This window comes from Lissotriton helveticus, chromosome 12 (genome assembly GCF_964261635.1).
Source record: "Lissotriton helveticus chromosome 12, aLisHel1.1, whole genome shotgun sequence".
Classification (NCBI taxonomy): domain Eukaryota; kingdom Metazoa; phylum Chordata; class Amphibia; order Caudata; family Salamandridae; genus Lissotriton; species Lissotriton helveticus.
Window position 1 is genome coordinate 749,800,008 of NC_136073.1, and position 576,716 is coordinate 750,376,723.

Consider the following 576,716-nt stretch of genomic DNA (forward strand, 5'->3'; position numbering starts at 1 on the left):
AACAGGTATTCTACCGCTAACACTATGGTAGGCCATGATAATAACCCTTTTGAAGCCCAATAAGGATCCGGCCTGCCCCGATTCCTACCGCCCTCTTTCGCTAATTAATTTAGACGCAAAGATATATGCCAAATTACTGGCGGATAGATTGAAACCTATGTTACCCCAGATTGCTCTGTCTGACCAATCTGGTTTTGTTCCGGGCAGGTCAACTTCCCATAATCTGAGAGTGCTGTTTGGATTATTGCACTATTTAGATCCCCAGGTACAGGCGGATGCCGCATTATTAGATGCCACTAAGGCCTTTGACTCTCTTGAGTGGAGATTCTTGTTTGCCTTGTTCACGCGAATGGGGTTCAGCCCACTGTTTATACAGCAAATAGGAATACTGTACAATGCCCCCGCGGCACGAGTGAGGGTTAATGGCCAAATTTCGGGACCAATTCACATCACGAGGGGCACCAGACAGGGCTGTCCTCTATCGCCACTATTGTTTGCTATTGCGACTGAGCCCCTCGCAGCCCGTCTGAGTCAACACCACACGCACCGTAGCATTGGCTTCACCTCGAGAGGCCTGCTTATCTCTATGTATGCCGATGACATGACCTTTTATATGATGAACCCTGTTGATAACTTTGATCCACTGATGAGAGTTTGTGCGATATGGTGGCCTCACAGGGCATACACATCAATTGGTCAAAATCAATGATGTTGCCTCTAACGGACGAAACTAAACAATGCCATACCGAATTTCCCATAGAGTGGGCGACGGACGAAGTCAAATACTTGGGCATTCGATTCAGTCGGTCAATACAAGAAATATGGCTGTCCAAATATGGTACAGCAATGGACTGGCTGGAAGTTAAGGTGCAGAGGTGGAAAACACTACCGCTCTCTCTGACGAGTCGTATAGCAATAACTAAGATGGTAGTACTGCCGAAATTGCTTTGTTTGTCAACATCCCCTTGGCACATACAGGACACTTTTTTAAACGCCTGAGAACTGTCATTTTAGAATTGGTCTGGGCGGGAAGACAACCTAGGGTTTCGTGGAATCTTTTAACGCTTCCATTTAGCCAAGGGGGCTTGCAGCCCCTGATTTTGAACTATATGCCTACAATGCACAGGCCCAGTACCTGCATTACTGGCATCGCCCCATCCCTTATCAGCCACAAGTGGCAATTGAGAAGGATGTGGCAGCACCTACCCGACTTAATGTGACTGTATATCACCCGTATAGGAGATCCCCAAAGGATATAAACACGGTTGAAACAGTAAGATGGGCATGGCTGCATATAGCTAAACGTGCTGGCATTACGGAACTCTTTGCACCTTCAATGCCGTTAGGGGAAACCCGTTACTAGGACCATTGACAGACAAGGCGGTGATGGACAGAGCACACAAATGCGGACTAGTCACCGGAAGCGATTTATACCCAGACTCCTCCTTTATTTCCCTGCAGAAGATGTGCTAGCCAAATGACCCTACTGCCTCTGAAATGTTATTTTACTATCAGCTGAGGGCGGCATGCAAAGCTAGATATCCAGATTTTCCAGCGGCACCGCCAACATTGTCTGCACTAGAGAACCTTCTAACCAATAGTTCACCTCGCAAGTTGATAACGCGCATCTATAGTATTACCCAGGACACTGCCCCTGTGCTACTGTGTCCGTCGAGAACAAACTGGGAAAGAGAAGCGAATATAGTCATAACTGATAAACAATGGCTTTTCTGCTGCTCACAGCTGGAAAATCTATCACCCAATTACCGGCTGAGACTCATACATTTGAACTATTTGCATAGAACTTATCGCACAACGAAACAGCTCTTTCGTATGGGCCTTCAAAACGACGCAAACTGTTGGAGATGCAGGGAACAGGAGGCAACAATCTTCCATCTGACATGAGAATGTGAACAAAAAGGGAGATATTGGATTGAGGTGCTGCGGCACATAGGGCACATTGTTCAAATAGACTTGCAAATAAGTCCGCTTATGGCACTGTTGGGATTCGTTATGGATATACCTTGTGGTTCACGCAAATTAGTGGCTCTCTTGCTATTACTGGCCAAACGGCAGATTGCGTTGCACTGGAAAAGAGCAGATCCACAGAGTAGCGGGATGGATAAAATCGGCTGTATATTGCAAGGATCAATTAACATCGTATTGGGAACTTAAGCCACAACGCTCCAGACCTGCGGATATATGGGAGCCGTTTGTGGGGTGGCTGGGCCGCACGGGTTCAGACTTGTGTGCGTAAGGTATGGCAGGGTAAGCCAGGGTGATATATATTAGATATGCATGAGGAGGAAGTGTTGGATGTTCATGCAATGGGACATATGCGACACATTATACAAGGGTGGGTTGGATTGAGTGCTATGGGCTGCATAGGTTGTACCTTGCTATTCTGGGATTCTACCAACTAGCTTTTACGTAGTGGTGGGTTATGAGGTGATTGGAATGTAGAGCTAGGAACTTAGGAATTGTTATAAATGTAAACATTAATAGTGTTTCTTTCTGTTTAATAGTCTAAGCATCACATGTATAACCGCTAACTTTGATTTCTTTGATATAACATGCTGCCGGATAGCGGGAACTGTCGGCTATGTGGCTAAGTACTGTGGAACCGTGAGACTATACCATTACGTGGCTGCCTGCCTCCGGGTGGTTGGCTTAAGAGCGGTGTTAACTATGTGATCATGAAAAAAAAAAGGTGAGCTGGCATGCACTCCGGGGACACCCTTAGAGAGTTCCCACCAAGATACTGAGTCCCTTGCAGCTTGGCGGGCTTACTGAGCCGCTTGCTGCCAAAACAGAAGTCTTAACTTTTGCTGCTGAGTGCTGTCACTCCCAGAGGATATAAGTGAAAAGGCCTGAGCAGGGAGGAGGTCATACCTCCAACCTTTCAGGATGGCTAGTGAAATACTCATCAAGGCGGGGATCCTCAAAGGCCTCACCGCCTCTGATATGCAAGTGACTTGTCTCCCATTGAAGACAAAGTCCCTTCCCCGCCCCCAGGCACTTGTGTTTACAAGCAGGTGGGAAATTAGAAATTCAGGTGTACACCCCCAAAGGCTAGCCACACCTCTCCGTTGGGCCAGTGGTCTGTACAGCCGAGGATGGCCTGTGCGATCTTAAAGCGTCCTAAGAATAGTGGGTTCTGGGTAGGTTGGTGTCACACACCCACCAGATGTGGTTACCTCAGGGGTGGATTAACTGCAAGACTGGTAGCCTATTGGCTACTAGCCTTCACAATCCTAATCACCCCCTAAATTCAGGATTTAAGGGTGCCCCTGACACCAGAACTCCAGATCTGCTCGGAAGAAAAAGACAAACAAGAGACCGTGTCAGCACAAGGCAGGACTCCACAAAGAAGAGGTGGGATGTACTGCACCCGTGGCAGCCCCTCTGCATCCAGGACTACGACTCATCCCAGACCAGAGACCGGTTCCAAAAGGAAGGTGAACCCCTCTGCAACCAAAGACTTCACCAGGACTCCCTAGGGTTAGAGGTACTAGTCCCCTGCAGTCAGCAGCCACAAATCATACTTCCCAGATCCAAATAAGGACTGTCCGCTGGGCTCCGTCGAGGACCAGCCCGAATGTATCTGGTCAAGTGCCTTCTGGGAAGCGCAGTCCTGAACCCCAGCCAGTCTCAGCTCTTTGCAGCGTGCCCAAGACTTGTGGAAGAATATTTGATTTGTCACTGCATTTGTCGTGGCCAAGGTTTCTTGGTGGTCTTGCTGACTACTTTACTCGATAAGAAGAGGGAATCCTTTGCTCCGTCAGCCCTATCCTTCTGCTGCGCAGTTGTAGAGTACATGCATCCCACACCTGTCTGCTGTAGAATGCTTGTAAAGTCAGCTCCTGTGGTCCCATTCAGCACCACGGATAGCTAGATACACATCTTCACCCGAGACGCTGACCTAGGTAGAGCGGTTCTGCCTGGTGATTCCTGGTCCAGGGGTCCCGTCAATCTTCACCCCCCAGGGGCTCCTGTTAGCTCGACCTGCGAGTATCGGTTTGCTAAGTACTGCTTGTTAGCATCAGCGGCTCCCGTTAAGCACCAAGGACAGCCAAGTCACCACTGCACCCAGACTCCCTGGGCAAGGTAAAATAGTTCCGACTGTCGAAGCTTGGTCTGTGGACCCACAAGACCTTAACTCCAAATTGGTACCGTGGAACTCAACCCATCTTGTGTTTTTCCCCAGTGACCGCAATCTAAAACTTGACAGCTCCTCAAACTATTGATTTTATAATCACTGTAAATTCTATAACTCCAGTACATACTACATTCTGGTGTCTAAAATTATATAAAATAAGTTCTATTTTTTTTAACTGGTGTCAGATTTCTTTCAAGTCGTGTCAATTACTTATCGTCAATGTTGGTACTGTAAAATGCTTTACACATGTTCCTCTAAGTAAGCCTGTCTGCTCTTTGTCACTCTACCAGGACTGAAAGAAGGATTACTAGTCAGAATCCGAGGGCGACTTTTGTGTACTGTGTCAATATTATATTGTAAGGCCTCCCAGCCATACCACATAATATTACCACTGTGCTACAGGCATTATGCAACTCTCCTTTGGAGTCATCAGATTATTATGTAGGGCCAGAATTACCGTCTATTCTAAAAGGTGAAGGTGACATACAATTAATCTAAATGGAACTCCCTTACATAGTCAGTGGTTATCCTGAAAACACTGCATGGCTTCTTCCATCCTGGACCTGCATTGCCCACATTTGCCCTAGGGTCTCTACTCTATTTTTAATAAGGTGCTAGTTAAAAGATATACTACCAATCACTTTAGCTGTCTTGCAGAAATGAGTATGCAGATCTCATCTTAGATTACAGACCCATGGACCAATACGTTTCAGCACTTTCTAGCCTTTGAAGGAGGCTTCAGATGCTAAAATAGAGACTTTAGCAGTCATCTTTCAAAAAACATGTTTTGACATATATGTTAATTACCATAACATAATGCTACCTTTACAAATGTACTCTACATGAGACCATAATTATTGAATCAACAACAGAATAGTATTTCTTGGTACAGTTGGAGGTGGACGTAAACAGCAAAGAGTGCTTACAAAAACCAATTAACAACTCTATGATTATTTTCACACCACATTGATTGCTAATTTGCAAATCTAGAAAAAGTAGAAGGTGACACGGTGCAGTATAGCGCTTTAATCTCAGTCACTTCACTACACAGACTACTAGCATCCCACAAATGAATCACTTCTGAAAGAAGCTCTTGGTCAAGTCAATTGCTTAATGCTCATCACAAAAACTATGTATAAACTACACAAGAACATGGATAGATCTCCTTGGCCTGTTTGATTTTTGTGTAATCATTATGTATACAAACACGCGCAGAAGATACGTCTCGGAGAGAAAGCAGGAAGTAGTTGTAGATATACATAGCCAAACGCTACATTTGCACAACTGTCAAAAAGTCTAAGCCTTTTGGTTGATGTGTCCATGCATAGCATATATGTATACAACTTCAAACCGGATGTCCTCTATGGCCTCTAGGTTTACACTATGTACATCAACGTTAATCTCACTCAGCAACCAATCCCTTCGTCACTATATGTCATTCCTCACAGTATTCAAAATAAATGAACTTTTCCCTTGATAAAAACGAATGGATGAATGCATACATCAAAGCACTGTACGCCGTCCTCCAGAAACATGGATAATTTTGAAATCATTAGTCGTGCTCTGTGGCTAGAGTAGCAAAGCACCAAAATCGACAAATTCCCAAATCCCCATCATCATCCGGGATGACGGTGGCGCAGCTCGGGAGGGGTTTTGCTGGTGGGATGTTTGGTAATGGGCTAGGGGTGCAGTAAATGTGGCGTGAGGATCCAGGGTCAGTGCATGAATCTGTGTATATATACACATTGTACCCAAGGATCAAACACTGTTAGATTTTCTACTTCAAAATTTAGCATATCATAATATTTCACCAAATTCTTCAAAGCACATGACAATAACCATACATTGAGTACACCTTCACATACTGCCAGTCCATTACAAAAATATATTAATCAGTTAATTTGCTACACACATCTCCTTGCAGCATTAAATTACTATGTAATCCTGGGAAATTTGTTTTGCATATCAGTTTTTTTTTATCCCCATGTTCCTCTTTATAGATTCATAGAACTTATTCTCAGGATGTTCTTTTGGTGGTATGTTTTACAAGAAATAGGACTTTCTTTTTTTACGATACAATATACAAGTCAAACAACTGCAAAACACTCTCCCAATTGCAGAAGTTCAATTTCTTATGGAGCCGAATATATCGTTTAATGCTTTCAAAACCACGGAAAAAATGGTCGAGCTTCCGATTCAATTGAAACATCTAAGCAGTGAGCCTGCATCTGGATGGATATTCCACTTTAAAAGAGATCTTTTAAAGGATTATCCCTTAGTTAAACTTTAAGCTAAGACAGGTTCCACGATGGGTGGATACTGGATTGTTGGCATTATAAGTACGACTGAATTTGCTATGCAGTAAGGTAGTCGTGAAACCTGAGTAATGAAGTTAAAGTTACTCTAAGACGCACAGGTTTAACTCTAGAAATCAATGAAAGTTCCTGGTTTAGACAAGAGTATTTCTATCACCTTTTTATCTTGCTATACCTCTCACAAGTATTACATAAATGATGATTATGTGTGGAAAGAGAGCACTAGACCACCCTTAACCCTCCTTTCAGCAGCCAAAGTCATTCCACCAAATTGAATTCATGGCAGACTCCCCCAAAAAAGAGAAGGAACAGCCCAATATTACTATCTGAAGGAACCACAGGTCTGACGTTATTCTCTAGACAAGATTGAAACTTAATGGAAGGATATGAATTAGATACAATATGTACACTTCATCTTTGTATAGCCATGAATACACGTAGGTGTTGTATATAAGGTTATTGTATGTGGTGCCTCACGTCGGTCTCGTGCTGCTGTAAGGAGATGCATGGAATGCACCGAACTGCGTTCGATGTAGCTTGCGGCAGGGACGGTTGACAGGCGGAGCTGGCGGTACGGAGCAGGCTGGGATCCTCTAACTATGAGAAATAAATCTGGATTCAATCTTATTCAATAGTGTGCGTGCTACTTTCTACAACAGTAGGTAATACAAAATTAACCATTATCTCCCATTCAGCTAAATAGTCTTTGTCTAACTTGGCCTACTTAAATACCAGATAGCACGGTAGGCCAAATTGCTGCAATAACACTGAAGGCGTAAAGTTGAATCTCCAGAACCACAGCCCCATCTAGACTGGTGACTGGCATGAGGAGAATGCCTGACTACTGTTCGCGAGCCTACGCCTCAGCCACAATGCATCTGCCAATGAGCTGCCACGTTCACCACTGTCAGTATTGTGTACTGACCCCCAAAAACGGTCACTCAAATTAGCAACTCCTAGTAAACAGGAAAACATGATAGAGAGAACTCAGTGTGAACACATAGCAACTATATATAAAACATATATACATTTTATTTAGTTTTAAAAAAAATACTTTTTCCATAAATAATCAGACAATACATAATTACAATACAACACGGTGTCGACAAATCGTATACATCATATAAAACAACATTTAATCAGGAAAGGGTTGGACAAACATCAATACATTTATATAAATCTAAAGTCAAAATTGGTGGTTACGTAATGCTAATTTGAGTGACCGTTTTTGACTGCCTAGGGTGTTTGCCCTCTATTGTATTATTACGCTGCCCTAGGAGTTCTAAAGCATTTGCAAGGGGTCCTATGTATATATATTTGCATTGAGCAATGCGTGCTGATCCAGCCCCTTCCACTCACTCCTTCCATCACAGGTTAGTTCACCTCCCCAGAATCCGTAGGCAAAAACCCTTATTGTTCCTTAATGTGAAATGGCTGGCTTTTCGTTGGGCACTGATGAAGTCAGGTATGTGCTTCAAAAATTACTTCAAGACACCTCTCCCTCTTAATCATTCACTAATACAGTGTTTTTTTATGTTACATGCATCTGGTTCTCTTGGTTGATGGCAGGTCAAAGAGGCCATCTAGTGTTTGATGTCACAATGCAGGCATCAACGTAGAACAGTCTGGAACGCCTATTATTGACAAAGGTTAGAGGCGGTAAGACTGGCTAAAGAGTGCGAGTTGTTTCTACAATAATGGCCCACTGAAAGTAGCTTAGATTAAGCTACGTCATCATTTGTAGTGTCAGCAGGGCAAGAGGGGGAGGCGGGACGGGGACGCAGATCCAAGAAAGAAAGACTCACATGGATAGTTTAACATTTCTTTAAAGATATAAAAGTTAACAAATCAGTGTTTACAAACAATGAAAGAAAATAAATATTGAACACGAAGAACTGAAGTTAGCTCAAACAGTTAACAGTTTATCACAGAAACAATGCCCATGTATCACCCTTGGAAAAAGTATTAAAGTGCACAGTGTTTTTTTTTTTTTTTTTACTTACATCCAGTCAGTCCTGCAGAGAACGTGCTAGTCTGCATTTTCCATTGCCCACCAAAACACCATGGTCTTCAGTGACCTATCGATCAAAAGCTCTTTATGTATGTAACCGGCATCCTCAGGTGTGTTCAGGGACAGCCCAGAGAGAACTGGGAAGGGGCACAATACACTTAATATAGGCAAGCGGGCAGAAAAAAAAAATCCCTATTTTAATTAAGCCCAAACTCTCGTTCCAAGAAGTTGCAGATTATCATAAACAGGTACTTTTGCACATTAAATGTCATAACCTTGTCAAGAAACTGTAGGAAAGTTCAGTGTTAATTTTGGTAAGTAAAGCATTCTCAAAAGGACCCATATTTTTAATGGTAGATGAATACTGCTCCCTAGTGGGCATGCCCTGCATTCATCAACAAATGTGTTCCACTGTTTATCCATTCCATATCTTGCAAGCGGTGGGGTTTTCTCAGACATTATAATCAGTGGTCGAAGTGCATAAACAAAAAGTAAGGGAACTGTAATGTGGTGCACTATGGGGCAGGGCAAGTAAGCATGGGGGCTGGGTCAAAGGAAAGGCTAAAAAAAAAAACTACATTTGGTAACTTTTTTTGGGCTCTCATCTTCAGGTATGTACATATACAATACCACAGCTTAAATGTAAAATAAATGCAAGTTAAATTAATCAGTGAGAAAGACATTATTGTCCTTTATGAAACCTCTAATAGTTAATGCACTGCAGAGGTCTACGCCTGTATCCAGAGAGCCACGGAATTGAATCCTGGTTGGAGCAGGGGAGAATAGTTAGGGGATAACACAGGCTTCCGCAGCCTCTGCGGCGCAGGGGGCTGTGTAACGCCCTTATAAAAAGCACACACTTCACATCTCAGCTAGTTACCCCTTTCCGATATCACTCAAAAAGAATAAATCTGTGTCATCAAGAAGTGTCAATTGATTCCATTAATCAACGCCAATACTGGCATCGGAGCTCCTTCACATTTGCAGATTGACCTGTTGTACACATTTACATTTCTTACAGGTAAGCAACAGGGCCTGGTCTGGGACTGTAGCATTTCAGCTCTCTGAATAAACGGTCCTGGGACGATTATCTTTTCACAGAAAATAGGGGAACTGTTTTTCTTAAATTAAAAATTTGTGGCCCGCTTTGACCACTGCATTAGATACATTTGTTTGAATGAACATTTTGTGCTCCATGAAGCCTTTTAAAATTGCCAAGAGCAGAACAAGTCTCAAACTTAAAGAACAAACAGAAAACCAATATGGAACTGGACACAAAAGAGCTTGTGAAAAACAGGCCGGAGACACTTAAACAATAGGTCGTCTGTGTGCAAATCCTGTCCTAATGGTCATACGGAACAAAGCTCTTCACTGGTGCAGCTGACAGAAAAGTGAGCAAATTGGACATTTCATGGCAGGTCTGTAGTAAATCAAGAAGCCCACTAAATTGACAAAAGTTAGGTAACTTGACAGGTGATGCTTAAGTGTCCCTCCTCAGGCACGCACGCTGGCATGCTCTACATCAATGAATGTACATCATCTAATGGCAACGCAAAGAAAAACATATCCCACAGGACCAGAAGTACAGGAGGAGATCAGCTTTAGGTGGCTGGTGTTCCCCGAGGCATTTAATGGGATTGCATATTTGAGTTTCATTGTGACAGAATCAAGGACACAGAATCACACACACACACACACACACACAGAATTAAGGACACAAAAAGTGACCGTATGGCATTGCACCAGACTTTTAACCGGAAGTCAAAGGCACTCACTCATCAACACAGAGTTGGGCTACATCATGATCACGATTTGAGACTCCCAAACAACGAAGCTGCCTGTGTAAAAGTGGTGCCATTGCTGCTTGGCCTATGCATGGTGAGGTATGGAATGAGAATGTAATGCCCTTGTGCTAAAAAGTGTCTGCTGATCATCATTAAGGTTACAGTCTGTTCAAAATGGTCTCAAGTGTGCACAGCCATAACAGACACAGAGTACTCCGGGTAGAGAGCTATGAACACAAGGCGAGAGGGAAGTTCTAATGGCACACTGTACTGTTGGGCCACCTCCTAGAACAATCAAGTAGCTCAGGGCTAGTAGTGGCTGGAATCATCCTTATGGCTCCACCAGTTTATCTTTCCGTTTCTCCCTTTTTTATTTAGAACATCCTACCCTAAGTGGGTGGAATTTTCTAATAGCCTTAGAGCCCTTCTGCATCTGGCAATATGATTGTTCAAGGCCCTTTCCCTCGTTATATGCTCTTGCCTGCTGCTTGGGCCTATAACTCGGGTTCAGGGCCTTTAACACTCACTATAGCCCTTGGCAGCAGATTATAAGGCTATATTACTCTTTATGCATTTTATATTTTGATGCAGTTTAATATGATCATAGTATCTCATGTGTAGGACAGGACAATTATGAACATAAACGTAAACGTGACGTTAGACTTTAGACTTTAAGACAGTAGGATTTTAGTTTTTTTCCCAGCAGTCTTCAGTCTTGCTTCCCTTTTTTAGACCGATTCCTGTCACTATCCCCACAACATGGTAAAAAATCTAGGTTGGAGGGAAGGTGGAGTGTGCTCCCTCCCAGAGGCCAAAGACTACCTCCCCTTCCATCGGCACACAACCCAATCAAGATCACTGGAGGGCTAGTCCTAGCCCCCTTCCCAAGCCTTTAAGTAACCTGAACTGCTACCACTCCAAAAGGCACTGCTAGGCTATCTGCAACCACTCCTAGAAGCACCGCTGGGGTGTTTGCCACCACTCTTAGAGGCACTGCCAGGCTGTGCGCTACCACCCTAAAGGCTCCACTAGGCCGACTGCCACCACCCCTAGAGGAACCTTTATCTTTGCTCAAACTTTTGATTTTAATTCTTATTCATGCCGTCACCACAATGGTCATCCGCTTCTCATCCTCATCTTTCTCTATGCTCCACATTAGTGTTTCGAGGCAACCAGGAAGCTGCACTAAGCACTTTTTTAAGGTCTCTAAATATATAACGGCCTGTGTTTGAGGGAGGCATTCAAATGGCAAAGATTTAAGGGAAAAATAGCCAGGACGCGACTTGAGTTCTTACTTGAAAAATTCAGGTAAGGAACCATGCAAACTGCAAAGGACAGAGGGTAGGTACAGTCCAGGAAGTAGGAGAGCCGAAGTGGAAAGCAGTACGAAATGGAGCGAGCTGGCTACCAAGTACTTAAGAACCTTAGGGTGCCCCCACTCTCAAAGAAGCGAGTACCATGGCACACGCAATAATGTACAGCACTTCATTGTCTCTAACTAGGTTCACAGTGTATATATATATATATATATATATATATATATATATATATATATATATATAACACCTACTTAAATATCAGAAAAACGTAATTAGTACCACTATTGTACCAACCTCACCCCACCCTGAAAAGAAAAGCGTAGAATAAATAAATATTTACTGTTCTAATGATGCTCCATTTACAGTAGTATACCACAAGAGAATTCTCTTAGATCAAACATTCTCAAGAGATACTTTAGTGTAAATAAAAAAAAGCATCTCTAATTACATAACTAACCGCTAACTGAAAACAATATCTTCTTAGCTCTAAAATAATAAGTGCGATTATACTCCAACTCCACAGACTTATGAAAAACAGAAGCACTGAGTCGGCTACGCTGGGAATCAAATCTCCGACCTGTAAAAGTTACACAGGATTCAGTTTAGGTTTCCAGCATTCAACAACCTGTGACAGTAGAATCGAGATACACACTTCTAATACATATTTCGTCACATGCAAGCTCACTGATATCCACACCATTAGCCATATGAAAATACTTTATCTCTCTTCATATAGAAAGGATATCAAACCTTTGCAATTACTTTCTCTACCCCAGTGTTACTTTCAGATGAAGGTTAATTCAGCACATCAGAGCACACAGCGGTCCCTTAGGATTGGAGCAGTACGTAGTAAAGATCTGAGACGTAACTATCACCGCCTGAAAATACTGACGCAAATTCAGGAAGAACGCAATTTCTTCCCTGCAAAAATGTAATTTAATGGGTAGTGTCTAGAACAGAGATAGCAGAAATGCAACCAACTTGTGCTAGCTTGCCGCAACCTACTTTGGTTACCAGCATCCAACCACATGAAGTTCTAATTGTCTGGTTTGGTACAATAACGTTCTATTAAACAAATCCATCTGTCTTGAAGTAACATTTACTAAAATCCTCTTGGCTATTGGGTTTAGCCTTCCTTTAGGTCCACCGGCTGTGGAACGCCATCACTCTGCCCTTGCTTAACGAGGAAAAAAAAATAGTTAAGTCTTTGCACGAATACACAAACCTGACGATTTCCAAATTAAATCCTTCCCCTGTGTAGTATTAGTTGGTATACCTCTTCTGTGCAGACATAGCTGTGGAACGAACGTGTCTAAAAAAAAAACCTCCACACAATTCATTTGACATTTGGCTTGGAATAAGGCAGTGAGAGCCAGAGAAACAAATACTGTTCAATGAAAATGAATATAGTGAGTTCAGAATCCCTGTTTAATCCGGCATCTGCTAGGATTCACAGTCTGGAGGCGGATAATTCAACGTGCAGGTCAGAAAGTCTGCCTTTCTGAGCTCTGTTAAAGCACAGAGAAATGCATTATGTAGATTTATTTTTAACTTAATGTATAATGTCCTTAATTAAACATACAAAGTACTTGTCTCAAAGATGATAAGAATACTAAACTGCTAGCAAACTAGTCTAAATAGACTATTCGTTAAAATCTTTTCGAACTTGATAAAAAAATAATTTAACAGAACAAACACCGTGTGAAACTGGGACATGGGAACAGCGCCTTCTGGTTAGGGGTTGCAGTGAAGAGGAAGCCGGGAAAAAAACATTTTCTCCAACTAAGACCTATGACCTTATTTCAATAATTCTAGATCTCTGATTCAGGCAAAAGTCCAGCTTTCACTGAAATTGAATATTTGGAGTTTTCTGTACTGACAGTTCCTCAGGGTTGTTGTGGTGGACCCATTTCACCAGGTAAAACCTGATGAAATGTGTTCTGGGAAAATAGCCAGAATCCAAGAAAAGACTGCAGACAGATTTCATATTAAATCACCATTCCTGAGGGGAGTTCTTGTAAATTGTGTCATACTTTCGAATCCCTGAATTACCAAAGCAGGATTCCTTCTTTAGTTGTAATATAGCCCTAAATGCTACTATAGATTGTTCTGCACAGAAAGATTGCAGACTTTACAAAAGTAAAAGCTTGTATTTACAATACGGCATATAGCATTTTTATGCAACATAGTGCTTGTAGCCATAGAAAATGTAAGGTAGTGATACAGTTCCAAAACTTCACTGCTGTAACAGGAAACTAAGTACTGACCAGATTCTGAAGTGAATGCGTATGTGTTACAACTCAACAGACATGACAGGCTCGTACCTCGTCTGACTCCGTCGTACACAAACCCTCCTCAGTGCATCAATAGGAACATGACCACAGGTCTGGGGTCCACGTTATACAGTGCAAAATCAAAAGTCCAAAACCCCATCACAGACGTCATTACAAAATAAATAAATAGAAACAAATCAGTACCCTGAAAAGGGATTAGTCAAACTAATGGGCAAAAAAAAAAAAGACATACAAGAAGGGGTCATACTTTCAGAAAACAACGCTAATTTCTCAATGACTTAGAAAGGGACACCTCTAGGAATATTAATAAAAGTTGACTAATGACTCCAGGCTTACTAGGCCTGTGTGGTATGACTTATCAAGGCAGAGGCTGCTAAAGGGAAGAGTACAAGAGTACAAATACAGTTCTCCTTGGGATCGACAAGTCACACGGGGCACACCGAGATGCAACTCCAACCCTAGCTCTCATTCAGCAGCATTCAAGTTAGCACTATGTTTGTTTTCCCCAAAATTCGAACCGGATGTAACAAGAAGAAATGGGACAAGTAAACTTCTGTAATCCATGGATTTGCTGAAGGAAGTGATGCCAACAAGAACCCATCCAGGGGAAGTGACGTCACAGATCGTAGTCTGGGATGCGACTGTAGGAGAGACCTCTTGATGAGGGAGGACTGTTGCACGGGAAAAACCAGCAAATCACATGACCTTTAAAAACAAAGAATAAACGTTTTGTAGAATTCACATACACACCTGAAGAAACAACAAAAGCAAAGCAAGGCTGGAATGTTTCCTCAAATGAATCATGAGACTTATTTTATGTGGCTTATGACCATGAGTAACTTCTCTACTAACAACAAATGAGCGTTCTTGTTGGATGTAGAGAAAAAATACTTTTGACCCAAAAATTCACACACGCTAGGAATATTAACTACCTTAGTCTTAACTGCATCTTTTCTCGCATGACCATGTTCAATTATTGAAGATCTCAATGGTGCCGTAAACAAGCCATTTGGAAAAACAATATATGGTTTTAAAACGGCTCTGCTTCAAAAAATCCCAAAGTCCAGTGAGGTGATGGTTTCAGAAAACCTGGAAGCATTTAAGAAATACAAAGTTTTTGGGGAATAAAAATCTATTCTATTCGAAGATAATCCCTGCAAAGATGGTCTCTGTGACCGGAATGTGGAGCAGTCCCAAAAATGGACGAATTTACTCCGCATGTTGAAGTTGCAGTAAAAGCTATTAAATACTGAATTTCAAAAATGGAGTCTAGGTTAACGATTTAAGACTGTTTGCGGTATGACCAAATAGCAAACTGGTATCTTCTAAAACAGCAGTTCTTAACCTTTTCACCTCCATGAACCCCCAAACAATTACGCTGGAAGACGGGAACCTCTGTCTATGCAATTCCTATGATTTGACCCTCAAAACAATATATACAAATATAAGTAATCATTAAACTAACACACAATTTATGGAATTTATTACTTAATTCACAGAGAAATAATACTAGAAATTTGAAATTGGAAGGGGAAATTCTGAGCTTTTCAAAATGCAGTTTTATTTCTAAAAGACAAAGCCGTTGGATAGTCACTAGATCATCATTTTGCCTTTCCTCGTCATAACGCACACTGTTTTCAATGGCGTACACCAGTGCTGCTTTCAGTGGAGGCCAGCAGTCGTTCATACTAGAGTCCGTTTGCAGGACTTCTGCTAATGCCATGAATCCAGCTAATGACACCAACTTAACTTTTAGCAACCAGTTTCAAGTTATTCCACATTTACAGTGTTTTGAAAAAAACTTTGAATTTTGCTTTCTTTATGTGTATATACACACACTTGATTAATCTGCTAATACAAGGTAATTTTACAATTAGTTGTGCACTACCTGAATTGGCGTTACAGACTTCAGGGGTCCATGGACTACAATTAAAGAAGCACTGTGCTAACAATATGCTTGTATCTCTGAAGAGTTCCGACAGAGGCCTTAAATCTGGACACACCTTATACACTAAAACTCGAACATTGAGTGTAGTATTCTCAGAAGCATTAGCGTGTAGACTATTGTAGACTAGTGCAAAAAGCACAATTGCATTAGGTGTGACAAATGAATCCTTAAATTTTGTATGGCAAGTGCAGAGTGGACCTGGTATTACAGATGTGTTAAAATAATGACCAGAACCAAATTAACATACCACAAGAGCTTAGGTTCAAGGCAATAATGGGTCTATAGGATTTAGGCACTGGCACACATCAAGACAACGGTGCTGGATGGTTGGGACACAAGCAGCACTACTACTACTTATGACTTTCGTTGTATTCAATAGTAACATGGGTTTCTCACAGGCTGCTTTCAATATATTTCACGAATATGGGGATTATTTGTCTAATGTTCTTGTATAAGCCAATATGCTGGTATTCATTTTTTTTAGAAATATCTACATTCTTTCCTACCTCTACCAAACACCTCTCGTAGAAGCTCCATCTTTGGTTTACGGGTGTGAGGTACATCACGTTGAGCATCTTTCCTAAGACTGTTCTTCACCCTCTCAATTGGCGTTTCATCTCTAATGATCGAGCCCACCTACAATAAATCAAAATGGATACCATTGTAAGAACTTAAACCAAGAACTAATAAAAAAAACAATACTACAGTTGGTAAAAAATTCATGAGGAAACCTATATAAATAAAAACATTTTATGTATTATGTGGACATAATCTTACTGTAGAGAATAATGTGGAACATGTGGTGTTTAGATGAGCAAATATGGCTATTTGATCAGTTACTTTAATCAAAAGCAGGGTGTGAGTTTAAGGGTACACCCGTCTTTACGGAGACCTGCCTAAGGGACTATACTCAGCTTCCCAAAACGGACTTAGTCTAAAAAAACAAAAGAGAGTAAGTCCCTACATATTGACTGGGCCATCGGCTCGATAAGCCAAAGGCACATGCTTTATTTAAAAGGGCTCTCACTCACCAGTTGTTTGGTGACATGCTTCATCATAGAGACACTTCGATACTCTGGTATCAGGGACATACTGTGACATTTAAATAAAAGGGAGCATGATTATAGGAGTGAGGGAGAGTGAGGGAGGGGATCACAAAGGAAACATTTGTGATTTTAAAATTGAATTCACAGTGCCCTGGAATTCCCTTTATTCTTCGGTCTGTTTTGGAAAGGTTAAAAACTGGTGTGGGGTGAGTCGGTGGGCTGGGTCGCTATTATTCCTCCATCCACTATCGTCTATCGACATGTTACACCCAGACTCCTCATACTTGCAGCATGGTATATTCCAACCAGAGCTCGCATTCTAAGTTCAAAATGTATAGTGGTCCTTAAATACACATTTGGACAATTTTGTTATGTATACGAATTAGTTTAAAAAACAGCACATTCTTAGTAATGCGACGTTCGACCCTACAGAACATAAGGTGAACCCTTAGCATCACAAAGCAATTCATTATACCCCAAACACATAGGGTAGATTTCAAGCTACAACAAATCATAAACTAAGAGGTTGAGTGCACAAAATGGGTGAAATTCAAGCTACTATGCATTGCTCAACTTGCATTGTTTTTTAAATTGTCTTGGAAATCAAACCAGGACAGTGTGGAAACTAGTAGGCACATATATAATATAGGATCAATAATTAGAATGAATCAGAGAGACCTACATTCTATTGGCTGCTTAGGAAATTAGAACATGTTTCAAATACCAGGAATTTTGTTCTTTCTTGTAAGTCTTAAAATAAATAAGGCATTATTACATTTGGGAGAGATATCATGTTTTGAAAAACTAAGACCCTACATTGACTTAGACATCTGTGGCTCTTTGGTGATGTAGTACCTAGGGAGTTGCAATGCCCAGAAAAGGAAAGGTATGGACGAAGGATACTGATCCTCTTTATGTGTTCTAGGCGAGAGGTGAAAATGTTAAGGCATGTGCTAGATCACTGCATCACGGAGAGAGAGAGACCATGGACGAATTGAGTTTGGAGGCACGCCGCTAATTACCTGGGAGGATCTGAGGAAATCATACAAGCACCAACAAGTATTTAGTGACACTTAGCATTTTTAGGGTCTCTTTATGTCTCGGTGCACTGCAACCTAGCTTTTCCTTACTGGGACAGTGGTGAACGAACCCATGGGAAAGGATTGGATCTGTGGAATTATTCAAAGCAGAGCCACAGATCTATCATCACTCCTGCCCTTACAGTGAACCTTTCCAATTGCTTGGAGACTGTAGTCCTAGAAGTAGAAATTGAATGGACAGTAGAAAAGAAATATGAAAAGTGTTTTTAAATGTGCAGCTTTCAGATATGTCACAGTGATTAACTTGTTAGTCATTTTTGGTTGTTGATATTTCACGCATAAAATGAACTATAAAAAATTAATTTATTTCATAGATGCCAAAAGTCTCCTTCATTGTGTGCGACACTCAAGCAGGTATCCACAATCTTAGTACTGCCAATTCTTTAGGCCACTGTGATGCAAACAGTAGTACACGTGGAAATTGTCTCTCTTCTGTCTGTGTGATAGGACACCACATGCATAACTAATAGTCCATGCTACGTGGTACTTCTGGAAAAATCCAGAAAATTCCTATACATTTTGACAAATATAAATGATTGATATGGCAGAAATAATTTTCTTGAAGATCTGAACATTACATTTAGGGGCAAACACAGAAAGAGGGAGCGCATGTAAACAAATGTAATCATAAACTGTACAATATAGGATTCATTACAAATAAGAGGAGAATAATACAGGACAAACATCATGACATCAGTGATGCTTTGTAGAATTTTTTTTCTTTCATTCCTTTCTTTCTTGTACATGAAAAAGGGACACAACCACGGCCAAGGACACATTTGGCTAGGTTTCTTGGCCGTGTTCATTTGTTACATGTGCTCTTCTTTTGTGTTAGCCCTTGGAGTAAGCGCTTTTCAATTGAGTGCGGTTAATTTTATCACAATCGTTGAATTTGTGTTTTGGATTAAATGTAGGAGGGACTCTTTTATTGAGTGCTCATATTTATGGTATGTGAAGACTGTCATCTTCCTGGATGCATAAAAACACTTGATCAGGTGAAATGGCACTGTACATTTCATACTATGAATTGGATATCTAGGTTTGCTAACACAGTTCTATCACTGAATCAAAAAGCGGTGTGGGGCACGCCCTATTTAATCTGTCAGATGCACCATGTAGTTCTGGCAGACCACCCGCTTTATCACTAATATCTAGCAAACTTTTGGAAATTAGGTTCAATTTTAACCAAAATCGTGCCTCAAGACAGGTGGGATGGAATACGATTTCACAACAATGACTAATACTTTGCTTTTCCTGTCAACATACAACCCACGTTACAATTCCTCATAAAAACTTATTTTTCAGATAGCCGATTCAGGATTGCATAAATTGACACAAGCATTAGATATAGCTAATAAATTCTATCGAAACAATGAACAAGCTTTGGACATAAATTGGGTCAAAATTGATTTTGTTACTTTCAGGTATGGTCTGAAAAGCAACCATTAACAATCGGACTATGCGTAGTCCTAACAGTCATGCTCCTGCACACAAATACACGCTTTTAATTATTCCAATATATTTATGTGGGTATTCTACAATAAAGTGAAATGTAGACTGTATCATTTTCTATTGGATGAGATACTAAAGGAATTAGAGGAATGAGGTAGATCGGATACATTTTGTAATGATGTCACGCCTTTTTAGTCACCAGTCTGGCAATCGTAGGAGACCTAATTCAAGCGCTATCAAGGTTATTTATACTAAGAGTACAGACATCAAAAAGGGATAACAGATGTTAGAGTGCGTTAGCTGAGTGAAATGTGGGGAAGATTTCCGCAACATGATATTACTCGTATTTTAGTAGCCATAGAGTTTGCAATCCTGTTAACTGAAATAAGGGTATTAACAAAATCCTTTGTTGAAACAATTTAAGGTTTAAAAGCTACTGCACTGATCAGCAGGTCGAAAGGTGATCTATATGGTAGGGTCATTGGGCCTCATTACAGAAGTTCTAACATAAATTCTACCATGGGAGTAAATATTATCTATACTACTATTATAAAGTAAGAACTGGGAACCTTTGAGGCGGGTAAACTCGGGAACCACAGCACCAATGCAAACACCCGATTCATTATTGTAATTCTCAGGGTCTGCAGATGGACATAGGCTATATAAAATAAAAAAAATACGTTTATTACAAAATATTTAAGATTTTTAAAAAAGTAGTCCCTTAAAAGTAGCGCCGGCCGCGACCTGCGTGCTGACATCAGGAGCGTGGGGAGGAGCGGCGTACACGAGCGCGAGGAGGAGCGGCGGACATAAGCGCGGGGAGGAGCGGAGGACAGGCGGGGAGGAGCGGTGAGGAGCAGCGGAGGACAGGTGGTGAGGAGCAGCGGACAGGCGGTGAGGAGCAGCGGACAGGTGGTGACGAGCGGCGGACAGGCGATGAGTGGCGGCAGACAGGAGCGGTGAGGAGCGGCAGACAGGAGCGGTGAGGAGCGGCAGACAGGAGCGGTGAGGAGCGGCGGACAGGAGTGGTGAGGAGCGGCGGACAGGAGCGGTGAGGAGCGGCGGACAGGAGCGGTGAGGAGCGACGGACAGGAGCGGTGAGGAGCGACGGACAGGAGCGGTGAGGAGCGACGGACAGGAGCGGTGAGGAGCGACGGACAGGAGCGGTGAGGAGCAGCGGAGGACAGGCGGTGAGGAGCGGAGGACAGGCGGTGAGGAGCGGAGGACAGGCGGTGAGGACCGGCGGACAGGCGGGGAGGAGCGGTGAGAAGCAGCGGACAGGCGGGGAGGAGCGGCGGCAGAGGTAGGTGAAGCAGGCGCGGGTGCGCTCACAGGGCAGGCGGGGGCCCTGAAGCCGGATTGCTCCCAGACAAGGTAGGGACGGGCTGCTAGTACTTTTATACAAATTAAAAATTATTATTGTGAAAATGGGTGCATGTGCATACACATTGCCTCTCTGCGCCAGGACAATCGAGTCAGCTAAATAGGACAGCATCCCTGATATAAAATGAGTTAGTAAACTCTCAAGCTAGTTCACACAATAAACTTTGAGATATGAAATCAGGACCAGAAAGAAGACTTAGCAAAAATTAAGATAGGTATTCTCAGCTATACAAGATAAGGCTTGTTCTTCACTTTCAAATACTCTTTTACATCCCTCTTCCTCCCTTTGTCATTGTTTTTAGTCGCTTCCTCCTTCTGTGTGTTTCTCTATTTATCTCTGTCAAAGTCTGATGAGGAAAAGTAAGTGCTAGTCCCCAAAATGAATGCCAGTGGGCCCCATCAGCAACCACCGGCTCAAATTAAGCACTGATTCCCAACATTACAGGCAGCTGTCCGTCCTGCCTAATTCTGACATTTTAAAAAGCTCTTCATGCCCTTTGCAGTTGTAATCCATCAATACATTCAGAATGTACATGTATCAAAGTGCACTTTTAGATTTCATTGTGAATTTCAAGGATTCGGTAGCAGTTTGCAACAACTTTTGCACAGCGAGTTGCAAGGCCTTCCAATCTACAGTATGCCATCTCAATTCCAAGTTAGTGTGTTGCTTATTTCGAATATATGGGCATAAACCCAGGCACCTTCCACTGTGCCAGACTGAAAAGGCAAAGTCCCTTTGTAAATCAGACCCATACAATTATAACTTCAATAAACAACTTAAACAAAGTCTCAACGTAGGCGAATTACCACACAAAATAACCTAATTGTAAAAAGCATGGACAGATGAGTAACAGTAAGAAAGGGCAGCTGTACAAGTGTGCAACTGGGAGGCACTGAAATGAGGAGACTATCTGCATCTGCTGGTCATCATGCCTTCCTTCAAACAAGACTGATCAGAATAAAGAAAACAAGGCACAGATGTATACCAACCTGATCAAAAGTAACAAAAAACGCAAATAAACCAAGCACAATGGACTCCACCAGCAGAATGATCCAGTGCACTCTAAATGGAAACAAATGGAAACAGAAGTTAGATTTTCAGGAACTCCCTACATTTTACCAGTATATCTGACCTGGCACATCAATCGGAGCGTGAGCTCTGCGGAGCATACATCGCTGGCCGACAGAATTCGCATTTCAACAACCCACTCTGCACACTTATTGTAGCTTCGTTACTCCTGTGGTTGTTGAGAGCCAGCCTCAGCATTGAGATCGTAATATTGAGACATCCTAACGTTCACACCACAGGTTTCGCAGTCCCTTCCCCCACCCCATCCAGCAACAACGAACTAGCCTCTGCTGAGAAGTGTTTAGTGCAATGTGTGGGGCTGGGCACAACCCTGGACACCAGGCATGGAGCAAGCCAGGAGAGGAGCAGCGAGTCGCTAAGGCACAACATTGTCAAACTCTCATTCCCGAAAGATTCCTGCGCGGTGATCCAGGAAGAAGGATGACCATCCCTGCGCAGGAACTTTTTTGAAATGAATGACTAACATTTTACCTTCCCATCAAGGCTATTTCTCCTTGGATATCATGGGAGGGCTCAGTCTCAGAGAAACAATCCTTTCCACTAAACCATCAACTTTTTAAATGGCGTGATTCCCCCATCCCAACTTCATACAGCCCAACTCAACCCAGGACCTAAACACCAATAGCCTAAGACCCCACATGTAGGATACAGTGACAGATAGTGGTTTACCTCCTCCTGGCTCAAAGTTATTTTTTGACGCTAAGCAGCATCTAACAAAAGGGCTCTGATTTCTGCACTCAAGACACACAGAATAAAAGGAAAGGCACTGCTCGAAGGGAGGGCAGGGTCTCCCCTTTCAAAGGTGCCAAAAGGAGTCATGCACTAGGTATGGGTGGGGCAATGATCCCCAAAGATATGCATACTCCCTAGCAGACAGTCATCATGGCTCCCCGCATCCACCAACAGAATTTGTCCTCCCCTCTATCACCCCTTGATCTAACTCGTCTCTCGGGGAATGGTGTGCCACATGTAGGTGCTAAGGATGGGTCGGTGCAACAAAGCCATACTCATTTAAACTAGTGTTGGCACCAGAGCCATGGAGGACTATTAGAGAGGGAAGACAGCCTCAACTACTTTTTCCTGGGACTAAAGCCCTCATTAAAAGACCAGTGAGTTCTCCTTTCCAACGGTCAGAAAGGAGTTTTAAAAAAGGATCCTCATCTTCCCAACAGCTCTTCATACCCTTATGCATCTAAATCACTATTTACACATAATGAATTAACAAAGACTAGCACATTTTCTGCAAAGAGCAATTGTCCAATCAGCCTGAATTTCCAAGCGCCAGATAAAAACAGATCCCACATGTGTGGAGGGAGAGACCACATGGCAGCGAAAAAGATATGTCAACTGTCTTCAAGAAGTCAGTCTTCCGAGAAATGGGCTTAGTGTGATGGGTTCTTGTGTCACCAGGCATGGAGCAACCAAATATGTTTTTAGAAAACTAGAGACCCCAGAGAATGTCGCGAGTTGAGAATTCGGGCTGCCACATTAGACTTCCTTACCCATAAAACCCCACAGATTTCAAGCATTATTTAAAGAAGTATTCCTCATATTTACAAACCGTTAAAAACTAAAATTCGCAGCCCACAGCAAATGTCCTACCATCAAGTATTTTCACACCTCTCTTTACACAATAGCATATGTTCGCCAAAAATGCTACTCTGGAGGATTTCCAAGTCCTCTAATTCTTCATGGAGCATACAAGTGCCAAATACCATTTGGAAATCAAAATTAAGCAAAAACACGGAGAACATTTATGTTGGGAATTCAGCAGTACTTACATGTGGGTGATTCCATTCTTCCAATATTTGATTTCACCCAAATCAACACAATGCATCATCGTTTACCCAACAACCATAACCATGCCTGTTCCTTATTGGGCAGTGTGGAGTATTTCTGGTGCCCTAATGTCAATGTCCGATCTTGGATTACTCTTATTTCCCATTGAGATCTGAATCCATCTTCTGTGTCCTACCACTGTGAACTGCACTGGTGACACAGCCATCTAAAAGTAAGCCACCCTCCTACCACCACCTCCCCAACATTTACTAAGCTACTTCTTAAACGTATTGGGGCTAGGGCAGACCATGCCAAGCCTGCCTACCTATAAAAACACTTTCAGCTCTTTGGCCCTTAAGCATGTGAATGAGCTTTTAGTCATTACAATAATCACAAATATTTTGTGTTTTTGACACATAGGAAACCCTATTCTTATAACCAAAGGATCTTGGAACACAATATAGAAAGGATTTGTGGCACATCACCATCAAGAAAGCACTAGAATGCTAATAAGAAACACTTTTAATACTACATTTGTATATCCGATGCATATGGCAACAAAACGTTTAGACTTGTGGGCACCTGTTACGTTGTTCATCGACACAAGTGCCAGACGTTCTCTGTCTCCTACTCCTCTACAACAAGAAGTGACCAAACCTCCATGTTGACATTATATAGTTTAAATTATACTCCATTTTGTAATGTATACTTTTGAATATCATGCACGTTCCTTTTTCATATCGTTTTTTCATATAATATTGTTATTTTACTTACACATGACATGTGTGACTGTTCAACTCACACCCTTTTGCGTTTATTAATTCCAATTGATATATTGTATGTAACTTTTATTTTCATTGTTTTTATATCTTCTGCATTAATATATTCCTTTATCTTAATAAACTCACTTTTGAACATAAAAAACAGAAACATTTAATGCAGGAACATAGTATTCCATCAATGGTATGAGCATACCCGCTCCTACACTCTCCTCTGTAGAAGCTGTAGTCACCCCCACTTACATTTGGGCACGGTTATCAGGAGGTACTGTCTTTTCCATCTCTCCAGAAGGCCCCCTCACCAAAGGCCATAGCCAGGCAGACAGCAGCAGGCCCATTGCATACAGACTCAGTACACCTATGGAAGAGAAACACATAATCATCGGCTAGCGGTGGCCTTCGTAAGCATTTTGAATGGTTGTGTAGAGGTCACAACAATGCAGACAAGAGCAAACGTGACGCACACTACAACCAAGACCACCAAACCAAAAGCTAAAGAGATGCCCCATGAGAGGACAAAAAGTCTGCAAATTCGAATGCCTCGGTCTACAACATTCTCACATCATGATGAAGATGATTGCAGAAAAATTGCCAATTGAACATTTTACTTCTTTTTAAATCCTGATCACAATCATGCAAAAGGGGAATAATAATATCTAAATTCAATATTTTACTGGGGTTCTTCTAAGGAAAGCTAATCTGGCTGGGTGACTAGTTTCCTGATCCTCGTTACCGGTTTTGAGACCTGTGGTTCTCTCCTTGTATGACCCATCTTGATGGGGGCGACTACCCTCCCTGTGCCATGTGTATTTGCCTTTTCAGACTGCCGTCACGCCTTACATTTGTAGGCACAGCGAATCACTGGTAGTTTCCTTGCAGTATGCATCCTTGTTTCGCCTTCACTGCTGCCAGCAAGTTTACAAGAAGGGTCTGTCATTCTCTGTATTCAGGAATAGAGGGTCAGAGTTGAAAGTGAGATGTCCTCTAATGAAGGAGTCGGGGACGTGTGAGAGATAGAGTGGACAATGGGGCACCAGCCTGGGAGAGGAGGAGGGGATAGACAAATAGCTGCAGGAAAGGAAAGGTAGTCTCCATGAAACAATCTCCCACAGTAGGGTTTGATTACATTTTATATTTATGCATTCGTACAACACAAATTTCATTTATAGGTATAAGAGTGTTGTAAATAAAACAAGGTGAAGGTCCGCTACTCCCTTATATGGAACATGAAAGGTTTAAAGTACTCCCATAACCAGTGGAAAGCAATTGAGTTAGAAAAATACAGAGGACAGAAGCAAGGGGTGGAAATGCAAGAACAGAAAAAGCAGAAGGTAATTATTCATTATCATTAAGATTATCAAATTAAAATCATTAGGATATCATTATACATTTGAGAAAACCAGGTCTGCGAGAAGCAGAAGAGAAGTGACAGATTCCTCGGAACTGGATTCTCCCGTTGTAGAGAGCAGCTTGTCACCCATGAGGGTATCCAGGCACTGTGGAGGTGAGTGTAAGCATGTAATAATGCCGGGACTGAGAACAGGCAGTCTTGATTGCCCCACAAGCAGACTAATTGAATAGCCAGGTCTTCGGCTTCTTGCGGAATTCAAGAAGTAAAGAGGAGGCCCTGATCTTTTGGGTGGGATCCCATTCTAGGATTTGGCAGCTAGGTATGAAAATAAGCGTGCTTTCATTCTGCTTCTGTGACTGAGGGGTATGTGCGAGTGAGAGTGATGCGGAGCAAAGTTGTCTGGTGGGTTGATGGTAGTGAAGCCGGTGACTGAGGTATGCAGGTCCTGTGTTGTGTAGTGACTTGAACGTGTGTGAGAAGTTTGAACTGGCAGCACTTCTGGATGGGGAGCTAGTGCAGCTCTCAGAGGAGTTGTGTGGGTTCCACTGGGAAGGATGACAACGAGTCTGGGGACAGCATTTTTGATGGTTTGAAGTGTATGAGGAAGATGGGTTGGGAATATAGTGCATTGCCATAGTCCAATCTGCCCGTGATTAGGGCCTGCATGATGGAAACTGGTGTCCAATGGGAGCCACCTGCTAGAATCTGAAATGCCACACATTTATTATTATTATCAACACTTATAAAGCGCTCTATCACCTAGCAGGCATCCTGGCGCTAACATGTGTGTGCACAGTAAGACTGATGCTACGAGGATTTGTCAGAATAACCAGATTATACAATGGGAAAGAGCCAAGTTTTTAGTCTCTTCCTAAATTGAAGGAGATCCTCCAGTTGTCTCATCCCCAGTGGAAGCTTGTTCCATAATCGAGCAGCAGAGGCACTAAAAGCTCTACCTCCTGATTTTTTTTTTTTTTTAAATCTTGGCACCTTCACCATTCTAGCTGAAGCGGAGCGGAGGCTCCTCCCAGGCAGATTTGCTGCTGAAATCCAAAGTGCTACACTGGCACTAATAAGGAAGTAAAAGGAAGCAGCAGACAGGTTGCCCACCAGTACATGAACATGACCAATTTCAGGAATAAAGATACTATCTTGTTCAGACCCTCTTGTTTCGATATTGTCTATCTCCAATCGGGCAGGTTTTGTTCTGTTTCTCCATCTGACCCCACAGTAACACTTTATAAGTAAGCTCAATTTGACACGCTCTCATCACTCCTGGCCTCAATAGCCATATTGGTTACTCTCCTGCTGGTGGCTCTGGGTAAGGAAAAACTCCACAGCCCATTCCAGTCAGGCCCGTGCTGAGGCAGAATCAGGCCAAGGAATGTAATTTAATGGAAGAGAGAGCGCCGTTCTGCAGTGCAGGTTGGTTATATGTGCTGGTGGCTGCAGTAGCTTCACAGTTTAGTCAGGATCACTGTAAAAGCCCTGACATGACCACTTCATTGATGTACTTAATGAAGCCTATACACGCAGTGCTACCTCTGATTAGAGGTCAGCACAGGGGTTGAGCTGATAGCATACTTTCCAACATTGTATGGGCATAAAGGCATTTTTTGCAGGTTTTCAATGCTAATGTGCTTTCCAACATTGTATGGGCATAAAGGCATTTTTTGCAGGTTGTCAATGCTAATGTGCATAGTTATTTTTGATACTTTGATATTTTTAATCTTGATACACCTTATGCACCAAGATTAAGCTGTATTAGAATGTGCAATGGTGTTAAAAAGTTGATATATGTCTGTGTAAACTGAGTACAAGTATACAGACCCATTTTGGCTTGCCTTTTGGCCAATCCCTCTCGTTGTTTTGTCTTGTGTTTTGTGGGTCACGGCTGTGCCCACTTGTTAAACGCTACTTATTAAAAAATATTATGAAAATAAATTCTTGTCCGGCTGGACAAAAATCATACTTTCTATTTAGCGTATGATTATCACCCCTTGTTTATTCTTTTAGAATAGGGACCACTGTTCTTTATAAAATAATGTGCATAGTTATGGCATCACAGGAAAAGACATCACATGATTATTTAACCAGACTGTGATAGGACATGAGACAGACATCAAAACCCAAGAAAAGACTTTGATAGACATTGCTACCGGGTAGAATAGCCACGCTAAACAAATTGAGATCTCTTTCTGTGCCTCAGAGAAACAAGGCAGAAAATAAGGAATTAAATCAGACTGTGATATCATAGGAAATTACAGCACATGACACGAGACCGACCTAAAATTTTTATTTTTTTAAATTAAAAAAAATTTTCAAAAAACTTTGATGGACATTGCTGCTGGGTATAATGGCTACGCTAAACTAATTGAGAATCTTTCTGCACCTCAGAGAAACAAGGAAGAATAAAAAGAAATTATATCATTATTAATAGGTGTGTGCTGTAAACTCCACTCCGCGGGCGGAGTTCGGCCTCTCCGTGCTCCACTTGGAGCGCAGTTTGTCAAAAACTCTGCAAACGCCACGTGGTGGAGTTTACCACCGCTCACCGCCTAATACTTCAACCACATGCTCGGCAGTCCTGTCAAGTGTCACGCAACAGGTGTGACACTCCCGCATTTCAGTGCGGTGTTCCGCATCACCGCACTGAAATGCATTGTCACGCATTTTAGCCGACTCGCGCCACCCTGCTCCTGAGTCCGAGACGTCAGTGCCAGCAGCTGCTCTAGCAGTTCACAAATAGTTAATCATGCCTGTTCTCAGCGCGTGGGCTGAGTGAGAGCGGGGGGGGCGGGCAGCGCGAGACGGCTACAATGTAACAAACTGTTACAATCGATCCTCGGTGCTGGCTCCAGGCTGGCGCTGTAATTTCCTGCAATGCCGCCGTGGCTTAAGTTTGACAGACACACACAGGTAACTGGGGGGGGGGGTCGTCCGCCCTCTCAGCGATGCCGTAGCTGGCTATAATCCGGATATTTTTTTATTATTAGTACAACGCTAACTTGGTCTTGCCGTCACTTCCGGAGGAAGTAGTGCAAGTGTGAGCGCACACTGGGAGCCAGAAGTGGCGGGCTATTTAAATTAAGTGGAAGCCCTCTGTCTTCGTGGCGCGCAGTTGAGCGCCGTAAATAAAAACCGCGTTCGGCCAGCGAGCCCAGAGAGACCGACGGGGACTCACCCAGTGACCCCCCTCATCCCCCGAGTGATATGTAACCAGCGGCGGTCTGGCGACAACAATGCCAGGAGGAGGGTACACAGACACAGTATCGACTCGCTGCCGGTGCCCGCCGCGCATGAAGGCATTTGTGATCATCGTGGGCGGCGGTGCCGGCTGCGCAAATATACATGTGGAATAATATAGCTGGCACAGGAATCAGGTGAGAGCCTCTATAATCTTAGATTTCATTTATATTAGTTTATAGCGTGAACGCATGAGACAAGCAGTTGAGTTCACGTCGGGTTTGTAACACAACAACTTTCATTTTAAAGTGGATTATAAACTGACATTTGCTTTATGATAAATAGCGATCCGAGCGCTGATAACCCAGGCCAGATTCTGCCGCAAGATTGGCGAGTGCTTGCAGGGTGCTGCACTACAGATGTGCGGCCGCGGGTCCTGAAAGTGATTTAGTTCAATGTATGAGTTCTAATGTGTTAAATGAAATGTCCCAGTGCCTCTGCTGCTTCCAGTTTTTGTGCAGGCCCCGAGCTGTTTCTTTCAGGCTGGCACCTTGTTGTTCCAGGTTGCGCTGGTGTGGAGTTCCGGCTTTCAGGGCCCCCCTCTCTCTCCATCCTCAATTTGCTTTTCTTTCGTATTCTGCAGTCGGCTTCGGATTTGTTCTTTCGATGGTGAACATTTCCAGGGGGTGGCATGGGGGGGGGGGGGGGGCGAGGCAAGACAAGGCGGCAGTCGCATACAATTTAAAATTAATAACAATATTAACTATCCTGCAGACCACAGACCACATAACCTGCATTGAAGGTGCCCGTCAGCTGTCAAGTTTCCTAGGTCCATGAGCGGGTATTTCGGCCAGTTTGGGCTTTTTTCTTGGAATCTGGGAATAGCCAGCATAAAACAGTCTACAAGTTCCAGAATTCTGAGTAAAAAAAAAACGCTAACTAGTTATGCTTCGAAAACTAAACGTGGCAGACTTTCTTTCCCAGCTGATTAGTATTAATCTTGTGTTGTCCCATCGTACGGATAAAAGATTAGAGCTATCAGGTTCTAAAATTGAGAACTTTATTTACCCCTTATTTCTCTGTAGCGTGTGGTTTTATTTCACCCATTAGAAATGCATAACGTTAAGTACCAGAATGCTAAGGGGGAAATAGGAGTTCGTTAGCTGCTAGAATCTGGAGTGACGTGACCCGCAGACTGCTTACAGATTGCTGCAGCAGGTGCTCAATTCACTGAGAAGTCTAACAATTAATATGTAAAAATCAGGCTTCCAACAAAAAATTCTGCATGGGGGTACGTTTTCACTATCTATGGTAAATTGTTGCACATAACTTGCATGAAGAGCCTCGGAGATTGCTTTTACAATTGCTGCTGCTTGTTTGGTTGAAATATCAGTTGCTTTTATTCGTGGTTTACTGACAAAAACAAAGGGACGTATTTATGAAGGCCTTGCGCCGCCGGTGCGTCACTTTTAAAATGGGAAACAGTGACGTACCGGCGGCGCAAGGCCTTCATAAATAAGGCCCAAAGTGTAATTTGATTAGGGTGTAGTTCGAGGCAGGTGTATGTCATGTTAGCTAAGTCAGACATACGAATGTCACCCCCCACCCTCAAATTACAGTGACTCACAAATGACTAAAAGTATGTTATTTTCAACACGTTTACATCTTGTAGTCAAATAGAATATTCTAAATGCTTTGAAAGCAGGAACGTGAAAATAAGAAAGTTACTGCTCATTTGCTTCAGGTATGGCAAGCCCTGTGTTTTTACTCGTGTGTGTTCCCTTAAGAAATTAAAGCATTCTGTGAGTTGTAGTCTACGTTTGCTTCGATTAACTAATACATCTGGTAATCATTTACAACAACAAAGTCCAGAACTGGTTCAAAGTGTTTGGTCTGGATGAAGTGGTCTACCATCAGACCCAATTGTGCCTTTTGTTAGCAATGTAGACCTTGCAGGTATTTGTAATGGTACTAATGTATGATTATAGCAAAGAGGCCAATGATAGAATGTTCACTTAGAGTTGTGGATTGTCTGTAGATTATTCTGACTGCATGAGTGCATGCATGTCTCATGCTGACAGGCAGGGTCAGTTAGTATGCTCAATTTTCAACTGTGGAAGTTAGTTGCACTATACTCGTCTTGGGACTGGCTCGGTGAGAGCCACCTTCTGTGGTGCAACTTTAGCGTTTGAACTCAGCGTGCTGAGTATCACTAAGTCAGCAGACTTTGGAGTGTACAGCTCTGTTACAGGCTGCGGCTCATATGATCTCTGCTGCTGCCAGTGGGGCTGGACAGGTAGTGTGCGGTGCGGCGGACCACTCTAATGATTTTTACAGGGTTGAAGATAATGAGACAATTTGTTTTTGAATATATGCAGCCTGGCTGTGATCGCTGTGTGTGCATCAGCCTCACTCTCCTGAGGCTTGCTCAATGCCGTGCTGTCTGGTGGGCTTGCTGTAGACTCAGCGAGCCAGGTAACTGCTGCCCTTCCATTTCTGGTGCTTTACAGCAGTTTTAAGATGTCCTTAGAGTTTACAGTTGCTCAAATGGGTGTAATTTCTGATATTTATGTTTCCCGCTCGTCTTCATTTTGACAACGAGAAATTGTCACTCAGTCACTGAAATGTCACTCATAATTACAATGAAATTATGAAAATGTCACACATAGCAATCTGAAACCTTGGCAGCTATGGCTCGGTGAGGCCTCTGCAATAGGCAACGCTGCTGAAAGAAGAGCGTGTTCTCTCCATGAAAAGTAAAGCTCCTCTATAGACGGCAAAGATGAGCACAAGAAGCCCTGCACACATAATCAGAGACCACCAGGAGGTTCAGCCTGTTCAGAAAAAAGTGGAAAAAGGCAAACGCAAAACAGCGCGAGTCAACCTGGCACTAGCAGCGAGGCGGAATTTTTAGCCGCCTGAGCAGCCTCAAAGTCGGAAAGCCTCGGCTCAGTAACAGCCCCCCCCCCCCCATTCCCCCCCTCCCCCCCCCATGAAGTTCAAAGTGCTGGCTCAGACCGAACTACACACAGGCACAGGCGCTTTTTTTTTTTTTAATCAAAGAACGAACACCAGAGAGGTTGAGTCTCACAGAAAGGGCAGCACGAGGCACAAACAGTTCAATAATAACCTGTCCTGAAATAAATAGGATCCAGCCAGGGGCAGGAACCGCCGAGACAGAAGCCAAGGCTGCCTTGTTTAAGAAGGCAGCCTGGCCCTCACCTCGCAGGCACCGGGAGGGTGGGCATATGAGGCAATGAGGTGGGGATGAGCAGCGCCGCAAGTGTCGGCATGTGAGGCACCGTGAGAGTGGGCATGTGAGGCAAAGTGAGAGGGTGTGTGAGGCACTGTGAGGGTGGGCATGTGAGGACCCATGAGAGAGGGTATGTGAGGCACCGTGAGAGTGGGCATGTGAGGCACAGTGAGAGAGGGTGTGTGAGGCACTGTGAGGGTGGGCATGTGAGGCACAGTGAGAGAGGGTGTGTGAGGCACTGTGAGGGTGGGCATGTGAGGACCCATGAGAGAGGGTATGTGAGGCACCGTGAGAGTGGGCATGTGAGGCACAGTGAGAGAGGGTGTGTGAGGCACTGTGAGGGTGGGCATGTGAGGACCCATGAGAGAGGGTATGTGAGGCACCGTGAGGGTGGGCATGTGAGGCACAGTGAGAGCGGGTGTGTGAGGCACTGTGAGGGTGGGCATGTGAGGACCCATGAGAGAGGGTATGTGAGGCACCGTGAGAGTGGGCATGTGAGGCAAAGTGAGAGGGTGTGTGAGGCACTGTGAGGGTGGGCATGTGAGGACCCATGAGAGAGGGTATGTGAGGCACCGTGAGAGTGGGCATGTGAGGCACAGTGAGAGAGGGTGTGTGAGGCACTGTGAGGGTGGGCATGTGAGGACCCATGAGAGAGGGTATGTGAGGCACCCTGAGGGTGGGCATGTGAGGCACAGTGAGAGAGGGTGTGTGAGGCACTGTGAGGGTGGGCATGTGAGGCACAGTGAGAGAGGGTGTGTGAGGCACTGTGAGGGTGGGCATGTGAGGCACAGTGAGAGAGGGTGTGTGAGGCACTGTGAGGGTGGGCATGTGAGGACCCATGAGAGAGGGTATGTGAGGCACCGTGAGAGTGGGCATGTGAGGCACCGTGAGAGTGGGCATGTGAGGCACCGTGAGAGTGGGCATGTGAGGCACAGTGAGAGCGGGTGTGTGAGGCACTGTGAGGGTGGGCATGTGAGGACCCATGAGAGAGGGTATGTGAGGCACCGTGAGAGTGGGCATGTGAGGCAAAGTGAGAGGGTGTGTGAGGCACTGTGAGGGTGGGCATGTGAGGACCCATGAGAGAGGGTATGTGAGGCACCGTGAGAGTGGGCATGTGAGGCACAGTGAGAGAGGGTGTGTGAGGCACTGTGAGGGTGGGCATGTGAGGACCCATGAGAGAGGGTATGTGAGGCACCCTGAGGATGGGCATGTGAGGCACAGTGAGAGAGGGTGTGTGAGGCACTGTGAGGGTGGGCATGTGAGGCACAGTGAGAGAGGGTGTGTGAGGCACCGTGAGAGTGGGCATGTGAGGCACAGTGAGAGAGGGTGTGTGAGGCACCGTGAGAGTGGGCATGTGAGGCACCGTGAGAGTGGGCATGTGAGGCACAGTGAGAGAGGGTGTGTGAGGCACTGTGAGGGTGGGCATGTGAGGACCCATGAGAGAGGGTATGTGAGGCACCGTGAGAGTGGGCATGTGAGGCACCGTGAGAGTGGGCATGTGAGGCACCGTGAGAGTGGGCATGTGAGGCACCGTGAGAGTGGGCATGTGAGGCAAAGTGAGAGGGTGTGTGAGGCACTGTGAGGGTGGGCATGTGAGGCACAGTGAGAGAGGGTGTGTGAGGCACCGTGAGAGTGGGCATGTGAGGCACCGTGAGAGTGGGCATGTGAGGCACAGTGAGAGAGGGTGTGTGAGGCACTGTGAGGGTGGGCATGTGAGGCACAGTGAGAGAGGGTGTGTGAGGCACCGTGAGAGTGGGCATGTGAGGCACAGTGAGAGAGGGTGTGTGAGGCACCGTGAGAGTGGGCATGTGAGGCACCGTGAGAGTGGGCATGTGAGGCACAGTGAGAGAGGGTGTGTGAGGCACTGTGAGGGTGGGCATGTGAGGCACAGTGAGAGAGGGTGTGTGAGGCACCGTGAGAGTGGGCATGTGAGGCACCGTGAGAGTGGGCATGTGAGGCACAGTGAGAGAGGGTGTGTGAGGCACTGTGAGGGTGGGCATGTGAGGCACAGTGAGAGAGGGTGTGTGAGGCACCGTGAGAGTGGGCATGTGAGGCATAGTGAGAGAGGGTGTGTGAGGCACCGTGAGAGTGGGCATGTGAGGCACCGTGAGAGTGGGCATGTGAGGCACAGTGAGAGAGGGTGTGTGAGGCACTGTGAGGGTGGGCATGTGAGGACCCATGAGAGAGGGTATGTGAGGCACCGTGAGAGTGGGCATGTGAGGCACCGTGAGAGTGGGCATGTGAGGCACCGTGAGAGTGGGCATGTGAGGCACCGTGAGAGTGGGCATGTGAGGCACCGTGAGAGGGTGTGTGAGGCACTGTGAGGGTGGGCATGTGAGGACCCATGAGAGAGGGTATGTGAGGCACCGTGAGAGTGGGCATGTGAGGCACAGTGAGAGAGGGTGTGTGAGGCACTGTGAGGGTGGGCATGTGATGACCCATGAGAGAGGGTATGTGAGGCACCCTGAGGGTGGGCATGTGAGGCACAGTGAGAGAGGGTGTGTGAGGCACTGTGAGGGTGGGCATGTGATGACCCATGAGAGAGGGTATGTGAGGCACCCTGAGGGTGGGCATGTGAGGCACAGTGAGAGAGGGTGTGTGAGGCACTGTGAGGGTGGGCATGTGAGGCACAGTGAGAGAGGGTGTGTGAGGCACTGTGAGGGTGGGCATGTGAGGACCCATGGGAGAGGGTATGTGAGGCACTGTGAGAGTGGGCATGTGAGGCACCGTGAGAGTGGGCATGTGAGGCACCGTGAGAGTGGGCATGTGAGGCACAGTGAGAGTGGGCATGTGAGGCACAGTGAGAGTGGGCATGTGAGGCACACTGAGTGGGTGTGTGAGGCACTGTGAGGGTGGGCACGTGAGGCACCATGAGAGTGGGCATATGAGGTGTCATGAGGGTGGGCATATGAGGTGTCATGAGGGTGGGCATATGAGGTGTCATGAGGGTGGGCATATGAGGTGTCATGAGGGTGGGCATATGAGGTGTCATGAGGGTGGGCATATATCTGTGCATCAATAACATCAACGTAGGCATTTACGATGTGCAATAGTATTATCATCGAATTACTAACTAAATCCCTACCGGAGGACAGGTTTTCGTGGCTTCTGATTTTGTTGCCTCTAACTATGTAAAGTTACAGCTTTCTGATAGAAGAATACATGCTCTTTTTGTGACCGCCATGACAGACACCGCTGAATGGAAGTTTGCCCGATGTAGAAGCCAGGAGTGTGCTTGGCTATCATTTATATTATACGCAATGACCAGCCCGTATTAATGATGGAACAGCGTCATCTGGTGGCATGATCTCTCCTTACACATCGAATGTGAAAAGGAACAGGCATTGATTTACTCCTAGTCTCACTGTTGGGTGGTCAGTACGATTCATGATTTTAATGTGCTCTTTGGACCTCACAAGTAATAACGACGTGTTCTATAAACAGCAATACATACATGCTACTGGTAAAAACGTATGTAGCTCCAAAGATAAAATAGCCGGGGTGGCTTAATCTCCCTTTTGACAGTAGTAACAGGCTAGGATATCTATTCACTGCTCACCTTTTTGTGATTGCTATGAAACGCGAAATTATGTTGAAAGCACAGATAAATCTGCACAACTCATCAAAAGAAACTGACATAAAATATAAGAACGCCTTGAAAAATAAACTTCTATTAAATATAAAATACAAACAATCTACATAAAGTGTCAAAAATAAGCATCCTAAAAATGTTCCCTCAGCCTCCTCATCGACAGACCCATCAATGTGATACTCGCGGCGAACGCTGCGGAATCTCAGAGTTTTTCAGTAACTCCACGGAATTCTGAAGAGTGAAACTCCACGATCTCTGCCCAGGCCTAATTATTACTGCCCTTCCTTATTCATCAAGAATGTGGTCTCTAGATTAGCAATTCTGTTTCCCGTGCTATTCATCCAGTGTGTTTTTAGCATAATCCACTGGGGCCATTTTCACCCTTCTCAATACCCTCAAATGGTTCATGGTTTCCAGCTTAACCTACCTGCACCCAAGTATTGTAGTTCTATCATTAGAGCAAAGGACGAAAAAGTCGTAATGAGAGAAAAGATAAGGGAAAGAAGGTAAGGAAAAAGGTAGAATAGGAGGGTGATAACAGAAGCAAGAGCGCAAAGGAAGGTAGTGTGTGAAAGGGTCAGAATGGAAGGGTGAGGAGAGGAGCACGGATGAGAGAAAAGAAGGAAAATGGAGAGAGAGAGGATTGCATATGGCAAAATATTAGAGGAGAAACAGGAGGGAGCCGAAAAAGGAGATGGATAGAGAGAAGAGGAAAGGGAAAAGCTGTAAATAAAAATTAAGGGGAAGGACAATAAAAAAAAAGTGAGCAAAGAAATGAAGTAAAAGGGGAGGTGTGGAACCAAAGTCTCAGACATGAAAAGTTTGGCAAGAGATTGAAAACAGTTGCATGAGAAGGAAGGTGCGGTAGAAAAAGCAAGACAAACGGGGGAAGAAGGGAAAACAGAGGGTGAAGAGTGAAGTAAGGAAAGATGGTCGGAGAGAGAGAGTGAGAGCGAAAGAAGGGAGAGTGAAAGACAGGTGGGACAGAGAGGGAAAGATTAAAGGAGAGGCTCAAAGCTGTACTGACCATGTTTAGACTTGAAACGCAGCTTTAAAACTGAGGCATGGAGAAGATAAATCTACATTCTGGACAAAGCCACATTAAACCAAGCCTGGCTCGCAATGTGGAGGGTCAAGGCCATAAGGCAACTGGCATACAGACTAAACACGTGTTGTCTTCCTCTTGAACACGTGACTATTTCCCCAACATTGTAGCAGAGATAAAAGTGCATACTGCAGTTTCTGTAATAAGACAGGGTGGTCCCTCCACCCTGCGCTGGCAGCCATTGATTATGAACACACGGTGTCTAGGTGGCTTCCTGGTGCAAAGGACGCTCTTGAAGTGAGGCCAAAAATGTTCAAGTGAAGAGTTCAAATGCTTCTGAGCCGTGCTTGAAATGGAAAAACAGACGTGCAGGTACTCTGTGCCAAAGTACCTGCTTGTTTCTGAGAAGTGCTGGTACTCTCCAATTAAAAGTATAATGTCTCTCTTGAAAAGTGCAGGTACTCTCCCTCTCAAAATAAAAAAGTGCTGGTACTCAGTACCGGCCCATTTCAAACACTGCATCTGAGACAACCATTTCACCCTGACTGTAGGAAACACTAAGTTAGGGTTTAGCAAAAATAATGTATGCAAAATAGCTTTGCTGTCACTTGGGCACTTCTACCTCTACTTTAGGTACGGATCTGAGGAGTAGAGAAAAGAACCCGCTAATTAATGATCCACACACTTTCATGGTCTGTTATTGTGTCATTCATATGTTTATTGGGCGGGGAGAAAAAAAACTGATGAGAGGACAATGTGGCGCGGGGGGGAGGGGAGAGAGCGTGAGAGAGAAAAAGAGAGCGAGAGAGAGAGAGAGAGAGACAGAAGGAGGCGAAACACACGAAGGACTGAGCATAAGGAAAAGGAAATTAGCTAAAAGCAAGCAGTGGAAGGACACATCTAAATTGGAAAAAAGTTTCAGAGTCGGAACCGGCACAAAACTCACAATGCAAGCCACTGAATAAGAAGCAGGAAAATGACAGTGACAGTAAAGCCAACTAATCGTAATCAGTGGGTGGGCTGCAAGCCCCTGCATGTTCTTGGTAAGACCACAATGTCATTTGCAAGCAGCAAGCTTCGCCGACTGGTAGGCTCGACCTACAGGACTCAACAGTCCCCTCTAGAGGTGTACAATTAGAATTATCAATTTCCCACCTAAAATGCCTTCCCGACGGCATAACCGACGTGAGTAGTGAAGTAAAACAAATCATTACAGGTAATGCTAAAGAAACTAGAGGGTGGAGAAATGCCGACCAACTTTCAGAAAACTTAGCAAAGAGTCAGTGACGCATTCATCACGCACAGTGGCGTAACGAAACTTGAGGGGGCCCCCCTGCAAAGCACATGAAGGGGCCCCCCCCGCAGCGCGGCCCACCATGCCTCCCCCCGGCGGCGCGGCCCACCATGTACTACTTTGCCCTACTTCCCAGAAATCTAGCATATTTTGCTTTGAAACCTTCAATATTTAAATGAAATGCCTCTATATTGAATGAACCATGACAGATAATTTAAGGAAACAAAGACAGAAAAGTCATAACAAATGAATACATACATTTTGTTTCTATTGTAACCTGTTATCAGTATTTTGTCACCATAAAACTGTAACGTGGGGACTTGTAAAGTGCCCTGTAACCTTCTGGCTCTAGTCATGCTACAGAACAATGCTAATACATTAAAACCACACATGGAGATTTTATTGAATGTTTTCCAAATGCCGGCCAATAGGGTGCAGCCTCAGCTGCCCCTGACGATAGAGGAGCACCTGCACGATCACCAGCAGATGGAGCACACAGAGGTAACTCGCAAACTAACGCTGTGGTGCAAGTGACTGACAGTAGACCCCCAGGCAGAAGCGCGCAGATGGTTAAACAAGACTAACTCCATCACTGTGGGGAACTCTAGACAGAGAGTGTGTTCCTACTCAATTCGGCAGAGAGATCCCTATAAGTCATCCTCACTACTACCTTAAATAGTCTCAGAAGTACGGCAGACCGACTGGCTAGGAGATGCTATTTCCAGAGAGAAGGTGGAAGCCTACCATCACTCACACAATTTAGACCCTACCACGCTCATTCTTGACATCCTTCTTCCCCAATAAAGACCCTGCTCCTGGGAGTAGCCCTTCATGTCTCGTGGACTCTTTCTTACCTAATAAGCATGAAAAAACAGTTCCCCAACATCATAGAAAACCCTACCTTGTTACGTGAGGAGTGGCTGAGTAGGTTTGAGGTGTATAGAATGAACTGGGCTGATGTAATTTAATTGTTGCATTTAGTGGCACCTAGTGCAGTGAGAGACCGATTGGTTGAAAAGCCAGCTTGTCCGAGATAGGCCCCGTGGAACAATGGTGCCCTGAGTACAGCAAAAGTTGTGTTGTTGAATGCAGTGGTAGATGTGCATCCAGTGAAAACTGGTTGGACCAATATTTAAAAAAGCAAACAAAATAAGGGTGAATTGGCAGCAGATTCTCTAGAGAGTCTTAAGGATGTGTTTGAAAATTATTCAGGTATTGCCAGTCCAACCGAAATGGATCAAGAAACTCTAGGTGCTGCCTTTGTACAGAAATTGTTACCAAAAATTGAGAAGTCAATTGATGACAAAATTGGATAGCAAACTGAGAAACTAGCCGAGTTAGGGACTGTTGCTAATCACGGTGTGGCTATACAAGAGAAAAAGAATACTGATTCGCAACTAGTACCTTTTGCAGAATATGCAGCAGAGTGTAATGGGAAGACGGTGAGGGGTCTCCATCAGGGGAAACAAAGAGGGGAAAGGACAGAAGAGCAGTGAGGAGCAACAGGAGGTGCAGAGTAGCAGCCCAGGTGCGGGAGGGTCAGTTTTGTCTGTGGTCAGTTGGGAAGGTGCTGACTGTGCCCGGAATACCCCGATTACTCTAGATCAGAAAGGTCCCTATGTCACTTGCATGATAAATGGTATACACACCTACTACCTTATTCACACAGGCACAGGCCACTCTACTCTGAAAATTTCTGAATTCCCATTATTACTTCTCTTGGACTTGTCACAGGTGCAGTCTGTACTTCTGGAAAATCTATTCTTCACCTACCCCCCCCCCCCCCCCCCCCCCCCCCCCACTCGAAACCCCGGCCCGAACCACTCCCTGGCCCCTGCTACCTATCCTCCTGGACTGTGAAAAACTGTCAACTGAGCACAGACTCTCTCACTCACCTGAGGCTGGGGGCCGGGGGCTTGCTGCTGGTCCGACCTGGGCCTGGCCTGAGGATGCTGCTGCAGCCTGCAGCTCAGACTCTAGGGCGGCGGCGGCGCGAGCGCAGGTGATGGGCAGAAGGCGGGCAGAAGAACTTGAAGGCAGGCAGTAGCTGAGCTGAGGGGGGGGGGGGGGGGGGGGGCAGCGCACAAGGCTAGCCAGGTAGGGACCGGGCAATTTAAATTATGGAAAATAAAGGCAACAAGAACTGCGTCTTCGGACAGTCCTGAGCGTGGGCGGGCCTGGCTTTGTCTTCTTTTGACTGTTGACTCTGGCTATGCGCGCCCCTGATGCACCTTACTCTAACGCGCATTTGCGTGTGAGCTCATTGCGCCACCAGCGATTGCGCATGTGTTGTACCCCTGTGTCGACAAATGTACAGGGCATTGGTCAACACTCACCAGTCACTCTCCAGCCCTGTCCCCGCCCCCCACGCGCATACGCGGCGGCGGATAGTGAAAGTCAGGACTGACTCTCATAAACAAGTGTGTGCGCGCCGCGCCCGCGCCCATCCACCCTGTCCCGCCGCCATTTCATGATCGTCGACAGTCGACTGATAAGTGATAAAAATAATAATAACTGGCTGCTCAGGCTGCTCATGGGGCCCGCCACCATGGCATTTATAATTGCATGATCATGCTTTCGTTTTTCCGCATCTCTCAGTGGCGAAGATCGAAAACATTTCTAACACAATCTAGCATCTGCTTGGGCTGTGTTCAGGAGCCTCATACTGTTCCTCCGCACCGGGCACTGGGCACATTACACACTGCACACGTCATGACAGCAATTTCAAACTCTGCTCGGCGAAGGAAACAACAGGATGGGATGGTTGGCACCGAGCCAGCGCTACGAGGCATTAGCGAAGGCAGATTGGGCGCTATACAAACACTCAAAACATAAGATAACAAAATATGAAACAAGTAGGTCAGTGTGCTAAATGAAGCCCTTCACAAAAAATGATCTGAGCAGGTATATGTGCTGTTTTTTGTTGTTTTTTTATAGTGAAGATCAGCATATTGACTTTTATTAGTGAGCTCGAATTTGATGTAAAGCGGAATGGGAGCACAACAACCCGCTTTACAAATAGTAGCAATGCAGGTGCAAGCCTAGCTATGAGCAGGGACACTGGGATTATACAGTTTTGAAGTCGCTGCATTTTCTGCATTTGCCGCAAATTACCATCTGCTGAAGAATCTGCAAATTGTAACCATGCAATTGTTCCGGTGACGGGCCCCGGCCGGCCCCCCCCCCCCCCCCCCTCACCCCCCATTTCGAACTTGACTCGATGGGGCCCCGGCCGGGGCTCCCGCACCATTTGGAAGACTCGGGAGTCGGGCCCCGGCCAGGGCCCCGCACCATTTCGAAGACTCCCAGGCAGGGGCGGGGCACCGCCCCGGCCGGAGCCCCCGCACCATTTCAAAGCCGGGGCCCCTGCACCCGCACCATGATTTCAAAGACGGGCCCTGGGCCTGCACCCGCACCATTTCAAAGACTCACAGGGGCCCCGGCCGGGGCCCCTGCACCATTTCAAAGACTCGCAGCCTCGCAGGGGCCCCGGCCGGGGCCCACGCTGCGCACCATTTTGTCTGAGCCTAATACTGTGTGGCAACATGTCAGGGGCCCGGGCGGGGCCCCCTGGAGCACAGGGCCCCCCCGCAACGCAGGGGCCTTGGAGTAGCTAACGCTCAAGGTACTGATGTCAAGGGAATTGGTAATCTGTAATGCTAGCAAACGCTTCCCTAGGGTAAACCGTAAACGCCTGGCCACAAATTAGGCTGCCAGTGAAAAGTGTAGCTAGGTTACCTTTGCAAAAGTACCTTTTATTTCTGGTGACCCTACGACTAACCCAGAGGGACAGCCGGTCAGCCTTTCGACATTTACAAGTCTGTGCTGCTCCGCTATCACACAACAGCACCAAAGGGATGGGCGAGGCCCAATCATGTGACCAACAGCAAGAACCGAGGTTGCATTTCAGCCTTGGGGTTTCATTCACTACAATGTTGATGCTGTGGAGACCTACAAAGGAGGCACTCGGAGGAAAACAAAGGAAGCAGAACTATAGACTAGCAGCACAAGCCCACACCCAGCAAGTTAACTTGGCTGTTCCCCAGGAGTAGAAAATGCAGAGACCAATGCATCAGTAAAAAACACCAAGAGAAACTCAGACTATCAGGAACCACATAACCAAAGATTGAACTAGGGGTCCCACAGACATGAAAGCTCAGCATGGAACCAGAGCAGACGGAGCACTGGCAGACCAACGTGTGTCAGGCCCAGAGGCCGCAGCAAAACAAACCGTAACCACTGACCAAATCAACTCCCAACCAAGAAACAGCAGTGCCATAAGATGCCACCACAGAAGAAGGGCCCATGATTTTCAAACTGTTACACACTGTACACCAACTCTAACATAATAGCAACCTATTTTCTAAAAGAGAAGCTCAGTTCATACCAGCCTATTATACTGATTTCTGGGCAAATTTGCGCCAGGTGGCATTCCCTACTTCAAGGACACCAAGAGATGGTGATAGTGCGGTTCTCCTTTTTGATAATCAGAATCTGCGGTGCCTGTTTGGTATAAAAAGAAATCATGAAATACTGGAAGCAATCATTCGAGACACACTCTAGTACTGCTGTCCTTCAGAAAGGCCGTAGCTTCTTCGACGCGGCGCAAATTACGCCGCGGTGCGGCGGAATATGACACGTGCGCAGTTCGGACAGCCCCCGCAAACGAGCACAGTGACGTCGGACGGCCGGGGGCTGTCCGATGTATCAAAGAGGTTTAGATAGGGTGACCAGGCGTCCCGGATTTGTCCGGATAATCCCGGGTTTTCACCAGCCGTCCTGCCAGATTTCAGCAATTTTGGCTCATGTCCCGGATTTTTAGAGGGGGTCAACAAACTAGTGAGGGGCAGTTATTGGGTGTTCTAAAGTTGTGCTGGTGAGCAGCTGTTATAAGTAAGCAATTTAATTAACAGGTATGGTGCTGGTTTTAGAAATTCCATTTTATTTACTTTCTTATTGCTTCTTCTGTGTTGCTATGTTGATAAGAGTTGTCATTCTGCGCAGCACCCTTGATGTAAAATTGTAGTCCTATTTTTGCAAAATGTCCCGGTTTTTGGTTCTTACGATCTGGTCACCCTACCATAAGAACATATTTGTTTACTTCCACTTTGTTTCATCCTGGTTACCTAGTCATACTGGTTGGTCATTAGCAATCAAGAAACCGGCTGACGTAGCAAAAGTTGGTCTCAGAAAGTACATTTGAATATAACTTCATCAGATGTCTATCTATCTGCAAAAGCTCAGAGCGTTGCCTTTCATTACGATTTTACAGCACGTGTAACTTCATACTCTAAACCTTTACGTACCTGTGTAGAAAAGGAACTGGATGAAGTATTTCTGATTAAACTCCCCAACACAATTATTGATCCTGAAAAAAACACGAAAATAGATCATAAATTGATGCTTTCTATTTCAGTCAAAAATAGACATTACAAGAGCTAGCTACTGCAACTCTTGCAGGTGGGTATAAACAGTCAATTTAGTTTTGCATCCCACAAAGCAAATGAGAGCATGTTAATGAAATCACTTTAAATGCAGACACTCATCATTCACAATTCCCGAATTATTGAAGCAAAAAGTGACAAAGTAAAGGCGCCCTATATTTGAACCAAAAACAAACAAAATCAAGCCAAAGTAAGACATATTTAATTATTTATGCATTTGCTTTTAATCATGTATACACAAAGCCAACTCTTGCAAAGTAGCCTGATTGTACTATCACTCACTTATAAGGTAATTTGTATATCTAAAATAATTCTTAAGCTAAACGAACAATTGCCTCTAACAGCAAAATTTACATTTAAGACATATAATTTGATTTCCATGTATTTGATAATAACAAAGTAATACAAAATGATATTAACAGCACACCAGGAATTTTTCTCAGATTAGGAGGCCACATCCAGTAAAAAAGAACCTTTAGACTGATAGTCAAAAGCATAATCTACTGGTATCATGTCATAAAGGCATTACAACGGGCCATTCTAGAGTAAACTCAATGTGTGGTATAATGGCGCCTTTGAGAAATATTCCACTGATTCATATTCGCAGGGATGCTATGGGGGAGTCAGCATACATTATCTAAAGTTGATTCTGTGCGGATTTCAATTGTAGAACTGCAAGACATGTATGTGAAGCTGGTCTCCGAAAAACAGAAAAGCATGTTCCATAACACACCACTCCTAATACAATGGTTATTCACTGGCTACACTGTGCTAACATATTTCCACAGTAGAGCTCTCGCAGTAGAAGAGTAAGCATAACATGAACTTCATGACCTCCATAGTATACACACAAATGGAAATACCTTGAACCTATCCAGATTGGTTTTCAAATGTTTGGCATGCAAAAAGAACCCACCGGAAATCGGGGGGTACTTCAAAAAGTACAAAAAAATGACCAAATCTTTTAGGACAAAGGACTGTACAAATGTGGCCTGGGTAAATGTATAATTTGTAGTTTTTTTTCTAACTGAGCATAGTAGTTTTTTCTAATTTAGCAGTCTAACCTTTGAAGTATCATAGTTTTTAAAACATCTACCACCATAGCAAGTTATTCTATTTTAGACGACTTAAGAAAATGCAGCCGATGGTTACACGGCTAGATGGGTTTGGAGAGATAGAGGAATAACAACAAACAGGTAAATTCTATTTTTTTATTATTTATAAAGTTTTATATAGCGCAAACTGGATCCCGAAGAATATCAGAGCGCTTTACAATTTGAGGCAAAGGTAACAAGTCAGAGCATTAGTCTAACATGGGGATTCTAATGGGCATTGAGATAGGGTCAGGACAATAAAATCAGCATGGGGGCGAAGAGACTCAGTGTTTGCTCAACATCCTGTAATTCTGGGCTTTCAGTGACTTTCAGCCATGCTGACCTGCAGATGTGCTACTAGACAACATGGCTAAAAGTCATTCACATTGAGATGGCCAATATCTCGGGCATTGCTGAGACCTATTGGCTTCCCCAAAACAAGTAAGTATTCTCTAAAACATGATTTGGGTTATGTAAATAATTTTATGGGCAGTGCCACTTTAATGTGACTGTCAACAAAATGATACCTCTCTCAAACATCTTTATTAATAGCTGACACATTTTACCCTATTTATTTTTTGTCTTTTGGATGTGATTGTTATTTGTTGAGAGTAGCTCAAGGGTAATGACTTAAGATGTGCAAGAGAAACTAAAGGATTATACAGCGGTACTAATAAAGAACATTTGTGAAACAGACAACTTCAGGGCATGATTAAGGACAACTTAGGTGTAGTCTGGCGAGTTTTTTTTTTTATTAAGAGTAGTTGTAGATAGGGCACCTTTTCCATCCGTGGGCGTTCCCGTATTGGCAAAGTAGAGTTCACAAGTAATGTTTCCCTTGACACAGCATGGTTGTTATTTGTCTGACAATACACCAGCATAGGCGAGGGCATCCCTCCCATTACGAATTTCAAGTGTACTGCCCGACATACCGATTTTTTCCCCTTGACCTGGGTTTGGATTTTTATTAAACAACTCCTACTGTTACCTTTGTCTGGAGATGATTTGAAGACTTCGCTTCCTGACATTACCAAACATTTCTTCCTCGGCAGAAAGGACAGGTGTAAAGTGCACCCAAGAAATCTGCAGTGATTTTGTACATTTGACAAAATATGTGAAAACAATTAATAGAATGTGATGATTTTCACAAACTGATTAGATTGTTTAATAACCACATACATGGGATCGCTGCATCGTGTTGCATGCTAAGCTGAGTATCTGCTAAGGTGATAAGGAAGGGAGGCATTTGTGTACTGATGCAACTGAACGTATAACTGGAGAAGAGGCACATGTCTGAAATTACCAGGGGCAGTGGTGGTGCATACGTCGCACACAGCGTCGGCACGTGCTGCAGTGATGTGCTCGTGGAGGCCTGTAAGTTTCACATCGACTACACACGGTCCAGTCCTCATTCCCCTGAAAAGGAAGTACATATGTATGTTACTTTTAGAGTTCCTTGAATATTTTTTAAGAAAAAAAAACATTTGTGCGTCAACTGCACTTAACATTAAATTCAAAAACATAAAAAGTACATTAATCAACCTGTGTACAGTCCTATAAACTGAATGTCGTGCCTAAAACAACTTGCTTATTAAACCCAATGCCCACACCATCGCAATTCTATGCGCTACTACATAATCTTTTAAAGTGCCTTAGAATATGACAAACAAAATAAAACATTTAATCACATGCTAAAAGTAAGCAAAAGTGACCGTGCATAATAAAGTACCTAATATCCTAATCCTTTGTTACTAAAAGTCCTATCAAACTTTCTAAAGTGCCTGTGCTTTTTAGAACTATATTTTGCTAAAAAATGAGGCTCCCACTACAGTGAAGTTGCCTCATATTTTCCTATAGCATGCCACTTTATTCACTTGAATGAAATCCAAAATTCCCTTTTGCTGTCTTCAACCGGTTGTACCATTCCAAGAATGTGGGGCTGGTTGAAGATTTCCAGTATTTTGTGATAATAGATCAATCCACCACAGTCAAAATAAGAATTGATTGTTCACTTTCTTTCCCATAAGCTGTTGGGTTTGCAAAGCCCAGTAGTGCCAAGTAGTGCTTTAAATGGGCCGGGACTAAGTACCGGCACTTCTACATTTTCTGCGCTTGAGTACCGGAACTTCTCCTTGTCCGAAGAAAGTTTTGGTACTCATGGGACAGCAAAGCAAGCTCAGTGAAAAGGGTATGTATAAAAAAAGCACAACATAGCTGACAGCAAGTCGATCAGTTTTCGTGAAGCACTCTGATAATCGAGTGCTAATCTACCCTTACAATGTGCTAATTGAGCAACGGCCTTTATGCATGAATTCAGAACTGGCAGGGAGTGTGGGAGGGGCCAGTGTCACACTGTGAATATTTACACAGTGTCTGTCCACTCAGGCTCTGTGGAGCAATATAGGTGTGTGAACAGGGCCTGCTAACAGGCATATCTTGTCACTCGTGGGAAATCTAAGAGAAGGCTTCCTGCTGGCATAGCGGTGTACAGCATCACTTGTTTAGAGCCAGAATTGAGGAGGAAGGTGGTGATAGTGACACTGAGGCAGATTGGGTGGGAATCAAGGTTTATTCGTGTGGACGTCAGCAAATGTAACTGTTTCTAAAACACATGTACTGATAGTCCTGTCTGCATGCACAAGGGCTTCTATATCACTGTGCAAGTTCTTGCATGAGTGAGTGTTGTCTACAGTGCCCAGCATGACAGAAATATAAGTTGCAAGCCCTGCATTACCATGCTCTGCCCTTAAAGTGCAAATGAAAGGTTTGCTTGTAGCAAGTGCTAGACCACTCTCACCAGTGCAGAATGCAGTGTTTCACCCGGATTGCATTTTGTTCTTTAGAGGCTGTTTTCTCTTGGGTTAATGGGGAGGCTGTGGGAGAGGTAGAGGATGGCAAACCTGCAAATTAACAAAGAGAGACCAGTCAGAGCCAAACCACGAAGTTTGGCTCGGCCTTAAAAGCCTCTGTATAGGCCAAGCCTTGAAAACATTATTTCATTATTACATTGAAATAAAGGTGCATTTTTATCACGTGGAAGCATTTTTCACCTTGGTCATAAGCTTATATCACAGCATTGAGAGGAGTTTGTGCTCCCATCGTGACGACAATGCCATTAGTGAACTAGGAAACAAGTCACTTTCCGATGCACATTATATCTGGAAAATGTTCTTCTCATGAATGAAGCAACATTCTAGTGTATTAAATCTAACAAAAGATGTGATTGTGCAGCACACACCCTGAACACATGCATTTGCATATATGTTTGCTAATGAAGAAAACGGAGGCTTGGTGAGATAAAATATTTGTTTCCGGTCAAACAAATTTGGCCATGTGGGGAAGCCGGGATTGATCCCAGAATTTCTGCTTTCACATTGTTATGTTATGTTATGTTATGTTATTTGGATTTTTTGAGCGCACAGCTGCCCCAGCTAAGGGGCATCCCGGCGCTGTCTCTAGAACAGATAGCACAACCAATAACACAGAAAAAAGTAGGGAATGATTAATAAGACAAAGGGAAAAGATGAGTTTTGACAGCTCTTCTGAAAGCAAGAAGGTCCTCCAAAGAACGAATGTGGGCCGGGAGTGCATTCCATAGTTTGGAGGCCAAAACCGTAAATGAACGGCCACCCAATCTACATTTTTGGAAGCGGGGAACAAGTGCCAAATTTTGGCCGGCAGATCGAAGGCTGCGCGAAGGAGTGTACAAAGACAAAAGGCGCTGAAGTATGATGGGAGTATTAAACTTAAGAATTTTAAATGCAAAGCAGAGGGCCTTGAACTCTATACGTCTGGTTACTGGCAGCCAGTGCAAGTTGGAAATTGTGCTACGGACTGAGCAGAAACGCGGCAGGCCCACCAGGGCCCTAGCTGCTGTGTTCTGCACTCGTTGGAGTCGCAGGACTTCCGCCTGGTTGGCGCCCAAGAACAGTGAGCTCGCGTAATCGAGCCTCGATAGTACGCTAGCTTGGATCACCATCTGGCGGGTGGGAGCATCGAAAAATTTGAGGATAGGCCTCAACCCACGCAAAATGCCGAAGCACATGGATGCCACCTTCTTAGTATGGAACGAGAAGGTTAGTTTGGAATCCAACCAGACGCCAAGATTTTTAAGTTCGGAGACAGGTTTTGGGGGGGGGGGGGGTCCCAGCTCCTTAGGCCACCAGCTGGCACCCCACAGATCAGGATGTTTCCCCAACACCATCACCTCAGTTTTGAGGGCGTTGAGTTGTAAACAGTTGGCCGTAAGCCAGCTAGCAACAGCCCTCAAACCATCCGCAAAGTTCGATGCCAGTTGGTCAGAGTCCCCATTAAGAGCCACCGCCAACTGGGTATCATCGGCGTATGATACCATAGTGAGACCCCAACTCTTCGCAACCTCCGCCAAAGGTTGGACGTATAGGTTAAAAAGAGTGGGCAATCCAGCTTCTAAATGGCTGTTTTTTTCTTTTGCTCCTGTATTACAACATAGGTCACTATTTTGTCTTTATTCATTGATCATATATTAGAGTTTTGCTGGCAGTCAGAGGCACCATCAAAGTTCAGTTCATTTTAGGCTTGAGGGTGCAAAAGGACCTGGAACTGAGTAAGAGCCAGGCATCCTAGCTCGAGCTTCAGCAGACTGCCCACCTCCAGAAAGAGGGAATCAGACTTTACAGCGGGTAAAGAGCTTTGAGGCAAAGCTGTGCCCTCTAGGAGGACTTGGGTGATGTCTGCTAGGTGGCAATAAGACAAAGGGATAACCATAGTTAAAGGTTTCCAAAAATGTTAAAGAAAATAGCTTTTGCAAGTCATATGTAATTTAGGTGTTGCACCATGAGAAGCCCACTTTAATATTAAATGTACCCTTTTGTACATATAATGACAAAAGGAATACTCTAAATATACCAGAAATGCTTTAGTATTATTATGCACATCTGAACACCAATTAAATCTCAATCAAAATAAACGTGTGCCCCAGGCCAGGTCCTTTAGTACTGCCCGTAGCCACGCCCCAAATCCCACCCCCTTCTCCACATCTTAATTTGGGGAGTACCTGCACTTCTTTCCCCATTTAAAGCACTGGTGCCAAGGAAGGCGACGGATTAACCATCTGTTCCCAATGATCCCTCAATACCTCGTACGACCAAATCATAATCATCCAATCCCCTGGTTTATCATACATGGGGCGTTTCCTGCTGGCCGACTGAAACATTTTGTTGAGTCTAACCTGGGTCGAGTAGAGCATCCAATTGTTATAAAACACAATTCTGTACAAATTCTCCCCTCTCAAAGAAAACCCAAAGCTGAAATACCTCTGCCAAAAATCACTACAGCAGCATTCTAAGCTAATTTTGTGTATCTGACCCAAATTGCTATTAGCTGTACTATACATATGTATTGAATAATACAACATTCTATTTACAAGTTATTACTCACCTGCCCATCACATTCTAGTTTCCACTATCTGGTTTGAAGCAAGCAACCTAACCAACCACACTGCAAACATTAGTACAGCAACCTTTGCCAAGATGTTTCTTTGCCATAAAAAGGTTTTTGTAAACCATCATATGTTTAACATATAAATAAAAAGTAAAAAAAAAAAAAAGAACTCTAGAGTAGGCCATATTCTTAATTTAATCAATTTGTACATTTGCACCGATCCGGTAATGAGAGTAAACAATTTTTCAAAGGTATCCAGCAAAGAGCAGAAGCTTGTCAGTTTTAAAGCATTCAAACTCCCCCAACATCCCCCTCCCACTAAACTGGAATCACACATTACATCGTCTCCAACATGCAAACTTGCAGACAAGAAGGGACAGTCTTACCCGCTCGCTCATTCGCGGTGTGCCTCCATGGAGGACCGAGAAATCTATCGCTGTCACAGGCAGAGGCACCCGACCTGCCAAAGAAAGACAAGGGGTAAGGCATGAAACATTCTACCACGTTCACAAGCGGTCTGACTAACATGAAGTGTAGAAACTTTACTGCAACCAAGCTTCGAAAAGCTGAGTTCCTTGATCATCAAGCGATCACTGCTTAAACAAGTAAAAGTATACAGTCCCCTTCGAATTATATGTACCACATATACAATACATCACACAAACATTCTATCCATCCAGGTGGACTTTTAACCATGCTTTAGCCCCATGCTATCCCTGTAGCACAAGTTTGACTGCTTCAATTAGAGCAACCTGCTTGTTCTATACTGCAGAGAAGGAAAACAGATAGTTACGCTTTAGGCTTGTTCGTGCTCTGCCAGCTTCTCAAGTTGCCAGGGTATGCCTAGACGTGTGTCCCTTGCTCACTTTGTCACTGGATTCAAGATAGCCGGGCTGATGAGGGGTGTTACCCCAAAACCGGTCCCAGGATACTTGTTTCAGGTCCAGGGAATACCTGGCTTGGCAGTTGGGCTGGACTGTTCGCATGATGAACTGATCAAGACTGATTTGCATATGGCTGGATCTCAACTGGGGTAGCGAAGTGAGCTAAAGAACAACTGATGGATTCAACCCAGATCTATGACTGAGGATGATTGTCGGAAATGTTTTAACGCTCCGTCCATCATCTCTTTGTGTTTGCTTAGCTTCTCAGGTTGAAGCATATATACTTTGCCAAACTTTATTATAATAGCAGCATGCACTGACTGAGTCAATTGTTTTTTTTGCCTTCTCACGTGCTATATGACCAAAAAAATAGAAGGAAAAGACAACCTTTATAGAACAAACTAGGGTTTGTAGTGTAGTGGTCTCCTGCATATGAAGTGAGGTCCCACAGCAATCTAAATATCTTTGTTAGCAATTCCAGTATGGGGCTAATGGTTTGTAAACAGGCACTTCGGATTAACCTCTGCTGCTACCCATTTTCAAATGGTGGAAAGAAAGGTATTGGCCAAAGTATACAAGGTTCTGCTCTTCCAGCATGCATTTTGGTTCATGGAGAAAGTATAGCAGAAAAAACAAGATTCTGTTTAAGTGTTCAAAACATTGGAGGAGAGAGAGTTTACCAGTTTTTGTGGAAGAAAACCAACAATTTAGAGTAAGCTCCGTAATATACGTAAAGTCACACTAACTAAATGGAATGATTCATCTTAACACCAATATAATGGGAGCAGTAGGTAAAACGCCTGTGCCGGTGGATAATAGCATTATTAGAGATTTGTCAGAAAGATCTGAAGAGTAAGAAGCTCATGAGAGATAAGATGAAAGGATACATTTTGCTTGAATAGAAGAGCCACCTAGCCTTTCAGGTCATCAAAAATGAAATAGTATGGGCGTGGCTGACGGCCGATCAAGGTGGCCGCCTAGTCTCTGAGCTCCGGGGACGGTCCAGCCCTTTAAGTCAATCCGCTCATTAATCCGTCTCCTTCACTGCTCCACTGGCTGGAGCGGATGTCCAAACCCAAGCGGCATTGACCGGAGGGACTCCGGTAAAAATCAGACGCTGTTCGCGGCTGCATTCGCCCCCAACGAAGAAACGGCCTGTGTGTAGTGGGCGGACTGGGGACTAAAGCGACGGGCAGCGCCCGGGATAGACGCGGGTGCAGCGCGGTGCCCAGCGCGGCTGGCATCCGTAAGTGTGAAAAGAACGACGCCGGGCCCGCCTTCCACTCGCGCCTCAACTATAAGACTGTTGGCTCCTTCCCCCGCGGGAGCCCCGCTGAAATTGCAGTCATTATAGCCTGGAGACTTGTGACCGGCATTGCCACCGGATGCATGCGGCACACTTGGGGATCGATCGGCGATCACCGCACGCACCTTGGATAAACACTAGTAAGTGGCAAGAACTGCTCTGGTGCCACTGCTCTCCACACGCTTATACTGCCTCATCTCCCCACAGCTTCGAGCATACTGCCATTGCTATTACTGCGGCCGGAAATCATTTGCCGCTTTGAACTGAGGCACGGCCTTGTGAAGCTGCACCCTGTCCGCTGGCGCAGACGTCCTGGCGAGTGAAGGGGACTTAGAGCTGGCGGCACGCAGAGGCCTGGTGGTGGGCACCACAGAGGTGTTGGCTTAAAACAGGTCGAGGGAGCAGGCTGCACTACACGGAGAGGAACTCTGGTAGCTCTTCATCCTACCGAGCCATGGCGGGCAGGGGCCCGCGGAATCAGGCCGCGCAGCTCAAACTCGATAAGTTTGCGTTCGACAAAAGCTCACCTCAAACGTCGGAAGGACGGCCGTCGCTGAATAAGGCACCGGATGGTGAAAGTCCCAAAAAGTCACACTCGAAGACATTATGAAAGCTCTCGCTAGTGTTCAGACCACGGTAGGAACTATTTCCACGGATGTCTCCTTGTTGCAGGCCGACCTCCACAAAATGGCGGATAGAGTGAAGGAAGTGGAGATAGTTGCGAAATCTCTAGTTGTGGATACCTCAGAACTACAGACGACGTTTGCACAACTCGAAAAAGAGAATAAGGTGCTCGCCGAAAAGATTGATGACCAGGAGGGTCGTGCAAGACGGAACAACGTAAAGAATTATTGGTATTCCGGAAACTGAAGGCGCCCAAGCGATGGATTTATAGGTTGAAGACCTGGTTGAAACTAAACTACAACCTAAAGGAGTCTCCCATTTCTTTTCAGTGGAACGAGCCCACAGGGTGCCTGGAGGCAGGCCTAAGCCGGGGGCACCCCCAAGACCAGTACTCGCCAGGCTTTTGAACTTCAGAGACCGAGACGCAATTTCGCAAGCGGCAAGGGTCTCTCCTCCCATCCGAATATTGAATTCCACGGTCAGCTTCTTCCCAGATTACACTGCAGCTGTATCCAGAGGCAGGCGAAATTTCTTTGACATAAAAAAATTGCTACGAGAGCGGGAGCTTCCTTACTCTATGCTCTTCCCTGCAAAACTCAGAGTGGTGGCTTGTGGCCGGACATGGTTCTTTGAAACGCCGGAGGCGGCACATGACTGGCTGGAGGAATGGCATCCGGTGAACCATACCGATCGAGGGAATGGATCTCGCCGTCGCAGAGATGGATAAGATGATCCTGGGAAGCAGAGTTCTAGAAGCCAAGAGTCAGACCCGGTGACGCCACTGGAGGAGGAATAGGCCGAACTGCGGTACTGGCGTTCCCCGGCGCACTGAGCGGCTTCATGGACTATTGTGACTGAGCCGTCTAGCGGTTTTGGACTGAGGCGAGCCTTAGAGGCTGAGAAGGGCTGGCGCCTCGTTGAACTGGTTACCCCCGACAAGCAAGTATCGTAGTTATGGGTGGGAAGAAGCACTCTGCTGAGTTGGGGTGGCAGGCAGTTGTAGGCTTGCTAGGCAGGGAGGCAGGGAGGGTGGGTGGGGTAGGGTAGGGAAGGGGTAGGGAAGTAACTGTTCTGTTTACTTGTTTTGACTTGGTTGAGAGTAATGTTGATGGGGCATCAAACTGTTTCACTAGTGGATCCCTGCGGGGCAAATGTAACTCAGAATGTTTGACACCTTTTATTATCTTTGATGGCCACGCTTGTTTCACAAGAGCTTAAGGCTCCCCAAACAGCCCTAACTATACTAACATGGAATGTCCGAGGGTTGGGAGATAAAGTGAAGAGAGGCTTGGTGCTACAATATTTAAAACGCTGTAGCCCTGCGGTGGTTCTACTACAAGAAACGCACCTAGTGGACTCTGCTGTCAAAGCTATGGAAAGATGGGGGTATAAAATGATGGCATATACGGAATTTTCCTCAGGTTCTAGAGGCACGGGGATACTTATTAGAAAGAATTTCCCAATGGTGATACAACAGACACGAATGGATGACCAGGGCCGCTTCGCGGCACTTACATGTCAGTGGGAGGGGCGGTTGTTTAATTTTGTCTCTGTGTACATCCCACCTGCCCTTCACGTACAGGCCCATTCCGCTCTCACGGCATTCCTGCTGACACTTCTTGCTGCGACACTGTTGGTGGGGGAGAATTAATGATATACTTGATGGCACAGTAGACAGATATCCTACTAGACTGGAGGCAAAGGGTGGGCGACATCTCCTTGGTCTTGTGGACACCCTAGGACTCACGGATAGCTGGAGATACAAACACCCTGACGAACAACAATACACTTCCTACTCCGGGGTCCATAATTGTCTCACACGCATTGATTATTTTCTGGCATCCGCAGACGGTTTGCAGGGAATAGAGGAGGTCATTATTCGTCCAAGGGGCATATCAGATCACTCCCCATTACTGCTAAAGTATACCCATCACCAGACTCATAGAAGACGTATGTTCCCGGTTCATGCCGGTTTCCTTCATGTGTCGCCTATTATGAACAGCCTCACAAGCACTACCGGACACTTTTTCCAGGAAAATGCTGGTTCGGTGGACTCCCCCAGTACGCTCTGGGAGGCATATAAAGTGGTCCTACGTGGGCAAGCAATGGCCTCAATTACAGATCACAAGCGAGCGCAGCGAGCGGATTTGGCCAGACTTGAAGCAGACCTAACCACTGCAATGACAGAACAGGCGGCACACCCGTCTCCGGGGGCCACCCGCGAGGTCCAACTTAAGCAAACTGCATTTGTGGCGTACCAGAGGGAAATGGCGAAAGGCAACCTCCAAACAACTCGGCATAGAGTATATGAGACGGGAGACAAAGCAGGGAAGATGTTAGCCTGGCTAGATAGAAAAGAAAGAGCGAGCAGGGTTATTGCAAAACTGGCGTCTTCCACAGGCTCCTTGATCTCTGATCCTAATGGTATAGTTAATATCCTGGCCGATCCTTATGAAAAAATATATGCTCCCTAGGCGTCATATACGGCTGAGAAGGCATACGAATATGTTAAGGACCTGGCGATCCCTCGACTTTCCCCTGAAGCGGCACTCCTGCTAGAGGCAGACATCACTACTCAAGAAATACAGACGGCAACCTTCTCTCTCGCGTCTGGTAAGGCGCTGGGGCCCAATGGACTTCCAGTGGAACTGTATAAAAAAAAACGTACAAACAACGGCTCCATTCTTATTGAATATGTTTAGCGATAGTCAAGGCAGGTGAGTTGCAGAGGGATCAGCGGCTTGCCACGATTGTCGCACTCCATAAACCTGGCAGACCAGAGACGGGCTTCGCGTCCTACCGCCCAATCTCATTAATAAACGCAGAACACAAGATCCCAGCCAAGCTGCTGGCGTTGCGGTTGTCTCCCCACCTTGGTGAATCCAGACCAGTCTGGATTCATGCCACACCGTAGCACGGCACTTAATTTGCGTCGGCTCTACGCGGTCCTGGCGCGCACAGCGTATATCCAGGAACCTGCAGTCATTCTCTCTCTGGACGCTACTATGGCGTTCGATACAGTGGAATGGCCTTATTTGTTCGCTGTACTCCAGCACATGGGCTTCGGTCCTAAGTTCTGTGCCTGGATCCGTCTGCAACAATAAACCCTTGGCGCACGTGGCTGCCAATGGGCACACCTCACGAGACTTCCCCCTAGGCCGAGGCACGAGGCAGGGATGTCCGCTGTCTCCGTTACTTTTTGCGTTGACTTTAGAACCGCTTGCGATCTGGATTAGATGGGAGCCCTCTATCAAAGGACTGTGCTGGACCGACGTGTGGGAAGACCGCATATCCCTATATGCGAATGATATTCTGCTGTACCTCACTTCCCCCCAAAAATCTATTTTGGAACTGTTGAACGTATGTGAGAAGTTCGGTAGAGTGTCGGGTTATAGGATTAATTGGTCCAAGTCCATCCTTTATGTCCTGGCTAGCCCCCCACCGGAACTGCCCGCGAGCTGCCCGCTGCGAACTACTATGACAGCATTCAAATACCTGGGTATATACGTCACGCCAGACCCAGGCGAATTTTATACTCTAAATCTGAGACCCCACTTAGAGCGGTTTAAGCATGACGTTAAGGTATGGCAAGCTCTCCCTCTTACGCTTTTGGGTAAGGCGGCACTATATAAAATGATGGCACTCCCGCGCTTCCTGTATGTCCCTGAAAATGCGCCGTTTTTGGTCCCTGGCCGTACTTCAAAGCTATAGCTGCAGCAGTTTCCAATCTATTGTGGGGTGGGAAACCGGCACGCATCGCACAAGATAAGTTAATGAGAAGCTGGTATGATGGAGGTATAGCGCTTCCTAATATTGAGCTATACTATTAGGCGGTCCATCTTAAATAAATTACTGGCTGCATACCCCACAGACCGAGCCGGCATACCTTGCTGACAGACAGAGTCTAGAGTGCTGATGGGAAATCTATATTGCCGTCGCATGCCACCAGGCCTAATTGGTCCTACTCATCATTCTGTGCAGCTTTGGTATAAAGCGAATAGGCGTCTTAGATGTTCTGGGACTATCACACAAATGACACCGCTGTGGGACTCATACAAATTGGGCTTTCTCCGCAACAGTAAAGGGTTCCAGGCCTTGGACTATATAGGCATCTCTGTGGTGGGTGATCTCTGGAAGAAAGGAAAGGTGGTAGACTTCTCCCACCTGCAAATACAATACGAAATGGCACAGACAGAGAAGTTCAGGTACTTTCAAATTCGGCATGCACTTCAATCGGCCATTCCGACGGGTACAGACTTGCAGGAATCCTCCCCTCTAGAAGACAGACTTCTGACAGAACACATGCCGGAAAAAGCCACTTCTTTGACTTACCGGAAATTGATAAACAACCTTCCAGACTTGACGTCCAAACTGAAACAGAACTGGTCCATAGATGTGGGCACCTTAGATGAGTCCGAGTGGCAGGAGGCCCTCTCATCTCCCCGAGAAACAGCAATACCCTCCAGGTTAAAACTGGTCCAGCTTAAAATATTACATCGTACATACTACACCAGAACGACATTGTACAAGATAGGGAAGGCAACACATAAATACTGTCTACGAAACTGTGGGGAGGAGGGGACATTCTTTCATATTATTTGGACTGTAGGTACATGGGTTTGTATTGGACAGCGGTAATGCGTACAATTTCCCAAACTATAGATGTTTCCTTATTGCCGGAGCCCCGACGCTGTTTGCTGAACGTATGGGAGCCCAATGATTTAAATCACCGGCAGCAGGACTGGGTAATGTTGGGTATGTTGGTGGCAAAACGTAATATCGCCATGTTATGGGGCTCAGAAGTGCTGCCTACACTCCGAAAATGGTGCAGGGATATGGATGAAGCGATAGTGGCGGAGAGAGCGGTGTTTGTCCACCGTGGGTGCCCTGGGAAGTGGCAGAAAATCTGGGGGACCTGGAATAAGTTTCGAGGTTATATTTGTCAGCCACCAAGCATTGAAGAAGATGAGATTACATCAGAGTGATGTAGATTGAGAATCTATAGATGATGATATTTTGAGGTGTCAATATGATTATTTTCCTATGTAACTCGCATACTGGACATGGTTACTTTGTGTTTGCAATATCCACGCTACATATTGTTGCAATTATGTGTATCGTTGCCCTGATTGTTCTCTTAATAAAAACATTTAATTTTTTTTTTTTTTTTAAATGAAATAGTATATGAACCCTCTCTCGGACTTTAGGATATGAGGCAGAACATTATATTTGCCTCTGATGAAAGGGCAGGGAGTTGTTATGTTGAAGGAAACAGATAGGAAAGATAAAGTATTGCATAGACATCATGAGCACGCAAGAAGCAAAATAAGAAAAGAGTCATTTTTATGGGGCTCCACTTTCACTGTTCAGATGGACTATAAGCAGGGCATTCGCTGGTTTCTTGCAATAGATCAGCTTGCCGGAGTATGTTAAGCTGGATGGAAGGTACCAAGGGCCTGATCTACTATGCATTTTAATGGTCGTAAATGCTCCAATTCAGCATTTGTGACTGTTAAAATGCCTTTTCTTTTGTACTAATCCCTTTTGAGAAAAAGGGAAAATTTTTCGGACTCTAAAATAGGATTAGGAATGGATATCAATTTAGTATGTTGTAGGGAGTGTTGTAGGAAGGCTTCTAAATACCTATTTGTATTGGTTCAATGTTTTGTGACCAAAATCTGGTAGCTAAATATGATTTCACTGACAACTCAAAGGAGGTGGTAATTCACTCCCAAAAGGGATGAGATCCCCTCGGAACATTTTCTCCTTACTATGATTCAGAATTTTTAGAACCAACCTATTAGTACATGGGTCTGCTTCTAAATATATGTACTAGTCACAATTTGCTAACAGAATTTTACAACCAGATATTTGTCTCGATCTTATTTTTCAAGCAGCATATCTGCCAGAGCCAAGAACCAAAGCAAACCATGAGACTGCCCGTTCCACCTGCCAGAAAGAGGGGACGTTGAATACAGATTCCAAAGTCATGTGGATGAGAGTGTCAGTGTTGGAGAGAACACTGGGAAAACTGGATGCTGTGGATTAAGTGCTGAGAAGTGTAATGAAAAAAAACGATAGTGAGATTGCGCAATACAGGGAAGGGTTAAGGAGACAGAGTGTTCTACAATATGAAGGATGAAATGAACATTAGGGAAGAAAGCTGTTGAGCCATGGCATGAAGGATACCTTCAGAAGGAGGGAGGGGAATTACAGATAATATAATGCATGAAGTTGACTTGTTTATATGTCTCAGTACAGCTAGGCTAAGAATGAAGTACTGCAGGCCAATGATGGCCGTGTTAATAGAAGATCTGGAATTCAGTGTGCTGTCATTGAAAAAAGCGACTGAGGACAGAGGCTGCCTATCTTCCGCTGCACTGCCAGCTATGAACTGGACCAAGTTAAGATTGGACAATGTACGTCTCTTTCAATTGGTGCTTCCAGCAGTAAAGTAGCGATTAATTTTCTCAAGCATCAGTCCACAAGACATCGGGTTCCAAAGAACACTGTACCAGAGAATGGTGTCCCAATCGGTTCAGAGCAATAAAGACATTTTTGAAAGTTTGTAAGTGGCACATTACAGAATAGCATTCTATGCAGCTCAGTCAAACTGACAACTAGATCGGATGAACTCTATGGTAAAGTTGTGAACATAAATGTTGTTGGCAGCGAGAACTTCAGCAACAGTAGTGTGGGAGATACGGTGGGTACATTTCATGAACACTAAGGCTCTGGGAGGTGTATCACCTTTTGAAAAACTGAAAGGCAGGTTCTATATTATGGCTGTTCGGGTTAAAAAGTGGGGACAGAGTAAGTGAACGCAGCACTTAGGGCTGAAGCTTTTGGAAGGTGTCTGGCTAACTAGAGGAAGAGTATGATGAGAAGATTTATGCAAAAATATGCAGGTGGAAATCTGGAGCGTGGATTGGATAAAACAAATTCAAACTTTGTGCAGACAGGACATCCGCGCTATTCCGAGCCTTTTAAAACTAAAAAGAAGGTCACGAAGAGTAGTGTTGTCTCAAAAATGGAGTGGAAGGTTATTACACATGGTTGTGGAAAACTGACATTGTGAATGAACGCAATTGTAATGGGCTGGTGCAGAGGAAGGAAAAAGACTATGGAGAGGTGAAGAGAACATCATGGAGTGAGAAATCCGACCGTGTCAAGAATTAACCTGATTGGGTGAGGGTCTATACCGTTGCCATGGTTAATTCCTCATTAAACTTCCCTTTGGTGAATGCTACAACTCTTAACCTTCTGTGCATGGTTTTGCAATATACCAAAAGATTAAACAGGTTAGTTCTTGTGTATTATTATGTATATAGTTTGCCTGTAAGTTTTTTTGCCTAACGTTGCAATGTATAGTATTTAATTTAATTTCCGTGCCTATGCTGTCGGTGTATAGCAGAATTACCATTAAGAATAATGGGGTCACCCGGTTTCCCTCGGAACCTGGGTATGGATATATTAAGCTATTATTGGTTCCGTTGGGTAAGTGCTGAAAATTACTTTTTTAGAACCTAGATATTCCTTTACAAGCAAGTCATTCATTTCACTTTTTGTCACTTCAGTTACTTATTGAATTGTTTTTGTATTGCTACTGTGTTTTTGTGGTTTATGTCTGACATCAGGTATCAATTGATTTCGTAAAGACTTTTATGTGATAGATAAAAAATTCTATGAGAAAAAAATCGTATCTTTTTGGTAAATTGTTGAAGGTGTGCTGTATCTAGTTTTGTTAATCATGATGAATGTATACATTTGATGTATATTGTGCTTTTAAAGTAATATCTAGGTTGTAAAAAGTATTTTTCAGCGCTTACCCAACGGAACCAATTGTTGCTTTATATATAGGAGAATTACGTCATTATCAGAATGTTAAGTTTTGAATTTGGAGATTCTTTGTCAGTTACATGGATTGCTGCAAAGCTGGGACGTTCAATGCACTTTTTTTTTTTAAAAACGTTTTTTTTTTTAATCAGAGTTTTGGAGTTAGGAAACACAAGAGCTTGTAATACGTTTACGAACATACAGCCGTTGAAAGAGTCATGGATAGCACAGCAGCCTGAAATTACTTCTATTAATTCCTCGAAGCGGGTTAAAAAAGTGTCCGCCCACAAAGACAGAAACACAGGTCGTGTTATGTTTGTCCTATGAGACATAGGTCCTGTGTGGTGGTGATTTAACGCGAAAGCAATCTAAAGTAGAGTACATGAACAAGCTAGACATCCTTCTACAATAAGTAGACTTCAAGGCGCCATCAACAGAGGTTTTTTCTTGTAAAAGTTTAGAAAACAGAGAAAATCACCTGCCAGCCCTACAGACTGTGGGGAGAGGAGCTATGCTGAAAGTAGATGCTTAGAAGATGGAAACTGGTTTATTATACCTGCAGAATCCCATCAGCGGAAGATCACCAGTGGAGCCTTTTATTATACTTACCCGTTGCATGCGTCGGACGGCCGGGGACCACCCGATTTGCACACGAGTGGAATTAACCCTCACCAACGGGGAATTCCAGCCCCGCCCAAAGGGTTAATATCAGTTTCAAAGGGTACATTCAGAGAAGTGGCCACTTATGAAGAGGAAAGATTACAATATGGTATGTTGAAGACCAGCTCCACGGAGTTAGGAATTTGAGGGTCGCTGGACTTTAAAGTATACTTTCTAGGTCTATACCAGTCAAAAAAAGACTATGCATTCTAGACCATATGATAAGGATGGGAAAGGCAAATTATATGAATATTACTGTTACAATATACTGTGTGGCATCTAGGCCAAACCTCCTAGAGAGAGAAAATATAAGAAGGGGAATCTTGGAAATATTCTAAGAAAAGCAAGGCTCCAAAATTGAGCAACTTCAAGTCCAAGTTTGATGTTTTGGACATTGTTTTTAGCTATTTCCCATCATCAGTCTAGTTCTGCAAAGGATGCATTCGTAAACATGCATACGCAAATGCATAGACAAGAAACAGCAAACATGAATATGTGTATATGCAAAATCACAGAGAGGTTATAGAAAGAGCCTGATTGGGAGCCGGCCACGCCCTGCACTACCATTTATCAGGGGCGAAAGCATAGATAATCAATCAGACATCATGCACATCAATGCCTACATTTATAGAGAGCAAAAACATAAAGGAGTCGATTTGAGCTGGAGTGGTTGTGGACTTTGTCCACTGAACAACTGCCAGGGTGGTATAAACTAATCCGTAACAACGGATTTCCATCGATTGATCCTTCGGGATCTTTATTTGACTCATTAGCTAGTGTCTATTTGACAGCTTTGTGGTCACACACAGATACAAAAAATAAAATAAAATGTTACTTACCCGGGTCAGTGAAAACCGCCCTCAGGTGGCTGACCAGGATCATTAAAGTAATGATATGGATGACAGTTGTATGGATAGGAAACAATACACTGGAAAAAAATAAAAAAATGTCAGAAACAAAGAAAGAATGAAAACAACTGCATAGATAGCTCGTTTAAACGTCGGAGTTATATGCATTATCAGAAACTGAAAACAACTCGGGTGGTTATAGGTCTTGCCGCATAACATGAAAATCAGGAATGCTGATCAATGTTCAAAGCAGCTTTGCCTCCTAGTGTGGTATGTTATATCGGATAACAGTATTCAATGTACGTCCGTCCATACTGGAAAGTTCACGGCCTATAGATATCCTTAAAACCTGGCAACAGTGGAGCCTTCTATACCTATGTACAAAACCTTAAAACAGGACATTGCAACTCCAGAATCTAGCCAGCTTTCACACAGAAAGGGTACAACTACCTTGAAGGCCATAGTTATTTCATTAGAGGGCACTAGCTGTTGGCAGAATAATGAGGTTCATACTACCAACACATAGCACATCGTGGGTGCACGTAACAGAAATTACCAGGGCCGCTGGAATCATGCGAGGGAGCAGGCGTGACGGTTTTCGCCCAATTACAGATTTGACAAATAATCCATCATTTGGTGCATTATATGCAGATTTAAAGAAAAAAAATATTTCTAACTCAAACGCTCAAAAGTTACTAAAAATGCAGTGACGTGTTGTGGCGCAGTGGAAGGCAATTTGCAAAGCTGGAATGGACACCTTTCTATTGCTTATTGCAATATTTAGATGTTTAACTGGTATTAATGAGGTGCAACTAATGCCCAGACAGTGTTACCAAGTTTAAAAAATGACGAAATAATGAAGTAATAATATTACAAAATATGCTGCGTTATGCTGCATAATTTGCCTGGATAATTTACTCAATCCTGTCGCATGATTTGGTCCTCTCATAATCCTATGGCCCCGACTACTTTGTTGAGGGTGAAACATCTGAATTTTCTGCTTCACCAACTTGCATTCATGGAACTATGGTGCCACCATGTGTTTATTTTAGGTATTGCAAGCAAGCCACACGTGTTGGTATTGCCATTAATTGTTTTTATTTGCCAAAGTTCTTAGTGACTTAAATAAAAGTTATTTAAAGGAAGCCAAAATGCTAGATACGATGCTAAAGTGGAGCATTTGTATTTCTATATTTGGAAGATGCCACTATACATAGATTAAATGTAGTAAATAGAAGCTCTATTGTAAAAATAGCGTTCTGTAATAATTCGTACCTAGTGGTTCACATTAATCCAAATATTTGCTGTTGCTCCCCCAATTAATCAGCCAAAGTGGAGCTCCTATTTGTGGCCCAGTGTTGCAGATGCTACTGACTTCTCAACACTGGAGCAGTGCAGTTGACTGCCAGACCAAGTTCAGGAGGCCACGGGGCAAGCAGGGTGCATTGATTGCCACTGGTGTCCTGTGGTCCGTCCAAATACAGCTCTGCAAACTGGGCCAAATACAACCCTTTCCGCAATTGACTCTCATAGTAGCCAAGGTGAGCAGTCACTGGGTTTTCTGGGATATGTTGCGAGGTACCCAACCTCAACAATAAACCAACAGACAGGAAGCAAGAAACACAGATCTTTACGTTGCTGATTTGCATCTTTTATAGCAGATCACATGTGATGATGTGAGCACAGTGTAGTAATAGGAGTTGAGATTGGCAGTCACTATCATAATTTTAACATTTTTCGTTATTTGTGCTGTTGACGTAAAGATCTGTGTTTCTTGCTTAGATACAGACCTTTAATGAAGACGCGTTTCTTTCAGTTCCAGAACATTTTTTGGCAGAGAGGGATTTGTTACGAGGTAGCAATTATCTAGGGTAAATGCAGTGGTCTGAGGGATTGTGTGACAGGGGTGTTTATTTAAGGAAACCTGATTCACAGCTTGCAGTGCATATGGCTTGATAAAGCATTTCGTTCCTTCCCCAGAGCCTGCCATCCACCAATTACAATGCTCATCGGAAAATCCGTTGCTATAAGCAGAAGCACAGTGCTGTGCAGTCTAGCTGAGAAATGTTGCTTTGGACACAATAAGATCTCACATTGCTAAAGTAGACGACGTGGACTACTTCAACCATGTCCTCACATTCAATAATTGTTGCTGACAGCCCTTCTGGTCTTGACGTCCTCTAGGGCCATTCTGATTCCATCTGTGAAGTCCAACACAAGAACACTGCCAACGTCCACTGCAGTCCAGAAAATAAGTACTTTCAAGCTGAGAATAAAAAGCTTTGAGAACTTCTATTTTTTATGTATGGGGAGACAATAGGTGTGGTGACTCCGCATTAAGTCCTCTTCTCCTTGTGTGCGAGTACCAAAGGCAAGATAGCGCTTCATATTGAAAGGTGGGATTTGCGATACGGCTATTGATTCAACATCATTCACAAATATGGAAAGGGTAAAAATCTAGACTGTTCACCACTCTTCCTCTTGGCTAACTTTATTTATTTACAACAGCACCGCAAGAGATGGGAGCAGCCAAAGAGGTGGCAATGCCTGCTGGAATACATAGAAACAAATACTGTGAAAAATACTAGGAGAATAAAGGTGTTTGAGTACCTATTGAGTGATGAAGGAAATATAGAAACAGAGAGGACAATGCCCCCAACGAAGAAACTAAACAGGAGAGATTACATCTCCAGAAATGAAGGACATTTGGTGTTATACTCCAATGAAATTCAGATTCGGATCAGAGTTCTAATGCTTGACGAAACTCGGGCATCAGCTCAATGGATTAGGAATCTTGGGTTTCAGTTCAAGTGACTACCTACATATTCCTGTTCTACAGGTTATGACTCAACACCCCGAAGAATCACTTCAAAAAAGTCTCAGTGGATGCAGAGTGAAGAGAAGAAACAGGCAGCAACGACAGAGGAAAAGCCAGAGAAAAAGAGGCACAGAACCTGCTTTGCCGGGGTGTTCTCTTGGGGAAGTCTTCTTGTTAAGGACGCTTTGCTAGCTGTTTTCTATCCTCCCTTCCAGCCTTGCCAGTACATATCAAACTGGCTGCTGTAACCTTGCTAACTTTACTGACAGGCAGTGTTCTGGTTGTATGAGGCTGCCGTGGTCCTGATCGCCTGCCATCAACATACACACCCAGCTCAGGTATGCACAGAGTGAGTGAGAGAGTGTACCTGTGTGCAATTAAATTGAAGAATAAGATGAGAGCTGTATCACCAAGTGTCAAAGGCGAAACGATTGTGTCGGAATAAGAAATGTGGCGAAATTAATTCACTGCAGGTTCAACATTTTTATGCTACTGTTTCCCCCTGTTCAACACTTTCTGGGACAGAACAACTCCTTTTACCACATCATTCACATCAATGGTCATGGTACACTTAGCATGATGCGACCAAGATGGGAAGGCAGGAGCTTTAAAGATAGCTTGTTTTATAGATTTGAACGCCCTTTTGTGTACCTTTAATTAGTCAAATTTGATTTTTTCCAAGTGGACCCGTCATCATAGAGAAGCCAACCTCAAACCTTTTAAAATATTCACAGAGCCCAGAAATGGTCTTAATTGTATATATTTTTTTCAGGGCACCCATTTGCCTAATTGGTTTTTACATGTTCTCTTTTGGCTCAGTCCCTTTTGATGAAATCCTGTGACCTTAACGTTCAACAGTTGCAGCTAGTGGCCTAATGCACCTTGAAGTAGCCCCCTGCAAAGTACATGCAGGGGCCCCCGACGCTCCGGATCCAGTTCGAAACTCTCAGGCTTAGGACCTTCCAGTGGCAGAGGAGGGCCCCCACACACCACGGGTGCTGCAAGGGCTTTTGTTACACCCCTAAAGGCTCGGGCCACCACTAACCACATGCTCTTCAGAAAACAGATCAAAACCTGGTTGCTCTCCTCTATCTAACTTACTCTCACCGGCCGCGCTGCTGCATTTCCTGTCATGTCCATAAGCGCTGGGACGCCCCGTTGTTGGGGTAGCCATGCGCTATATAAATAAAATTAACATAACATAACATAACACCACTGGTTGTAGCCAAGCCAAAGAATGTGCACTTTTCTCAAAGAACAGTCATTGTCTTACCCAGCAAAATAGACAAACCGCCTTCCAATCTTCAATTGAGTTTTTCCATTATTGAATCAAAAACCAATACATCATCCTGGAAGGTGCTCACTCATTGCATGTTACCAAATATAGACTCACAGGTCACACCCCTAAATCTACTTCCTCACTCACAACTCACCTTTCCTTCACCTCAGCCAGTATCAAACTCGGCATTCCTGGCAGCCCAAGGGTCCACACCACTACAGCTCGTGCTCAAAATAGGATCCATTCACCAACAACATACTTAACAGCCCAGCTCAGAACTCCAGCTCAGTCCAAAATATCATCACTAATCACTTCCCCTACCTACCAACTCCTCCAGCCATCATCCCACATACAAACCACACTCTTTTCCCCTCCCAGAGAGCCAAGCGAGCTGTTCATGGTACCAACTCCCACCATCCAACATCCGCTCGTGCCAAGACGCTGATGACACAAGTTCAAAGGGGCCCATTCTACTCTTACACCAGCCCCATTTTTACCAACAATCTACTAAGACATCTCAAATCTCACTCCCACCGACTTTCACTCTATGACTCTGGACAACCCTAACCCATTCAATATGAAGCAAAACACCCACACTCCCTCGTCATTAAATCAAATGTCCATGACCAAGCTAAATGAGAGACTTACACGCATTGAAAACCGACTAGAGGATGTATTACAGGGTCTCAACAATATCACAATAAACCTAAACATTTTCAGGATCCTGCCTATCATCCCTCCCTACATGCAACAGCAGACAACTCCTAATACAAGCCAAGATACAGCCACACTGCTGGATCACAAAGCCTTTCAACAACAAAGCACAGAGGCTTAAAGAACGAGTTGTGTAATGTCTCTGAGCGAGGCAAGGCACCTAGCCAAATCCTACAAACTGGTATCTAATAGAACTAACCCCTCCTTTAAGATCCAGGTTATCACTGGTTTAGAGAAAAACACCACACCAACAAGAATGACTAGACCACCAGCACACCTCATCAATATCCCCTTGGACGGGTTACCCTGCGCTGGTTCACATCCTTCCCTCAAAACCATTCTCAACCAATAAAATAAGCAATCAGACTTCTGATACAACGGCAATAACCTGGGGTGTCCCCCAATGCTCTGTCCTCTCGCCCACTCTGTTCAATGTCTACATGGAACCCCTCACCATCATCCTCAACCAGGCAAACATCTCCTTCTATCTATATGCAGATGACATCCAGCTCTACATGGAAATCTCCTCACTAGACAACTGACACTGGTTAAATGACACCTTCAAAGATGTCCAACACTGGCTAACTCAACCACCTAAAACTCAACCAAGTTCAGACAGAAATTCTCATCCTTTCAAAGACAGATCAGTCCCCTCGGATGGTAGAATGGTTAAACGCCATAGAGGCTCTCAACTGCAATCTAACCCCAGCTGGCTCCACCAAATCTCTAGGATTCACACTGGACCCCAAACTGATAAAAAAAAGACCACACAAAGAATAGTGTGAAGACTGCCTTCTACAAGCTGAAACTTCTCCACAAAATCAAACCATACCTACCAACGAACAATCTCAAATCTGCCACAAAAGCGCTGGTGTTGTCTACTACGGGAACTCAGTCATCACAGGTTTGGCCAAATCCTACCTTGCACCCCATAGAACAAATCTAAAAGCAACAGCCAGAATAGACACAGGAATCAAACATTATGACCACATCTCCCCTGACAAAAACCGAATTAGCTCCAGATTGAAGGTCGCTGCAGCTTCAGAGCTGCCTGCCTTACTCACCAAGCTCCTCACACTGGGAAACCTGCTTACCTTGCCACAAAACTCAAAAAGGTGGAAGGTGCTCAAAACTTTTCTGGCACTCTATGTCCAGGAGTTCTCCACCTAAGCGAAAATGTGACTAAGGCGGAACATTCCCACGGTGATACTGGCAACAGACAGCAAAGAAATGTCTCATTGGGTAGTGCTCCTTCCTAACTCAGGTGCTTTCCAGGGTTAACATCAGTCTGAAAATGCAGATGTATGCAGATGTATATGAGCAAGACATGCAGTTGCTGCGGACAGCAGTGGCTGATGGAGAAAAAAAGCCTTACTTAACGCTTCCAGGGGAACTAGACAAAGATGCCCCTGGTCACTTCACCTCTATTGCCCTTCTAATTGAACTGGTAGTGCAGAGGATAAGCCACACTCAGGAAGTGGAAGGAATGTTTTTTGGTAGAATGTTCCTCAAGATACACCTTTTTTATGCACGACATATTACTGACATTCAACACAGAGAAATCTGTGCCCAGAGGGGTCACCATTTTGCAAAGATCTGGAAAGATGTCAGGTTTTTAGTTGAACTTTGAGATGGCCATAATGATTGTGGAAGACCAAAAATCAGAAACAATGTAGAGACAAGAGGCATTATCTGCCTATAAATGAGTCAGAGATAGAATCTGGTACCCTGGTATGTATTTCAAGCTAATAACCTATGGCCTATATAAAGAAAATTATCCCACTCTACTTGGAGACATTACACTGACCAGTAAAAATGGAAACTGTGTTTAACCCACGCCTGTGTACTAATGTGTTACTTAAAATGAATATCCTCCAAAACATTCCTGGTGGCTGTACCACTGTAGTGTAGTTCCTATATTCCTGATAGGCTCTGCATATTGGAATATTATACACTATAGATTTGACATAGGACTGAGGTCAGTATGTCTCCATCGAGTACTTTAAACTTAATTGTGTGTGTGTGTGCCAGCTAACTCAGTGGTCACTAGAAACGTTCTCGAATGAACAAGAAGGGATTAGTTTCTGACAATAGCATAAACATGACAACTTTGTTTCCCTTAGAGTCGGAACAATATCTTCAGAGTCGTGGAAACAATAGATTACAGTTTCACTCAGTCAATCGTGCATGCTTCGTTTCTACAGAGTTGCATAGAAATAGATAGACGGGGCGTTTCAATAAAAAGGGTTTATTGATTAGTCTTATTTCTCATGCAAGAGATATTAACTGCTACAGTGGTAAGACAGAATGAGAAGTATAATGCGTACAGCGTGAACAGGAATATAAAATAGTACTGTAACAGCATGGTCTATAGCTATGACATATATAAAAATGCATACATAAATAACACAGGCTAAAATACTCAACTGGTGCTTCTAAAATAATTCTACCCCAGTGTACCTAACCTAAGTCTAGTACGAGGGAAGAAGTAGGTGCTGTTTAGCTATAGTTTAGTTTAGATGTGCCAAGAATTGCCAAAGGTTTCTCTAGGCTCTAATCAGCTCCATACCTTTAGAATGAGAGAGGTTGGTATCTCTTTCCCGGGACTCGATCTCTAAACACTGGAGCTGGATTCTCGGCGAGGAGGATGACAGCGTCTGATCAGTGTGTCAGTTAGGGAGTGGACTTCCTTCGTGACTTGCTGTGGCGAGCCATACGAGCAGGTAGGTAGCCGAAACGCACCGAACTGTGCCTTGCCATAGCAAGTGAAGGTATATTTATATCTTAAAGGTGTTTAGGAATGCCAGTATTGACGTAAAAGTCGGGCATAAGAACGTCATGAAAGAACCCCGAAAGAATAGATGTTCATGCATAATAAATGAGTTCTTGGAGAAATCAATAACCAAGCAAGGGGAAGTCCTAAAGGCTTAAGAGTCTGGTTTTTCAAGAACTTGTAGTGACATAGATGAACGGATGTAAGTAGCCATGCCTGTATTTGGGTAGCAAGGACTATGCCTAAATAAGGGCTGGAGTTCTATGCCTAAATAAGGGCAATGAAGAATTGTACCTATATAAGGGCATGAAATGGGAAATTCATACAGAATCTAAATCGATACACACCATCACAAACTGTGGCCCACTACAGAAGGCCTGGGATACATTTTTCAAGAACAGTAGGATACCAACACTACCAAAACCATTGATGAGGAGTATCAAAAGAGAGGGGGCGCTTGAACTCTCAGACACTAGGGAATTACACTGTGGCCAAACTGTGGATCGTGAGAGAAACAAAGAAGTATTGGACTCCTTGGGAGTTGGTCCAATTAGATGAACCACTGTGGGATCTGCTTTGGATCCCCCAAACACCATAGCCCGGTATCAGGTAGTAGGGCATGTTTCCCTAAATTATAAGGCAATAAGGTTTAAAAAAAAAATAAAGGGAATCGCATCATTCCTGTCACCATATGTGCCGCTACTACACAATTCAGATTTCACACCACCACACATGGGGGAACAGTATGCTAAGTCGAAAACAGGGGACTATAGGATGCTAAAAACACATGGTCAGCTAGCAGAAAATGAAATATTGTATTTGAAACCTGCAAGAGGGAATTTTGGGAAGTCACAGGGAAGGACAAAGACATTTCCAACTTAGGCAATGAGCCGTTTCACATGAGAATAGGGAGGCAGCTACAAGAGAAGTGACACTTAAAAAAAATGTTATTTACAATTTAACAGATGGGTCAATCACTAAATTACACGCATTTCTTATATAGGGCAGGAAACAAGGAAAATGCCCATAATGACCGAAAGGGCAAAAATGGAGAGAGTAAAGGATTGGAAGATGAAGGAAGTAAGCTATGGCATGACAATATGGACAATACAAATTTTTAGGTGAGAGAAACCTGGTATGAGATTATGTATAACTGGATTATGGCCACTCAAAAAATTGAATACATGTTCCCCTCGGGCAGAAGGATGGAAGGAGTTGCATTGCACTTGTACAAAGCTAAAAATATGCTTGAAAGAGATGTGATGCCTTATGAAAAAGATGTTCGGATTCCAGATACCCAATGACTAGAAGGTGAAATTCTCCGGAGTGTGCCCGGCCTCTCTGGAAGGTCTGACCAAATCTGACTGGATTTCTACATCCCATATTGTACTAGCAGCCAAACACTAGGTAGCACTAAATTGGAAAAAGACCAGACTTCCTGATATTCTCAACTGGTCTAGAAGACTGTAGCCCGTATTAGCAATGGAACTGCTGACACATGCTTTGAGAATTAGAGACAGAGATTTAATTCTATCTGGAAACCCATCATTTATCACCTACCAAATGACACATTTGGCATGACGTGCCCCAAAATGCAGAGGGCACAGTACGTATAATAGAAACCAAACACTTTCACAGGATTGGAGCCCAAAGAACTAAATGTACAGAGTGCTTGTGATTAGTCAACCTCCCTGCATACATTATAGGATAAGAAATGTAAGGCTCAATTAAACAAGCATTTACAATGCAATGGTCTCGGCATTGTTAAAGTTAGAGCTATTGGCGTTGCTCATGACATTTTTATTTATGTTTTTGTTTTTAAAACATAAATAAATGGCATTTTCATTTACAATGCCAATAGCTTAATCGCTCGCAAATGCGAGACCTATTGCATTTGCACTCACACACAGAGCCACCCACACAAAGCCACCCACACACACATACAGAGCCACCCACACAGAGCCATTCACATAGAGCCACACACACAGAGCCACCTACACACACACAAAGCCACCCACACACACACACACAAAGCCACCCACACACACATACAGAGCCACCCACACAGAGCCATTCACATAGAGCCACACACACAGAGCCACATACATACACACAGAGCCACTCACAGATAGAGCCACCTACAAAAAAAGCTACCCACACAGAGCCACACACACACACAGAGCCACACACACACAGAGCCACACACACAGACAGACAGAGCCACACACAGACAGACAGAGCCACACACAGACAGACAGAGCCACACACAGACAGACAGAGCCACACACAGACAGACAGAGCCACACACAGACAGACAGAGCCACACACACACACGCAGACAGAGCCACACACACACACGCAGACAGAGCGCCACACACACACGCAGACAGAGCGCCACACAGACAGACACAGAGCCACACACACAGACAGACACAGAGCCACACACACAGACAGACACAGAGCCACACACACAGACACAGAGCCACACACACCGAGCCACCTACACACACACAGAGCCACCCACAGATAGAGCCACCTACAAAACAAGCATTGAAAATGCAATAGGTCTCGCAATAGAATAGTTACACATTTTTCGTTTTGCAAATGGATGAGTGGTGTTGCGTGGATGAGTGGCGTTGCGTGGATGAGTGGCGTGTGTGAGTGGCGTTGCGTGTGTGAGTGGCGTTGCGTGTGTGAGTGGCGTTGCGTGTGTGAGTGGCGTTGCGTGTGTGAGTGGCGTTGCGTGTGTGAGTGGCGTTGCGTGTGTGAGTGGCGTTGCGTGGATAAGTGGGGTTGGAATGCAATAGGTCTCGCATTAGAAAAGTTCTAGTTATTGGTCTTGTAAATGACATAATTATTTATTTTTGCGTTGTTAAAATAGCTATATTGATGGCTTTGTCATTTACAAAGCCAATAGTTATAACATTTGCAAATGTGACACCTATAGCATTTGGAATGCAACATGTTTTGTATTTACGTGACTTATATGGCAGCTCGTCGTTATGCTACATCTCTAGATAGTTTTATCTTCCGCAAATGTGACACCTATTGTAACACAATATGTGTTGTGAGGGTGAGTGAGGGTGAAGGGTTGAGGGTGAGGTGTTGAGGGTGAGGGGTTGAGGGTGAGTGAGGGTGAGGGTGAGTGAGGGTGAGGGGGTGAGGGGTTGAGGGTGAGTGAGGGTGAGGCTGAGGTGTTGAGGGTGAGTGAGGGTGAGGAGTTGAGGGTGAGTGAGGGTGAGGGTGAGTGAGGGTGAGGGTGAGTGAGTGTGAGGGGTTGAGGGTGAGTGAGGGTGAGGGTGAGTGAGGGTGAGGGGTTGAGGGTGAGTGAGGGTGAGTGAGGGTGAGGCTGAGGGGTTGAGGGTAAGTGAGGGTGAGTGAGAGTGAGGGTGAGTGAGGTGTTGAGGGTGAACGGTTGAGGGTGAGTGAGGGTGAGGTGTTGAGGGTGAGTGAGGGTGAGGTGTTGAGGGTGAGTGAGGGTGAGGCGTTGAGGGTGAGTGAGGGTGAGGCGTTGAGGGTGAGTGTGGATGAGGGTGAGGGTGAGTGAGGGTGAGGCTGAGTGAGGGTGAGTGAGGGTGAGGGGTTGAGGCTGAGTGAGGGTGAGGGTGATTGAGGGTAAGGGGTTGAGGCTGAGTGAGGGTGAGGGGTTGAGGGTGAGTGAGGGTGAGGGGTTGAGGGTGAGTGAGGGTGAGGGTGAGTGTGGGTGAGTGAGGGTGAGGGTGAGTGAGGGTGAGTGAGGGTGAGTGAGGGTGAGTGTGAGTGAGGGTGAGTGAGTGTGAGTGAGGGTGAGTGAGGGTGAGGGGTTGAGGGTGGTTGAGGGGTTGAGGGTGAGTGAGGGTGAAGGGTTGAGGGTGAGAGGGTGAAGGTGAGGGTGAGTGAGGCTGAGGGTGAGTGAGGCTGAGGGTGAGGGGTTGAGGGTGAGTGAGGGTGAGGGTGATTGAGGGTGAGGGGTTGAGGGTGAGTGAGGGTGGGTGAGGGTCATTGAGGGCGAGTGAGGTTGAGGTTGAGGGGTTGAGGGTGAGTGAGGGTGAGTGAGGGTGAGTGAGGGTGGGTGAGGGTGAGTGAGGGTGAGTGAGGGTGAGGGTGAGTGAGGGTGATTGAGGGTGAGGGTGAGTGAGGGTGAGGGTGATTGAGGGCGAGTGAGGGTGAGGGTGAGGGGTTGAGGGTGAGTGAGGGTGAGGGTGATTGAGGGTGAGGGGTTGAGGGTGAGTGAGGGTGGGTGAGGGTCATTGAGGGCGAGTGAGGTTGAGGTTGAGGGGTTGAGGGTGAGTGAGGGTGACTGAGGGTGAGTGAGAGTGAGGGTGAGTGAGCGTGAGTGAGGGTGAGTGAGGGTGAGTGAGGGTGAGTGAGCGTGAGTGAGGGTGGGTGAGGGGTTGAGGGTGAGTGAGGGTGAGGGGTTGAGGCTGAGTGAGGGTGAGGGTGAGTGAGGGTGAGGGGTTGAGGCTGAGTGAGGGTGAGGGTGAGTGAGGGTAAGGGGTTGAGGGTGAGTGAGGGTGAGGGTGAGTGTGGGTGAGTGAGGGTGAGGGTGAGTGAGGGTGAGTGAGGGTGAGTGTGAGTGAGGGTGAGTGAGGGTGAGGGTGAGTGAGGGTGAGTGAGGGTGAGGTGTTGAGGGTGAGTGAGGGTGAGGTGTTGAGGGTGAGGTGTTGAGGGTGAGTGAGGGTGAGGGTGAGGGTGGGTGAGTGAGGGTGAGTGAGGGTGAATGTGTGAGGGTGAGTGAGGGTGAGTGAGGGTGAGTGAGGGTGAGTGAGGGTGAGTGAGGGTGAGTGAGGGTGAGTGAGGGTGAGTGAGGGTGAGTGAGGGTGAGTGAGGGTGAGTGAGGGTGAGTGAGGGTGAGTGAGGGTGAGTGAGGGTGAGTGAGGGTGAGTGAGGGTGAGTGAGGGTGAGTGAGGGTGAGGGGTTGAGGGTGAGTGAGGGTGAAGGGTTGAAGGGTGAGAGGGTGAAGGTGAGGGTGAGTGAGGCTGAGGGTGAGGGGTTGAGGGTGAGTGAGGGTGAGGGTGATTGAGGGTGAGGGGTTGAGGGTGAGTGAGGGTGAGGGTGGGTGAGGGTCATTGAGGGCGAGTGAGGTTGAGGTTGAGGGTGAGTGAGAGTGAGGGTGAGTGAGGTGTTGAGGGTGAGGGGTTGAGGGTGAGTGAGGGGGAGGCTGAGGGGATGAGGGTGAGTGAGGGTGAGGGGTTGAGGGAGGGTGAGGCTGAGTGAGGGTGAGGGTGGGTGAGGGTGAGTGAGGGTGAGTGAGGGTGGGTGAGTGAGGGTGAGTGAGGGTGAGTGAGGGTGAGTGAGGGTTAGGGTGAGGGGTTGAGGGTGAGTGAGGGTGAGGGCGATTGAGGGTGAGGGGTTGAGGGTGAGTGAGGGTGAGGGTGATTGAGGGTGAGGGGTTGAGGGTGAGTGAGGGTGAGGGTGAGTGAGGGTGAGGGGTTGAGGGTGAGTGAGGGTGAGTGAGGGTGAGGGTGAGTGAGGGTGAGTGAGGGTGAGGGTGAGGGTGAGTGAGGGTGATTGAGGGTGAGGGTGAGTGAGGGTGAGGGTGAGTGAGGGCGAGTGAGGGTGAGGGTGAGGGGTTGAGGGTGAGTGAGGGTGACTGAGGGTGACTGAGGGTGAGTGAGGGTGAGTGAGGGTGAGTGAGGGTGGGGGTGAGTGAGGGTGAGTGAGTGAGGGTGAGTGAGGGTGAGGTGTTGAGGGTGGTTGAGGGGTTGAGGCTGAGTGAGGGTGAGGGGTTGAGGGTGAGTGATGGTGAGGGTGAGTGAGGGTGAGTGAGGGTGGGTGAGGGAGGGTGAGTGAGGGTGAGGGTGAGTGAGGGTGGGTGAGGGTGAGTGAGGGTGGGTGAGGGTGAGTGAGGGTGAGTGATGGTGAGGGTGAGTGAGGGTGAGTGAGGGTGGGTGAGGGTGAGTGAGGGTGAGTGAGGGTGAGGGTGAGTGAGGGTGAGTGAGGGTGAGGGTGATTGAGGGTGAGTGAGGGTGAGGGTGAGTGAGGGTGAGGGTGAGTGAGGGTGAGTGAGGGTGAGGGTGAGTGAGTGAGGGTGAGTGAGGGTGAGTGAGGGTGAGGGGTTGAGGGTGAGTGAGGGTGGGTGAGGGTGAGTGAGGGTGAGTGAGGGTGAGTGAGGGTGAGGGTGAGTGAGGGTGGGTGAGGGTGAGTGAGGGTGAGTGATGGTGAGGGTGAGTGAGGGTGAGTGAGGGTGAGTGAGGGTGAGTGAGGGTGAGTGAGGGTGAGTGAGGGTGAGTGAGGGTGAGTGAGGGTGAGTGAGGGTGAGGGTGATTGAGGGTGAGTGAGGGTGAGGGTGGGTGAGTGAGGGTGAGGGTGAGTGAGGGTGAGTGAGGGTGAGTGAGGGTGAGTGAGGGTGAGTGAGGGTGAGTGAGGGTGAGTGAGGGTGAGGGTGAGTGAGGGTGATTGAGGGTGAGTGAGGGTGAGGGTGAGTGAGGGTGAGTGAGGGCAAGGGTGAGTGAGGGAGGGTGTGATGCAAAAGCACAACATCTGAATCCCTGAGCTTGTGTTTGAATAGAAGATTGGAATACATTCTGAATGGCGTGCACTGTTAAAGCTTACCAACGGCCGGTGCCATGCTCTGCTAATAAGAATTAAGCTGCAAAAGCGCCTCACTCATGAGCCTGCACACTTCATTTCAAAGCAATATAAAGATGACTTGTTCCCGAGAATGTTTTATGGCTGCCTCGTTGTCGCTCTTGTACTCATCCGACCTTATTAATGTGTCTGGTATTAACAAAATAATTTTCTTTTTGCCGATCTTGCTTTATTGCTTTCCAAATTTAGAAAAAAAAAGAAACGATAACGAGCTGGCAAACAGGCTAACACACTCGTCAAGCCAAGTTGTTTTTATTGCTCATCACAAAGGAATCAAAATGCGCTCCGAGCACTTTCAATGCAGGTTTCCGTGATTGCCCGAGACAGCGTTTGCCCAACAATGTCACAGAGGTCAGCCGAGAAATAAAATATGATATGCTTTTTTCAAGAAAGCACAACATCTGAATGCAGTGTCCGCGGTGTAAGAAGAGCCCTGGGGGAGGGAGCGAAAGGGATGCACTTGCAGAACAAAGGCAGACCTTCTGCTAATTGACTGAAAAATTAGCACGGCCCCCTGTGGGAAGCACGCAGGCCAGCAGCAGATGGAGACACTTCGGACACTGTTGCAAGCCAGGCTCCCCACAACCTGCTGTGAAGCTGCCCGCAATTAAGGGTCACAACACTTTCTTGTTTAACAGAACACAAGCAAGATGAGAAAAATAACAAGCATTGACCGCCAGTACCACTCATTTTTAGCCAGCAGCCCTTTTGTCATCAGACTTTCACCTTGATCAGGAAAGAGGAAATCATTAAATAGAACAAGGGAGGAGAGAAGGAAAGGTGACAGAGAACTGCTGGAGGAGCAAAGAGGAGAAAAGAAATGCACACGGCGGGCAGGGGAGGGGGCGGAGCGGGGAGAGCGGCATGTGGGTGTGAAGAAGCCGGGGCCTTTGAAGTGAAGCTAAGCTTCACTTCAAAAGGTGTCGGAGGAATGCGGCTGAGGGAACAGACGGCGATTGCGGCTGAGGGAACTGATGTCCACGCGCTTTTAAGCTCAATGCACATGCGCATTGAGCTTAAAAGTCACGGGCACTGCAAGGAATCGCCACGATTCCTTGCAAGTTAGTTAAAGAGTGGTTAAGCCGCAATAGTCTCGCAAGCTCGATGCGCATGCGCATCGACAGGCGAGACCTAAAAAGCTACCCACACAGAGCCACACACACACACCACACACACACACACACAGACAGAGCCACAGACAGAGCCACACACAGACAGACAGAGCCACACACAGACAGACAGAGCCACACACAGACAGACAGAGCCACACACACAGACACACAGACAGACAGAGCCACACACACAGACACACAGACAGACAGAGCCACACACAGACAGACAGAGCCACACACACAGACACACAGACACAGAGCCACACACACACACACAGACGCAGAGCCACACACACACACACAGACGCAGAGCCCAACACACACACGCAGAGCCCAACACACACACGCAGAGCCCAACACACACACGCAGAGCCCAACACACACACGCAGAGCCCAACACACACACGCAGAGCCCAACACACACACGCAGAGCCCAACACACACACGCAGAGCCCAACACACACACGCAGAGCCCAACACACACACGCAGAGCCCAACACACACACGCAGAGCCCAACACACACACACAGAGCCCAACACACACACACAGAGCCCAACACACACACTCAGAGCCCAACACACACACTCAGAGCCCAACACACACACTCAGAGCCCAACACACACACACAGAGCCCAACACACACACACAGAGCCCAACACACACACACAGAGCCCAACACACACACACACAGAGCCCAACACACACACACACAGAGCCCAACACACACACACACAGAGCCCAACACACACACACAGAGCCCAACACACACACACAGAGCCCAACACACACACACAGAGCCCAACACACACACACACAGAGCCCAACACACACACACACACACACAGAGCCACACACACACACACAGAGAGAGAGCCACACACAGAGCCACACACACACACACACACACACAGAGCCACACACACACACACACAGCCACACAGAGCCACACACACAGAGCCACACACACAGAGCCACACACACACACAGAGCCACACACACACACAGAGCCACACACACACACAGAGACACACACACACAGAGACACACACACACAGAGCCACACACACACAGAGCCACACACACACACACAGAGCCACACACACACACACAGAGCCCAACACACACACACACAGAGCCCAACACACACACACACAGAGCCCAACACACACACACACAGAGCCCAACACACACACACACAGAGCCCAACACACACACACAGAGCCCAACACACACACACAGAGCCCAACACACACACACAGAGCCCAACACACACACACACACACAGAGCCCAACACACACACACACACAGAGCCCAACACACACACACACAGAGCCCAACACACACACACACAGAGCCCAACACACACACACACACAGAGCCACACACACACACACACACACAGAGCCACACACACACACACAGAGCCACACACACACACACACACACACAGAGCCACACACACAGAGCCACAAACACACACAGAGCCACACACAGGGAACAGAGGGCAGAAAAACAACGAAGGAACTGAGGGCAGAATCACAATGAGGGAACAGAGGGCAGAAAAACAATCACGAGGGAACAGAGGCAAGAAAAGCGACCACTCAACAAGGGGGCATCGGGTGCAGGGAGAGCTTACCTGCGTTATCCAAGCTATGGGCCGGGGGTCACATAAGTTCCTCCTCCTCAGGATCCTGCGTGCGGGGCAATCACAGCGCTCGCTATCCAGGAAATGAAAAGGGAAAGCTCGGCCAAGCCAGCACCCGGGGCGCGGGAAGGCGCTGCGCGGGCGGACGGGGCAGTCAGCTCATCGGATCCAGTTCAGCGGCAGCCCGTGGAAATCTCAGCGCAGCCTTCCATGGCAGCGCCACCAGGCCAGTGCCAAGAAGCCAAACAACAATCCACACAAACAGTGACAAACTGTGCCTACCCCCGGCGCCAGTGACCAGGAGAGACTCAGCACCGGCTCGGGCCCTGCAGAGCAGAGGGACGTGTGCTGCACTCGCTGCTCCCAGGGCTGCTGCACCTTCCTGCCCGCCTCCTGCCCCTCCTCCTTTCACTCCCCTCTCTGGTGCATGGGGTGCACCCAGCTCCGCAGGAAGGACAGCGACCGCAGGTACCCCTCGGAGCTGCAGTTACAATCTCTCCAGTAACATGGCGGCCGGCCTGAGGAGCGGGAGAGGGAGGGAGGGAGATGGGCTGCCACAGAGCAGGAGGGAGGGAGCGTGTCAAAGGGAAAGTGCTGCTCCTGCAGGGGTGATCGCCGCACGAGTCACTGGAGCTTAAGTCACTCCACCAACTCCTCTCCCACTGTGGCAGCAATGATTGCATCTCCCGCGCACTTCCAGGGAGATGTCATGACGTCAAACAGCAAAAGTTAACTCTGCAGTGACAGCCAAACAAAAACAAACACACAAAGACGCGGGCAGACGGGCAGCAGGAGTCTGTAAGCCCCGTCCTTTTCGGATTGGGTATGTGCTTTTCTTTAGAGAAAGAAACGAAAAAACCACGCCCTTCAATCCGAAAAGGACGGGGCTTACAGCGAAAAGAGATCGTCACAGAGACCTCTTCTTCAATGGCTGGCCGCCGTTTAGGAGGCCAGCCAAAGGAGAAGAGGGGCGGGTTTAAGCCTCGCTACTCTTGAGACATAAGATCTCGCCAGCGAGACTGCGCATGCGCAGCCTACGCTAGCCGAGACCAAAAAAGCACCTATGGTACTGGTGAAATCGGTTAAGGTGATGGGAAGAAATAAGGTGGGAGTGATATATTTGCGCTGTGAGCCTGCTGTTTATCATTTCAGGGAATAAAGTCTACTATGTAACTGAAAGTCTGGTTTTCTTTTATGAAAATTAATTAAAATGCCCTTGAAAAAGTTGAATTATGCTTGCAACACTCCACCAAATATATGAATGACAATCTTTAATTCTTTACAATTACTTGGAAGTTAATGACGGATTAGTGGTGACAATGTAAATAAAGTGAATGGCACAGATGTAAATATCCCACTGGGAAATAAAGGAATTAGACAAACAAGCCTCCAGGTGGCATCCTGACAACACTTTGCGGCTGCCGATTGTAAACAAACTACTGGGTGATCATTTTTGCACAACAAATAAACTAGAAGACGGCATAGAATCACAAGCCTAGATAACTGTCAGTTAATTAATATGTATGAAGAAGAACACAAAAATGCGTGTTCACATTTGTCCCGGTGGTTGTCTATGAACTAAGTTGGCACGTGATACTGCACATAGACTAAAGACAAGGTTAAGCAGATCAGATGTCCCTGAAGGCTCGCTAGTTGGCTATCAACAACAAGCATTTGCAATGCAATAGGTCTCGCATTGTGGTTCTGAAAATCTGGACCCTGTTGTTATCCCAATATCGAGGTCCAATACCCGTGTCACAAAATATCAACGTACCAAGACGATTTTGGTGTCCATGAACCGATAATGATTAGGACATCATTCCTATGTATTTGCGTCACAATCGAGGGTTGCCAACACCCCTAAATCGTAGTTTCCGTCCCAATCCCCTAGACTCCATTTTGTGAACGGCATCCATCTTACGTCTTGCCCTCATGTTAAGTCAATTAAAGGTCGAGCTTGATCCAAAAGGACACGTCCACCTTCCCTGACTTCCCCCTGACCTGTCCCAACTGACTCCATGGCCTTAAGCCAAACCTGTTTGGGCAGCTCCTCGCCCAGTGGCCGAATACGATAGCATCAATGCATAACATTCCACAAACCATTCACTACATACAGACCATGCTTTCTGCAAACATGCACCTGTCCACGTTCCTTGTTTATGGCCAGTTTTATGACTAGGAGGTGCCCTTCTTTATTGAGGTTTCATCGATATCTGATGGGAGTCCCGGGCCAAACTGGGTAATCTATCACGAACTGGACATCTAAAATGTGGGCTTGCTTACATGACTCCGCACTTTGTATTATTGCAGAAATATGTTTATAGCCATATCATAAACTCAAGAATTCTTGCTCGAAGCCATTATATGTGTATATAAGGAGAAGGCTGGTTCTGTAAAAACGAACAGTCTCCTGAGAATACATGACCCGTGTTTGTCATGCTTCTAGGACACGTGTTACTTGGTAGCTACCAATAAAACCTGATCTCTGACTGCGACTAGAAGACTCATTGTTTCTGTGGTCCGGAACAAGGGAGAACTCAGAGGTCTTCGGGTGTTATCCCCTGGCACCACCGGGTTCCTAAAAACCCGGCACCTCAGTTGGCGCCCAACTCGGGGCGATATCAAGCGGCGACGGTCCAAGCCAGATGTTCGTGAGGAGCTTCGTGTGAAAATTCCGGAGGACGGCCAGCCACTTCAGCGACCCCTGTATATCGACGTGGTTCCGAAGGTCTTTGCTGCGAGGTTCCCCGCGTCCAGACGGCTACGAAGGACTGCTGCCCTGACTAACGCCTTGTTTTGGACCCAGTGATCCTTGGTAGAGCGAAACGATAGACGAGTCTTCTAGCGACGTCACCGATCTTCAAATACTTCAGTTAAGTATAAGTGGAACGTCTCCCAGTCCTTAGTTTGTCCTTAGTTTTTGGTATCCTTGAGATACGACTTGATTTGGTACTTGCAAGCCCCAAAGCCGAAGGACTCGTGTTTTCACGAGAAAATATCGTAATAGATAAACCTTTGAAGTTTGAAGCTAGACTAGTGAGCGACGATGCCTGGTTTTAGCAGACTTGGAAACTTGTTTTGTCTTGGTTATAATAAGGACTCCCGATTAGAGGATTCTTGTCCGGTTCCTCCAATTGGAACTCCAACGTATGAGCTCTATGTAAAACATGGCGTAGGTCCTATCACATATAATGAAGTGTGGATAAAATACACCCGTAAGGATGGTGTTTTAAAATGGCCCCAATATGGTAGTTTCGACCAAGAAATATTAGATAACCTAGAGGTCAAACTGTTCAAGAAGAAAGCCCGACCGGCGATGTTTGACTCTTTCCGCTTATGGCGTAAAGAGGCCAAACAGAAGGAAATTAAATTAGAAAAGAAGAATAAGAGGGAAAGAGGTATTTCAGTAATGCAAGCCGCGATAAAAATTTAAAGACAACGAAGAGGATCGAATAAGTGAGCAGTTGCACAGGCAACGTAAAATGGCAATAGATAAATGCTATCCTGTTTTACCATCTCTTCAGCAAGAGACAGTAAAAGAGCGTGAAAAAGATCCATTAATGGCTCATTTGCTAAGTTCGCCACCACCCTATGCGCAAAATGCCACAGCACCTCCGCAACCTTTAGTTGCACCTCTGGTAGCTGTTATACCAGCTCCTCTACAGCACTCACCAGCTACTCTTCAGCTGGCTTCTATTTCTCTAGTGCAGCCTCCTCAAGGCTCACCAATCACATCTACTTCTCCTACTGTTCCTTCTACAACTTCGCCTAGCGCACCTTCTGTTTCTTCTGATACTAGTTCTGCGAATGCTTCCGTTTCTGCTTTGCGTGACTCTGTTCTGCCACCAGTTATTCCTCCGCTTTCACCTTTCGTCTGCCATAAAATGGCCAGCATTGTTACTAACATTCCTTCACCACTGTTTCGGTCGCCGAAAACGACCCCTAATACGGGACAAAGACAGTTACGAAGCCAAATGCCTGATTATCAAGAGAGGGAATCCCTGAATAAGTTAGCACGGAATTGGGCTCTGGATACAGCCAGATATGATGTAGAGTCCGTCATGAACGTTTTCAGTCAATGGGATGAACCGACGCAAAGATATGTTTTTGAACAGATGTGTGTTTTTCTGTGTGAGGATTTGGAAGATAATGGTCAATAGAGCAACGCTCGAGAGTTGTGTAATGTACGATTTAAATTTGGGAAAGGCATGATTATAGGTCCCGATGTCGACAAAGCAGTTGAGGTATTATTATCATATCGAAGTACAGGTGGTAACTCTGGGTCATCGTCTGAATATGGTATGTCTAGTAGGAAAAGAGCGAGACAGTACCCCATGAGAGAGGTTCCTCCAGTTTGGAGGGAAGGTGATGCGAATGCTAATCCACCAATTCTGCCCCATTTCCAGCGTGTATGGGTACATGTCCCATGGAAAAGATCAGAAGTATTAGCACTCAAGCAGTCACTACCTGACCCTCGTAAGAACCCAACTGGGTATTATAAGGAGTTATCGCAAACTGCAAGCTCATGTATAATGAATTTAGCGGATGTAGACATGTTATTTGGGAACGTTGTTCCACATCCTTTATGGAGCAAGATACGTCATACGGATCACGATCAGGAACTAGGTGACTCGTGGGCGAACATTGCGACCACAGATGCTAGACAAATCGGTGGTTTTAAACCTGAGCCGTTAATAGCCGAACTTCCCGGTAGAATTATAGCGTACATGAAGACAATGCCTGAAGTACGCGTAAATTGGGACAAGCTATCAGCGTGCAAGCAAAAGAAAGATGAGAATGTGTCTGACTTTTTCACGAGATTTGAGGAAACTTTCACCGACCACAGTGGTCAAGATATGGCTACCGAGGGTGGCCAAAGATGGTTTGTGGATAAGTTCGTACATAATTTGCTCCCTGAACTATGTAATAAACTAAAAAGACTCAGAGTGCTTGGGCTGTCTCTACGTCAGCGCAGATTTTAGCTACGGCCCAGTACTATGAAAATAGGCGTAGGGACGAGCTAGACAAGGCAGATAAAAAGACGAAAGATTTGAAAACTAAGGTTCTCCTCCAGCAGGCCTATCCGCCTCGCACGGCTAGTCAGCCCGACTATCAACCACGACAGCAGTATTCGAGGAACGCGCAAGGTAACGAGTTTTCCCATCAGCGTCCTACATATGGCCCGAATCAATGTGCGTATTGCAAGGAAGAGGGTCATTTTAAAGGTAATTGTCCGGCTCTTGCGTGACGTTTAAACGGTGCTCAAGGTGTAAGGGGAAGAGGTGTTCAGCATGCCCCTAGAGGTAGAGGCCGTGGAAATTTCACTCAGAATTCAACTTCTTTTCCGCCTCAGAAATCCATGAATAGCTTTGACCAACAGAATAATTCATCGCCTAAGTCAGCTCAGTACTATGCTGACGACTATTACGCCGAACCCGAGAATGAGGGTAATGATTGCTAGGACAGCCATGGACAAAGAGAGGGAGTTGTTTCAGTTCCGGTAGATCAGAATGGACCTTATGTCGAGGTGATTACCTCAGGAGTGTCAGAGCCATTTCTGCTGGATACTGGTGCTACAAAAAGTTCTATTATGCACTCAAAACTTCCTGGCGCACCTTTGTCTGGCGAAATGAATGTCTCGGTAGGTTTCTCTGGTGCCCCTGTTAGAAACCCGATCTCTAGTCCTATATCCCTTTCTGTTGGCCCATGCGAATTAGAAGCACCCCTCATTTTGACAACAGGTTGTGGTGAAAATTTGTTAGGTTTGGATTTACTAAAAAGGTTATATGCGACCTTGTACTGTTCTCCCTCGGGAGTACAACTTACTTTAGGTAAGAAGGTCATTTCTTCGATGTATTTGTCAAAGGAAAATATTCCAACTGAATTATTGTCACTTCCTGATATACTTTGGGCTAATGGTTCTAATGATGTAGGTCGTTTGGAGATAACACCATATGTCATAACTTTGAAAGCCGACGTTAGGTTGCCACGTATTCCCCAATACAAAATATCTAGCGAATGCGAAAAAGCATTGTTGAAAATTGTTTATGATTTGATTGATAAAGACGTCATCGAAGAAACAACAGGAAATGTCTGTAACAGTCTGGTTTTGCCCGTCTTAAAACGCACTGATCCTTTACAACCGCCTGCATACAGATTCGTGTACGACCTCAGAGAAGTGAACAAGGTAGTTATTCCACAGTTTCCAGTCGTCCCCGACATTACTGCTTTATTGACAATGATTCCAGCTTCAGCAAATTGGTTCTCGGTGATTGACCTGAAGAACGCTTTCTTCCGCGTCCCGATTGCTGAGGAAAGTAGAGACATTTTCGGCTTCAATTTAGGAGGACGAAGCTTCCGCTTCACGTGCGCTCCTCAAGGCTACTGCGAAAGCCCATCAATATTCAGTCAGGCCCTGAAAACACAACTGGACACGATTATTCTACCAGATGGTTCGACTCTGATTCAGTACGTAGACGATCTGCTGATCGCCGCAGACACTGAAGAAATTTGCAAAAGAGCTACGTTGTCATTATTGCATCACTTATGTGACATGAAGCACAAAGTATCCCTTTCCAAACTACAATTTTGCCGACAAGAAGTAACCTACTTAGGTCACATCTTGTCGAAGGAGGGAAGGAGACTGACACCAGAAAGAATACAGGCAATTGCAGAACTGAGTGCCCCAAGGACACAGAGAGAAGTTTGAGCCTTTTTGGGCATTACATCGTACTGTAGACAATGGATACCGAATTTCTCACTACTAGCTAAACCCTTGCTGGCACTACTCCGTAAAGATATGCCCTGGTCTGAAGATTGTCAGACAAGTTTCCACAAGTTGCGTGATGCATTGTGTTCGGCTCCTGTGTTGGGAAACCCCAACTACAGTAAGCCTTTCACATTATATGTCCATGAGAAGGAAGGCTGTGCATTATCAGTCTTAACACAACACTTTGGGGAAAAACAGCGCCCATGCGCGTATTTTTCGGCAACTCTAGATCCTGTGGCTAAGGCACTACCAAGTTGTCTGAGAGCCACCGCCGCAGCAGCTGTCTGCATTCGACAGTCTGCTGGATTAGTCATGAATAATACTCTGATTGTTATGGTTCCACATGCAGTAGACATTTTACTAAACAGGACAAAGACACAACACCTTACTAGCGCTCGACTATCCAGTTACGAACTTACACTGCTAGCAAGTCACATACACATAAAGAGGTGTGATACACTCAACCCTGCTACACTATTACCCATCCCGACAGAAACAGACAAAATTGATAACCATGACTGCTGCTTCAGGACAGAAGAAGAGACAAAAGGGAGAGTAGACTTACAGGACACTCCCCTTCCTGAATGCAACGATACTTTATGGGTTGATGGTTCATGTTTCAAGTTACCGAATGGTGATACGACTGCCGCATATGCCGTAACAACATTGCACACCATTATAGAGACCGCACGTATTTCCCACAACTCTGCACAAGCTGCGGAAATTATTGCACTTACCAGAGCATGCGTGTTAGCAAAAGGAAAGCGAGTGAATGTGTACACTGACAGCCAATACGCCTTTGGCGTGGCTCACAGTTTTGGGAGATTATGGCGTGAACGTGGGTTCCTTACATCACATTGTGCAAAGATACAACATGGTCAGCTAGTTAATGAGCTCCTTGAATCACTGACCATGCCACTACAAGTTGCCATTATAAAATGCAGTGCACACAAGAAAATTCAAGATGATGTTGGCCGCGGGAATGCATTTGCAGACGAGGTGGCGAAAGAGACCGCAAGAAACTCGATGAGTCGAATGTATGTAACGGGTCCCGCTAGATGTATTGCTGATGTGGGAATGTGTGAGGACACCATTGAAAGCGTGAAATCTATACAAGCTGAGGCAACTGAGAATGAGTTGAATGAGTGGAGAGAAAGTAAGGGTAGATTGGATGCGAATGGTTGTTGGGTCGAATTATCGGAACACCAGCGATGGCTACTACCTAATGCATACGTACTTGCAGTAGTAACAATGGCTCACGGCATGGCACACATCAGTTCGAAAGGAATATGTAAGCTATTGGTCCCAGTATGGCAGAACAGCAATATCCCAAAATATGCAGAAAATGTGGTCAGAAACTGTATGATATGCCTGAAACACAATCCCGGTAAAGGAACTCCAACTCCAGCTGGTCATTTTGCGCCTCCTACGTATCCGTTCGAGGTTTTGCAGCTCGATTTCATCCACATGGAGAGGTGCAACAATCTAAAGTATGTGCTCGTTGTTGTTTGCGCCTTTTCAAGGTGGGTGGAAGCGTACCCCCTTAAGGACAATACAGCCTTGTCAACTGCCAAAGCCCTTGTCAAAGAGTTCTTCCCGAGATTCGGTATGCCTAGAATTGTCTGGAGTGATAATGGAAGTGAATTCATAGGACGAGTGATGAAGAGAGTGTGTGAGTGTCTAGGCATACACCAGAAATTCCACGCTGCAAATCACCCCCAATCAGCTGGATTAGTAGAGTGCTACAATGGCACATTGAAACTCAAGCTAGCCAAGATCCAAGCCAGCACGGGTCTTAAATGGCCTGACGCCTTGCCCCTAGCACTCTTGTCAACTAGGATGACTGTCCATTCCAGATTAGGTCTTAGCCCTCACGAGATAGTGTTTGGCCGCCCAGCCAACGTCTGGGGCGTGTCAAGACCAAAGAAACTCAGTGACATAGAACACCCCGTACTGCTTGATTATTTGTGCGAATTGACAGCTAAATTGCGTGTTTTACACCAACAGGTTCACAGTTCCTCTCCGCCAGCCTCTGACGATCCAGGTCATACAATCAAACCCGGCACGTGGGTCTTGGTGCGGAACTTCCAGCGCACCAGCAACGGACAGCCGAGGTGGACTGGACCATATTTGGTGCTTCTTTCCACGAGGTCCGCTGTTCGGGTGGACGGCAAAAAGAACTGGGTGCATGAGACCCATTGCAAACGGGTCCCTCTGCCCCTTCTATACGACCGGTGGGTCGATAAACGACTTGCCAACTCTGAGACTGACTCCGTACCTCGTTTCATCCCTTTCAGCGATGCACGTTTAAAAGAGACTGGTACCGAAAAGGAGAGTGATCGTATTTTGCAAGGACTTGTGTCACCGTCTATGCAGTTGGACACTACCGAACCTGAGACATTGTTTAAAGACCACACCGTACCTGAGAAGCGACGGTACGACCTGAGATCTAGCCCCAGAGACTAATAAAACTTGATCTAATGTGATTTCCCTTTTTCCCCCCAAGAACTATTTTTGATCTTTCAGCTCTCTCGTCCCAGGGAACTAGCTCATTTTTGATTTTCGAACCGCCATCCGGTTCCGCTGCTAGGGTCGCGGTTGAAGTGTAGGGAGTGGAACCAAGGAAGTTTTAGGTCCACGGTTCTGGTTGGTCCGAGGGAGTCACCCCGGACTGAACGGAGCGCACTCCCTGGCAGAATCAACCTACCACCGCGGGCAGCAAGTAGAGGATGGAGTTTCCAAGGGTAGAGAGACCTGTCAAACCTACGAACTTTGAAAAACAATTGTGTACTATACTGTCCAAGAGAAGATTTTTAATAATATGTGTTTTAATGCTGTGTAGCACTGTGATGCTTTTGATTGGTTATGCTCTATTCGTATTTCGAGTTTCCCTATTCTCAAATGACACTCTGCCAACGCCTCCTCCCACTCTCTCCCCACACTCTTTTCACCCTCTACCTGAACACGAGTCTGCCAGAAGACTCGAATTTGTAAATAACTCTTTCATCCAACTCCTACACCAACACCAGTCTATAATGAACACATCAAACTGTTGGATATGCGGACTCATGCCGCACACAACTGATAAGGGTATCCCATACTTCATCCTGCCATTTAGTTATTATGGTTCTCTGTGGGCTTTTCAGACCATGTTCCTATTCGCCCTAGAACCATACCCGACCCGTTCCACTGAGAGCGATTCCAGTAACAAGGCACTAATAGCAGGGATAAGAAATATGAGTAGGGATATCGACACATATCTGACTATCCCCAAAGATGAACTGACTCCATACACTCGCTGGAACGTAACCAAACATGGCGTTTACCTGATCAAGCAGCAAAGAAATCCCGCCCAGTTTGGATAGTGCCCCACCGAGGTCACTTATGTTTACAAGGTATTGGTAGGGATCCCACAGCACAGTTAGGAAAGAGCATTTGCACAGAAACATATGTGTTCGCTTCCCGAACTTCCCCTATACTCTTAGCAGCCAAAGGCACGTATTTCGTCTTCCACAACCAAGCCTATACATGGTTACCCCCTGACTTCTCAGGCACGTGTTTCATCTCATTTCTGCTGCCTCCCACCTACACGGCCCGAGCAGATTACCATCGGACAAGGACAGCTAGAGGTGTCGTGAGTAAAGACGACACCGCGGGTCAGGAATTCGCTGACTTCGCAAAAGGTTTTCTGCCATTTTGGGGGCCTATGGTGAACAGCAGGAATATTCGCCAGTTAGCAAGGATAGTTGAATCCGCCGTGACTACAACGGCCGGAGCACTTGGCAATTTGACAACCGAGCTTCAGTCGGATCGACTTATGACCCTTCAGAACCGAATTGCCCTTGATATCATACTCGCCGATCGTGGTGGTGTGTGTAGTCATCCAATCCAGTTGTTGCATATTCATCCCTGATAATGCGCCGACAGTATACCAGGCCATCTCTAAACTACATGAAATATCTGGTTCCCTTCACGTTGAGAAAGGGGATTGGTCCTTGCTAGGGTGGTTCTGGGAACTGATCACCGGCTGGGGATGGAAAGCACTGATCTTCATTGGGATGATCTTAACACTTCTGTTTATGTTCTGCCTGTGTGTACAGTGTGCTCCTGCACTCTGTGGCCTCTGTGCTACTTCATGTGTGCGGAAGCCTGTGTCAAGGGACGAACTGAGCAACAGAATGATGTTACAGCAGCATCTCCACGAATTCCTTCATACAGATTTGGACTCGGATTAACATGAGTTATTGCCTTACATAAGGGCAAAAGGATGGTCTGTGGTTCTGAAAATCTGGACCCTGTTGTTATCCCAATATCGAGGTCCAATACCCGTGTCACAAAATATCAACGTACCAAGACGATTTTGGTGTCCATGAACCGATAATGATTAGGACATCATTCCTATGTATTTGCGTCACAATCGAGGGTTGCCAACACCCCTAAATCGTAGTTTCCGTCCCAATCCCCTAGACTCCATTTTGTGAACGGCATCCATCTTACGTCTTGCCCTCATGTTAAGTCAATTAAAGGTCGAGCTTGATCCAAAAGGACACGTCCACCTTCCCTGACTTCCCCCTGACCTGTCCCAACTGACTCCATGGCCTTAAGCCAAACCTGTTTGGGCAGCTCCTCGCCCAGTGGCCGAATACGATAGCATCAATGCATAACATTCCACAAACCATTCACTACATACAGACCATGCTTTCTGCAAACATGCACCTGTCCACGTTCCTTGTTTATGGCCAGTTTTATGACTAGGAGGTGCCCTTCTTTATTGAGGTTTCATCGATATCTGATGGGAGTCCCGGGCCTAACTGGGTAATCTATCACGAACTGGACATCTAAAATGTGGGCTTGCTTACATGACTCCGCACTTTGTATTATTGCAGAAATATGTTTATAGCCATATCATAAACTCAAGAATTCTTGCTCGAAGCCATTATATGTGTATATAAGGAGAAGGCTGGTTCTGTAAAAACGAACAGTCTCCTGAGAATACATGACCCGTGTTTGTCATGCTTCTAGGACACGTGTTACTTGGTAGCTACCAATAAAACCTGATCTCTGACTGCGACTAGAAGACTCATTGTTTCTGTGGTCCGGAACAAGGGAGAACTCAGAGGTCTTCGGGTGTTATCCCCTGGCACCACCGGGTTCCTAAAAACCCGGCACCTCAGCATTTACGAGAGTTTGAGCCATTGGCATTGTAAATGACATTAGCTTACAGTCTTGCAAAAGCGAGACCTATTTGCATTCCAAATATTTTTTTTTGTAAAAGTGCCCCATGCTGTGCTTTCAGGTTAATGGAGGCCGCGCCATTTTCTTTAGACAAGCCGGGTTTAAAGAAAGCGGTGGGCCATCATTAAAGTGAAATCATAGTATGGGGCGCTTTAAAAAAAAAAAAAAAGCATTTCGTTGTCAAGACAGGCAAATGCTTTCTTTTGTAAAAGCGCCCCATGGCGCAGTTTCACTTTAATAGTGCAGCGGACCATTCTTTAGACGTGGCTTGTCTAAAGAAAGGGGCGTGGCCTCCATTAACGTCAAAGCGCAGCATGAGGTGCTTATAAACAAACAAAAAAAATTATTAACCCATTGGGTGCATTGGACGGCCCCTGGCCGCACGACGTCACAGTGGGCATGTGCGGAGGACGGCCGGGGGCCGTCTGAAACACGCTCACTCATTAATTCACCAGCACAGCAGCGGAATTCACACCGCGGTCAATGGATTAAATAGAAAAAAAACATGTGGCCGCACCGGAGTCGTGCTGTGTTATTGAAAAAAAAATATATATATATATATCTTTTGGAGAGAGCATGTCTTCAACAGGAGGCAGGTGAGAACCACTTAAAGGAAATAGTGCTCAGAGGCTCTAATTAAAGCCTACTGAGTAACAACACACATAAGAGGGCCAGCCTTATGGGCGGTTACAAGCTGAGACAAGGGGGTACGGTACTTAGGCGGGACTACAAAGCCTATTGACCAATGAAAAGCCACAGTAATATAGGCCTTCTGAGAAGACATCTATGGACTTTGCTAGGCTGTAATATAGTCAGGCCTTCAAAATTCCTTTATTCAGCACAAGCCACAAAAGCATAAAATTAATAATACATACATCAACATTCTTATTAAAACTTGTACAAGACCAGAAAAACCTGTCAATACAATAAAAAGTTAAAAAGGTTACAAAATGGATCACCAAACACAAAGGAGGTACCAGGGGTAAGTTTATCGACCCTAACTGTTAAGCCCCCTGCACAGAATTGACACCAACCTAAAATTAACAGAGAGTCCAAATACAAACAATGTACCCAAATATACAAAAACAACAGGGAGTAGTTTTAACATAAACGAGTTCCCATCAGTCTACCATCGAGACCGCCCTTCATCATCTGGGATCTCTTGTGCATATATCTTATCACATTCAGGGGTAAAAAAACCTGTGCTGGCAGATGACTACGCCATGCGCAGGAAAAACCACAGTGTTGTTGCAGATGTGAAAAGAATGGCGTGTCTGGTGGAGAACTGAATAGCAGTGCTTAGAAAAAAGTGTGTTGTGCAAAGAAAGAGAAAAAGGCTCTAAAATTAGGTAGTGATCGGGAAAACAATTTTAATAGACACCCTCACACTCCTAAATCAATAAAAACAGTGCAAAAAGTGGTTTAACAAATGACCACTAAAAAAGATGTAAGGTCGACATGTTTCTGCAGACAAACGGAGTCTAGAGATCTCCTGCTGCTTCTTCAGGACCATTAGTGCTACTGCTAGATCAAAATAACGTAAACCATATCACCTGGAAGTGTATGTATAATCATCTTCTCATCCTAAGGGTAGGAGAGAAAATATGGATATGAGGGTACAGTGTCATGAATACAAATAAGAAAATAACATGCACATTGTGCCAACGTTATTATGTGCTAGTCGTAAGCCATTATTGACCAACACTTAGACCGTCAAAATCGGTCACAAATCACCAATTCAGCAAATTTGTAAGTTTGAATTCACTCACCCACGTGATGGGAAGGAACAGCTCCACCTCACCTGGCACGAGCTCAGGTAGTGGATGCACCGCACTATGAAAAAAACAACAGATAAAAAGATGTATCTACATCTAAATATGTTCCTAGACTGACCAGTCTAAACATGCGCCACACCAAGCGTCTCAATCCTGCCAGTGCCAGGAAACATCACCTGGTCACGTTAGCTGCTTATTGTAAATAGATAAGTGGTTATCGGTCGATCGGCTCAGAAGCCAAAAAACTCGCCGAGCCACATCTCACACACGCATGCACACTGACTCACCTCTCCGTCGGTGCACCGGTCGTCCCTCTAAGCTCTCTCGTAGGGAGGAACCGACCCGGTGCACCGGCGAGGTATAAATGCCTCTCACTTCCGCACTCGGCGCGGGGCGTGTTCCGACGCGCTTAGTGCGTAGTGACGTCAGGCGCGCTCCTCCTGATGGACGCGCTGTTGGTAACGGGAAATGTAGTTCCCAGGGACATTGTCTGCCGCGCTGATGCCTCTCTTACTCCCGCACACAGTGCGGGGCGTGTTCCTACGCGCTTAGTGCGTGATTACCTCAGACGTGCTTCTACTGATGAGCGCGCTGTTTGTGTCGGGGAGTATAATCCCAGAAGGACATACTCTCTCATGCTGATAGATCGAATCCTCATAGAGGGACGTAAGTGAATTAAAAAAGTGGTGAGAGTTAAAATGTCGCTAGTTAATCATTTCATCACCTCTGGTATTCTTTAAATTAATCATATTATACATAAGGAAAAGATCAATGTCCGCACTCTTATGGCACGAGTTGGAGAGGACCGAATGGAGTAAGGATGAACAATATCCCTGCTCCTTCGTTCAATCATTAGGAGACAGTTGGACATGGTAATAACGATACTCTGATTGTCATCCCTCCATAAGGATGTTTAAAGACCAAATCTTCCTTTGGACATAACCATGGTAAACTCGCTATACATGTCAACCCTGATATGTGCTGAAAATTAACTACATCATATCTCAAAATGGATATGACTTTTACAGTGGTGACCATCAGGCCACTAATCAAGCACATATCGTGTATTATCATAGGGATATGGGTTGAATGAGTATGTTAGTAAAACATAACTTGCAATTAGAGGGACATCCAAGGGATTTCTTCATTCAGCCCACATTTATCACTTCGAAGACGGTAGACCCATTTTTGTTCACATTTGAACAAGAATTTGGCGGTGTCAGTTACAGACGGGGGAATCCATGGTTGGTCTAATACCGTCCAAAAGATGTCAGTAGGTTGGTGGCCCACCTGCAGAAAATGATTCGTCAATTTAGTGGCTTGTTTACAGCAACGAATCGAACTTTTATGTTCAGAAATTCTGAGCTTTATCTTTCTGGTGGTCATCCCCACGTAGTTCAATTTGCAAGGACATGTTATCAAATAGATCAGGTTCGAACTATTACAATTAGTGAACCGTCTTAGTTGCCAAGGTCTGTCGGTGCCTATATCTATGGTGAGTGTTTTGGTCGTTTGGGGACAGGCCGCACAGCTACCACAGGGATGGTGTCCGGTAACTGCGGGCATGTCCCAAAGAGTACCGACAGCCCGTGGAATCATGGTTTTAGGCCTGGTATGAACCAGCTGGTCTCTCAAATTTTGGCCTCTCCTGAAGGCAAACAGCGGAGGAGGTATAGAGTCAGTACCTGTCCTGAGGATTTTCCAATGTTTGTTAACAATTTTTTGAACTTTGTTAGAGATTGTGCTGTATGTGTTTACACAAGTAATTCTCTCTTGTTGGTTTCTAGGGGGTGTTGGTTCCAACAAACATTCCCTGTTATTGTTGGCAGCCCGCTTCTTGGAGTGCTTGATGAGACGTTTAGGGTATTTTTTATCTTGTAAATTTCTTTCCAGGGCTTGGGAGTGTGCAGGTGTGGCGCCGCGGCCAGGGCGACTGACGCTGGAATCTGGGGACCACGGTTCGATCCCCGGCTCCGGCGGCAGGTTAGCCCAGCACCATGTGACTCTGGGCAATAGCTCGCTTAATCTCCCCGACGGCCCCCCAGCGCCTAGAGACCCTTATGGGTGATTGTGCGCTTTACAAATGTGGACTTTACTTTACTTTTACCGAAAGCCATTTTAGTGGAACAATTCCTCTGAATACGGAGGAATTGCCCAAAGGGCAGATTATCCCTTAACGCTTTGGGATGAAAGCTGTCATAGCTTAACAAGGAATTCCTTGCCATTGGCTTTCGGTATAGCTCAGACTGTAGACCCCCTCCTGATGCAGAAATTAACAGGTCCAGGAATGCTAGTTGGTGTCTATCAAACTCCATGGTAAATTTCAGGAATTGATTTCTTTCATTCAACCAAGTATGAAATTGGCGGAGTTCATCTTCCGTACCTCGCCACACGACCAAAATGTCGTCTATATACCTTCTCCATACTCGCAGGCACTGTAGATGGGGATTAGTGTCTGCGAGTACGTGTGTTTGTTCAAAGGTATGGACATACAAGTTAGCGAGACTAGGAGCAAAAACACTTCCCATGCTCGTCCCGCTAACCTGTAAGTAGATCGATTCCTCATATTGGAAGAAGTTCTCAGTCATGGCGATGGTCGCCAAAGTCATGATGGATCAACCATTAAAAGGAAAGTAGAGTTGAGTGGAAAGTGATGAATACATACTACATATCGGAAAAGTCCAGGTTACATAATCTTATAAGTACTGTAAATTTCCAGATGTGCAAGACTGATCTAATAAAATTGAACACAGCGTAAAACATCTTCAGAGACTCCAATTTTTGTAAAAACAGCAATGCAATACATTTTTGTCTAATATTATCTGCTCGTAGGCAGTAAACAAAAAAGTGCCAACGTGGAGTGCTATAAAGTGTACCGAAAAGGATAAAGTAACTGGTGCTATGTTGTGAAAGTTGATCACAGAAATAAATGGGAAGGGAAGCAAGAGCCTTAATGCCGGAAAGCACACAAAAAATGAATCTTACTTATTATGAAACGAGTTAAATAAAATATATGCATGTTTGATATAAAATTGAATAAGGTTGAGATGTTAAGAGATGAATGTGCTACTACTGTCTGCATAGAAATGGCCTTTAAAGTACACGTCTTTAAAAAGTAATTACAATAGAGACTTTTCAAGGATTCCTTAGGAACAGACACCAAAGACTCAGGCTTAAATAAAAAATATGCTAAACCCATATTAATAAAGGTCAGCTTTACACATCTAAACAATGGAATTGCATCCACATTATCTAAATCAAAATTGTCCTTGAGCAATAGCAAAGAGAATCCAGCTGCAGGAGTTCGCCAAATTTGATGCCATAAAACCAAGATAGCACCACGTATTGCATTCTTAAAGTAACTTTCCCCGGTCTCATTATGGCACATCATAGTAGAAGTACACTGGAAAACTGAAAGCTGCCTATGTAAAAAAAAAAAAAAATGTAAAAGCTGTTCTTGACCCTCTGGAGCGATTCAGTATTTCTATACCCCTAGACTCCTTCCCCATACAGGCGCTTAGAATACATTTATAATGTTATAAATGTGTAAAAGTTCTCTGATGCAAAATCAAAGAGAATCTAAAAGCAGCTCACAAGTATGCAACCAACAATGATCCCGTCAAGCTGCACAGCCAAACCTCGTTTTGAATCCAATTAATCAAATATATCTGTATTCTTTAATTTTTCGCCTCTTTTTTCACCATTCTTATTCATCCACTTTTAACTTGTACTTTCAATTCATTATATTCAATCTCTATGTATCATCGCTGTTCAAAAAAGCGCAGGAGTCCTCAATTGGTTCCACATGCCATATTTTTATTCCAACAACCCAATGCATTTCAGGAATGAGATCCCTTCGTCAGGGGTATCTATAAATACAAGTACACATATTTGTTTTAACTATCTTGAGTAGCATCGTAGAACATTATATATTTTATCTCAATGTAAAAAGCATTACTAATCAGTTGTACACAAAATGTGTATTACAAATAACCAATGCTTGAGGCGCTGCTAATTATACCCAAAAGGTTACCTCCAGCTTGCTGTATTCTATTCTTACCCCAACCTAGTATTTCACACATTCATTATGGCGCATCAGTTGCGAACTCCAATCTACCTTCCCCGATTTCTTATATATGTTAAAGCTAGTTACATTATGTCAGCCAACACTAACACTGACAAACTTTACTACGCTTACCTTGGCATGCTCATTCCTCTAGCTTCTTAAAACCATAATATCAAAATTCCACATCCATTATCGCTCTACGTGTCAAATCTCATTTGATGCATCATTTTGTTGCCGTCTATAACCTGTATTCAATGCCAAGTGAAATGTTAAAAACGTACTCCTGTGTGTTCCCGCGCTCATTAACTATCTCCCAACCAATCAATTACACTTGAATGTGCCAAAATTCAAAGGCTGAACATCAACAAAGGACCATAGCGTCTATGCTCTTCCTATTGTTTCACTACATATCCCAAGATGCAAAGTAACCCATACCTTTCCTCCTGATATTTTGCATCAAAGCACCGTTAACCCCTTCACATATTAGATTTAATAATAGGTGCATACAAATCTGTCTGATCAAAACATTTATACATAACAAAGTCTACTTGATTAATTTTTCTATGAAATGTATCTCAAAGCGTAAAAGTTCAGCAGGTGAAACCAGTCTCCTGTGCCGTTCACGGTATTTCTCTTGATCGTTGGTTCATATCTTCATTTATAATAATAAGTGGTTTAGTTGAACTTTTTCCTTTGCTTTTTACCCATGGGTGCAATCTCATGTGAGACGAAAAGGTTCATGTTCATGAAATTAGAAAAATGAGATGCACACCTATCTTAATCCAATATAAACCGTCTTTTTACTCCTTTCATTTTTTAGCGGCATGCAAAGCTTGCCCCGCGCTTCGTCTCGTTGCAATATAACAACTCACAAGAATGGAACCAACATTGAACCTGTCAAGCTGCACAGCCAAACCTGGCTTTGAATCGAATGAATCACATTCATCTGTATTCTTTATTTTTTTCCTCTTTTTCACCATTCTTATTCATCCACTGTTAACTCTGTGGAATTGCATACCTCTCAGATTAAGCAAATTACCTAATTTCAGAGTGCAATCAAACAAAATACCTAAATAGTTAACATTCCTCACCCTGTCAGTCCTAATTCCTCCTATAATATGAAGTCTGGATTTGATCTTAGTCTTACGCGGTGCACCATGCTGAATGATTTAGTGTGGTTCACTGTAAAGTCACCTAGGATACACCCGACACACACCACAAATGTAACTAATTAAATGAGTGCAATCCCCATCTAGGCTATTTCTAACATGAGAAAAAGAATGTATCTCAATATAATTTTCTGAGCAGATCCACAAGAGCTTTCGCAATCCCTGTATCTCTCAGCATAGCCCATAATTTCCTCTGATTAACTGCTTAGAATGCACATGAGAGGTCCATAAAGGTCATGTGAATGATACCTCTCCTGGCGTTCACGTATTTCCTTAAAATAGGAAAATGGTTAAGGCACTGCTAGACGGTTCCTATGCCTTGGCGAAAGCAAAATTGTTTGTCAGGAAAGATATTTTCTTCCACTCAGGTCACGAATTTCGAGAGGAGGACATGTTCTTATTGGTGGAATCTAATCAGGAGATTGGGCGGTAAGAAGATGGCTGACTTTGGTCTACTTTTCTAAATATGTGTGAACATTTTTCTGTAGGTGCCTTGAGATACTGTTAGACATGTTGGCAGAAATATTTTCAATCTGATGATGTTACAAGGATTTTAAATTAATAATCTGAAGGTATAGAGAACTTTGTGGTTGATTTGGTGGATTTGTTAAACAGTGAAACACTGTTCTACATAAAGATTAAGTCTGCTTAAGGCGGTGTGAACTTGGCTTCAAAGCAACCTATTCTGGTAAACCATAATTACTACTGGTAAATCCACAATGATACCTAGCTCTGCTATTATGCTGATACACTTCCTAGTCACTCTTTGCCATAGATCACAAATGTGTGAGAATCAAGAAGAAATTTTAAATACAGCTTTTATTAATATAATTTTAAAGCAAATATTAATGTAGGACTTATGGAATATTTTCATTTCCAAAACAAAAAATATGAATGAATCAATGACTGTCAACATCAATGAGGTCAAGCAAGTAATTCAAGACCGTTTCAAGGAGATCAAGTACTGGCCTGTTCAAAATGATCCATGTGAACTTTCATCAACTGAGGAATTGTTGGATCCTGAAGGAGATCCCACCGGACACAGTTTCTATAGCTCACCCTGTACTCAACCCCTTCTTCTCCATCACTCACGTTCCTTCTCACCGCCACTATTTCCATTGGTTGATCCTGAACCTAAACCTGTTCACGTTTGGTCGCCTCACACAGTTTTTGCTGCATTACCAATTCCAAATTGGTGTTTCGCTGGGGCAAAGAGGTGGTGGCACCTGGACAGGAGGTCATTATTAACCTACTGAGAGGACACTATTGATGCATGCATCCAAAGAGCCTGTAGACAAAAAAACCAAGAGGCAGGTAAATTCTTAAGGAATCTGGCAAGAAGCAGACTAGAAGGCTCAGCCAGGGATCTTCCTATTTTAGAGACAACCTAAAACTGTGAAAAGAATTCCATCATCATGAAAGAAACAGGGAGAGGATATGGCTTAATGGCTAACGTGGCCAACCTTGAAGCTGAGGAACCAGGATCAAGTCTGGCAGGAGGCTCTAACATCCTGTGATTGTGGGTAAATCACTTAATCTCCCCATGCCTAAAAAAGATGAATGTCTCCGTCTATAATGTAACTGGTGTTCATGTAAAGTGCTCAGATACCTTTGGGTCGAGTTTGCACTATATAAAACTGAAGAGAAAAAACAGAAGGAAGCCGCAGGATGCCAATAAGGGGGGGGGGGGGTATTTGTGATACAACAGAAGCATTTAACCCAAACTGAGAGAAAATCCTGCATTTTTACACACATCACATTAAGAAGAACTGGTCTATGTAAGCCGTATTAAGAATGGACTATATTAACAGATTGCGCTATATTTACATAATAATACATTTAAGCAAAACACTAAATTTAAACCTGGTGAAAAGCAAAACGTGTTTAACTTCTAAACACCGTTAGAAAAATATGTACGAAAAGCATATATTAAAATCCTAAGTAAATGATGAAAATGGGCCTGGAGATAAAGGGAACTTTACTCATTAGCATTACAAACATGTTGTGTAATGTAAACCGGTGCTCATGTAAAGCGCTCCAATGCCTTCGAGTCGAGTTCGCGCTATATAAAACTACAACAACAAAAAGCACAAGTTTGAGAGTCACACCCCCTGTTCGGGAATAAAAACCACATAGTACGGTCCAGCTGTCAGTTCCGCATTTAGGAGGGTCATACCACTTCAAACCTGAAAACTGGATTTCGAAAGTTGCCTTAACTCCACTAAAACCCCAGTAGGTGCACCGGTAATGTATCCTTATATGTTTTGAAAGAAGAATATACCTTCTGAGTTTACAATAGGTGGAGACTTTTTGAGCTGTCAAACTCCCCTTCCCTAGAGTACGTAATGGTACTGTCGGCTGTCACTTCCGGCATACCCAGGGATATACCATGGAGGACGCCGTGGGAGCATTCTGAGCGGCTGTCCCTCACCTGTCAGCGTATTTGAACAGCAGGACGTGCCGCAGCATGACGTAATCTGCATAAGCCAAGCTCAGGTACACCATAAGGAGGCAAAAGAACCCGCACCCGTCCAGGACGCAGACGGCCATCTGGGCTGCTGCACCCCTCGAGCAGGTGAAGGCTGGAGCCTCTGACAGGCTCCAGCCGTTGTCCCTCGTCACTTCCCGGTGTTTACAACCCACGCGCGACTCGACTGAATGGAGTATGTTACTGGCGGGGGTGTGGACTGGGATTAATGGCCACACCTTCTCGGCGAGCCCCCGCCCCTCGTCGGCCTCCCTACCCACGCCTCGTGGTATTTCAGTGTTAGCCGCGCCTTCGCTTCTTGTTTTTAACCCCTCCTCTCGCCAGTCACGCTTTCTCCATGGGTTTTCCATAGCCACGCCCCATACCTCCTCCCGTCATGCCTGCGCGTCTCTGAAACGTATGCACGTTAGCGCACGTCCTTACGTCTCAATGACAATGGGTAACAAAGAAAGGCTGTAATTGTTTCAGCGCAGCGCAGCAGCTGTGTGTGTAGATGGGAAGGTTTCAGCTCTGTTTTTAACCCACCGTATCCGTGTTTTCTGTGTTATAAGGTATAACGTCTCACATTATGATCGTAGGTTTCGTGGCCAATTCTGTGTCACGACCAGAGACTCCGATTAGGCTTCTCTTTTCTTAACTATTTTTTAACAGCAACCATAATCACAATAAACTTTTGTAAAGTACTACATTTCCAATGATTCTATATTATCACATGACCAGCCATAGAGCCACTGCCCTATGTAACATTTCATGCATGTCACAGTATCCTTTTTAGGTCTCGTCGAGACCTTTAGTGAGTGGGCTTTAAAAAGCCGACCACAGCTTTTTGGGTGGCATAGAGCGTGCGGTTATGCGCACAGTTACAAGCAGAGGCGCCATCTGGCTTTCCTCTCGCTCTCCCAAGCACGCGCCTCGCTCTGTCTCTCTGTTTTGCTCGTGCTTCAACTCCCCCCCCCCCCCCTGTTTTGCTTGTGCTTCAACTCCCCCCACCACAGAGCGCGTCTCGCGGCCGCGGGTCTTGTTGCTCCTTCTCTCTGACTCCCTTTGTTTGTTGCCCTCCATGGTCTTTGTCCGTGCTCCATGTATGATGTACCCTCCCTCTCTGTCCGTTCTTGTAGCGCCTTGTCCCTTCTTTCTATCCGCTGCCATCCTGCTTTGTCCCTTTGCCCTCTCCCTGGCTCCGTATTCTCTCTCTGTCCGCTTCTTGGTCCTTTGTCCCCTTCCCCATTCTGCTTCCTGGAGCTTGTCGCAGCTCTTTGCCCGCTCCTCACCCCAGAGGCTTCTCCGTCTATCTGCTCTTAGTACCGTCCTCTCTCTGTTTTGCCCTGTCTCTGTCCTCTGCCGTCGCACCCTGCCCACTTCCTCTGTCCGCTCTCGTTGCGCCTTATCCCCTCTCTGGCCGCTCCGCGGCTATGTCATCTACCTGGCTCTGTGGAGACTTCCGGCTTTCCCATATCAGAGTGTGTCCGAAATTATTATTTTTTTCAAACTTATCGCTGCGTGCAAACCACTCTTGCCAGGGGCTGTGGAGCAGGACTCACAAATACCCTCGGGCCTGTGTGTGTTGTGGTGGAGGGTCAAGCTGATTGGGTGTCGCAGCAAACTTTTTTTGTTTTTCTCTCTAACTTTGGTGGGGGCAGCGGAGGCGTGTCATTACTTAATGGTGTCTGCTGGGTTATAACTGCTCTCAATTGTGGAAAAGTGGTACTGTATGTGTGAGAACATGGGGCTTATTCGCTGTATGTAATACTGTCGGGGTGCTCTGCCTGCTCTTGGTAATGTGAGAGGGATTTGCCTGTGTCTCTTGCCCTCTCTCCCTTCTCGCCCTCTCCTTTTCTCTCTCGTCCTCTCCTTCTCGCCCTCACTCTCTCTTTCGCCCTCTCCTTCTCCCCTCTCGCCCTCTCCTTCTCTCTCTCGCCCTCTTGCCCTTCTCTCCCTCGCCCGCTCCCCCTTCTTTCTCTCACCCTCTCCCCCTTCTCTCACTCTCCCTTTCTCTGTCGTCTCTCACTATCACTGCCTTTCTATGTGGCGCTGCCGCTCTCCCTCTTTTCCTCTGCCTGTTTTCTCCTTTTTAAGATCCTTCCACATTAGGGGACACAGAGCGTTCTCCCCCTCTCCCCCCACACACAGCCCCAGCGCCCGCCATTCTTTAATTGTTCCCGATTCAGAGAAGCCAGGGGTGCTTATTGGAGACCCTCAAGAAACTGGCACAGTCAATCCTCGGGGTCCATTTAACATTGTTTTTTGCGGGGAGAGGGCGTTGGGAACACTGGAATAAAAAATGCATGCCTGTCCAGTTGCAACCTTGATGCTTTCAGTCCCTTTGCATTACATAACATCGGTTCCATTGAACCCCAAACGCGCACACTGACCGTTCATTCAGAAGGTGGTGGACTTCATCAAATCGTTTACCTGGCCTGGAGCCGAACAGGAAGGGTACTTTATTGCTGAACCACCAGCAAGGGAGGAGTCAAGGATTCTAAAACTCATTTTAATTGACCACGGCAGCCCATCAACGAAAAAAAATATTCAGAATAACAATGAACCCTCTCCAAAAGCAACAATTTTTGCAGCACATGCATAAGAAAAGGATACTACAAAGCAGAAGGTAGGAAATAAAACAAGCATTTGCATAGCCAATAGGTCTCGCTTTTGGGACCTTATAAGTATTTAGTTATGCAGCCCAATATCCTTCGTGCAACAACATCAACTGTTGCATGGCTAAACACTTATAAGGTCCCAAAGGCGAGACCTATTGGCTATGCCAATGCTTGTTCTTTGCTGCTTTGCAGCCAGTTAGGTGGATTTCTGATTACTCTCTGTGTATACATCTGCATTACTGCATTATAGGTCTATACTGCGTGTACTGTTGATTATAAACTTGCTATTGTTTGTGCCTACTGGTAGCATGAGTTTTCATCGATTATTAATGTTTAGTGCCGCACGGCGTCGCCGCGGTACTGGGTGAGAGAGTGTTTATCCTCCCAGCAGGGCGCTTGCAGCCTGCGCCTGATGGCGCTTGTGGAGCAGAAGTTTAGGGTGCGCTGTCCTCTTTTATTATTTCTCACGCTAGGCAGCTTGCGCATGCACAGCAGCCATCTTGACTGCATTTAGGTACTGGGACACTTGAACTGAATGCACGGCAATGCATATAAATATTTTCCTGGTCCCTGGCCCTCATGTTGCTCCCTACTGGCGCCCTGTGGCTGTATCTGGCTCAGGGATGGGAAATTGTGCAGAGGCTAGAGCGTTGTAGGCAGGCACTCCCTTCACCTTCTAACAGTGATTTACGATCTTGCCTGCTTTGGGGTAGATTGCTGCTCCGCCTTATTGCTTTTATGTGGTGCTTGATAGATTCCCCTTACGTTACTTGGTCTGTCCTCCCTTCCTCCAGGGACATTGTTTCTCTGCTCTGCAGAACCTAATTCAATGGCAGAATATTATGAGTAGGAATATTACTACCCTGCTGGGTCACTCACTGGAGCAAAACCTGGTTAAGGCATTAGATGTGGAGGCACAGCACTCTGTTAACAAGTCCCTTATCAGAGCTATTGAGCCTCTAAAGCACCATCTTTGTGGCTATGCCAAGCAACTAGGTAGAGTGCTATGCTAAAAGACACTTAAAATACAGTTAAAACACCTACATAAATTAGGGAACACTATGCGTTGGGGTACCCCTATTATTAGCATGACCTCCTCTGTAATCCCCTAGTATATAATAGGGCAGGAGGATTAAAACTACCTCTTACAATGCGCCACAGGGCACGTTTGCACACTGGTGAAGGGAGGGAGGGCTGAGCTGACATGTGCAAACAAGTCCTGTGGCCGTTTTAATTTGGTGGATAAAGTCCCCTTGAATCCTGAGTGTCCTTTGGGTACAAGTAGCCCACCAGGTATCTCCAGTTAGCGCCACAGAGCTGCATTGCAGAGAGGTGTAAATAGGTGTAAATAGCCAGAAACCGGTCCTTGGATGCTTGATTCCGGTCTGGGAAAGACATGGCTTCGTAGTTCGGACTGGACTGTTCCCATGAGGCACAGGGTCAGAGCTGATTTGCATATAGCCAGTGTCTAACCCAGGGTGGTGTGGAGTGCAAAAAAAACCGATGGATTCAGGCCCAGATCCTTGTACTGGGGTGAATGTATGACATTGTTCTACATTCTGTCCATCAACTGTGTTTTTTGCCGCTCCCTTCCTCCAGGGACATTGTTTCTCTGCTCTGCAGAACCTAATTCAATGACAGAATATTATGAGTAGGAATATTACTACCCAGCTGGGTCACTGGAGCAAAACCTGGTTAAGGCATTAGATGTGGAGGTACAGCACTCTGTTAACAAGTCCCTTCTCAGAGCTATTAAGCCTCTAAAGCACCATCTTTGTGGCTATGCCAAGCAACTAGGTAGATTTCTGGCCCCCAGGTGCGAGCCAAGTCCAGTGGGAAATCCCCTAAGAGCCCTCTCGCTGCTGACTTTGCGAGACTGGCCGACTCGCTTAGCTCGGATCATGATTATAGTGCTTCTGGTGAGTGGCCTTTATCAGATCCCTTTCAGGATGATGATGCTACCTCTTCATCTCGCCAGAGCTCTGACCAGGAGGAGGCCACTGGACTCAGTAAACGAAGACGCAAATCACACCCACCAATCCCTGTCCTCAACTGAAACTGCTTACGTTTGAGCCAGCTGAAATTGTTCACCCTAAGTCCACTGCCAGGCTCCCGCTTCAGGAAGTGGCCGACTACATGCATTACCATTCATGCCAAGCCTTCGACAAAGAGGTGTTTGCGAGACTCCTCTCCGAATGTCCCTGGCCTGATTTACCGGGGAAAGTTGGAGAAACCACCAAAGTGGATCTTACCCTTGTCACATACCTTAAAATGTTTTTGAAGGATCCCAAAAAGTGGATTGACAGGGCCTGGGAATCCTGCCTGGTCAAATTATTGGATATGTCCCGGCCTCTGACAAATAATCTGAAGCTGGGGTTCCGAGCCAAGGAATCGGCCATCGCCATTGACCCTGATTAGCTGAAAGGGTGGGCACAATGTGCTGTCTGCCAATTGAGTAATATTGTTGGACCCGGTCCTTTGGGCAGGTTTACCCCGTGACTTTTTGCTTTTTCCTAGCCTGTTTTTGGAACCTGGATTGGTGATTGTAGGCCTCTGCGCACTTTTTCACTGTGGTACAGTGTAAAGTGCGTGTGCTTTCTGTGTATGGATGGTGAGTGACCTGCCCTCCCATAGGAATGAATGGGGAATATGTATGCCCATGGTAGATTCCTGATGTATGGGGAGTGCAGGGGCGAGTTTGATATGTATGAACTCGTGAGAATGAATGCTGCAGAATGGTGTATGCGGCATGGCTGTGTGTAGTCTAGAAGCGCCACTTTTAGAAGTTGGCATAATTGTGTAGTGAGTCTGCTAGCACGTGATTGGCTGATGGGCCTGGCCCAGGCATGCCTGGGCCTGTTGGTAGATGGACTGTCTGGTTTGAGTAGGACAGGGTCTGCAGGGCCCCGGAGGAGGGGGTCTGAGTCAGCCATAGATGAAAGGCCCCCATCTGCTGTTAGGGAGGAGTGGAAAGAGCTCTGGTGGTGCCAGGCTGTGTCTGTCGGCCCACCCTGGATGACTCTCCCTCCCGATGGCCCCCTGTCACCTCTGACCTGAGGCTGACAGGAGAGGGAAACCAGATACTCCCAGAGTTTAGGGCTCGCCTTGCACGAAAGCTTCAAAGTACTTCAAAGGCATTTTTGTGTATAAGAAGGGGCTGTTCCCCTTCCAAAATGTTCTTGTCCTTGCTCTTGTGGCTGACTTGGATCTACCCGGGGTGGGCGCTGCCCAGCCCCTGGATACCTGGATTCCTGGACTCCTGGGGGACCCTTCTGCCTGCCTGGGCTGAAGGGGGGACTTGGCTTTACCCCTGGGGAAGTTCTGGGACCATGGCAGCATGGAGAAGCTGCCTTTTCATGTGGAGAGCGCTGGAGTTGGTTCCTAGCGCCTGGAGGCGCTGTGCTTCGCCTTGAGCGCCTGGGAGCGCTCTGCCTGCTGTCTAGCGCTTTGGAGCGCTTCATTTCCCCCGAGCGCTTGAGAGCGCTTTCTCTGGACTCTCTAGCGCTTAGGAGCGCCTTCCTGCTTGCTTATAGCGCTGGACGCGCTGAGGATTCCTGCCTGCATTGATTTAATTATCTACGAGTGCCCACCTCGATTTGCCGCGGAGAAAAACCACCACGAAGGGGCCGCGACAGGATTGGCCCGTGGATCGTCGTGTCATCGGCGAGGCCGCGCTGCCATTGGTTGGCGGCCTCGCGTCATGAGGGGCTCGTCGCAGGAGCCGCGACGGGATTGGCTGGGCCACCCTGAGGCCGGGGGCACGAGGGATGAGGCGGAGGAGAAGCATGGCGGCGGGTCGGCCGGGCTCCCGTGATCTGAGGGAACCCGGCGGCCTCTGAAGAGGCGTGTGGTCGGCTTCTGGGGCTCCCGTGTGCAGAGGGAGCCCCGAGTGAAGGAGGAGCGGCAGGCGGAGACTTGCGGCGGGGGCGCGAGGCACATTGGCGGTGCCTGCCCCACCGCGAACGAAGGAGAGCCCCGCCCGCTGCCGGTGAAGAGACCCGGTCCCAGGGAGGGAGACCGGGCGAAGAGGAGCCCCCGCCGAGAACAGCCCGGTGAGTCAAGAGGGCTGGGGGGGCTCCGTGATGCTGCTGCTCCGTGAGGGAGCAGATGGGTTCTCGTGGTGCCGGTCGAGGCACCAAGGAAGGGCGGCCCCGAATGGCAGTGGGTCGCCCCACCGTGAGCACAGAGCCCGCGAGGGGCTCTTGAGGGCCCGCATTGCTTCGCGTTGGTGCCGGTTTAGAGGCACTGCTTCAGGGCGGCCCCGGATGGCAGCGGGCCGCCCCAACGGTGTGTAGAGCCCGTTTGGCTCCAGAGAGGGCCATATTCGAGAGGGGGGGGCTTCGGGGCATATTGTCGGTGCTCGTCCCCTCCTGCCCCCGAGTGTGAGGGCTAGAGTCCGGTGAGGCTCCGGGGGGGCATCATTGTTTTAAGAGCCTGTGTGGCTCCAACGGTTGGCATGGTGCTTTAGAGCCTTTGTGGCTCCAACGTCTGGGGCATGTGTGATATGCCCAGAGCCTGGGTGGCTCCAGCAGTGGCGCAGTTGGCGCCTAAGGGCCAGTGAGGGCCCTGGCGCAAGTTTGTTGTTCTCCAGGTGCCCAGCACTTTGTGGGCACCTGCCACGTTTAGGCTTTTTGTACTTTGAGACTGGCACCCTGACTTTGGACTCAGGGCGTCTGAGCCCCAACAAGGCCGTTGGCCTAGGGACTGCCACAGGTAGTGGCTCATGTGATAGTATTTGCCTAATGTGAGTTTTGCGCATTGTGATGTGGCGCTAGGAAATGTAATGCATTTAGTATGATTACGCACCTTGATCTTACACCTCTGAATGTTTTTAGCCATCATGTGATTCTTGCGCTATTGCTTTACTCTTGACCCCTCTGAATGCGTAGGTTTATGCATCATGTGTCTTACTTTTCCTGCGCTGCACCTCTGAATGTTTAGTCATCATGTGTCTTCTTGCGCTGCACCCCTGAATGTATTTTATTGCATCATGTGCTTTATTCTTAACACCTCTGAATGCTTTAGGCATCCTGTGTTTCTCTTTATTACTCCTCTGAATGTAGGTTATTGCATCGTGGGTAATGTGTTCTTTTCTTAGACCCCTAAATGCTGTGTGATACTTAGGGGGTTGTTCTTTTAGTACAGGTGGTCCTAGTGAGGTCCTGGTCCCCTGCGTGACAGTCTCCCAAGGAGTGTAGGGTTGCGTAGGTGGTACTTACCTGTCCCCAGTAGTTACTGGGTGTGATCTATAACTGTTCCTTTGTGGTACAGTGATTTTATACACTTTTATTCTAAGTTCTATAAGTATTATTTCTATTTCTAGAAGTGCTGATTATGACAGTGGCCTATGTGGCTCTGTCCTGTGTACATAATCCCTTGTGAATATTGCCGTGCCAGTTGGCACAATGTACATGTGTGATTTCTATCTGATATGTTTTGACAATACAAAAGTTATTTTAATATAACCTTGTGTGGAGTCTCTTTTGTGGTGTGCCTAGTATGTTGTTGCTGTCGTGCGCTGACGCAAATGCTTTACACATCGCCTCCGAGTTTAGCCTAGACTGCTCGCGCCATGCTACCTAGAGGGTGAGCAGGGGTTATCTTGGCGTGTGACTTCCTTGCCCTGACTGGAATGGTGGTTTCTGCCTGGCTTTGGCATCAGCCTTAGCCTACCAGAAATAGCCGGTTTCCAACAAATATTAATTGCGCTATGTCCAGCGAGAGGTGAAGGTCTATTCTCCAGAAGCTAGACCCCAAACTCACTGAACTGTCATCTTCAGGGTCAGGCCCGATTTAGCAGGGGTTGCTGTTTGGCCAGCTGTTCTTAAAAGCCCTCTTTAGGTTTCTTGCTCCCATCAGCAACCTGGACAAAGCTCAGGGATCCCTTCGCAAGGTTTTCAGACCGTTTTTTGTCAGGGCCGGACGATTTCGAGGGCGTCTGTTCAGCCGTGGTTACCAGCAAGGCTTTCAGAGGGGTTAATACCAGCAATAGCGTGGGGGATACCAAAACCCTAACAAATCCATCTTCTACCTCTCACGGCGTTCCAATCTAAATCAATTCTGGAAGGGCCCCTATGGAGGACCCCAAGGAGCTTCTCAGGATTCAGGGACTACAGGTGAGACCTATTTTGTTTACAGAAGTGGTTTTTGCGGGGCAGGATTCAGTCATTTTTGCACGCTTGTAATCGCTCACACAAGATGGTTGGGCTCTAGAGAGAGTGCAGGGCTATAAACTAGACCTTTACAAAAAAAAACAAGCAGTTCTTCTTTCCCCCATAATGTCTTTTTCCCATCAAGAGCAAGATTGTATCTCCTTCGAGGCTCACACCCTTCTGCAGAAAGGGGCCTTGATGATCACAGATCCTCATGCTCCCGGGTTTCTCAGCGGTGTCTTCTTGGTGGAGAAAAAAGGCGGCGGCTTTCGACTCGTACTAAATCTCAAAGACTTCAATGGCTGGATTGTATACTGTGACTTCAAGATGGAAGGCATCCATATATTCCAAGATCTTCTCCGATAGGGAGATTGGATGCTCTGACTGGATTTGAAGGACGCATATCTTACCATCCCCAATTTCCCGCCTCACCGATGCTTACTGCAAATCATGTGGCAAGACGTCTGTTACGATTACAACGTCCTCCATTTCGGCCTTTCCTCTGCCCAGTGGTGCTTCACAAAGCTCCTGTGGCCGGTGGTAGAGTCCTTGAGGGCTCAGGGTGTCCTTCCGAATGTTTACCTGGATGACATCATTATCATGGCGTGCTGTCCTCGTCTGGTTGTCACTCACCTGGAGTGGTCGATCACCCTGCTCTAGGAGTTGGGATTTATTGTGAATGCACAGACATCGATTCTGATCCCTTCCCGACGCATAGAGGTTCCAGGGGTTTAAGATCGATTCTCTCTGCTGCCAACTGATTCTCCCCTCTGCCAACTGATTCTCCCGCCCCAGAAGAGCAAGAATATCAAGAAGGAGTTGAGATCGATTCTGAACAGGCAGAATGTATCCTTGTGATTGAATGCCCGAGTAGTGGTTTTGCTAGCCTCATCGATACAGGCCATTTTTCCTGGCCCCTGCATTATCGTGTGCTGCAGAGATTCAAAATTTGACATCTCCTGGAAGGCTTCAGCTATGCCGAATAGAATCTCCTCAGAGGAAGGGAGGTCGGAGATGCCTTGGTGGTTGGATAACATGGACGCCTGGAATGGCAAGGCTACCTTTCCTCAACTCCTGAAATTGTGCTCCAATCAAATGCCAGTCGTTGGGTAGCCATGTGCAGCCCAGTTTTTACAGGGGTCGCTGGTCTCAGGAGGAACTTTCCCTGCATATCAGTTGCTTGGAGGTCCTGCCGGTTCCTTTGCGATTCGCAGTCTCTCGACTGTCAAGATGGATTACTGCATATTGCTTCGCATTGACAATGTCTCAGTGGTTAGCTATGTGAACAAACTGGGTGGGACAAAATCTGACAGATATTACCTAGGATTTTTGGCACTTTAGCCTATAGCACCGAATCTCAGTAGTGGCAGAATATCTCCCAGGCCAGAACAATACGGTTGCGTATTGGAAGTCCTGACATCTTCGGGATTTCAGCGACTGGAGGCTCCATCCGAGAGTATTCCATGCGCTGAATCATCTCTGGGACCCTTGCATAATAGACCTGTTTGCATCGCAATCTTAATCATCAGATTCTAATCTTATTCAGTTGTACCTGGATCTAGTTGGTGTGGCTGGTGCTGTGAACAGGGTTCTGATCCTATTTGAGCAGATTAATCTTTGGTGATTAATTTTCTGTCTTCCCTTGCCTCTGCAGGTATGGCATACAGACGGTTAATAACTTTAGATCTGCCATTTTGGCCGATCATGTTCCGGTTGATAATAAACCGGTAGGGGAGCATCCCATAGTGTGCAAGCTTTTGAGGGGCATCAGTATGGCCCGTCTGCCTCTTCCTAAGTACTCTGTGTTGTGTGATGAGTCCATTGTCTTACGGTTTTTAGATTGCTGGCCGGACAATAATTATCTGCTGCGGAAGCAGCTGTCAGTCAAACTTACTATGCTGCTCTGCCTCGTTTCATGCAAAAGAATGGCTGACGTCCAAGCTTTGGATTTGGCGGGCCGCACTTTATCCCCTGAAGGGGTTTTCTCTTCATTTTTAGACACACCAAATGCAATACTTCTTCCATTTCTTATTCTGCCTTTCTGAATAATCCCAAACTGTGTGTGGGGCAGTGTTTGAAGGCATACAAGGTGAGTGCTGCAGAGTGTCGTACTGATATGAGGGGGCAATTGTTGATCGCCTTGTATAAACCATTTCGCCCAGTGACCCTGGCCATGCTTGCAAGATGGGTGCGTTGGCTTGTGTGTGAAGCAAGCATTGATGTGCCCATTTTTTGGGACCATTCCATGAGTAGTGCAATGGCTTCTAAATCATTTGTAAGGAAGCAGACAAGTGTCTCCACCCAATAGAATTATTTGCCCTAGGCACTAGCCTCTCTGATATTATGAAATTCACCGACTTGTCGGCAGAGTTTACATTCAAGGCATTCTATTGTAAACCCATTGTTGATGTTGCTTTTGTTGTGGTGGCTAAGCTTTAAACAAAGAAAACAGAAGAAGATGATGGACGGAGCACTGAAACTTTTCAGACACTCACCCCCAGTAACAGACATGGGTTGAATCCATAGTCATTCTTTAGCTCACTTCTCTACCCTGGTTCAGACCCAGCTATATGCAAATCAGTCTTGACTATGTGCCTCATGAGAGCATTCCAGCCTGAACTGCCAAGCCAGGTCTTCCCTGGACCGGAGACAAGCATCCTGGGACCGGTTTTGAGGTAACACCCCTCAGCAGCCAGGCTAGCTTGAACCCAGTGGATAAGTGAGCAAGGGACACACTCCTGGGCATTCCCTGCCTACATAGGGCAAACAAAGCAAACACAAGGAGATGATGGATGGCGCACTGAAATATTTCAGACATTTACCCGTCACAGATCTGGGTTGAATCCATCATCATTCTTTAGTTCACTTTGCAACCCCAGTTTAGACCCAGCTATATGCAAATCAGTTGTGACCTTGTGTCTCATGGGAACAGTCCAGCCCGAACTGCTAAGCCAAGTCTTCCCTGGACCGGAAACAAGCATCCTGGGACCGGTTTCGGGGTAACACCCCTCATCAGCCAGTCTAGCTTGAATTCAGTGGCAAAGTAAGCAAGGGACCCACATATGGACATACCCTTTCAACTTAGGGTGAACAAAGCAAACACAAGGAGATGATGGACGGAGCACTGAAACTTTTCAGACATTCATCCCCAGTCACAGATCTGGGTTGAATCCATCATCGTTCTGTAGCTCACCTCGCCACCACAGTTCAGATCCAGCTCTATTCAAATCAGTCTTGACCCTGTGCCTCATGGGACCAGTCAAGCCCGAACTGCCAAGCCAGGTCTTCCCTTGACTGGAAACAAGCATCATGGGACCGGTTTCGGAATAATACCTTTCATCAGCCAAGCTAGCTGGAATCTAGTGGCAAAGTGAGCAAGGGACCCACGCCTCGGCATACCCTGCCAAATTAGGGCAAACAAAGCAAACACAAGGAGATGAGTACATCACCATGATGGCCTCACAGTACCCAGGGATGTTTGGTACCAAACTGCTCTTCTTAATAAATCCACACTGAAGTCAGTGTTTCAAAGCTGACTAACCACCAGCTTTGAAGTATGGACAACTGCTTTCAATAAAACTACTTAAACGACGAGTCTGAGGGCCATTCTTCTGCTCTCAGAATGTCTATCAGCCTGGAACCCAAAAAGGGAGCCTTAGAGGCCTTAGCTCCAGGAGCAGTGTGCATCAAATCGGCTAACATCTTTACCTGCCTTTGCCATAATCCGTCTGACCAACCTTTTCAAAGTTGCTGCAGCAACTGTCTTAAAAGGCTTTTGTACAGCAAGGAACAGCTGACAATTTGGATCAGCATGTAACAATCTAATACAGTCCTCATAAGCTTTAAAAAATTTACCACACATAACTTCTCATCATGAGGAAAAGCCAGATAATCTATAGAATTAGAAAATGTTTGTAAGGTCTAGAGACAGCAAAAGAAACTCCCTCTAGAGCAGACGTCTTCAAACTGTGGGGTGCGACCCACAGGGGGGTCGTGGAGTTCTAGGAAGGGGGTCGCAGATTCCCCAGCTTTACTTGTCCCTGCAAAAAGACAGCTGGGATCGCTAATTGAGATCGTTATCAGCTGCTTGCCTGAATGAAAGGCAGGCTGATCTCCCTTCTGTGCAAAGCGAGAATCACTTGTGACTCCACTCATTCCGGTTTCAATGAGATCCTCGTGCTCCAGTAATCTGTCAGTATTGCTACACTTTGGGGCATCCATCTCTCTCCTGACATACCATAATAAGCTGTTAAATATACCGCACAGCCAGCATAGCTAAAACAAATGCATTACACCAACAATCCAAACCACGGCATCCAAGAAAGATTCTCTTCTGCACGCAAAACATGTCTTCAGAGGCGGCACAAACATCCCTGTAAATGTGTAAAACAGAGTATAGTCGGAACTGCGTCCTCTAAGATCGAGGCAGCCTGACTTTGCTCTTGACATCTGATGTGTATATTGGGGCTGAGCAGGTCGCAAGTTCAGCCAGTACAGGAAAAACAGGTCTGTATGTGGCAAGATTCTACTGTGAGCTGTTACAACTCACTCTTTCATCCTTCCAAGGTCGATAATATAACTGAGTTTCAATTGTTTGATATGGGCAGACCTAAAGCTAGCACTAAAATTAGTTAGTAACTTTACGAGTCATTTTAGCTAAGACCTGTAGGTCGACTAGAGAAGAAGCTGTGGGACTGAAGGCTGGATGGGTACACATTTAGGTGGGAGACAGAATATTATGAGTAGGAATATTACTACCCAGCTGGGTCACTGGAGCAAAACCTGGTTAAGGCATTAGATGTGGAGGTACAGCACTCTGTTAACAAGTCCCTTCTCAGAGCTATTAAGCCTCTAAAGCACCATCTTTGTGGCTATGCCAAGCAACTAGGTAGATTTCTGGCCCCCAGGTGCGAGCCAAGTCCAGTGGGAAATCCCCTAAGAGCCCTCTCGCTGCTGACTTTGCGAGACTGGCCGACTCGCTTAGCTCGGATCATGATTATAGTGCTTCTGGTGAGTGGCCTTTATCAGATCCCTTTCAGGATGATGATGCTACCTCTTCATCTCGCCAGAGCTCTGACCAGGAGGAGGCCACTGGACTCAGTAAACGAAGACGCAAATCACACCCACCAATCCCTGTCCTCAACTGAAACTGCTTACGTTTGAGCCAGCTGAAATTGTTCACCCTAAGTCCACTGCCAGGCTCCCGCTTCAGGAAGTGGCCGACTACATGCATTACCATTTATGCCAAGCCTTCGACAAAGAGGTGTTTGCGAGACTCCTCTCCGAATGTCCCTGGCCTGATTTACCGGGGAAAGTTGGAGAAACCACCAAAGTGGATCTTACCCTTGTCACATACCTTAAAATGTTTTTGAAGGATCCCAAAAAGTGGATTGACAGGGCCTGGGAATCCTGCCTGGTCAAATTATTGGATATGTCCCGGCCTCTGACAAATAATCTGAAGCTGGGGTTCAGAGCCAAGGAATCGGCCATCGCCATTGACCCTGATTAGCTGAAAGGGTGGGCACAATGTGCTATCTGCCAATTGAGTAATATTAATTGCGCTATGTCCAGCGAGAGGTGAAGGTCTATTCTCCAGAAGCTAGACCCCAAACTCACTGAACTGTCATCTTCAGGGTCAGGCCCGATTTAGCAGGGGTTGCTGTTTGGCCAGCTGTTCTTAAAAGCCCTCTTTAGGTTTGTTGCTCCCATCAGCAACCTGGACAAAGCTCAGGGATCCCTTCGCAAGGTTTTCAGACCGTTTTTTGTCAGGGCCGGACGATTTCGAGGGCGTCTGTTCAGCCGTGGTTACCAGCAAGGCTTTCAGAGGGGTTAATACCAGCAATAGCGTGGGGGATACCAAAACCCTAACAAATCCATCTTCTACCTCTCACGGCGTTCCAATCTAAATCAATTCTGGAAGGGCCCCTATGGAGGACCCCAAGGAGCTTCTCAGGATTCAGGGACTACAGGTGAGACCTATTTTGTTTACAGAAGTGGTTTTTGCGGGGCAGGATTCAGTCATTTTTGCACGCTTGTAATCGCTCACACAAGATGGTTGGGCTCTAGAGAGAGTGCAGGGCTATAAACTAGACCTTTACAAAAAAAAACAAGCAGTTCTTCTTTCCCCCATAATGTCTTTTTCCCATCAAGGAACAAAGAAAGGTGCCCCGCCACTTACTTTTTATCCCACACTTAAGGAAAAGTTGAGAACACTGTTTGTCGTACTCAACTAGGTATTTTTATTTATACCAATCAATTTTTAATTTCAAATTCTATTTTGTCAAAACAACCTTATTATGGTCAGACAAACACATATATACAATATACATTCAACATATAGTGTGACTTATATACATAACAACGTGTTGTCACAACAAATATTATTCACTATTGACAAAAAAATTAAATGCAAAAGCTTTTCGCAACAGACAATAATATTTACAATGTAATAAATGAAACACACATTAACAAATGAAAAAAGACTTTGTGCAAAACACAAAATTGGTGATAAAGTAGGAAAATTAGGAAAGGAACGTGAAAGCAGATTCAAAATTAATTGTCAGCCAGCAAATGCTGGTTTCCAAATTGTCCTTTCTAATTGGCCGACGCGTTTCGAATCCAGGAGATTATGTACCGGATTCTCATCAGGGCACAATTACTCTGTCTGTGAAATTTTTTAAAAAAAGAGAAAAAATCACGTTTCAGTATTTGGGATGAAAAGACAGGACTCCCTATGACGTGACATACAGCAAAGGGACCTACCGGGTCTTCAGCAGAAACAAATTCGAGTTAAAGTTGTGAATGCAGGCTGGAACGGCTCCAAAAGGAGTCAGGGGGGCAGAACTACCTGCAATGAGGTGGATTAACATTAGCGCGGCTAGAACATATAAAATGCAGAGTTCGGTTGAATAGAGGACTCAAAAAATGCACATACCGTCAGCTACTTCTCTGCTAGACGGGGGCAGTCGCCTTCAGATGTAAAATTAAATCCTTCTGTAGATTTTCACTGAAGGATAAGTCCGGGCGCTGTGTGTAGACAGTGCGGGATTAATATGTGTGGCTGGAGTTTACTCAAACAACAAGCACTGAGCTAGGTGGCGAGAAAACATACCTTCAACTTTCAATCGCTAGGCGCGAGGGGACTGGTTCATGCCGGTAAACTTTACTTCGATGGCCAGCGCGTGCAATTTTCGCCGGGCTCCGATTCACTGTAAGCAAACGGAACCGGGTTAGTTTGTTTGCGCGATGAGCGAGAGTAAACAAAGGGGGCGGCGTGGCTCCGCAGGAGCGGTGCTTACCTCCGTGTTACTCGGTGAACGTTTCCAGCATACTGCATAGATCCAAAGATGGGCGCCACCGATGTTGCCATGAAAAAAAGCACACCGCTGTGCGCTGGGGTTTATGGGATTTGTAGTTCTAGCTGCGCAACGCATCACAGGAAAAATTCCAGGCGATGTATTAATTGAGGAAATAATGAGACAAGACCTGTCCGGGCAGCAGGACTGGAGGCACAACTGGTTCATAGTCTCGCAATTTCGGACAAACTATTCAAGCCCTTACGAACACTGTTAAATTTCAAGATTAGATATGCTTCCTTTTCAAGGAGCAATCTGTCCAGATCCGCGTTATTCTGTGATGGACGTAGTGTGTACAGTACCGTCCACCGTAGCTCATTGGCATCGTGTTTGGCAGTCAAAAAATGCTCCACCATGGGGGCAGTCGTGATTTTGTTTTTAATTCGGGACCGATGTTGGCAGATGCGTGTGTTTACTTGTTGTGTAGTTTTGCCAATGTAAATTTGGTCACAAGGGCACTGCACCAAATACACGACATTCTTGGTTTTACAATTAGAGAATTCTTGATGTTTCCATTTCGTTGCCCCATGCTGGAACTCGTCACCTTCGATAGTATTTGGGCACACAACACAGGTACCACACTTGTGGTGTCCTGTGATTGGCTTCAGGTTCCACTGGCTTAGTAGATCAATTTTCTTTTTGGGTAATGACACGTCTGCTCTCATAATATGTTGTCCCACATTTTGATTCCTCTTGTAGGCGAACAACGGACGCGGAAGCGGACAATCTAGATTCGCCATTAGATGCCAATTGTTCAGAACAGTTTTTCTTATTGTGTGTGTGTCAGGTCCGAAAGTGGTAACACAGACCAGTCTTTCCAGTGTAGGTTTGGGCCGAACTTGTAGGAGTGTTTCTCGGGGGGTGAAGCGAGCTCTTTTGAAAGAGTGCTTCAAAAGTTTCTTAGGATACCCCCTTGTTTGCATTTCCTGACAGAACGTCGCTGCGTGAGACGTGAAGTCATCCAAGTGGGAGCAGTTCCTCCTTATGCGCAACAATTGCCCATACGGAAGGTTGGATTTTAAATTCCTCGGATGGGCACTTCTGTGGTGCAGGATTGTATTCCTGTCAGTGTCTTTTTTAAAGAGGGACGATTTTAACACCCCATTGATGTTTGATATTTCTACATCAAGGAAGGTCATCCTTTCATTGCTCTGCATCATTGAAAATTTGATGTCAGCATGCCTATTATTGAGCCAATCATGGAACGCTACCAGCTGGGTCTGGCTCCCCTGCCACAGGAGCCAGACGTCATCTATGTAGCGGAACCACTGCAGGATGTGCTGTTCAAAGGGGTTACTATTGTCCACAAATTTTTGCTCATACTGGGCCATGAACAGTACGGCCATTTCAGGGGCATAAGGACACCCCATCGCCGTACCCTTGACCTGCATAAAGAAGTCCCCATTGAACGTAAAGTAGTTCTTTTTTAGGGCAATTTCTGCCAGTCTCAAAATAAAAGAAGTGGGTACTTGGTGAGGCCTCACTCTAAGGTTCAGATAGATCTCCATCACCTCTAGCGCTTCTTCTTGTGGAATTTGCGTATAGAGGGAGGTTACGTCCATTGTGACCATCAATTGGGTGTCTTGGTCGAACTCAGTGTCTTCATCCTTCTGCAAAAAATCCGTTGTGTCACGTAAGTATGATTTGACTGACTGTAAAAACGGTTTCAAAAAGAAATCCACGTACTGCGAAAGCGGTTCAAGACAGGATTCACATCCAGACACAATTGGACGTCCTGGGGGATCTTGAAGGCTCTTATGGATCTTTGGCAGGAGGTAGAGTACTGGGGTTCTGGGAATTTTTTTTAGAAGATATTCATGTTCTTTTTTGCCCAGAAAACCACCATCCAACCCCACCTGCAATGAATCAACAATGAGTTGTTGGATCTCTTTGACAGGGTTCTCAGAAAGACGTCTATACCAGGTTTGATTATTCACCTGTTTATTGCCTTCTGCTAGATATTGGTCACGAGACCACACCACCACTGCACCGCCCTTATCGGCCTGTTTGATGATAATGGAATGGTCTTCCTTAAGGGCTTTGATCGCTGCCTGTTGTTTTTGGCCTGTGTTTTGATGTACAAAATGGCGGCCCTTTTCAAGTTTGTCGATCGATGACAAGAGGACCTGCTCAAAAGCGAGGACTTCTTTAGGGATATTTTGGTTGGGGACAAAGGTGGACTTATTACGTAGGCCAGTGACCTCTGTGGAAGGCGGTGAAGGATGGTTCCCAAAAAATATTTTTAAACGAATTTTGCGGCAAAACTCAATCGCCTCTAATTTGAGTCTTGTGTAATCCGTTTTGCGGCCAGGTACAAATTTGAGACCAAGCGCTAGGACCGAATGTTCTTCAGGCGTTAATTGTCTATTAGACAAATTCACCACAGTGCTGGGGCTCTCTATGATTTGTATGAGCGATTCCTGGTTCGCATCTCCCATGGTGGTTTGAAGCGAGTCTTTGGCTGTTGGCCCTGGTCTAAAAAAGCCACCTGTTTCTTGTTTTGATTACGATTGTCCGAGCTCGATGAATCAGAGGAGGACGTCTCCGAAAATGTTGTGAACCGGTTTCTAGACCGGCCTTGGAACGTAGATAACACTCTCCGGGATTCTTGTTGTGTATAATAGTCCTCTTTCAGAAAAGGATAAACCTGCTCTATTTTGAACGACTTGACGTCTCGCTCATATTTGAAAGTTTTGTCATTAATGGTGTTGTCCTTGAAGGTCCTAATTTCCTTCTCTATTTTTTCCAGGAGTGCCTTGGCGTCCGTCACTGCCGGACTAGTCTTGATCGTCTCAATTAGTTCCTCAATTTCTTTTTCCTCCTGTAAGCACAATCTCTGTGCTGTTTCAATGGTGTGGACCATAAGGTCCCGGCTGCACTTAGTATTGATATAACTAAAACCTTTTTTATATTCTGCGTCGTCAACAAATATCACAGGTACATTCTTTACCTGTAGGCCCCAGGGAATTGTACCCCCTTTGAGGTGCCTAAGCAAAAAATGTCCATGTAATTCTGTGCGAGTGTGCTTTTTTTGTAAACGTATCAGTCTATCTGACTCGTTTTGCTGTTTTGCGGTAGTGCTGAGGGTCACATTTGAAAAGGGAGAAGAGTCAATGAGGTTCTGAATGTGGTTTTCACTAAAAGATAGTGTGTCTTTGTCTGACATCCCTCAGCACTACCGCAAAACAGCAAAACGAGTCAGATAGACTGATACGTTTACAAAAAAAGCACACTCGCACAGAATTACATGGACATTTTTTGCTTAGGCACCTCAAAGGGGGTACAATTCCCTGGGGCCTACAGGGAAAGAATGTACCTGTGATATTTGTTGACGACGCAGAATATAAAAAAGGTTTTAGTTTTATCAATACTAAGTGCAGCCGGGACCTTATGGTCCACACCATTGAAACAGCACAGAGATTGTGCTTACAGGAGGAAAAAGAAATTGAGGAACTAATTGAGACGATCAAGACTAGTCCGGCAGTGACGGACGCCAAGGCACTCCTGGAAAAAATAGAGAAGGAAATTAGGACCTTCAAGGACAACACCATTAATGACAAAACTTTCAAATATGAGCGAGACGTCAAGTCGTTCAAAATAGAGCAGGTATATCCTTTTCTGAAAGAGGACTATTATACACAACAAGAATCCCGGAGAGTGTTATCTACGTTCCAAGGCCGGTCTAGAAACCGGTTCACAACATTTTCGGAGACGTCCTCCTCTGATTCATCGAGCTCGGACAATCGTAATCAAAACAAGAAACAGGTGACTTTTTTAGACCAGGGCCAACAGCCAAAGACTCGCTTCAAACCACCATGGGAGATGCGAACCAGGAATCGCTCATACAAATCATAGAGAGCCCCAGCACTGTGGTGAATTTGTCTAATAGACAATTAACGCCTGAAGAACATTCGGTCCTAGCGCTTGGTCTCAAATTTTTGCAGAAGGTTGAAGACACTGAGTTCGACCAAGACACCCAATTGATGGTCACAATGGACGTAACCTCCCTCTATACGCAAATTCCACAAGAAGAAGCGCTAGAGGTGATGGAGATCTATCTGAACCTTAGAGTGAGGCCTCACCAAGTACCCACTTCTTTTATTTTGAGACTGGCAGAAATTGCCCTAAAAAAGAACTACTTTACGTTCAATGGGGACTTCTTTATGCAGGTCAAGGGCACGGCGATGGGGTGTCCTTATGCCCCTGAAATGGCCGTACTGTTCATGGCCCAGTATGAGCAAAAATTTGTGGACAATAATAACCCCTTTGAACAGCACATCCTGCAGTGGTTCCGCTACATAGATGACGTCTGGCTCCTGTGGCAGGGGAGCCAGACCCAGCTGGTAGCGTTCCATGATTGGCTCAATAATAGGCATGCTGACATCAAATTTTCAATGATGCAGAGCAATGAAAGGATGACCTTCCTTGATGTAGAAATATCAAACATCAATGGGGTGTTAAAATCGTCCCTCTTTAAAAAAGACACTGACAGGAATACAATCCTGCACCACAGAAGTGCCCATCCGAGGAATTTAAAATCCAACCTGCCGTATGGGCAATTGTTGCGCATAAGGAGAAACTGCTCCCACTTGGATGACTTCACGTCTCACGCAGCGACGTTCTGTCAGGAAATGCAAACAAGGGGGTATCCTAAGAAACTTTTGAAGCACTCTTTCAAAAGAGCTCGCTTCACCCCCCGAGAAACACTCCTACAAGTTCGGCCCAAACCTACACTGGAAAGACTGGTCTGTGTTACCACTTTCGGACCTGACACACACACAATAAGAAAAACTGTTCTGAACAATTGGCATCTAATGGCGAATCTAGATTGTCCGCTTCCGCGTCCGTTGTTCGCCTACAAGAGGAATCAAAATGTGGGACAACATATTATGAGAGCAGACGTGTCATTACCCAAAAAGAAAATTGATCTACTAAGCCAGTGGAACCTGAAGCCAATCACAGGACACCACAAGTGTGGTACCTGTGTTGTGTGCCCAAATACTATCGAAGGTGACGAGTTCCAGCATGGGGCAACGAAATGGAAACATCAAGAATTCTCTAATTGTAAAACCAAGAATGTCGTGTATTTGGTGCAGTGCCCTTGTGACCAAATTTACATTGGCAAAACTACACAACAAGTAAACACACGCATCTGCCAACATCGGTCCCGAATTAAAAACAAAATCACGACTGCCCTCATGGTGGAGCATTTTTTGACTGCCAAACACGATGCCAATGAGCTAAGGTGGACGGTACTGTACACACTACGTCCATCACAGAATAACGCGGATCTGGACAGATTGCTCCCTAAAAAGGAAGCATATCTAATCTTGAAATTTAACAGTGTTCGTAAGGGCTTGAATAGTTTGTCTGAAATTGCGAGACTATGAACCAGTTGTGCCTCCAGTCCTGCTGCCCGGACAGGTCTCGTCTCATTATTTCCTCAATTAATACATCGCCTGGAATTTTTCCTGTGATGCGTTGCGCAGCTAGAACTACAAATCCCATAAACCCCAGCGCACAGCGGTGTGCTTTTTTTCATGGCAACATCGGTGGCGCCCATCTTTGGATCTATGCAGTATGCTGGAAACGTTCACCGAGTAACACGGAGGTAAGCACCGCTCCTGCGGAGCCACGCCGCCCCCTTTGTTTACTCTCGCTCATCGCGCAAACAAACTAACCCGGTTCCGTTTGCTTACAGTGAATCGGAGCCCGGCGAAAATTGCACGCGCTGGCCATCGAAGTAGTTTACCCGCAGAACCAGTCCCCTCGCGCCTAGCGATTGAAAGTTGAAGGTATGTTTTCTCACCACCTAGCTCAGTGCTTGTTGTTTGAGTAAACTCCAGCCACACATATTAATCCCGCACTGTCTACACACAGCGCCCGGACTTATCCTTCAGTGAAAATCTACAGAAGGATTTAATTTTACATCTGAAGGCGACTGCCCCCGTCTAGCAGAGAAGTAGCTGACGGTATGTGCATTTTTTGAGTCCTCTATTCAACCGAACTCTGCATTTTATATGTTCTAGCCGCGCTAATGTTAATCCACCTCATTGCAGGTAGTTCTGCCCCCCTGACTCCTTTTGGAGCCGTTCCAGCCTGCATTCACAACTTTAACTCAAATTTGTTTCTGCTGAAGACCCGGTAGGTCCCTTTGCTGTATGTCACGTCATAGGGAGTCCTGTCTTTTCATCCCAAATACTGAAACGTGATTTTTTCTCTTTTTTTTAAAAATTTCACAGACAGAGTAATTGTGCCCTGATGAGAATCCGGTACATAATCTCCTGGATTCGAAACGCGTCGGCCAATTAGAAAGGACAATTTGGAAACCAGCATTTGCTGGCTGACAATTAATTTTGAATCTGCTTTCACGTTCCTTTCCTAATTTTCCTACTTTATCACCAATTTTGTGTTTTGCACAAAGTCTTTTTTCATTTGTTAATGTGTGTTTCATTTATTACATTGTAAATATTATTGTCTGTTGCGAAAAGCTTTTGCATTTAATTTTTTTGTCAATAGTGAATAATATTTGTTGTGACAACACGTTGTTATGTATATAAGTCACACTATATGTTGAATGTATATTGTATATATGTGTTTGTCTGACCATAATAAGGTTGTTTTGACAAAATAGAATTTGAAATTAAAAATTGATTGGTATAAATAAAAATACCTAGTTGAGTACGACAAACAGTGTTCTCAACTTTTCCTTAAGTGTGGGATAAAAAGTAAGTGGCGGGGCACCTTACTTTGTTCATTGATCTAATTAGGCCCAGCCTCCCCATTTGTCCATCAGGGCCAAGCTCCTCTTGTGCTTCTTTTTTCCCATCAAGAGCAAGATTGTATCTCCTTCGAGGCTCACACCCTTCTGCAGAAAGGGGCCTTGAAGATCACAGATCCTCATGCTCCCGGGTTTCTCAGCGGTGTCTTCTTGGTGGAGAAAAAAGGCGGCGGCTTTCGACTCGTACTAAATCTCAAAGACTTCAATGGCTGGATTGTATACTGTGACTTCAAGATGGAAGGCATCCATATATTCCAAGATCTTCTCCGATAGGGAGATTGGATGCTCTGACTGGATTTGAAGGACGCATATCTTACCATCCCCAATTTCCCGCCTCACCGATGCTTACTGCAAATCATGTGGCAAGACGTCTGTTACGATTACAACGTCCTCCATTTCGGCCTTTCCTCTGCCCAGTGGTGCTTCACAAAGCTCCTGTGGCCGGTGGTAGAGTCCTTGAGGGCTCAGGGTGTCCTTCCGAATGTTTACCTGGATGACATCATTATCATGGCGTGCTGTCCTCGTCTGGTTGTCACTCACCTGGAGTGGTCGATCACCCTGCTCTAGGAGTTGGGATTTATTGTGAATGCACAGAAATCAATTCTGATCCCTTCCCGACGCATAGAGGTTCCAGGGGTTTAAGATCGATTCTCTCTGCTGCCAACTGATTCTCCCCTCTGCCAACTGATTCTCCCGCCCCAGAAGGGCAAGAATATCAAGAAGGAGTTGAGATCGATTCTGAACAGGCAGAATGTATCCTTGTGATTGAATGCCCGAGTAGTGGTTTTGCTAGCCTCATCGATACAGGCCATTTTTCCTGGCCCCTGCATTATCGTGTGCTGCAGAGATTCAAAATTTGACATCTCCAGGAAGGCTTCAGCTATGCCGAATAGAATCTCCTCAGAGGAAGGGAGGTCGGAGATGCCTTGGTGGTTGGATAACATGGACGCCTGGAATGGCAAGGCTACCTTTCCTCAACTCCTGAAATTGTGCTCCAATCAAATGCCAGTCGTTGGGTAGCCATGTGCAGCCCAGTTTTTACAGGGGTCGCTGGTCTCAGGAGGAACTTTCCCTGCATATCAGTTGCTTGGAGGTCCTGCCGGTTCCTTTGCGATTCGCAGTCTCTCGACTGTCAAGATGGATTACTGCATATTGCTTCGCATTGACAATGTCTCAGTGGTTAGCTATGTGAACAAACTGGGTGGGACAAAATCTGACAGATATTACCTAGGATTTTTGGCACTTTAGCCTATAGCACCGAATCTCAGTAGTGGCAGAATATCTCCCAGGCCAGAACAATACGGTTGCGTATTGGAAGTCCTGACATCTTCGGGATTTCAGCGACTGGAGGCTCCATCCGAGAGTATTCCATGCGCTGAATCATCTCTGGGACCCTTGCATAATAGACCTGTTTGCATCGCAATCTTAATAATCAGATTCTAATCTTATTCAGTTGTACCTGGATCTAGTTGGTGTGGCTGGTGCTGTGAACAGGGTTCTGATCCTATTTGAGCAGATTAATCTTTGGTGATTAATTTTCTGTCTTCCCTTGCCTCTGCAGGTATGGCATACAGACGGTTAATAACTTTAGATCTGCCATTTCGGCCGATCATGTTCCGGTTGATAATAAACCGGTAGGGGAGCATCCCATAGTGTGCAAGCTTTTGAGGGGCATCAGTATGGCCCGTCTGCCTCTTCCTAAGTACTCTGTGTTGTGTGATGAGTCCATTGTCTTACGGTTTTTAGATTGCTGGCCGGACAATAATTATCTGCTGCGGAAGCAGCTGTCAGTCAAACTTACTATGCTGCTCTGCCTCGTTTCATGCAAAAGAATGGCTGACGTCCAAGCTTTGGATTTGGCGGGCCGCACTTTATCCCCTGAAGGGGTTTCCTCTTCATTTTTAGACACACCAAATGCAATACTTCTTCCATTTCTTATTCTGCCTTTCTGAATAATCCCAAACTGTGTGTGGGGCAGTGTTTGAAGGCATACAAGGTGAGTGCTGCAGAGTTTCGTTCTGATATGAGGGGGCAATTGTTGATCGCCTTGTATAAACCATTTCGCCCAGTGACCCTGGCCATGCTTGCAAGATGGGTGCATTGGCTTGTGTGTGAAGCAAGCATTGATGTGTCCATTTTTTGGGACCATTCCATGAGTAGTGCAATGGCTTCTAAATCATTTGTAAAGAAGCAGACAAGTGTCTCCACCCAATAGAATCATTTGCCCTAGGCACTAGCCTCTCTGATATTATGAAATTCACCGACTTGTCGGCAGAGTTTACATTCAAGGCATTCTATTGTAAACCCATTGTTGATGTTGCTTTTGTTGTGGTGGCTAAGCTTTAAACAAAGAAAACAGAAGAAGATGATGGACGGAGCACTGAAACTTTTCAGACACTCACCCCCAGTAACAGACATGGGTTGAATCCATAGTCATTCTTTAGCTCACTTCTCTACCCTGGTTCAGACCCAGCTATATGCAAATCAGTCTTGACTATGTGCCTCATGAGAGCATTCCAGCCTGAACTGCAAAGCCAGGTCTTCCCTGGACCGGAGACAAGCATCCTGGGACCGGTTTTGAGGTAACACCCCTCAGCAGCCAGGCTAGCTTGAACCCAGTGGATAAGTGAGCAAGGGACACACTCCTGGGCATTCCCTGCCTACATAGGGCAAACAAAGCAAACACAAGGAGATGATGGATGGCGCACTGAAATATTTCAGACATTTACCCGTCACAGATCTGGGTTGAATCCATCATCATTCTTTAGTTCACTTTGCAACCCCAGTTTAGACCCAGCTATATGCAAATCAGTTGTGACCTTGTGTCTCATGGGAACAGTCCAGCCCGAACTGCTAAGCCAAGTCTTCCCTGGACCGGAAACAAGCATCCTGGGACCGGTTTCGGGGTAACACCCCTCATCAGCCAGTCTAGCTTGAATTCAGTGGCAAAGTAAGCAAGGGACCCACATATGGACATACCCTTTCAACTTAGGGTGAACAAAGCAAACACAAGGAGATGATGGACGGAGCACTGAAACTTTTCAGACATTCATCCCCAGTCACAGATCTGGGTTGAATCCATCATCGTTCTGTAGCTCACCTCGCCACCACAGTTCAGATCCAGCTCTATTCAAATCAGTCTTGACCCTGTGCCTCATGGGACCAGTCAAGCCCGAACTGCCAAGCCAGGTCTTCCCTTGACTGGAAACAAGCATCATGGGACCGGTTTCGGAATAATACCTTTCATCAGCCAAGCTAGCTGGAATCTAGTGGCAAAGTGAGCAAGGGACCCACGCCTCGGCATACCCTGCCAAATTAGGGCAAACAAAGCAAACACAAGGAGATGAGTACATCACCATGATGGCCTCACAGTACCCAGGGATGTTTGGTACCAAACTGCTCTTCTTAATAAATCCACACTGAAGTCAGTGTTTCAAAGCTGACTAACCACCAGCTTTGAAGTATGGACAACTGCTTTCAATAAAACTACTTAAATGACGAGTCTGAGGGCCATTCTTCTGCTCTCAGAATGTCTATCAGCCTGGAACCCAAAAAGGGAGCCTTAGAGGCCATAGCTCCAGGAGCAGTGTGCATCAAATCGGCTAACATCTTTACCTGCCTTTGCCATAATCCGTCTGACCAACCTTTTCAAAGTTGCTGCAGCAACAGTCTTAAAAGGCTTTTGTACAGCAAGGAACAGTTGACAATTTGGATCAGCATGTAACAATCTAATACAGTCCTCATAAGCTTTAAAAAATTTACCACACATAACTTCTCATCATGAGGAAAAGCCAGATAATCTATAGAATTAGAAAATGTTTGTAAGGTCTAGAGACAGCAAAAGAAACTCCCCCTAGAGCAGACGTCTTCAAACTGTGGGGTGCGACCCACAGGGGGGTCGTGGAGTTCTAAGAAGGGGGTCGCAGATTCCCCAGCTTTACTTGTCCCTGCAAAAAGACAGCTGGGATCGCTAATTGAGATCGTTATCAGCTGCTTGCCTGAATGAAAGGCAGGCTGATCTCCCTTCTGTGCAAAGCGAGAATCACTTGTGACTCCACTCATTCCGGTTTCAATGAGATCCTCGTGCTCCAGTAATCTGTCAGTATTGCTACACTTTGGGGCATCCATCTCTCTCCTGACATACCATAATAAGCTGTTAAATATACCGCACAGCCAGCATAGCTAAAACAAATGCATTACACCAACAATCCAAACCACGGCATCCAAGAAAGTTTCTCTTCTGCACGCAAAACATGTCTTCAGAGGCGGCACAAACATCCCTGTAAATGTGTAAAACAGAGTATAGTCGGAACTGCGTCCTCTAAGATCGAGGCAGCCTGACTTTGCTCTTGACATCTGATGTGTATATTGGGGCTGAGCAGGTCGCAAGTTCAGCCAGTACAGGAAAAACAGGTCTGTATGTGGCAAGATTCTACTGTGAGCTGTTACAACTCACTCTTTCATCCTTCCAAGGTCGATAATATAACTGAGTTTCAATTGTTTGATATGGGCAGACCTAAAGCTAGCACTAAAATTTGTTAGTAACTTTACGAGTCATTTTAGCTAAGACCTGTAGGTCGACTAGAGAAGAAGCTGTGGGACTGAAGGCTGGATGGGTACACATTTAGGTGGGAGATTTTGGGGCAGAAGAGGGAGAGTTGTGTTCCGTGATTTTAGTAAGGAGCCAGCAAGGCTTTAGTCAAAATAACAATTTTTCCAGTGAAAGTGGTTTATCTCTTTCCTGCATAGGACTTTTCGGCCTGGAAATCCATCTTTCTATTTTGGAATTTTAAAAGTTTGCGTTTCCCAGGACAGTATTTGCGTTTCTCATTTGTGCGAGTGCATGGCCACTTCAATCGTGTACAAACCAGCACAGTAATTGTAATTTTGCCACAATTTAAGATTGACTACGGTGGTTCCATTCTTTTGCTTGCCATTGTTCTATTTATTCTGTTGATGTGCTGGTTTGTGTGAGATAAATTAGCAGTTTGTAAGTAGCTGTTAGAAGGGTAACATTTGCTCAAATTGTAATATTAATCCTGTTCAATAGGGTTATTAGACTTTTTCCAAAGGTGGCTGCCAATCTTTTTTGGACGTTCTATTGTGTTTGTTTTTGGGCGTCCCATTTTTAACCCGTTGGCTGCTGCTGTCGGCCAACGGTCATCGCGTGCACTACCTTGGTAGTGCGGAGCACGTCCGTTGGCCGACTCTGCCCCACCCGTTTTTCGAACGTTCAGCACTGGAGCTGAACATTCGACGCAGCCAATGGGTTAAATGAGAACTGTGAATCCTGCCCGCCCTTACAGGATGCCGTGTAAAATTTAGGGGCATGATGCTTATTTGCCGCAAATTTGCTCTTGTTGCAGGAGTTTGTAGAAGCAAAATATGACCAATTAAGGATGACACATTTGCAAAATGAGTTACATGGGTAAAAGTTGTTAGGAGCGTGACTGTGTCTTTCACCAAAATAAAACTAATGTATTTCAAGCTCTCCTGGTACTGTGTTGTGCTGAGCTTATTTTTAAATTCTGCTACACACATAATTCCATAAATACAAGCCTTTCTACACCCTTCCCTCATGTATCCCTCCTAGACTCATGGGATGCCTCATCTTTCTCCCTCATCCACTTCTAGACTCTTGCCCCTCCATCTCTTCTTTACTCATCCCAAAGCTCCTATTGTTATGATCTACAAAGACACACTTTTTAGACCCTTCCCTCTTCTATTCCTCCACTATCCTTTTCAATCCAATTAACAGACTCACACGTCCACAGCTCAAATTCATTTAGTATTTCCCTATACTAATTCACCACTAATCCTTTTTGGGTTCCGGAATAGCGTGTACTCGCCGAAAAGCGCCTTGACGCCTTGTCAGGGTAGTAAGCACTATATCAATGCAATTACAAGTCAAGGGCCCTTCCCTTCCAGTGACAGTACCACCTACCTCCTACTGCCACCATCAACCTCCCATGCCCTTTGCCAGGATGCCCTCCAAGGAGTCTCTAGACATGGTCGGAGGAGTCTGTAGACATGCTCTGCATGCACCAGACATTGATATGCCCTTAATTTCCAAGTCAAAGGTCCCTTCAATCTGTCCCACTTCCACATTCAATCACTCACCCAATGCCAGGCTGCCCTCTGAGGGGCATTTAGATGTGCTCTGCATGTTTCAGTCATCCATAGGCCTGCACTTCATTCCCAAGACAAGGGTCCCTTTCATCTGTACCACTTACACCCTCAGTCACCCAGGTCCGAAGCTAGGCTTCCCTCCGAGGAGTCTGCAGACATGCTCTACACGGCCAAGCGACCACAGGCCACCTCTTTCCCTTTGGGGTTTGGAACTGCTAGCCCCAAGTCAGCACAGTGCCACAGAAAACAGGAGGACTAGCAACCCTTGGCTATTGTGCTTGGCTTAACCTATGATCCAGAATGGTACCACAAAGGAGCAAACAAACACTCTCACACACTTGGAATGCTCTGCTAAAACAGTTTCAATGATTTAAGGCTGGAAAGGAATGATTACAAGTAAAATAAAGTGGCGCAAGAATGCCACAAAAGTTCAATTGTTCTGCCGCTAAATTTAAATTTTTGTGCCGCAAATTTGTCAAATCTATGCCGCAATATCCTGGGGGTCTGATCAAGGAGGTGTTCCATGGGCTTTGCGTGGGATTCCCACGCAAAGCCCATGGATTTTGATGCTGCCCCCCATTTACAAAATCACGTAAACCTGGGGCAGCTCCAAAAACTGACGCCTCTCCAGCAGAAGCGTAACAAGGAGAAATGTTTTTTATTTTTCCTCGTTTTTTTCATCTTTCCATGTGTGCTGCATTCTGCAACTCACATAGAAATAGGAAAACACCCTTCAGGATTGTTTTGGTGAAGGAAGGTGCCTCTTCCCATACAAAAACAATCCTGCTACGTTGGTGCTAGGCAGCAACTTGTGAAGGGAAAAGTACTGGAATGCGCCGTATTTCATAAGAAGGTCAGAAAGGAAAAAGACACGGGAAACGTGCCAAAGGATGCCAGGTCTAACAGGGGCATTTATGGTTGTCGATTGATGCTGATGATGAGGAGAACCAGTTTCTAGAAAATGTTGTCAGAGGGGGGTCCTTACGTCTAAAAAGGTTTGACAAGGGGGTCTCGACATAAAAAAGTTTGAAGACCACTGCTCTAGAGAGAATATCTATCTGCTTAAGTTATCACACGGATGTCTGAAACCCTACGGCGGGAAACCTGACAAAGCAACATAGCGAGCTTAGCAGAAAGCTATTTCCTGGACAAAAGTTCATTGTCTGGCCACCTTTGAAACTACCTCAGTACCAAATTGACACCCCATAAGTACTCCTAACGAGGTTCAGGAGGATTCTCAACTTTGGTACCTTTGAGTAGCTTGCAGACCATTGGATGAGCCCAACCAGTTTACCATCAATGTGGGAATGACCAGCTGAAATAGCTGATCAAAAATTGTTTACAGACTTGTAACCAAGCCTTGCCCCGCTCGCTCAGCTAGAAAATTCATTACGTCCTTCAAATCTGCCTCCATGGGATCCAAATCCCATTACACACACCAACCCAACCAGTTGCTCCAAGGGGCCTTATATCATTTGTGAGTGGAGGGAGCTCATGCACGTTGAAGGTATAAAACAGTTTGTCTCAAAATTCATGGCACAAAGGAACTTTACGGACGACCTTCCATGCCATGAGAGGTAAACAGTGTTGCAATATCAGAAGACTAGCAGCCCGTCCTGACGTTGTCTGGGAGCAATTAGGCTTCAGGGCCCCCGCCCGCCCCGACGTTGTCCGTGGGTCCCCCGGAGCCTTCCTCCATATATTGCAGTATTATACCTCTATGTTTACTTTGTACACTTTTGTAATCTGCACACGTAACTTTTTCCTCCTGTAATGCACCGTTTGGCTCACTTTTTTAATGCTCCGTTGGCTTCCTCTTGCTACCTGCACACATCACTTTTTCCTCCTATACCTCTGTTTACTTTCTACGCTTTTGTATCCTGCACACGTAACTTTTTCCTCCTGTAATGCACCGTTTGGCTCACTTTTGTAATGCTCAGTTTGCTTCCTCTTGCTCACGATGTACGCTTTTGTAACCTGCACACGTAACTTTTTCCTCCAGTAATGTACCGTTTGGCTCACTTTTGTAATGCTCCGTTTGTTTCGTCTTGCTCACGATTTTCATTTTTGCTTCATTTTTCCGCCACTCACCGCTCCTAAATAAATAAATAAATAACCTACCTCATCCGCCTCTCACTGCTCCTCCCCGCCTGTCCGCCGCTCCTCACCGCCTGTCCGCCGCTCCTCACCGCCTGTCCGCCGCTCCTCACCGCTCCTCCCCGTGCCATGTCCGCCGGTCCTCCTCGCGCTCCTGGACGCCGCTCCTCCCCGAGCTCCTCACGTCGGGCACGCACGTCGCGGCCGGCGCTTCTTCCAAGAGACTAATTTTTTTTTCGGTACATTTTTTAAATAACGTATATTTATTAAGTTTATAAGGTTCAGCCACCCTTGGCCAAAACCCTGTATTTAAAATATAGATACGGAACATTGAGAACCAAGGCCACCGAGAAAAGCTGGGGGAAGACAAACAGTGATTACTGCACCTTATGTACAAATAATATAAGGGAAGACGTTTTACATATATTGTTTTTTTGTCCCAGCTATGGTAAAGCTAGGAAAAAATGGATAGTGCCATTATGTCATAATATTGGTTCTATCTCCCATAAGGAAGCTGGTAGAATTTTAAATACGTATACCAGCCAAGTAATTGTGTTTGGAATCAGTAGATTTCTTTTGGCTGTAAACTTCATCAGATTGAAAATGTCTCTTCCTTTTTAAACTGCACACCCTGTGGATCTGTTCAAACCATGAATTATGTTTTTTTCTTTTTTTCTTTTATGTTTTGCTAATTTTAAATTTCTATGCCATGGCTGTTATACATTCCATTTAATGTTTTTTTTAAATCAGTAATAATGTATTTTAATCCTTTTTATATATATTTATTCAATATTTTGTGATATTTATAACCATAACAGCGTGTCCCAAAATGATGATGTGTGTATTGATTATTGATCTCTTGGCACTGTACAAAGTATTTTTTATTGTATATCTTTTATGTTGCAAAAGCAACGAAATAAAGATTATTGAATTGAATTGAATTAAGTTTATATAGCCTATGTCCATCTGCACACCCTGACGATTACAACGATGTATCGGGTGTGTGGATTGGCGCTGTGGTTCCCGAGTTTACCCGCCTCAAAGGTTCAAAGTTTTCCCTTTATAATAGTAGTATAGATAAAGGTCTCCCAAGGGAGCCTGCAAGATTTCCGGGATCATCAGAACGTGCTACAGTGAGGGCTACAGAAATCTGAAGAAGAACACAGGTACCATGTTGGGGCCATCCAAATCGGAGTTACCAAGACTACTGTTGTCCTCCGTCTCCTCACCTGTGCTGCCACTCTTGTGATCATTGAGAAGGGGAGGAAAGCGTAAAGTAGCCCCTTGGACCAGTCCTGCAGAAAGACATCTGTTGCTCTTGGCAAACCTCCAACTGAAGAATACCAGAAGTTGGTGAAATCAGTCGGGATGGAAATAGGCCGATCTCACAAGGGTCGAGAAGAGACTGAATCTGTTGAAACACATGAGGGAGGCAACCTCTAGTTGCTCACATCTGTCAAGAACCTGGAGTTCCAGGCCGCGACAAAATTCTTCTGCCCGGGAAGATACTCCCCAATAACTAAAATCTACTGAGACGGCCCTATTAAGAGCCACCGAAACTCTACGTCAAGGAGCTGACGCAGGCCTAACCATGGCACTCGTCATGCTAGACCTAAGCGCAGCGTTCGACACTGTAGCACATATCACCTTGCTACAGTGTCTGAACAGAGGAGGTGTGACTGATAGAGCACTCGGCTGGCTTAAATCGTTTCTGACAGGCAGAAGCTTTCAGGTTCAGCGGGGCTCATTTCAGTCTGAAGAGTGGGTATTGGAACAGGGGGTGCCACAGGGCTCTGCTTTAAGTCCTACCCTTTTTAACTTATATATGGCCCCCCTGGCTGAGTTAGTTCAATCGTTCGGCGTAGAGATTGTATCCTACGCCGACGATGCACAGCTCTTACTCACCCTCACCCAAACGCCGGCGGCTGAAGCTAACAACTTCAGAGCCTGTATGCAGGCACTGGCCACCTGGATGGATACGCACTGCCTTAAATTGAACGGATCCAAGACAGAAGTCTTGGTGGTTGGTGGTGATCAACGGTTTTGGACATGTGACTGGTGGCCAAGCTGTTTAGGCGATATGCCTACACCATGTACTGAAGCGAAAAACTTAGGGATATGGATGGATCCAGCACTCTCTTATGAGACACACATCAACCGGTTAGTAGGCAAGTGCTTCGGAGTCCTAAAGACTCTCAACAAAACCCTAGATCTTCTCCCTTTGGAGGCTAGGCGTACTATGACCCAGGCACTGATTACGTCACGCCTCGACCATGGGAATGTCCTTTTCCTGGGAGCTTCGAGTAAAAGCATAGGACGACTCCAGACATTGCAAAATGCTGCAGCCCGCCTAGTGCTTAGACTCCCACGAAGAGCCAACTCTAAAACCACCCTGGAGGCCCTCCACTGGCTCCCAGTGAAAAAGAGAATAAACTACAAAGCCCTCCTGATATGTCATCGGATCCTATGGCACAAAGCTCCTGGTTACCTGACGGGTCTGGTTACCAGGTATGAACCTCGCAGATCGCTGAGATCGGGCAGCATGGGCACGCTTGTGACACACCGCTACAGGAGAGAAAAAACGGGAGGCCGGTCCTTCAGAGTGGCGGTAGCCAGAGCATGGACCAAACTTCCCATTAACCTCCGCCTGGAGCCTTCGGAAATTATTTTCCGACGGCAACTTAAAACTCACCTGTTCACCTTATAGCTCACTTAATGCCCTATGCCTCGCACGGCTCTCTCCCCCAAAATGAGTTTCTCCTCTCTCTTTGCGCGGGGACACGCCGAGATGGCGTACTTATTCCATGCGCTCTATAAATGTCTTTATTATTATTATTATTATTATAATGTTTCAGGCAGAAGTGTGGCAAAAATCCTTGGCAATCTCCGCTAACAACTTGGACTTGTTTTTTTTGGTTTTTTTAAAGACCTTTATTGTACAAAATGCATCTTACACAACTTACAGCTTACAACCCCTCGGGGCCAGCCGCGTGGAGCAATAACCATTCGTAACATTGTCAGGTGAACACAGCCGTATGGCCGACAACCCTGAGGTCCGGCGGCGTAAAGTGTTGTTGGTATAGCATTTAAAGTTTAGTAAACCACATATCTCGATGAGTAAATAGGTCTGTGAGGTTTTCTCTTTTTGTAGAGCAACGGTGGCGGTTCGTCATGATCATTAGTCGGATAATAGCCCGCACCCATGAGCGAATATAACTGGTAAGTATGTCAGCAAGTTTCTTCTCCCATGGGGATGTGGGGCATTGAAGTGGGAGAGCAGTTCTTAAACAGTATCGCAAGTGTGTTAATGGATGAGCGTCTATGCAGCTTATTATTCCTAGTGGGAGAAGTTCGTGAGGGCGGCAGCGTTTGGCGGGAATCGCCACAGCCATGTCTGTCGCACTCAGTGGTCCCATGGATGTGGCTTCACTCAGTAGCGGTGGTTCGAGCAAGATAGCCGGTGTTGTGAAACACAATCCGGATCCACCTGCTCATCTTCAGGTATTGTGTGTGGCGATCGTTCCCCCTGGCCGTGTTCTGGTGGTGTCGTGTGTTGTCGGCTCTGGAAAAGGAGGGGGGGGGGGCCGGACATGCTAATCAGAGTATGGTGTCTGAAGTCATTGGTGTAATGCGTACAGTGTCTTTGTTAACAAAAGTAAGATAGCCTGGTCAGGGAACAGGACCAGTGCATCAATAAGTATCTAAACCTCAACTTAGGGGTTATATACAAAGGGGAAACATCTCATGGGTGGGTGTATTTGCGCGTTCGGGGGAAATAAGGGTAGAGTTGCAGCAGCAGTGTAAGTGTAGGCCTGAAGGTCAGGGATCAGGGGTATCATGTAATCAACGCATTCGTATAGGGGGGGGGGTTCCATCACAGGGGCACATTGAGGATGTCTTTAAAGCGCAACCTGTGGGGCGGCCATGCCTAGATCGTAAAGTGAGGAGCTGACGTGTAGAGGTGAGGGTGGAGCAATAACGTTCTGTCGCTGACAGTAGGGCACATAGTGTAGGTAGTCCGGAGTGTGGGTGGTGCGCAGTCGGGGCGTGGTGTACGATGCGCAGTATGGCGGGGGGTGCAGAGGTGTGGGTCCCAGCCGGCGTTACCCTGATGGAGAGGGGGGGAGGTGAGCGGGTGGGGGGAGCAGTGGGTACAAGCGCAGTCCGCAGTGACCCGTACAAACGTGTGGGGGTCAGATACGGCCCCCCTCAAGTGATCCCCTGTTCTAGGCACTTCTGTTGGAAGGATTGGAGGATGTCGTCCCAGTATTGCGCAATGGGGAATTTCCTAAGCCCTGCTGTCTCTTCCTGTCGCAAGATTGTGCCTTCCGCTTGTGCCCAGTTGATGAGGGACATGTACCAGTGCCGTATATGTGGGGGTGTTTCGGCCTTCCACCGCTTTGTGAGCAGTCGTTTGGCCGTGATCAGTCCGAGGTCCCAATATCGGGCCGGCACCTTGTTTAGTTTTGTGCGTTTCTACAGACCTAGAATGCAGGCTTCCCAAGTTCTCGGTACGCGTTCGTTAGTGCAGTGTGTAAGTAGCGTTGTTACCTCATCCCAATATTGCTGGATGTCGGGGCAAAACCAGAGCATATGTAAGAAGTCTGCACCTACCCGGGAGCAGCGGCTGAAGGCGGTATCTGCGACTGAAAAGTATCTGTTGATCTTGTCCGGTGTGAGATAGGCACGGTGTAGTATATAGAGTTGTATGATTTTGAATCGGGGGTTGCGTGGGATGTTAATCGGCCCAGTTAGCACCAACGCCCATTCCTTGTCCGTCCAATCCCTCCCTCTGTCCGCCGCCCACTTCTCTCTCAACTGCGAGGTAGTGGGTTGTGTTTGAATCAGGAGGGCCTGCGCTAGCCAATGTACTATATGGGAACCATTGCCCATAACGTGGAGGTATTGCATGAAGTAATGTGTCGGTAGCTCTTCAGATATGTCACCCCAGACGGCAGTCAGCGTGTGGATGAGGGACGCATGTAATAGGAATTGCCCATTCGGGAGGGTCGTATCTTCCGCGAGGGTCGCAAAGGGAAGGAGAGCACCGTCGTTGTATAGGTCTCCTATTGTTTCCACGCCCGCAGTGGACCAGCTGTCCAACATCGCCTCCGTCAGTACGCCAGTGGCCGTGGGGGTGCCCAGCAGAGGGAGTATCGGGGCATATGGTAAGGTTGATCGGGTAAGCAGGAAACATCTCTGGAAACACTTGCGTGCGACTGATAGGAGTATCTGCGGGGGGGCGAGGGGCCCGGGTCAGCGGATGGAATAGGGCGCACACTTGCGATTGTGACCAGGCAGTGACGTCCGTGGCAGTGTCCCCTAGGTTTCTGCCACTTAGCCATCCCGACACCCACTGCATCTGCGCCGCCAAGTAATATAGTTCCATGTTGGGAACCGCTAAACTCCCCGAGTCAGTGGGCATGTATAACTTTGTCAGTGCCACACGTGGTCGGCCCGCATTCCAGATTAAGCCGCGGAGTAGGACCTCAAGGTCCCGGAATATCCCGTTGGGGACATAGGACGGGATGTTGGCAAAGTAGTACAAAAGCCTTGGTAAGACTATCATTTTCACTAGTGTCACTCGGCTGGGCACATTCAGGGGCAGAGTTCTCCAAAATCGAATTTGAGTCCGGATGGATGCAAGCGCTCGCATCAGGTTTCCCTCCAAGATATCCGTAGGGCTACGGTAGATTTGGATTCCTAGGTATCTGAATGTCGTGGGATACCATTGTAGCCTTTCGCCACCGATGTATATGTCGCTCTCAGGTATGTCTGGGCCAAAGGAATAGGCCCCAGATTTGGCCCAGTTGACTCTCAAACTCGACATCTCCTCAAAGGTGCGGAAGATGTCAGTGAGGGACTCCGGGACATTGGTCAAGTCTCTGACATAGAGGAGGAGATCGTCCGCATACAACGATATCACGTGGATGCCATCCTCCATCGGAATTCCCCACTCCGCACCTCGGGTCCGGAGAATCGTAGCTAGGGGTTCCATGGCCAAGGAAAACAACAGGGGTGACAGGGGGCAACCCTGCCTGGTACCTCTCTGTACGTGGATGGAATCGGAAAGCAACGTGCCGGTGCGGACACGAACTATGGGCCTGCGGAACAACTTGGACTTGGTGCTCCGCGTTTGTCGATATAACTGACTCACTGACGTTGTCCATCCGCAGTAGGGTGCAGCAATTGTTCTTCTGAGGAGGAAGTGTTTGAATGCTAAAAGAGCCTGCCAGCAGCTCTAGGCAATTTATGTGAAGGTCTAATTCGTGAGGAGCCTTATGACCTCCAGTGGAGATATCTTCACATCTGGTGCCCCAGCCCCATCTGCTGGCACCGGATTCGATCGCCACATCCGGTAGAGTGCCAAAGGTGGCCCTACTGTTCTATGCGTTCATGTGCAGCAGTCACCAGTTCAGTTCTTCCCTGGCCTCGTCGGAAAGGGGAATCTGGGTGTTGTACGAGATATTTGGAAGTTGAGTGGCCCTGTAATGGAGTGGGCCTGGGAAAATGGCCTGAATGGAGGACACCAGACGTACAACGACCCTCGCTATTGTCTATATAGATACCAGTTGTTTGCTCATTGTAGATCTCAAGACCTTCCTGATGTATCTCTATTTCTGGGAGGGGAGCTATATAAGTGCCTAAAGTGAGTCGACCTGGCACCCCAGGAACTCTATTTTCTGTGTTGGATTCGGAGCAGACTAGAATTGATTGATGACAAAGCCCAAATCCTGAAGGAGATGAACCATATAGGACAAGTGGTCCAGAAGAAGAACCTGTGATGAAAAGAGACCTAAAGAGAGAGCCAGGTTTTCGTACCATTGACCCCGCCATTGAAATTGCAGGCTCCTTCTGTGAGGTGGAAAGACTGACACTGTAAGTTAAGTGTTCTTAAGGTCCAGATGGACCATCCAATCACCCTCCAACAATAGATCCTTTGGCAAATGGATCCCCTCCATTTTAAGATGCCTGTAGACCAACCAGAGATTGAAATCCCTTTGTTTTGGACAAAGAAAATCATACTGTGAAAACCCTTGGAATAAGGAAAAGAATAGGAATCTTTGCTAAGTAGCTCATGAATCTCTGAAGGTTATTACTTGCTGGGGAAAAAAAGAAGAGTTAGTTGGAAGGAAGAACCTACAAACTCTAAATGGAATCCCACAAATGTTTCCAGAACCCAGGAGTTGTGGGTGACTTTCTGTCAATTGTTAACAAACAGTTGAGTTCTTTCCCCTAAGCACTTGAGATAAAGGAATAAAGATTACGGGTGGAACTCGAAGATGGGAGAGTCTGGAGGACCCTCTGTGGGACCCCTCTATCTTCCTCTGGCGAAGCAGGCCTGAATGGGAAGAAGCCTTCTGCCAGTCCTGCCAGGTTCCTCTCCTGTGACAGCCATATCCCGAAGCGAGACATGAACTGATCCTCAGCCTGTTGAACTGCCCTTGCTGTGTCCAGCCCTGGCAAAAAGGTTCGCTTGGAACACTTTCTTAAGTGACACCTGAGGTTTGTCAAGGACCTTGAAGGTGTGAACGGGCTTGCCAATGTCTTTGACAAACTGGAGGCCATCGACGTTGGGATCAGGATTAGAAGTGGGTGTGTCTACCAAAATCAAATCAAATCAAAATTTTCCTTTATTCGACTGTATACAGTACAGTCATAAAAGTACAATAGAAAACATATACATTCAAAACAATGTTAAAAAGACAGTTTATCAAGAGCGAGAAGTTACAAGAAGAGATACAGATTCTAAAAAATATAAATATGCTGTTAATCTAAAAAACATATTGCTGGGGGAGGCATAATTCGTTGAACAATTAACCTTCCATGCTTTTTCTGAATTTCAAGGCTGTTTTTAAAAAATTACATAAAAACATGGTATTTTCACAGTGTAACATTTGGAGATAAAATAATGCAGGCCTTATTTGTACAAAATTCAGTTGTTTAAAAAGGGGTTTTAAGAACAGTTTTCGTGGTATCGTGTAATAGGACCATATGAATAAAAAGTGAGCCAGGTCTTGCGGAGACTTACTGTCGCAGCCGCAAGCTGGCAACACTTGTCCTCTGTGGGCCCCACTAGGTACAGCTAGCAACAAATGATACAGATCAAAGCGAAATCTGGACATCAGAAAACGTTCATATCTGGAAATGGGCCAGGATAGATAGGGTTCAATGTGCACGCAAGATTTTGTTAAAACATGCTTCCTCACACTACCTTTTTTAAGCTCTGACTCTTCCCTAGCTAGCTGCCGATTCAACATAAAGGTATCTTTCACATAAGTTACATCTTGTTTGGATACTTGCTGTGGTTCTAGGAAAAGTTCCAGCCGACCCAATTCATGAAGACAGTTTCTGATGTATTTTAACCAAGGTATCTTGTATTTCCCTTCCCAAGTGAGTGCTTCAAGAAGGATGTTTTGGGTAAACGGTATATCATCATTCGTCCAGCAGGTTAACCAACACAGCAATGGGTTGACAGCTATTTTATCTCCTAGGTAGGACATACCAAGTTCTTCGTGGATGGAGAAGTTAGCTGTGCCTTTAGGTAGACTTAGCACTTGTTTTAGGAAATTGTTTTCAGTTGTTACGAGGTCACCCACAGGAACAAAGCCCCAAATTTCACTCCCGTAACAGGCCACAGCGGTGCTTTTGGCTTGATACAGTTTCATCAGAGCGACCACTGGCATGTTTCCCATTTTACGTGCAAAGTCTGTTATTGCAGCATTTGTCCTTGCTGTTTCTCCCTTTTTTTTCCTTACCGCAGGTCCACAAGTAAGTTTATGGTCAAACAATACGCCAAGGTATGAAAAAGTCTTTGTTATCGGTATTTTTTCCCCATTAACGAAGAAGGGATAAGACTTTTTTGAGCCAGAACCTATCTTCATAGCAAATGATTTTGTGTTGTTGATGCTTAGGCCCCGTGATTTCATAAATGAAAAAAAAGAATCAAGTAGTATTTGAAGGCCCAGTGCAGTTCTGGAGATAAGGACGGCGTCGTCTGCATAAAGCAGAACAGGCACGCCCTTTCTCCCTATGTATGGGTAATCAGTTTTTGTGTTTAAGAGATGCTCTTCAAGTCCATTAATATATAGATTAAAAAGAAACGGCGCTAAAATGCAGCCCTGCCTAACCCCCCGATTTATCTTAAAATCTCTGGTAACTTTCAAGTCTTTTGTATAGCGGACATTTGCTCGAGTGTCGCTATGGAGGTCGGCAAAAAAATTAATCAAGTTCTTCTCAACCCCCATTTTGAGCAGGACGTCCCAGAGCCTGCCTCTATCGACACAATCAAAGGCCGATGATAAGTCCATAAAGGCCATATACACAGTTCCTTTTCTGGCCATAGTATACTTACCACTGATTAAATATAGGTTCAGGCATTGAGTTATTGTTGAGTGCCCCGGTCTGAACCCATATTGAACGGGGGACATTACATTATTGATTTTAGCCTACATGGTCAGCCTATTTAAAATTATTCCTCCGACTACCTTGGCAACTGAGTTTATCAGGGAGATAGGCCTGTAACATGCTGCATTGTTTCTGTCACCCTTCTTGTAGACGGGTACTATGGTTGAGGCCCCCCAGGACTTTGGGCTCCCGGTTGCAGCTCCTGCATTGACAACCGCAGTAAGGATTAGGGCCCATAGTGAGATATTTGATTTGTATAGATCTGGAGGAAGGCCGTCTGGGCCCGGGGCCTTATTACTGGTTAAGCCACGAATCCCCTTCTCAACTTCTTCAACTGTGAAGTGCAAAGGAGCTTCTTCTGTAATTTTAATTTCATGTATCACCTGTGGTTCATCGCTCTTGAAAATTAAACTGAAATGGGAGACCCACTCATCCTCGGGTATGTTGGTTCCAGGACTGGAGGCATTAGGGTCATCAAACATTGGCTTATTAATTATGCTCCAGAACTTAGAGCTGTTACCCAGGGTTGATGGGTCAAGCAAAGACTCCCAGACATGTGCTTTTATGTCCTTTTTCCGGGATGCCATAGTTGATTTGTATTCAGATCGCAAGATTTTAATATGTGCGGAATCCCTTGTTTTTTTCTTGAGAGCCATTTTCAAGTTCCAGCTAGCTGCCGAACAAGCGTGGTCAAACCATCTTGGCTGGTAAGCAGTTGGGCCCTTTACTGGTACAGATAGTAGTTGGCCGATTCTTTGCACCACGACGGCAAAAGCAGATAAGATGGTTTCAGGTGGTGTCGACTCAGAGACACAAAGATTGAGTGAGTGTGTCTACCAGTTTAAGGTCAATATGCATAAGCAGGGATTTCCTGCGCTCTGAAGAAATGGCACAGTTAGGGTTTCCTAGGAAGCATACTGCCCTTTGTGGCCAGTCTGCTAGGATCTTCAGCTCTATCGTGCAGCTAGTCTCCTGTGCCTCAAGGGCCATCTCTAAAATTGTGCTCAAGGAACCAGAGAGGCCCAGGAGTTTATCCTAGAATGCTTTCCATTCCCAGTAAATGCCCTTTTTAGGGTCAGGGGTACAGGCCGTCCTGCCCAGAAGGTCCGGTCTGGGGCACTCGGCTTGCAGCTTATTACAAACCTCTTTATCTCAACTTTTTCAGAGAGGATGCTGCATGTACTCTGCCACAGCTGGGACATGAGGCCTGTCTGAGGACCTAGGGTGGACCATATCCTCAGGTGCAAACTGAAAGGGATTAGGGCCACAGGCCCTGGGTTGCACTTTTGAGCGGTCAGAGGATTTATTTTTCTTCTTTTTGGGAGGGCGGGGCTCAGGAGAATCAGAGCGAGAGGAAGAAGACTCCATGTCCGAATCACCCATGGTAGGTTGCTGGGGAGGGGGCTGGGAAGAGCCACGGACACTCTATTGATTATTATCCAACCCGGACATCCACATGGGCCAGTTCTGCGAATTGGTAGGATTTTCTCTTGGATTAAAGGAACTCCCTTGGGTGGAGCCGATTTTTTTTTCTTCTTTTTGACTAAATGTTGTAAATAATTGATAATGGCCTAAAGAGCCGAAGCCATTGACTTATTAACTGATTTCTGAACAAACATGTCAATAGCCTCCACAAGATCATCATCAAAATAGTATTCACCTTCCGGCTCAAAAGGCTCATAGTCTGCGGAAATATAGGGCTCACAGTCCGACATGACTAATTGCCAAGGCTCTAGACACTGGAAGAACCAGGAGGAGGTTAACCAACCCCTAACAGCACGTAGAAGTAGGAAGTGTTCTCAAACACAGCCTGTACCAGAAATTCTTACAGCCCCAATAAGGCCCTGCAGGGAGGAGCATCAATAAGTAGGTAAGATTATTGCAACTGCTATCAAAACTTTCAAAGTTTTGCCAGGAATAGGTACGGGAGAGTGAGTCAGGTTCACTGTATAATACATGCCCAGATGATGCGGGGAAGACGGGCCTCCTATTGATACAACATGGAGTCACAAGTGCATCCATGCCCGACTGCCGCGAAGGAGGAGTGGGTGATTAGAAAGAGGATTATGCGTGGCGCCCAATTGGACTAAACACGCGCAGGCCTCGTGCCCTAAGCGGGAAGCTGCAATCCGTCCAAGCAATCTAGCGACTTGTGACTGCGGAGGTTGTGGTGCGAGGGGAGAGGGAGAGTGGGCACTGTGTTGGTCCCGCGCAAGAGACAAAAGGCTCTGAGCACCCAAAATAGCAAACTATAATAAGTAGTAGCAATAAAAGCACTTCATAATAGCAATACCTAAATAAATTAATTCATAAATCAACAAACAAACACAATACTACAAGGAGAAGCAGGGTACAAAATCAAGAGAGACTCATCTTGACTACGGAGCAGCAAAGGGTGTTTCTTGGTTTTGAGGACATGGAGTAGCTATGATTGGTGCACTGGGGAGGAAGAATTAAAGGGGGTGTGTTTTGATGCTCATGGGATTTGTATTTTTTTATTATAAATGTTTTGATTGGCTGCTATGATTTTGGCAGTAAGGCAAGAGAAGCATAATCGGAGCCTCCGGTCCTGACATAGAATTTGCTCCAACTCTCCGTCCATCATCTCCTTTGGTATCGCTTTGTTTGCCTTAAGTTGGCAGGGTATGCCCAGACGTGGGTCCCTTGCTCACTTTGCCACTGGATTCAAGCTAGCCTGGCTGATGACGGCTGATTAGCCAGAAACCGGTCCCAGGGTGCTTGTTTCCGGTCCAGGGAAGACATGGCTTGGCAGTTCGGGATGGACTGTTCCCATGAGGCACAGGGTCAGACTGATTTGCATATGGCCATGTCTGAACTGGGGTGGTGGAGTGAGCTAAAGAATGATGATGGATTAAACCCAGATCAGTTGACTGGGGGGGAGAATTCAGCACCCTTCTCTCTGCCCTAGCCCATGCACATAGACACCTCCCCAGCCCTGCAGATAAAGCTCACAATTTGGGTGTGATCTTGGACAGTAACCTCTCCCCCTCCCTGAATTAGCGCAGAGCCTAAAACAACATTCCACCACCATAATATGCTGAAGGGGGCCCTTGTGCTGCGTCATTGTTTTCAGAGTCTCCATTATGCTTGCCAACGTCTTTTCATACCTTAACCACTACAATAGCACATACTCTAGCCCCCTGGCTTTTCTCATATAAATCCAGAGAGCTAAAAGTTATGCACCTTTCCTTAATAGATGTACCATAACACCCCAAGTCTCACTGTGTCAGGTAAAAGAAAGTTTGTCTTTTAAACTCTCTATTTAGTTTACAAGGCACCGATCAGCGTTGCAAAACTGTTCCTTTACTAGCAGTCCAGAAACCTCTTGTTTGCCATGGGGCACACTGTTTACCCAAGTATTCGGGTATATTAATTTCAGCTTTCGATTTGTCTTCTGACTTCCAGAGCTTCGCACTGTGAAACTTTCTGCTTCTTCATTTGGGACTGAAAAATAATTGCTGACTATTCAGAAAAAGTTGATAAACTTACCTATTCATTATGCCAAAATACCCCATAATATATAACAATCTACGTATAGATTGATTTATTGTATACTTATTATCCAAAGCACTTGATAAAGCTTGATAGTTAGGAGAAGAAAAGATGGAAGGATCCAGCAGCACAGGTTCAGTCCTGAATACAAAGTAGTTAAAGTTGTAATTGTAAAAGCTTCTTTATATCACCAGTAAGGGAGCAGTAATGACAGCAAACCGGAGTTTATTCCATTGCTTGGGACCTAAAAACTCAAGGGAGCCAAAACAAAACAACACACATAGCGGATAAGGCACAGTAAGTAAGTAAAGAGAGGCAGAATGTAAAGAATAGATGTACAAAAGGATGAGTAAACAAAGGTATGATCGAGCTAAGAAGTGAATGCACTTGAAAACAATACGTGAGGAGCAGAATTTGTATTGTAACCAACCAAGACAGGAACAATAGGGAAAACATGGGAATGAGGAGGTAGGGCTAATAGAGGATGAATATGGGCGTTTTGTATAGATTGCAGTGAATCATTTAGATGTTAAGACACCAATGCATAATTAAGAACAATAGTTGAATCATGTTTGCAAAAGTTATATTAGAGTGGGAAATAAAGAAAAGGTATCTATGGGTCAATATTAGCTCTGACCTGTATCCAGGATCCCAGGTGCTTAAGAATGGCTCCCCTCTTCATGTTTGCATTTTGCTTGTTCCTCCATCATGGCTTTCCCACTTTCTCCGGATCATAATTAGGGGCAGGCTTTCTACTTTACTATTCATCTCTGCAGGACAACTGAGTTGTAGTTCTGCCAGTTTCATGATTGGGACTTTAGTGCTACCTAACAAACCATCTTATATGTTCCTAACTTCAAAGTGCCCTGAGGCCGTCAAAAATCAGTTAATGTTGTCTTCCCCACCATTTCTAACATGCTGTACACTGACAACGCTGCCAGAGCCCAATATCATACTAAGGTGAGCTATCTGAGGAATTTCCTACTCTATTTGGAGTGTGAAGGGTTGTATACTGGCCTCCATGTTGTTCAGTGTGAATTAAAATGACTAAGCACGGCACAATTGAATAAGCACAGTCATTCCAAGGACTGATAGAAGTTGATGATAATCCTATTTTTAGGTCGAGCTGACGTTAGCATTCATGCGAAGCATGAATGCTGTCAGCTCGACAACTAATGTGATCCGTTTTTATTAGGTCGAGCTGACGTTAGCATTCATGCGAAGCATGAATGCTGTCAGCTCGACAACTAATGTGATCCGTTTTTAGGAGAGTGGACACCAAAGTGTTACGAGCGTTTTCAGTGCCGGATTTCACCTCGGGAGCGCGCAGCATTGTCTGCAGTGGCAGTGTCAGTTTCGCTTTTTTATTACTTTCGTTTTTCCCGAGGCTGGCTGAGGCTGGCTTGGAATGAACAGGCTTGCCCCCGCGCATGCGCAGAGTAACTCACAGCCCTTGCTTTTACAGACGCAGGCAGGCAGCCCCCACCCCTCTGCATGCACGCACGCACGCACACACAGGCGAGCGCATGCACACGCAGGCACACACATACAGGCACACAGACACTCGCTCACACACACACACCCCCCTCCCCCACAGTCACACGCACGCACACATACATACAAAGCCCGCCCGCCCGCACATGCTTTCCCCGCGCCCCCCCCTTCCCCGCGCCCCCCGCCTCCCCCTTCCCCGCGCCCCCCGCCTCCCCCTTCCCCGCTCAGCAACGCACTCACCGGCTTCCTTCGTGCGGCGGCTCTCCTCAGCTGCAGGGCCCGGCAGCAGGACTCTTCTTACCTCCTTCTGCACCGGGGCGCAGGGTAGGCTCCTGCCTGCTCCGGTGCTCCAAACACGGCGGCTCCGTCCAATCGCGGCTCTTCCGTGGGAGGCGGGGTAGGCTCCCGCCCTCCTACTTCCTGTTTCCTGTTGACGCGCCGGCCTGCCTGACTTCCTGGTCGCAGGCCGGCAGAGTGACGGCAGTGATTTGCGGTATGTATTTAGTTAGTTATTTATGCATTTTTATATAGCGCGGACTTTACCCGAAGGCGCTATTTATTTATTTATTTTTTTGGGACGCTACCTTTTTATTTAGTTTTAAACATTGATGGCTGAATTTTATGGCACTGTACTTCTGAAGTCCCCTCGAGTTTGGTTACAATACTTTCTATCCAAGCCGATAGCGTAAGGCGTTTGGATATGTACTGATCCTGGACCCCATATCTGAACCGAGTCATCACATAATTCATAAACCGATCGAGCACTCGAAATCAAGACACGGCCCTTTTTTACACCCTTTTTAGTTGAAGTCATTTACTTTGTCCATTACCTCATAAACCGGCTTTAATAATGTTACCGCTCTTTAGGGGCTAACATGCAGAAACCCTGCAGCCTTTCGGGGGGATCCTATTCAGCCCAAGCTCATTACATATCTGCGAGGCATGCTTTATACTCAAGAGCCTCGGGGCCTCTTCGCATTCTGCAGGGGGGGCATCATTTTGCGCTCCGCCACAGCAGGCTGCCTCTCTGTGCCCGTTCTGCATTGGCGAAGGCTTGTACCCCAGCTCTCAGGCAATTCACGGGTGCTCGGACAACGGCTTTTTAACTAATTTAAATGATAAGGTTTGCGGCTATCACTTGTTTGTTTAATATTACGGGCATGTGGGTTGTGTGATGCTGCATAAACAGATGCGTTTGGAGTTTATTTACCGATCCGCTATGGAGGGGCTTTTCTTTAATCTGTTGGTGGCTGTTTTTTTTTTTTTATTTATATTGCGTCTTCATGTACACATGATGTTTGACTTTTTTGAGCAATTCGTTACGTTGGGCTTTTGTATAATTTGATACTAGCTGTTATTTTATTTATATTGCGTCTCCCGATGGTTGTGTGATGCTGCATAAACAGATGCGTTTGGAGTTTATTTACCGATCCGCTATGGAGGGGCTTTTCTTTAATCTGTTGGTGGCTGTTTTTTTTTTTTAATTTATATTGCGTCTTCATGTACACATGATGTTTGACTTTTTTGAGCAATTCGTTACGTTGGGCTTTTGTATAATTTGATACTAGCTGTTATTTTATTTATATTGCGTCTCCCGATGCTGTGTTTGCCTGCCCCGCCAGCTCTCCAAGGTTGCTATTTGTTTCTTTCCCATCTGCGTACATCACTTGCGGGATACAGGTAAATCTGCATTCTAGAGTTGCCTTTATTGTTTTGAGGCCGGGCGCAGGGGCTGCTCCGATGTTATCAAGGCTGCTATCCCACTGCTAAGGCGGTGCTGCACTCACTGCCTTGTTTATATTTGTTTTAGTTCCGTGATGCTCCGATCTTTGCCCCTTCCGAGTGGAGCTTCCGAGTGGAGCTTCCGAGTGGAGCTTCCGAGTGGAGCTTCCGAGTGGAGCTTCCGAGTGGAGCTTCAGAGTGGAGCTTCCGAGTGGAGCTTCAGAGTGCAGAGTGGAGCTTCAGAGTGGAGCTTCAGAGTGGAGCTTCAGAGTGCAGAGTGGAGCTTCAGAGTGGAGCTTCAGAGTGGAGCTTCAGAGTGGAGCTTCAGAGTGGAGCTTCAGAGTGGAGCTTCAGAGTGGAGCTTCAGAGTGGAGCTTCAGAGTGCAGAGTGGAGCTTCAGAGTGGAGCTTCAGAGTGGAGCTTCAGAGTGGAGCTTCAGAGTGCAGAGTGGAGCTTCAGAGTGGAGCTTCAGAGTGGAGCTTCAGAGTGCAGAGTGGAGCTTCAGAGTGGAGCTTCAGAGTGGAGCTTCAGAGTGGAGCTTCAGAGTGGAGCTTCAGAGTGCAGAGTGGAGCTTCAGAGTGGAGCTTCAGAGTGGAGCTTCAGAGTGCAGAGTGGAGCTTCAGAGTGGAGCTTCAGAGTGGAGCTTCAGAGTGGAGCTTCAGAGTGGAGCTTCAGAGTGGAGCTTCAGAGTGGAGCTTCAGAGTGGAGCTTCAGAGTGGAGCTTCAGAGTGCAGAGTGGAGCTTCAGAGTGCAGAGTGGAGCTTCAGAGTGCAGAGTGGAGCTTCAGAGTGGAGCTTCAGAGTGGAGCTTCAGAGTGGAGCTTCAGAGTGCAGAGTGGAGCTTCAGAGTGGAGCTTCAGAGTGGAGCTTCAGAGTGGAGCTTCAGAGTGGAGCTTCAGAGTGCAGAGTGGAGCTTCAGAGTGCAGAGTGGAGCTTCAGAGTGGAGCTTCAGAGTGGAGCTTCAGAGTGCAGAGTGGAGCTTCAGAGTGGAGCTTCAGAGTGGAGCTTCAGAGTGGAGCTTCAGAGTGGAGCTTCAGAGTGCAGAGTGGAGCTTCAGAGTGGAGCTTCAGAGTGGAGCTTCAGAGTGCAGAGTGGAGCTTCAGAGTGGAGCTTCAGAGTGGAGCTTCAGAGTGGAGCTTCAGAGTGGAGCTTCAGAGTGGAGCTTCAGAGTGGAGCTTCAGAGTGGAGCTTCAGAGTGCAGAGTGGAGCTTCAGAGTGGAGCTTCAGAGTGGAGCTTCAGAGTGGAGCTTCAGAGTGCAGCTTCAGAGTGGAGCTTCAGAGTGGAGCTTCAGAGTGGAGCTTCAGAGTGGAGCTTCAGAGTGGAGCTTCAGAGTGGAGCTTCAGAGTGCAGAGTGGAGCTTCAGAGTGCAGAGTGGAGCTTCAGAGTGCAGAGTGGAGCTTCAGAGTGCAGAGTGGAGCTTCAGAGTGGAGCTTCAGAGTGGAGCTTCAGAGTGGAGCTTCAGAGTGCAGAGTGGAGCTTCAGAGTGGAGCTTCAGAGTGCAGAGTGGAGCTTCAGAGTGGAGCTTCAGAGTGGAGCTTCAGAGTGGAGCTTCAGAGTGGAGCTTCAGAGTGCAGAGTGGAGCTTCAGAGTGCAGAGTGGAGCTTCAGAGTGGAGCTTCAGAGTGGAGCTTCAGAGTGCAGAGTGGAGCTTCAGAGCGGAGCTTCAGAGCGGAGCTTCAGAGCGGAGCTTCAGAGTGGAGCTTCAGAGTGCAGAGTGGAGCTTCAGAGTGCAGCTTCAGAGTGGAGCTTCAGAGTGGAGCTTCAGAGTGGAGCTTCAGAGTGGAGCTTCAGAGTGGAGCTTCGGAGTGGAGCTTCAGAGTGGAGCTTCAGAGTGGAGCTTCAGAGTGGAGCTTCGGAGTGGAGCTTCGGAGTGGAGCTTCGGAGTGGAGCTTCGGAGTGGAGCTTCAGAGTGGAGTGGAGCTTCAGAGTGGAGCTTCAGAGTGCAGAGTGGAGCTTCAGAGTGCAGAGTGGAGCTTCAGAGTGGAGCTTCAGAGTGCAGCTTCAGAGTGGAGCTTCAGAGTGGAGCTTCAGAGTGGAGCTTCAGAGTGGAGCTTCAGAGTGGAGCTTCAGAGTGGAGCTTCAGAGTGGAGCTTCGGAGTGGAGCTTCGGAGTGGAGCTTCAGAGTGCAGAGTGGAGCTTCAGAGTGGAGCTTCAGAGTGCAGAGTGGAGCTTCAGAGTGCAGAGTGGAGCTTCAGAGTGGAGCTTCAGAGTGCAGAGTGGAGCTTCAGAGTGGAGCTTCAGAGTGGAGCTTCAGAGTGGAGCTTCAGAGTGGAGCTTCGGAGTGGAGCTTCGGAGTGGAGCTTCGGAGTGCAGAGTGCAGATTCAGAGTGCAGATTCGGAGTGGAGCTTCAGAGTGGAGCTTCAGAGTGGAGAGTGGAGATTCAGAGTGGAGATTCAGAGTGGAGAGTGGAGCTTCAGAGTGGAGCTTCAGAGTGGAGCTTCAGAGTGGAGCTTCAGAGTGGAGCTTCAGAGTGGAGCTTCAGAGTGGAGCTTCAGAGTGGAGCTTCAGAGTGCAGAGTGGAGCTTCAGAGTGCAGAGTGGAGCTTCAGAGTGTCAAGAGCAATGCCAATAGCTCTAACTTTAACAAAGGCAAAACCATTGCATTGTAAATGCTTGTTATTTTACCGAATCACATGCTCATGCTGCTGCCTGGTTTGTCTACATGCACACAGGCAGAATCACTCGGTACAAAATGGCTCCTGTTCACTCGTCAGTACGGTCTTGCGCCGCCCCACCTTCCCCCTGCCAAATACATTCATTCCAAATACTGCTTATTTTCATATCAGACTGACTTCTCACATCTGGGATAGCAGGGGCACCTTCCACAGTGATTAGTGCTTCACAAAAAATAATTCTCGGCTAGCGCTCAGAAGCCTTGAAGCTTTGATTGAATGACACTGCAGTTTGATGCCCCGCTCGTTTTTTGATGCTATGCGTTCCAGACACTGATTTTATTAAGACTCACTTGGAGCTCTAAACTGTCACTTGATCTTTCTTTGGGTCATTTCGTTTGCCCGGAAGGACTAACATATCTGTGAAACCCTCTTCTTTTATAGTTTGAGCATCGTCTTCGTTTAGCAGGATAACATTATACATTTGAAAATACAAATATCCGGGAAGAGCAGAGAGCAAATCTCCGCGATGTTGGGCATTCTCCTATCATAAAGGAAGCGTGTTGGTGGGACCTGTGGCATCTAACGCATCATTTAACCCTATATGCGTGGGCACCTACCACAATAATGTATAGGATGAGTTTGTTCCGTTCCCGTTTTTAATTTGATGTAAAACTCAAATCACTGCACACTCTCTACTACACACTCTCTACTACACACTCTCTACTACAGTCACTACTCTCTACTACACACTCCCTACTACAGTCACTACTCTCTACTACACATTCTGCTACACACTCTACTACAGTCACTACTCTCTGCTACGCACTCTACTCTCTACTACACTCTACTACACACTCTCTACTACACACTCTACTACACACTCTCTACTACAGTCACTACTCTGCTACGCACTCTACTCTCTACTACACACTCTACTACACACTCTCTACTACACACTCTACTACACACTCTCTACTACAGTCGCTACTCTCTACTACACACTGTACTACACACTCTACTACAGTCACTACTCTCTACTACACACTACTACCCACTCTCTACTACAGTCACTACTCTCTACTACACACTCACTACACACTCACTACTACAGCCACTACTCTCTTCGACACACTCTATACTAGACACTCTCTACTACACACTATCTACTACAGTCACAACTCTCTACTACACACTGTACTACACACTCTACTACAGTCACTACTCTCTACTACACACTACTACACACTCTCTACTACAGTCACTACTCTCTACTACACACTCTACTACACACTCACTACACACTCACTACTACAGCCACTACTCTCTTCGACACACTCTATACTAGACACTCTCTACTACACACTATCTACTACAGTCACTACTTACTACACTCTCTACTACACACTCTACTACACACTCTACTACACACTCTACTACACACTCTACTACACACTCTACTACACACTCTACTACACACTCTACTACACACTCTACATTACACACTCTACATTACACACTCTACATTACACACTCTACATTACATACTCTACATTACACACTCTCTACTACACACTCTCTACTACACACTCTACACTACACACTCTACTACACTCTACTACACACTCTGCTACACACACGCTCTACTACACACTCTACTACACACCTTCTACTACTCTCTACTACTCTACTACACATTCTCTACTACTCTACTACACACTCACTACTTTCTACTACACTCTACTACAGACTCTCCACTCTCTACTCCACACTCTCTACTCCACACTCTCTACTTCAATCTCTCTACCTCAATCTCTCTAATTCAATCTCTCTACCTCAATCTCTCTACTTCAATCTCTCTACTTCAATCTCTCTACTTCAATCTCTCTACTTCACATTCTGTATTACACACTCTCTACTACACACTCACTACTCTCTACTACACACTCTCTACTACACACTCTACTACACTCCCTACTACACATTCTCCTACACACTCTACTACACACTCTACTACACACTCACCACTCTACTACACACTCACCACTCTACTACACACTCACTAGTCTCTACTGCTCACTCTCTACTACACACTCTCTACTACACACTCTCTACTACACACTCTCTACTACACACTCTCTACTACACACTCTCTACTACACACTCTCTACTACACACTCTCTACTACACACTCTCTACTACACACTCTCTACTACACACTCACTACTCTCTACTACACACTCACTACTCTCTACTACACACTCACTACTCTCTACTACACACTCTACTACTCACTTACTACTCTCTACTCACTCTCTACTACTCACTACTACTCTCTCTACTAATCACTATTACTCTCTACTACTCTCTCTACTACTCACTCTCTACTACTCACTCTCTACTGCTCATGACAATGCCATTTATTTATCTGTTTCCAAAACCAACACATAAATAAAACATTTGTCATTTACAATGCCAAAAGCGCTAACTTTTGCAAAGGCGAGACCGTTGCATTGTAAATGCTTGTTTGCAGATGGTACTGCAATCATGTGTATGTCTGAACTGTGGATTCCCTCCAATATCCTACGCTGACGATACCCAAATCGTGGTGTCTATCAGCAAGGATGTGGAGGACACGGCAGAAAAATTTCAACTTTGCATGGTACAGGTCAGCCAATGGATGAAAAGGAATTGCCTAAAACTTAACGGGGACAAGAGTGAGGTGATGATACTAGGAGGTGACACAAATATCTGTTCTCCCTCTTGGTGGCCTAATAATCTGGGTAGATGCCCAGATTCATCAGAAAAAGTGAAGAACCTGGGTATCACTCTAGACACCAATCTCTCTTTTGACGCCCAAGCCAGCAAGCTGGCATCAACATTCTGGTACATTTTAAAAATGATAAAAAAGATACTACCTTATCTACCGCAGGATTCGCGTAAGACAGTGGTGACAGCTTTAGCCTTGTCAAGACTGGACTACGGGAATGGCCTTTATGCTGGAGCTAGGATGAAGATCTTAGCCAAACTGCAACGCCTGCAGAATGCAGCAGCCAGGCTTGTACTCGGCATACCTAAATTTGAGCCAATCAGCCACAAACTAAAAACCCTGCACTGGCTGCCAATCGCAAAAAGGATACAATTTAAATCATTGTGCCTGGCGTACAAGGCAATTCATGGAACTGGATCGCAATTTTTGAAGTCACACCTAAAACAATATGAGCCAAACAGACTTCTCAGATCCGGCCAAAAGAAACTCATCAGGGTCCCAAGATTTAGACGAACCAACTGGGGCGGAAGAAGTTTCCTCGTACATACAGCAAGAACCTGGAATCGGCTGCCTCTTGCCATAAAAATCAGCCCATCCTTGAAATCCTTTAGAAAGGAAGTTAAAACCTGGCTTTTCTCCGCACAGCTCTAACTAACATTTTCAAGAGCCAAGGGTCTATCATAGCGCCAAGACGCCTTCGGGCCTTCGCGCGCTCTATAAATTGACAAATCAAATCAAAATCAAATCTTCTGATGTACAAAATGCACCATGATCTCACGCTTTATGTCAAGAAATGGGGTTTGGTTATCGATTAATCATAAAAACACAGAAAGGAACCCTTGGGTCTACGTGTATAGATAGCCTGTCTGGAAGTCTAACCACCAAATGGCGTATCTTTTATAGGACGGTTTCCCTCACCCACTGTAGGTGGCATGCTTTTTCTCTGGGGAACCTCCTCATATCATGATACCTAGTCATGACATGGGCTACAACCCCATCACTGAGAGGGTGGAGCTCAGGGATGTTTTGTGCCAAGGGAAGTATATACTAAATACCCATTTGTAGAGTCGGTGATGAGGGCAGCAGGTGCTGCGAACGTTCAACGGCCGACGCAGCCCTGCCCACTCTCTAGAACGCCCGCATTGCGGCAAAATAACGGCCGCAGTAAACGGGTTAATAAACGAAGCCACTGCAATACAAGAGCAAAGGTGACCGAGTGACTGCATCTGGGTTGACGGAGTTGCTTACAGTCACTGCCAGTTAAAGCTAGCAGGCCCGCGACAAACTTAATGCTATGCTTTCTTATGTTATCCTATGCTATGTTATGCTATGCAATGCTATGTTTTGTTGCATTTTGTTATGCTATGCTATATTTTGTTATGCTATGCTTTGTTTTGTTGTGCTATGCTTTGTTTTGTTGTGCTATGCTTTGTTTTGTTGTGCTATGCTTTGTTATGCTATGATATGTTTCGTTTTGCTATCCAATGCTTTGTTTTGTTATGCTATGCTATGTTTTGCTATCCTATGCTATGATTTGTTATGCTATGTTTTGTTATGCTATGCTATGTTTTGCTGTGTTTTGCTATGCTATGCTTTGTTATGCTATGCTATGTTCTGTTATGCTATGCTATGTTTTGTTGTGTTTTATTATGCTATGCTTTGTTTTGCTATGCTATGTTTTGTTATGCTATGTTTTGTTATGCTATGCTATGTTTTGTTATGCTATGCTATGTTTTGTTGTGTTTGGTATGCTATGCTATGTTTTGCTATGCTATGATATGTTTTGTTTTGCTATGTTTCGTTATGCTATGGTATGCTATGCTATGTTTTGTTATGCTATGCTGTGTCTTGTTATGTTATGCTATGCTTTGCTTTGTTTTTGTTATGCTATGCAATGTTTTGTTATGCTATGCTATGCTATGTTTTGTTGTGTTTTGTTATGATATGCCATTCTATGCTTTGTTTTGTTATGCTAGGTTTTGTTTTGTTATGCTATATTTTGTTGTGTTTTGTTATGCTATGCTATGTTTTGTTATGCTATGCTTTGTTTTGCTATGCTATGTTATTCTATGCTATGTTTTGTTGTGCTATGTTTTGTTGTGTTTTGTTAAGCTATGCTACACTCTGTTTTGTTGCGATATGCTATGCTTTGTTATGCTATGCCATGTTTTGTTATGCTTTGTTGTGTTTTGTTGTGCTATGCTATGTTTTGTCATGCTATGCTTTGTTTTGCTATGCTATGATTTGTTGTGCTACGTTTTTTTATGCTATGCTATGTTTTGTTGTGTTTTCCTATGCTATGCTTTGTTATTCTATGCTATACTTTGTTATGCTATGTTTTGTTGTGTTTTGTTATACTATGTTTTATTGTGTTTTGTTATGCTATACTATGTTTTGTTATACTATTTTTGTTTTGCTATGTTATGTTTTGCTATCCTGGTGTGTGGTTGTGTGTGTGTGTGTGTCTGTGTGTGTGTATGGGGTTGTGTGTGGTTGTGGGTGGGGTTGTGTGTGGTTGTGGGTGGGGTTGTGTGTGTCGGGTTGTGTGTGGGGGGTTGTGTGGGTGTGTGGTTGTGGGTGTGTAGGGTTGTGGGTGTAGGGTTGTGTGTGTGTGGGTGTGTGGTCGTGTGTGGGTGGGATTGTGTGTGGGTGGGGTTGTGTGTGGGGGGTTGTGTGTGGGGGGGTTGTGTGTGGGGGGTTGTGTTTGGGGGTTGTGTGTGGGGTGGGGTTGTGGGGGTGGGGTTGTGGGAGTGGGGTTGTGTGTGTGCGGGGGGGTTGCATGTGTGTGGTTGTGTGTTTGTGTGTGGGGGGTTGTGTGTGTGTGGGAGGGGTGTGTGGGGGGTTGTGTGTGTGGGGTTGTGTGTGTGGGTGTGGGGTTATGGTTGTGTGTGGGGGGGTTGTGTGGAGTGGGGTTGTGTGTGTGTGGAGTTGTGGTTGTGTGTGTGGGGTGTTGTGTGGTGTGGGGTTGTGTGTGTGGGGTTGTGTGTGTGGGGTTGTGTGTGTGGGGCTGTGTGTGGGGTTGGGGGTTGTGTGTGTGGGGTTGTGTGGGGTTGTGTGGTTGTGTGTTGGGGGGTTGTGTGTGTGGGGTTGTGTGCGTGTGGGGTTGTGTGCGTGTGGGGTTGTGTGTGTGTGGGGTTGTGAGTGTGTGTGTGGTTGTGTGTGTGGGGGGGTTGTGTGTTTGGGGGGTGTGGGGTTGTGTGGGGTTGTGCGTGTGTGGGGGGTTTTGGTTGTGTATGGGGTTGTGTGTGGGGGGTTGTGTGTGGGGGGTTGTGTGTGGGGGGTTGCGTGTGAGGGGGTTGCGTGTGAGGGTTGTGGTTGTGTGTGGGGGTTGTGTGTGGGGTTGTGTGTGTAGGGTTGTGTGTGTGGGGCTGTGTGTGGGGTTGGGGGGTTGTGTGTGTGGGGTTGTGCGTGTGTGGGGTTGTGTGGTTGTGTGTGGGGGGTTGTGTGTGTGGGGCTGTGTGCGTGTGGGGTTGTGTGTGTGAGGGGTTGTGTGTGTGTGGGGTTGTGGGTGTGTGTGGGGTTGTGGGTGTGTGGGGGGTTGTGTGTGGGGGGTTGTGTGTGTGGGGGGTGTGGGGTTGTGTAGGGTTGTGCGTGTGTGGGGGGTTTTGGTTGTGTGTGGGGGGTTGTGTGGTATGGGGTTGTGTGTGGGGGTTGTGTGTGTGGGGGGGTTGTGTGTGAGGGGTTGTGTCTGTGGGGTTGTGGTTTTGTGTGGGGTGTTGTGTGGTGTGGGGTTGTGTGTGTGGGGGTTGTGGTTGTGTGTGTGGAGGGGTTGTGTGTGTGGGGTTGTGTGTGTTTGGGGTTGTGGGGTTGTGTGTGGGGTTGTGGGGTTGTGTGGTTGTGTGTGTGGGGGGGTTGTGTGTGGGGGGTTGTTTGTGTGGGAGTTGTGTGTGGGGGGTTGTGTGTGGGGGGTTGTCGTTGTGCGTGTGGTGTGGGGTTGTGTGTGGGGTTGTGTGTGTGGGGTTGTGTGTGTGTGTGGGGGGGGTGAACCTGGAAAAATTGAGAGCTCTGTGGCAGGTGGGGGTAGGGTGCTGCTTTAAGAAAGTGGCTTCACTTGTGTACTCGCTGGTAAGTGATGAACTGCACTTTGAAATGGTTTTACAGCAAGCAGTACACGCACATTGACAAAAACTGTTAGAGTGCTCAAACAAACACACTGTGAAAGAACACACAGACATACATATTTTGGAACCTGGTTACTTCAAACGGAGTGTCCACAATGCCCTCAACATAAGTCAGAAGCTCAAAAGAAAATGGTCCAAGTTGCGGGACTTGCAGACAAAATGTGAGATTTGTGGTGTGATGTACTATGGAACCCACGTATTATGCCTTCGTTTTCAGCCGCCGCACCTCTCCCTTCGCCACCTCTTTCTTTGTTTACTGAAGCTCTTTTAAGCCATTAGAAGGTGAATACGCTACAATATAAGCACCCCACGCATGCTGACCTCACAGGCGTACCCAGGCAGTCACCCTATGGCGAATGCTCAAAGCCCAGAATATCCGAGCCTGAGAGAGCGCTCTCTGAACCCTCCCTGTTGTGTCCTGGCTTCTAGGCGCTGCGTGGCCTGCGGGGTGGGGGCAGGGGGGTCATGCACACATTCCTTTATCCTGCCACCTCATTGCCAGATTTGCCCCTCGAGAGAAATAGCAATTGTCATCACAGTGAACATGTAACAGGCAGCATAGCTCACTGGGTTAATGCGACTACTGCTTAGATCGCAGTGACGCCTACAGGTCCCTGGCTTGAACCATACTGGTTCCAACTTCATTCTGTGGTTGCTGAAAGGAGTATCGTTAATATGGAAGTTACCCTTATGTTATTGTGAGTTCTGAAAGGATGAAATATGGTGGCAATGGGTGCTCCATAAATAGCGCGCGCATGTTGTGATTTATAATAACTCTTTCACATGAAGCATACACAGACTGATACTCCAAGAGGCGCCGGGGGAGAGTGGAGACGATCTATCGAACTATGATAAAAGGTTGTCTCGAGTCCCTCTGGGGGATGCGGGTGCACCGTGTCTGTCCGTTCGCGTGAGTTTCTGGGGCATCCGCATGGGAGGGGGGCTTTGAGCAGCGAGCGGATGGAAGCTGATTTAACGGATGGATTCCAGTAATTAAATGACTTGTAAGAGAATTCCTCGTGCATCTCATTATGCATAAAGTCATGTGACCTAGTTTGCAGCTTGTCCAGTCTGGTTGACGCGCGGAGTTTGGGTTCTGTTGAGCCTGTTTGTGAGCTGATTACGTTCATAAAGTACATTTTACCGACTGTAGCGATAAGACGCCGTCCGATGAAAGATGCTTTATTCGTATATTGCATCGTTCATAAAGTGCTACAAAGGGCTCGTCCAAGCGGTTCATGTTGCCCCACACTGGAGCAGAACAAATTCAGGATATTGTCACACAAGAATGTGAAAGAGAGATAAATCGAGTGTGAGAGAGCAGAAAGGAGTGGGGCTAGGCTGCAGCCTCAACAAGCTCTTGGCATTGCTGTGGGGGGCGGGGGAGCGCATTCCTTTGAAGTCTGATGGGGTCGGGGAGCGGATTCCTTTGAAGTCTGATGCTGAGGCTCAGACAAATGGTGTGGGTGTGCAATGTGCGATGTGGCTGGCGATGTGCACGCGCCTGGCTCACATGAACTGTACCTAATCCGCAGTTTGGGTAGACTTTTGAAAGCCATACTATAATCTCGACAAACAAGCATTGCTAAAGCAATGCTGTAGTCGAGATCTAAAAAAGGACGTTGTCTTTATCTGGAATTCTGTGTCCAGTTCAGAAGACATCTTATGCTCCTACCACCCAGCGTTCCCATACTTCTTCCTGGTAAACTCTACTAATATGGGTGGGCCTACTGTCCCGACAAAAACCAGCATGAAATTACATAATCCTTGCACCGTGTAAAGTCAACATAGTGTCAATGTGGTCTTCACATGGTTTCAGTTTTGGTATGTTCCTATAAAATGCATTTGGTCAAACCCACACTGGGGGGGGAAGGGCAGGTTTTCCAGGAAGAAGTGTGGGTAAACAGGGTGGTAAGACTTTAGCCATTGGCTGTTAGTTCGTAGAATTGCCATCACACAAATGTGGGGAAAATACTTTTTTCTACCCATGCTTTAATGTTCTGTGGTAAATAAAATATTACCCTTGCATAATTTCTAGGCATTAACAATTAGCATGTATCAAATGAGAGGCAGAGAGTCCGTGGTGTCCAAGTTAAAAGGGCTTTATTCCAATAACTTGAGTTAAGGGAGAATCTGTTCCTTCACCACTGAGGTTCAGGAAGGGTCTTCTAACAATTAATCTCTGAAAATCATATATATACATTTCTCCTTGTACATAGGGAGGAACGCTCGAGGCAGAGCAAGAAAGAAAGAGATAAGAGCATGTGGGCGTGCATGAGGGTGTACATTTGATGAGTCATAGGTGTGTGATAGGTGGGTCATAGGTGGGTGGCTACATAGAGGAGGAGTTACATGGCAGGCTGGAACTTTGCCCTACTTGTGCACGCAACTGGATCATGACGTGCAATTGACGTGTAACTGAGAGGAGAGCTGACTTTAAGTCTAGTAGAGAACCTTCAGTGTCAGGGCGACCAGCACATCTGGTACTATCTGATATCTTGAGTCGGGGATGTATTATCTGAAGCAAAGGTTGCTCATCACTAAAAGACAGAAAGGGCATATATTTCTTTGTGCATTGCAAGGGGGCTGTGAGCTTTCTTCAGATGCAAGTACTGTAATTACATTTAAACGGAGACAGGAAGGCTAGGTCTCTATCTCTACGGACGGGTTCTGTTTATTCTTGTTAACCGGGCAGGAATGTGATTCTGTACAACAAGCAGATAACTATTTTGCAAAACACTGTCTTGGCAACCCTTGCTGGGCCCTTTTCGGCTGAGCTAGAAGTATGCGAGGTCAGGGATACGTAACTGTAGCTTTCAGAGTGTCTGAGCCATGAAAAACCCTTAATTCAGAAAGTGGCTCAGGCTGAACCACAAAAAGGGTTCATTACGATATTTATTCAAAAGTGCACAATGCAAATACATGGGCCTTCATGTTAGCTTAACGTTTGGGAAACTTGATGACAGGCACCTTAATGCAGGACGTGATTGCAGAGGCCTTGTGATTCAGGCCACTAAGAGAAATATGCATGGGTGACATGCACATACATGTAACATAGGGTATACGTAGGGGGCATCCTGGTCAGGCAAAATTTCATTTTCCTCATTCCCTCCTTGTCCCCTACATTACCCTTCAGGATACATCTATATTCATGAGACCGTATATTTGATCATACAGCATCATTTGTTCATCTTTAATCCTTTGTATACGTGGATGTGGAACACATGCAGTTGCACACAGGCCGCAAATGGCCGGGCCACACTGCAGACAGAGACAGCAACCAAATATTATAAGTAGTATAAGTCCTAGGACCGACACCACTTTCCATCCCCATGCCGATATTACACCCCAGAGCCAACTGGACCAAGTCCATGTGCCTGGGTCTTGATGTATATCATGAGCTATCTTGTGGAGTCGTGTTATCGCTGCATACACAGATGGCGCGTTATTTGGGATGAAAATGCAGCAAGTGGAGCCAATCACTCTACAGGCTCCGCCCCTATCCGCCAAGATGACGTCTAGAACGAGGCGATTTTGAAGAACGACAAGTCTAATAGCAGACTGTTCCTGGGTCAAGTTCGCCAGGGCAGATGCAGTCACATTCACTACTGCTTCAAGAGTCCTTGTTAACCTGCGTATCAGTTTACTGTTTTGGACGGGACCTATGAAGAAAAAGAATCCTTTGTTGAAATCTGTATATTGCTCCCAAGCTGTTTCAGTCTGATCAATCCCTGAGGTATCTGTCTCCCTCTTTTGTCTAACATGTTCTAGTCGTGAATCTCTATGATAATTGGATGGGGCCAGAAAAACGGGTGGAAGCAGGAACGCTATATAACATGTCCCACCCCAGTCTAAGGGCAGATGTACATAGGCTGTCTGACCGCAAATGAAATAGGTATGGCGTGATGTTTTGAAAGAAGACTGTCCTTTATCGTTAAACTCTACCACAGCGTTACACTCGCTGTGTCCCATGAGTACTGAGCCCTTCTTTCTGACACATAAATCACCTTTTGCTGGCAGGACTGAAATAAACGGTGGACCTGTATTTTGCTTGGGCTGAACATTTAACATTATAAAGTTAACGGATGCATTTCCCTGCTCATACTCTTCATTTTGTAGATCAGTTCCTTTCCTTTGGGGAAACCCTTTTTCGTCTGGGAAACATGCCTTATTCATTACTTTATTCAAGTTTCCATATATCCAGCCACCTGGATAAGCTATGTACTTTCTATCTATTGAGGTCATTAAAGCAAACCATGCTCCACATGAACCATTGTGTGAGAACGGTAAAGGATAGAATGGCAGAACTCCCTTCGTTTTCTGATAAGGGGGCAGTTGGCCACATACCCAGCAGTCAGTTGCATTGCTGGTCTGGTGAGAATGGTGTAACATACGAATAAATGTATTGTTACGTAGTGCAAGTCGATATGACAGTTCATGAGGTGGCAATTCACTAAATGTGTGCTCTGCTGTGCTGTTACTGGAAGAGTGTACATGTGAGGAGATAGGAGGAAAGAAAACATGTAGTATTAAACTGATAGATATTATAACAATGCATAGAAGAAAAAGAATAATCAAGGAAACTATACATCTACTGCGTAATAGCTTGCAGTACTTAGCTTTCATTTGGGTTTTCTTGCTATTCTTGTCTGTGATCTTATACATGTCAGAAATCTAGTCTAACCGATTCACCACCGAGTGGACTTAGACAATTAAACTACGTCTGACCTACTAGATCTTAACTTAGATTTATACTCCTGCTGTGGAGTCTTTTCTAGCAAAGGCGGCGCAAAGTCTGTATTGTCCTTATTGTCTGTATTGTTTATAGTCTTTAATGTTCCAGATTGTCCAAGATATCTTTTTTTCAATGCTGCGCGTGGATCCACCCCTTGCGTCCTTCCACTTTCACGGCGGACCTCGTGGTCAGTAGCACCAACTTTGGTGTCTTCCAACGCGGCTCAAGGGGGCTTGATCGGTCAAAATTCCGGATGAGGGTAAAATCGCCTGGTGATATGGCATGCTCCTTGACCTGGGTGTTGTCAGGGAAGGCGGCGGCAACCTGTGAACGACAAGAAAGTAGTGCAGACATCAAGGAAGCCAGGTAATCTGTCAGCATGTTACTGTCAACATCAGTAATTTTCTTTGGCATAGGCGTACCCCACATATTTGGCGGTCTACCGAAAACCACTTCGTACGGAGATAGGCCTGTTCTGGAATGAGCTACCATACGCATGTAAAAGAGGGCTACCGGCAAGGCTACCATCCAATCCACGCCTTTTTCTGCACATATCTTAGCTAATTTCGTTTTGATTGTCTGGTTATGTCTTTCTACAAGGCCTGCTGCTTCGGGGTGTCTTACACAATGGAACTTCCAATTATAACCCAACAGAAGAGACACTTGTTTCATTAATTCAGAGGAAAATGGCTGCCCATTATCTGAATAGATGACACGGGGCAATATCTGGGGAAGAACTCGCGCACCAATTGCCTGGCTGTTGTCACAGCAGTATACTCTGGAACTGGATATGCTTCTGTCCATCTAGATAGTGCACACACTACTACTAAGACATACTTGTAACCTTTACATCTGTCCATTTGGATATAATCCATCTGGAGGACCTCAAATGGGTGGTCAGGAGGATGAAATCCGCCTTGTTCCACCGGAATGCCTTTACCTGGATTGGACTGGCAACAGATCATACATGTTCGTACTTTCTGTTTCGCTGCTGCACGCATGTGCTTGTTACACCAGATGTTCTGTAAGCTGTCTAACATTGCCTTCTCTCCCAAGTGTGCTGGACTATGTGCTGTGTTTATGATTACTTGTACCATGGAATCTGGAAGAAACCATGTACCTTTTCCCTTAGTCATTCAACCTTGGTCAGTCTGGACCCCTCCTTGTTCAGTCCATTTCTTTATCTCATCTGTAGTGGCATGTGTCTGTATGTCTAGTACATCTTGAGAAGGATCCCTGACTGTCATGCATTTTGTCAGTAATGGTACCTGTGTCTGTTGGTGTCTGGGCTGTGAGTTTAGCTGTTCGGTCTGCCAGGTCATTACCCTGGGAAATGATGTCTGTAACTTTGGTATGAGCTTTGCATTTCAGGATAGAAATGGCTGTAGGTAAATGTATTGCTTCTAACAGGACTTGAATAAGCGGACCATGCTGCTACTAACTCTCCTGCACTCGTTCTCATGCATGATCCATCTACATAGAGTATCAGGTCAGGGTCTGGAAGTGCAATATCTGTCAGGTCTTGTCTTGGTTTCGTCACTATATTCATTACTTCCACACAGTCATGTGGTGGTGCATTTACTGTACTTGAGGGCAAAAGTGTTGCAGAGTTCAGAATATTACAACATCTGATCTCTATGTGTGGCTGAAATAATGTCAGTTCATATCCTGTCAGTCTCGCTACAGTCAAGTGTTGTGTCTGTGTCCTGTTTAAGAGAACCTCTACTGCATGTGGTACTTGTACTGTCAGAGGGTGTCCCAACACTATTGAGTCACTTTGTCTTATGGCTAGGGCTGTTGCTGCAACTGATTTCAGGCACGCAGGCAGAGCCTGGGCCCACTGGATCTAGTGTACTAGCACACGGCTTGTGTTTTCCTGCTTGATCTTGTGTGAGGACAGATAACGCTGTTCCATCTCGTTCAGTTACGAAAAGCATAAAAGGTTTACTGTAACATGGAGTCGCTAAAACTGGCGCTTGACATAATGCTCTTTTTAATTCCTTCAAATGCCAAGCTATGTTCTTGTGTCCAAGGGAGGACAGACGAAGACGCTGCTTCCTGAGTTGTCAATTGTATGAGTGGTTTGGCTAGAAAGGCATACTGGGGAATCCATTGCCTGCAGTATGAAGTGAGGCCAATAAAGGCACGTACTTCCTTTTGTGTCTTTGGCTGTGAAAGGTTGTGTTAGCTGTCCACCCTCCTTGGAAAGCAAGTGTCCAAGGTACACCACTTGCTTTTCACAGAATTGCAGCTTTGAAGGGGACACTTTGTGCCCCTTGTCTGTCAGAAAGTGTAAAACTGTCAGTGATGCATTTTCGCAGTCTGGCTCAGATCGTGTTGCAATCAGGATGTCGTCTATATACTGTATCAGTGCTGTGTTGGAAGGCTTGTAAATACTGTCCAGCTGTCTTTCTAATGCTTGACTGTAAATGCTAGGACTCATTGCAAGAGCGAAACTCCTGCCAATTATTCTGTTTACACTACGAGGGAAAACTATTCATTTGCAAGCATGCACTTTCATGAAGTCAATGAAGCTTCCAGTGTTGACTGTAAGGAAGAGCAACTTGACCCCCACCTTATATAAACATTTCTTCCGCGGAAAGGAATTGGAGTATGACCAATAACAACAAGACAGGCACTGCTCGGCTCTCCAAGAGGGAAAAGCCCTCCCTTCACAAAATATCTTTCCCTGGGAGCCAGGCCACCTCAAGGTCGAAAAACACATTCTGTGTAATTCAAAACATATCTGTACCCAGGCCACAGGGCTAACCAACATTCTCTAACTTAACTGAAGCAATTTTAAAACGTGATAAAAAGCATCCTAAAATCAGTAATTAATAAGGACTTATTTTTTTTTATTTCGTAGTTTAGACACATGCTAGCATTTTAAAATAATTATATCATAAAATATTGATACTAGCTGCAAAGGAAAAAAGAAACAGAACAACATGGCATGGAAACACACCACATTTTACTTTTTAAAAATAACATGTGAAACACCATAATTTTGCATTGCATAACCTAGATTTTCATAATCAAGTGTGCAAGCTCTTCTATTCTACCTATTAAAAGGGCCAGATTCATCTTTTTTTAAAAAAAACATGTTTCCTAATTGAGTGGATTAACTGTCACACGCTATTCTAAAGGGCAGCTTGCGTTGGGAAAAATAATGTATATTTTGTAGAACACATTTCTATTTAAAAAAAAACACACGGTTGCCTTACACTAATTAAAAGCACATTCTATGATGGGTCTGTTTTATATTTTCTTCTCAACCGTGAAAACATTAAAGCACCCTCCGTGCAAACCCTTATCTCAATTCGACTGGTTTATTTATTGGTTTATTTACAACTTACCGACCTCTGAGTCAAACACATTAAATCAAGTGTTCCAAGAATGAACACTTCTTGACTCTCCATGCAAGATGTTACCATTTCAGTCAGCAAGCTGACAAAGCACATAGGCAGACCCAGCAACCAATGAAAAATGTTAAATCGAACCATCATTCATCTAACCACTCACTGACTTTTAACGTCAGCTCACATAACCATGCATGTTAAACAGCATGTTAAAACAAATACTGCCTTCTCAATACAAGATATTAACCCTTTGGCAGCTGAAGCACAATCATTCCCCAATGACTGCAGTACATGGGAAAGTCATGAACTCATTTCTCCACGTTATCACATAACACGTACGCACATCTTCAAAACCTTTTCTTCAAGCACTTGAAAGAGATCCAGCTCTCTCCTGCCTAACGTAATGATAACATGCTCTGCACAAACCATAACCACATGGCGCTATTCACAAGCCATATTCACAAGAAACTCAACAAGTCATAATAATTACATGCTCTTCATAAACCATATTTACAAGGAGCTATTTACAAGGAACTCCACAGTAAACTTATCTGGCCGATGGGGGCAGAGGGAAATCTGCGTTTACGTAGTCTGGTGCGGGCTCTTCTAGATAGGAGGAAATAAAAGCCTCTGATGCTGTCGGCTTTACTCTACATACTCTAAATGGTACAGGTGGTGGCGTTCGTGACCTACTGGGTGTTTCTGAGGTGGTCACTCTAGCTAGTTCTTCTGACAGGACGGGATAAATACCAGTAATGACGGCATTTCTTTCTCTGTCAGTCTGTTCTGTAATGACCCGTTCCCCCTCCTCCCGCAGTTCTTTTTCTTTTGCTTTTTCCCCTGCTTGTCTAGTTCTATCTGCTTTATTCAATTCTTTCTCTATCCTCCTATGTGACTCTTTGCGCCACAATTCAATGGCATCTTTCTGAGAGGGTCTTGACTTCTTTTTCCATAGCGCTTCCTCTACTCTCATAATGCATTCAGGATCCCATGTTCCCGAGATAGGCCATCTATATTTCTCCTCCAAGTCCTTTGTATAGTCTACCCAGAAATCCAAAAACAAAATGGCGTCTAACCCATGCTTATTATACATATAATGACCAGGTGTGTCTCTGGTTAACTGACTCTTCTAGTATACCTTTTCTGGTCCCTATCTGACGCAATTTTGAAAACAGTGGCATGTTGAAACCAACACAATGGAAATACAATACACAAAAATAGACTGAAACAATCAACAATCATTCACACTAAAACATCATAACATTAAAACAAACATGATCTAAACCAATACAGAGAACTAAACATGTACTTGAAAAACTATATGCACTGGAATACAGTACAACCATACCGGTCTCAAAAATGAGACACGTCTTTACCGTGCCCACGTTTTACCATGGACCCGTCTTGACCGTGCTCGTGTGAACGAACCCGTCTTTACCGTTTTCACGAATAACGTGAACCCGTCTTTACCGTGCCCACGTGTTACCGTGGACCCGTCTTTACCGTGCCCACGTGTTACCGTGGACCTGTCTTTACCGTGCCCACGTGTTACCGTGGACGCGTCTTTACCGTCCCCACGTGTTACCGTGGACCCGTCTTTACCGTGTTCATATAAAATGAACCCGTCTTGAACTTGATGCATCCCCCATAGTGGTACTCACCGGGAAACAGAACTTGAAACTTGAAGGCCTCGGAAACTCGATACTGCTACTACTACGCCTGCGCCTTGGAACTGGTGGGCCTCGGAAACCTCGGACCTTGCTCTCTCACGGGTGGGCTCTGGTTGGGATGATCCGCAATCCTCACCGCCTCGTGTGGACGCCTGGTCGCAGTCCGTCTCCTCCGTGGGCCTGAGGGAGTAAGCAGGAAGTCCCGCTGGTGCGCACTTTGAAGTCCGTCACGGATGTAGAAGGGGGCAAGAGCTGTACCTACGTCACTGGCGCGTGGGGAAAGGGATAGTCCCTGTATTCGGGCGCCAGATTAATGTGGTAAATAAAATATTACCCTTGCATAATTTCTAGGCATTAACAATTAGCATGTATCAAATGAGAGGCAGAGAGTCCGTGGTGTCCATGTTAAAAGGGCTTTATTCCAATAACTCGAGTTAAGGGAGAATCTGTTCCTTCACCACTGAGGTTCAGGAAGGGTCTTCTAACAATTAATCTCTGAAAATCAAATATATACATTTCTCCTTGTACATAGGGAGTAACGCTCGAGGCAGAGCAAGAAAGAAAGAGATAAGAGCATGTGGGCGTGCATGAGGGTGTACATTTGATGAGTCATAGGTGTGTGATAGGTGGGTCATAGGTGGGTGGCTACAAAGAGGAGGAGTTACATGGCAGGCTGGAACTTTGCCCTACTTGTGCACGCAACTGGATCATGACGTGCAATTGACGTGTAACTGGGAGGAGAGCTGACTTTAAGTCTAGTAGAGAACCTTCAGTGTCAGGGCGACCAGCACATCCGGTACTATCTGATATCTTGAGTCGGGGATGTATTATCTGAAGCAAAGGTTGCTCATCACTAAAAGACAGAAAGGGCATATATTTCTTTGTGCATTGCAAGGGGGCTGTGAGCTTTCTTCAGATGCAAGTACTGTAATTACATTTAAACGGAGACAGGAAGGCTAGGTCTCTATCTCTACGGACGGGTTCTGTTTATTCTTGTTAACCGGGCAGGAATGTGATTCTGTACATTAAGCAGATAACTATTTTGCAAAACACTGTCTTGGCAACCCTTGCTGGGCCCTTTTCGGCTGAGCTAGAAGTATGCGAGGTCAGGGATACGTAACTGTAGCTTTCAGAGTGTTTGAGCCATGAAAAACCCTTAATTCAGAAAGTGGCTCAGGCTGAACCACAAAAAGGGTTCATTACGATATTTATTTAAAAGTGCACAATGCAAATACATGGGCCTTCATGTTAGCTTAACGTTTGGGAAACTTGATGACAGGCACCTTAATGCAGGACGTGATTGCAGAGGCCTTGTGATTCAGGCCACTAAGAGAAATATGCATGGGTGACATGCACATACATGTAACATAGGGTATACGTAGGGGGCATCCTGGTCAGGCAAAATTTCATTTTCCTCAGTTCGCCGGGTATTTACTGTAAGAAAACATGCTAGGATCCACACAAGCCACACCACTCTGGATCCCCCCTTGGACTGGGTTTCAGAAATGTTCTGAGTTAGTATGTCTCCATGGGTGCGGGCAGGTCCCTAGCTGAAATGTTGCATCCATCCCCATAGAAAGATGGAGGAAATTGGATATCATGCTTATTTTTGGTGTTTGCAGGGTGCTCTTCATAAGAAAATTTGCTGGTATCCAGGTAAGTGACACAACACTGGATTTCCCAGGGCCTCTGGGTTTCAGAAATTCTCAGGGTTGGGGAGTTCCCTGGTGCCGGTGACCCGGAGTCCGGATACTACTGCCATTCCCCATGACAAGTGAGAGGAAACATGGGGTTCTTTCTTAGGGTGTAGTTTTGACACGTGTTGGGAGAAAAGGGGTAAATCCACCCGTTCAGCCTCTCTGTGGGGCAGAAATACTATATGGTTCCAGCAGATGGGACCCTATACCAAGACGGTCAAGTACCCTACCACATTTCTTTCCTCATTTCTTTCTATTGTAGGTTGGTGGGCTTTAAGACCTCATGGTGGCCCATTTGGTGTGTTTCTCTTGATGTACTTTTACCAGGTTATCAGCAAGCCCATCAGACCACAAGGGAAAAAAATGAAAAACAGAATGGGATGTGGGGATAGACCATCCAGGTATTGGATTGCAGCACCCACTCCAAAGCACCAGGCAGACTTTGTGCTCCCTTAAGGTGAAGACTGGACAGTTCACCTTCTATCTCCCTACAGCAGGGAACGTAGGGCCAACTAAACACCAAATATGTGTGTCCAAAAAAGGAATGATTTGAGTTGTTGGCCCGTCTTGCCCTTGAGTAGACTGGGCACCAGAGAGTATTTCTGGCACACGAGGGAGGCAGAATGAAAGGTTTACACCCTATTGGAAGGTCCGTATGTAAGTGTTTTTATTAATTAGACAAATGATGCCTTATTCAGGGAAGTTTAAGTTATCACGACTCGTCGTAACCAGCTTACATTGACACATGTTCACATTTGCAGAAAAAAAGTGCACTTTTATTTTATGTGAACGAGCATTTGCACATGCACGTGTTTCTCAGCGTGCTTTTCAATTTTAGACAATCAGCAAAACAGGACCCTAATCCACGGTCCCCATATTAATAAATGTAATTAATTTGTGTCCTTCTCGAGTTAGTCATGTCCTGGCCCAGGGTCGCCCGTATAAAGTCTTTTTGTGAACCCTGCAGTTAGTTTTAATCACCCCTTTATTTTTATTTGCTCTGCTGCCAGGTAGTACTCCGAACGTTCAGCGGCTGACGGCAGCACTGATAGGGTTAAACAGTGCCCATATTTATACCGTTAGCACTTTAATTCTGCAAATTTCAGGGCTCAGAAAACTTTGATGAATTGAAGTTCACAACTGAGGCTGTTAAGTTCGTGCTGTATAAAACCCCAAGGATAAATAAAAAACTTTGCCATTTACAATGTGAATAGCTCCAACAAATACAAGACCTATTGCAAAGCACAAAACATTGCCATTTACAATGCCAATAGCTCCAGCTCCAACAAATGCGAGACCTATTGCATTTCCAATGCTTGTTTTAAGCTGCTATCTCACTGAGGTCCCCAGAATTCTTCTTAATAAGGCCCTGCAGTCTTGTTAAGTTTGTTTGACGTTTTTTAGATTCTCCGAATTGGGAACTTCCAAAATGATGTTCACAAGGGATCTTTTGTTCCTGTCGACCATGTGGTACCTGTTCTACGTTGTGTTTGTACGTGTCTCTTGTACTTTTGAGTAGGGTCTTTGTGTTCTCTGTCTCGCGCTGCTGCATATCAGGAATACCTCTGTGAGCAATCTGTGAGAGGATAGTATGTCCTGCAGCAGTAACTTCTGTAGCTATATGTGCTTTCCTCTCCCCTGGCACCATTGTAGCAGCCACCCACTGTTAACTCAGCAGTACTTAATTTGTGCCGGTGGTTGCAGGTAATGGGCCCCAGTATTCATTTTTAAGGGTTTAGACTTATTTTTCATCATCCGAATATGGCCCTGAGCAAAAGAGAACGCCAGAAAAGGGATTACAGAGGCGATACAGAAAGACATCAAAGCACACACAAATAAGAGTAGGCAATTATGAAAGATTCTTGAAGAGTGAGCTAATGAGTCAGCGAGTGTGGCATGAGGTGGAATCAAGGAGGGCCAGACTTGGGATTCTTCAACCCTGCAAACTGTCATCGAAGTGGCAGCTTCCAAAGAAAAACTTTGGACCAAGCATTATTTATTCTTGTCTTTTGTTTTTTTTACAAATTAAGCATTTGCTCCGATTTATTCAAGTGGACTGCAGAAAGAGGCTGTTATTGTTTTGCTGCCTTTTGGGGCTGTATGAGAGGGAAGCTTGCACTATTGCTTTATGAACTGCATCTGTTGCATGAAAGTTAAAACATCTGGTTTGTCAATGGCTTTTGGAATTATTAATAGCATTATTACAAATCAATTAAAATCAGTAACATATATCAATTTCAGAGGAGTGTGGGTAACATGTACATTTAGCAGTGTCCAGCAACCCTCCGTGAAGTTTAAGGTTCTTGTTCTACGTGAGAGTATTCGATTTATTGAATTGAACAGTTCCACTGCAGGCCTGTCGGGTCGCGTGCCTGTTTACGCCCCTTTCTCCGCCCACCTTTGAAAGCTGGATGTCATATGTACAACTAGCGGTGTGATTGGCCAGTTTTGCTAATCATTTCGTAGTGCACCGATTCGATAACCGAAGGGGGCGGGGCGAAGGAAACTGGCTGATGCCTTTCCATACATTTTCTCTACTCCAGGGGTGGCAACTCTTCAGGTGAGTCTCGCTGTAGTGAAATCTCGCTTCTTTAGCTAAAAATAAATACAAAATGGACACGATGCATGCTGCGAGTGCAGGACGCCATGTATATCAATCTCAAGTTTACAATTGGCCACATTGTGTGATCTTCGGCAATCGCTATTTCTTTTGTACTTTTGTCACTATTTATTTTGTATTTAGAATCGTGCAAAGCATCACTGGCAGTTTTTGTGTGCATGTAGTTTGTTTGCATCGTGGTCAGACTCATGCGTTCACTCGATCGTGGTTGTCTCAGCAGAGTGGTGCCACTGCCCCCAAAGCTGTAAGCAGCCCGGCACCAGGCAGAGAGGACGCCCTCTTTATCTGTAGTTTCGTATCTGAGCGTGCCCTCATGTGGCAAGAAGTCTCGTCTGCTCGCTGCAGATATGACCGATGTTCGGCTAACACCCTCCGAGAACTTTCCTCCAATGTCTCGGGAATTTAATGTATTGCTATTCTCAGTTAGTTTATTTTGTGCTGTGATCCCATAGGCTCGTTTTGGAAAACTCACGCGAAGACTTATTTTTGTGTCTGGAGGATAACATTTGAGGTGGGAGTATATTACATAACCTTTTTTAAAGTTGTGGTTAAAAAATGTTTGACGCGATCTACTTTAAAATATGGGTAAATTAATATTCACATCGTGTGTGGAAAAATCTGGTGTTATGGGTCAGCCTTCCCCAAACTTTTGTTCAATTTATGTATTGTATTTATTATTTGGGAAACTCAATATTTTTGTTTTTAAATGTAATTAAAAATATGGCAATTCAAAAAATATGTATGTTTTAATTCAAACGTTATCTATACTTAGGTTTTAACGTTTGAAAATATATAGTTTTCCTTGAGATCATGGGTCCTCAAAGGTTTAATTGACGGGCCCGTTTTCCTCTGGCTCTGTGTCATGACCCCACTTCCTCACTTTTCAACATTTATACGGCATTGGTCAAGGCTCATCAAAAGAACCCAGTACATTTTGGAAAGTGGTTCCCATTTGTTTGGAAACGTTGCCCAACGTCTCAAAGCAGCAGCAGTAGGAGAGCGCATCCCTGTGCCACTCTGTCGCCTATGCACTGATCTGACTCAGTTGGGAGCTATATGCCGGCCTTCTCCGTATCTTTTGTTCTTGGGAGTACTGGCCTGATACAAAGAAAGAAAAGAACAATTATTACGCGAGGTAACTCAGCGAGTTGAGCCCCGACTGCAATGAAAACTGTAGGCCATAGTTTCAAATGAGCCTGAGTCGGGTTCTGCTGCCAGGTGGGCTTTCTGCATCTCGCACCCGAAACTCACCCATTTAAGGTCGCCACGTGCGCACAGCAATGTGGGCAGAACCCACCTCATGCTCACTCGCAGGAATGGTATTTCACGTGTACACACATGTACATCACTACACAGCTTACCTGTGCGTGCAGGCGTGTGTTCACTGGGTGAGTGTATGGGCCCATATTAGGGTGCATTGTTTTTTTTTTTCCCAAAATTTTTATTGCTTACAAGGCAAAAGGTACATGAAATCATTAGTACATTTTTACATGAGATCATTGTTACATATATTGGCGAGCAACAAAAAAACAAACAAGCATTTGCAGTGCAATAGGTCTCGCATTAGGAAAGTTTGAGCTATTGGTATTGTAAATGACACATTTTTCATTTATGTGTTGGGTTTTGAAAATAGCGAAATTAATAGCTTTGTGATTTACAATGCCAATAGTTATAACTTTCGCAAATGTGACACCTATAGCATTTGTAATGCAATATGTGTTGTATTTACGGGACTTAGATGTATTGATATTACAAATAACAATGGCTTTTAATTTTTTTAAATAATTAATATTAAATAAAAGTTATTGTAATTTATAATGGGAATAGCTTAAGCTTTTTTAAATAACTTTTGTGAATATTATGTTCAGTGTATTTTATTGTGACGAAAATAAAAACAAGTGACACACTCTGGGGAAAAACACCTGGAAGTGCCGAAGTGGGATATTTATTGTTCATCTGGTGCAACTGAGCCCCGACCCTGCCGCTTACTATTTTAGCCCACGATCGGGTGGACTATCAGGCTGCCCCAAGACAACCTCGAGGAGCAGAGTATGTGTGTAAGGGAGGGAGGACAATAGAGGCAAGAGGAGGAGAGAAGGGGATAAATGTAAGGGATGAGGAGAGGAGGTGCACGCAAGGTAGTGGCTGTCTGAGAGGGAAAGGGTTTGGCACAGGGGGTGAGGGAAGAACGGAGATGTCAGGTTATAGATGGGCTTAAATCAGGGCTGAAAATATAGGTATAAGGACCGTGGGCAAAAGAGCGGGTGACTTAAGCTAAGAAATGGTGAAAAGAAGAGGCTTCTGACGGTAGAAAAAGACATGGTAGACGAGGGAGAAAAAGAGCACAAGAGAGGCGGGAGGGAGCACAAGAGAGGCGGGAGGAAACACGGTAGACGAGGAGACAGGACAAGGGCGGGCACAGAGCAGTGTTACCAAGACACTTATCGGGAAATGTTTCAACCCACGCACTGTGCTTATAAGGTTGCCAACTTGTTCGCTGGGGATGTTCTATATGCTTTGCTCGAAGGCTGCCGCAAACCCAAACACACAGCACCTACAGACTAACAATGGCACAGCGCGCTAAGCAAAGTGTTCCTGACGAGTGAAATGCGCATATCATATAGTATTGAAGTATGCCCCTGCTGCAAATGCGTACTTACCTCGTTTGGTGCGCTGAGCCATTCAGGAATTTAAATACTCCCTGTATCTCCCCGGCGCTCCAGTGCTGACACGCTCCGAACAGCATCTACTCTAAACCCCCGCGAGACAATTTAGCTAGGTGCGCCCTACACACTAAGTCAGTATTATTAACTGCGCTGCTCGCTCTAAGCCTAGAAAGCATTGGCCAGGATGTTTTTCTTGGACCCACGGCACATGCACAATACCACCCATCTGCTTCAACTTCCCTGGAAGGATTGCTCCCAAAGCCAGCTAATTGGGCATTGGGTACACATGATCTCAAAAGGGCAGGGCAGAAAACGAGCCTCTTGCTGTCCGCACACAAAAGAGAGGCAGGTATGGGGAGCCCCAGCACCGATTGCCCCGTTCACCTGAAGGAGTTCAAACTAAAGTCAATTATTGACTTCTCCACCTAGAACGGGGGCTCCTGTAAACAACCCGATCCTGCAGCACACACCGGAGGCAGTAAAACGCCCCCACCTCTCACGGGAACCCTCTTGCCTCACACCACACTGGCAGAGGGGCAGCAACCCTCCTTTACCAATACGCCGCCCAAACGCCACTGACCCTGGCCACTTCGTAACTCCCCTCCCCAACACACACATATGCAGGCACCACATGCACAGTGTGCATTTCGGTAAAATAACCGGCTCCTTGCCTTCAGCCCCCGACGAGAGCAATTGCCTGCTTACCTTCTGTGGGTGCAGACCCCTTTTGTTGGCGCCCTGGGCTGGTGGGTGCGCAGAGAGCCCTCCTCTCCTCGAAGTCATACTTCGCGTGTTTGCAGGTCCCGCTCCAGGGGGAGAGAGTGTTGTGGGCGGTAACGAAGACTAAGTCTCAAGGGGACTCAAATACACATGCAGGTCGCGCCACCCTCAGACGTTTAACGGGAGGAGAAGACAGCTACACAAAGTGCGCAGGCATGTGTATTTAGGGCAGAGAAACAAACGAAAAAGATGCCTAGAAAACACACATTTTCTCCGAGTGCTTAAAGACAAGCTGCGAGCGTGCGCAGCCTGAAAACGGAAGTTCGGGAGCGTCACGCCTGTCGTGGGGCGGGACTTCCGTTTTCCGCGAAGCCCGCGCCCACGGAGTTGATGACCCGCAATGGCTGCAGAAGACAGGACGGAGTGGCGGCGATGCGGTGAGTAAGGCTTAATTGTAAGGGGGACGGTGTGGGGAGGGGGACGGTGTGGGGGGGGGAAGAGGGGGCGGCGGGGGGGGGGGAAGAGGGGGCGGCGGGGGGGGAAGAGGGGGCGGCAGGGGTGGAGGGCGCCGGCGTGTGTATGCGTGCAGAGGGGTGGGGGCTGGCTGTGTCTGTGTTGCATGCGAGGGGCTGGGAGTTCGTCTGCGCAAGCGCGGCTAAGACGCGCGCTCACGCGGTAAAAACTGCAAAGGGAAAGCGCGTGTCAGATTGGTGTCCCCAAAACTACGTACGGGCAGCATTAGGTCTGAAGCAGACACCTCAATGCTCACGCATTGAGCGTAGGTCTGCTCGACCTAAAAAGGGGAAAAACAGTGATGCAAATGGGGCATGCGATCCATACTAAGAAGGAAACGAAAAAGATATAAAACAAGAAGATATGAAGAAATTAATTCCCTGATACTACTTTTTCTATTGGTGAAGAAAAATAAAAAAGGGTGCATTGTTTTGTTTGTTCCCTTACCGGGCCCTAGGGTAAAGTCTGCACCCAGTGACCTTTTCCCTTGTGTTAGGTGGCTGTGAAGGAGGAACTTGTGTGGTGTGTTGTCCCATGCGCAATAGTGTCTTTCTGCTGAGCGCTCTACCTGTCATTGCTTAGCCATATGAATATACAGTGCTTGAATGGTGTGCGCTGGTTACATTTAGCTGACACCTACCTAGTCTGTGCTTTTTCACTCATCCTATGTGGATAACCATGACCAGGGTGCGAGTCGAGGGTAGACGCCGTCTTCCCTGCTGCATAGCTGGCCGCCTTCACCGGAGTGCCACGTTCCTTTCCCACTTCTCCCTAAATGCTGAACTCTGTGTAATTTTCTGACACCCGAGACACTTTCAGCAGCGCCTGCACGTCGTCTGCTTTTTGGCTCCGAGCACCAATGTGCAGGCGTGGAAGGGTTTGTCAGATTCCAGCTTCGCCCATTACAAAAGCGGAAGTTAAAGGGCCATTAGGCCTCTTTTTGTTGGAGTGTTATGGCTGGTAGCAACCGGGAACCTCACACCTAGATGCAATGGAGCATAAACAAAGGCTTACATTTTATCACTTCACAGGTACTTAAGAGGGAAATGCTTTTTGACTTTGTTCAGTCCCTGTATATAAGAGATATGCAAACCCTGTAAGATTTTCAGGTTTGTTGGTCGTCCAAGTATTTTACACAAATAACAATTTAAATACCACTATTTTGTTTTATTTCTTTTATTGCGCATTAACACTACAGTAGTGCTAAAGCACTATAAAAGAAATAAAACAAAACAGTGGTATTTAAAGTGTCATTTATGCACGTGTGATGTAAAGCGCTCTGACATCCTTCATTGGGATGAGTAGTAGTGCAGCATTGGGGAGCTCAGATCTGGGCATCCCGGCTGCAGAAAATATCCTTGCCAAACCTTCCATCACTTGGATAAGTCACAGAGTGTAGCGAAGGGAGAATGCAAGTTGCGATGTCCATGTGGCTGCTGGGCATATGTAATGTACATACCTGGAGAATGCCACTGATGTCTACTTTATCCCTCATGGAGTGTGTCCAGACACTGGATAGATGTGTGCCATTATCCATTCAGCAAGGGAAGCTTTATAAGTCACTCGACCGGCATAACTCCCACAAAGGTCACAAAAGGTTGGTTGGGATACAAGCATAATGAGTGTGACCCAAATTATGTAATGTCTCCTTAGCTGAGGATGTATGGGGATGTTAAAAAATACTTTAATCTTTTCCCCAGCACTATTTTTGTCATCACAAAGTTGGGACAACACTGTGCCTTAATTGGAAGGAGTACTTCTAATGTTAACTACAGAATAATATAGTTTCAAATAAGTACCCTGTAAAGTTTCCTTAAAGCCCCTGGAGTGTTGATATGCCATATAAAACTTTAAAATAAACACATAAATAAATAAAATGTTTGCTTTCATCCAAAGTTGATCCTTACCTGCATTTTACATCCGGCGGGCCCATACTGTCAAGGAGTTAACTGAAATGTTGGCTATGTGTTAAGAATTGCTTTTTGATTTTGTGTAAAAAAAAAACGATGAAGGAAATGGAATAAGAAATGCAAGTTAGTTCTAATGAAGATAGATGTTTGAAGATGATTTTCATTTAGGTGTGTTAAAGTACGTGTGTGTATGTGTGTGTGTGTATGTATATATATATATATATTCAAAAACAAGGATTCCTCCGTCAGAGGATATCGTGGAGTCGCGGGAAAATCCAATTAGAATCCACAAGGTTTACTTCAAGTTCGTTTTATTTGTAATCCATTTGGTGTCAAAAAACAAGGCAAAAACCAACGCGTTTCGACAGCCTCCGCTGTCTTGGTCACGGTTAGTTTGGAATTGAGCGTTGCCACAACTTATACACCTAGTTCAATTTTGGAAAGGAAAACAAAGTCACTCCCCCTAGGGGCTTTGCCACCAACACATGATCATTATGTCACAGTGAAGTTACTCTAGGGATTATGGGTGATGTAGTACACCGTTAATTCATTTCATTCTATTATGTCACATTCACTTTCTATCCTTTTGCACACTTTTGCACAGAGCAGCAATATGTTAGTTTTACAACATAAATTATGCCCAAATATTGTGTACAATACTTGTCGCCCTCCAGTGGGCTTGTGGATAATAAATTACGTTGTTGTCGCATATTTGTGCGTGGAAAATTATGTTGTTGTTTTGGTGTGCAAGGTGATTGTGGTAAGCCCTTTGTGATAAAGGGGTTGTTTCTGTTGTGGAAGTAACCGTCCTCCAGTGGGCCATGACATACGGTGAATGATCAATGTGTGTGCGTTTTTATTTTTATATTATATATGTATGTTTGTGAATGTTGTCCGCCCTTCATTGGGTATTTTGCGGTCTATTGTTGCGATGATGGTGCTTTGCTATAGTTTACTCCTTGTAGGACAGTGTGTGTGGCATTGCAACTAGTGATAGAAAATTGTGAAAGGTTAAAATTAAGTTACAAAACGTGATGCTACCTGTTGAAACAGTTTAGGTCACAATTACAGTCTAAATTTATATTCACAGATGTATGTATAGTTCTTCAGATTGATTGAGACCAAAAGGGGTCATTGTCCTAAAGTTCAAGATATGTCTTGATTCTTTTTGCCGTAAATGTTTTTCATTGTGTCCACCTCTGTCAGACAGGGTCATTGTCTCTATGCCCCAGAAACGTAAAAGTTTCCAATCCCCGTTGTGGTGGGAGTCCATATGTTTTGCAACTGCGTTGCTTCTGTCTCTGTGTGTCGTAGCACAGGCGTGTTCCAAGATGCGTTTTTTAAGCTCGCAGATTGTGCTGCCTATGTATCTAAGTTTGCAGGGGCATTCGATCATGTAAATTGTGTATTGACTGTTACATGTAATGCATTCCCTGATCTCCCATATCTTTTTGTTTGGCATCATTACTTCTCTTGTGGGTTTCGCAATTTCGCATGCTTTGCAGTTGTAACATTTTACAAAGCCCTTGGTTTTCAGCCAAACTCTTTTTTGGGATGTTTTTTTGTAATGACTGTGAATCAGTTGATCTTGTAAATTTCTGACCCTCCTATACGTGATAACTGGATGGGTGCCCATTTTTTTGCCAATAACTGGATCTAGTTGTAGAATTTTCCAGTTCTTTTTCAAAATTTGATTTATTTTTTTTGATTCTTGGCTGTAGTTTAAGATCAATCTGATTGGTTCCTCCTCTTGATGTTGTTTGGACGTTTTTTGTTGTAAACATTCCATTCTTGATTTTTGGTTGGCTCTCTCCCAACATTTTTGCACCATTTTCTTGTTGTACTTTCTTTTTTCAAAGCGTTTTATGGTGTTCTTGCTCTGTTTATTCCATTCTTTTTCCTCGCTGCAAATTCTTCTCAACCGGAGAAATTCCCCGTATGGTATGCTTGTTATTAACGATTGCTGATGAAAGCTTGTTGCCTCCAGAGTTGCATTTGTGGCTGTGGTTTTCCGGTGAAACCACAGCCACAAATGTGGTTTATTCCACAAAAGAATGGAATAAACAGAGCAAGAACACCATAAAACGCTTTGAAAAAAGAAAGTACAACAAGAAAATGGTCCAAAAATGTTGGGAGAGAGCCAACCAAAAATCAAGAATGGAATGTTTACAACAAAAAACGTCCAAACAACATCAAGAGGAGGAACCAATCAGATTGATCTTAAACTACAGCCAAGAATCAAAAAAAATAAATCAAATTTTGAAAAAGAACTGGAAAATTCTACAACTAGATCCAGTTATTGGCAAAAAAATGGGCACCCATCCAGTTATCAAGTATAGGAGGGCCAGAAATTTACAAGATCAACTGATTCACAGTCATTACAAAAAAACATCCCAAAAAAGAGTTTGGCTGAAATCCAAGGGCTTTGTAAAATGTTACAACTGCAAAGCATGCGAAATTGCGTAACCCACAAGAGAAGTAATGATGCCAAACAAAAAGATATGGGAGATCAGGGAATGCATTACATGTAACAGTCAATACACAATTTACATGATCGAATGCCCCTGCAAACTTAGATACATAGGCAGCACAATCTGCGAGCTTAAAAAACGCATCTTGGAACACGCCCGTGCTACGACACACAGAGACAGAAGCAACGCAGTTGCAAAACATATGAACTCCCACCACAACGGGGATTGGAAACTTTTACGTTTCTGGGGCATAGAGACAATGACCCTGTCTGACAGAGGTGGACACAATGAAAAACATTTACGGCAAAAAGAATCAAGACATATCTTGAACTTTAGGACAATGACCCCTTTTGGTCTCAATCAATCTGAAGAACTATACATACATCTGTGAATATAAATTTAGACTGTAATTGTGACCTAAACTGTTTCAACAGGTAGCATCACGTTTTGTAACTTAATTTTAACCTTTCACAATTTTCTATCACTAGTTGCAATGCCACACACACTGTCCTACAAGGAGTAAACTATAGCAAAGCACCATCATCGCAACAATAGACCGCAAAATACCCAATGAAGGGCGGACAACATTCACAAACATACATATATAATATAAAAATAAAAACGCACACACATTGATCATTCACCGTATGTCATGGCCCACTGGAGGGCGGTTACTTCCACAAAAGAAACATCCCCTTTATCACAAAGGGCTTACCACAATCACCTTGCACACCAAAACAACAACATAATTTTCCACGCACAAATATGCGACAACAGCGTAATTTATTATCCACAAGCCCACTGGAGGGCCACAAGTATTGTACACAATATTTGGGCATAATTTATGTTGTAAAACTAACATATTGCTGCTCCTGTGCAAAAGTGTGCAAAAGGATAGAAAGTGAATGTGACATAATAGAATGAAATGAATTAACGGTGTACTACATCACCCATAATCCCTAGAGTAACTTCACTGTGACATAATGATCATGTGTTGGTGGCAAAGCCCCTAGGGGGAGTGACTTTGTTGTTTTCCTTTCCAAAATTGAACTAGGTGTATAAGTTGTGGCAACGCTCAATTCCAAACTAACCGTGACCAAGACAGCGGAGGCTGTCGAAACGCGTTGGTTTTTGCCTTGTTTTTTGACACCAAATGGATTACAAATAAAACGAACTTGAAGTAAACCTTGTGGATTCTAATTGGATTTTCCCGCGACTCCACGATATCCTCTGACGGAGGAATCCTTGTTTTTGAATAATTTAGCGGGCGGGCTCATCCGCAGGAATACCGCAGCCACAATCTGCAGCGCCGTTCTGGGGGAAAAAAACGAGCCATACAGTGTGATATATATATATATATATATATATATCACCTACTGGCGGTCGCCAGTAGGTAGTTATAGTTAGGACCTAGTTTCCATAGGAAATCCACAACATTCTATTGGGAATAACTTTGGCGTTGATGGACAGAATTGGCTGAATTTCTCTAAGAAAATGGCCAGCTCCGCTCCGCTCCTTCCCTGAAAGTTTGGGGGGGATTTGTCAAGCGGGGGCCGGGGTAAAAGGGGGGTCCTAAAATGTGTTTTCCCCATGTTAATTTCCATAGGGCGGTTGGACTCACTTTTAGCCCAAACGGCTGAATGGATTTCCACCAAACTTGGCAAAATTGTAGGGACTGGTAGTCCGATGTGCCTTTGCTATGTCTCAAGATATGTGCTCCAGTGGATTTTGAGTAATTTAGGTTCAAGAAAATATATATATCTATAAGCGCTCCCCGGTACGCGCACCGGGGCGCGTACCAGCGCCCTACGCGAGTATGCGAGCGGAAAGCTGATTGGCTCTCTGGTGTCTGTCAACATTCCAAACAGTCCGGAGCGGCCGCCATCTTGTGTCTCGGTAGGATCGAGACACAAGAGGTGGCAAAAACAAAGGGGTAAATCACCATAAGGGGGCAGGGTAGACCCCCCCTGACCCCTAGGTTTGATGTGGGGGTCATAAAAGGGCCCCGCGGGGCAAACATTTTTATATTTTTTTTTATTGATTTTCGCGGGGTGAGCTCCCGGTACGCGCACCGGGGAGCGTACCGGGCAGCGTACCTGGAGAAAAAAGAATGACAGAGTTTTTTTAAAAATTTAGCATTTTTTTATAAATTGGAGGTAGTTCTAAAAATAACTGTTTTTTGTATTATTTTTGTTGTTTTATATTTTTTTTATTGTTTTTTTTATTTTTTTTTAACTTTTTTTGGCTTTTATGAACAATTTAATTTTTTTGTTGTAATTTTTATGGGGACAAACAAAAAACAGGTAATTGCAAACGGCTCAACTGGAGCAAAAAAATCAGGAAAAAATTAAGGTTTTTTCTGCAGTTGTGGTTGTCTCCTGCACGGTTGATTAGTTTTATACTTTTCTCTCCATAGGAAATTGTAGTCCCGCAATATATACAAATTATTTTAAAATCTCCAAACTGGGTTTGGATGTTTGGGACCATCTTTCTTGCCTCTGGACCCGATGGAGTGGGTTGTTTGCTTTTGGAGTTGCTGGGAGAAGATTGGGGAGGGTTTCTGGTCAGTTCTCTGACCTTTGCCGCAGAATAGTTGTTGGGATGCCTGCGTTGCATGTGGCGAATCATGGTATAGTTGCCAAAAGAATACTTTTTGGCAGGGTTCCCCCTGGAAAGTACAGAGCCACAGATCAGACCTGTCTCTTTTGGCGCATTGACTTTCTTTAGTCCCCTTGGGATTTTAAAAAACTCCCACACAATGTGCTCCTTTGGTTTATAGGGGGGATTATCTTCAGGCAGGAACTGCCTCTCCTCCTCCTCCTCCCCACCACTGTGGTGTTGTGGTGGTCCTTGTGGTGGTGGTGGTGGTGGTGCAGATGCTCCTGCTGATACTGTAGCCATTTCTCAATGAATAGAAACAGGTCTTCCTCACTCAAAGAACAAAGTGAGAATGAGGAAAAAAGGTGGGGGCTTTCATCATTTGGAAAACAAAACTGTTCTGAACCAATGAAAAGTGTTATTTTCAGGTCACCTGACCCGACGCGCTTACGCTACGCGCCCGGGGGCGCGCACCGGGGCGCGTAGCGTAAGCGCGTCGGGGCGCGCCCAGGGGCGCTTACATTGCGCGATCGTATGCGCTCGGGCGCTTCCGGATGCGCTTACGCCGTGCTTCATAAGATGCATCACGCGGCTACGCGATACGTCACGATGATGTTTTCGTTCGCGCCAATAGCGCAAACGGGACGCTCACCGGTACGCGCACCGGGGGGCGCCGCAACACTGCGCTTACCGGTGCGCTCACCGGTACGCGCACCGGGAGCGCACCAAGGCAAAAAATTTTTTTTAAAAAAAGGGAAAAATATACATAAAAAAAAATAGTATTACATAAATATACAATATAAAATGCATTATAAAAAAATATTATATTTCATACCTATAGAGATTTGCTATTAAAAAACCTTTGAAATTCACTGAAAAAAACATAGGTTTGAGGCCCTATATATAGTTAGGAATTAGCATTTACAAAACCTATGAAATTCACTGAAAAAGCCATAGGTTTCACACCAGTTATAGTTAGGAATTAGCATTTAAAAAACCTATTAAATTCACTGAAAAAACCATAGGTTTCACACCAGTTATAGTTAGCTGGGAATTTTACTGACATAAAACCATTGAAATTCCCACGTTATAGTTAGTTGGACTCACTATAACTTGCGCGCCTGCAATGCACTGCTGATGACGTCACATATTACATCACTCATGACATGGTCAGTGACATCACTCATGACATCACTGATGACACCATCCTTGTGACAGAGTGATAGACCTCCTTTCAGTGTAATGTAACCCCTGAAAGACATATTCAAAAATATAAACTAAAATGTACAAAAAAATGGAGATACCCATACCAGTTACAACAACCAATTCAATAATTCCACCATCTATATACACATCCACTCATTCAGCAACAGTTCTATATAGTCACTCATACATATACCCACTCATCATATGTAGTGATACACCTATACATCCTGTTACACACCGACAGTCATCCAAAAGTTACTCACACACATACTCACACATGCAAATAAACTATTGAACATCCATTTATTTGCATATACAGCTATACACACACTACCACTTTACCTCTAAGGAAACTTACACATACTTACTCTCTTAAACAATCACTTATGGAAACACATACTAATTTAAACAGGAACTCTTACAATCTCTCACTCTCACATATACTCACTTATATACATCAATACTCACATATACTAGATTAAAACATATGTAGTTACTGATAAAGACACTAGTGAGACAGTCATTCACTCACTTACACACACATATACACACTCATCCACCCATACAGTCCTGCACATATGCTGTCTTCAAAACACATACAAACAGTGAGTCAGTCATTGATGCATTTATGTGCTAAGTAATACCCCCACCAAACCATAAAGACACTCATACTTATACTAAAAAAATAATAATAACCCATATACACACACATGTAGCTACTCACCAACCCATGCAGCCACTTATACACAAAGTGAAACACTGATACATATATTTAAATATTTAAACATTACTCGCCAATATATGTATTCACTAACATACACTTAATAAGCCAGTTAACCAATCAATTTAAAAAACAAACAAACATCCATTTAGACACTTATTTAAACATATATTCTTCCATCGACCTTTATATATACATATATAAAACATATTTATTTTTCAGAAAGACACACATTCACTGGATGGTGTCATCAGTGATGTCATGAGTGATGTCACTGACCATGTCATGAGTGATGTAATATGTGACGTCATCAGCAGTGCATTGCAGACGCGCAAGTTATAGTGAATCCAACTAACTATAACGTGGGAATTTCAATAGTTTTATGTCAGTAAAATTTCCAGCTAACTATAACTGGTGTGAAACCTATGGTTTTTTCAGTAAATGAATATATATATATATATATATATATATATATATATATATATATATATATATATATATATATATAATCAGAAAACACCAACCAGAGAAATTCATTTCACTGAGCTAACTATAACTTACACCCCTGAAATGCACTACTTATGACCTCACATATTACATCACTCATTACATGGCCAGTGACATCACTGATGATATCTCAAATGACACCACTAATTACATCACTGATGACATCCTACACAGAGCCACTCACACCATATACAACCTCTCATACACCCACTCACACAACCACTCACATACCCATTCACAGACCCATACAGCTACAGACCCACTCATTCATACAGCCACTCACACAACCTCACTCGCCCATTCACTCACATACCCACTATTAGACCCATACAACCACTCACACACCCATTCAACCACTCACATAGCCATTCAAACAGCCACTCGCACAACCACTCACTCATACAGCCACTCACTCACCCATATAGCTACTCAGTCACCCATAAAGCCTTGCACACATCCATTCACTTATCTACAAAACCATTTACATACCCATTCACACATCAATACAATCACTCACTTACCCAATCACTCACTTACCCAATCACTCATCTATATAGCCACTCACAAAAATACTTGATGTGCAAACAACCACCCACTCACCCATACGCCCAGTCAAACATCCACCCACTTACCCATACATCCAGCTTTTATGGGGATTAACATGGGAAACACACTTTTATTGGCCCTTCCTTTTTCTCAGTTTTCCTACTTGACGTATCACCTCAAAACATTTCATGTACAGCAAGAATCAACTGCATATTTTTTTGGCAAAATTTTGTGAAGATTCGTCAAATGATGCCAAAGATATAGGCAAGTAAAAAAATGATTTCCTCCTACTGAAGCATATGTGTATATATATATATAAATATATATATATGTATTTACAACAGGCGGATTCACAACTAAATGACATATCCTGTTACCGCAGAAGTAACATTCAGATTGTTAAGAATACATGGACTGCACAACATCAAAAATTACAAGTGTGGAGAAGTGCGGGGTTACTCACACATGAGGAATTCAAATACCTTAAGAAGGATTATCCTGTCATTCCCTCTTGGTATTTACTCCCCAAGATTCACAAAGACACCCATGTACCACCTGGCCGTCCGATTATCTCGGCCATAGACAGTTCTCTGGAACACGTGTCTAAATACATCGACTTTTTTTTGCAAAGCCATGTTAAAAATCTTCCTTCCTATGTTAAGGATTCCTTTGATTTTCTTGCTAAAATTGAACACTTCATTTGGGAGGACAACATGGTACTCATGACTTTGGATGTTTCATCCCTTTATACCTCAATCAGACATGTGGATGGACTCAGGGCTTTGGACCATTACCTGAATAAAGACTTACCTCTCCCTACGGCACACAATAAAATGCTGGTTGACATGACCAGAATGTGCCTAGAACAAAATTTCTTCATTTTCAATGGCGCAATTTACCACCAGGTCAGAGGTGTGGCGATGGGGGCCTGTTTCTCACCTAGCTACGCGTGTCTTCACGTTGGGCTATGGGAGGAACAGGTCCTAGTCGGTCAGCACCATGATTTCTTTTCTTACAATATTGTTTTGTATTTGCGTTATATTGATGATGTTTTCTTGATTGGAGGGGCAGTGAGGAAGAGGCCAGAAAGTTTGTTGATTTGATTAATTTAAACACCATTAATCTTAATTTCACGGCAAACTATAGCACTGAGTCTATCTGTTTCTTAGATGTTGAGGTACTTGTGGAGGGCACTAGTCTTAACACCAGACTGTACAGGAAGCCGAGTGCAGGAAATACCATCTTGCACTCCAACAGTCAACACCCAGCACATTTAATTCGGAGCATTCCCTTTGGGGAAATGCTCCGAATAAGAAGAATCTGCAGTACAGATGCCGAATGCGCGGCTGCGCAGGAGGCATGCAGATTACGCTGCCTGGCTAGAGGCTATTCCACTGAAACTTTGGCCAAGGCCATCACACGTTCCAACTCAGTCAGCAGGCAGGAAGCATTAATACCCAGAATGAGGAATGCTCAACTGAATTATGATGTGACCAAGGATGCTCAAACTTGTTCTTCCAGAGCTATTTTAACATTCAACCGACAACACGGGGCTCTTCGAAAAATTATCAATAAGAATTGGAATTTAGTTCGCAGTGACCCTGTGATTGGTCACATGGTGGACACTAAACCGATTCTTACTTTTAGAAGATCCCCCTCAATGTCCAAGGCTCTAGTTAACAATACTTTAGAACCTAAGATGTCTACAACCTGGTCAGCATTGAGGAAGGGTTTCAAGACTTGCCCCCAATGTAAGGCCTGCCGCTTTGGCAGCAATAGGACACATTTCAAAAGTCCTTTTTCCGAGCATCCTACCGCCATTTCCAAGTGGCTCACATGCAAAACAGAATATGTCGTCTATGTGTTGGAGTGCCCGTGTGGGCTACAATATGTGGGCAGCACTAAGCTGCCCGCCCACAAGCGGATTCTCCAACACATACGGGCAATTTCTGGACATGACCAGAATTATCCGGTTGCCAGGCATTTCCAGGACAAACATCTAGGTGTCCCTGATTTACTTTTATTCTTTTAAATTGATTGTGTTGAGGCCTCGAGGAGAGGAGGTGACAGTGAGGCCAAGCTCCGTCTCCTTGAGACTCGATATATTCTGGAATTAAACACCAAAAATCCGAATGGCCTCAATGACAGGGAAGACCTTTACACTTGCCTTTAGAACCATCTTATATGCCTGCCCATGCCTGTCCGGATATTTTAATAACCATTGAACTGTTCCCTGTAAAGTTGTTTCCTGATGTACATATGATGAATTTTTCTCCTTTTTATCTTCAGTATATAACCATTTCTGATTTTAACTTTGGAATCACCAATGATTAATACTTTGCACTTTGTTAAACTTTGCACTTTATATTATGCACTTTATATGCCTATGACTACTATTGTGACTTGCCCACTTGGGCCCAATTTTGAATGCATATTCTCTTTGTGCCATCCATTTGCTGCTATCGAATTCTCATTATTTGCACTATTTGTAAATACTATATTCTTTTATACATATCGGAATATTTAGGGTTTTAACACTTCAGAATGTACATAGATGAATTTACTTATCGTGTGCATATACATGTTAGTGTTTCTTATTGATCAAGTTTTGCGATTTCTACATGTTTTTAGCTTGTATTTATCAATTTATATATATAATTGGTTGTAAATATGTAGATTGCTTTATCTTGAATCATGGTAGCCCACTAGGGCTTTATCCACTATTCCGGTGTATATGTTTGCAGCAATCACGTTATGAAGTATTTCCTTCATTTCTATGACACAATGTAATGCACTGTCACTTTAAAAGTCCAGCTCGATGCTCGCTGTTTGTCATGTGATCAAGCCTCCTTGGAGGCGAAACGCGTCATGGCGGCAGCGCTGGCTCTTACGGAATAAACACCGTTCACCAGCACCTTTGGGTCGGCTCTTTGTTACAAGTATTCGGACTTTGTTGTTCTGTGTGACAAGCTTCGATATATATATATATATATATATATATATATATATATATATATATATAGCTCCAAACACCAGCTAGCTGCACGCATGAGCGGGTGCACGCCAAAACGGGGGTGTACCCGTTATGTAAATCAAGGCTCCAAGCATCCACAAACGATGAGTCTGTATAGAAAGCAGCACACGCAGGGGGTGATTCCTCAAAAGATTTTAATGGGGAACCTCACAGCATACGACGCGTTTCGCCAGAGGGCTTCGTCAAGTAATGCAAAGAGCCAAGGCGCTCAACTCATTTTTAAACAAACAATCTTGCATCCACATAGTCATGAAAAGCATAGAAGGACTACAATCGTGGCAACAAATGGGTCGGCCATCTTAAGATGGTAAACTCAAGCATGTGCGCATTTATAAACACATAAAGAAAACAATCGTTTCTAAATATATATACATTATTTACATGGAACTCAACATAAATATGCTTGGAATAACATGAGATATCTAGCCCATGGATGGGCATGAACATTAGTTCCATAAGCCTTCAATGCACAATAACGCCCTGAATGGGCATACCTAAAAAACACAGGAAAGCAGTGATAAAGGTACCATTGATCAGAGTACCTAACAATATAAAGGGGCAACATTCACTTCTGCTGATATAGATATAACCCCAATTTTATGCTTGCAACATTAAAATAATTATGAAGCTAACCATGGATATCCATTCATTCTGCAATAACATGCCATCCGGCAAATTTGTGAATATTAATGCCCACGATGGGCTTTGTATCAACTGCTGCTCCTGTGAAAAGAAATGACAAGTGGATGCACCCACAAATACCGAATCAAATATTATCTTTTTACAATTGTCTAAAACCAGAATTACTGACATGAAAAGAGACCTAATAAGAATACTATTTACATATGAAGAAATGTCCTGATACAAATGGATCACAAGCAGAACAAACAAAATTAACCCAAATGAACTGAAAGTTCTTCATGCATATTAAGGCCATTCGGGTGCTTGCTCTGCAGATCAATCGCCAGTTTATACACATGTATATCACATGAGGATGGCTTAAGATCTATGGCGAGCTTTCTAGATAAACGTCCTATCCGTTATTATGAACACAATAAGATGTTGCTTGATTTTATGAGTTTCAGCTTGAAAAATAACATCTTTCTTTTCAGCAACCAGCTCTACAGGCAGATCTCAGGAGTCGCCATGGGAGCTTGCTCGGCTCCCAGCTTTGCCAACCTGTTTGTAGGTAGATGGGAAGAACAGGCCACCTGGAAAGTAATCAATCCGGAGTGGGAAAACAGAATCATAGGATGGCATCGTTATATTGACGACTTATTTATTATTCTTGATAGTCCTGTGGAATCTGCTAATGTGTTCATAGACGTGTTAAACAATAATGATATGAATTTAAAATTCACAGGGCATATCAGCAGGAGCTCAGTCAATTATCTAGATCTGACAGTGTATATTGATGACAAGGGTATGGTGCAAACCAAATTATTCAGAAAAGAGACGGCAGGCAATTCCACTCTTTTTGCCACCAGTAGCCATCCACGCCAATTGGTCGAAAGTATACCGTATGGGGAACTTTTGAGGCTTAGGCGTAATAATTCAAATCCTGATGATTTTAAGAAGGCAGCGGCCGCTAGTCTTCAGAGATTCAGGGTAAGGGGTTACAGTGAAAAAGTGCTTACTAGTGCTTTTGACCGAGCCAACAAGATGCAGAGGAAATCACTGTTGGAGCCGAAAAAAACTGTCAAAACCAAAAATGGGGCATTTTGTCTCATTACCACTTTTTCCAGTAATGCTGGGCAAATTAAAAAGATACTTAAAAAGAATTGGAATATTCTTATGTCAGACAATACCATCAAAGCTGAGTTACCCAGTAATCCTCTTGTAACGTTCAGGAAGGCGAGATCTCTCAGAGACCAGCTGGTCTCAAGTGATTACATTGCTCCTGAGAAGAAATCGAAACTCCCTGTCCTGAATGGCTTCTATCCATGTGGCCGGTGCAAGGCCTGCAAATATAGCAAGCGGACGCTTGCTTATAATGTTCCAGGTCTTTCTACACCTAAAAAGATAACGAAGTTCCTGACGTGCTCCACTGCATATGTAATTTATTGTCTCACCTGCCCTTGCGGCTTAAACTACATTGGGAGTACCACCAATGCTGTGAAACTAAGGATACTAGAGTACATGCGTGCAATAGCAAAAAAAGATGTCACATACCCCGTAGCGAGGCACTTCGAGAAAAAACATAAGAGTAACAGGGACCTGTTAACCTATATCTGTCTCGATAGTGTAGCAGCTAGTATCAGGGGTGGTGATCGTCTACAAAAACTTCGGAGATTGGAGTCCAGATATATTATTGATCTGCAGAGCAAGCACCCGAATGGCCTTAATATGCATGAAGAACTTTCAGTTCATTTGGGTTAATTTTGTTTGTTCTGCTTGTGATCCATTTGTATCAGGACATTTCTTCATATGTAAATAGTATTCTTATTAGGTCTCTTTTCATGTCAGTAATTCTGGTTTTAGACAATTGTAAAAAGATAATATTTGATTCGGTATTTGTGGGTGCATCCACTTGTCATTTCTTTTCACAGGAGCAGCAGTTGATACAAAGCCCATCGTGGGCATTAATATTCACAAATTTGCCGGATGGCATGTTATTGCAGAATGAATGGATATCCATGGTTAGCTTCATAATTATTTTAATGTTGCAAGCATAAAATTGGGGTTATACCTATATCAGCAGAAGTGAATGTTGCCCCTTTATATTGTTAGGTACTCTGATCAATGGTACCTTTATCACTGCTTTCCTGTGTTTTTTAGGTATGCCCATTCAGGGCGTTATTGTGCATTGAAGGCTTATGGAACTAATGTTCATGCCCATCCATGGGCTAGATATCTCATGTTATTCCAAGCATATTTATGTTGGGTTCCATGTAAATAATGTATATATATTTAGAAACGATTGTTTTCTTTATGTGTTTATAAATGCGCACATGCTTGAGTTTACCATCTTAAGATGGCCGACCCATTTGTTGCCACGATTGTAGTCCTTCTATGCTTTTCATGACTATGTGGATGCAAGATTGTTTGTTTAAAAATGAGTTGAGCGCCTTGGCTCTTTGCATTACTTGACGAAGCCCTCTGGCGAAACGCGTCGTATGCTGTGAGGTTCCCCATTAAAATCTTTTGAGGAATCACCCCCTGCGTGTGCTGCTTTCTATACAGACTCATCGTTTGTGGATGCTTGGAGCCTTGATAGATATATATATATATATATATATATATATATATATATATATATATATATATACCCTTTCAAAGCCGATACCTTCGCCTACTTGTGACGTCGGCCCTAGCGGGGTGGCAACCCCTTTTAAATCATACCATAGTCTTGTATCCTTTTTGTAGAAAAGACAGCCAGGGCACAAATTCCATAAAGCGTGACCATGTAATTTAAGGCAACAAGAAAATCTCCCGACGCGTTTCAAAGCACAGCTTCTTGGTCACGGGTCAGTTTAGATTTCACTAATGACAAATATAAGTACATGTGATCTACCAATTCCATAAAGGTAGGACTCTAAAGGACAAACAATAACACACCACTTTGGCGGCCATCTTTTAACGTGGGAGAATACATTTTCAAACATATTCTCTTCATTGGTGCATTACCAATTCCATTTCCCTGACACATGCCATTACAGATGAAGATAAGCAGTACCCAGTGGCTAGGCACGTTAAAAATCGACACAATAAGGATACACGCTTGGTGAAATTCTGTGTTCTAGACAGATCCCAGTATCAGAAAGAGGGGGAAATAGGGTTCAACAACTACGTAGATTAGAATCTAAATTGATTATCAAGTATAATACTATGTTTCTCAAAGGATTGAATAGGGATGAAGAATTATTAGTACATCTAGGGTGAAAGAAATTGTGATTCCTGAGTACTCCAACTTGGAAGTTAAATAATCATTGGCATGTGACTCTAAGAAAGTATGTTTACACTTTTCAGATTTCAAAAGTATGAGGGTCTAATAATGTTTTATGTTTTTGTAGGTCACAAAGGGCATTGAGTATGCAAGAGATCTTATGTCTGTGGGAGCTACCGAATAGCGGAGCTGGAATTTTCGCCTGCTGTAAGAAGGTGGTGGACCGTCAATATGTATATGTATTTAGCACACTTGGGCAGAATTGGATTACCATTGATTATGGAAAAGAGTTAAAAAGCCCACTGGGGCAATACTCAATGAAGTTTATTGAATTTTTTTGTTAATAATACAGATACTTACAAGTTATGCCATTAATACCTACATCACAGGAATGGAATTGTTAATGCACCAATGAAGAGAATATTGTTTGCCCTTTAGAGTCCTACCTTTACAGTGTTGGTAGATCACATGTACTTATATTTGTTATTGGTGAAATGTAAACTGACCCGTGACCAAGAAGCTATACTTCAAAATGCGTCGGAAGATTTTCTCGTTAACTTAAATTTTATATATATATATATGTGTGTGTGTGTATATATATATATACACACACACACACACAACTATAAATATGAAGGCATAACCAGAAAATATAAGAATCTGAACTAGGGGAGTAGAACCTTGAGATCTGGAAAAGCTATTTTGCGCAATGACATTTTATAGAAATCTATTACAATTGATGCCCTAAGCAATGCCATCCAAGGGATTTTATTGTAGAATGGGATCTATGTAGAATATGAAGTTCACTTTTTGAAAGAAATAGTAATGAAAGAAATTCTTGTCACTTAGATCATAAATAGAACTATATGTAAATGTTCAAATGGTGTGCTGTATTTTAATTGGTGGTGGTTGAGGCATGCCTCTTTAAATGGACACTCCAGTTGAAAAATTCTATGACCCTGTTGAAGGCTAACACCAAACTACGGAGGTCACTTTGTTTTGCACCATTTGGGAGATTTATATATATATAAAAAAATAAGATCCTGGAAAACGCACCCTCCTGTGCAATCTGCTTCTCTATCCAGTGGGAACATCCACACTTCGGGGTTTGGGAGAAGCTGTCAGTTGCATAATAGAGTGTGGATACCGGCATGCACACCCGGATGTGAAGCAGCGTACCCATCCTATGCTGATGACTCCCAGCTCATAATATCGGTTTCGAAACAACAAGAGATCATTGCCAGCGGCTTTCATGCCTGTTTGACAGATATTATGAGCTTCATGAGCCTAAACTTTCTTAAGATAAACACTGACAAGACAGAGGTACTGGAGTTTGGTAAGGATCTTTCACTGTGGAACAAAACTTGGTGGCCAACAGAGGCAGGTGATTGTCCCTGCCCTACCACTAAAGTCTGGAACCTTGGAGTGATCTTTGACGATCAGCTCAACTTTTCAGCCCAGGTCAATTGACTTATCTCCTCTTGCTTTTTCTTACGAAAAATGTACGTAAGATCTTTCCCTTTATTCCACAGGAGCTTCAAAAAACTGTTGTAGTAGCCCTTTTTCTTTCAAAATTAAACTACTGCAACGTGCTGTTTATGGGCATTGACAAGTCTCCGAGAATGAAACTACAGTCATTACAAAATGCGGCGGCTCGATTGTTGTTAAACATACCTATAGGCCACTCCACTTCGGTGGGCATAAGGTCACTTCATTGGCTTCCTGTCCAGCAACAAGTGGAATTTAAGGCCCTCTGTATGGGGTACAAGGCTCTATATGGAGGCAGGTCAGGGGTGATCCAGAATTTGTTTGCCTGGTACTCTCCCACTAGAACCCTTAGATCCACAAACTCCGGTCTCGTCCACACCCCCAGAATTCATAGAGCAAGATGTGGGAGGGGGGGAGGGGTCAGAGCTTATCACACTGTGCAGCTAAGATAGGGAATAAATTGCCTTCCACCATGGGACTTCAATCCAATCGGATGATCTTTAGGAAAACGCTGAAGACCTGGCTGTTCCCTTCAAGTTAAATCTTTGGTTCTACAGCCCAGTCTCCCCACGCACACACTCTGTGCCAAGACGCCACGGCATTCGAGCACTTCAAAAATAACTATCCTATCCTATCCGGTGACAAAGTTCACATGAAAGCAAGAGGGACTGCAGCTTCTGCCTGTTTCTATGAAGGAGATGACACAAGAGAAAAGGTGAGTATGGGATGGAAAGGGTGAGAGGATTGGACTTCTTCACGCTCCGGTGGAGGCGGGCGCAGGTGTGCCTACCCCTGCCCGGACCCTCCCGAGCTGAGCCTGCGGCATTACTTTGAACTCCTCAAACACAGGCATAGATCCGATTGAACGGAATTAGTCTTTGCATGTGAAAGAAGTCAGAGTTTGGTGATTACGACTTCTTGTCTCTTCCTGTGTACACACCAGGGGAGTGTGAATCCAGTTTCTCTAAACCAAAGTGAGAAACAGAAATACATACAATAGGTGGAAAATTCGCTACAAAACGTCAATGAAGCAATAATATTATAACAAATACAGAGAGTGGAATTTGAATAATTACTAATAACATCTGGAAGTTATTGAAGACTTACCTAGGGAGGATGGCAGAGAGAAGGGCGAAAAGAAAGCTGAAAGCCAAAGAACTTTTTAGCCACCATGAGGAAGACTACAGAGAAGCTAAATGGAGAGCTGGGACTGTGGAAACAACTCCCCTTTAGATGGTAAAAGAATTGAAGCAAATGCGGATTGTGGAAGTAAATAAATGGTGGGAGAAGACCACCTTGGAAAGTTATATAAAATGTGGTAGGGTCCCAAGAGTCCTTCAAATATTTGTATTACCAACATTGAGTGATTTGGATACAGATCTATTGGCACAATGGCAACCGGATACCATGGATTGGTCTAAGAAGTTAATGCAAATGGTAATTACAAATGCAGAAAGAAAATTGGCAAATGCCATTGACAAGACCAAAAAACTGGAAGACGCATTGCAGGTTTTGCAGAGAAGGAAGAGATAAAAAATGTGTTAATTAATATGGAATAGAAATTAGATAAACAAGAAAGCAAAGAAATTTAATTGGGATAGCAGGGACTATGCTGTAGTGTAGTTCCTATATTCCCAATAGGCTCTGCGCATTGGAATAATATCTTCAATAGTATAGACGTAGGACAGAGGTTAACTAGGTCTTCTACTGTCGATATTAGACTTAAGTTTTGTGTGCCAGCTAGCTCAGAGTTCACTAGAAACTTTCTCGAATAGACGAGGAGGGTTTTAACCTCCCTGGATAGACAAGAAGGGATTTAGTTTCTGACAACCATAGAACATGACAACTTTGCTCTCCCTGATCAAGAGTAAATCTCTAGAGTTGTGTGAAAACAAAAGACAGCTATTTTACTCAGTCAATACGTGCATACTTAGTTTCACCAGATTGTAGAGAAAAGAAGAGACGGGCGTTTTCAATAAAAGGTGTTATTTATTGATCAGTCTCTTTTCTCATACAAGATAAATGAATCGCCACAATTGCAATACTTATAGTTAAGTAAAGTGCATACAGTAAAAGCAGGATATAAAATAATACTGTAAAAGCATTGATATGGTTTCTTAGCCATATGATAGTTTAAAATGGATAAAAGATATACATACATATATACATTGACTAATCGTACTCAACTGGTGCTTCTAACTACGCCTACCCCGGTGTACCTGACCTAAGCCTAATACATGGGAGGGAGTAAGTAAGTAGCAGTTTAAGTTAAGTTTGTTTTGCCAAGAATCTGACTCAAGAATTCTCTATAAGGGTTTAGTCAGTTCAGTACCTGGGATTTAGAAGGCTGGAGGGCTGGTATCTCTTTCTCAGGACTCGGTATCCCAGTCACCCGCGAAGGTGGGCTGGAAACGCTGGAGGCTGGATTTCTCGGCAAGAGAAAAGACAGCGTCTTCCTCAGCGCGTCAAAAGGGGAGGGGCAGCGTCCGTGGGCTCTCACATCAGCTGGGCTCTCCGGCAAGTAGTCACTGCTCCAGGTTCATCACCACCGTGTCTCTGCTTAGGGCAGCGTTGGTATATTTATACCTGAGAGGTGCCGGGTTTGACGTAAGGATGGACATAAGACGTCAATAAGGATGTCACTAGGAACTGATCGTTCCTGCAGTGCTTTACAGGAGTTCTTGGACTAAATCAAAACATAGCAGGCGGGGATTTCCCAGGTTTGCTCGAGGCTTGGATTTGTTTAAGAACTCGGTGTGCTTTCTAGGGGGCTGGAGGAATAGTGCTTGCTTAATGTGACAGCATGCGCTATGACTAATTTATGAAACGGGTTTCTGTGCCGTTGTGTAGATATTAGTGAATTATAACCGGGCAAGGGTCAGAAATAGGAGTATCGATACAGGTCCCTAGATAAACATACTACACCCACTCCACGAATTCATGTCCATATTTACTAACCTAAGCAATAGTAAACATAACTAATAGTGCATGTGTATACCGAACCACCCCAAAATACATTATTTGCATTTGAAAAATGGCATAATCGAAATACACGAAAATGAGTATAGGTACTGTATGCATTCAAGCAGTGTAATCATTCAAAAAGGATGCACATTTTATATCAGCATGAATGATTTGCGAAATTACACATAAAATGGCTCTTAATACAGAAGAAAAAGTGCGAGACCACTCCATCACATATAAATACAGTTACTTGTAAATACGCTAGAGGCTGAGTTAATGTATTGTCTCTAGAGTTCCTAAAAATAGAAGCTCTGTTCTCTAAGAATAGTTCTACCTTAAGCAGAAGATAAGTGCCAAAAAAGGTAAATATTTTGGATTTGGCAAAAAAAGTTTTCGTTTTCAGGGGAAGAAGAAAAAATTGTTCTCAATAGCTTTGTTTTTTAAAGCTGAAGGCCAAATTCAGAGTTCAGGGAACGCTGTGTGCTCGTTTGCTTAAAGTCATTCTTTCTGTTCGGGTGAAAACATCATGTCAGACAGACTTTCAAAAAAACAGTCTACTGCCTCAGGTGAAAGTTCGACTAGGTTGGAGAATGTCGCTACCATGCAGTCGTGCGCATGATCGCTTTCATTAATGTTTCGATCAGCATTGCTTACAGAAGGTCGTACCTGGTTGATGCTGCTCTCATCTTGTACTTCACTACCCTTCAATCGTAGTGGTGAAGTCTCCACGAATGCCGTCATCAGGATAGGTAGCCGCTGGGGACAGCACAATGCCTGAGCCTTTACTGGACCCAACAAGGTATCTGTATCCAATGGTACTTCTGATTGTAGTGTAAGACAGGTGTCCAACACGCATTCTGCGCCGCATAGCATACATCTTAACACAGGTAAGACACAAGTCTGCCATATGGGTCTGAATGAAAGAAACCAGGTCATATTCCGATCTCTCAGCCGGGCTAATCCAAGGACTTTAGTTATGCGGTCCCGATAGCGTATAGCTAGGATCGTTTCTTCCATTGTTGCTGGAGTCTTGTCTGTGACATGGCTTGCCATAACGAAGCAGGAGTAGCAAAAATAAGATGCCTGCTATGAGTCCCAACAGGAGTGGAAGTCCGCCAAAGACAGAATGGACAAAATTAGGAAAAATACCCAGGACTGCTTTGAATGGGGTTAACAGTCCCGAAAAAACTGCCGTAAATACACTCGCGATACCATTCGTATCAGAAATGTTTAAGATTTCGTTTAGCATTTCTGCGAAGTGTAGGGGGCAATTTGTCGATAACAATGCATGTATCTCTTCCGTTGTCCTTGAACTTGGAGATCATACGTTTCTTTTGACGACGTCAAATGAACTGGTGTCTGTAGGAGCACAGTCTTCATTCTGCTTAAACTATCAATTCGAATAGAAGAGATTTTCAAATTGGGCCAAATTTTTCCCTCCCTGTCTGGAGTGTCGTTTGGAAACAATACTCGCTCACAGCAAGTGACCATGGAGCTCACGCTTACTAGATAAGGTTTTCCTGGCAGCAAGCCACAACATCTGTGATCCATAATTAGAATGTAGCTCCCGTTAGAAAGCCGTCTAAAGAATGGCTCTATTCGCGTTGCAGGTGTGCCGAGCTGGTGACATGAAAGGTAATTTGAAGTCCCCTCACAGGCCCCATGTAAACTTATACCCTGACACAGAAGTATACCACTTAGTGATTTTTCACAATTATTACCACTAAGAAATGCACTCTGTCCTTTTTCACTATAACATGTGTGTGTATAAGGTAGGTTCCATGTTGACTTAATGTATCCTTTACCCAACCTTTCATACTGGCCTGCCTGTATATACTTTTGGCAGTATCGAAATTGGAAAGTCGTTATCGGAATAGTTATTATCCCATGTGTTATCCATTCAATGACAGGTCGTTCTGACATGGTCAATGGTAATCTCTCAAGTTTTTCAATGCTCAGAATTGTATATTCTGCTCCCTTTTGTGCCAAGCTGATTTGTGTATCAGTAAGGTTAAAGATAGTGAATAATGACGTTGTGTTGATTAAACGCCAAGGCACGTAGCCTGAACGCAGATTTTGTAACGTCCAGCCAAGCTGTACAATAGAACGTAATTGAGACTGACCATGTTGTAACATTAGTAAGTCCTGCACTATTATATCGATTGCAGAGGATACAATACTGTCCAGTGAATATATTCTGGAAGACAGAGTCATTAACCCATTGTCCACAACAGAAAGTGATTTTTCCAAATTACTACGGTCAATTTCCCGTATTCTCTCTGCTGTTTCAATTTGAGTTACTTTCCAAGCTTCGTTGTAAGCTGCATATATAGAGGCCGCTATGAAACGTTTTTGACGCTGTTTGCGTAGTCCAATAATGAAATCACGCAAGTCAGCACCTTCTTTAAGTAATGTCAAGTGTTGCTTAATTTCTGCCAGTGTGGATGTTCGTAGCCATTCGAGGCAGAGTTTTCCTACACTGTATGTAGTTACAATCCCTGGATGTTGTCGCTGGGAGTATCTAGGGTCTGGCCTGGTCAATGTGAACCCCTGTATTTTATTCAGGAATCTATCTTGACAGTTATTTGTGTCTGTGGGCCAGTTCAACCATTTTTTCCAATCAGGATGTGTTCTCATTTGGTTTGTGGGCCAGATCAACCATTTTTTCCAATCAGGATGTGTTCTCATTTGGTTTAAAATACGGGATACGTTTATCTCAACATCTGTAGTGCTATTACTGTCATGTGTTGGCTTTGGAATAGACGGTTTGTTTAAGTCTTTAATTTTGGCTAGGCCAAGACAGGTTGTCTGTTGAATTGTGTCATTCAAAAATATAATTTGTTCCGGGATCATGCAGGCTCTAATTAAGGAATCTGTACCTTGCACTTGCCAATCTTTTGTACCCCAGATTGTTTTCGTTTCAATGTTATTATTCCAGAAATCAAAACAGAATGTATTCATTTTGTCAAAAAATTATTCTGAATAGATTAATTTTGTATTTGTAAGCATGGTTTTCATTCCTGTCTTATTTAACAATTTGAAATAAAACGTTTCTGCATTGCTTGTGTTAAACCCTGAGAAGTATGAAAATTTATCATAAAATATTTTTGAACTGTCCTTTGGTGGAGTTGCACAATGTTCCCATTGATTATAATTAAAAACATTTCTAGACTGAGCAGATTTATGCAGATAGTGGTTACCATAGTGGTTGTAACAGTACATCTGGTCATAATTAGATGAACCCTGTAAATAATCATGTTCTGTAAATTTAGCTGACATAACTAGGTCTGACATTATATCATTAATACTTTCAAAGTCCCAATCATCAGAAAATGTGCTTGATTTTACAAAGTCACTTAATGAAACCTTAAATTGATGAGGATACTTCCAAGAGCTCGACCGGGCCATAGATTTCGTAATCAGTTTTGTCCCATGCTACCCCACCGGGTATAGGATTGGCTGTGAAGTTTACTGAAGAAATTTCTCTTTTCTCAATGTGTGAAGACTTGTGTGGTTTTAGGACTGAGTTGATTTTCTGACTTGCTGTGTCCATTGTAACATATTTTCCCTCAATGAAATGTCCCAAGCATAGTACCATGATGAACCAAAGTATGAGGACAAATACACCTAGTGCCACCCAAAATTCAATCCATGGAGAAATCAGATAGGTTTCTTTTAGTTGATGAAAGAGTTCCTTTGCTTTGTCTTTAAAAGTCTTTGATGCTGTCGGCTGTTCCTCAGGTTCACTCGGATCCTCAGAAAAGTCATCGAAGTTGATGAAGTAGCCTGATGCAGTTCTGTCAATTGTTTCAATAACTTCTGGATTTCTTTTGGCTTTTGGAATTTTCTTTGTTTCATTAGCATACTCTGTGTTTACATCATTGTAGACTGGTGTTTCTTGATGCATTATTGCGATTTGGGTTTCAAGAGGTTTAAGTTCCATGGCTTTGTTGCATAGTCCTTGTTGATTCACTGTAGGTTTATCAAATGTGATTAGTCTCTCAGTTTGAACCTCTATGTTTGTAGCAAACTTTGGTGTTCTGCTACTTCTTGGGAGTCCACTTGGCCTACTACTTGTTATCGACCACATGATTGTGGTTTAACCAGGTCGATGGATACAACTCGGTTCTCCTTTTTACCAGCAAGGGGCGGTAGTACAACTGATCTTGTTCCGTTGATAGCTAAGACAGGTACTGCTTTTCTGTAAGAAGGCCCAAATTCCTTCTTCACCGCGATTTTCTCTCTGACCAGATCCCCTATTTTTGGAACCCAGACAGGCCTTGCTGGGACAGGTGGTTTCTCTTCAGTTGTTGTTGGCTGTTGTTTCAACTTTATGTTGCTCAGGTCTTTTCTTGTTTCATTTAAGTCCTGTAAAATAGCCAAACAATCTTTGATATCAAAGCATTTTTCTTTAACCACTGAAGTTTGACTATCGAGGTCCTGGATTAACATTCTAGTCCCAAACAATAGTTAGTACGGACTGAGACCTCTTAGAGAATTTCTGTCAAGGCTCCTCTTCGTGAGAGGAGGTAGTTCGTCCACAGGAGCAAAGATGAATGTCCCACACACTTCCAGACCACAACTACCCCAGCGAGAAGGTATAACGTCGCTAACAGGCAGCTGCAATCTAAAAGTGTGGGGGGAATTTTCCCAGGGAGTATACCACTCTCCCCCAGCAAGGTGGCGTAGCTGCAGTCTTGATGGCAGGAGACTGGAAAATAAATAGACAACAATACTAACCTCACCTATACTTTACAAGACTGATACATAAGTGTTCAACATACATTCCACTTACCACATAGGTGAGTATCAGGGCTTTAAACTAGAAGTCCAGGCAAGAACCAGGAGATACAGCAGCGAATCTGGAGGACAACTAGCCAGGATATCTCCAAGGTAAAATGCACCAATGCCCGGTCTACTCATAAACTAAAGACAGAGCAGGACTGGGCGCCAAAAGTGCAGCTAATGACTATAGTATCACTAATAAAGCTAAAGACAAAGTGATACAGATATTCTCACTCCAGCGCATAAACTTAAGACAGCGTGGAGCGAGTGACAAACATATAACACATACAATTCCTTCCTCCGACTTATAAACTTAAGACAAAGTGGGGAAAGGAAACAAACAACAAAGGTGGAAATGTCAGGAACTGGAAAGGAGCATAGACGGGAACAAGAGAATTCAGCAGGAGCTCTGAACACTACGGGAACCTCACAGAGCAGAACGCTGAGTAGAGGGGGCGTGGTCACTAACCGAACAGTAAGCCAAGCACTGATTCGTGGGTGAGATTCCTCTTTAACTTGCCTAGGGAGCGTCAACAAACTCCATACCATACACAGTAAGAGACTTTAGGGAAAGGAGCAAAAGTCTGGTAGGAACACAAGAGGACATCAATACTTGCGCATTCTACGCCCTGTGGAAGTAATCTTGAACACTTATGATTAGGGTCTAATTCGACCACCCCTAACAGTTCTCCCCCTCAAAACCCCCCTCCCGGGGCCGGGGCCAGGTTTCCTTGGATGTAGTCTATGGAACCTTCTGATCAATCTAGGAGCATGTACATCTTCAGCTGGTTCCCAAGTTCTGTCTTCGGGGGGATATCCTACCCAATCTATAAGGTATTGGAGTGTGCCTCTATACCTTCTAGAGTCTAGGATCTGCTGTACCTCAAACTCTTCTTCGCCTTCAATCACTACAGGAGGAGGTGGTGGTTCAGGGGTTAAAGGGGGAAGGTATTTCTTGAGAAGGGAACAATGAAACACAGGATGGATTTTGATGTGCGAAGGTAACTGCAATTTAAGAGTCACTGGAGTTATGACTTTCAGAATGGGATAGGGACCTATGCAGCGAGGCTGTAATTTCTTGGACCCGGGGAGTCTGAAATTCTTGGTGGATAACCATACTTTTTCACCTACAGTGTACTGAGGTTCCTCCCTGCGGTGTTTATCTGCTTGATATTTCATAGTTTCTTTGGCTTTGTTCAGTTCTTGAATGGCCTTTTCCCAAACAACCTTTAAGTGTTGATGATGCTCCTTTAGTGCAGGTATCTTGTCTAGATCATTAGGGAAGGGAATAGGAAGGAACCCAGGATGTTGACCATGATTGAAGTAAAAAGGGGACACTCCTATGGCTGAATGTGTTGAGTTATTATAAGCAAATTCTGCCAAAGGTAATGCTTCCACCCAAGTGGAGGATAAATTGGTCAATAAGCAACGCAGATACTGTTCTAGTGTTTGATTGGTCCTTTCTGTTTGACCATCCGTTTGAGGATGGTATGCAGTGGACAATCTATGATCCATTTGTAACACTGAACAGACTCCTCTCCAGAATTTGGAAACAAATTGAGGTCCTCTATCAGAAAAGATTACTGCTGGAGTACCATGTAAACGTATTACCTGCTCTAGGAAAATGTGTACCAATTCTTGTGCTGTTGGAATCTTTTTAAGCGGGACAAAATGAGCCATTTTGGACAGCATATCCACCACTACTAGTATTGTGTTGTACCCTTTAGCATCTGGCAGTTCGGTAATAAAATCCATACTAATGGTATGCCATGGTTTGGGAGGAGCTGGTATGATCTTCAATAACCCTGTGGGGGCGCAATGTGAAGACTTTTGTCTAGCACATACAGAACAGGCTTTCACAAAATTCGTAGTGTCTTTGATGATAGTATCCCACCAAAACCATCTCTGACAGAGACTAACTGTCTTTGCTACTCCAGGATGTCCGGCGAGTACACTATTGTGACACCAGTTTAATACTTGTGCATGTAAGGGGGGACAAGGTATGTACAAGCGATTGTCATGAAACAATAGATCTTCTTTGACAGTATTCAACGGATTCTTTATCCATTCTTGGTTGTCTATTGCGGCATACTGTTCTCTTAGTATATCCAAAAAGGAATGAACTGGATGTTCTTCGGCACAGATGATTTTATGTTCTGGAATGATAGGAAGTGTGCTGATCGAGTTTTCCATGCTAGAGTTGTTAATTCTAGAGAGAGCATCAGCTTTGCCATGTTGGGCAGCAGGTCTATATGTGATTATGAAATCATATTCACTAAAAAAGGATACCCAAGGCATCTGTCTTGGGGTCAGAGCTTTTGCAGATTAAAGAACTGTAGATTCCGATGGTCAGAAAATATAGTGATCACATGTGGAGATCCCAATAAATAGTGTCTCCATTCCTGAAAGGATAGTTTAATTGCAAGGAGTTCTCGTTCTCCTATTGTGTAATTTTGTTCGTCAGGGAGTAGCATCTTAGAAAAGTATGCCACCGGATGCAATTGTCCGGTTACTGCGTCTCTCTGTGACAAGACTGCACCAACAGCTGCTTGGGAAGCATCAGCTTCCAAAAAAAATGGCAAGGTGAATAATAGGGGCAGACATAAATTTCTTTTTGAGATTGCAAAACGCCTGTTCTGCTTCTTCATTCCAACTGAACTTGCTTCCTTTCTTGAGTAACTTGGTTATAGGAAGAATGGTTTCCGAAAAATGATCGATGAATCTCCTATAGAAGTTGAAGAATCCAAGAAAGGACTGTACTTCCTTGACCGTGGTAGGGCTAGGCCATTCCATCAACGCCTTTGTCTTCTTAGGGTCCATAAGTATCCCATTAGGAGAAATCACATACCCCAAAAAATCAATGGTATCTGTGTGAAAGGTGGTTTTATCCAATTTGGCAAACAAGTCATTTTCTTGTAATTTCTGCAACACCCTTTTAACATGTACCACATGTTCTTCTTCTGTTTGAGAGAAAATTAAAATGTCATCAATATATACGATGACAAACACATCAAGGTATTCTGGAAGCACTTCATTGATGAAGTATTGAAAGGCTGCAGGCGCGTTGCATAACCCAAAGGGCATCACGCAATATTCATACAACCCGAATTTTGTGCGAAACGCCGTCTTCCATTCGTCACCTTCTTTAATCCTGATGAGATGATAGGCTCCTCTTAAGTCAATCTTTGTGAAAATCTTGGCTCCTCTTACTTGATCCAATAACACAGGGATGAGTGGTAAGGGATATTTGTTCTTTATCGTGATCTTGTTTAATGCCCTATAGTCCAGGCATGCTCTCAAGCCCCCTTCCTTTTTTGGTATAAAAAAGAGGGGCGAGGATACTGGGGACGTTGAATGTCTGATGAACCCTTTTTGTAACATGTCATCTAGATAGTTCTTTAGATATTCGGTTTCTGCGGCAGTCAGTGCATATATCCTACTGTTAGGAAGTTCAGATCCAGGTAACAAATCAATGCGGCAGTCGTAGGATCGATGTGGGGGCAATTGAGTAGCTTCTTTCTCATCAAAGACAGACTGGAATTCAGCATAGCTGTCTGGTATCTCGGAATCCCCGGCTGCTGCCTGAACTGAGCAACATAAAGGGTGTAAACTGTCACTTGCTTCTTGGTAGCAATGAATCATGCAATGGGGTGACTTAAGCGTCACAGTTCTGTCTGCCCAATCAATCTTTGGATTATGGATTTGTAGCCAAGGAACTCCTAATATTGCACCAAAATTAGGTGTATCTATCAGATCAAAAATGATTTGTTCGGAATGTCCGTTGCCACAGACCAGAAGTAGGGGAGGTGTTTGATGACTGATCAATCCAGATGATAGTTCAGAGCCGTCTACCGACTTGACAGGTTCAGGTTTCTCTTTTGCCACAAAAGGGATGTTCATCTTCTGAGCTAGTCGTATGTCAAGGAAATTGCCAGTGGCTCCAGAATCTAAAAGAAGTGTCATATGATGTCTGTCTTGATTACTGACCACTAAGGTGATATTCAATAAAAAATGTTTCACCGGTCTCAACAACGTCTTTTGGTTTTGAGAGATCTGACAAAGGCTGGTACTTGAAGAATCGATCTCTTCATTCATCAAGCTTGATAGTTTTCCTGAACACCAGCAATTTTCTTGGGAGTAGTAGAAGGACGGTTGGGACAGTCTCTGGCATAATGGCCACTCTTGCCACAGTATAGACATAAATTATTCTTCCTTCTTCTAGTTTTTTCCTCTTCTGATATAGGTCCTCTCACTCCTCCAATTTGCATAGGTTCAGGTACATCTTTGCTTTCCTTTTTCTCATTTTTCTGTAGGACCAACCTGGGGAATCCAATACGATTCTTTTCTCCTCGTCTCTCTTGTAGTCTATGATTGAGTTTGACAGTGAGTTCAATGAATGAGGGACAATCTTCAGGCGGATTAACTATTTGAGCTAGGATATCCTTTAACTCATCTGACAGCCCTCTATAGAATAAAGAAGTTCTCTTGTCTTCAGGCCAATAAGTTTCAGCCAGTAGTCTATTAAACTGAGTTATATATGTGAGGAGATCTTTGGACCCTTGTTTAAGACTAAGCAGGGCATTATCACTGGCTTGCATATAAGCATGCTTAGCAAACAGGCTTCTAAACTTCAGCTGAAATTCATTGTAATCATACAACAAGGGATCATCTGTTTCAACCAAAGGAACAGCCCATTCAGAAGCATTTCCTCCTAAGTAGGAAAGAATAAATGCTACTTTTGATGCATCATCCGGAAAAGCTGCCGGCTTACATTTAAATTGTAGATGACACTGAGTCATAAAACTATTAAACTTGGCACTATCTCCTGTAAATCTCTCTGGCATGGCTAAAGGAACAGGACTAGGTGTGTGCACCGTGACTTGCACAGGATGGCCTACGTTTGCCGCTTCAACTGGGGAACTAACAGTGGGTGCTTGTACAGAAAACCTAGCGGGTTGGATATAATTTCTCTTGGGTACTGCTCCTGTAATAGTCCCACCCACAGCCCCTGTATCTTGAGCTTGTAAATGGGCTACCTCTGCCTGTAACTTCAGGTTTTCTGTTCTTAACATTGCCACTTCCTGTTGTAAGCTGGTAACTATGGTGTTAATCTCCTCCATTGAAGGAGTATGTTCAGTAGAACCCACACTTGGGTCCACATTCATCTTTGCTCGGGTGAACTAGATATACTTGGGCTTGGCTTTCTGTCAAGGCTCCTCTTCGTGAGAGGAGGTAGTTCGTCCACAGGAGCAAAGATGAATGTCCCACACACTTCCAGACCACAACTACCCCAGCGAGAAGGTATAACGTCGCTAACCGGCAGCTGCAATCTAAAAGTGTGGGGGGAATTTTCCCAGGGAGTATACCACTCTCCCCCAGCAAGGTGGCGTAGCTGCAGTCTTGATGGCAGGAGACTGGAAAATAAATAGACAACAATACTAACCTCACCTATACTTTACAAGGCTGATACATAAGTGTTCAACATACATTCCACTTACCACATAGGTGAGTATCAGGGCTTTAAACTAGAAGTCCAGGCAAGAACCAGGAGATACAGCAGCGAATCTGGAGGACAACTAGCCAGGATATCTCCAAGGTAAAATGCACCAATGCCCGGTCTACTCATAAACTAAAGACAGAGCAGGACTGGGCGCCAAAAGTGCAGCTGATGACTATAGTATCACTAATAAAGCTAAAGACAAAGTGATACAGATATTCTCACTCCAGCGCATAAACTTAAGACAGCGTGGAGCGAGTGACAAACATATAACACATACAATTCCTTCCTCCGACTTATAAACTTAAGACAAAGTGGGGAAAGGAAACAAACAACATAAAACGCGGACAATAGACACACCCCGTCTGAATGGGAGCTGAGGATCAGAACGGAGTGGGTGTAACTACAACAAGACGTGTTAGCCAAAATACGTTCCACTCGTATGCTATGGACGGAGTGAAGCGCAGATCACAATTATACACAAAACCTCCTCGATCACAATGGACCGCGGAAAACACACACGGTGAAGGATTTACCCGCTAGGACATTGACACTACAGAGGAGAGAAGGGCAGGCGGGGAATCTAGGAGGAAGGGGACGCCAGGCACCGGGAAAGGGCGTGCCAAGACGAGGAAGTACAAATGAACAGGGCGGAAGGAAAACCAGCAGTCAGGGCAAAATCCAAAACAGAAAAATACCGTGACCCAAAGGTGGAAATGTCAGGAACTGGAAAGGAGCATAGACGGGAACAAGAGAATTCAGCAGGAGCTCTGAACACTACGGGAACCTCACAGAGCAGAACGCTGAGTAGAGGGGGCGTGGTCACTAACCGAACAGTAAGCCAAGCACTGATTCGTGGGTGAGATTCCTCTTTAACTTGCCTAGGGAGCGTCAACAAACTCCATACCATACACAGTAAGAGACTTTAGGGAAAGGAGCAAAAGTCTGGTAGGAACACAAGAGGACATCAATACTTGCGCATTCTACGCCCTGTGGAAGTAATCTTGAACACTTATGATTAGGGTCTAATTCGACCACCCCTAACAATTTCTTGGCAGATTATTAAGACTACGTTGGACACTTATTAAATGTTTGACCCTCCCAGCCCCCGAACCTAATACCTTTGCCGTTATAGATTGCTCTATGCCTCGGTTTTTTCTTTCCACCATCCCGTTTCCCTCAGGAAGGAAGTGATAAGAGTCCCGCAATGCAATGCCCATGCTGGCCATTGCCTCCCCCCAAGCTCGAGCTTAGATGCAGGACACTGGTCAGAATGTAGCATGCCCATTGCGTATATGCCTTTTTAGACTCGCAAATCTTTTTATAACAGTTCTGGCATCAGCCGAGAGCTGGGGTCTACATTTTAAGTGAAGCTAGTCTCTATATGTTAATATGACGCATTTATTTCTACTGGGTATTATTATATTTTATTGCTTAGTTCCAATTTTGAGCGAAACGCCATGGCAATACACCGTCTCGGTCGCCACTGCGATCTCTGTTGCAGTCTGGGCAGTTTTTTGAAAATATGTGATGTTGCAGGCTCATTCCTGGCCACCAGTATATTGATTGTAATTCTTCCAGAGAATCTTTAAGCTTCAGGTGTCTAAGACCCTCACCCATATGTGCGTCTGCTATTAACAAGACTCTCCTGTTCGTGTTTGGAATTACTCTATCCCCCACTCCAGGGATTTGAGCAAAAGGAACGGAGTTTGCATCGATTATGTATGTATAATTGATCGGATAGGTGATGGGTAGCGCTGAGCAGTCGCCTTTTGATGACGTTTTCACAGCCAGCATTGTTTCCCCGTCAATGTATTTTTCCGAATGCTTTTTCGTAGCTACGGAAGCCGATTTAGTTGCTTCCGCTGTGGCTGTCTCAGCCAATGAATTCCCTGAAACGTGAACGCCATCACGTTCATGACTCAGTGAATGTATCACGTGAGTCTTTGGTAGTTCTTTCTGTAAAAGAACTACTTGTTCCCAAAGCGATTTTTGCTTAATTGTGGCACCTGTGTCATCTTTGTAACCCTTTTGAACCCATTTCTGCAAGTCGTTATTGTATGATTTGCGCAGTAATATGAATTGCACACTATTAGTGTCGGGAATTCGCGATCCGCATTATCCAGTGCCATTTTTAACGCTATTATTTCAGTTTGTTGTTCTGAATTATTTTCCACTGAATGTGTTTTAGTTACCAGAGGTCTCAATTTACCTCCGCGCCACACATATTTAACAATTTTGCATGTGGCGTTATAGGCATGTTTTCCCCAAACTGAGGGTTGTGCATGTCCGTCTGTATATATTACACAAGCGTACTGTCGTATGGGCCGAATGTTGATTGGCAGAGGGTATTCTCTTTCATATTCTAGATTTTTTAATTTTTTCATTTCTGGGTCAAAATAGTATTTCACTTTGTCTGTAGCAAGAGAATTTTCCCATTGTATCCATTTTGGATTTAATGCCATAGTAGGTAAGTTACATGGGCTTGTTAATGCCTCAAAGGCTGATTCTGCTGTTCTGACTGTAATCCGTCTGCCGTCAGCTTGGTCTCTTTCTCTTGCTACAGCTGTTTGAACCGTATGAACAATGTTTTCCTTAATGCTGAATGTTTTTTCAGCTTCTGTGTACAAATGTGATTTGTATGCTATTGGTACCGTTTCTCCCTCATTAGAGGTCAGGTATGTGAATCCGCATCTTCCTGGGATGACTCGAATCACAAGGTTGAGTGTGTTATCGCGTGTTTGCAATTTTGTTTTAGTTAACATGTCTGTTTGCAATGATCTCAAAATTTCTGTGTGCTTTTGAGTCCAATTGATTATTTTAAAATCTGGTTTTATTAGTTCATAGAGAGGTTTAACCCTCTCTGCATAATTTATAATGTAAGTTCTTCCGAAATTCAGGAAACCTAGAATTGATTGTAAGTTTTTCAGCGTTCTTGGTGCTTGGATTACAGCGCATTTCTCTAAGAAATTGTCAGCCAGGCTTTTGCCTTCACTTGATAATTCATATCCTAAAAACAGGACAGTTAGATGGGCAATTCTTGACTTTTTGAAGTTAAATTTGTAACCCTCTGCTGCGAACCCAAGTATTATGGTGTTCACTCTTTTCAAGTGAGTATCCAAGTCATCATCTGTTAGATAGATGTCATCGACATAAGATAATGCCTCATCATCATATATTTGAAGTAACTCTGTTACTCTCGCTGAGAATAATCCTGGGCTGTTCTTGAACCCCTGTGGCAAACGACAGAAATTACTGCGAGCCATTTATTGAGAAAGCGGTCAAATATCTGCTTTCTGGTGCTATATTTTGACAAAAGAATCCATTAGAGATGTCTAATGTTGTTTTGTATTTTTTGCGCACTATGCTATTCATTAGTGCTGCACTGTGTGAGTTTTGTACTGCAAAAGTTTTGCAACATGAGTTAAGGTGTCTGTAGTCCAAAACTAGACAATATGAATCATCTGGCTTGGAGACAGGAAACAAAGGATTGTTCATTTGTGAGGTGCAAGTTTCAATCGCCCCCTGGTATTCAAGTTGATCTAAGATCTCCCTGACCTGTTTTTTAGCTTGTTGCTTAATTGGGTACTGCCTCTGTGCAGTTGGTTGAGATTTTAACTGGATTGTGTGAGGAAAAGAGTCCTCATCCCATCCCACATGGTTTGTATATAATACAGGAGCCTGGGCTACTGCCCACTTCCTTGCAAGTGTATATTTTTTATGTATTGGAATATGATTTGAGAAGGCAGGCATAATCATTTCTTCGCCATGAGGGCACTCCCTGACAAACTCCGGTGGCCAGTCTTTTTCAGCTAAAAGGATGTCATAGCCTTTGGAGAGATTATCCCAAAATAGACCCTTTATTTTCCTAGTCTTATCTCCCTCTATACGTAATGTTATTTCATATATTTTATGAGGTTTGCTAACTCTGGTATCTGCAGTTTCCACTTGAATGTATTCATTTGTGTCCACTGTCTCCAGATGATTCATCAGGATCTTGCGAGCTATGCTCACTTCTGCTGCACTGTCTAGCATTGTCTGAGCCCACTCTCCGTTTTTCAGCTGTGTCCTCAGGATCCTCGGCATGTTTGATTACTTTAATACTGGCTACCTTCTTTTTTGGAAATTGTAATTTTTTACTTTGATGAGCAGGTTCATTGTCTTTGGACTTGAAGTGCTCTTCCCTGTGTTCTGACCGTCCTCTTCTTTCCGATTTCTGTGAGGAAGTCTGAAAAGATCGAGATGGACGTGTATCAATATCTTGATATCTATCAGGTTTCTTCAAATTATCCCTATTTCTAAGGTTGTATTTTTTCCCAGAGGGCTCCCTCTGGGGAGACTTGTGTCCTTGGTCCGGAGATCTTTCTCTCCGCCGAGGAGACCTTCCTCTGGACTGGAATCTTTTTTCTTTGGGAGTGGATTGTTTATTTCCATCCCAGCTCCTTTTAGAAGTGTTATTTTTAATAAATACCTTTCAGGATTTTCAGTTAGTTGGGGTTTTACTGGTTTCCCACCCAAACTATCTCTTCCCAGTTCTTCATAGGATTTTTCTATGATTCTGGCAAGTTCAAATGGTTGTTCTGCTATATCTGTTTCTTTCAACTTCTGGCGGATCGCTACAGATGCTGCTTCCCCTTTTATGTTGGCTAGTAATATAGCCGAGACCTGCTTGAAGTCTTTCAGTAATTTCATACCCAGAGTTAAAGCAGGTTCTGGACCGTATTCATTTTGAATCTGTCTTAATACATCTGGAATTACCGCCATGGACGGAACACCATGTGTTTTTGTGTAAATGGAAGCAAAGACTGTGCCCCAAGTGTCGCAGTCCTCCACATGTGGTGCGATCCCCATTGGAAGGCAGATAGTCAGAATTCTGTGTTTCTCAGTAGGGGTAGTATCCGGAAATACTGCCTCTATTTGAGTGATTTTTTTGTGCTAACCAGAATGGAATTTGTTCCCGTTTTGCGGTTACTTTACCTAGACAGGACTGTATGTTCTGTGGTGTGATTTTATTTGTGTTCCCCTGATGAGGGGTCAGCTGTGGAATTTTAATGGCTGGTTGGACTGTTGAAGTCCGCATTACATATTGGACTAATTGTCTGTGTATTTTAATCAGTTGTTTTAGCTGTGCTAAAAGTTCTGGTATTGACATTTTTTCAATGTCTGGATGTGGTGTGTATCCGGCTAGAACCGGCCACGTTGCTCCTGGTCTACCTAGTGGACCGAGCCTGGTGATGTGATCATTATGTTTTAGGGCGCCTTTAAACCAGAGCAGGTGCTCTTGGTATTTTAATGGGATTTCCACCTCCTCGAAAGGAGTGTACGCATCCGTAGGTTCCTCTATTTTATAATAGTGGAATTCTTCTGTGACAGCGTTTGCTGCTGGAAAGTTTATCCATGAATAGAATACCTCTGTCTGCCAATATTCATGTGCCTCAATTACGAATATGACTGTACCACCTCTCGATGTCAGTCCATTTTCTATAAGTTTAAGTGTTATAGTTTTTCTTATGTTGACCGGGATGAGTATTGCGTCCGGGTGTTGCTGTAGGAGACTTGTGTCATCCGCTAGGAGTTGAGCTGCTATTCTAGCTGCCTCCCTTTCTTCTTCGTTGTCTGACATTTTACTGACAGGAAGGTTTTTTTTTTATTACAGATCAAGTTCCAAGGAAACAAAGATTAGGTGCACAATATTTTGGAACACTGTATCCTTCAACGTTGAATAAACCAAAAACTATACATAGAAATCTCTTTCTACTAAGTTTGGCGGATTTTAACCTTTGACCCACTCCCGACGTCTTTGGAGTATTTACGGGAGAAAGGGTCTATGTGAAAAAGCACGACTGAGTTACTCTAATGTCTTGCGTTAGATTTATCGCCTTACCAAACCGTTGGGCGCCATGTAGTGTAGTTCCTATATTCCCAATAGGCTCTGCGCATTGGAATAATATCTTCAATAGTATAGACGTAGGACAGAGGTTAACTAGGTCTTCTACTGTCGATATTAGACTTAAGTTTTGTGTGCCAGCTAGCTCAGAGTTCACTAGAAACTTTCTCGAATAGGCGAGGAGGGTTTTAACCTCCCTGGATAGACAAGAAGGGATTTAGTTTCTGACAACCATAGAACATGACAACTTTGCTCTCCCTGATCAAGAGTAAATCTCTAGAGTTGTGTGAAAACAAAAGACAGCTATTTTACTCAGTCAATACGTGCATACTTAGTTTCACCAGATTGTAGAGAAAAGAAGAGACGGGCGTTTTCAATAAAAGGTGTTATTTATTGATCAGTCTCTTTTCTCATACAAGAGAAATGAATCGCCACGATTGCAATACTTATAGTTAAGTAAAGTGCATACAGTAAAAGCAGGATTATAAAATAATACTGTCAAAGCATTGATATGGTTTCTTAGCCATATGATACTTTAAAATGGATAAAAGATATACATACATATATACATTGACTAATCGTACTCAACTGGTGCTTCTAACTACGCCTACCCCGGTGTACCTGACCTAAGCCTAATACATGGGAGGGAGTAAGTAAGTAGCAGTTTAAGTTAAGTTTGTTTTGCCAAGAATCTGACTCAAGAATTCTCTATAAGGGTTTAGTCAGTTCAGTACCTGGGATTTAGAAGGCTGGAGGGCTGGTATCTCTTTCTCAGGACTCGGTATCCCAGTCACCCGCGAAGGTGGGCTGGAAACGCTGGAGGCTGGATTTCTCGGCAAGAGAAAAGACCGCGTCTTCCTCAGCGCGTCAAAAGGGGAGGGGCAGCGTCCGTGGGCTCTCTCATCAGCTGGGCTCTCCGGCAAGTAGTCACTGCTCCAGGTTCATCACCACCGTGTCTCTGCTTAGGGCAGCGTTGGTATATATATACCTGAGAGGTGCCGGGTTTGATGTAAGGATGGACATAAGACGTCAATAAGGATGTCACTAGGAACTGATCGTTCCTGCAGTGCTTTACAGGAGTTCTTGGACTAAATCAAAACATAGCAGGCGGGGATTTCCCAGGTTTGCTCAAGGCTTGGAATTGTTGAAGAACTCGGTGTGCTTTCTAGGGGGCTGGAGGAATAGTGCTTGCTTAATGTGACAGCATGCGCTATGACTAATTTATGAAACGGGTTTCTGTGCCGTTGTGTAGATATTAGTGAATTATAAACGGGCAAGGGTCAGAAATAGGAGTATCGATACAGGTCCCTAGATAAACATACTACAATGCAGCATGAAAAATTGACACCCTTGCCAGGAGATTTGACCACTTATACACTCGCCAAGCAGCAGACAAAAAGACAATGCTGACAACAGCCCCTTTGAGCGCAGAGGGCTCAGTAGTGAGCTCAGGGGACGAAGAAACCACAGGCCTACTGCCCAAACTGGATTTTTCAGGAGAGTTGAGATTTTACCAGATGAGCACGAGAAGAGGGGGAAGAAGAGGAATTCAAAAGGATGCGACAAATCCCTCCAAACATGAAGGCCCAAAATAGTCTGTAGAAAAACAATAATTTGTACAAAACACTAAGGGCTCTCCGTGGTTTGCCTGGGGCCCAGAGAAACTTAGAGCAAAGCGATTGTAACCTTTGCAATTGAGTTGTTGTTACTTCAAGCGGTATAGACCTAAATAAATATAAAACCCTAGGTAATATACTCATTTTTAACACGTTCCCCCTCCCTATTAATGTTAAATGTAAACGTCCCCATCTGTCCAATGAATTTTTAATATTATAACTTAACGCTCCCCCATTTGCTTCTACTAATGCTGCCATTGAGGTCCTGATTTTGATACCAAAATATGTAGCCTCTGCCACCACCCTAGAGTCTTGTATATCGACATTGTCAGTGCAAACAAGTTGCGTCTTTGTAATGTTTAATTTATAGACCTAGAGAAACACAATGCACAATTGACTGTTACATTGGGAGAGGAAATTTCATTGGGAGACGCAATTGATATGTCCCAAAAGTTTTTTTTATCTGCAAATCTGAAAGTACAAGTTTTTTAAAACTGCTTTCAATCCGTACTATACTCCAGCACGAATGCACAAATGGGGAGATAGATATGACGGTAAATGTTTACGTTGTGGGGGAGATGATGCAGATACCTTGCACATATTTTTTAGTTGTATTAAATTAAATAAGTTCTTGCAGGATATTGAAAGATATCTATCAAAGATGTTCAAAACACCTTTTGTTATTACACCAGCTCTGATGATCTTAGGGGTTGGCCAAGAGGTCAATCTGGGAAACGTTTTTTATGAACTGTGCTTTTTTAGGGCTCGCTGGTGTTGGAGCGCGAAGCGCTCCCACCAGCAAAATGTATTGTCACCGTGACGGCTTGCAAGGGAGTACAGACCGGGCCACGCGCAGATTGTGGTCTGTGAACGCGCAGATTGTCAGCGTGCGCGTGCTCCCTTCCTGGCTCCGAACGCGTGCTGCTGCTGGCGCAGGGGCTGCAATTCCACAGCCGGCCACTGGGGACAGGTCCGAGACCGTCAGGGGGAAGCTGCGTCTGAGGTAGGAGCGAGGCATCGCACTGAGCAGTGAAAAACCCCGGAGCAGCAAGGCCCCACCTCCCCCCAAACCTCCGGAGTCCGGTTAGTTTCATTCTTGTTTGTTTTTGCTGTGCAGTTCTTCCGTTTTTATTTGGAAGAGTAGTGTCAGCTTTATTTGAGCAGATCGTGCACTGCTATTATTGAATGCAAGCTTTCCCAGTCTGCCTTTTTCACTTTCGATGGTGTTTGGCTCCTGTGTCTCTTTTTTTTGTATACGAGGGTGCGCCGCAGAACTCTTCTCCTTGGTGTTTCTGCCTGTGACATTTCACAGTCTGCATATGCTGTATTGTTTATTTAAGCGTTGCAGGTAGAAAAATGTCAGACAGTGCCGAGAATGTTTCACAAAAGCTGTTCCTCCCTAAACCTCTCCTTACTTTCCCTAAACCCCTCCCATTTTGTAAATAATATTCCCCATTTTCCTGCCAATCTCCCTTGTTCCCACATTACAACTAAATCGTAGGCTTATGGGTGGAGATCTCCTCCACTTGGCATTGAGCTCCACATAGGAAAGATAGGAGTGACGGTGGTGCATCGGTTTGTGAATAGCATTTTGTAGTAAGTGGGTACTACTTCTGTATTACTACTTAACATACTACAAAATGCAGGTCGTGAACAGACCCCTCTGAATTTCAGAATAAGTACCTTGTCTCCCCAGCAGTGCCTCTAAGCATAGCAGGCTGTCCTGCCGGAGTCAACAAAAGATTTCTTGAGGTAAATGCCCTCCTCCCCAAATGGCCTAAATAAAGTTCTGTTAAGACTTCTTCCTTCCTCCGTGTCCACCAGTGTAACCCGCCTCAGCTCTTTAACACATTACAGAAAGTACTCCAGTTCTTCCTTCTGTACTAGGAAGTGATGCCTGCAAGTGGTTTGAAGAAACTGACACCTCTTTTTACTGGGAACACATCTGCTGCCTGTATACATAAGTGGTGCAAGTCTCCTCAAACACTGAGGCTTTTACAGGCTGCTTCATTAGAATCTGAAGGGTCAGATAACATCTCCCAGTAACGGGCCTTCACGTTCAGCAGGGATAACCAAACTGCTTCTCCTACAGCCTCCTTTTATACTTTATATCCCTCATAGAGTTCACTCTGCTTCTATGCTAAGTCGGTGCACTGCTGTCAAGCATAAAGGCATACACTTGGCTAGTTGTGCCAACCCTCCTCATGTTCATGGCTTCCGCTAGGCACTGTCAGATGCTTCATGATTGTGGTCTAGGATTCTCCATTTCCAACTATACTCAAAATGAGCCAGGTTACTTGTAATGATTAGAAAGGATCTCTCGGTTTAGAGAATCCGATTCTATATACAGGTGAAGGGAAAGAATGCAGTATTTCTCTTTGGTACTTCGCCCTGCTGTCATCTTGAGAGAAATGCTTCACACACAGATGGGTGTTGATTACTGATGATGTGACTGAAACAAGGATGCAGTAATATTTATTCACTATCTGGAATGACCATCAGGAAATAAAGGCTTCGAGTAAGTACCCATCTTCTAGCTATACTAATCTGGGAATGTTTTACTGTAGTGTGAATAACAGTTATTTGATGACCAAACTCCTTCAGCATATGCATACACTGATGGGATGTGTTGCCTTCTTGAAAAGGTCCTCCTTGTACGCTCAATGGAGCCTGCTCCAAACCACGTCCCTTCTATCACTCTCATAGAGACGATTGTCAGCCTCATTTTGAGAGCTGTATACAAGGAACACATGTCTTCGTAGCATAAGGTCTAGGTGTAATGTGGTTAAGAGAAGTCAGGCCCACTGACATTGTATGACAGTAGAGGGCCAGTTTGTAGCTGTCTTCACAAAATTATGTGTCTACAAAAGCCAGATTATGCAACATAATGTGACACTGTCTGTTATAGTATTATTTCATTATTTTGTATCCAATCGATACTGGCTTGGGGAAAGTTGCTTCATATAAGTAAGAGTTTAACACCTGAATGCAGCAATCTGCTACTGAAAGGTCAACAGTTAACCTGTGCATAGGGTCTGCCTTTGAGCAGAGTAATGTTTAAAAAATTTCTTTCAGAAACGTCTAGTGGTCCTGGTAATGAGTCAACTTTACCGGATTGGTGGATGACTTTTCATGAAGGACCAATCATCGGGTAGATCTGTCAGCATCACATGAGAGTTTAACTATGTGGTTTGGTTCAGGAATGTAGGAGCCGATTGGAGATTGTGGATAAGCTTTCTACTTGCTCACCCAGCAGGTGACCATGAGCTTCTGAGAGTCAAGAAAAGGCCTTGATACTTCTTGGTTTATCTACTGGACTCTGCTATCAGCCTCATTGTTCATATGCGCTTGGTTCCACTAGAGTGCCGTGAGAAGGCATGGCCTGTTGTAACTCAGTGTTCAGAATGAGAGGCACGTTTATGCATTGTCCATGGCAAGCTCGAGGGAGCACTCAGTTCTGTATCTGAAGCCTGTATCATCAGTGGATTCTGAAACAAGACAAAGGTGGAGATTGTGCACATGGGTAAGCTCTGATGGAAGTTGGGACAGAAATCTCATTGACCATTCTAAATATGAAAAGTCTGACTGCCGATACAGTCAAAACAAGCTTCCCTTCTTAAAAGTTTACAGGTTTGTGAGACCGTGGGCCTCATTTATAGGTAGGTAGTAATTGAAAATCCTCTAAAAGTGCCCTGGCAGAACACCTGCTAGAAATAGGTCTGGATCATCCACCTTTGGCTTCCCGCACCTCATAGAGTGGGGGGAGATGGTTTACTTGATGATGGAGCAGCTGCTGACTATGGCATCTGGAATTCCCGGTCCCTTGGCACAAAGCCCTCGAAAATAATGCTGTAGTGACCTCCCTTTTTAAGGTAGCTGCTCCTACCCCGTTTCCCTAATGCACTTTTTGTGAAGGACTGGCATGTAAGCCTTGGTAATGCCAGACATAAACAAGCATTTACAATGCAATAGGTCTTGGGTTAATTAAGTTTGAGCTATTGGCATTGCTAAATATTGCAACACCAACTGCAAAAAAAGCTATTGGTGTTGCATTATTTAGCAATGCCAATAGCTCAAACTTTAATAATGCGAGACCTATTGCATTGCAAATGCTTGTTGTATTTGTTGCAATGACTGTGGCTCGATTAGTTATAGCCTCTGAATGGCTTTCCCCAGAAGCTCTAAGTTTTGATTCTTGGTGTATTAAAATGTTTAATTTGGCAAATTGAGAAACAAGTTTGTATTCTATAAAAGGTATTAGAAAACGAAAATTAGGAGAATGTATATGGGGATTATTCTCCGAATTCACAACTGTAGGCTGTTAACCCCTTGCATGCTGATGACGGCCCCCATCCGTCATGCACTACGGCGCTCGTGTGCTGATGACAGCTAGGGACCGTCATAAACCCGCCTACTCGCGATTTTGCCGCACAGGCACAGAATCGCGGCAGCATGCAAGGGGTTAAACATTTGATTTGTGGTATGTAATCTATTTTTATGAATTCTTGCTGTGGTCTTATGTTTTTTCTCGCTGAACTGTGATAATAAAATAAATTAAAAAAAACAAAACAAGAAGGCCCAAAATAAACCACAAAAAGAGGAAGTGGAACTAAAGGAAAGAGATTTATAAAAAATAACAACAGAAAATAATCTGATTATCTGCAAAAACCTTTAAGGATGACCACATCAATTTGCTAAATAAATGATTAAACTTCTGTCCTAGAGGTAAATGGAACCTGGTGGATGCCAGAATTGACCTTTTATAAATTTGCAAGAAAAGTAAAATGACAAAAAGTTTTTGCTCAAAAGAAACAAAAACTACGACGGCGGAAGAAAAAAACAGAAGTATCCAAAATAACTGGAAAATATTTGAATCCACTTAAAGCACTCATGAGTTTAGAGATGGAGATGATGTGAGGTGGATCACATGAGGAAATCGAGACTTTGTCAGATATGGAACTGTGTCAACATTTTGGGATTCCACCAGACGAAGCAACTGGAAGTAACTGCAAACCTGGTTCAAAATGTTTTCCCCAGCTTCCAGCTGGTAAATAAGTGGTCACCCCCCAAGAAATGATGATTGAAGGTTTCAACAAAATTAATGATATTAACATCAAGAAAAGGAATAACAAAAGTAACGATTGGAAGGCACTGATTGACCTGCAACAGGACAAGAATATCATTATGAATCCAAGTGATAAAGGTGGGAATAAAGTAATTCTGGACTGTAATAAATACATAACAGAGGCAAACAGACAATTGATTGACAAAAATCATTGTAAGAAACTGGACAAAGATCCCACTGGGGAATACATGAAAACCTTTCACTTGAAATTGGATTAATGGTATGATGCAGGACTCCTAGATCTTGAAGAACATCAATATTTAAAAATGACACCCAATTTTACCAACTATATACTTTCTACCTAAAGTACGTAACGATTGTGAAAACCTCCTGTGTAAGACCGATTGTGAGTACAATAGGATTCCCTACTTGAAAATGCATCAAGATTTATTGATATCTTCCTGTTTCCTTATGTGGTGAATCTCCCCTCGTGTATAAGGGACTCCCGGGATTTCTTTAACCAAAATACCATCCCCCCGGAACTCTCAAGTATTTAATGGCTACTGTCGATGTGGTCTCACTCTATACCTCAATTCAACCAATACGTTTTGAAATCTCACTCCGTATCTCTTTTGGATCACTCAACCATGTTGTTAGAGATGATGAAATTTTGCCTAACTCATAATGTATTTGTGTTCAACAAAGAGTACTTCCTACAGGTACAGGGACCAGCAATGGGGACATTATTCACCCCTACATATGCAAATGTTTTGATGGGGAGATGGGAAGATGGGAAGCTTAAGTCGCATGGAACAAACAAAATTTGGCGCACATGGAAAGAATAATAATGTGGGTGTGATTCATCGGCAATGTTTTTTATCATTTGGGAAGGAAAGAGAGATCTGGAAAGATTCCATAAATTCCTTGACGACAACCCACAGGGTTTAAGATTCACATAGGAAGTAAGTGACAGGAAAATAAATTACCTAGATATAGGAATATATATATAAATAACAACAACATTTGCACCAAGATCTACAGAAAGAGGACCAGTACCAACAGCATATTGCATGCAAATAGTTGGACACCCACACAGTTTAAAATGGACCGTATCCTATGGGGAATTCCTTTGGGCAAAGAGGAATTGCTTGGAGAAGGAGCCATTCAACAAACAAGTGAGGGAGAAGTCTGATCGCTTTAAACTGAGAGGATATCCGAACAAAGTTCTGTGTGATGCACGTGATAGAGCAAAGATAAAGAAAAGAGAGAGCCTTTTAGTGGTAAAAGCAAAAGTGGAAAACGAATGAGTTAACGAGATACATTATGGACTATGACACTTCCAATTTTGAGATCAACAAGTTATTAAGGGAGAATTGGAAAGTGCTATGAATGGGAGAAGATCTGAAAGACCTATTATCGGAGGCCCCTAAAATCATTTTACAGAAGAACATCACTAACAGGCTAACAAGAAGCTTTTATGTCCCATACTAATCAAGAAAGATAACCCACTGAAAATGTAAATCTTCAAGAGACTACCTAGTTAAGTGATTTCTCTTCCTAAAATATCAATAGAAGGTGGCTCACACCCAGAAAAGGTTTTAAGAAGTTTTTGAATATTAAAGCTTGTAAGAATGGAGAAAATCTAACCACAATAACTACACCATTCCATAAAAACATAAAAATCTATGGAATTCTAACTTGTAAATCAAGTTTTGTGGTCTGCATCCTTAAGTGCCAGTGCGAAAAGTTATATGTTGGGAGTACAACTTTACCAACACATAAGAGAATTATACAGCACATTCTTGCCATTAACAACAATGATCGAAGTTATCCCATTGCAAGACATTTTGAAAGATGTCATCAGAGCAATTCAGCACACTTGAAATATAGCTGCATCACCCAAACCCCTAAAAAGAAAAGAGTGCGGGATAGGAAGAAGGAACTTAGAAAGTTAGAACCCTACATCCTGGAACTAGGCAGCAAGGACCCAAATGGTTTTAATATTGATGAAGAGCTTTATACATGCCTGTATTAATTGAAATCTTTAAGCACTTGTTCCTCTTGGAAATAACATGTTGTATGAACTGTATTGATTTTATTATATTTTTTTTGTTTTAGGTAGCACTAAGACACGTTATAAACAGAAAAACAAGCATTTACTATCTCCTTAAAAAAATTCAATAAGCGATATGTTTCATCGTGAACAAGGCTGCGAAGAGCAGCCGAAACACGTAGATACAATTTCCTTGATTTAAATAAATAAGACATGTTGAAATCACTGCGTCTGGAGTGCTGCTTTAATGTCCTTCCCGGGGACATGTGTTTCCTTTCACAAACACATATATATATATATATATATATATATATATATATATATATATATATTCACTGAAAAAACCATAGGTTATAGACCATATATAGTTAGGAATTAGCATTTAAAAAACCTTATTTTACTCACACAAAACCTTTGAAATTCCATATATAGTTAGTTGCACTAACTATATATCGCGCACCCGCAATCCACTGCTGATCATGTCACATATTACATCATTCATGACATGGTCAGTGACAATAGTAATTTTTTTTTGCTCCTGTTGAGCCCTTTTCAACGCCTGTTTTTTGTTGTTCCCCCCCCCCAAAAAAACCCCAAAAAAATATAAAATCGTTCAAAAAATACAAAAAAAACAAAAAATGTTCAAAAAATACAAAAAAAATATAAAACAACAAAAATATAAAAAAAAAAGTTCTTTTCAGAACTACCTTCCCTTTCCAAAAAAATTGCTAGAATGTTTAGCACTCTGGCAAGCTCTATTTCTTTTGGTTCGCTTCCGGTTTAGCTTCCCGGTACGCGTACCGGGAGCTAACCAAAAAAAAACTTTTTAAAAAAAAAGAGTAAGTATAAGGAAAGTAAACAGAGAGTGATGTTTCAAGAAAGACAGCTATAGGGAGTAAAGAAGAGATACTATTTAATAGATCTATTTACCAAAGAACAGACAGAAGATGGTATAATTGTGAAAAACAAAATAGATAACGAAGTGAAAGAAAAACAAGCATTGGCATAGCCAATAGGTATCGACTTTTGGACCTTCTAAGTCTTTAGTTATGCAGCATAATATCCTTGGTGCAGCAACATCAACTGTTGCATGGCTAAACACGTATAAGGTCCCAAAGGCGAGACCTATTGTCTATGCCAATGCTTGTTTCTTAAGTAGAATTGCAATACGTATGGCTCTTCCATGTAAAAAAATCTTATCTTGTGCTCTAAAGATTGCTAAAGTCTCGACAGAGAACAGGCTAGATTGTAAGTAGGGTAAATTGCGCTTGGTGATCTGTTTGAGGGAGCGTCTGCTTTGCCTGGTGTCTTTGGAGAGCAATTTTGATTGTTATACTGGACAATATAGCCCTAATGTAAATAACATAGGGGCATATTATCAACATAGGCAATAAAAGTTTTGCAGCTTTTATAGGCAGAAATGTGTCGCTAAAGCTGCTTTTGCGGCAGAAAACTGCCGCTAAAGCCGCTTTTGCACCAGTTTTCTGCCAATAAAAAGAGCAATAATTTTATTGGCTGCATTCATAATATGCCCCTTAGTGTGCTTCAACTACACAGAGAAAGCATTATGAACAAATAGTGATACAGTGATCAGTCAAAGACACTAAGAGTAATAGAGACGGAGTGAGTGAACAAGAGTGAGGAACTATGAGAAGAGAGGGACTGAGAAAAAAAGTGGAAGGAGTTGAGTAAGTAGGTAATAGAGAAAGGAATGAGGGAAGTAGTAAAGGCAGGAAACTGAGGATTAAAGAAATGAAGCAGTGGAACTAATAGTAGTTCAATGTGATAGAAATGTAACGAAAAGAGTACAAAATACTTACCTTATAATTGTCGTTAAATTCCTCACTTTTTATTTTTATACTTTCAATCTGTGAAAGAGAGAACAAACATTTGAAAAATATAAAAACATGTATTGAAAAATTACAAAAGACAAGGGCAAAGTTTGAAGGACAAACAGTTTTTCAATAACTTTGACACTTACAGAAGCTACACAGTCCTAAAGATATACATTTTAAAGTAACACTATCTTGATGCAGATGAAGTGAGGCCTATCTTAAAACATGGTGCATCTTTTGCATTGCTGTTGTCTCAGAAAAGTGTCGCAAGACACTAAAATTTAAAATAATTGCTTCAGGATGCCAATAAGATGTCTACTATCCAGAGTTTTGTTTCAGGTGAGGCCTACTCAGGGTTGCAGATGAAATTTCGAGTTGTTGAAGAGAATAGAAGACATAATACATGTGAAGGTCTACCAATGAAGTGAGTCATGTCCACTGCAATCTTCAACAAAGTCCAAACCTCCTATGTTTCCCTGGACAGACCTAAACTTGATCTGCACAATGTGATTCGTAATGATAGGAAACACAGGTGATGTAATTGAAATACATGCAATTTATTTTGCTCATTTCACAATCACATCACTTCTGTTTCCTTTGCTTAGGTATCTCATTGTGCAGATGTAGTCTAGCATATCAAAGAATACGCAGAAGTGCAGCACTGCATGCAACAACTTTGACACTTACAGAAGCCTCACCTTCTCCATGCCTTCTACACAGTTCTACATATACATCATAAATGGAAACATTACAGAATTAATTATACATGTTAAATGGTTTATTTTTGCTGTTCTCAGAATGTATCAAAATTCACTAAAAACAGTGACTTGAAGGTATTCATCATGTAACAGCGGGGAAAAAAAAACACAATCAAAATGATTGTGTTTAAAAAACCCATACAAGATCAGAAATCAAAAATCAGAACTCCTTAAAGTTAACTTACTTTCCATGACGTCCAAGGATGTCCTATGAATAGCTTATACTCTTTTGTGCTGTTATTACTTTCAGCCCACCAGTTTCTGAAAGAAAATCTCCATCGTTTTTAAAAACATGTTACATACAATAAATGACTTCTTGCTCTCTACCACAAGATTCCACAAGGCCAAATTTTGTCAGAGCCATGTATAACTCTTGGATTTCTTGTTAGCCAATCCCATCATTTGGCATTCCCGCAACTTTCAGAATTAAAATGTTGAAGATCATTTTCACAATCCTGGAATAGTAATATCTTCCCCTTCTTGCTCAGTCATGTTCTACATTTCGTATGACACTGATACTGCTTAATATGAAGCAGACTTACACTACCTCTATGAGTACTACAATTATTTAATTCTCTACATCACTTTTAATCACAAAGTAATGTAAAACAGTAGACAGCATTGCAGACTTACATTCCCTCTACTCCATGTTTTGATTGGCTGCTTTAATTAGCTTATGAAAAGAAACAGTTTTTCTGAACTCATTTAAACTGCACATACATGTCCATGATGTCCAATCCTATGATTAGAAGTTATGTCTCTGAACTACACTTATCCTCAAGGCCAAATTGTGTAGGAGCCATTAGAACTTCTTGAAATTCCACAGATCATATCCCGAGATTATTTTCCTAAAATTTTGGTTTTAAAAACACCAGGTAAGAGTTTTTAAGGTCATACGGCAATTTTTTTTTGAAAATTACAACAGAATCATTACAGAATGACCAGCCATTTCTAGACTTTAAATAAGCTGTGTAATGTCCTGATGATATTGAAGGGCCGTCATGATATATAATTGCTGTAGTTACAAAAGTCCTTCCTGATATTGACAACTGCGAAGCTACAAATTTTTTTATTAAAGTTGTCAATTTTGTTCCATCAGGCCTACATCGTTGGAACATTAAAATGATGTACTGGCCATATGTTCGTATAAATAATGTGGACATCATTTCAGATTTACATTGGCTACACTCCATGTTGTGATTAGCAGCTTTTACTAGCTTATTAAAGGAGACTGATTTACTGTCTGGCAAAGTTAAATATACAAATCTTTCTGAGTCTACACTAGTAGTACTTGATACCATACAGTTCTCGCAGTCATGCTGCCATTGATAAGAAAGCCCAAACAGCTGATCTACATCTACACCTTCAGCATGTAATACATGAAGCATATACATTAAAAACTCCTGACAATCTTGCTGAATATTTTGAGAGAATTGTGTTTGGCCTGAACATCTATCTAACAGATTTCTAATTTCAGACACACTTTCTATGTTTCTTCTATCAGTGGTACATTTCTCTAACACAGAATTTAACAAACTGCAAAATCTTTGATCAGAATTGACCACAATCTCTTCTTTTACATTTTTTAGAGAAAACAAAACATTAATTACTACATTAGCATAGCAGTTGACACCAGAACTGTTTTCAAACTGAAAACCAACAACATCTTCAACAGAATCCTCTTTGTTTCTGCTTGTAATTTTAGGTTCATTCACTTTTTGTCTTTTTGCTACAACCTGCCCAGTATTGTTCTCATTTCTTCGTTTCCGGCCTACCAGACGTTTCTCAAACAAAGGAAACTGAGGCAAATGTGGCGCATACTCTCTTCTTAACCTATTGTATTCCTTAACACAATCTAGATCTGCACAAATGTTTCTGACATCACAGTCAATCAAGTACAATCCCGATAAAGTTCTAACTCGTGACAATGCCACATATGCCATACCCTCCTTGAACACAGAACTGCCAATATTCACCAATGCAGTGTCTACACTTAAACCTTGCGATTTATGAATTGTCAACGCATATGCCAAGCAAACAGGGAACTGCTTACGGCGAACATATAAGTCTTTTACAAGCAAAAATCTAGCAGAACAACGAGCAATTAGCTGTACTTCCTCAATGCCATCAAATTTAATTTTTAAAAATTCAATTCCATCTCTATTTCTGTATTTCACAAAATCAACAACATTACCCATTGATCCATTTACCAGACCTCTTTCAACATGTAAATTCCTTCTTAAAATTATACGGCAGTTCAAGCACACATTCAGAGTCTTTTCAAAACCTGCAGTTTTAGATATACTCTTCTCTAATGAATCCAATTTTGTTTTCAGATTCTCAGACAAAATAATTGTTGATCCCATATGCTCTACTCTATCAATAGCTTCCACTTTCACAATCTCTTGCTTTTCTAAATGCAACATTTTGTTGTTAAATTTGGCACATTCTGCAAGAGTTGGCATCAAACATATTCCAGATTTCTTATCAGTAATTTTCTGAAAAATATTCTCAGGCACAACATCTTGTTCTGGATATAAATTTGACAGTAATCGTGCATGTAAAGCTTCTTTCCCATGCTCGGTCACTTTTCCAATTCTAACATCTTGTAGAATAGTCTTGTAAACTTCATCCTTCGCCTGACGCATATTTTCATGCAGTTCAGCATAATTGAAGTTTAACCATATATTGACGTTGCCAATGCTGCCTAGGCACTTCCTGGTATCTTCATGCGTGAGCATTTTGAACACAGGTTGCCCTTTCACTGGTGTCAGCTGCAGAAGATCTCCAAAAACAATGATGTGTTTGCCACCGAATAACACATCATACTCTGTTTTGAGAACTTCTTGCATCCTCAAATGCACAAAGGCAAGCATGACATTGGAAACCATGCTTACTTCGTCAATGATAAGAAGTTTCATTTTCCTCAAGATTCTTGAAACTTCAAAACAAGCATCTCCAGATAGCTTGTGATATTCTAATTTGTTGTCATGCTCCACTGGCAGCATCAGTAAACGATGTAAAGTAATCCCTTTAATATTATGTGCTGCCAGTCCAGTTGGAGCAGTGACAACACAAGACAGTGATGACTCTGTCCTTTCCTGCAAATAGCATGAAATTGCTTTAATGAGGAAACTTTTTCCAGTTCCCGCTTCTCCACTCACGTACAGTCGGACAGGCTTCAACGACGTACATGAGCACTCTTTCTTATCATGACTTAATCCATGATCAATTTGCATGGTAACTTCGTCATATATTTTCCTCTGCTCAACGTTGAGTTGCCTTTCCAACTCTTCTAAGTTAACCGCATCCTCTTGAGCATGTGCCATGGCTCTTTCCACCTCATTCATAGCAGTGGCAGCTTCATTTTCAATAAGAGGTCCTCCTAGTGGATCCTGACTCAATGAAGCAGAACTCTGACTGTCCTGAGAACTGTCTCTGGCAATCTCGGCTGCAATCGTTGCTTCCTGCTCAATTTCCGCATTCAACATTTCTACATATTTGGGAAAAGCAGGACATTCTATGGTCTCCTTGGCGGCATTGAAAGAGTCTTCGTAACAGAGGAAATCTCCAAGCAGTTCCTCTTCTGCACGCCAAGGCTTGAAAAGTTGCAAAAGTGCTAAATAGAAAAACTCCTTTTTTTCAGGAGATTCGCCACTCAATTTTCGATGGTTTATCAAGTGGCATTTTCTTTGCTTGACCAGACATCCCTCACTTCCTATTACAGCATACACTCCTTTCTCAGTATCTTCTTTGATGTTCCTCTTGAACATGTAATTTTGCAGAACCTCATACAGACAAACATTCTCTAGGTGACTGCTTCGATTTGGATAATATGTATCCAACATGTTTGTCTTCAAAATGTCGGTACTGTTTGGCTCCTTTTCCGCCAAATACTCAATTTCCCGCACAGGTTTGAGAACTCGATTACGCGTTGCAGCAAGACCAAGACTCGCCCAAACAATACTCCTGGACTTGGCATAGAGACTTGCTGAAGACAACCGGTCAGAACATTCGTACGCTCCGATTTCTCGATGCGACAACATCTTCAGACTGAAACTGTACAACTTCTTGCTGAGGCTCTTTTCATGGGAAATGTCCTCCCACATATCCTTCAATTCTGTCTTCTCTTTTTTGGTGATATACGACGTCACATACCGAGCCACAGCCATACAGTTATCAGCCACAAACTGTATATCCATGTTAGCATTCCACATGGACAAAATCACCGGGTTGTAGTCGTTGATATACTTGGACTCTTCGTTCCTCTTCAAATTGTAAGTGTTTTTAGGTGATTTCTTCATCACATTATGTCGCAGCGAAGACATCAAACTGTTTACTCTTCCTTTAGAAATCACCGGTCGTGGGAAGCCGAAACGACATTTGGTGTAGAACTTGTCTTTGTTTCGGAATTTACGACGGCAGTACTTTCCACATCGATGGCTTTGGAAACGCAGAACTTTTTCTCTTAGGCTTTTCTTCTCCTTTGCGTTTGGAACAGCACACGTAGAATACTGTTGGATGAAACTCATCACTGAGTCTTCTGGATCCGTTCCAAATTTAGGTGCATCCTTGATCCACAGCAACATATGTATATGAGGAGCTCCTCTTGCTTGGTACTCCTTTCTCCAGAAGAAATCCAACACCTCTCCAAGAGGTGGATTCTTCTTATTCATGATGAAAGACATCATAGCTTCAAATCTATGATTGAAGTACCTACATACATTGACTGGATCCAAAGAGCACAGTTCTCCGGGTGTCTTGAATTCGATGTTTTCTACGTTAGCATTTGCCTCTCGTAGAAATTGAAGTAAGTCTTCCCAGCCATACTCGGCACAACTCAGAGTGAGGAACCATGTGGGAGTACCTAAGTTCCTCAGCATACATTTTAAATCACCATGACGACGGTACCAGTACTCATTAGTACCACGCTGACACGCCATGAGATTAATCAGGTGAGATTCCAAAATACTATCTTGGACATTCACTTTATCCATAAAATCACTTGCCGAGATGTTTTGCATGTGTATACCACTTTTCAAGATGTGGTTCACTGCATATGACAGTCCAGACAGATCGCTTTCAAACAGGAGATGAAACAAATAAGGAATGCATTGTCGAAACCTAGCATCTCCTGCATACAATCGCAAAGTCCGGTATTCAGAAGCAGGAATTTGATGAGGTCGCTCATCATATCTTCCTCCCTGACCTGTTGGAAAAAGCTGTGGGAAACACCGAGCTTCCAAACTTTCCTCCCAAACACTAATGGGACTCCCTTTGGCTTGTTTCATTTGAAACAACTCAATAGCATTCCCCATGACTTCCTTTGAATGCAAAGGATGAACACTATAATGTTCATATATTTCCTCACTAGTAGAGGGTTCTACTTTCTCAATTTGACCAGCACACAAATCGCTATCCTCTTCCTCACTTACTTCCTCTTCTGCAACATATACATTCTTATAGTATTTATTATTTTTTTTCAAATACAATGTTGCCTTTTTAACTTTCCTAACATCTACTAAATCTTGCCATATTTTCTTATTCTTTGTCGGAACCCCATTAACTAAGATAACCAGAGGTTCCTCTTCCACTTTTTCTACTCCAATTGTGTTAATGTTTTTCTTCAAATCTAGAGGCAAATAAACAACTCTTCCCTTTAATCCTCTCTGTAAATCTGATGGAGGCAATTTCCCTGTCTTTGGCTCCATTCTTACAATAGCCTGAAAGGGATGGATACTTTGAATCAAAATAGATTCATAAGTATTTAAATCCTTCAATTCAGAAGGAATCTCAACCAATTCCAGATTATTATGAACTGCTCTAGCAGGCATCTGGTTTTGTTTTAATTTGTTACAACAATAAGTACACACACGTTGATCCAATCCCAAATCAAAACAATTTTCTACCATCAAGTATGTTGCAAAATCCTTCCATTCACTATTATTTTCCCTTTCACTTTTTGCATATAAATCCACTAACTTAGTCTGATTCTTATAATAAGTGCGTCGACAACACACACAAGTGTAATTAGGCCTCTCACTTGATTTCATGTCAAACGTCGCAATTTCCCTCTGGAAATTATCTGTACTGGAAACATGTACAGTATCTTCCAAATGACCCTCTATTTCTTGCTCAATTTCAACATTCTCCTCTTTACTTCCAAAGTAACAAAACTCAATTTCTTCACATATATTCCTCACATCTATTTCAGAACCATGCAAAAGAGCAGCGCATAATTGTTTCAGCATAATTGCTGGACTCTTAGCATAATACAACATTCTAACTAACTTCCTCACTTTGTTATGATGCACTGCTAGCATCCTGAAATGATGAAAAACACTCTGGCATACTCTCCTGGAAAGACAAGCCAGTGAATGACCATGCAAACCTGTCACTTCTCTCACTCTGCAAGGATCTAATTCTTGCAACAACCTTATTTTCTGCTTTAAACTTTTCTTGTTAAATGTCCGTACAAAATCACAAAGCAAATTGATGGAATCCTGTCGCACACTGCAAATACTACTACACTTCCAGGTGTACACAGGACCCTTAGCACGTCTTCCTAAAACCTCATTACCTAACAACTCTTCTGCCTCTGTTGTCACAAGTTTTTCTTTTTCAACTGGACAACCATCTTTCATTTCATAAGCACGACCACTGATGTCAACTGCATGCACCAAATCATTATCCTGGAAATAACTCTCTTCATTAAAAAATGCCTCACAGCTTGAACTATGTATCCATTCTCCAGAAAAAACTTCACAAAAATTACTACGATTAACTATTCTCTTCCATCTACTATTTCTTTTGAAATCAAAAATTTCCTTGTTTAGCTTCCTAATTCTATTGATTATCAAAATAAATAACTTACGTTTAATTTCAAAAGCCTGATCAATAACTTTCTCAACTTTTTTTTTTCTCCTATAAAAAACTAATTTCTGTTGACCTTTCTTAATATTTTTTAACAAATTGCCAATTATCCTGTTGCGGAACATTCGTTTACGAATCTCCCAAAACTGTTGTTTCCTTCTACTATCATGCACAGATTTATCTCTTGCTCTAGCAGTAACATTTTCATTTGTCCTTTTCTTTCCATTTGATTTACTTGTCATATTATGGATTGAAACATTTTCTGTACTAATATTTTTTTTATTACAAATATTTCTTATGAAATATTTAGAGCTCTTACCCGGTGCTTTCTTCATGGCTTGAGAAATCTTTTTGTTAGAGGACTGCTGCATTTTTTTTTTCTCCTGCTGTCTTTGACATTTTGCAGCCTTTATCTCTCTTATTTTTGTAGGCATCTTGAAATGATCTGCAGTTGAATCTGAGGAAAAAGATAATAAAAAATGTTATTAAACATTATTATCAAACAGTAAATCAGTAATAGTGATCAAAAACATAACACACTACTTGACATTTTATTTTGAAGATTTTTTAGTCATTGCCATTTTTACAATACAGAAATACCAGAAAAGAAATGACATTTATATTTATGTTACCTATGCTATTTTATATGTGAATCTGATCTAATTTTATGAGCATATTTTAATATTTTATTGAAAACACTACACATAACCTGTTTTTGAAGGTGTTTTTATTTTTAAATTAAACGGTTTACCTTTTTACTTTTTATTGATTATAAATTTTAAAAATAAATGTTTATAATTCCAAAGGCTGAAGCAAGTCAGCTTCCCATCCGATATCATATAATTCAGACAATTCTGCATCCTCATCACGCTCTTCTTCATCCTCAGGATTTAAATCATCCAATGGATCAACATCCACTGATGTTTCAATTACAAGTTCAATGATGAGGTCAAAATCAACTGATTGCAGATTGTCGCTCATGTTGAGGTTGTCTTTATCTTTAAAGAAAGATAACAACAATGAGATGTTGCAGAGTAAGAGACAAATCTCACAGATTATAATAGTAAAATTATTTAACAAGAGTAACATTTTGCAGCTATTATTTAACCATGTCCAGCGATGCTGAGCAGGTGAAGCCTATGTCTAATTTTTCACTGAACAGGACTCATCTGTTCTTAACCTTGGATAAGCCTCAACGACTCTGTGTCCCCTGCACATACTCAAATGTTAAAGTGCAGATTTATATTAAATGGCACATCCCCAGGCATGCACCAGTTAATGTGCACCACTGTTTTACCACCCATGGTGTGCCGCATTTACAATCAGATAGGAGAAAGCTGCTTCAAAACCCTGCGCCTGCTTGAAGCTTGCATAGGTCTTGACGCAGCATTGTATAGATGGGGCACCCCTGAGCCTTGCTGGAGCTGCATCGCACTTACGATACAACTCCAGCAATGCGACACCTTTACAGCACAGATACGTCACGCATCTGTGCCATTTTTGCCCCATGCTGCGCCGCATTGTAAATGCAGCACACCATGGGTGGCGGAACAGCGGCGCAAAATGACTGGCACATCCACTGCTGCATCGGTTTCATGTGGCACGTTTTTTTTACACCATGACACATCTGCCTAAATGCATCAATTTGTAATTTTCTCGCCTCATAGCAAATCTTTTGCACCGCCACTGCGTCACAAAAGTGACGCACAGTGGCGCAAAAGATGCATACACCTATCATAAATCTGTCCCTAGCATTTTAAATGATTAATTCAGGATGACGATAAGGTGTGGCCTATGCAGAGGTTTGTTTAAGGTGAGGCCTACTCAGGGTTGCAGATCAAAGTTACGCTTGATGAAGAATACAGAGGAGATAATACATGTAAAGGCCTACCAATGAAGTAAGTAATGTCCACTTTATTGCACCAGTCATCATAAATGTATCCCTAAGCTTCTTATCTTGTTACAGATGAACCACCATATGTACATGACATTTTAAGTAATTTCCACATGTGCAGTGTTTTCAAAATATAATTTGAAAATCGTTTTTGGGGAAAAGTAATGGTTTGCAAAATTATGACAATTACATAATGGTGTATGCTTCTCTATAAAGCATTTCAGTATCTCTAATGTCATTTTTCCCATATTACATTATAAGACCTTTCCCCATGAAGCACATTCCTTGTAAATATGCTCCCACCTGTGCATTGCAAATTTAGATTTTCACTGTTTCAGACACATAGCCATGTTGAAAGTGACCCAAAAAAATTGCAAACGTTTCCCCATGAAGCACATTCCTTGTAAATATGCTCCCACCTGTACATTGCAAATTTAGATTTTGACTGTTGCAGACACATAGCCATGTTGAAAGTGACCCAAAAAATTTGCAAACGTTTAAAAAAAAAAAACATTCATGTGTCTTAATGACATTTTAAGTCATTTCCCCATGGAGAATGTTTTCTAAGTGGCACAAAAGAGGTATACACCTATCATAAATCTATCCCTAGCATTATAAATGATTAAATCAGGATGACAATAATATGTGGCCTATCCAGAGGTTTGTTTAAGGTGAGGCCTACTCAGGATTGCAGATTAAAGTTACGCTTGATGAACAAAACAGAGGAGAAAATTTTATTGTAAATGCCTACCAATGAAGTAAGTGATTTCTACTTCATTGCACCAGTCATCATAAATGTATCCATAACCTTACTTAAATTGTCCTTAAGACACATAAAAGCGTTTTTTGATTGGCTTTCCTGCATGGTAGGGTCACTTTTAACATGGCTATGTAACATAAACATTCAAAATCAAAATTTTCCATGTACAGGTGGGAGCATATTTACAAGCAATTTGCGCCACAAAGAAAGGTCTGACATTAAAATGGCAAAAATAACATCAGGGACAGTCAATTGCCTTATAAAAAACCATACACCATTATGTCCTTCTCATGCATTTAAAAACAATTCCTTTTTCCCAAAAACGATTTTCAAATCATAATTTCAAAAAACTGCACATGAGAAAATGACTTAAAATGTCATTGAAACACATTAAAGCATTTTTTGATTGGTTTTCCTGCATTGTTGATTCATTTTTATCATGGCTATGTAACACAAACATTGATAATTAATATTTTCATGCACATGTAAGAGCATATTTACAAGCAATTTGCGCCACAGAGAAAGGTCTTACACTAAAATGAGAAAAATAACATCAGGAACAGTCAATTGCCTTATAAAGAACCATACACCATTATGTCCTTGTCATGATTTTATAAACAATTCCTTTTCCCCAAAAACGATTTTAAAATCATAATTTCTAAACACTGCACATCAGAAAATGACTTAAAATGTCATTAAAACACATGAAAGCATTTTTTGATTGCCTTCCCAGCATGGTTTGGTCACTTTTAACATAGCTATTTAACACAAACATTCAAAATCTAAATTTTCCATGCACATGTGAGAGCATATTTACAAGCAATTTGCGCCACATAAATCATAATTTTCTCCTTAAAGCACACTATTCTCTATCTAAAGTAAAGAAATATTTTCTCACCTTAGCAAATACTTTGAGTTTGAAAACAGTCTCAGAAACACACCAATTTGTCTTCAGCAGAGCAAAAGGTATGCACTCCAGAGTCTGCAGCTATCAAAAGCACAGAAATGGTGTAATTCTTCACACATATTTCTCATGTCACCCAATCAAAACTCTTCCCTCACTTTTTTTCAAATGAAAACCCTTCCCCCTCTGCCCTTTCTGCCTATTTTCCATAGCAACCACCTCTTGGAGAAACTCTGGTGTTTGCAAATTCACACAACAATGTTGCAATTGAACTCTGAACTCTCAGTGCACCTGCATATCCAGTGCTTTCTTTCATTTAATGATTTTTTATTGACCACTCAAAATACATCTTTCAAAGAACACATCTCTACACCCTAACTTTCTGTTTTCATCAATCAAAATCCACCAATCACTGTTACTACTTCATGAACACAGAAACTCCACAGTTTTTTTCATTTCAAACTCACATTTTTTCAACTGCCATTTCATTGCCACACTTCATCTGACTGCAGGAGAACCTTCTCTCACCATGTTTTCTGTCTGGATTGTTGGTCATAGTTATATTCACTGGGCTCAAAGGTACGTTGAAAGCAGGAATTTACCTAACCTCAATTTACAAGATGTGGAAATTAAGTGGTTTGGCCACAGAGGATTAAAATGTCACCAATTGATACCATTGGTGAAAACCTTTATGCATTTGCCCAAACCTGACCTGTTAATTGTGCACTGTGGAGGTAATGACTTGGGCACTTTGACTGGTGTAGGTCTGGAAATGCTTTTAAAGGACACCTTTGAGCAATTAATGGCACTTTTTCCTCAGACTGCCTTGGTATATTCAAATATATGCCAAAGACAGAAATGGAGGTGGTCAAACCAATTTTGTCCACAAATTGAGAAGTCGAGGAAGCATGTAAACAAATCCGTTTCAGCTTACATGAGAGACCATGGAATGGGCTCCCTGTACAACAATAACTTGCGTTACTACATGCAAGATATCTACAGAGGAGATGGAGTTCACTTCTCAGATGAGGGCAACAGAGTTTTCACTCTGAATTTAAAAATGTGCATTGGTACCTACTTATAAGTACCAAAATGTACCATAAACCCAAAAGCTCTTCTCAGAGCTACCCTACATCTAATCACTCACAATTATTATTTTACTCTAACTTTTTTTACTAATTTTCAACAAAGTACGCTCCCTGGGGCGCTACCCGGTACGCGTACCGGGAGCTAACCTCGCGAAATTTTAAAAAAAAATGTTTTTTTTTCGCACATATGGGCCTCCTCAGCCACCCTCACAAAACCTAGGGGGTCAAGATAAGTCTACCATGCCCCCTTCTACCTATTCTGAACATTATTTGCCCTCCATCTTGTATCATAATTCGACCGAAACACAAAATGGTGGACTCCCGTTACGCTTAAGGTTCGCGTACCAGGGCGCTCACCGGTTCGCGTACCGGGTCGCTTCCTGGGAAGCGCACCACCAAAAAAGGTGGGAAAGTAGTTCACACAAAAGCCACTTGAGACAATTTCACCAAATATAGATTAGCTCATACTACATACCAATCCCTACCATTTTCACAAATTTGATTGGAATTCCATTTAGCCATTTAGCCTATAGAACTCACTAAATACCGTGAGGTAAATTACTTCACAAAACACATCTGAAGTGTTGGAATTGACAACCAATTAAAATGTTACTTTCATTTTCTACTTTTTTTACCTGACATTTGATTGGTTATGTACCCGAATATATATAAAGGAAGAGAAGGAAACACAGCCATTTTGACTACTACTTCCTGGTGTACATTTCTATTAGAATTTTCATTAATAACTTCAACTTCTTTTTAAAGGTAAGTTGTTATTTTTAAAACTGAAGTATATTGAGCACTTTAAGTTAATATGGCAAACTTTTTCTGTTAGTTATATACTATCCCTCTGTAGTACTTATAAATTTAGATACACTTTTTTATATTCCTACTTCCACTCTGATACTATACACTGCCCAAAGATAAATTCTCTGTTAAAAACTGCCTATCTAAAATTAATCCCAACAGTGCCCTACCTCTACTAATATATATTTTTTTTATGCAAATTTCAGGAAAAATGGAAAGTGAACAAAACATTTCATTTGAAATTGTCCTTCCAGAGTCCAACACAGAAATCATTGATCCAAATGAGATTGAATTTATGGATGAATCTTGGGACCAAGAACTACTGCAATGTGTACAAGCAGTAGATAACCTCCTTGCAAATGAGGACATTTTACAACCTCAGAGACTACAATCTATATTCCATGATTATGAAATTTCTGACAATGAAATGTTAGAAAGTTTAATAAATTATGAAACACAATAAAAAAAACTTAAAAAAAATAAATAAATAATAATCAACAAAACCAACAATCAATTAACATACAGCATTTGAAAAGTCTATCATTCATTTTTCATTGTGATACGCTCCCCAGAACGCTTCCCGGTTCGCGTACCGGGCGCTAACCACGAAAAAAAATAAAAAAAAAAATTTTTTTTTTGCTTAGCGGGGCCCCTTTAAAGCCTCCACATCAAACCTAGGGGGTCAGGGAGGAGCTAGTATGCCCCCTTATGGTTATTTCCCCCTTTGTTTTGGCCTCCTCTTGTCTCTCAATCCTACCGAGAGACAAGATGGCGGCCGCTCCGGACTGTTTAGAATGTTGACAGACACCGGAGAGCCAATCAGCTTAGCTACGCGAAGTTCCGGTACGCTTAAGGTCCGCGGACCGGAGCGCTGCCCAGAGCGCGCTTACAGATATATATCTTTTTTTAAACGTTAATTTCTCAAAATCCACTGGAGCACATATATTGAGACCTACAAAAGGCACATCGGGCTACCAGTCCCTACAATTTTGCCAAGTTTCGTGCAAATCCATTCAGCCGTTCGGGCTAAAAGTGAGGCTAACCGCCCTATGGAAAACTCAATGTTAAAAACACGTTTTGGGACCCCCCTTTTTTCTCGGCCCCCCCTGGACGAACCCCCCCAAAATTTTCAGGGGCTGCTCAGAAACAAAATGTTCAATTTTCCTGAAAATTTCAGCCAATTCCGTCCACAAACGCCAAAGTTATTAGACATAGAATTTTCAAAAATCCCATAGGGAAAAAATCCTAACTATATATACCTACTGGCGACCGCCAGTAGGTAATATATATATATATACACACACACACACACATATATTTATACAATCTCACAGATACAGCACAAACACTCATATACCATTTCTGTACCTGATTTAATTAAGATTTTACCTCTTCCCCCACATTTTTTAACAATTAGAAGTTGTTTTTTTTGCAGTGTAGGTGTTTCCTTCAATGGACGCCTTGCCACTAAATAACATATGTTTGTTTCCAAACTCAGTAGTACTTGTATTAATGATCTGATCTGAGAAGAATTAAATGCACATCTGAGGTTCCAAACTACAACTTTGAGGTGAATCACAGATCCCTGCAATAAATGTATTAGTCCACTGAGACACCAGACTCTAACAATGCATTCCGCTTGTACATTTCTAACTGTAGATTACACATGGGTATGAAACATATCTTTATCTTCTAACTTATTAGGTATTTGACTTTAAAACAACAAATGACTTATTTTTTTAACCTTTTTCTTATCCTCTTGTCTCCATCCATTTAGTAGTAAATATTGGCACAATGCCGCGGACGGTGGTTGTTGCAGGAGGAGGGATCAGCGGTCTTGCAGCCTGCTATCACCTTGTGAAAAGTGGCAGCGTTCCCAAGGTGAGATACATTTTCAGACGGAGCAGATCTGTGGGTTCCAGCAGTGTTCTATCACGGCTAGTGTAGATGGCAGTCCAAATCAAAACTGTCAACGCACTCTTAGACTGTTCTTAGCAACAGCAAAATAGAACCCTGTTCCAGGAAGGAGTTGATGGGGGAAGAGCAGGTTAGGTGAGAATTGAGGGGTTAAAGAGCAGAGAGAGGATGCATTCACTTCCTTGTTGTATACACATTGCATTGAATTGGCATTTATATAATCCTTTGCTAGATTTAGTGAGGTCAAAGCACTTTTAAAACTGTCAAGTTAATATCTGCTCTTTTTAGGCCTGGCGTTAGCCAACACATTATAATTTCACTAAATTATGTGTATAATATACTTACTTAAAGGTGCTTTCAGCCACCTCTCTTCACCTTTTGGTCTATTGTATCATTCTCATTTTGCTTGTGCACACTACAGCATGGGGCAATTGGTCAGCCTACTGAAGTCACTGTCTAGTGCCACTTTAAATGAATGCATTTTGCACTTTCACAAGGTGGATTTCCAAGCAAAAGCTAGTTCCTTGAAGTGCCAGTGTGGCCTCATGTTATAGTAGACATCATATACATAGAGGGGCCGCACATCATTATTTAGCCTATTTAAATTTCACAGTCCTCGTATTCCGTCGCGTGCACACTCGTGACGTGCTCAGCCCGTACTCCACGTGATTATCTGAACAACATTAATATGGAACACCTTTTTGCTCCAACTCGTGGCACAGCATTATTCAATTGCATTTGCAGCCATTTGTTTAATTATTCACTTTTTCATCTTTTTACTCTTGCTTATTAATCCTTTATCCATTCCACATTCATCCTTCTTTCCATCCTCATACCAGGAAACACAATTTTCCAATTTTTCTCATGTTAATGTTGGGTCATCCGAACCTCTTGACAAAAACCCGTACTGATGCCAAAATCCATTTAAAAAGCAGTTTTTATTTTAACCCAATGCATAATGCATTTCAGGCCTCTTGGGGCCTTTCTTCAGGGGTAACTGAAAGTACAAAATACATCCATTAAGATTCTGCCCACCGGTGAACCACAATGTCATGTACATCATTATTATTGTCAAGGTTAACATTATTTAAGTGTCTTTGAAAAAGCTACAGGCAAATTTACACACGGAAATTCACTTTTACATAACCCAGAGTTCACTCATTGCTGCCTTCGTGAGTTGCACGCCCTGTGCTTATGAAACCAACTGCTTGCTATCTATGTAATCAGCTCGCCCTCTCTAAATCTAAACTTTTCACTAGGTCCCGTTACAAAACACTCTTAAACATTTACTGGCTTACCTGCTGTCATTAAAACAGCGTGCTCCCTCCCGCTCAGAGCAAAGTAATCTCTCTTGCAGCCACTCGGTTTTTTAAACGTGGCTTTCACTCCTCCCTCCATGAATTCCAGATTCCATTTTTTTAGTTCGTAAAAATATATGGTGCATTATGGGAGTGTGAGTAGTTTAAGGGGGACGGAGGAGGTTTAGTATGCCACAGGTGATAATCGGAGTTGCATTAAGTGGGGAATTCGTGGAGGGAGGAGTGAAAGCCACATTTAAAAACCGAGTGGATGCAAGAGAGATTACTTTGCTCTGAGCGGGAGGGAGCACGCTGTTTTAATGACAGCAGGTACGCCAGTAAATGTTTAAGAGTGTTTTGTAACGGGACCTATTGAAAAGTTTAGATTTAGAGAGGGAGAGCTGATTACATAGATAGCAAACAGTTGGTTTCATATGCACAGGGCGTGCAACTCACGAAGGCAGCAATGAGTGAACTCTGGGTTATGTAAAAGTGAATTTCCGTGTGTAAATTTGCCTGTAGCTTTTTCAAAGACACTTAAATAATGTTAACCTTGACAATAATAATGATGTACATGACATTGTGGTTCACCAGTGGACGGAATCTTTTCAGTTACCCCTGAAGAAAGGCTCCAAGAGGTCTGAAATGCATTATGCATTGGGTTAAAATAAAAACTGCTTTTTAAATGGATTTTGGCATAAGTACGTGTTTTTGTCAAGAGGTTTGGATGACCCAACATTAACATGAGAAAAATTGGAAAATTGCGTTTCCTGGTTTGAGGATGGAAAGAAGGATGAATGTGGAAAGGATAAAGGATTAATAAGCAAGAGTAAAAAGATGAAACAGTGAAGAATTAAACAAATGGCTGCAAATGCAATTGAATAATGCTGTGCCACGAGTTGGAGCAAAAAGGTGTTCCATATTAATGTTGTTCATGTTATAGTAGGACACATTTGAAGTGAAGACAGGAAACATTCCAGCATTATCCTTCCGGGTCTCCTTCCAGTGCTGTTGTAAATTCCTTTTGAAGTGGACTGCTGCATTTTCAGAGCATACTATATTGTGTGCTTGTAATCCGTTTCACCAATGGTTCTTTAATAAACTTGGCCTAGGGAGAAACCCAAGCTTTGTTGTGTTTTTTTCTTTCTTTTTTCCTTCTTTCTTTCTCATTTTGCCTTCTTTCATTCTTTCTTTATTTCCTTCTTTCTTCATTCCTTTTTTGCCTGCCTACTTTATTTCTTTCTTTCTCTTCTTTCTCTTCTTTCTCTTCTTTCTCTTCTTTCTTTCCCTGCTTTCTTTCTTTTTTCTTTCCCCGCTTTCTTTCCCTTCTTTCTTTCCCTTCCTTGCTTCTTTTCTTAATTTCATTCCTTATTTGCATCTTTCCTTAATTTCATTCCTTATTTGCATCTTTATTTTTTGGCGACTTTACGTGTTTCTTTTTTCTGCTTACTTTCCTTCATATTTTCATTTGAACTTCGTTCCTTTTTTCACTCTTTTTACAGTCTTTCCCGTTTTGCTCTTTTTTATCTTCTTTCTTTCCTTCCTTTTTTCATTCTTTTTACCTTCTTTCTTTCCCTTTTTGTTCATTCTTTCTTTTTGCCTTCTTTTCTTTGTTGTTTCTTTTTTGTCTTATTTTTTTCCTTCTGTTTTCTCTTTTTCTTTATTTCTTCCATTCTTTCATTCTTTATTTGTTTCCTTCTTTCTATTCCTTTATTTTCCTTTTTTCTTTCTTGCTTTGGTGCTAGGTGTACCATGATAATGTGTACTTTTTTGAGACCAGAAAACAACTTTTGCCTTTAACCATAGTTTTTTTTTGATTTAATGAGGGTCTGGCAGCTTCCCAACGATAATGTTTTTTGCAAAAATCGTGACAAATTTAACAAGAATTACCAAAAAGCTGGTGGCCAACACCAGACCTATTGGCTTTGTCAATGATTCTTTTGCATATAGTTGAAAGAATATTGGTTTAGGTGATGTTTGGACATGTGCTGCAATTATGTTGCGGCAGGCATGCCTCAGCTGACGAATGCAATAGGTAAAGAGTATTTTCAGTTTATGCTTTTGACTTTCACCTTTAATACACACAGTGTGAGTATCTAGTAGTCATGTCAAAACGGTAGGTCCTCATATACGTATCAGGAGCTATGAAGAAAATTTGATCCTGTAATGCTTATGTAACATAGTATGATGCGACTTCCCTATCCTTAGACTAATGGTTCACGCTTATTAGAAACTCTTTGCCTACACTGACTTATATTTTCAATCATAACTTTCAGCTTACATAGACGTTATTTATTCTGATCTTGTTGCCAAAATCTCACAGGTTTTACATGAACAGATGAAGGTGTAGTCTATGCAGGTGAAGGCTGAAATGCTCTTTATATTCATGAAGTAGATTCATTGTATTTGGTATTCGCATTTAATATTTAGTGATTTCAATCTTTGGATGAACAGACCTGGGCTGTGCTGTGGTTTCCTCTCATTGTTCATTCAATTGTATAGTTCCAGTAGGAGGTTGTCACATTGCTTGACATATCAGGCACAGCCTGGAATAATGTACTCTCCCTGTCAATACGATTCTCCCATACAAAGCCACAGCTTAATAAATGCACAAGAGCCAACCACAGTCCTTGCTTCATGCGATATTGCCTTTTAAACCCGTACTTTAATCAATTTGCATGACCCTAGGTAATTCTTGTGGAAGGCAGCAGCCGATTGGGTGGTTGGCTAGACTCCACCCGCACAGACGATGGGGCGGTGTTTGAGCACGGGCCACGTGGGATTCGTCCAGCAGGTGCTGTTGGCAAGAACACACTGTCCATGGTAGGAGGCTTATGTTTTGGGTTCTTTTTTTAAATTAAAATCTGCCATGTTGCAGAGCCTTTTACGCATTGTTAAATGTGATTATGAATTGTTATACCTGTACTCTTGAGTGCCTTTGTTATATCAATTATGAATATAATAACTGTTTTTCTTTGAGTATACCTTGCTCTTTTATTCAGATTGCAACACAGAACCAAATGACAAAATTGACATATTAAAAATGAGAAACACATGTACTGCACGTTAAGATGTGAATAACAATGCACACGTTGACATACAGGCTGGAAGCCATACAAAGACAGTAAGATTTTAAGAATTGTAAGAAAATTTGAGTGGATTATAGAAAGAGATTATGTGTTTGAAAGTGGATGAGGAACTGAAGAGGCCAGAATTACCTGGAGGAAGCAGGGAGGGGATTATGGTGTAAAAGAGAGATATAGATTGTTGTGTTTCTGTCTAGGGCCCTAATTCGATATTCCTGGTTTATGCCTGTTGGAACCCGAAGGTCTCTGGTTGGCACAGGTAGGTACTTGTGACAAGCAGGGACCCTGAGACCCAATCGTCAGGGCAAGGGAACTACTCCTTTGAATAACCCCTGCTCACCCTCTAGGCAACGTGGCGCGAGCAGACAAGGCTAATCTTCAGGGCGATAGTAAGTTAAGCATTTATGATCACACACAGTAAACCCACTGACCCACCACAAATGGACACCAACCAAATGGTTGTATAAGAAATACGTATACTTTATATAAAATATATATTCGAGCAGGATTATCACAAGACCAACAATAACGTTTAGCGAATGGGGGCCACCAGATTACAATAGGCAAACTTAGTCTTTCAATGTTCGTTGTTCGGCAAGGTACGAAGACAGGGAAATAAGAACGCTGCGGACCCTGGATCCGATATGAACTCGGGACGGTGTTCAAGTGTACCTTGCTGCAGAAGTCCGAGGCGTTTCAGGCGCGGCTGGTGAGGGCTGACCCCGAACGAGGCCGACGGTTCTCCAGAGGATCTCTCCGGCTCGGTCCCCCTCGAGGAGCGAGGCAGGGGAGCTAGACTGTGGAGGGTTGCAGCGATCCGGGATCGATGCAGCTCACGGGGCGAGGCGCCGTACAGGGCTGCGGGGCGTACTACTTCTTAGCACGCCGGGTCGTACTCGTGGATCTGTGAGGGGCGTCGCGTTCTCGGTCAGACGGGTGCAGCACCAGGCTTCTGGTACCACTATACGGGGAGGCCTTTCTTGAGGTGCGGCATGAGCCTTGGTATGCAGGAGGACAAAGCGAGACAGTCGGGTACGTTGCAACGTACGGACCGTCCGAGGCTATGGAAATGTTCTCCGTGCAGATTCCAGCTGGAGAGATGAGAGGTACACAATCGCGCTCCGTTAGCGGCGAGGTGACAGGAGAGCAGGCGGCCCGGCACTGAAGCGGAGAGCGACTCAGGGATGAGCGGGGCTCTCTACGGCGGGGCGGCCAGGCTCCGAGCTGTCACGACCTGGGAGGGGGCGAAGGCACCCGAGTCACAACTCTGGCGAGGGAATAAGAACTAAGGCCCAACAGCAGACGGGCACAAGCAGATAGAACCCAGTGGTCCTGGGGTTCCGTTCAGGCGGCAAGCTCTCGATCAAGCCCTTGGAGATCGTTTCAGGCACAAGTCTACAAAGTCCTTTCTGGTCCTTTCCTCTCCGTTCTCAGCAAGGCACCACTGCAGGCCAGTCTAACAGGATACAGACTGGTTTCCGTCCTTCAGCTTCTCTTGGTCCTTCTAGTCAGGCAGAGGTTCGTCGTGGTCAAAACTGGATCTGATCTGTAAGGAGTGGAGCTCCTATATTTATACTGCGATTCTTTTGTCTTTGCAGGCCAGGGGGCCTGAGCCTGGTTCAACCCAGTTCTGGAGCACTTTGTTGACAGGATGCTGCCGCCTTCTTTCAGGGTTCAGGGCAGAGACATCAGACGCTCTGCGGGGCGGTGGAGCCAGCATTGTGGTGGAGGAGCACAACCCTATTCAGAGTCCAGGACTACTCCGCCCACCCATCCTGGTGTAAGCACTCTATTCACCACCTGGAGCACCCGACTATCCCCGGGAATCTCCCAGCCCTGTCACTCACACAAACCCAGACAGCAGATACACATCCTGGCAGAGGCGGTTGAACAGTTAGGCGAGCAAAGGCTAACTTTCTAAAAGTAGTGTTTGCAAACACAGGATATTAAAATAAACCTTACTAAAGGAAGTATTTTATTATTCTGAGTTCAGGCATACTAAACTTGACCTACTACCGTGTTCCCGGAGCCTGCCGGGACTATAGCGTGTAATAGCTCCGACAGCTCGTCTGGCCTAAGAGAACAGGTAGCCCTTCAATAGTGAAGAACCAAAAGGGCGGTAATTCACTACTAGGACATGCCACACTCGAGGCTTGTCTTACCTTACGCTCGCAACGCACCCTGCCCGTAGGCCTACCATAGGGATGACTGATATGGAGGTTAGGGAAGGTTCAGGGACTGGCAAGTGTGGGCACTTGCACAATCAGCGTGCAGTACGAGACTGTACGCGGGGTCAGCAATGGCGGACCCGAGACACATCTTACGAGACCGCTTCCGTGGTTGGCGCAACCAGCGCTGCAAGCCCACCAGCAGCATTTGTATCTACAAGCCCGGCACTCCTCGTGCACGTTACTGGGGACTGATAGTAAACCAAATAAGCCAATCATGGAAATCAATTTCATATTCACTTTACATTGGGAGCACTTGCACTGCGGCACGGAATGGCTGTGGCGCAGTGCCCTGAGCATCGAACACCAGCAAAACATCGGAGGCACATCAGCAAAAAGAGGAAGGGAGACTCACGCCAAGGTGCCAGGTCTAACAATGCCCTTATATGGTTATAATAAATAATATCCTTATAAAGGCATAAGAATCATATCCAGATTTAGTAATAGGCCATGCAGTCCAAATACGGCAAGGCTACTCCACTAGACTCCTAGAAAGTACAACGCGTTCTTTAAACAAAGCAAGCCTCCAGCAGCCCGGGAAATCCCCCAGCTCTTGTTTTGATTTGCACAAGAACTCCTAGAGTCAGAAAGAACTGTTAGTTCTTAGTGACGTCTTATGTCCAACCTTACGTCAAACCCGGCACCTTTCAGGTATAAATATACCAACGTTGCCTTAAGCAAACACACGGTGGTTTGGAGCAGAGCGGCTATCTACTTGCCCGGAAGCCCAGCTGATGCGTGAGCCAAAGGAAGCCGCTCCTCCCTTTTGAGGCACTGAGAAAGACGCTGTCTTTTTCTGCAGCTGAGAAAATCCAGCTCCGGTGTTTCCAGTCACCCTTGCGGGTTGCTGGGAGATCAAGTCCTGAGAGAGAGATACAAGACCTCCTACATTCTAGAACCAAGGTACGAAGCTGACTTAACCCTTAAGAGAATTATTCTTGATTCAGATCCTTAGCAAAAACCAACTTAACTTAAACTGCTACTTACTTACTCCTTCCCACGTATTAGGCTTAGGTCAGGTACACCGGGGTAGGCGTAGATTAGACGCACCAGTTGAGTACGTTAGTCAATGTTTTTATGTATGTATATATTTTATCCATTTTAAAGTATCATATGGCTAAGAAACCATATCAATGCTTTTACAGTATTATTTCATAATACTCCTTTTACTGTACGCACTTTACTTCATGATAGGTATTGCAATTGTGGCAATTCGTTTCTCTTGCATGAGAAAGAAGACTGCTCAATAAATAACACCTTTTATTGAAAACGCCCGTCTCTCTATTTCTCTGCACTCTGGTGAAACTAAGTATGCATGATTGACTGAGTGAAATAGCTGTCTATTGTTTTCACACGACTCTAGAGATACACTCTTTATTCTGAGGGAGCAATGTTGTCATGTTTATGCTGTTGTCAGAAGCTAATCCCTTCTTGTCTAAATCCGGAGAGTTAACTCTTTCCTGAACATTCGAGAAAGTTTCTAGTGACCTCTGAGCTAGCTGGCAAAACTAATTAAGTCTAATATAGTCAGTAGCGACCTAGTCGTCCTCAGTCCTACGTCTACACTGCTGTTTATATTATTCCAATGCGCAGAGCCTATTGGGAATATAGGAACAACACTACAAGATTGATTGAAGAGAACGAGGCAGAGGAGACAGTGAAAACAAGGGGTGTAGGAAAATGATGGATAGAATTCATTCAGAGATGTTTAACATGATGCTGAATACACAAGATGGTAAATGAAAGGAAATGGGAAATCAGAATAGTAGTTGTGTAAGGATTAATAAAAAAAATACAGAAAACGAAGTTAAGGCTATTTGAGTACAATTATAGTATTAACTATCTATTGAAAGTAAGGCAAATTTACAATAAACTCTAATTTAGTAAAAATGATGGAGTGGGTAAGAGATTGAGACTGCTGGAAGGAAAAAGGTGTGTGGAAGAAGGAAAGTAATGGTTTTGAAAACCATTGAAGAAAAATAAAACATGTCCATATTGCAATGAGTGGCGTGAGGTGTGGGATCAAGATCTCAAGTAAAGAGAGGTATGAAGAACAAAGCTTATGAATTAAATGAAAAAAATATTAAAAGGATAGGTTATTAATATGTGTCATCCGCAGACAATTGAGATGAATACCAAACTTTTAAGGATTTTAAGGCGAAAGGGAATGAGGAGGACCAAGAGTGGAGTTCCAGTTTGAGGGATGATATTACCAGACCCACTTGAGTGTAGTGTCATAGCCTGAGAGATGATGGAAAAAGATTCACATCTATATGATATGTGATATACTATGTGAAGTTCGGAAAAGGGTCCTTAGTAACAAGAAAGCAGATCTATATAAGTTTGTTAGAAATCAGAGGGAGTGATGGGAAACACCAGTTTGTTTTCCTTCTCTATGCACAAGTTACAGTTTCCCTTGAGGGGCTAAGGAAGTTTTTCTTAGTGTGACATCCAAATTTTGAGTTCTCATAAAATCGTCTTCACTTATATCGTATACAATGCTGTTGCATTAAAAAAAAATGTTTATTCTATCTATAAGCTTTATTGTAGTTTGGTGATATGAAGTAAAAATTACCTTATGAATTTCTGTGAAAGTGATTGCAAGCCTTGTTCATTACTGTGGAATCTCCATTTTCTGTAACGGATCATGTTAGTATCGCCTGATGGCTGACGGAAAAATATGTAAAAGGATTGTCCTCTTTTGTTAGGTCTCAGAGCTTGGTTTGGAGAGCGAAATTCTACCAGTCAAAGGTGATCACGCCGCAGCAAAAAATCGATACCTTTATGTCAGAAACGCACTTCACAAATTACCTTCTGGACTCTGGTAAGGCATAGTCTGGATGAGCCAAGAAATTTACTTTTACTTTGTGCCATGAGACGCCATACAAACGTAAACAATTTTTGTTAGGCTGAGGTGGCCCGAACCTGCGCACAGGCATCTTTCATTTGCTTTACGTTACCCTTAGTGCTGGCGAGATGTGCTAAATTTGGTAAACTTTAAAACAGCAGCTTTCCCAATAAGAGGCAGCAATACCCCATTGGGAACAAGGACAGACTTTATTGACATCACACGCTTTGCATACTGGGTCAGCCACAAAACAGCCAGAGTGCGTGCCGGGGCCGAACCGCCATGAGAGCTTTTTACTAGTTTTAAAGGTTTACATCATCAACTTTACAATTTTCTTTACGCTTTCGCAGCCTGGCGGCACTGATCGCCCGCCCCTAATTTTTACTTGCACTCTGCACTTTATCGGCTGTAGCCACACAGTGAAGCTAAACCTTCAGTAAGGTCTGTACAATCCACTTCACTTAAGGTTTGCTCCTTTGTTTTTTCTCTCTTTTAGTATGCAGTCCTTTGAATAATGATTGTTTTCATCCCTTGGCTTCAATGCCTAAGAGGGCACTGTGCAGCAGCATTTTTATCATTTGAGTCTTTTTTATATTGTATTATTATGCAAAGACCTTACTAAACATTGTAACTGTACATTGGCCTTGTATTATGCACATTGAATCCCTGCCTGTCCTTCCCTTTTTAGGTCTCGCCTGTCAATGCTCATGCGCATTGAGCTTGCGAGAATATAGGGGCTTAAACAGAGTTTAACTAGACTGGTGATTTGATGCAGTGCATGTGCGCTTTTAGCTCAATGCGCAAGCGCAATGAGTTAAAATGCGCGTGCACAGCATCAAATCGCCAGCCTTCTGTTGCCCAGCTTGGTGCCGCCAGCAGCTCTTCCCGCTCCACCCCCTGCTGCATCAAAGGCTTTCACGGCCGGCCGGCCGTGCTTTCAGTTTCACGGCCGCTAGGCCGTGTCTCCTTTTCTGTTGCCCAGCTTGGTGCCGCCAGCAGCTCTTCCTGCTCCGCCCCCTGCTGCATCAAAGGCTTTCACGGCCAGCCGGCCGTCCTTTCAGTTTTACGGCCGCCAGGCCGTGTCTCCTTTTCTTTTAACTTGTTTTTTTAATGGCCTACACTCAGTGACGTTAGTCAAAAAGAAATTCCCTTTGGGTAAAGTAACAATAGTACATAAGTACTTACAGGCATACAAACAACCATTTAAGCAACCCACATACCACACGGAAGCAATGTAGACAGATGAAACAGACAATGTATGTGAAAACACTCTAAAAATATTTCAAATTATAAAAACAATTTATTCAGGATACATTACATTAAATAAAAACAGAAATTGGGAAACACACAAGGACGGTGCAATAATCAATAAAAACAACATTCAAGTAAAAAGGAGTATACAGGGAAAAAGGATAGAACTCAATCAAAAGACAACGATTTTGAATTCCTCCTTAGTTTGTATTCCCAGATTCGCTCCTTAGGCGTCGACGCGTTTCGGCGGTGTATTCATTTTAATCCGCCTTCATCAGGACAATAATAACGTTTCCCAAATAATTTCTGAAATTTAAATGAGACCAATCTTAAGCTTACTTACTAAAGACAGAAGATCTACTCAATGTCCAGAAATCTAAAATCACAGTCTTTAAAAAAACGTAATGTTTCCAACTCATTATACTAACATGCATATATATACATTGCTTCCAAACCAGAACACATAGTACATTAATCATGCTCATATAAGTATACAACATTCATAGCCTGACAGTAGTAGTTCAACACTTTTGTTAATCATCACATCGTTAAGGGCATTGAAATATATATGTTCATGCCTAAGTAAGAATCCAGGAACATTTGATTTTCCATGAGTATTGGTGTGCTGCATTAACCAAAACTTAACATAATAGAGGTGGCGCGAAAAGAGAGCAATGATACATCACCTACCTCTGACAAGAGATATGTCTGACAGATATTGTAAGGGGTATTCAGCCTCCTTATCGTCAAATCAAGATATTCGTCCAGCGAATTCTTTTTTCTATATGTACAGACACCTAGTCAGGAAACATGAATATATTGAAGGTTGGCCCTCTAAATACCATGGCACAGGATTCACAAGGAACTTAGCTAATGTGTATCCTTTTTTTTCCCCACACAAACTTTCGAGCAGTAAGTTACTCAATACTCTCTTCTATTTTGCTATGCCCATTAATTTGTACGTTGGAGAATAGGCATGTCCCAGATTATATCTGATCTGGATACTATAGTCGAGCAGAGAAGGGGGTAAATGTTTATAAATAACAGGGAGGCGGCCTCAGTTGAAAGCTCAATGCCTGTTAGTAACCCGGTGCTCTTATGGATAGCGTATATGTTCATTAAGCAAACAATTATACTCCAAGTACTTACTAGTCAAAAGTTAGTAGTATGAGGCGTAAATACGTCTTTCAGACTCATGGAGATCTCCAGCTAAGTGGCTGGTAGCTGAGGAAATATATATACATAAGAACAGGCCATTACTAGCTGAATGCTACGAAGTAAAGGATAATTGCTATTCAGATATCTAAAGGCATACTTACAAATAGTTAAAAAGCTAGTACGTAAACACGCAGTAATGATGTATTCAGTTCCAACTTCAGTCTCTTTTGATCAGGCTTTTACACGATTTAGTAACAGCATGGGTTCAGGGAGTTGTAATCCAAAGATACCCGCTGTACGAGGGAAATCCTCTTTGTGAGCCCTGCATATTGTAACAAGAAAAGGGCAAATACCCTCGTTACAAGCGTGTTCTTAAAACGCTAGCGCAATAAAGTCTAAAGCCCCCATTCAGTGCAGTTACCTTGGGCGCTTTGGTCGCGGACGTCCTGCGTGCTTCTGTTCGTCTTCCCGGCTAGCAGCGTCTAGGAGAGACACGCAAATTTAAATACCCAGCATTTACGCGGGTGTTTGTTGATGACGAAAGCGGAAATAATCGAACGGGAAAACAGACTACCCGTGCTACTAGCCACGTTAGTTAGAAGGTGACGTTTAATTATTAGGAATTATCTTTGTCATGATTAAAACGTTATGTGGTTCTACAACAAACTGATATAGCGGTTAGTATTGTAATTCATATTTACTGACCGTCTTGAAAAACTAATTTAAAAAGGAATTCTTTTGTTGTTCGTTTTATTTTAATTTTATTTTAAATTTTAAAGGGTCGCTAATGAAAAGATCACAAATGTAGGTCATTATTTTAGACATGAAACCTAAGTACTATGGGCACCAACCTTATATTAACAGAATAATCTGTTTTTATAATAGGGGACACCCTGTATTGTATACATCCAAAATGTCTAAGTACTGATGGTCTGAACGTATTATACAGCCAATAGAGACATCTGGGAGTCAATGATTGTCCTATGTAGCTCCAATAATCCGCTCCCATTCTTCTCTTGAATTAAGACCCTTCTTGACAGTGTCCAGAAAAGAGATGTACCATTGCTCCCTCTCCTTTCTCCTTGCGACCATATTGCCACCTCTTTTACCAATTTTGATTTTTTCTAATATAAACCAGCCAAATTCTGAATCCTTATGGCCCTTTTCTAAAAAATGGGCTACAATTGGAGCAGTGATTTTTTCCGTTCTCACGGCTGATCTGTGTTCCTGAAGTCTTGTTCGTACTTCTCTCCCTGTTTCTCCAACATAAGATAGGCCACATGGGCACTGCAGTAAATAGATGACGTTTTTACTTCTACAGTTATTGTGGGTCTTACATGTTATTTTTCTCGAATTACAGACAATATCTGGTCCCACAATACATTGATTGCACATGTTACAGCTCCCACATTTCGTTGTACCAATAACCTTTGTGCCATCAATAGTTCTTTGTTTCTCAACTGATTCATCTTTATAGGTATGAACCAATAGATCACGAAGGTTGCTGTTCTTTTTGAATGCGAATAAGGGCTTTTCTAAAACTACATCTTCTTCGTGATTCAGAATGTGCCAGTGCCTATTCACAATGTTTTTTATTTGGTTACTCATGTTTGAAAATTTACTAACAAATACAACCTTATTGAGGGGCTTCTTTTCCTTAGGGGTATTGTGAATCAAAGCATCCCGGTCAAAAAAGCGTGCCCTTTTCATAGAATTTGAAAGAAGTTTTTTTGGGTATCCCCTATCTTTCAGTTTGAGTTTAAGGACTTCAGCATGTTTGTAATAGTCATTCAAGTCAGAACAGTTTCTCCGAAGGCGGAGAAACTGACTGAAGGGAATACTTTCCCTTTGGGATTTTGGATGGAAACTAGAATATTCCAACAATGTATTCTTCGCCATTGGCTTGGTATATAATTCTACTGCCAAGACTCCATCACAGTTCTTTATGCATATATCAAGGAATTCAACCCTGGTGGTACTGTAAGATGAGGTAAATTTTAGGTTGGGATCTCCTAAGTTGATCCACAGGAGAAATTCCTCCAGGAGTTCAATTGGCCCGTCCCATATGAAAAAGATGTCGTCTATGTAGCGGTACCAGCCCGCTACATTTTCGAAGAAAGGGGCCAATTCATTGTTGATGTGTATGTCTTCAAACCTGCCCACATAAAGGCAGGCCAGACTAGGGGCACAGGTGGCCCCCATGCTGGTCCCTTTGAGCTGTTTGTAATAGTCATTTTTGAAGAGGAAGATGTTGTTAGTAAGAATAAGTCTCACACAGTCAACTATAAAGTCCTTGTTGGCCCCACCAAGATCTTGTCCTGACAGAATTTCATCGATCACTTCTGTGGTAGCCTCCTGAGGGATATTCGTGTATAACGACTCAATGTCTAGGGTAACTAGACATTGAGTCTCCCCACAAAAAGGAATTCCCTCAATCATTGATATAATATGTGCTGAGTCTCGCACATATGATTTCAATTTGCACACAATGGGTTTCAAAAAGTGGTCGACATACTTGCTGACTGGTTCCAATAGCGAGTCTATACTACTCACTATTGGACGCATCGGTGGATTGGATCTGTCCTTATGCACTTTGGGCAGGCCATAAATGGCAGGTGTTCTGGGCTCAGGATTGTTGAGGAAGCAAAACTCTTCTTCACAAATAAACCCGGACTCCTTGGCATTTGTGAGAAGAGCGAGGCATTCATTCGCTACTCTTCTTAGGCTGGCTTCGGTAGTACGGACATAGTGTTCGCTGACCCCAAGGAGCCCCAGCATACGCCGCTCATAGTCCCCGGTGTCAAAGACCACCACACCGCCGCCTTTATCTGCTGGCTTGATAGTCAAGGAGCCATCATCTTTCAAATGATTGATGGCCTCTCTTTCACTAGCTGAGATGTTATGGTTGTAACATCGCTTTTCTTTATTGAAAAGTTTGTGAATGCCACTTTCAACTGCCATTTCAAAGGCTTCGATGTTTTTATTCACCATACTAAGAGTGGGGGTGAATTTGGACTTGGGTTTTAAACCGGAGATATTTATTTTTTCTCTGTACTCCCTGTCTTCAAAAAATCTATTTAATCTGATCTTCCTAAAAAATGAACGTAAGTCCTTTTCAAACTGAAATTTGTCTAAATTGGTGGATGGTACGAAACTGAAACCTTTACTTAGAATCCCTATTTCTACATTGCTAAGGGTTTTACTTGATAAATTGATTACTGGTAATTTGGTTGTTTCCAGTACTTCTTGTTCCGGGTGCTTAGATATTCCTGCTGAGGAGGTGCTTGGTTGTAGTTCTGCGGTGGAAGACCCTGGTTGTAATTTTGTTGAGGGGGGCCTTGGTTGTAATTGTGTTGTCCCTGGTTCTGGTATTGTTGCCTTCCTCGACTGAAATGACCCTGGCCTCGATTCCCATTGTAGACCTGCCCCCTCCTTGGGCGTGGTTCTAAAAAAACCCCTTGGTCATAACTGTTCCTACCAGCCTCACCGATTTCTTCTTCTTCAGATCCGGAACATGATGAATTAGAGAAGGTCACTTGTTTGTTACCACCTCTTGAGTATATTTGTCTATTGGGGGGTCGTTCCCAACTACCATTATATTTATTCTGAAAGTAGTTCTCTTTTAAAAAAGGGTAAGTTTTGTCTTCTGCGTACATCTCAATATCTTTTTTCAGCTTGTTAGTTTTTTTGTTTATCAAGTAGGTACTGTAACCCTCAACGTCTCTATTAATGTCGGCCAGCTTTTTCTTGGCCTCTTCTAGGGCCGGGCAATTTTTAAGTTCATCTTCAAGTTTGTCGATCTCTTCCTTTTCTAGGATGAGTAGGCCCTGCGCTGTTTCCTCTCTCTTTTATTAGAGCTACACTCAGTGACTGCAACACTTTTAATGTTGGGCCAGGCTACATATTTTTCCAAGTTTACTGACAACGTGGCCTCTGTTTACAGTAGATGCTTGGCCACAGTTACTTCCAACACTTTGCACTGGCACTTCTTGGGTTTCCTTGTCCTACAGCTAAATTCGAACTGTTCTTAACTAGAGTCTCATAATTTTCACAATTTTGCAGTAAAACGATCAAAGAGGTACTAACTTAATTTCGACATCATTATTGAAGTGCAGTTTATCTTGTCTTCCTCAGTACTTCGTACATCTCTCTAGAGATGTGGCCTAACGACCAGAGCTGCCATCTAAGTCACGTAAATACAAAACATGTTGCATTACAAATGCTATAGGTGTCACATTCGCAAAAGTTATAACTATTGGCATTGTAAATTACAAAGCTATCAATTTAGCTATTTTAAAAACCAACACATAAATAAAATAATTGTCATTTACAAGACCAATAGCTCCAACTTTTCTAATGCGAGACCTATTGCATTTCCAATGCTTGTTATTGTGGCACACTATTTGTAATGGCTTTTAGTAGCTAAACAATAAAGAATTGAATCCCATACAAGCTTTCTTTTTTTGTGAGGTGGACAAGGGCCCATACTACAGATAGGACCACTGTCTTTGTGTGTGCGTTGGCACACATTTAAACAGGCACACCATTTACAAACAGGGACATTGCATCCTTTTACAATTGATGAGCTTCTGCAATAGGAGCCGCTAAACTGTGCCTGCCCTTGTGGCATAAGCACATTCAGTGAAATATGGAGCAACTGTTTACAAGCCTCTCTGTGTTTCACAGTGCAGGCAGCATGCAACTGCATTTTGAATAGGGTAGGGAAATCCCCTAGTAGGCATGTGCAGTGAGTGACTACTCCTGCCTGTAGTGAGATGTCAGGGGACTCAAAGGCATCACTTTTGCCTACTCCAGACGGCTGACCTTAGAGGGCACACAGACAGTGGGTCACGTTTTTGAGGCAAACTATCACTGCATCTCTTAAGGTCCTGTTTGGTTCTGCGCTCACGTTGTTCGCATAGACAGAAAGTGATTCCCTCATTTGCTTGGGGCCATGATCCCATACAAATGAGGGAACGTCCTCTCCAGATATTTCGGGAACTACATGTGCATGTGCGCTATCAGTATTACACCTTGTTTGTCTGTTCAATTATACAGTGCCAAAATAATTCTTGGGGCATTGCTGAAGAAAACCTGTGTTTTGAAATTGATAAAGAAAAGGTCACTGTAGGCTGGTGTGACATTTAAGATCAGCATATCCTAAAAGTGTGAAGATGTGTAGTTTTTTTTAACAGTTCTGTGAAAAACCTCTCAACTCAGAAAATGTTCAATGCTTTATCCTATTTGTTATAAATTAATTTGCCTGTTGCAAAGTGTAAGCTTGCAGAGACTACTTAGGCATACTTTTGCCAATGTGCTTCGAAAAAACTTTCAAATGGCAAGCTTGCATAGATAGATTACGCAAACATCTTGGCTGGGCATGATTACCGTGAGAAATATCCTGCAATGCTGCGAAAATCGCCTTCAAAGTTCAGAAAAAGCTTGTACAAAGTTTAAGTTGATCTGAGAAGCTTTGCAAAGTAGGTATTTCAGTCTGAAATACTAAATAGTATAACTGTTTATCCTGCTTATCGTCTCTCTCTCTCTCTCTCTCTCTCTCTCTCTCTCTCTCTCTCTCTCTCTCTCTCTCTCTATATATATATATATATATATATATATATATATATATATAGCATTTTATATATATATATATATAGCATTTTATATATATATATATATATATATATATATATATATAGCAGCGGGGGGAGCCCCAGGGCTCCCAGCCGGATCCCCGCATGCAGCTGGTGCCGGCATTGCTCTGATCCATAGGACGCAGCTATAAATGGTGCTCCCTTTAGGTAGGAGCAATATTTTGATCTGTTTCAGATCATCAGTGCATGCAGCGAAGTAGATCAAAAGTTTCCTCCCGCCGGCTGGGAGCAGGATTTATGTTTGCTCCCACATGGCAGGAGTTTTGAAAATGCTACTATCAAGCAGGAGCAAACACAGGTTTCACTGCCCACGCCGGTGCAGGCAGGGAAACCTCTATGCCCTGGGAGTGGACTTCTCGGGACATAGCTAGTGAGCCAGCCCCATAGTTGGGCTCCCTGGGGCCTTTAATGGCTCGGGGAATGGGACTGCGTGGCCTCCATCTGCTTTATTAATAAAATCAGCCCCGGTGGATAGCTGTCCCTGGAGGCTCCGGGATGTGGGGCCCCTCCCCCTATTCAACACGACCCGGGGGTAGGCTACCCTTGGACTACAAATGAACAATGCTTCCCCAGCTACCATTTTCTTTTTCTTTGATCGCATGGGAGAGCAGCAATTATTTATTTATTTGGCACGGGGGTTGGGTTCCCTCTGGGTTTCCCCATTGGGGTTTGCGGTCATCATATCCCTACCCTGCCCCGTATAATAATTTTCTTATTTGATTTCATAACAGGAGAATAGGGGTCAGGTGGTCACAAATGGGAAATCGGCCTGTTTGCGACCGCAAAATTGGTCTGCCTCATGTACAAACCCTATTTTGTGAGTCGATAAGCTATACCGACTTGCAAAATAGGGTTTGCGATTTACTATTAGGAAGGGGCGTGCCAAGAGCGTCCCTTCCCAATAACGACTTGCACTTCAACGTTGTTTTGCGACTGCGTTTGCAGTCACAAAACACTCAGTTTACCACCTACTTCAGGTGGTAAGCCTCTTGAAAACGGGATGGGGTCTTTGTGAATTGATGTGGAAATACTTTTTATGAGTAGGAAGTAGTCCCACGGCCTACTCTTAAAAAATGAAATCAAAACATTTCATTTTTCTTATTTAAATGCATCCTGTTTTCCTTTAAGGAAAATGGGCTGCATTAGAATAGAAAACTTCTTTATTTAAAAAGCAGTCACAGACATGGTGGTCTGCTGACCCTAGCAGGCCACCATCCCTGGGAGTGCTAGCCATTCCCAATAGGGTCGCAAATTGCACCTGCCTCATGAATATTAACGAGGCGTGCAATTTGCGACCCCATTAGGAATCGCAAACAGTGTCTGAGACACTGTTATACATTACATTTTGCAAATTGCGAGTCGCAAAACGACTCAATTTGCGACTTGCAAATTGTAAGGGTCATACATCTGGCCGTATGTCTCCGAGTACTGTAATGGCTGCCACCAACATTTTTCTCATGTTCCTGGCAGCCAATCAGACCGTTTGTTCCTACGGTACTCTGACTCCTGTGGGAGCGAGATGGCCCAAGGGAAATAAAGCTTCCCAGGCCAATAATAATACTTCAATTCTGAACTGCTGCTGCCGCATGAGTTTCACAAGTCTCTGACAGACCCAACTGTTTAGATATGCAATTCGTTTTTAATCCTTAATTACTCAAAAACTACTGAATGGATATACATCTAATCATAAAAAGCACAATTTGCGGACCAAGATCTAGCTTCATGCCAAATTTGGTGCAATTTCGTTCAGCAGTCTTTGCTGTAGCCCTTCTTAAAGAAGCATATGGAAAAGCATGAGAATTTTGTGTTTTGGGACCCCCTCCTCCTTTTTTTCATTCTCGACTCCTGCTTAGATGATCACCCAGAACCTTTCGATGCACAGATTAGTAAAAAAAGTAGCACCTTTTTGGAAAGTTTTTTGTCAAAATTTGTCATACGGGACCAAAGTTATTGGCAATACAAAAAATGCTTTTCTTATGGAACATTTGACCTAACAATAACTACACAGTGGTGACCGACACTGGGTAATATATATCAAAGTTTACCTTAAAACATTTTTCCACTAGCCTCAAGTTTTTGGTATGATATAAGATCATCCTCATTATTGATAGATAAGATGCAGTCCAAGGGGTGACATCAACAGTGGCATTGCACTACTAATTCAGCATAAAGGTCAACCAGCTCCTTGGGATTTTGAGATTTGCTTTTCTTGTTAATCTGGAACTACTACTGAACTACATAGATCTTTTACCTTCATATGAGCCAAGTATAACCCTGGCTTTCATTTAACAGTTTGTCTTGAATGAAAAGAAGTGCTTTCTGACAAAAATTTCATATAAAATTATTTTCTGTATTGTATTTCTTGCATTTGAATTTCTTAGGGGTGTTTTAAAAACGGTGCCCCCATTTACTAACGCTCTCGTCTGGTGTGGCCTCCGAGACTTGACTGCACGTCGAGGGACCCTTCCCGATGAGAGTATTCATGGCTTTGTCACAAGACGGTTTGGAAAGGAGGTAAGTCACACTCTTTGTTTTTTTATGTTTTCAAGGAAAAAAATGCATATTTCTTTGTTTACCATTTGAAAAAAAAACCTCCGGTTTTGGAACAATTTTATTATTAGGTTTTTATAAGTGCCACAGTATGACAGTATTGAGTTACTTTTATTAAGTGGTGTCCTAAGCAGTATGAAGTACCATCACAGTATTCTGTCAGGGTCTTGTAAAGCATGACTACTCACCCATTAGAGTCTAATGGCGCTGTGAGTGGGATCTGCGGTTCAATCGAAGAGCCAGGTCAAATGCGATGCAGCGCGCGCAACAAAACTTGTTTAATTTATTTATTTGTTTACTTACCTCTAATCGGCCGTAATCCATAGTTTACTACCTCCCACCCTGCCCCTCCCCTGCCCCACATCAGCGCCCAACAGCACTTCCACCACGGGGCGCTACTGACCTCAACGAAAGAGTCTCCTTCCACGTACCCAAGAGAAACCTCCGCTCCGCCGACCTCACCCTAACCGAAACCCCTCGCTTCTGCAGAACCAGAGCGGGTGGAAGAGCCTTCTCCTATGTCGCGGCAAAGGCCTGTAACGAGCTCCCGGTCAACATCAGACGCTCCCCCACTCTGCACACCTTCAGGGAGAGCCTCAAGACCTGGCTCTTTGGCTGACTCTGAGCTGCACCCCCCACCCAGCTCCTTGAGACCCAGCGCGCTTCACAATTCCCTGATTGATTGTTTAGTATCATATTAGACGGAATGCATGCACATACTATCTCCATGCCAGTTCAAGCTAGATCAGCAAATTTGTTAACCGAGATATTTTGTCACAGTTTGGGAATATTACTCAAACAGCGATCCGTTTGGAACATTAAAAGCAGAGACACATTGAGTTCCCTATTTTCAACAAACTCTGGAGTTTACTTCCTGATAATAAGAATCTTTCTTTGTAACCAAAAGAAGCCTCTTTGTATTTTTTGGGGGTACTTAAAATAAGTAAACTATTTTGTTAAGATGCAGAAACACTTATTAATAAGTCAATATTTGAGGTATTCTGACTCTCTTGTGAGATCTGAAATACTTTCCACTAAGTTCTTCACTTTAGCCTGCACATTGAGAAGTATGATTATCTACAACTCCGTAAGAACACCACCAATATGGTAAATGAGCTTTCAGTTGTGGAATTTAGGTGCCCAACTCACCCAGTACTGTTATTCAATTGAAAGCTGACCCCCTACTGTTGAAATATAATCTCCAGTGACTGATGATAATATCCATCTAGTATGATCCTAAGTGAAGGTAAAATAGGATGGAGGCATGCAAATCAGGTCAAAGCTTAGGATGTAGAGCAAGTCGATTTACATTGTAAGATTACCACTGAATCATACATTAATAGTCCTAATGGAGAATCTGAGTAGCCTTTGCACATAGGTAAATGTATACATGAGTAAATCTACAAGTGTAAATTTACTGTTACATTTTGTGGTAAATGTACTACTTTTGGCTGATCCCCATTTGAGTGTACATTTACTACAAAGTATAGACTTAGACCATGGATGGATCCTAATTCATGAGTGTAACGTTACTTCAGAACAAGCATTTGCAATGCAATAGGTCTCGCATTGATGCAAGTTTAAGGTAATAGGCATTGTTATTTACAATGCCAATAGCTTAAACTTGCGTAAATGCAAGACCTATTGCATTGCAAATGCTTGTTTTGTTTGCGAGCATTTAACACTGCTGCTGGCGGGGTGACGGGAGGGTGTGTGGTGGGTAGAGTGGAGCAGAGGGGCTGGGGAGCTGGGGAGCTGGGCAGGTTCTACTTTTGTCATGAGCTGTAAACAGGGAGCAGTGAGGTAACCTGCAATGGTGAACATTGATAAAACGGAGAGACGGTGAATGGAAGGGGCAGAACTGCAGGTAGAGGGGAATGGAAGACATCTCTACTTCACACACAGTTCAAGAAGTGAGCTGAAAACTTCACAGAAAGCAGCGATGCAAAGGACTGGGGGTCAGGTGGGAGGGAAGCGCAGAGAGTATGAGAAGGACATGGGGCCTTTTAGCCATGGACTGAAAACTTTATGGGAAGCAGCGGAGTGAGCATGGAGGGCGCCAGACAGAGCCAGGGAGTGGGCGGCGGGCAGGGTCCTCTGCACTACACCGGCCAGGCCCCGTCGGGAGCCAGCCTAGGGAAGCGGAGATGTGTTCCAGCAGGGTGCCTTTGTCTGTGCCCCGAGTAGTTCAGAGCAGAGCATTAGAGCTCATGCTAATCCGCTCGAGCAGCTGTCTCCTTTTGTCATGAGCTGTAAACAAGGAGCAGGAAGATAGCCTGCAATGGTGAACAAGCGTGGCCGCAAAATTGAAAGCGGCATGCGACTCGCGATTTCGCTTTCTCCTTAAAGGAAAAAAAGTGCCTACACCGAGGAATGAAGAGGAGAGAGTCACGCCGCGCCAGTAAAGCATCCAGTTGAGGTGGGCTGGCCTAAAACTGGACAGGGTGGTAACCAGGAGGGGCTAAAATGCCTCACTAACAATGGGAAGCCAGGGTTTCGCATGCGCGAAGAAGCTAGCAAATGGAAAAAAGGGGCGGAGCCTACTCTTCACTTCAGAAAGTGTATAGATTCCAAGAAGCCTCGCATAGCGAGCAGCGGGCATGCGCTGCAACGCAAGTCTGCGAGACCTAAAAAAGGACCCAGGATTAAGTCCAGCACCTCACATGGCCAACCACTAGTACTACCCCACCCTCTATTAGAAAATATGTGGCAGGGACTTTAAATAGAGCCCCTAAGCAAATAATGCTAAAATTAAATGATTTATTTTCACTTCTAAAACAAATACAGATTTAATGCAATGTTAAAAATATATACATAAATAAAAACAAAATAGCATTTTTTAGTAGAATATTTTATCACTTTTTTATTTAAAAATAAATGGAACTTTTAAAAACTATTAAATTAATTTACATTCTAGACATAACTTTTTGTATTTTTTAATACACGATAAGTAAATACAAACATTTCACTTTAGGTGAGAATTTTTATAATAAAGTTATATATATTTTTAATATTTTCATATGTTTAAATTAATAAATATTTAGTTCAAAATTAAAGGCCTCATTATGATTTCGGGCAGCCCACCACTGATAGGCCACCCAACATCCAGGGCATCGGTCTGACTGCTGCATTACAGTGTTGGCGGTCAGAGCAATAATGTTGGGGGAAAGAACGCTGCATCCGACAGGCTCAAAGAGCAAGTCGGAGTGGCGGTCAGACTCTAATCCCTACAGTGGAGACGGTGCCTACACAGGCACCTCCGTAGGGATTAGTATGACCCTTTCCGACTGCCTGTTCATGGCGGTATCACTGCCATGAAAAGGCAGACTGGAAATGACTTTGGGCGCCCCAAGCAGGGCCCCATTGGCCACTGCTTAGTGGCCAGAGGGTACATGTGGTGCCCCCCCTAACACATCCATGCACCATGTGCCAGGCACCACACATTGCATGGATGTTTGAAAAGTGCCTCTTTCTACTGTGGGTTGTGCGGCAGCTCTTTTACTGGGCCGCAACAGAAGCCACTGTAGAAAAAGGCAAATTACGACCACCTGCATGGCGGTCATATCCTAATAGGGAGGGTGAGACCCCCCACTCATTTTTGGACGTTTCCTAACCAAAATAATGCCGGTCGGTGGTCTGACCGACTACCATCGTAATGACCCCCTTAGTTCATAGTGTAAAATTACTAACACAAATTTTTCACATGTAGTTTAGTATTAATATTCAAAACTTGACGTAGAATACTTTTTCTAATGTTTATATAGAGGTACCAAGCAGAACGTTTAGTCACTTTGTCTTTGTTAGATACTTAAACAAGCATCTTCTATTGTGACAGATCCACAAATTCTTAGCTTGAGCTTTCAACTGAACTTTCGAGACCGAAAAGGTGATCCAGCACCTCCTTGATAAAGAAACTTTTGTTAAGGGGTTTCCACAACTAATTATTTCTCCTATCAAAAGCACCATGAAAATTAGCCAACCAGTTAGCCACTCTGAATCTCCAAAATGGCTTGCGGCCTGCAGAGGTACATTTCACATGGGTACACTAACACAGTATACACATACCTCCATCTTACATTGAAGTTATAGAGATTGCATTTTATTAAACCAATGGCATTGATAGATATGTTAGTGCGGCAGGACCTGAGAGCAATCATGAGCCCTTGATACTGTGACTGGAAATCAATGCACTTATTACTAGCACAGAGCCTCATACCGCTCACACTGATGTTGTGAAATGAGTGCAGCAAACAACATTAGAAGGCTTAACTGGGCTTCTATTGTTACTAATGACTTTATCCCAGTCATATGTAATTGTACTGTCCTGATATTAGAGCAATTTTTCATAACTTTAACTGAGTCTAATAAGTATTATTCCAGCCAAGATGTTAGCATTCTTTGTCAGAAAACCCTTACATGTTGTGACTTCTGAACCTCAGACCTTGGTGCAATGATGAGTGTCCGGCCCTTTAAGAAAGGCTTCTTCGTGCAAAAGGGAATTCAGGGATAATGTGCTCCTCCTGGAAAGGAAATATACATGCTTTTACAAGGTAAAAAACAGACGGATGCATCAACAGTGGCAAAAGTAGCTGGAGACAGCTAAAAGCAGAGATTCACAGAAATTCTGGCAAGTAACTGCATATAGCTGTACAGACACCGAACCCAGAGCCCTAGAAACGAAGAGGCATGGTGTATCAGATTCACCACTCTATAGGATAGCAAGAATTGTTCCCACAGTTCAGTCAGAGCAGAACTGTTTAATAACCTATGTGCTCTGTGCGAATAGCAACTCGATTTAGCCACTCTAAAGATATTTTGCAGGTAGAAAAAATCCATCTTTTTCTGGTGGCTGTAAAAAAGGATGTTGGAATGATCCACCAGATTGATAGTGCCCAAAAGTTTGTTGTAGTTAATTCTTACTGAACTGAAAACTTTGGTCTCAAAATAATTTCAATCAATCGATAACTTTATTTCGGCCAACTCAGGCCATAAAAGTACATTAATACAATCATAAAGCAAAAGAACAAACTAATTAATAAATAGCATTAAATATTACAGTACAAACATGTATTCTAAATTTTTACAATTTAAAAATATGATTTAACCATTCCTGGAATCAAATAAAACAAGTTTAAAATTCGTTAAAAGTTATCCGTTTTAAAAATTTAATTAATGGGTAATACATATAACCCCGTTGTATGTGCCTCCATGGATTTCTTGAAAAAACGGGCAAGCATAGGGCTCTACACACAACTAATTAAAAAAAACTCCCGCGCTTGTGCCACATACCATTCAGGAAGCGCGAGACAGCAAAAACAACAGGGGGATAGGTATCGTGCTTTAAGATCCTAAAGGCTTGTAAACCGTTTCTAACTCCTAGATTTCTACAGATAGGAATTATCCATCGTTTACGGGATGCAAGATATGCAGGGCAGAGGAAAAACACATGAATTTCAAGCTCTGTCTTATATTTACACGCCAGGCATTCTTCATTCTTTGCATTATCCCATTTATTGGTGAACGTCATAAGAGGAAGAGTCCCCAATCTAAATTGAATGTATAGTTTCCTGGCCTGGGGAGGATAAATGAAATCTAAAAACTCATTTTTTTTTTGTATTCCGCCTTCACTTGTAGGCACCCTGTTTGGACCACGCCCCTTTTGCCTGTTGGAATCCCTGACTCTTCTCTCCACACTGGCCGGACCCTGGATGTGCTTTCTGAAGCGCCAGAAAGCGCTGTGGTTTGCCACTTTTTTGTGAAAACTTTTTTGACCCCCAAGCGCGAGGAAGCACTGATTCAGTTGTCGTGAGTTTCTGCTATGTGTGCTTAGTCGCGCTGTTTTCTTTTCTGAATTACTTCGGACCGTGAGTGCGAGGACTTGCCACTCTCCGTGTTGACCAGTTTCACTTGTAAGCGCAAGGACTCGCTGTTTTTGGTTTTGTTTGGTTGCTTCAGTTCGTGACATAAGGACGCGCTATTTCCTCATTTTCCTGTCAGTTTTGTCCCCACAAAAACACAAAAGTGCGGGCTACATTTTCTCCGCAAAATAATTTCACTTTTCAGACCGATTTGAGGAAAAGGGTTAGCATGGTAGTGCAAGTGTTTCTACTCCTTTAACCTATTACCATCACTCTAAGAACATCAGGAAAATTAAAGCTCACTTTCCTTTTTAGGTCTCGCACCTGGCGATTACAGCGCGAAAGCGCTGTCTCGCCTGCAAGACCTATAGTCACCGGCTCTGCTTCCCAGGAGACGGGAGATGGGCACGCGCAGCATGCCGGAATCAGATCAGGTCGCTCGCGTGAAAAGGCGCTCCGACTGTGAACTGTTGCCGTTAGCTTAGTAGCTTTCAGTTTCGTTCACGCGCCTCCTAAAACTGGCTCCCTGGCACAACCACGACCAAGCCCACCGCCCGCCTGCCCAGAGGAAACGTGCAAAGTCGAACATGCACCTATAACGCCGTTCACATCTGCCAGCATGCAGCCCCAGTCATCTGGCTGCTGTGCAGACTGTTCTTGCCGGCCTGCTCGGGGTTCCAATGCAACGCTCTGCAGGTCTCCCTCAGCATACGGGAGCCCTGCAGAAACACACCCCACCTCTCTGACTTCTGAAGACTTTCACCGCTACCTCAGGGCTCTCCCTTCCTCATGGGAGCCCCGTGTGAACGAGCATGACCAGCCTCTTCCGGCCGCATCACAGGCCCCGCCCATGTCACGGGCAACGATGCCTGACTTCCTGCTTTTGCCCCCTGGCCGCAACGGTGAATTATTGCTTGTTATGTTAATGCCAGAAACGCATCAGCAAAGGAAGCAAGGTTTTATTGGAGTCTCCGCAAACTGAAGATAGAGGTTTAAATGTTTCAAAATATGTTCGTCACAATCCCTCAATATCCACGCGGCGCTGCTCATGCCTCCTGCCCCGGTCTTCGCATCGCTATACATGCCTCGCACCTGGGCCCTCGCAGTGCTTGTTATTTCACAGCCTAAGTCCTAACAGCACTGTTTATTCCACAGCCTGGGTCTTTGCAGCGCTGTTGATGCCTGCTGCCTGGATCCCCGCAGCGCAATGATGCCTCGTTTTTTTAAGGCACAGTTTGCACATAAAATAAGACCTTTGGGAAGTGGATAGGAGGTATTGTGGTGTGCTGTGGCCTCCCAGGGGGCGATCCTTTATCCAGCTTGGGCCATTAACCAGGCTGCATCACTGTAAGCCGTACTGCCCACACACGGACAGCTTGCACCGCCACCCCCTCCATCAGAGGACAATCCGCCTCCCCCCAGGGAAATTCAATTAAGAGTGTCTGTCTCCTTCCCCAGTCAATGAATGACACCATCAGGAGACCACCCCCTCCCCGGCGACGTGTATATGTGTATATGTGTGTATATGTATCTATTGTTCGCTGTTTATGCCTGGTTGAATCTGTTATGTTGCATCTTTCCTTCCAACGTGCAGAGAGAGGTCTACGTGCAGCTGGCGGCCTCTGGTCCCGGCTGCGGGGAGGCGGCGGAGTGAGTCCGGGCACCTGCTGCAGAAATTCGTGTGCCCTGCTCACTATGGCTTTTAGTCTTAGAAAGCTAGCTCGGCGGGTCTGTGTGCCTACTGCAGAGAGCAGTGTACAGCTTCAAGCAGCCACTTGGAGCTCATTTAACGAATCCATGCGCCGTCCTCGGAGCGCTGTGTGTAACCTGCCTGCTTCCAGCTCACTGAGCTATCCCAGGGGTTCCTCTACCTGCTCCAACGGTGCGCAGATTCCCAGCTGCAGTGCCTGTTCGATGGCTCCGCGGCCCTGCACCTGCGGGGCTTTTCTGTTATGCACGGGTTCCAGTCTAACTGTCCACGTTAAGGTGCCTGCTGCCGAGCTCTGTGTGTTCTGTGTGTCACAGAACCACATCCTGGCACGGACAACTCATACACTGGTGCTTCCGACTGACCTCTGTAGGATTATGGTTATTCGTGGCCCATTGTGGTAGGAGCAGGTTATCCATTCCGGGATTGTTTGACCTCCTACAGCACTGTTTCTCGGAGTCTGTTTTTTCTTCTATCGAGTCCAACCCGAGTAACTCCGATTGTATCTATAGCAGCCACAGACCAGTACCTGGAGTGAGCAGTCCCTGCAGTAAGGCGCTAGCAGGAGATCTTGAGTGAAATGGTGTTCTCTGACACGCATTTCTTAGTGGGCACCGTCCTAAAGATGCGTAGGGCCGTGCGCAGGCTCTGCTGTTTTCGTTGTGGCAACGTCTGTGGGCATCTCTGTGTATTATGTTCATTCTAGTGATGTGTATTTTTGACTACTATGATGATGTCTCTTACTGATTTAGATGGGAGGATCTCGGCTGGGCCAGTAATGCTTTTTATACTTCCAAGGTCGGTCAGCAACAAAAGTACCAGGTAGCTGTTTAATAGCACTGGCAGCTGTGCAAGTGGTCCACGGTTCCTGGCAGAAGATGGGGCTGGGGGACCCGGGATGTCGGCGGCCTGTGTGTGGCCGGGTGGCACCAGTGCTAGGCACTGTTGTGCAGTGGGGCGGTGGTGCCGCTTGCCGTCACTGGCACAAGCAGGCCTCTCATCGACTCAGGGGGGCACTGGCTGGTTGAGCTAAGAGCCTACGACGACCTGTTGTTTCTACAGACTAAACGCAAACCGTGTTGGTTAAAGAATGTTTTTAGGGTGTTAGAGCGGCCGCTAGAAGTCGGGTGCCAGGCGGATCCATATTTTGTTTGGAGAGACCACTAGAGGCGGGTGTGAGGGCAAGGATCCAAGTAAGGGGAGGGCTTTTTCAGAGTGCCCCTGAGAATAAGCCAGCACCTAAAGAGGGTGTCTGGTGAGGGTAGCAGCGCTAGCCCTCCTACGGGGCTTATGTGTGAGTGGTGTTGGGGAGTGCATGTCTCTGTGTCCGTTGTTAACTGCTTCTGTCGGTACCCCTCCCTGATTCACTTATACTGTGTGTATCTCTGTAGACTTCGGAATCCTCGGCCGGCACTAGGGCAGTGCGAACGGTGCCGGGTGCTGACTTCGGGTCGGCGCCGTGTTTCCACGATATATTGTGGATGTAAAAGCACCTGCTGCAGATTCTTTGCCAGCAGCGATTGCCAGGCAACTGTAAAAATGACAAGGTAAGTCTGTGATTAACATTAATAAGCAAGCCCCTCCTTCCTCCCCACCACTGTTGGGCTGGGGGGTCTCTGACGCGGAAAACCTACACACAGGGCTGAGGGACATACAATCTGATTTACACACAAGTGCCGTCAAGCTCTCGGTTAGTGCGGGAGAGCGGAGGGAGCTGCACTCACGTCCCTCTGATTCATGCAGCCACTCGCACTGATTCACTGCCAGCTTCATCAAAGCAAGCATGGGAACCTTGGGGGTGCACACGTGTGAACCATTAGCCTGTGCGTGCACTCCTCCCGGGACCCCACACCTGGGTTGAATTGGGGTCACAATTCGGCCCAGGCAGCCAAAAAAACAAGCATTTGCAATGCAATAGGTCTCGCATTTACTCCAGTTTAGCTATTGGCATTGTAAATAACAATGCCTTTTATTTATGTTGTAAAAACAGAAACAAAAATAAAAGCATGGTCATTTCCTATGTCAATAGCTCAAACTCACCTAAATGCGAGACCTATTGCATTGCAAATGCTTGTTTTGTCCAAGTTATCATGGTCTTAGAAAGAGTTGACTGATTAAAATATTGAGAAATTAAGGAATCTAAGCATAAACTCTGAGGAAATGTAAATAATATATTTGGACACAAGCGGATTTTGCCATTTCGCTTAGTGCCCAGGTATTGCACTCTTCTGTATACAATCTTACTGTCTTTATTTATAACTTGTAGAAGCATTCTCTAGGAAGGATACGTGGCCTTTGCAATTTAGAGTACTATTATTTTATGATGATTTTTAAGTGCCCACTAAATATAGATATTGATTGAGTAAAAGATAGTTTCTTGGTATATTAAATTGTGCATTTTTTATTAGTAGATGTGGATCAATTGATGTTATTATGTATGTTAATGTATGTTAACTTTGGTTATTATAGCAGTGTATTTTAAAGTGAAGATTTTTACTGATCTATACATTTTCTATAATACAAGGTTTATCTATTGTGCTATATGAAATAAACACATGTGACTGAAGGAAATGTATTCTCCTAATTTACATAAGGATATGTGTTTTATTTTATTTAGGATACATGATAGCCATAGTAGAATAAAAAACTAAATTCAAAGAAGGTTTCCATTCGATACTAATGTGCCAGAGTCTTTCTTCATGTTAGGGTGACATTTTCAACAAATTGCAAAATTACTAATGACAGAGAAAGGGTAACATTATAACCAGAGTTTGAGAGGTGGAAGTATAAACAACGGCCCAAATATGTAAATATGTTGAAAGGTTGATGTCCCCATACCGGAGATGTCAGAAGTTTGGGAATATCTTTTACAGGCAAGACTAAACAAAGCTGGAACATGAGTACTGTTTCTATTAGGGGGCATGTCTTGGTTGGTTACCATTCTTTAACCTCTTCTATGCTCATGACGAGCTGAGCTCGTCATGAGGCACAGTGCAGCTGCACTCATGACGAGCTGAGCTCGTCACGGCCGTTGGAACGTTGCACGCGGGGATAATTACCCCGCTGTGCTGAACGTTCGAAAAACGGGTGTGGTTGTGACGAGCTCCACTCGTCATGAGTGCAGCTGCACTGTGCCTCATGACGAGCTGAGCTCGGCACAAGCACAGCAGCACCGCGCGCGGCCCCCCTCCCCCCGCACAGCGAGGGAAAACACCCCGCAGCGAAGGGGTTAAACGATTTTTGCACCTTCAATGTAACTAAAGTAGGTTAGTCTTTTTATTTTGTTGACGTGCTGGATAACATTATTATTGCCTGCTATCCCCTAATATTTAACACAAACAAATGTTATTCAACGTGTGGTCCATTTTAATAAAGCAAACACAAGGAGATGATGGACGGAGCACTGAAACCTTTCAGACACTCACCCCCAGTCACAGATCTGGGTTGAATCCATCATCATTCTTTAGCTCACTTCACCACCTCAGTTCAGACCCAGCTATATGCAAATCAGTCTTGACCCTGTGCCTCATGAGAACAGTCCAGCCCGAACTGCCAAGCCAGGTCTTCCCTGAACCGGAAACAAGCATCCTGGGACTAGTTTCTGGGTAACACCCTTCATCAGCCAGGCTAGCTTGAATCCAGTGGCAAAGTGAGCAAGGAACCCACGTCTGGGCATACCCTGCCAACTTAGGCCGAACAAAGCAAACACAAGGAGATGATGGACGGAGTGCTGAAACTTTTCAGACACTCACCCCCAGTCCATTTTAATATCCATGAGAAAATATAAAACCTCAACCTTCCTCTTTTACCTTTGGGCTTTTACAACCATCTCCCCTCGTTTAATTTAGCTTGTGCCTGTTGAAACCACTCATATACATAACGGTCAAAGAGATATTCTGCATAAATCTTTAATAGAAAACATTGTTTTACATTTATTTAAAAAACTATGACTTATAATCTTATAAAAAGTAAGCCAATCTATAATTAAGGAGATGATCAGTTCCTATTAGGATTAAATTCTACCCAGAGTTCACTGAGCTGATCCAAATCTGCAGCCACAGTATTTTCATTAATGAAGGAAAGGTGTAATTCAGTCAATATCTTCATTTATTTCTCATTCTCATTACATTCTTTTCTTCTTACCCAGTTAGCGGATATTGCAGTAGACAGCCTGTGCAGAGGAGTCTTCGCCGGAGATAGTCGAGCTCTCAGTGTGCGCTCATGCTTCCCCATGCTCTACGAGGCAGAGCAGAAGAGACGCTCTGTTATATTGGGAATGGCCCTCAGTGGAGGTAAGATAATCTGGGTGGACACTTGAGTTCAAGTTAGTAGTTTTTTAATAGCTCTAGCCATAATGGTGGCATGGATCCTGAAAGGAATCAGAGCTTTAGAAACTGGGCAGTATGCAGTCCCCATGTAGATTCCCTCTACAGTCCACTACACTGCTCTGCTACTTCCTCTGCTACTTCCTCTTTCCTCAACAGCCAGTTAATCCTTAAATCTTCTACCCGCTCACCCTTCCTTTGCACTCACTCGCTAAAAGTTTTAAATTTGTAGCTCCATAAATGTTTGTAGTTGCTTGTTAAACCCGGTACCCTATTGCACATTCTCTACCTTTCTTCTTCAACCAATCCCTGTTGCATCAATATTCCATGTTTCTAATGTGATATAACCAGTCTGAAAATGCTATCACATGATCTCCTCCATGTACTGCTGAGCTTACTCCTTCCAAGTCCTACAAAGGTTATTTTCCATGCCTCACCATGAATATTCCCTTCAGTTCCATAAAATTGGATGCCCGATGAATGCTAATCGCTGGGACTCCATTCACAAGTATTAGCTTTTGTGCATCGTAGTCATCTATTCTCTACCTTCATCCTAACCCATTTTACAACAGCTGTTGACAATAATGGCACACTTTTGTCTGATTTCCTGTGGTCAACATTGAGCAATGCATACGTGCATCGTCCCCTTCAAGTTGAACAGTGTGGACAAAAGGCATTTGGTAGCTTGCACATACACAGCCAGATTACTATTCTACCAACTCTGAACAACCAAATTGAGAACTTGTGTTAAAAGAACACACAAATTTCAAGGCCTAACACAAACTTGTGAAAAAGTGAATGCTCTTAAACACAGAAATACAGGCTTTTTTTAATATAGGTCAAGACTCCTAACGCATATTAACATCCTAACAACAAGTACAGAGAGTTTCCGCCTATAACAATGGGAATCTGATTCTCCATCTCATTCAACGTCTATAAATAGTTCAAGGAAGCAAGATCCACTTTTACGTCCTGTCCCACTTTGTGAAGAACCTTAATAATACACATAATGTCAGCTAACTGGGCCTTTGCAACAGCATTTTCCAGTACCTCCTTTAATATTTCCTCAATCCTCTAAACCAGAAGTCCTAATCCTTGCCATCTGTACCTTTTTAACCCCCGTATACCCCTCTACTTCCCTACAGATATCAAGCAGGACTGACCCATGGTACACAAAAAGCACCTCAGCAAGTCCTCTCTTTAGTTCACAAATCTACATTTGTCATCCATCAACAACCTTTCTCAGTCAGTAACCCTTTATGTGCTAGCATGCCACTCCAACTTGCTAAGGGATACTGTTTTATCATCACCAAGCTTGCCTGCAATGTGTTCTCATCACTCAAGACAGAGGTTTCACTGAATGATTGTTTTGTACATTCACACTCTACCACTTCTTTTCTGGCCTCATGGGTTGCTATTTATCCCCCTAAAACGTGATGGCCTGGTTTTCTTGCAACCTTTAACCTTTATTTGGCATTTCAGTTTGAGAAGGTGATCCATTTACTGTATCCAGACATCTGGGAGAAGAGTTGGTGCTTAACCAAAAACTAGAAAATTATTCTGTAGAAGATAGTGCTACCATGATCTGTTCAAATGGTGCTGTAACTGGTCAGTGAACCTCACCATTTTGAAAGGGTAGCCCTGATTCTTATAACCCGTATGGACTAAGCTTACTGTAAGAAGCCCATTAGGCTCAGGGTAAAGGATTCTGCTGCCAAAGTCCTGACTTCGAAGAGCTATTGCTGAATTTTCTTGTGAGTCTGTAAGCGTCAAACTTCAACAAGCATTTGCAATGCATTAGGTCTCGCATTAGGAAAGTGTGAGCTATTGGTATTGTAAATGACACATTTTTTAAATATGTGTTGGCTTTGAAAATATATAAATTAATAACATCGTTATTCACAAAGCCAATAGTTTACACTTTCCTAATCCGAGTCCTATTGGCTATGGCAATGCTTGTTGGTAGCAAGCAAGGACAGTGCTATTGTGGTGCTGAGTGATGATGTGGTTGGGCTGAGCGATGATGTGGTGTATTAGAGTGATGTGGTGGTGTCCCAGAGTGATGTGGTGGTGTCCCAGAGTAATGTGGTGGTGTCCCAGAGTGATGTGGTGGTGTCCCAGAGTGATGTGGTGGTGTCCCAGAGTGATGTGGTGGTGTCCCAGAGTGATGTGGTGGTGTCCCTGAGTGATGTGGTGGTGTCCCTGAGTGATGTGGTGGTGTCCCTGAGTGATGTGGTGGTGTTCCTGAGTGATGTAGTACTTTTTTGCCTTATACTTAACGAGATCAACGTGAAACTGGTTTGTATGTGTGTGGGGTTGTGTGTGTGGGGTTGTTTGGGTGGGGGTGGGTTGTGCATGTGTGCGGGGTTATATGTGTGTGGGGCGTTGTGTGTGTGTGGGGTTGTGTGTGTGTGTGGGGTTGTGTGTGTGTGTGGGGTTGTGTGTGTGTGTGGGGTTGTGTGTGTGTGTGGGGTTGTGTGTGTGGGGTTGTGTGTGTGTGGGGTTGTGTGTGTGTGGGATTGTGTGTGTGTGGGTGTGTGTGGGTGTGTGTGGGAGGGTGTGTGCGTGGGTGTGTGTGGGGGGTTGTGTGTGTGAGGGGTTGTGTGTGTGAGGTGTTGTGTGTGTGGGGGGTTGTGTGTGGGTTGGTTGTGTGTGGGGGTTGTGTGTGTGGGATAAAAAACCATTGGCAAAGCCAGCAAATCTCTAAGTCAGAAATTTACGACGTCTCTGGTAAGCAATGTTTTAGAATCTGCCCGACTCTCAGCTTGACATTCAGGATCATATAATTACATAAAATATCAGGTACCGGTTTTGTAACCAGAAACTTTAGGAGTTAACACGTTAAATACTGGGCCAAAATAGCAAGAAAAAGACAAATAAAGCATGTTACTTGCAACTTGTGGTTTGAGTGAACTGTCAGAAATGTAAAATCTTCAAAAGTAAAAGAAGAAAACGAAAAAAAGCAGTCTGACGGACCATCGGTTGTGTATTAAGGACATTACCAGCACAATACAAAATCGCAAAATAAAAATTTAATAAAATATCACTAAGAACTGGTAAAAAATATATTCAAAAGTACGGAGGATACTGGAGAATCCTGAACTATTTTAGGCCAAAGTTGTGGGGCACGTACATGGGGTCATTCTTAAATGAAAAGTCACTCTTGGTGAATGCACACCCATCCCTCCAAGGCATTCTAATACCCCGAGGACAGAACTTGAGACGTCCCAGTCTGGAACGGGTTAACACTGTTATGTTCAACACATTTCTGACGCTTCCGCTCCGAGTCCTTTGCTCAGAACATCTGTGCATATAGAGTCACCCTTTGGAGCACAGGGGCCTTATGCATAATGCAACCTATGTATACATTCTAAAAAAAGGCAGGCGATTCAAAGAACCACCAACTTAAAAACGTTGTGAAACAAGTAATTAGCAACATTTTATTGAATAAGCGTGGGAGCAATGAATTTGAACAGAAATGTGTAATCAATTCATTGTACCCGAATTGTGGAAGCAATGAATTTTACCCGAAATGTGGAAGCAATCCATTTTACCCGAATGAGTTCCGGAAGCAATGTTTCATCAGCAGCGCGGACACTGCATAAACCCTTGTGGCACGAGAGGCAGTGGAGAAAGGAGGCTGCGGATACAAATCGTGGACAGAAACCTGCTTTGGACGGAACTGAAGATGACCGCGCGCCAGCATCCATAAACATAAAACCCCGTCCGTGCACAAGTCAGCAGAACAGACTGTCCCACATCTGACGGCAAATGGATCAAATCCGGGCGGCGAGGCCGCCTCGCTGGCAGGAGGAATTTCTGCGGCAGATCAAAAGTGCGGAGTGCCGCAAATATGTTTGCACTGAAAGCGGGAGGCATGAACCTGAGGCGCGTACCACACTAGGCATGGCATTGTGCACTTACATGGGGGTCCAACCTGCGCTGTGCTACTGGACACACAGTTTAAATTAAATACACGTTTTTTAGGACATGCCCCACAAAGTCACTGCTATCCGTCAGTTTGGAGCATGTATCTATTATCCATGGCCAGAGCGCGTCACATATTACTTTGGAACTCCTGTTTCTGTACGGAAAGCAGAAGTCAAAGCAGAATAAATATGTAATTTTTTTTGTGGAAACGGCATTCATGCTTCCATTTTAAAGACGGTGGTCAGGGCAGAAAAACAAGAGAGGACGGGACGGAAGATACAGTAAAATACGGGCAGGAATGAAATGGAGAATACAGACGGCATTCATGCTTCCATTTTAAAGACAGTGGTCAGGACTGAAAAACAAGAGAGGAAGGGACGGGACAGAAGATACAGTAAAATCCGGCCAGGAAACAAATGGAGAATTCCGACGGCATTCATGCTTCCATTTTAAAGACGTGATCAGGGCCGAAAAACAAGAGAGGAAGGGAAGGGACGGGACGGAAGATACAGTAAAATACGGGCAGGAAAGAAATGGAGAATTCCGACGGCAGTCATGCTTCCATTTTAAAGACGGTGGTCAGGGCCGAAAAACAAGAGAGGAAGGGACCAGAAGAACACATTACTACTCGGAATCTCGCGTCGCTATGGGCTTACTATTTGCCTGACCAAGACCAATGTTTAAGTAATCAATACAACATTGGGAACTTCCAAAAAAAGTCAACAAACAACAAAATATACACTATTAAATCAAGAACCGAACAACAGCATGAGTCAAACGTGAAACTGATCGCGATACGATCTATTCAGCCCTGTAGAAGTCCGGTAACGGACGAAACGCGTTGGCTATTTGGCTTTCAGCAATTAAAAAAAAAAAGAAAATTGAATAAAGGACTGAAAATTGAAAAAAAGACTCTCTCTCTTGTTGTTTCTTTGGGAAAACAACCTCGATGCTAGTACAATTACTTAAAGATGTCAATGTGATAAACCTGTTCTTTACCTTAAATTGGGAACTCAACTTTGAAGGGTGCAGTCCAAATCCTAAGTGTAGTATGTCAAGGAAGTAGAGTTTCTTTACTTTCCCTGTTAGGTTCGTATAGGGATTACGTTCCTGGTTCTAGCACCTTCTGTCTGGATTTAGATATGGTATTCTAATAGTGGTGCAGGTTTTTGCCTTAATCCCTAAAATTGGTATAACGGGACAGAAGATACACTTCCATTTTAAAGACAGTGGTCAGGGCCGAAAAACAAGAGAGGAAGGGACGGGACGGAAGATACAGTAAAATACGGACAGGAAAGAAATGGAGAATTCCGTGCGTTGTTTAAACAAGTACACAAGAACATTATTGTAAACAAACTCTTGGCATTGCTGTGGGGGGGCGGGGCGGGAACACATTGCTTTGAAGTCTGATGGCGGGGGGCGGAAGAGCAGCTTGGGAGGCAGCATTCCATGTCTGGTGCGAGGCTGATGGGTTTGACGTGCACGCGCGTCTCACACGACTGGATCAAATGCACGGGACGTAATCCGCGCTTGGTCAAGAGTTTGTTTCACCTACTATATACTCGCCTATTAATCCCTGCGGGATATAATAGGCGAGGCCTAATAAAAAAGGCAGCTTGCCCAAGTAACCCTCTAATGGAAGCTTTTTCTTGCGGCTTTTCCCTGAATGAACTCTTTTAACCTCATGCTCCGGTTTAGGAGACCTATTTGGCAAGTAAGGAAGTATTATACAGTCTACTTTGTTCAAACCACATTTCATCAAGTACCAGATTACTAAAGTATTGTAGACATAAATAGTGGCATAACAAATATTCTATGCTCACCATGCAGGCAAGTAATTAACAATGTGCTTTTAGGGATGTCGGCATGCTGAGTGCTTTGAGCCTGCATGGGGTCCAAACAGGGCGGGTGTTAGGATTGGACAGGTTTCCAGATAAGGCGAGTACACATAATGGTCTTATTGCCTTCTTTAAGGACACACAGTAAGATAAAAATATATCTGCATACCTGTCGGCTTGCGGATGAGGGTGAGGCCAGCTGTTTAAGAGGGCGATCCCATAACTGTGAGTGGTGAAAAACTCACACACTTTAGGACGGCGATGCAGGCGTGCTAAAAGGGTAGCCTTATGGAAGTCTGCAGAGGCATGTTCTTTTTTTAGTAAGATGAATATATTGAAAAGGATTGTGAGATACGGCAAATTAGGGTACATCAAAATTTCCCAGGTTTTGAAAAAAAAGTCTTGCCACTCGCCAAAAGATCTATGGACAAGTTTGGCGCAGCGCCGCTGGCACAATGCCGCCTCCGCCATGGCCGGACTGGGAACTGAAACCAGCCTTGGCCAACAGCTCGGCCAGCCCGTGGGGGGGTCGGGGGGAGTACTAGTGGGGGGTGCTAGTGAAACGCACAACTACCTTCTCACTGCTGCTGCTTTTGTTGCAGGGGACCGATATTACGCCCCCGGTAACAAAAAACGGGCCCTTAGGGGTGTAAAACCGGCCCCCACCGTGGCGGCCCACTGGAAAAACGCCTGGTGCCCGCTACAGTCTGGCCCCAGCCTCCCCTGCGCCAATACTGCGCAAGGACCACCGGCCATATTATGAGTTGAACTCATGTAACACAAGTTCAGCTCATAATACGGTTGGCAGTCCTTTGCCTTTCCTATGACGGTTCCTGGGAATGGCAAGAAAGTTCCAGAACAGCTTGGACGGTGACGTCCAAGCCGTGATGGAACTTTGTGGGGATACAAACAGGGGGTCACATGTTGTGACTCCCTGAATGTATCCCCCATGGTGGGTTGCACATGGGGGCCTTATAGGACCTCCTTTGTTCCTCCGCCTCCAGCCTTTTCATGGCAAGACTCCTGCCATGAAATGCTGGCGGTGGACGAACTTGTAATATGCTGAGCAGGACTGTGCCAGTCCCCGCTCAGCATATTGCATTGTGGCGCAGCTGAGCCATAACCAGGGAACAACTGTTCCCCGGCGCAACTGGCAGTGCCCCCCTGATACGACTTTGAAAGATGTGATCAGCAAAACGGTGGACTGCCACCCCTGCGCCACCACGAGTCTTGCAGTCGCAAGACCACTAGACTCTTAATCAGGCCTCATGTTATTCCCAGCGTGGAAATGTTATAAGATAAATACTCCAATGCAGAATCTTTAGTGACAAAAATGCGCTTGGCATATGTTCTACTCTTGGGTGGAACTTGCAGAGGTGAGAGTGGTGTGTGTATGTGTGTATATATTTACCCATGTACTGGGTACAGAGCAGTGGATAGGTCCTGTGTCCCATAATCCGCGGGTGGCTTGGATACTCCCTTAATACAAGATCATTCAGTCATTCAATCCAAGGTCTAGTTTGTTATGGCAGAAGTGTGGCCTGCTTGAAGAGTTTAGGTTTTAACATCTCATGGTTGTCACTGAAGAGAATTTCAATTCCTGTCACCGGATTTCTTCCTGATTTTGCTGCAAGATATTTCCAATATTTTGCTAAAATTATGATATTTTCAGGAAAAGTCCAATTATTTGTAGGAATTGTGTGTGCCCATTCTACTCCTTCTTTTCGAGTTTCTTTTGCTTTACTTCTGATAATGTTTGCAGTATTGCATACACCATTGCTTTATTAATCAAACTTTTCTGCCACTGTTCCCTTCACAAAGTACCTCATTTGCTCTTTTTACTTCCTGAAGGAAAGATGTCCCAGCAGGACTCCAGCCTGATCCGCAGGGCCAAGGAAGAGAGTTGGAGTCAGTGGTCGCTTCGAAATGGCATGCAGACCCTGCCAGAAATCATGGAAGATTTCCTATGGCAGCGCGGAGTGGAAATTCATAAGGACTCCCCCATAACTGGATTGGAGAGAACATCAGAGAATGGTTGGAAGGTAGGAAAAAGCATAGCTCGGGGACAGAGGTAACATTTGTGGCTAGGGTTGTTAAAGCGGAGAGTATCTTCCATTTCTATTAGGTGCTGTGTACATTACCTTAATATATTGTAGTATTAAGCATCTCACTTTACAGCCATTCCCCACATTTCATATCTTAAATAAGAAAATCAGTCAGTTCTGTGATGATGCAGAAAATGTGGTTCCTTGAGAGCTTAATATATTGAAATTTAAAATTAAGAGTATGTGGGTCTCTCTTTTGTCTCATCCGGGACAGATAGGGATGATTGTCACAGAAGCATCTCTGTTAGACCGGATATCTTTTGGCGTGTTTCCACTGTCTTTTTTTTCTGATCTTCTGGTTTTGACTCTGTTGTTGCTGGTTTAGTGTCTTTGCGCATTTTCTCACTGCTGATCAGTGTGAAAGGGCAAGTGCTCCTAAGGTAAATTGCGCTATGGATTTGTCTTTCCTTGATTGGCTATTTGATTTACTGCTAAATCCCTAGTAGGGCCCTAGGTATGCCCAGGGCCTGTAAATAAAATGCTACTATTTGGCCTGCAGCACTGGTTGTGCCACCCACAGAAGTAGCCATGTAAGTGCATTTCAGAACTGTCACTGTACTGTCTGTGCGCAGTTTGTGACTGCCATGCCGACCTAGTAAGTGCACCCACTTGCCAGGCCCCAAAACTTCTCTTTTCTTACATGTAAGGCACCACTCAGGTCGGCCCAAGGTACCACCCTGGGCAGGGTGCAGTGTATGTGAAAGGTAGGACATGTACTAGTGTGTGTGACATGTCCTTATAGTGAAATACAGTGTATTTCGACTTTCATTATTGAAAAGCTATGTGTCACATAGGAATGAATAGGAGTTGCTTTGTAGCATCTTACAAGCATAACTTTCAAGTGGGGCAAGATAGAAGAATGGAGTTTAGTATGCAGTAACTCGGAATTTAAAAATACAACTTTTAGTAATAATGGTTTTTAAATTGTGTGTTTGAAATGGCACTTTTAGAAAGTAGGCATTTTCTCGCTTAACCATCCTGTGTGCCTCTTCTAGGGTGTGGATTGACTGGCTTTGGAGTGACAGGGTCTGGGGTTGTGCATTCACTGTAGACAGCCACTGGGGGCGGGGGTGGTGTTGAGGTGTATCCTGCCTTTCGTGGATGAGTCAGGGCTGGGTTGAACAGACCTGGGCTGCATTTAGAGTCCTGGGAGGAGATTTCCTGGTACCTGTACAAGCCTGGTCTGTCTTACTCAATGCTTTCTCTGCCCCCAGCCAGCAAGCTGGACCAGAGAGGACAGAACTGATTTGGACTAAGCACAGAAGCTGTCTGCCACAAGATAACAAAGGGAAATGACGTATTATTATTGGGGCCGAGAACCCAGATCTTTAGTACGATTTTGGATTAAGGAACCTGCTAAAAAGAGGAGCTGGATAAGCTTTGGGGAGGAACTACCACTTTGGTGTGTGCCTTGCTGTGTTGGCTGCTTCTGTCTTGGGCAGAGAAAGGGCTGGACTGAACTTTCTGCAACTTCTTTGTTTGAGTTTCTCCAAGGGCTTGGGGTAGAGTTTGCCCACTGTTCTAGAAGTCTTAGGAACAGCAAAGAATTCAAGTTCATCTGCTACACGCACTGGGAACTGTGTGTTTTGTGCTGCAACAGAAGAATAAGCAACCCAACCCCGTCACCGACTTCGCTCCCAGCTCGGTGTCCTGAAGGCACCGCAGAGGGCACCGCTGCACTTGCACCGTAGCCCTGGTCTCACAGGCGATGCTGCCTGATGCGCCACCTAGCCACTGCTTGCACCGCGACTTGTGGGCACCGCACTTCGCACTGCCTCGCTTCACACCCCCGCCCTGGTATCCCCGACAACGATGCTCCATGCCGACACCACTGCTTGTACCGTAGGTCGAGGGCACTGCTCGTACGTTACATGACGCACCGCTCTCTTCCCGCAACGCAGCCTTGGCATACCGACGCCTGCGCAATTGACTCCAGTTCGTCAGTCGACAACCACACTTCAGTAACACCGACGCCGCTGCTTGCACTGTGACATGCCAACACCGTGACGAGCAAAGCATCGCTTCGAATGGACGACTGCCACTGAGCTGCAGCCTGCACCGCTACACTTCGCACGGCAGGCCCCATGCCTGCCGATGCCAGCGCTCCCTTAACCGCACGGAGTTCGGTCTGCAACGCGTGTGACTTCAATGGTCCGACAACTTCTGCAACTACCTCCAGATCCAGAGCCTGCCAACGCCGGCTCTTTGGAGCTCACCCCGAGGTCTCCGATGCCCTGCATTTCTAAAGGTACTGTTTTGTGGGTCTTCCTGACGCCGTCGCAGGCCCTCAATGCCGCGGTCAGCCAGAACTGTTTCATTTGTTGTTCAGAGTGCCGCAATAGCCAAGGAACGGAACCATTGACTACAAGGAGCTGTATTTTAGGTCTATTTTTGCTTTTTGAAATTTCTAAGAACTGTATGGTGAATTTTGATCGTTTTTGGTCTTGTTTTGCACAGATAATATATTGGATATTTTTCTAAAACTGGTCTGGTGTCTTTTTGCAGTGTTTTCTCTATATTACTGCTGGTTATGTGCAAATGTTTTACACAATTCCTCTGAGATAAGCCTGACTGCTCATGCCAAACTACCAAGGGGGTGAGTGGGGGTTATTTCTGTAGTGTATCTTCCTTAGCCTGACCAGGAAGAAGGGTCACTACTTGGACAATGTAACAACCTTCCAACTAAAGACCCCCATTTCTAACAATCTGTTTGATTTTTTTAGTGGTCTTGATGGCATGGACATTTGTGATGTATGACAAATGCATTAATTCCTATTGATAGCGATGGTCACCTTATCCTTAAAGTAGAGTTCTGCTCCTGCAAGCTATAGATGCGTAGACCTACATTGTTTCTAACTGGGGTTAGCTACAGTTGACCAGCCACTCACTCACCTCACTCACTTGTTTACTGTTTCATCTCTATACATTGTTTCCCATTTAACCTCCAAGATCTGTTTTTAGTTTGTCATCTTTCCCTCTGACAAGTACTTAAAATCTGTATAGCACAAATCGAGTAAAAAGAGAAATGAAGGTGAATATGTTATTCCCCAGTCTGGACCTGCTCTAGTGAAAGGAATATTATTGTGGACAGCTGGGATGTGGCTGGTGACTTCTGTCTGTAGGTTATGGTTGTGTACTGTTATACCCCAGCCTTCATAAGTGTGTGCTTCCTTTTTACCAGGTCATGTTGCCAAGTGGAAGTGTGAGAGCCGATCACATCATCAGTGCAATGCCAGCCAAAGGTAGGCATCACCTGGGCTCCTGGCATATCCAGGTTTAAAATTGTTAATGAGTCCTGTTGTTCACTAATAATAGCTAGTAGAAAGTGGAACTAGAGGACACATTTAAAAAAAAATGTTAATAAATCTTTTTTATTGAAATTAGGTGTGACAAATAGACAACAATCATTACAACCACATATTGTCGTAGTGATACTGCAAGTAAGTGCCAGAGGAGGTGCACCTCCCACGAGTAACATCAGCCATATTTATTACAGTTTTAGCGTGCTTAGTCGTTGTGCAATGGTATCATCCTTGGACAAAGGGGGTTCGCAGATCCCACCCCCCTATATGTGTTCCAGCTATCTCAGATCTGTGTCCACTTGTTGGGCCACCATCTAGCAACATACATTTTCTCAGTGACCATGCACCAGTCCATATCCTTGCTCCAATCCACTAGTCGGCGGTTCCTGGGCCTTTCAAAGCCTTACTATGTTTCGTTTCGCTACCATCAGTCCCAAGGTAACCCACAGGCGCCCTTTGGCGTTAAGGTCCGTTGGCCCCCAGCCGTTCAGGAGAACTAGTTTTATATTTCATCAATCTTTTGGCCCATTACACTTTCCATAAGTCCCACAATTCCCGCCCAATATATTTGAATAACAGTGCATTCCCAAATCATATGTATGAATGTTCCTACCTGTCCACATCGTCTAGTGCAAGACTCATCAGAGCTGTACCCCATTCGGACCAGGACTGATCTGGCAAGGTACGATCTATGCAGGATCTTGAGCTGCACTAAACACAACCTAGAAGAGCTGGCCACCTCGCGATGAGAAGCCATCGCCGCTAACCATTCATCATCATCCAGACCAGCCAGATCATGGTCCCACTTATCACTCGGAGTGTCCAGTGGGTCCGGCAAGTTATTTATCAGCTTTTTATAAATGAGCGATCTGGCTTTTTCCGGCAGGTCCTCATCTAGCACTCTGTCTTCCAATGGAGAGGATTCAGGGAGCGGTTCTCCTCTGGGGAGTTTTTCAAGTAGGGCATGCCTAATTTGCAGGTATCTAAAATGTTCAGATCGCGCCGTTTCATAGTCCTGTTGCAGCTAGTCAAACATGACCCCATCCCTGGACCTCCACAGGTCTCCCACCCTGGAGATTCCAATAAGATGCCACCGATCAAAGCCCTTCGAGCGAATCAAGCGTCCTAGTTGGTTGCATCGCCAGAGCGACGTGGCCTACGTGATCCTGCCTTCCCACCTCAGACTTTGCAAGACAGTCTTCCATATTTGTATTGGGTGCACAGTGGGTCCCGTCAAGTTGGGGCCCAGCCCGCGCGCATAGATTGCTTACCACCTGTCCATCTGAAAGGCTGGGTCACCCTGGGGTCTGTACATGCATAGATTAATAGCTGCAAGGTGAGAGGCCCAATAGTAGCGCTTTATATCCGGTAACCCGAATTCCCTATTGAACCTTCCTCGTGTAAGTTTGTGGAGAGCTATGCGCGGGGGCCTACTCTCCCATAGCAGGTCTCGCAGGAGTCAGTCAATTTCTTTGAAATACAAGGGGCTGACATAGTTTGGGGTGTTTTGCAAGGTGTAAAGAAAGCGGGGAAGGGACATCATTTTAAAGAGGGCAGCACAACCTAGTAGAGAGAGAGGGAGCGTCTTCCAGTGCCTGACGTCTGATTTGAGACATGTCAAAAGCGGCAGGAGATTTAGTTAACAGAATCTACTGGGATCCTTGGAGACCCTAATCCCCAGGTACTTGAAACTGTCGACTGCTTTGACCAGTAGCAGTCTGCGCAGGAACGGAGGTAGTCTCCCGCTAAGGAGTAGATCTCCGACTTGGACCAGTTGATCCTGTATCTGGCACAAGACCCGAACGATGTCAAGAACCACGTTGAGGGAGGCAGCTGGCGAAGCCAAGTGGAGCAAGATGTCATCTGCACACAATGAAATGCGATCCTCCCATCCCAGAGCCCATTTACGGCCTCCGAGAACGGGATCGGTATGGATCCACATAGTCAGTGGCTCGCGTGTCAGGGCGAAAAGAAGTGGGGTCAAAGGGCATCCCTGCCTGGAGCCGCGGCTAAGAACAAAGGTGGAGGAAGTCCTATTATTGACTGCTACCCGGGCCAGAGGTTTATGGTAGAGAAGTCAAACCCACCCAATAAATTCCGGTCTCATTCCCAGTTTACGAAGCACGGCAAACATTTTTTTTTCTCGTCTCAATATGTAACACAAAATCAGTGAAGTAATCAATCTTGGGCTTTACCGAGGATTATCTGTTCCAGAGAAACAATAAATGAAATCAAGCATGGTACATTATACTGTATCAGAAATCTGCAATACATACAAATATCACTGCTAGTTCCATCTTTTGCGGCAAATATCCACATGCATACTTCACAGAAACAGTGCACAAAGGTTCTGTCATAACAGATTATTATAAAACTTGTAAAAACAACTTTACTTCCCCCATTTCCCCCCCCCCCCCCTGGTACATTCACACTTTGTCATTAATACGCATATGTCGGCTTGATGTATGTGCTAGTAAAGTATTATGTGCTGTTGCAGCAACATTGTGTGTGTCTTCCAGCTTGTATTGGTGTGTGCAGCCTGAGTCGTTCCCGACCTGCGCAACTTCAAAGGGTAGGGCATTGCGATGTTAAAGTGAGAGGCATTAAAATTGTCGTCCTGACCATAGGAGGCAAAAGTTCTCTATAAGGAGGGACCTTTATTATCAAATTCTAACAACAGCATCTGCCAATCTGACAATATAGGCGTCTTTCTCAGTCCCCTATATTCCTCCCGCTGTAACTCGGCTCCCTCAGCCTTTCCCCATTTCAGCACCTCGTTGTGCCAGTCCTCCGGGTGTGGGGGTCTAGCGGATTTCCAACGTGCCGTAACTGTTCTCTTAGCAAGGAGTAGGGCCATGTTAATAAATCTAGAGGATGGGTTCTTCTTTCTTTCCCTAGTGCCCAGGCCCAATAGGCAGTAATCTGGATTGTCATAGGGTCTTCGTGGGACGATTACTGCCAGCACTTTACGGATCGTATTCCAGTAGTACCCCAGTTTAGGACAGGACCACAGCATATGTACTAAGCCCGTATCGGATATATGGCCTCTCGGACACGTGTCTGCAGCATCCGGGTACATAGCGTGCAATCGACGAGGGGTGAGGTACGCCCTGTGTAGGATCATTAATTGTATAAACTTGAATTTGGAGTTACGCGATACTTGTCTGGGATATTTTGAAACTCGCTCCCATTCCTTGTCAGTAAAATCTCTATTCATATCTCCTTCCCACTTAGTGCGTAAGGGTTGCAGGGTAATCGCTCGTTCGATACGTATACCATGCGTAAGCCTTTTTGTCAAGCGCCCCCCATTGCCCATTAAGTATTGCAGTGTAAGGAGCGAATTCGTGTGAGTTTCAGTTCCAGTGCGTGTCCAGGTAGCGCGTATATAGTGCACAACATGGGCATGCAATAAAAATAATGCATCCGTAGTGTGATGCAGGTCTACAAACTCCGTGTGGGACATTAGTTGCCCATCAATAAAGAAGTCTCCTAATGTTGTGACTCCTGCATCAGCCCATTGCTGCAGTGCGTGAGTAGTGAGGACCCCAGACCTAGTGGGTAGACCAAGAAGAGGCAAAGTAGGCGCATAAGGCGGTGATCTACCTGTATATCTCGTGGCGCTTCGCCAGCAGGTGATTGCCAAGCGTAGTAAGTGCGGCATAGAGCGGGGAAGAGCAGCCCCGGGAAGCAGTAACCTATGTATGAGTCCTCTATCTTTATCAGCTGGGACCATATCAATCTCATGCAAGTTACGCCCTGCCAGCCAATAGGCTAGCCACTGCAGCTGGCTGGCATAGCTGTAAGCATGCATATCAGGGACTCCCATGCCACCTTGGGTAGTGGGCAGCTGTAGCTTAGCTAATCCAACACGTCGTCTCCCCGTGCTCCAGATAAGGTCTATAAGAAGGATGTTGAGAAGCTGAAAAATGCGCACTGGGACAAGGATAGGGAGGTTCGTGAAATAATATATTAAGTGCAGTAGGACTACCATCTTGGTGATAGCTATCCTTCCCGCAATGGATAAGGGTAGTGCAGTCCAGAATTGAACTTGCGTCTTGAGGGACATTATTGCACGACCTAAGGTACCATCTAGAAGATCCCTCTTGTTGCGATATACATTAATCCCTAAATATTTGAAAGTGTCTGGGGCTATACAGACCGTGTGAGGGGCAAAGCTTATCTGGTCTCCTCCAACATTAACATTGAAGTGATAACCATACGACTTGAATGCATTAATAGTAAGTCCCGATATCCCTTTAAAGGAATCGAAGATGGTCGGTAGAGGGTCCAGTGCGGCAGACATGTCATTAATGTATAAGATGATGTCATCAGCATATGCCGAGACTACGTGTCGGACACCATTCTTTGCAATAGGGGTTCCAATGCCAGGATAAACAGCAAGGGGGACAGCAGGCAGCCCTGTCGCGTGCCTCTTGCTATGCAAAATGGGGCAGATATACAGCTTCCCGTACGTGCGCGCGCCGTCTGGTCTGTGTATAAAAGTTGCACCCACGACAGATATTCTAAGGGCACACCGAATCGTGCCAGGGCGGTGAACATATAGTCCCATCGCAAGGAGTCGAAGGCTTGCTTCAAATCTAGTGAGATGCAACCTTCTTTGCTGCCCATAACCTCAGTATCCAACATTATCTGGTATAATCGCCGTAAATTGAGCACTGTGCTCCTCCCAGGCACAAATCTGCATTGATCCGTGTGTATAAGCTGCGGTATATATTTGTTCAGGCGCATGGCTAGTAACATACTGAGAATCTTGTAATCAGAGCTTAAAAGCGACAGCGGTCTGTAATTGTGCATATACATGGCTTCCCTTCCTGGCTTTAAAAAGGAGACTATGAGCGCCTGTAGCGTCGAGTGCGGGAGCGCATGTGTCGTCAACGACTCTTGGAATAACGTCAGTAGATGTGGGGCTAGAAGGTCAATGTATGTACCATAAAACTCCGCGGGGAGACCGTCGGTCCCGGGAGCTTTGTTGTGCAGTAGTGCTTTAATAGCGCAGCGTATCTCTGCTATCGTGATAGGGCGGGCCAATCTTCTTTCTGGTCTTGTGTTAACTGCCGTTCGAAAAGTCCCTCAAAGAAAGCATCTAATTGAGCGTCTGCCATCTGCAGTGGCGGATCATAGAGCTGGTCATAATAATCCTGGAATGCCGTATTAACTGCTATTTGTGTAATGGCCATTCTTCCATTACAGTCCTGTACCGTCGTTATAGGTATAATAGCTGGGACGTCACGGATTATACGTGCAAGTAAGGGGCCTGATCTGTCAGCCTGAGTATGTTGCCTGGCCGTGTATAGTCGTAAGTCAATTACACAGAGGTCTTACAGAAGCTCCACATAACATATATTGGCTTCCTGTAATTGTGTAAGGCGGTCATTGGTGCCCGCCGCCTCCCCTTCTAGTTGCATGATCTTGTCCTCTACTTCCTTCAGTTTGTCCAGTACCGATCGACGCGCCCCAACTTTGGTGCCAATAGCCGTGCCCCTAATCGTCACTTTGAATGGATCCCACTCAAGTTGGCGGGTACTGGCCACGCCTACATTACGTTCAAAGTATGTATCGATCGCCTCCGAGAGTGTTGATCTAAAAACAGAGTCCTCAAGCATGTCCGGCTGCAGCCGCCATGTTGGGATAGGGGTCGGAATTTTCCCCCATTGTATATTCATCTCTACGGGGTTATGGTCAGACAATGTTTTCCCCATGTGTGTCACAGCAATGACAGAGCTCATCAACGCAGCAGAGCAGACAATACGGTCGATTCTGGTGTGCAGTTTATGCGGGGGTGAATAATAAGTGTATTCTCTGTGTCCCTCATTCTTACACCTCCATGCATCACATAATCCCCAACCCCGTACCCAACTCGCCAGTGCTTCCGCCTGTTTTCTACTGTCCGCAGCGTGTAGTGGGGGGTGTGATCGGTCTAGGGAGATGTCCAAAACTGCATTATAATCTCCCCCTAACAGCCAGTGGTAATCTGACCAGTCCGCCAAAACCCCACTGTGGGTTTCTAAAAAGCGCGCTTGATCTACATTAGGGGCGTAAATACATCCCAACACCACTTGTTGGCCATCTAGCAGCCCCCGTAGCAATACATAGCGACCCGCTTGATCTATACGCTGCTCCAGCAGTTTAAAGGGGACATTGCTTCTCAGCCAGATCGCAGCGCCTCTAGAAAAAGCAGAGTACATGGTAGCAAATATCTGGCCCTTCCATTTCTTATGAAGTTTAGACGCTTCGGCCGCGCTACGATGGGTCTCTTGCAGATACACGATAGAAGCCCTACGCCTGTTCAGTTACGCTAGTACTCTATGGCGCTTGTGTATTGATCCTAAACCGCGCACATTCCATGTGCATAAGATATAGGTGTTATGCGTCGACATCACAGCAATGTCCTTTTATCCACACCCTACATACATTCAAGCCATCCCAGGAAATTTCACTATTAGACAAGGCGATGTGTACCATATGAACTACTCAATACCAGGTTCCCTCCCCACAACTAGAAGGGACCAAACTTAAATTAGTAACCCAACTGGGGTTAATGAAACTAAACACAAAACTGCTGTCGCACATATGGGGTACTCAAGTGCCTGCATCTATACAGTTAAGTACATTGCTAAGACTAATTAGCAAGGGTGCCCGATATACAAAAACATTCTAGTAGCCAAAGTGCCCCCACAGTGATCATTATCAAATTGTTCCATGTTATACGTTACCACCTAGGCTCATCCCTCATCAGTAATTAAAAGTCATTCGCCATCTGGGCAGTAATGTTCGGAAACAGTTGTTGGCTAGCATCCGATGTAGAAGATGTAGTTCGATCGCTTGGTATGTGAGTCACATGGGTACGGCTTCCTGCATCGTGTGCCGCTAGGGCCTCCACTGTGAGGATTGCGCTTTCTCGCTCAGACGTCCGCTGCTCCGGCGCCGGTGCATGTGTTGATGCGTTGCCCTTCGGTGGGGGGTCTTGCCTAGATTCGCCAGATCTTTCCGCCATGACAGATCGGCCCGAGCGTGGGTAAGCCAGTGGATCTTGCGTCGTGGTAGGTGTGAGGGTAACCTCTACCCATTCGGCCGCCCCTTCCGAGGAATCAAAGAAATAAGTTTTCTGTTCATACATAATCTTCAACCTTGCTGGGAACAGTAGGGCGTATTTGATGTTGCGGTCACTGAGGCGGCGTTTAACTCCCATGAACGTTGCTCTAGCTCGCTGGACTGTTGGGGTGAAATCCGGGTATAGCGACACCGGTCTGTTGTTGTAAATCACTGGCGCCTTTTCCCTTGCGGCTTTAAGAATCGCGTCCCGATCCTTATAGTTGAGAAGACGTGCAATCAGGGGGCGGGTAGGCGCTCCCAGTCGGGGCGGTCTCGAAGGCACACGGTGAGCACGCTCCACGCTATACAGAGGCGTGAGAGCCTCGGGGGGACCACATTTCGAAGCCAGTCCTCTACAAATTGCGTAGGGTTGGACCCCTCGCTGCGTTCCGGGATGCCCAATATTCGCACATTGTTGCGCCGGGACCTCCCTTCCGCATCATCTGCTCTTTCCTGCAACCCCTTGACCTGGCGCGTTAATACCTCCAAGCGCGTGGAGTGTTCAGTTTGCTGTGCGATCAAGTCTTCCAATGCTAGTTTATGGGCCGTTACCTTTTCCGCCAGTTTGTTGTGGTCGGCCTTCAGGAGACTCGGTCCCGTTGACATAGCATCCATGCGCAATTCTAGCTTCGTGAGAGGCTCTAATTTCCTGTAAAATAAGGTCAGGCTTAGCATCTCGTGGGTCCATCCCTGTGGGTGGGATCACATCACTGCCCAGTGAGCCCATCGGGTCTTCCGAGTCCGTGGACTGCGTGGTGGTCCCTGGCGGAGCATCCACCGATTTGGCTTTCGTGCGTCCCATGTCGCTTCATAGAGTCACCCCCCGTCGCTGCTCCAGCCTGCTCTGGTGTAATAGTATTGTGTCCGCTCGTTTCCGCAGTTGCAGCTAGTGGGGCTATCCTGTCCTAGAAAGTAGTGGGACAATACCTTGCTCACTGCCAGGGAGGAGATGTAAAATAGCAGGCCAAGTTTGGGGTCACACTGTGCGCCCCTCATCAGCTAACAGTAAAGAATTGTGCCCCAGAGTTCTTCAGGTGCAGCGAGGCATGGTTACGGAAATCCTCAGGCAGGTCCCGGCATGGCATTACATCAAGGAGGTGCTGGCTGCCTTTTCCGGATGCTGTTGGGGGTATCACGCTCTATCCAGTGCCATCAGGGGATCGGTGCGTCTCGGGGCAGATGTATATGGCGCACTCTCCTCTCGGGTTCCGACAGTCCTTGCACTCATTGGGTCCTCTCTGCGTGTGTCTTACGGTGCGACAGTATGACACTCTTTTCCACAGTGATCCCCCGGGGGCACTCACCATTAACTAGCCACAATTTTGTGTAATCAGTAGGGTCGGTGTTTGCCTCCGTGCTGTTTTGGGTATTGTCTGACCTCCCCCGTGGGGTCGCCGGGGGCACCAGGCGGCTGCCTGTCAATCCCCGCTTCTCTGTTTATCACCACTGGGATCCTCAGGGACCTCGTCAGTAGTCAAGAGCCGCTCCGCCTCCGCCTTCACAGCGCTCGCGATCCTTTTCACCTCTCTCCTCCCTCAGCTGGGCCTCGCAATCGCCAGCAGCGTTAGGCAGTCTGCTAGTATCCGTACCCCTACGTCTCAGGCCACATTCAGCATGCGTTTCTCCTCCGGCGGCCCCAGACCCCGTATTGCGTGGTTCCGTCCATCTGGTTTTGCCTGCACTTTAAGCCGCCGCGTCTGGTGGCGGCACAGGCCTCACTGCGTATTCCGTAGGCTACGGGACTAGGGGCGTTAGAGTGGCGCTCACTGACACCGGCAGTATAGAGGGGGGCCTCCGCCAGGCTCCCACGTCGTTTGGGGGCACCAGGGCTCACAGCCTTACAGGATAATCTGCTAAATGTCCGGGCGGCAGACGGAGCTCTCTCAGCTCACGTCCGCCATGTTCGGCGTCAGGCCACGCCCCCCTCAATACGGCAAACATAAAGGGCCATTCAATGGTGTCAAAGGCAGCAGCGGCGTCTAGTGACTCAACTACTGCATCCTCCTCTATCGTTTCCACTCAACCGAGCTCACTGTGAAGTCGGTGCAGGTTGCGGGCGGTGTTCCTTTCGGGCATGAACTCCGACTGGTCCGGTTGGACCAGGCGGGTAATGACCTGCAGCAGTTGGGAGGCCAGGATTTTTGCCAAGATCTTAGGTTCTCCATTCAACAGCTAAATTGGTCTGTAAGAGGAGCATTTGTGCTTTGGCTTGCCCTCTTTGTGAATAACAACAATGTTAGTTAGTTGTTGGTCAACCTGTAGTAGTCCCTGTTCTTTGGTTGTCAAGAACATGCTAGTAAGATGCAGTGCGATTTTACTTGAAGTGAGTTTAAATAGTTCTATTGGTAATCCATTAAGGCAGTCGCTTTCCCACCCTGCAAATCGTGGATAGGTTTCCCCACCTCAATGTCCGTAATTTCTAGATCAAGTTCAAGGTGTTCTTCCTCTGTAAGGGACGGCAGTCAAAGGTCCCTCAAAAAGGAGGCAGCCTCCTCCTCCGAGTGCGGAGTTTGCGCTGTGTAAATGGACTGATAATATTGCCCAAATGCAACTGCTATGTCTTGAGGGGCTGTTAGGTGGGCGTCAGAGCTAATCTCAATCTCATTCACCATCTCATTCACCACCTGGTGTGCCTGCTCCCATCTGTCTAACCAAGCCAGCAACTGACCTGCTTTATCACCGACATCGTATATTCTGCTAAGCGTGGCTCTATGATACAGCTAGGCAGTTTTTGTTGCAAGGTCGGCGTTCTCCTTATTTTTAATACAGAGTTGCTGATGTGCCTCACCCTCATCCCTCTCCCTCAGCGTCTCCTCTAGTTGCAAAATTTCCCCCTCTAGTCGGTTCAGTGCAGCGCAAGGCTACCCCCCGGATAACGGTTTTATAAGCCTCCCATAGCACCACCGGGGACTCAACTGACCCTTCATTTTCCTGGAAATATAGCTCAGAGTCGCTCAATATTTTTTTACTGAGTTGGGGATTCTTGGGGTACCAGAGATTAATCGGGGCCATGTGGCCTACCATAGGTTCCCCAACTTCAAGCTGACAAAGTATCCGAGAATGATCAGAGATGCCTCTGGCTAAGTGTTGAATTTCTTTGACGCTAACGACTTGGTGTTCTAATGCTAGGACATAGTCTATTCTAGATATACTGCGATGGGCACCTGAATAATACATGTACTGTTGCTCATTGTGGTGCAGTCTCTGCCAAACATCAACCAGGCCCAAGGCTCTAAGGAAGCCGTGGATCTGTGTTCGAGAGGGCGGTAAAACCCTCTGGGGCCATCGATCCATCGCATCTGAGACAAGCGAGTGAAAGTCGTCCCGATCCATAGTCTGCCCTCCGGTAGTGCTAGGAGGAAATCAGTCCGATCCCTAAAAGTCTGGGCCTGCAAATCCATGTTTTCCCCTCCCAAGTTCCAGTGAGGACAGCGAACCTGCTGAGGTTGTCTGTATGGACTTTATCTATCACCATGGAAACAACTTCCACACCATCACTCCCACTCCCCGGGAGCCAGACCCAAACGCCGAGTGGGCCACTAATTTGAAACCCCACCTAGTCGTGGCTTTGCATGCGTTACCTTGCAAGTGTGTTTCCTGAAAGAGGACAAGGTCTGGGGAGTGACGCTTGAGGAACTGCAGGACCATCCCCTGCTTGATCTTGTCCCCCAGCCCGTTAACGTTCCAGGACAACAATTTAGCCCAAGGCAAGCTACTTTTTCACCCATTGTCTAGAGTCGAGTAGCAGGAGCACAAATGGCACCTCCCCCAGGTATTGTCAGGCTGCGTCGGTAGAACAAAACCACCTCCACTATCTGGTTCAGTAGCACAAAACAGTTGCATAGTGGCTGTCAACTCTCGATTGCACACATATTCGTCACACTTAAAAAATACAAAACAAAACTAAACAAACCCCCCCACACCACTCCTCACCTGTGTCAGAGAGAACAACCAGAATAGTGATCTGGCATTGAGTCACAACGGATCGACACTTGGCACAGGAACCCAACACCCCAAATATGATAAACGGAACTGCCCTCCCTGCCTCCCTTCATGGCGGTGTCAAACCTCCTGCCCACCCAAAACTTGCAGAGTGCCCATCGCCCAACCCTTAAACTTGTGGGTGCGTGCGTCCAACTGGGCACCCGTCCCAAAGGGATGTATGACATTACAACGCATGCTTTTACATCGCATGCCTTTACAACGCTGTTTTTAGAACGCATGCCTTTACAACGCATAGTGCTTTGGGGCGCTGGATAGTGAATAGTTTAATTTACTATTCCAACTCCAGTCCCCGTGGATAGTAGGGAAGGTGTTGGATAGTAAATTAAACCTATTCCCTATCCTAGAGCGCCCCCCAGCGCAATGCGTTGTAATGGTTTGCGTTGTAAAAGTTGCGTCGTAAAGGCACTGCCTGGTAAAAGTTGCGTTGTAAAGGATGTTTCCCGTCCCAAAGACCATGGTAACTGGTAGACATATTATGGACTCGAGATAAGGGCTTACAACAATGACTCAGTGTCCACTTTACAGTGTGTCCATTACGAAGAAGTCTCAGAACAACAGTTCCACAAGGAGTTTAAGCTCTAAGAGAGCAGGAATTCCATCCCAGCCAATCGGCAAAGAGGCAAATCTCCCCCCATGATAAAGGCAACTTACGGACCGGTTATTCAGACCCTCCTGTTGCCGCCTCCTGTTCGCCAGCCGGGGAGCCCCTACCGAAATCTTCAGTTCCCCTCTCGTTCCTCGCCTCCCGGACTCAGTTACCCCTGCGACCTGCAACGTGCCAATCGTCCAACCAGTCCCAGGCCTCCTTGGGGTGGCGGAGAACCAAGCCTTTCCGTTGGATTCCACCCTCAGCTTGGCCAGGAAAAGTATAGCGTATTTCAGATCTCTCTCTCAAAGTGACTTCTTGATATCGAGAAATCTGCGCCACTGCTGCTGCACCCCGAGGGTGAAGTCCGGAAAAAAGGTGATTCGACTGTTATGGAATTTCAATGGGGGCGCAGATCGGGCTGCCTGTAGGATGGTGTCTCTATCTCTAAAATTGAAAATCCAAACCAGAAGAGGCAGGGGGGGGGGGGGGGGGGCGGTTTCGGTCTGTCGCCCGGGACCCGGTGCGCGCGTTCCACGGAGAAGAAATTGGACAGACCGTTTGGTTTAAGGTAGGTGGTAACCAATTTTTCCACAAACAAGTCTGCTGCCGGCACCTCCACCCTTTCCGGAACCCCCAAGATGCGGACGTTATTGTGTCTAGAGCGCCCATCATAGTCATCCAGCTGCGCTTCTAATTTGGTGGTGTGGGCCTGAAGATCGTCCATCTTGCGCTATAGTTCGGAGGTGTCGTCAACCAAGGATCTTGCCTTTATTTCGACCTCTTTTAGGCTCCCATATCCGCCCGGATGAGGGAGACTTCCGTGGACACTGAATCGATTTGCAACTCCAGCGATGTGCTAATGGTCGTAATTGTTGGTGAGAATGTCTTGCAGCGTAGGTTCTTTCGCCTCCTCTCCAGACTGGTGCTTTTCTGAAGTTGCCGTACCTCCTGTCGGGCTTGCACTTGGGCCCCTGTCCCACGCATACTTATTTAGTTTGGCCTGGACCGCCGTCTTGGAACTACAACCTCCAGCCATAGCGAGGACGCCTTGGGTAGCGCGTGCCTCGGAGGAAAAAGATCAAGATCACTCTGCACCACCAGGGACCGGCACCGGGCAATGGTACTGCTTCTTCCGCGGGACAAGGTGTGCCGCCATGGGCCGTGAGCCACCAAGGCCGAGACAACTACCACCATCCCGTGCACCACTCCCCAAGGGGCAAGCACTCAAGCCTTCCGCAGTTCCACAGCCCCAGACTGGACTGAGTGGCAATTACGGCAGTAGCGCGGTGAGTGTGACGGTGGCCCAGTCCCTTCTATCAGTGTCCCGTCGTTACTGGCTCAGACCCCCATTCGGCTGCAAGGCCTCCTGGTTACTTCCTTCTTCGCTTCAAAAAGGGGGGGAATTCCCCTCTGTGCACCCCAGCTAGCAGCGACAGTCTCTAAGTGCGCCATGGGCATAAGATGGGGCCCCTCCCACTCAGGGCAACAACAAGGGGGTCCCAGGAGACAAGGGGCGGCAGGGGGCTGTCTCAATCCATTTCGCTCCTTCAGGTGATTGGCAGGCAGCACACAGGATTAGGCCAGCCTGTCCCAATGACCCTCTGCAACACGTCTTTCCCCGGGGCCCAATTGTTGGCTCCCGGGCCAGCGGGCGCCTTGCTACCCTGGTGACTGCGGTACCCGGCACCACAGGGGGCGCCCAGGCCGCCAACACTCTGAGGCTTGCACGGCCTCCTGTCCCGCAGAGCGTATCTTACCTATCAGCCGGTCCTGCACGCCGCATTCCTTCACACAAGGGCACCGCTCCGGTTCAAGGGGATCCCCGGCTCCACGGGGAGATAAGGGCCCGGTCACCGCCGGCAGGAGCAGTCACACGGGCCGGAGCAATCAAGCCTCCTCGCAGTGTGTGTTGCGTAGCACCGCTGCCGGGCCGCAGAGTGGTGCAGTGGGACAAACTCAGGAACTGCTAGCAGGAATCAGCGGTGACTTGGCTCATTCGGCGCGCGGTGAGTTCCGGCGTTTCTCACCGATTTTTCAAACCAGTTACAGGATATTTGTAGAGCGGTTGTTGCTGGGAAGAGGTGCTCTCGGAAGGAGCCGCCTTAGAGAGCGGCCATTTCTCACGGCGCTTGGCCACGACCCCACTAGAGTACAAAGTTGGAATCATTAAAAGTGGTGTGATGCAGTAAATTACATTAGACTAGAACAAGAGAACACGCTAGATTAATTCATAGTTTATTAGTCCTACTTGCATCTCTACTCCTTAAGTACATAATTAGTGTGTTGTGACAGGAGGCGGTTAGAGCCTCATTTGATCAGTGATAATGTTAGCATTAGACACTTAGGCCTTCCTTCAGCAGTTAGATGTGATTGCCTCCATTCTTTTGTTCCATTTAGATTATGCTAATCATTCTCTTGAGTGTGTAATTTTCGCAGCTTGTTGCAAGAGGTAGGCACCAACTCTCTTTTCTAGGGAACAGGGCTTATTTTTTCATCATCGTAGTGAAAGGCAGAAGAAGGGGAAAAAGGAGCAACAGAAAGATAGGAAAAAAGTGAAAGATAAGTAGAGAATGTAGGGATGAAACAGAAACTGCAAGATTGTGCTAAAGTGACAGGAAATGTTGGGTGGTGGAAGAAAGAAGCATGAGATGGAATCAAGACTCAACAGTCTTGGCATTCAGCTACGACAGCATTGGGCAGAGGCAAATTTCTAATGAAAAAATGTTTTCTTCCTGATATTTTTATAGAACTGCCACAAATGTAGCTATTACTGTAAGCTATGACTTCAGTTTTTGGCAATGGCTGTATCACATACGTTATTTTAATTATTGCATACACAAATAAGTACAGTGTCTTTTCTATCCTGTTTATACATATCTATATCTCCCTTCCCATGTTCTTCCCAAAACCTAGACCTGTTGGTCCCTCCATTCCCTTTTACATTCCTCACTATGTCTTGTTCCTGTATTACGATGATGAATTTCCTGCCAGCTGCTTGGGAGTTGAACTGCTGACGAGCTGGAGGATGCCGGTGGCAGCAGTAAAACGTACCCCAGCAACTTTACATGCTTCCGATCCTTATTACTTCCTATAGCACAAGCCAAAAGGTTTGTGGGTCCATTTCTACCACAGAATTGTCCACTTCTACACTTAAATATGATAGAAATTGAAGTTTCTAATTGGGACTGGCTAGCATCCTGTCCAAGTAGGCAACCCTTCCTTCTAGTCAGGATAAGGGAGCTACACACCCAGATAACACCTGCTTACCCCCTTGAAAGCTTGGCACGAGGAATCAGGCTTATCTCTGAGGCTATTTGTAAAGTATTTGTGCATAACACACCCAGTAACACAATGAAAACTCTACACATGGACACCAAAGTAGTTTATAATAATAAAGTATCTTTGTCTAAACCAAACAAAACCAAAACAACAAAAATGCAACATACAAAACTCAAAGTATGAGTTTTTAAAGGTTTCAAGTAATTCTTTCTATAGAACTCTATGGATCCAGTGATTTTACACAAAGTGCCTCAAAATCGTCAAAATCCACAGTGCAAAACAGCCACATAGGAAGGAAGTGTCAGAAAGCACGGTGATGTGTCAGTTCCTGAGTCCACGGGAGGCGATGTGTCAGTTCTGCTGCCCACAAGAGAATTGTTGCGTCAAATCTGGACTGTACGGGAAAGCGGTGCATAGGAATCCAAGACAGTTCTGGTCCGCGGGTGATGCGTCTGAAAAATTCAAATGTTCTGGAGGTCAAAAACAGGTGCTGCGTCGATTCCTTAAACCGTGGTCCCACAATTTGTGTATTCTTTCAGCCATACAGCAGCACCTGCTGGAGTGCGGGGGTCTCGGACTTTAGAGAGACAGTGTGCTGAACTCGTAGCAGTTTCTTCGGCCACTGACCGGGGCTGCGTCGATTTTTTTTAATTTATGTATTTATTTATTTATTTGGGCCTCATGGCAGTAGTGTGGAAATTTCTTCTGCACGGCGGTGCTGCGTCGGAAGAACAGGCGCTGGAAGGGTGATGCGTTGATTTTGATGATTTTAAGCAGGTCTTTACAGCAGGAACAACCTCCAAGGGCCCGGAAATGGATTTGGCATGACAAGGCAGGTCAGAACTCCCAGCAATGGAGTACAGGCATGCTGCAGATTTGTCTTGGCTGTTCCTGAGATCTCTTAACAGGAGGCAAGCCCACACAAGCAGTTGGAGAAACTTCACAAGGAAGATACACTGCAAAGGTCCAGTCCTTTTCCACTCCGAAGCAGCAACTGCAGGCCAACCCTTGAAAGCAACACACAGTAAAGGAATAGTGCTCCTCCTCACAGCTCTTCTGTTCTTCTACTTGGTACACGTTCCTCTTGATCCATAAGTGTTCTAAAAGTCTGGGGTTTTAGGTCCAATACTTCTACCCCTTTTGGCCTTTAAAGTAGCCATTCTTCCAAGGATTGTCTTTGTAGTGCACACATTCTTCTTCTGCCTGGTCTTGGCTCCAAACACACTCCAGGGGAGTGGAGGCAGCATAGTGAGAGGCCAGGCACAGCCCAATTCAAGTGCAGGTGACCTTTCCTCCCACCACTCTAGCTCAGGAAGGCCCGTCAGCCTGGTGATGAGCCATCAGGATATTCAGGGCACTCAACTCCCTTCGTGTAACTGTCTAGAGTTAATGCACAAACAGATCCCTGTCTTTCTAAACCAGATGTTGATTCCACAGGCAGGCAGAGGCACAACATGGTGAAGATAGAAAGTGCCCACTTCCTAAAGTGGAATTTTCAAACGCACAATTTAAAAAACACCTTTACTAAAAGATGTGTTTTTAAATTCTGAGCTCAGAGAGCCCAAACGCCAAATCTCTAGTTGTTCCCAATTGGAAGTTACACTTGTAGAATGTCCCTGCAATAGTGAAAAGAGAAATTGGCAGTATTTCACAATCCTCACATGCAAAACACACCAGCACATTTCCTACCTTTCACATACACTGCACCCTGCCCATGGGGGTATGTTGGGCCTAACGTAGGAGTTCCTTACATGTACTAAAAGGGAAGAGTTGGGCCTGGCAAGTGGGTGCACTTGCCAGGTCGACGTGGCAATTTAAAATTGCACTCACAGACACTGCAATGGCAGGCCTGAGACAAGGTTACAGACCTACTCATGAGGGTGGCACTATCAGTGCTGCAGATCCATTAATTTATTAAACAAAACAAAAGCCAATACTGGAATATCAATTCAACAACAACAAAGTTCCAACGAAAGCTGCTTTGATTGAAGCAAAAACAACCTATTTGTCTTTAACAACATACAAATGTATTCTTATTTAGTGAAATGATAATTTTTCTTTTTTAGCACACTATTTGTCGTGCTTGGAAAATACAAAATACAAAATGCAAAAAGTTTTATGTACAATATATACAACCATATGAATATACAATTTCAAGCACACTTGGCCATTCATTCATACACAATCCTTTCAAAACAGTGAAAACAATAATAAGAAAACAATAATACGAAAACAGTGCGTCCAAGCATCGGTTAATAAATCAGTCCAAAATATTTCTTTTCATATTTTTGCGAATTATTGCAGTTGTAATTGTCACAAGATCCCTCGTGAATCCAAATAAATGCAAAACAAGAATGGGGGTAACCAGACGCTGGACAAAAAGTGGTCGACGCGTTTCACGGACGATCCAGTGTACAAAAAAGGTTTCAGCGGGATCGAAACAAAGTGCAGCAGGGATCTCATGGTTCTTACCATTGAGACTGCACATAGGACATCACTTAAGGAACTAGAAGAAATAGATACTTTAAAAAGGGAAATTGAGACCAATCAACTAATAACAGATTCCAAAACTCTCTTGGAGAAAATTGATAAAGAAATACTAGAATTTAAGGACTTCACAGTGACTCAAAAAAACAATAAATTCGAATTGGACAAAAAAAACTTCTCATTAGAATCAATTTATCCATATCTCAACAAGGACTTTTACACGCATTCCGACTCTCGACGTTTTCTGCAGGACAATCAAGGACGATCACGCCGAAAATTTCTAACTTTTTCGGACACTACATCTTCCTCAGGGAGCGAACCAGATAATAGCAGTCGACCAAATCAAAACAGGGCAGGAAATCGACCCAATCAGTATCAACAACAAGCGCAAACCCAACAGCCTTTTTTAGGACGGGGTCAACAGAAATCCAGAGGCAGGGTCCGTTTCACACAACCATGGCAAAGGAGGACGCGCCAGAAATCTTACAACAATTAGTTGTCTCGCCTATTTACAATTTATCAAATAGGATGCTCTCAGAAGCAGAAACATCTATCCTAACTAAAGGACTCAATTTTGTCCCAACAAGACCGACGGACTTCACTAGAATGAAACTAGAGACATTGGAGTTCTGCCGTAAAATCCGTCTTAAGACATTTTTTCAAGATATTACTGAAAACATACAGGAAGAAACAACTGGCCTCAAGAAAAAGTCGACATTTTGTCCCAAAGGACCTAAAATCCCAAAGGAAGTTTTAACGTTTGAAACAACTGTGTTATCAGGAATTTCGTCGATAGAAAAAAAGAAGTCATTTGTTAAGTTCAACCTTTCTAAAGCAGAAAAGGACGCCTTGGTGGCGGTTAAAAATGATAACACTATAGTAGTGAAACAGGCCGACAAGGGCGGAGCTGTGGTGATATGGGATATTAACAAATACAAACTAGAAGTGCACCGCCAGCTTGACGACCAGAACTGCTATAGACGCATTGGTAAGGATCCTACCACAGATTTAAAGAATCAATTATTTGACATCATCCAAAGGGGTTTTGATGAAGGAATCATTGGACCAAAGGAGTTAGCGTTCCTACAGAATAAAAATCCCAGGACACCGGTATTTTATGTCCTTCCCAAACTGCACAAGGACGAGACAAATCCACCAGGACGACCCATAATTTCAGGGTGCGAATCTCTGTTTGAACCTATTGCCAAATATATTGACCATTTCTTGAAACCCTTCATTCAGACAATTCCCGCGCACCTTCAAGATACCACTGCGTTCCTAAATCGTATTTCCACCATTAAATTCGATCCAAATAGACAACTCCTAGTTACACTGGATGTGGTGTCTCTATACACCCAGATTCCCCAAGAACAAGCACTGGAAACCTTGACGGTTTTCTTGGACAAAAGGGAAAGACCAGTAAGAGTTCCTACTGAGTTCATACTTGACCTGGCACGGTTTGCCCTGCAAAAAAACTTATTTACGTTTGATGCTGACTTTTTTTATCAAATCAAGGGGGTGGCGATGGGTTGCCCCTTTGCTCCAGAGCTAGCCATAATGTTCATGGGGCTATTTGAGGAGAAATTTATACACCAAACTAACCCTTTTGGCAGCAACATTTCCCACTACATGCGGTATATTGATGATATCTTCATGGTCTGGACAGGAGGACATGAAGACCTGAGTCAATTCGTTTGTTGGTTGAATTCAAGAACGATTGACATTCAGTTCTCGGTCGCAGCATCAAATGAATCCATTAATTACCTGGACGTCAAAGTGGAACCATCAGATGGAAGTTTAAGCACAACGCTGTTCCGGAAACCCTCCGACAGGAATAAAGCACTGCATTTTTCCAGCAACCATCCTCGGAGTCTGAAACAAAATTTGCCGTTTGGGCAATTTCTGAGAATTCACAGAAATTGTTCCAGTAAGGAAGAATATTTCATACATGCAGAACATTTGAAAAATCGACTCATTCAGAGAGGGTACCCGAAAAAACTATTAAAAAATTCCCTCAAACGAGCTTGGTGGACTCCTCGTGAGACCTTGTTGGAAAAAAGAATCAAACCAGATGTCAAAAGGATGGTGTGTGTCACCACTTTTTGTCCAGCTACAAACTTACACAGGAAACTCATCACGTCCAACTGGCATCTGCTAAAGAACTTGCATGAAGATTTCTCAGTGCCACCACTTTTTGCTTATAAAAAGGACAAAAGTGTGGCCAATTATGTTGTTAGGGCGGCATTACCAATCACTAAGGCTCCCACATTACAAAGCCTGTTTGGATTACCTCCTGCCAAAGGACACCATAAGTGCGGTACATGCACTTGTTGTGTTGAGACTATTGAGGACTCAGTTTTCACGTTTGACGACATTCATTGGAGACCTGATATCTTCACTAATTGTAAATCCAAGAACGTTGTATATGCAATTGTGTGCCCATGCCCTCTAGTCTACATTGGGAAAACAACACAGGAAATCAGAAGTAGGATCACGCAACATAAATCGCGCATCCGCAGGCGAGTGGAAAACGCCCCATTGGTCAACCATTGGGCCAAGTGTAAGCATGAAAACACTGATCTGCGCTGGACAGTGCTGTCCAAAATTGAAAAAGATCCCAGGGGTGGCGATGTGGATGCCCAACTGTCTCAACGTGAGGCAATCCTTATAATGAAGTTCAACACCGCTACGCGGGGATTAAACGAAATTTCGGAAATTTATAAGCCTACTGTTTAAGTCCACACTGACCAACATACTGCCCATTCCAGGCCGGGTTTTATTCCACCTCTCTGCCAGAATCGCCTTGGAACTACAAATCCCAGAAACCCCTGACATCTGTAATCACCCAGGAAGTACTGAGGCAACACTTCCACTCGAGGGCTCCAGTGGTGTCAACCAGTTACACCGCCTAAGGAGAAGGACGGATGCCTTCCGCCCGCATTGGTATGTCATCCCGCTTTGCGGTTCACCACCACATTGGCGTTTGAAGCGCCAGACAGCTAACGCATATTCCGCTCCATTTTTACAGGATAGGAGCAGACGCCTGAGAAACTAATGAGAGAGCAGCGAGCGTGAAGCTGTGTGCTAGCGGGTAAGTACAAACACTCCCCACACCTTCCCGCTACTGCACATGACCTCAATGAATGAATGGGAAAAATGTGACACAATAGTAAATGTTGTCGCGTATATTGTGTTCTTTTCCGCACAGCTGCTGACATCACGTCTTTTTGGGAAATACAATTCCTTTGGGAAACTTTACTGCCTGCCATTGATTGCGTTTTCTTGTTTGGAATAAGGTAGGAGGCTTCAGTTGAACACAAGGAGTCGATCCCTTTTTCATATAGTTGTTTATGTTTTAAACACACGCGCTAAAGTCAGTTATCTTTATTGTTTCAGAACCAATCCGGTCCTGAGGAGAACCCCACCTTAATTATAGGGGTTTGAAATGCGTCGACCACTTTTTGTCCAGCGTCTGGTTACCCCCATTCTTGTTTTGCATTTATTTGGATTCACGAGGGATCTTGTGACAATTACAACTGCAATAATTCGCAAAAATATGAAAAGAAATATTTTGGACTGATTTATTAACCGATGCTTGGACGCACTGTTTTCGTATTATTGTTTTCTTATTATTGTTTTCACTGTTTTGAAAGGATTGTGTATGAATGAATGGCCAAGTGTGCTTGAAATTGTATATTCATATGGTTGTATATATTGTACATAAAACTTTTTGCATTTTGTATTTTGTATTTTCCAAGCACGACAAATAGTGTGCTAAAAAAGAAAAATGATCATTTCACTAAATAAGAATAAATTTGTATGTTGTTAAAGACAAATAGGTTGTTTTTGCTTCAATCAAAGCAGCTTTCGTTGGAACTTTGTTGTTGTTGAATTGATATTCCAGTATTGGCTTTTGTTTTGTTTAATAAGTTTGGTTGGACTCAGCCTTTCTGAGTAAGGAGTCAAGGCCCCTTTTGATTCTTGCAGATCCATTAATAGCATTTGATTTGGAAACCCTGGGTTTATTAGTGCACTTTACTAGGAACTTAACAGTAAATTAATCGTGCCAGTCATGGCGAACCAATCACCAGTACAATTTAGACAGAGAGCATATGCACTTTAGCACTGATCAGCTGGGGTAAAGTGCCCAGCATCCTAAAGCTAACAAAAAGTGGGTCAGAATAATAGGAGGTAACCATGCAAAAAGTTGGGGGATAAACCTGCAAAAATGGCCAAGTTCAACACTACAATTGTAGCAAAAGCTCATTGGGGCTGATTACGACTTTGGCACAGTTGCGCCTGTTCTCCACCGGCATAGCTGTGCCAAAGCCACGCAAAGATCGCCTGCCTTATTAAGTGTTGAACTCACGTAAGGCGGATAGTCCTTTGCTTTTCTCATGGCAGTGCCTGGAAAACAGGAATCACAGTGGGAACGGCAAAAATAAAGTTGCAGCCCATTACAGACGGTGACGTCCATGCCGTGCAGGGTGAATGCAGGCAGGGGAGCACATGTTGTGCCCCCCTGAAGGTATCCCAATGGAGGGACGGTATGGGGGCAATGAAATGGCTGGCAATGCAGGATCTTGTAATATGCTCAGCGGGACTGCACCAGTCCCACTCAGCAACTAACATTGTGGCGCATCTCTGCCACCGCCAGTGAACGACTGTTCCCTGGCGCAGCTGGTGGTTCCCCGCAGCAAAGACTTTTAAAGTTGTAATGCAGCGGACAGACCACCTGCCAGTGTAAGTGCAGAAGTCTCAGGACCACCACACTCGTATTCAGGCCCATAATATTTTCATAACCCTAATGGCAGCAGTTTTTAGGGCTCGGACTCCTCCCCACTGTAAGTGGGGGAGGAGTTTCGAGATCCTAATGTTATAAGAAAAAAAAGAAGAAGTATCCTTAGGGCCTTGGTGAGAGGAATTCCAGACATTCCTTAGCGTTTTCTGTCATCTGGCCAGTGATTCGTCTTCCTTGTGTTTTCGTTTTAATAGGCTTGAAGTGATAGGGTAAATGTAGTTTTGTTCCGCCATTTTGGGCATATTTCGTTCGTGCTCGAGCAAAGAAGTACATAAATTATAATTAGGAGCTGTCAGCGTGCCTCCGTTAGTGAATCCAGATGGCCGGGCGCGTTCACAATTCTGCAGCTCTCAGCGCGCAGCTTCCTGAGAGGACCGTGATAACATCCCCATGGTAAACTTGAGCTACATTTCCCAAGTTTGTCGTGGACTGCGAGAGGTAACTACGTCGAAACAAAAGGAGCCGAGCACCCTTGGCGCCCAGGCGTAGGCGCATGCCTCCTTAAGGCGCTAGCTGGCTCAGGATACGGAGCCCGACCCTTAGAGTGAAAACCTTGCCGGCGTTATTCCTCCAGACATGGGTCGACGTATCCCAGGCACGAGCACACACCGTCGTGTGTGGACATGCCGTACGTCGTCTTTGATGCTGGTCGTGCTCTTCATCTTGCAAGAACTACCGGGTGCAAGAACAGGTAAGGAGATTTTTTTCTCATAACTCTCGCGCCGGCCTGAACCTATCCGTCACGAAATAAATGTAGCGATTGGAGAGGGGCCATTGGGAAAAGGAAGGAATGCGAGCAACTCTAGAAATGTCGATTTGCACCTATTGGGTGTCTACCAATAAGCGCTGTGAAGTGGCTGCTAGGTGATATAAAACATAAATATTAATACAATGTCGCAATCATATAAGGAATCCATCTGGGCTGAGCACCGGTAATAAACCTCATCCAAAGTTTGAAATCTTGGCGGGATTTGCTCAGCCTTTCATCCGTCCAACGTTGATAAAGTGTGTACCGCTGCCATGGGTATTTGGCACCTGTAGTTTACAGTGAATCGAAATACGATCTCAACAGTGACAGGCTCTGTGGAAACACCACCGTTTTACCAAGGTCCACACACGTTTCAGACACAAGTGCAAGGTCACTAACACACGAAATCACACACTTTCAGTGCCACAAACCATGCAATCTATACAAAAATATAAACAGTGCCAGCAACCGCTACATGTATACATACACACGTTCAGCGCTACCAACCCCACCATCTTCTCAGACAAATGCGCAGTGCCACCCACACTGGACGCACCTTTGTAGTTGCACCAACCGCGCAGGCTTGCCAGACACACACCAGCAGTGCAGCCAACCTTGGAGCTACCCAGAAACACGTGCAGCGCTACTGAGGCTGCGCGGCTTACACGAGCGCTGATACCAATCGTGCCAGTTACGTTTTACAGACACGTGTGCAGTGCCACTTACCTCTGCTGCGAGATTTACGTAGGCCCTCAATGGCACCTGTTCCACAAACTTAATAGGCCCACTTTAACCTCTGCACCAACTATGTCAGTTTTACAGCTCACATGTTGAGTGCCAACAGCCCTGTCTTACAGACTCACACCTGCAGTGGCACATATACACACAGTCGTGCAGTGCCATTAACCTGAAAGTTCCACAGTGCACACATTCAGTGCCTCGTAAGATTTACACACACAACCCAAGCCCAACAGTCTTTAGACGCACACGCAGTGCCTCTAACCTTGCAAGATGTACACAATTTAATTTACTCTGATTTTCTCGCGTTCACACCTGTGCAGCGCTAGTAACGCTTTGATTTTACGACGAACTCGTGCTTTATGAACGTGTCTTCATATTCACAGGGACGGGTGCGGTGCCACGTAGAACGTGAGCTATGCAGACATAAGTGCAGTGCCACCAACCTTGCAAGGTTTAAGACACACGTGCTTGCAGCGCCACAAGGCTTCAAACGTGCAGACTTTACAAATGCATACAGTCGCAGGGCCGCCATACACTTCCAGTTTTACAGATCCGCGTGCAGTACCACCACCACTAGCACTACCACTACCGGTACCACCACCAGTACTACCACTACCATTACCACCACCAGCAGTACTACCACTACCAGTACCACCACTACCAGTACCACCACTACCAGTACTACCACCACCAGTACTACCACCACCAGTACTACCATTACCAGTACCACCACCTCCAGTACTACCAGTAACACCACCACCAGTACTACCACTACCAATACCACCACCACCACCACCACCACTACCAGTACTACCACTACCAGTACCACTACCACCACCACCAGTACCACCATCACCAGTACTACCACCACCAGTACTACCAGTACCACCACCACCACCAGTACTACCACCACCAGTACCACCACCACCACCAGTACTACCAGTACTACAGGCACCAGTACTACCACTACCACCACCACCAGTACTACCAGTACCACGACCACCAGTACTACCACTACCAGTACTAACACTACCAATACCACTACCACCACCAGTACTACCACCACCAGTACCACCACCACCAGTACCACCACCACCAGTACTACCACTACCAGTACTACGGCCAGCAGTACCACCACCACCAATGCTACTGCTCACCACCAGCCATCAGTGCACAATTTCTACAGGCAGTCACGGCCATCAGTACATGCATCGATTGTTACACATCCACAATTAAGTATTGTAGCAATCTCAGTATGGTACACTTTAGTTTTAAACATATTCATGTAAAAACACAGCATGCCACCATTGCTACAATTATAATCTAACACACATAATTCCACTACACACCACATTAACACACTCCATAACACTTAGCAAAAATACATTACCATTTACAATGCCATTAGCTCAAACTCAAATAAATCCGAGCCCGATTGCATTTCTAATGCTTGTTCTTAGATGACGTCGGAAAATATGTCCCATCAGCAAAAATGAGTACCTCAGCTCACTATCTGCAACCACAGGCACAAATTAAACATGGGAACAAACTAAATTGGTTGTTTAGGTCCTGGTGGACAGTGCACTGGTTTCTCTGGGTGGGGCCATGTTGTCTACTACCCAGGTGGAGGACCGTGCTCCCTATTAACAGATTCCCCCATCTGCCTGATGAGAATCTCTGTACTGTGAAGTGTTTCGGCTTGTGAGGCTCTTCTCACAGTAGTGCAGGTTTGCCAGCGGGCTCCATGTCAAAAGCACCCACTCTGCAAGCATTTTTGTTTAGAGAAAACAAATGCCCCTACCACGCAAGGAGTATTCTTTCTGAGTATTGGGGCCATAGCATGTTTCTCTAGACCGTGTCCGCCAAGCATTGCATTTCGGACACAGACAAGAAAAATGAATGACACTCGCTGCGCCCTAAGTAATGCAGCCTAGTCTCTCTATTAACCTGCACTCCTATGGCTGACTGACCACAGGTTATTGGTTGCCATCAGAGGTGCCAGCAAAGGCTCTGTCTGCAGAACCCAGTAGTTAACCCACATGTAAATAGGTCATTGAACTGCAGTTTTGGTGACGTGGGTGGTTCCCTCACTTCAACAAACCCTACATAAAGATCTACATTTGGTTCCACATCACCTATCGATCAATCAAAGCATTTGTAAAGCGCACTACTCACCCGTGAGGGTCTCAAGGCGCTGGGGAGGGGGGGGGGGAGGGGGGGTGATGCTACTATTCGAATAGCCAGGTCTTGAGTAGTCTTCTGAATGCTAACAGGTCCTGGGTCTTCCGTAGGATGGGGAGGGTGTTCCAGGTACATGGTTGTTGTAATAATGATGCTGTATTTCTCCCAACTGTGACACAGATCCATCTGTGCAAAATAGATTGGATTATTTTTTTAATTGTACGGTCTTTGATTAAGGGAATCACTTTGCAATCACTGCTAATACGTATTTAAATTGTAAAAGCCGCTCCTGGAAGCCAGTGTTTCCTGCCTGTCCCTTCTTCTGCACAATTAGGACAATATTAGTTAGTATGGATGTATTTTGCCTGAAGCAAGTGTCTTTTTCAGCTCTTAGTCAAGTTGTGCCAGCATCGCTTAACCCGGTAGCCATGGAACTGAGACAGATCGATGCTGTTACGGTGGCCGTGGTGAACCTACAGTATGAAGGCGCCATCCTTCCTGTTTCGGTAAGTTTTTATTCCGCTAGCTCTTAAAAGAGAAGGCAGCCAATCTGTTATAAATAGAGTGAATAGAAGGCCGCCAGTCGTTCAAGGCACTAAAACAGTGAGATTTAAGTATGCCAGACTTTTGGACTCATCGCAAAAAGCTTTATTTTATGACGGAGGAGAAGAAATATTAGATTAGCCGAGCCTACGTTAATCTACTGTTCCCTCAAGATCTATATTGTTTATCAGATTTATGTTAATAAATATTTTTAATTAATGGCACCTGCTGTTTTCCCTTTCACCGCACTATAAACTAAATATTTGACTAATTAATTTACTGAGTTTATCAACCACAGAAGAATGAAAGCCTCAGTGTGCGATGCCCATATTCAAACTCACGGGTCACAGGTATGAATGCATAACCCACAAGCGATTCTATTCTAACCCACGATTCCAGGTTGGGTCTAAAACTAGGATCCGGGCACAAACTCCTGTTTGCACAAACATCAGACTTCTAACAGGTTTTCCGGGTAGTTGCCAAGACATGAGGAATTTGGTACATTATGCACCAAATCTTTCTTGTTAGTCTCCAGTTCAGAGTCAAAACTCAGAATTAGAGGAATTTAGCAGGTCTAAATGTGTCACCCCAAGGTCTTGGTAATTATGATGTCCTGTAAATGCCTGCACCCCTCCCGGGCACTCTTAATTAGGCCTAAGTATGTTAGCTATCTTTTATTCTCAGAAATTGAGCACTGTCCTTAGATTATGGTTAACCTGTGCTCTTCACTGTAGTTTATAGGCACAAGGACAGGTTTAGAAGAGAAGGGAAAGAAAGTAAAATCTAGAGCTCTGCCAACGTTCCAGAAACAAATTCTCATGTTTTCAGAACAACATAACATCACTTACATTGCCAGCTGCATATTCTAATTTTTTGGTTTGCTGCAGTTTTTCTTCACGTTGCAAGGCATTTTCATTACTATTGATTGTGTGTTCATTTAGGGAAAAAAGCAGTGTGAATACAGTTTTCTGTAGGTGGGAGGTGCCAGAGATTTTCCTGGTCTAGTGATGCAATAAACTGCCATCTGTTCAAAGCAATTCCTAGTTTTGCGCAGGTACATCTTTGTGTTTTTGTCCAACTCCTATTCTCCCGGATTCGTGTTTCTTTACCTTCCAGGGATTCGGGCACCTGGTTCCATCATTCGAAGACGGCGCCCTGTTGGGTATTGTTTATGACTCCATTGCCTTTCCGGAACAAAATCGCACGGGCGCCCTCTCGACCAGACTCACGGCAAGTATATCAAGAGACCCGATAAACTCAACTTACTTTTGTCTTCCATATTTATGACAACATTCATTTGCACAGTAAAAGCGGCTGTACATCACGTGTCCACTGTGGGTTCAGGAGTGTAGGATCCAGCCCCAAATGTGCTTGCAATAAAACAAAGTTGAAACATTTACATAGGCAGTGGTTATCCTGAAAACACGGCGCTGATCTCTAGGTTTGTCACCCTTGGCCCCACAATGAAACACAGATGTAAATTTAGTTCCACAAAATTCGAGAGGATATTCTTGGAACCCAAATCTATGAAAAGTCAGTAAAGAGCTACAAAAAGTCCTTCACATGTTACGCAAGCAGGAGGTGTTTGCTAACAGTCAGTACTGAATTATTCACACATGATGGCGCTGATGTTTGAGAAAGAGAGAAAACCAATTGGCAGACGTAAGCACGTACTTGCCAAGTGGAATGTTTGTCCATAGTTTTAGCTATGGCAACTAGGACATAAAAATATGATGAGTGAGTGGCTTAGGAGGTCAACTACTTTTTTGTGACATCTTACAGAGCCTTTGTGCACCTGTCATTGTATCCCATTTTACTTGGGTATTTCACGGTTAATGTTTAAGCCCTCTGTGATGGGTGTTAATAACCTTGATCCCTGCAGAGAAAAGGAAAATAGACAGGTATCCCTTTCCTCTTCTCTTTTGGGCTAAACTGGTAGGAATATTGGTGATGTTTTGAAAATCTCATACACCCAAGAGGGGTGAGAGGTAATAGACCTGGACCTTCTTCCTCCCTTGGTGCATGTAAGTGTAGGTTTCGAAAATGACAGACCTGCCAGTGAAGCTCTTGCAAGAAGATATAATGGACTCTCTCAACTATCCCCAAACAGCATGTGCACATCTTTGTGTTATATACTAATTAGTGTTTATTATATGTTAACCTAATGAATATGATGGCTGATAACTCCACAACAATAAATACTAAGAGAATGAGCAGAATGTACATCCCAAGCATTGGTTATGCTACATCGTTAAGCTGCAGGATTTCTGAGCCATGAAACACCTCCTCACACACCTACTGAAAAGCCAGAATAGTGTCCTTTCAAGGAGCATGTCTCCCGGCATGTCACCCACTATGTCACCCACCCCTCCCTGCTCGTTATTTGAGAGGATCTTATATACCCTATGTGTATTAGTATTTCTATGGGTCTAGACTGGGCACCTTAACCTCAGAAGGCCACATAAGACAAATCATGATTAGCAACATTTCCCGGACATGATGCTTTCATCAGAGGTGTTAGGATATGTTTGTTTTGATGCAAGTAGTGAGGAAAACGAGGACCTTGCAAGGAAAGTTTTACTTCCAAGCTGCATTTAATAATGAGCTGTTTTGGGAAACAGCCATTACAACTCGACTGTTACAACACATTACCATTACAACACAGTCGTTCCCAGGCAAGTACCGTTACCACGCATAAACTTCACCACGCAGGATTTTACAATGCATATGCCTTTTGCATTCTTTTACAACACATTTCATTTTAAAGGCATAAATGTTTAAGGCTTATGTCTTTTAATTGCAAGTATAAGGTAACTATATATTGTGTGTGTGTGTGTGTGTGTATACTACTATTATAAAGCAAGAACTTTGAGCCTTTGAGGTGGGTAAACTCGGGAACCACAGCGCCAATCCACACACCCGATACATCATTGTAATCGTCAGGGTGTGCAGATGGACATAGGCTATATAAACTATAAAAATATGCGTTATTTAAAAAAATGTACCTTAAAAAAAGAAGTAGTCCCTTCAAAGTAGCGCCGGCCGCAACCTGCGTGCTGACGTCAGGAGCGCGGGGAGGAGCGGCGTCCAGGAGCGGTGGACATGGCGCGGGGGAGGAACGGTGACGACCGGCGGACAGGCGGGAGGAGCGGTGAGGAGTGGTGAGGAGCGGCGGAGCGGTGAACTGAGGAGCGCGGGGAGGAGCAGCGGCTGAGGTAAGGCTCCGGGGGACCCACAGACAATGTCGGGGCAGGCGGGGGTCGGGGCAGGCGGGGGACGGGGCGGGCTGGGGCCCGGGCTGCTGGACAATGTTGGGGCGGGCGGGGTCCCGGGCTGCTGGACAATGTCGGGGCGGGGGTCGGGGAAGCCTGATTGCTCCCAAACAAGGTCGGGACGAGCTGCTAATATATATATATATATATATATATATATATATATATATATATATATATATTTTTTTTTTTTTTTTTTTTTACCACCACTACAAGTTGGTGGTAAATTACGAAAATCCAAAAAAAAGCAATTTTTTGCATTTAATAACAATGCCATGTGGCAGACATACGTGTGCCACATGTGCACCCAGGCACAATTCAGGGGTGCAACAGGGTGTCAAAGTGACACCCTGTCACCCTTGAATGTTTCCCCCCTTTTAACGAATCGGTAAATACCGATTCGGTATGAATGGGAATTACCGAATCGCACCGATTCGGAAATACTTACAGAGTAATTACCTACATAGCATTTACCGATTCTAACGTACCAATCGGTAAAATTCGGTATTTTAGAATCGGTAAATGTAGTTTACCTACATCTAGCCCTATGTGTTTTAAAGGCTCCTTAATTCGACGTTCTGTGGAGTCTAAGTGTCATTTACATGCACGTGCGCATAGAACCTCAATCAGTCCATTTAATGTATTCTGCAGTATTGCAATTCTCTTCTTGCAAAAGTTGCAATTAAATATCGATTCTTATATGGCATTTCCATACGCAAAAATTGTTAAACTTCAACAGATTGCAGGCATGCTAGGGGTTGAGGTTAAATAGCGTACCTTCATTCATGAAGAATCCGTGAATCTGAAACATTTTAGTTCACTTTCCCTTGTTCGTTTCCACTTTGTATTATTTATGGAGAGCATTCCGTCTTTCAAAAAACAGAGGCAAGCGGGTCAGGCCCACTTTCATCCATAAACCAACATAGTTGCTGCGACTTTAGGGACCCCAGACCCTGGCAGGGTGGCTTCAAAGTGGAAGGCTCAGAGCCTCCCACCTTAGTATCCAGCAAACCTCCTCACGCAAAGAATGACCTTGAATCCAAATTCCAGGGAATCCAGGCACTTTTATTAAACAAAATTCATTCGGCATGCAGCATTAATATCAGTCCCAACGCTTTTCAGCTTTACTTCCAATCCTTGCTCACGGGAAAATAAAAGTTCCTGCTTCCAGAAATGACTGTGTTTTAAAGGCTCCTTAATTATGGGAATTCCAATCCCATAACAAAATGTTGATAGATCTAACAAAATTTTGCTTGAATAATAACTATTTTTTATTTCAGCAACAGGTTTATCACCAAGTGAGATGCGTAGATATGGGTGCAAGTTTTTCACCAAGCTACGCCTGTCTCCACATGGGATAGTGGGAAGAGATGGTTGTAAAATCAAAGTGCCAGGAATTTACCACTATGCTAAATAACAATGACATACATTTACAGATTACATATGATATTAGTGCTATCTCCATCTGCTTCCTAGATGTAGAGGTTTATGTGCTTAACAACAAGATAGAAACGAGACTGCACCGCAAGCTCACGGCTGGTAATACCATTCTACCAGCTTTCACCCCAAGCATACAATCCATAGTATCCCGTATGGTGAAATGCTCAGGATACGGCGGATTTGCAACAGGAAGTTAGACCTAATAAAAGCACAGGGGGAGTGTAAATCTCGCTTTCTGGCCAGAGGCTACTCAGAGCGAAGGGTGGATGAGGCAATCTGTCGAACAAGAGCCCAACCGCGTGAGGACCTGTTGGTTAAGTCCTAAGCTAGCAAAAACAAGCAAACATTAAGCGTAGTAACCACTGAAAGCAGCCCCAGACTGATCCTAACATACAACAAGCAAAGAGACAGCCTAAGAAAAATAGTAAAAAAGAATTGGCATTTAGTGCAAAGTGACCGGGTTATAGGAGAGCGAATGCCACCAACCCCATGATAACATACAGAAGGGTTCCAAGCACAGGGGATTGCTTAGTAAGCAGCAGCCCAGAAGTGAGAAAAAATGCCAATTGGATGTAATTCCGTAAAGATTTTGAAAGATGTATATCATGCAAGGCATGTAAATATGGAGAAAGCAAGACTTCTTATCAAACACCATTCAAGGATAGCCCAACTATAATTGAAACGTTTTTAACTTGTAAAACTGAGTTTGCTGTGTATGTGCTGGAGTGCTCTTGTGGAGTGCGCTATGTGGGAAGCACAAAACGGAAGGTCCACAAGATAATACTGAAGCACATACGTGCCGTAACCAATAATGATACTACGTATCCGATGGCCCAACATTTCAGAGAGGTCCATGAAAACAACTTAGACTATTTGAAATATTATGTGATAAACTGTGTTCCCCCACTGAGACGAGGAGGGAACAGAGAGGCTATACTAAGGCGACTAGAAACCAGGCATATCCTTGAACTAGACAGCAAGTGCATACAAGGGCTGAATACAACAGAAGACTTGCACACCTGGCAACAACAGCATATTTTTAAATCTTACTGGTTATATAATGTAATAGAAAAACAGAGAACAAATACCATAGGGTTTTTATACTCTGAGTCCCTTACCCATACTGAAACTCCCCCCCCCCCCCTTCTTTGTGACATGGGCTCATGTCACAACCAGTTTTTTAATGGACAATGGCACTTTATTGGTGTGTTCATACTTTGGGAGTATTAGGAACACATAACATTCACACTTTAATTGCACTATTTTGTATTACTATTTGCACTGTAGAAATAACAAACAGTATGTCCATACCAACATCAATAATCGTTTTGAATACTGCTTAAGGCGGATTAGATCTGGTTTTGGGATGATGCAAGATGAAAACCAAGTGAGGAAATAACCAAGATGTGATATTCAGAAATGCTCTTTAAGTGTGCAAAACATAGAAATTTATTTATACAGTACTATACTAACTGCATACTTTGCTCATGGTTTTAAATGTCGCAATCTTAACTGTATGATTTTAAATATCGGACATATATAAAATAACGTGTGTGTTTCTGGAAAAATGTTTTTATATAGCAATATTGGGAATTATGCACATGGTTTTAAGATTTTAAGCGTCAGACCCAAGAGTAAAATCGAGAAAATGAATTTTGTGTTCTGCAAATCAAATGTATTTAAACAGTGAAATTGCATAGTTTTGCACATAAGTTGTTGTTTTTTAATAATCTTAGATATTTATAAAATTTGAAATATTTAAGAATCAGCCAAACAGTATATAAGCTATTATGTTTGTTAAACTGAGCAGTGCAATATCAGAGTTCAGACGGGTAGTCTGTTTTCTATATTCAGGAGTTAATCATGCACTTGTCACTTTAAAAATGGGAAGAAAAAAAGATGTAGCATGTCATGTGATAAAGGCCCCTGGTGGGTTGAAACACGAAGTGGTGGAACAGCACGAAAAACAAACCAACATTTGCACAAAGCAAGAGGAGTCCGTGCCTTTTTGATTTTTTGATTCCTGGGCTTGGAGAATCGAACAAGAAAAGGATATATATATATATATATATATATATATATTCACTGAAAAAACCATAGGTTATAGACCATATATAGTTAGGAATTAGCATTTAAAAAACCTTATTTTACTCACACAAAACCATTGAAATTCCATATATAGTTAGTTGCACTAACTATATATCGCGCACCCGCAATCCACTGCTGATGATGTCACATATTACATCATTCATGACATGGTCAGTGACATCACTGATGACATCACTGATGACATCTCAAATGACATCACTGATGACATCACTGATGACATCATCCAGTGACTGTGTGTTTCTGTAAAGTTTAAATATGTTTTACATATTGAAGAATGAGTAGATGTAGAAGTGTCTGGATGAAGGATTTAGTAGGTGCGTGACTGACTGTATGAGTGAGTGATTAAATGTGTCTCACTGAGTGCATGGGTTAGTGACTAAACTGTCTTAATTTGTGCATCATTATGTCTGTTGTTCTGTAAACTGCTGCATGTGTTGATCAGTAGCTATATGAGTAACTATATGGGTTATTGATTGATTGCCCAAGTATTTGTATGGGAGACTGAGTGTGTGTGTGGCTGGCTGGGAGGTGTGTGACTCTGTGCAGATCAATGTGTACTTGTATCAATGATTGTATAAGAGAGTAATTATGTGTTAGTATATGTTTCAAAATGTAAGGTGCTCTATGTTTAACTGTATAGATTAGAAAATGGAAGTGTGATTGATTCTTTACAGGACTGACTAGGTGTGTGAGTAACTCCATGGATGAGTGACAGAGTGTGAGAGTCTGTATAGGTGTATGAGTGCATATGATAGTGTTGTAAAGATGAGTGATTGTATGTATGAATGATTGTATGGGTAAATGAGTGAATGTGTGTGTAAACATAGGAATCACTGAGTGCGTATGTAGTAACTAGTATTGGTGTGTCAATGGTTTCAAAAATTATACTCTGTATTTAACACTGGGTGTAACAGAGGTTATATTAAAGTGTGAGGAGATGCATTGTATTGTCACATGAATGATATCATCAGTGATGTGGTCATTGATGTCAAATGAGATGTCATCAGTGATGTCATCAGTGATGTCATTTGAGATGTCATCAGTGATGTCATCAGTGATGTCACTGACCATGTCATGAATGATGTAATATGTGACATCATCAGCAGTGGATTGCGGGTGCGCGATATATAGTTAGTGCAACTAACTATATATGGAATTTCAATGGTTTTGTGTGAGTAAAATAAGGTTTTTTAAATGCTAATTCCTAACTATATATGGTCTATAACCTATGGTTTTTTCAGTGAATTTTCAAGGTTTTGTAAATGCTAATTCCTAACTATATATGGTCTATAACCTATGGTTTTTTCAGTGAATTTTCAAGGTTTTGTAAATGCTAATTCCTAACTATATATGGTCTATAACCTATGGTTTTTTCAGTGAATTTCAATGGTTTTTTAATAGCAAATATCATAAGCTGTCGAATGTCAAGTACGTGGTAAGTAAAAACATTTTCGTGTTTATGCACACTGATCTGCTTTGAATGCTGCCCCCCACCCCTCATTTCTATTAGGAGTACTCTCTCTTTGCAGATAGTGAAGGGTAGTTAACGCAGCCCTTTGCCCCCTTTGTAATCCGTCGTGCCTGCTTCTCTCTCCATTTGATTGATTGTTCTCTTTGGTTCATTCTCTATTTACAAACAAGCACAGAGTCGCAATACTCTGTTTAGTCTTTGCAGATAGCGAAAAATCGTGTAAAAAAACAAAAGGAATCGAGCAAAATCAGTAGGCCACTAATGGGATCTCTTTTTGACCTCGCTAAAATAGAAACATTAGGAACAACCTGTTGAAAATAGCAATGCGTATGTATATAAGCGGCGTTCATTTGTGTTCACAGTACCCTTGTTGATTGTTTCAATCGAGCATTGAATTGTTCGAAGTTAATTCTCTTAAGGATCTTCTCTACCTGCAAACGAGGAAGAATAGGAATATTCTCTCTCCCTTTGCAGATAGTGAAGGGTAGGTAACGCAAGCCTTTAACACGTCGTACCTATTTCATTCCTCATTGATTGATTGATTGTCCGAACATTGACTGTTTGGGAATTAGTTCTTTTTGGAGGTATTCCCTGTTTGCAAATAAACGTAGGAAAATCTTTGCAAGTAGTGAAAGGGTACGTAATGCGGACCGTTCTCCCCCGTTGTAATCTGTCATGCCTATCTACTCCCCACTGATTGATGCACCTTTTTCACCTGGACCATTTACTAGAGATACGTCATCTGGCCCGACCAGAGAGCACCCCTAGTGAAAAGGACATATGCAATAATAACGAAGTGATCACTGTATCCTGTTAACAGAAACTTTACCATGAAACAACCTGGAAAGAAAAAAATAGGAAAACGAAAATCAGTAGGCCACTGATGAACATGAACTTTTATTAAACAACGAACAAAGAAACGATAACATAACGTAATGATAAAACCTATTAATGTCCTAGAAACAAGAAAACGTTAAAATATGCCAGTGGTGAGAGACCAGAAAAACAGTAAGAGAAACCAAATCACCCCTCGCTGTCCCACCGCCTGCCACGCCAAAAAAATCGATAGACTAAGGAAAATGCAAGTCAGTAGAACATCCACCCCCACTCTGGAAACTTCCAAGGTGGGGCAGGGTTCCGGCTACGCCCAGCCGGGAGCAGCCCATATAAGGCAGGTCCTGCTGCCACGCCTCGGCCAGGAGATCCTAACGTAGGGTCTAGCCGGAGGAGAGGCCGAGGCCAGGGGATTGCCTTTACAACGCTGAACAGATGCAGGGGGGGGGAATGTCTCCTCGACCCTCCCCTCTCTCTCCCAGTCCGGCCGCGGTGGCCCTTGAGAGTTGCAGGTAGTCCCGCCACATGCTCTTCCGGTCCGACCACCAACGGTCGGGGGGCCGAGGCCGACGGGATCCGGCTGCAGCCGATAAACCAAGAAACCCGTTCATGGGGCCAGAGCCAGGGGCGTCCGGCCGACATCCACCGGAAGCCCGGCCCGAAGACGGACGGGACACTTCTTTCTTTTATAATGGCTGCGACAACACTGGGGGGGGATGTCTTGCACATGCCTCCGACCCCCCCCCCCTCGTCCTCATCGCCTGGTCCGGCCATAACAAATCTCAAGCGAGACGCCGTGGGGTGCACTGGGAGGGAGAGACGGTGCGAACAGGCCTCTCCCGCCTCCCCAGGTGGAGGCTTCCCAGCTGCAACCTCAGCGCTCCAGGCGCCCGGAAAAGGGTTCTTCCACTGTGGCCATGCTGCAACGTCTCGCCCGGCAGGGTGGAGCCCGTCCGCTCATGTGACCCCGCGATCGCCGGTAGCTGCCGAACTCTCAAAATGGCGGTCGACCTGGCAAGAGCGGGCCCAGCATAAAGAAATGGCCCGGTCACTGGTTGACTCCACCACCGTAGTCCTCCACGACCTTGAAGATTCTAGAGGAGCCGCGGGAGTCTCCGACCCCCGATGGGGAATGACTGCCATGATCGCCCGTGGAGTGACGAAACTGTATCCGCGGGACGTCGGCGCTCCCATGCTGGCGCCAGCCTCACTTTGAATTACTAGAATCCTGCAGACCTCACTTCCGGTGAAAGCACAGTGTGACCCGGTAGGAAAAATTATTGCACCCCCTCCCCTTTTTGACTGATAGTTCAAACCACCGATCCTTTCCTTTGCCCTTTTAACGGAACTTTGGACTGCCTCCCCCTCTTTTACATTTTCTAGAGAAAACAAAACATTAACCACTACATTAGCATAGCAGTTGACACCAGAACTGTTTTCAAATTGAAAACCAACAACATCTTCAACAGAATCCTTTTTGTTTCTGCTGTGACCCTGCTACAGCACAGGCATTGTCCCCAGCAGTAATTCTGCAATGCCGGTAAGAATAGCTGTGGTGCCTACTGGACTCACTCACCCCCGCGGCGCCCCACGCCGTTTTTTGCTGGGCGGCAACTTACTAGACATCACTTTCGTGCCATCTAGATTTCAGCGCGTTCTGCTGCCTTGGAACTATTCGCACAACAGACCGCTACTGACAAGAATATTTCATTATTGGTGCTGTCAATTTCAATAAATCTATTGGATAATTCAAAAGAAATTGCCACGGTCTCTTCGTTGTTTAAATGTTTTTACTGTTTTTGTTTTCTTGTATATATTTATATGTTATTAAAGTTTTATATTCCTACTACTTTGTTGGAGTGCTATATATTTTTAATGTGACACATAATTGTAAAAACTTTGATGTACAAAGAGTCATTCCTGGAATCTTCCGCTTCAGGCTCGGTCCCCTCCCCAATCACAATACAGGATGGTTTTCAGATAGTAGGAACACGTGTGGTGTGACGGATCTCATCGGGTGTGGGCCTTGATCTACTATAACTCCTTTGAAGAGGGGTGATTCTTTACAGCTGGGGCCATAAACTACATCTGCAGGGCTAGCTGATAGCCTGGACAATCGGACACAGAGAAAGAGGAGTGTCAGAGGGTGCGGTAGTGAATAGGGCGAAAGGGAGGTGTCGGGCGGGCACAGAGTGTGATTCTCAGGGAAGAGCAGCGCAGATGGGGGGAGGTTTATTGCCCATGCATAAGACAGAGAGCGGTGGTGACCAGTGCCTAGGGAAGATGCTTGCGTGGGTGAGGAGCCATGCTACGAATCGACAGCGTGCAGAGAGTGGGTCTAGTCAACACATCTAAAATGGCTGCCGTGCACGACAAAAGTGTGGCATTTCAAAAAAGGCAAGATGGCGCAGACAATGTTTTTCAACACTTCCTCATTTCCTTCGAATCGAACGTTAACAGACGTTGGGGCATATTACCAAAGTTAAGCGATATTTATCGCTAACGATGCTTACCAACCAATTTTTTACCACTAAGCATCGTCAGAAATTATCGAAGATAAACCTTGCTATTATCAAGGTTTATCGCAAATGCGATAATAAACGGCCGCAATGCATGAATATCGCTAAAAACTCAGCGATATTCATACATTACCGAGCTAATGCTCTTAGCCATGTTATCCACCTCCCATTGGATAACATGGCTAAGAACTGCTCAGGGCAGGTGTTACTTTTTGGAGATATTCGCGCTTAGCGCGAATATCTCCAAAAGTTGGTAATAGGAGATAGATATCTTGCATGTTGTAATGCAAGTTATTGTGGTATATGGAACTCATACCATAATCTCTCAGGAAAGCAGAAACTGATCCTTTTGGGACCGCCTAAAAAGGCCTAGGGGGTGAGGAGTACTCTACTTTGCCCCCTTTTCACGTTCCGAACTATTTTATTTTACTCTCTTCTGTAATTACACAAAATAGCAGCGATAAGATGCATCGGAGACACACAGTGAGAGAAAGGAGGCCGGAGAAGAAGAAGAGATGTCAAATACACATTGGAGATAATATAGTGGCAGAAGGGAAGTAAATATGAGTAAACTTACCATGTAACATAAAAATGTTGCACTCTATACTATAAGTCTCATTTTATACTACAATCACTTCGCTACAACCTCATAAATTAAAAATAAAAATGAATAATGTCTCAAACAATTTTTGATTTCTAAATATAAATTTATTCTTCAGAATTTTCTAAATTTGAAAGAACTAGTAACATGTCCTCATCAGCAATGTCCTCATTAAAAGTCTCCAATGATGATTCTTGTAACTCTATGGTCTCCAAACACTCGATAAATTCGCCATCAAGAGATTGATCAAAAAAATCATTCAAGTCATCTCCTCCTTGTGACAATATTTCATTATTGGTGCTGTCAATTTCAATCAATGTAGTGTAATCATTCAAGTCATCTCCTCGTGACAATATTTCATTATTGGTGCTCTCAATTTCAATCAATGTAGTGGAATCATTCAAGTCATCTCCTCCTTGTGACAATATTTCATTATTGGTGCTGTCCATTTCAATCAATCTAATGGAATCATACAAGTCATCTCCTCCTTGTGACAATATTTCATTATTGGTGCTCTCAATTTCAATCAATGTAGTGGAATCATTCAAGTCATCTCCTTGTGACAATATTTCATTCTTGGTGCTGTCCATTTCAATCAATCTAATGGAATCATACAAGTCATGTCCTCCTTGTGACAATATTTCATTATTGGTGCTCTCAATTTCAATCAATGTGTTGGACAATTCAAAAGAAATTGCCACGGTCTCTTCATTGTGAGCCATTTTATTTTGAAATTGCTTGCTGTAAATTGCAGAAAAAAATAATCACTTTCATTTATCGTTTTTAGTAATACATAATATAAAACTAACTTTATCAAGTATTTAGTATAACAGAAGGACTGCAAATAAATAACAGAAAACATTTTTCAAATTATCTTCAAGTGTACAACATAGTTCCCCTTACAAATTAACAACTCACCTTTTTAAAAGTAGCAGAAGTGTTAGTACTGTGTAAATCAAACACCAGAAATTCACCACCAAAAATTCCTCACAAATGTACCTCAGACAGTAGTATCACAAAATGGCTGTGGTTTCCTCTCATTTGACATATATACATAACCAATTAACTTTCATCACACACAAATACAAAACCAAACTAACATTTTAATTGGTTCTAAATTTCAACACTTTCAAATGTGTTTTCCCCATGCAATTTTCCATAGGACATTTACATACGTCTACAGCCTGAATGGCTGAACGGAATTACACCAAACTTGGCAAAATGGTACATCAAACCTAAGAGGTCAGGAAGGATCTACTATGCCCCCTTATGGTCATTTCCCCCTTCGCTTTGGCCTCCTCTTGTCTCTCAATCCTACCGAGAGACAAGATGGCGGCCGCTACGGACTGTTTGGAATGTTGACAGACGCCGGAGAACCAATCAGCTTCGCAAAGCTCCGTAACGCGAAAAGTACGCGAAGCGGAGCGCTGTTACAGATATATATCTTTTTTTGAACGTTAATTTCTCAAAATCCACTGGAGCACATATATTGAGACCTAGCAAAGGCACATCGGGCTACCAGTCCCTAATATTTTGCCAAGTTTCGCGCAAATCCATTCAACCGTTCGATTATTATTATTTTGTTTTTTTTTGCCCCGCGGGGCCCTTTTAAAACCTCCACATCAAACCTAGGGGGTCAGCGAGGATCTACTATGCCCCCTTATAGTTATTTCCCCCTTTGTTTTCACCTCCTCTTGTCTCTCGATCCTACCGAGACAAGATGGCGGCCGCTACGGCCTTTTGGAATGTTGACAGACGCCGGAGAACCAATCAGCTTCGCTTCACAAAGCTCCGTTGCGCGTAAAGTACGCGTCCTGGGACGCTGCCAGGTCCGCTGTTACAGATATATATCTTTTTTTAAACGTTAATTTCTCAAAATCCACTGGAGCACATATATTGAGACCTACAAAAGGCACATCGGGCTACCAGTCCCTACAATTTTGCCAAGTTTCGTGCAAATCCATTCAGCCGTTCGGGCTAAAAGTGAGGCCAACCGCCCTATGGAAAACTCAATGTTAAAAACACGTTTTGGGACCCCCCTTTTTTCTCGGCCCCCCCTTGACGAACCCCCCCAAATTTTCAAGGGCTGCTCAGAAACAAAATGTGCAATTTTCCTGAAAATTTCAGCCAATTCCGTCCACAAACGCCAAAGTTATTAGACATAGAATTTTCAAAAATCCCATAGAGAAAAAATCCTAACTATATATACCTACTGGCGACCGCCAGTAGGTAATATATATATATATATATATATATATACAAGTTACCAAGGAAATTGACTCGCAGGAGGGTTTCAAATCCAAGTCGGATTTATTGCGCACAAAATCAAAAGAACAGACGCGTTTCAGCGGTACGCCTTAGTCAGTATCAGGCGGCCGCCATGACGCTACAGTTTATAGATATGATTGCAATAGCACTTGTTGCACAAATCTCGCGGGATCTGTCCCGAGCAAACACCATTTTGAAATCAGGCAAATTCCAGATAACAAATCGAAGACAAAAAGAAGTTACACACTAAATCAGGTATGTGCAATTTCAAAACAATTAAGCCCTCAAATGGGCTTGAGTTAAAATTTAAGTTTAAAGTAGTGCTGCGGTGGAAGAATTCATTCAGATTCAGTAATACCACACAGATGTTGAATACACAAGTAAGATTCTGCTAGATCAACCAAAAGTAATAACCATGATTAGTTGAAGCAAAAGCACCCTGAAAACAATCCAATAACAACGATTCATGCCTGAAGTGTCATAGTGCAACAAAACATTTTGTGAATAAAGACAAAAGTTATTTACAGTATTTACAGGTGTACTTTCAGTTCCTCCCCCATATTAAGTCCCAACGGGGTTTTAGTTGATAAATCAATAATATATCGGGATTCAAGTCTCCTTAAACATTTAGCTCTATCCCCCCCTCTGGGATCTCGAGGCACATGGTCAAGGCAGAAGTAACTCAAGAGTTTACGGTCACTGTTATGGTGAATATTGAAATGACGGGCTACTGGATAATTACTGTCGTTGTTCTGAATTGCCCTCTGGTGTTCTAGGATGCGGATTTTAGCAGGGTGTATAGTGCTCCCTATATATTTGAGTCCGCACGGGCAGGCAAGGCAGTAGACCACAAAAGGTGTCAGACAATTCATAAATTTCTTGATGGCAACTGGATCATGTTTCCCGGGTACGGAGTAGCTGAAAACTTTCCTGCTACCCGCACAGGCCTTGCACTTATTACAAGGATAGAACCCACCTATACCTTGTATGCCTCTGGCTACAGGGGGCAAATGGCTCTGTACCAGGTGATCTTTAAGTGATTTGGTTTTACGGAATGTTACAAAAGGTTGGGCAGGGATGTCACGTCCAATGACAGGATACGATTTCAAGATACTCCAATTAGAGTGCATAATCTTTTTAAGGCTCTTGGCTGCGTTAGAATTTTTTTTTATGAGCCTCAGATTATTGGGACCTTGATTTTTATCTATTTTTGGAGTCTCTTTAATCAAGTCCGTTCTACTTTTGACCTCAGCTTTCTTCCAAGCTTCGTTCAGCACCCTGTCTTTATAGCCTCGTGCCCTGAATCTATCAAGGCTCGCCAGCCCTGCTACTTTATAGTCTTCAGGACGGGAGCTGTTGTGTTTGATCCGCAGAAGCTCCCCATACGGGATACTGTTCTTTAGGCTAGTGGGGTGGCTGCTGTGTGCATGAAGCACTGAATTACCCGCAGTGGGTTTCCTGAAAAGAGCCGTCTGTAACTTGCCATCAGTTATGAATACTCTTACATCTAGATAATTCACCTCAGTGTTGCCAATTTCACCTGAGAATTTTAAATTAAGGTGGTTGCTGTTGAGATATTTGATATAATCTTCAACTGACTGTCTACGCCCCTTCCAGACCAGAAAGAGGTCGTCAATATACCGCCTCCAAATTATGGTCTTGTTGACCCAATGGTCACAGGAATCCGACCAGGCCGCCCGCTTCTCCCACCAGCCAACAAAAAGATTTGCGTAGCTGGGGGCGAAGCAGGCTCCCATCGCCGTCCCCCGTTTTTGTCGGTAGATCTGGTCCTGAAAAATGAAAATGTTGTTGAACAAGCAGAAACGGAGAAAGTCAGTGAGCATTTCACTGTGCTCCCTATGTTCTGCCGGTCTTTGTTGCAACACCTGGTTGATTACATCCAAGCCTTGTTCATGAGAAATGCTTGTATACAAGCTGGCTATATCTAAGGTCACCATTAGATAATCTGATTCCCACGGGCTCCCATCAACATAACGGAGGAAGTCCTTAGTGTCTCTCGTATAGGAAGTCATTTCTTCAACAAAAGGAAACAGAAAAAAGTCTATGAATTTAGACATATTCTCCAGGAGGCCTCCAACAGATGAAATTATTGGACGGCCTGGCGGTCTTACGGAGGCTTTATGTACCTTCGGCAGGTGGTATAAGGTGGGTATCTTCGGATTACAGACTGACAGGAATTTGAATTCTTCGACTGACAGCATTCCTCTGCCGTGCCACTTGTGTATCAAATTTTCATATTGAGTGATGCTCTCCAAATATTCTTTCATCGCGATAGGAGTATAATTGTCACGATTACTCAATTGGAGAAGTGCTTCAAGGCAGTAGTTTTTACGGGTTTGGAGGACAACATTGCCACCCTTGTCGGAGGGTTTTATTACAATGTTCCTATCAGCTACCAAATCCTTTACTGCCTTCTTTTGTTGAAGTGTCAGGTTCCACATGGATTTGTGATTCTCTGCTGGGTTCTCTCTTAGGTTCCGTAGATCTAACATGACCTTATCGTGAAATACGTCAATGGCGTCTGGATTGGAAGGTGGTACAAACTTGGAGACTGGTTTAAAGGGGCTGGGTTCTCTTGACTGAATGTTACTGGCAGATGCTCCGGAGGTACCCAAGTTCGATGCTGATTGGCTGGCAGTAGCACCTTCCAAATTGAGATCTTCCAGAACTGCAAGAAGCTCCAACTCCTTTTCATTGATGGGGTTGGGCCCAGATGTTTGAGGAGTGCCAGGAGAATTGATGCCTTTAAGTTTGAAGAATTTGTATAGTTTCATTTTGCGCACTAGTTTAAAAACATCGATGCGTGTCTGTACAAATTCAAAATTACTTGTTGGACAGAAAGTAAGTCCAAGTTGTAAAACTGATGTTTCTGAGGGTGTCAGGATTTTCGGAGTCAGGTTGATGATTGTTAAATTTGCTGTGTTACTCTCTAGGGACTTGGGCATCACTTGTGTTGAGTTGTTTTCTTCTTCGATTTTCCTGCGCCTCTTTTGCGGCGCGTGTCCCCCACCTCTCCTGGTGCGTCTGTGGCTACTTAGGGCGGTCTTCTCTTTCCCCCTCTCAGCCACGCCTGCCTGATTAAATCTAACTCCTCGTGAAAATGGGGAGGTGTAGGTAGGGCAGGTAAATTTGTGCTTGATGCTCCTCCTCTTGTGTCGTTGTCCAAGAATTCGGCGCCTGAGACCTCTGAATCTGAAGTTTCGGGGGCAGCAGACTGCTGTTGTTGTAGCGATCTATTTTTTCATATATATATATATATATTCACTGAAAAAACCATAGGTTATAGACCATATATAGTTAGGAATTAGCATTTAAAAAACCTTATTTTACTCACACAAAACCATTGAAATTCCATATATAGTTAGTTGCACTAACTATATATCGCGCACCCGCAATCCACTGCTGATCATGTCACATATTACATCATTCATGACATGGTCAGTGACATCACTGATGACATCACTGATGACATCTCAAATGACATCACTGATGACATCACTGATGACAACATCCAGTGACTGTATTTTTCTGTAAAGTTAAAATATGTCTTGAGTGGATGTATAAGTGTCTGGATGAAGGATTTAGTAGGTGCATGACTGACTGTATGAGTGAGTGATTAAATGTGTCTCACTGAATGCATGGGTTAGTGACTAAACTGTCTTAATTTGTGCATCATTATGTCTGTTGTTCTGTAAACTGCTGCATGTGTTGATCATTAGCTATACGAGAGGCTATATGTGTTATTAATTGGTTGCCCAAGTATTTCTATGGGAGATTGAGTTTGTGTGGGGGTGGCTGGAAGGTGTGTGACTCTATGCATAGATGTGTGAGCAGTTTATTCACTAGGTGTATGAGTTCAAGAGTGCATGTGGAAACAGCTACATGGGCAGTTGACTGTGTGCATGAGTGTATTGATGAGTGAATGGATATCTCAATGCTACATGTCATAGTAAGTACATATGTAAAACACAGTACATGTGAAAGTTGGCATATATAAATAACTGTGCATGAGAGCCACTGAATGAGTGAGTGGTTGTATCGATCATTGTGAACTTGTATCAGGGATTGTATAAGAGAGTAAATATGTGTTAGTATATGTTTCAATAAGTAAGGTGTGTTTAACTGTATAGTTGAAGAAATGGAGGTGAGATTGTTTCTTTGCATGACTGACTGGGTGTGTGAGTAACTCCATGGATGAGTGGCAGTGTGTGAGTGTCTGTTTACACTGAGTGTATCTAAGGTTATATTAGAGTCTGAAGAGGTTTATCGTATTAGCACAAGAATGATGTCAAATGAGATGTCATCAGTGATGTCATTTGAGATGTCATCAGTGATGTCATCAGTGATGTCACTGACCATGTCATGAATGATGTAATATGTGACATGATCAGCAGTGGATTGCGGGTGCGCGATATATAGTTAGTGCAACTAACTATATATGGAATTTCAATGGTTTTGTGTGAGTAAAATAAGGTTTTTTAAATGCTAATTCCTAACTATATATGGTCTATAACCTATGGTTTTTTCAGTGAATTTTCAAGGTTTTGTAAATGCTAATTCCTAACTATATATGGTCTATAACCTATGGTTTTTTCAGTGAATTTCAATGGTTTTTTAATAGCAAATATCATAAGCTGTCGAATGTCAAGTACGTGGTAAGTAAAAACATTTTCGTGTTTATGCACACTGATCTGCTTTGAATACTGCCCCCCACCCCTCATTTCTATTAGGAGTACTCTCTCTTTGCAGATAGTGAAGGGTAGTTAACGCAGCCCTTTGCCCCCTTTGTAATACGTCGTGCCTGCTTCTCTCTCCATTTGATTGATTGTTCTCTTTGGTTCATTCTCTATTTACAAACAAGCACAGAGTCGCAATACTCTGTTTAGTCTTTGCAGATAGCGAAAAATCGTGTAAAAAAACAAAAGGAATCGAGCAAAATCAGTAGGCCACTAATGGGATCTCTTTTTGACCTCGCTAAAATAGAAACATTAGGAACAACCTGTTGAAAATAGCAATGCGTATGTACATAAGCGGCGTTCATTTGTGTTCACAGTACCCCTTGTTGATTGTTTCAATCGAGCATTGAATTGTTCGAAGTTAATTCTCTTAAGGATCTTCTCTACCTGCAAACGAGGAAGAATAGGAATATTCTCTCTCCCTTTGCAGATAGTGAAGGGTAGGTAACGCAAGCCTTTAACACGTCGTACCTATTTCATTCCTCATTGATTGATTGATTGTCCGAACATTGACTGTTTGGGAATTAGTTCTTTTTGGAGGTATTCCCTGTTTGCATATAAACGTAGGAAAATCTTTGCAAGTAGTGAAAGGGTACGTAATGCGGACCTTTCTCCCCCGTTGTAATCTGTCATGCCTATCTACTCCCCACTGATTGATGCACCTTTTTCACCCGGACCATTTACTAGAGATACGTCATCTGGCCCGACCAGAGAGCACCCCTAGTGAAAAGGACATATGCAATAATAACGAAGTGATCACTGTATCCTGTTAACAGAAACTTTACCATGAAACAACCTGGAAAGAAAAAAATAGGAAAACGAAAATCAGTAGGCCACTGATGAACATGAACATGAACTTTTATTAAACAACAAACAAAGAAACGATAACATAACGTAATGATAAAACCTATTAATGTCCTAGAAACAAGAAAACGTTAAAGTATGCCAGTGGTGAGAGACCAGAAAAACAGTCCGAGAAACCAAATCACCCCTCGCTGTCCCAACTCATGCACTCTGAAAGTTCAAAGTTTTGAGGAGTGCTTGTAACATTGTCTGAAGCCTATTTGCAATTGCTTCATCTTCACTATTCTTAAAGTAAGTGGGGGCTGTTGTGATGCGGTGCCACCCTGAACCGCTTGACGGAGGCCCCCGAGGGACGGTGTCATGTCGCGGACTCGGAGGGGGCGCTTGGCTCCGGCCCCCTCCCCAAGTCGTGTTGCCCTGGTGTGGCCTGAGATCGCCCCCGACATAGGTGGCCGGCTCCCGGGGTCAAGCGGAACTTTTTTCCTTTTGGTGACTCTTCCATTCTTCACCTTGTCCCACAATCCGTTTCACCTAAAGACACGCTGTAGTGGGGCACCCCTTTTCCATTTCATTTGCCATTCAGCCCGCTTTTGCTACACTGTGCCTCTTCCGCTATTCAGCTGTTTACCGCCCGCTCTTTCGACTACAGCGTCTCGCTCACCATGTACTTGAGTTGCTCCCGCTCTTGCGGTGCAGCGATAGGCGGCTGCCACAGGACTCTCAAAATGGCGGCCATCTCTTCAGATTTGGGCGTGGTCCACTAAAATGGGCCTGCGACACCTTGGAACTCGGACGCTTGTCTGCTAGAGCTTGGGCTCCATTCTCGAAAGCGTCCCCTCATCCTTGAAGATTCTACAAAAGTCTTGGGGGCCCCCGACTCCCGCAGGCTTCTGGTGGGGAGCGCCTAGCATGATTGCTCGTGGAATGGCCACGACGGAGCTACGAAATGGTGGTGCTCTCATGCTAACGCCAGCTTCAGTCTGAAACATCCAGAAACACTGTAGACTACCAATTCGATCAGTTCCGGTAGCGCTCCAACGTGACCCGGTAGAGAAGAACTTGCCCTCCCCTCTTTGACTGATGGTTCTTGTTGCCTGTCCCTTCTGTTGTCATTTAACAGAACTATTTAGCCTGCTGAAAGGGGTTGTGTGCCGTCCGCTGGTTGGTGGAGACATTTTCACTATATTCTGGACCTGCGTTGTCGCGTAATGCGTCATATGACGCGCCGCGTTAGAAAGTTTAATAAATTATTAAACACAATAAACAATCCTTAAAAAATAAAAAAAAATAAAAAATAATCAACAAAACCAACAATCAATTAACAACAGTATTTGAAAAGTCTATCATTCATTTTTCATTGCAGTACGCTGCCCAGAAAGCTTCCCGGTTCCCGGACCGGGCGCTACCCACGCAAAAAAACAAAAAAAAAATTATTTTTTTTTGCCCCGCGGGGCCGTTTTAAAGCCTCCACATTAAACCTAGGGGGTCAGGGAGGATCTACTATGCCCCCTTATGGTTATTTGCCCCTTTGTTTTGGCCTCCTCTTGTCTCTCGATCCTACCGAGAGACAAGATGGCGGCAGCTACGGACTTTTTGGAATGTTGACAGACGCCAGAGAACCAATCAGCTTCGCTTCACAAAGCTCCGTTGCGCGAAAAGTACGCGTCCTGGAGCGCTGCCCGGTCCGCTGCTACAGATATATATCTTTTTTTAAACGTTAATTTCTCAAAATCCACTGGAGCACATATATTGAGACCTACAAAAGGCACATCGGGCTACCAGTCCCTACAATTTTGCCAAGTTTCGTGCAAATCTATTCAGCCGTTCGGGCTAAAAGTGAGGCTAACCGCCCTATGGAAAAATCAATGTTAAAAACACGTTTTGGGACCCCCCTTTTTTCTCGGCCCCCCCTTGACGAAACCCCCCCAAATTTTCAGGGGCTGCTCAGAAACAAAATGTGCCATTTTCCTGAAAATTTCAGCCAATTCCGTCCACAAACGCCAAAGTTATTAGACATAGAATTTTCAAAAAACCCATAGGGAAAAAATCCTAACTATATATACCTACTGGCGACCGCCAGTAGGTAATATATATATATATATATATATATATATATATATATATTAGAGCAAATTGCGCAAGCGCTTCGGGAGGGCTCACCGCTTCATCCGACCCTCCGGTCTGTATTTGGCTCCTCTGCAATGTTCACAGATTCCCCTGAGTTAAAATTGGTCCGACGCGTTTCGGGGCCACAAACGCCCCTTCCTCATGGACTGTGCGCAGTTCAACACCATGTTCTCTTCACGCTAGTCAAACGCGTCTTAGTTTGAGCAGCTGGTGTCGTCCTCCCTGAGTGGGTGGAGTTTGGCAACACCGGGACTTCTGGTCAACGTAGTGTGGTAAATAAATAATTTATTACCGGATCTATTTTTCAGAATAATCAATAAACAGGTAGCTCAATAAATAAGAGTCAGGATTCGAGGTAGCTGGAGTTTACAGGCTTTAATAGGCATAAAGGACAGGAACAGGATAGGAACAGGATAGCCTGTATGGGAAGGGAATGAAGACAGCTGTCGGGGGCAGGATCTGGTCAAAAGGAATAGGCTAACTTTTAATATGCGAGTACAGTATATATACTTAAACAAATACATTACATTCAATACAGTAGGCGTAGCAGTAGGCGTGGTTCGTAGCAGTCGCGAAAGATAAGAGTAAAAATGATGTAACAAGCAGGCGTGTACAGGGCGTATACATAGACATGTGATGTAAACGTAACAGAATATGTCATAAACGGGGCGGAAACATGGAAGGGGGCTACCTGAGCAGCTGGGACCTCTAACCTAGTGGTGCGCGCAAACTGGCAATGACGTGTTACCAGGGAAAGCTGGGGCTATGACTTCTGCGCTAGAAGAGGAGACTAAAGTCTGGAGTGTCAGAGCGACATGTACCCAGGCATATCTAGTATCTGGTGTTTAGAGTACATGTTGATAGAATCCAAAAGTTATCAGGGTAAAGGCTAACAGACACTAAGACTGGTGCATGCATTATTCTACATGTAGTGCGTGTGCGGGGAATATTCTATGAATATTAATACAGTATTTCTCTTACATGGAGACATAGAGGCTAGACCGTGACGGAAACTATTGACGCGATTCAGTAGCTTAGGAATGCAGAGAAGGAGGGCTGAACTGATAACTAGAAACATAACATATTCTTGGCAGACTGGGAGGCAGAGCCAGGCCGGGCCGGGCACTGCGTGGCAAGAAGTAAGCTAAGGGTCAGGGATGCAGGTGGGGGCTGTATCGCTCCTCGGAGAGGGTTCAGGAGACAGGAGCTGAATCTGAGTCCGGGCCCTTTTGAGGCCTAGAAACGGGGACAATTCAATGAATTAACGTGCACACTGTGAAAATGTGACAACGTAGGTTTACATAGGCCTGATATTCGTTGCTTTCACGAAGACTGGAAACTGGCATACTAGAGATGGACACAACTGTAATTGCGTCTTTAATCGATCATAGGGGAATACATGCATATCGATCATGCACATATAACAAAGGATGGGGAACACGTAGGCACATATAACATGGCAAAGTTTACTTTTCCACATTCCCTCCTTGTGCCCTACGTTTCCATCAGGAAACATCAATATTCATGATACCATCTATCATTTCATATAGCATCATTTGCTCGTCTCGAATTGTCTTGGAACGGGATTTAGGACTAGGAATACAAGAGGTAGCACACATGCCGCAAATCGCAGGGCCACATTGTATACAGAGGCAGCAACTGAATATGATCATTACTGCAATACCTAGGAATGATAATACTTTCCATCCCCAGGCAGATATAATACTCCAGAGCCAACCGGACCATGTCCAGGTGCCTGGATTCTGGTGTAACTGATGGGCAATTTTATGAAGTCTGGTTATAGCTGAATAAACAGACGGCGCGTTATTAGGAATGAAAATGCAGCAACTAGATCCGATGACTCTACATGCTCCTCCTCTATCGGCCAGTATGACGTCAAGAACGAGACAATTTTGGAGCACGACAAATCTCATAGCAGATTGCTCTTCGGTTAAGTTACCTAGAGCAGAGGTAGTCTCATTCACTACTGCTTCAAGGGTTCTGGTTAACCTACGTATTAACTTACTATTCTGGACAGGTCCTATAAAGAAGAAGAAACCTTTATTAAAGTCTTGATACTGTTCTAGAGTAGTTTCAGTTTGATCAACAATTGGGGACTCGATCTCCCTTCTATGCCTAACGTGTACTAGATGTGTGTTTCTGTGATAATCAGATGGGGCTAGAAAAACTGGTGGCAGTAGGAAGGCAATGTAACATGTTCCATCCCAATTGAGGGGCAGACGAACATATGCGGTCTGACCACAAACAAAATAAGAATGACGTGAGGCTTTGAAAATAGATTTCCCACTGTCACTATACTCGACAATAGTAGCACAATCACTATGTCCTACATGTGCGGAACCATTCTTTCTGACACATAATTCGCCTTTGACTGGTAGTACTGAAATAGCAGGCAAATCTGGAGTAGTATCGGACTGAACATTCAGGACCATGAAATTCGAAGAATAATTACCTAAATCATATACTTCATTTTCTAGATCTAACCCTGTTCTATGGGAGAGACCTTGCTTGCCTGGAAAACATGTTCTATTCAGAAGGGACATATCTTTGGAGGATGACGTTAAAGTGGACCATGCTCCACACGAACCATTATGTGAAAATGGATAAGGAAAGAGTGGCAGAACTCCCTTCGGTGTCTGGAAAGGGGGGAGTCGACCACACACCCAACAATTAGTAGCATTGCTGGTCTGGTGTGAATAGTGTAACATTCTGATAAATGTATTATTTCGCATAGCAAGACGATAGGATAGCTCGTGAGGAGGCAGATCACTAAATGTGTGCTCTACTGTAGCATTAGAAAACTTATTTACATGTGAACTTGGAAAACATAAATGTAAAGCATAACTTGTGCAGGTAACCATAAGACTCACATATAACAAAAAACTTAGAACAATAATACATCGTATAGAGTTTTGACTAACTCTCTCACTATGGGGGTCTATCTCATACATGTCAGGGACCTGTCTAACCGTTTCACCCGAGAGGGACTTAGACAATTAAACTGGCTGACTTATTTTACTAGACCGGAGCTTCAGTTTATACTCCTGTTGCGGAGTTTTCTCTAACAGAGGAACTTTAAGTTCAGAATCAAGTTCAGAGTCTGTTTTTAGGCAATCTTTAGGAATAGTCTTTTCTGATAGTCCATGAAATTTCTTTATATGGCTTAGATGGACCCATCCTTTTCTCCCCTCGAGCTTCACTGCGGTCCTTGTTGTAAGCAAGACGAGGCGGGGCTCCTTCCAGCGGGGCTCCAGCGGACTTGAACGATCAAAATTCCGCACCAACACCAGGTTTCCTGGAATGACTTCATGCGGTTTCACCTCGGTGTTGTCTGGAAATGCGGCGGCAACCTGTGAACGACAAGAGTGTAGGGCAGACATCAAGGAAGCTAGGTAATCTGTCAACATATTACTGGAAACATCTGTAATACTGCGGGGTCTAGGTGTACCCCACATGTTTGGGGGGCGGCCGAATACGACCTCATACGGGGACAGACCTGATCTGGAATGTGCAACCCTCCGCATATAAAATAGAGCAACTGGCAGGGCAACTAGCCAGTCTACACCTTTTTCTTTACATGTCTTAGCAATACGGATTTTCAGGGTCTGATTATGTCTCTCTACGAGACCGGCTGCTTCAGGATGGCGCACACAATGGAACTTCCACTGGTACCCTAACAGAAGGGAAACATGTTTCATAAGCTCAGATGAGAATGGCTGGCCGTTATCAGAATACACGACCCTAGGGAGTCCATAGCGGGGAAAGAATTCACGAACCAACTGCCTGGCAGTGGTCGCGGCTGTGTAATCTGGAACTGGATATGCTTCTGTCCACCTGGACAAAGCGCATACAACTACGAGGACATACTTGAAACCTCGACATCGCTCCATCTGAATATAATCCATCTGGAGGACTTCAAAAGGGTGGTCAGGAGGTTGGAATCCACCTTGTTCCACCGGGACACTTTTACCTGGATTGAATTGACAACATATCATACAGGTACGGACTTTCTGCTTGGCTGCAGCTCGTAAGTGCTTGTTGAACCAAAGGTTCTGAATACTGTCTAACATAGCTTTTTCTCCTAGATGTGCTGGACTATGTGCGGTATTGATAATGACTTGAACCATAGAGTCGGGGAGAAACCATGTGGCTTTTCCCTTCGTCAACCATCCCTGATCTGTCTGGACCCCTCCTTGTTCGGACCATTTCTTGATTTCTTCGGGAGTAGCATGTAACTGTATGTCTATGACATCTTGTGTAGGGTCCTTAACTGTCATACAAGTAGTCTGATCTAGAGTGAATGTCTGTGTTGTGTTAACTGGAATGTCTGGAGTCTGAGCTGTAAGCTTGGCTGTTCGATCTGCTAGATCGTTACCTTGGGAAATGATGTCAGTAACTTTCGTATGTGCCTTGCACTTCATGATAGCAATAGCTGTCGGTAAATGTATTGCATCTAACAGAGCTTGAATGAGGAGACCATGCTGAATCTTGGTTCCATGAGAAGTCATGAAACCTCTCTCCTGCCAGAGCACTCCAAAGTCGTGTACGACTCCGAATGCGTACCGTGAATCTGTATATATGTTTACTTTCATGTTCTTGGCACGTATGCAGGCTTGGGTCAGAGCAACTAGCTCTGCTGCTTGAGCAGACAGGGTGTCAATACGATGTGTTTCTATAACTTCAGTTTCAGTAGTCACTGCATACGCGGCTACTAGTTCTCCTGTACTAGTTCTCATACATGAACCATCCACATAAAGTGTCAGGTCGGGATTAAGTAATGCAATGTCTGTCAGGTCTTGTCTTGGCTTAGTCATAATGTTAACAACTTCCACACAGTCATGTGTGGCAGGATTTGAAGTAACTGACGGTAACAGTGTAGCAGGATTTAGAATGTTGCAGCGTCTGATTTCTATGTGTGGCTGGAACAGTGTCAGTTCATAACCTGTTAAACGTGCGATTGTCAAGTGCTGAGTCTGTGTTCGGTTTAAAAGAACTTCCACGGAGTGTGGAACTCCTAACACTATGGAATCACTTTGTCTGATAGCTAGAGCTGTGGCTGCAACTGACTTGAGGCACGCAGGCAGAGCCTGGGCTACTGGATCTAATGTGCTCGAAAAATAAGCACAGGGCTTGTACTGTCCTGCTTGATCTTGTGTGAGAACAGATAATGCAGTACCATCACGTTCTGTGACAAAAAGTGTAAAAGGCTTACTGTAGTTCGGTGTAGCTAGAACAGGCGCTTGGCATAAGGCTTTCTTTAATTCATTAAAAACAAGTGTATGTTCCTGGGTCCAAGGGAGGACAGTCGATACGGCTGCCTCCTGTGTCGTTAACTGTATCAGTGGCTTGGCTAGAAATGCATACTGAGGAATCCATTGTCTGCAGTAAGAAGTGAGGCCAATAAAAGCTCGTACCTCCTTCTGTGTCTTGGGCTGTGGAAGACTCGCTATTAACTGGATACGGTCTGGTGTCAACTGCCTACCCCACTTGGACAGTAAGTGGCCTAAGTAGATCACTTGCTGGACACAGAATTGTAATTTGGAAGGGGACACCTTGTGCCCCATCTCGGCCAGAAAATACAGGACTGTAAGTGATGCACGCTCGCAGTCACGTTCAGAACGGGCTGTGATCAGTAGATCATCGACATACTGGAGCAGGGCAGTGTCAGTTGGCATGTGAATATTGTCTAGTTGTCTCTTAAGTGCTTGACTGTAAATACTAGGACTTTCTGTGAAACCTTGAGGAGCTCGTGTAAATTTATAGCTCCTTCCATTTAAACAAAAACCAAAAAGGTACTGGCTGTCTGGATGAATGGGGACACTGAAAAATGCGTTCTTGAGGTCGATAACTGTGAAAAATGTAGCTTCCGAATCAATGGCTGTCAATAGGGAAGAAATATCTGGGACTACTGGATACTGGGGTAGGATACATTTATTAAGCTCTCGAAGGTCAATCACTAATCGATATACTGGAGGTGCATTTGGATCAGTACGTTTCAGGACGGGAATGATAGGAGAATTACATACATTGGAGTCAGTTTCTACAACCACTCCTTGAACAATAAGGTCGTCAATAATTTTGGATAAGGCTGCTACAGCCTCAGGTGGCAATCTGTACTGTCTGATTCGTGGCAAAACTATACCTTGTTTGAGGGTCACACGATGGGGTGTGATGTGCATACATCCTACATCAGTTGGGCCTTGCGCCCATAAATGTTGCGGTACATTCAATAGTCTTGGATCAAAATCACGTAATACATAGTGACCTTTAAAGTCACGTAAAAACAATCAAACTCCTTCTGGGGAGCAGCAAATTACTGCACCTAATTCTTTTAACGTTTTAATGCCTAACAAATTTTCTGGACATGATTTCGTGAGTAACAAATCAGTAGTTCGGGACAATGGACCAACTTCTAGAGAAACTGGTTTTGAAATTTCATTAACAATAGGCTTTCCTGAAAATCCAAGGGAAACATTTTTAGAGCCTGAGAGCGGAGCCCCTGGAACCTCGTCATGACTGATAGTAGTCCTACTTGCCCCTGTATCAATCAGAAACTTTCTGTCTTTCCTTAATACTTGACTGTGTACATAGGGACCCTCTTGATCTACAGGTATCTCGATGAGAGGCAAGCCTACCTCCCTCTCTAGGCTGTTTCATGAATACTGCTGATACTCTGGATACTCTGTCTGGGCATACTGGTACATCTGCTGTGTAACATGCTGTGTTGCAGCGATAGGCTGCGGTGCTGGAACTGTCTGTTGTGCATTCTGTGGTGACTGAGAAGTCTGTGAAACTTGTTCTTGTCTAGGCGGACGTGGTCTTTCTTTAGTCTTACCAGTAGCTATGTTGTGTTTCAGAACTGCACACTCGTTTATAAAATGACCTGGCTGTTTACAGTAATTGCAAGTCCCTTTAACGGGAGCTGCAGGATGACTGGCTTGATTCGGACCCCTCTTCTGACTGTCTTGTGGAACAGATTGTGCAACTAATACTTTCATTTTCGTGTCTTTCATACGTCTCCTTTCGTGTTCCTGCTCTTCCCTGATTCTATTCTGGTGATACTGGAGCATCTGTAGCATTTGTGACGGAGTATTAGCTTGCCAACTACTTTCGACTTTCAGTACTCGATTTTTAACTTGTGGGCTTGAATTCTCGACTAGTTTGGTAACAAAAAGATGAGGGTACGATTCACTACTCGTCTTCAAACCACTGTTAATTATAAAACATTTTTCAAATCTAGAATAAAAATCACTAGTGTCTTCATCCTGTTTCTGTTTGCATGCTGAGATTGCATCCCAATCTTCCTTTTTCGTGGCTAGTAACCTTGGCAAAACCTGTATCAATAACTCGGGCAATTCTTTAACTTTACCCCCTAGACCGGTACCTGGTACACGTGCATTATCTTCAGCTTCTAGAGCTGTCCAATCAATCTTTTTCTCTCCCACCTCCCATTCTTTTTCCTTGAGTTTTTCATATACCCCTGCGGGCAACAGGACCTTTAGCATTTTAATGATATCAGGATATGTGTATTCTCCCATACGGAGCATGTCTTTTAATTCTCGATGGAACCCTGCTGGATCTTTGTCGTGACAGGGAATTAACTTTTTCATCTCTAAGAGTTCCATCTTTGTGATAGGGGTGTAAACAAATACTCGTTCTAGATCACCACCCGTTGTCCTAACTGGGTGTACTTCTCGTAACGGATGCTGTCTATCTATATAAAATGATTTACCTTCTGGAGGTGAGACATGAACAAAATGCGGATTCAAAAACGTTCGGTATTTGTGGCGCTGTTCTAGAATGATACTAATTAAATCGGTACCTAAACCTCTCCATCTATATTGGAGTAACTCATTCAGAACATCATGTAACGGACCTGGATCAGAATGTTGTCCCTCATACAGTGTAATGAGGTGCTGGATCATATACATACCCACCAGTCGCTGCTCGGCTGGGGGCAGTTTCAGAAACAATTGTGCCACTATTTCGTCTGGAAAAGTGGTAGAATCAGTAGTCCATCGGACCGCTGATCGGGCTAGTTCTTGTTCATGCATGGTACTAAGTTCACTATAACCGATTCGTGATTTCAGAATGTGATCGGTAGCTTGAAATACTTGCTCAAGAGAACCTTGTTCTGGTGCTGGAGGAGGAAAAACTTTCTTGTGTCCTAGACGTGAATGTCGGTCGGGAAGTCTAGTTCTACCTACATACGCTATTCTGGTCGGATTCTCGTCGTCTACCTCTTCGGTAGAAGAGTTGTCTTCTTTCTCGCTTACTTGTGCTGCTTTTCGTTTCTCGTGTAACTTTATTATTTCCCTACGAATCTTCTTGTACATACTGTCTATACAGTTCTGTGTCTTGTGTCTTCCCTCGGCTATATGGTCACTCCACTTGGTCAGGACTTTCATTTCGGTCGGATCTTTATCTGGATAATCTTGTTCCCTTATTAAACAATTAATTAGAAACTTTAAAAGCATGAGCTGAGTCTCGACTTTTCTTTGAGACATGGCCTTGCCAATACTTCCTGGATCTACTCCTGTACGGATAAAACGATATATTCTGTCTAGATCTTCTTTCATATTCGGTAGGGTGTCCAAATATTCGGTCACCCGTCTTATACGCAATGAGTACAGGACCATACCATCATCGCCTGGGACTGGATCATAACGGCATTCGGTAAGGGCTCGCTTGATATCTGCAACGGACTGATGTTTGGGCGAACGCTGTAACGCTCGGGCATGTAGCTCGAGTAATGTCACACGTCTGTGTTGAGGCGGGGTTCCAGGAGGACTTCCCCCGCGGCTCCTAGACTAGAATCGTCGACGGGTATTGTACGTGCTGGGAGAGTGACTGATGTAGCGGGTACATGTACTGTAGGCTGGACCGGGGGTACCGTAACAGGTGCTGCAACGGGTGCCCCGGTGGCTGGAAGAACAGGAATTACATTATTTACAGGAGCTGGCGGAACAGGATTTGCATATTCTGGGACTGTGTCGTCCAAATAGGACGAGAGAAAAATATCAGCTGCAGTCGGTTTGCGACGTAGCTTAATCGGAACTAATGGCGGCGGAAAATTACATGGTGCTTCCGGGGTTGCTTTCGGCAAGCCCTCGGCAAGAAGAGGATACATACCCTTAATAAGGGCATTTTTCTGCCTGTCTGACTGTTCGGCTTTAACTCGTTCACCTACTTCGATTAATTCCCTTTCTTGGGCTCTTTCTGAGGATTCCCTACTTAATTCTGTTTTTCTGATTTCTTTTTCGGTTCTTTTATGAGATTCTTTGCGCCATAACTCGATGGCATCTTTCTGGGACTGTCTGGCTTTCTTTTTCCATAATGCTTCTTCTACTCGCATGATGCACTCGGCATCCCACGTACCTGATACGGGCCATCTATATTTCTCTTCTAATTCCTTGGTGTACTCCACCCATAAGTCTAGATATAATATGGCACTTATGCCATGCTTATGATACATAAAATGACCTGGACTGTCCCTAGGCGGGACAGGAACTGCTTCCTCTAGCAGACCTTTTCTAGTTTTTAACTGACGTAACTTCGAGAACAGAGGCATAATTTGGGTTGGAGTCTGGACACAATACAATACACGATAAACACAATAATAACTAAGAAAACAAATCACTCATACCACGACATTGAAAACACATGAAATAACATTTATAATAACCGTTCGGACAGAATACATGAATTTCTCGAGAACAGAGACTTACTAGAATGACTTGATGCACTGCTAAAACAGCACGAAACTTACCGGTCCCATAAAGAGACACGTCAGGACCCGCGTCCACCTAGGTGAACACTTCGTGTTGGATCTGTGTACCCAAACCCACGGACCAGAGACAAATTAATTGACCCTGTCTAGATACTACCCCAGCAACGGTACTCACCGGGCAGCAAGAACGGAAGGCCTCGGACTGGACTGGACTGTTACGACGACGGACGGACGAACTTCGGACTTCAGTTACAGGTGGGCCTCTGGATACCTCGGACCTTGGACTCTCGGCTTGGGCTCTGGTCGGGACTCGCCGCGTTCCTCACCGCCTCGTCTGGACGCTGGACCGCAACCTCCGTCTCCTCCGTGGGCCTGAGGGATACTTGAAGCAGAAATATCTGCACGTGCACGGTATGGTTCCGTCACGGCTGCAGAGGATCAGGGGGCCTGCGTGGCTTCTCCGGCGCGTGGGGAAAGGGCAAGTCCCTGTTCGGGCGCCATTATGTGGTAAATAAATAATTTATTACCGGATCTATTTTTCAGAATAATCAATAAACAGGTAGCTCAATAAATAAGAGTCAGGATTCGAGGTAGCTGGAGTTTACAGGCTTTAATAGGCATAAAGGACAGGAACAGGATAGCCTGTATGGGAAGGGAATGAAGACAGCTGTCGGGGGCAGGATCTGGACAAAAGGAATAGGCTAACTTTTAATATGCGAGTACAGTATATATACTTAAACAAATACATTACATTCAATACAGTAGGCGTAGCAGTAGGCGTGGTTCGTAGCAGTCGCGAAAGATAAGAGTAAAAATGATGTAACAAGAAGGCGTGTACAGGGCGTATACATAGACATGTGATGTAAACGTAACAGAATATGTCATAAACGGGGCGGAAACATGGAAGGGGGCTACCTGAGCAGCTGGGACCTCTAACCTAGTGGTGCGCGCAAACTGGCAATGACGTGTTACCAGGGAAAGCTGGGGCTATGACTTCTGCGCTAGAAGAGGAGACTAAAGTCTGGAGTGTCAGAGCGACATGTACCCAGGCATATCTAGTATCTGGTGTTTAGAGTACATGTTGATAGAATCCAAAAGTTATCAGGGTAAAGGCTAACAGACACTAAGACTGGTGCATGCATTATTCTACATGTAGTGCGTGTGCGGGGAATATTCTATGAATATTAATACAGTATTTCTCTTACATGGAGACATAGAGGCTAGACCGTGACGGAAACTATTGACGCGATTCAGTAGCTTAGGAATGCAGAGAAGGAGGGCTGAACTGATAACTAGAAACATAACATATTCTTGGCAGACTGGGAGGCAGAGCCAGGCCGGGCCGGGCACTGCGTGGCAAGAAGTAAGCTAAGGGTCAGGGATGCAGGTGGGGGCTGTATCGCTCCTCGGAGAGGGTTCAGGAGACAGGAGCTGAATCTGAGTCCGGGCCCTTTTGAGGCCTAGAAACGGGGACAATTCAATGAATTAACGTGCACACTGTGAAAATGTGACAACGTAGGTTTACATAGGCCTGATATTCGTTGCTTTCACGAAGACTGGAAACTGGCATACTAGAGATGGACACAACTGTAATTGCGTCTTTAATCGATCATAGGGGAATACATGCATATCGATCATGCACATATAACAAAGGATGGGGAACACGTAGGCACATATAACATGGCAAAATTTACTTTTCCACATTAGTCCTGTGAAGTGAAACAAAATAGTAACCTTGAGTAGGTTGGCGTGTCTGCACTTTTATTACTGTCATTAAGATTCTTAAGTAGGATGGTAGGGAAGCTGCGGGCATCACGTTATTATTCAAATGGATGTTGCGCTGACAGGCGAGTGTGTGTGTTTTCGCCTCAGTCTCTTAGGACAAGATACAAGTTCCGCCATCAGAGTGGAGCTCCTTCCGCGACCAAGGCTGGCCGCCTGAAAATAGTAGAGCAAATTGCGCAAGCGCTTCGGGAGGGCTCACCGCTTCATCCGACCCTCCGGTCTGTATTTGGCTCCTCTGCAATGTTCACAGATTCCCCTGAGTTAAAATTGGTCCGACGCGTTTCGGGGCCACAAAACGCCCCTTCCTCATGGACTGTGCGCAGTTCAACACCATGTTCTCTTCACGCTAGTCAAACGCGTCTTAGTTTGAGCAGCTGGTGTCGTCCTCCCTGAGTGGGTGGAGTTTGGCAACACCGGGACTTCTGGTCAACGTAGTCCTGTGAAGTGAAATAAAATAGTAACCTTGAGTAGGTTGGCGTGTCTGCACTTTTATTACTGTCATTAAGATCCTTAAGTAGGATGGTAGGGAAGCTGCGGGCATCACGTTATTATTCAAATGGATGTTGCGCTGACAGGCGAGTGTGTGTGTTTTCGCCTCAGTCTCTTAGGACAAGATACAAGTTCCGCCATCAGAGTGGAGCTCCTTCCGCGACCAAGGCTGGCCGCCTGAAAATAGTAGAGCAAATTGCGCAAGCGCTTCGGGAGGGCTCACCGCTTCATCCGACCCTCCGGTCTGTATTTTGCTCCTCTGCAATGTTCACAGATTCCCCAGAGTTAAAATTGGTCCGACGCGTTTCGGGGCCACAAACGCCCCTTCCTCATGGACTGTGCGCAGTTCAACACCATTTTCTCTTCACGCTAGTCAAACGCGTCTTAGTTTGAGCAGCTGGTGTCGTCCTCCCTGAGTGGGTGGAGTTTGGCAACACCGGGACTTCTGGTCAACGTAGTCCTGTGAAGTGAAACAAAATAGTAACCTTGAGTAGGTTGGCGTGTCTGCACTTTTATTACTGTCATTAAGATCCTTAAGTAGGATGGTAGGGAAGCTGCGGGCATCACGTTATTATTCAAATGGATGTTGCGCTGACAGGCGAGTGTGTGTGTTTTCGCCTCAGTCTCTTAGGACAAGATACAAGTTCCGCCATCAGAGTGGAGCTCCTTCCGCGACCAAGGCTGGCCGCCTGAAAATAGTAGAGCAAATTGCGCAAGCGCTTCGGGAGGGCTCACCGCTTCATCCGACCCTCCGGTCTGTATTTGGCTCCTCTGCAATGTTCACAGATTCCCCTGAGTTAAAATTGGTCCGACGCGTTTCGGGGCCACAAACGCCCCTTCCTCATGGACTGTGCGCAGTTCAACACCATGTTCTCTTCACGCTAGTCAAACGCCTCTTAGTTTAAGCAGCTGGTGTCGTCCTCCCTGAGTGGGTGGAGTTTGGCAACACCGGGACTTCTGGTCAACGTAGTCCTGTGAAGTGAAACAAAATAGTAACCTTGAGTAGGTTGGCGTGTCTGCACTTTTATTACTGTCATTAAGATCCTTATGTAGGATGGTAGGGAAGCTGCGGGCATCACGTTATTATTCAAATGGATGTTGCGCTGACAGGCGAGTGTGTGTGTTTTCGCCTCAGTCTCTTAGGACAAGATACAAGTTCCGCCATCAGAGTGGAGCTCCTTCTGCGACCAAGGCTGGCCGCCTGAAAATAGTAGAGCAAATTGCGCAAGCGCTTCGGGAGGGCTCACCGCTTCATCCGACCCTCCGGTCTGTATTTGGCTCCTCTGCAATGTTCACAGATTCCCCTGAGTTAAAATTGGTCCGACGCGTTTCGGGGCCACAAACGCCCCTTCCTCATGGACTGTGCGCAGTTCAACACCATGTTCTCTTCACGCTAGTCAAACGCGTCTTAGTTTAAGCAGCTGGTGTCGTCCTCCCTGAGTGGGTGGAGTTTGGCAACACCGGGACTTCTGGTCAACGTAGTCCTGTGAAGTGAAATATATATATATATATATATATTCACTGAAAAAACCATAGGTTATAGACCATATATAGTTAGGAATTAGCATTTACAAAACCTTGAAAATTCACTGAAAAAACCATAGGTTATAGACCATATATAGTTAGGAATTAGCATTTAAAAAACCTTATTTTACTCACACAAAACCATTGAAATTCCATATATAGTTAGTTGCACTAACTATATATCGCGCACCCGCAATCCACTGCTGATCATGTCACATATTACATCATTCATGACATGGTCAGTGACATCACTGATGACATCACTGATGACATCTCAAATGACATCACTGATGACATCACTGATGACATCTCAAATGACATCACTGATGACTACATCCAGTGACTGTATAATTCTGTAAAGTTAAAATATGTCTTACATATTGAAGAATGAGTGGATGTATAAGTGTCTTGATGAAGGATTTAGTAGGGGCATGGCTGACTGTATGAGTGACTGATTAAATGTGTCTCACTGAGTGCATGGGTTAGTGACTAAACTGTCTTAATTTGTGCATCATTATGTCTGTTGTTCTGTAAACTGCTGCATGTGTTGATCATTAGCTATATGATTAACTGTATGGGTTATTGATTGGTTGCCAAAGCATTTGTATGGGAGACTGAGTGTGTGTGTGGGTGGCTGGGAGGTGTATGACTCTCTGCATAGATGTGTGAGCAGTTGATTGACTAGATGTATGGGTTCAAAAGTGCATGTGGAAACAGCTGTATGGGCGGTTGACTGTGTGCGTGAGTGTATTGGTGAGTGAATGGATATCTCAGTGCTACATGTCAAAGTAAGTACATATGTAAAATACAGTACATGTGAGAGTTGACATATATAAATAACTGTGCATAAGAGCCAGTGAATGTGTGAGTGGCTGTATGGATTATTGTGAACTTGTATCAGGGATTGTATAACAGAGTAAATATGTTTTAGTATATGTTTGAATAAGTAAGGTGTGTATAACTGTATAGTTGAGGAAATGGAGGTGTGATTGATTCTTTGCATGACTGACTAAGTGTCTGAGTAACTCCATGGATGAGTGACAGTCTATGAGTGTCTGTTTACACTGAGTGTATCTAAGGTTATATTAGAGTCTGAAGAGGTTCATCGTATTATCACATGAATGATGTCATCAGTGATGTGATCAGTAATGTGAAATGAGATGTCATCAGTGATGTAATCAGTGATGTCATTTGAGATGTCATCAGTGATGTCATCAGTGATGTCATTTGAGATGTCATCAGTGATGTCATCAGTGATGTCACTGACCATGTCATGAATGATGTAATATGTGACATGATCAGCAGTGGATTGCGGGTGCGCGATATATAGTTAGTGCAACTAACTATATATGGAATTTCAATGGTTTTGTGTGAGTAAAATAAGGTTTTTTAAATGCTAATTCCTAACTATATATGGTCTATAACCTATGGTTTTTTCAGTGAATTTTCAAGGTTTTGTAAATGCTAATTCCTAACTATATATGGTCTATAACCTATGGTTTTTTCAGTGAATTTCATTGGTTTTTTAAAAGCTAATATCTATAGCTGTTAAATGTATTCTTCTTTAAATCCAAAAATATATTTTATATGTTTATTAATAATTTTTTTTAAATATTTTTTTTGTTTCGCTCCCGGTCCGCGAACCGGGAAGCTTCCCGTTAGCTCAATTCGATTCCGCGATCCGGTCCGCGAACCGGTAACAAATCAACATAGTTACGGTATCGCGTTGCCGCGTAATGCGTCTTATGACGTACTGCGTTAGCGCACCCGGAAGTGCCCCGGGGCGCGGACCGAGGCGCGAAACGCAACTCCCCGGAAGCGATCCGCGGCGCGAAAGCGCGACGTATCGCGTTGCCGCGAAATGCGTCTTGTGACGTACTGCGTTAGCGCACCCGGAAGTGTCCCCGGGCGCGGACCGAGGCGCGAAGCGCAGCGAACCGGAAGCTAACCGGGGAGCGTTCCGCAGCGCGTAACATGAAAGTTAGAGTCATGTGACTTGTTAATAAAGCTTTTCATTGGTTCATTTCACTTTTAGTTTCATAATTATGGAAGGCTAGGTCAGGTGACCTAAAAATAACACTTTTCATTGGTTGAGAAGTATTGTTTTTTCCAAATGATGAAAACCCCTCCTTCTTTCCTCACTCTGACTTTCATCATTGTGAGAGGAAGACCTTTATTAATACTTGAGAAATGACTTCAGTACTTGCTTCAGCTGGTGGACCCCCACCACCACCTCCACCTCCTCATGGGAAGAGAGGACCACCTCCCCAGGTGATCACCAACACAGAGGAGGAAGAGGAAGAACTAGAGGAAGAGGAGAGAGAAGAACCACAGTTCTTGGAAGAGGTGCCCCGGGTTTCCCATAGGAAAGCCAGTTTCATCTGGCAGTTTTATTCAATCCCTCCAGGGCAAAAGAAAGTGAATGCGAGGTATGTGACCTGCCTCATCTGCAAAGAGAAATTATCAAGAGAGACTGATAAAAAGTATAGCTATGGGAACTATACCATGCATCGGCACATGACCAGGAAGCATCCACTTAATTACAGCCGGGCGGAAATACGGGATATGGAACAAAACCCAACAGCAACTCCTGTGGCCAGGTCAACATCGTCAATATCATTGACACCAGCAGAGGCACGGGAAACTGTGCCAAACATCCAAGAGAATTTTGGGCACATGAAACATACTTGTATGCACTGTGGTGCGTTGATATCATGTGGTAACATGAGTATTAATGCCATCAACCTGGCTTATGACAATCATAATTGCCCTAACCGCCCCCAGTAATTTTTTTTTGCTCCTGTTGAGCCCTTTTCAACGCCTGTTTTTTGTTGTTCCCCCCCCCAAAAAAACCCCAAAAAAATATAAAATCGTTCAAAAAATACAAAAAAAACAAAAAATGTTCAAAAAATACAAAAAAAATATAAAACAACAAAAATATAAAAAAAAAGTTCTTTTCAGAACTACCTTCCCTTTCCAAAAAAATTGCTAGAATGTTTAGCACTCTGGCAAGCTCTATTTCTTTTGGTTCGCTTCCGGTTTAGCTTCCCGGTACGCGTACCGGGAGCTAACCAAAAAAAAAACTTTTTAAAAAAAAAAGAGTAAGTATAAGGAAAGTAAACAGAGAGTGATGTTTCAAGAAAGACAGCTATAGGGAGTAAAGAAGAGATACTATTTAATAGATCTATTTACCAAAGAACAGACAGAAGATGGTATAATTGTGAAAAACAAAATAGATAACGAAGTGAAAGAAAAACAAGCATTGGCTTAGCCAATAGGTATCGACTTTTGGACCTTCTAAGTCTTTAGTTATGCAGCATAATATCCTTGGTGCAGCAACATCAACTGTTGCATGGCTAAACACGTATAAGGTCCCAAAGGCGAGACCTATTGTCTATGCCAATGCTTGTTTCTTAAGTAGAATTGCAATACGTATGGCTCTTCCATGTAAAAAAATCTTATCTTGTGCTCTAAAGATTGCTAAAGTCTCGACAGAGAACAGGCTAGATTGTAAGTAGGGTAAATTGCGCTTGGTGATCTGTTTGAGGGAGCGTCTGCTTTGCCTGGTGTCTTTGGAGAGCAATTTTGATTGTTATACTGGACAATATAGCCCTAATGTAAATAACATAGGGGCATATTATCAACATAGGCAATAAAAGTTTTGCAGCTTTTATAGGCAGAAATGTGTCGCTAAAGCTGCTTTTGCGGCAGAAAACTGCCGCTAAAGCCGCTTTTGCACCAGTTTTCTGCCAATAAAAAGAGCAATAATTTTATTGGCTGCATTCATAATATGCCCCTTAGTGTGCTTCAACTACACAGAGAAAGCATTATGAACAAATAGTGATACAGTGATCAGTCAAAGACACTAAGAGTAATAGAGACGGAGTGAGTGAACAAGAGTGAGGAACTATGAGAAGAGAGGGACTGAGAAAAAAAGTGGAAGGAGTTGAGTAAGTAGGTAATAGAGAAAGGAATGAGGGAAGTAGCAAAGGCAGGAAACTGAGGATTAAAGAAATGAAGCAGTGGAACTAATAGTAGTTCAATGTGATAGAAATGTAACGAAAAGAGTACAAAATACTTACCTTATAATTGTCGTTAAATTCCTCACTTTTTATTTTTATACTTTCAATCTGTGAAAGAGAGAACAAACATTTGAAAAATATAAAAACATGTATTGAAAAATTACAAAAGACAAGGGCAAAGATTGAAGGACAAACAGTTTTTCAATAACTTTGACACTTACAGAAGCTACACAGTCCTAAAGATATACATTTTAAAGTAACACTATCTTGATGCAGATGAAGTGAGGCCTATCTTAAAACATGGTGCATCTTTTGCATTGCTGTTGTCTCAGAAAAGTGTCGCAAGACACTAAAATTTAAAATAATTGCTTCAGGATGCCAATAAGATGTCTACTATCCAGAGTTTTGTTTCAGGTGAGGCCTACTCAGGGTTGCAGATGAAATTTCGAGTTGTTGAAGAGAATAGAAGACATAATACATGTGAAGGTCTACCAATGAAGTGAGTCATGTCCACTGCAATCTTCAACAAAGTCCAAACCTCCTATGTTTCCCTGGACAGACCTAAACTTGATCTGCACAATGTGATTCGTAATGATAGGAAACACAGGTGATGTAATTGAAATACATGCAATTTATTTTGCTCATTTCACAATCACATCACTTCTGTTTCCTTTGCTTAGGTATCTCATTGTGCAGATGTAGTCTAGCATATCAAAGAATACGCAGAAGTGCAGCACTGCATGCAACAACTTTGACACTTACAGAAGCCTCACCTTCTCCATGCCTTCTACACAGTTCTACATATACATCATAAATGGAAACATTACAGAATTAATTATACATGTTAAATGGTTTATTTTTGCTGTTCTCAGAATGTATCAAAATTCACTAAAAACAGTGACTTGAAGGTATTCATCATGTAACAGCGGGGAAAAAAAAACACAATCAAAATGATTGTGTTTAAAAAACCCATACAAGATCAGAAATCAAAAATCAGAACTCCTTAAAGTTAACTTACTTTCCATGACGTCCAAGGATGTCCTATGAATAGCTTATACTCTTTTGTGCTGTTATTACTTTCAGCCCACCAGTTTCTGAAAGAAAATCTCCATCGTTTTTAAAAACATGTTACATACAATAAATGACTTCTTGCTCTCTACCACAAGATTCCACAAGGCCAAATTTTGTCAGAGCCATGTATAACTCTTGGATTTCTTGTTAGCCAATCCCATCATTTGGCATTCCCGCAACTTTCAGAATTAAAATGTTGAAGATCATTTTCACAATCCTGGAATAGTAATATCTTCCCCCTTCTTGCTCAGTCATGTTCTACATTTCGTATGACACTGATACTGCTTAATATGAAGCAGACTTACACTACCTCTATGAGTACTACAATTATTTAATTCTCTACATCACTTTTAATCACAAAGTAATGTAAAACAGTAGACAGCATTGCAGACTTACATTCCCTCTACTCCATGTTTTGATTGGCTGCTTTAATTAGCTTATGAAAAGAAACAGTTTTTCTGAACTCATTTAAACTGCACATACATGTCCATGATGTCCAATCCTATGATTAGAAGTTATGTCTCTGAACTACACTTATCCTCAAGGCCAAATTGTGTAGGAGCCATTAGAACTTCTTGAAATTCCACAGATCATATCCCGAGATTATTTTCCTAAAATTTTGGTTTTAAAAACACCAGGTAAGAGTTTTTAAGGTCATACGGCAATTTTTTTTTGAAAATTACAACAGAATCATTACAGAATGACCAGCCATTTCTAGACTTTAAATAAGCTGTGTAATGTCCTGATGATATTGAAGGGCCGTCATGATATATAATTGCTGTAGTTACAAAAGTCCTTCCTGATATTGACAACTGCGAAGCTACAAATTTTTTTATTAAAGTTGTCAATTTTGTTCCATCAGGCCTACATCGTTGGAACATTAAAATGATGTACTGGCCATATGTTCGTATAAATAATGTGGACATCATTTCAGATTTACATTGGCTACACTCCATGTTGTGATTAGCAGCTTTTACTAGCTTATTAAAGGAGACTGATTTACTGTCTGGCAAAGTTAAATATACAAATCTTTCTGAGTCTACACTAGTAGTACTTGATACCATACAGTTCTCGCAGTCATGCTGCCATTGATAAGAAAGCCCAAACAGCTGATCTACATCTACACCTTCAGCATGTAATACATGAAGCATATACATTAAAAACTCCTGACAATCTTGCTGAATATTTTGAGAGAATTGTGTTTGGCCTGAACATCTATCTAACAGATTTCTAATTTCAGACACACTTTCTATGTTTCTTCTATCAGTGGTACATTTCTCTAACACAGAATTTAACAAACTGCAAAATCTTTGATCAGAATTGACCACAATCTCTTCTTTTACATTTTTTAGAGAAAACAAAACATTAATTACTACATTAGCATAGCAGTTGACACCAGAACTGTTTTCAAACTGAAAACCAACAACATCTTCAACAGAATCCTCTTTGTTTCTGCTTGTAATTTTAGGTTCATTCACTTTTTGTCTTTTTGCTACAACCTGCCCAGTATTGTTCTCATTTCTTCGTTTCCGGCCTACCAGACGTTTCTCAAACAAAGGAAACTGAGGCAAATGTGGCGCATACTCTCTTCTTAACCTATTGTATTCCTTAACACAATCTAGATCTGCACAAATGTTTCTGACATCACAGTCAATCAAGTACAATCCCGATAAAGTTCTAACTCGTGACAATGCCACATATGCCATACCCTCCTTGAACACAGAACTGCCAATATTCACCAATGCAGTGTCTACACTTAAACCTTGCGATTTATGAATTGTCACCGCATATGCCAAGCAAACAGGGAACTGCTTACGGCGAACATATAAGTCTTTTACAAGCAAAAATCTAGCAGAACAACGAGCAATTAGCTGTACTTCCTCAATGCCATCAAATTTAATTTTTAAAAATTCAATTCCATCTCTATTTCTGTATTTCACAAAATCAACAACATTACCCATTGATCCATTTACCAGACCTCTTTCAACATGTAAATTCCTTCTTAAAATTATACGGCAGTTCAAGCACACATTCAGAGTCTTTTCAAAACCTGCAGTTTTAGATATACTCTTCTCTAATGAATCCAATTTTGTTTTCAGATTCTCAGACAAAATAATTGTTGATCCCATATGCTCTACTCTATCAATAGCTTCCACTTTCACAATCTCTTGCTTTTCTAAATGCAACATTTTGTTGTTACATTTGGCACATTCTGCAAGAGTTGGCATCAAACATATTCCAGATTTCTTATCAGTAATTTTCTGAAAAATATTCTCAGGCACAACATCTTGTTCTGGATATAAATTTGACAGTAATCGTGCATGTAAAGCTTCTTTCCCATGCTCGGTCACTTTTCCAATTCTAACATCTTGTAGAATAGTCTTGTAAACTTCATCCTTCGCCTGACGCATATTTTCATGCAGTTCAGCATAATTGAAGTTTAACCATATATTGACGTTGCCAATGCTGCCTAGGCACTTCCTGGTATCTTCATGCGTGAGCATTTTGAACACAGGTTGCCCTTTCACTGGTGTCAGCTGCAGAAGATCTCCAAAAACAATGATGTGTTTGCCACCGAATAACACATCATACTCTGTTTTGAGAACTTCTTGCATCCTCAAATGCACAAAGGCAAGCATGACATTGGAAACCATGCTTACTTCGTCAATGATAAGAAGTTTCATTTTCCTCAAGATTCTTGAAACTTCAAAACAAGCATCTCCAGATAGCTTGTGATATTCTAATTTGTTGTCATGCTCCACTGGCAGCATCAGTAAACGATGTAAAGTAATCCCTTTAATATTATGTGCTGCCAGTCCAGTTGGAGCAGTGACAACACAAGACAGCGATGACTCTGTCCTTTCCTGCAAATAGCATGAAATTGCTTTAATGAGGAAACTTTTTCCAGTTCCCGCTTCTCCACTCACGTACAGTCGGACAGGCTTCAACGACGTACATGAGCACTCTTTCTTATCATGACTTAATCCATGATCAATTTGCATGGTAACTTCGTCATATATTTTCCTCTGCTCAACGTTGAGTTGCCTTTCCAACTCTTCTAAGTTAACCGCATCCTCTTGAGCATGTGCCATGGCTCTTTCCACCTCATTCATAGCAGTGGCAGCTTCATTTTCAATAAGAGGTCCTCCTAGTGGATCCTGACTCAATGAAGCAGAACTCTGACTGTCCTGAGAACTGTCTCTGGCAATCTCGGCTGCAATCGTTGCTTCCTGCTCAATTTCCGCATTCAACATTTCTACATATTTGGGAAAAGCAGGACATTCTATGGTCTCCTTGGCGGCATTGAAAGAGTCTTCGTAACAGAGGAAATCTCCAAGCAGTTCCTCTTCTGCACGCCAAGGCTTGAAAAGTTGCAAAAGTGCTAAATAGAAAAACTCCTTTTTTTCAGGAGATTCGCCACTCAATTTTCGATGGTTTATCAAGTGGCATTTTCTTTGCTTGACCAGACATCCCTCACTTCCTATTACAGCATACACTCCTTTCTCAGTATCTTCTTTGATGTTCCTCTTGAACATGTAATTTTGCAGAACCTCATACAGACAAACATTCTCTAGGTGACTGCTTCGATTTGGATAATATGTATCCAACATGTTTGTCTTCAAAATGTCGGTACTGTTTGGCTCCTTTTCCGCCAAATACTCAATTTCCCGCACAGGTTTGAGAACTCGATTACGCGTTGCAGCAAGACCAAGACTCGCCCAAACGATACTCCTGGACTTGGCATAGAGACTTGCTGAAGACAACCGGTCAGAACATTCGTACGCTCCGATTTCTCGATGCGACAACATCTTCAGACTGAAACTGTACAACTTCTTGCTGAGGCTTTTTTCATGGGAAATGTCCTCCCACATATCCTTCAATTCTGTCTTCTCTTTTTTGGTGATATACGACGTCACATACCGAGCCACAGCCATACAGTTATCAGCCACAAACTGTATATCCATGTTAGCATTCCACATGGACAAAATCACCGGGTTGTAGTCGTTGATATACTTGGACTCTTCGTTCCTCTTCAAATTGTAAGTGTTTTTAGGTGATTTCTTCATCACATTATGTCGCAGCGAAGACATCAAACTGTTTACTCTTCCTTTAGAAATCACCGGTCGTGGGAAGCCGAAACGACATTTGGTGTAGAACTTGTCTTTGTTTCGGAATTTACGACGGCAGTACTTTCCACATCGATGGCTTTGGAAACGCAGAACTTTTTCTCTTAGGCTTTTCTTCTCCTTTGCGTTTGGAACAGCACACGTAGAATACTGTTGGATGAAACTCATCACTGAGTCTTCTGGATCCGTTCCAAATTTAGGTGCATCCTTGATCCACAGCAACATATGTATATGAGGAGCTCCTCTTGCTTGGTACTCCTTTCTCCAGAAGAAATCCAACACCTCTCCAAGAGGTGGATTCTTCTTATTCATGATGAAAGACATCATAGCTTCAAATCTATGATTGAAGTACCTACATACATTGACTGGATCCAAAGAGCACAGTTCTCCGGGTGTCTTGAATTCGATGTTTTCTACGTTAGCATTTGCCTCTCGTAGAAATTGAAGTAAGTCTTCCCAGCCATACTCGGCACAACTCAGAGTGAGGAACCATGTGGGAGTACCTAAGTTCCTCAGCATACATTTTAAATCACCATGACGACGGTACCAGTACTCATTAGTACCACGCTGACACGCCATGAGATTAATCAGGTGAGATTCCAAAATACTATCTTGGACATTCACTTTATCCATAAAATCACTTGCCGAGATGTTTTGCATGTGTATACCACTTTTCAAGATGTGGTTCACTGCATATGACAGTCCAGACAGATCGCTTTCAAACAGGAGATGAAACAAATAAGGAATGCATTGTCGAAACCTAGCATCTCCTGCATACAATCGCAAAGTCCGGTATTCAGAAGCAGGAATTTGATGAGGTCGCTCATCATATCTTCCTCCCTGACCTGTTGGAAAAAGCTGTGGGAAACACCGAGCTTCCAAACTTTCCTCCCAAACACTAATGGGACTCCCTTTGGCTTGTTTCATTTGAAACAACTCAATAGCATTCCCCATGACTTCCTTTGAATGCAAAGGATGAACACTATAATGTTCATATATTTCCTCACTAGTAGAGGGTTCTACTTTCTCAATTTGACCAGCACACAAATCGCTATCCTCTTCCTCACTTACTTCCTCTTCTGCAACATATACATTCTTATAGTATTTATTATTTTTTTTCAAATACAATGTTGCCTTTTTAACTTTCCTAACATCTACTAAATCTTGCCATATTTTCTTATTTGTCGGAACCCCATTAACTAAGATAACCAGAGGTTCCTCTTCCACTTTTTCTACTCCAATTGTGTTAATGTTTTTCTTCAAATCTAGAGGCAAATAAACAACTCTTCCCTTTAATCCTCTCTGTAAATCTGATGGAGGCAATTTCCCTGTCTTTGGCTCCATTCTTACAATAGCCTGAAAGGGATGGATACTTTGAATCAAAATAGATTCATAAGTATTTAAATCCTTCAATTCAGAAGGAATCTCAACCAATTCCAGATTATTATGAACTGCTCTAGCAGGCATCTGGTTTTGTTTTAATTTGTTACAACAATAAGTACACACACGTTGATCCAATCCCAAATCAAAACAATTTTCTACCATCAAGTATGTTGCAAAATCCTTCCATTCACTATTATTTTCCCTTTCACTTTTTGCATATAAATCCACTAACTTAGTCTGATTCTTATAATAAGTGCGTCGACAACACACACAAGTGAAATTAGGCCTCTCACTTGATTTCATGTCAAACGTCGCAATTTCCCTCTGGAAATTATCTGTACTGGAAACATGTACAGTATCTTCCAAATGACCCTCTATTTCTTGCTCAATTTCAACATTCTCCTCTTTACTTCCAAAGTAACAAAACTCAATTTCTTCACATATATTCCTCACATCTATTTCAGAACCATGCAAAAGAGCAGCGCATAATTGTTTCAGCATAATTGCTGGACTCTTAGCATAATACAACATTCTAACTAACTTCCTCACTTTGTTATGATGCACTGCTAGCATCCTGAAATGATGAAAAACACTCTGGCATACTCTCCTGGAAAGACAAGCCAGTGAATGACCATGCAAACCTGTCACTTCTCTCACTCTGCAAGGATCTAATTCTTGCAACAACCTTATTTTCTGCTTTAAACTTTTCTTGTTAAATGTCCGTACAAAATCACAAAGCAAATTGATGGAATCCTGTCGCACACTGCAAATACTACTACACTTCCAGGTGTACACAGGACCCTTAGCACGTCTTCCTAAAACCTCATTACCTAACAACTCTTCTGCCTCTGTTGTCACAAGTTTTTCTTTTTCAACTGGACAACCATCTTTCATTTCATAAGCACGACCACTGATGTCAACTGCATGCACCAAATCATTATCCTGGAAATAACTCTCTTCATTAAAAAATGCCTCACAGCTTGAACTATGTATCCATTCTCCAGAAAAAACTTCACAAAAATTACTACGATTAACTATTCTCTTCCATCTACTATTTCTTTTGAAATCAAAAATTTCCTTGTTTAGCTTCCTAATTCTATTGATTATCAAAATAAATAACTTACGTTTAATTTCAAAAGCCTGATCAATAACTTTCTCAACTTTTTTTTTTCTCCTATAAAAAACTAATTTCTGTTGACCTTTCTTAATATTTTTTAACAAATTGCCAATTATCCTGTTGCGGAACATTCGTTTACGAATCTCCCAAAACTGTTGTTTCCTTCTACTATCATGCACAGATTTATCTCTTGCTCTAGCAGTAACATTTTCATTTGTCCTTTTCTTTCCATTTGATTTACTTGTCATATTATGGATTGAAACATTTTCTGTACTAATATTTTTTTTATTACAAATATTTCTTATGAAATATTTAGAGCTCTTACCCGGTGCTTTCTTCATGGCTTGAGAAATCTTTTTGTTAGAGGACTGCTGCATTTTTTTTTTCTCCTGCTGTCTTTGACGTTTTGCAGCCTTTATCTCTCTTATTTTTGTAGGCATCTTGAAATGATCTGCAGTTGAATCTGAGGAAAAAGATAATAAAAAATGTTATTAAACATTATTATCAAACAGTAAATCAGTAATAGTGATCAAAAACATAACACACTACTTGACATTTTATTTTGAAGATTTTTTAGTCATTGCCATTTTTACAATACAGAAATACCAGAAAAGAAATGACATTTATATTTATGTTACCTATGCTATTTTATATGTGAATCTGATCTAATTTTATGAGCATATTTTAATATTTTATTGAAAACACTACACATAACCTGTTTTTGAAGGTGTTTTTATTTTTAAATTAAACGGTTTACCTTTTTACTTTTTATTGATTATAAATTTTAAAAATAAATGTTTATAATTCCAAAGGCTGAAGCAAGTCAGCTTCCCATCCGATATCATATAATTCAGACAAATCTGCATCCTCATCACGCTCTTCTTCATCCTCAGGATTTAAATCATCCAATGGATCAACATCCACTGATGTTTCAATTACAAGTTCAATGATGAGGTCAAAATCAACTGATTGCAGATTGTCGCTCATGTTGAGGTTGTCTTTATCTTTAAAGAAAGATAACAACAATGAGATGTTGCAGAGTAAGAGACAAATCTCACAGATTATAATAGTAAAATTATTTAACAAGAGTAACATTTTGCAGCTATTATTTAACCATGTCCAGCGATGCTGAGCAGGTGAAGCCTATGTCTAATTTTTCACTGAACAGGACTCATCTGTTCTTAACCTTGGATAAGCCTCAACGACTCTGTGTCCCCTGCACATACTCAAATGTTAAAGTGCAGATTTATATTAAATGGCACATCCCCAGGCATGCACCAGTTAATGTGCACCACTGTTTTACCACCCATGGTGTGCCGCATTTACAATCAGATAGGAGAAAGCTGCTTCAAAACCCTGCGCCTGCTTGAAGCTTGCATAGGTCTTGACGCAGCATTGTATAGATGGGGCACCCCTGAGCCTTGCTGGAGCTGCATCGCACTTACGATACAACTCCAGCAATGCGCCACCTTTACAGCACAGATACGTCACGCATCTGTGCCATTTTTGCCCCATGCTGCGCCGCATTGTAAATGCAGCACACCATGGGTGGCGGAACAGCGGCGCAAAATGACTGGCACATCCACTGCTGCATCGGTTTCATGTGGCACGTTTTTTTTACACCATGACACATCTGCCTAAATGCATCAATTTGTAATTTTCTCGCCTCATAGCAAATCTTTTGCACCGCCACTGCGTCACAAAAGTGACGCACAGTGGCGCAAAAGATGCATACACCTATCATAAATCTGTCCCTAGCATTTTAAATGATTAATTCAGGATGACGATAAGGTGTGGCCTATGCAGAGGTTTGTTTAAGGTGAGGCCTACTCAGGGTTGCAGATCAAAGTTACGCTTGATGAAGAATACAGAGGAGATAATACATGTAAAGGCCTACCAATGAAGTAAGTAATGTCCACTTTATTGCACCAGTCATCATAAATGTATCCCTAAGCTTCTTATCTTGTTACAGATGAACCACCATATGTACATGACATTTTAAGTAATTTCCACATGTGCAGTGTTTTCAAAATATAATTTGAAAATCGTTTTTGGGGAAAAGTAATGGTTTGCAAAATTATGACAATTACATAATGGTGTATGCTTCTCTATAAAGCATTTCAGTATCTCTAATGTCATTTTTCCCATATTACATTATAAGACCTTTCCCCATGAAGCACATTCCTTGTAAATATGCTCCCACCTGTGCATTGCAAATTTAGATTTTCACTGTTTCAGACACATAGCCATGTTGAAAGTGACCCAAAAAAATTGCAAACGTTTCCCCATGAAGCACATTCCTTGTAAATATGCTCCCACCTGTACATTGCAAATTTAGATTTTGACTGTTGCAGACACATAGCCATGTTGAAAGTGACCCAAAAAATTTGCAAACGTTTAAAAAAAAAAAAACATTCATGTGTCTTAATGACATTTTAAGTCATTTCCCCATGGAGAATGTTTTCTAAGTGGCACAAAAGAGGTATACACCTATCATAAATCTATCCCTAGCATTATAAATGATTAAATCAGGATGACAATAATATGTGGCCTATCCAGAGGTTTGTTTAAGGTGAGGCCTACTCAGGATTGCAGATTAAAGTTACGCTTGATGAACAAAACAGAGGAGAAAATTTTATTGTAAATGCCTACCAATGAAGTAAGTGATTTCTACTTCATTGCACCAGTCATCATAAATGTATCCATAACCTTACTTAAATTGTCCTTAAGACACATAAAAGCGTGTTTTGATTGGCTTTCCTGCATGGTAGGGTCACTTTTAACATGGCTATGTAACATAAACATTCAAAATCAAAATTTTCCATGTACAGGTGGGAGCATATTTACAAGCAATTTGCGCCACAAAGAAAGGTCTGACATTAAAATGGCAAAAATAACATCAGGGACAGTCAATTGCCTTATAAAAAACCATACACCATTATGTCCTTCTCATGCATTTAAAAACAATTCCTTTTTCCCAAAAACGATTTTCAAATCATAATTTCAAAAAACTGCACATGAGAAAATGACTTAAAATGTCATTGAAACACATTAAAGCATTTTTTGATTGGTTTTCCTGCATTGTTGATTCATTTTTATCATGGCTATGTAACACAAACATTGATAATTAAAATTTTCATGCACATGTAAGAGCATATTTACAAGCAATTTGCGCCACAGAGAAAGGTCTTACACTAAAATGAGAAAAATAACATCAGGAACAGTCAATTGCCTTATAAAGAACCATACACCATTATGTCCTTGTCATGATTTTATAAACAATTCCTTTTCCCCAAAAACGATTTTAAAATCATAATTTCTAAACACTGCACATCAGAAAATGACTTAAAATGTCATTAAAACACATGAAAGCGTTTTTTGATTGCCTTCCCAGCATGGTTTGGTCACTTTTAACATAGCTATTTAACACAAACATTCAAAATCTAAATTTTCCATGCACATGTGAGAGCATATTTACAAGCAATTTGCGCCACATAAATCATAATTTTCTCCTTAAAGCACACTATTCTCTATCTAAAGTAAAGAAATATTTTCTCACCTTAGCAAATACTTTGAGTTTGAAAACAGTCTCAGAAACACACCAATTTGTCTTCAGCAGAGCAAAAGGTATGCACTCCAGAGTCTGCAGCTATCAAAAGCACAGAAATGGTGTAATTCTTCACACATATTTCTCATGTCACCCAATCAAAACTCTTCCCTCACTTTTTTTCAAATGAAAACCCTTCCCCCTCTGCCCTTTCTGCCTATTTTCCATAGCAACCACCTCTTGGAGAAACTCTGGTGTTTGCAAATTCACACAACAATGTTGCAATTGAACTCTGAACTCTCAGTGCACCTGCATATCCAGTGCTTTCTTTCATTTAATGATTTTTTATTGACCACTCAAAATACATCTTTCAAAGAACACATCTCTACACCCTAACTTTCTGTTTTCATCAATCAAAATCCACCAATCACTGTTACTACTTCATGAACACAGAAACTCCACAGTTTTTTTCATTTCAAACTCACATTTTTTCAACTGCCATTTCATTGCCACACTTCATCTGACTGCAGGAGAACCTTCTCTCACCATGTTTTCTGTCTGGATTGTTGGTCATAGTTATATTCACTGGGCTCAAAGGTACGTTGAAAGCAGGAATTTACCTAACCTCAATTTACAAGATGTGGAAATTAAGTGGTTTGGCCACAGAGGATTAAAATGTCACCAATTGATACCATTGGTGAAAACCTTTATGCATTTGCCCAAACCTGACCTGTTAATTGTGCACTGTGGAGGTAATGACTTGGGCACTTTGACTGGTGTAGGTCTGGAAATGCTTTTAAAGGACACCTTTGAGCAATTAATGGCACTTTTTCCTCAGACTGCCTTGGTATATTCAAATATATGCCAAAGACAGAAATGGAGGTGGTCAAACCAATTTTGTCCACAAATTGAGAAGTCGAGGAAGCATGTAAACAAATCTGTTTCAGCTTACATGAGAGACCATGGAATGGGCTCCCTGTACAACAATAACTTGCGTTACTACATGCAAGATATCTACAGAGGAGATGGAGTTCACTTCTCAGATGAGGGCAACAGAGTTTTCACTCTGAATTTAAAAATGTGCATTGGTACCTACTTATAAGTACCAAAATGTACCATAAACCCAAAAGCTCTTCTCAGAGCTACCCTACATCTAATCACTCACAATTATTATTTTACTCTAACTTTTTTTACTAATTTTCAACAAAGTACGCTCCCTGGTGCGCTACCCGGTACGCGTACCGGGAGCTAACCTCGCGAAATTTTAAAAAAAAATGTTTTTTTTTTCGCACATATGGGCCTCCTCAGCCACCCTCACAAAACCTAGGGGGTCAAGATAAGTCTACCATGCCCCCTTCTACCTATTCTGAACATTATTTGCCCTCCATCTTGTATCATAATTCGACCGAAACACAAAATGGTGGACTCCCGTAACGCTTAAGGTCCGCGAACCGGGGCGCTCAACGGTTCGCGTACCGGGTCGCTCCCTGGGAAGCGCACCATCAAAAAAGGTGGGAAAGTAGTTTACAGAAAAGCCACTGGAGACAATTTCACCAAATATAGATTAGCTCATACTACATACCAATCCCTACCATTTTCACAAATTTGATTGGAATTCCATTTAGCCATTTAGCCTATAGAACTCACTAAATACCGTGAGGTAAATTACTTCACAAAACACATCTGAAGTGTTGGAATTGACAACCAATTAAAATGTTACTTTCATTTTCTACTTTTTTTACCTGACATTTGATTGGTTATGTACCCGAATATATATAAAGGAAGAGAAGGAAACACAGCCATTTTGACTACTACTTCCTGGTGTACATTTCTATTAGAATTTTCATTAATAACTTCAACTTCTTTTTAAAGGTAAGTTGTTATTTTTAAAACTGAAGTATATTGAGCACTTTAAGTTAATATGGCAAACTTTTTCTGTTAGTTATATACTATCCCTCTGTAGTACTTATAAATTTAGATACACTTTTTTATATTCCTACTTCCACTCTGATACTATACACTGCCCAAAGATAAATTCTCTGTTAAAAACTGCCTATCTAAAATTAATCCCAACAGTGCCCTACCTCTACTAATATATATTTTTTTAATGCAAATTTCAGGAAAAATGGAAAGTGAACAAAACATTTCATTTGAAATTGTCCTTCCAGAGTCCAACACAGAAATCATTGATCCAAATGAGATTGAATTTATGGATGAATCTTGGGACCAAGAACTACTGCAATGTGTACAAGCAGTAGATAACCTCCTTGCAAATGAGGACATTTTACAACCTCAGAGACTACAATCTATATTCCATGATTATGAAATTTCTGACAATGAAATGTTAGAAAGTTTAATAAATTATGAAACACAATAAAAAAAACTAAAAAAAAAAAAAAAATAATAATCAACAAAACCAACAATCAATTAACATACAGCATTTGAAAAGTCTATCATTCATTTTTCATTGTGATACGCTCCCCAGAACGCTTCCCGGTTCGCGTACCGGGCGCTAACCACGAAAAAAAATAAAAAAAAAATTTTTTTTTTTTGCTTAGCGGGGCCCCTTTAAAGCCTCCACATCAAACCTAGGGGGTCAGGGAGGAGCTAGTATGCCCCCTTATGGTTATTTCCCCCTTTGTTTTGGCCTCCTCTTGTCTCTCAATCCTACCGAGAGACAAGATGGCGGCCGCTCCGGACTGTTTAGAATGTTGACAGACACCGGAGAGCCAATCAGCTTAGCTACGCGAAGTTCCGGTACGCTTAAGGTCCGCGGACCGGAGCGCTGCCCAGAGCGCGCTTACAGATATATATCTTTTTTTAAACGTTAATTTCTCAAAATCCACTGGAGCACATATATTGAGACCTACAAAAGGCACATCGGGCTACCAGTCCCTACAATTTTGCCAAGTTTCGTGCAAATCCATTCAGCCGTTCGGGCTAAAAGTGAGGCTAACCGCCCTATGGAAAACTCAATGTTAAAAACACGTTTTGGGACCCCCCTTTTTTCTCGGCCCCCCCTGGACGAACCCCCCCAAAATTTTCAGGGGCTGCTCAGAAACAAAATGTTCCATTTTCCTGAAAATTTCAGCCAATTCCGTCCACAAACGCCAAAGTTATTAGACATAGAATTTTCAAAAATCCCATAGGGAAAAAATCCTAACTATATATACCTACTGGCGACCGCCAGTAGGTATATATATATATATATATATATATATATATATATATATATATAAATTCAAAATCGTCCAAGTTCAGGGCTTCCGGGTGCTCTAGGGCGGTGCACGCGAGGCGCGGCAGGACCAGCCGCGTGTAAATTATTCAGTTTGTCTCTTTGCAAAGACGCTGTTTTCCTCGTGCACTCCCGTGTAATGGTAATAACTTCACACTCTTATTTCGTCGATATTCCGTTTATTCTGGCATAAACCAGCAACACCTTACGCGTTTCGATCTCCACAGAGATCTTGCTCACAGGTTTACACTGTCGACCATTTTTTTGCCATTAAATAAAGTGATCAAAGGAAATTACTCATTGTAGTTGCATCACTTCCTGTTTACACACAGGATTTCTGGGACATGTAGTTTTTGTTACATTTTCACTTTAAATCATATTAAATCATGTTAAACTCTTTTATATATATATATATCACTGAAAAAACCATAGGTTATAGACCATATATAGTTAGGAATTAGCATTTACAAAACCTTGAAAATTCACTGAAAAAACCATAGGTTATAGACCATATATAGTTAGGAACTAGCATTTAAAAAACCTTATTTTACTCACACAAAACCATTGAAATTCCATATATAGTTAGTTGCACTAACTATATATCGCGCACCCGCAATCCACTGCTGATCATGTCACATATTACATCATTCATGACATGGTCAGTGACATCACTGATGACATCACTGATGACATCTCAAATGACATCACTGATGAGATCACTGATGACATCATCCAGTGACTGTGTGTTTCTGTAAAGTTTAAATATGTTTTACATATTGAAGAATGAGTAGATGTATAAGTGTCTGGACGAAGGATTTAGTAGGTGCATGACTGAATGTATGAGTGAGTGATTAAATGTGTCTCACTGAGTGCATGGGTTAGTGACTAAACTGTCTTAATTTGTGCATCATTATGTCTGTTGTTCTGTAAACTGCTGCATGTGTTGATCAGTAGCTATATGATTAACTATATGGGTTATTGATTGATTGTCCAAGTATTTGTATAGGAGACTGAGTGTGTGTGTGGCTGGCTGGGAGGTGTGTGACTCTGTGCAGATCAATGTGTACTTGTATCAATGATTGTATAAGAAAGTAAGTATGTGTTAGTATATGTTTGAAAATGTAAGGTGCTCTATGTTTAACTGTATAGACAAGAAAATGGAAGTGTGATTGATTCTTTACAGGACTGACTAGGTGTGTGAGTAACTCCATGGATGAGTGGCAGAGTGTAAGTGTCTGTATAGGTGTATGAGTGCATATGATAGTGTTGTAAAGATGAGTGATTGTATGTATGAATGATTGTATGGGTGAATGAGTGAATGTGTGTGTAGACGTAGGAATCAGTGAGTACGTATGTAGTAACTAGTATTGGTGTGTCAATGGTTTCAAAAATTATACTCTGTATTTAACACTGGGTGAAACAGAGGTTATATTAAAACGTGAGGAGATGCATTGTATTGTCACATGAATGATATCATCAGTGATGTGGTCATTGATGTCAAATGAGATGTCATCAGTGATGTCATCAGTGATGTCACTGACCATGTCATGAATGATGTAATATGTGACATGATCAGCAGTGGATTGCGGGTGCGCGATATATAGTTAGTGCAACTAACTATATATGGAATTTCAATGGTTTTGTGTGAGTAAAATAAGGTTTTTTAAATGCTAGTTCCTAACTATATATGGTCTATAACCTATGGTTTTTTCAGTGAATTTTCAAGGTTTTGTAAATGCTAATTCCTAACTATATATGGTCTATAACCTATGGTTTTTTCAGTGAATTTCATTGGTTTTTTAACAGCTAATATCTGTAGCTGTAAAATGTATTCTTCTTTAAATCCAAAAATATATTTTATATGTTTATGAATAATTTTTTTTTTAAATATTTATTTTTCTTCGTTCCCGCTTCGCGAATCGGGAAGCTTCCCGTTAGCTGACCTTGATGCCGCGAAATAGACCGCGAGCCGGTAAACGTTTCTTTACCGCAACTGCCGCGTTAGAAAACAACATCGTGACGCCTCCCGTCCGCATGACGTTTCGCGTTGTCGCGTGATACGTCATATGACGTGCTACGTTAGCGAACTCGTACGCTTACCGAGTCGCAAAGCACAGGTTTCTGGAAGCAAACCGGGAGGCCCTGCAAAGCGCGTAACGTAAACACAGCAGGTCATGTGACTTGGTAATAACACTTTTCATTGGTTCATTTCACTTTCGGTTTCCTAATGATGTAAGACTAGGTCATATGATCTAAAATGAACACTTTTCATTGGTTGAGAACTATTTTTTTTCCCAAATGGTGAAAATCCCTCCTTCTTTCCTCACTCTGACTTTCATCATTGTGAGAGAAAGACCCTTTGTTACCAGTGAGCAATGGCTTCTTTACTAGCTTCAGCTGGTGCTTCCCCACCACCTCCACCACATCCAAGGAAGAGTGGACCACCTGCTAAAGTTATAATTCAGCAAGAAGAGGAAGAAGAGGAACAGGACGACCTAGATAATCTCCCTATTATGGCCAGAAGATCTGTTGTACCGGAAGTAACGGGACCAGAGGGCAGGGAGATGGTGCCAAATATACAAACGAGATTTCGTGAAGTAAAACAAGTCTGCGTACATTGCAGTGGAATCATTTGCTACGCAGAAAGTAGCATCACTCTGATCAACAGAGCTATTAACAATCATGCTCATGTTTGTCCGAAACTCCCCAAACAATAAATTCTTTTTTTTGTTTTCTTCCTCCTGTTGAGCCCTTTACAATGAATCGTTTTCGTTGCCCCCTCCGAAAAAAAAAAATATAAAACTCTTCAGAAAAATTCAAAAAAAGTAAAAAAATGTTCAGAAAAATAATAAAAAAATATAAAACAACAAAAACAATTTAAAAAAAGTTCTTTTCAGAACACCTCTATTTCTCTTAGTTCGCTTCCCAGTTCGCTCCCCGGTACGCGAACCGGAAGCGAACCAAAAAATTTTTTTTTTTAAAAAGAACAGTAAGTATAAGGGAAGGAAACAGACAGTTATGTTAAAAGAAAGACAGCTATAGGGGAGTAAACTAGAGATACTATTACCCGTAATCCACTGCTGATGATGTCACATATTACATCATTCATGACATGCTCAGTGACATCATCAGCAGAGGATTGCGGGTAACAGTATCCCTAGTTTATTCCCTATAGCTGTGTTTCTTTTAACATAACTGTCTGTTTCCTTCCCTTATACTTACTGTTCTTTTAAAAAAAATTTTTTTAGATCTGTCAGAAACAGTGAAAGTAATGAAATATAAAAGACTACGTAGAATATGAGCACTGTATGCAACAACTTTGACACTGACAGAAGCCTCACCTTCTCCATGCCTCCTACACAGTTCTACATGTACATCATAAATGCAAACAGAACAGAATTAATTATACATGTTAAATGGTTTATTTTTGCTGTTCTCAGAATGTATCAAATTTCACTAAAACAGTGACTTGAAGGTATTCATCATATAACAGCGGGGAAAAAAAAACACAATCAAAATGATTGTGTTTAAAAAACCCATACATTACAAATCAGAATTCAGAACTCCTTAAAGTTAACTTACTTTCCATGACGGCCAAGGATGTCCTATGAACAGCTTACACTCTGTTGTGCTGTTATTACTTTCAACCCGCCACTTTCTGAAAGAAAACCTCCATCGTTTTCAAAAACATGTTACATACAATAAATGACTTCTCGCTCTCTACCACACGATTCCACAAGGCCAAATCGTGTCAGAGCCATGTATAACTCTTGGATTTCTTGTAAGCCAATCCCGTCTTTTCGCATTTCCGCAACTTTCAGAATTAAAATGTTGAAGATCATTTACACAATCCTGGACTAGTAATATCTTCCCCTTCTTGCTCAATCATGTTCTACATTTCCTATCACACTGATACTGCTTACTATGAAGCAGACTTACACTACCTTTATGACTAGTACAATTATTTAATTCTCTACATCACTTTTAATCACAAAGCAATGTAAAACAGTAGACAGCATTGCAGACTTACATTCCCTCTACTCCATGTTTTGATTCGCTGCTTCAATTAGCTTATAAAAAGAAATAGTTTTTCTGAACTCATTCAAAGTGCACGTATTTCTCAATAACGTCCAGTGTTATGGTAAAAAGTTATGTCTCTGTACTACACTTATCGTCAAGGCCAAATAGTGTAGGAGCCATGAGAACTTCTTGAAATTCCTCAGAGCACATCCCGAGATTCTTTCCCTAAAATTTTGGTTTTAAAAACACCAGGTAAGAGTTTTTAAGGTCATATGGCAATTTTTTTTTGAAAATTAAAACAGAATCATTGCAGAATGACCAGCCATTTCTACACTTTAAATAAGCTGTATAATGTCCTGATGTTATTGAAGGACCATCATGATATATAATTGCTACAGTTACAAAAGTCCTTCCTGATATTGACAACTGTGAAGCCACAAACTTTTTAATTAAAGTTGTCAATTTTGTTCCATCAGGCCTACATCGTTGGAACATTAAAATGACATACTGGCCATATGTTCGTATAAATAATGTGGACATCATTTCAGATTTACATTGGCTACACTCCATGTTGTGATCAGCTGCTTTTACTAGCTTATTAAAAGAGACTGATTTACTGTCTGGCAAAGTTAAATATATAAATCTTTCTGAGTCTACACTAGTAGTAGCTGATACCCTACAGTTCTCGCAGTCATGCTGCCATTGATAAGAAAGCCCAAACAGGTGATCTACATCTACACCTTCATCATGCAATACATCAAGCATATACATTAAAAACTCCTGACAATCTTGCTGACTATTTTGAGAGAATTGTGTTTGGCCTGAACATCTGTCTAACAGATTTCGAATTTCAGACACACTTTCTATGTTTGTTCTATCAGTGCTACATTTCTCTAACACAGAATTTAACAAACTGCAAAATCTTTGATCCGAATTGACCACAATCTGTTCTTTTAAAGTTTCTAGAGAAAAGACAACATTAACCACTACATTAGCATAGCAGTTGACACCAGAACTGTTTTCAAATTGAAAACCAACAACATCTTCAACAGAATCCTTTTTGTTTCTGCTTATAATTTCAGGTTCATCAACTTTTCGTCTTTTTGCTACAACCTCCCCAGTATTGGTCACATTTCTTCGTTTCCGGCCTACCACACGTTTCTCAAACAAAGGATACTGAGGCAAATGTGGCGCATACTCTCTTCTCAACCTATTGTATTCCTTAACACAATCTAGATCCGCACAAATGTTTGTGACATCACACTCAATCAAGTACAATCCCGATAAAGTCCTAACTCGTGACAATGCCACATATGCCATACCCTCCTTGAACACAGAACTGCCAATATTCACCAATGCACAGTCTACACTTAAACCTTGCGATTTATGGATTGTCACCGCATATGCCAAGCAAACAGGAAACTGCTTACGACGAACATATAAGTCTTTTACAAGCAAAAATCTAGCAGAACAACGAGCAATTAGCTGTACTTCCTCAATGCCATCAAATTTAATTTTTAAAAATTCAATTCCATCTCTATTTCTGTATTTCACAAAATCAACAACATTACCCATTGATCCATTTACCAGACCTCTTTCAACATGTAAATTCCTTCTTAAAATTATACGGCAGTTCAAGCACACATTCAGAGTCTTTTCAAAACCCGCAGTTTTAGATATACTCTTCTCTAATGAATCCAATTTTGTTTTCAGATTCTCAGACAAAATAATTGTTGATCCCATATGCTCTACTCTGTCAATAGCTTCCAATTTCACAATCTCTTGCTTTTCTAAATGCAACATTTTGTTGTTGAATTTGGCACATTCTGCAAGAGTTGGCATCAAACATATTCCAGATTTTTTCTCAGTAACTTTCTGAAAAATATTCTCAGGCACAACATCTTCGTCTGGATATAAATTTGTCAGTAATCGTGCATGTAAAGCTTCTTTCCCATGCTCGGTCACTTTTCCAATTCTAACATCTTGTAGAATAGTCTTGTAAACTTCATCCTTTGCCTGACGCATATTTTCATGCAGTTCAGCATAATTGAAGTTTAACCATATATTGACGTTGCCAATACTCCCTAAGCACTTCCTGGTATCTTCATGCGTGAGCATTTTGAGCACAGGTTGCCCTTTCACTGGTGTCAGCTGCAGAAGATCTCCAAAAACAATGATGTGTTTGCCACCAAATAACACATCATACTCTGTTTTGAGAACTTCTTGCATTCTCAAATGCACAAAGGCAAGCATGACATTGGAAACCATGCTTACTTCGTCAATGATAAGAAGTTTCATTTTCCTCAAGACTCTTGAAACTTCAAAACAAGCATCTCCAGATAGCTTGTGATATTCTAATTTGTTGTCATGCTCCACTGGCAGCATCAGTAAACGATGTAAAGTAATCCCTTTAATGTTATGTGCTGCCAGTCCAGTTGGAGCGGTGACAACACAAGACAGCGATGACTCTGTCCTTTCCTGCAAATAACATGAAATTGCTTTAATAAGGAAACTTTTTCCAGTTCCCGCTTCTCCACTCACGTACAGTCGGACAGGCTTCAACGACGTACATGAGCACTCTTTCTTGTCATGACTTAATCCATGATCAATTTGCATGGTAAGTTCGTCATATATTTTCCTCTGCTCAACGTTGAGTTGTCTTTCCAACTCTTCTAAGTTAACCGCATCCTCCTGAGCATGTGCCATGGCTCTTTCCACTTCATTCATAGCAGTGGCAGCTTCATTTTCGATAAGAGGTCCTCCTAGTGGATCCTGACTCAATGAAGCAGAACTCTGACTCAATTCAATTTAATTTTTATTATGCTTTGGAACTCCTTAGAGGTCCACATAAAGAAAAAGTACAATACAGAAATACCATTCACAGCGAAAGTAGACAAATCATAGCAATAACAATTACTGGAACACAAAGTGACACATTATTAAGCATGCCGATCTTCAAAAGATTTCTAAAAAACATTTAAAAAAGTTAAAAATATGAAAACAAAATCTCTCATTGGGGGGATTATATAAAGCACACATAAAAGAATTCACGTTTAGAATACCCATTTGCAAACATACTTGTCTTAGCCACTTGCTGCGATAAGGACGCAGCACTGGGCATATCAAAAGTACATGTATTCGATCTTGAATAGAATGATGACAAAAATTGCAAATTGCAGATACTCCGTGCCATTTAGACAAAAGATTATTTAGGGGTAACAAATCTTGTCTCAGTAAAAACCAAAATCTCCTAATACCATGAGGTAAGTTCCAAGTGGCGTAAGGTTGGGCGGATTTTCTTGCAAATGAATCAGTAAGAAGATTAACACCCTTCTTATCAAAAATAGCAGTAAAGTCTAATCTATAACTAAGGTCCCAAGTGGCTTCCTTCAGGACAGACTTTAACTGGGATGCAGATAAAGAAAAGAGAGTACTCTCTTCCAACTGCAAGAGGGATACAGCCTTTCTAAAGTTGCTAACAATCAAGGAGTGTTCCCCTAAACCTCCCAATAATTCAGTCCTTAGGAGGAACCTCATAGTCCCCTCTTCTCCTCTGGCTATGCTTGCGACCCAGCGCACCACAGCTGCCAAGCCCTGCACCCAGCTGCTGCGCAGACCGAACTCAAGTCTGCAGGCTGCCACGGAGCAGGCAGAACTGACTGAAGAAATACTTCTTAGCAATTTCCCCTCCACCTTATTTAAAAAATCCCAGTGCTTAAGATCAATTAATTCTAAGCCATATAGAAGGGTGGATGGGACCTTTGCCCTAAAGACCTCCAGTAAATGCGAAAAATGCCTTTTTCCCAGTGCCGAGTACAGTGAATTTAAACTTCTTCCTTGAGCTAATGCCTTACGGACACTGTTATCGGTGTGGGGTTTGGCACTTAAATTATCACAAATTACTTTTCCAAGAAAAACATAATTCTTTACAACCTCCAGTTTGTCATCTCCCACAGACCAGGTAAAATTCCTAAATTTATGTTTTTTCCGGCCTGTGATGCACATAATTTTACTCTTACATGCATTAATTTTTAGGAAATGAACAACTGCATACTGATGTAGAGCAAGGAGGCGTTTAGCAAGGCCTTTGGGCATAAGATCCATTATTATGATATCATCCGCATATAGCATACATGAGATGTGTTTTCCGCCCAGAGTTGGAGCTATACCATCGCAAGAGGAGAGAGAAGCGGGTAGATCAGCAATATATAACGAAAAGAGTAACGGGGCAAGTAAACAACCTTGCTTAAGACCGTTGCATGAAGGAATAATCTTAGAAAGCCCCCTGTCTCCTCCTTGCAACACCTGGCACCAGGTGTCTGTATGCAACAGCTGAATCATATCTAATAGATATGGCGGCATTCCCATAGCCGAGAGCTTTCTCCACAGCAGTGGACGGTCAACCTTGTCAAATGCTGTGGAGAAATCTATAAAGGCCACGTAGACTCTTCCGCCACGTACCCCTATATATTTATCCGTAATTGTCTGAAGAGCGGAAAGATTGTCCAGCGTTCCGTGGCCCTTACGAAAGCCCACTTGTTCTAAGGGTAGGATTTGTTTTAACGCCACCCAATCATTAATTAGTGATAATAGACATTTACAAAACACTTTCCCGATAGCGTCTAGAAGAGCTATTTGGCGATAATTGATAGGCAAGTTCCTATCACCCTTTTTAAACAACGGAACCAAAATACTCCCCTTCCAGGATGCTGGAATATATTTTTTAAGGTAACAAATCCTAAAGAGAGGAAATAGGATTTTACTCCAGGATACTGGATTTTGTTTTAAGACTGATATCGGGAGTTCATCAGGACCCATGGCACCTGATGAACGCATGTCTCTTATAGCTAATTCTATGGATAGTTCTGAGGGGTATTCAGTTATGGGGGTGGTATTTTCCTCAATTCCCCTAAGTTGCACATGCCGATCATTTTTTGCGTACAGACTTAAGATGTAATTAACCCAGGTTTGTTCGGAGATAGGAATTGGAGATGGGCGCACTCTAGAACCACATCCCTCCCCAATAAGGGTCCAGAATTGTCTAGAGTTCCCATGGACAGCGGCTTCTCGCAATCCAATCCATAACAGGTCCTCTTTTTCTCTTTTCATTTTTTTCTTTAACCTGCTCCTCCTCCTTTTAAGAAGAGATATTTTCTGGGATCTTTCTACTGCACCACCTAAATATTGTTCCCTCACCAGTTTATTTATTTCCTTATTAAGGGAAACAACCGCTTTTGGGAGGATGTTTTTTTTCCTAATTAGGTTCGATTTTTTAACGGCAGAGATGACCTCCTTTATAAAAACATCAAAAGAGCACTGTTCCACCCCCTGCCAATTATTTAAATTGGACACAATTTTTTCGAGGAGGGGTTCTAAATCCTTCATGGCTTTATAATCCCAAAAACATCTTCCTGTTTTTTGAAAGGTGACCACCTCCCTATCCAACGCCCAAGTATCAGAATTGGGAGGCTCTAGAGAGAGCGTTAGTACGATAACATTATGGTCACTAAGGCTAGTGTCCATGACCACCAGATCCCTTAACAAGGAGAAAATAGGTTGGTCAACAATTATATAGTCTAAAATTGATTTGCTGTTGAAGGAGCTATGAGTATAGTTTGCAGGGACATCAGAAGGGAGCCTACCATTAACTATGAGTCCCTCCGTGCTATATAATTCTTCCAGCAGCAATTTGCCCCGTTTATTTGTTTTTATGTTATCCGGAAAGATGGCTTGGGGTATCAATAAGACCTCCTCTTTTTCTTTATTCCTGAATAATTCTAGACTATAATTGGACACTTTACAATTTAAGTCGCCAACTAACAAAAAATTAGAGAGAGGGACTGTTTTTTTGATTTGTCTAATAAAAGTAAAAATTTGCTTCTCTGACTGTCCTGAGAACTGTCTCTGTCTCTGGCAATCTCGGCTGCAATCGTTGCTTCCTGCTCAATTTCCACATTCAACATTTCTACATATTTGGGAAAAGCAGGACATTCTATGGTCTCCTTGGCAGCATTGAAAGAGTCTTCGTAACAGAGGAAATCTCCAAGCAGTTCCTCTTCTGCACGCCAAGGCTTAAAAAGTTGCAAAAGTGCTAAATAGAAAAACTCCTTTTTTTCAGGAGATTCGCCACTCAATTTTCGATGGTTTATCAAGTGGCATTTTCTTTGCTTGACCAGACATCCCTCACTTCCTATTACAGCATACACTCCTTTCTCAGTATCTTCTTTGATGTTCCTCTTGAATATGTAATTTTCCAGAACCTCATACAGACAAACATTCTCGAGGTGACTGCTTCGATTTGGATAATATGTATCCAACATGTTGCTCTTCAAAATGTCGGTACTGTTTGGCTCCTTTTCCGCCAAATACTCAATTTCCCGCACAGGTTTCAGAACTCGATTACGCGTTGCAGCAAGACCAACACTCGCCCAAACGATACTCCTGGACTTGGCATAGAGACTTGCTGAAGACAACCGGTCAGAACATTCGTAAGCTCCGATTTCTCGATGCGACAACATCTTCAGACTGAAACTGTACAACTTCTTGCTGAGGCTCTTTTCATGGGAAATGTCCTCCCACATATCCTTCAATTCTGTCTTCTCTTTTTTGGTGATGTAAGATGTCACATACCTAGCCACAGCCATACAGTTATCAGCCACAAACTGTATATCCATGTTAGCATTCCACATGGACAAAATCACCGGGTTGTAGTCGTTGATGTACTTAGACTCTTCGTTCCTCTTCAAATTGTATGTGTTTTTAGGTGATTTCTTCATCACATTATGTCGCAGCGAAGACATCAAACTGTTCACTCTTCCTTTAGAAATCACCGATCGTGGAAAGCCGAAACGACATTTGGTGTAGAACTTGTCTTTGTTCCGGAATTTACGACGACAGTACTTTCCACATCGATGGCTTTGGAAACGTAGAACTTTTTCTCTTAGGCTTTTTTTCTCCTTTGCGTTTGGAACAGCACACGTAGAATACTGTTCTATGAAACTCATCACTGAGTCGTCTGCATCCGTTCCAAATTTAGGTGCATCCTTGATCCACAGCAACATATGTATATGAGGAGCACCTCTTGCTTGGTACTCCTTCCTCCAGAAGAAATCCAACACCTCTCCAAGAGGTGGATTCTTCTTATTCATGATGAAAGACATCATACCTTCAAATCTATGATTGAAGTACCTACATACATTGACTGGATCCAAAGAGCACAGTTCTCCGGGTGTCTTGAATTCGATGTTTTCTACGTTAGCATTTGCCTCTCGTAGAAATTCAAGTAAGTCTTCCCAGCCATACTCAGCACAGCTCAAAGTGAGGAACCATGTGGGAGTTCCTAAGTTCCTCAGCATACATTTTAAATCACCATGACGACGGTACCAGTACTCATTAGTACCACGCTGACACGCCATGAGATTAATCAGGTGAGAATCCAAAATACTGTCTTGGACATTGACTTTATCCATAAAGTCACTTGCCGAGATGTTTTGCATGTGTATACCACTTTTCAAGATGTGGTTCACTGCATATGACAGTCCAGACAGATCGCTTTCAAACAGGAGATGAAACAAATAAGGAATGCATTGTCGAAACCTAGGATCTCCTGCATACAATCGCAAAGTCCGGTATTCAGAAGCAGGAATTTGATGAGGTCGCTCATCATATCTTCCTCCCTGACCTGTTGGAAAAAGCTGTGGGAAACACCGAGCTTCCAAACTTTCCTCCCAAACACTAATGGGACTCCCTTTCGCTTGTTTCATTTGAAACAACTCAATAGCATTCCCCATGACTTCCTTGGAATGCAAAGGATGAACACTATAATGTTCATATATTTCTTCACTAGTAGAGGGTTCTACTTTCTCAATTTGACCAGCACACAAATCGCTATCCTCTTCCTCACTTACTTCCTCTTCTGCAACATATACATTTTTATAGTATTTATTATATTTTTTCAAATACAATGTTGCCCTTTTGACTTTCCTAACATCTACTAAATCTTGCCATATTTTCTTATTCTTTGTCGGAACCCCATTAACTAAGATAACCAGAGGTTCCTCTTCCACTTTTTCTACTCCAATTGTGTTAATGTTTTTCTTCAAATCTAGAGGCAAATAAACAACTCTTCCCTTTAATCCTCTCTGTAAATCTGATGGAGGCAATTTCCCTGTCTTTGGCTCCATTCTTACAATAGCCTGAAAGGGATGGATACTTTGAATCAAAATAGATTCATAAGTATTTAAATCCTTCAATTCAGAAGGAATTTCAACCAATTCCAGATTATTATGAACTGCTCTAGCAGGCATCTGGTTTTGATTTAATTTGTTACAACAATAAGTACACACACGTTGATCCAATCCCAAATCAAAACAATTTTCTACCATCAAGTATGTTGTAAAATCCTTCCATTCACTATTATTTTCCCTTTCACTTTTTCCATATAAATCCACTAACTTAGTCTGATTCTTATAATAAGTGCGTCGACAACACACACAAGTGAAATTTGGCCTCTCACTTGATTTCACCTCAAACGTCGCAATTTCCCTCTGGAAATTATCTGTACTGGAAACCTGTACACTATCTTCCACATTACTCTCTTCTTCTTGGTCAATTTCAACATTCTCCTCTTTACTTCCAAAGTAACAAAACTCAATTTCTTCACATATATTCTTCACATCTATTTCAGAACCATGCAAAAGAGCAGCGCATAATTGTTTAAGCATAATTGCTGGACTCTTAGCATAATACAACATTCTAACTAATTTCCTCACTTTATTATGATGCACTGCTAGCATCCTGAAATGATGAAAAACACTCTGGCATACTCTCCTGGAAAGACAAGCCAGTGAATGACCATGCAAACCTATCACTTCTCTCACTCTGCAAGGATCTAATTCTTGCAACAACTTCATTTTCTGCTTCAAACTTTTCTTACTAAATGACCGTATAAAATCACAAAGCAAATTGATGGAATCCTGTCGTACACTGCAAATACTACTACACTTCCAGGTGTACACAGGACCCTTAGGACGTCTCCCTAAAACCTCATTACCTAACACCTCTTCTATCTCTGTTCTCACAAGTTTTTCTTTTTCAACTGGACAACCATCTTTCACTTCATAAGCTCGACCACTGGTGTCAACTGCATGCACCAAATCATTATCCTGGAAATAACTCTCCTCATTAAAAAATGCCTCAGAGCTTGAACTATGCATCCATTCTCCAGAAAAAACTTCACAAAAATTACTACGATTAACTATTCTCTTCCATCTACTATTTCTTTTGAAATCATAAATTACCTTGTTTAGCTTCCTAATTCTATTGATTGTCAAAATAAATAACTTACGTTTAATTTCAAATGCCTGATCAATAACTTTCTCAACTATTTTTTTTCTCTTATAAAAAACCACTTTCTGCTGACCTTTCTTAATATTTTTTAACAAATTCCCAATTATCCTGTTGCGGAACATTCGTTTACGAATATCCCTAAACTGTTGTTTCCTTCTACTTTCATGCATAGAGTTATCTCTTACTCTAGCAGTAACATTTCTCATTGGCCTTTCCTTACCATTTGAATTCATTCTCCTTTTCTGGAGTGAAACATTTTCTGTAGTAATATTTTTTTTACTACACATATTTCTTATGACTGTTTTTCGACTCTTACCCGGTGCTTTCTTGGTGACTTGACAAATCTTTTTGTTAGAGGACTGCTGCAATATTCCATGCTCCTGCTGTCTTTGACGTTTTCCAGCCTTTCTTACTCTTTCTTTGCTAGGCATCCTAAAATCTTGAAATAATCTGCAGTTGAATCTGTGGTAAAATATAATAAAAAATGTTATTAACCACTATTACCCAACAGTAAATTAATAACAGTCATCAAAAACTTAACACACTACTTAAGTATATAATATACTGAAGCCTATCTCCAATTTTTCACTGAACAGGACTCATCTCTTCTTAACCTTGGATAAACCTCACCTACTCTGTGTCCCCTGCACATAATTAAATGTAAAGGGGCAGATTTATATTAACTAGCACATCCCCAGGGATGCACCAGTTAACGTGCACCGCTGCTCTGCCACCCACGGTGTGCCGCATTTACAATCAGATAGGACAAAGCTACATCAAAACCCTGCGCCTGCTTGAAGCAGGCATAGATCTTGACGCAGGTAGGCTGAAAGCTAAAGCAACAACTAAGTGTCGTGTGCAGAAGTTACAAAAAAGGAAAAATGGCGTTTAAACCAGTAATGAGACCATGCTAACGTAATACAGAGTAAAAATATCCAGGATCTACATCAGTTTGGGGTTCACGAACCTGGCAGGTACAAGGCACTGAGGCTTTCCACCGTGCATGTCTCATCCCAAAACATATGTTGTTTGTGAATGAAACAATTTCCCAGACCAAATGCTTTGGATTGGCTACTTCTAAAAAATTAAACACCCCTACTATCCCGGAGTTAGAGGAATACGATGGTTGGAGTAATTTTACTCGTTGTCTATTAAAGATTTACAGGCCCTACTCCGTAATTCTTCCTTTAACATTTCCAGTATAAATCCAAAAGGTTGACTGCTTTGGCAACGTGCCTTATCCACGGTTTAATAACGCTGCCTTTTGCTTTATATAAGTTTTCAAATTGTATGAAATATATACCAATAGGTCGTTATTAACCTTTAGGTAGTGGTTTTCTTCATCAAGTCTGGTCGCTTCCATACACATACAGATTTTCAAAGATGATCAAGAACTTTATCTGAATGGAGAGGAATGCACTGAGACGCCAGATCATTCACTAATGTGTAGGCACATACAGTTACACGGTTCATGCAACAAACACCGACCAAATATGGCTTGCGTGTTGCAAGGCACACCAGTTCCTGCTATCATCCCCACGTTCAAGTTCTTGGAAAATGGTAGTTATTTGATGCTCAATAATGAAGATTGTTCTGGGTTAATTAAAAGTATTCATTTTATCGTAACAGTAAATGAACGGGTTATTTGCTGCAGAAATGTTCTATTTCCTCCCACACATGAACATAGGGAGTTTTCAATCTGGCCACAAATACCAACCTTGGCAGCACATTTCAACGGCATGGCAAGAATAAGAGCTATTTTGTCTCAGAGAGAGGTGGCCTTGAGTTCGGCCCGTGAAACTTTCGTCCTTCACACAGCGAACACCCGTACAGAGCTGCAGACCCTTTTAAATACAGATTCGCCTTTCCATTTCAGCAAGATGGTTCGGACTATCTCTAACGCATCCTCCACAAAGAGCCTGGCGCACTTTTTTAAAGTTGTTACCAGTGGTCTCGTGACTTCATTTGAGAAAATCTTTGGAGTCATCCCTGCTTTCTTACATTCTATTTTTTCCACTCTGCTTCGTGGATTCCCATTTTTACTTGCATTACCAGCGGACGCTCTTGTGCTTTTTTACATTTTTAAATATGGATGTCCCTCCTGTGCAAGCTCCCGCCCTGCAGCTGCTGACACTGTTCCGCAATCGCATGCTAGAATATTATGGCACAATGCCGTTGGCGATATTAAGCACGGCATATGGATTATCTTTTCTATGCTGATGTGATTCCTTCAAATCTAAGACACTAAAGTATCGGCACGCCCTAAACCAACACAAAGAGACCTTCTTAGCAAATAATATATTATGTGTATTAGGGAGGGTGAGATATAAGCAGCCGCGGGCCGTGGAGGGAGTTACGGTGGGGCAGGGAGGCGGGGAGGGGGAGGGGCAGGGTGAAGCCCTCTCCACCCTGCCCCTCCCCCTCCCCGCCTCCCTGCCCACCGTAACTCCCTCCACGGCCCGCGGCTGCTTATAAGTGTTGCTAACTCTTATTCATTTACAGCATGTTAACATACTGTCACCATTCGCTTTTTATGTACTATTAACTATGCTGGTAATTTTGCTACTGATAATATGTGTACTTGTATAATCTAAGATACTACGCCTGAGAAGACGGCATTAGTAAATAAACATTTCAAATACACATGTGTTCTTCTTAACTCCATGTTCTCGTTTCTAAGAAATATATAACGACCGACTGTTCATGAGTTCCACGTATCCTGAGGTACTATAAGTTCATATTCTGGATTGTCTAAACATTGAGAGTTTGTTATATCCAATGTGTCACTGTACCTAGCTTGCTAAGGGGTTTTGATTACTAAGGTGAGTTTTGGGACACCCTAATTCGCCGAGGTTCCAATCCTCTGTCCACAGTTCTGTGTGAGAACAGAAACCCTGCGACAGGGGCACCCCTCAACCTTACTGGAGCTTCATCACACTTGCGATACAACTCCAGCAATGCGCCAACTTTACGGCACAAATACGTCACGCATCTGTGCTGTTTTTGCCCCATGATGCGCCGCATTGTAAATGCAGCACACCATAGGTGACGGAACAGCGGCACAGAATGACTAACACATCCCTAATGATGCGCCAGTCATCATAAATCTATCCCTATGCTTCTTATCTTGTTAGAGATAAACCGCCATATGTATCATCAAAGTTTTTTGCATTTCCTAAATAGCGAACTTTAAGAAATAAATAGCGATTCTTTACCATTCCTAGTTTGCGATGACCTATTTGCTAATTACAAATTACCCATTCATTTCCATGCAGCAGGAGGCCCATAGGAATGAAGGTACAATTTGCGATTAGCAATTACCTCATCGCAAATTACGAATTTTTCCGACGGTGCAGGGGTGTCTCAAGAACACCCTGCTGCACCCCTGAAAAAGAAATTTGGGGTCATATGGCGCACATAAATTTTGAAAACATTCCTTTACCTCAAAAACGATTTTCAACTCATAATTTGAAAACACTGCACATGGGGAAATGACTTAAAATGTCCTTAAGACACATAAAAGCATTTTTTGATTGCCTTTGCAGCATTTTCCGTCACCTTTAACATGCCTATGTAACGGAAACATTCAAAATCTAAATTTGCCATGCACAGGTGGGAGCATATTTACAAGCAATTTGCTCCACAGACAAACTTCTTACATTGAAATGGGAAAAATAACATCACAGACTCTCAATTACCTTATAAAGAAGCAGACACCATTATGTCCTTCTCATCAATATTAAAACCATTGCTTTTTCTCAAAAACGATTTACAAGTCATAATTTGAAAACACTCCACAGCTCCTATGCACATAAAAGCCCTGTCAGTACTAATACTTCACATTTTCTCCAATTACAATTTCTCAAAGAAACAAAATCTATTTGTGAAACACTTGAGACAAAGCAACATTTGAAAAACACAACTTTCTTCATAATTTTCTCCTTAAAGCACACTATTTTCTATCTAAATTAAAGAAATCTTTTCTCACCTTAGCAAATACTTTGAGTTTCAAAACAGTCTCAGAAACACACCAATTTGTCTTCAGCAGAGCAAAAGGTATTCACTCCAGAGTCTGCAGCTATCAAAAGCACAGAAATGCTGTAATTCCTCACACATATCTCTCATGTCACCCAATCAAAACTCTTCCCTCACTTTTTTTCAAAGCAAAACCCTTCCCCCCTCTGCCCCCTCTCTGCTTTTTCTGCATAGCAACCACCTCTTGCAAGACCTCTCACACAACAATGTTGCAATTGAACTCTGAACTCTCAGTGCACCTGCATATCCAGAGCATTCTTTCATTTAATGATTTTTTCTTCGCCACTCAAAATACATCTTTCAACGAACTCATCCATTCACACTAACTTTCTGTTTTCAGCAATCAAAATCCACCAATCACTCTTACTGCTTCATTAACACAGAAACTCCTCAGTTTTTTTCATTTTACACTCTCATTTTTTCAACTGCCATTTCATTGCCACACTTCATCTGACTGCAGCAGAACCTTCTCTCGCCATGTTTTCTGTCTGGATTGTTGGACATAGTTACATATATTGGGCTCAAAGGTACGCTGAAAACAGGAATTTACCTAACCTCAATTTACAAGATGTGGAAATTAAGTGGTTTGGCCACAGAGGATTAAAATGTCACCAATTGATACCATTGGTGAAAACCTTTATGCATTTGCCCAAACCTTACCTGTTAATTGTGCACTGTGGAGGTAATGATTTGGGCACTTTGACTGGGGTAGGTCTGGAAATGCTTTTAAAGGACACCTTTGAGCAATTGATGGCACTTTTTCCTCAGACTGCCTTGGTATATTCAAATATATGCCAAAGACAGAAATGGAGGTGGTCAAACCAATTTTGTCCACAAATTGAGAAGTCGAGGAAGCATGTAAACAAATCTGTTTCAGCTTACATGAGAGACCATGGAATGGGCTCCCTCTACAACAATAACTTGCGTTACTACATGCAAGATATCTACAGAGGAGATGGAGTTCACTTCTCAGATGAGGGCAACAGAGTTTTCACTCTGAATTTAAGAATGTGCATTGGTACCTACTTATAAGTACCTAAATGTACCATAAACCCAAAAGCTCTTCTCAGAGCTACCCTACATCTGATCACTCACAATTATTATTGTACTCTAACTTTTTTCACTAATTTTCAAGAAAGTACGCTCCCCAGAACGCTTCCCGGTTCGCGAACCGAGCGCACTCCACGCAAAAAAACTAAAAAAACGGTATATATTTTTTTGCCCTGCGAGAACCTTTCAAAGCCTCCACATCAAACCTAGGGGGTCAGGGACGATCTACTATGCCCCCTTATGGTCATTTGCCCCTTCGCTTTGGCCTCCTCTTGTCTCTCGATCCTACCGAGAGACAAGATGGCGGCCGCTACGGACTGTTTGGAATGTTTACAGACGCCGAAAAACCAATCAGCTTCGCAAACCTCCGTAACGCGAAAAGTACGCGAAGCGGAGCGCTGTTACAGATATATATCTTTTTTTGAACGTTAATTTCTCAAAATCCACTGGAGCACATATATTGAGACCTAGCAAAGGCACATCGGGCTACCAGTCCCTACAATTTTGCCAAGTTTCGTGCAAATCCATTCAGCCGTTCGATTATTATTATTAATTTTTTTTTTGCCCCGCGGGGCCCTTTTAAAACCTCCACATCAAACCTAGGGGGTCAGCGAGGATCTACTATTCCCCCTTATGGTCATTTGCCCCTTCGCTTTCGCCTCCTCTTGTCTCTCGATCCTACCGAGAGACAAGATGGCGGCCGCTACGGACTGTTTGGAATGTTGACAGACGCCGGAGAACCAATCAGCTTCGCTTCACAAAGCTCCGTTGCGCGAAAAGTACGCGTCCTGGGCCGCTGCCCGGTCCGCTGTTACAGAGATATATATTTTTTTTTAAACGTTAATTTCTCAAAATCCACTGGAGCACATATATTGAGACCTACAAAAGGCACATCGGGCTACCAGTCCCTACAATTTTGCCAAGTTTCGTGCAAATCCATTCAGCCGTTCGGGCTAAAAGTGAGGCCAACCGCCCTATGGAAATTAACATGGGAAAAACGCGTTTTGGGACCCCCCTTTTTTCTCGGCCCCCCCTTGACGAACCCCCCCCAAATTTTCAAAGGCTGCTCAGAAACAAAATGTGCCATTTTCCTGAAAATTTCAGCCAATTCCGTCCACAAACGGCAAAGTTATTAGACATAGAATTTTCAAAAATCCCATAGAGAAAAAATCCTAACTATATATACCTACTGGCGACCGCCAGTAGGTAATATATATACATTGTAAACAAAAGAGATCTGCCGATCTAGCCCTCCAGTGGGCTTTGTTAATGATGTTAATGTGGTGTCCCCAACACATTATTTTTTGTATAAACTTCATAATTCAATTCTCTTAACTTTTCGAATTATATAAGTACAGTGAACCACCGTTGGTGTCACCCCCAAAGTGTTTTTGATGTGGGAACAATATTAATGCTATTCACTTTCTGAACAAAATTAATTGGTCAATAAACTGAAACCTATCACATAATATCTACAAGTCCATTTCTTCTGAGAGAAAAAGAAAAGGGGGAAGTTTCATTAAATAAATTAAATTGGTGTGGTTTAAAATTAATTGCAGGGTGGGTATCATTATTACACAGTTCTTTAGTTCATTTGGAAACATGTTTATAGGTGACAATGTAGTTCTTCATCTTGGTTGTGTCCAAAAGGGCTCAGAGTTCGAAAGTTCATAATATGTTTTGATTCTTTTTGTCGCATCACCTTTTCACGGTCACCACCCCTTAGGGTAGATCCCACACTTTCAATTCCATAGAAAGTAAATTCCTTCCAATTTCCTTTGTGTTCCTTTTCCATGTGTTTTGCCATCGCATTGCTGCGATCTGAATTTATGGCTGCACGTACATGCTCCAAAATGCGTAATTTCAGTTCTTTTTTGGTGCTTCCGATGTATTTCAAGGAGCACGGACATTCCAGGGCATATATGACAAATTCAGTTTTACAATTTATCAATTGGTTAATTTTCCAAATTTTTTTTTTGCCATCTCTATTTCTTTGGTTGTTTTTGCAATGCAGCAAACTTTGCATTCTGAACATTTGTAAAAACCTCTCGGTTTTCGCCATGCTTCAGGCTTTTTTCGTTCTTGGAAGTGACTATGAATCAATTTATCTTTTAAGTTTTTGGCCATAACGCCATAAACAATGCCTCTGAAGAAAGGAAGGACATTCCTGAAACGCGTCAGGCAGACGATTTTAAGGAGGGGGACAGCTGTGAGGTCTAACGCATGCATGCTGCCAAATAAATTGAAGCGAAACAGAACAGTCTTGCTGTGGCCTCTGTACGAATTGGGCAACCCGCAAACGAATTTATATATAATCGGCTGGCCTCGGTCGAGTACAGGGACCCATCGCGGCAGCGGATCTCCACAGAACGCCGAAAGGGGTCTGACTCTGGAGAAGGAAGCGGCAGGCACCCAACGCGGGAGGATGCTTGCTTTCGCAATTTGTCAGCAATAAAGCGGAGCGGACGACTGCAGCCATCTCGCCACCACCCACTAGGGAAAGAACAATGTTTTTTATGATGTACATGATGACCGGACCCACAAGGGTAAAATGCTATAGTGGGACTACAACACCCAGGGAGCCATGCGAGTGGCCACGCCCACTGGGGCAGGTGATTGGTATAAATTATCCACATGCAAAAAAGAAGTCATCAACGCCATAAACAATGCCTCTGAAGAAACGAAGGACATTCCTGAAACGCGTCAGGCAGACGATTTTAAGGAGGGGGACAGCTGTGAGGTCTAACGCATGCATGCTGCCAAATAAATTGAAGCGAAACAGAACAGTCTTGCTGTGGCCTCTGTACGAATTGGGCAACCCGCAAACGAATTTATATATATATATATATATATATATATATATATTATACCTTTCCCTGGTATACCACCACGATTTTTCGTCAAAAAACCAGTGCCGAGGCCCAAATGGTGCTTGATGTTAGTATTTTATTGGCTCACGAACAAAACCCAACGCGTTTCGAAGACAAGCTTCTTGCACCCGTGAGCAAGAAGCTTGTCTTCGAAACGCGTTGGGTTTTGTTCGTGAGCCAATAAAATACTAACATCAAGCACCATTTGGGCCTCGGCACTGGTTTTTTGACGAAAAATCGTGGTGGTATACCAGGGAAAGGTATAATAAGAAGGAAGTGGCGATTCCGCCGAGAGCCCGCCGTTGCAAGTGGCTTAAGCCAGCCAAAAACTTAGTGTGGTTTATATATATATATATATATATATATATATTCACTGAAAAAACCATAGGTTATAGACCATATATAGTTAGGAATTAGCATTTAAAAAACCTTATTTTACTCACACAAAACCATTGAAATTCCATATATAGTTAGTTGCACTAACTATATATCGCGCACCCGCAATCCACTGCTGATCATGTCACATATTACATCATTCATGACATGGTCAGTGACATCACTGATGACATCACTGATGACATCTCAAATGACATCACTGATGACATCACTGATGACATCTCATTTGACATCATTCTTGTGCTAATACGATAAACCTCTTCAGACTCTAATATAACCTTAGATACACTCAGTGTATACAGACACTCACACACTGTCACTCATCCATGGAGTTACTCACACACCTAGTCAGTCATGCAAAGAAACAATCTCACCTCCATTTCCTTAACTATACAGTTATACACACCTTACTTATTCAAGCATATACTAACACATATTTACTCTCTTACACAATCCCTGATACAAGTTCACAATGATCCATACAGCCACTCACACATTCAGTGGCTCTCATGCACAGTTAATTATATATGCCAACTCTCACATGTACTGTGTTTTACATATGTACTTACTATGACATGTAGCATTGAGATATCCATTCACTCATCAATACACTCATGCACACAGTCAACTGCCCATGTAGCTGTTTCCACATGCACTCTTGAACTCATACACCTAGTGAATCAACTGCTGACACATCTATGCACAGAGTCACACACCTCCCAGCCACCCCCACACAAACTCAATCTCCCATACAAATACTTGGGCAACCAATCAATAACACATATAGCCTCTCGTATAGCTAATGATCAACACATGCAGCAGTTTACATCACAACAGACATACTGATGCACACATTCAGACTGTTTAGTAACTAACCCATGCATTTAGTACGACACATTTATTCACTCACTCACAGTCAGTCACGCACCTACTAAATCCTTCATCCAGACACTTATACATCCACTCATTCTTCAATATATCAAACATATTTAAACTTTACAGAAACACACAGTCACTGGATGATGTCATCAGTGATGTCATCAGTGATGTCATTTGAGATGTCATCAGTGATGTCATCAGTGATGTCATTTGAGATGTCATCAGTGATGTCATCAGTGATGTCATTTGAGATGTCATCAGTGATGTCATCAGTGATGTCACTGACCATGTCATGAATGATGTAATATGTGACATGATCAGCAGTGGATTGCGGGTGCGCGATATATAGTTAGTGCAACTAACTATATATGGAATTTCAATGGTTTTGTGTGAGTAAAATAAGGTTTTTTAAATGCTAATTCCTAACTATAAATGGTCTATAACCTATGGTTTTTTCAGTGAATTTTCAAGGTTTTGTAAATGCTAATTCCTAACTATATATGGTCTATAACCTATGGTTTTTTCAGTGAATTTCAATGGTTTTTTAATAGCAAATATCATAAGCTGTCGAATGTCAAGTACGTGGTAAGTGAAAACATTTTCGTGTTTATGCACACTGATCTGCTTTGAATGGTGCCCCCCCCCCCTCATTTCTATTAGGAGTACTCTCTCTTTGCAGATAGTGAAAGGTAGTTAACGCAGGCCTTTGCCCCCATTGTAATCCGTCGTGCCTGCTTCTCTCTCCATTTGATTGATTGTTATCCAAGTATTTACTGTTTTAGAATTAGTTCTCTTTGGTTCATTCTCTATTTACAAACAAACACAGAGTCGCAATACTCTGTTTAGTCTTTGCAGATAACGAAAAATCGTGTAAAAAAAAAGAAAAGGAATCGAGCAAAATCAGTAGGCCACTAATGGGATTTCTTTTTGACCTCGCTAAAATAGAAACATTAGGAACAACCCCTCATGACAAATACAAAACTAGTGAGATGAACTGAACTCCACACAATGATGGCTGCAAAACAGCTCGGCTCCGCCACCCACCCCGCCCAAAATAACGATAAAGAACGGCTGCCATGATTGGTTGCGGAATGACCACGACGGAGCTACGAAATGGTGCTGCTCTCATGCTAACCCCAGCTTCAGTCTGAAACATCCAGAAACACTGTAGACTACCAATTCGATCAGTTCCGGTAGCGCCCCAATGTAACCCGGTAGAGAAGAACTAGCCCTCCCCTCTTTGACTGATGGTTCTTGTTGCCTGTCCCTTCTGTTGTCATTTAACAGAACTATTTAGCCTGCTGAAAGGGGTTGTGTTCCGACCGCTGGTTGGTGGAGACATTTTGACTATATTCTGTACCTGCGTTGTCGCGTAATGCGTCATATGACGCGCCGCGTTAGCGCATCCGGAAGTCATCCGGGGCGCGCAGCGCGTAACGTAAGCATAACAAGTCATGTGACTTGTTAATAAAACTTTTCATTGGTTCATTTTACTTTTCTTATTGTAATGATGAAAGGCTTGGTCATATGACCTAAAAATTACGCTTTTCATTACTTCCGAACATTATTTTTTCTTAAATATATGTTATAATGTTCCAGGCTAATGTACTTTCCCGGAAATTTTACAACTGTCCTGCAAGTAAAATATATTCTTTTTTCGAGAAAAAGAGCGTTTCTTCGTCCCATGACGGAGCCGTTGAGCAAAAGAGGGTCGACCTGCTGTCTTAGTCGCCGATAAGCCTGAATATGAGATTCTTATCGATCACTTTATGTTGCAGGAATAGAAAACACAACAGCCCTTGACCATTTATCTTTACTGCGTTCCTTCGTATTATACCTTTTACCCTTCATGTAATTGGTCTGCTTTATTTCACTTGCCTTTTAATGATTCTAAAACAGTCACTATTATTAAAAACTTTACCAATGTATATACTACTACCATGTTTTCTTTTAAAACCTTTATTGTGAAAATTTCATTATACAAATACGAGCCTATAACCACGTGGGCCTGCCACAGAGCAAACTGTAATCGTATATGATGAATAGACATTTACACTGTAGAGGAACGTAACGGGCGAGCCATTAGGTTGCAAGAACTAAGGTGTCTAACAGTTACGGAATCGGTGGACGTACATTTTATAATTAAAATACGACAGGGCCAGTTACAATAAAATTATCTAGATATACATTTGCGGGCAAGTACCATGGGTGACGTTAATTCGAACTTTCAACAGTACAGTAATCAATAACACATCAGAACTTAATATCAATAGGGATGTCGAAATATTCAATCAATTCTCGTCCCCGCCCGCCATGTGCTTCAAAACTGCATACGTATCTCGTGATTTCAAGGTTCTGCAACCAGTACACAACAAGGAGTTACGAGTCCCATTTATTCCGGCGCCATTTTGGGCGAGGACGGGCAGGTCCAGGATATAGTCAAAATGTCTCTACCAACCATCGACTATGATGATGTTCATATGCTGTATTTATTAGAGTAACACTCATCTGTCCACATGAAATTAATTTGCCACAATCTAAACATGTCATTTTAATCTTTCCAAAGTTCTTCTAAATATTTGGGACCGTTTCCCTTGCCTCTGAAGCTCTCAGTGCCACTTCTTTGATGAATGTACTAGCAGGTCAGGGGTTCTCCTCCAAATCTCTCTTTTATGCAGCACTATAATTAATTGGTGCCACCTCTCCATATGACGATGCATGGTATAGTTACCACAACTATATTTTTTTTCGGTTCCTCTGGAGAGTTCATCGTGGCAGATGAAGCGTGTAACGTACCGGGCATTTACCTTTTTTTGCATGTACAGGAAAGGAAAAAAAAATCGAGCGTCCGAGTTCTAAGGTGTCCCAGGGCCATTTTAGTGGACCAGGCCCAAATCCAAAGAACAGGCCGCCATTTTGAGAGTCCTCTTGCAGCCGCCTGTCGCTGTAGCATCAAGAGCAGCCGAAACTCAGCTGAATGGCAACTGAAACGGTAAAGGGGCGCCCCACTACAGCAGACGAGCCTCCACCTAGGAAGGCCCATTCACGCCGGCTCCCCCCCCCCTTCGGGCACCCCACGCCGTTATTCGGAGCAGTATTGTAGGATGGCCACACCAGTGCGGCAACTTGCTAGACATCACCTCGGTGGTAACCGAATCTCAACGCCTTGTGGTGTCTCCTATTCAGAAAACATTGTTATGCTGCCTTCGACCTATTCGCCGCAAGTGCGCACACAACTCAACTGCATAGCTTGCTAGACACCACCTCGGTGCCATCCGGATCTTGGAATGTCAGCACCTTTTGGTGTCTTCTCTTCAGAAAATATTATTGCGCTGCCTTTGGCCCCATTCGCACATCAGTCCGCTACTGACGCCATCTCACAGGCTAATGGGGCGCCCCACGCCGACTTTCAGCATTGTAGAATAACCACACCAGTACAGCAACTTGCTAGACATCACCTCGGTGCCATCCGGATCTCGGCGCCCCACTGCAGATGAAGTGCCTCTCAACTATGAAACCACCACGGTGACATCCGGATCTTGGCGCGTTGTGCTGCCTTCGGCCTATTCGCACATCGGTCCGCTACTGACGCCATCTCACAGGCTAATGGGGCGACCCACGCCGAGTTTCAGCATTGTAGGATGACCACACCAGTACAGCAACTTGCTAGACATCACCTCGGTGCCATCCGGATCTCGGCGCCCCACTGCAGATGAAGTGCCTCTCAACTATGAAACCACCACGGTGACATCCGGATCTTGGCGCGTTGTGCTGCCTTCGGCCTATTCGCACATCGGTCCGCTACTGACGCCATCTCACAGGCTAATGGGGCGACCCACGCCGAGTTTCAGCATTGTAGGATGACCACACCAGTACAGCAACTTGCTAGACATCACCTCAGTGCCATCCGAATCTTGGCATCTCAACGCCTAGTGGTATCTTCCATACAAAAAATATTGTTACGCTGCCTTTGGCCCCATTCGCACATCAGTCCGCAACTTAGACACCACCTCGGTGCCATCCGGATCTTGGAATGTCAGCACCTTTTGGTGTCTTCTCTTCAGAAAATATTATTGCGCTGCCTTTGGCCCCATTCGCACATCAGTCCGCTACTGACGCCATCTCACAGGCTAATGGGGCGCCCCACGCCGACTTTCAGCATTGTAGAATAACCACACCAGTACAGCAACTTGCTAGACATCACCTCGGTGCCATCCGGATCTCGGCGCCCCACTGCAGATGAAGTGCCTCTCAACTATGAAACCACCACGGTGACATCCAGATCTTGGCGCGTTGTGCTGCCTTCGGCCTATTCGCACATCGGTCCGCTACTGACGCCATCTCACAGGCTAATGGGGCGACCCACGCCGAGTTTCAGCATTGTAGGATGACCACACCAGTACAGCAACTTGCTAGACATCACCTCGGTGCCATCCGGATCTCGGCGCCCCACTGCAGATGAAGTGCCTCTCAACTATGAAACCACCACGGTGACATCCGGATCTTGGCGCGTTGTGCTGCCTTCGGCCTATTCGCACATCGGTCCGCTACTGACGCCATCTCACAGGCTAATGGGGCGACCCACGCCGAGTTTCAGCATTGTAGGATGACCACACCAGTACAGCAACTTGCTAGACATCACCTCAGTGCCATCCGAATCTTGGCATCTCAACGCCTAGTGGTATCTTCCATACAAAAAATATTGTTACGCTGCCTTTGGCCCCATTCGCACATCAGTCCGCAACTTAGACATCACCTCGGTGCCATCCGGATCTTGGCATCTCAGCGCCTTGTGGTGTCAGTCAGAAAATATTGTTGCGCTGCCTTTGGCCCCATTCGCACATCGGTCCGCTACTGACGCCATCTCACAGGCCAACGGGGCGCCCCACGCCGACTTTCAACATTGTAGGATGGCCACAGAAGTGCGACAACTTACTAGACACCACCTCGGTGCCATCCGGATCTTGGCGCGTTGTGCTGCCTTCGGCCTATTCGCACATCGGTCCACTACTGACGCAAACTCACAGGCCAACGGGGCGCCCCACGCCGACTTTCAGCATTGTAGGATGGCCACACCAGTGCTGCAACTTGCTGGACACCACCTCGGTGCCATCCGGATCTTGGCGCGTTGTATTGCCTTCGGCCTATTCGCACATCAGTCCGCTACTGACGCCGCCTCACGTGCCAACGCATTTTCTCCGCATTTTATACCCTATGCCGCATAACAGGTCATGTGACTTGTTTATAAAACTTTTCATTGGTTCATTTTACTTTTGGTTTCCTAATGATGGAAGGCTTGATCATATGACCTAAAAACAACACTTTTCATTGGATGAAAACTTTTTTTTTCCCCCAAACGATGAAAGCCCCACCTTGTTTCTGGATGTTTCAGACTAAACTGGCGTCAGCATGAGAGCACCACCATCTCGTAGCTCCGTCGTGGTCATTCCGCGAGCAATCATGGCAGCCGCTCCCCACCAGAAGCCTGCAGGAGTCGGGGCCCCCAAAACTTTTGATGAATTCTCAAGGCGGAGGGGACGCTTTCGAGAATGGGGTCCAAGACCTAGCAGACAAGCGTCCGATTTCCAAGGTGTCCCAGGGCCATTTCAGTGGACCACGCCCAAAAAGGAAAGAGCCTGCCGCCATTTTGAGAGTCCTGTGGCAGCCGCCTATCGCTGCACCGCAAGAGTGGGCGCAACTCAGCTGAATGGCGGATTTTGACACAGTGGACCAAAAGCGGACGGAATGGCAACTGAAACGGTAAAGGGGCGCCCCACTAAAACAGATGAGACTCCACCTGGAGAGGCCCGTTCACGCCGCCTCCCCCGGGGCGCCCCACGCCGTTATTCGGAGCAGCATTGTAGGATACCAAAACCAGTGCGGCAACTTACTGGACATCACCTTGGTGCCATCGTTCTGCTGCCTTGGAACTATTCGCACAACAGTTTGCTACTGATGACCCACCCCCCGCGACGCCCCACGCCGTTATTTGCTGGGTGGCAACTTACTAGACATCACTTTCGTGTCATCTAGATTTCGTCGCGTTCTGCTGCCTTGGAACTATTCGCACAACAGTTTGCTACTGATGACCCACCCCCCGCCGGAAATCTGGACGTTGTGCTGCGTTGGGACTATTCGCACAGCCGACCGCTACTTCGTTGTTTTTCCCTAAAAATGTTTATATGTTATTACTATTTTTGTTTTCTTGTATATATTTATAAATTATTAAAGTTTTATAATCTTACTACTTTGTCGGAGTGCTATATATTTTTAATGTGACACATAATTGTAAAAACTTTGATGTACAAAGAGTCATCCCTGGAATCTTCCGCTTCACGCTCGGTCCCCTCCCCAATCACAATACAGGATGGTTTTCAGATAATAGCAACGCTTCTGCTGTGACGGATCTCATCGAGTGTGGGCCTTGATCTACTATAACTCCTTTGAAGAGGGGTGATTCTTTACAGCTGTGGCCATAAACTACATCTGCAGGGCTAGCTGATAGCCTAGGACCGGCCTGGACAATCGGACACAGAGGAAAAGGAGTGTCAGAGGGTGCGGTAGTGAATAGGGCGAAAGGGAGGTGTCGGGCGGGCACAGGGTGTGATTCTCAGGGAAGAGCAGCGCAGATGGGGGGAGGTTTATTACCCATGCATAAGACAGAGAGCGGGGGTGACCACTGCCTGGGTGAGATGCTTGCGAGGGTGGGGAGCCATGCTAAGGATCGACAGCGTGCACAGAGTGGGTCTGGTCAAGGCATCTAAAATGGCTGCCGTGCACGACAAAAGTGTGGCATTTGAAAAAAGACAAGATGGCGCAGACAATGTTTTTCAACACTTCCTGATTTCCTTCGAATCGAACGTTAACAGACGTTGGGGCATATTACCAAAGTTAAGCGATATTTATCCCTAACGATGCATTGCAAAGATTTTTTTACCGTCAGAAATTATCGCAGATAAACCTTGCTATTATCAAGGTTTATCGCAAATACGATAAAAAACGACCGCAATGCATTAATATCGCTGAAAACTCAGCGATATTCATGCATTACCGAGCTAATGCTCTTAGCCATGTTATCCACCTCCCATTGGATAACATGGCTAAGAACTGCTCAGGGCAGCTGTTACTTTTTGGAGATATTCGCGCTTATCTCGAATATTTCCAAAAGTTGATAATAGGAGATAGCGATGTTAGCGACTGTTTCCAGTCGCTAACATCTTGGCATGCCCACTTTGCATGTCATTAGTGATAAATATCACTCACATGCAAAGTGGGACCCAAGATGGTCGCTATCTCCTACTAGCCGTCGCTAACTGGTGTTAGCAACAGCTAGGTAATACAGATATAATTTTATCTCCGCGAAGCGGAGCGCTGTTACAGATATATATCTTTTTTTTAACGTTAATTTCTCAAAATCCACTGGAGCACATATATTGAGACCTAGCAAAGGCACATCGGGCTACCAGTCCCTAATATTTTGCCAAGTTTCGTGCAAATCCATTCAGCCGTTCGATTATTATTATTTTGGTTTTTTTTTGCCCCGCGGGGCCCTTTTAAAACCTCCACATCAAACGTAGGGGGTCAGCGAGGATCTACTATTCCCCCTTATGGTCATTTGCCCCTTCGCTTTGGCCTCCTCTTGTCTCTCGATCCTACCGAGAGACAAGATGGCGGCCGCTACGGACTTTTTGGAATGTTGACAGACGCCAGAGAACCAATCAGCTTCGCTTCACAAAGCTCCGTTGCGCGAAAAGTATGCGTCTTGGGACGCTGCCCGGTCCGCTGTTACAGATATATATCTTTTTTTAAACGTTAATTTCTCAAAATCCACTGGAGCACATATATTGAGACCTACAAAAGGCACATCGGGCTACCAGTCCCTACAATTTTGCCAAGTTTCGTGCAAATCCATTCAGCCGTTCGGGCTAAAAGTGAGGCCAACCGCCCTATGGAAAACTCAATGTTAAAAACACGTTTTGGGACCCCCCTTTTTTCTCGGCCCCCCCTTGACGAACCCCCCCCAAATTTTCAAAGGCTGCTCAGAAACAAAATGTGCCATTTTCCTGAAAATTTCAGCCAATTCCGTCCACAAACGGCAAAGTTATTAGACATAGAATTTTCAAAAAACCCATAGAGAAAAAATCCTAACTATATATACCTACTGGCGACCGCCAGTAGGTAATATATATATATATATATATATATATATATATATATTCACTGAAAAAACCATAGGTTATAGACCATATATAGTTAGGAATTAGCATTTACAAAACCTTGAAAATTCACTGAAAAAACCATAGGTTATAGACCATATATAGTTAGGAATTAGCATTTAAAAAACCTTATTTTACTCACACAAAACCATTGAAATTCCATATATAGTTAGTTGCACTAACTATATATCGCGCACCCGCAATCCACTGCTGATCATGTCACATATTACATCATTCATGACATGGTCAGTGACATCACTGATGACATCACTGATGACATCTCAAATGACATCACTGATGACATCACTGATGACATCTCAAATGACATCACTGATGAGATCACTGATGACATCATCCAGTGACTGTGTGTTTCTGTAAAGTTTAAATATGTTTTACATATTGAAGAATGAGTAGATGTATAAGTGTCTGGACGAAGGATTTAGTAGGTGCATGACTGAATGTATGAGTGAGTGATTAAATGTGTATCACTGAGTGCATGGGTTAGTGACTAAACTGTCTTAATTTGTGCATCATTATGTCTGTTGTTCTGTAAACTGCTGCATGTGTTGATCAGTAGCTATATGATTAACTATATGGGTTATTGATTGATTGTCCAAGTATTTGTATAGGAGACTGAGTGTGTGTGTGGCTGGCTGGGAGGTGTGTGACTCTGTGCCGATCAATGTGTACTTGTATCAATGATTGTATAAGAAAGTAAGTATGTGTTAGTGTATGTTTGAAAATGTAAGGTGCTCTATGTTTAACTGTATAGACAAGAAAATGGAAGTGTGATTGATTCTTTACAGGACTGACTAGGTGTGTGAGTAACTCCATGGATGAGTGGCAGAGTGTAAGTGTCTGTATAGGTGTATGAGTGCATATGATAGTGTTGTAAAGATGAGTGATTGTATGTATGAATGATTGTATGGGTGAATGAGTGAATGTGTGTGTAGACGTAGGAATCAGTGAGTACGTATGTAGTAACTAGTATTGGTGTGTCAATGGTTTCAAAAATTATACTCTGTATTTAACACTGGGTGAAACAGAGGTTATATTAAAACGTGAGGAGATGCATTGTATTGTCACATGAATGATATCATCAGTGATGTGGTCATTGATGTCATTTGAGATGTCATCAGTGATGTCATCAGTGATGTCACTGACCATGTCATGAATGATGTAATATGTGACATGATCAGCAGTGGATTGCGGGTGCGCGATATATAGTTAGTGCAACTAACTATATATGGAATTTCAATGGTTTTGTGTGAGTAAAATAAGGTTTTTTAAATGCTAATTCCTAACTATATATGGTCTATAACCTATGGTTTTTTCAGTGAATTTTCAAGGTTTTGTAAATGCTAATTCCTAACTATATATGGTCTATAACCTATGGTTTTTTCAGTGAATTTCAATGGTTTTTTAATAGCAAATATCATAAGCTGTCGAATGTCAAGTACGTGGTAAGTAAAAACATTTTCGTGTTTATGCACACTGATCTGCTTTGAATACTGCCCCCCACCCCTCATTTCTATTAGGAGTACTCTCTCTTTGCAGATAGTGAAGGGTAGTTAACGCAGCCCTTTGCCCCCTTTGTAATACGTCGTGCCTGCTTCTCTCTCCATTTGATTGATTGTTCTCTTTGGTTCATTCTCTATTTACAAACAAGCACAGAGTCGCAATACTCTGTTTAGTCTTTGCAGATAGCGAAAAATCGTGTAAAAAACCAAAAGGAATCGAGCAAAATCAGTAGGCCACTAATGGGATCTCTTTTTGACCTCGCTAAAATAGAAACATTAGGAACAACCTGTTGAAAATAGCAATGCGTATGTACATAAGCGGCGTTCATTTGTGTTCACAGTACCCCTTGTTGATTGTTTCAATCGAGCATTGAATTGTTCGAAGTTAATTCTCTTAAGGATCTTCTCTACCTGCAAACGAGGAAGAATAGGAATATTCTCTCTCCCTTTGCAGATAGTGAAGGGTAGGTAACGCAAGCCTTTAACACGTCGTACCTATTTCATTCCTCATTGATTGATTGATTGTCCGAACATTGACTGTTTGGGAATTAGTTCTTTTTGGAGGTATTCCCTGTTTGCAAATAAACGTAGGAAAATCTTTGCAAGTAGTGAAAGGGTACGTAATGCGGACCTTTCTCCCCCGTTGTAATCTGTCATGCCTATCTACTCCCCACTGATTGATGCACCTTTTTCACCCGGACCATTTACTAGAGATACGTCATCTGGCCCGACCAGAGAGCACCCCTAGTGAAAAGGACATATGCAATAATAACGAAGTGATCACTGTATCCTGTTAACAGAAACTTTACCATGAAACAACCTGGAAAGAAAAAAATAGGAAAACGAAAATCAGTAGGCCACTGATGAACATGAACTTTTATTAAACAACAAACAAAGAAACGATAACATAACGTAATGATAAAACCTATTAATGTCCTAGAAACAAGAAAACGTTAAAGTATGCCAGTGGTGAGAGACCAGAAAAACAGTCCGAGAAACCAAATCACCCCTCGCTGTCCCAACTCATGCACTCTGAAAGTTCAAAGTTTTGAGGAGTGCTTGTAACATTGTCTGAAGCCTATTTGCAATTGCTTCATCTTCACTATTCTTAAAGTAAGTGGGGGCTGTTGTGATGCGGTGCCACCCTGAACCGCTTGACGGAGGCCCCCGAGGGACGGTGTCATGTCGCGGACTCGGAGGGGGCGCTTGGCTCCGGCCCCCTCCCCAAGTCGTGTTGCCCTGGTGTGGCCTGAGATCGCCCCCGACATAGGTGGCCGGCTCCCGGGGTCAAGCGGAACTTTTTTCCTTTTGGTGACTCTTCCATTCTTCACCTTGTCCCACAATCCGTTTCACCTAAAGACACGCTGTAGTGGGGCACCCCTTTTCCGTTTCATTTGCCATTCAGCCTGCTTTTGCTACACTGTCCCTCTTCCGCTATTCAGCTGTTTACCGCCCGCTCTTTCGACTACAGCGTCTCGCTCACCATGTACTTGAGTTGCTCCCGCTCTTGCGGTGCAGCGATAGGCGGCTGCCACAGGACTCTCAAAATGGCGGCCATCTCTTCAGATTTGGGCGTGGTCCACTAAAATGGGCCTGCGACACCTTGGAACTCGGACGCTTGTCTGCTAGAGCTTGGGCTCCATTCTCGAAAGCGTCCCCTCATCCTTGAAGATTCTACAAAAGGCTTGGGGACCCCCGACTCCCGCAGGCTTCTGGTGGGGAGCGCCTAGCATGATTGCTCGTGGAATGGCCACGACGGAGCTACGAAATGGTGGTGCTCTCATGCTAACGCCAGCTTCAGTCTGAAACATCCAGAAACACTGTAGACTACCAATTCGATCAGTTCCGGTAGCGCTCCAACGTGACCCGGTAGAGAAGAACTTGCCCTCCCCTCTTTGACTGATGGTTCTTGTTGCCTGTCCCTTCTGTTGTCATTTAACAGAACTATTTAGCCTGCTGAAAGGGGTTGTGTGCCGTCCGCTGGTTGGTGGAGACATTTTGACTATATTCTGGACCTGCGTTGTCGCGTAATGCGTCATATGACGTGCCGCGTTAGAAAGTTTAATAAATTATTAAACACAATAAACAATCCTTAAAAAATAAAAAAAAATAAAAAATAATCAACAAAACCAACAATCAATTAACAACAGTATTTGAAAAGTCTATCATTCATTTTTCATTGCCGTACGCTGCCCAGAAAGCTTCCCGGTTCCCGGACCGGGCGCTACCCACGCAAAAAAAAAATTTTTTTTTGCCCCGCGGGGCCGTTTTAAAGCCTCCACATTAAACCTAGGGGGTCAGGGAGGATCTACTATGCCCCCTTATGGTTATTTGCCCCTTTGTTTTGGCCTCCTCTTGTCTCTCGATCCTACCGAGAGACAAGATGGCGGCCGCTACGGACTTTTTGGAATGTTGACAGACGCCAGAGAACCAATCAGCTTCGCTTCACAAAGCTCCGTTGCGCGAAAAGTACGCGTCCTGGAGCGCTGCCCAGAGCGCGCTTACAGATATATATCTTTTTTTAAACGTTAATTTCTCAAAATCCACTGGAGCACATATATTGAGACCTACAAAAGGCACATCGGGCTACCAGTCCCTACAATTTTGCCAAGTTTCGTGCAAATCCATTCAGCCGTTCGGGCTAAAAGTGAGGCCAACCGCCCTATGGAAATTAACATGGGAAAAACGCGTTTTGGGACCCCCCTTTTTTCTCGGCCCCCCCTTGACGAACCCCCCCAAAATTTTCAGGGGCTGCTCAGAAACAAAATGTGCCATTTTCCTGAAAATTTCAGCCAATTCCGTCCACAAACGCCAAAGTTATTAGACATAGAATTTTCAAAAATCCCATAGAGAAAAAATCCAAACTATATATACCTACTGGCGACCGCCAGTAGGTAATATATATATATATATATATATCCGCGAAAGGAATCCCAGTAGCATTCACCGGGAAAACAAAGACTCGCACTCCAGGATACATGTACGGTAGGAAATTGTATTTATTGACGACGCGTTTCGACCAGGCGGTCTTTCTCGTTAGCCAAACGCATACAGTTGCAACCACCATTTTAAAGTGCACAATAATGATAAACAGTGAAAAGGGACCATTGTCTGAGAAAAAACTACAAATGAGCTGGAAAACAGACTACATTGTTTCCTTGCTCAAGTAATGCATGTTGTAAACACACTACAAAGAAATAACTGCATCACAGTGATAAATGCCGTGAAACCAGATAAGGTATTCTTGTACATATTGACACTTAAAAAAGCCCTTCTGTTCCTGAAGCCAAGTACGTTTCTTGGGAGCCCCCAAGTAGCTTCTAACCAAAATGTCTTTGAGAGAGCGCGCCTTCCTGTAGGTTATTTGTGGCTGTTTACTGACTGTGTTACCTATGATAGGATTGTTCTTCACAATATGCCAGTGTCTCTTGAGTGTTTCGCGCACTTTGTCTGCTTCTACACTGAATATGGGGGATCATCCTGACATTGTTGGATTTACTGGTTTCTGTGGGCTTCCCCGTTTTCTTTACCAAGAGTGCCGTTCTGTCTCTAGCCTTCGCTTTCTCCTTGGCCGCCAGCAGTACCTGGTTAGAGTACCCTCTAGCCCTGAATCTCTCGGTCATAGATACCTGTTCTTTTTCAAAGGCTGTCTGGGAGCTACAGTTGCGCTTGGCTCTAAGAAACTCCCCATACGGGATACTGCTCTTGAGACTGGTCGGGTGGTGACTGCTGGTGTGTAGAACGCTGTTCCCTGAGGTGGGCTTCCTATATAGGCTTGTGTGTATTGCCACTTCCTCAACCTTGATAGTTACATCTAGGAAATCCATTATACCCTGAACTTGGCCGAGGTGTGGCGCCGCGGTCAGGGCGACTGACGTTGGAATCTGGGGACCACGGTTCGATCCCCGGCTCCGGCGGCAGGTTAGCCCAGCACCATGTGACTCTGGGCAATAGCTCGCTTAATCTTCCCGACGGCCCCCAGCGCCTAGAGACCCTTACGGGTGATTGTGCGCTTTACAAATGTGGACTTTACTTTACTTTACTTGCTTGCTCATGAATCTGAGATTGACTTCATTTCTATTCAGTGAACTGAGGAAACGGTCTAGGTCTGATTTGGGCCCTCCCCAGATCATGAAAATATCGTCTATGTAACGGGTGTAGAAGGCAATGTGGCGTGTAAGGTTGACGTTACCATCTGTCCAAAGCACTTGCTCCTCCCACCACCCCATTAGCATACACGCATAACTGGGCGCAAAGCCACTTCCCATCGCAGTCCCCACCTCCTGTTTGAACCACCTGTCATCAAATAGGAAATAGTTGTTCAGCAAACAATATTCCAACATTTCAATTAGCATGTTAGTCTGTTGAAAAAGGAAGATCGATCTGTCCCTCAAAAAATGTTTGCATGCATTGAGACCATCCCGATGTCTGATACACGTATAGAGGGAAACTACATCTATGGTGACTAACCAGAAATTGTCCTCCCATGCGATACCCTCTATCTTTTTGATGAAGTCAGTGCTGTCTCTGCAGTACGAGGGAAGGTTAAGAACATAGGGAAAAAGAAAAATGTCGAGGAAAATGGAGGTGTTCTCAAGGAGGCTGCCGTTGGCAGATACAATCGGCCTGCCAGGCAGATACAATCGGCCTGGCAGGCGGATTGGTGTCATCCTTGTGCACCTTCCGCAACATGTAAAAACAAGGAGACACAGGGTGCTTGATGTATAAAAATCTGTACTCCGACTCAACTAGTAGGCCTCCCTCCTTCCACACCCGCAATTTCTCATAGTAGCTAGTGATACTGGAGACATACTCCTCTTTATTGGACTTTCTGTAGTTGCCAGATAGTGCCAGTTGTTTATTCGCTTCTTGCCTGTACATATTGATGTCCCAAAGGACAACATTGCCCCCTTTGTCTGATGGTTTTATGACAACAATATATATATATATATATATATATGTATTTTTTTTTTTTATTGGGGGGCTTCAAAGCGGAAGGGAGCCGCGAATCTGCAGCAATTTTTTTTTTTAAAAACAATCACGAGCTCCCTCTCTTGTTTTGAATACAGCCCCTGGGTGGCCCAGTTCCCAGGGGTATTTAAAAAAAAAAAAGAGGTGGTGCGGAGACCACACTCTTAAGACATATTGAGTCCTGTGGACCACCAACTCCTCGGTGCTTTATTGATAAAAAGGAGTTGGCGCACAAGGCCCCTCTATATGCTCTAAAAGCCCCAGGGACCACCACCTCCACAGGGCTACAGAAAGATTAATGAAGGGGGAAGCGTGGACCCTCAAGCCCGGGACCACCACCTCACCAGAGCTAAATAACACCCACAAGTAAGTCTCCTACAGGAGGATTGCTCAAACCTTGTCAGAGGCCCGCCTCCTTTCTCAACCTGAGGGTCGTTGGGGTCCAAGAACCCCTATTTTCGCCACCAGTAAGCCCCCCACGGTGGTATAGCTCAGACTTCCACTCAGGAGCCCCATCGGATCCTTCTCTGCACCACATTTTCCACAGAGCAGCCACCGCCATCGCCCCGCAGGTCCGTTGCACCATCAACTTCTCCATCGAAACTGCCACCTTTCCCAGTGACTGCTGAAGCGGCAGTCCTCAGACCCGACTGTTCCCATGGGGCAACAGGGTCAGAGCTGATTTGCATAAAGCCATTATCTGACCCAGGGTGGTGTGGAGTGCAAAAAAACGATGGATTTGGGCCCAGATCTTTTGACTGGGGGAGTGTGTGACATTGATCCACATTCAGTCCATCACTTGTTGTTTTTTGCAATTGCCGCCCTAAGTGCGCTGGGGATGCCCAGACGTGGGTCCCAGGCACTCCACACCACTTGGAGTCAAGCTAGCCGGGCTGAAGAGAGGTGTTACCTCGAAACCGGTCCGGTCCTCGGATGCTTGATTCCGGTCTGGGAAAGATATGGCTGTTGTAGTTCGGACTGGACTGTTCCCATGGGGCAACAGGGTCAGAGCTGATTTGCATAAAGCCATTATCTGACCCAGGGTGGTGTGGAGTGCAAAAAAACGATGGATTTGGGCCCAGATCTTTTGACTGGGGGAGTGTGTGACATTGATCCACATTCAGTCCATCACTTGTTGTTTTTTGCAATTGCCGCCCTAAGTGCGCTGGGGATGCCCAGACGTGGGTCCCAGGCACTCCACACCACTTGGAGTCAAGCTAGCCGGGCTGAAGAGAGGTGTTACCTCGAAACCGGTCCGGTCCTCGGATGCTTGATTGCGGTCTGGGAAAGATATGGCTGTTGTAGTTCGGACTGGACTGTTCCCATGGGGCAACAGGGTCAGAGCTGATTTGCATAAAGCCATTATCTGACCCAGGGTGGTGTGGAGTGCAAAAAAACGATGGATTTGGGCCCAGATCTTTTGACTGGGGGAGTGTGTGACATTGATCCACATTCAGTCCATCACTTGTTGTTTTTTGCAATTGCCGCCCTAAGTGCGCTGGGGATGCCCAGACGTGGGTCCCAGGCACTCCACACCACTTGGAGTCAAGCTAGCCGGGCTGAAGAGAGGTGTGACCTCGAAACCGGTCCGGTCCTCGGATGCTTGATTCTGGTCTGGGAAAGATATGGCTGTTGTAGTTCGGACTGGACTGTTCCCATGGGGCAACAGGGTCAGAGCTGATTTGCATAAAGCCATTATCTGACCCAGGGTGGTGTGGAGTGCAAAAAAACGATGGATTTGGGCCCAGATCTTTTGACTGGGGGAGTGTGTGACATTGATCCACATTCAGTCCATCACTTGTTGTTTTTTGCAATTGCCGCCCTAAGTGCGCTGGGGATGCCCAGACGTGGGTCCCAGGCACTCCACACCACTTGGAGTCAAGCTAGCCGGGCTGAAGAGAGGTGTTACCTCGAAACCGGTCCGGTCCTCGGATGCTTGATTCCGGTCTGGGAAAGATATGGCTGTTGTAGTTCGGACTGGACTGTTCCCATGGGGCAACAGGGTCAGAGCTGATTTGCTTAAAGCCATTATCTGACCCAGGGTGGTGTGGAGTGCAAAAAAACGATGGATTTGGGCCCAGATCTTTTGACTGGGGGAGTGTGTGACATTGATCCACATTCAGTCCATCACTTGTTGTTTTTTGCAATTGCCGCCCTAAGTGCGCTGGGGATGCCCAGACGTGGGTCCCAGGCACTCCACACCACTTGGAGTCAAGCTAGCCGGGCTGAAGAGAGGTGTTACCTCGAAACCGGTCCGGTCCTCGGATGCTTGATTCCGGTCTGGGAAAGATATGGCTGTTGTAGTTCGGACTGGACTGTTCCCATGGGGCAACAGGGTCAGAGCTGATTTGCATAAAGCCATTATCTGACCCAGGGTGGTGTGGAGTGCAAAAAAAACGATGGATTTGGGCCCAGATCTTTTGACTGGGGGAGTGTGTGACATTGATCCACATTCAGTCCATCACTTGTTGTTTTTTGCAATTGCCGCCCTAAGTGCGCTGGGGATGCCCAGACGTGGGTCCCAGGCACTCCACACCACTTGGAGTCAAGCTAGCCGGGCTGAAGAGAGGTGTTACCTCGAAACCGGTCCGGTCCTCGGATGCTTGATTCCGGTCTGGGAAAGATATGGCTGTTGTAGTTCGGACTGGACTGTTCCCATGGGGCAACAGGGTCAGAGCTGATTTGCATAAAGCCATTATCTGACCCAGGGTGGTGTGGAGTGCAAAAAAACGATGGATTTGGGCCCAGATCTTTTGACTGGGGAAGTGTGTGACATTGATCCACATTCAGTCCATCACTTGTTGTTTTTTGCAATTGCCGCCCTAAGTGCGCTGGGGATGCCCAGACGTGGGTCCCAGGCACTCCACACCACTTGGAGTCAAGCTAGCCGGGCTGAAGAGAGGTGTTACCTCGAAACCGGTCCGGTCCTCGGATGCTTGATTCCGGTCTGGGAAAGATATGGCTGTTGTAGTTCGGACTGGACTGTTCCCATGGGGCAACAGGGTCAGAGCTGATTTGCATATAGCCATTATCTGACCCAGGGTGGTGTGGAGTGCAAAAAAACGATGGATTTGGGCCCAGATCTTTTGACTGGGGGAGTGTGTGACATTGATCCACATTCAGTCCATCACTTGTTGTTTTTTGCAATTGCCGCCCTAAGTGCGCTGGGGATGCCCAGACGTGGGTCCCAGGCACTCCACACCACTTGGAGTCAAGCTAGCCGGGCTGAAGAGAGGTGTTACCTCGAAACCGGTCCGGTCCTCGGATGCTTGATTCCGGTCTGGGAAAGATATGGCTGTTGTAGTTCGGACTGGACTGTTCCCATGGGGCAACAGGGTCAGAGCTGATTTGCATAAAGCCATTATCTGACCCAGGGTGGTGTGGAGTGCAAAAAAACGATGGATTTGGGCCCAGATCTTTTGACTGGGGGAGTGTGTGACATTGATCCACATTCAGTCCATCACTTGTTGTTTTTTGCAATTGCCGACTGACCTCAAGAACTTCAAACCCATCTCCCACCTCTTCACTGCCAAGGTCATCGAGAAGGCCATCAACGCCCAACTCTCCACATTCCTAGAAGTAAACATACATCCTTGACACCTCCCAATCTCCACTGCACAGAGACTGCTCTCATCACCGCCACCGACATTCTCTCCCTCCTCAACTTGGGCGAAACCACAGCCCTCATCCTAATGGACGTCTCAGCCGCCTTCGGCACCTTCTTCCACCGCAACCTGATCACAAGACTCTACGACGCTGGCATCCGCAACAGGGCACTGGACTGGATCCACTCCTTCCTCACCGGCCTAACTCAGCGAATCAGGCTACCCCCATTCTTCTCAGGACCTACTGAGATCAGCTGCAGAGTACCCCAGGGTTCCTCCCTGACCCCCACCCTCTTTAACAGCTAAATGGCCCCCCTCGCCGCCATTGTCAGAAGCCATGGACTCAACATCGTCTCCTATGCCGACGACACAGCTGACCCTCTCTCTAACCAATGAACCCAAAACCGCTAGAACCAACCTCCAAAATGGAATGAAGGACGTTGCTACCTAGATGAAAGATAGCTGCCTCAAGCTCCACTCGAACAAGACTGAAGTACTCATCCTGGGACTCACCCCTTCTGCCTGGGACGACTCTTGGTGGCCAGCTGCTCTGGGATCCCCTCTCACCCCGACGGACCACGCATTCAACCTCGGCATCATACTGGACTCATCGCTCACACTGAACCGCCAAATCAATGCAGTTTCCTCAGCCTGCTTCCACACGCTCCACCTGCTTCGAAAGACATTCAGATGGATCCCCACAGAAACCGGAAAGACGGTCACACATGCACTCATTTTTTTAAAAACAGATTTAATTGTCTTTTTCAGCTTTTCTCAGTATATAGATATACAGTTATCACATTCTCATGAAATAGAACAGTGAATCCCATATATTTTATGTCTTGTCATAGTCAAAATAGCTTAATCAATATTATCCTTTTAATAAACATTCCCAACCTAACTCCCCCCTCCCCTCCCTTTTGCTGCAGGTCCAACAATGTAATCTTCATTTATGTATACATTTTAGCTCGTACCAGTCATCTCTGACCCCCCCACCCCCCCAAGTTTAGGCCTATCTTCTGGCATTCTATACCCCATAACAGAGCGGTCTCCTGCTTAAGATGAGTTGCACCTTTTGGGCCCTCTCCAACTTCTCCCCTTGGTAATGGTGAGCGGAGTCCTTTGCTGAGAGTGTGTTGAGGGTGAGGATCGACCCGATTCTGATTCTGGGTTTCTCATTCCCTCTACCAATACCTCCCACGCTCAAGCCTGTTCTATTGCTCCTATTCCTCTGAGTCCATTCCTGAGCAGCACCCTGCTCTCACATCCCGCCCTTGTCTCCAAATCTTGCCTCCACCCAGCCAGGCGGGGTCCTCCTGGCGCCTTTTAGTGTTTTGTGATTTCTCGTTTGGTTAATATAAGAGCAAGGTCCAGGAACCTATTGGTGACCCTCGTTTTAGCTGTGTGGGGAAATGAACTAAGAAGGCATTGCACTGGTCCATCAGGCACTATAGGCTCTATTATTGCAGCTACCGTAGTCATGACCTCGTGCCAGAATCCATGCACTACTGGGAAATTCCAGAACATATGCATCATATCCACCCCGTTTTCTTCACACCTAAGGCACGCAGCCTCTCAGTGGAAATATCTATTTATATGCTCCGGGATAAGGCAGGCCATATGAAGTATATAGAAGTTAATTAATTTAAATTGGGCATTCCTCAAGACTTTATAAGTTCTCCCAAAAATGTTGATCCAGTCAGCGTCCTCCATCGGAGTGCCCAGGTCTGCCTCACATTTGTATCTTAATGCCCTCAGGGGTTGAATATAATCTCTGCCAATCACTCTATACAGGCATATGACCGCTTTTATCTTAACCCCTGCTGTTCCTATATACCCACTTGTGGCATGACTTCTGGGTTCTACCGTACCCATTCTCCAGTGCCTCCTAATTGCTGTAGTAACTGCTCCATGTAACAGGAAGTGTCCCTAAGGGAGAACCCAGCTTGTTCTAAATTCCACAAACGTCCTGAGCTCTGCTTCCTCGTAAAGATCACCCATTTTGGTGGCCCCCACCTGTACCCAGTCTTCCAGCCCTCTCTACTGTCCCCCGTGAGGCAATGCCTGCAACATTATCATTGGAATGTCCGCTGAATAGGGCACTCGGGTTTGCGTTGTTTGAAGGCACCTCCCCCAGCAGCATTGAACCACCTGCAGTTCATTAGTACCAGCTCATGGTGCCCCTCCCAAGTTCAAGTTCAAGTTAAGAAATTTATATAACGCACTACTCACCCAGAGGGTCTCAAGGCGCTTGGGGAGGTGGGTGCATTTACTTATCGAATATCCAGGTTTTTAGTTGCTTTCTGAAGGAGAGGTGGTTCTGAGTAAGTCGGAGGTGGGTGGGGAGAGAATTCCAGGTCTTGGCCGCTAGGTAGGAGAAGGATCTTCCTCCCATGGTGGATCTGTGGATGCGCGAAATTGCGGCGAGGGCTTGATTGGATTATTGTAGTTGGCGGGTGGGGGTGTAGAAGGACACTCTCGTGTTGAGGCATTCGGGTCCTAGGTTATAGAGGGCTTTGTGTGTGTGGGTGAGGAGACGGAACGTTATTCTCTTGTTGACGGGGAGCCAGTGGGGATCTCTCAGATGGTCGGAAATGTGAGCATGGCGAGGGATGTCCAGTATGAGTCTGGCTGATGCGTTTTGGATGTGTTGAAGTTTATTCTGTAGTTTGGCTGTGGTTCCGGCATAGAGGGTGTTTCCGTAATCCAGTCGGCTGGTGACCAGTGCGTGGGTGACCGTCTTTCTTGTTTCAGTGGGGATCCAGCGGAAGACTTTTTTGAGCATGCGTAGGATGTTGAAGCAGGATGATGAGACGGCATTGGCTTGTCTGGTCATCAAGAGGGAGGAGTCCAGGATGAAGCCCAGGTTGCGTGCGTGATCCGTTGGTGTGGGTGCGGATCCCAGGGCTGGTGGCCACCAAGAGTCATCCCGGGCCGAGGGGGATGAGCCTAAGATGAGGACTTCCGTTTTGTCCGAGTTCAGTTTTAAGCGGCTGTTCTTCATCCACTTGGCTACTTCTTTCATTCCTTCGTGTAGGTTAGTTTTGGCGGTGTTCGGGTCTTTGGTGAGGGAGAGGATCAGCTGGGTGTCGTCTGCGTAGGAGATGATGTTGAGGTTGTGTTGGCGCGCGATGGATGCGAGGGGACTCATGTATACGTTGAAGAGGGTGGGACTGAGTGATGATCCTTGAGGTACGCCGCAGATGACTTCGGTGGCCTCTGATTTGAAGGGGGGAGGCGGACTCTCTGGTCCCACCGTCAGAAGTGTCCACAGGAGCACCACTCGTTCCAGTATAAAGGGAACCACCTCTCTCCCCCCCGGCGTTAGTCTCCCTGCTATCCATTGGATAAACCATGGCAGTTGCCCTGCTAGGTAATATGATTCAAAGTTGGGGACCGCCAGTCCCCCTTCCTCCGTTGGTTGTTTGATGGTTGCCAGTGCCACCTTGCATCGGCCTGTCCCCCAAATAAACGACACTAGACAAGATCCGAGCTCCCGGAACCAGCCCCTCGGATCCACACTGACAGCGAGGTAAACAGAGACAACAGACATGGGAGACCAACCAATTTCACCAGTGCTATTCTACCGGCTACTGATAAGGGGAGTGCACCCCAGAATGTCATGCTATCTTTTAGGGACCTGAGCATTCCTCCCATGTTCCCTTCCTGGATATCAGCCTGGGAGTGAAAAATCATAACACCTAGGTACTTTAAGCAATTGGGTTCCCACATCAATACTCAAACACTGCCATAATTTCTCTAGCGCCTCTCAAGTCCCCTCCCAAGTACCTCAAGAAAAGGAGCAGGTCGACTGCGTAGAGTGCAATGCGGTGTGCGTTTCCTCAAATTAATAGCCCTTGGTATTTTCCCACCAACCGAGCTAGGCAAGCCAGTGGTTCCATAGCCAGCACGAACAACAGTGGAGATCGAGGACACTCCTGTCATGTCCCCCTCTCCATCCCATAGTGTCCAGAGACCGCACAGCTCGTTTGCTCTCTTGCCAATGGTGCCACATATAATAACTTAACCCAGCGTATAAAATCTTGCCCCCGATGCATTCGCTCCAAAACCCTGTTTCGGTGCCCCCACTCCAGGCCATCGAAGGCCTTTTCTATATCAATAGCAAAAATCGCTCCTTCTCCGGATCCTTGGCCGCTTTCCTACAGTATGGACAGCAGCTGTCTAATGTTATGAGCCATGTTTCTGCCCGGAATGAACCCCGCCTAATCCGGTGGACCTGTGATGTCCTGTACGGGAGAAGTCTTGCCGCTAAGATCTTCCTTAATATTTTGAAGTTTAAGTTAAACATTGATAATGGTCTATAGGCTGCGTAGTCCAGCAGTGATTTGCCCGGTTTAAGTAGAGAAATCACCAATTGGTTCCTTGTACTTCTCTGAAGCACTCCCTCTTCTCTCGCCACTTCGTACATCCCCATCAGCCTCGGGGCCAACTCCTCCATGTATGCTGCGTAAAATTCGGCAGGTAGCCCCTCTGTACCCGGGACTTTACCCCTGGATAAGCCTTTTATAGCCCCCGTGTTTCCGGCTCATAATTGCTGCCCCCAGCTCCATGGCATTTTCTACCATCAGGGTAGCAAGGGGAAGTGGTGTCAGGAAATCTGTCAACGGTGCCTCCTCCCATCTTCCTGCGCTTTTTTAGAGGGCCTTATAGTAGTCTACAAACCTACAGTTTATCTCCTCCTGCCTATATGGGTGCTTCCCATTTTGATCCACGATGACAACTATGGGGGTACCCCTACAAGTTGGGTTAGCCAACCATGCCGATAATTAACCTGTTTTATCCCTCTCTACATGCTTTCTCTCCATATACTTTTTATAGTTTTATGCAGCACAGTCTGTCCTCGAGCACCCCTACATTTGCATCTAGGAGGTCCCCCAGAAGCTCCGGATGCCCGGGTCTACGCTTCTCTAGGACTCGTAACATCTGGTCTGCCTCTTCTATGTCTGTCACCAATGTGCGGCTCACTCCCATGGAGGTCGCCATACATCTCCCCCGGATAACTGCTTGAAAGTCATCCCATTCCATCAGAATGGACTGGGTGGAGTCAGCGTTCACGGAGAAATATCTATCTATATGGCCTCGCGTCTCCTCCAGGAATGCTTGATCCTCCAGGGCTTCTGGTTTGAGCCTCCACGAGGGAATGGGCTGAAGTCCCAGGCCACATCGAAGGTTCATCAAGACTGGGTTATGATCGGATATCGTGCGAAAAAGGTATTTCACCCCGCACAAGTGTGTGAATGTCAGCGGAGCACAAGAAGGTGTCTAGGCACACATGTAAATAGTGAACATGCGAGAAATTGGAGTAATCTCTAGTCGCCTCCATGTGTCCATGAGCCCCCATCTAGTTAGTCACTCTGTAATGTTTCTTGCCACCGCGGCGGGTGTGAGCGGTCTAGCGCTGGGTCAGCCACACAATTGAAGTCTCCCCCCCATAATTGCGGAGTGTAACAGGTGGGGTGCTAATGTGCCCGACATCGTGGTCAGGAACGCACTTTGGTTGACGTTGGGTCTATACAGATGAATAATTGTCGCATCCTTGCCGTCCAGCCTTCAAGTGATCACAATATATTGACCCTCCGGGTCAAACCAGTCTCCTGTACATTGGAAAGGGACCCCTCCCTTATCCACATCATTACACCCCTTGCAAATGCAGAGAAGGAAATATAATAGGCCTGTCCCGCCATCGTCATTGCAGTGCAGGCCCCTCAGGAGCCCGGAGGTGCGTCTCCTGTAGGAGGGATATATGGACCCCTCTTCGAGTTAGAAAGGAGAATACCTTGTGTCGTTCCCTCATCGTGTGTATTCCCTGACATTTAGCACATGATCTTATAAGTCGTAGTGTTATCCATTTATATATCTCTTCAACAGTTCAGCCAACCCCCCACCACCCAGTGTAGCCATTACTTCCTGAGGGACAGCGCAAGCCACAATGGCTTTATCCACCATATCTATTGACCTATGGATCCTGCAGTTACTGCAAAACACAACTTCTTGAACCCCAAACTCCCACACCCCAGGACAAGTGAGTGATCGTCCTCCATCCAAACTGAAAACTCTGGCATCTAAAAGCAAACAAAAAGAATAATGAACGGGGGTAGTGGAAAACGATTAGGAGTAAGGTGATAACCAACATCCCCCACTGGCCCGGGGCGGTTCCACCTCACCTGGCATAACACTTATATATAACATATGACATTCCCAATCGCCATACCATGATCATTTCTTTAGAAAACCCTCTCTCCCCTCGTCTCCCCCTCTCCTTATACTTGGTTGCCGGGTACATTTCAAATAATCTCATCTGCTGATCTCTGAGTCACATCTGGGAGATCTATGCTATGTTACCCCGCCTTGCCAGAACTGTGATCTGAGTCTCCTCTCTTGTGGGTGAGGACGCATCTCCAGCCTCTGACGCACTCATTGAAGCAATCGCCACCACCCCCCTGTCTCTTTCATGTTGAGTCTCCGCCGCCTTGGGGGACCTCCGGCCCTGGCCTCCTCTGCTCAATGTGCGATCTGCTGACTTCCCTCGACTCTCCCTCGCCATCCTGTCCCCCCTGGTGGGAGCCTGGCAGTCAATCCAATCCCACACGTCTTGTGGCGTCACAAAGTACCGTACTCCAGTGGTTGTAGCCACTCATAGTTTAGCTGGGAATAACATTGAGTACCGAGTCCCCAGTTTGTTTAGTTTTCGTTACGCTACCATGAAGAATGCCCGCTGTTTTTGTACCTTGCGGGAAAAATCTGGGAAAACATTAACCGTGCTATTGTCCACCACTATGTGGTCTTTCAGTCTGGCCAGCCGGTGCACATAGTCTAGATCTTAATGGAATAACAGGCGCGCCAACACTGGCCGCAGAGGACAACCAGGTGTGGGCGGACGTGCTAGTACTCTGTGGGTGCGCTCCAGATCAAAGTATGAGGAGAGACCTGCCGCCGCCACATTGGACTGGATCCAGTCTTCCAAGTATGCAACCATGTTGTTGCCTTCGACTTTTTCAGACAGTCCCACGACAATCAGATTATTGCGGTGGGACTTATTTTCAGCATCCTCGGCCCTGAGCTCTAGGGTGTGCACCCTCTTCTCCATGTCGGGAACTTTATCTTCAACAAGGCCGACTCCATCATCGCACCTCAAATCCGGGACATCATCAACATCTCCTTCAACACCGCCACCTTCCCGGGGAGCTGGAAGCATGCCGAGCTCAGCCCCCTCCTAAAGAAACCAACAGCGGATCCCACCGACCTCAAGAACTTCCGCCCCATCTCTCTCCTCCCCTTTCCTGCCAAAGTCATAGAGAAGACCGTCAACAGCCAGCTCGCCGCCTTCCTCGAGACTAACGGATCCCTCGACCCTTCGCAGTCCGGCTTCCGAGCCAACCACAGCACCGAGACCGCCCTCATCGCAGCCACCGACGACATCAGATCCCTGCTCGACAACGGTGAAACAGCGGCCCTCATCCCCCTGGACCTATCTGCGGCGTTCGACACTGTCTGCCACCGCACTCTAGTACAGCGCCTCAGCAACATCGGTATCCAAGGGAAGGCTCTGGAGTGGATCATCTCGTTCCTCGCCGGAAGAACCCAGAGAGTCCGCCTCCCCCCGTTCAGATCCAAGGCTACCGAAGTCATCTGCGGCGTACCACAAGGTTCCTCACTCAGCCCCACCCTCTTCAACGTCTACATGAGCCCCCTCGCAGCCATCGCACGCCAACACAACCTCAACATCATCTCCTACAACGACGACACCCAGCTGATCCTCTCCCTCACCAACGACCCCGACACCGCCAGAGCCAACCTACACGAAGGGATGAAAGACGTCGCCGAGTGGATGAAGAACAGCCGCAAGTCCTCATCCTGGGATCATCGTCCTCCGCCTGGGACGACTCCTGGTGGCCCCCTGCCCTGGGCACCACCTCCAAGCCAATGGACCACGCACGAAACCTGGGCTTCATTCTGGACTCCTCCCTCTTGATGACCAGACAAGTCAACGCCGTGTTGTCATCGTGCTTCAACACCCTGCGCATGCTCCGTAAGATCTTCCGATGGATCCCCACCGAAACCAGGAAGACAGTCACCCAGGCACTCGTCACCAGCCGACTGGACTACGGGAACACCCTCTACGCGGGAACCACTGCCAAACTACAGAAAAGACTCCAGCGCATACAGAACGCCTCCGCACAACTTGTGATGTATTCCTATAGGTTCTGAATCGATCCCCCTATTCCTGACCCTATTCTGGTTAAACTAACCAACAAGTTAACTAGCAGTCAGCCCATGAGGCAGAAAACCCCCATGATGCAGATACCGTTATCAGACGCAGTCACACTACGGCACAGGAACGTGTTATCTGATTAGGTCATAACGCTTGCGATCTAATTAGACAAGCGATATTCCTCCAGCCCCTGATAAGGCATACGGAGTTCTCATAACAAATCAAACCTATGACAACCTGGGCAAAACCCTGCAGCCATTGTTTTGATTTCACCGAGAACTTCAGCAAAAGAATGTGCTAACGAGCAAGTCGTATGACATCCTTATTGACGTATCTATGTCCATCCTTACGTCAATCTCGGCACCTTAAAGGTATAAATATTACCGATCTTGCCCTATGCAAACACACGCGTGGTGACGAGACGGAGCAGCCATACTTGCCGAAGCCCAGAGCAGAGCAGACCCCGCTGGCAGCAGCCCCGCCTTCCTGACGCGCTGAGAACGAGACGCGCTGCTTTCTCCTGCCGAGAATCCAGCCCCGGCGCTTCTGGGTAGCCCTCGCAGGCAGCCTGGAATATCGAGACCAGAGAGAGAGATACCATTCCTCATTCATCCTAACTTCCAGGTACAGAACTGAATAACCCCTCACAGAGAATTCTTTAGTTATTCACTTGGCAAAAACAAACTTAACTTAAACTGTAACTTTCTATTCCCGCCCACGTATTAGACTTAGGTCAGGTACACGGGGTAGGCGTATTTAGAAGCACCAGTTGAGTACGTTTAGTCAAATGTATATGTGTATGTAATATATTTTAATCATTTTAAAACATCTTATGGCTTAGAAACCATATCAATGTTTTTACAGTATTATTTTATACTATTGCTTTTAATGTATGCACTTTACTTAACTATAAGTATTGCAATAATATCGATCCATTTCTCTTGTATGAGAAAAGAGACTGATCAATAAATAACACCTTTTTATTGAACACGCCCGTCTCTTCCTTTTCTCTACATTCTGATGAGACTAAGAATGCACGTACTGACTGAGTAAAATAAATTGCCTTTTGTTCACACGACTCTCGAGATTTACTCTTGATTAGGGGAGAGCAAAGTTGTCATGTTCTATGGTTGTCAGAAACTAAATCCCTTCTTGTCTAATCAGGGAAGTTAAGTCCTCCTTGAACATTCGAGAAAGTTTCTAGTGAACTCTGAGCTAAGCTGGCAAACCCAAAACTTTAAGTCTAGTATCGACAGTAGTAGACCTAGTTAACGTCTGGTCTAGGCCTTTACTGCTGTAGGTATTATTCCAATGCGCAGAGCCTATTGGGATGATAGGAGCTACACTACAAACTCATCCTGGACATCCCTCGCCACAGCCACATCTCGACCCACCTGAGAGACCTGCACTGGCTCCCCGTCAACAAGAGGATCACGTTCAGACTCCTCACCCACGCACACAAGGCTCTCCATGAAATGGGCCCGAAGTATCTCAACAGCCGCCTCACTTTCTACACACCCACCCGCCAGCTACGATCGGCCAGCCTCGCCCTCGCCGCCGTACCACGCATCCGCAGAGCCACCGCGGGAGGAAGATCCTTCTCCTACCTGGCGGCCAAGACATGGAACTCCCTCCCCATCCACCTACGGCTGACCCAGGACCACCTCTCCTTCAGGAAACAACTCAAGACCTGGCTTTTCGAGCAGTAACGGACCCCCCCCCAGCGCCTTGAGACCCTATACAAATTGCTGATTGATTGATTGATTGTATTCACATAAGCACTCAGAGGCTCATGCACCCACTTATAGACACACTCAGACTCATGCACCCACTCCCGTACATACTCAGACCCCCTCACAGACCCACTCAGACACTCACACATTCACACACAGACCCACGGAGAGACTTATGCTTCCACTCACACTCCCACTGAGAGATTGATGCACCCCCTCACAGACCCACTCAGACACTCACACATTCACTCACAGACCCACGGAGAGACTTATGCTTCCACTCACACTCCCACTGAGAGATTGATGCACCCACTCACAGACCCACTCAGAGACTCATGCACCTAGTCACAGACCCAGTCAAAGACTGATACACAGACTCATTCAGACACTTATGCACCCACTCATAGATCCAGTCACAGGCTCATGTACCCATTTACATACCCACTCAGACACTCATACACCCACTCACATACACAGTCAGAGACTTATGCACCCAGTCACAGACCCACTCATGCACCCACTGAGAGAGTTACTCTGAGAGTTATACATAAAGTCACAGACCCAGTGAAAGACTCATACACCTCAGTTGGAGGTAACTGTGTGCTTTATAAACTCCAAAATAAATAAATAAAAATACACCCACTCACATACCTACTCAAAAATGCATGTGCCCACTCACATACCCACTTAAAGACTTACACATCCAGTCACATACCAACTCAGACACTCATACACTCACTCACATACCCACTCAGACACTGTTACACCCACTCATAGACTTAGTAGGAGACTCATGTGCCTACTCATATGCCCACTCAAAGACTTATATTCCTAGTTAGAGACTCACTCATGTGCCCACTTACATACCCACTCAGAGATTCATGCACCCACTCGTATATCCATAAAGAAACTCATGCACTCATTCAAATACCCACTCAGACACTGATGTACCTGCTCACATACTCACTCAGAGACCTATGCACCCATTCACCGACATACTCAGAGACTATTACAGCCACTAACAGACCCACTCAAACACTTGTGTACCTGTTCACACACCCACTTACAGACTTAAGCACCCACTGAGAGACCCAATCATAGACTCATATACCAACTCACAGACCGACTCAGACACGTATGCACCCAGTCATTGATCCAGTCAAACACTCCTGCGCGCATTTACATACCCTCACAAACACTCATACATCCACTCGCATACCCACTCAAACACTCCTGCACCCACTCATAGTCACTCAAAGACTCTTGAGTTTACTCATATACCCACTCACAGACCCACTCAGAGACTTATGCACCCACTCACAAGCCCAGTGAATCACCAATACATACTGTTATCAAGATATTCAGAGACTGATGAATGTTTTTATTCAGTTAACGTCGTCCTGACACCCTGAATAACTGCAAAAGTGGAAAATAGGTTTTAAAGATGGTTTCAAAGAAACTGAATACAAAAACCTGAGTTTAAACTGCTTTTGAAAGAACCATGTATGTAGTAATATATGTAGTGTATTGTTTTTAATGGATTATTTTTAATTATCATTTTTGTATGTGCTGGTGGCCGTTGAATTGCTGCTTTTGTTTTCTGATTTTGCATCTTATTTGCGACCACCGCGATGTCATTGCGAAGATTTCTCAAAACCTGTTTTTAAAAGATCTTTGTAAAAGAAAATTAACAATATTTTGGGTACAAGGGTGGTTCTGAAAGGAGCCTTTGTGCTGATGGTGTATATTTGACAGTTACACTTAAGACTGGATGCAGAGTTTCAATTTACCCAGAAACACCCTGTTGCCTTTGTCTGTAAAGTGCATTCCATCATTTCTATAAATTCCATGCATGTCAAAACGCAGGTTGTTGTTATAGGTTGATCCCATGCTATGGTCTCTGGGGAATGCAAAAACGGTTTTATTAACATGTTTCCTGGTATTGTCAATCTGTAGGCAGAATTGATTAGACAATTTCCATTTTTGCCTTTGGCATATGTTAGAGTACAAAACCTCAATGGGAGCACAGAGGGAAAAAAGGACTGGGTCGCCCTCCACTCAAACTTAGACCAATCAACAAAAGACCCTGTCCAACGGACGACAACATGTGTCAGTTACTAAAAGGATAGCACAGTCTATGTGTACTGATATCTATTCTGGTACCCTACAATTTATGAGGGGACACTTCACTGCACTGCGCCCAAGTTCACATTGGCAATAGGTAATGGTATTCACGAATAGCTACCAGCCTTTTTATATGTACAGCATACACTCACTTCCCTACGAATAAAGTTGGTTAAGGGAACTGGATGCTGTGTTTTATGCACTTTTTTATGTTGTGTGTTTGTCACTAGCAGATGCTTTCTGCTTTCCACTGTTTGTCACACGTTTTTGGTTGTTTGTTTTGGACACTTTCCTTCTTCTTTCTTTGAGAAGCAAGTGACTACCGATGATGAGACAGGGGCTTGTCTGGAAATTACATACCAGTTACCCCGTTGGTGGTGTTTCTGTGAGGTGTCACTTGTTTTTCGCACATTTTTTCTAAGTAGAAGTTGGTCCAACACTGAGGGTGTGGATCCCTGTTATTGACCTAGATGGGTCAGACAACTTGTACTTGTTGTTCTGTGTATCTGTCAAGTAAGATGGGCCTTTTTTAATGTGAACTTGGGCGCAGTGCAGTGAAGTGTCCCCTCATAAATTGTAGGGTACCAGAATAGATATCAGTACACATAGACTGTGCTATCCTTTTAGTAACTGACACATGTTGTCGTCCGTTGGACAGGGTCTTTTGTTGATTGGTCTATATGTTAGAGTACACCAAGACAGTGTGAGGGAAAGCCATCATCAATTCAATAAAGTTATCCATCATTAAGATTTCCAGTTTTACCCCAGGCAATGTGCCTGGGTCATTGCCACCACAGTGCACAATCATGAGGTGAGGGGCTGGTAAATCCAAAATGCTTTTAACCAAAGGCAGCAAATAATTACACTTTAATCCTCTCTGCCCAATCCAAGTAATGTCCCCATTAGCCAAACCCACGTTCCTGTCAATACTTCTCTATCATGCAGCCTCACTCTCCCAATAGACATAGCCTTGTCTTACAATCCACACTCTAAGCATTTTGAAGTGAAGCAGCAGTAGCAGTAGCAGTAGCAGACAGGAGATGGCTGCAGCTGAATGACTCAGTTGGTACAATGAAAGGCAGTTAAAATGCATATGTGGTGGTGATTTACAAAAATATAATAAACGTGATTGGTTGCAGAGAATATGGAGGTGAATTAAAGTAGGTAGCGTTTGGAAATGATTAGTAAATAGGTGTCTTATTGCTTCTTGCAAATACAAAAAAATGTAATATACAATTGGATATGCTTTACAGCATGTGCAGTAAACCAAACGTGCTGTAGTGGTGAGGTATGTTTTTTAATTATTATTCGACTTGAGATGTAATATAACAGTGCTAGGCATAGTTAAACATGCAGTGTTTAAATATGGATTACAGTTAGTATTGCAAAGTGTGCCTTTGTAGGTAGTATGACCCTTCTAGAATGTGTGAAGAACTTTTGATCTACTGGTTCTAGTGTATTTCTATGGAGAATATGCAGAGAATACTTTGGGAGAAGGGTGCTAAAGAAACCGGTATCAGTTTTTACAAATTGGAGAGGTTTAGGTTGATTGTTTTATAAGTTAGGTCAGATTCCCTAGTCAGGATTTTGCAATAAAGTGTAGTATAAAGGAAAGTAGGTTTTCCTACTCCCATTTAAATGAGCAAATTCAGTGCGATGATCATGATTACTTTGGCGAGTATTGACACAAAGATATCTCTTTTGGGCTACCTATAAAAAGGAGTGAAAGGGTTAGCAGACAGTAACCATTCAGAAATGCAGATACAACAATGAAATGAGAAAGGAATGCTTTTATTTGCTGACTTTTGCAGTATCAGGCAATGCAAAGGGCAGAAGGTTGCCATTTATGGTTGCTTTGTATATGGAGTGGTGTGCCATTTCTTGTGCTAAGGTTTTACAAAACCTGAAAGTATTGCATCTATCTAATAAGAGTAAAATAAACTATTTTACCAACAAACTCAATCTTCTGGTATGTCAATAACATTTTTTATAAACAAATAAAAAATGATTAAGATGGTATATTTCTATAATATATTGTAAATCAGCAGTTTGAAATATTAAAAAAAAGTATTAAAAAAAGATAAGATGATTTATAATTGATAGTATGCATGTTTCAATATTACAGTTAATAGGGTGGGTATGACAGTTTGTCTGAGGTGCACATTAGGTGTTTCTGAAGTTAGTTTACAATGTATTTCCATTGACCTGAATATTGCAGTTGTTCTCCTCTCCTCTATTGTGTAAGTGGTAGAAAGAAAGACTACACTAAAGGTTAACATTATACATAATTATGTAGTTTATGATGTGATAGTTTTACATGTGTATACAAGATGTACTGCTAACAAACAATGTTTTCATTTGAATTGTGGAAGTTGTAGTCCTATTTGGTCCATTATAAAAAAGGACTAGAACACTTACAATTGAATGTGGAAATCATGCACTGTGGGTGTACATGAATTGCGAATCAGTCAAAGGTGGCATCTATCCTTACATACTCTTTAGTGTAGGTGTTTGATAATTTCAGGGCAGATTTGTATGTGCATAGATGGTGAGATATGTTCTTTAATTATTATTCGACTTGAGATGTAATATAACAGTGCTAGGCATAGTTAAACATGCAGCGTTTAAATATGGATTACAGTTAGTATTGCAAAGTGTGCCTTTGTACTGTTACTAGCAGCATGTAAAATTTTTGACATTTTCAATGTATGCTTTGGTATATATATAGGTAACCTCTGATATATACTGTATGTACGTTTTCAAGTATGTTTGTTTCTGGTTAAAAAAGTGAGAGTTGTCCATTTAAGTTTCTGTTACTTAGTCATCATGTGGAGAGTGTTATGTGAGGCTGTATTTAGGCTATTCTAGTTATTATGCAACTGACATACATGTTTAAAAAGTATATAGGGTGTTACTGACTCAGTTATGTATTAACAGAAGCACCTATATATTAACTAACATACTGAGAAAGTAGGTATATATTTCTAGCAGTATAAAAACCAGTTGCAGATATGTTTTGTAATTTGTAATAGAGGAACTGAGGTATACATTTAGCTATGTATGTTCATATTTCTAGTGCTTTCAAAACAGTCTGATACTGGTAGATTTTCCTAAACTTTTAATGGAACTGCTAGCTAGGTCAGAGGGCTGCAGATAGGGACTGACACACTAATTTACATATGTGGTAAAGAACTAACATTTTTAAGTATTACTTCCACCTTGAGAACAACAACGACAGCAACTCTACCACCCTAATCGACAACCTCGCCAACCTCGGACTCAAACAGCTCGTCACAACGCCCACCCACACCACCGGGCACACGCTGGACCCCATCTTCTCCCCAAGCAACCTTGTCACTGTCAGCCATACCACCGAACTCCACTGGACCGACCATTGCTGCATCCACTTCACCTACCAGAAACCCACCATGCACCACCACACTCAACGAACCCCCGCCTCAGCTGGAGCAAAGTCACGAACACCAGCTAATCACCCCCCTCACCCGAAGCCCACCAACGGAGGCCACTGACACTGTCACCCGCAACCTCAGACAATGGATCGATGACTGTGCCATCACGCTCGCCCCAATCAAGAAACCCTCCAACAGACGAACTGACAGAAAGGCCATCTGGTTTACCACCGAACTCCAGGCTTCAAAGCAGACCTGTCGATAGCTCGAGAACAAGTGGCGCCATGACCAGACCCCGGACAACTATGTAGCCCACAAGAGCACCACCCGCAGACACCATCACCTCATCCAAACTTCCAAAAGGACCTCCTTGAAGGACCGCCTCGACAACAAAGCACACAACAGCAAAGAGCTCTTCAACATCGGGAAGGAACTCTCCAACACCAACGACATCCTGCCATCGCAAGACCTGTGCGACTCCCTAGCCACCTTCTTCCATCAAAAGATCGCCGACATCCATGACAGCGTCAACAACCAGACCCCCAAGACAGCCACCGACACCTCAGAATCACCGCCCACCATCCACACTGACCCCCTGCTCGCCTGGACCCATGTGAATGACGATGACACCATCAAAACCATGAACTCCATCCACTCCAGCTTTCCGTCAGACCCATGTCCACACCACATCTTCAACAAGGCCAGCTCCACCATCGTACCCCACCTCCGCAAGATCATAAACATCTCCTTCGAGACCGCCACCTTTCCGGAGAGCTGGAAGCACGCCGAGATCAACACTCTACTCAAAAAACCCAAGGCGGACCCAAGAGACCTCAAGAACTTCCGGTCCATCACCCTGCTCCCGTTCCCGGCAAAGGTCATCGAGAAGATCGTCAACAAACAACTAACCCGCTACCATCCCAGTCCAGGTTCCGCAGAAACCACAGCACTGAAACTACCCTCATCACCGCCTCCGACGACATTCTGGACAACGGAGAAACCGCGGCCCTCGTCCTCCTGGACTTCTCAGCTGCCTTCGATACCGTCTGCCACCACACCCTACGCACACGCCTCCACGACGCAGGGATCCGCGACAAGGCCCTGGAATGGACCACCTCCTTCCTCTCCGGCAGAGCCCAGAGTGTCCGCCTCCTGCCATTCCGATCCCAAGCCTCCGAAATCATCTGCGGCGTACCCCAAAGATCATCCCTCAGCCCGACCCTCTTCAACATCTATATGACAACGCTCACCAACATCATCCGATCCCACGACCTCAACATCATCTCCTACGCTGATGACACCCAGCTGATCCTCTCCCTCACCAAGGACCCCTCCATCGCCAGAACCAACCTCCACAAAGGAATGAAAGCCGTTGCTGAATGGATGAAGAACATCCGACTGAAACTGAACTCGGATAAGACAGAAGTCCTCATCCTCTGCTCCAACCCCTCTGCCTTGGACAACTCCTGGTGCCCAACCACACTAGGAACTGCACCAACATCCACTGACCACACACGCAACCTGGGGTTCATCCTCGACGCATCGCTCTCCTTGACCAAGCAAGTCAACGCCGTCTCATCCTCCTGCTTCAACACCCTCCGCAAGATCTACAGATGGATCCCCACCGAAACCAGAAGGAAAGTCACCCAGGCCCTCGTCAGCAGCAGATTGGACTACGGCAACGCCCTCTACGCAGGAGCATCGACCAAACTCTTGAAATGACTACAACGAATACAGAATGCCTCTGCACGCCTCATCCCCGACAGCAACCGCCACAGCCACATCACACCCCACCTGAGAGACCTGCACTGGCTCCCCATCAACAAGAGGATCACCTTCAAGCTCCTCACCCACGCTCACAAGGCACTCCACAATACCGGACCAACATACCTCAACAGACTCCTCACCTTCTACACCCCAAACCACCAGCTCCGCTCTGCCAACTTCGCCTTCGCCACCATCCCCCGCATCCGAAGAACAACCATCGGCGGCAGATAATTCTCCCACCTCGCCGCCAAGAGCTGGAACACCCTCCCCATCCACCTGCGACAGACTCAGGATCTACTGGCCTTCAGGAGACTTCTCACGACCTGGCTATTCGAGCAGTAGCAGCACCTACCCCCCCCAGCGCATTGTAGTGCGCTTTATAAATATACTGATTGATTGATTGATTGATAGAAGTAGCACTTGTATTATGTTTTGGACCTCGTACACTTTATCGTTTTGATGGAGTTTTTCTGCTAGGGCAATGTATTGCTATTTTGTACTCCGACAGCAGGCATAAACTGATGTTCTAATCGATAAAAGTAAAAAGTGAGGTAGGCTGCAAATAGGCTGTAGGGCGGTCTGGTATGTCCTTAAAAGGTAACGCATGTACTCCAAAGACTGACTGGGCTATACATGCTCATAGAAACTGATGTGCCCTATTAAACATCCACACCTTAGTAGGAAAGCAGACAGGCAGTTAAGAAGCACTGATATAGATAGACACAAGTCAGATTTATGTACCGCTAATAAAGGCACTTGCACAGACACCATGAGGCATAAACGTTTAGCACATATGACTTACCACTGAGGTAGGGTGCAGCTAAACCATACCTCAGAGAGCTATGTCTTAAAATGTAACATATGTACTCTGAAATTTCAATGAGCTATATACACTGTTAGAGACCCATGTGCCCAATTTTACATCCACTCTGGCACCAAGGCTTTAATCTGACATACCTAAGTAGACATGCATACAGATACTAAAACACTCATGCAGACTGTGACAGAAGCGCGTAAACATTGACTCATGCAGACAGGCAGAACTATGATGTATATAGCCCTAATGAATACATTTGCACACTCGCCTAAAAAAACGAATACTTACTAACATATCCACGAAGCACATCATGTAACCCCTTACAGACACATTTAGATAACTATAGAGGTTACAAAGAGAGGCAGTCATTTACACATATTACATACACATGCAGTGATAGCCACAGATATGAACTGAGACATTCTTTCACAAATCTGCTAAAGAACTCATACTTTCAAGTCTAATATGCAGAGAAGTCACACTTCCATTATGTTTCCGGCCTTGCACAGTTTAGCCTTTGGATGTAGTTTAAGTGTTAGGTCAACTTTTATATTGTAAAGTCCTAGACAAGGTGTAAATTGATCTTCTACTAAATACCAGTGAGCACTGAGGTAGGCTGTAGCTATGGCATAGGGCAGGCTGATATGTGTTTAAAAGGTAACATATATAGTGTGAAGATTCATAGAGCTATATGCGGTCAAAGACACTTATGTGCTCATTGAACATCCACCTTCCCACTCACAGTTTAATCTGGTGCAGCTTAATAGAAAAACACACCGGCACTAGAAGACCCAGCGACATAGTGACAGAATCACCTAAACATTTACTGATATAGAGGGAGAAATGAGATATATTTACCACTAATAAAGGCAGTTGCACATATATCTAAAACATAATCCTCACTAATACATCCAGGAGGGAAACCATGCAGTCTCAGAATTAGCTTTATTCGATTTTTGATTTAAAATCATAAAAGCAGCAGCAAAACACAAATAAAATACATCCATATTTCATTACATATCAATTGTTAAAAACAGGATTAAATTGATAAAACGAATCAGCTAATCAATATAAAACGATTCCCTGTCAAGTGAAGCACCTATAAAGAAAAAAATACAAATAAGAAAGAATCGTACATTCAGTACTATTTAGGAAAGTAGGGATCTAGGGAAAGACACCAAGCAGGGCTCTGTCAGCAGTTTTTCTGATTGATTTGGATGCTTATAGGTGGGCTCTTGTGAATAGTGCTCAGGAAGTACAGAATTTCAACAGAGGTTCGAATCTGTTAGGAGCTAGAAAGCTAGGGGCATTAAATGCACAGAGTCCCCCGCCCCAAACGTTATACTTCTTTACTGCCGTTCTTGGTGACTGAATAGGTGGAATGCTCGGATAAAAGTCGTGTAAATCCCAAATGCGGATTGGGCCATCCCCCTCTTTCTGCTTGCATGATCGTAAATAAGGGACTATTTTCCTGTGCTTAAATTTGATTAGCACCAAGTCCCCAGGGATGGCTTTTGGCATTGCACCCAACCACCCCACCCTCCTAACGCTTAGAATCCCCCCATCTAAGTCAGGAGGCAGAGGTCTATTGGTCTGTAACCAGAGCATGACCTTATTGAGCAGGTCTTGACGTGTTTCATGTTTTCCATGATTTAGTGGTGGAATCCCAGAGACAACAGTCACATAAGGGGCGGCTTCAGGGGGTAAGTTAATTCGTGGCATTCTAACAGGTTCGGGTTCTGGTTTAGCCTCAATACGGTTTATTAACGGGTGTTTTGTGGGCAGTCTAAAGCCTGTTGAAAAAGGTAATGTTTGCGAATGAGCGTTCTTGCGGGAATTCAGCTTGGGTTTTTCCGGGATAGTGAGGGGAATAGGAGCGTCTGATAATACCGGTTTGGTACTTGATGGAATATGCGTTTTGATTGTTAGTTCAATACCAGATAACCTGTCCCCCAGATCGTTAATTTTGGCCACCAGTGGTGATATGAGAGATGTTAGTAAATGCTCAAGCTGTGCCAATAAAGTTGGTTGGAGGGGTGATGGACGGTTTTCTACTTTTCCATGCGCCATCTCCCCCGACACTGTGATTGAGTTGGAATGGAGAAGAGAGGGACTGGAGCATAATTTTTGAATTTTGGCTTGCTTCTCGTTTACAATGTCATCATCGTGCTTCCTTTTAGTGTTGGGCCCCCCCAGAAGTACATTGGCTGGGGATTGGTGTTTATTAGAGTGAAGAGGTGAATTCTGCAGGGTGGCGGTTACATCATCTGGATTGGTGGCCATGCTTATAGTGGGTAGTATGTCCGGGACATATTTAGTTCCGCACAGGGCGTTCAGCTCCTCCCAGATAGACATGTTATGATGCGAATCGCCAAAGTAGGTCGATAGAAATGTTAAGGGGAGTCCCAGTACCTCTTAGAAGGAAATGTCAGTGGTGTGGCCTTAAGCGCACCTCCGGGGGCGGGACAGGATGCGCGCCTTCCTAGGCGGAAGCGGTGCTGGGGAATGTAGTCCCCGATCTGCAGCCTCGCCGCGGTGGTTGGAAAGCGGCGGGCAGGCAGCGGGGAGGCAGAGAGCCCGGTGTCAGCAAAACAAGCAGCGCTCGGGCTGCGGTAGTCCCGGAACCCAGGTAGTGACCTCCCAGGTCAGTGGCGATTTCAGGTCCCCCGCTCCCCCGGGGCTCGCGCTGGCCTTAAGCGCACCTCCGGGGGCGGGACAGGATGCGCGCCTTCCTAGGCGCAAGCGGTGCTGGGGAATGTAGTCCCCGATCTGCAGCCTCGCCGCGGTGGTTTGAAAGCGGCGGGTAGGCAGCGGGGAGGCAGAGAGCCCGGTGTCAGCAAAACAAGCAGCGCTCGGGCTGCGGTAGTCCCGGAACCCAGGTAGTGACCTCCCAGGTCAGTGGCGATTTCAGGTCCCTTACAGACACAATTAGATAGCCATAGAGGTTACAAAAGATACTTTCATATGCCTACAAACTTACACACAAATGCAATAATAGGCCAAGGTATGGACTGAGATATTCATTCACATATTAGATAACCTCAGAGGTTATGAAAAGAGGTACTCATTTACTAACAAGGTTACATGTACATACAATCAGAGCCCCAGATATGAACTCAGACAGTTATTGAGAGATCTGCTAAAGTAGTGACATGTTCAAATCTACTATGCAGAGAAGTAACCATTTTATTATGTATCAGACCTGCTTTGATTGAGTTTCTGCTTGTAGTTTTACTGCTGAGGCTATCTTGTCACTTAAAACTTGTAGAGAAGGAGTAAACTGCTTTTCTACCACATATAACTAACCCTAGGCAAAGCACTACGCTACGCTCATGTAGTTTGCGAAGTTTGCGCTACTTCGCACTACGCGAATTGCACGTAGCACAGTGCAAACACGAGTAGTGTAGCGTAGTGCAGCGGTCATTTTTTGCTGGCTCGCGGTCATCAACGTCAAGTTGGCGACCGTGAGCAAGCAAAATGACATCCAGGCGAGACTTTTTCCTCGTTTGCGATCATTGTGAGTGGTCGTGTATGCTCGTGACCCCTCGTAATGAGAAACTACCAGTCCATGTTGAGAAAGCTGCCGCTCGAGTACAAATCTACTTGAACAGCAGAAAACGACTGCTTGCACTGTGCAAGATGCAGTTTGCACTGCTCGCACAGTGCGGACAAGCATCCAGCACTATGCAATCAGTACGAACAGCATTTTGTACAGTGCACTACGCAGTTCGCGTAGGTCGCGTAGTGTGAAGTGCTACTTCTTGGACTACGCCCAGGCTTGCATATAACTGACCACAACGGTAGGCTGTAGCTAGGCTATAGGGCAGGCAGGTGTCTGATTAAATTCATGTTCTTTGAAGTTTCAGTGCGATATGCGTACTATTAGAGACCCATTTGCCCAATTAAATATCCACCCTGCCACCCACAGTACAATCTGACATATGTAAGTATAAAAGCACATACAGTCCAAAGCATCCGGTGAGATTGTAAAGAAGCATCTAAACATTTACTTACACAAAGAGCCAGAACTGATATGTATCTAGAGCTAATGAAAGCAGTTGCATACACACAGTTAAATAACAAATAACCTAATAGTCACTAACTCACCTAGGAGGCAAACTATGGAGCCCCTTACAGACACATTTAGAGATGCAAACACATCACAAATATAGGCAGTCATTTACTAGGAAACACACATACCCATACAATTCTAGACTCTTAGAGACCCTTATAGGAACTAAGACACACATTCAGATATCTAGACACTTTTAAGTATATCATCCAGAGAAGTAGCTCTTCGATTATTTCTTGTGCCTGCTATACTTCACCCTCTGCATGCAGTTTTATTGCTAGGGCAGGTTTGTCACCTAAAATCCTACACAAGTTATAGACTGTTCTTGTTCCACATATAACTGACCCGTAAGGTAAATATGAGCTAGGCCATAGCGCAGGGAGCTATGTACTTAAAAGGTAACACATGCACTCTTTAAGTTTTAGTGAGCTATATGTGCTCCTAGAGACCCATGTGTCTAATTATACATCCAACCAGCTACCCAGAATTCAATCTGACATAACTCAGTAAAAAAAGAGACAGACACTAAAACACCCAGTGAGATATTAAGAAAAGCACCTAAAAATTCACTCACATAGATAGGCGGTACTGATATGTATCTAGCACTAATGGAGCCAATTGCACACATAATTAAATATTCTAATACTCACTAATACACCCTGGAGGCAGTCCATCAGCCCCTTCCAGACACATTTGGAGAAGCATACATCTCACAAAGAGAGGCAGTCATTTACTAAGAAACTTAAGTACACATACAATCAGAGCTCCACATAGGAGCTGAGACACTCATTCAGCTATCTGCTTAAGAAGTCACACTTTCAAGTCTACCATGCACGCATCCAGTCACCCAGGCACTACTCATGTATTCATACAATCACCCATTCACCACCCATGCACTCATCTAATCAATTAGTCTTTACTCATGCACTCATCCAATCACCCAGGCACTACACATGCACTCATTCAATCACCCAGGCACTGCCAATGTAGTCATCCAATCACCCAGGCACTATAAATGTACTCATCCAATCACCCAGGTACTACAAATGTACTCATCCAATCACCCAGACACTACCTGGGCGCTCATCCAATCACCCATGCACTACCAATGCACTCAGCCAGTCACCCTGCCACTACCCATGCTGTCATGCAATCACCCAGGCACTACCCATACATTCATCCAATCACCCAGGCACTACACATGCACTCATCCAATCACGTAGGCACTACGCATGGACTCATCCAGTCACCCAGGCACTACACATGGACTCATCCAATCACCCAGGCACTACACATGCACTCATCCAATCACGTAGGCACTACACATGCAGTCACCCAGGCACTACACATGGACTCATCCAATTACCCAGGCACTACCCATGCACTCATCCAATCCATCAGGCACCATCCATGCACTTCTGCAATTACCTAGGCACTACCCATTCATCATCCACTCACACAGACACTACCTGTGCACTCATTCCAGTCACCCGGCCACTACCCATGCATTCATGCAATCGTCCAGGCACTACCCATATATTCATCCAATCATCTGGGCACTACTCATGCACTCAACCAATCACCCAGGCAGTACCCATGCACTCATCCCATGAACCAGGCACTAGCCATGTACTCATCCAATCGCTCAGACATTACCCATACACTCATATAACCATCCAGGCACTAACCATGCAGTCATGCAATCATACAGGAACAACCCATGCACTCAACCGATCACCTAGGCACTACCCATGCACTCTTGCAAACACCCAGGTACTACACATGCCATCATGCAATCACCCAGGCACTAGTAATGTAGTAATCCAATTACGCAGTCACTACTAATGCACTCCTACAATCACCTTAGCACTACCCATGCACACATCCAGTTACCCAGGCAGTACCCATGCACTGATGCAATCACTCAGACACTCATAAAGTGAGCCTGACATGACCCATGCACTCATACAATCACACAAACACTACCCATGCACTCATCCAGTCACCCATGCAGTCATGCAATTACCCAGGTACTACACATGCACTCATCCAACCGCTAATGCTCTACCCATGCATTCATGCAATCACTCACACTATCTATACACTCATCTATACACTCATCTATACACTCATCCAACCACTCATGCATTACCCATGTACTCATCCAGTCACCCAGGCACCACCAATGCACTCATCTAATCACCCCAGCACAACACATCCAATCACTCAGGCACTACCATTACACTTATACAATGACAGAGCACCACTCATGCACAAATCCAATCACCCAGGCACTACCCATGCACTCATCCAATCACCCAGTCTCTACCCATGCACATTTTATGGAAATATTAGTTGGATGTACATACCGATCAGTTTGCGGAGTGTCTGTGCATGCTGGTAAATACAATGGAAATTCCCTAATTTTAGAAATATATATGTCACAGATGAAGGCAACGGAATGTTCCTGCTCATGAAAAGTAATACAGTCCCTTATACAACTACTGTGTGTAAAATAGAGGTGTGGATTTTACAAGTATATTGCACACCTCCTCTACTTGATACATGCTTTTCTCCTTTTGTAGGGGACTTATCAGGTTCTCCCTGAAACACAGTAGCAGTTGCATTACTGGTGAGCTCCGGTTACAATTGTAGGTGATTTATTTTCTGTAACTCCGCCAGTGACTTACAATAGAGTTTTAGATAATTAATATTGATACATATTGTTCATTTAGGAAATTGTTATTTTTTGGTTGATGAACCATCCAGCACGTTGCCATTGGCTACATAGGAATCAGATTATGGAAAGTGGGAAGTTGCACTTTATCTAAGGATATTATTTGGACATCATCCATTATTGTAAGCTGCGGGTATGAATGACATCATTTATTTTTATTTTTGGAATGTCGCTTCCGATATTCGACAAATCATGACATCTTTACAGGATGTCTAATATTGGCATGTCGTTTTAGGGCTAAGCGTCCACTGGCTTTTGACTGCTTTCAGCCTGGCTCCTGACAGTAAGAACACAACCTTTGGATATCTCATGGGATTTTTAGATACTCGACCTGAGTATTATTTATGTCTAAGTGAGAATGTAGGGATACATATGAATGACAAGCTCAGTTTCTTGTGCTGGATTAAATAAATAACTAATGACACTACGTTTTTTCTTGTAACCAGTTATCAATACTTTGTAATTCTTGAGTTGTTGCTCCAGAAGATCAGGACTACTTGACCGAACAATTAGGTCAGTCTAATGACAATGGATGTTTTAAAATTTACCGACCCTACTTTCCACTTGGGTATTAGTTCTATGTCACACCGCTGTTTGTGGCAACTAGTTTTTTACTCTGTAAGGGATTGCATGATATGCACCTATCTTTTCTCTTACAGTTGCTCAACCATATTTATTTCCTTGTCATTGTTAAGAGGTTAGTGCACGGCAGCAATTCATCTTTTGAACACTTTCACTTTTACTTTGAACTTAGTGGGTATACTTCAATCTCATTGTAAAATATACGGATAGGTCTCGCTTTTTTCCTTCCTGGCATTGGATTTTTACACAATCCTATAATCATAAACAGATGTTTATAAAAAATATATATCCTCATAGTAGGTCTGGAGTGACTCCTATTTTCTGTATATATGTAATTGCAGCCTTGAAGAAGGCACTATGTGCATATAGGGTAGTAGGATGCACTAGTCCCAAGCAACACAACACTTAAAATAACTTTTCACAAATTTCTCTACAAAGAATTGCACATGCCAAATGGAGGTGCGATCAGTAAACCATCATTGCACTCTTTAGTTTTGTACTACCCATGCACTGATGCAATCAACCAGACCCTACCCATGTACTCAGGAGTTGGCTAGGCGCTCGACCTCGGACCTGGGGACCTGGGTTCGAGTCTCGGTAACGACGCCAAACATCCTGTGATTCTGGGAAAATCACTTAATCTCCCCGTGCCTAACAAAAAAATGAATGTGTGTTTCATGTAACGTAACTGGTGCTATGTAAAGCGCTCTGATACCTGATTCGGTTCGGGTCATGTTCGCGCTATATAAAACTCTACAAAAAATAAAAAATAAATAAAAATCACCCAGGCACTACTCTTGCAGTTATCCAATCACCCGGCCACTACTTATGCACTAATCCTGTCACCCAGGCACTATTCCTGCACTCATCTAATCGCTCAGGTACTACTCATGCACTCATACAATCCCCCAGGCACCACCCATGCACTCCTGCAGTCACCCAGGTACTACCCATGCACTCATCCAATCACCTAGTCTCTACTCATGTACTCATCCAGTCACCCAGGCACTACACATGCACTCATCCAATCACCCAGACACTACCCATTCAATCATCCAATCACCCAGGAACTACTCGTGAATTTCTCCAATTCCCCAGGCACTAACAATGCACTCATCCAATCACCCAGACACTACCCATGCACTCATGAAATTACCCAGGCCTATGCATGCACTCATACAATCACCCAGGCACATCCTATGCACTCCTCCGATCACTCAGGCACTACTCATGTACTCCTATGATCACCCAGGCATCACCCATGCACTCCTGCAATCACTCGGACACTACCCATGCGCTCCTACAATCACCCAGGCAATTTTCATGCAGTCATTAAATCACCCAGGCACTACACATGCACTCATCCAGTCACAAATGTGCTATCCATGCACTCATCCAATCATCCAGGCACTGCCCTTGCACACATCCAATCACTCAGGCACTACCCATGCACACATCTAATCACTCAGCACTACCCATGCATGTATGCAACGACTCAGAGAGTACAGGTACATTCATTCAATCATTCATTCAGTAGTAATATATTGGGTTTTTTGTGTGGGTTTTTTGTGTTTTTATACCTTTTGTTTTTTAAACAGTTGTTTTTGTGTCTTTGTGATACAGAGACAACAACAGGTTGCAAAAATAGAACATGCACTTACAGTAAAAGGTGCAGAAAATAAAGTTCAAAACAAACAGGTGATTTTTGGCTGCACCACGTAGGTTAAAATGACCTGCTCTCCTGCAGATAAAATAACACCATAGACCATACAGTACATGGCTACATGTCGAAATTCTGGAGCCATTTCTTAGGTTCGGTTTTCCATTTCATCGGAAATCTTCTGTCCAGGTGTTGGTGTTGTTTCAAGGGATGCAGATGGCTCTCTAAGCTCTCTTTTACGCATTGCACTTTTTATCTGATTTTTGTTGTAGGAAATCAAATGATAAATCATAGAAGTTGACCCGCAACTGTACTTTTTGCCGGTATCTCTTTATAAAACTCGTATCACAAAGAGAGCACTTATCAAGTTTTGCAGCTGTTTTTGATTCTCCAGATGGAATTACAAAAAGCTGCCAAGCAATGCTTGTTTTCTTTGGGGGAGGGGTATGTTCTTCTGAATCTCTCTCCACATTTTCCTCTGCCTCCTGAAGGACCTTGCTCTCTTCTCCTTCTTCTGAAGCCGTTCCCCAAAATTGAACTGGGAAAGAACATCTCTGCCTTTCTACAAACCACAACCTCCGTCTCTGAATTCTGCTGGAAAGTGAAGAGCCTTCAAGAAAACATATATGGGTGGATTTTCCTGTGAAGATACTAAAAAAGTGTATTATCCAATCACATCATTGTTTGTCCTGGTCACATGATCTTCACGACTACTGATATCTCTGCAATTGTTGGTAATGGTAATAAAAAGTAATTTCCAACCAAACATAAACAAATAAATACATTTTGAGAATGTGTACATTAGTAAAAAGTTTGTATTGCAACACAATATAACTGGATGTTTTACTTTTAGACTTGTTGAACCATGTGCTCGTTGCAGATGGCAAAATCACTGCGACTTCCGGCGGCCCCCAAATAAAGAAAAGACATTATATGCATACATTTGACAAAAGCTAAATTGAAAAATAATAGTTAAAGCAGCCACTACCAAACCCCTAAAGTCAAACATCTATCCAAATATGTCTATTTTACAGTATGTTGAAAACCACACACTCTTCACGGATAGCAACGACAGCACGACATCTGGCGGCCCGCAAACACAGAAAATACATTAAAAACATACACTTTACAAAAGAAAAATAGCAGTTAAAGCAGCCCACTAGCAATGCACTGGAGGCAAACATCGCCTACAGTATCCAAATATATGTATTTTACAGTAAGTTGAAAGCAATGCATTCTTTGCGGATTGTGACATCATCGTGACTTCCGCCGGCTCCACAAAGAAAATACATTAAAATGGTCCATTTTACAAAAGTTAAATAGAAAAATAGTAGTTAAATCAGCCTACTAGCAAACCCCTGATGGCAAATATCATCTACACTATCCAAATATGTGTATTTTACAGTATGTTAAAAGCCATGTGCTCTTTGCAGATGGTGACGGCAGCGCGTCTTCCAGTGGTGCCACAAAGAAATAAATGAACTTGAAACGTACATTTTACAAAAGCCAAATAGAAAAATGCTAGTTAAAGCCACCCACTAGCAACTTCCTAAAGGCAAACATCGCCTACACTATCAAAATATATGTTTATTAGAACTTGTTCAAAACCACACAGTTAACAGAGACATCACAAATGCCGGTGTAGCAAAAGGAAACAGAAAATGTTGTAAAAATATTATTTACAAAACAAAACAACTAAAAACGAAATTCAAAATATGATGTTACTTTAATACTTACTTTAAACAGTGTTTACATTACGTTTGTTTCACTATGAAACTATATTTATACATGCTAATGCAATATACGAAGTAAAACACAATTTTCTCCCCCAATTCTATTTTTCAGTAGCAAACCTTCACAAATCAGCCTCAACCTTGGAATGCGCACCATGATTCCATACTATTCTGTTAAGTGATTTGTTTTTTCAGATTTGTCAAACGGTGTTATAGACATAGTATAGTTAAACAATATTTTTAAAACAATAAAATGTTTATGCATATAATTAACTATGAGTTAACTCTTTAGTATGTTAGAAAACCTTAAGAAATTACTTTAAAAAGCAAAGGTTACAGGGACGTTATAGTTAGGAAATCGAATTAAAAAAAACTTAGAAATTCACAGAAAAAATCAAAGGTTATAGGGACGTTATAGTTGGAAAATAGAAAAAAAAACTTAAAAATTCATTGAAAAAACAAAAGTTACAGGGACCTTATAGATAAGCACAGGTTTTACTTGTACAAAACCAATCAAATTCAGCAGCTTTAGTTAGCTAACCTAACTATAACACGTGCTGTCGCAATGCACTGCTTATGATCACACCTATTAGATCACTAATGACATGGTCAGTGACATCACTGATGACATTCACAGACCCATACCAGTATGTGCACATCCTTTCACTGATTTATAGATCTACACACATCCACTCACTCACCCACTCACTCTCTAATACAGCCACTGACATATCCACTTATACACCCATACAGACCCTCACAGACTGTGTCACCCACAGAAGTTCTCACACACCTACTCAGTGATCCATACTTCAATCACATAGCCACTAAGTCACTCATACAGCTATACACCCACCCACTTAGTTATACAGATACTAACGTACTTACTCACCTATACAGTCGCTGATACAAGCCCACGCTCACCCATACAACGACTCTCACATTCACTCACTCACCCAGTCACTCATATACCCCATCACTCACCTCTACTGCCTTTCACATATTCAGTTACTCACCCATATACCACTGCCACATCCACTGACTCACTCACACATATATACTTTCATTCCTCCATACAGCCCCTTACACACACATTAACTCACCCATTCACTCAGTCAGTCACATACCTTCTTACCCACACAGACACTCAGTCACCCATAGAGTTACTCAGACAACTAATCACTCACCCATACAGCCACTCGTGTACCCACTCTCACACCTATACAGCCACTTAGATACCAACTGAAAGACTGATATAGACATTCACATAATCAGTAATTCACCCATATATTCACTAAGGCAACTAATCACTCACTTATAAATTCAGTCACGCACACAGTGAATCATCCATATAGGCACTCATGCACGTACAGATTCACCAGTACACCTTGGTGTATATATATATATATATATATATTCACTGAAAAAACCATAGGTTATAGACCATATATAGTTAGGAATTAGCATTTACAAAACCTTGAAAATTCACTGAAAAAACCATAGGTTATAGACCATATATAGTTAGGAATTAGCATTTAAAAAACCTTATTTTACTCACACAAAACCATTGAAATTCCATATATAGTTAGTTGCACTAACTATATATTGCGCACCCGCAATCCACTGCTGATGATGTCACATATTACATCATTCATGACATGGTCAGTGACATCACTGATGACAACATCCAGTGACTATGTTTCTGTAAAGTTAAAATATGTCTTACATATTGAAGAATGAGTGGATGTATAAGTGTCTGGACGAAGGATTTAGTAGGTGCATGACTGAATGTATGAGTGAGTGATTAAATGTGTCTCACTGAGTGCATGGGTTAGTGACTAAACTGTCTTAATTTGTGCATCATTATGTCTGTTGTTCTGTAAACTGCTGCATGTGTTGATCAGTAGCTATATGAGTAACTATATGGGTTATTGATTGATTGCCCAAGTATTTGCATGGGAGACTGAGTGTGTGTGTGGCTGGATGGGAGGTGTGTGACTCTGTACAGATCAATGTGTACTTGTATCAATGATTGTATAAGAGAGTAAGTATGTGTTAGTATATGGTTGAAAACGTAAGGTGCTCTATGTTTAACTGTATAGAGTAGAAAATGGAAGTGTGATTGATTCTTTACAGGACTGACTAGGTGTGTGAGTAACTCCATGGATGAGTGGCAGAGTGTGAGTGTCTGTATAGGTGTATGAGTGCATATGATTGTGTTGTAAACATGAGTGATTGTATGTATGAATGATTGTATGGGTGAATGAGTGAATGTGTGTGTAGACGTAGGAATCAGTGAGTACGTATGTAGTAACTAGTATTGGTGTGTCAATGGTTTCAAAAATTATACTCTGTTTTTAACACTGGGTGAAACAGAGGTTATATTAAAATGTGAGGAGATGCATTGTATTGTCACATGAATGATATCATCAGTGATGTGGTCATTGATGTCAAATGAGATGTCATCAGTGATGTCATTTGAGATGTCATCAGTGATGTCATCAGTGATGTCACTGACCATGTCATGAATGATGTAATATGTGACATCATCAGCAGTGGATTGCGGGTGCGCAATATATAGTTAGTGCAACTAACTATATATGGAATTTCAATGGTTTTGTGTGAGTAAAATAAGGTTTTTTAAATGCTAATTCCTAACTATATATGGTCTATAACCTATGGTTTTTTCAGTGAATTTTCAAGGTTTTGTAAATGCTAATTCCTAACTATATATGGTCTATAACCTATGGTTTTTTCAGTGAATTTCAATGGTTTTTTAATAGCAAATATCATAAGCTGTCGAATGTCAAGTACGTGGTAAGAATTTTTTTTTTCGTGTTTATGCACACTGATCTGCTTTGATTGCTGCCCCCCACCCCTCATTTCTATTAGGAGTACTCTCTCTTTGCAGATAGTGAAGGGTAGTTAACGCAGCCCTTTCCCCCTTTGTAATCCGTCGTGCCTGCTTCTCTCTCCATTTGATTGATTGTTCTCTTTGGTTCATTCTCTATTTACAAACAAGCACAGAGTCGCAATACTCTGTTTAGTCTTTGCAGATAGCGAAAAATCGTGTAAAAAAACAAAAGGAATCGAGCAAAATCAGTAGGCCACTAATGGGATCTCTTTTTGACCTCGCTAAAATAGAAACATTAGGAACAACCTGTTGAAAATAGCAATGCGTATGTACATAAGCGGCGTTCATTTGTGTTCACAGTACCCCTTGTTGATTGTTTCAATCGAGCATTGAATTGTTCGATGTTAATTCTCTTAAGGATCTTCTCTGCCTGCAAACGAGGAAGAATAGGAATATTCTCTCTCCCTTTGCAGATAGTGAAGGGTAGGTAACGCAAGCCTTTAACACGTCGTACCTATTTCATTCCTCATTGATTGATTGATTGTCCGAACATTGACTGTTTGGGAATTAGTTCTTTTTGGAGGTATTCCCTGTTTGCAAATAAACGTAGGAAAATCTTTGCAAGTAGTGAAAGGGTACGTAATGCGGACCTTTCTCCCCCGTTGTAATCTGTCATGCCTATCTACTCCCCACTGATTGATGCACCTGTTTCACCCGGACCATTTACTAGACATACGTCATCTGGCCCGACCAGAGAGCACCCCTAGTGAAAAGGACATATGCAATAATAACGAAGTGATCACTGTATCCTGTTAACAGAAACTTTAGCATGAAACAACCTGGAAAGAAAAGAATAGGAAAACGAAAATCAGTAGGCCACTGATGAACATGAACTTTTATTAAACAACGAACAAAGAAACGATAACATAACGTAATGATAAAACCTATTAATGTCCTAGAAACAAGAAAACGTTAAAATATGCCAGTGGTGAGAGACCAGAAAAACAGTAACAGAAACCAAATCACCCCTCGCTGTCCCACCGCCTGCCACGCCAAAAAAATCGATAGACTAGGGAAAATGCAAGTCAGTAGAACATCCGCCCCCACTCTGGAAACTTCCAAGGTGGGGCAGGGTTCCGGCTACGCCCAGCCGGGAGCAGCCCATATAAGGCAGGTCCTGCTGCCACGCCTCGGCCAGGAGATCCTAACGTAGGGTGTAGCCGGAGGAGAGGCCGAGACCAGCGGGACCCGGCCAGGGGATTGCCTTTACAACGCTGAACAGTTGCAGGGGGGGGGAATGTCTCCTCGACCCTCCCCTCTCTCTCCCAGTCCGGCCGCGGTGGCCCTTGAGAGTTGCAGGTAGTCCCGCCACATGCTCTTCCGGTCCGGCCACCAACGGTCGGGGGGCCGAGGCCGACGGAATCCGGCTGCAGCCGATAAACCAAGAAACCCGTTCATGGAGCCAGAGCCAGGGGCGTCCGGCCGACATCCACCGGAAGCCCGGCCCGAAGACGGACGGGACACTTCTTTCTTTTATAATGGCTGCGACAACACTGGGGGGGGATGTCTTGCACATGCCTCCGACCCCCCCCTCGTCCTCATCGCCTGGTCCGACCATAACAAATCTCAAGCGAGACGCCGTGCGGTGCACTGGGAGGGAGAGACGGTGCGAACAGGCCTCTCCCGCCTCCCCAGTGGAGGCTTCCCAGCTGCACCCTCAGCGGTCCAGGCGCCCGGAAAAGAGTTCTTCCACTGTGGCCATGCTGCATTGTCTCGCCCGGCAGGGTGGAGCCCGTCCGCTCATTTGACCCCGCGATCGCCAGTAGCTACCGAACTCTCAAAATGGCGGTCGACCTGGCAAGAGCGGGCCCAGCATAAAGAAATGGCCCGGTCACTGGTTGACTCCACCACCGTAGTCCTCCACGACCTTGAAGATTCTAGAGGAGCCGCGGGAGTCTCCCACCCCCGATGGGGAATGACTGCCATGATCACCCGTGGAGTGACGAAACTGTATCCGCGGGACGTCGGCGCCAGCCTCACTTTGAATTACTAGAATCCTGCAGACCTCACTTCCGGTGAAAGCACAGTGTGACCCGGTAGGAAAAATTGTTGCACCCCCTCCCCTTTTTGACTGATAGTTCAAACCACCGATCCTTTCCTTTGCCCTTTTAACGGAACTTTGGACTGCCTCCCCCTCTTTTACATTTTCTAGAGAAAACAAAACATTAACCACTACATTAGCATAGCAGTTGACACCAGAACTGTTTTCAAATTGAAAACCAACAACATCTTCAACAGAATCCTTTTTGTTTCTGCTGTGACCCTGCTCCAGCACAGGCATTGTCCCCAGCAGTAATTCTGCAATGCCGGTAAGAATAGCTGTGGTGCCTACTGGACTCACTCACCCCCGCGGCGCCCCACGCCGTTATTTGCTGGGCGGCAACTTGCTAGACATCACCTTCGTGACATCCAGATTTCAGCGCGTTCTGCTGCCTTGGAACTATTCGCACAACAGACCGCTACTGACAAGAATATTTGATTATTGGTGCTGTCAATTTCAATAAATCTATTGGATAATTCAAAAGAAATTGCCACGGTCTCTTCGTTGTTTAAATGTTTTTACTGTTTTTGTTTTGTTGTATATATTTATATGTTATTAAAGTTTTATATTCCTACTACTTTGTTGGAGTGCTATATATTTTTTATGTGACACATAATTGTAAAAACTTTGATGTACAAAGAGTCATTCCTGGAATCTTCCGCTTCAGGCTCGGTCCCCTCCCCAATCACAATACAGGATAGTTTTCAGATAGTAGGAACACGTGTGGTGTGACGGATCTCATCGGGTGTGGGCCTTGATCTACTATAACTCCTTTGAAGAGGGGTGATTCTTTACAGCTGGGGCCATAAACTACATCTGCAGGGCTAGCTGATAGCCTGGACAATCGGACACAGAGGAAGAGGAGTGTCACAGGGTGCGGTAGTGAATAGGGCGAAAGGGAGGTGTCGGGCGGGCACAGTGTGATTCTCAGGGAAGAGCAGCGCAGATGGGGGGAGGTTTATTGCCCATGCATAAGACAGAGAGCGGTGGTGACCAGTGCCTGGGGGAGATGCTTACGAGGGTGAGGAGCCATGCTACGAATCGACAGCGTGCAGAGAGTGGGTCTGGTCAAGACATCTAAAATGGCTGCCGTGCACGACAAAAGTGTGGCATTTCAAAAAAGGCAAGATGGCGCAGACAATGTTTTTCAACACTTCCTCATTTCCTTCGAATCGAACGTTAACAGACGTTGGGGCATATTACCAAAGTTAAGCGATATTTATCGCTAACGATGCTTACCAACCAATTTTTTACCACTAAGCATCGTCAGAAATTATCGAAGATAAACCTTACTATTATCAAGGTTTATCGCAAATGCGATAATAAACGGCCGCAATGCATGAATATCGCTAAAAACTCAGCGATATTCATGCATTACCGAGCTAATACTCTTAGCCATGTTATCCACCTCCCATTGGATAACATGGCTAAGAACTGCTCAGGGCAGGTGTTACTTTTTGGAGATATTCGCGCTTAGCGCGAATATCTCCAAAAGTTGGTAATAGGAGATAGATATCTTGCATGTTGTAATGCAAGTTATTGTGGTATATGGAACTCATACCATAATCTCTCAGGAAAGCAGAAACTGATCCTTTTGGGACCGCCTAAAAAGGCCTAGGGGGTGAGGAGTACTCTACTTTGCCCCCTTTTCACGTTCCGAACTATTTTATTTTACTCTCTTCTGTAATTACACAAAATACCAGCGATAAGATGCATCGGAGACACACAGTGAGAGAAAGGAGGCCGGAGATGAAGAAGACATGTCAAATACACATTGGAGATAATATAGTGGCAGAAGGGAAGTAAATATGAGTAAACTTACCATGTAACATAAAAATGTTGCACTCTATACTATAAGTCTCATTTTATACTACAATCACTTCGCTACAACCTCATCAATTAAAAATAAAAATAAATAATGTCTCAAACAATTTTTGATTTCTAAATATAAATTTATTCTTCAGAATTTTCTAAATTTGAAACAACTAGTAACATGTCCTCATCAGTAATTTCCTCTTCAATCATCTCATCTGGAATCTCCTCATTAAAAGTCTGCAATGATGATTCTTGTAACTCTATGGTCTCCAAACACTCGATAAATTCGCCATCAAGAGATTGATCAAAAAAATCATTCAAGTCATCTCCTCCTTCTGACAATATTTCATTATTGGTGCTGTCCATTTCAATCAATGTAGTGGAATCATTCAAGTCATCTCCTCGTGACAATATTTCATTATTGGTGCTCTCAATTTCAATCAATGTAGTGGAATCATTCAAGTCATCTCCTCCTTGTGACAATATTTCATTATTGGTCCTGTCCATTTCAATCAATCTAATGGAATCATACAAGCCATCTCCTCCTTGTGACAATATTTCATTATTGGTGCTCTCAATTTCAATCAATGTAGTGGAATCATTCAAGTCATCTCCTTGTGACAATATTTCATTCTTGGTGCTGTCCATTTCAATCAATCTAATGGAATCATACAAGTCATGTCCTCCTTGTGACAATATTTCATTATTGGTGCTCTCAATTTCAATCAATGTAGTGGACAATTCAAAAGAAATTGCCACGGTCTCTTCATTGTGAGCCATTTTATTTTGAAATTGCTTGCTGTAAATTGCAGAAAAAAATAATCACTTTCATTTATCGTTTTTAGTAATACATAATATAAAACTAACTTCATCAAGTATTTAGTATAACAGAAGGACTGCAAATAAATAACAGAAAACATTTTTCAAATTATCTTCAAGTGTACAACATAGTTCCCCTTACAAATTAACAACTCACCTTTTTAAAAGTAGCAGAAGTGTTAGTACTGTGTAAATCAAACACCAGAAATTCACCACCAAAAATTCCTCACAAATGTACCTCAGACAGTAGTATCACAAAATGGCTGTGGTTTCCTCTCATTTGACATATATACATAACCAATTAACTTTCATCACACACAAATACAAAACCAAAGTAACATTTTAATTGGTTCTAAATTTCAACACTTTCAAATGTGTTTTCCCCATGCAATTTTCCATAGGACATTTACATACGTCTACAGCCTGAATGGCTGAACGGAATTACACCAAACTTGGCAAAATGGTACATCAAACCTAAGAGGTCAGGAAGGATCTACTATGCCCCCTTATGGTCATTTCCCCCTTCGCTTTGGCCTCCTCTTGTCTCTCAATCCTACCGAGAGACAAGATGGCGGCCGCTACGGACTGTTTGGAATGTTGACAGACGCCGGAGAACCAATCAGCTTCGCAAAGCTCCGTAACGCGAAAAGTACGCGAAGCGGAGCGCTGTTACAGATATATATCTTTTTTTGAACGTTAATTTCTCAAAATCCACTGGAGCACATATATTGAGACCTAGCAAAGGCACATCGGGCTACCAGTCCCTAATATTTTGCCAAGTTTCGTGCAAATCCATTCAGCCGTTCAATTATTATTTTTATTATTTTTTTTTGCCCCGCGGGGCCCTTTTAAAACCTCCACATCAAACCTAGGGGGTCAGCGAGGATCTACTATTCCCCCTTATAGTTATTTCCCCCTTTGTTTTGACCTCCTCTTGTCTCTCGATCCTACCGAGAGACAAGATGGCGGCCGCTACGGACTGTTTGGAATGTTGACAGACGCCGGAGAACCAATCAGCTTCGCTTCACAAAGCTCCGTTGCGCGAAAAGTCCGCGAACCAGAGCGCTGCCTGGTCCGCGCTTACAGATATATATCTTTTTTTAAACGTTAATTTCTCAAAATCCACTGGAGCACATATATTGAGACCTACAAAAGGCACATCGGGCTACCAGTCCCTACAATTTTGCCAAGTTTCGTGCAAATCCATTCAGCCGTTCGGGCTAAAAGTGAGGCCAACCGCCCTATGGAAAACTCAATGTTAAAAACACGTTTTGGGACCCCCCTTTTTTCTCGGCCCCCACTGGACGAACCCCCCCCAAATTTTCAAGGGCTGCTCAGAAACAAAATGTGCCATTTTCCTGAAAATTTCAGCCAATTCCGTCCACAAACGCCAAAGTTATTAGACATAGAATTTTCAAAAAACCCATAGAGAAAAAATCCTAACTATATATACCTACTGGCGACCGCCAGTAGGTAATTACCTACTGGCGGTCGCCAGTAGGTATATATAGTTAGGACCTAGTTACCATAGGAAATTCCGAACATTCTATTGGGAATAACTTTGGCGCCGATTGAGGGATCTGCCTGAAATATTCCTTAAATTTGCATCGCTCCGCTCCTTCCCTGAAAGTTTCGGGGGGATTCGTCAAGCGGGGGCCGAGAAAAAAGGGGGGTCCCAAAACGTGTTTTCCCCATGTTAATTTCCATAGGGACATTCTGACAAGGCTACAGCTCGAACGGCTGAACGGAATTACACCAGATTTGGCAAAATGGTAGGGACTGGTATGCAGCAGTGCCTTTTGTATGTTTGGTGTAAATCCCTCCAGTAGTTCTTGAGAAAATTGAATTTGAAAGTTTTCAAATGGCATTTTCTATGGGACCTTTAGACACGGCTACAGCCCGAACGGCTGAACGGAATTACACCAAACTTGGCAAAATGGTAGGGACAGGTATGCAGTAGCGCCTTTTCTATATTTGGTGAAAATCCCTCCAGTAGTTGTTGAGAATTTGAATTTGAGCAAATTATATATCTATATGCGCTCAACATTCTATTGGGAATAACTTTGGCGCCGATTGAGGAATCTGTGTGTAATTTTCCCAAATTTTGCCCAACTCTGCTCCGCTCCTTCCCTGAAAGTTTCGGGGGGATTCGTCAAGCGGGGGCCGAAAGGGGGGTCCCAAAACGTGTTTTCCCCATGCTAATTTCCATAGGGACCTTTAGACACGGCTACAGCCCGAACGGCTGAATGGAATTACACCAAACTTGGCAAAATGGTAGGGCTTGGTATGCAGATGTGCCTTTGCTATGTTTGGTGAAAATCCCTCCAGTAGTTCTTGAGAAAATTGAATTTGAAAATTTTCAAATGGCATTTTCTATGGGACCTTTAGACACGGCTACAGCCCGAACGGCTGAACGGAATTACACCAAACTTGGCAAAATGGTAGGGACAGGTGTGTAGTAGTGCCTTTTCTATATTTGGTGAAAATCCCTCCAGTAGTTGTTGAGAAAATTGAATTCGAGCAAATTATATATCTATATGCGCTCACCGTACGCGCGCCGTACGCGTACGGTACGCGTACCGTACGCGTGCGTACCCTTACGTGCGCAAGCGAGTTTCTGATTGGCTGGCAGTCGACTGTCAACATTCCAAACTGTCCAAACCAGGAAGTGTTGGCCACCATCTTGTTTTTCAGGAGAACTCAGGCACAAGAGAGCCCAAAACAAGAGTGGAAAACACAAAAAGGGGGCAGGGTAGAGACCCCCCAACCCTCTAGCCCTTCTCAGGGGTCCCAAAAGGACCCCCAAGGGCAAAAAAATAAATCGCGGGGTACGCGCACTGTACGCGTACGGTACGCGTACCGTGCGCGATCCCCACGATTTAACTTGGTGGTCCTTCTGGGACCCCCTGAGAAGGGCTAGGGGGTCTCAACCCTTCCCCCTTTTCGCGTTTTCCACTCTTGTTTTGTGCTCTCTTGTGCCTCACTTCTCCTGAGAAACAAGATGGCTGCTCAGGTGGTCCCAGAAGGATAATAACATATATAAACGTTATCCGCTAATAGAATTAGCATTTACAAAACCTTTGAAATTTATTGAAAAAAAATAGGTTTCACGCCTGATATAGTTAGGAATTAGCATTTAAAAAACCTTGCAAATTCACTGAAAAAACCATAGGTTTCAAGCCTTATATAGTTAGGAATTAGCATTTAAAAAAACCTTGCAAATTCACTTAAAAAACCATAGGTTTCAGGCCTTATATAGTTAGGAATTAGCATTTTAAAAACCATGCAAATTCACTTAACCCCTTGGACGCTCATGACGAGCTCAGCTCGTCATGGAGTGCCCATTCATTTCAATGGAAATTACAGTAAATTGGTGATGATGCTCTAGCATCCAAGTGGTTAAAAAAACATAGGTTTCAGGCCTTATATAGTTAGGAATTAGCATTTAAAAAAACATTGAAATTGCTCCTATATAGTTAGTTGTACTAACTATATTTCGCGCACCCGCAATCCACTGCTGATGATGTCACATATTACATCATTCATGACATGCCCATGGTAACCACCACCCCCAGGGCCTGCTCCAGCAATGTCCCAGGATGCCCAACCCGGGACAATGCAGTTTGCTATGGCTGCGTGGGAGTCCATGTAAAATACTCTTGCTTACTTGAAGCTGAGCAGAATTGCTTTTGGACAGAGAGAGCTGCATGTCCTTTGTCCAGCAGCAATGCAGGCTCCTGCTGGACACAGGGTACCAGCAGGGACAGCGGAGGCCTTTAGGCTCTCCTTACAGTCCCAGTGGTGAGTGGGTGTCCTGGAAGCACCCACTTTACATGGTCATGTCCTGGGGATGGGGTCCCCGGGCCCAATTTGGCCTGGGGAGGGAGGCCACCTCCCCTTTTTACAATAAAGAAGTGGCTAAGCCTCAGGTATGGGGTCTCCGGGCCATAATTGTCCCAGAAGGGTAGACCGCGTGGCCTCTCTTCCTTTAAATAAAAAAATAAGGTAAAAAATGCTGAAATTGGCCCAGGGAAGTGGGCTACGCTGCTCCCTTCCCTAAAAATAAATAACTAAAGCCCACAAACTCTCTGTAGGTCCCATCCCTTTCTCCACCGCTCCTCAAACACACCTCCTGACACACTGGTGGTTGGAGAATGAAGTCCCCTGCCTCCAGAGGGTCCTTGGGGGCCAATGACCCTTCCTGTTACATCCAGTAAGTCCCACACATTGGGATTGCTAAAAGGTTGTTGGAGAACACACACTGTTTCTCCATCACTCTGGAAACATACCTCTTGGTGCACTACTGGTTGGGGGATGAAGTCCCTTTGGTTCTTGAGGGCCTCAGGACTCCCCCCATGGTTCCCAACATTTAAATAGTGAGTGCCCTGGGTGGGACCAGCAAAAGACACACAGGTGATGGACGGAATGCAATTAAACATTCACCGCCAGTCAAGAGACTCTGGTAAAATCCATCGTTCTTTTGCTCACCATGCCACCCCAGTTTAGACCCAGCCATATGCAAATCAGTCTTGACCCTGTGCCTCATGGGAACAGTCCAGCTCAGACCGCCAACCCATGTCCTCCCTGGACCGGAAACAAGCATCCTGAGACCGGTTTCAGGACGTCACCCCTCATCAGCCTGGCCAGCTTGAATCCAGTGGCACCCAGTAGAGTGGCCAGGCCCCAGGGGATTGGGTAACCGACACCAAAATCAGCCCGGAAGGGGTGCCACATCTCCCTTTAAAAATCAAATAAAAAAATAGGAGGCACGCCCCAGGGGAATGGGGTCTCTGGGGCCAAAATCAGCCGCAGAGGGGGCCCATGTGGCCCTCTCCCTTTCTTAAAAAAAAAAAAACTACAAAAAGAGGGCAGGCCCTGGTGGATGGAGTCCCCAGGGTCAACATTGGCCCAGGGCGGGGGCCACTCGGGCCCCCCCCTATACAAAATAAAAACGAAAAGAAATGGCCAGGCCTTTTTAGAAGGGGTTCCCATGGCTGTAATCGGCCCAGGAGGAGGGCCGTACAGCCCACCTTCCTTAAAAAATAAAACAAGCATTTTGGCAAGTTGACAGAGGCCACGCCCTGCTCACCACCACTCTAATGTAGTCCCCTTGGATGCTGAGTGTCCTTTGGGTCCAGGAACCCCTTGTGTTACCTCCAGTAAGTCCCAGACAGCGGGATTGCTGAGAGGACTTGGATGCTACACCCCCTTTCTCCACCACTCTGCAAACATGCCTCTAGGTGCACTGCTGGTAGGGGGATGACATCCCCATGCCTCATGAGTTCCTCAGGACTATGGTGGACTTTTCCCTCCAAACAGTTGTGCACCACAGGTGCGTTTGCAGCGTGGTGGAGAAAGGGGAAATGGCCTCCAACATGCTCTTAGCAATCCAGGTGTGGGACATTTTTTCGAGGTAAACAATATTGACATAGTGGGTGTCGCCGTCTCTTTTGTATATTCGAGTGCCTTTTCATCCAACTTTGCTTCTTATCACACAAGTTTACATTGAATAAACGCAATTGATTTCATGATCTGTTTATCATGAAGTTCAATATGATTGATTTGTATAATTTATTACAGTAAATGTTTTCTCATATTTAATTTATTCTTCATAATGAGTGGTTTGTTGCAGATCAAATACTGAAGAATCATGCAGGCATGATTGTAATGACTATTTGATCATCCTAAGTGTTTTGTTTATGTTCATTAGGTCAAAGCGTATTTCTGTGGTGAGTGGGGCACTGTGTAAACTTGACAAAGGGTCCACAGCCGAAACGCGTTGTTTTGCACATTAAACATCTGTGCTTCTCACTTGGTGTGCCACTTGCATCATTTTTGATTACTGGATTGGTCTTGAAGTTTCTCATAATTGATGGTTGCTTCTACCATCGCTGGCACCGGCACCATGAGGAGAGTTACGGCGTCCAAGCAGCTCTATGGTTACGGAAATATATATATATGTCTATATCTGAATTTAGCAAAGCGCCCCTGCGCTAACAGAAGGGCTCACCACAATATCCCCAGGCCATCCGGCTTTCTCACGGCTCCCGGTAAATTCGAAGCTTTGCCCCATGAAATTGATAAAGTCCGACGCGTTTCGGGGCCAACAAACGCCCCTTCTTCATGGACAAAAACCACAGGCATCGCGCTCTCAACTGTTGTAATTTCAAACACGGTTTTGTTTGAAACAGTCCGCCCTAAGTGGGTGTGGCTCTTGGGGTGATGTGACCAGAAATTCTGGTAATTGTAGTCCCAACAGGTGAGTAAAATTAATATCCTTGAGTAGGTGCTGTGCCTGGGTACATCAATGTCTTTTAGTTCATACCTTGAGTAGGTGGGGTGCCAGACATCGAGGTTACAGCATTCACTGGGATAGTGCGCTGACTGGCAGAGGATTAAGATTCCGCCTCAGTCTCCCCTTGCGCTCCGTTGTCCTCGCCCATGGGAAGCGGCGCTCCTTCCACGGTTTGGGCCAACCGTCAGTAATGTGAATTTAGCAAAGCGCCCCTGCACTAACAGAAGGGCTTACCACAGTATCGCCAGGCCATCCACCTTTCTGAGCGCGCGATGCCTGTGGTTTTTGTCCATGAAGCAGGGGCGTTTGTTGGCCCCGAAACGCGTCGGACTTTATCAATTTTATGGGGCAAAGCTTAGAAGTTACCGGGAGCCGTGAGAAAGCCGGATGGCCTGGGGATACTGTGGTGAGCCCTTCTGTTAGCGCAGGGGCGCTTTGCTAAAACTATCTATCTATCTATCTATACATACACATATACACATGCACTTTCTTTTGTGTTAATGTGTGTGTGAATATATTTAATATATATATATATATATATTCACTGAAAAAACCATAGGTTATAGACCATATATAGTTAGGAATTAGCATTTACAAAACCTTGAAAATTCACTGAAAAAACCATAGGTTATAGACCATATATAGTTAGGAATTCGCATTTACAAAACCTTATTTTACTCACACAAAACCATTGAAATTCCATATATAGTTAGTTGCACTAACTATATATCGCGCACCCGCAATCCACTGCTGATGATGTCACATATTACATCATTCATGACATGGTCAGTGACATCACTGATGACATCACTGATGACATCTCAAATGACATCACTGATGACATCTCAAATGACATCACTGATGACATCACTGATGACATCTCATTTGACATTACTGATCACATCACTGATGATATCATTCATGTGATAATACGATGAACCTCTTCAGACTCTAATATAACCTTAGATACAATCAGTGTAAACAGACACTCACAGACTGTCACTCATCCATGGAGTTACTCACACACCTAGTCAGTCATGCAAAGAATCAATCACACCTCCATTTCCTCAACTATACAGTTATACAAACTTTACTTATTCAAACATATACTAACACATATTTACTCTCTTATACAATCCCTGATACAAGTTCACAATGATCCATACCGCCACTCACACATTCACTGGCTCTTATGCACAGTTATTTATATATGTCAACTCTCACATGTACTGTGTTTTACATATGTACTTACTTTGACATGTAGCACTGAGATATCCATTCACTCACCAATACACTCATGCACACAGTCAACCGCCCATACAGCTGTTTCCACGTGCACTTTTGAACCCATACATCTAGTGAATCAACTGCTCACACATCTATGCACAGAGTCATACACCTCCCAGCCACCCACACACACACTCAGTCTCCCATACAAATACTTGGGCAACCAATCAATAACCCATATAGTTACTCATATAGCTACTTATCAACACATGCAACAGTTTACAGAACAACAGACATAATGATGCACAAATTAAGACAGTTTAGTCACTAACCCATGCACTCAGTGAGACACATTTAATCACTCACTCATACAGTCAGTCATGCACCTACTAAATCCTTCATCCAGACACTTATACATCCACTCATTCTTCAATATGTAAGACATATTTTAACTTTACAGAAACATACAGTCACTGGATGTTGTCATCAGTGATGTCATTTGAGATGTCATCAGTGATGTCATCAGTGATGTCACTGACCATGTCATGAATGATGTAATATGTGACATCATCAGCAGTGGATTGCGGGTGCGCGATATATAGTTAGTGCAACTAACTATATATGGAATTTCAATGGTTTTGTGTGAGTAAAATAAGGTTTTGTAAATGCGAATTCCTAACTATATATGGTCTATAACCTATGGTTTTTTCAGTGAATTTTCAAGGTTTTGTAAATGCTAATTCCTAACTATATATGGTCTATAACCTATGGTTTTTTCAGTGAATTTTCAAGGTTTTGTAAATGCTAATTCCTAACTATATATGGTCTATAACCTATGGTTTTTTCAGTGAATATATATATATATACATACATATATAAACATATATCATCTGTATATCTATATAAATACAAACATAAATGCATGCATACATATACTTATATGCATACAGATGCATGTTATTTACATGAAAGTTGAAAAAACACTAATAAAAGCAAAGCTAAAAAGCCACCTCATTACAAACAGAATGGCTTTAACTTAAACGAGGGCGAGATCTATTGCATTTTCAATGCTTGTTTACTTTGGTTCCATCAAGAAGGCATTCAGATGTGTCACACATTTGCCATGAATTCTGAATGTTAGCACTCTAGTTGCACATTAGATCACTGTAGTAAAGCTACTGCTCACCAGGGACGTCTGCTGCTGGTATTCAAAGTGCATGTTTCAGTCTGCATGTCAGAATTTTTTTAATGAAATTGAAGAGGGTTTGAGAAGTCACTCAAAATGTGCCCTAATTTTTCTTTCTGCAGCACTAATCATAATTCATATGGCAAAATATACCCCCTCATTTTGTTCCTTTTTAAATTAAATGTTTTAAGAGTTACCACTTTATTCCAATCAAGATGGCTTCAGGTGTGCCATACCTTTGTAATAAGTAGGTCTGTTAGCGCTCTAGTTGTTCTTTAGAACACTCTGGGACATTCTGTCATTGGGCTATACTTGGGCTACATCTGGGTGATATTTGGGCTACATTTGGGCTCTTTTGTCTCTGGTGGCCATTTTGGGAGACTGCATGTCAGAATTTTTTAATGAAATAGAAGAGGATTTGAAAAGTCACTCAAAATGTGCCCTAATTTTTCTTTCTGCAGCACTAATAATACCTTCTATTGCATAATATACCCCCTCATTTTGTTCCTTTTTAAATTAAATGTTTTAAGAGTTACCACTTTATTCCCATCACGATGGCTCCAGGTGTGCTATACCTTTGTAATAAGTGGGACTGTTAGCGCTCTAGTTGTTCTTTAGAACACTCTGGGACATTCTGTCATTGGGCTATACTTGGGCTACATCTGGGTGATATTTGGGCTACATTTGGGCTCTTTTGTCTCTGGTGGCCATTTTGGGAGACTGCATGTCAGAATGTTTTAATAAAATAGAAAAGGATTTGAGAAGTCACTCAAAATGTGCCCTAATTTTTCATTCTGCAGCACTAATCATACTTTCTATGGCAAAATATACCCCCTCATGTTGTTTCTTTTTAAATTAAATGTTTTAAGAGTTACCACTTTATTCCAATCAAGATGGCTTCAGGTGTGCCATACCTTTGTAATAAGTAGGACTGTTAGCGCTCTAGTTGTTCTTTAGAACACTCTAGGAGGCTGCAGTAGAACACAAAGGAATCAACTGACAGTCTCTGTCCTTGTTGGATGTACATGTTTTACTGAGAATGTCAGACTTCATTTTCACATGACTGAGAAAGATAATGTGAATTTACAGAAAATATGCTTTCAGTTTAGCTTATAGATCCCCTTCCAAACCACTGTGGGAAAATCATGAGATATTAGTTTTCTTTCAAACAATATTCATGATATCACAGCAGAAGGTTTTTTCACATGGTAAAATCACCTTAGAACCCACCACAATTCCTAAAACGAGTATGGTACCATCAACAAATGATTTATAATGTAACTAAAGTCCTAAAACCCTCTATTAACTACAATGCTTTTTAATGAGGTGCTATCATGTATATTGGTCCCAAGATGGCTGCCAACACTTCTTGGATGAAGTGCTGACAGCCAATCAGATCAGATGTGTGGTTAGGCTCCGCCCAGATATATATCTTTTTTTGAACCTAAATTACTCTAAATCCACTGGAGCACATATATTGAGACCTAGCAAAGGCACATCGGGCTAACAGTCCCTACAATTTTGCCAAGTTTCGTGCAAATCCATTCAGCCGTTCGAGCTAAAAGTGAGGCCAACCGTCCTATGGAAATTAACATGGGAAAAACGCGTTTTGGGACCCCCCTTTTTTCTCGGCCCCCCCTTGATGAAACCCCCCCAAATTGTCAGGGGCTGCTCAGAAACAAAATGTTCCATTTTCCTGAAAATTTCAGCCAATTCCGTCCACAAACGCCAAAGTTATTAGACATAGAATTTTCAAAAATCCCATAGAGAAAAAATCCTAACTATATATACCTACTGGCGACCGCCAGTAGGTAATATATATATATATATATATATATATATATATATATATATATATAGGGCAGTTGTTACAAAAGATATGAGAGCATTCTGGCAATTGGTAGCAAATGGTAATGAAGGCCCATCTAGGTTAATTTCAGGCACAATTCAACCATGGGTCTGGCACGCCCATTTCTCTGATCTGTATAGAGCTAAGGAAAGCTCTTGGTCACTGATGTTATGCAACACAATTATGTTATTCATTCCCCTGAAGTCCCTCTGGTGTTTGAAATAAAGGATACTTTGGATGCAATTAAAACTATTGATTCTGGCAAGGCTGCCGAACCTGATTGTGCCCCGGATGACCTATTCCTGGCCGACGCTGAGCTATGGTTTTTTATTTCCACAAGTTGGCAAATTATATTCTGAAATTGGGGGCTATTCCCACCAATTAAAAGGCAACCCAAATTATGCCGATTTATAAAAGGGGTTTGAGGTACTCCCAGCTAAACTATAAGCCTATTTGCCTAATAGATGTGGTCCAGAAACTCTTTGCTAGACAAATTCTAGGGAAAATATATTCTTGGATATAATCCCACCAGGCCCTTTTGCCACTGCAAGCTGGTTTTAGAAAATGGTCTGCACGATCAACCAGATCTTTTGTTTTCTCATAATATATTGGAAAACCATTGTTCTACAGAATAAACACGTTTATCTTGGTTTTGTTAATTTAAAATCAGTATTTGAGCTAGTTTCCAGGGTAAATCTGTGGGATAGTTTGAGGAATAATGGTGTTCCAAACAATATCTTGGCTATACTGGCTCGTTTGCACCAGGATACTCATTCCCAAGGGAGATGGGGCCAAGGTGGAGAGTTGACAGAACCCAATGGACATTACGAATGGTGTACGACAAGGCTGTGTCCTTGACCCCACCCTGTTTTCTTTATACCTTAATGACGTCATACATTCTATGGAGGATAGTTTAAATGATGCTCCTTGTCTTTGTGGCCGCAACACCTCTCTTCTACTTTTTGCTGATAACACTATCCTGATTTCAAAGACCCCTATGGTGCTACAGCGCTTGGTGAGCAAGGTTGAACACTTGTATTGATAGAGGTCTTGTAAGATATCACTCCAAGTCCAAATCGATGACCGTAAGCCCCCACAAATCTTTGCTGGGGGGCTGTCCTCCAGAGAGGTTAACAGAGTTTGATTATTTGCTGATAAGGCTGACCAAATCCATGTCATGAGTCCCACAAGTTGAAAAAAGCAGCTTAAATCTAATTCATCACTCTGCAGCCATAACAAGGCAGTACAGTACATCTCAAACTAGGTCCATCTCACTTGCCCTTAAAGTGTACAGAGCGAAAGCTGAGGACAGTGCACTCTGTGGAGCTGAATTATGGGGCCTCTCGAACCTTGCTCGACTGGGAACTGCAGAGAACATATTTCTAAGAGCTAAAACCAACCATCCTATTATTACTCCTCTAATACCACTAAGAAGACGAGATTTGGGTCTTAATTCAATAATGCATATATCCCAATTAAGACCATTATTGTACTGGAGAAGGCGGAAGTATTCTATAGAGTTGGAGGACTATTGTGGAGCACTGGAGGAGGTGGTCTCATTGGGTAGATGTTTTAAAACAAAGTGATTGCTCTACATAAACAAAATAACACTAATTAGTCTAGGTCAGGGGTGTTCAAACTGTGGGGCACGACCCCCAGGGGGGCCGAGGAATGATGCAAAGGGGGTCGTGCATTCCCAGTCCCACATCTGCCCAGGCCCAAGGGCTTCAGCTCCCCTCTTCCCCTGTCGTGTGTCTCAGCCCGTGCTGCTGCAGTGTAACTAGAGCTGCTGAGGGGTCAGCTGGGCAGTGTCTGTAGTCTTATCTCCGGTTCGCCCGAGTTTTTCACAGGTCTTTAAAGACCATTTGCATATTTACATGCCTTTGTAAACTGGTAACAGAGGCTTAGTTTTTTTTTCTGGTTCCAGTACCCTCGGGCCCCCACTCTGCCTATTCCTTACATTTGTATTTTACATTTACTGCTGTAGTGTGAGAATGCATCTCATAAAAAGGAATATAAGGTAGGATTGCCAAAAGAAAAATGCCTGCCATGTGTTGTTTAAAGAGCCTGCAAAGTCTTCCTCTTGACACTTAATAGACTTCTAAATAAAAAAGTATGTATTCATTCGTTATGTGACTTTTCTGTCTTTGTTCTCTTTAATTATCAGTCATGGGTCATTGAGGCAACCCTAGAACACAATTAAAAGTGCTTTCTATTTATATTTGCTGTTCGAAGTATACACAGATAAATTCTGAAAATACAGCTTTAGGTGACTGCTTATTTTTGTACCGACTGGGCCATCAAAATAATGAGCTGGCACTCTAACCATAGGACTGGAAGTTTGTTGCAGGATCAGCACATTATTTATTTCCTCCACCCTCGGTCTCCGATTAATGCCATAATTGAAATAGTTTAACTTAGATCTTAAACCCTACGCCACCGTCAATAACATCCTGAGTTACTTCAAGTGTCTGAGACTGCACCCTGCATTCAGACAACTCACTCCTCATTCTCGCCCTTCACTTTCACGCTCACCCTGCACTCACAGCGATCACAATGCATTCACACTGATCACCATGCACTCACACCATTCACCCGCTCACCCTACACTCACAGTGATCACTCTCCACTCACAGTGCACTTGCGCTGTTCACCCTATACCTCACCCTGCAGTCACACTAACACACTACTCACCCTGAACTCATGTGACACTTCACTCACCTGTCCCCCTCACTGCTCAATCTGCAACTCACTAAAACATGCCCATCATTAATCATACATTCATTCGTTCCATTCAAAGCTTACATCCGCACCCAAAGTCATACCGCCACCTCACTCACCCTGCAGTCACTCCTCTTACCCTACTCTCACACTGTTGCATCGCTCACAGTGCACTCACATGGGCACGCTTGTCACTCACAGTACAGAGGGTTAATGTGCCTGCTACAAAGAACATGTACCATGCAGATCACAGAAATGAGAGTGCGTAAACTATGAGTAGCACTATAAAAAAAATGAAATGTTTGTCTGAAAGGTGCTATAGAGAGATGAGGTGCATTGTTGGTGAGTGGTAGTGAGGGAAATCATGGAGAAGGAGGAAACGGGGGTAGGCCACCAAAAAGACTGTTGCACCGTGTGAGACAATTGCCAGGGCCAGCCCTGGCTGGGAGTGTTAGACCCCCTCTGATGTCCTGGTCTAGTGGCTACCCTGCTTCTGCCTATTATTATTTACATTTGTAGTGCGCTACTGTTATCAAAATATGTCCTGTGGCTAATAACCATCAGCTGCCTGAAGGCAAATGAGAAACACACAAAAGGAGAAGGAGAACCAGCCAAATGGGGTAACCTACAGTGCATAGTGAAAGGTTTTTATATCTTCCTAAAGGATAATAGATTCTTGGAAAGCGAAGCAAAGGAGGGTGCAAGGTCTTAACTGCTCGGCCTGCACCAAAACAGCGAGACAGACAACTCATGCCTTATTGAATTAGGGAACAATAAGCAGAGTGGCACAGGCCAAGAGGAGCATACGGTTCCGACCCATTTGCTTGGTGAGGAGAGATGAGACGATGAGAGAGGACAGCAAGGTAGTGAGCAAATTCAATTGAAGATGTCAGGGATGAGGGGAAATGTGAAGTGCCATAGAGAAGTATGGACAGGCAAGAAGTGAGTGTGAGCCAAATGTGAGGGCTTCTGTTAGAACAAAGGGGAGATGTGAAAGATGAATGGGGGACTGGAAAGGTGTAAGATACAAATAGATTAAAATTTGAATGGAGAGACGAGGTGAATGGGAAGTGTTGAGGGGCACAGGAGGTGACCGGGCCAGAGCGGCCATGAGATCAATGTTAGAGATGAGGGCAGTGAAAAGAAAGAACGGCAAGAGGAGATTAAAAGTGAAGTGAGAGGTTGAATGGGTAGAGTTCAGAAGTTGTAAAAAGGGGTGAAAGAAAATGGCCTGCAAAGTGAGAGAGGGATCTGGGGTTGGGAGAGGAGAAAAGGAAGGGAGTGGTGAGAGGAAAGCTGCATGGGTAAACCCCTTAACTCTGCACAAAACCAACAGGGTTTTAAGGGATCCCTGCTTCTCCCGGCCAGGGCCAGGTAAACTTCTAATGTGGCAGCACGTATTCCTGAGTGGAAGGCCCTTCACAAAGGTTGACTAGAAATCTTTCTGATGTTAATTGCTGTATTTTAGTTATAAACTGGCACTGATAGGGTAAAATCTTTCCTCAGTGTTAGTGTGTATATAATTTCAAAATAATGTAGCAATGCTATCCCAAAATACGCGGCATCACATAACATCATTTACACTTCTTCCCACATAATCTAGTCAAGCCTGTTGCGTAATTTGGTCCCCACCTGCCTCATAATTCTAGTAGCCTTGCCTACAGGTTTAGAAATGTTTGACAGGGAGGGTCCTTACGCCTCAAAATGTTGACAGGGGGTCTCTGCATCCAAAAGTTTGAAGACCTCTGGTCTAGACGAATACTGGTCTTCTACGACACCCATGCCCCACTTAGCCAAAGCTACACTCAAAGGTGCATACTGGACTAATGTGTGTGACGGTGAACTCCAGAGGGGTACTGATGGGCCACTTACTTCTCCTTTTAGATTGTTTGAATCTTTTTTGGGTCTTATTACTCCATTGACTGCAAGGGTACTTTTTCTCACATTCTGCTACTGCACTTTACCCATGATGTGTTTACAGCAAACTGGAATCCACCAAAGACATAAAGTACTGTGTGCCCTGTTTGCCAGAAATCAGCGGAAACACTTCTTTTTCTGTCTGGGCTATATCCCTCCTAGGAAAACATGGTTCCCCTCTGCAAACAACTAGCCTGCTACCAACTCGAGGTAGTCTTACGCCTACTCCACTCAAATACGTCACAAACAGTTGTTTGCGCAATTTCGACATATCTCCACTGGAGTTGGATTGGTAGAAGAAAGGCAGTAGAATAAGCAGCATAGATAGTTTTTTTATTCAGGATTACCGCATAGGCCACTCGGTTCAAGACATGCGCTAGAATCAAAATGGCCTTTATTTAATTGTTGCCAATGATTTTATATATATTAATTTAGATAGTTACTTTTACAAATATATTTCCTTAGTTATGAAGACACATTTTTGTAATTCTGTGGCGAAAATAAAGATTTTTCTAGTATCAAAACAAATCACAACACTTTACTTGATGTGCAAATTTTAAATATTTTTACTAAAACCCAATTTCCTAACTTTGTCCTATTTATGGTACATTACATGGAGGTATTTTGTACTTGAATCAATCTGTATTTAACTTAATGATGCATTATAGAATTTTATTTAAATACTTGTATGTATTCTTTTGTGAACGATAAGCCCAAATAAAGTATTATGATGATGGGGAAATTCATATATATATATATATATATATATATATATATATATATATAGTTTCACAAGTTGCCCTTTTGGATAGCACTCCCAACAAGATTTTCAAAAGCACTGGGACAACCTTCGTGCAGCACAAGTAATTTAATCAACACACGCCTTGCCTGACACGTTTCAGAGTTAGCACTCTTTCTTCAGAGGCAGCATGACAAACAAAGTTCGTTCCATGAGCACTCCAACTGACAAATCCCTTCTAATTAATATCCTGCCCAGCTGGGCCTGGAAACAAAGAATCACGGGAGTTGGAGTCATATTTAAATCCCAAGTAGGTCCGGACACAGAACCTGTTGAAATATAAAGTACATATTTTCCTTTTGTTAGCATTGCTTGCACAAACACCAAAAGATTGTTCCAAACATAAAGCGCCGCTTGTTGCTCCAAAGCGTCACTCACGCAGAATGTCACTGGATTTGCATTTCATATCTGCAAAGGTGCATATCCCCGACCTGGCAGGCCGTAATACATTGAGTTTCACAAGTTGCCCTTTTGGATAGCACTCCCAACAAGATTTTCAAAAGCACTGGGACAACCTTCGTGCAGCACAAGTAATTTAATCAACACACGCCTTGCCTGACGCGTTTCAGAGTTAACACTCTTTCTTCAGAGGCAGCATGACAAACCAAGTTCGCAAATGCAAATCCAGTGACATTCTGCATGAGTGACGCTTTGGAGCAACAAGCGGCGCTTTATGTTTGGAACAATCTTTTGGTGTTTGTGCAAGCAATGCTAACAAAAGGAAAATATGTACTTTATATTTCAACAGGTTCTGTGTCCGGACCCACTTGGGATTTAAATATGACTCCAACTCCAGTGATTCTTTGTTTCCAGGCCCAGCTGGGCAGGATATTAATTAGAAGGGATTTGTCAGTTGGAGTGCTCACGGAACGAACTTTGTTTGTCATGCTGCCTCTGAAGAAAGAGTGTTAACTCTGAAACGTGTCAAGCAAGGCGTGTGTTGATTACATTACTTGTGCTGCACGAAGGTTGTCCCAGTGCTTTTGAAAATCTTGTTGGGAGTGCTATCCAAAAGGGCAACTTGTGAAACTCAATATATATATATATATGTATATATTTGTATTAAAAAACTTTACACTACTTAATCGTTTAGCATGCATCCCTTTACAATGAAAATGTAATTATTTTTACCGGAAAATATAAACCAATAAAAATATTTAGAAAGTGTTTATACTTACATGTAAAATACATATATTTAGTGGTGAAACCTTTACCATTCATGCTTTTACAGCAACATTTGTTGTAAAGGCATGCATGGTAAATGCATAGTTGTAAAAAATGCACTGTAAGGGTTATGCATGGTAATGGCATTTGCTTTGTAATCACTGCTTTGTAACAGCATGCACTACAACAGAATGCGCAGTTCCATCATACATCCAGCTACTTTAAATCAAAACAACATGTAGCAACATGTGTTCACACTGAAAACTGATTATTGTGTACAATTTCATCTAAGCAGAGCATACATGTTAATAAGTAGAATAAACACAAGTTCAGTGCACACACTGAGATTTTAAGGCCCAGTGCCGTAGAAGCAAACTCTTGTTAAGATTCCCTAAGACTAGCACTTAAATTAATGTAGGTTAACAGCAAAACACAAAGGCCTTTCAAAATACCCCCCAATCCAACTTCTTCAAAGATTGTGATTTTAGACAGCAAGTACTTGTCAGTTAGAAGTAACACTAGATATGAATATTTAAGTATATAAATATTTTAGATCGGAGTATTGAGATAACACGTTGTGGAATTGCCCACATTCACAGTAAACACCAAAATCATAGTGTATGTTTCTAGAGTGAGTAAATGTAAGGAGTAAGGGAGCATTGGGCCACACTGTGTTTCATGCTTCCATTGCCACTGGTTGATATGAAAGACTTAGTTGTGCTAATACCAACTGGAGCAACTTTGTTTTACAAATAATTAAAAACTCATTTGAAAAAATATTGAGAACGTTGCCAAACAAATTGTACTGTAGTCTAAAGTTTTTGGCCAGGTTCACGCTATGCAGATACCTCATGCATGCATGCTGCAGGGACGAAGGACGACTCTAACTTGAGGAAAGATTGCATTGAACCATGAAATACAATTATGTAAATTGAGGACAGGACCCCACTTTAACTTTTGAATGTGTTTTGCTTCCACTCTACAGGTGATGCTAGGTGGGGCTTGGTTTGAGAAAGATGTGGGCGACCCCAGTAGAGTGTCTGATGAACAACTCTTGCTCAGAGCCACCGAGGCTGTGAAGAACCAACTGGGAGTAGAAGAAAAGCCTTCTCTTGCCATTGTGAAGTTGCACAAGGTAATGTACGGTAAAACATTGTCTGCTATAGGTAATCAGTAGAATTCAGTTACCCTGATATTGTTCTACTTTTTGGCAGCTTTTGACGAATTGACCAAGGATTATTTATAGATTGCTGTAGCCAGGTGATTGATATACATGGTACAGCATTGCCTTGTATCTCTTCATGTCTCATAGTTATAGGTCACCAAAATCATTTGTGTAATTTAATCTAATTTTCTTCTTCTTACCTGGGTTGTATGCCATCTGTCATATTTACATTCCCTCCCAGTTTATCAGAAGCCTTGATCGTGTTATCAGCTTCAAGCTCATGAATTACATTTTGCATGAACTCAACAGTAAAGGTAATGGAAAGGTTTAATGCCTGTAGGAATGCAGCTCGAGATGGAGGTCAGTAGCCTCTGATTAAATGGTGGTATAAAAGAAGTGCTCCACCTGTCCTAACCAGACTAAGACAACCCTCCAGTTTAAGTGGTCAGACCATTTCACCTCTGCTTCAGCTCTAGTTTTCATGGCAGGCATAAGCTGTCATTCGAATCCCATGTAAATTATTTTAATAATAAATTTGTATTCCCATCTGCATAATATCGCCTTCCAACTGTATCATTTTTCTAGCATTTGCCAAAGTCTAGGGTAGAGTGACAACTCGGCTTTCTGCATACCTTCCTTATAACAATCACACACGGAGGCTGGGGGTTATCATGGTTACATCTGCATCTTGAATGATCTTCCTGTGCTGGGAGAGAGGGAGGCAGGGCGCACTTACATTTGGCTAGTTTATTCCCTACTGTACGTCTGGAGCCAGGGCTCGGTTGAAGTGGGGAGTTTATTTTAAAGTTACCTCCACATCAAAGAAATTTTGAGTATAAGCACAGAAGCTCTTACCCCATGTTTTTAGACACTGCCTAGGACGTGTAACCAAATACTACTGGCTCTACATGCTGCACATTGCCAGGGACTGCTCTGCTGCCAGGAGGGACTGCCATTTGGACTACTTGCTTTATTATGTTGGCCTTCTGCCTGCTGATTGTGATGCTGTAGGATGGACTACCACTTTGTACTGCCTTATGTTCTTTCCTGTTTACCTCCCTTTGTGCACCAGTGCTCTCCACGGGCTTGCCTCCTTGTGTTCTTATCAGGGACTCAGAAGTACTCCTGCACTATACATGATCTGTGGGGCCCTCAGAATGGCACCCTTTTGATTCCAGGGACCCAGCGTGTAGTGAGTGCTGTTCCTTGCCCCTCGCGGTTATGGGTCAGCTCCTGTGAGCACTATCGGAAGAGCGGGGATTGCTTATGCTTACTTTGTTCTTCCAAGCCAGTGCGTGGGGAGCTTTTTCCCACTGTGGAGAGCAGCACAGGAAGAGTGATTTGTTCTGCTGTAGTCAAATTGTGGGTGTGTTTGTTTCAGGACAGATTGTCCTGAATTCCTGCATTCGAGGCCTAAGCCTGCAGCATCTCGTCAGCGCACAAGGATGCCTTTCCCTCAAACTCCGACACCCGAGAAGGCCACCATACCACTCTTGAAGGAAAGCTGGCACGGCACCAGGAAGACTATCACCCCCCAGGGACTTTGTGTTTTCCCAACGTTCCAGCAGCTCAGAGTGAAGGGCAGAGAACGCAAAGGTACATACTGACGACAGCCTAGTGTTTAGCACTCTGAATGCGGGAGGACCGAACAAGGCCTTCCCGCAGGATTTTGCAGTGTGTGCCCCCACCCATTTTTGGTGCGTACTTCAGGGCCACTCGTCTTGCATTTTTGGACATTCCTTAGCAGCCCCCTGTATGCTCTGACTTGCGGAAGTGCCGGACCGAACGGTCTACCCTCAAGAGGTTCATGACTGTGGTAACACTGGTCTCCATGGGTCAGTGAGACCGCGCCCGGACAAAAGACAAAATCTTGACAGACCTACCATTTCTCCCATTTGAAACTGTTAGATGTGGTTGGGGTTTCACTAAAGTTATAGTTAGGATCCTAATAGATGTGCATGTGCATCTATGTCCAAGGCTTAATTTAGGCCTTAATGTGATACTTATTTTAAATGGTATGTCTTGAAATGTTTTTATGATTCTTATGTGCATTTTAAGTTATCTGTGGAAAACCTAACCTATCTCCAAGGGTACACATGTGAGTGTTAACAGTTTTGTCCTGTTTAGATTAGAACACAGACAATTACCATATAGAGTGACGTTTTCACTTCAATTGATTTTATATACCCCAAACTGCTTCATTTCATTCCCTCATATAGGGATGTATGCCGTTTTGCCTTGTTTAGGAGAACTAATACTGGATAATATACCTGCATAGTATGTACAGTAATGGGGTTTACTGATGTTTTACAAATAAACAGTTGTTCTTTGATTGCATGCATTGTGATGTTTTTGACAATTCATAGTTGGCAAAGTGATTACTGATTTATAATGTTTTGGTCATGGGTTTCTATACATTATATTTTATATTTTTATATAACATTGTGTGGAGTCTCTTTTGTGGTGTATTTATTGTGTCATTGCTGTGAGTGTGTTGGGCAAACCCTTTACACATTGTCCTAGAGTTAAGCCTGACTGTTCTTGCCAAGCTACCAAGGGGGTGAGCAGGGGTTATCTGGTGTTTGTAACTCCCTTACCCTGACTAGAGTGGTGGTTCTGTCTGGCTTAAATGCATCCCCTAGCCAACCAGAAACCCAATTTCTAACAAGAACCATTTCCCGGCACCTCAATTAAATATGTGGATTCCTCCTCACCATTCCCACCATGGAAACACTCGAATGCATTTGACGAGGGCAAATTTGCATGCTTTTCCAGAGTAGAAAAATACCTGCACATATTTACTCTTACAGAGTGACCTAGTTAAAGAGTTCTACAAACCTGCTCCTGATCCTAAACTTGTAATTGTGGCATTTTGGCTAATATGGGTGTTTATGCATTTGTGAGTGCACTTTCCGAATATAAAATCACCCCTCCCCCATCTGGATTCTGTGAATCAGGAACCGGAATCTATCAAAATACATGGTGTTGCCCATCTAACTACATGTTACGTGTGCTGAATTTTTCCAGTGTTGGCACCTAAATGTTCATGATTTTATGCTATTTTGTACTTTAAAATCCCTGTACTGCTGTTTTTGCAAACTGATTCAACGTTTCTAATATGAAGAAAAACGAATTATAATAAGATAAGGTATTTTGAATAATGTATGCATTTTTTTTAAATTTAGGATTGCATCCCACAGTATACCCTGGGACACTGGAAACGAACTGGTAATACTGAGTTTTAATTATCGTCGATTAAGTTTTGTAGTAGTTTCGTACTTTTTTCCCCTCCAAGATGAGCAACTGAAGATGAGAGTATGTTTATCATTGGTTCATGTGACTCTTAAGTTCTACAATTTTTTTTAATTTTATACAATCTTGCAAATATAAAGGTGGCAATATAGTAGTACCCATCTATTTCTCTTCAAAACACAGTGTTATGTATCTATATACCCACTGTAAGGCCCAGCCAACTGGAAAGAAGAAATCACAAATTAAAAAGGAAGTTGCATGTGTGTGCACACAGTGATAATCTATATTTTCACCAGTAGAAAACCATGTAAATTAGGGAATATATTCTAGTGCATACAATAGAATTAGAGGATTTTTTACTCTAAAAATATCTATGTATTCTTGTGGATATGATAGAATTGGAGGAAGTTTTACTGTATTTTATATCCAACAAAAATTTGAAGTGGCGCCTTTGGGACGAATGATAAAACTTTGTAAGTATGAGCTAATGCTTTATTTCCTGTAAGTATCAGATGAGTTATTTTCTAATGTCTGTGTAAACACCCTTCCTAAATAGATTACGCTTTTACTATTTCTACTCGGCACCCACCCAGATTCCAGTTATAATTACAGTACTGCTTCTCTTAAAGATATTTAGCTTCAAATAATTTTCCTGTGCATATGAAAATAAAACATGCAAATTTTGCTGAAGACCAATTGTGGTAAGGTAAAAAATGACAACGTCGTCGACATGCATTAAAAATATACATTTGGGAACCTATTTTAGGAGGGAAGCTCTTAACATTCTTAAATTGATCAGGCAAATCATGAAGATAAATAGAAAACAAAAAAGGAGCTAAAATACAGCATTGTTTTAAGCCATTTCCATGAGAATCTTTGGCGATAATCCTCTAGTGCTACCAATCAGGACTTTACACCAGGTGAACGAGTGTAATGCAATAATCAATCTCAATAAATTCATTGGTATCTCTAGCCTGACCAATATCTTCCAAAGGGTAGGTCAGTCCATCCTATTGAATGCAGTTAAAGTCAACAAAAGTGCAGTATAAGACTTGCGATCTGAGCACAACGTATTTATCTACTTGCAATCTGAGCACAGCATATTTATTCAACATATGGACTAATGCTATGTTGTCGGTACTGAGTATTTGGATCTGAACCCTGCTTGAATTTGAGGAATTACCAAAGTTGAATATGCCCACTCTACTAGGTTACCTAAGGTACTTGTTGCAAAGATCTTCCCCACAGTATCAAGTGAAGCAATTTGACGAACCCTTTTTATGAAGGGGAGCAACTATGCTTCTAGCCCAGGAATGTGGAATTTGCCCTTTATCATAACAATAAGTAAACAAAGGAGGTAAACATTTGCTCCAAGTTATAGGGTTTGCCTTCAGGACTTTTTATTGGCATTCTATCCAGACCCATTGCTGCAGAGGATCTAGAATGTTTTAGGAAAATCTCAGTCTGCTTTGGTGTAGGCAGTGTTGAAGCCCTATGTATCCATTTTGCACTTGTACAAAATATGGGGCAACTTATGCTTTTCCATAGGAGGATTTTGGGCCACTTGTAGCATGGTATTTCTTTGCCTTATGCTTCACGACATCTACTACGTAATAGGAGAACTTATTAAATTTAATTGAAGACCAGATCTCCTGAAGATAGGTGGATGATGGCTTTAAATTGACAGTGCCCAGGTCATTTGCTCTGTTGGTAGCTGGTATTCCTGAAATGACAGTAACCAGTCTGTTAAAAGAACTGTCATGCAATGGCTGGTTGCCTCAAGCAACCCTGGCTGCTTGGTGAGGTAGCACCATAAACAACTTGTAACTCACACAGCACAGTCCGTAAAGCAAGGCAGGTGTGACATTGATCAGTCTAGCAAATTCCCTGTGACAAAAGGGAACATACAATTTAAACATCATGAAACACTTTTCCAACGGCAGAAATTGAACAGATTAGTGATGTGTTGGAATTTGCTGTGCCTCTCTTGGCATAGACATACAAGTTTGTAGAGTTGTTTCAAGTGTGAAAGGCATTGCTTGAGCTGAGCTGCAGTAGAAAATAAAACTGCACTGGATGGATCCTCTAGTATAATAGTAGATCATTTAGATTACACTGTGAAATATAAATGCCTACAAATATTCAGTTTGTTCTCATTTATCTGATAGAGACACCTAGCCGCAGATTCCTTACCTTTGAACTTCCAGGCTTCAGGCTGGATCCGAAAGATTTCTTAGCAGTACCCCTGCGTGACAGTAGATGGTGTCGGTCGACTCCGTGTGACGTCAGCGTTGCGCTCATCGTAAAGTCCGCATTGTGAATCTTACCTCCACTCCGGTGCTCTAACTTCAGTTCTTTTCTTTCCGTGCCAGCCAACACAGATCCGTGGAGGAGAGCCTACCCCAGTAATTTCTGGACAGACTTGACTTTTTGTCAACTCCTGTGATAGGGATGTCTAGTCAGAAGACCTTGGAATTCAACCCGTGTGGTGCCTGTCACCCCGCCATGTCAGTCACGGACCCTCACTTGGTATGTCTCTGGTGCCTGGAGCGCGACCATGATATGAAGTCTTGCCCCGATTGACGGGCCATGGTGCCAAAAGCTTTGAGGAAGCGGTCCCTAAAGCTACTCACGGCCCAGTGCCTCGAGGCCAGCCTGTCGATTTCGATCTGGGTCTTGGTCGAGAGCAAGTTTCCCGAGTTTCAAAGTCCTTCAAGTCGTCGCAGTTAAGAAACAGGCATCACAAGAAGCACAAGAAGTCGAAGCGTGCTTTGACATCGCCCCGTCCATCGTGCGACAAGATGGAGGAAACTCAGCATTCGAGGCCCACATCACAGAACTGGTGTCTGGGTAGGCTTCACCTTTCCCTCCCTTTCCAGGGCCAGGAGCAACACCCACACAACCTAGAGTTTTATGAAGCCATTTGTGCCATATTTGGGCGGCCTGACCCTGCTGGTGTGACCTGGGCCCGCAGGCTTGGATGAAGGAGGAGTCCCCACGGGTTCCACACCTTTGGCTCCAGCACCGCAGTCTCCTACTGGACAGGCACTGATCGCACCTCCACAGTGATATTCCCTGACGCCCACCGGCGGCACCTCCCCAATCCTCATTCTGAATGACAGGAAGCTGATCAGCTCCATGCTGTTCAACCTGTCCTATTCTGAAGGTTTAGGAATGGATGAGGAGGATTGGGAAGGGGAGCAGGATTCCTTAGAAATCTCACAACCTCAAGACATGAGGAATTGGGTGATACCAGTGGCCTGAACACCTCCCCAGATTCTGGCTTGCTGTCTCCCCCTAACCTGGCTAGAGAAGGGGGTATCATTTGCTATGGTGGTGCGTAGGGCTGCGGAGGTCTTGGACTTGCAGCCCCCTAGGGTGGCAGTCAAGACAAACATCCTGACAGAAGTCCTGCAGCCTGGTGACTATACCTCGGAACCCTTGCTTCCGGGCAATAAGGCCTAGATGGATGTTCTTCTTCTAGGCACCTGTCCAAGCCCAGCACAAGGACTCCTGTGAACAGAACGATTGCCCGCCGCCATCGCCCTGCACTGGGCGATCTAGCTTTCTTCACCACCCATCCCACCCCACCCCACCCCACAACCTTGGTGGTTCAAGCCTCCACTTTCCGTGGCATTTCTAACATTGAGGTCGGTAAACACTGCATGCCTTTTGGACCGTTATTCCCATTCGATATGGGACACTGTTGCTCTGGAGCTGCCCACAGTCTTAGAGGAGAACCAGATTCAGCTCTCCCAAGCTATTTCAGACGAGGTGCAGCGAAGTTCGTCATCCGATGTGGCTTGGATACAACAGATTCGCTGGACAGAGTGATTTCCACAATGTTGGCAGAACGTTTCCACGCCTGGTTGAGGACGTCTGTTTTTTCAGGGGATGTCCAGGCTAATCTTATGGACATGCCCTTTGATAGCCACTGTCTCTTCGGAGATAAAGCAGATGTAGCACCTGAGTGTTTCAAGGACTCACGGGCTATGGCCAAGTCCTTGGGCCTCACCAGAACTCCCCGGCCTGTTCCTGTTTTTCGCTCCTTTCATGACTAAAGAAGGGGCTACCAATTGCACAACCCTATTCTAGCCAGGTGGGGGTCTATAAATTCAGCAACCTCTGCGGGGACGTGGACGCCGTTCACACCGAAAACAGGAGGCGAGAAGTCGAGCCAAGCTACAATCCCCTCCTCCAATTCAAAACCCTCCTAGTCCAATCCTCCAGGATTATTCACACCCAATTGGTGGCAGAGTACGGCATCATCTCCTCCACTGGCAGACCATCACCTCAGACTGGTGGGTGCTGCTAATAGTCCTAAAGGACTACTTACTCCTCTTCGAGACAACCCCTCCATCCATGCCTCCAGTTTACGATCAGCTGATGGAGGATCACTTTGCCCCACTCCACGAGGAAGTCAAAACTCGCTTGGCCAAGGGAGCTGTAGAGAGGGTTCCCGTGCCAGAAATAGGCTGTGGTTGTTATTCCTGCTATTTTTTAGTTCCAAAAAATGATGGAGGCCTTCATCCTATCCTCCACCTCAGAGTCCTCAACTACTTCCTAAAAAAGGAGACGTTGAAGATGCTCACCCTCGCTCAGTTCCTGTCTGCCCTGGACATGGAAGGCCAGATGGTAGCGCTGGACTTGCAGGGCTCCTATCTTCATATCCCCATCCTGCCTGCCCATCGTCGCTACCTGTTCATAGTGGACCACAAGCACTTTCAGTTTGCCGTGCTCCCGTTCGGCCTCACCAGTGCCCCTCTGGTGTTTACCAAGTTGATGGCAGTGGTCACAGCCCATCTGCGGAGATCAGAGGTTCCAGTCTTCCTCTATCTCGACAACTGGTTGTTGAAGGAGCCCGTCCCAAGCAGTCACCTCCAGACTACAGCGAACCTCCTGCATTCGCTGGGGATCACTATCAATGTGCTGGAGTCATACGATTTCCTCTCAGATGCTCCCTTTCATCGGAGAGGTTCTGCACACAGCGAATTGTGTCTTCATCCGGAGGTGGTGCAAGGTCTCTTTCAGAAGTGGGGCGAGCGTTGGTTTGATCTTTTTGCCTCCCGTGAGAACGTGAAATGTCAACAGTTCTGCATTTTGGACTTTCCAAGGCGACGCTCGCTCAGCAGCACTTTTCGTCGCGAGTGGAGCTCAGGCCTCCTGTTCGCCTTTCAGCCCATACCACTCCTGCTCAAGAACATCAGGAGCGACCGGGCACAAGTCGTTCTTGTGGCTCCAAACTGGGCATGGAGAGTCTGGTATCCTGAGCTTCTGGCAATAAGCATTGATTCTCTGATCAGGCTGCCCCTTCGGGAGGATCTTCTGTCGTAGCAGCAGGGGAAGATCCTCCTCCCAAACGTGTCCACTCTCCACCTCCTTGAGTGGAGATTGAGCAGCGACAGCTGACAGCTTGTGTTCTTCCTCCCGAAGTTTGCAAAGTTTCTCTGGTAGCCAGGCGTCCCTCCACGAAATTGGTATATGCCTGCCGATGCAAATATTGTGCGGAAATGTCTGTTGACCCCTTATCTACCTCTCTGTCTGATGTTCTCCTGTTCGAGTTTCCTTGGTGTAGCATGGCTCTGCTCTGTGCACTCTGAAGGGCTCCTTTTTGGCCCTCTCAGCTTTTCTTCAGCTGCCAGATCAGCCCTTCACTTTTCAAATCACCTCTGGTGCAGAGATTTTTGCAGGGGTTAACCTACTTGTTTAATTATGCCCCAGTGAGGCCTTAATTTGTTCCTTACTTTCTTGATGTGCGCACCGTTTGTGCTGCTGCACAACTGCCCTCTACAGTTGCTCACTATCAAAATAGCTCCCTTTGGTGGGAATTACCTTTTACCAGGAGGGTGAGCGAACTGCAGGCACTGTCATCATAGCCTCCTTACTTAACCGTCTTTACGGACAAAGTGGTACTCCGAACTAGGGCATCTTTTCTGTCCAAGGTTGTAACACCATTCTATCTGGGACAGTCTGTTACTCTGCCCACTTTCTATGCACCTGCATACCCTTCTAAAGAAGAGGAGCGTCTTCACCATCTGAACCCAGAAAGAGCATTATCCTTCTACCTTGATCGCACCAATGACTTCCGGGTGGATGACCAACTCTTTATATGCTACGTGTGAGCAAAGAATGGTCGTGCTGTTCAAAAGATGACCATCTCTCACTCGATTATTCTCCGTATTAAAATATGTTATGTCTTGGCAAAGAAGCAGCCTCCTGACGGCCTTAGGGCCCATCCCACCAGGGATAAGGCAGCCACTACAGCCCTCCAGTGTGGTGATCCAATCGCTTATATCTACTGAATGCCCGTCTCTGTACACGTTCGCCAGACACTATTGCCTGATTTCTCAAGTTTGCAGGGAGGGTTTTTTTGGCTGCTCTGTCTTGCAGTACTTTCTGGTCTAAAGCTTTTCCGCAGTGCCACCTCCGGGGAAGGTATTGATTGGGTATCTGTTCAAAGGTAAGGAGTCTGCGGTTAGATGTCTATCAGATGGATAAGTTACTTACCTTTGGTAACGCCATATCTGGTAGAGACATAGTCTAGCAGCAGATTCCTTACCGACCCACCCATCCTCCCCGCACTGCGGAATTGTTTTTAGTGTCAGGGCTGTTCCCGTTCAGGGCCCTAGCTGTCTCTTTTATCACACAATAGTCAGTCACTTCATGGTACCGCACTTCTGGTGTGGAAAGTCGTAAAAAGTACTGACGTCAGCTTGCCGGAGTGGCTGTTATATTGGTGACTCGAACATCATGATGACGGCGAATGCGACTCCGCCAACGTCACATGGAGTCGACCAACGCCATCTACCGGTACGCTGAGAAAAATCTTCAACCCATCCTGACGCCTAGAAGTTTAAAGGTAAGGAATCTGCAGCTAAACTATGTCTCTACCAGATGAGGCGTTACCGAAGGTACGTAACTTGTTCTTTAGGTTTCAGCTAGACAGCGCATGTGCTGTCTCAAAGAGATGTGTTGTGTTCAATCTGTGGGCTTTAGCCTGGCCATAGGCTTCCCATTGGCTCACTCCATAGTTGCATTCAAATCCTTTGGCCCGTTTGTCCATGGCATGAATGCGTCATGCCTCTTTCCTTCCTCAGAGCAAGGTCTAAGTACTTGTGTCCATCCACTGCTTCTGTTTTGGGAGCTACTTTTTTCATTGTCATGGAGCACTCCATACGAGTGCTCCTGTTGTCACTCGCTATGTCCTCCATCTCCTGTTTTTTTTTTTTTTAAATATTTTTATTTTTCATCTGTGATACAGTGTCCAATCAGAAGAAGATTACTTAATTACAACTACCCCCCCACCCATCGAGACCAGAAGAACCATTAATGTATTAGGATAGGCGCAAAACACTGCAAGTAGAACACCGAAAAAAAGAAAAGGAGAAAAAATGGAAAATAAAGAAGAAGGCACATAAACGATGAGGAGCAGGATGAGTAGGGATTAAGCAAGTAGCGAAAGAGATTAGAAAATAATTCTTTAATACATTGCTAGCTATCTCCCCTGGTCATGTTGCCCTTGTTGCTCAATCCAGGTAGAGAATTTCCCCCACACCTCAGAGCCTATCTTCCTCTTTCTTCGTCCTTTCTTGGTGTATATAGCCTTTTCAAAGTGAAATGTAGCAACCAGTCTGGCCAGCCATTGTGCAAAAGAGGGGGAGTCAGTGTCTAGCCAGCCGGAGGAAACACAAATCCTCCATATTGCCATTGCTATGAAAACCAGCCCTTCCTCCTTAATCCTGAGTGAATTGGATTGAGTCCCCAGAAGAATGATCGTAGGGTTTAACACAATTGGTTGGTCATTTATTTCACTAAGTAGATTTTGTATTTTAAGCAAGGTTGGGGCTAGTTTAGGACAGGTTGCAAAAATGGGTATTGAATCTGCCCCTTCGTCGGAGCATCGCGGGCATAGTGTTCCTTTCCCGGATCCCCATTTAATAATTTTATTTGGTGTCATGTAAAGAAAAAAATTTGTTTTAAAGTGTTGTGCTTGTAATTTAGCGGAAATTAAAATCTGTTGTGATAGAAGCAAAGAATTATAAAAAAAACTTTGAGGCGACTCAAGTTTGACATGCCATTTCGTAGAGATGGATTCTAAGTCATCTGAGGTTTGCCTATTAAGCATTTGGTAAATACTTCCAATGCGGGGGATGGTGATATTACGTAGAGCATGTAGTAGTTCAATTTCAGCAAACCCAGTAGTACCGCCCACCTTCCTGGATAGGTAGCCATGGATAGACAAATATTTAAATAGGTCTTGACTTTTTAGTTTGAATTTAGATTGTAGATCTGTGAACGATTCAATACCCCCAATTGTGATCAGGTCCCCAAGTTTTACTATTCCGGCCCTATGCCATTCACGGAGGTAAGAAGGACTGAAAATAGCTGGTAAATTATTGTTATTGATTATGGGAGAGTAAAAATTAAATCTGCCAATTCCAAATATTCTCCGGATATAGCGGAATACTTTAAATGAATTCATTAGTGTCTTGAATTTTACCCGATTATAGTACCCATATGTTGTTTCGCGAAGTAGACAGCCCCAATATTGATCACCTAGTAAGAGCCGGAAAGGTGATGGTAGGGATGACCTGATTGTTGGGTCGTGGGTAGATTCTCTAACTAGTACTGAGCTATATTGTAAGACTGCCGCCCAGTAGTATAAAGTTATATTAGGGAAAGACCAGCCCCCTCTTTCTTTTGGCAGTGTAAGTTGTTTCAGTGCTCGTCATGGCTGGGAATAAGCCCAGATGAACTGAGTGTAGATCTGCTGAAATTGGAGAAGGCTTTTTTTTGCTAAATTCAAGGGGTATACTACGAAGGAAATAGAGTAGTTTTGGGAAATAAGTCATTTTAATAACATTGCATCTGCCCACTAGCGTTAAATGCAGGTTGTCAATCTGTTTTAGAGCCTTCTTGGTCTGAACGGCAAGGGGAGCCAGGTTATCTGTGACTATGTCCTCCAGTTTGGGTGAGATAGACACCCCCAGGTATTTAGCCTTAGGTACCACCCTGACGTCGGACCAAGTGATTTTGTTATTTACTAATATCTGTGTCTTATTTTTATTGAGGGCATAACCAGATAGCTTCCCAAATTTCTGGGCCTCACCTTCCAGTGCAGGTATTGTGTTAGCAGGATCTGGAGAGGTGATGGCCAGGTCGTCGGCATAGGCTAAAATTTTGCAACTATTATAAAAATAAGTTGCTGGGGTGATGATGTCATTTTTCTCTATCTGTTTAATGAAAGGATCAAGATAGAGGGCAAACAGTAGAGGCGAGCAGGGGCAACCCTGCCTGGTGCCCCGAGAGATGTTAAAGGGATCGGTGAGATGTCCATTTATGGTGACACTGGCTGTTGGATTTGAATAGAGTGCCTGAGTTGCCAGTATGAGTTTATCGCCGAACCCCATTCTGTACATTACCCCCCACAGGAATTGCCATGAGACCCGGTCGAATGCTTTTTCAGCATCGAGTAGCGTAAGCGACATCGGGTCTCCAGCAGCTTGTGCAGCATCAAACAGGGTGATAACTCTCCTGATATGTTCCGTGGTCCCTTTTTTGGGTATGAAACCATGCTGCCATTCCGAGACAAGAGATTCCACTACTCGGGAGATTCTGGAGGCTAGCACCGTGGAGAATATTTTAGAGTCACAATTAATGAGGGTTATGGGTCTGTAGGAGCTCATTTCCAAAGGGGACTTCTCTTTTTTTAGGAAGATCGAAATTCTAGCTCTGGACCAGGAAGCCGGAGGGGGGTCCCGTTGAATATAGATGTTATTACCTCAGTGAGTATGGTTTTAATTTGGGGAGTAAAGACTTTAAAAAATTCAACGGGAATTCCATCAGGGCCTGATGCCTTCCCGTTCGGAAGGCTAGTGAGGGCATCCAGAATTTCTTCCCACGTGGGAGCAAGATCTAAAAGCTTACTATCTTCTGGACTAAGTTGCCTTAGCTCGATCTCGCTGAGATAGTTGGAGATTTCCCCATCTAGAACTTCTCTATTAGAGGGGTTTTCTTCCATGTATAGTTTGGCATAGTACTCCTGAAATTCCTTCCGTTAATGACTAGGGTCTGTGATCTCAGAGCCAGAGGGTAGTCTGATTGAGTGGATTTCGCTGTTAGTAACCTGTTGTCGTGTCCTAACAGCTAGGTGATGGCCGATGTTATCACTACACTCGTAGTTTTTTTCCCTCGCTGCTGCCCACTTTGCCGCGATTTTTTCCAAAAAGATAGCTCCTATTTCGGCTCTAACCAAGATTGCTTCTTGTTGGATACCCTGGCAGTCTAGTCCTGCATGGATAGTTTGGGATAACTTGATTTCTATGTTCCTTAGCTTTTTTTGTAGATCCCCGATTAAAGTTTTTTCCCTTTTGTTTTTCTGGATAGAGAACCTTAGGGTCTCACCTCTAATCCCTGCCTTCAATGTGTCCCAGACTATCATTTGAGAAGCAGATCCAATATTTATCTCCAGGAATTCTTGAATCCATCCCTGCATATGAGTCACGTAACTGCTATTGTGCAGTAGGGCTTTTTCAAAACTCCACTTAGTAGCCTCTTTAGGTTGTCCAAGCCCCTTAAAGGTGATGATGAGAGGATTATGGTCAGATAAGAAGCGAGGTGCGATATCGATTGTGTAATTGCTGGTAAGCGAAGCAGAGATAAAAAAGTAGTCTAATCTAACTAGGATTTGATGCGGGTCAGAGTAGAAAGTGTAGCCGGGTTGTGAAGGATTTTTAGTCGCCCAGCTGTCTATTAATCCATGAGTCTGAATAAGATTCGCTAAAGCCTGAAAGACTAAGGGCTTCCTGCCTTTATATCTCCATGCTGTATTAGTCGCCCAGTCACAAGGTAGATGTATATTGAAATCCCCGCAGAGCACTATGGGAGTGGGCCAATGCACTAGCTCGTTGGAAACTTGATTAATAGCCCCAGGGTCGTCGGCGTTGCTCCCATATATTGAGCAAAGGGTAATAGAAGAATTGTTGGGGAATTGAATCTGAGTAATAACCCACCTCCCTAGTGGGTCAGATTTAGTCCGTGGGTTGCTAGTAACAAATCTTCTGTCGGCTAGAACACCCTCTCCCTTTGTTTTAGCCCCCTGCGAGGTGGCACCCACTACTTTAAACCCAAGGGTATTCAGTAGATGTTTTTGTGACTGTTCTACGTGGGTTTCTTGTAGACATATGAAGTTCCCCCCAAGTGTTCGTAAACCCAGAGACACTTTCTGCCTTTTAGAGGCATCATTTAATCCGCATATATTAGCTGAAACAATTCGTAGTGAATCTATCTTAGCCATCTAAATGGTGTAAAGATAAAGGCCAGTAGAAAATCAATATGATTGTTTTTAGAGATATAATCAATTTTTTCAAGAGAGTGTCGTGAGTGTTTTGCGCCCAGGTGTAATATCTGTGTACCTTCCCACCCTTCCCGCCCCTCTCCCCAGCCTCCCCCCCTCCACCCACCCCCTTACGTGAGCAATCAGGCCAAGCCTGAATGATGGAAGTCATACATGAGCCTCGGCTGCTGGTCACGCCAGCCAGAAACTTAGATGACTTTAATCTTGTGATCGGCTGCTAGGCCTGCCCAGTGCTGTGCTAAGATTAAGTGCAGAATGTTTTTAGATAGAAGTGTGTAAGTGTGTAGGTACATGTTTTTTTCCCATTATTGCCCTCTCTTCCCCCCTTTCTGTCAGGGCTCACCCCTACTTGTGCACCCCTCGAACATGTAGGAAAGATTGCAAGCGTACTAAGGATTACATTTTGACTGTGAGGTTGCTCCCCACTGGCTAGAGAAGTTAGTTACTAGTAGGTTGCAACTAGTTGCAGAACATGAGAGAAGAGAGCAGCAGCACCCCCTTTTATTTCTCTGTCTCTTTTCCCCAGTCTTAGGCTTTGTGTCCCTTCTTAGGCTTTACTTCTTCCAGGTACTCTTTGGCTTTGATCTCAGACAAGAAAACCTTGGTAGTACCGTGCAGAATAACCTTTAGCCTTGCCGGGTTCATGAGGTATACCTCCGCACCTAGCTGCTGGAAGGGGGAGATCAGTTGTCGTAGGTGCCACCTTCGCTCCACAGTCTGGTGGCAAAAATCTGGTTTGGCGAAGAAGGAGATTCCGTTGGCCCCTTTTTTAGAGTTGGGGCGAGCTTGGTCATACACCAACTGTCGTAGAAGAAAGTTGCCAAAGTACACAAGGAATACCCGAGGCTGCCCTTCAGTAGGTTTTCCATTGTTATATTGGCGTTTCAAGGAAAAGGGGAAGCGATGAGCTCGCTGCACTTCGCGGTTCCAGTCCCAGCCTGGATGTTCCGGAAAGAGTCTTGTAGTAATTTGACTATAAATTGTCTCGGGTCTTCCCCCTCCTTCCCTTCCGGAATACCAAGCAGGCGGAGGTTGTTCCTGCGTTGTCGGTTTTCTTGTTCTTCCATTTTGGCCATAAGGTCTGTAAGGCAAGCAGAGTTGGACTCAGTCAATTGTTTAGTAGCTACTGCTTCTGTTTCCAAATGCTCCGTCCTAGCCTCAACCATTCCAACCCGGTCGCTGATCTCTGTGCAGATTTTGTTCAGTCTTCTAAGCCCGCCCTGTAGTTTTTTTGCTGCGTTCTTAGCGGTCCGATTATCTTCTCTAACCTCCTCTTGGAAGTCTTTAATGGAGGTGAGTATAGCCGTCAAAGAGGGTTCCTTTGTCTCGGTTGTTTTACTCTGTGGTTTTTTCGGGCTGTGCCATTGTGATTGGGTTGGCTCGTCTTCCTCCAGATGGTAAGACATCTGCGAGTCTGAATAGTCCCATTTGAGTTGGCTTTGCCGTTTAGTCTTATTTCTTGCTTTTTTAGGGTGCACGACTGTCTCTGGGTTAATGCGGGAGGCCTCGCTGCTCTCTTCGCTAATACTGTTAATGTTGTCCTCTTCCTCTGGCCCCCCTTCCGCAGAGGAGCTTGGGGTGCTGTCAGATACAGAGTAGAAATCTTCATGGCCAATTTCTGGGGTCCAAGGAATTGGGATCCCAGATGGGATTTCCAGGTTTTGAATAGCGACTTCTGTCCCTGTTGATTGTGCCCTATAGTTAAGACTCTCTAAGGATGTATAGGCCCCGTCGCTGGTGGTTCTTTCCGCTATTTCCGGTTGTCCTGGTGTAGTGAGTGGGGTGGCTGGCAGGGTATCCGGAGGTGTAGGGAGATCTAGAGTATTCGGGGGCCCCTTGATTGCGATGGTCTGATCATGACTTTCAGTAGGGGTGAGTGTGGTGAGAGTGAGCTCTGACTGACAGCTTAAAAGACAGGGGGGGGTGTGGAGATATCCATGTTTGTGGTGATTTGAGCCCCTTCAGTAATGGCATTATCCTGCTGTATAAGAGCATCAGGTATAGAAGAGGGTGGATTCCCTGTGCTGTTCTTGGCGTTGGCAGCCTGGTTTTTAGCAACCAGAAAAATCTTGGCAGGGAGGGGCTGTGCGGAGTCTTTGCTGGGGGCCCCTACCCCTGTCTTCCCAATGTTAGCTTTTTTCACCCCACTCACCCCACTGACCTGTTCGATTTTGGTCTTCCCGGATCCGTCCGCTGCCGAGGGGTCTCTGCCTGAGATGGGCGTCTTCTGTCTAAGCCCTTTCTTGGCTCCACAAGCATTCATCCTTGTGATTATTGAGATGCCGGAATTAGCTCTTTCTGGGGTCAGGGGGCAGCTTGGGGGCCCGTGCGTGAAGGTCAATGCTGCAGCGGCCAGGAACAAAAAGCTCAGCCTCCAGCAGCGCCTGTCAGCGCTTTCGTCAGGTGTCTCCCTTTCGTACACGCAAGCTGCGTGAAGGGAGAAAAGTTCAGTTTCTGGGGCGAGTACGGCGATGAAATTCAAGGCAGATGTCAGCCGTCTCAACCCTCTCCAGAGAAATCCGGGAATCGCTCCGTGCAGTCCCGCACCTCTTGAAAGCGTCCTCCGTGTTTTCGCGGGTATTAGCTGCTGCTGCCGGTGCCTGTGCGATCGAAGACCGGACATCGCTGGTGAGCGCGCAGGCCGGCTAGCCGATCATCACAGCGTCCAGTGACTGACTGGCGTGAGCAGCCGAGCAGCGCGGGACTCACGCTGACTCCATCTTGCTCTGTCTTCTGCACAGTTGCTCCTGTTGTTTTTTTTAATGTAGTTTTTATATAGTGTGAACACTACCTGAAGGTATTATTGGAGCGCTTTCAGTTACTTTACACAAGGACACATTCATTATTGGAGTGTGTTCAGTTACTTTACACAAGGACACATTCATTTTTGCAAGTAAGTGATTTAACCCAGAATCTCAGGATGTTGGGCCACAGACTTGAACCCGGTTTCTCAGTTCCATAGTTGGTAGCTCTGGTCTTAATGCCACTGTTTGTTATTTGTGCCTAAATGCGGCCTCTTCCGGTTGGTATGAGCCTCTGCAGGCATTGGGAATGGCAGGGGACCATTATCCCCATCCCTTTCAGCTCTCCTCCACCTTTGACATTCTCAGCTGTTGCTGGGTCTTTCTCCACATTGCTACCTCTTCCGAGCCTGGTAGTATCAGAGTGTGTCCTGACTGAAAGCATCTTTCTACAGTGAATCCATCCCCTGTGGTTGCTGTTCCACTGTGCATCTGTTCTCCTTAAATTATCGCATCCATACCTGTCAAAGTCAAAATGACTATTTTTATTATCCTTTAGGGGTCGCCTTACTCTTAATTTGGCAGATGTTCAGGTTAAAAGAAAAATAAGAGATACATGCCCAATGAGCAGCTACATGTGACGGAATTGACCACCGTGCCCCCTCAGTTGCTCACAGCACTCTAAGGCACTACAAGGCTCAGTCAGTCAGTAGTTGGTGACTGCAGTTAAGCTTGCACTATGGATTCCCACCACCTCCATGCTTGCAGTCGTCTAGGGTTGCAGTTTGCGAATTATGCTTAATGTGGTTTTACCACCCTCACAGTCTTAACATTGCTACAGTGGCAGTGGGCAGTAGCAAACTCAGTCATAATGAGTTGCTGTAGGTGTGCTCCTTTTTTAAGAATATTTTTACTTTTGCCTTTCACTCGGACCAATACGTTTTCTCATGTGACTGCAGCATTGTGCAATTATTTAATACATTGATGCTTGCTGCTCACAGTGAGATCACTCCCGAGGTAGGTAGGGAGTTAAAGGATTCCGTTTGAAATGTTTACAGTTCTGCCACTGAAATGTAGAAAACAAGGCTAAATCACAGCTTCCCTGCTTAAATTCTGTCCTCTTGGGCTGGATGTATGACGTTACAACGCATACATTTACAACGCCTACCTTTACCACGCAATTTTTACAACGCAGGATCCATTACAACGAACTACCATTACAACGCATTTTTTTACATCGCAGATACCTTTACAACGCATACCATTACAACGTAAGTATTGGTAAGTATATAATATTTTTAAAAATGTAAATTAATAAAAATTAATATAATTTAATTTTATTTTTACTTTATTTTTACCCTGTACCCCTGTGCCCCAAAACCCAAACCTAGCCCTGAACCCTAAAAATACCCCTTTACCCAAAAACCCAAACCTAGCCCTGCACCCTAAAAATACCCCTTTACCCAAAAACCCAAACCTAGCCCTGAACCCTAAAAATACCCCTTTACCCAAAAACCCAAGCCTAGCCCTGAACCCTAAAAATACCCCTTTACCCAAAAACCCAAACCTAGCCCTGATCCCTAAAAATACCCCTTTACCCAAAAACCCAAACCAAGCCCTGAACCCTAAAAATACCCCTTTACCCAAAAACCCAAATCTAGCCCTGAACCCTAAAAATACCCCTTTACCCAAAAACCCAAACCTAGCCCTGAACCCTAAAAATACCCCTTTACCCAAAAACCCAAACCTAGCCCTGAACCCTAAAAATACCCCTTTACCCAAAAACCCAAACCTAGCCCTGAACCCTAAAAATACCCCTTTACCCAAAAACCCAAACCTATAACATTTTTAATAAAATTATATACTTACCAATACTTACGTTGTAATGGTATGCGTTGTAAAGGCATCTGCGATGTAAAAAAATGCGTTGTAATGGTAGTTCGTTGTAAAAGTTGCGTTGTAACGGTTGTATACCTCTTGGGCTATACGTCTAAAAGACAATAACATTAACAAAGCCATTCTCTCTCGCATCATCGAGACCTATTGGCATTGCCAATCCTTGTGTTGTATATGTTGGTGAGATCAAGGTAAAAACATATTTTGACATACAATCTTATTGTGACACATAATAATATTCTATAGTTAGAGTTTGTGGAGATTTACTTCAGAATTCTGAAAAGAGGTACCATGGGAAAGACAACCAAAATAATCTTGAAATAAATAAGAGGGTCATCTTTTATGTTTAATTTTGCCATATTACAGAGATCGATGTCCTTATTTAACAGTGACATTATAAACACCCTGTTTCAAATAATTACCTCTCTTTTTCTCACAGACAATATTTTTCGATACCTGGAGGAAAATGCCTTGCCTTTAAGTCTTATTGGAGCATCCTTTGAAGGGGTTTCTGTCAATGATTGTATCTACAATGCCCGGAAAGCTGTGGAAAGGCTCTTGGGACAGAAGCAAGTGATGTGAGAATAAAATATCTGGAGTTCTTAAACTGGAATCTACCATAAAGATTTCTACGACTAGTCGGCAAACAATTCTGTTTAATTTCCTCACCATGGTTTCTTCCTATGGAAGTAGAAAAGAACTGTCTCTCTAAGAATATCAAATATTTGTTGTCTAAGTATTCATACTTGTATCCAAAGATAAAAATCCACTATTAATAAGTAAAGAAGAATTAAGGACTTAATCTACATATACTCTCTTAATCTGTAAAGTATGACTATACTAGTATGAAACACAAGATATGAGTAAAAGTGAATGGAAATTACCAATTTGCTCAATTTTCCTTAAAAGGTGTTTATTCCCTAAGGGAAGTGATATAAACAGCTCCCACCAACTTGACTATAATCCTAATTGAATCTGTGGGCCAGGTTGTGGGGATCTGGCCACAAGCGTTTCTGTTGCTAGAGTGATGCGCTTGATGAGTTCGGGGCACTGAATACAGGGACATCAACACCGTGATGAGCTCCTGAGTAGCAGAACACCGGCAGCTTCCTTGACCAAATGGAGGTGAGTCCCCAGCGGCCGTACACTTTGGAGCAGAGCCGGACTGAGTGAGGATGCCATGGGGTTTCTGAAACTCTCCAACGCAGTTGCAGAGATCAGAGGCCTGGTGGCAGTGGAGGAGACACCCCAGCTTGCTGTGGGACAATGGAGCGGCTCCTTGGGTCAGGTGCTCCTAGAGATAGGGAGTGTGCCTGGCCCCGGCAGCCTGAGGTGTGGCCTGCCCCCGAGAGTGACGAGGACTGCAGTGGAGGACATAAAAGAGGTGCATGAACCCTGAAGCTGGTGGCCGTGATGAGATGAGCTCAAGTGGCAGTTTCTCCCCCTCTGGGATGGCGGGGAAAGGCGGAGCAATGCCTCGGAGGCAGGACACTGCGAGGACTGCAGTGATCATATGGCTTTGATGCCCGAGATGGGGCCTAATCATGTGGGATGGTGTGGAAAGGCGACGCGGCCATGGGGAATGCACAGACACCTTGAGTATGCTAGGAGTGATGGCAAGATGCCCGGGAGGGACTGACTGGTGACTACCCCTTGCCAGGGGGGCCCATCTACTATGCATTACGAAATGGCATCCTTACCCTCAAAACTTAATACCTATGAGAAGTGGCACTGTGTGGCGGTCCCCTGTTGTGTCCTAGGGGTAAGCCTGGAACTGAGGCCTACCTCCAGAATACTAAGGGTTATTTCTTTTGGAAGTTGTGCCAAAGCCCCTCATAGTTGACAGGTGTTTTGGGGAGGGGCGGGTCTGGACCAAGAGGCTGAGGGGAGGAGTATGTGGACACGCTGATGGGACGGTGGTACGCACTTGGTGACTGTTGTTTGTGGGGAGTGGCCCCCCGGGCCGTGCTGACTTTGTGGGAGCGTGACCGGTAGGCCCGAATAGAACACAGAGGGCTTACAAGGGGAAGACTGTACGGATGAGTGAAACAGATGTCTACTGCTGGGGGTGACTATCGTATTGTTTCTGTGCTTAACCAAACAGACTACTGCTGTGCGCAGCAGAACATTGGCTCCAGAAGAGGTCTGGGATCACTGAAGTGATTTCCCAATCTGAATACTAAACAGATGTGGAGATTTGGGGCCACAGATGCTCACAGAGTTGAGTATCTCACAATGGGCCAAAGGCCCTGGTCATTCCGTGGTGTAACAGCAAATAAGAGGCATATTAATAATCAGTAGTACACAAGCTGGGGGTCAAAAACCCTGAGACCAGTGCCCCATTTTAATCTTTACACAGCAGCACTGCGATAGTAGCGGAGGCCTGCGCTCTTGATCTGGGGGAGTTTAGAGTTCTCCTTGATTAGCAAAACACACCACTGCTGACCTTGCAACTATTTATTTAACTGTAAGGACTCGTGACAGAGCTAATATGGGTAAGACAAAGACCAAACAGCTGTCAGTGCAACCCACTTCTCAGGAGTCCTCCCCCAGCAGGGGTGATAACGGACAATTGCGATACCCCGGGCCCTCTGCAACTTTGCTTTGATAAGGTGCTAACTGCCATTGCAGATACCAAGTTAACAACCCAGCAGGATATCAGTGCTGTGTCAGTGGGGTTGGGACTGCTTTGGTCAAAAATCTGCAAGCTGGCAGATCGAGTGGACACGGTTGAAACCTCCCTGAGCGAGTTACAACCAGAACAGAACGTCCTAGGCCATAAGGTGGAGACCTCTCGGATAGAATAAACAGCCTGGAACGGCATGCAGGAGATGAAGAGGGCGGAAACCATTGCAATAATATTTGAGTGGTGGGACTTCCCAAGGGGATGGAAGGATCTGACATGGTGTTGTATGTGGAGAGCTGGCTTCGGACAGAAGTGGCCCCAACTCAACTGACCCCCTTCTTTGCCTTCGAAAGTGTGCATAGAGTGCCAACGTGCCTGTTGGCACCTGGCCGTCCTCGCCTTCCGGTGGTATCCAGATTGCTCCACTGTAGGGACAGAGACATCCTGCAGAGAACTAGGGTAGAGGGCACCTTTAAAATTGAAAATCCCAAGGTGTCTGTGTTCGCAGACTTTACAGTACTAGTCCAAACACAGCATGTCTTTTTCTTGGAGGTTAAGAAAGCACTCTGAGAAGCCCGGCTACAATACTTGGTAATGTTCCCAGCCAAGTTACAATTTGTGTTAAATGGGTAGATCCACTTTTTTGATGATCCCTATGCTGCATAGGCGTGGTAGGAAGCATACATGGCAGGGAGGATCCTCCCTACGCCCAAGAGTAGGGCATCTACAACAGATCAAAAACACAGAAATGATCCAAGGGATCTTCCCGTGGTAGATCGCTGAGAAAGTGGTGACCGTCCCAGGCAGTACAGGAGAGGACGGCTGCCCTGCTTGTGGTGGCTGAAATAGTCTTGACTCGCACACTACATGAGGAATTTGGGAAGCAGTCTGAACATGACTCAATAGCCTCAGACTCTGAGGCCTCTATACCTGATAGTGGTGCTCCCCCACAAGTTACTCCTCAATCAGTAGAGGACTTGGTCTGACGACACCTTAGTAGAAGACTTGTCCGTGTCACTTAGCCCTTGATCAAAGTCTCTGTGTTTGCCTTTCGGGACACTGTTGGGCATTTGATGTGCTATCTGAAGGACTGTGCTTTCACCCCAACAGGCGGCCCTACTGTACCCTGATAACCTGGACTGTGATCCTGCTTAGGATATGCCTTGGCCGGCCTCTAAGCCTGCCCTCCTACTGGCAACTGGGCAGATGTGTTGCTTGGTTTTCACAGTGCCCCTCACTCAGTTTTGCCATTGCCGGGAGTCTGGATGTGACATACTAATAACCATGTTTTATTCTTACAGGTTTGGTGGTCGGCTGTTGCTGGACTGCTCTTGGGTTTGGGACTTTGTAGTTGGGGGTTGCTTACTCCTGTTTCGGGGCTGTCATGCTTACCTTTTTTAGAGGGTAGAGGGTGACGGGTTAAGGAGGGGACGGGGTGGTTTAACATCCACTTCTTATAGACGACGGACCCCAAATGCCTCTAAGCATTATGCCATTCATAATTACTTGAAAAGCAGGGAGTCCATGTAGCTATGCTACAGGAAACCCATCTCACTGGCGGTGAAGTAGACCACCTAAGGCGTAGATGGCAAGTACAGATTTGTGTAGCCACATACTCTGCATTCACTAAGGGGGCTCTTATCTGGATTATGGATGGAAGGCCGTTCATACACATGAACACTGTGATTGAAAAAGAGTGCTGCTATGTTCTGGTGCAGGGATTTACAGTCAAAAGATTAAACATTAAAAAAAATCACCATTACTGACCGTTCGGAGAACGTTCCTCAGGTCTGGGGTCATCGTTTTTCATCAGAAAATAGATTTTTTGGACTGTACAAACAATGATTCAAAATGTTAATTGTATTGCGCCTCACGTTGAATAAACACTCTTTAAGGCCTCACAGTGACCGAAATTGCCATTTTTATAGATGTTTCCTGCTTCTCCGAAGCTTGTATTTTGCCCAATTTTGAGCATAAAAATTACTCTAAAGACATATTTTAGTTCCAACAGTGATTATTCACATCCAACAGGGATTTACAGTCAAAAGAATAAACCTTAAAAGAAAACTTTACTGACCATTCGGAGAACGTTCCTCAGGAACCTCCTCTACACCCTCTTACCCGATGTCGCCTTCTTTACAGAAACCTGGACTAATGCCTCCTCCGCCCCTGACATCTCCATTGCCATCCCGGATGGGTACAAGATCCAGAGGAAGGATTGCCCCAACCACCCGGGATGAGGCCTCGCACAGAAAAACTCCTTCCACCTCTCTACCTCTAGCGACACCTTTCTTGCCACCGATCACCTGCACTTCCAGATCCAGACCAGCCCCAAATCCATACTCCGTGGTACCCTCTCCTACAGACCCCCCCGGTCCGGGCCCTCTTTGCCATCACCATCACTGACCTCACTGCACCACACGCCATCACCACCATGGACTACATACTGATCGGAGAGCTGAACTTCCACCTCAATAACCACACCAATCCCAACTCCACAGTGTTCCTTGACAGTCTCGCCAACATCAGACTGAAGCAGCTCATCACCGCAGCAACCCACAAGGCTGGACACACCCTCGACCCCATCTTCGCAGAAGGAAACAGCGCACACTTCAGCCACACCAGGCAACACCCATTGAATGACCACCACTGCTTACATTTCCTTTTCGAGAAACCCAAGCAGCCCAGACCCACTCCGCGCCCCTGCGTAGGAACTGGAACAGGCACCGAAGACCAGCTCAGCTCCACCCTCAACTGCAACACCCCCTCTGCTGCAACCGATGCCAACCTCGCAGCAAGGGAACTCCAAACATGGATCTCCAACTGTGCAGACAAACTTGTCCCGCTACGCAATGCTGACAGACAATGCCCCAAAAAGCTGCATGGTTCACCACCGACCTCCAAAAAGCCAAGCACAGCTGCAGATGCCTGGAAAAGAACTGGAGAAACAGCAAAACACCCAAAACCACACCACCTACAAGGACACCATGACGAAATACCACCAACACATCAGAACCATCAAAAGAATCTTCATCCACAACAAAATCCTCACCCACTCCAGTAACTCAAAGGAGTTCTTCAGCATCATCAGAATTCACCAAGCCCCAAAGCCATCACACCCTCCCAGGACCCCTGTGACAAGCTCGGATCCTACTTTCACCTGAAGATTAAAAACCTCTACAACAACTTCAACGACCACACGCCTGATTCCACAGCCATCCCGCCATCCATCACCGCCAACCAGCCCACCATCTCCTCCTGGACTCCGATCACAACAGAAGAGACTGCCTTGACCATGAAAGGCATCCACGCAGGGGCCCCTACTGACCCCTGCCCACCCTACATCTACCACAGAGCCGCCACCACCATCGCACCAGTACTATGACACACCATCAACACCACCTTCAAGACCGGCGCGTTCCCTGATGACTGGAAATGCGCAGAAGTCAGGCGCCTGCTCAAGAAGCCCTCAGCATACCCTATGGACCTCAAAAACTACTGGCCAATCTTGCTTCTACCCTTCACAGCAATAGTCGCTGAGAAGACCATCAACACAGAGCTGACCAAGTTCCCTTTTGCTTCATTGACCTGTGTTTTGCCTCATCTGTTTTTTTTCTCTGCTTCTGCCACCATCTAGACCAGCCGACTGGAGGGCTGCAACCCTAGCTCGGCTCCCGTGATACCGCCACAAATTGGGGCAAAGACTACATTTCCCAGCGTGCCCCGGCGCCCTGCAGCACGTCATCGTTAGAACGTCAGGAGGCGCTTTAAAACCAGGAGAGCGCACACGCAGCGCGGGTTCCCTTTTGCTTTGTTGACCCTTGTTTGGCCTCACCTGTTGTTTCCTCTGCTTCTGCCACCATCTGGACCAGCTGACTCGAGGGCTGCAACGCTAGCTCGGCTCCAGTGATACCGCCGCAAATTGGGGCAAAGACTACATTTCCCAGCATGCCCCGGCGCCCTGCAGTATGTCATCGTTAGAGCGCCAGGAGGCGCTTTAAAACCAGGAGAGCGCTCACGCAGCACGGGAAGCGGGCGGGCCCGTCCTTGCCCTTCATCGGCCGGAAGAGGACGGGCTGGGCCAGAACTCTTGGTTTTGGATGTTCATCAGGACTAAATGCAAAATGTGTTTAGCAAACTGTATCGGGGGCATCTGTGATATTCCTTGGCTGAAAAACGTGAAGGTGGACGTCGTGCTTACTCCTTTGTCCTCCCGCTGCCACTCACACGATTCCCCCGGCCGCTGAGTGGAGGACCACGACCTCCAGGGTGCCTAGCGGCAGAAGCCGCCTACGCCATTTACCGCTCCCGGAGGCGCTTTAAATCCCGCTGACTCCCAGTGGAGCGGGTGTTTAGCGAACTGTATCGGGGCATCTGTGATATTCCTTGGCTGCAAAACCTGAAGGTGGACGTCGTGCTTACTCCTTCGTCCTCCCACCGCCGCGCACACGATTCCCGCGGCCGCTGAGTGGAGGACCAAGACCTCCAGGGTTCCTAGCGGCAGAAGCCGCCTTCTCAGTTTCCCGTGCCCAGAGGCGCTTTAAATCCTGCTGACTCCCGGTGGAGCGGGTGTTTAGCGAACTGTATCTGGGGCATCTGTGACATTCCTTGGCTGCAAAACCTGAAGGTGGACTTCGTGCTTACTCCTTTGTCCTCCCGCCGCCACGCATACGATTCCCACGGCCGCTGAGTGGAGGACCACGACCTCCAGGGTGCCTAGCGGCAGAAGCCGCCTACGCCATTTCCCGCGCCCGGAGGCGCTTTAAATCCCGCTGACTCCCCGTGTCGCGGGAACGCGCGCGGGACGCGCCGGGAGAAGCCCGGGACAAGGGCGGGCCCGTTTGTGATCGTTGGTGAACGGTGGAGGACGGGACGGGCCACCCTCTTTCTCCTGTTTGACAAGGTCAGTGCCCTAATCTTTGGATGTTTAATGAGAGACTACCTGCTGCCATTTAAGCGCAGGGCCACCTTCTACACGTCTGTGCATATTGTTATTCTACTGTTACTGTTACTTTTACAGTAGTTACGTCTCAACAATGGCCTTTAATACTGGAAGGGGGTCAAAAACGACGACTAATGGCGGGTCGATTCTGGGAACCCTCGACCAATTCATTACACGTGCCTCTACAGCCCTTGCTCGAGAAATAGACATGACCGAAAAGAGACTTTCACTGGATCCAAGGTTTAATAAAAGGTCTTCCCTAGGCAGTCTGGCTCAGGTGATGTCTCCTCCATCCTTCCCTGGTCATGCAGTATCAACGTCTACAGCCATTGAGGTTATTGACGGGTCACCAAATTAACCAGTCGAGGATGGTGCATCTAATCCAATCCTTGGTAACAGCGTGGATCTTCGATCTGACCTACCGGGTGGAAGTGTATTAACTGAGCTCCCTGAGTGTAGTGATAACCAAAGACATACCAGAAGTACAAAACCCGGCCAACTAACTTTGGAATCCAAAAGGAAACGCGAGGGCACCTCATACAAGGGAATGAAAGCTAAAGTTAAGAAACTTAACTCAGTTACAGAAAGTAACGAGGTATTACCAAAATCCAGTTCTGAAGAGTCACGTTCTGTAACGGGATTGGCTGCACCAGCATCATGCTCCAGACTCGAGTCCCCGAGTGTGTAGAGTGAGGACATCTAGGATAAACTGGAACATTTATTTTATAAGACGTGCCCCAATTTACAGTAGGTTAGATAATATAGAAAGTAGACCCTCTAACCTTGAGGAGGCACCGGTCAAGGCCCAGGATAAGGGGGCACCAGGGTCTGGTCCGACTGAAAGGCAGGGAAGACTATCTATTGAGCCTGAAGTTAGAACGATCCCCGTTGAAAATGACCGTATTATCTCTAGCCAACTGCCTCTTACTATCACAGTACCCATGGATCAGTCCAGAGTGAATGGTGTGTGTGGTGATACTGGAGCTAGTTCTCCAAAGAGCTACCCAGAACGGGTGGTGAGATCCCTATTGGGGGACCAGCAGCCAAGAACAAATGATAGTATGCCCATTGCTGTATCCCCAAACGTGTTGCCATGTATCAATCTTCCCCCGGCATCTGCACCGTATGTGGCAATACTAGTGGGGGTCCCAGCAGTGAGACCGGGCCAACGGGGGTATTACTCACATCTAAAGAATAAGTGTATATTCTGGTTGAATGCAAACCGTCCACTCCCTCCCATGGTGTCGGCTGAGATCCTATTTGCTAGAATGGTGGGCTGGGTGGGGGCTAGGAAAAAGTCAGTTAGGGGCGACTGTGTTATCATTAACTTCAGGGACTGCAGAGCAGCCGAGTATATCTGTGGGTGGGGGCAGGAATGTATAGAATCTCAAATTAAATCTATGCCTCTAACCTACTTCTATCTTGTTGATCACATGGCTTCGGCCCATGGGTCGGTAGGAGGAGGGAGATTAGTTCCTGGGAATTTGGGTGGTATCAGCATCAGGAATAGGTATGACGTGTTATCAGGTCTTGATGACTGTGACTGACGTCACACCAGCCACACATTTATAAGGTCCACTGAGGTGCAGCCCGTTCCCATTTCCGGTAGGGGTGGGAAACACGGGGTTGCTCAAGCAAAGATAGTAAATGTACCATCAGACCCCCCTCCCGCAAGTACCCTGCCACTCACTGTGGTGCTAGCCCCAGCACCATCGGCCGCTATCTTATCAACACCTAAACGAGCAGGAGGACTAGATTCTCCTAGAGACACCGGGGTCTACCCGAGTTTAGGGCGGCCCCCTAACCTGGACCATAGTCTTTCCACCCAGAACCTCTCTACGAAGCACTCAAATGGTATCTCAATGTTGTCTTGGAACATTGCGGGATTATGTTCTAAATTACCACAGTCTGAGTGGTCTGATTTTATCGAAGAACATGACATATGTCTCTTTCAGGAGACTTGGGCAGTGGATCAGGCCTTTCGACCAGGTTATCTCAATTTTCAGGTTCAGGCTGTGAAGAAAGACAAAGGTCGGCCGGTGGGGGGCCTGGTGATTTGGGTTCGCCAGGCGTTAAACTGTAAAGTATCCCAACTAGGCATACCTAACAATGATATTCTGGCAGTAAGAAATAGCCTAGCATCTGGCCTTCGGCTGGACATATATAATATCTATGCATGAGGTCTCCCCGGAGGGCGTCGATCAGAGGTAGTGACAGCAGTGGAGCAGCTGTTGAATTTGTTGCCCAATAATGGGTGGCCGATAGTAGCAGGGGATTTCAATACCACGTTCAAACCACCAGGGCCCGAGGACCGGGGCCTTACAGAAGACAAAGACTCTTAAGTGGCGTGTACCCATGCTCGAAATTCCATCGATCAAAAGATGAACAGAGGCAGCCATCCAATTGAAGGGGCTGTGCATAGGCTCTCAGATGAGAGCCGCCAATGGACGTACGCATTCCGACAGGACAGGGGTTTTCACTTTTAATAATGGCTACACGTTCTGCCCTATTGATTACATCCTAGTCAGTTTACACCTGTGGCAATTTCTGAATGATATGGCAGTGGTTGCACGTGTGGAAAGTGACCACAATCCCCTTATCTCCACCATGGTTGGGTTGTTTGGCAAATCACTACCCAGAGGGGAGGCTGAGTCGGTCCATGACCTTGTACTTAGCAATGATATGCGCCACCTTAAGTGGCACAATATCATTGAGCAACCGGACATCCTGTTCACGATAGATAATGATGTTAGTGATGCGCTAGCAGTGCTCGGAAATGGTGAAGATGTATGGGATTGGAAATCACAGTTAATGGAGGTCCACACTACTCTTTTTGACTGTCTGAAGTCATACTTTACCAAATCTGGTAAAGCTGGGACAGTTAAAATCAAGAAATCTCAATGCTGATATAACGATAAATGTCGGCAGGCTAGGGCCGAGTTAGGATCAGCCCTCAGAAAGGGAGACCGAGCCAGAGTAAGACAGGTGAAGGATAGCTATAGGAAGGCTGTCATGGATGCTAAAAAGATATGGGATCAGGAGAGATGTCAGGAGCTAACAGAAGCATGCAAGGAGAGAAACCCGAAATTATTCTGGGACAAATATAAATGGGACAGGAGTGGACGTCCAGATCCCCCCCACAGAATAATGTAGCCCAGCATCTTTGGGTGGAGCATTTTAAACCCCAGTACGCTTCCTCATATGTAGACCAGCATAGCGAACCGTTTGTCCATAAATTCTATACCAGCAAGGTATTTACTCTAGGTGAGGTGGATAGGGCTTTGGATACAGTCACACCCGAAAGAGCTCCGGGGTCGGACTGCGTCCCAGCGGATGTCTTCCTAAATAACCAAACTTCTTGGCGCCAATATATAGGGTACGTTGCCAACGCTATTGCCTGTGGTGCCCCAATCCTGCCCTCGTGGAAGGGTGCGGAGATAATCCCCGTTTTTAAAAAGGGTGATAAATCAGAGGCAGGTAATTATAGGCCCATCAGCCTCATAGCCTCCACCCAAAAGATAGTGGGGAGGTTGATTTTATCTAAAGTCCAGTCCTGGATAGAAGAAAATCAAATCTTGTCACCCTGCAGGCGGGTTTCCGACCCCTTACTAGCACGATAGACCAGGTCTTCCGATTCATCTTAATTTATTGGAAGATCTTAGTTTTAGGGAAAGGTGCCCTGTATGCAGTGTTTGTCGATCTAAAGGCTGCTTTCGACATGGTCCCGCGCTGTAAGTTGTGGAGTGTCTTGGGGGAGTTGGGGATGGCCCAGGAGTTGTTGTCGCTGATCGTCCGCTTACATGAGGGTAACCATGTCCCGGTCCGGTGGGGGTCTAGGGGCGAGGTTACTGAGTCTTTCCACGTTGGCAGGGGAGTGCGTCAGGGCTGTGTATTAGCACCCACCCTGTTCTCATTTTTTGTCAACGGGGTGGCTGACTACCTGTCCCTGGTCCTCCGACGCCCCGGTGCTGGCGGGTGATTACATCCCTATCCTCATGTTTGCGGACGATACTCTTATCATCTCCGAAACGCAGAGTGGCCTCCAAAGAGCGCTTACCCGGTTCGATGATTTTTGCCGCATACGGGGTCTCGAAATTAACACGGGCAAGACTAAGTTCATGTCGTTCAATGAGCACCGCTCCTTTCGGGGCAATATTTACTTGAACAAAGTCGTGTTCGAACAGGTCAACGCCTTCACCTATTTGGGGGTAACATTGCAGAAGGACATGAGCTGGAAAAACCAACTTGACCGGACAGTCCTAAAACAGAAGCAGCAAGCGGGGGTCCTTATAGGGAAATTTAAATCATCTTGTACAAAGCCTATCAGACCGGTGATGGAGATTTATGGGCTTAAGGTACTAAGCTCTGCACTTTATGGCGTAGAGTTATGGGGGTTCTCGAACCTAAACCAAGTAACGGTTGCTGAGAATTCCTTTCTATGCCAGGTTACTGGAGTCCCGTTGAGTACCCCGATGCAGCCGCTACTGCTAGATCTAGGTAGGAAACCTGTTGAAGATCTTGCAAAACTCCGCCCATTATTATATTGGCAAAGATTGTGGTGTACCGATGAACTAGCGCATTATGCCAAAGGCTTTAAGGCCATAATGGAAGCAGACACGTCTCACAAGATACCCTGGATGAAGGAGGTCAGATTGCTCCTAACGAGGTTGGGCATGAGTGAACTGTGGAATGACCCTGCCAATGCTGTCTTTCCCTCAAAAAAGATCATGAAGGACAGGTATTGGGAAATGGTCATGGTAACAGCTTGCTCCAAAGGATCCACAAGGCACCTTACTGGTCGATTTCTGGAAATCAAATCTTGGCCGGTATTAGAAAAATATTGGGATGCAATCTTGAAGCCCCATGACCGGAAACTGTACTTCTAACAAAGGGTAGGTGCACTTCCTATAAGTTCCTTTACTAGCACGTGGGCTGGTTTGCCCACTAAAGCATGCCCCTGGTGTCCACATAAACAGGAAACATTAAGCCATCTATTGTTTTTATGTCCGGCGTATGTTACACCTCGCCGTGTGTGGGTCATTCCCACTTGCAAAACATTGGGCTTCAGAAAGCATGATGATGCACTTAGAGTTCTATGTTCGGACCCAGCTCACTTGAATGCTATTGCTATAGCTAAGTTTTTAGGATGAGCATGGTCAATAAGAGCTATGGCACAGATTTAGCATCAGTTAGCTGTTGATATGTAGCCGCCTTGGATTATAATACCACGTGGTACTAATGCTTTCTGAAATGTCTAACAGGAAGTAAGGTTGACCTTTTTAGTCTAGTATATGATGGAAGGTGTACCGTAGGATTTTATACCAATGATATTCGACAATCAGTAATGAATTTAATAATTTGTTTAATCTATTTATATAAGCTTGTATAATTGATGTTTTATATTTATACACAAGGATTGGTTTGATGAAATGTTGTATGTTGTGCTTTTATGACAGAATGTCGAATAAAGTTATGATGATGATGAATGCAAAATGACTGTCACTTGGTAACTAGGTTCATCTTTATCAGCCCTGCCAATTTTTTCCCACTGTTGTACAACTACTTGGGTCTGATTAACCCGCCGGACCTTGCACATCGTTGACAGGGGCGGGGGGGGGGGGGGGGGGGGGGGTTTACCAATTAACACGCTGCCAAGTATAAAGATATTTATTTGCAGATCTATCAGGGATACCAGTCTTGTGTAAATATCCTATCTAACTATTTGCCCAGTACAAAATCTCTATTGGTAGTTGATTAAACGTTGCTACTGAGGAGCAAAGGAGGGGCAAACTTCTTTTAGAAAGCACTTGGGGTGTAAGAAAAATGAGGAAAAGAAAATTACATACTACCCCGCGTGGTCAACAATTAAATAAGGCTAAAAACCCTAGTGCTTCTCTTATGAAGTACCTGTCCGGGGCGGTGGGAGTTTTAGAGAAACAAATTTCTAACGTAGAAGAAGAATTGAGCAAAGAGTTGTCTGGGCATACTAACTCGTGTACAACTAGTTTATCCCCTCAGGGAAACTCTGAAGATGCTGTAATTCCCACACTAGAGGCAACAGATAAAGTACACAATGGTTGTATACAATTAGTGTGCGATGAGATTTCAGTGATTGATACGGAAGTTACTTTGTTACCTCCCCTTAAAAGAGTGTGCATATCTAATAAACCGGCCATCACAGCTTTACCACCACAGATTCATGCACAACCCCATAAACTACAAAAGGCCAAAACTAAATTAATCACCTCATCGAAATAGGAAAGCCCAGTCACTACCAAATTAAAAGAATGTGTAAAAGGCAGAAGTAGGAAAGGCACAAGTAATAAGGGAACAGTTAAAGGTCCATTTAGTGCCGACATGGGAGATGTAAAATCCATTGAAGATTTGACTATTCTAGTCAAAGACGCAATTAGCATTCTGGAAAAGAGACTCGATTTAATCGAGTCAGATCTGGCCACTCTGATAGGACACGTAAATGACACTAACATGCCGAATAACGAATCATGTAGGGTTAGGGGACAAGTTTTCGATCATATTAGTGCCCCATTAGATTGCCCTTCAGATAGCGGTAAGCAAACTACACAAGTGGATAGAGCTAGCTGTCAGAGGGGACTGGTGTTTGATAGTTCAAAGGGACTAAAAGTACAGGGACCAAGGGAGGCTATAGTGAGAGGGAGTATAAATGATCCAACATGCATAAATAGCATAAATCCACCTCTTAGAGATAGATGCTCTAGACCAGCCACTAGAATGACACACACTCTTGCCCAAAGCAATAACGTTGATAGATTGGATCTTCCACCTGCAGCTGCTCCGTATACCCTGATTTTGGCAAAGGTGCCACCGCCAAATGAAGGCGACAGGGAAAACAGGGCTACATTGAGAAATAAAACGCTCCACTATCTAGGTTCAAAGACTAGCCTGACGCCAGCAATGTTCAACGCTTTTAAAATGGTCAGACCTGTGAGTTGGGTTGGTCACAGTAAAAAGATATTTGAAGGGGATTGCATAGTTTTATCCTTAGGCTCCCCCGCCCTAGTACAAGAAATTCTGATCAGGGGAGGCTCTAGTAGAATTATGTTAGAAGGGATAAATTTGCTGCCCCAGGGTTTTTTCTGCCAGCCAAAATTGCCTGTTAATCATAATGTAGCCCCGATGGGTAGTCATCATAACTCTTATAACAATGATACGAGGTATAATATACATGTCTCAAACCGGTTTGGCCCACTGTGCTCACTGGAGGAAGTGGATTGACAAATGTCAAACAAGGTTGTCCGAATATCGGTCAATAGTGAAGGTTTTGAAGTCCCCCATGGTGATGGTTCCGGGGTATCAGCAGCAGACATCACGGAAATTGACGATATGGTACAACCTGGGATCCCTCTGGCAGTCGTACCCCCCACCCCCCTCCCTTGAGGTAGCGCGAACACATCGAACTGCCCAAGTATATTTAAAATGGGAGATATTTCAACAATAAGACGTCAAACGGTGGGATATGAAGCCCCAGTGAGTAAGCAAGCGGGACATAGTAGGAAGTAAGGACAGAAGCGTAAGTGCCATAATTGAGCATAGGAAGGGCAACGATGGGGAGGGGAGAGTAAGGGCTACTGGGTCTCAAAATAGGCATGCTGGGGGGCGGGTGAGTTTAGCTTATTGTAACATTTCTGGGCAGCATTCTAAGGTCGACAACCGAGTTTGGATTGATTTTATTAAGGATCTTGATCTCATATGTTTACAGGAGACCTTGTTGATGGAAGAAATACATCTCGATGATTTACAAACCTACCACATTCCTGCATGTCGCTCTACTCATGAGATAAATAAAGGGGTGATTTGTCTGTATATTTCTAATGTGCTGGGAGTGCAGAGGATAAAAACGTTAAAATCAACCAGTTACTATCAAATTGTTGTCGTTGATATTATACATGTGGTGGAGATTGTTATTATCAACTTTTACAATAACATGGCTAGGGGTATTGTCTGTGATGTATTATCTGGGCTTAATGAGAAAATTAAGAGGCTATGTGTTATACCGGTGAAGGATTCTATCTTAGTATGGGGTGGGGATTTCAATATTAATGTTTGTACACAGCCCTCGTGTGGTTTTGAAGACCCGGATGAAGAGAATATACACCAAATGCCGCACTTTATACACTAAATAGTGGGAGAAAGCTTAAATGAAATCATGGCAACGCATGATCTTGGTTTTGCTAATGTGTTATATGGTCCACCTATTGATTTTAGTCCTACATTTGTAGGTCGTGGCCATAGCACACTGATTGATTTAATCATTTTTCCTAATCGTTACGCGTCATGGCTGGAGAAGTTTCCTACCCACCCAATTGGGATTAGTGATCATCTGCCTCAAAGGGATGTATGACATTACAACGCATGCTTTTACCACGCATGCCTTTACAACGCGGTTTTTACATCGCATAACATTACAACGCATAGTGCTTTTGGGTGTTGGATAGTGAATTATTTAATTTACTATTCCAACTCCAGTCCCCGTGGATAGTAGGGAAGGTGTTGGATAGTAAATGAAATCTATTCCCTATCCTAGAGCGCCCCCCAGCGCAATGCGTTGGAATGGTTTGCGTTGTAAAAGTTGCGTCGTAAAGGCACTGCGTGGTAAAAGTTGCGTTGTTAAGGTTGTTCACCGCCTCAAAGCGTTATCATTTTCTTGCCTGATGAGGGCATAGGTTCAGTGGTTCAAAGCTTAGCCTGGACCCAAGGCTGTGTGCTGGGTCGACAGAATGGTTACTCAATATCTTGGGCCAAGAGTGATCCTGAGACCTTGAGTTCCAATATAATGCTACAGGCAAAAATCCCAATAATTGAGTGCTTAAAGATGATATTTCCCCCTGCGAGCTACAAAGTGCCTTTTCCCAAATAACTGTGATAGTACAAAATATCCTAAAACGCCCATGCAGGAACCAAAATATTTAAAAAAATAGTTGGTTTGATTCGCATTGTACAAAATCATATACATTATTAAAAGCCAGCCTACATAAACCAGTTAAGCATTATGAGGAAATTAGGGGGCTTAGGAAGGCCTATAGCTTAGCAAGAAATAAGTGCAAGAAAGATATTAAGGAGCAGGCCTGGACAAAATTGTACGATGCATCCCTAAGGAGGAATTGCTTATTATTTTGGGAGGCAGTGAAGGCCCCTTTTTTCTCGAATGGCGGGGGAGCAAGGATCGAGGTGGCCATAAGTGAAGATATCTGGGTCAACTTCTTCTCCTCTGTCTATGATCCGGGGGATAAAGACATTGCTGAAGTAAACAACCAAGTAGTACAAAATGACCATATTAATTTTGTGCCAACCGGTATCCTTTTTATACATGAGGAAGTTCAAACGGCCATAAACGAGAGCAAAGGAGGCAAAGCTCCTGGGCCGGACGGGACTCCGATTGACCTGTATAAGTATAAGCAAGACTTATGGTCCCCACTATTGACACAAGTATTGAATGCTAGCTGTGAAAGGGGTTTCATCAAATCTTGGTCTGAATCCATAATTATTCCTATTTTTAAAAAAGGTGACCGGGAAAACCCGGCAAACTACAGACCTATTTCCCTGCTCGACTCCCTTATGAAAGTAGCCGGTAGAATGATATTGAACAGATTACAGCAATGGGCAGAAGATAGTAAGATCCTAAGCCCGGTTCAATATGGAATTAGGGAGGGGAGGGGTACTGTAGAGCAAGTCTTAAATTTTATTATGATACACGGAAAATATACTCAGGCCAAACAAGGCAATTTATTTGCGGTGTTTGTTGACCTCACCGTGGCCTTCGACTGCGTGGACCACAGTAGACTGTCGCAGATCCTAGAAGGATTAAAAGTAGAGCCACCCCTTATATTATTCTTGAGACAACTATATGCGGGGGCCTCTGCCAAGGTGAGGTTTGGGTTAAATGGAGAATGTACTAAGCCTTTTAATGTTAAAAAAGGAGTAAGACAAGGCTGCGTACTTGCCCCGTTCCTCTTCAGCCTATACACTAATGAACTGGAGGAGACATTGGTGGCTAAAGTGAGAGACACGCAGATAATTAATCACACTAATATCGTCTCACATTTATATGCTGACGATGCAGTCTTAATGGCCAGAACCCAGCTTGGTCTTCAGAAGGCCCTGAGCACCTACATTGATTTTATGGAGAATAGGGGTTTGAGGCTTAATGTAAAAAAAATACATCATGTCATGTGGTAAGGGAAAGAATAGGTCTTGTACCCTTATAGTTGCGGAAGATAAAATTGAACCCACATAAACATTTTCCTATCTCAGGATTTTACTAGAGGACTCAGGGTCCTGGGGACCTGCAATTAAGAACAGGGCCTTATTATTTAAGAGGTTGACAGCGGCTTTGATGTTGTTTGCCAAAAAGATGGGTAAGAGGCCACCGAAAATTTTACTTAAGATTTATCAAGCTAAGTGTATCAGTGTGGCAACATATGGAGCAGGGGTATGGGGATCCAGTGACATTAGACCAATCCAATTTATAGAGAATGCTGTTTTAAGATGTATTTTAGCTGTCCCTCAAAGTGTATTTGTTTTTAACTGTCATAGCGAATTGGGGATTCACTTTATTACGGATGTTATAAAAATTCAACCGATGCTATTATGGCATAACGTTTGGACGTCACCTGATCTAGGACTAAACCTGGATATAATCAAAGATTCCATGGGTTTGGATCAGGCGAGAAAGATCCCATGGTTGAATTACATCCGTACTTTTTCTGATGATCTGGAGAGACCAGAATGTTTTTTAGTAACCCTGATTCCTTCCTTAATATTTCTAGAAAAGATCTTAGGGCACTGTGTTTGAACCATTTTGATTTATTACGACTGGGGCTAGAGATAAGTAAAAACTCAGTGAGGAAACACCAACTTATATTGACATCTGTCACTATCCAGCCCTATCTGGCATGGTGTATAAGGGGGTATGATAGGTATATTATGACCAGGTTTAGATTTGATTCTTTTTTTCGCCTGGTCACATTCCCAAACACTAATGACTGGTCTAGAATGCTCATCAAATGCCCATGTGATAATTTATCAAATCAATCATTATTACATTTGATTTTCTTTTGTAAATTTTGCACAATCGAGCGGGCCAGATGGATTAAACCTTTCTTGAGGCAGGGTTAATGGCGGCAATGCCGACCGGCCCTTCTATTTTTACAGTCACTGAATGATGAGTATTGTGTTGGAATCATGTTGGGTTTTTTAAAAAGTATTTTGAGGAAAAGAAAATGTATTCACTGTTCTTAATTTAAGCATATTTGTATATTATCAAATGAATTGTTGCTTTTATGGTTTTGTAAAAATTTAAATCGAATAAAGCATTTTCTAAGTTAATCATCAAAGACAACGCCATCCTCGACCCCTCTCAAACCAGATTCTGCAGCAACCACAGCTCAGAGACCGCCCTACTTGCTGCCACAGATGACATACGCACCCTCTTAGACCAAGGCACACAGCTGCCCTGATTCTGCTTGACCTCTCAGCAGCATTTGACACAGTCTCCCACCGCACACTCACCGCCAGACTACACAATGCCGGCATACAAGGAACTGCCCTCAACTTGATCCAATCCTTTCTTACTGGCAAAAGCCAAAGGATCAGACTGCCTCCCTTCCTCTCCGAACCCACAGACGTCAACTGTGGAGTCCCCCAAGGATCATCGCTCAGCCCTACCCTCTTCAACATCTACATGGCCCCACTCGCCACCATCGTCCAACAGCACAGCCTCAACATAGTATCCTATGCTAACGAAACCCAGCTCATCCTTTTCCTCACCAAGGACCCCACCACCACCAGGCTCAACTTCAAGGAAGGAATGCAGGACTTCGCAGCCTGGATGACCAACAGTTGCCTAAAACTCAACTCGGAGAAAACAGAAGTCCTCGTCCTCGGAACCATCCCTTCAGCATGTAACAACATCTGGTGGCCCACTACCCTCGGCAGTCCCCCATCCCCCACAGATCATATCAGAAACCTCAGTATTGTACTTAATTCCTTCATCTCCATGAACTGTCAGGTCAACGCCATCGCCTCCAGCTGATTCAACACCCTCCGCATCCCCCGTAGGACTTTAAAATGGATCCCACCCTAGTGAAGGAAGACAGTCACCGGCGCACTCATCACCAGGAGGCTGGACAATGGAAACTCCCTCTATGCCGGCATCAACAAGTCCCTACTCCGTAGGCTCCAGACAATAAAGAACACTGCCACCAGACTCGTCCTCTGTATCCCCTGACAAGAACACATCAGCAAACACCTACGAAAGCTCCACTGGCTCTCCGTCAAAAAGAGTCACTTTCAAGGTACTCATCTATACCTACAAATGCCTGCACAACATTGGCCTCCAATACCTCAACAACTGATTCACCCTCCACATACCCAAAAGAGACCTCTGATCTGCCAACCTCTTCCTTTGCGGTGACCCCACGCATCCACAGGGCCAGAGCAAGGGGAAGAGCCTTCTCCTTCGTCCTGGCCAAGACCTGGAACGAGCTCCTCATTGGATACCTTCAGGAAGGCACTCAAGACCTGGTTCTTAGGATGAGCGGAACTGCTGACCCCCCCCCCCCCACACACACCTTGAAACCCTCTTTGGTGAGGAGCACGCTTAAAATTTCCTGATTGTTTGATTGAGGTCCGGCGTGATCGTTTTTCATCAGAAAATTTATTTTTGGGACTGTACAAAAAATTATTAAAAATGTCAATTGTAACACAACTCATGTTGAATAACCATCTTATAAGGCCTTCCAGTAACCAAAATTGTCATTTAAAAAACTTTTTGTCCTACTCAGAAGCTTGTATATTGCCTGATTTCGAGCATGAAAATGCCTCTAAACTCACTTATTTTAGTTCCAAAAGTGATATTTCACATCCAACAGTTATTTACAGTCAAAAGATTACATTAAATAAGTCACCATTACTGACCATGCAGAGAAAATTTGTAAAGTCCAGGGTCATCGCTTCTCATCAGAAAATTGATTTTTTGTACTGTATAAAAATGCCTCAAAATGTCAATGGGATCGCGCATCAAAGTCAAAAACAAGCTTTATTCGATTAATTAAAATCATAAAAGCAAAGACAATACATATTTACAAATCACATAATTCATATGGTTAAAAATCATTTAAGAAAGTCAAGCCCGGTAGCAATATCTAGTACGTTCAAGTGATTAAAAAGTTGTTACAGATACAATTCATTCCCAATGTCATAAAAAGGCGAATAATTAGCTTAAAAAAGATAACAGAGTCTACAGTATAGTGAGGTCACCCTTCCAAGTGCCTCGGGGATAGCTTCCTGGCCTTCGTACGCATGGCTGCGACCAGAAAGCTAGCAACCCCGAAGACTATCCTAGTGCTACCTAGTAACTGTAGATAAAGTAGGGCTGGGCGTACTTGGACGAAGCCTGCTTCCCTTAGGATAGGTGCCAAAAACTGCCTTCTGCACTTCTTAAAATGGTCACAAAACATTACAAAATGCATGAGGGACTGCTCTGAGAAGTTATCGCAGCTGCATGGAATTGACTCGTCTGCGACCCCCCTTACGGGGAAGTCACCTAGGGAATACTGAATAATGTTGAACCTAAATCTGATAAGCAAGTGTCGATGGTATGGGCGGCTTACAATTTTTAGATAAGGTTCAATTGAGGGCGTGGTCAGGAGGAGGAAGTTGGCTCTGGCTCTAGGTTTAGTCATTTCCTCACTCTCCCGCATTTGCGATGCCCTCCTCAAAAAGTTATCCTTAATCCATTTCACGTCCCCCCTACAAATTGTATTTGGGTGGCTGTAGAGGTTAGTCCTGCCAAGACTTCCCAATGCACCTTTTACATATGACAGCCACGAGATCTTTGATGCGTTATCCAGAGCCATGCAGTCCCTGAGAATGGTGTGGTTAAGTGTAATATCTTTATTCAGCCAGGTTTTGGCCCAACACACCACTGGTGCTAGAAGGAGCAGGTCAGTAATGTAGCCTAAACCTAACTCGGAGTGTAGTGAAAAAACTGGTGTCGATTGTGGAACACTAAGTAGGGATCTAAGAAACTGGTTTTCCACAATCTGCAAATCGCCAGTTGAGGAGTAGCCCCACAGCGATGCACCGTAAGTGGCTATGGATAGGCATTTAGTTTTATAGACTTTCAATGAAGCCTCCATTGGTCGTGAGCCAAGTCGCTTTGCGAAACTTATCAAGGCTGAAGTTGATCTAGTAACAGCTAATGCTTTTGCAGACACCTGTTGTTTCCACGAACCCTTCTCCTCAAAAATCACGCCCAGGTATGTAAAGACTTGCACCCTAGAAACCCTCTCTCCACAGCAGGTAAAGGTTCTTAATTTTTTCTGCCTTAGACGTCGCCCAGCCACCATGACATGTGATTTTTTGTTGTTGATCAAAAGATCTAACTTTGTCATAAAGACACCAAACGCGTCCAGTAGCCTTTGCAGCCCCACGCCCGTACGGGCTAGGAGGACCGCGTCATCCGCATATAATAGAACAGGCACTGCACAGCCCCCCACATACGGGATATCAAGTGTGGACCCCTCCAGTGCTTTATCCAGGGAGTTGATATAGAGAGTGAACAAGAGCGGGGCTAAAATGCAGCCCTGCCTCACACCTCTTCTGGAGTTAAAAGGTCTGGTGGTTTTTCCTTCTCGGGTGATTCTGATGGTTGCTGACAGGTCTTCGTGGAGTGCAGCCAGGAAGTCTACCAGTGGAGGATCAAACCCGATGCCAGACAATATAGCCCATAACTTGGCCCTATTGACCAAGTCAAAGGCCGAGGAGAGGTCCATAAAGGCCAGATATAGGTGGCCCTCCTTCGCCCTGGTGTACTTACTGACCAGCATATGGAGGTTCAAACACTGGTCAATTGTGCCCCGTTTCTCGCGGAAGCCATACTGGAGATCAGAAAGGACCCCCTTCTCTCTAGTGATGTTGCCCAATCTACATAAAATGACTCTGCCAAGAATCTTAACGGCAGAGTCAATTAGAGAAATCGGCCTATAACAGGCCGGATCGCTTCTTGAGCCCTTCTTGTATATTGGAACAATGGTTGAGGTGGACCAGGATTTTGGGAACCCTGCCGTGGCTGTTGCATTAAAAACATTGGTGAGTATTTTAGCCCACAGGGGTAATCTTGAGCTGTACAGGTCTGCCGGGACACCGTCGGGTCCCGGGGCCTTATGTTTAGTCATCTCATCAATAGCCCTGCTAACCTCTAATTCGGTAAGAACAAGGGGGAATGCTTCTGTCAGGGGCTGTTGGGATCTACCGGGTGCTGGAGTCATATCGCTGTTATAAATTTTACTGAAATGATTAACCCACAGGTCTTCGGGAATCACACAGTCCATAACAGTGTTTGTTGATGCAGCGAAATAAGAATGATTTATAATCGTCCAAAATTTAGAGCTGTCCTTCAGAACATTGGCCGTTGTTAAACTGTCCCAAGCCTCACTTTTTATTAACTTTTTACGAGTCTCGATGGCCTGTTTGTATTCTTTCCTAAGCCCTGCCACCAAGGCCCTGTTTCTTGGCCGCTGTTTCAGGGCATGAAGTAAGTCATTATGAGTCTTTGAGCACTCCCTATCAAACCATCTTGGGGTGGAGGAGTCTACTTGAGTCTTAGTGCTTGTTAAATCCTTATTGATCTTAGAACATATGGTGGAAAAAGAACTGATAATGGCAGTACCTTCGGATGTGCTATCCATACAGATTGTCATATCGTCTTGTGAGTTCAGTACAAGGTTATCAATAAAGCATTCTGGCACAACCTTTGCCCAGTTCAGTCTGCGACCCTGCTCCTTAGGAACAAGGGTATCACCACGGCCTCCCAGACGCTCAACCTGGGTGACGATGTTGTGACCCATGTTCTGGAACAAGACCACTGGGTTGTGATCACTAAATGGGGAGGAACTTACTTCGTAGAATACCACTGTGTCAATTAACCCCGGTGAAATGAAGATGTAATCAATGACAGTGTTAGCATCCCTACCAACAAAGGTCGGCGTTCTCATGTCCCCCCAAGACCCTTGTGCTTCGTACATATTTTGGTTGGCCAGTAGGTTTTCAAGTTCCACCCCCTGTGAAGTATGCTCAAAGTGAGTGCTGACTGCTCCAGGAGGTCCCAGTAGCTCATTGTCCTGGCATCCCCAGCTACATGGGTGGACGTTAAAATCTCCCAATATCAGGGTTTCGAATAAAGCAGATTGCTGTGACTTATATGTTATTAAAAAAGACGATAAGGAACTCAAGTGTGAGCAGTTTCTATCCCTATCGGGTGCATTATAAAAATTAATTATCAGAATTAGCGGGGAGTTTGGCCTAGCCCACTCTATACCTAAAATGTTTTCCGATTTGTAAACAATTTTTCATGTAGTACCCACCAAATTTATAGAGAAGAGAATACACAGTCCACCCTTGTGCCTGCCGCCCTCCCCCGGAGTAGCTTTGACTGAAAAGCTGCGGTACCCATCTATAAAGAAATCCTCAGTGGTGTCCCATGTTTCCTGGAGACCCAGAATATCATGTTGAGTTACAAGATTTAACCATCTAGGATCAGCGACTTTCTTCCTAAGACCAGCAATGTTCCAACTCACTACTGTGACATAGCGATGGCTAGCCACAGTAGTGACATCCTGACTCGTTGAAACAGTGGGTAGTTGTCAATCATTAGTATCTAAGGTAGAAGTAGTCAAGAGAGGATGGAACCTGTTACTGAGTACAATCCCTTGCCCCTGGTTGTGCGTATGCTGTTCTTGGGGGACTAGTGCTGCTACGGTATTTGATTTTGCCCGCAATAAAGCCTGCTGAATTTGATAGGATACATGCGGCTTCTCTCTTATGCCCTCAACTCTTCCTGGGTGAAGTGGGATACCCGGGTAAAGTATTTTGGGCTGAGGATGGGTCAGGTAGGTGGGGGGGGATAGAGGTACCCTAGTGGGAGTGGTCTGATGCCTACACCGCCTAGATCTGATCCATCCCATAGTAGAGTGTCTGCTATATGAGGTATATTGAAATTAACAATCGCACAATCTCCAGTAATGTTTTTGGGCCTCCTCCCCACCCAATCTGCCCTTCGAGCAGCTATGATATGCTTACCCACGTCTTGGCTACCACTACTAAACTGTGTGCACCAACTCCTAGTTCTATTAAGTAGGTCTAACTCCGATTCCCTCTGGTGTGGTTTAAGACCCGGAATCCCAGTTAAGATGACAACTAGACTTGCTGCGTCCGGAGGGAGGTCCACTGGTCGGCTATATCTTTTTTTGGGTTCACTAGGGTGATACTCCTGGGGTCTAGGGGTGGGTAGCACTTTAGGGGGCTCTATCCCCTCGACTCCAGCCTTTTGCGTCCCCCGTAAGGAAGCGATCTTATCATCGAGTGTTGTGAGAACGGGTAAATAATTCGCGCTGAGCACTTGCATAGGTGAACTAGGTGGTGCGTCAGTTGGTGTGTTAGCCCCCCCCTGATGCTCAGATACTATTTTACTCCTAAGTGGTGTCTGACAATGTGGTTTAAACTCCTTAAGATATTTATCAATACTTTCGCATTTTTTTATGATATTGTCTACACATAATTTAAGGGTGTCCACAATGTCTTTAGCTATGTTGACCAATAGAGGTTCCAGCCGTGACTCGAAAAGTCCCTCCACCATATCGGCCAGGTTGGCATGTAGGCCCTCAAGTAACAAATTATCCACTCTTTCAGTGTGATCCTTACGGGGTTCCTCGCCTCGTGTGTTTTTTGGCTTGGGTGGAATGTTCAGAGAGGAATCGAGATGTGCGGTAATGCCAACCGGGTCATGTGGTGAAGTGATGGGCCTAAATGTAAATGTAAATGTACAGGAATTTATATAGCGCAAATCACCAAGCGGTTTCTAAGCGCTTGCTTAGGGAACCCGTCCTGGTATTCCCCTGTGAGATAAACCCGGCAGGGTATCCGCAAGGTGAAAGCCAGGCATCCCGCTGCGAGGGGCCGTTGTGGAGAATAAGCAAGCTATTGCCCAGAGTCGCAGAGTGTGAACCCATGAATCGAGTAGGCACCGGAGCGAGAATTGTCGAGTCCATGGACATTTTAGGACTCAAGACCCCGCCGAGCCGGGAATTGAACCCTGGTCCCGGGCTGACCTCTGCTTCCAGGTCTGCCTCCTCTAACCAGTGAGCCACACTTCTCCACTAGGCACAGAGTAGGCGGTAGGAGCCAAAACGGTTGTTTTAGGTTCCAGTGGGATATGTGAGGCGGACTCGGGAGCTACTATGTCTGTTAGGTCTATTAAGTCCCTCGGCTCTGTGGCCGGCTGATCCAGCCCCAGTTCTTTTTCCGCGTTAGCAATTTCATCATTTAAAGCCCCTACTGCGGATGTCAAGTATGAAATAATGGTTTCTGATTTCCTGGGGACTTTAGGCTTCTTACCTTCCCCGCCGTTCACGATCAGCTTGCGTTTCCCCATTTTGTGGAACAGGGTCTCTGGCCCTGCCCTGCCTCCTCCTGCCAACGACTGCCAAAGACTGTCCCGCCCTTGTCCCGGGCTTCTCCCGGTCGCTCCCGCGCGCGACTCGCGGGGCGAGAGGGAGGTCAGCGTATTTCTAGCGCCTCCGGGCGCTCCAGGCGTGTCACGGGAGCGCCGCCCCTGAGGCTGCTGGGGGCTGTAGTTTGGGGAGTCTCCCGGCGCTCCCCTTCTGCCAAGTGTAGAACCGCCGTTCACCTCACGGCTCCGCCCGTTGGCGACCCAGGCAAGTTTTGTCGCTTCTGGTGTTCCCCATGAACCGTCCGTAGATGCGACCAAATGTCCGTCGTCATGTTGAATAAGGGCATACAGTGATCAAAATTTCCATTTGTAAACACTTTTACTCCTACAAGGAAGCTTGTATTTTGAGCTATTTTGGTCATGAAATTGACTCCTAACACAAGTGAATAATCATATCCAACGGTCAATAGAATACACATTCAAAAATCACTATTACCGACAATCTGAATAAAGTTGGTACGGTCCAGGGTCATCGTTTTTGATCAGAAAATTGATTTTTTTTACTGTTCTAAAATTATTCACAATGTCAACTGGATCACGCCTATTGTTGAATAACCACTTTTTTCGGGTTCACAGTGACCAAAATTGCCATTTCTTTAGACTATGGGTACTCACAAACTTTCTCTCGGGGGCCAAATTTACAGTGTGGTTTGTGGCCGAGGGCCGCACCGGGGTGGGGGGCGAGGTCAGAGGGGGAGGGGGCGGGACTAAAGCAAAAAAAATTGTGACCATGAGGTTGAACACAGGTCCCTGCAGCAGACGCCTTTGTCCACTGAGCCACCAGACCCAGCATACACACATCTCTTTCTCTCTCTCTCTCTCTCTCGCTCCCTCCCTCTCTCCCTCTCTCTCTCCCTCGCTCTCCCTCCCTCCGTCTCCCTCCCTCTCTCTCCGTCTGTCTCCCTCCCTCTCTGTCTCCCTCTCTCTGTCTCCCTACCTCTGTCTCCCTCCCTCTGTCTCCCTCCCTCTGTCTCCCTCCATCTGCCTCCCTCCCTCTGCCTCCCTCCCTCTGTCTCTCTCCCGCTGTCTCCCTCTTCCTTCCGTCTCCCTCTCTCTGTCCCCCTCTCTGTCTCCCGCACTCCTCTGTCTCCCTCCTCCCTCTGTTGACCTCCTCCCTCTGTCTGTCGCCCTCCTCCCTTTGTCTCCCTCTCTGTCTCCCTCTCTCAGTCCCCCTCTCTGTCTCCCTCCCTCCTCTGTCACCTTCCTCCCTCTGTCTGTCTGCCTCTGTTGCCCTCCTCCCTTTGTCTCCTTCTCTGTCTCCCTCCCTCTGTCTCCCTCCCTGTCTCTCTCTCTCTGTCTCCCTCCCTCTGTCTCCGTCTCTCTCCCTCTGTCTCCCTCCATGTCTCCTTGTCTCCATCCCTCCCTCTGTCTCCCTCCCTCTCTGATTCCCTCACTCTGTTTCTCTCTGTCTCCCTTCCTCCCCCTCCCTCTGTCTCCCTCCCTCCCTCTGTCACCCTTCCTCTGTCACCCTCCCTCCCTCTGTCTCTCTCCCTCCCTCTGTCTCTCTCCCTCCCTCTGTCTCTCTCCCTCCCTCTGTCTCTCTCCCTCCCTCTGTCTCCCTCCCTGTCTCCCTCTGTCTCCCTCTCTCTCTGCCATCCTCCTTCTGTCTCTCTCTCTGTCTCCCTTCCTCTCCCTCCCTCTGTCTCCCTCCGTCCTTCTGTCACCCTCCCTCCTTCTGTCACCCTCCCTCCCTCTCCCTCTATCTCCCTCTCCCTCCCTCACCCTCCATGGCTGCCAAGGTTTCAGATTGATATGTGTGACATTTTCATAGTTTCAGTGTAATTATGAGTGACATTTCCACAAATATGAGTGACACTTCCTCGCAAACATAATCAAGCACTGAAGACGAGGGAAACGTATAAATATCACACATTACACCCATTTGAACTATGAGAAACGGCAAGAAGGTCTTAAAAGTACTGCATAGCACCAAAAATGGAAGAGCACCGTGAGACCCAACTGTAATAAACAGGATATGAGAGGCCACACTTCCTGCAATTGAGCCTCATTTTCCATTATGCTCCGCCCACCACACTCCAGGGCATGCCATATCTGAATGCATGTGGGATTTTTCTGTATTATAAATACACAGGAACAAGTGTTTTTTTTTATTTTTTTTAAAAAGACTCAAGCTTGGAGCTAATGTTAATGATCCCTACTGCATGGATAATGAGGAATGCAGCGCAGGAGTGTAATCCTCTGAAGCTAGGAAAAAGGATTCCCCGACTGTCACCACTGCGTGGGAACAATTTGTTCTATGCGTTTAGCCTGGCACCGTGACCTCGTCACCCTGTTCCCTAAAGGGAGACCCTCGTCTGCAGAAAGGACGGAAGGAAAGTAATATCTGCCATTGCAGGGGAGGCAATGAGTGCAATGCGAAGAACCCAGGAAGGAAGCAAGATATCTGTGAAGGCTCACCCTCTGTCATCTCACCCGTGTGTGTGTGTCAGCCCTCAGCCCGGGCTGAGACAGCTTCCTCAGCGCACACACACAGCCGCGCCCCAGTACTTCACAGGTCTGTAAAAGACCATTTACATGTTAATGAGGCTTTGTTGTACTTCAGCTCTTAGCGCCCCTGCAGCTCCCCTCTGACAATCACTGAAATCCCCCTTATCCGGCCCCCACAGAGCAGTCTCTTGAGTCCGTGCTGCTGCGGCGGTATTTGCTAACAGAATCAAAAATATTTTTTTTAAACAAGGGTGTCTACAAGGTCCGTGGGCCGCCCAGGAAGGCTTGCCGGGCCGCTGGCGGCACGCGGGCTGTACTATGAGTACCCCTGCTTTAGACTTATCCTCCTATTCAGAAGATTGTATTTTGCCTGATTTCAGGCAGGAAAATGACACTAAACACACTTAGTTTTGTTCCAAAAGTAATAATTTCCATCCAAAAGTAATTTACAAAAAATTATTAAACATTCAAAAAACACTATTACTGACCATCTGGAGAAAGTCAATAAGGTTTGGGGTCATTGTTTTTCAACAGAAAATGGATGTTCTTGACTGTACAAAAAATGATTCAAAATGTCAACTGGATCATGCCTATTGTTGAATAACCACTTTTCAGAGGTCACAGTAACCACAATTGCCATTATTATAGACTTTTCCTCCTATTTAGAAGCATGTATTTTGCCTGATTTTGGGCTGGAAAATCACTCTAAACACACCTATTTTTGTTCCAAAAGTGATAATTCCCATCCAAAAGTAATTTATAGTCAAAAGATTAAACATTTCGCAAAGTTCCGGGGTCATCTTTTTTCATCAGAAAATGGCTTTTTTGGACTGTACAAAAAATGATTCAAAATGTCAATTGGATTGTGCCTCATTTTGAATAACCATTATATAAGGCCTAGAAGTAACCAAAATTGCCATTTTAAAAACTTTTCCTCCTTCTCAGAAGCTTGTATTTACTTACAGTCAAAAGATTAAACATTAAAAAAATCACCTTTACTGATCATCTGGACAAAGTTTGTAAGGTCCGAGGTCATCCTTTTTTTTATCAGAAAACAGTTTTTTTCGACTGCACAAAAAGGGTTAAAAATGTCAACTCAATCGCGCCTCATGTTGAATAACCACTTTTTAAGGCCTCACCGTGACCAAAATTTCCATTTTTATAGACTTTTCCTCCTACTTAGAAGCTTATGTTTTGCCAATTTTGGGCATGGAAATGACTAATCACTCTTATTTTAGTTTCAAAAGTGATTATACACACCAAACAGTGATTTACAGTAAAAAGAATAAACATAAAAAAAAATAATACTGACCATTCGGAGAATGTTCCTCAGGTCTGGCACTATCGTTTTTCATCAGAAAATTAATTTTTGTGGACTGTCCAAAAAATTATACAGTATGTCAATTTGATTGTGCTTCATGTTGAATAAACACTTTAAAGGCCTCACGTTGACCAAAATGTCAATTTTTAGACCGATTTCAACCTACGCATAAGATTGTATTTTGCCGATTTCAAGCATGAAAATGTCTCTAAACACACTTATTTTAGTTCCAAAAGTGATAATTCACACCTAACAGTAATTTATAGTCAAAAGATAGAAGATTTAAAAATACTGACCATCTAGAGAAAGCTCCTAAGGTCCAGGGTCATCAATTTCCCACAGAAAGAGATTTTTTTGGCCTGTATAAAACATTTTTCAAAATGTCAATTGGATAGTGCCTCATGTTGAATAAACACTTTTTAAGGCCTCACAGTGACCAAAATTGCTATTTTTACACACTTTGTTTCCTTGTCAGAAGCTTGTATTTTGCTCCATTTCAAGGCATGAAAATGACTCTAAGCATACTTATTTTAGTTCCAAAAGTGATTAATCATGTACCACAGTCATTTACAGTCAACAGATTAAACATTAAAAAATCACTATTACTAACCATCTGGACAAAGTTCGTAAAGTACAGGGGTCATCGTTTTTCATCAGAAAAATGATTTTTTGGAATGTACAACAAATTATCCAAAATGTTAATTGGATTGCGCCTCATGTTGAATAACCAGTTTTTTAGGCTTCACAGAGCCCAAATTTGCCATTTATATAGACTTTTCCTCCTGTTCAGAAGTTTGCATTTTGCCTGGTTTTGGGCAAGAAAATGACTCTAAACACTTATTTTTCTTCCAAAAGTGATAATTTACATCCAATAGTAATTTGACAGGTCGGGGGTTATCATTGTTCTCAGAAAATTGATTTTTTGGACTGTGCCAAAAATTATTCAAAATGTCAATTGAATGGTGCCTCTTGTTAAATAGCCACTTTTAAGGCCTCCCAGTGACAAAAATTGCCATTTTTACAGAATTTTCCTCCTACTCAAAACATCTATTTTGACTGATTTCAGGCAGAAAAATGACTCTAACCACACTTATTTTTGTTCCCAACGTTATAATTCACATGCAATAGTCATTTACAGTCAAAAGATTAAACATTACAAAATTGCCATTACTACCCATCTGGAGAAACTTTGACAGGTCCGGGGTCACCGTTTTTCATCAGGAAATTGATTTTTTGGACTGTATAAAAAATGATTCAAAATTTCAATTGGATCGTGCTTCATGTTGAATAACCACTTTTTAAAGCCTCACAGAGACCAAAATTGCAATTTTTGCAGAAATTTCCTCCTACTCAGAAGCTTCTATTTTGACCGATTTCGGCAGGAAAATTACTCTGAACACACTTATTTTAGTTCCAATTTGCAGTCAAAAGATTAAACATTAGAAAATCACCATTACTGATCATCACTGTTCCCAACAACGTCGCGCACGTCTGTATCATGAAGCACGCAGTGCTGTGTGAGGAGCGCGCACACACACAGCACTTCAATCAACAACATTCGCGCCGCTGCTTTTAAAAAGCGAGCGGCACAAAAACCGGGTGTTTCTTTATGTTTGCTTTTGTTTAAAGTATTCATGTTAATTGCAGCGCCGTCACGAGCTGCAATTAAAATGAACACTTTAAACAAAAGCAAACAGTGTGCCCATCACCCCTCAGCTGCGCTCTATTAAGTAGAGAAATGCAACAACTCTACAAACACAGCGTGTGCTTTTCACGTCGTGTTTGTAGAGTTGCTGCAATTCTTTTCTTAACAGAGCTGGGCTGCGGGGTGATTGTGGGGCTTTGTTAATGTTTTCAGGTTAATTACAGCCCCAGATGGGCGCCGGTGAGGGGTGATTTATACCTTTCTGTGCTTAGCGTAGCGTGCCACCCTACTCGTATTTTACAGTTTCTCTCATTGCATCCAGATATATGATACAAGTAACATCATGCACATATGGTCTCACAGGACAGGATGCCAGCAAAGACCAGCCTATCGGTGCGGCTTTCTTACCCTGTTTGGCTCTTGGCTTTTCTCTCAGATATCAGGGACAGGTGAAAAGCACCAATTAATGGGCCACAGATCAGTGTGCCTGTATTAATGTTGTGCATCATGCTTCCCAGATAAGAAATCCAGTTAATAATTTGCACAGGAAACCAACAAGCTGCATTCTTTCGTTTACAATTTTCTCACCATGCACTTTGTTAACAACAAAGGGCTGGGAAGAGGTCCAAGTTATCCAGTATTAGGGGTGTCTTTCATAGATTCACATGCCTGAATCATTCCCCGTCGTCGAGACGGGAGCCTCCGGTATATAGAAAAGTAATGTCCTATAGACATACATAAAGAAAAATAGGCCTAAGGGCCTCACCTTAGTAGCCTATCCTTGTCCTTATGCAAAAAGGACCAAACTCTTAGAGCCAGCCAATCAGCTATCACCTCCCTCTAGAACCTTCCCTGCAGGAGCCTCAGTCTCTCAGATTTTCTACCGCACGTTGTGCTAAGGGAGTCTCCTCTGAGCTCTGCTCAGATTCTGTGTTTTTTCACTTAATAAAATGACTTTGTTGTCAAGGATTCTTTTCTACTATGGATTTTCTTCAAATACATTCTCTAAAGAACGTCTGGTAAGGAGAAGAAAAGATTTTTTAAGAGCCTGTGCAACTTGTTTCTAGAGGTTGCTCTGCTTTGATCCTCACACGGACCGCATTTACTTTCTATACCACAGGCCAAAGACTGCAAGGTATGTCTTACTTTCTCAAGTAAGTTTTTGAGAGGTCGTGAAGGGCGATTTTTAATATGGTGTCAAACACTACGACCAGAAAGGAGGTTTTTCATTTTCTCCAGTGTCCGTGATGAGGCGTTATCCTCAACGTCTAGGAGACCTCAGAAGAGAATCTCCTCAGACTCATTCCTCAGGGGAAAATCCTGAGAAGGCCCTCAAAAAGATCACCCATGGGTCTTCTGGGCGCAGTTCTTAAAAATCTCCTCACTCTGTGGTACAGTAGAGTACAGGACTTGCTTTTGGGAGAAAAATCATGTAAAAAAGACGACTTCTGAGCCGTCAAAATCACCTCCTCTGGTCATAAGACCCTTCAGGAAGGCGTCTTCTATACCTCCTGAGGTAAAGACTAAGAAGCCAACATCGTCAACAGGATCGTCGACGAAAAAATCATCATCATCATTGCCTATTACAGCCTCTTCGTCTACGATGGCCTCGTCTACGATGCCTCGTCTACGATGTCCTCGTCTACGATGGCCTCGTCTACGATGGCCTCGTCTACGATGGCCTCGTCTACGATGGCTCGTCTACGATGGCCTCGTCTACGATGGCTCGTCTACGATGGCTCGTCTACGGCGGCTCGTCTACGACGGCTCGTCTACGACGGCTTGTCTACGATGGCTCGTCTACGAGGGCTCGTCTACGAGGGCTCGTCGACGATGGCTCGTCGACGACGGCCTCATCTACGACGGCCTCATCTATGATGGACTCTTCTACGCCTCATCTACGAGGGCCTCGTCTACGATGGCCTCGTCTACGATGGCCTCGTCTACGATGGCCTCGTCTACGATGGCTCATCTACAATGGCTCATCTACGATGGCTCGTCGACGATGGCTCGTCTACGGCGGCTCGTCTACGATGGCTCGTCGACGATGGCTCGTCTACGACGGCTCATCTACAATGGCTCATCTATGACGGCCTGTTTACGGCGTCGGCGATGACCTCATCTACGATGGCCTCGTCTATGATGGCCTCATCTACGATGGCTTGTCTATGATGGCCTCATCTACGATGGCTTGTCTATGATGGCCTCATCTACGATGGCTTGTCTATGATGGCCTCATCTACGATGGCTTGTCTACGATGGCTCGTCTACGACTGCGTCGTCGACGACTGCCTCGTCTATGACTGCTCGTCTACGACGGCCTGTCTATGGCGTCGACGATGGCCTCGTCTGACGCTCGTCTACGACGGCCTGTCTATGTCTACGATGGCCTCGTCTACGATGGCCTCATCTACGACGGCTCGTCTTCGATGGCTCATCTACGACGGCATCGTCATCGACGGCCTTGTCTATGACTGCTCGTCTACGACGGCCTGTCTATGGTGTCGACGATGGCCTAGTCTACCATGGCCTCGTCTACCATGGCCTCGTCTACCATGGCCTCGTCTACCATGGCCTCGTCTACCATGGCCTCGTCTACCATGGCCTCTTCTACCATGGCCTCGTCTACCATGGCCTCGTCTACCATGGCCTCATCTACGATGGCCTCATCTACGATGGCCTCATCTACGATTGCTCCTCTGCGATGGCTCGTCGCGACGGCCTCGTCTACAACGGATCGTCTATGGCATCGCCTACGGCGGCCTCGTCTATGACTGCTCGTCTACGACGGCATAGTCTATGACGCCGATCTCGTCGACGGACTCGTCGACAAGGGAAATTCTGACAATTCTGGAATCTTATAATGTGGTAGAGAGGGCTGCTCAACCTTTTAAGATCTCAATGGTCTCTCAAGAACAGGTCTGCTTCTTGTATGACTTCACAGAACCTCTCAAGAAGGCAGTAAGGTCAATACCGATTATCGATGGCTTATAGTCAGAGGGGTAAGGGTCATGCAGAACCCCTCCTCTGTATCACCAGTGATCCCTCAGTTGGATAAGAAGTATAGGGCGCCAGATACAGCGCCGGCGTGTTTAACAGGACATACTAAGCTGGACTCCGTGGTGACACAGGCGGCCCAGAAGACCTCCAGGAATCATTCGGCCCCTCTGCCGCTTCCTCCTGATAAGGAGGTAAGAAGAGTGGACAACATGGGGAACAGGTTTTCCTCAATATCGGCAATGACGGTAAAGGCCGCGAACGCCCTAGCACTCTTGGGACGTTATAATAAGCAATTGTGGGCACACATAGCCCCATAGCTGTCGGAATTGCCAGGTTCATCCACTGAGGTAGTAAAGAGGATTCTGCTGGATGGTGAAGCATCGGCGTCAGAAACTATAGACTGCGCGATGGATATCGCTATGACAGGGTTCTGCCAGTTGGCTGGAGCAGCAGTCTTGCGGCTCCAAGGAAGGCTAAAGGCAACCTCTTTCCGTCCTGAGGTGCAAACAAAGATTTTGGACATGCCATATGTTAACCAGTTACTATTTGGAACAAAAAATTGACGAAGCTGACCTTGCAAGAGCTTTGGGCACTCTTCAGTATAAGGATCAGTCCTTTAGTAGAATAGAGGAAGAGGACAGTCTTCCTACAGAGGAAATTATTAATGCAAGTCTTCCTGCCGTTCGGGCCAGAGTAGACCGCAATACCAACGGCGCCAACAACAGCAAAACAAGCAATCCTCTTTTGGGAGGTCGTCCTTTCAAGGTAAAGGACAGCGGACATAACAAAAATCTACGGCTGCTTCTATGAGAAATCTCGATTATGCTGCAGAAAGGAGCAATAGAGAGAGTACCTCCATCTCAGAAGGGAAAAGGGTTTTATTCCTGCTTCTTTTGGTCCAGACAAAAGACAAGAAGTGGAAACCAATCTTGGACCTTAGGGCCCTCAACAAATTCCTAAGAAGCAGTTGTTTCGCTTGGTAAAGATCCAGGAGGTCTTGCGACTACTGTAACAGCAGGATTTTAGGGCGTCCCTGGACATACAGGACGCTTACTTCCATATCCCAATTCACAGGAATCACAAAAAGGTACTTGCGATTTGCAGTAGCGGGCAGACACTTGCAGTTTCGCGTTCTGCCCTTCGGGCTCAAGTCTGCACCGCGCATATTCACGAAATGTCGTACCCCGGTGGCGGCATATCTCAGACAGTGCCCTCACCAAGTATTTCCGTATCTGAATGACTGGCAGGTCAGGGCTCCATCCTTAGAAGACACGTCCAGGCCTTCCAACGCCTGTTTAAGGCTTTTCGATTGCTTGGGTCTCACCCTCAATCAGGAAAAATCGGTCCTACAACCTTCTCAGTGCATCAGTTTCCTAGGTGCAACCCTGGACACACGGTCAGCAAAAGCTTTCCCATCCAGAGAAAGGATGAACAAGCCCCTTGCACTAGCTGCTATAGTAGCCACGAAGAAAGTCTTGACAGTCCGTCTCTTCAAATCCCTCCTGGGGATGATGTCAGCGTGTATCCTCCTGATTCCTCACTGTCGACTACGAATGAGGAATCTACAGAAGGTGCTCTCGAAGCGGTGGGTCCAATACACAGGGTCATTCGACGACCACATAAAAGTGAATCGTCAAATGGTCGGAGACCTGCAATGGTGGATGTAATCTCAAAACCTGTCTCAAGGCTTGTCATTCCTGCTTCCGGCTGCTCCTCATGTTGTCACAACAGGCGCCTCCTTGGAAGGCTGGGGAGTTTTTCTGCAAGAGCTACAGATAAGCGGGTAGTGGTCTCCTATGGAGAAGAAAATACATATCAATCTGCTTGAACTGCGGGCGGTCTTCCTGGCCCTTCAAGCTTTCCTGCCAAGAATAAAACATTCCCTGGTGCTCATCCGGCCAGACAACACCACGACTAAGCACTACCTCAACAAAGAGGGAGAGACACGCTCTCTGACACACTCTCGCGAGTTGCAAAAAATAATCTGGAATTGGCTCACACTCCACAATATAACCCTAAGAGCGGAATATGTCCCAGGCATGGACAATGTGCTCACTGACGTGTTCAGCAGGCAGAAAACATCGTCACACGAGTTCGAATTAGATCAACAAATTATCGACCACATCTTCTCCAGATGGGGCACGCCGCAAATCGATCTATTTTTGACGACAATGAACGCCAAATGCCCACACTTCGCAAGTTGGCATCCCCAGTCAGGGTCTCTAGGGAATGCATCTTCCATCGCATGGCGCAACGTCGTTGCGTACGCCTTTCCGTCATTCCCCATGCTTCCCAGAGTCCTCAGCAAAATTTAGGTGGAGCCTTGTACTCTAATTTTAATATCCCCAACTTGGCCGAGGCGGCATTGGTTCACGGAGCTCCACCGTCTATCCCTGGAGCCGCCGGTCCACCTGCGGCAGTATCTATCTCTGCTTACAATGAACAACAATAAAGTGCACCATCCGGATCTAAAGTCTCTCAGGTTCGTCGCCTGGCTCCTGAGTTCAGAGAGTTCCACAATCTGAATATTCCACAAGACTGCAGACATTCTTGCCAGAGCAAGGGCGGATAGCACGACCAAGACGTATTCCCTGAAATGGACGCGCTTTTGTGTTTGGTGTGCAGATCACGGAATTCGGCCTTTCTCCACATCACCGGAGCAAATATTAACTTATCTATTACATCTGGCACAGTCAGGCCTAGCCCACTCCTCCATTAAAGTACACTTAGCAGCAATATCTCGTTATAAAGAACCTCAACGAGTCCATCGCTCTGGTCAAGCGGGTTGATTAAGCAATTTCTAAAACGATTATACAGATCTTTCCTGCCAGTAAGGATGTTGCCACCTACCTGGCATCTCCATGTGGTTCTTAACCAGCTCATGAAACATCCGTTCAAACCAGTACACTGAGCTGACCTAAAGTATGCCTCGTGGAAATCAGCACTCCTCCTGACGCTCACATCTGCAAGGGGGGTCAGTGAGCTACAGGTGTTTTCAATCCAGCATCTTTTTCTACTATTTAATAACGACAGAGTAATCCTGAGAACCAATCCTAGGTTTATCTCAAAAGTCCCGTCGGACTTCCACCTTAATGAACCGGTGGCTCTACGTTCCTTCTTTGCAAACCCTACCACTGCAGCAGAAAGAACATTACACTCCTTAGACCTCAAAAGGTGTATAAAGTTTTACTTGGACAAGCCGAAAGGCTTCAGGAAGTCTTCACAACTTTTTGTGGCCTACAGTAGACCAAGGCTTGGTCTACCTCTAACAAAACAGAGTATATCTAGGTGGATCTCTTCAGCGATAGCATTCTGCCATGACAAGGCCGGCCGGCTGTTGAATGCCACGGTTCATGCACATTCCACAAGAGCAATGTCCACATCAGCAGCGCTGTTCGCTGGAGTGCCGATTCTGGACATATGCAGAGCAGCGACGTGGAAGTCACCGCATACGTTCGCCAGGCACTACTGCCTGGATGTTGAGCTTCTGCAGGACGCAGCAGTGGGTCAGGCAGTGCTTCGACATCTATTCCAGTGAGGTGAGCCTTCCTACATCCCGCCATCCTGGTATGCACATCTCTTCTATTTGGTTGTGTTGATGTATCCTAATGCTTACAGTCGCATGATACTAAGTGTGTTATATCACTGATTATATGGCATCATTGCTTCGAAGATGTGCATAGTGTATTGCTAACTACTCTGATTCAGGCATGTGAATCTATGAAAGACACCCCTAATACTGGATAAGAAATGCGTTACTTACCTGTAACAGCAGTTATCCAGTATTGGTGTCTTTCATAGATTCACATGCAACCCTCCCGCCTCCCCTGGAAGGTCTCACTTTCTCTCTACCTGCATTACGCCTACCTAGCTTGGTGCGTACGAAAATCTGAGAGACTGAGGCTCCTGCAGGGAAGGTTCTAGAGGGAGGTGATAGCTGATTGGCTGGCTCTAAGAGTTTGGTCCTTTTTGCATAAGGACAAGGATAGGCTACTAAGGTGAGGCCCTTAGGCCTATTTTTCTTTATGTATGTCTATAGGACATTACTTTTCTATATACCGGAGGCTCCCGTCTCGACGACGGGGAATGATTCAGGCATGTGAATCTATGAAAGACACCAATACTGGATAACTGCTGTTACAGGTAAGTAACGCATTTCTTATATTTTATTATTAATGCTGATAGTCAGATTTGCCTCGAGTTCCATTGACAGTAATACATTTGCCTAGTACACTCAGTTCCACGTGTTAATTGTTTCTGCTCCTCCCACCGCCTGTTGAGCAAACTGTTGTGAAAGAACGGGAAAACAACTTGGGGGCAGATTTACAAGCCCCTTGCGCCTGTTTTACGCCGCCGTTGCGTCACTTTTGTGAGATGGGAGATGCGTCATGTTGTAAAGCCCTGCGCCAGAAGGAGGCATTTCGGCGTAGGGGGGGGCTTTCCGGCGCAGGAACGCCTCCTAAAAGTGGCTGAGTGAAATCTACAAGATTTCACTCAGTCACTTTGGGCCCCATGCTGCGTCAAAACCCTGCACCTTCTTGAAGCAGGCGTAAGAATTGACACAGCATTCACAAGATAGGCCCCCCCCCCCAGAGCATTGCTGGAGCTGCGTCGCGCTTGCAACACAACTCCAGCAATGCGCCGCTTTTACGGCACAGATGCGTGACACATCTGTGCTGTTTTGCCCCATGGTGCGCCCCATTGTAATGCGGTGCATCCAGGGTGGCGGAGCTGCGGCGCACAATTACTGGCGCATCCCTGCTGATATGCAGGGATGCACCAGTAATTGTAAATATGCCCCCTGGTGTTCTGTCTCCTATAATTTACGTAAGAGCCCACTCGTAATATTTGTGTATCTTGGCTCATGTTTTAAGAATTTGTTTTAGCAAAGCATATACCTTACCTTGCCAACCGGGGCCAACATTGGTGAAATAACTCTGTAATGTTTGTGTGTGGAGCACGGTGGACAGCTTTTTATCACAAGTGTGTCTTATTACTGGGCTTTCGTGAGTATTACCCAATCAGAGTCTGTAATAAAATACAGTCAGTCAGTCAAGAATCTTTATTCGATTTAGTTAAAAATCATACAAACAGATAAAAACATTTATATACAAGTAAAAAGCTATTTACAATATCATGCAAATCAGTGCGTGTGATAAAGTTCTTTTTCCGGGCTATATATAAAAAGAGCGGATTAATTCATTTTATACAAGGTTAAAAAATAAAGCTCATTTGGGCGGGCCCATTACTGTTACATTTTTTAGTTCTAGCTGCCGCCACCAAAAAGTTTGCCATGCAAAATGTAATACGAATGTTGCTCAGTGATTGAAGATAGAGCAGGGCTGATCTCACCTGCGCGAAGCCAGCCTCCTTTGGAGCAGGCAACAGATGTTTTTATCCTAGGCTCCAAAAAGAGACCACAAAACATAACAAAATGCATGGTATCTTGAACAGAAAAGTTATCACAGCAACAGGGGGGGGCTAGATCTGGTTTTTCCCAAGTTTTGAAACTCCCAAATAAAAATGTATCAGGTTAAACCTAAACTTGGTCAGGAGAAACCTATGAAATGGCCTCGTAACAAAACTAAGGTAAGGTGCAAGTGCAATGGAATTTAGAAGCAGATAATGTTTCCTCACTGCCGGCTTCTGCAGTTCCCTTTCCTCCCGCCCCACTCTTGCCCTGCTCATGAACTGCTTCTTAATTGTATCTACATCCTGTTTCTTGATATCCCAAGGGGATGTAAAGAGTTCCGGGCGTCCCAGATCTGAAAAAGACTTAATCAGGTAGTCCAACCATGGCACCCTTTTAGAGTGGTCTAGGGACATGACATCAGTCATGATCTTATGGTTAAGGGACAGTTCCTCATTGAGCCACGTCCTTAGCCAAAAAATTAAAGGTGCCATGTTAAGTCTATCTATGACGAAATCCAAGCCCACCTCCATGTGTATGGAGAAAGTCGGTGTGGACTGTGGGACAGACAAAAGGGAACGTAAAAATCTGTTTTGCGCCTTCTGTATTGGTTCAAGATTTACATAAACCCAAAGGGGTGAACCATACATAGCCAGTGCGATGGATTTGCTATTATAAATCTACCTATTTGCAAAGCCCATAAGAGCTGCTGATGATCTAGTCACCGCCAGGCTTTTTGCCCTAACCTGTGGTCCCCAAGAGCCCCTTCCATCAAAAAGGACCCCCAGGTAGGGAAAAGTCGGTACTCTGGTAACAACCTCGCCCTTGCATTCAAAGGTTTTAGATATCCCCTTGTTTCTTTGGCGCCCGACAACCATTGTGTGTGATTTGTTCGTATTTATTTTTAAATCCAGTTGGTCCATGAATGTGCCAAAGGCATCCAGAAGCCGTTGAAGACAGACACCAGTGCGAGCTATCAGCACCGCGTCGTCCGTGTACAGGAGAGCGGGGATCTTAGCTACTCCTGCACGCGGAACGTCTCCCTCCACGTCTTCCAGGTAAGTGCCCAGGCCGTTAATGTAAATAGTGAAGAGCAGGGGGCCCAATATACAACACTGCCTAACCCCGTGCATAGGTTTAAAACGGGGCATGCACCATCCCTCATTTGTAACCCGCACCGCTGCAAATAGCTCTTGGTGAAGTGAAGCCATGTACCTAACCAGTGCCTCATCTATCCCCATCCTCAGGAGAGTGGCCCACAACTTAGACCTGTTCACCAGGTCGAAGGCCGAGGAGAGGTCCATAAACGCTAGGAATAAAGACCCCTCCTTGGCCACCGTATATTTCGAGATCAACGGATGTAAGTTGGAGCATTGCTCTACAGTTCCTCTCCTCTCCCTGAACCCATATTGGATGTCGGCCAGCCCCCCGCAGCTCTCGACACTATCCCTCAGCTTGACCAAAAGGACTCTGCCTAAGATCTTAACTGCAGAGTCCAAAAGAGATATGGGCCTATAGTACCCTGGGTCATCCCGCTGACCCTTCTTAAAAATGGGGACGATGGTGGAAGTTGCCCAGGTGGTTGGTAGGGGGTTGCCATTTGCGGCAGTGAAAACATTGGCCAGGACTCCCGCCCATAGCTTTGGTGAGTGTATGTAAAAATCGTCTGGTACCCCATCAGGGCCAGGGGCCTTGTTCTTGGTGGTGGCCAGAATAGCTTTCTCGACCTCTACCCTGTTAAAACATATGGGGGGGGGGGCCTCCAGGACCGCAGAGTGACATGCTTGACAGTCCGTATCATTGTCTCCATACACTGTTCTAAAATGAGCCAACCATTTGTCGTCGGGGATAACACAATCCATGACGGCATTGGTTGAGTCAGAGAAGAAGGGCTGCTTGATTATGGCCCAAAATTGCCTGCTGTCCCGCAGGACGGCCGTGGAAAGTAAATTCTCCCAGGCTTCGTTCTTAATTTTGTCCTGTCTGGTCTTGACAGCTCGCTTGTATTCCTTCCTCGGTATGGCGATGTCTGCCCTTGCCCTAGGTTTTGTCTTCAAGGCTGCCATTAAGGATTTGTGTGCTTTTGAACAAGTGGCGTCAAACCAGCGACGCTGGTTAAAAACTCCCTTCCTAGGTTTAGCCATTAAGTCCCGCAAGACCTGGCCACAAATTGCTTGAAAGGCCCCCATAATTTCGCTGTCTAAGGCGTTTGAGTTTTGGCATGTCGCCACATGGGCCTCGATTTTCGGGAACATTTCTGCATAAAAATTTTCCGGGACCACCTTCACCCACTTAAGCCTTCTTCCCTGGTCGACTGGGCGTAAAATATGTCCTGGTTTTGCTGGCCCCGGCATTGGCCCCATAAAATCTCCCCAGGCAACCTCAAGTAGGACAGGGTTATGATCACTATAAAGAGAGGGAACTGTACAATAGGAGCTAACCCTGTTTAAAATACCTGGGGTTACAAATATGTAATCGATGATTGTTCCAGGGTCAGTCCCCTTGAAAGTAGGTGTTCTCGATCCCTCCTCAGTGGACATTGGTTCAAAAAGGTTAAAATTGGCCAATAGATCTTCCAGCTCCTCACCTAATGTGGTGTGCTCAAAATTAGGTCCCTCTAGTCCTACACCCCCCTCTTTATTGCTTGAACCACACATGAGCTTGCAGGGATGAATGTTAAAATCGCCCAATAATACGCACTCGAAATTAATATGTATGTTACGACTGACTAATGTTAAAACGGAATCTAGGGTGGCAATATTATTATCACAAGTATCCCTATTCCATGAATTATAAAAATGTATGTATAGTGTCCTCCTAGTGGGACTAATTTCCCTTTCAACAATAAGAATATTAGGGAAAGCGTTTTTAATCTGTCTTAGGGACCCTTTAAGTTCTAGAGAAAATAAAGTTAAAAGGCCTCCTCTGGCTCTACCAGCATTACTGGGGGTGGCAGCCACGACGAAGCTAGTAAACCCGTCCAACCAGAAGCTAGAGGTGGTGTCCCATGTTTCTTGTAGGGCGATAACATTATGCCCAGAGACAAATCTGGTCCACTCCCTATCATTTCTTTTGGAACTAATTCCTGCCACGTTCCAGCTAAGCATTTTACACATCCCTGCCTCATCATTTGTGTTGCCTCCCTCCTCTGTCGGGAGGGGTGGATCGACTGATAGTCAGTCTATATCCTCCAGACCCGACAGGGGGCAAAACGGTTACTCGTGGCCAACCCACAACCCTCGGTGGCACTCTGGTAATCACGGGAATGGCATGCTGACGAAGTAGTTGGTCGCCTTGAGAGTTGTAAGGATGTGTGCCCATGGGGGCTTACCTCTCCTTGAGGTGGCCTCCCACCCAACCTTCTCCCTAGGAAGCATCTAGTTTGCATAGTGCGGACTGGGGGTGGGTAGAAAAAGCCCAAGGGGACAGGTCTCAAATGGTCCTTTAATGAAATAGCAGAGCCATCCCAGAAGAGTCTATCCGCCAGGTTAGCCCTGCTAAAATTAATAACCACGCAGTCCCCTTGAGTGGTTTTCTGCTGATTACCAATCCAACCCACCCTCCTTGCGTAGATGATCGTGTCCGCGATGTTCTCCCCACAACATGTGTCCGAGCACCACCTGTTAGCCTTAACCATGAGGTCCGGGGTAGATTCCACCTCGCCTTCCATGAGTGGGGGAACCCCTATAAAGACAGCAAATAATGGGGACGTTTCGGGTGGTAGGTTGAGTTTATATTCGCTAGGGGTTGCCTTCCTGTGAACAGGTGTACGTGACTGGTACTGAGGGCGTGGCCGAGCCTCCATGTTTGAAGAAATTGCCTCCTTAACAAGAAGTGGTGTTTTATTAACCCCTGCACTATTCCCTCTGATCTCAATTTGCGACACCCCACAGGGTGCCTGTACCATTGCCCCCTTACCGGACACCTCCATGCTCCCCTCTCCCTTAGTGGACAACACTCTATCACGTGTATCTAAGCAAGGGGAATGGGTATTAACGAGTCTATCTATTAGAGCACATTTCTTTAGAAGTCCTTCTAGACAGGTATTTAATGTGTCCACAATGTCCTTCGCAATCCCAACAAGTAAGGGTTCAATCCTAGCAACAAAGAGTGCCTTCAGTTTATCTCCCAGCGGGTCAGTTGGTATGCTAGATGTGCTCGCCCTGGTGGCGTTATTCTCCTTATTTCGCCTTGCTGGTTGGGTGAATAGCTGGTGGCTCTGCTTAGTATGTCTAGCTGGCGAATTAGGGATGATATCCTTGGTTGTGGTACATGGGGGGGGAGGATTTACAATAGTCACCACTGGTTCCAGGGGTAGCGGTGGGTTATCAGTGGGCACAATGTCACCCAGGTCCGTGGGAGTAGATGGAATGATATCTGTCGGAGGAGGGATTGACAAGCCCAGTTTGTACTCGGCGTTTGCAATCTCCTTCGTCAGGGCACCCCTGCCGAGGAAAGGTAGGTCATGATGGAGTTAGAGTGTCTTGGGACCTTGGCATTTTTCCCGCCCTCCTCCATGGTCGAAGCTTTCTTTCGCTTACCCATTTGTATCTGAAGATGTTAAGGATATGGCCCAGCCCGGCCCTCGACGGCCCGCCCTCTGCCCGGGCTCAGCCCGGCGCTGCCCGCGCGCGTCCCGCGGGGCAGGAGAAGCTCCGTGATGTTATGGCGCCAGCAGGCGCAGCAGGAGCATCACGGGAGCGCCGTGGGGCCGGGGCTGCTGGGGGATGTGGTCCCTGGCCCAGGAGTGCCTCGGTGTGCTGGCCGCTGGACGCTGGCCGTTTCCCTCACGGCTGGATTGCCCTGGACGCTGGCCGTTTCCCTCACGGCAGGATATGCGGGTAAGTGGCAAGCAGAGTGTCCCCTCCACCCCGCTCGAAGCTCCGCGATGTTATGGCGCCAGCAGGCGCAGCAGGAGCGTCACGGGAGCGCCGTGGGGCCGGGGCTGCTGGGGGATGTGGTCCCTGGCCCAGGAGTGCCTCGGTGTGCTGGCCGCTGGACGCTGGCCGTTTCCCTCACGGCTGGATTACCCTGGACGCTGGCCATTTCCCTCACGGCAGGATATGTGGGTAAGTGGCAAGCAGAGCGTCTCCTCCACCCCGCTCGAAGCTCCGCGATGTTATGGCGCCAGCAGGCGCAGCAGGAGCATCACGGGAGCGCCGTGGGGCCGGGGCTGCTGGGGGATGTGGTCCCTGGCCCAGGAGTGCCTCGGTGTGCTGGCCGCTGGACGCTGGCCGTTTCCCTCACGGCTGGATTACCCTGGACGCTGGCCATTTCCCTCACGGCAGGATATGCGGGTAAGTGGCAAGCAGAGCGTCCCCTCCGCCCCACTGGAAGCTCCGCGATGTTATGGCGCCAGCAGGCGCAGCAGGAGCGTCACGGGAGCGCTGTGAGGCCGGGGCTGCTGGGGATGTGGTCCCTGGCCCAGGAGTGCCTCGGTGTGCTGGCCGCTGGCCGTTTCCCTCACAGCTGGATTACCCTGGACGCTGGCCGTTTCCCTCACGGCAGGATATGTGGGTAAGTGGCAAGCAGAGCGTCCCCTCCGCCCCGCTCGAAGCTCCGCGATGTTATGGCGCCAGCAGGCGCAGCAGGAGCGTCACGGGAGCGCCGTGGGGCCGGGGCTGCTGGGGGATGTGGTCCCTGGCCCAGGAGTGCCTCGGTGTGCTGGCCGCTGGATGCTGGCCGTTTCCCTCACGGCTGTATTACCCTGGACGCTGGCCGTTTCCCTCACGGCAGGATATGCGGGTAAGTGGCAAGCAGAGCGTCCCCTCCGCCCCGCTCGAAGCTCCGCGATGTTATGGCGCCAGCAGGCGTAGCAGGAGCGTCACGGGAGCGCCGTGGGGCCGGGGCTGATGGGGATGTGGTCCCTGGCCCAGGAGTGCCTTGGTGCGCTGGACGCTGGCCGTTTCCCTCACGGCTGGATTACCCTGGACGCTGGCCGTTTCCCTCACGGCAGGATATGTGGGTAAGTGGCAAGCAGAGCGTCCTCTCCGCCCCGCTCGAAGCTGCGCGATGTTATGGTGCCAGCAGGCGCAGCAGGAGCGTCACGGGAGCGCCGTGGGGCCGGGGCTGCTGGGGGATGTGGTCCCTGGCCCAGGAGTGCCTCGGTGTGCTGGCCGCTGGACGCTGGCAGTTTACCTCACGGCTGGATTACCCTGGACGCTGGCCATTTCCCCCACGGCAGGATATGTGGGTAAGTGGCAAGCAAGCTCCGCGATGTTATGGTGCCAGCAGGCGCAGCAGGAGCATCACGGGAGCGCCGTGGGGCCGGGGCTGCTGGGGGATGTGGTCCCTGGCCCAGGAGTGCCTCGGTGTGCTGGCCACTGGACGCTGGCCGTTTCCCTCACGGCTGGATTACCCTGGACGCTGGCCGTTTCCCTCACGGCAGGATATGCGGGTAAGTGGCAAGCAGAGCGTCCCCTCCGCCCCGCTCGAAGCTCCGCGATTTTATGGCGCCAGCAGGCGCAGCAGGAGCGTCACGGGAGCGCCGTGGGGCTGGGGCTGCTGGGGGATGTGGTCCCTGGCCCAGGAGTGCCTCGGTGTGCTGGCCGCTGGACGCTGGCCGTTTCCCTCACGGCTGGATTACCCTGGACGCTGGCCGTTTCCCTCACGGCAGGATATGTGGGTAAGTGGCAAGCAGAGCGTCCCCTCCGCCCCGCTTGAAGCTCCGCGATGTTATGGCACCAGCAGGCGCAGCAGGAGCATCACGGGAGCGCCGTGGGGCCGGGGCTGCTGGGGGATGTGGTCCCTGGCCCAGGAGTGCCTCGGTGTGCTGGCCGCTGGACGCTGGCCGTTTCCCTCACGGCTGGATTACCCTGGACGCTGGCCGTTTCCCTCACGGCAGGATATGTGGGTAAGTGGCAAGCAGAGCGTCCCCTTCGCCCCGCTCGAAGCTCCGCGATGTTATGGCGCCAGCAGGTGCAGCAGGAGCGTCACGGGAGCGCCGGGGCTGCTGGGGGATGTGGTCCCTGGCCCAGGAGTGCCTCGGTGTGCTGGCCGCTGGACGCTGGCCGTTTCCCTCACGGCTGGATTACCCTGGACGCTGGCCGTTTCCCTCACGGCAGGATATGTGGGTAAGTGGCAAGCAGAGCGTCCCCTCCGCCCCGCTCGAAGCTCCGCGATGTTATGGCGCCAGCAGGCGCAGCAGGAGCGTCACGGGAGCGCCGTGGGGCCGGGGCTGCTGGGGGATGTGGTCCCTGGCCCAGGAGTGCCTCGGTGTGCTGGCCGCTGGAAGCTGGTCGTTTCCCTCACGGCTGGATTACCCTGGACGCTGGCCGTGTCCCTCACGGCTGGATTACCCTGGACGCTGGCCGTTTCCCTCACGGCAGGATATGTGGGTAAGTGGCAAGCAGAGCGTCCCCTCCGCCCCGCTTGAAGCTCCGCGATGTTATGGCGCCAGCAGGCGCAGCAGGAGCATCACGGGAGCGCCGTGGGGCCGGGGCTGCTGGGGGATGTGGTCCCTGGCCCAGGAGTGCCTCGGTGTGCTGGCCGCTGGACGCTGGCCGTTTCCCTCACGGCTGGATTACCCTGGACGCTGGCTGTTTCCCTCACGGCAGGATATGTGGGTAAGTGGCAAGCAGAGCGTCCCCTTCGCCCCGCTCGAAGCTCCGCGATGTTATGGCGCCAGCAGGTGCAGCAGGAGCGTCACGGGAGCGCCGGGGCTGCTAGGGGATGTGGTCCCTGGCCCAGGAGTGCCTCGGTGTGCTGGCCGCTGGAAGCTGGTCGTTTCCCTCACGGCTGGATTACCCTGGACGCTGGCCGTGTCCCTCACGGCAGGATATGTGGGTAAGTGGCAAGCAGTGCTTACGAGAATTGATTAGTAGATCGGGCCCTTGGTGATCTGCAGGGAGATAGTATATAATCTTTTTTCCCTGGGAGTGCTCCCATATGAATGAATTTATCTGACCCTTATATAGAATTGCTCTTAACCTTGTGCCTTTTCTTGCTGTTTCGATTGAGCTTTTGATGTCTTAAAAATTAGTAAAATGTTCAAGTGAAGATATCTTGGTCAAACTGCCTTTAGACTGCTAGGGCGGAGAGGATGTAGCCATATGGCTAGAGCGGTTGACTTCGAAGCTGGGGAACCGGGTTTGAGTCTCAACAACGATTATGAGCAAATCACTTCATCTCCCCATGCCTAACAAAAATGTGTCCTGTAACAAAACTGGTGCTCATGTAAAGCGCTCTGATACCCAATGTCTCGGGTCTAGTTCGCGCTATATAAAACTCTTAAAATAAATAAATCATACCTACAAGTAAGGACTATTGGCTTTGTCAATGGATGTAAGTTGCATAAGATAAATAAACAGCAACTATGGCCTGTGTGTAATATTTAAAAGGCTTCAACTTAAAGCCCTGGTGGCACCACAACAATGTTGCTGCCCCTGAGTTTCAAAAAGAGAAGGGAAGCAAGTGTTAGTGAAGAGAATACTCCCGACAGATGGATCAGTCATTTACACACTTGCAGCTGCCATCTGCTCAGACCTGCATCTTGCAGGATTAAAAATCTTGGCAAGGCCTAAACAACCTTCCACCCTACTTAGTTTGTTCAGGTGAGCATGGTTACATAGGATTTAGAAACGACAAGATGGCGAAAAAGGCTCCTTATAGAACACCCCCACGTCGATATGCAGAGACGCTACTTCTGAAGCATTGCCATACCACACTTGCTGTCTTCTCTGACATATCTTTTGTCCTGTTTTCTTCCACTCCCCACTGCTCTCGCCGTCTCATTCTCTTCTTTTTCTTCTTCCTCATATGAATCCCGCTCCACCTTTACCCACTTTCCCCTTCTCCCCATCCCATTCTTGTCTTCATTTCCCTCTCACTGCCTGTTCTTTGCTTTCTCTCTTACCAGTTTTCCATTCTCTGTTCTCCCTCCCAGTTCTCCAAAGCCTCTGGCTGCCTTTCTTTCTGTCCCTCTCTTACCAATTTCTTCATTACCCCTTCCCCATTTCTCATCTTTGCGCCCTGACTTTTTTTTTACTTTGTGCCTCTCTCCCCTTTCTCTGCCACTAAATCCTATTTCTCACTAGTCTCCTCTCCTTTTCCTTCAGGCTATGTTACAATTTTAAATACACAGACTGTCTGCTGGCCTTTAGGGACCCGGCTTGGGATACGCTGAGCAAGATAGCGACTAGTATTAAATCTGGCTTGCCTAAAGACCCTGCACCGGCTAAAGTTTTAAGGGGTAGCACTGAGACTTTGGAGCCATATATCAGACACTTGTTAGAACTCTCTTTTAGCTCGGGTAGGGTTCCAAAAACATGGAAGGAGGCAGTATTGCTCCCTTTGAAAAGAAAGCCGAACATCAGTATGCAGCAGTTAAACAACCTGCGCCCCATCTCGCTTTTACCCTACTTCGCCAAGATTGCGGAGAAGGCTGTTAATCAACAACTGACAGCCCATATTGACACTCATAAGCTGCTCCATCCCCTGCAATCTAGCTTCCATGTATTCCACTTGACGGAGTCAGCTCTTCTCTTCTCTACGTAGACACGTAGATGAGGATCAAACGGCGGCACTAATTTTACTTGACTTAAGTGCCGCATTTGACACTGTAGCGCATCTCACTTTGCTGCAGTGTCTGAATAGGGGAGGAGTGGCTGGTAAGGCGTGGGAATGGCTGGAATCCTTTCTTCATGATCGTAGTTTCCAACCGAATAAATGGGTACTTGTCCGACAGTTTTGCAGTAGAGCGTGGGACCAGACAGGGGTGCCCGCTCTCCCCCCTAATATTCGCCCTGGCTTTGGAACCACTGGCCTGCATTATCCGACAGAACTATAGAGCATCTGCCCTGCAATTTCCTGCCAGGCCGCTACACATATCATTGTACGCGGACGATATGGTGCTTTACGTTCGCGACCCGCACGAACATCTAAACCAGCTGCTGAGGGAATACCTAAAATTTGGCGGGCACTCAGGACTAACAATCAACTGGTCAAATACCCCCTAGAGTGGCAGACCGATCCGGTGCGGTATTTGGGAGTGCTGTTCCATAGGGATCCAGACATAGTAATCCGCGCAAACTATGGCGTAACAATATCCAAACTAGAAGATAAAATAAAGCGCTGGATACAGCTTCCGTTTGCAATAGTTAAAATGAATATATTGCCCAAACTGCTATATCTATTTAATAATATCCCCATTGCTCCGCCGAGAGAGGTATTCCGTCGCATCAAGTCACAGATGCTACAACTCATTTGGGCAGGGAAACAAGCACGGATCGACCTCCAGACATTGACACTCCCCTATGCTAAAAGGAGGATTCGGAGTGCCAGATTTTAAACTGTACTATTTGTGCGCGCAGGCACAGTACGCGGCTTATTGGTTTCACATGGTGCCATATTTAACTCACACAGCGATTGAAGAAGGCGATGCACACCCAGTCCCCCTTACCGCCATCCTCTCGTATAAACGCCCGCCATTACACGCTCGCGACATAAATACAGTCGACACTACCGTCAAGGCGTGGCACGAACTTGGGAGACTGGCACACAAAACCCCGCTTTATGCACGAAACATGCCACTGCATGATCACTCAGCACTTTCTGTTACACGCGAGAAGGTAGGGATGTCGCTGCTACAGCAGGTGGGCATTGCACAGATGGGAGACTTATTTAGCGAGGGCAGATTTGTAGAAGTTGCGGAACTCCAGTACATACACAACAAATCACAGATGTTTTACTTCACACATTATAGACTGAAGAGGGCCATGAGGGAACTATACTCTACCTTTCCTGAAGTGCCGGCTATCCTAGATACCTTACAACTAGTCATTACAACGCAGGATCTATCGCACCTCACATCACGACTATACTCCTCTGCACAAGCTGAGATTCCAGAGTCCACGGACAAGGCCAAGACTAGATGGGACTTGGTTTTAGACAGCCCATTGACAGAGAAGGAATGGGAACAGACATGTGCCCTAACACAGATTCTGACCCCCAACGGGAATCTCAAAATCATACATTACAAATATCTGCATCAGGCATACTACACCCCGGCACAGATGTGTAGATACGGAATGCAGGATGACTCCGGATGCAAAAGGTGCGGTGCAGAGGGTGCTGATTTTGTCCATTTAGCCTGGCATTGCCCCAAAATTCAGGACTACTGGGCAGAGGTAATCACTAAATTGTCTATCATGGTGGGGACTGCTGTGGACTGCACAATCCGATGCTGCTTGTTGGGCATTGTACCGCAGCTCAAATCATCTAAGCGTAAGTTCTGTACGATCGCCTTGTTATTAGCCAAAAGGCAGGTACACAATGCTGGCACACTACTCAAGTGCCCACCGCACTAAAATGGTTACAAGACATGTCCAGCTGTAGGGACAAATTACTGACATACGAAGAGAGCCTACCACTGCGATCCAGACCGAAAGACTTTTGGTTGTATCTCACTGGATATTTGGCCACGGTGGAGAGTGACACGGAGTAACACTGGAAGTTGCCAGTGATAAGGGCCGACCGTAGTGGTGCCTGGGGGGGTGGAGGGAGGGGTGTTCAGGAAAGATGTAACGATGTGTTTACACTGTACTTAATGATGTGGGCAAATGACAAGTGAAGGTCTCGTTGTTGGGGTTTATGGTTGATATTTTCTGTGTATGTTCTAATACACCAACAAAAATTGTTAAACTATAAGGCCTAAATGATGTGCTTTACGCCGCCGGACGGTTGTTGTCGGCTAAATGGCTGTGTACTATACACGTTGAAACGCACCTTAACACTAACGCAGCCGGCCCCAGGGTTGTAGGCTACCGGCTGTGTATACATCTTGTGCTACGAATAAAGGTCTTACAAAAAAAAAAAAAGTGATTTTTGACAAAAGAGATAACACCCCCCCCCCCATTACGTCATGCTTCAGGAAGGTGAAAAATGGTCCGTTTTCAAATGTTTTATTTTTGAACGTCAGTTCACATTTGTAGGTAGATCATCAGTTTAAGAGCTAAAATGAGCATGTTTAAAGTGATTTTAATGCTTCCAGGGGCCCGGGAAGTGAATTAAATACCATTTGGAGGCATTTAATGTTCAAGCAAAAACAGGTGATTTTTGACAAAAGAGATAACATCCCCCCCCATTACGTCATGCTTCAGAAAAGTGAAAAATGGTCCGTTTTCAAATGTTTTATTTTTGAACGTCAGTTCACATTTGTAGGTAGATCATCAGTTTAAGAGCTAAAATTAGCATGTTTAAAGTGATTTTCATGCTTCCAGGGGCCCGGGAAGTGAATTAAATACCATTTGGAGGCATTTAATGTTCAAGCAGAAACAGGTGATTTTTGACAAAAAGAGATAACACCCCCCATTACGTCATGCTATAGAAAGGTGAAAAATGGTCCGTTTTCAAATGTTTTATTTTTGAACGTCAGTTCACATTTGTAGGTAGATCATCAGTTTAAGAGCTCAAATTAGCATGTTTAAAGTGATTTTCATGCTTCCAGGGGCCCGGGAAGTGAATTAAATACCATTTGGAGGCATTTAATGTTCAAGCAAAAACAGGTGATTTTTGACAAAAGAGATAACACCACCCCATTACGTCATGCTTCATAAAGGTGAAAAATGGTCAGTTTCAAATGTTTTATTTTTGAACGTCAGTTCACATTTGTAGGTAGATCATCAGTTTAAGAGCTAAAATTAGCATGTTTAAAGTGATTTTCATGCTTCCAGGGGCCCGGGAAGTGAATTAAATACCATTTGGAGGCATTTAATGTTCAAGCAAAAACAGGTGATTTTTGACAAAAGAGATAACACCCCCCCATTACGTCATGCTTCAGAAAGGTGAAAAATGGTCCGTTTTCAAATGTTTTATTTTTGAACGTCAGTTCACATTTGTAGGGAGATCATCAGTTTTAGAGCTAAAATTAGCATGTTTAAAGTGATTTTCATGCTTCCAGGGGCCCGGGAAGTGAATTAAATACCATTTGGAGGCATTTAATGTTCAAGCAAAAACAGGTGATTTTTGACAAAAGAGAGAACACCCCCCCATTACGTCATGCTTCAGAAAGGTGAAAAATGGTCCGTTTCAAATGTTTTATTTTTGAACGTCAGTTCACATTTGTAGGTAGATCATCAATTTAAGAGCTAAAATTAGCATGTTTAAAGTGATTTTCATGCTTCCAGGGGCCCGGGAAGTAAATTAAATACCATTTGGAGGCATTTAATGTTCAAGCAAAAACAGGTGATTTTTGACAAAAGAGATAACACCACCCCATTACGTCATGCTTCATAAAGGTGAAAAATGGTCCGTTTCAAATGTTTTATTTTTGAACGTCAGTTCACATTTGTAGGTAGATCATCAGTTTAAGAGCTAAAATTAGCATGTTTAAAGTGATTTTCATGCTTCCAGGGGCCCGGGAAGTGAATTAAATACCATTTGGAGGCATTTAATGTTCAAGCAGAAACAGGTGATTTTTGACAAAAAGAGATAACACCCTCCATTACGTCATGCTTCAGAAAGGTGAAAAATGGTCAGTTTTCAAATGTTTTACATTAGCATGTTTAAAGTGATTTTCATGCTTCCAGGGGCCCGGGAAGTGAATTAAATACCATTTGGAGGCATTTAATGTTCAAGCAAAAACAGGTGATTTTTGACAAAAGAGATAACACCCCCCCATTACGTCATGCTTCAGAAAGGTGAAAAATGGTCCGTTTTCAAATGTTTTATTTTTGAACGTCAGTTCACATTTGTAGGTAGATCATCAGTTTTAGAGCTAAAATTAGCATGTTTAAAGTGATTTTCATGCTTCCAGGGGCCCGGGAAGTGAATTAAATACCATTTGGAGGCATTTATTGTTCAAGCAAAAACAGGTGATTTTTGACAAAAGAGATAACACCCCCCCATTACGTCATGCTTCAGAAAGGTGAAAAATGGTCCGTTTCAAATGTTTTATTTTTGAACGTCAATTCACATTTGTAGGTAGATCATCAGTTTAAGAGCTAAAATTAGCATGTTTAAAGTGATTTTCATGCTTCCAGGGGCCCGGGAAGTGAATTAAATACCATTTGGAGGCCTTTAATGTTCAAGCAAAAACAGGTGATTTTTGACAAAAGAGATAACACCCCCCCATTACGTCATGCTTCATAAAGGTGAAAAATGGTCCGTTTCAAATGTTTTATTTTTGAACGTCAGTTCACATTTGTAGGTAGATCATCAGTTTAAGAGCTAAAATTAGCATGTTTAAAGGGATTTTCATGCTTCCAGGTGCCCGGGAAGTGAATTAAATACCATTTGGAGGCATTTAATGTTCAAGCAAAAACAGGTGATTGTTGACAAAAGAGATAACACCCCCCCCCATTACGTCATGCTTCAGAAAGGTGAAAAATGGTCTGTTTTCAAATGTTTTATTTTTGAACGTCAGTTCACATTTGTATGTACATCATCAGTTTTAGAGCTAAAATTAGCATGTGTAAAGTGATTTTCATGGTTCCAGGGGCCCGGGAAGTGAATTAAATACCATTTGGAGGCATTTAATGTTCAAGCAAAAACAGATGATTTTTGACAAAAGAGATAACACCCCCCCCATTACGTCATGCTTCAGAAAGGTGAAAAATGGTCCGTTTTAAAATGTTTTATTTTTGAACGTCCGTTCACATTTGTATGTAGATCATCAGTTTAAGAGCTAAAATTAGCATGTTTAAAGTGATTTTCATGCTTCCAGGGGCCCGGGAAGTGAATTAAATACCATTTAGAGGCATTTAATGTTCAAGCAAAAACAGGTGATTGTTGACAAAAGAGATAACACCCCCCCCCCCATTACGTCATGCTTCTGAAAGGTGAAAAATGGTCTGTTTTCAAATGTTTTATTTTTGAACGTCAGTTCACATTTGTATGTACATCATCAGTTTTAGAGCTAAAATTAGCATGTGTAAAGTGATTTTCATGCTTCCAGGGGCCCGGGAAGTGAATTAAATACCATTTGGAGGCATTTAATGTTCAAGCAGAAACAGGTGATTTTTGACAAACAGAGATAACACCCTCCATTACGTCATGCTTCAGAAAGGTGAAAAATGGTCCGTTTTCAAATGTTTTATTTTTGAACGTCAGTTCACATTTGTAGGTAGATCATCAGTTTTAGAGCTAAAATTAGCATGTTTAAAGTGATTTTCATGCTTCCAGGGGCCCGGGAAGTGAATTAAATACCATTTGGAGGCATTTATTGTTCAAGCAAAAACAGGTGATTTTTGACAAAAGAGATAACACCCCCCATTACGTCATGCTTCAGAAAGGTGAAAAATGGTCCGTTTCAAATGTTTTATTTTTGAACGTCAATTCACATTTGTAGGTAGATCATCAGTTTAAGAGCTAAAATTAGCATGTTTAAAGTGATTTTCATGCTTCCAGGGGCCCGGGAAGTGAATTAAATACCATTTGGAGGCCTTTAATGTTCAAGCAAAAACAGGTGATTTTTGACAAAAGAGATAACACCCCCCCATTACGTCATGCTTCATAAAGGTGAAAAATGGTCCGTTTCAAATGTTTTATTTTTGAACGTCAGTTCACATTTGTAGGTAGATCATCAGTTTAAGAGCTAAAATTAGCATGTTTAAAGGGATTTTCATGCTTCCAGGTGCCCGGGAAGTGAATTAAATACCATTTGGAGGCATTTAATGTTCAAGCAAAAACAGGTGATTGTTGACAAAAGAGATAACACCCCCCCCCATTACGTCATGCTTCAGAAAGGTGAAAAATGGTCTGTTTTCAAATGTTTTATTTTTGAACGTCAGTTCACATTTGTATGTACATCATCAGTTTTAGAGCTAAAATTAGCATGTGTAAAGTGATTTTCATGGTTCCAGGGGCCCGGGAAGTGAATTAAATACCATTTGGAGGCATTTAATGTCCAAGCAAAAACAGGTGATTTTTGACAAAAGAGATAACACCCCCCATTACGTCATGCTTTAGAAAGGTGAAAAATGGTCCGTTTTCAAATGTTTTATTTTTGAACGTCAGTTCACATTTGTAGGTAGATCATCAGTTTTAGAGCTAAAATTAGCATGTTTAAAGTGATTTTCATGCTTCCAGTGGTCTGGGAAGTGAATTAAATACCATTTGGAGGCATTTAATGTTCAAGCAAAAACAGGTGATTTTTGACAAAAGAGATAACACCCCCCCATTACGTCATGCTTCATAAAGGTGAAAAATGGTCCGTTTCAAATGTTTTATTTTTGAACGTCAATTCACATTTGTAGGTAGATCATCAGTTTAAGAGCTAAAATTAGCATGTTTAAAGTGATTTTCATGCTTCCAGGGGCCCGGGAAGTGAATTAAATACCATTTGGAGGCATTTAATGTTCAAGCAAAAACAGGTGATTTTTGACAAAAGAGATAACACCCCCCCATTACGTCATGCTTCAGAAAGGTGAAAAATGGTCCGTTTTCAAATGTTTTATTTTTGAACGTCAGTTCACATTTGTAGTTAGATCATCAGTTTAAGAGCTAAAATTAGCATGTTGAAAGTGATTTTCATGCTTCCAGGGGCCCGGGAAGTGAATTAAATACCATTTGGAGGCATTTAATGTCCAAGCAAAAACAGGTGATTTTTGACAAAAGAGATAACACCCCCCATTACGTCATGCTTCAGAAAGGTGAAAAATGGTCCGTTTTCAAATGTTTTATTTTTGAACGTCAGTTCACATTTTTAGGTAGATCATCAGTTTTAGAGCTAAAATTAGCATGTTTAAAGTGATTTTCATGCTTCCAGGGGCCCGGGAAGTGAATTAAATACCATTTGGAGGCATTTAATGTTCAAGCAAAAACAGGTGATTTTTGACAAAAGAGATAACACCCCCCCATTACGTCATGCTTTAGAAAGGTGAAAAATGGTCCGTTTTCAAATGTTTTATTTTTGAACGTCCGTTCACATTTGTAGGTAGATCATCAGTTTTAGAGCTAAAATTAGCATGTTTAAAGTGATTTTCATGCTTCCAGTGGTCTGGGAAGTGAATTAAATACCATTTGGAGGCATTTAATGTTCAAGCAAAAACAGGTGATTTTTGACAAAAGAGATAACACCCCCCCATTACATCATGCTTCAGAAAGGTGAAAAATGGTCCGTTTCAAATGTTTTAGTTTTTGAACGTCAGTTCACATTTGTAGGTAGATCATCAGTTTTAGAGCTACAATTAGCATGTTTAAAGTGATTTTCATGCTTCCAGTGGTCTGGGAAGTGAATTAAATACCATTTGGAGGCATTTAATGTTCAAGCAAAAACAGGTGATTTTTGACAAAAGAGATAACACCCCCCCATTACGTCATGCTTCAGAAAGGTGAAAAATGGTCCGTTTCAAATGTTTTATTTTTGAACGTCAGTTCACATTTGTAGGTAGATCATCAGTTTAAGAGCTAAAATTAGCATGTTTAAAGTGATTTTTATGCTTCCAGGGGCCCGGGAAGTGAATTAAATACCATTTGGAGGCATTTAATGTTCAAGCAAAAACAGGTGATTTTTGACAAAAGAGATAACACCCCCCCATTACGTCATGCTTCAGAAAGGTGAAAAATGGTCCGTTTCAAATGTTTTATTTTTGAACGTCAGTTCACATTTGTAGGTAGATCATCAGTTTAAGAGCTAAAATTAGCATGTTTAAAGTGATTTTCATGCTTCCAGGGGCCCGGGAAGTGAATTAAATACCATTTGGAGGCCTTTAATGTTCAAGCAAAAACAGGTGATTTTTGACAAAAGAGATAACACCCCCCCATTACGTCATGCTTCATAAAGGTGAAAAATGGTCCGTTTCAAATGTTTTATTTTTGAACGTCAGTTCACATTTGTAGGTAGATCATCAGTTTAAGAGCTAAAATTAGCATGTTTAAAGGGATTTTCATGCTTCCAGGTGCCCGGGAAGTGAATTAAATACCATTTGGAGGCATTTAATGTTCAAGCAAAAACAGGTGATTGTTGACAAAAGAGATAACACCCCCCCCCCCATTACGTCATGCTTCAGAAAGGTGAAAAATGGTCTGTTTTCAAATGTTTTATTTTTGAACGTCAGTTCACATTTGTATGTACATCATCAGTTTTAGAGCTAAAATTAGCATGTGTAAAGTGATTTTCATGGTTCCAGGGGCCCGGGAAGTGAATTAAATACCATTTGGAGGCATTTAATGTTCAAGCAAAAACAGATGATTTTTGACAAAAGAGATAACACCCCCCCCATTACGTCATGCTTCAGAAAGGTGAAAAATGGTCCGTTTTAAAATGTTTTATTTTTGAACGTCCGTTCACATTTGTATGTAGATCATCAGTTTAAGAGCTAAAATTAGCATGTTTAAAGTGATTTTCATGCTTCCAGGGGCCCGGGAAGTGAATTAAATACCATTTAGAGGCATTTAATGTTCAAGCAAAAACAGGTGATTGTTGACAAAAGAGATAACACCCCCCCCCATTACGTCATGCTTCTGAAAGGTGAAAAATGGTCTGTTTTCAAATGTTTTATTTTTGAACGTCAGTTCACATTTGTATGTACATCATCAGTTTTAGAGCTAAAATTAGCATGTGTAAAGTGATTTTCATGCTTCCAGGGGCCCGGGAAGTGAATTAAATACCATTTGGAGGCATTTAATGTTCAAGCAGAAACAGGTGATTTTTGACAAACAGAGATAACACCCTCCATTACGTCATGCTTCAGAAAGGTGAAAAATGGTCCGTTTTCAAATGTTTTATTTTTGAACGTCAGTTCACATTTGTAGGTAGATCATCAGTTTTAGAGCTAAAATTAGCATGTTTAAAGTGATTTTCATGCTTCCAGGGGCCCGGGAAGTGAATTAAATACCATTTGGAGGCATTTATTGTTCAAGCAAAAACAGGTGATTTTTGACAAAAGAGATAACACCCCCCATTACGTCATGCTTCAGAAAGGTGAAAAATGGTCCGTTTCAAATGTTTTATTTTTGAACGTCAATTCACATTTGTAGGTAGATCATCAGTTTAAGAGCTAAAATTAGCATGTTTAAAGTGATTTTCATGCTTCCAGGGGCCCGGGAAGTGAATTAAATACCATTTGGAGGCCTTTAATGTTCAAGCAAAAACAGGTGATTTTTGACAAAAGAGATAACACCCCCCCATTACGTCATGCTTCATAAAGGTGAAAAATGGTCCGTTTCAAATGTTTTATTTTTGAACGTCAGTTCACATTTGTAGGTAGATCATCAGTTTAAGAGCTTAAATTAGCATGTTTAAAGGGATTTTCATGCTTCCAGGTGCCCGGGAAGTGAATTAAATACCATTTGGAGGCATTTAATGTTCAAGCAAAAACAGGTGATTGTTGACAAAAGAGATAACACCCCCCCCCCATTACGTCATGCTTCAGAAAGGTGAAAAATGGTCTGTTTTCAAATGTTTTATTTTTGAACGTCAGTTCACATTTGTATGTACATCATCAGTTTTAGAGCTAAAATTAGCATGTGTAAAGTGATTTTCATGGTTCCAGGGGCCCGGGAAGTGAATTAAATACCATTTGGAGGCATTTAATGTCCAAGCAAAAACAGGTGATTTTTGACAAAAGAGATAACACCCCCCATTACGTCATGCTTTAGAAAGGTGAAAAATGGTCCGTTTTCAAATGTTTTATTTTTGAACGTCAGTTCACATTTGTAGGTAGATCATCAGTTTTAGAGCTAAAATTAGCATGTTTAAAGTGATTTTCATGCTTCCAGTGGTCTGGGAAGTGAATTAAATACCATTTGGAGGCATTTAATGTTCAAGCAAAAACAGGTGATTTTTGACAAAAGAGATAACACCCCCCCATTACGTCATGCTTCATAAAGGTGAAAAATGGTCCGTTTCAAATGTTTTATTTTTGAACGTCAATTCACATTTGTAGGTAGATCATCAGTTTAAGAGCTAAAATTAGCATGTTTAAAGTGATTTTCATGCTTCCAGGGGCCCGGGAAGTGAATTAAATACCATTTGGAGGCATTTAATGTTCAAGCAAAAACAGGTGATTTTTGACAAAAGAGATAACACCCCCCCATTACGTCATGCTTCAGAAAGGTGAAAAATGGTCCGTTTTCAAATGTTTTATTTTTGAACGTCAGTTCACATTTGTAGTTAGATCATCAGTTTAAGAGCTAAAATTAGCATGTTGAAAGTGATTTTCATGCTTCCAGGGGCCCGGGAAGTGAATTAAATACCATTTGGAGGCATTTAATGTCCAAGCAAAAACAGGTGATTTTTGACAAAAGAGATAACACCCCCCATTACGTCATGCTTCAGAAAGGTGAAAAATGGTCCGTTTTCAAATGTTTTATTTTTGAACGTCAGTTCACATTTTTAGGTAGATCATCAGTTTTAGAGCTAAAATTAGCATGTTTAAAGTGATTTTCATGCTTCCAGGGGCCCGGGAAGTGAATTAAATACCATTTGGAGGCATTTAATGTTCAAGCAAAAACAGGTGATTTTTGACAAAAGAGATAACACCCCCCCATTACGTCATGCTTTAGAAAGGTGAAAAATGGTCCGTTTTCAAATGTTTTATTTTTGAACGTCCGTTCACATTTGTAGGTAGATCATCAGTTTTAGAGCTAAAATTAGCATGTTTAAAGTGATTTTCATGCTTCCAGTGGTCTGGGAAGTGAATTAAATACCATTTGGAGGCATTTAATGTTCAAGCAAAAACAGGTGATTTTTGACAAAAGAGATAACACCCCCCCATTACATCATGCTTCAGAAAGGTGAAAAATGGTCCGTTTCAAATGTTTTAGTTTTTGAACGTCAGTTCACATTTGTAGGTAGATCATCAGTTTTAGAGCTAAAATTAGCATGTTTAAAGTGATTTTCATGCTTCCAGTGGTCTGGGAAGTGAATTAAATACCATTTGGAGGCATTTAATGTTCAAGCAAAAACAGGTGATTTTTGACAAAAGAGATAACACCCCCCCATTACGTCATGCTTCAGAAAGGTGAAAAATGGTCCGTTTCAAATGTTTTATTTTTGAACGTCAGTTCACATTTGTAGGTAGATCATCAGTTTAAGAGCTAAAATTAGCATGTTTAAAGTGATTTTTATGCTTCCAGGGGCCCGGGAAGTGAATTAAATACCATTTGGAGGCATTTAATGTTCAAGCACATTTGTAGGTAGATCATCAGTTTAAGAGCTAAAATTAGCATGTTTAAAGTGATTTTCATGCTTCCAGGGGCCCGGGAAGTGAATTAAATACCATTTGGAGGCATTTAATGTTCAAGCAAAAACAGGTGATTTTTGACAAAAGAGATAACACCCCCCCATTACGTCATGCTTCAGAAAGGTGAAAAATGGTCCGTTTTCAAATGTTTTATTTTTGAACGTCAGTTCACATTTGTAGTTAGATCATCAGTTTAAGAGCTAAAATTAGCATGTTGAAAGTGATTTTCATGCTTCCAGGGGCCCGGGAAGTGAATTAAATACCATTTGGAGGCATTTAATGTCCAAGCAAAAACAGGTGATTTTTGACAAAAGAGATAACACCCCCCATTACGTCATGCTTCAGAAAGGTGAAAAATGGTCCGTTTTCAAATGTTTTATTTTTGAACGTCAGTTCACATTTTTAGGTAGATCATCAGTTTTAGAGCTAAAATTAGCATGTTTAAAGTGATTTTCATGCTTCCAGGGGCCCGGGAAGTGAATTAAATACCATTTGGAGGCATTTAATGTTCAAGCAAAAACAGGTGATTTTTGACAAAAGAGATAACACCCCCCCATTACGTCATGCTTTAGAAAGGTGAAAAATGGTCCGTTTTCAAATGTTTTATTTTTGAACGTCCGTTCACATTTCAAGGCTACTGACACACTATGTCTAGCATTAATATAATCTTACTCACTCCTACTTAACTTCCCACTTTTCCCCTTGGCATTTTTCGTTTCCCTTCTTTTCTTCTCATCTGTGACACGAGATGACTAGCGCCAAGATGCTCCATGGAGTGTATGCTGCGCTTAATAAAAGCCTATTCATTCATTCATTCATTCATTCAAGCAAAAACAGGTGATTTTTGACAAAAGAGATAACACCCCCCCATTACGTCATGCTTCAGAAAGGTGAAAAATGGTCCGTTTCAAATGTTTTATTTTTGAACGTCAGTTCACATTTGTAGGTAGATCATCAGTTTAAGAGCTAAAATTAGCATGTTTAAAGTGATTTTCATGCTTCCAGGGGCCCGGGAAGTGAATTAAATACCATTTGGAGGCATTTAATGTTCAAGCAAAAACAGGTGATTTTTGACAAAAGAGATAACACCACCCCATTACGTCATGCTTCATAAAGGTGAAAAATGGTCCGTTTCAAATGTTTTATTTTTGAACGTCAGTTCACATTTTTAGGTAGATCATCAGTTTTAGAGCTAAAATTAGCATGTTTAAAGTGATTTTCATGCTTCCAGGGGCCCGGGAAGTGAATTAAATACCATTTGGAGGCATTTAATGTTCAAGCAAAAACAGGTGATTTTTGACAAAAGAGATAACACCCCCCCATTACGTCATGCTTTAGAAAGGTGAAAAATGGTCCGTTTTCAAATGTTTTATTTTTGAACGTCCTTTCACATTTGTAGGTAGATCATCAGTTTTAGAGCTAAAATTAGCATGTTTAAAGTGATTTTCATGCTTCCAGTGGTCTGGGAAGTGAATTAAATACCATTTGGAGGCATTTAATGTTCAAGCAAAAACAGGTGATTTTTGACAAAAGAGATAACACCCCCCCATTACATCATGCTTCAGAAAGGTGAAAAATGGTCCGTTTCAAATGTTTTAGTTTTTGAACGTCAGTTCACATTTGTAGGTAGATCATCAGTTTTAGAGCTAAAATTAGCATGTTTAAAGTGATTTTCATGCTTCCAGTGGTCTGGGAAGTGAATTAAATACCATTTGGAGGCATTTAATGTTCAAGCAAAAACAGGTGATTTTTGACAAAAGAGATAACACCCCCCCATTACGTCATGCTTCAGAAAGGTGAAAAATGGTCCGTTTCAAATGTTTTATTTTTGAACGTCAGTTCACATTTGTAGGTAGATCATCAGTTTAAGAGCTAAAATTAGCATGTTTAAAGTGATTTTTATGCTTCCAGGGGCCCGGGAAGTGAATTAAATACCATTTGGAGGCATTTAATGTTCAAGCAAAAACAGGTGATTGTTGACAAAAGAGATAACACCCCCCCCCATTACGTCATGCTTCAGAAAGGTGAAAAATGGTCTGTTTTCAAATGTTTTATTTTTGAACGTCAGTTCACATTTTTATGTAGATCATCAGTTTTAGAGCTAAAATTAGCATGTGTAAAGTGATTTTCATGCTTCCAGGGGCCCGGGAAGTGAATTAAATACCATTTGGAGGCATTTAATGTTCAAGCAAAAACAGATGATTTTTGACAAAAGAGATAACACCCCCCCATTACGTCATGCTTCAGAAAGGTGAAAAATGGTCCGTTTTCAAATGTTTTATTTTTGAACGTCAGTTCACATTTGTAGGTAGATCATCAGTTTAAGAGCTAAAATTAGCATGTTTAAAGTGATTTTCATGCTTCCAGGGGCCCGGGAAGTAAATTAAATACCATTTGGAGGCATTTAATGTTCAAGCAAAAACAGGTGATTTTTGACAAAAGAGATAACACCACCCCATTACGTCATGCTTCATAAAGGTGAAAAATGGTCCGTTTCAAATGTTTTATTTTTGAACGTTAATTCACATTTGTAGGTAGATCATCAGTTTAAGAGCTAAAATTAGCATGTTTAAAGTGATTTTCATGCTTCCAGGGGCCCCGGAAGTGAATTAAATACCATTTGGAGGCCTTTAATGTTCAAGCAAAAACAGGTGATTTTTGACAAAAGAGATAACACCCCCCCCCCCCATTACATCATGCTTCATAAAGGTGAAAAATGGTCCGTTTCAAATGTTTTATTTTTGAACGTCAGTTCACATTTGTAGGTAGATCATCAGTTTAAGAGCTAAAATTAGCATGTTTAAAGTGATTTTCATGCTTCCAGGGGCCCGGGAAGTGAATTAAATACCATTTGGAGGCATTTAATGTTCAAGCAAAAACAGGTGATTTTTGACAAAAGAGATAATACCCCCCCCCCATTACGTCATGCTTCAGAAAGGTGAAAAATGGTCCGTTTCAAATGTTTTATTTTTGAACGTCAGTTCACATTTGTAGGTAGATCATCAGTTTAAGAGCTAAAATTAGCATGTTTAAAGTGATTTTCATGCTTCCAGGGGCCCGGGAAGTGAATTAAATACCATTTGGAGGCATTTAATGTTCAAGCAAAAACAGGTGATTTTTGACAAAAGAGATAACACCACCCCATTACGTCATGCTTCATAAAGGTGAAAAATGGTCCGTTTCAAATGTTTTATTTTTGAACGTCAGTTCACATTTGTAGGTAGATCATCAGTTTAAGAGCTAAAATTAGCATGTTTAAAGTGATTTTCATGCTTTCAAGGGGCCCGGGAAGTGAATTAAATACCATTTGGAGGCATTTAATGTTCAAGCAGAAACAGGTGATTTTTGACAAAAAGAGATAACACCCTCCATTACGTCATGCTTCAGAAAGGTGAAAAATGGTCCGTTTTCAAATGTTTTATTTTTGAACGTCAGTTCACATTTGTAGGTAGATCAGTTTAAGAGCTAAAATGAGCATGTGTAAAGTGATTTTCATGCTTCCAGGGGCCCGGGAAGTGAATTAAATACCATTTGGAGGCATTTAATGTTTAAGCAAAAACAGATGATTTTTGACAAAAGAGATAACACCCCCCCATTACGTCATGCTTTAGAAAGGTGAAAAATGGTCCGTTTTCAAATGTTTTATTTTTGAACGTCAGTTCACATTTGTAGGTAGATCATCAGTTTAAGAGCTAAAATTAGCATGTTTAAAGTGATTTTCATGCTTCCAGGGGCCCGGGAAGTGAATTAAATACCATTTGGAGGCATTTAATGTTCAAGCAAAAACAGGTGATTTTTGACAAAAGAGATAACACCCCCATTACGTCATGCTTCAGAAAGGTGAAAAATGGTCCGTTTCAAATGTTTTATTTTTGAACGTCAGTTCACATTTGTAGGTAGATCATCAGTTTTAGAGCTAAAATTAGCATGTTTAAAGTGATTTTCATGCTTCCAGTAGTCTGGGAAGTGAATTAAATACCATTTGGAGGCCTTTAATGTTCAAGCAAAAACAGGTGATTTTTGACAAAAGAGATAACACCCCCCCATTACGTCATGCTTCATAAAGGTGAAAAATGGTCCGTTTTAAATGTTTTATTTTTGAACGTCAGTTCACATTTGTAGGTAGATCATCAGTTTAAGAGCTAAAATTAGCATGTTTAAAGTGATTTTCATGCTTCCAGGTGCCCGGGAAGTGAAATAAATACCATTTGGAGGCATTTAATGTTCAAGCAAAAACAGGTGATTGTTGACAAAAGAGATAACACCCCCCCATTACGTCATGCTTCAGAAAGGTGAAAAATGGTTCGTTTTCAAATGTTTTATTTTTGAACGTCAGTTCACATTTGTAGGTAGATCATCAGTTTTAGAGCTAAAATTAGCATGTTTAAAGTGATTTTCATGCTTCCAGAGGCCCGGGAAGTAAATTAAATACCATTTGGAGGCATTTAATGTTCAAGCAAAAACAGGTGATTTTTGACAAAAGAGATAACACCACCCCATTACGTCATGCTTCATAAAGGTGAAAAATGGTCCGTTTCAAATGTTTTATTTTTGAACGTCAATTCACATTTGTAGGTAGATCATCAGTTTAAGAGCTAAAATTAGCATGTTTAAAGTGATTTTCATGCTTCCAGGGGCCCGGGAAGTGAATTAAATACCATTTGGAGGCATTTAATGTTCAAGCAAAAACAGATGATTTTTGACAAAAGAGATTACACCCCCCCATTACGTCATGCTTCAGAAAGGTGAAAAATGGTCCGTTTTCAAATGTTTTATTTTTGAACGTCAGTTCACATTTGTAGGTAGATCATCAGTTTTAGAGCTAAAATTAGCATGTTTAAAGTGATTTTCATGCTTCCAGGGGCCCGGGAAGTGAATTAAATACCATTTGGAGGCCTTTAATGTTCAAGCAAAAACAGGTGATTTTTTACAAAAGAGATAACACCCCCCCATTACGTCATGCTTCATAAAGGTGAAAAATGGTCCGTTTCAAATGTTTTATTTTTGAACGTCAGTTCACATTTGTAGGTAGATCATCAGTTTAAGAGCTAAAATTAGCATGTTTAAAGTGATTTTCATGCTTCCAGGTGCCCGGGAAGTGAATTAAATACCATTTGGAGGCATTTAATGTTCAAGCAAAAACAGGTGATTGTTGACAAAAGAGATAACAACCCCCCATTACGTCATGCTTCAGAAAGGTGAAAAATGGTCCGTTTTCAAATGTTTTATTTTTGAACGTCAGTTCACATTTGTAGGTAGATCATCAGTTTAAGAGCTAAAATTAGCATGTTTAAAGTGATTTTCATGCTTCCAGGGGCCCGGGAAGTGAATTAAATACCATTTGGAGGCATTTAATGTTCAAGCAAAAACAGGTGATTTTTGACAAAAGAGATAACACCACCCCATTACGTCATGCTTCATAAAGGTGAAAAATGGTCCGTTTCAAATGTTTTATTTTTGAACGTCAGTTCACATTTGTAGGTAGATCATCAGTTTAAGAGGTAAAATTAGCATGTTTAAAGTGATTTTCATGCTTTCAAGGGGCCCGGGAAGTGAATTAAATACCATTTGGAGGCATTTAATGTTCAAGCAGAAACAGGTGATTTTTGACAAAAAGAGATAACACCCTCCATTACGTCATGCTTCAGAAAGGTGAAAAATGGTCCGTTTTCAAATGTTTTATTTTTGAACGTCAGTTCACATTTGTAGGTAGATCATCAGTTTAAGAGCTAAAATTAGCATGTTTAAAGTGATTTTCATGCTTCCAGGGGCCCGGGAAGTGAATTAAATACCATTTGGAGGCATTTAATGTTCAAGCAAAAACAGGTGATTTTTGACAAAAGAGAGAACACCCCCCCATTACGTCATGCTTCAGAAAGGTGAAAAATGGTCCGTTTCAAATGTTTTATTTTTGAACGTCAGTTCACATTTGTAGGTAGATCATCAATTTAAGAGCTAAAATTAGCATGTTTAAAGTGATTTTCATGCTTCCAGGGGCCCGGGAAGTAAATTAAATACCATTTGGAGGCATTTAATGTTCAAGCAAAAACAGGTGATTTTTGACAAAAGAGATAACACCACCCCATTACGTCATGCTTCATAAAGGTGAAAAATGGTCCGTTTCAAATGTTTTATTTTTGAACGTCAGTTCACATTTGTAGGTAGATCATCAGTTTAAGAGCTAAAATTAGCATGTTTAAAGTGATTTTCATGCTTCCAGGGGCCCGGGAAGTGAATTAAATACCATTTGGAGGCATTTAATGTTCAAGCAGAAACAGGTGATTTTTGACAAAAAGAGATAACACCCTCCATTACGTCATGCTTCAGAAAGGTGAAAAATGGTCCGTTTTCAAATGTTTTATTTTTGAACGTCAGTTAACATTTGTAGGTAGATCATCAGTTTAAGAGCTAAAATTAGCATGTTTAAAGTGATTTTCATGCTTCCAGGGGCCCGGGAAGTAAATTAAATACCATTTGGAGGCATTTAATGTTCAAGCAAAAACAGGTGATTTTTGACAAAAGAGATAACACCACCCCATTACGTCATGCTTCATAAAGGTGAAAAATGGTCCGTTACAAATGTTTTATTTTTGAACGTCAGTTCACATTTGTAGGTAGATCATCAGTTTAAGAGCTAAAATTAGCATGTTTAAAGTGATTTTCATGCTTCCAGGGGCCCGGGAAGTGAATTAAATACCATTTGGAGGCATTTAATGTTCAAGCAAAAACAGGTGATTTTTGACAAAAGAGATAACACCCCCCATTACGTCATGCTTCAGAAAGGTGAAAAATGGTCCGTTTTCAAATGTTTTATTTTTGAACGTCAGTTCACATTTGTATGTAGATCATCAGTTTAAGAGCTAAAATGAGCATGTGTAAAGTGATTTTCATGCTTCCAGGGGCCCGGGAAGTGAATTAAATACCATTTGGAGGCATTTAATGTTTAAGCAAAAACAGATGATTTTTGACAAAAGAGATAACACCCCCCCATTACGTCATGCTTTAGAAAGGTGAAAAATGGTCCGTTTTCAAATGTTTTATTTTTGAACGTCAGTTCACATTTGTAGGTAGATCATCAGTTTAAGAGCTATAATTAGCATGTTTAAAGTGATTTTCATGCTTCCAGGGGCCCGGGAAGTGAATTAAATACCATTTGGAGGCATTTAATGTTCAAGCAAAAACAGGTGATTTTTGACAAAAGAGATAACACCCCCATTACGTCATGCTTCAGAAAGGTGAAAAATGGTCCGTTTCAAATGTTTTATTTTTGAACGTCAGTTCACATTTGTAGGTAGATCATCAGTTTTAGAGCTAAAATTAGCATGTTTAAAGTGATTTTCATGCTTCCAGTAGTCTGGGAAGTGAATTAAATACCATTTGGAGGCATTTAATGTTCAAGCAAAAACAGGTGATTTTTGACAAAAGAGATAACACCCCCCATTACGTCATGCTTCAGAAAGGTGAAAAATGGTCAGTTTCAAATGTTTTAGTTTTTGAACGTCAGTTCACATTTGTAGGTAGATCATCAGTTTTAGAGCTAAAATTAGCATGTTTAAAGTGATTTTCATGCTTCCAGGGGCCCGGGAAGTGAATTAAATACCATTTGGAGGCCTTTAATGTTCAAGCAAAAACAGGTGATTTTTGACAAAAGAGATAACACCCCCCCATTACGTCATGCTTCATAAAGGTGAAAAATGGTCCGTTTTAAATGTTTTATTTTTGAACGTCAGTTCACATTTGTAGGTAGATCATCAGTTTAAGAGCTAAAATTAGCATGTTTAAAGTGATTTTCATGCTTCCAGGTGCCCGGGAAGTGAAATAAATACCATTTGGAGGCATTTAATGTTCAAGCAAAAACAGGTGATTGTTGACAAAAGAGATAACACCCCCCCATTACGTCATGCTTCAGAAAGGTGAAAAATGGTTCGTTTTCAAATGTTTTATTTTTGAACGTCAGTTCACATTTGTAGGTAGATCATCAGTTTTAGAGCTAAAATTAGCATGTTTAAAGTGATTTTCATGCTTCCAGAGGCCCGGGAAGTAAATTAAATACCATTTGGAGGCATTTAATGTTCAAGCAAAAACAGGTGATTTTTGACAAAAGAGATAACACCACCCCATTACGTCATGCTTCATAAAGGTGAAAAATGGTCCGTTTCAAATGTTTTATTTTTGAACGTCAATTCACATTTGTAGGTAGATCATCAGTTTAAGAGCTAAAATTAGCATGTTTAAAGTGATTTTCATGCTTCCAGGGGCCCGGGAAGTGAATTAAATACCATTTGGAGGCATTTAATGTTCAAGCAAAAACAGATGATTTTTGACAAAAGAGATAACACCCCCCCATTACGTCATGCTTCATAAAGGTGAAAAATGGTCCGTTTCAAATGTTTTATTTTTGAACGTCAGTTCACATTTGTAGGTAGATCATCAGTTTAAGAGCTAAAATTAGCATGTTTAAAGTGATTTTCATGCTTCCAGGTGCCCGGGAAGTGAATTAAATACCATTTGGAGGCATTTAATGTTCAAGCAAAAACAGGTGATTGTTGACAAAAGAGATAACAACCCCCCCATTACGTCATGCTTCAGAAAGGTGAAAAATGGTCCGTTTCAAATGTTTTATTTTTGAACGTCAGTTCACATTTGTAGGTAGATCATCAGTTTAAGAGCTAAAATTAGCATGTTTAAAGTGATTTTCATGCTTCCAGGGGCCCGGGAAGTAAATTAAATACCATTTGGAGGCATTTAATGTTCAAGCAAAAACAGGTGATTTTTGACAAAAGAGATAACACCACCCCATTACGTCATGCTTCATAAAGGTGAAAAATGGTCCGTTACAAATGTTTTATTTTTGAACGTCAGTTCACATTTGTAGGTAGATCATCAGTTTAAGAGCTAAAATTAGCATGTTTAAAGTGATTTTCATGCTTCCAGGGGCCCGGGAAGTGAATTAAATACCATTTGGAGGCATTTAATGTTCAAGCAAAAACAGGTGATCTTTGACAAAAGAGATAACACCCCCCCATTACGTCATGCTTCATAAAGGTGAAAAATGGTCCGTTTCAAATGTTTTATTTTTGAACGTCAGTTCACATTTGTAGGTAGATCATCCATTTAAGAGCTAAAATTAGCATGTTGAAAGTGATTTTCATGCTTCCAGGGCCCCGGGAAGTGAATTAAATACCATTTGGAGGCATTTAATGTCCAAGCAAAAACAGGTGATTTTTGACAAAAGAGATAACACCCCCCCATTACGTCATGCTTCAGAAAGGTGAAAAATGGTCCGTTTTCAAATGTTTTATTTTTGAACGTCAGTTCACATTTGTATGTAGATCATCAGTTTAAGAGCTAAAATGAGCACGTGTAAAGTGATTTTCATGCTTCCAGGGGCCCGGGAAGTGAATTAAATACCATTTGGAGGCATTTAAAGGTTAAGCAAAAACAGATGATTTTTGACAAAAGAGATAACACCCCCCCATTACGTCATGCTTTAGAAAGGTGAAAAATGGTCCGTTTTCAAATGTTTTATTTTTGAACGTCAGTTCACATTTGTAGGTAGATCATCAGTTTAAGAGCTAAAATTAGCATGTTTAAAGTGATTTTCATGCTTCCAGGGGCCCGGGAAGTGAATTAAATACCATTTGGAGGCATTTAATGTTCAAGCAAAAACAGGTGAATTTTGACAAAAGAGATAACACCCCCCATTACGTCATGCTTCAGAAAGGTGAAAAATGGTCCGTTTCAAATGTTTTATTTTTGAACGTCAGTTCACATTTGTAGGTAGATCATCAGTTTTAGAGCTAAAATTAGCATGTTTAAAGTGATTTTCATGCTTCCAGTGGTCTGGGAAGTGAATTAAATACCATTTGGAGGCATTTAATGTTCAAGCAAAAACAGGTGATTTTTGGCAAAAGAGATAACACCCCCCCATTACGTCATGCTTCAGAAAGGTGAAAAATGGTCAGTTTCAAATGTTTTAGTTTTTGAACGTCAGTTCACATTTGTAGGTAGATCATCAGTTTTAGAGCTAAAATTAGCATGTTTAAAGTGATTTTCATGCTTCCAGGGGCCCGGGAAGTGAATTAAATACCATTTGGAGGCCTTTAATGTTCAAGCAAAAACAGGTGATTTTTGACAAAAGAGATAACACCCCCCCATTACGTCATGCTTCATAAAGCTGAAAAATGGTCCGTTTTAAATGTTTTATTTTTGAACGTCAGTTCACATTTGTAGGTAGATCATCAGTTTAAGAGCTAAAATTAGCATGTTTAAAGTGATTTTCATGCTTCCAGGTGCCCGGGAAGTGAAATAAATACCATTTGGAGGCATTTAATGTTCAAGCAAAAACAGGTGATTGTTGACAAAAGAGATAACACCCCCCCATTACGTCATGCTTCAGAAAGGTGAAAAATGGTTCGTTTTCAAATGTTTTATTTTTGAACGTCAGTTCACATTTGTAGGTAGATCATCAGTTTTAGAGCTAAAATTAGCATGTTTAAAGTGATTTTCATGCTTCCAGAGGCCCGGGAAGTAAATTAAATACCATTTGGAGGCATTTAATGTTCAAGCAAAAACAGGTGATTTTTGACAAAAGAGATAACACCACCCCATTACGTCATGCTTCATAAAGGTGAAAAATGGTCCGTTTCAAATGTTTTATTTTTGAACGTCAATTCACATTTGTAGGTAGATCATCAGTTTAAGAGCTAAAATTAGCATGTTTAAAGTGATTTTCATGCTTACAGGGGCCCGGGAAGTGAATTAAATACCATTTGGAGGCATTTAATGTTCAAGCAAAAACAGATGATTTTTGACAAAAGAGATAACACCCCCCCATTACGTCATGCTTCAGAAAGGTGAAAAATGGTCCGTTTTCAAATGTTTTATTTTTGAACGTCAGTTCACATTTGTAGGTAGATCATCAGTTTTAGAGCTAAAATTAGCATGTTTAAAGTGATTTTCATGCTTCCAGGGGCCCGGGAAGTGAATTAAATACCATTTGGAGGCCTTTAATGTTCAAGCAAAAACAGGTGATTTTTTACAAAAGAGATAACACCCCCCCATTACGTCATGCTTCATAAAGGTGAAAAATGGTCCGTTTCAAATGTTTTATTTTTGAACGTCAGTTCACATTTGTAGGTAGATCATCAGTTTAAGAGCTAAAATTAGCATGTTTAAAGTGATTTTCATGCTTCCAGGTGCCCGGGAAGTGAATTAAATACCATTTGGAGGCATTTAATGTTCAAGCAAAAACAGGTGATTGTTGACAAAAGAGATAACAACCCCCCCATTACGTCATGCTTCAGAAAGGTGAAAAATGGTCCGTTTCAAACATTTTTGAACGTCAGTTCACATTTGTAGGTAGATCATCAGTTTAAGAGCTAAAATTAGCATGTTTAAAGTGATTTTCATGCTTCCAGGGGCCCGGGAAGTAAATTAAATACCATTTGGAGGCATTTAATGTTCAAGCAAAAACAGGTGATTTTTGACAAAAGAGATAACACCACCCCATTACGTCATGCTTCATAAAGGTGAAAAATGGTCCGTTACAAATGTTTTATTTTTGAACGTCAGTTCACATTTGTAGGTAGATCATCAGTTTAAGAGCTAAAATTAGCATGTTTAAAGTGATTTTCATGCTTCCAGGGGCCCGGGAAGTGAATTAAATACCATTTGGAGGCATTTAATGTTCAAGCAAAAACAGGTGATTTTTGACAAAAGAGATAACACCCCCCATTACGTCATGCTTCATAAAGGTGAAAAATGGTCCGTTTCAAATGTTTTATTTTTGAACGTCAGTTCACATTTGTAGGTAGATCATCCGTTTAAGAGCTAAAATTAGCATGTTGAAAGTGATTTTCATGCTTCCAGGGCCCCGGGAAGTGAATTAAATACCATTTGGAGGCATTTAATGTCCAAGCAAAAACAGGTGATTTTTGACAAAAGAGATAACACCCCCCCATTACGTCATGCTTCAGAAAGGTGAAAAATGGTCCGTTTTCAAATGTTTTATTTTTGAACGTCAGTTCACATTTGTATGTAGATCATCAGTTTAAGAGCTAAAATGAGCACGTGTAAAGTGATTTTCATGCTTCCAGGGGCCCGGGAAGTGAATTAAATACCATTTGGAGGCATTTAATGTTTAAGCAAAAACAGATGATTTTTGACAAAAGAGATAACACCCCCCCATTACGTCATGCTTTAGAAAGGTGAAAAATGGTCCGTTTTCAAATGTTTTATTTTTGAACGTCAGTTCACATTTGTAGGTAGATCATCAGTTTAAGAGCTAAAATTAGCATGTTTAAAGTGATTTTCATGCTTCCAGGGGCCCGGGAAGTGAATTAAATACCATTTGGAGGCATTTAATGTTCAAGCAAAAACAGGTGAATTTTGACAAAAGAGATAACACCCCCCATTACGTCATGCTTCAGAAAGGTGAAAAATGGTCCGTTTCAAATGTTTTATTTTTGAACGTCAGTTCACATTTGTAGGTAGATCATCAGTTTTAGAGCTAAAATTAGCATGTTTAAAGTGATTTTCATGCTTCCAGTGGTCTGGGAAGTGAATTAAATACCATTTGGAGGCATTTAATGTTCAAGCAAAAACAGGTGATTTTTGGCAAAAGAGATAACACCCCCCCATTACGTCATGCTTCAGAAAGGTGAAAAATGGTCAGTTTCAAATGTTTTAGTTTTTGAACGTCAGTTCACATTTGTAGGTAGATCATCAGTTTAAGAGCTAAAATTAGCATGTTTAAAGTGATTTTCATGCTTCCAGGGGCCCGGGAAGTGAATTAAATACCATTTGGAGGCATTTAATGTTCAAGCAAAAACAGGTGATTTTTGACAAAAGAGATAACACCCCCCATTACGTCATGCTTCAGAAAGGTGAAAAATTATCCGTTTTCAAATGTTTTATTTTTGAACGTCAGTTCACATTTGTAGTTAGATCATCAGTTTAAGAGCTAAAATTAGCATGTTGAAAGTGAATTTCATGCTTCCAGGGGCCCGGGAAGTGAATTAAATACCATTTGGAGGCATTTAATGTCCAAGCAAAAACAGGTGATTTTTGACAAAAGAGATAACACCCCCCATTACGTCTTGCTTCAGAAAGGTGAAAAATGGTCCGTTTCAAATGTTTTAGTTTTTGAACGTCAGTTCACATTTGTAGGTAGATCATCAGTTTTAGAGCTAAAATTAGCATGTTTAAAGTGATTTTCATGCTTCCAGTGGTCTGGGAAGTGAATTAAATACCATTTGGAGGCATTTAATGTTCAAGCAAAAACAGGTGATTTTTGACAAAAGAGCTAACACCCCCCCATTACGTCATGCTTCAGAAAGGTGAAAAATGGTCCATTTTCAAATGTTTTATTTTTGAACGTCAGTTCACATTTGTAGGTAGATCATCAGTTTAAGAGCTAAAATTAGCATGTTTAAAGTGATTTTCATGCTTCCAGGGGCCCGGGAAGTGAATTAAATACCATTTGGAGGCATTTAATGTTCAAGCAAAAACAGGTGATTTTTGACAAAAGAGATAACACCCCCCCCATTACGTCATGCTTCAGAAAGGTGAAAAATGGTCCGTTTTCAAATGTTTTATTTTTGAACGTCAGTTCACATTTGTAGGTAGATCATCAGTTTTAGAGCTAAAATTAGCATGTTTAAAGTGATTTTCATGCTTCCAGGGGCCCGGGAAGTGAATTAAATACCATTTGGAGGCATTTATTGTTCAAGCAAAAACAGGTGATTTTTGACAAAAGAGATAACACCCCCCCATTACGTCATGCTTCAGAAAGGTGAAAAATGGTCCGTTTCAAATGTTTTATTTTTGAACGTCAGTTCACATTTGTAGGTAGATCATCAGTTTAAGAGCTAAAATTAGCATGTTTAAAGTGATTTTCATGCTTCCAGGGGCCCGGGAAGTGAAATAAATACCATTTGGAGGCATTTAATGTTCAAGCAAAAACAGGTGATTGTTGACAAAAGAGATAACACCCCCCCATTACGTCATGCTTCAGAAAGGTGAAAAATGGTCCGTTTTCAAATGTTTTATTTTTGAACGTCAGTTCACATTTGTAGGTAGATCATCAGTTTTAGAGCTAAAATTAGCATGTTTAAAGTGATTTTCATGCTTCCAGGGGCCCGGGAAGTGAATTAAATACCATTTGGAGGCCTTTAATGTTCAAGCAAAAACAGGTGATTTTTTACAAAAGAGATAACACCCCCCCATTACGTCATGCTTCATAAAGGTGAAAAATGGTCCGTTTCAAATGTTTTATTTTTGAACGTCAGTTCACATTTGTAGGTAGATCATCAGTTTAAGAGCTAAAATTAGCATGTTTAAAGTGATTTTCATGCTTCCAGGTGCCCGGGAAGTGAATTAAATACCATTTGGAGGCATTTAATGTTCAAGCAAAAACAGGTGATTGTTGACAAAAGAGATAACAACCCCCCATTACGTCATGCTTCAGAAAGGTGAAAAATGGTCCGTTTCAAATGTTTTATTTTTGAACGTCAGTTCACATTTGTAGGTAGATCATCAGTTTAAGAGCTAAAATTAGCATGTTTAAAGTGATTTTCATGCTTCCAGGGGCCCGGGAAGTGAATTAAATACCATTTGGAGTTATTTAATGTTCAAGCAAAAACAGGTGATTTTTGACAAAAGAGATAACACCACCCCATTACGTCATGCTTCATAAAGGTGAAAAATGGTCCGTTTCAAATGTTTTATTTTTGAACGTCAGTTCACATTTGTAGGTAGATCATCAGTTTAAGAGCTAAAATTAGCATGTTTAAAGTGATTTTCATGCTTTCAAGGGGCCCGGGAAGTGAATTAAATACCATTTGGAGGCATTTAATGTTCAAGCAGAAACAGGTGATTTTTGACAAAAAGAGATAACACCCTCCATTACGTCATGCTTCAGAAAGGTGAAAAATGGTCCGTTTTCAAATGTTTTATTTTTGAACGTCAGTTTACATTTGTAGGTAGATCATCAGTTTAAGAGCTAAAATTAGCATGTTTAAAGTGATTTTCATGCTTCCAGGGGCCCGGGAAGTGAATTAAATACCATTTGGAGGCATTTAATGTTCAAGCAAAAACAGGTGATTTTTGACAAAAGAGAGAACACCCCCCCATTACGTCATGCTTCAGAAAGGTGAAAAATGGTCCGTTTCAAATGTTTTATTTTTGAACGTCAGTTCACATTTGTAGGTAGATCATCAATTTAAGAGCTAAAATTAGCATGTTTAAAGTGATTTTCATGCTTCCAGGGGCCCGGGAAGTAAATTAAATACCATTTGGAGGCATTTAATGTTCAAGCAAAAACAGGTGATTTTTGACAAAAGAGATAACACCACCCCATTACGTCATGCTTCATAAAGGTGAAAAATGGTCCGTTTCAAATGTTTTATTTTTGAACGTCAGTTCACATTTGTAGGTAGATCATCAGTTTAGGAGCTAAAATTAGCATGTTTAAAGTGATTTTCATGCTTCCAGGGGCCCGGGAAGTGAATTAAATACCATTTGGAGGCATTTAATGTTCAAGCAGAAACAGGTGATTTTTGACAAAAAGAGATAACACCCTCCATTACGTCATGCTTCAGAAAGGTGAAAAATGGTCCGTTTTCAAATGTTTTATTTTTGAACGTCAGTTAACATTTGTAGGTAGATCATCAGTTTAAGAGCTAAAATTAGCATGTTTAAAGTGATTTTCATGCTTCCAGGGGCCCGGGAAGTAAATTAAATACCATTTGGAGGCATTTAATGTTCAAGCAAAAACAGGTGATTTTTGACAAAAGAGATAACACCACCCCATTACGTCATGCTTCATAAAGGTGAAAAATGGTCCGTTACAAATGTTTTATTTTTGAACGTCAGTTCACATTTGTAGGTAGATCATCAGTTTAAGAGCTAAAATTAGCATGTTTAAAGTGATTTTCATGCTTCCAGGGGCCCGGGAAGTGAATTAAATACCATTTGGAGGCATTTAATGTTCAAGCAAAAACAGGTGATTTTTGACAAAAGAGATAACACCCCCCCATTACGTCATGCTTCAGAAAGGTGAAAAATGGTCCGTTTTCAAATGTTTTATTTTTGAACGTCAGTTCACATTTGTATGTAGATCATCAGTTTAAGAGCTAAAATGAGCATGTGTAAAGTGATTTTCATGCTTCCAGGGGCCCGGGAAGTGAATTAAATACCATTTGGAGGCATTTAATGTTTAAGCAAAAACAGATGATTTTTGACAAAAGAGATAACACCCCCCCATTACGTCATGCTTTAGAAAGGTGAAAAATGGTCCGTTTTCAAATGTTTTATTTTTGAACGTCAGTTCACATTTGTAGGTAGATCATCAGTTTAAGAGCTAAAATTAGCATGTTTAAAGTGATTTTCATGCTTCCAGGGGCCCGGGAAGTGAATTAAATACCATTTGGAGGCATTTAATGTTCAAGCAAAAACAGGTGATTTTTGACAAAAGAGATAACACCCCCATTACGTCATGCTTCAGAAAGGTGAAAAATGGTCCGTTTCAAATGTTTTATTTTTGAACGTCAGTTCACATTTGTAGGTAGATCATCAGTTTTAGAGCTAAAATTAGCATGTTTAAAGTGATTTTCATGCTTCCAGTAGTCTGGGAAGTGAATTAAATACCATTTGGAGGCATTTAATGTTCAAGCAAAAACAGGTGATTTTTGACAAAAGAGATAACACCCCCCATTACGTCATGCTTCAGAAAGGTGAAAAATGGTCAGTTTCAAATGTTTTAGTTTTTGAACGTCAGTTCACATTTGTAGGTAGATCATCAGTTTTAGAGCTAAAATTAGCATGTTTAAAGTGATTTTCATGCTTCCAGGGGCCCGGGAAGTGAATTAAATACCATTTGGAGGCCTTTAATGTTCAAGCAAAAACAGGTGATTTTTGACAAAAGAGATAACACCCCCCCATTACGTCATGCTTCATAAAGGTGAAAAATGGTCCGTTTTAAATGTTTTATTTTTGAACGTCAGTTCACATTTGTAGGTAGATCATCAGTTTAAGAGCTAAAATTAGCATGTTTAAAGTGATTTTCATGCTTCCAGGTGCCCGGGAAGTGAAATAAATACCATTTGGAGGCATTTAATGTTCAAGCAAAAACAGGTGATTGTTGACAAAAGAGATAACACCCCCCCATTACGTCATGCTTCAGAAAGGTGAAAAATGGTTCGTTTTCAAATGTTTTATTTTTGAACGTCAGTTCACATTTGTAGGTAGATCATCAGTTTTAGAGCTAAAATTAGCATGTTTAAAGTGATTTTCATGCTTCCAGAGGCCCGGGAAGTAAATTAAATACCATTTGGAGGCATTTAATGTTCAAGCAAAAACAGGTGATTTTTGACAAAAGAGATAACACCACCCCATTACGTCATGCTTCATAAAGGTGAAAAATGGTCCGTTTCAAATGTTTTATTTTTGAACGTCAATTCACATTTGTAGGTAGATCATCAGTTTAAGAGCTAAAATTAGCATGTTTAAAGTGATTTTCATGCTTCCAGGGGCCCGGGAAGTGAATTAAATACCATTTGGAGGCATTTAATGTTCAAGCAAAAACAGATGATTTTTGACAAAAGAGATAACACCCCCCATTACGTCATGCTTCAGAAAGGTGAAAAATGGTCCGTTTTCAAATGTTTTATTTTTGAACGTCAGTTCACATTTGTAGGTAGATCATCAGTTTTAGAGCTAAAATTAGCATGTTTAAAGTGATTTTCATGCTTCCAGGGGCCCGGGAAGTGAATTAAATACCATTTGGAGGCCTTTAATGTTCAAGCAAAAACAGGTGATTTTTTACAAAAGAGATAACACCCCCCCATTACGTCATGCTTCATAAAGGTGAAAAATGGTCCGTTTCAAATGTTTTATTTTTGAACGTCAGTTCACATTTGTAGGTAGATCATCAGTTTAAGAGCTAAAATTAGCATGTTTAAAGTGATTTTCATGCTTCCAGGTGCCCGGGAAGTGAATTAAATACCATTTGGAGGCATTTAATGTTCAAGCAAAAACAGGTGATTGTTGACAAAAGAGATAACAACCCCCCCATTACGTCATGCTTCAGAAAGGTGAAAAATGGTCCGTTTCAAATGTTTTATTTTTGAACGTCAGTTCACATTTGTAGGTAGATCATCAGTTTAAGAGCTAAAATTAGCATGTTTAAAGTGATTTTCATGCTTCCAGGGGCCCGGGAAGTAAATTAAATACCATTTGGAGGCATTTAATGTTCAAGCAAAAACAGGTGATTTTTGACAAAAGAGATAACACCACCCCATTACGTCATGCTTCATAAAGGTGAAAAATGGTCCGTTACAAATGTTTTATTTTTGAACGTCAGTTCACATTTGTAGGTAGATCATCAGTTTAAGAGCTAAAATTAGCATGTTTAAAGTGATTTTCATGCTTCCAGGGGCCCGGGAAGTGAATTAAATACCATTTGGAGGCATTTAATGTTCAAGCAAAAACAGGTGATTTTTGAAAAAAGAGATAACACCCCCCCATTACGTCATGCTTCAGAAAGGTGAAAAATGGTCCGTTTTCAAATGTTTTATTTTTGAACGTCAGTTCACATTTGTATGTAGATCATCAGTTTAAGAGCTAAAATGAGCACGTGTAAAGTGATTTTCATGCTTCCAGGGGCCCGGGAAGTGAATTAAATACCATTTGGAGGCATTTAATGTTTAAGCAAAAACAGATGATTTTTGACAAAAGAGATAACACCCCCCCATTACGTCATGCTTTAGAAAGGTGAAAAATGGTCCGTTTTCAAATGTTTTATTTTTGAACGTCAGTTCACATTTGTAGGTAGATCATCAGTTTAAGAGCTAAAATTAGCATGTTTAAAGTGATTTTCATGCTTCCAGGGGCCCGGGAAGTGAATTAAATACCATTTGGAGGCCTTTAATGTTCAAGCAAAAACAGGTGATTTTTGGCAAAAGAGATAACACCCCCCCATTACGTCATGCTTCAGAAAGGTGAAAAATGGTCCGTTTCAAATGTTTTAGTTTTTGAACGTCAGTTCACATTTGTAGGTAGATCATCAGTTTTAGAGCTAAAATTAGCATGTTTAAAGTGATTTTCATGCTTCCAGTGGTCTGGGAAGTGAATTAAATACCATTTGGAGGCATTTAATGTTCAAGCAAAAACAGGTGATTTTTGACAAAAGAGCTAACACCCCCCCATTACGTCAGGCTTCAGAAAGGTGAAAAATGGTCCGTTTTCAAATGTTTTATTTTTGAACGTCAGTTCACATTTGTAGGTAGATCATCAGTTTAAGAGCTAAAATTAGCATGTTTAAAGTGATTTTCATGCTTCCAGGGGCCCGGGAAGTGAATTAAATACCATTTGGAGGCATTTAATGTTCAAGCAAAAACAGGTGATTTTTGACAAAAGAGATAACACCCCCCCATTACGTCATGCTTCAGAAAGGTGAACAATGGTCCGTTTCAAATGTTTTATTTTTGAACGTCAGTTCACATTTGTAGGTAGATCATCAGTTTAAGAGCTAAAATTAGCATGTTTAAAGTGATTTTCATGCTTCCAGGGGCCCGGGAAGTGAATTAAATACCATTTGGAGGCATTTAATGTTCAAGCAAAAACAGGTGATTTTTGACAAAAGAGATAACACCCCCCATTACGTCATGCTTCAGAAAGGTGAAAAATGATCCGTTTTCAAATGTTTTATTTTTGAACGTCAGTTCACATTTGTAGTTAGATCATCAGTTTAAGAGCTAAAATTAGCATGTTGAAAGTGAATTTCATGCTTCCAGGGGCCCGGGAAGTGAATTAAATACCATTTGGAGGCATTTAATGTCCAAGCAAAAACAGGTGATTTTTGACAAAAGAGATAACACCCCCCATTACGTCATGCTTCAGAAAGGTGAAAAATGGTCCGTTTTCAAATGTTTTATTTTTGAACGTCAGTTCACATTTGTAGGTAGATCATCAGTTTTAGAGCTAAAATTAGCATGTTTAAAGTGATTTTCATGCTTCCAGGGGCCCGGGAAGTGAATTAAATACCATTTGGAGGCCTTTAATGTTCAAGCAAAAACAGGTGATTTTTTAAAAAAGAGATAACACCCCCCCATTACGTCATGCTTCATAAAGGTGAAAAATGGTCCGTTTCAAATGTTTTATTTTTGAACGTCAGTTCACATTTGTAGGTAGATCATCAGTTTAAGAGCTAAAATTAGCATGTTTAAAGTGATTTTCATGCTTCCAGGTGCCCGGGAAGTGAATTAAATACCATTTGGAGGCATTTAATGTTCAAGCAAAAACAGGTGATTGTTGACAAAAGAGATAACAACCCCCCCATTACGTCATGCTTCAGAAAGGTGAAAAATGGTCCGTTTCAAATGTTTTATTTTTGAACGTCAGTTCACATTTGTATGTAGATCATCAGTTTAAGAGCTAAAATGAGCACGTGTAAAGTGATTTTCATGCTTCCAGGGGCCCGGGAAGTGAATTAAATACCATTTGGAGGCATTTAATGTTTAAGCAAAAACAGATGATTTTTGACAAAAGAGATAACACCCCCCCATTACGTCATGCTTTAGAAAGGTGAAAAATGGTCCGTTTTCAAATGTTTTATTTTTGAACGTCAGTTCACATTTGTAGGTAGATCATCAGTTTAAGAGCTAAAATTAGCATGTTTAAAGTGATTTTCATGCTTCCAGGGGCCCGGGAAGTGAATTAAATACCATTTGGAGGCATTTAATGTTCAAGCAAAAACAGGTGAATTTTGACAAAAGAGATAACACCCCCCATTACGTCATGCTTCAGAAAGGTGAAAAATGGTCCGTTTCAAATGTTTTATTTTTGAACGTCAGTTCACATTTGTAGGTAGATCATCAGTTTTAGAGCTAAAATTAGCATGTTTAAAGTGATTTTCATGCTTCCAGTGGTCTGGGAAGTGAATTAAATACCATTTGGAGGCATTTAATGTTCAAGCAAAAACAGGTGATTTTTGGCAAAAGAGATAACACCCCCCCATTACGTCATGCTTCAGAAAGGTGAAAAATGGTCAGTTTCGAATGTTTTAGTTTTTGAACGTCAGTTCACATTTGTAGGTAGATCATCAGTTTTAGAGCTAAAATTAGCATGTTTAAAGTGATTTTCATGCTTCCAGTGGTCTGGGAAGTGAATTAAATACCATTTGGAGGCATTTAATGTTCAAGCAAAAACAGGTGATTTTTGACAAAAGAGCTAACACCCCCCCATTACGTCAGGCTTCAGAAAGGTGAAAAATGGTCCGTTTTCAAATGTTTTATTTTTGAACGTCAGTTCACATTTGTAGGTAGATCATCAGTTTAAGAGCTAAAATTAGCATGTTTAAAGTGATTTTCATGCTTCCAGGGGCCCGGGAAGTGAATTAAATACCATTTGGAGGCATTTAATGTTCAAGCAAAAACAGGTGATTTTTGACAAAAGAGATAACACCCCCCCATTACGTCATGCTTCAGAAAGGTGAACAATGGTCCGTTTCAAATGTTTTATTTTTGAACGTCAGTTCACATTTGTAGGTAGATCATCAGTTTAAGAGCTAAAATTAGCATGTTTAAAGTGATTTTCATGCTTCCAGGGGCCCGGGAAGTGAATTAAATACCATTTGGAGGCATTTAATGTTCAAGCAAAAACAGGTGATTTTTGACAAAAGAGATAACACCCCCCATTACGTCATGCTTCAGAAAGGTGAAAAATGATCCGTTTTCAAATGTTTTATTTTTGAACGTCAGTTCACATTTGTAGTTAGATCATCAGTTTAAGAGCTAAAATTAGCATGTTGAAAGTGAATTTCATGCTTCCAGGGGCCCGGGAAGTGAATTAAATACCATTTGGAGGCATTTAATGTCCAAGCAAAAACAGGTGATTTTTGACAAAAGAGATAACACCCCCCATTACGTCTTGCTTCAGAAAGGTGAAAAATGGTCCGTTTCAAATGTTTTAGTTTTTGAACGTCAGTTCACATTTGTAGGTAGATCATCAGTTTTAGAGCTAAAATTAGCATGTTTAAAGTGATTTTCATGCTTCCAGTGGTCTGGGAAGTGAATTAAATACCATTTGGAGGCATTTAATGTTCAAGCAAAAACAGGTGATTTTTGACAAAAGAGATAACACCCCCCCATTACGTCATGCTTCAGAAAGGTGAAAAATGGTCCGTTTTCAAATGTTTTATTTTTGAACGTCAGTTCACATTTGTAGGTAGATCATCAGTTTTAGAGCTAAAATTAGCATGTTTAAAGTGATTTTCATGCTTCCAGGGGCCCGGGAAGTGAATTAAATACCATTTGGAGGCATTTATTGTTCAAGCAAAAACAGGTGATTTTTGACAAAAGAGATAACACCCCCCCATTACGTCATGCTTCAGAAAGGTGAAAAATGGTCCGTTTCAAATGTTTTATTTTTGAACGTCAGTTCACATTTGTAGGTAGATCATCAGTTTAAGAGCTAAAATTAGCATGTTTAAAGTGATTTTCATGCTTCCAGGGGCCCGGGAAGTGAAATAAATACCATTTGGAGGCATTTAATGTTCAAGCAAAAACAGGTGATTGTTGACAAAAGAGATAACACCCCCCCATTACGTCATGCTTCAGAAAGGTGAAAAATGGTCCGTTTCAAATGTTTTATTTTTGAACGTCAGTTCACATTTGTAGGTAGATCATCAGTTTAAGAGCTAAAATTAGCATGTTTAAAGTGATTTTCATGCTTCCAGGGGCCCGGGAAGTAAATTAAATACCATTTGGAGGCATTTAATGTTCAAGCAAAAACAGGTGATTTTTGACAAAAGAGATAACACCACTCCATTACGTCATGCTTCATAAAGGTGAAAAATGGTCCATTTCAAATGTTTTATTTTTGAACGTCAGTTCACATTTGTAGGTAGATCATCAGTTTTAGAGCTAAAATTAGCATGTTTAAGGAGATTTTCATGCTTCTAGGGGTCCGGGAAGTGAATTAAATACCATTTGGAGGCATTTAATGTTCAAGCAAAAACAGGTGATTTTTGACAAAAGAGATAACACCCCCCCATTACGTCATGCTTCAGAAAGGTGAAAAATGGTCCGTTTTCAAATGTTTTATTTTTGAACGTCAGTTCACATTTGTAGGTAGATCATCAGTTTAAGAGCTAAAATTAGCATGTTTAAAGTGATTTTCATGCTTCCAGGGGCCCGGGAAGTGAATTAAATACCATTTGGAGGCATTTAATGTTCAAGCAAAAACAGATTATTTTTGACAAAAGAGATAACACCCCCCCATTACGTCATGCTTCAGAAAGGTGAAAAATGGTCCGTTTTGAAATGTTTTATTTTTGAACGTCAGTTCACATTTGTAGGTAGATCATCAGTTTAAGAGCTAAAATTAGCATGTTTAAAGTGATTTTCATGCTTCCAGGGGCCCGGGAAGTGAATTAAATACCATTTGGAGGCCTTTAATGTTCAAGCAAAAACAGGTGATTTTTGACAAAAGAGATAACACCCCCCCCCATTACGTCATGCTTCATAAAGGTGAAAAATGGTCCGTTTCAAATGTTTTATTTTTGAACGTCAGTTCACATTTGTAGGTAGATCATCAGTTTAAGAGCTAAAATTAGCATGTTTAAAGTGATTTTCATGCTTCCAGGGGCCCGGGAAGTGAATTAAATACCATTTGGAGGCATTTAATGTTCAAGCAGAAACAGGTGATTTTTGACAAAAAGAGATAACACCCCCCATTACGTCATGCTTCAGAAAGGTGAAAAATGGTCCGTTTTCAAATGTTTTATTTTTGAACGTCAGTTCACATTTGTAGGTAGATCATCAGTTTAAGAGCTAAAATTAGCATGTTTAAAGTGATTTTCATGCTTCCAGGGGCCCAGGAAGTGAATTAAATACCATTTGGAGGCATTTAATGTTCAAGCAAAAACAGGTGATTTTTGACAAAAGAGATAACACCCCCCCCATTACGTCATGCTTCATAAAGGTGAAAAATGGTCCGTTTCAAATGTTTTATTTTTGAACGTCAGTTCACATTTGTAGGTAGATCATCAGTTTAAGAGCTAAAATTAGCATGTTTAAAGTGATTTTCATGCTTCCAGGGGCCCGGGAAGTGAATTAAATACCATTTGGAGGCATTTATTGTTCAAGCAAAAACAGGTGATTTTTGACAAAAGAGATAACACCCCCCATTACGTCATGCTTCAGAAAGGTGAAAAATGGTCCGTTTCAAATGTTTTATTTTTGAACGTCAGTTCACATTTGTAGGTAGATCATCAGTTTAAGAGCTAAAATTAGCATGTTTAAAGTGATTTTCATGCTTCCAGGGGCCCGGGAAGTGAATTAAATACCATTTGGAGGCATTTAATGTTCAAGCAAAAACAGGTGATTTTTGACAAAAGAGATAACACCACATTACGTCATGCTTCATAAAGGTGAAAAATGGTCCGTTTCAAATGTTTTATTTTTGAACGTCAGTTCACATTTGTAGGTAGATCATCAGTTTAAGAGCTAAAATTAGCATGTTTAAAGTGATTTTCATGCTTTCAAGGGGCCCGGGAAGTAAATTAAATACCATTTGGAGGCATTTAATGTTCAAGCAAAAACAGGTGATTTTTGACAAAAGAGAGAACACCCCCCCATTACGTCATGCTTCAGAAAGGTGAAAAATGGTCCGTTTCAAATGTTTTATTTTTGAACGTCAGTTCACATTTGTAGGTAGATCATCAATTTAAGAGCTAAAATTAGCATGTTTAAAGTGATTTTCATGCTTCCAGGGGCCCGGGAAGTAAATTAAATACCATTTGGAGGCATTTAATGTTCAAGCAAAAACAGGTGATTTTTGACAAAAGAGATAACACCACCCCATTACGTCATGCTTCATAAAGGTGAAAAATGGTCCGTTTCAAATGTTTTATTTTTGAACGTCAGTTCACATTTGTAGGTAGATCATCAGTTTAAGAGCTAAAATTAGCATGTTTAAAGTGATTTTCATGCTTCCAGGGGCCCGGGAAGTGAATTAAATACCATTTGGAGGCATTTAATGTTCAAGCAGAAACAGGTGATTTTTGACAAAAAGAGATAACACCCTCCATTACGTCATGCTTCAGAAAGGTGAAAAATGGTCCGTTTTCAAATGTTTTATTTTTGAACGTCAGTTCACATTTGTAGGTAGATCATCAGTTTAAGAGCTAAAATTAGCATGTTTAAAGTGATTTTCATGCTTCCAGGGGCCCGGGAAGTGAATTAAATACCATTTGGAGGCATTTAATGTTCAAGCAAAAACAGATGATTTTTGACAAAAGAGATAACACCCCCCCATTACGTCATGCTTCAGAAAGGTGAAAAATGGTCCGTTTTCAAATGTTTTATTTTTGAACGTCAGTTCACATTTGTAGGTAGATCATCAGTTTTAGAGCTGAAATTAGCATGTTTAAAGTGATTTTCATGCTTCCAGGGGCCCGGGAAGTGAATTAAATACCATTTGGAGGCCTTTAATGTTCAAGCAAAAACAGGTGATTTTTTACAAAAGAGATAACACCCCCCCATTACGTCATGCTTCATAAAGGTGAAAAATGGTCCGTTTCAAATGTTTTATTTTTGAACGTCAGTTCACATTTGTAGGTAGATCATCAGTTTAAGAGCTAAAATTAGCATGTTTAAAGTGATTTTCATGCTTCCAGGTGCCCGGGAAGTGAATTAAATACCATTTGGAGGCATTTAATGTTCAAGCAAAAACAGGTGATTGTTGACAAAAGAGATAACAACCCCCCCATTACGTCATGCTTCAGAAAGGTGAAAAATGGTCCGTTACAAATGTTTTATTTTTGAACGTCAGTTCACATTTGTAGGTAGATCATCAGTTTAAGAGCTAAAATTAGCATGTTTAAAGTGATTTTCATGCTTCCAGGGGCCCGGGAAGTGAAATAAATACCATTTGGAGGCATTTAATGTTCAAGCAAAAACAGGTGATTTTTGACAAAAGAGATAACACCCCCCCATTACGTCATGCTTCATAAAGGTGAAAAATGGTCCGTTTCAAATGTTTTATTTTTGAACGTCAGTTCACATTTGTAGGTAGATCATCCGTTTAAGAGCTAAAATTAGCACGTTGAAAGTGATTTTCATGCTTCCAGGGCCCCGGGAAGTGAATTAAATACCATTTGGAGGCATTTAATGTCCAAGCAAAAACAGGTGATTTTTGACAAAAGAGATAACACCCCCCCATTACGTCATGCTTCAGAAAGGGGAAAAATGGTCCGTTTTCAAATGTTTTATTTTTGAACGTCAGTTCACATTTGTATGTAGATCATCAGTTTAAGAGCTAAAATGAGCATGTGTAAAGTGATTTTCATGCTTCCAGGGGCCCGGGAGGTGAATTAAATACCATTTGGAGGCATTTAATGTTTAAGCAAAAACAGATGATTTTTGACAAAAGAGATAACACCCCCCCATTACGTCATGCTTTAGAAAGGTGAAAAATGGTCCGTTTTCAAATGTTTTATTTTTGAACGTCAGTTCACATTTGTAGGTAGATCTTCAGTTTAAGAGCTAAAATTAGCATGTTTAAAGTGATTTTCATGCTTCCAGGGGCCCGGGAAGTGAATTAAATACCATTTGGAGGCATTTAATGTTCAAGCAAAAACAGGTGATTTTTGACAAAAGAGATAACACCACCCCATTACGTCATGCTTCATAAAGGTGAAAAATGGTCCGTTTCAAATGTTTTATTTTTGAACGTCAGTGCACATTTGTAGGTAGATCATCAGTTTAAGAGCTAAAATTAGCATGTTTAAAGTGATTTTCATGCTTTCAAGGGGCCCGGGAAGTGAATTAAATACCATTTGGAGGCATTTAATGTTCAAGCAGAAACAGGTGATTTTTGACAAAAAGAGATAACACCCTCCTTACGTCATGCTTCAGAAAGGTGAAAAATGGTCCGTTTTCAAATGTTTTATTTTTGAACGTCAGTTCACATTTGTAGGTAGATCATCAGTTTAAGAGCTAAAATTAGCATGTTTAAAGTGATTTTCATGCTTCCAGGGGCCCGGGAAGTGAATTAAATACCATTTGGAGGCATTTAATGTTCAAGCAAAAACAGGTGATTTTTGAAAAAGAGAGAACACCCCCCCATTACGTCATGCTTCAGAAAGGTGAAAAATGGTCCGTTTCAAATGTTTTATTTTTGAACGTCAGTTCACATTTGTAGGTAGATCATCAGTTTAAGAGCTAAAATTAGCATGTTTAAAGTGATTTTCATGCTTCCAGGGGCCCGGGAAGTGAATTAAATACCATTTGGAGGCATTTAATGTTCAAGCAAAAACAGGTGATTTTTGACAAAAGAGATAACACCCCCCCATTACGTCATGCTTCATAAAGGTGAAAAATGGTCCGTTTCAAATGTTTTATTTTTGAACGTCAGTTCACATTTGTAGGTAGATCATCCGTTTAAGAGCTAAAATTAGCATGTTGAAAGTGATTTTCATGCTTCCAGGGCCCCGGGAAGTGAATTAAATACCATTTGGAGGCATTTAATGTCCAAGCAAAAACAGGTGATTTTTGACAAAAGAGATAACACCCCCCCCATTACGTCATGCTTCAGAAAGGTGAAAAATGGTCCGTTTTCAAATGTTTTATTTTTGAACGTCAGTTCACATTTGTATGTAGATCATCAGTTTAAGAGCTAAAATGAGCACGTGTAAAGTGATTTTCATGCTTCCAGGGGCCCGGGAAGTGAATTAAATACCATTTGGAGGCATTTAATGTTTAAGCAAAAACAGATGATTTTTGACAAAAGAGATAACACCCCCCCATTACGTCATGCTTTAGAAAGGTGAAAAATGGTCCGTTTTCAAATGTTTTATTTTTGAACGTCAGTTCACATTTGTAGGTAGATCATCAGTTTAAGAGCTAAAATTAGCATGTTTAAAGTGATTTTCATGCTTCCAGGGGCCCGGGAAGTGAATTAAATACCATTTGGAGGCCTTTAATGTTCAAGCAAAAACAGGTGATTTTTGGCAAAAGAGATAACACCCCCCCATTACGTCATGCTTCAGAAAGGTGAAAAATGGTCCGTTTCAAATGTTTTAGTTTTTGAACGTCAGTTCACATTTGTAGGTAGATCATCAGTTTTAGAGCTAAAATTAGCATGTTTAAAGTGATTTTCATGCTTCCAGTGGTCTGGGAAGTGAATTAAATACCATTTGGAGGCATTTAATGTTCAAGCAAAAACAGGTGATTTTTGACAAAAGAGCTAACACCCCCCCATTACGTCAGGCTTCAGAAAGGTGAAAAATGGTCCGTTTTCAAATGTTTTATTTTTGAACGTCAGTTCACATTTGTAGGTAGATCATCAGTTTAAGAGCTAAAATTAGCATGTTTAAAGTGATTTTCATGCTTCCAGGGGCCCGGGAAGTGAATTAAATACCATTTGGAGGCATTTAATGTTCAAGCAAAAACAGGTGATTTTTGACAAAAGAGATAACACCCCCCCATTACGTCATGCTTCAGAAAGGTGAACAATGGTCCGTTTCAAATGTTTTATTTTTGAACGTCAGTTCACATTTGTAGGTAGATCATCAGTTTAAGAGCTAAAATTAGCATGTTTAAAGTGATTTTCATGCTTCCAGGGGCCCGGGAAGTGAATTAAATACCATTTGGAGGCATTTAATGTTCAAGCAAAAACAGGTGATTTTTGACAAAAGAGATAACACCCCCCATTACGTCATGCTTCAGAAAGGTGAAAAATGATCCGTTTTCAAATGTTTTATTTTTGAACGTCAGTTCACATTTGTAGTTAGATCATCAGTTTAAGAGCTAAAATTAGCATGTTGAAAGTGAATTTCATGCTTCCAGGGGCCCGGGAAGTGAATTAAATACCATTTGGAGGCATTTAATGTCCAAGCAAAAACAGGTGATTTTTGACAAAAGAGATAACACCCCCCATTACGTCATGCTTCAGAAAGGTGAAAAATGGTCCGTTTTCAAATGTTTTATTTTTGAACGTCAGTTCACATTTGTAGGTAGATCATCAGTTTTAGAGCTAAAATTAGCATGTTTAAAGTGATTTTCATGCTTCCAGGTGCCCGGGAAGTGAATTAAATACCATTTGGAGGCATTTAATGTTCAAGCAAAAACAGGTGATTTTTGACAAAAGAGATAACACCCCCCCATTACGTCATGCTTCAGAAAGGTGAACAATGGTCCGTTTCAAATGTTTTATTTTTGAACGTCAGTTCACATTTGTAGGTAGATCATCAGTTTAAGAGCTAAAATTAGCATGTTTAAAGTGATTTTCATGCTTCCAGGGGCCCGGGAAGTGAATTAAATACCATTTGGAGGCATTTAATGTTCAAGCAAAAACAGGTGATTTTTGACAAAAGAGATAACACCCCCCATTACGTCATGCTTCAGAAAGGTGAAAAATGATCCGTTTTCAAATGTTTTATTTTTGAACGTCAGTTCACATTTGTAGTTAGATCATCAGTTTAAGAGCTAAAATTAGCATGTTGAAAGTGAATTTCATGCTTCCAGGGGCCCGGGAAGTGAATTAAATACCATTTGGAGGCATTTAATGTCCAAGCAAAAACAGGTGATTTTTGACAAAAGAGATAACACCCCCCATTACGTCATGCTTCAGAAAGGTGAAAAATGGTCCGTTTTCAAATGTTTTATTTTTGAACGTCAGTTCACATTTGTAGGTAGATCATCAGTTTTAGAGCTAAAATTAGCATGTTTAAAGTGATTTTCATGCTTCCAGGTGCCCGGGAAGTGAATTAAATACCATTTGGAGGCATTTAATGTTCAAGCAAAAACAGGTGATTGTTGACAAAAGAGATAACAACCCCCCCATTACGTCATGCTTCAGAAAGGTGAAAAATGGTCCGTTTCAAATGTTTTATTTTTGAACGTCAGTTCACATTTGTAGGTAGATCATCAGTTTAAGAGCTAAAATTAGCATGTTTAAAGTGATTTTCATGCTTCCAGGGGCCCGGGAAGTAAATTAAATACCATTTGGAGGCATTTAATGTTCAAGCAAAAACAGGTGATTTTTGACAAAAGAGATAACACCACCCCATTACGTCATGCTTCATAAAGGTGAAAAATGGTCCGTTACAAATGTTTTATTTTTGAACGTCAGTTCACATTTGTAGGTAGATCATCAGTTTAAGAGCTAAAATTAGCATGTTTAAAGTGATTTTCATGCTTCCAGGGGCCCGGGAAGTGAATTAAATACCATTTGGAGGCATTTAATGTTCAAGCAAAAACAGGTGATTTTTGAAAAAAGAGATAACACCCCCCCATTACGTCATGCTTCAGAAAGGTGAAAAATGGTCCGTTTTCAAATGTTTTATTTTTGAACGTCAGTTCACATTTGTATGTAGATCATCAGTTTAAGAGCTAAAATGAGCACGTGTAAAGTGATTTTCATGCTTCCAGGGGCCCGGGAAGTGAATTAAATACCATTTGGAGGCATTTAATGTTTAAGCAAAAACAGATGATTTTTGACAAAAGAGATAACACCCCCCCATTACGTCATGCTTTAGAAAGGTGAAAAATGGTCCGTTTTCAAATGTTTTATTTTTGAACGTCAGTTCACATTTGTAGGTAGATCATCAGTTTAAGAGCTAAAATTAGCATGTTTAAAGTGATTTTCATGCTTCCAGGGGCCCGGGAAGTGAATTAAATACCATTTGGAGGCATTTAATGTTCAAGCAAAAACAGGTGAATTTTGACAAAAGAGATAACACCCCCCATTACGTCATGCTTCAGAAAGGTGAAAAATGGTCCGTTTCAAATGTTTTATTTTTGAACGTCAGTTCACATTTGTAGGTAGATCATCAGTTTTAGAGCTAAAATTAGCATGTTTAAAGTGATTTTCATGCTTCCAGTGGTCTGGGAAGTGAATTAAATACCATTTGGAGGCATTTAATGTTCAAGCAAAAACAGGTGATTTTTGGCAAAAGAGATAACACCCCCCCATTACGTCATGCTTCAGAAAGGTGAAAAATGGTCAGTTTCAAATGTTTTAGTTTTTGAACGTCAGTTCACATTTGTAGGTAGATCATCAGTTTTAGAGCTAAAATTAGCATGTTTAAAGTGATTTTCATGCTTCCAGTGGTCTGGAAAGTGAATTAAATACCATTTGGAGGCATTTAATGTTCAAGCAAAAACAGGTGATTTTTGACAAAAGAGCTAACACCCCCCCATTACGTCAGGCTTCAGAAAGGTGAAAAATGGTCCGTTTTCAAATGTTTTATTTTTGAACGTCAGTTCACATTTGTAGGTAGATCATCAGTTTAAGAGCTAAAATTAGCATGTTTAAAGTGATTTTCATGCTTCCAGGGGCCCGGGAAGTGAATTAAATACCATTTGGAGGCATTTAATGTTCAAGCAAAAACAGGTGATTTTTGACAAAAGAGATAACACCCCCCCATTACGTCATGCTTCAGAAAGGTGAACAATGGTCCGTTTCAAATGTTTTATTTTTGAACGTCAGTTCACATTTGTAGGTAGATCATCAGTTTAAGAGCTAAAATTAGCATGTTTAAAGTGATTTTCATGCTTCCAGGGGCCCGGGAAGTGAATTAAATACCATTTGGAGGCATTTAATGTTCAAGCAAAAACAGGTGATTTTTGACAAAAGAGATAACACCCCCCATTACGTCATGCTTCAGAAAGGTGAAAAATGATCCGTTTTCAAATGTTTTATTTTTGAACGTCAGTTCACATTTGTAGTTAGATCATCAGTTTAAGAGCTAAAATTAGCATGTTGAAAGTGAATTTCATGCTTCCAGGGGCCCGGGAAGTGAATTAAATACCATTTGGAGGCATTTAATGTCCAAGCAAAAACAGGTGATTTTTGACAAAAGAGATAACACCCCCCATTACGTCTTGCTTCAGAAAGGTGAAAAATGGTCCGTTTCAAATGTTTTAGTTTTTGAACGTCAGTTCACATTTGTAGGTAGATCATCAGTTTTAGAGCTAAAATTAGCATGTTTAAAGTGATTTTCATGCTTCCAGTGGTCTGGGAAGTGAATTAAATACCATTTGGAGGCATTTAATGTTCAAGCAAAAACAGGTGATTTTTGACAAAAGAGCTAACACCCCCCCATTACGTCATGCTTCAGAAAGGTGAAAAATGGTCCATTTTCAAATGTTTTATTTTTGAACGTCAGTTCACATTTGTAGGTAGATCATCAGTTTAAGAGCTAAAATTAGCATGTTTAAAGTGATTTTCATGCTTCCAGGGGCCCGGGAAGTGAATTAAATACCATTTGGAGGCATTTAATGTTCAAGCAAAAACAGGTGATTTTTGACAAAAGAGATAACACCCCCCCATTACGTCATGCTTCAGAAAGGTGAAAAATGGTCCGTTTTCAAATGTTTTATTTTTGAACGTCAGTTCACATTTGTAGGTAGATCATCAGTTTTAGAGCTAAAATTAGCATGTTTAAAGTGATTTTCATGCTTCCAGGGGCCCGGGAAGTGAATTAAATACCATTTGGAGGCATTTATTGTTCAAGCAAAAACAGGTGATTTTTGACAAAAGAGATAACACCCCCCCATTACGTCATGCTTCAGAAAGGTGAAAAATGGTCCGTTTCAAATGTTTTATTTTTGAACGTCAGTTCACATTTGTAGGTAGATCATCAGTTTAAGAGCTAAAATTAGCATGTTTAAAGTGATTTTCATGCTTCCAGGGGCCCGGGAAGTGAAATAAATACCATTTGGAGGCATTTAATGTTCAAGCAAAAACAGGTGATTGTTGACAAAAGAGATAACACCCCCCCATTACGTCATGCTTCAGAAAGGTGAAAAATGGTCCGTTTCAAATGTTTTATTTTTGAACGTCAGTTCACATTTGTAGGTAGATCATCAGTTTAAGAGCTAAAATTAGCATGTTTAAAGTGATTTTCATGCTTCCAGGGGCCCGGGAAGTAAATTAAATACCATTTGGAGGCATTTAATGTTCAAGCAAAAACAGGTGATTTTTGACAAAAGAGATAACACCACTCCATTACGTCATGCTTCATAAAGGTGAAAAATGGTCCATTTCAAATGTTTTATTTTTGAACGTCAGTTCACATTTGTAGGTAGATCATCAGTTTAAGAGCTAAAATTAGCATGTTTAAAGTGATTTTCATGCTTCCAGGGGCCCGGGAAGTAAATTAAATACCATTTGGAGGCATTTAATGTTCAAGCAAAAACAGGTGATTTTTGACAAAAGAGATAACACCACCCCATTACGTCATGCTTCATAAAGGTGAAAAATGGTCCGTTTCAAATGTTTTATTTTTGAACGTCAGTTCACATTTGTAGGTAGATCATCAGTTTTAGAGCTAAAATTAGCATGTTTAAGGAGATTTTCATGCTTCTAGGGGTCCGGGAAGTGAATTAAATACCATTTGGAGGCATTTAATGTTCAAGCAAAAACAGGTGATTTTTGACAAAAGAGATAACACCCCCCCATTACGTCATGCTTCAGAAAGGTGAAAAATGGTCCGTTTTCAAATGTTTTATTTTTGAACGTCAGTTCACATTTGTAGGTAGATCATCAGTTTAAGAGCTAAAATTAGCATGTTTAAAGTGATTTTCATGCTTCCAGGGGCCCGGGAAGTGAATTAAATACCATTTGGAGGCATTTAATGTTCAAGCAAAAACAGATTATTTTTGACAAAAGAGATAACACCCCCCCATTACGTCATGCTTCAGAAAGGTGAAAAATGGTCCGTTTTGAAATGTTTTATTTTTGAACGTCAGTTCACATTTGTAGGTAGATCATCAGTTTAAGAGCTAAAATTAGCATGTTTAAAGTGATTTTCATGCTTCCAGGGGCCCGGGAAGTGAATGAAATACCATTTGGAGGCCTTTAATGTTCAAGCAAAAACAGGTGATTTTTGACAAAAGAGATAACACCCCCCCCCATTACGTCATGCTTCATAAAGGTGAAAAATGGTCCGTTTCAAATGTTTTATTTTTGAACGTCAGTTCACATTTGTAGGTAGATCATCAGTTTAAGAGCTAAAATTAGCATGTTTAAAGTGATTTTCATGCTTCCAGGGGCCCGGGAAGTGAATTAAATACCATTTGGAGGCATTTAATGTTCAAGCAGAAACAGGTGATTTTTGACAAAAAGAGATAACACCCCCCATTACGTCATGCTTCAGAAAGGTGAAAAATGGTCCGTTTTCAAATGTTTTATTTTTGAACGTCAGTTCACATTTGTAGGTAGATCATCAGTTTAAGAGCTAAAATTAGCATGTTTAAAGTGATTTTCATGCTTCCAGGGGCCCAGGAAGTGAATTAAATACCATTTGGAGGCATTTAATGTTCAAGCAAAAACAGGTGATTTTTGACAAAAGAGATAACACCCCCCCCATTACGTCATGCTTCATAAAGGTGAAAAATGGTCCGTTTCAAATGTTTTATTTTTGAACGTCAGTTCACATTTGTAGGTAGATCATCAGTTTAAGAGCTAAAATTAGCATGTTTAAAGTGATTTTCATGCTTCCAGGGGCCCGGGAAGTGAATTAAATACCATTTGGAGGCATTTATTGTTCAAGCAAAAACAGGTGATTTTTGACAAAAGAGATAACACCCCCCATTACGTCATGCTTCAGAAAGGTGAAAAATGGTCCGTTTCAAATGTTTTATTTTTGAACGTCAGTTCACATTTGTAGGTAGATCATCAGTTTAAGAGCTAAAATTAGCATGTTTAAAGTGATTTTCATGCTTCCAGGGGCCCGGGAAGTGAATTAAATACCATTTGGAGGCATTTAATGTTCAAGCAAAAACAGGTGATTTTTGACAAAAGAGATAACACCACATTACGTCATGCTTCATAAAGGTGAAAAATGGTCCGTTTCAAATGTTTTATTTTTGAACGTCAGTTCACATTTGTAGGTAGATCATCAGTTTAAGAGCTAAAATTAGCATGTTTAAAGTGATTTTCATGCTTTCAAGGGGCCCGGGAAGTAAATTAAATACCATTTGGAGGCATTTAATGTTCAAGCAAAAACAGGTGATTTTTGACAAAAGAGAGAACACCCCCCCATTACGTCATGCTTCAGAAAGGTGAAAAATGGTCCGTTTCAAATGTTTTATTTTTGAACGTCAGTTCACATTTGTAGGTAGATCATCAATTTAAGAGCTAAAATTAGCATGTTTAAAGTGATTTTCATGCTTCCAGGGGCCCGGGAAGTAAATTAAATACCATTTGGAGGCATTTAATGTTCAAGCAAAAACAGGTGATTTTTGACAAAAGAGATAACACCACCCCATTACGTCATGCTTCATAAAGGTGAAAAATGGTCCGTTTCAAATGTTTTATTTTTGAACGTCAGTTCACATTTGTAGGTAGATCATCAGTTTAAGAGCTAAAATTAGCATGTTTAAAGTGATTTTCATGCTTCCAGGGGCCCGGGAAGTGAATTAAATACCATTTGGAGGCATTTAATGTTCAAGCAGAAACAGGTGATTTTTGACAAAAAGAGATAACACCCTCCATTACGTCATGCTTCAGAAAGGTGAAAAATGGTCCGTTTTCAAATGTTTTATTTTTGAACGTCAGTTCACATTTGTAGGTAGATCATCAGTTTAAGAGCTAAAATTAGCATGTTTAAAGTGATTTTCATGCTTCCAGGGGCCCGGGAAGTGAATTAAATACCATTTGGAGGCATTTAATGTTCAAGCAAAAACAGATGATTTTTGACAAAAGAGATAACACCCCCCCATTACGTCATGCTTCAGAAAGGTGAAAAATGGTCCGTTTTCAAATGTTTTATTTTTGAACGTCAGTTCACATTTGTAGGTAGATCATCAGTTTTAGAGCTGAAATTAGCATGTTTAAAGTGATTTTCATGCTTCCAGGGGCCCGGGAAGTGAATTAAATACCATTTGGAGGCCTTTAATGTTCAAGCAAAAACAGGTGATTTTTTACAAAAGAGATAACACCCCCCCATTACGTCATGCTTCATAAAGGTGAAAAATGGTCCGTTTCAAATGTTTTATTTTTGAACGTCAGTTCACATTTGTAGGTAGATCATCAGTTTAAGAGCTAAAATTAGCATGTTTAAAGTGATTTTCATGCTTCCAGGTGCCCGGGAAGTGAATTAAATACCATTTGGAGGCATTTAATGTTCAAGCAAAAACAGGTGATTGTTGACAAAAGAGATAACAACCCCCCCATTACGTCATGCTTCAGAAAGGTGAAAAATGGTCCGTTACAAATGTTTTATTTTTGAACGTCAGTTCACATTTGTAGGTAGATCATCAGTTTAAGAGCTAAAATTAGCATGTTTAAAGTGATTTTCATGCTTCCAGGGGCCCGGGAAGTGAAATAAATACCATTTGGAGGCATTTAATGTTCAAGCAAAAACAGGTGATTTTTGACAAAAGAGATAACACCCCCCCATTACGTCATGCTTCATAAAGGTGAAAAATGGTCCGTTTCAAATGTTTTATTTTTGAACGTCAGTTCACATTTGTAGGTAGATCATCCGTTTAAGAGCTAAAATTAGCACGTTGAAAGTGATTTTCATGCTTCCAGGGCCCCGGGAAGTGAATTAAATACCATTTGGAGGCATTTAATGTCCAAGCAAAAACAGGTGATTTTTGACAAAAGAGATAACACCCCCCCATTACGTCATGCTTCAGAAAGGGGAAAAATGGTCCGTTTTCAAATGTTTTATTTTTGAACGTCAGTTCACATTTGTATGTAGATCATCAGTTTAAGAGCTAAAATGAGCATGTGTAAAGTGATTTTCATGCTTCCAGGGGCCCGGGAGGTGAATTAAATACCATTTGGAGGCATTTAATGTTTAAGCAAAAACAGATGATTTTTGACAAAAGAGATAACACCCCCCCATTACGTCATGCTTTAGAAAGGTGAAAAATGGTCCGTTTTCAAATGTTTTATTTTTGAACGTCAGTTCACATTTGTAGGTAGATCTTCAGTTTAAGAGCTAAAATTAGCATGTTTAAAGTGATTTTCATGCTTCCAGGGGCCCGGGAAGTGAATTAAATACCATTTGGAGGCATTTAATGTTCAAGCAAAAACAGGTGATTTTTGACAAAAGAGATAACACCACCCCATTACGTCATGCTTCATAAAGGTGAAAAATGGTCCGTTTCAAATGTTTTATTTTTGAACGTCAGTGCACATTTGTAGGTAGATCATCAGTTTAAGAGCTAAAATTAGCATGTTTAAAGTGATTTTCATGCTTTCAAGGGGCCCGGGAAGTGAATTAAATACCATTTGGAGGCATTTAATGTTCAAGCAGAAACAGGTGATTTTTGACAAAAAGAGATAACACCCTCCTTACGTCATGCTTCAGAAAGGTGAAAAATGGTCCGTTTTCAAATGTTTTATTTTTGAACGTCAGTTCACATTTGTAGGTAGATCATCAGTTTAAGAGCTAAAATTAGCATGTTTAAAGTGATTTTCATGCTTCCAGGGGCCCGGGAAGTGAATTAAATACCATTTGGAGGCATTTAATGTTCAAGCAAAAACAGGTGATTTTTGAAAAAGAGAGAACACCCCCCCATTACGTCATGCTTCAGAAAGGTGAAAAATGGTCCGTTTCAAATGTTTTATTTTTGAACGTCAGTTCACATTTGTAGGTAGATCATCAGTTTAAGAGCTAAAATTAGCATGTTTAAAGTGATTTTCATGCTTCCAGGGGCCCGGGAAGTGAATTAAATACCATTTGGAGGCATTTAATGTTCAAGCAAAAACAGGTGATTTTTGACAAAAGAGATAACACCCCCCCATTACGTCATGCTTCATAAAGGTGAAAAATGGTCCGTTTCAAATGTTTTATTTTTGAACGTCAGTTCACATTTGTAGGTAGATCATCCGTTTAAGAGCTAAAATTAGCATGTTGAAAGTGATTTTCATGCTTCCAGGGCCCCGGGAAGTGAATTAAATACCATTTGGAGGCATTTAATGTCCAAGCAAAAACAGGTGATTTTTGACAAAAGAGATAACACCCCCCCCATTACGTCATGCTTCAGAAAGGTGAAAAATGGTCCGTTTTCAAATGTTTTATTTTTGAACGTCAGTTCACATTTGTATGTAGATCATCAGTTTAAGAGCTAAAATGAGCACGTGTAAAGTGATTTTCATGCTTCCAGGGGCCCGGGAAGTGAATTAAATACCATTTGGAGGCATTTAATGTTTAAGCAAAAACAGATGATTTTTGACAAAAGAGATAACACCCCCCCATTACGTCATGCTTTAGAAAGGTGAAAAATGGTCCGTTTTCAAATGTTTTATTTTTGAACGTCAGTTCACATTTGTAGGTAGATCATCAGTTTAAGAG

At 43.7% G+C, this 576,716-nt stretch overlaps 2 protein-coding genes across 6 annotated transcripts; one reads left to right on the top strand and one right to left on the bottom strand.

Annotated features, from left to right (window-relative positions):
- Positions 1-12,998: 12,998 nt before the first annotated feature.
- Positions 12,999-101,047, bottom strand: LOC144798339 (palmitoyltransferase ZDHHC3-like). Of its 2 annotated transcripts, none has more exons than XM_078669173.1 (9): positions 100,969-101,047; positions 62,289-62,377; positions 50,526-50,599; positions 46,022-46,134; positions 43,487-43,548; positions 24,703-24,817; positions 21,802-21,874; positions 16,337-16,466; positions 12,999-14,587 (listed from the first exon to the last, which is right to left on the bottom strand). In XM_078669173.1, the coding sequence occupies exons 2-9, from the start codon at positions 62,329-62,331 to the stop codon at positions 14,499-14,501; spliced, it is 699 nt and encodes a 232-aa protein (XP_078525299.1). In that variant the 5' UTR covers positions 62,332-62,377; positions 100,969-101,047; the 3' UTR covers positions 12,999-14,498. The 2 variants fall into 2 exon arrangements, with proteins under 2 accessions (XP_078525299.1, XP_078525298.1); XM_078669172.1 differs by lacking the exon at positions 100,969-101,047 and adding an exon at positions 100,656-100,916.
- PPOX (protoporphyrinogen oxidase) lies at positions 100,587-478,210 on the top strand. Of its 4 annotated transcripts, none has more exons than XM_078669168.1 (13): positions 100,587-100,720; positions 238,376-238,479; positions 242,502-242,636; positions 247,836-247,951; positions 258,420-258,552; positions 270,302-270,446; positions 278,099-278,289; positions 281,534-281,594; positions 307,986-308,104; positions 309,258-309,371; positions 457,905-458,054; positions 461,270-461,312; positions 477,769-478,210. In XM_078669168.1, exons 2-13 carry the CDS (start codon positions 238,393-238,395, stop codon positions 477,909-477,911), a joined length of 1,437 nt encoding a protein of 478 aa, XP_078525294.1. In that variant the 5' UTR covers positions 100,587-100,720; positions 238,376-238,392; the 3' UTR covers positions 477,912-478,210. The 4 variants fall into 4 exon arrangements, with proteins under 4 accessions (XP_078525294.1, XP_078525296.1, XP_078525295.1 ...); XM_078669170.1 differs by having other exon boundaries at positions 100,614-100,720; positions 238,379-238,479; XM_078669169.1 differs by lacking the exon at positions 100,587-100,720 and adding an exon at positions 171,385-171,486.
- Positions 478,211-576,716: the final 98,506 nt, after the last annotated feature.

Coding starts and splice junctions, on each gene's coding strand:
- PPOX (XM_078669168.1), top strand. CDS start 238,393: ATGCCGCGGACGGTGGTTGTTGCAGGAGGAGGGATCAGCGGTCTTGCA. Junction 281,595..307,985: donor CAGTGCAATGCCAGCCAAAG/GTAGGCATCACC, acceptor TGTCTTTTTCAG/CTCTTAGTCAAGTTGTGCCA. Junction 309,372..457,904: donor CCCTCTCGACCAGACTCACG/GCAAGTATATCA, acceptor TCCACTCTACAG/GTGATGCTAGGTGGGGCTTG.
- LOC144798339 (XM_078669172.1), bottom strand. CDS start 100,774: ATGGCCGTCTGCGTCCTGGACGGGTGCGGGTTCTTTTGCCTCCTTATG. Junction 50,600..62,288: donor GGCGGTTTTCACTGACCCGG/GTAAGTAACATT, acceptor TTTCTTTGGCAG/GTCGGGTGCCTCTGCCTGTG. Junction 16,467..21,801: donor TTTTTGTTACTTTTGATCAG/GTTGGTATACAT, acceptor GATTTATTGTAG/GTGGGCTCGATCATTAGAGA.